The following is a 576,716-nucleotide window of genomic DNA, read 5'->3' as shown; positions in this document are numbered from 1 at the left end:
GAATGGGATTAAAAAGTCCAGGCTGTGAGCTATGCACAAACAAGGTGCCTTCTGATGCTTTTAGCAACTCACTCTGCAAATCTGGAAGGACATGGTTTTTAAAGCAGAACCTGTTACTGTACAGTAAACTGGAAAATGCCAGTGTAGCCTACTTTTGATTTTAAAAGAGAGTATGTGATCGCAAGCACTGAATGTGTTGGTCCACTTTATGTTTTGTTAGACATATTCAATCTTTTTACGAAGTAATATACAAAGTAAGCATGGTCTTCATTTACAGGATCCCAGACAGCAAACTTAATTAGAAGGATACAAGAAGAGCAACAGAAGAATCTTTTGGGTGAAACCAAGGACTTGCTTAGTCAAGCATTCTGTTTCCCACAGTGATTCACCAGATATTGATGTGAAGGCCACAAACAAAATATGCAATAATAATGATAATGATCATTTTATTTATACCCTGCCCATCTGGCTGGGTTTCCCCAGCCATGCAGCTTCCAGCACATATACTTTTGACCAATTAATATTATGGTTTAACATTTTGTACTTACCAAGATTTCTGCTTTAAAAATAAACTGTTTTTCTATATATCTCAAAGACAGTTTATACTTCAGTATGGATATTTTAATGAATGGACAGAGAATCTGAAAAATACATTATTTTATTAGTGTTATAGCCCATCTACAATGCAGCTAAACTGAGTTTAATAGAAAGTGAGCTGATTTTGCTCTATTGACTTTAGCTGAACTAAACTGCCTTAAAATACTTCAGCTTAATTGGATTGTGGATCAGACTGATGCCTGCAATTCTACTGCAACTTTTTTTGTCTGTTCAGAGAACATCGTGCAGTGTTTCCAATGTGACCACTGCCAGAGTTTACAAGCTCAGTTTGAATTAAACTCTTATGACCTGCCAATGTTTCGATTAATTTGATAACAGCATATGACTTGATTTAACAAGACACTCAGTACACTTGACAATCTGTGCTACAAGACATAGCCAATTATATATGGACATTCTTGTTTCCATCATAGTATGCTCTTCATATCTACTTGTAACGTTAAATACTTGAACCTTTGAACAGATGCACCCATTTCAAAATTTGCTAAAGATGTACCCTTAAAATGCATGAAATTGACTCTGCTTCTGCTATCTTCACTCATTTATCATATGATGTTCCAGGCACTCTCTTTACCTATCCTTGGGGATTATGCTAAGGGGAGAATGGTGGAAATGTGACAGAAATAGAGCTACTGCAGGAAACATCTAAGTTTAAATTTCAACAGCATATAATGCTTCAAAGTACTATATTTTGCCAGAACCAACTTTTCCGACCATTGATTTTTGAATGCAATATTTATAAAAATGCATTTAAAAAATCTGACTTTAAGAAACAAAAATTCTGTGTCTGATACAAGCTCTATCATGGCATGAAAACAGAGTTTTGATGTTTCTCTTTGTAGTTGCCTACAGCTTTGAGCTTAATCTAATTTTAAAAGTGTAAGAATCTTGACTGAAGATTCTGAGTATTCTTTGCTTCTTTTTAAAGAACAAATTTAAGTCTCTTTTATTTATTTGATAAATATGGTTTACTTGTCTGAATTCAAATACATACTGTATTTGCCTGCATGCCCATTTTGTATTTCATTATTCCGTATCACAACATGGTAAACTTGGGGGGGGGGAAGCAAAATGAAATTAATATGTGCTAAGGTGCCTAAAAATAAGCCCATTTAATTCTGTCTAATTTAGCATCATTGTATGTATATTTTCCCCTTTTCAGATTTTAAAAATGGTAAACAGATTACTATTCTTTGTATAAGCATGTGCCTACATCCATAAAAATATACTTTATTGTAGTCAAATAATATAATGCATTACATAACCCAGTGGCTTGATAGCAAAATGAATAATGGAACATTTATTTCATTCCAAGATAAATGAAGGCCAAAAAGCTTCCATCACAGCTAGTTAGGTGTTTTGACTTTAATAAATTATAAGACCAGATCCTTATAATATTCTCCTAAATTATACTGCTCCTTCAAACATCTGCAAATACATGGTTTTAAACAGCTACATTCCTGTATTCCAAGAACTAATCTGATCTAGTCATTAGCATTAGTATGTTATAATATGTAAAGGAACCAATTAGAGATGACAACCACCACCTAGTCTAACAACTGAGACAAACATTAGCACACCATTGATCCTGTGAGGAATATTAGTTTCACCTAAAGGATTCACACAGATAAACAAAAAAGCTAGTTATTTTCCTCCATGAATTATCATAGGTTTGTTCAACCCAGAGTAAAAACATCACAAAGTCTACTCATAAATCAAAATAGAACATCAGCAAAGCTAAGCAGGGTCCGGTATGGTTTCAAATTGGAGAGGGAACCACATGTTGAGATAGCTGCATTGAAGGGGGTTGGACTAGATGACCCTTGGGGTTCCCTTCCAACTCTACAATTATATAATTACATTATTCTATGAATACATATATGTATTTACCTTATGACCAAACTATGCTTCAGTCTCTCTTTACTGAGCACATAGGTTGTACCCAGATTTTGCACCGCCAAACATTGTCACCTCGATAACGATGCAGAAACAAATGTGTGTTCTCACACTCACACATGCCCCCCAAATAAATCCTTTAGGTGTGAAAGTATTATTAGTAATCCAATACATTGTCACCTTTTCTTCTCTCTTTAGATGCATAAAAAAGAAGCTGCTTACTCCAAATGCTGAATTTGACTTATCTTAACCTCAGCCACCACAGGATGTGATTGACTCTTACGAACATCTGATCACATTCATATAGCCTATATTAAGCTAGCTGACCTTTCCAGAATTCACTTTTTGCCTCCCATTTAGTAGAAAACAATTCTTGGCATGATTAATGAACCATTCACCCCATAATTGTGAATTTTGTTCTCCCATTACTTAATACAAACCAGAGATCAAATGAAGTCTGAAGATGGTGATTACAGAGAAGAGACAATCTGACCTCTCCCAAATTTCAGAATTTGTATAAACTGCCTTTTTCATGCTTTCCACAATCTTAAATATATATAGCAATGTGCTTTCATATGCTGGCAATATCATGTCTGTGGATGTTATCCTGGTCTGACTGTTAGTGCACCCTACCATTAGAAACACTTATTGTTGCTGATTGTCCTGGGACTGCCCATGCTCCATCCACATGAGTTTGTGGTTCAGATTGTTGGTGTCATTAAAACAAAACAAAAAATGAATTGTGAATGCAACTTTCTCCAGCTCAGAATGTCCTGCTGTATTGATTCTCTCAATTCTCTCATAAACCGTTCTCCAGATCGAATTGTAGTAAGAAATGGTGCAACCTGATGTTTCCTGGTGCTTAAAAAGTGGCTGCAGCAGTGGTCCAGGCACTGGTTAACTTTGGAGTTACATGATCCAGGGTGCCTGACATCCACAGTCTCAAGAAGGCCTAGAACAGACAGTGGATGCCTGACATCCAGAGAATGGGCTCAGTAGTCCTAGAAAACAACAGGCCTCGAGTTCCCCATCATCTTCAAGGTACCAGGAAGGAAGGCCTCACAAAGAAGCCTCTGCCTTGAAACGAGCAGGTGTATTTTCAGAAAGGGAAGGGAACAGTTGATGGGGGAAAAGACATTTGGATCCTGTTACACTATTGAACTGGGAATTGTGCTCAGGAAAAAGAACCTGAGCTATTTTCTAATTTAGGGATAAAACAGCTTGATTTGTCGAGCCCAAGTGTGAACATCACTTAACTATTCATTGATGAATAGTCATGGGCAGGTGGCAGACTCAATGGATGCTACAGCATCCAGAATAAGATCCATACTCTCCCGATTTTCCTGTGTCCCGATTTTCCAGGGACAGTTCCAGAATTACAAAAGCCACCCTGGCTTCTGATTTGATCCCGGAATGTCCCTAATTCCCTGCCAGTGGCACCACTGCTGAGCTTGGGGAGGACGAGGAGCCAGTACTTGTCCCATCCTGTTGCTTCTCCATGGCCTCTCCATGGCCACTACTGCTGGCCTCCCCTCTTAGGCAGCTGGTACTGGCTGCTGGACAGACAAGGAAAGTGATAAATGTCCCTATTTTCATATGAAGAATGTTGGAGGGTATGAACTTCTACTTGCCTGCTACCTACCAATAGTTTTAATTTAAACATTTCCATTTCCCATTCGGCCTAGGAGTAAACCACAGTTTAATAGATGTATAGCCTCCATGCTTTTACTGGAGATATGTGTGGAACAACAGGGATTGAAAGGATGAAACAAATGGAAAAGAGGACAAAAATCTGTAGAAGGGATATACTAACATAAGGAATTATAGGTGTTTTGATTGCCATTGTGGAAGACAACCATTTTTCTGTATATGTACTATTATGAGGCTGCTCAGTATATCTGAAACAGGAGTACCGTTCGTCAGATAGGCTCATTACAGGACACATCCTGCAGAGTTCCTGGAATGTTGCAATAGCAAGCAATGCATTAAACACCAGCTTCTGTAATGTAGGACTTAGGGCCAATTCATTTAGAAGGTACACCAAATTCTTCACTTTATCTGTACTCCCCTCCCTGCCCCACCATTTGTTGCATTTCCATGTAACAAATTGATAATCAATATTTAATTCAATTGAAAAACATGCTAATAGGTCTAATGGGAGACATTTAACAATATAATGCTGAGAGGCATTTGCAAACTATAAGAGACAAAAGGCATGTGAAGCACAAAGTGCTGGTAGTGCAATAATATGATTACATCCATAGCCCTGGTTCAGCAACACAGCAACCTCTGGGCAAGTCTAAATGACATCTGTTCCATTTGTGTAATTAAGAACATGGAACAAAGCAACACCAGGTTCTCAGTGTTTTGCTAAGTCCAGTATCATCCTCCCATCAGTAGTGCTGGATGCTTTAGAGGCTATCAACAAGAGGAAAAGTGGATTTGAATGATGTAACCTACAGATGATCAGATCATGAAAGTTCTTCTATTCATGTGTCACTGTCCAACATACCAGGAGTCTCTGGGTCTGTGGTCTGCTGCCTGTTGAACAGATCCAAGATCCCAGGTTATGGGTCCTGCATTGCATTTCCTTACAATAATAGCTGCATCACTACCCAAGAATCCTGGGAACTATAGATGAGTCATCACAGAGCTACAATTCCCAGCACCCTTAGCAAAATGTAGTTCCCAGGATTCTTTTTGGGGGGAGGGCATGGTGTGTAGGTACCCTGAGACTCCAGGCAAAACTGGAGAGTTACAGCACCTACTGCTGTGGCTGTAGAGACCAATATGGGTGAGACATGTTTTATTGCAGGTGTGGCAGGTGACAGCATCTGTTCTTGCTGCTACAGATGCACCATGGCATTTATTTTCTCTGTGCTCCCACAGGGTCTCTGCTTCCTCTAGCATGCTGCAGGCACTACAGTAGCAGGTAGGAAGTCCTTGAGCAAACACTCACTGCTAGGGATGTTAAGAAGGCAGCCATTTCCATTCTGGCCCATGTTCATTGAATGTAGCACTGTTTCCATGCCACTGCAGTTTTGCTTCCAACAAAAATGAAGTTATTTGCCTCACTGTCTGCTGAATGTTATATAATTAATGATGTTACCATTACATTATTCTGCACTATTCATTTGAATGCAAAGACCATTCATTTCAGCGCAAAGGAAATGCAAATGTAAAAGGAGGAGGAGTAATCCATCAAGTATCATTTGCAGACTGAAAACAACAGCAGTGAACACTGATCAAGTTTGCTGGATTGGTTTCCATTCCAGATATGGGATGAATTAATGAACACCAGTCATCTCCAGTCCAGTTTCACTTTCTGTTGGAATTCTCCAACATCCCTAGTCACTGTTATGAAAATAGTGAAGAGGAAGAGACGTCTGCTAAAAGCTCTTATAGCAGTCAGAATGATGGAACAAGGTGGCTCCTGATGGCATTTATTAAATGCAGTTTTTTAAATTTAAAAAAATCATTAAATGATAAGGTATAGATAGATTGTGGGAAGCAAATAAGATGGTTCCTATTGTGATACACAGTTGTAGAGTCACTGTGCTTGTATGAAACACCATTTCCCATTTTTCAACTGCTATAAGTCAACCATTTTTATCCTATTTATTTGAAATTATGAAAATCATGTACTCCTAACCCATAAGATCTTCCTTACCATTGTAATTATAATTACAGCCCAAAGAGTGATTTGGGTATTCTCATCCAAAATCAGTTCAGGTACATATAATCAATATGTATAAACAATAACCCTATATCTTTGGGGATATTTTCACAGCAGCCATAAATATCTACATATCTATCAACCGGGCTCACATCGCAGGGGGAAATATTAGCAGAACAGGTCATACTGCTTGCTATTTTAATTTGATACCTTTACTTTCCAAGAAACATTTTCCACTTCCAGATAAAGAAAGGTATGCAAATATGCCAGTGAGAAAAGATCAGGTGCAAGACCTTTATCCTTTTCTCACATTCCCAAAATAGTCACGATAACTGGATTACTTTAGAACATTGTATGTCTCTGTTTTGATGGCAGAAAAACACAACTTTAAAATCAAATCCTTTTATTTCAGTATTCACAGTGTCTGGCATCCTTTCACCTTGAAAAAAGCTGGGAATCATAATTTTGGATATAATCCAGCCATCAATGCTAGGTGAAAATGCCCTCTTTACTTTCACAGGACTAAAATATTACAGGCCTTGCTGCTAGACTGAAAGGTGCACACTAGCTTCCAGTGTTTTAAATGAAATCTATACACAGGCAATATACCCTGGGGTCAGCAGGCACACCTGGCCCCCATTGTCCAGCATTCACCAAGGTGTGCACACCAGGCCTAATGGGTAGCTCCAAGGACTGCATAAACCAAAGGCTGTGAGTGGTACCTCAAGAGTGGGTAGGGAACTTTAATCTAGCCGACTTGCTACTGGCCAGTATATCTGCTTTGACCAGTGTTGGCTAAGGCAGTGAGCCTTTCACATCACCTGCTGCCTGACCTTGTTAACTGAAGACACCATGGAATGAACCTGGGATCTTCTACACGCAGAGCATGCACACTCTGCCCTGAGCTGTAACCCTCCCAGAGAAGTGTTTTCAGCAGTGTTATGCTTTTAAATGTGGCATAAATCAGCTGCCTACTGCACCTGTGGATGACAGGAGGCTCAGTCCAAATAAATAACTAGATAACTTTGCAAAGCAATTGATATAGACTTTGAAAGCAGAGAAAACAGAGGCCGGGTGGTTTGTAACCCTCAAAATACCAATTCATCATTTAATACACCAAACATATGAAAAGTTACAATGTTGTAAAATACTGGGGAATAAACTGGACCAAATGCAAATGCAGTAGCTCCGTTCACGCATTGGCAGAGAATGGGTGAAGGGAATGCTGGGTTGCACATGTTGGTCTCACCACCAGAGAGGCATATTGTGGAGGGTTGGGCTAATGCGCACAGCCCCACTGGTCCATCCATGAGGAATCGTGTCCTCCCTCAAAGAGGGCACATGTTGCAGTGAGGCCTGGCAACCTAACCCTTGTGTTGTGGGTGGGTACGATTGGATAGCCACAACACCCGATTGGTAGGTCCCTTGATGCCGGGTTGAATCTGACCAATGGGGACACTAGCCAAATGGATCAAGGGACCTATATATGCCAATGCATGTGACCCTGAGCTTTCTCTCTTGGTCAGTGCATCGGAACACCCGCCCACCTCTCCCTATATTTAGGGCTTGCACGCTTGACCTTGCTATGCTGTCGTGTGTCATCTGTCGTTAGGACAGGGGCACGGCAGGAATTTCCCCTACTTGGCTGATTGGCTGGTGCTATTTGGGTTTCATCTGCCACGTAGCAAATCAATACAACTTGTTAGGTTGCGGATAGGCTCTGATTCAGGTGATAGGGATGGTGTACACCAGTGTGGTGTAGTGGTTAAGAGTGGTAGACTCGTAATCTGGGGAACCGGGTTCGCGTCTCCGCTCCTCCACATGCAGCTGCTGGGTGACCTTGGGCTAGTCACACTTCTCTGAAGTCTCTCAGCCCCACCCACCTCACAGGGTGTCTGTTGTGGGGGAGGAGGGGAAAGGAGATTGTTGGCCGCTTTGAGACTCCTTCAGGTAGTGATAAAGCGGGATATCAAATCCAAACTCTTCTTCTTCTTGCCATCCCTATGTGAAGGGGTATTCCGTTAAAGGAATCCAGGGACTCAGTGGTTTAGTCAACCCTGAGAGGGGTTGTGCCTGTGCCTGAGTCCAGGGGGACATCTGGGTGGTGGACATAGCAAGTCCTCGGCTTTACACCATTCCGGGTGTTCACCCTAGGCTGACCTATGGTAGAGCCTGGGTCAGCGCTACCTGCAACGGTGCCGGGAGCTAGTTGAACCAGAGCCTATGCAACCACTCACTTGCTGTAATCAATAAAGTTGTGGCCTAAATTCTGTGACCAAAAATTTGAGTCTTGTGTGAATTTATTTAAGGGGGAGGTTTAAAGGTCTAAACACACAACAGGGCTATTATCGTATTGGGATTAATTCCTTTAGATGCGCGCAACCACAAACATATTTCTTTGGATGAAGTATTTTTTTAAAAAAATCACTAAAAACAAATCTTAGGAGTTGTTATTATCTGCTCTTGATTACGCTAACCTGGTGTGTTATATTTATCTACATGTATGTGTGATGCCTGTTCAGTATTCTGCTCACCAGTGAAACAGAACTTCCTGCTTAACAGCACTACTCTGTTGGGCAAGATTCATTCCACCCAGGTAAGATATAAGTTCTTGAGCTGAAGGCTTAAAATAAGAACTAAGGAGCACAGGGTCTTTCCTTATCTTACATATCAACTTTAAATAGAATTTCAAAGGCCCCTGCTGAGTTTAAGTCTTGTTGGTGAAGGGTGAATTGCAGTTATTTATGAAGCGGTTTGATGCCAAAGAGGTGAATATGAGTCTGCTCTTGGTATTGTGAGTTACGAATGCCCTTTCTTTTATTTTTCTCAGTGACTTTTATAGAAAGATATTGAAGGAGCAGAACAATCATATTCCTTTGTGCTATCCTGAATACTGATATTGTTGTAGGCATTGTAGTGATTGCAATCTTCAAGTTACAAAATGTATGAGACAGCATTTTGCATTGGCTTCTAGATAAGCTGATCCGATATAAATATACAGGACAGGGCTCCTATATTTTAAATAATTATACAGAAGATCAGATGTTGGCAGGTGTGGATTCTCATGCATGAATGCCTAGGCTTCAACAGGAGTCTGCATTTTGGCTGAAATGGGTCTGACTGCAAGAGGTGCATCATTGAGCAAAAGTGTCTGACCTACATGAACAAATTAAAAAAGCCTGCATTTGCTGAAATTCTCTTTTCTATGTAACTATTAGATGGTCTAGGTCTAGGGCAAGGTTCCCCAACATTTGGGGGCCAAGGAACACATTTGGAAATGCAAAATACCCAGTTCACAGAATAACAACCAATGTTGCTTAGAACACCACACAAACAAAAACACAAAAAAGGCAACCCCACCCAAAAAAACAGCAGGAAACCACCAGCCCAAGAACAAAAACAAAAAAAACCCCAAACACCCTAAATAAATAAGTCCAGTATCTAAATAAGAGTATCTGTGGGTGCCATGATCCTCAAAGGCACAGAGTTAGGGACTCCAGGTCGAAGAGTCCACCCTCGTTTGCCACCTTATTCCTAGCCATTTCTGTCAAATAAGGCAAATTTGGAACCAGTATGGGAGCTATGCTGTATGCAAAAGGCCTCAGATTGAATCCCCTAGCATTTCCACAATAAGGAGGGAAGGAAGACACCCTCTAGAGCAGGCATGTCAAACCTGCGGCCCTCCAGATGTTTTGGCCTACAACTCCCATGATCCCTAGCTAGCAGGACCAGTGGTTGGGGAAGATGGGAATTGTAGTCCAAAACATCTGGAGGGACGCAGGTTTGACATGCCTGCTCTAGAGGCAGATGTAATAAAAGCCTCTTCCTGAATTATTGGACAGCCACTGCCAGTTAAGGATGCAAGAGTACAGGACTAAGTGCACTTGTGGGCAGATTCGGTTTAAGGTAGCTTCATACATTTATATATGCTAGTAGGAAACAAAGAAGAAGAAAATAACCTCTGCAGTGTATAGGTATGTATCAATATTTCTTAGAAATAGGACCTAAACCCACATTTACCAAAAGTTGCAGTCCTCTTTCCAATGAATAATCAGCCAGCTTATCATGACCTCCTGTGACTGACTCTTTTCATGCACATTTTTTCTTGTTCATTCACCCCACCTACCCTTCTCCTTCCTTGAAAAAGGCTTGCGTCAAATACCGTGTTTCTCATATTTTAAGGCATCCCTAAAAAATAAGGCATGGCAGGATTTTCAAGACCTGGCGAAATATAAGGCATACCCCGAAAATAAGACATGCTGGTACGGTATGGCAGGGCACGCCACGCCAAGTCCCGACCCAGCGGGACCCGGCAAGGGCAGCAGCGCGCGCTTTGCTGAGCCCCGACTGAGCGGGAACCAGCAAAAGCAGCAGCCCGCCGCCGGCTTGGAGCTCGGCAAAGCGCGCACTCTGTTGGAGCTCCATGCCGGCGGTGGGCTGTGCAGGGGAGAGACCTGGATCTTGTAGCTGGCAAAGGGCTCGCGCGTGGTTAGGGCAATTGGCAGAAAAGTACTTTGCAGCTCTTGCGCTTTCGTTCACAAGCTGCTTTTTGGCTGTTGCTGCTGCTTTTCTTTTCTTTTTGTCAGCAAAAACAAATGTGAGGGGGGGAGGCGGGGAGAGCCCAACGAGCGGCAGAAACGCCTTCCCCTTAAAACCCGCCCTCTGCTGCTCACTCGGAGAACTGCTCACTCACACAACGGGCTCCTCGGGTGCTGCAGGCGCCTCGCCTCGCCTTCCACGCGCGCCCAGCAGCCGCCTCTTGCGCGGGCGGCGGCGGCGGCGCACCCCGACGCCCCTCGGCTCCCTCAGCTCGACCTGAGCGGGGAGAGGAGAAGCAGGGCAAGGTGGCGAGGATGCTCCCCGCCGCCAAGCAGTTGCTCCGGGGCTGCAGGAGAAGGTGGCGAGCGCCTCAGCCCCCGGGGCTCCTCGACGCTCCTCTGAGAAGGGAAGGCGGCATCTTTCTCCCGGCGGACCGGCTGCCTGTGAGTGGCGGACACGGCGTGCCCCCGACGCAGGCGGCGACCCCGTCGCTCACTGCTTCCTCCTCCTTTCTTGGCTCAGGCCTGAGGAAAGAAACTTCTTGGCGCACGCGCCACCCGCTCCTTCCTCGGCAAGGCAAGGCAAGGCAAGGCAAGGCAAGGCAAGGCAAGGCAAGGCAAGGCAAGGCAGGGCGAGGCGGGTGCTTGCCCAGCTTTGGCCATCTGTTGCTCCACAGCCTTCCTGCCTTGCTGGAACTTCGGCTGCCCGCGGGGACACGCCCGCAAGACGGCGAAGTGTAAAGTTGCAGCTGGCTGTGGAGGGAAGGAAGGAGCCGCGCTCTTCCTCCTCCTCCGCCTTGGTCTCTGTCGTCTTGAGTTTCAGGCTGTAATCGTGTTTACAGGCAAAAGCAGCAGCCCGCCGCCGGCTTGGAGCTCGGCAAAGCATGCGCTCTGTTGGAGCTCCATGCCGGCGGCGGGCTGCTGCCTTTGCTGGTTCCCGCTCAGTCGGGGCTCAGCAAAAAAATAAGACACCCCCGAAAATAAGCCATAGGCTTATTTTCTTGAGTAAAAAAATATATAAGACATGTCTTAAAATATGAGAAACACGGTACAAAATAAAAAAAATCCTTCCAGTAGCGCCTTAAAGGTAAAGGTAAAGGTACCCCTGACCATTAGGTCCAGTCATGACCGACTCTGGGGTTGCAGCACTCATCTCGCTCTATTGGCCGAGGGAGCCGGCGTACAGCTTCCAGGTCATGTGGCCAGCATGACTAAGCCGATTCCGGAGAACCAGACACACATAAACACCGTTTACCTTCCTGCCAGAGCAGTACCTGTTTATCTACTTGCACTTTGACGTGCTTTCGAACTGCTAGGTTGGCAGGAGCTTGAACCGAGCAAGCCCTAGGCTCTGTGGTTTAACCCACAGCACCACCCGCGTCCCTTAGAGACCAACTAAGTTTGTCATTGGTGTGAGCTTTCGTGTGCATGCACACTTCTTCAGATACACTGAAACAGAAGTCACCAGAACCTTATATATAGTGAGAGGGTGGGAGGGGTATTAGTCAGAAGGGTGGTAGGAGGAATGGGTGATTGACTGATAGGTGTGGAAACCCTTCAAATACAAAGACAGTGTTCTAAACATTGTCTGTTGGAAGCACTCCTACTACAAGAGGACTGAAACCCATCTCCCTGAAAACCTGTAGATATAAGCTTCCCAAGAACTAGGCTATGGAAGCCGAGGGACTGGAGGATTCACTGTGGGCACTTCCTGGCAGGCTGCTTGCACACTGTGTGAAACAGAGATAGGAAACAAGCTAAGCAGCATCCTTTCAGTGCTTTGCCATTGCCAAATGCTGCTTTATGCTTTTTCAATAAAACTCATTTGGGAACCTTATTTAGGGATCATCACACATTACACTGAACACAAGTGTGTGTGTTTTTTTTGGGGGGGGGAGTGTCCCCTCCTCATTTGTACAGTTTAGCAATTTGTATACACAGGCACACTGATGGTATACTCGATGAACATTACATTACAGCTCAACTAATTGTGTATGCAGGCACGCATACCATACCCTCTTTGGATGTAACATGCAAACACTCCTATCATGACTGGTGGGGAGCTTGTGGGAGAAACGGAGTTCCTCCTAAATGATTGTTGTTGTTCAGTCGTTTAGTCGTGTCAGATTCTTTGCAACTCCATGGACCAGAGCACACCAGGCACTCCTGTCTTCCACTGCCTCCCGCAGTTTGGTCAGACTCATGTCTGAGCCCTAAATGATATTCCTATGCTAAAACAAAAACAAAACTAAAAAGATTGCTGGGGGAGCACATCAGTCTCAGGAAGATTATGCCAGTGCACATCCTGCTATAGCACCACCTGTCTCAGCTGTATCTTAGCACTGCATTCTGTATCTATAGATAATCAACATGAGCTGATTCTCCACAATACATACAGTAGTCCCACATGCAGCCACACACAAAGCCACCCCTGGCCAGTGCATGGCACTGAAGCAAGACCCACTCCATTTCCTGATTAGATACACACAAACAGTTGCTAGCAACATCCTCCCCCCCCCCTCTTCTTGTGGATAGAAAAGGAGACTCCCTCATTTCACAATTTCAGTTTAAAACCATCTGAGAAGGTGGTAACCATCTTGAACGGAGCTGAGGGGTTGCATTTTCAAATAATGTCTTTGTAGTGGGCAGAGGGTCATACATTAATGTGGCGTTTTCTACCCAGAACCATTGCTACAGAAATAATGAAAATCATTTTGTTCCCCAGAGCCTTTGGCTCACAAAATAGAATGGTGGCCTCCACTTTGAATGTTGGTGGGGAAAGCATGACTGGCTTGTCAGATCTCTGTGGGAAACCCTCTTTGGAAGAACACAGATTTCATGTTGCTGAATCAGTAGTTGGCACTTTGCTTGAAATCAGGTCACCCTTGCATCATGAAAGAGATAGCACATCCTTGCAGAAACTCTTCTGTGTATCTGTATAAGATTCTCAGGCCCTATTAATCTAAAAATAGGCTAACTCGTGCCTGTGTTCAGACATATGCGTATAATGTTTTATAATTTGAATTCACTGAAGAACATTTTATGTTCCTTATAGAGAACTAGGTGTTTTTCTTTAAAGGAAAATAGATACACACAGCTCAAACTTCCTGCAACAAATCCCCGTTTTATCCTCACAATAACCCTCTGCAGGAGGTTAGACTGAGAGACAATGGCTCCCAAGGCACAGGCACTGCAATGGGCTCTTACAGGAAATGGAAAGCCGATGTATGCTTCTTTCTTGTCTAGTTTCTTCCCCTCTACTTGTTACTCAGACTTTGGAGTTCCAGTAACCTGACCAAACATTTTGGGGGTGGGGAGGGATAGCAATATAGAAGGCATGCACAGTCCTACAATTTCCCAGAATTCACTGAAGGTCTGCCTGCATGTAATGTAACAACACAGCAAAGCAGGCAAAGGGTGCTCATAAATGGCTCCTCTTCATCCTGGAGAGAAGTGACTAGTGGGGTGCCACAGGGTTCTGTCTTGGGCCCAGTCTTATTCAACATCTTTATAAACGACTTGGATGATGGGTTTGAGGGCATCCTGATCAAGTTTGCAGATGACACCAAATTGGGAGGTGTGGCTAATACCCCAGAGGACAGGATCACACTTCAAAATGACCTTAATAGATTAGACAAATGGGCGAAAGCAAACAAGATGAATTTTAACAGGGAGAAATGTAAAGTACTACACTTAGGCAAAAAAATGAAAGGCACAAATACAGGATGGGTGACACCTGGCTTGAGAGCAGTACATGTGAAAAGGATCTAGGAGTCTTGGTAGACCACAAACTTGACATGAGTCAACAGTGTGATGCAGCAGCTAAAAAAGCCAATGCAATTCTGGACTGCATCAATAGGAGTATAGCATCTAGATCAAGTGAAGTAATAGTACCACTGTATTCTGCTCTGGTCAGACCTCACCTGGAGTACTGTGTCCAGTTCTGGGCAGCACAGTTCAAGAAGGATACTGGCAAGCTGGAACGTGTCCAGAGGAGAGCAACCAAAATGGTCAAAGGCCTGGAAACAGTGCCTTAGTAGGAACGGCTTGGGGAGCTGGGCATGTTTAGCCTGGAGAAGAGAAGGTTAAGGGGTGATATGATAGCCATGTTCAAATATATTAAAGGATGCCATATAGAGGAGGGAGAAAGGTTGTTTTCTGCTGCTCCAGAGAAGCGGACACAGAGCAATGGATTCAAGCTACAAGAAAGAAGATTCCACCTAAACATTAGGAAGAACTTCCTGACAGTAAAAAAGCTGTTCGACAGTGGAATTGGCTGCCAAGGAGTGTGGTAGAGTCTCCTTCTTTGGAGGTCTTTAAGCAGAGGCTTGACAGCCATCTGTCAGGAATGCTTTGATGGTGTTTCCTGCTTGGCAGGGGGTTGGACTGGATGGCCCTTGTGGTCTCTTCCAACTCTATGATTCTATGATTCTAGCTCTTTTCCCTTGGATGAACAAGCAACTTGGAATAAGGCCACTTCACATGTTTTCTCCATGCAAATTATCTCCTTTGTTTTCCTTCATGGAGATGATCTGTGTGTAGGAAATAGTGATTTACAGTACTGTACAAGCTGCAGCATATTTTTTAATGCTTCAGGTAGGTGAATTAGCAGTCCAAGCTTACACATCACAGAGAAAGAGAAAGAGGTGGAGCACTAATCAAGGGGGGGGGGGGAATGGAAACAGATTATTCCAGGGGAAATGCATATATCCCTTGTGTGATTTTCTTTAGCAGACTAAGCAAAGTAACTGGACACGTTTAAGTTACAGTACTGTATATCTTTTGCTTCAGCCAAAGTGGAAACTGGAGCAATAAGCAAAGTGATACCAGATTGCAGAGACCCAGGGGGAAATAATGCAGTCCTGTGTTTTGCTTGAGAAGAAAGCTGTCACTCAGTAGCAGAGTGCACACATGCAATAAGTCCCCGGTTTGATCTCTGGCATCTCCAGGTAGGGATTGGAAACATTCCTGTGTGATACCCTACAGAGCAGCTGCTAGTCATTATAGACAATATTGAGCTAGGTGAACACATCATTTGACTCATCAGCAAAAAGTTTCCTGTGTTCTTCTGTAGGATCACTGGAGGAGAGACAGAATAACAATGCAGAAAAGGTAACAGCTTTAACTTTGCTCAATGGAGCTTGGTGAGTAACTGGGAAATGGTGCTTCTCTTTTTTTTCTTGCTTCAGATCAATTCACCAACTCCTGTTGAGAGAGTACAGTCTCCTGTAGTCAACCCAGTGCCTACAGCTGGTGACTGATCGGCTGCTATCAATGCCTGGTGCAGCATTACATCAGGGCAAAGGATGGATCCAATCCAGATTTCATGAATAGAATCTGGTGTAGGGTGACCACCGCCTTGCCCACTCCCAACCACACTTCAATCTTCACCCTCCAAGTCCTCTAACGTATGCCAGAGTTGTCTTGTAGCTGCCTACCATCCTGGCACTACAGCCACACAATGTTAAAGTAACTTTGTGTTCCATTGGCACAGTTCCCATCCCACCCATCAGATGTTCCTGAAAGTTGGATGGGATCATACTGTGGGTGTACGGTGGTTTCACCAACAGCAACAAACATTGTTGAGAAGAGACTGAGATAAGCATCTAGGCAAAGGTGTCAAGGGATTGGGCCTTTTTAAAGTATATTTGGAAACGTTGCAAGAAAGGAACATTGTGCTTGTCTTGCCTTTCTATTTTTGGCGAGAGTTGTTCAGCCAAAGGCCTCCTACACTTCAGCCTGTTCTATTCCTGTTTAGTTGTGAGATATTTTAAAATTATATAAAGCCACAGGGAGGTGTTAGATAATGAATTTAGGAGCAGAATGCTACATCTGCAGAACACCAGGTCCGAGTTTACTACATACTCTCATGACCACCATGATGGAAGGAGCCACTTTAAAAAGTTGCATTGCTGCCACTAAAATGGAATCCTAAGTGAGGCAGGGAAATGTAATTTTGCAAAGTAAAAATCCATCTGTTGGACCTACAGTGTAATCCTGAGCATCTTTACTCAGAAGCAAGTCCCACTAAGTTAAGGTTACCAGATTTTTTTCAATGAATCTGGTGACACTTTTTAACTTCAATGGATTTTGTATGAGGACTGATTTGTAAATCCGGGGACTGTCCCTGGGAAAAGGGGACGTCTGGTAACCTTACACTAAGTTAAATGGGAATTGTAACCCCCTATGTACAATGACTTAGGCAAGCCTCTTTCCAACAGCAGCAGCTAGCGACCCACCTAGGAACAAGTCAGACCCTCGGTCCATTGAGTTCAGTACTGCCTACTGGTAGTGGCTCTCCAGGGTGTCAGACAGGAGCTTCTCACAGACCAATCTGGAGACACCAGAGATTGAGCCTGGGGCCTTCTGCATGTGAAGATGTTCTACCACTGAGCTATGTCCTCCCCGCTACAATCTGGTGTGTATTTCCATTTCTAATCTGAACCTGAGACTGAGACCAGATCCCAGAGCCACTACAAGAGTTGTCCCCTCATGCTTTTTCTGAGTGTCTACTACTCATTCAATGCTTATGCAGTGACACACATGAGCGGTCAGTGGATTGGGTGGTGGGGTGATGGAGGAAAGCAAGATTAAGCACGTTCAAATAAAAAGCTGTGGAATAACCATAAGGAAAAATAGGAAAATGTTTCCAGGCCTATCACTCTTTTCCAGCAGTCTTACTTCTAACTTTGTATTAATTGCCTTCCTTTGAAATGTAACTGCTTTGTAAGTCTAATTAAGAGTGGGCCTACCCATGCTCTGCTCTGTGCAAACATGTGGGTGCTGCCATAGTAACCGTAAAGGAACACTGAGAAGAAGCTCTCTCTGATTAATGTAATTACACAGCGTGTGCGTATATAATGCCTTTAAACACAACTTACTTCTGCATGAAAAAGAAAGATGAAATGTCAGTATTCTGTGTTGCATGTTTCTTAACTTTCTGAAAAATACGATTGGAATGTATTGATGTGCATTATCAGCAGCTGCAGCTTGTATTATGCAAAACATTTTTGCACAGTTAAGCGAAGCTTGCGCAGATGGAATCAGGAGCAGGAATGGAGTGGAGGGGGGGGAGATGCAGGCTTTGAATGAGATAGTGGCCCTGATCTAGGATGTTCAGTGGGTGCATATGCGGGGGGGGGGGGGCGGGCTTCAGAGAACACACATAAAGACTTCTACAAAGCTTTTGGGTAGAGTGACGCTGATTGACTATGAATCCCTTCTATGGCTTTGGTGTCTCAACAGCTAAGTATGGGTGTGCATGAATTATTTTATTCACAGGAAATCAAGGAAGCGGAATTGTTTATTCCTATGTTATCCCCATGTAATTAAATACTTGCAGCATGTACTACTTGTCATCTAATGTCCAGAAGCCTCTCCAATTCCCACTCCTTGTCCTTAGCTCCTCTTCCACTTATCTGGACTTTGCTGCCACCTCCACCCTGTCTCCTTCACTATGTTAGTTAACTGAGGTATCTCAATGCAGTACTTTGGAGCTGGAAAAGATCCAGTCAAACTGCCCAGGCTAGCTCGCTGCAGGAATGCTGACAGGGCCCAGCAAGTTCCAGTATCAAACTGGCGGAAGGCATGTGCTGCAGTCCGTGAAGGCCCATTGCTCAGGACAAATTTGCTGAAGTGCTATGGTCGGTGCTGGTGCAACCTGACTGTTTCTGTGTATATCACAGCTTTGATGCTTGACGCACATCTGTAGCTTAAAAGAATCTTGGTTTTTACATTCATTGTTCACTGACAACATCAGCTGCTATTGGAAGATGGGATGTGGTGTGGTCACCAATTCAAACCTCTCTGAATGGTCCAGGCAGAAGGATGTGGAGTACAGTAGTACCTTGGGTTAAGAACTTAATTCATTCTGGAGGTCCGTTCTTAACCTGACACTGTTCTTAACCTGACACTGTTCTTAACTTTAGCTAATGGGGCCTCCCGCTGCTGCTGCTGCTGCGCCACACTGCTGCCGCACAATTTCTGTTCTCATCCTGAGGTAAAGTTCTGCATTCAGTGTTCTTGGGCTAGTCACAATCTCTCAGCCTAACCTACCTCACAGTGTTGTTATGGTGATTGTTATCAGGATTTTCTCACAGCTATGGTGGCTATCTTTAAGTTTATGAATTCTTCTTGTTGTCACTCTGTTTCTGCTCTGGGAATCCTGATTTGATGAAACCATGTCAGCACAGACATCAACAGCAAATTATTTGGGGCAGTGTAATTTTTTTAACACTCCACCATTTAACAGCTTAACACCCAAACTTTGGATCGCTGTGATGTCATTATATAGGATGCCTCCAATGGCTTGAATAGATTGTTAATCATAAAACAGAGGATAGAATTCCATCTGGTTGAATGAGCTTCTTGAAGTGAGAGGTCAGAGACAGGCTAATCTCCTGAATTTACTGCTAGCTTGGTTGAATTATTCATTGGAAGTAAATTATCTGGGAAAGAAAGCTCTATTCTCCCTGCTCATGAGCAGATCCGGACTTCCCTGGATTTATTTTTATACCCGATTGTTCTGTTCATCTGAATGAGCTTCGGAACATTCTCAAAGGCTTGCCTCAGCTATTTGTTAAACATTGTATTGTTTAAGTACACATTTAGGATTTTGTGTTGCGCTGCAAGTGACAGGCTATGCCAGGAAATGTTTGCAATTATTAATTAAGGTGTGACACAAAATGGCCCAAATAGCCCATTTGGAACTGTGAAATTTTCATAGAGTGCTTACTCTTATCAGCTTATAACATCCTTTAAGCCTCACAGTAATGGAAGTAGAGTAATCATCTCCCTAGTCTTTCTCAGTGGGCAGCCGTGTCTAAGAGCCTGGTTGAGACACTGAATGTAAAAGAAAGAAAGTGTGAGTAGTTCAATTTTGCACAATTAAGGTTTGGCATCGTGATCCTAGGTCAGTATGAGCTCAGCAAGCTTCAAAAAGCAAACCTGCTGATCTTTTCCATCAGAGCTTAGGAAATACTGAATAATCATGATTATCTAAGTGAGACTTCACTACATCGTGACTCCAGAAAGATAATTATCATGTGCATCGTAATATCAAATGCTATTGTCATTTGCCACCAGTGTGCACACAGCGATAAGGAATCTGTGGCCCTCCAGATGGTTGCTAGACTAAAAATCCCATCTCCCCTGATCACTGACCATGCTAGCTGGGGCTGAAGGGAGTTGTAGTCAGTTCAATAACATCTGGAGTGTCACAGGTCTCCCAACTCTTGATTGACAGGGTACAACAGGACTACATTCAAGGAACATACAACCTAAAATTCAACATGGGAAATAACAGAGAAAGAGGAGAGAAGTGGAGGTAAGCCAAGTTACAAACTGAGTTACAAGCATGTGGGGCAGCAAGGGAGAAAGGGCAGAGTCTTTTAAGGAAGCAGGATACCTTTAGATTGTGGGTAATATTATTAATTAATAGTAATAATAACCGGATGCCCAAATCTACATTATTCCAATGTGTAAAAGACTGGAGAATATACAGAACTTTGGCCAACCAAGCAAGCATTAGAATCTCTGGATCATGCAGCAAGCTAATACCATGGTATAGGGCGGGGATAGGCAACCTAAGGCCCATGGGCCGGATGCGGCCCAATCATCTTCTCAATCCAGCCCACGGACGGTCCGGGAATCAGCGTGTTTTTACATGAGTAGAATGTGTGCTTTTATTTAAAATGCATCTCTGGGTTATTTGTGGAGCATAGGAATTCGTCTCCCCCGCCCAAAAAAGTAGTCCGGCCCACCACATGGTCTGAGGGATGGTGGACTGGCCCATGGCTGAAAAAGGTTGCTGACCCCTGGTATAGAGGCTGGAACTGGTCATTAGTGCTGATTTTTTACAAAACTACTCTTTGGAAACAAAACTACTCTTTGGTGCTGTATTTCATTATTCTCATTAAGCCCTATAGAGGAACACTGAAGCAATACATTGAACAACAGCAGAGGTTAATGTTAGCTGGTTAGTTTTCTTCAGTGGTCACAATCTTTTGTTTGCGTCATGAGTTATTTAAGTAGTTCAATAGTTTTTAATTCCCTGGCTCAAGTAAAAACAAATAGGCTACATTTTTCATCAAATCACTATTTGGCTCTTTATTTCCAATCCATTAATTTGCTCTAGGAGTAGTTCTTGTTATGTTTAAGATCAAAACAAGGGAATTCCACAGGAAATTGGAAACCAGCCATAATGTGGGTAGGTTTTCTGTGAGAAATCACTACAATGTGCAATACAGAAATAATCCAGAACACGTGCCTGCAAAACTCTATGTGCTGTGTACACACCCTACATTTCAATTTTCAAAGTACATTTAAAGCAGATTAACTTCCTGAGAACTGTAGGTTACCTGTCACAGAGTTACAATTCCCAGCACTCTTAACAAACTACATTTTCCATGAATCTTTGGGGCAAGTCAATGTGTTTTAAATGTTTGGTGTCTATAAAGCCTATTGGTTATGCTTTACAATAACTTGGTAGTAAATTGCTTTTTTAAAGGTTACGCTAAATTTAGATCAGAAGTATATTGATCAAGAGTATTCTTGGTTCCGGAGGAAAAAACATTATGGCATTAAGAATTTTTGCACATGTATTTCTGATCCTGTTATTGTTGCTTCCATTTTAAAAAAGAATAGCTATGACTAACTTTTTCAGAGAAATGAATGAAAAAGATCCAATGAGAAATGAATTATCTCTGTGTGCATATGTATGTGTCTAGATTACACCAGCACTAAAATGTGTCAATAGACAGTTTGATTGTAGAGAATATGGTTAATACTGTTGGAAGCAAGTAAAAAATAAAATAGGTATAAAAGGACAATTCCTAGATGCCAATATCCAAGTTTGGGGCATGTAGTCTTTGGTAAAAGAATCCCAACAGAGATTTAATATCACAAATTATGAAGCAAAGTAAAGCATGGAAATATAGGCTGTTAGACCTTTAAAACATGTTATTCTAAGTTCCTTCCAAAGTTCCCTAGTTCCTCTAGCATAGAAAAATACCACGTTTAGTAAGTTAAAAATGGTTACAATCTCTTCAAAGGTCAGATTCATGTGCTTTCTTGGGAAAATGCACAGAAAGTAAAATTTGGCATAGTTACAGTGGTAAAAGTTATTACATTATTGGTATAGGAACTAAAGAACAGCTTGTGAGAGCCATGTGGTCTGAGTCTGGAGTAATATGCTGAGCTTCTTGGGTAGACATAAGGGGAACAACAGGCTTGATTACCTTCCTCCCAAGGTGACAAGGTATGACCTAGCTAAGCCTGGCAGGACAGCTCACTCTGTGAAATTATCCCTTTCATGCATTTATTAGAGTTAAGCATGTTGGTTATGTTGTTGTTGTTTAGTCGTTTAGTCGTGTCCGACTCTTCATGACCCCATGGACCATAGCACGCCAGGCACTCCTGTCTTGCACTGCCTCCCGCCGTTTGGTCAAACTCATGTTCGTAGCTTCGAGAACACTGTCCAAAGATCTCGTCCTCTGTCGTCCCCTTCTCCTAGTGCCCTCAATCTTTCCCAAAATCAGGGTCTTTTCCAATTATTCTTCTCTTCTCATGACGTGGCCAAAGTATTGGAGCCTCAGCTTCACGATCTGTCCTTCCAGTGAGCACTCAGGGCTGATTTCCTTAAGAATGGATAGGTTTGATCTTCTTGCAGTCCATGGGACTCTCAAGAGTCTCCTCCAGCACCATAATTCAAAAGCATCAATTCTTCGGCGATCAGCCTTCTTTATGGTCCAGCTCTCACTTCCATACATCACTACTGGGAAAACCATAGCTTTAACTATACGGACCTTTGTCGGCAAGGTGATGTCTCTACTTTTTAAGATGCTGTATAGGTTTGTCATTGCTTTTCTCCCAAGAAGCAGGCGTCTTTTAATTTCGTGACTGCTGGCTTCCGATTCGTCGCGCTGGTGAAGTTGGACGCAGGGACTCCGTGCTCCGAAGTCCCTGGCTTCGTGGAGGGGGGGGAAGTCCGCAGAGCGAGCGGACTCCCCGAAAAAACACCGGGTAGAGAGTCCCGGTGACATAGTGCCCAGCTGTTTGCTCCGGACGCGAATCCTCTGCTGCCCGAGAGCTCAGTAGAGCAATCGAGAGCCAGCGGAGTGGAGTCGCGGGAGCCATTTTTGGGTTTCATCTTACCTCCTTGAAGTGAAGCTCCGAGTCCTCAGCCTGCAAGCGGCGGATTCTTCCAAGGAAATAAAAGACTTCTTCAAAGTAAGTCAAATCTCCATTCGGATCTTAAAAATTTTAAATTTGAAGATAGGAAGAGATTCTAAAGTAACGGAAGCCGATCTCTTCCAAATGGACAATCGGGAGGCGCATTAAATATTCCTAAGCCGAAAAGGGAAAACTTCTTTCAAGATTGTGGACCAGAGAGAAAGAAAGACTTTTCCAAACCTCCCCAGCCCCCGGTGTCGTTGCCCCTTGAGGTTCAGCAGCAACAAGGGGGAGGACGCTTTGACAGCTGTCAAAAGCTGTCAAATTGTTAAAGGACTAAGAAAGACGATTTTATTCCTGTGAATTGGAAAAATTGATTCAAAAGGTTTTAAAAGGATTTAAGTGGACTGTAAATTTGAAATCTGATGAGGTTAAAGACAAAGGATAAGAACAGCCAAGATGGAGCCGACAACGTGGTAGAGAGGAATTTTCCAGTACCCTTCTGCCCTTATCTCTGGTCTGCCTGTGGTCAAGTGAACTATGAAAACAAAATTCTCTCGAGCTTTCCAGGAGGCTGTGCTGGGCTATCTACAAACATGGGAAGATATCTACAAGGAAAGGCAATGCTTCAATCCAACAGAAAAGGAGAATGAGGTGCAAGAGCAAGATTTAGAGGACAATTTTGATTATGAGATTGTGTGTGAGGAGCAACAATTTGAGGACAATTTGGAGACTGATTCAGACCATAAAAAATATGTGTTGGATGATGAAAAACAAAGATCAGAACAAAGAGATGAGGCCGACAAGGAGAAGCAAAGTGAAGAGAAGATTGATGGAAGTGAAAATCCTGGAGAGACTGAAATGTTGAATGGTGTTAGTGAAGGGAGGGAAAGGCAGAAAGAGGGAGGAGCAGAGGTCTGGAAGTGGATGTGGGAAAGAATTGGTGTGGGGTAAAAATTTTAGTTTAAGGTACTTTTTTTGGTTTATGAACAACGGTGTCGGAATCTTGGCCTGCTAAAGGATATGCTGATCCAATTGGGAGGAGGGACATTGGGGGGGGGAGGAGAGATTTTTATAGTTTAAGGTTAAGAGCTTTCTGGAGGGAGTAATAAGAATGGCTGAGGAAATATGCTTAGAGTTTGTTTTTGAATAATTTTGGTGATCAGGAGGTGTTTGGGTGGAAAACTGCCTGTCTCCCCCTTCTTACTCTTGGTACCCAGTGGCAGGGGGTGCCTTGAGGGGAGAGGGAAGGGTGGAGGGAAACCCAGACACAAAAATGGAACCTTTTGACTGCTGGACTCCTCGGGCTACCCCAGTGGCAGGGGGGGGGCTCAGAGGGGGACAGCATGAAGAAGGAGGAGGATTGTGTTAATATTATAAGAATAAGATTCTGAATTGGATTAGAAAACCCGCCATAACTATGTAAAGAGGTTGGGAAATCCAGGAGGAGGAGAGTCGTGGAAGCCATTAATATTTTTCCTTTTTCCTTTTCCCCCCCTTTTTTCCCCCCTTTTTATATTTTTGCTTCCCCCCCTTTTTTCCTTGTTTTTCTTTTTTCCAGTACAGTGAAGAAATAGCTGGGGGATAAGCCAATCCCCAGAGATCCTCCGCCTTTGTCCTCTCAGTGGCAGGGGGGGATGAGGGGGGAGGAAGGAGGGGGGAGGTCAAACCCAGCTTAAAATGGACCCCTTTGTTCCCCAATACCCATGGGTCTCACTGGTGGCAGAGGGGGGCTTGTGGGTGGAGGGAAAATGAAGGGACAGAGTTTATGTTGTATATTTTGTATGTGTTTTCTTTTTCTAAAAATTAATAAAAATTATTTAAAAAAATAATAATTTTGTGACTGCTGTCACCATCTGCAGTGATCAAGGAGCCCAAGAAAGTAAAATCTCTCACTGCCTCCATTTCTTCCCCTTCTATTTGCCAGGAGGTGATGGGACCAGTGGCCATGATCTTGGTTTTTTTGATGTTGAGCTTCAGACCATATTTTGCGCTCTCCTCTTTCACCCTCATTAAAAGGTTCTTTAATTCCTCCTCACTTTCTGCCATCAAGGTTGTGTCATCTGCATATCTGAGGTTGTTGATATTTCTTCCGGCAATCATAATTCCGGCTTGGGATTCATCTAGTCCAGCCTTTCGCACGATGAATTCTGCATATAAGTTAAATAAGCAGGGAGACAATATACAACCTTGTCGTACTCCTTTCCCAATTTTGAACCACTCAGTTGTTCCATATCCAGTTCTAACTGTAGCTTCTTGTCCCACATAGAGATTTCTCAGGAGACAGATGAGGTGATCAGGCACTTCCATTTCTTTAAGAACTTGCCATAGTTTGCTGTGGTCGACACAGTCAAAGGCTTTTGCATAGTCAATGAAGCAGAAGTAGACGTTTTTCTGGAACTCTCTAGCTTTCTCCATAATCCAGCGCATGTTTGCTATTTGGTCTCTGGTTCCTCTGCCCTTTCGAAATCCAGCTTGCACTTCTGGGAGTTCTCGGTCCACATACTGCCTAAGCCTGCCTTGTAGAATTTTAAGCATAACCTTGCTAGCGTGTGAAATGAGCGCAATTGTGCGGTAGTTGGAGCATTCTTTGGCACTGCCCTTCTTTGGAATTGGGATGTAGACTGATCTTCTCCAATCCTCTGGCCATTGCTGAGTTTTCCACACTTGCTGGCATATTGGGTGTAGCACCTTAACAGCATCATCTTTTAAAATTTTAAATAGTTCAGCTGGAATATCATCACTTCCACTGGCCTTGTTATTAGCAGTGCTTTCTAAGGCCCATTTGACTTCACTCTCCAAGATGTCTGGCTCAAGGTCAGCAACCACAGGTGTACCTGGGGTGTACGAGACCTCCATATCTTTCTGGTATAATTCCTCTGTGTATTCTTGCCACCTCTTCTTGATGTCTTCTGCTTCTGTTAGGTCCTTACCACTTTTGTCCTTTATTATGGTAATCTTTGTACGAAATGTTCCTTTCATATCTCCAATTTTCTTGAACAGATCTCTGGTTTTCCCCATTCTATTGTTTTCCTCTATTTCTTTGCATTGCTCATTTAAGAAGACCCTCTTGTCTCTCCTTTCTATTTTTTGGAAATCTGCATTCAGTTTCCTCTATCTTTCCCTATCTCCCACGCATTTTGCTTGCCTCCTCTCCTCCGCTATTTGTAAGGCCTCGTTGGACAGCCATTTTGCTTTCTTGCATTTCCTTTTCCTTGGGATGGTTTTCATTGCTGCCTCCTGTATAATGTTACGAGCCTCCATCCATAGTTCTTCAGGCACTCTGTCCACCAAATCTAAGTCCTTAAACCTGTTCCTCACTTCCACTGTGTATTCATAAGGGATTTGATTTAGATTGTATCTTACTGGCCCAGTGGTTTTTCCTACTTTCTTCAGTTTAAGCTGGAATTTTGCTATAAGAAGCTGATGGTCTGAGTTACAGTCAGCTCCAGGTCTTGTTTTTGCTGACTGTATAGAGCTTCTCCATCTTTGGCTGCAGAGAATATAATCAATCTGATTTCGATGCTGCCCATTTGGTGATATCCATGTGTAGAGTCGTCTCTTGTGTTGTTGGAAAAGAGTGTTTGTGATGACCAGCTTGTTCTCTTGACAAAACTCTATTAGCCTTTGCCCTGCTTCATTTTGAACTCCAAGGCCAAACTTGCCAGTTGTTCCTTTTATCTCTTGATTCCCTACTTTAGCATTCCAATCCCCTGTAATGAGAAGAACATCCTTCTTTGGTGTCATTTCTAGAAGGTGTTGTAAGTCTTCATAGAATTGGTCAATTTCACTTTCTTCAGCACCGGTAGTTTGTGCATAAACTTGGATTACTGTGATGTTAAAAGGTCTGCCTTGGATTCGTATCGAGATCATTCTGTCATTTTTGAGATTGCATCCCATTACAGCTTTTGCCACTCTTTTGTTGACTATGAGAGCCACTCCATTTCTTCTACGGGATTCGTGGCCACAGTAGTAGATATGATAGTCATCCGAACTGAATTCGCCCATTCCCTTCCATTTTAGTTCACTGATGCCCAGGATGTCAATATTTATTCTTACCATCTCATTTTTGACCACATCCAGCTTACCATTATTCATGGTTCTTACATTCCAGGTTCCTATGCAATATTTTTCTTTACAGCATCGGACTTTCCTTTCGCTTCCAGGCATATCCGCAACTGAGCGACCTTTCGGCTTTGGCCCAGCCGCTTCATCAGCTCTGAATCTACTTGTACTTGTCCTCCGCTCTTCCTCAGTAGCATGTTGGACGCCTTCCGACCTGAGGGGCTCATCTTCCAGCGTCATAACTTTTATATGCCTGTTGTCTTTGTCCATGGAGTTTTCTTGGCAGGGATACTGGAGTGGCTTGCCAGTTCCTTCTCCAGGTGGATCATGTTTAGTCAAAACTCTCCACTATGACCTGTCTATCTTGGGTGGTCCTGCATGGCACAGCTCATAGCTTCTCTGAGTTATTCAAGCCCCTTCGCCACGACAAGGCATAGATCCATGAAGGGGATGTTGGTTATATCAGGCTGCTTATCCCACAAACACTTATGTAATATGAGTTGCTGCCACACTATTTTTCAACTCATGTCCAGGCACTCTACCAATAGGCAATTTACTATTACTTTAAAACCATTAGTAACTGAAAAGTAACTCATGGGTCATTTTTTGGTCCACCGCAGACACACACACACACACTTTTGGGACCAGGTCATTGGAGTTGTCCATAGCAATGGGAAGTGGGAGAGACAATAAATCATAGATCCCTTGGGACCCGCTTGCAGGGGCTATAGCATTGAAGCCTTAAATGTTTAAATATGCAACAGAGATAGAGAACCAAGACATATATGACATATCTATGGTCTCAAAGTACTGCTTCAAATGGTAATTTATCCTAAATCTTTGAAGATACAGAACTTGGAGGGGTCATGTTTTCCTGAGCAAAATGCCTGCTACTGTAATGAACTTCTAATCCTGTAAACTGCTACTTTGAGGGTCTGAAAAGTTTGAAGACGAGTGCTTTATCTTTATGAATTCAAGAAGTAATTTGGGGGGGATATTTGTACTGAAACAGGAATATAGTGCCTTATTATGCAATCTGCAAGGTTTGCAAATGTCTAATCACCAACATTCTCCGATTTACAAGTTAGGCACAGCCTTAACTAATTCAAGCAAAAGAGTTCTCTCTCTTTTTTTCAAGCATAATGAATTTGAAAGCACAACTGCCTCTTTTTCTGGGACAACTCAGCAAAGAAGATCTGTGTTCAATACATTGTGATGCCAAGTCACAGATCTTTGTTAATAAATATCATGACAATATTAGATGTGCCTAGCATACCAATCTGTTGAAAAGTTACTCTGTAGAGGAAAGTGCCTTCTTGTTATTCAAGTTCCATACTAGTAAAGAGAATGTGTGGCAGCTAAGCATTAAATCTAGCTTTAAAAGTTCCACGGTAAAAGGCAGCTTGTTACCAATGGAGGTTGTTAGCTTAGAGAACCAATTGCCATATGGAGAAAAACAGCATAATTTGTATGTTTCAGAGTGTGCATCTTGTACTTTCGCTCCATGGGCACAATCTGTCTTGTGTGGCTCCCATTCATTTCAATGGAGCCTGCACATGAGGACTTCCCAGATAATATATATTCTTTGTCTTTTAAAAAAATGCTCCTCTTTGAATTTGTAGAAGAATGAAGATACAACCCCCGGCCCGCAACAGCAGTGCACCAGTCTGGCAGGCAGCAGCTTTCTTTCCATGGTCTTAAAGAGTGATGTCTCCTACCTAATCCTTAACTAGAGATGCCAGGGATTGAATTTAGTATGATTTGTATGGAAAACATGTGCTCTTCTGCTGAGCTACGGCAAGGTGAAATGCTGCAAGTGCAGTCCTGAGATTCCACATGCAGCATCCACAATACTATGAAAGCCTATGAAATTAATTACTATCAGACATGTATGTTCTTTTGCTATGTCATTCCTGTGATGATGCTATTTGCACATGGGCATTGCTGGTGGTTGCATTAATGACATGCTTGTGAATAAGGTTCTAAATGTAAGTGTAGGACCTCTTGTCAAGTTGGGCATACAATGCACTGGAGTTTTTAGAGATTTAATTCTTGCCTTAAAGGTCATGTTCTATTTTCAGTAAAGTGTTATATGGATTTTTAACAAGTATTGTACTACAGTATTCTGCTTTTTCTGAGACTTAGCATTTCAATCATGAATTGTATGTAGGAATATGATCACTTGGTTTGTATATGTTGCAAAACTACATATATTTGTATGTTGTTCATAATATGTATTGAGTTCCACATATTTTTCATAGATGACAGAGGCAAGAAACTAAGCTTGTGAACTTCTGCATATGCATTTGATGTAGTATTCTCTAACCACAAAACCTTATGCCAATACACATTTGTTAGGGTGTTACTGGTATAATATTCCTTATTGTTTTTCCTCAGAATAAGAGTATGACATCATACCCCAAACATTTGTCTTTTATTTGGCAAATATACATTTCACAGAATGTACCTGTTCCTGAGACTTGGGTGGCCTGAGGTAGGTCAGAGCTCTAAATATCTTTATATTTCCCCAGTGTGGTTTACAATTTGTTCTTGGGTTTACAATCAACACTCATTGGTCCTGCCTCTCTGATATGCTTTTAAGCAAAATTTAAGAAGTCAATTTACTAATGTAAAGCTCTGGAACCAACTGGTGCTTGGAGGTTAGATTCAAATTCTATTGTGTGAGCTAGAAAGTCCCTCCCCTTACCTGGCCATCCCCTGGATACACCTCCACAGGCAGGATTGGATGCTAGGCTGGAGTAGGCGGAGACCCCTGGCATCCTACCCAGGAAGGTGGTGCCAGCCCTGAACTACCAGGGAGTCGCCCTATGGGATCAGGGGGCTGTGCGCGACCACGCAAAGGTTACCCCATGTTTGATGTGTGGGGTAATGTATGCATGTGTCAATTGTAGCAAATACATTATTTTCTTCCATGACAGTCTTCATATGAAAAGAAACCTTGTTTTACTTCTTTTGATGTTTCATGAATGTAATAGTTTTCATCTTCCCCATAGGGCTGTGACTAAGACTGTTTTATATACTGAAGGGTACTGCTAAACCGTTTTTCAGCTCTCCGTGACATTTCCAGCCAGAAAGAATTTACTGGCACTAGTTTGAGGTGCCCTGCATTCTGCTTCCCATACTGAATACTAAGCTAATAACTCGTAATTCAGGCTCCTTATCATCCCAGGCAATTAAACACAAGAGCAGATGAATCAAATCAACCTTATTCATATTCTTATTCACTTCCATAGCCTAAATTTAAATTTTATGAACCCAGACATCAAATTTCCAGATACAAACATAAATACCTTGGATGCAAAAATAGGTACCGTACTTTGCCACTACTGTGCTCTCTGTTCACTTTCACATTATCATGCTCCTTTTCTATAGGTTCCCATACTTTTTCTGTATACATATTTTAAGGATTTAAATTTTTTAATACTGGACTGCTTTCATATGTCCCACAAGTGGCACTCTGGATGTTGTTGGACTCTCAACTCCCATCAGCCCCATCCAGCATTAGACAATGGTCAAGGGTAATGGAGGGGCACAGGTCCTGCCTCGCACTGAGTAATAAAACTTACAATTTTTTAAGCCTTTGAACCAGCAGCATTACTGGGTTATTTCTTTCTGTGCATCACTGCAAAATATTTACCAAACTTCAGCACTCTGTTTTTAATGTTTGTATTTCCTGCTGCTGGGTTTTAACATTTCTGACATTCTAAGGAGGATATTTTATGTGGTCTTTGCATTTGTATTATTCTTGTTTCTTATGGTTGCTTTCTGTATTTATGGGTGTTAGCTCCCCTGAACCGTCAATAAAGGTACAGTAATATATAAATTTGTCAAACAAACAAACAAACAGTGCTCTTCAGACACATTGGATTCCTACATTCTCTGGTTTTCTGCCATTCTTCTCCATATGAATACCACAATTGTAAAAAATAGAAGCCCTCTAGATGTTGCCGGACCACAATTCCCATCGGCCACAGCCAGTGTCACTAATGGACAGAGATGATGGGAGCTGTAGACCAGGGGTAGGCAACCTAAGGCCCGTGGGCCAGATGCGGCCCAATCGCCTTCTCAATCGGCCCGCAGATGGTCCGGGAATCAGTGTGGTTTTACATGAGTAGAATGTGTCCTTTTATTTAAAATGCATCTCTGGGTTATTTGTGGGGCCTGTCTGGTGTTTTTACATGAGTAGTATGTGTGCTTTTATTTAAAATGCGTCTCTGGGTTATTTGTGGGACATAGGAATTTGTTCATATTTTTCCCCAAAATATAGTCTGGCCCACCACATGGTCGGAGGGATGGTGGACCGGCCCACGGCTGAAAAAGGTTGCTGACCCCTGCTGTAGACCATCAAGTACATCTTGAGGCCAACAGATTCCCCAGCCCTGGTTTAGGTACTAGGTATAACCAGAATTAGTTGTATCCAACTTCCTGCATATTCAAGCCCTGTTTGGAGGATTTAAACTACGGTAGTTTGGGAAGTAAAGAAACAGCATGGATTTGGAATAGTCTACAATGCGTAGCTTTTGGAGAAAAACAGATGCTGATTTCCAATCTGTTTTGTGACTTGGATAGTTTCTAATTGCTCTGGTCCACGGGGTCACGAAGAGTCGAACACAACTAAATGACTAAACAACAATATACATCTGCAATTCAGCTTGGTAAGACACCACTTACCAGCTAATGACCTATCAATCTGATGTGGATATGTTTAGGTAAGACCAACTGCTCTGGATTGTTGTTGCTTTTAAATCCCACTATTATTATCTATGCCTGGCGTGCTCTGGTCCATGGGGTCACGATGAGTTGGACATGACTAAACAACAACATTATTATCTAACCCATTCACCCAGTTTCTAAACAAGATCAAGTTGAAATAGATTCGAATGGTGCGGGATGGAGAGGACCCATACAATACATAAATCTTTCAAACACTTTTAAAGTTCTATACTGAAGGAGTCACAATTTTCTGTCATCAATCCTTGTGTCTGAGTCTTTATATTCTTCTGCCCTATTCTTTCCCTCACTCTATGTATTATCTTTGAAGACTGTTTAAGAGCTGTGACATGCAACTTCCATACATACTGTTATGTTTCAGTCCAGCCAGTGACTTTCGAGACATATTGAATCACTTCTACAGCAACTCTGTGCTCTGATCAAAGCTGTTTAATTCCCAGACAACAAATGAAATTCCCCTGAGTGATGTCTTGACCTGAAATGTAGATGTCCCATCTTCTGCTGGACCAAGATTAAAAACAAGGCTACTAAACTTTATGCCCATTTGTCTTCAGAAATTTGTACTTCCTACAACTACAGAATTTCCTACTGCTACTCCAACATTTCACAAATGCCAATAATGAATCCAGTTTCCTCTCATAACTTCTCTCCTACATCACTCAACACAAGTTGCTGCAGATATACAAAAAAGAACAAGGCTAGAGGGCTTTGGAGTGGCCCCAAAGAGACTGAACCAAGACCCCAAGCAAAACAGAGGCTTTTAAGGTGTCCAGAGGGGTAGATCTTCAAAATAGTTTTCACAATCTGCTACAGAGCATATAGTGTCAAAAGAGAATCATCCTCATATCCCATTTGTATTACATTCTCATATCCCATCCTTATCACATTCCCAATGATCAAAATGCTTTATGAACATTATCTGAAGACTTTTAGAGAAGAGAATATCTTCTTCAGTAAAAAAAGACAAAACAGATGGAAATGACAATTTGCTGCTGTTGTTTTCTTTTTCATGGAAGATAGCTGACACACTAAATAGAATGGTTAGGCTTCTGCCTACTACAGCAGCTAACTTCATTTGAAGCCGTTTCAATGATGGGATGAGTCATATGCTACTGAAAGTGTGCTGACTGTTCTAATATTGGTACTATATGACATGCACCCACTCAACTTCATCACCATGCTCCAAACAAAGTTAATGAACACCAAAAAGCCTTAGGAACATTACCTCTTTGGGCAAGGTCTTTTCCCACCCGAAACTTCAAAGACCTCACACTTGAGACACATTCATTTGAGACTGTAATAAATAAATCAAAAAGTTATTTCATTTCTCCAGTTTCCTTTTCAGAGTGAGTACAGATTTATATTATTCTGCCTTTCCTGACTACAGTAGGATGGTGACCCATATGCATAGTATAGTGTGATGTGGGACGCGGGTGGTGCTCTGGTCTAAACCACCGAGCCTCTTGGGCTTGCCGATCGGAAGGTCGGCGGCTCGAATCTGTATGACAGAGTGAGCTCCAGTTGTTCTGTGCCATCTTCTGTCAACCTAGTAGTTCGAAAGCACACCAATGCGATTAGATAAATAGGTACCGCTGTGGCAAGAAGGTAAATGGAATTTCCATGCGCTCTGGCACTCGTCATGGTGTCCCACTGTGCCAGAAGCGGTTTAGTCCTACTGGCCACATGACCCAGAAAGCTGTCTGTGGACAAATGCCAGTTCCCTCGGCCTGAAGCAAGATGAGCACCGCACCCCATAGTTGCCTTTGACAGGACTTAACCATCCAGGGGTCTTTGACCTTTTACCTATAGTGTGACGTATAGTGTGAAAAGTGCCCCCTTTTATGCATAGTGTTCTCCCATTATCCAATAATAATAATAATTATTATTATTTTTATTTGTACCCCGCCCATCTGGCTAAGTCTCCCCAGCCACCCTTTCCCCTAAGTATCATCTAAGTTGTCATTTGAACAAATTCCCGTGTATGTATGGAATGACCCCCCCCCCTCTGAGGTGTGTTATGTTCCTGTTGGAACTGCAACAGCAGAGACCATTCTGTGTGTAATTTAGGGGTTAATTCTTCTAGTGTTCGTCAACTAACCACAAGGGGGATGGGAAGAGGTGTTGTTTAGCAACCAAGTAGAGTGGCAAGATCTTTGCTGAGGTAGCATGTGCCCTGGTTGGCTGTGTGGATTTGAGGGAGGTTTTCCTCTGTTTGTTTACTTGAATGTCTCACTGCTATGTACATGGCCTGAAGAAAGACAAAACCTCTCTGTTCCTTTCTTCAGGCCTTGTATATCTGTTCTCTGTCCACATTACTTTGTTAAGAACTCCAGCCTTACAGCCCTTTCATCAACAGGCTAAGATGCACCTCTTTGTTAGGCTTTTGATGAGGTACATTATATGTGCTTTTATAGATGGTGCTGATTTAATGTATTATTTGTTTTGTTCAGATTTTATATTGAATTCATTGTGGTTTTGCTTCTGTGCCCTGTCTTAGGACCTTTGAGTGAAGGGCAGCATCACTTGACTTGCTGAAGAGCAAGCTGCTAAAAGTAATGAAGCTGTAGCAGTGTATTTTTCAAGGCATGACACTATGTTTTATCGATGGGGGGAATCAATGCTGCAAAATTACTTCTCACACAACCATAAAAACTGCTACTACAGTATGGTATGTAGAAGCCCCATGGGATTGAGATTTATGCAGTAGGACACCTAAGAAAAAGCTAGATGCCAGAGGATTTACCACCTCTACTAAAGTCTTTCAATATTCAACAACAACTTGCTTCACTTGTTGCATTCTGCATTTCCCACATTAGCATTCATGCCAACAGAAAAGCAAAAAGCAAACCTAGGAACGCATTCATAGCAATGGACAGTTTACACAGAGCTGACTGCAGCGTGTGGCTCTGCTCTGAGAAGATGCAAGTGTGCACTGTGCTCCTGGTCTTCCAAGAGTCAGGCTGATCTCCTGAGTGTAAAAGCAGAAAACTCTAAATCAGACAAGTATCATATTTATTCAAATGAATACATCATAGATTTGCTGCTTTAAGGACCTCGTAAATGTTTTAGCATTGCCCCATACAGACTTGAGAGGGAAATTCATGACTCATTCACTGCAAAATGTTGAAACAAAATAAAAAAATTCCTTCCAGTAGCACCTTAGATACCAACTAAGTTTGTCATTGGTATGAGCTTTCGTGTGCATGCACACAAAAGCTCATACCAATGACAAACTTAGTTGGTCTCTAAGGTGTTTCTGGAAGGAATTTTTTGTTTTGTTTTAACTACGGCAGACCAACACGCCTACCTACCTCTAATTGCAAAATGTATTCGTTGTTCCATCTACAATCTCCCCCAATCTTTTCTCCTTTATAACATTCTGTATCTATCGTTTTCTCATGTATGTTAGTTTTTCTAGTTATTTTCCTCATGTTCTTTCTTTTTTTTTTCAGAGCTAGGTGCCTTTTTCCATATTTCCCCATTGTGTCTTGAACCCATCAAATATTTGCATCCCAGTGTACCTCCTCCCTTCTTTAGAGCTTTCTGCAGTGCATTCCAACTTAACTATCACCTGAGAATGCCATTCTTACTCTATTTGCTAGCTCCCCTGGGTCAGGTTCATGTCAACATACATGTAGTCACTGGATTTAGTTGTTTACAAAACAAATGTCAGCCCTTTTCACAGAGGGTGAATTTGATATAGATACCAATAGCAGCTCAGCTAGCCTCTGGAGTTCTTAGAACAATTTTGCCAAGTAGCATTTGGGGATAGTTTTTAATATACTTTATAGTGTGGATTCAATAAACAAATTCAATTAAAAACTTGCCTGAATCTCATTACTTCTAAGTAATAAACCACACAACTGGTGCTGAGACCAAAACACTAGAAATTTAGGTCATCCTCATACCTCCCATTGTCAAATCTCCTGAACACCAATTCATGCCATTTTCATTTCTTAGCGCTGATTTCAATAAGTGTGTGGATTTTATGCATGGGTTGAACATCACCAGGCAGACCCATTGTGCAGTACAACTGGAATTCAGTTTGTACTATTAGTTAATCCTGTGAAATAGTCAAGTAACAAGTTTAGTATTGTCAGTTTCCTGTTTATATACTGTATTGTGCATTCCCCCTGATCATCATGTGATGTTGCAAAGGGTGTGTTTGTGTGCACGTAATGTTGTCAGAAGCAGTGCAAGCCCAGACTCATCTTCTGGTCCTAACATGGAATTTACCCACCCTTCCATTATGGTTAAGCTGACCCAATATAGAGAAGTAGTTTGATGTATTAGCAGTCTGTTTATATACAGCCAAACTTGGTGCAATCCTGCTACCTCTATAGCTGCAAGCCAAAAATTCTTAGCACTTACAGATATTTGTAATGTGGACCCTAAGAAGATTGTTCATGAAAATGTCTGGGGCACAAAGCTTAGCTTTATGAAAGCAGACAGCTGTCAACTTCTTAAGCCTGGAACATGTGAGGAGCTTTGCACAACTTGCCTCTTTCTGTTTCAAATCTTTTGTATGCATTGTAAAAGTGGCAGTCTAGTTGTCACCTAGAGAACATATATGGGAATACAGAACCTAGCTTGTGGTCTGAAGCTGCCCCAGTAAGTACAGCAGAGCTAGGTCATGCTTGCACAATATCTAATTACTGCATAGTAATTTCCATATGGATATTTAATTAAAGTTTGCTTGCTTTGGAATGGCCAGTTTTTTAATAAGAACAGAATTGCACCTTTGTGTATATGTGTGAGGGGGTGAGGGACAGAGAAATAATTATTCTGCAGAAACTATCCAGCAACTCTGTGAGCATGAGAACATTAGCTAGCTTTGAGATAAGACTCTGGATCATGAGCCTACTGTTAATGCTCAGTATCACTTTCGTCGTGTCTTTTTTTTTCCAATTCTTTATCCCTCGTCAACCATACATAGTAGGTTTGCCCAGAAGAGAGGGGGTTTGACTGGATTTCGTTTGTGAGGTTCATTGCTGAGCAGGGATTTGAAACTGGGCCAGGACTCCCAAATTTAAGGCCTAATCTCTTGCAGCAGGGATAGCCAACATGCTGCTTGACAGTTATTATTGAACTACAGCTCCCATAAGCCTCAGTCAGCATTGCCAATGGTCAATGGTGATGTGAGTTGTAGTCCAGCAATATCTGGAGTGCATTTATAACCCTCCAAATATTAACTGACTTGGGATATAGAGTCCCATAGTCAATTTTTTAAATGTCAGCTAAGGGCCCCTTCAGACACCGTTTTATTTCACATTCATTAGAATTTTTGCTCTTGACGCTATTGGGGTAGCTCACAGGTGACCTTGGGCTAGTCAGCCCCTCTCAGCCTAACCTACTTCACAGGGTTGCTGTGAGAATAATATTGGGGAGTTTATGCCACCTTGAGCTCCTTGAAGGAAAGGTGTGACATAAATGTAATATTAAAATTAAAATTAAAATTTAAAAATACTGTTTGTAGCTGCGAAAGTTTTGGAGTGGTCACACTGCTTCAGTTTCAATCAGTGCATATTCTGTAACTTCCTGCTGAAATCCTGAAACTTTTTTAATATTACAAAAGTTCTGGGCTTTTCCCTGCTTTTGGTGTGCTACAGCCCCACTTGCTTCCCACTGGGGAAGCATCACAAAATAAACTAAAGCAGAATTAATCAACTACTAATGCACCATTATTGTGTCAAGAATATATAGCAGAACACACAGAAAAATACCTGGAGGGGTCTGAGTTCAAAAAGCAGTTTTTTCAAGCTGTATGGATGTATATTCATAGATATATTTTCATTGTTAAGATTTTCAAAGTTCATGTGTATGAAGATTTCTAGTGCAATCATATTTATTTATCAAAAGTATCTGTCTTCCTGCCCATCCTCCAAGTATCAAAATCAATTATTCACTTGATACAGCAATAGCATTCTTATCATTTACCATTGCTGAGCTGTTCTCTTCTACCCAAGTTCTGTTGTGTTGCTTTCTGTTCTTCTTGCTCTTCTGAAGTAGCCAGGTTTCTGTCTTTCCGCATTTTGCCTGTTATTAACTGTTATCAAATAAGGTCTGAGAATAACATTAATCTCTATGCAACATCTTTGCATTTCTAATGCCAGAGTTAGCTTCTCCATCTGAAGCTAAGTAATTACTTCTTCCTAATGCTTTAATACTTCATAACACTTTGCCAAAGAAGTATTTAATATCACTGCAGCAGAATTCTCTTCTAGCTTGAAATTGTCCGAATTAATTGTACTTTTGTGTGGGATGCTGCCACTTGAACCTGGTGTTAGTCAGTCGTCTACAATTAAGAACATTGCGAGAAACAGTATATTTCTATCATCAAATGCTTGAGCAAGCAAGAATGTTTTGAGATCGCCCCTGAATATTAAGAATGAGGAAGACAGACACACATTGGCAGGGAGTGCATTTCACAAACTATTATTTTAGGTGCTTTGGTTCCCTGGAAACCAGTGTAGTGCTTCCGGGACCAGGGGCACATGGTCCCATTAAGCTGCCCTTCTCACCAACCTGACAGCTGCATTCTACACTAGCTTGCAGCTTCTAGGCCATCTTAAAAGGCAGCCTTATGTAAATCACATTAGACTAGCTTGGAGGTCACTAGAGCATGGGCAACTGAAGCTAGGCTCTCTCAGTTCAGGAATGGCTGCAACTAGTGAACCATGCTAACCACAAAAGCCACTGGGGACTCCAATGACAGGTTGGAATCCAGGAGTATCCACAGACGACAAACCCTCCCATATAAGCTCTCCATCTAATTACCAGACACAAGAACTACCCGGCCAAAGCACCTCTGTCTTATAAGTATTTAACCTTAGTTTATTAGCCCCCAGTCCAGCATATCACTGCTTCCAGGCATCATTCCAGCCTCTCCTGATTCAGAGGGAATGAAGAGATAGCATATTGACATTGTGCTCCAGATCTTTGGGTGACAGCTCTGAGCAGCTTCTTACAGATGTTGAATAGCACAAACCAAAGAATGTGTTGAAGGAACTGGACATGGAGGGGGGGTTAATTTCCTTCATGGTCACACATCACCCCATGTATGAGATAAGCCAACAGATGCAAGGCCAGCCAAGCCAGTTGAGATGGCAGTGGCCCAGTGCCATCTATATAAGTGATTACGGCATGTCAGCTCTTTAGTCGATGAATCTGTCCATGAGTCGGAGTCTGTAATACATCTTGGAATTGCTGGAGCAATAGAAATACTTTCAGCTTTTGTGTGTGTGTGTGTGTGTGTGTATCTGTGTCTGCAAAGCCTATAAGCTATATGTATAGATCAGTGTCTGGAACTGTAATGCTGAATACCCTGTCCTGTAAGGTAATGGTAAAGGTAAAGGACCACTGGACAGTTAAGTTCAGTCAAACTTGACTATGGAGTGTGGTGCTCATCTTGCTTCAGGCCGAGGGAGCCAGCATTTGTCTGCAGACAGCTTTCTGGGTCATGTGGCCAGCATGACTAAACTGCTTCTGGTGCAATGGAACACAATCACGAGTGCCAGAGTGCATGGAAATGCCATTTACCTTCCCACTGCAGCGGTACCTATTTATCTACTTGCGTTGGTATGCTTTTCAACAGCTAGGTTGGCAGAAGCTGGGACGGAGCAATGGGAGCTTACCCTGTCGTGCACACTTGAACTGCTAACCTTCTGATTGGCAAGCCCAAAAGGCTCAGTGGTTTAGACCACAGCGCAACCCGCTCCCTTCCCGTAACATGGGCTTGAATTTCCCCTCTTTTTCCATTTGGTTTGCAATATCAAACTACCAGTGCTGGATAGAAGGGCTGATGACACTGTAGGTTATGGGGAAGTCACATTCATTGCTCTACATTTGTATGCAGCCTTTGTCTCCGCTGCCATCACAATGCATTACCATTGTCCTTAGAAAGAGGTTAGGAAGATTAGATGCAGAAGTTCTGATGGCCAACAGTGTGATGAAAAAAGACAGACACATTCATAGAACATAGCAATGTCGAGAGTTATTAAACAAGACCAGAGTGCTAGGAGTGGTGCTTTGATTGTTCCAAAAAATGGGAGTGTGTGAAAGAGCATAAAAAGTGCTGCTAAACACTTCCTCTAACATTTAGATCTACCGACTGGAAGAAATAGTTACTGGATTGGATGGGCCACTGATCAGAATCCTTCAGGCTGTGTGCGTACTTAAATCCAGTATATAAATTTTTGAACATTAAGTTTAAAATTGATAGGATGTTTTGAAATATATGCACTGCAACCCATTAGCTCAGTCTTCTTTAGCCCACTTTTATATGATTAATTGAGAGGTCATCTGCTGCAGCAGCAGGCAATAAATGTTTCTCTGGAACTGTGTTTGCTTCTCATTATTAACATAATCACAGCTGTGTTCTCCAGTGGGTGTGAACTCATAGGGACTAGCAGATAACTTAATAATAACAATAAATCTTTCACTGCTAAATCTAAGGAGAATGAAATGTTAAAGCAGGTCATGCTAAACCTGGAATCCTCCACATGTTGTAAGATTCCCAGAAACCCCAGCCAGCATAGCTAGTGGTCAGGGGTGATAGGAGTTGTAGTTCAGCAGCATCTGAAAGGCCAAAGGTTGGCATGTCACCAAAACACCCCAGCATCCCTATCTGTTTGACATCTAATGGGAGGGCATTCCACAGTGCAGTAGCCACTACTGAGAAGGCCCTCTGCCTGGTTCCCTGTAACTTCATTTCTTGCAGTGAGGGAACCACTCATGGGCGTAGACAGGGGGGCAGTTGCCCCCCCCCAGAAGCAAAAAATTAATGTATTTTACAGACCATAACCAGCACTTTCCTCCTCCAAAAACTGAAGTGGAAAGGGCTTTGCTTTAGCTAGAGCAGCTCGTGCTCCGCTTGCTGGGGGGGGGGGCAGGAACACAGCTGTAACAAAAACACATCAAATAAATAAAGCAAAGTGGCTACTGGTAGTTAAGCAGTTAAGACAATGGAGCAGATATCCCCTTTCAGGCAAGATTTATAGCTCATCACTTCACCCTATTGTTCTTCAGTGGGAGTTGTTAATGAGCATTCAGGGATCACATTTAGAGTTCTATTGGCAATTTAATGAGGGTGCAGAGGATTCAATTTGACTAAGGTGGCTCTGCAAGGCTAAAAGGAAGTGAATAAGAAAAGGGGGGCTGTAGCTTTGATAGACACAGTGATGTTTATAAAAAGCAGTGGTGTTCCAATCTGCCCCTCCCCCTGCATCTGTATACTGTAAATCAGGGGTGGCCACCTTTCAAGAGACTCTGATCTACTCACAGAGTTAAAAACTGGGAGTGATCTACCCGCTTTTGGGGGGTTCAGGTCAAAGCTGTTGAGTTTTTTTAAGGAAGGGAAGCCCTGTTTTGGGGGGTTTAGGTCAAACTCTTTTAGGAGGGAGGGAGGCCCATTTTTGTTTAGGGCTTCAGGTCATAGTTCAGCTTTTTTTTAGGGAGGAGGTGGATCTCAGTGTCCGGGCTGAACAATGGGGGTGGAGATGCTCCTTAAGGGCTGAGGCTGTTTGGGGCTTTAAAGGTCAGCACCAACACTTTGAATTTGAGAGGGGGAAGGACCACTTGGGGAATTCCAGGCAGGCTCCAGTGCAGTGACAGAGCCTCAGGGGGTGCCACTGAAAGATGAAGATCAATGGATGAGCATCTGGTGGGAGGATCTCAGGAGGTTTTCCCATATGTGTCTCATTTTTTTCCAATCTTAAATTCAAATGTGTGGAATTCAAAGAATAGCTGTGTTTCAATTGGCTTACTGTTCTGGAAAGTATGAATTAGGCAGGTTCACGTTGAAATGCAAACAAAACTGAACCCCCCCCCCATCCATGTTGGCTACTGACCTGTACCTTTCAAAGGTGAAGACAGGGTGCATAGGTGTAGCTGAACAATGCAAGTCCCAATTGAATAGACTTTGAACTTGGCTTGGAAGGAATTTGTATGTAGGAATGTTCATCTGCAATTTATCCACAATACTATAATTTGGCTGCCAAATATGAACCTGAACCCAAAGTACAGATGCTTCAGAAAACAAAGGGATATTTTCAGGCCCAAATTCTCTCAGAGCAAAGCAATTATGAACCACTCTGTCATATTGTTGTGAGCCTCAAGGCAGTTTGGAATGCCAGTAGAACATTACAAAGGTGAACCCGGTTCGAGTGTCCCATTTTGATGACACTTTGCTTCAGAGCCATCATTTTGAAAGGGAACAGCCATGTAATGAAAGCCTATGTGCCTTCTGTCAGGTACTAACAGAGAGGGACCACACAAGCCCGCAGAGCCTATTTGATTATTCTCCCATAATTTTCTGGTATGATCACCTCAAGTTCTCATTATGAATAATTCACAGCTAAACAGCTTGAGTGTGAAGTGGGGACATTCAGAGCAGACAGAGAAGCTGAGTCATCCCAAGGATATGGTTGTTTATCACATTTTGAACAATACACTTCAAGAATCATTCTCTTCTTTAGAATAAGACAGTCAATTTTACTAGGCCTCTACAAAGATGAAATCTGTAAGAAGACAATGTTCCTTTTATACAGTGGTATGTGTATATGGCTGTTGTTAGAGAGCCTTACATGTTTAACTCCAAAAGAAAAACAAAGATCTTGCTATCTGTATTAAGTGCTCTTTTGAATGCCATAATTTGAAGTCTAGAACTAGTACAGTCTAACCAGTTCTGACAACATAGAACTTATTCATTTCAATGTACTTTTTGACGGCACATAATTTGTAAACCAAGCTGGCCATTCTCAAACAAGGGAGGCTGATACTGGCAAAAGGAATTGTGAACTACATATTCCAGGATCATAATCTCCTTCTTAGCTGTAATTTTACTCTTCTTTATAACTTGAAGACATAAAAAGATCCATTTTATAGCCGTTCTATAATGTCATCTGCTGATGTAAGGTTAAAAATGGTGATTATAATGTCACAAGATAAACGTAGACTGGAATTTCTACATAATTGAAGCTGGTCTGATTCTCCTCTCCTAAACGGCATATGAAAATCTAAAAGATATCAGCTGTGGATTTACAACAGTATATGTAGAAGAAGAATAACCACCCACTTATGATGTTTGAATTCCCACATCAGAGGGGTTTCTATAGAACTCTGGATATTGCTATTATGACAAAATTAATGTATCATATGCAAGTTCAGGCAGGACTTGTTACATAAAGAAAAAGTACAAAGAAATGATCAATGTCTGCATTATTCTAGAATGATAAATAACAAGATACATTATGCTAGTACTACTTTTTGGAAATGACCCAGCAGGCAGGAGTGGAATTACCGTAATATAGTGCCTCCATCTCCCACCCTGAGTTGTTCCAGAAGGATACCATGGTCAATGCTAGCAAAAGCTGCTGAGAGATCAAGGAGGACCTACAGGGTTACACTCCCCCTGTCTCTCTCCAAATAGAGGTAATCAAACAGGGTAGACAAGGCTGTTTCAGTGCTAAAACCAGACCTGAAACAGGACTGGCATGGATCTATATAATTTGCTTCCTCCAAGTATACCTTCAGCTAGTCAGCTACCAGCTTCTCAGTTACCTTCCCCAATACTGTAAAGGAAAAGTAGAGACGGGACAGTAGTTTTCTAAAACCTCTGGATCCAGGGAGGACTTCTTCAAGAAGGGTAGTTGCTGTCTCTTTCAAGGCAGTGGTCATTTAGTCCCTCCCATAATGAGGCATTAACTACTTTCTGGATCCATCCTGTCAATCTCCTTCTACTAGATTTTTATGAACCCTTGTGGACAGGGACTCGGAGGGCACCATAGTCAGCCACACCGCAATGAGTTCACATCATCGGGCTTCAACGTCTGAAACTGATTCCACATATTGAAACTCAACAGCACTCCTAAGACCTCCAGTGGGCCTGGACTAACAGTGGCATCAAGTTTGGCACAGATTTGAGCAATTTTGCCCTCAAAGTGCTTTGTAAATCTTTCACATCAGGCTATTGAATGTATTGCCCTGCACCATCCTAGTTACCTCTCTAAACAGCTCTGTTGGGTGGTTCACTCAGTGAAGGTCAGGCACAGGTTTTGACAAGACCCCTCTATTTCTCTTTATTGGGTCTGCACTCAAGAGACCCCCAATTTACTGGAAGGTGGCACACATCACAACAATGATTAATAATGCTTTAATTGTTAATGAGAACATTGGTGTTAGACAAAGGCTTTTAGACACATTCCTTACCAGCTGACACCAATTGTGTTTTCTCTTTGTGTAGTGCCCCTGCTAGACTAAATGTATGCAATTTATCCATTTTTAATCCTTATCAGCTGCATGCACACACAAACACTCAAAAGATTCACCATAGATTGTCAGGTATTGGGTAACCTCTGACTCAGGAAATGTAATATCTGCTTAGAATGTGTTCTGTTACTTTGCCATTTGGGAGAACAGTACTCATATGTCCTCAGTTTCTTGAGCAGTTTCAAGAAATAAATGAAGAATACAGTTTGTTTCAGGAAGATACATTCTTCATCTGCTGAGCTCTCCTAAAGTATTCTGTTTCTGATGAAAACATATGGCTAGTTTCATGTTCTAGTGGTAGCTCACTGTGCTAGAATGATGCCAGCACAGTCCAAAATTTTTGTTTGCACAGCTCAGAGAGCCTTCCTTCATTGCCTTACATAATTTATTTTTTCCCCTGTATATTAAAATACTGCACGCAAATCTCTAGTTAGATCCAGAGAACTAAAAGTAAGTCAGAATATAACTACTCATCTTCATCCATGAGTAGTTCTCCAATAATAATGTTATGCCAATAAAATGGTCATTACTGTACATGATTTGACATTTGGCAATTCATGCTAGGTCAAATATCAATAGGAAATATTTATCCTACTTTTAGCTATACTTAGGTTGATTTGAATATGAGTGAACACCACACAGGTCCTGTCTTCAATACTATTTTCAAATTCAACAATACCACATGCTTACTTTCATTAAAGTACAAGGTTTAAGAGCTGGGTAAATTTGTCCTGGAAAACCGTTTTTAAAACATTATTAATAGCACTGATCAAGTTGCATAGCGTGCCACCTCCCACCAACCTCTGCAAAGATTGCTATTGGACTATAGCTGAGCTTTCCAAACTGTGTGTCGCAACTTTAATAACAAACTGAATAGACTATTCAGACTAGAACAAACTATTCGCGACTGAATAGACTTTAATAACAAACCCATGTAGAGTTCATGCTCACAAAATTATGGCTGACAGGTCAAAATTGAAGAGAGCAGGTTACAGTGGTACCTCTGGTTAAGAACCTAATTCGTTCCGGAGGTCCGTTCTTAACCTGAAACTGTTCTTAACCTGAGGTACCACTTTAGCTAATGGGGCCTCCTGCTGCTGCCGCGCCACCGGAGCACGATTTCTCTTCTCATCCTGAAGCAAAGTTCTTAACCTGAGGTACTATTTCTGGGTTAGCGGCGTTTGTAACATGAAGTGTTTGTAACCTGAAGCGTTTGTAACCCAAGGTACAGTCTTTCCATCACATGGGATACCCTAATGTCTCTTTTTTTGCCACTGATGAGTGAGAAGAATAGAACAAGGAGCCAATTTATCAAAGCCCAAATGCTGAAATCCTGCTCCCAGAAGATAGGAACATGCACCCATGTATTGGATGGACTACCTTGACACTTTGTTTGGACAGCAGTTCACCTAAGAACAATGTCATTCCCTAGGTGGAACAAGAGCAACAGTGCTGTGCTATCATGCTTCCTCCGAGGGTCTTCTGCTGGTTCCCTCACTGTGAGAAGCGAAGTTACAGGGAACCAGGCAAAGGGCCTTCTCGGTAGTGGCGCCCTCCCTGTGGAACACCCTCCCTTCAGATGTCAAGGGGATAAATGCATAACTTTTACAAGACATCTGAAGGCAGCCCTGTATTGGGAAATTTTTTTATGTTTGATGTTTTATTATGTTTCGATATATGCTGTAAGCCGCCTAGAGTGGCTGGGAAAACCCAGCCAGATGGGCGGGGTATGATGATGATGGAGATGGAGTGTGTCAAGCTTGTGCAGCCTTCTGCTGAGACAAAAAATGTCCAAAAACAAACACAAAAGCACTATTGGCAGGGGGCAAGGGCAGGGGTAGAGGGAGAAACTCCAGGTGCTTGAAGGAAAGTTTATTTTAGACCAACGTATTTCGGAGCAATCCTTCCTTGGGGCACATTTTGAAAAGCAATCCTCATTAACTCCTCAGAGGAGACAATTAGTATTTAATCTACTGTATAGGTAAGTGCTGGACAGAATCTGATATACTTCCTTCTTCTTGGAGATAACTCAAGAACTACATAACCTATTTTCTTGCTTGCGTTCATCTTAAGCCTTTTTAAATTTTAAATTTATACCTTGCCTTTACATGCAGTGGTGGTTGTTTTTGTGTATATTTGTTTTTTCTCTCAATTACATTTTTATTGCTGGTAGTAAAAAAAATCTCTGGATTTTGTGAAGGATTTGCTGGTTTGGAAGTGCTTGTTCTGCTTCCCATGGAAGCGCCCATGGGCCAAAGTAGATTGTTGTTTTAGCACCATGGATAGCTCCTAGTGCTCAATTTGTTCCAACAAGGCTTGGAAGTGAACCAAGGTTTTTTGAGCCTCTTCCTCAGTCTATTTCTCATTGACTGATCCCCATTTTAGAGAACTAGAGACTAATCCTTTTGGCCTGAAGACAAGTAATTCTTCTGCTTTCCAAGGCCTCCCACTGGATGCACTCCCTGAACCACTGGACTAGCAAGACAGTGTAGGAGATACTTGGTTCCTCAAGCCCAGAGAACATCTTAGATCAGGTTCTAGGGCCCCTGGTGCTGTGGGATCTGGCTCAGTGTGCTCCTGCCTACCCCAGGCTCAGTGGTCCTCTGATTACCATAATCAAGCTCAGAGCTAGAAACCCACTCTGTCTCCTTAGCTGGTGACACTGTAGTCTCGGATTTGGTGTCTTGGATACTGCTGGGTACTGCTGAATTGCATGGCACGACAGGACAAGTAACCTGTTTCCATGCCCAAACCCCAAATCCTAGTCAATTCTCTACCACCCTGAAATGCCAGAGGCAGTGAAGGATCCTGGAGAGTCACAAGCCTCTGTTGGGGCAGGAGAGCAGGGGGTGTGGCATTGGACCTGATGAAACACAGAATTGTATCCCTGTCTGACTCTGAACTGATTGAACACAGCCAGAAGATGGAGGCTCTGTGCCCCATGAAATTGGAAAGTGGTGAGGAACAGAGATCTGTTGCTCTTGACAAGTACAATCACCAATCCTGAACTTAGATGCATTCAGTTGACAAACAGACAAAGGACAAAATGAAATAAGTTATTTTAGGCTATCAGCCTTCCAAATAAATTGATTTATTTTAAAACTGAAGGTGGGTATTTTACCACTATATGAAAAGTATTTATCCATAAGCTTTTCATTGGGACTTATTTCAAGTCAGCAACTTCAATCCATGCAGCAAAGATACTCTCAATGACAAACAGAAAACAAATCCGACAATGCAACCGATTTTTCCTAATGGACATCATAGATTTATGGCTGGCCTATTCTTTTCACAGCCACAACTCCACACATCTTTTAAATATGGCTTTGCTCAAATATTAATGCAAGCCTAGCAGGCAAGCATTCATATGCCAAATAAAATGCCAAAGGTTACTAACGACTTCTGAACAAACACAGTTCAAGTTACTACACAGCATTTGAAAAACAGTCTACACCTCCAACAACAAAAAAGGTCAATATTTTAATTTCACAGTGTGCACAACTAGCCACTGGATGTGCTCATTTGTTAAGAGTGAGCAATAGAGTACTGTCAGCAGAGTACTACAGTTGGAGCACTAATTGTTTTTTGTTTGGTGTTTTACTCTTATTTACCCGTTATCTTAGATCAAATAAACCAAATGGCCCCTGGTCAAAGCAACAGTAAGGTTACAGGAATAGCGGCAACAGTTCTTAACTATCAGTTTTTTTTGCAATTTGGAGACAAGAAAATTCACTGGCAACATGTGTGATAACACTTTGATACAACATCATCTAACCTCCCCACAAACAAATCAGAATGATTGCTCATTGAGTAGCCAACATAGTCTAATTTCCCCACAAAGAAATAGGATTCTCAATAAGCAAGTCATCTAGAAGTACCTTCTATATATTCCACAACAACTGCGTAAACACTGCTCGTTGTTTGTGATAAAAACTACCATCTGAAAATGTGAAAGTAGACTAAAAGAGGGGATTTTTTAAAAAAATATATAACATCATAATCATTTGCATTATAAGTTAGTCCCTTTGTGCTCTATGATACTGTTGTGCACTGCCCCAATCTCTGAGAGGTGCAAGATTCCAGGAGTTCCATGCACTTACCAAGGTTTCATGTTTCCTTTGGAAATGAGGCACATTAGAGACTGTGGTGTCTTTATGATATTTGGATTTGTTTACACATATGTACAACATATATCAAAGAGAAAAACAACTACTAGACTTTTAGAGGACATCTGAAGGCAGCCAAGTTTAGGGAAGCTTTTAATGTTTAATAAATTATTGTATTTTAATTCTTTTGTTGGAAGCCACCCAGAGTGGCTGGGGAAACCCAGAAAGATGGGTGGGGTATAAATAAAAATTATTATTATTATTATTATTATTATTATTATTATTAGCCTAAAATGGAGTCGGTTCAGTGCACCAAAAGGATATTGTTTCTACCATAACTGGAGCCATGAATTCAAACAGAAAACAATCATTGCACACACTCTCTCCTTCCCTCTCCAGTTCTATGCTTTTCCTTCTAGGTCACACCACTACAATTCTACAGGCATGTCAAACCTGCGGTAAATACTACAGGCATGTCAAACCTGCGGCCCTCCAGATGTTTTGGACTACAATTCCCATCTTCCCCAACCACTGGTCCTGCTAGCTAGGGATCATGGGAGTTGTAGGCCAAAACATCTGGGGGCCGCAGGTTTGACATGCCTGCTCTACTACAAACTCTGGCTTTGTCTGTTGGGGGAGGGGCCCCCACCCATTTCCTGTCTTGCACTGAGCCACTTAATCTCCCATAACCTACCTCACCAGGAAGCTACTTGACTTGATTAGTTTTTAACACATGCTGGATCCAGGGATCTGGGACTGCCCTCCTCCAAACTCATAACAATACTTATTTTCTAATAAGTGTGCTTAGATCATTCAAAAACCTACCACTCCAGAAACCAGTTAACACTGGAAAACCCTTTTTGAAACCATAATGTAATCAATAATCTAGGCTAATCTAGGCTAGGACCAACTGTCTGAGATTAGACTCAAATTCATGGAGTATTATTTGACTGAAGAGTGAATTATTTTGGCTTGCAGTGGTTGGAACATCTTTGGGTGACATTTTAAAGTGTGCCTTTAAAACAAGCAGCTGTGCATCTGAATGCTAGTGATTGTGTTTACTATGAACTGCAGATATTGCTGGGGGGGGGAGGAGTTGCCAAAAAAAATGATAAATAGAGATGTTAGACCAACAGCGGAAGTTTTAACAAGATCTACAGCCAAAGTTGATAAACTGGGAATTCATTATGTAATTTTATTTCTAAAGGGTCTTGTTGGTAGTCAAGTTGACTATATAAATCATGCATTTGTAAGAGAGGCTGTGATTTAATACCTAGGCTGAGATTTACAAGCATAGACCAATGAAGTGGGGGAATCAGTAGACCATATACAAATCTGCACAGCATTGTTTGCAGTGGTAGGACCACTCAGATATTACATTGAAAGCAATGTAATGCAGATAAATGGCATCAACAATTAGATGCCAATCCAAATTATGCTGTAATATGTAGAAGCAAACTACAGATTATCTTTTTCTTGAATTCACACACAGCTGTTGTTGTTTAGTCATGTCCAACTCTTCGTGACCCCATGGACCATAGCACGCCAGGCACTCCTGTCTTGCACTGCCTCCTGCAGTTTGGTCAAACTCATGTTCGTAGCTTCGAGAACACTGTCCAACCATCTCGTCCTCTGTCGTCCCCTTCTCCTAGTGCCCTCAATATTTCCCAACATCAGGGTCTTTTCCAAGGATTCTTCTCTTCTCATGAGGTGGCCAAAGTATTGGAGCCTCAGCTTCACGATCTGTCCTTCCAGTGAGCACTCAGGGCTGATTTCCTGAAGAATGGATAGGTTTGATCTTCTTGCAGTCCATAGGACTCTCAAGAGTCTCCTCCAGCACCATAATTCAAAAGCATCAATTCTTCGGCGATCAGCCTTCTTTATGGTCCAGCTCTCACTTCCATACATCACTACTGGGAAAACCATAGCTTTAACTATACGTACCTTTGTAGGCAAGGTGATGTCTCTGCTTTTTAAGATGCTGTCTAGGTTTGTCATTGCTTTTCTCCCAAGAAGCAGGCATCTTTTAATTTCCTGACTGCTGTCACCATCTGCAGTGATCAAGGAGCCAGCTATGAAACACATATTTCTGAGCAAGGTAATTTTAAATATCAGTTTACATTTTTTTTAAAAAGTCCTAATGAAAATTCTACAACATTTTCATGTGAATTTCTCCTACTATATGTATCTTTTCCTCATACACAGTTTTGCAAAGCACTTTTTCATAACATAATGCAATTTTGTATGTTATTTACACTAATATATGTTTTTGTATAAATGCTTTACCAAGTATATACACTTTTCTACACACTACTTGGCTAGAGGACTACATTGCCAAATTCGGAGTATGAATTTCAAAGGATACCGGTAGCTGAATATCAGTTTGAACATTATTTTTTAGTTTGCTAATTAAGTAAGTTTGTCATTAAATGAGAACTGAATCAAGTTTCTCCTCCATTCCTCATTGCGGGTGGTTTGGGGACATGTCCATGAAGTGACCGGCTCAGGTGGCAGAATCCAAAGAAGCAGCAGATCTGGCCTCCATGTTTGCCTGCTGCCATTACCACTGGTGCATTCCTTAGCACCCAGATCTGTCACCTCTTCAGCAGCCCCCCCTGCCACCTCTACAGAGATCTCTTTATGAATAGGGGTGCTGCTGGTTTCCTCCCACTCTTGTTCCCATCATAGATCTTTATTCCCCCTTCATTTCTGATGTAGATTTTTACTCACCCCTTTTCCCCTGGTGTTTGTGTGTGTGTGCCATTTTGTGGTATGCCTTAGGTGTCAATATGTCTTGGGCCAGCCCTGGGGCATGCTGTAGTGATTCCTGTCCCCATCTTGTCCCAAGACCACAAGGGAAACTATGCTAGCCAAGGAACTGGTGTAGCTTCTTCCCATATATTCCCCTCTCATTGGAGGAAACAATGAGAGGAAAGCTTTTAAAGGAAAAGGACAGAGGCACACAGGAGCATTCTTCTCCCCCACATCCCACCTGCCCTACTCAGGACATTGGAGAAGGTGAACAAGTAGCTTTTAGTCTCCACACCTCCAGCCATCTACCTGCAGCCTAGAAGCGTTAGGCATCTCAATAGGTCTAATAAAAAGAAATAATGATTAATTTAAAGTGGGGAAGATATCTAAAATATTGACAACTGCTCATCACTGTAACCTAGGCAACTTTAAGTCAATGAAAAGTAAGTATAGTTTAAGCTTCCTAACATTAAGAGCCAGTCTTCTGAAAAAATCTCCATAAAAGCTGTAGGAACTCCCATTTTCAAGATTCATCAATACCTTGACAGTATATTGAAGGACCACAAAAGCTTGTCTTTACATTAGAGAACCCTGTTTTATAGGGCAAGTGACAGACCAGTGCTTTCTTAAAATGTCTTTCACATCATTCCTTCAGTTTAATGGTAACAGATTATTCCTGTGAACACGGCAACTAAGGCCTTTACAGAAGTAAGCAAAAGCTTAAAAGCTTTATAATCCACCCACCAAAAGTTGGAAGTGTTGCAGCTATGCCTTTGATGCCAAGTCAAAAATGACAGGCAAATTAACTGGAGTGCAAACATATCTGTCGAGTATTACAGATAAAACACACTTTGTAGCTCTTGCTGGGCTATAGGCTGCAGTCTGAGGTGAGCCAGAAACTGTGAGAAATGCAAGCAGTCAGGCCTGAGAAACAGCCAGGACCAAAAGAGCAGATGAGGCAGTAGGGCTAAGGAGCAAACCAGATATCAGGGCAAGTCAGAACCAGAGGACCAATCAGAGAAAGGAGTGAAGCACAACCAAGATACAGGACCATAGCAGAGTTCAGGAAGACTGTATAACATAACTCAACCAGGCTCAGCTGGAGCAAGCAACTTTCTGTACAGAAGGAGCGAATGCCCAGCTCAGATGGGTGGACTCAGTCCGTTACCAGAAGGTTCTGAGAAGGCTGTCACTTTAGTTTACAACAAAGGGTGCATACAGATTCCAGCAGCTTCTGACAGTTACTGAAGGACATACTTATTTAGCCAATAAGGTTAAATGATCCCTCCACCCAACCTCTTTTTTAATGCATATCTCTGCAATGTGCTTGCAGCTTCAGCTGAATGGGATTCTATGCTGCAGCGAACATCTAGAACCGCATGGGTCTAGAGGCTGACATGGTTTTCACAGTGACCGTGCTGCACAAAGGGAGAGTGCTGCTGACATGAGAACTATCCATTGAATCTTCACTTCCCACATCATTCGTCGTGTCAAACATCATCATCATCATCATATGCATAAATGTGACTATTTTAAATGCTTAGAGTTGATCATTTGTAAGTGCCATGAAGACCTCAGGATTGTGAAGCATACAGACATGTGCCAACCTACAAAGGGGGGGGGGTCAAGGAATAAGGTGGATTTGCCACAGACAACATTAGTGGGAACTGCAACCCAGCATTGCAGTATGCAGTGCTCCTGTTCACTGTCCCAGTCAATCAGCCATGCCCTCTTTCAGAATACACCTTTCCGTTCCCCATCACAACCAGACTTCCATTTCCCCATCACCCCGCATTCCATGGCTACTGTGCATTTCAGTCCTCAATGGGCATTTCTGGAGATCCACCCTTAGCATTTCCCCTCCTAATTTTTCAATTTATTTATTTTTAGCTTTGTAAACCTTTGGGTTCTTCTGAGTATGCTTTGCATGAGTGGTGCACTTTTGGCTACATAAGCAATGGCACTCACACATGAATGCTGGAAGTATTCTAGTCACCCCAAAATTGTGAAAATACTTTCTCTTTGGGTCATTATATGGAGGGAACAGCATGGCTGCTGCTTGAAATGTCATTACCATATGGTAGGGATAAGCAGCAGATAAACCGGGATTACTCTAATATTATCTTATTTCATCTTCATACAAAACATTCCTTCCATCAAATTTGATTCTCTAATATTTTTTGCCTGCTCTAATTGCTAATGCTCACAGCTTAAGGGGGCAGTGAACCATTCTTCATGGTTCCACCAAATGGAACTGATAGCTGTTAATATATACTGGCTTTAGACAATGTCTTACACTATAAAAACACCTTATTTTGGTGTTAAGGATAGAACAAGGGCAGAATGGCATGAAGATGTGATCAATCTCATACAGCAATCTGAGCTAAAATTCAGGACTGATGATCAAATGCTTCTTTATTCCAGGCTTAATGGTTTACAAAGCATAGTTATGATTGAATTACTAAGGGCAACCATCACTATGGGAATGAACAAAACACAGATATTTCTATACTTCTATGCCAAACCATGAAGAAAACTAGAGTGTGGAGTGATCCAGCTCAGGGTTCCGGTCAGCCATTCATGTCCTCTTCCAGGCCCCTCTCTGCAAAAAGTTTTTAAAAAATCTGTTTGCCCCCTTCAACAGAGAATAGACACTCAGCATACTCAGTCTTCATTTGAGCTGGGGGTCCCTTAGGATTCCCCCCACAAAGATATATCAAGTTCCTCCAAACATGCTGCCATGGGCGTAGGCAGGGGGGGCAGGAGGGGGCTGCTGCCCCCCCTAGAAGCAAAAAATAATAATGTATTTTACAGACCATAACCAGCACTTTTCCCCTCCAAAAACTGAAGTGGAAAAGGCTTTGCTTTAGCAAGAGCAGCTAAGTCTCCGCTTGCTGGAGGGGGGGGGCACAGCAGTAACAAAAACACATCAAATAAATAAAGCAAAGTGGCTACCAGTAGTTAAGCAGTTAAGACAATGGAGCATATATCCCCAGGCAAGATTTGATAGCTGACCATTTCACCCTATTGTTCTTAAGTGGGACTTGTTAATGAGCATTCAGGAGCATTAAGAGTTCTATTGGCGATTTAATGAGGGTGCAGACTCAGAGGATTCAATTTGACTAAGGTGGCTCTGCAAGGCTAAAAGGAAGTGAATAAGAAAGGGGGGGCTGTAGCTTTGACAGACACAGTGATGTTTATAAAAAGCATTGGTGTTCCAGTCTGCCCCTCCTCCTGCATCTGTATACTGTAAATCAGGGGTGGCCACCTCCCAAGAGACTCTGATCTACTCAGAGTTTAAAACTGGGGGTGATCTACCCCCTTTTGGGGGGTTCAGGTCAAAGCTGTTGAGTTTTTTTTAAAGGAAGGGAAGCCCTGTTTTTTGGGGTTTAGGTCAAACTTGTTGAGCTTCTTTTAGGAGGGAGGGAGGCCCATTTTTGTTTAGGGCTTCAGGTCATAGTTCAATTTTTTTGAGGGAGGAGGAAAATTTTGGGTGAGCTTTTTTTTAGGGGTGCCAGTGACCTACCAGTGATCTACCACAGACATCCAGTGATCTACTGGTAGATCACAATCTACCTGTTGGACGTGCCTGCTGTAAATCAAGCAGAGAGAAAGCTGCTTACAAGGCTCAAGTACATGCAGAGTTCCAGCATCACAGCGTCACCCAGAGGCACCCACAAATATGAGTTATCCCTCTCTCTATTTCTTCCTTCCTTCCCTCCCTCTTCCATCCTTAATAAAATACGGGGGGGGCAGATAAGCCCCACATAGAAAGCCCATCAACATGGGGGGATGACTCTTTCAAATACGGTATTTACCAGTAATTGGGGTGGGGAGAGGCACCTAGGCCTCTAGGAGTTGGCTGCTATGCCTAGGAGTAGGACAATTCAAGAAAGCAGAACGATGCATATGGTATGGTAATATATCAATAGAATCATAGAATTGTAGTCGGAAGGGACCACAAGGGTCATCTAGTCCAACCCGCTGCAATGCAGGATTTTTTTCCTAAGGTGGGGCTTGAACCATGGTTGAAATATTATGCTGATATGCAGCAACGCCTCGGAGCTGTCGTAGCTGCGGCCATGCCTTGCCCCGCCCTCGCCCGCCCTTCCACCCCCTCTCGCCTGCCCGACCCTCCTGTCCTCTTGCTGCAGAGTTCCAGCATCACAGCGTCATCCAGAGACACCCACAAATATGAGTTATCTCTCTATTTCTTCCTTCCTTCCCTCCCTCTTCCATCCTTAATAAAATACGGGGGGGCAGATAAGCCCCACATAGAAAGCCCATCAACATGGGGGGATGACTCTTTCAAATACGGTATTTACCAGTAATTGGGGGGGGGCACCTAGGCCTCTAGGAGTTGGATGCTATGCCTAGGAGTAGGACAATTCAAGAAAGCAGAATGATGCATATGTATGGTAATATATCAATAGAATCATAGAATTGTAGTCGGAAGGGACCACAAGGGTCATCTAGTCCAACCCCCTGCAATGCAGGATTTTTTTCCTAAGGTGGGGCTTGAACCATGGTTGAAATATTATGCTGATATGCAGCAACGCCTCGGAGCCGTCGTGGCTGCGGCCGTGTCTTGCCTCGCCCTCGCCCGCCCTGCCACCCCCTCTCGCCTGCCCGACCCTCCCGTCCTCTCCAGCCAAGCAGGGTAGCCGCCAACGCTACCAGCCCCAGAAGCACAAGGTGGCCGCTGCTGCCACCGCCACAATGTCATCAGGCCCGTTGGCCCTTTAGCCCCGCCCACTTTGTGGCCCCTCCCCTTCTGTGCCTTGGCCCCGCCCCTGAACGACCATGGCTTGCCCCCCCCCCCAGTTTTGATCCTGGCTACGCCCCTGCATGCTGCCATGTCCCTCTCATTTCACAGTTGACTTTAGTTCTGTTGGCACTCCCCACTTGAGTTCAGCATTATAGGAAATTTGCAGGTGTTCTTAGTACATCAACATAAATGCCTCCACTGATAGGCATTTAGGTCATCTCAGGAGATGGGGTAGCAGATAGCTGAAGTCTGTTCCACTGAGCCACTCCTGGTTCAGCAAGTCTCTCGTGGCCATGCCAGACATGCCTGTTGCTGCTGCTGGTGAATACTGGGGAGTCCATAACAAAGCATCTCTCATCCACAACATGATTGTGGATGAAAGGCATGGCCGGTCAGGCATCTGACACAACTTGGCACACCTGGGTCCCTGGCATAGCTGCCAAGTTTTCCCTTTTCTCGCGAGGAAGCCTATTCAGCATAAGGGAAAATCCCATAAAAAAGGGATAACTTGGCAGCTATGGTCCCTGGTGCAGCACCAGTCCTAACTGGAGCATCAGGCAAGGGGAAGATTGCAGCAATCCACATAAATTCCATCTTTGCTGCCTGGGACTAAGTTGGGGAAGGCACTAAGTTGGGGAAGGTTGATCTACATCTCTAGGATTAGCAATGGAAGTAGCAAATGTCTGGATTCAAATAAGATGGCTCTTTCATTTAGTCCCCTTATTTATTGCACAAGTGGAAGGGGGGGTTACTCATCTCTTTACCAAAGTATCAAATGATTTTGTCCAAGCCTAACGTTAAAAAAGCATCTTAGGGTAAAAATCCAGAAATCGTTTATGCCTCTGTGATGAATCATAGTCACACACATCTGAGTAATCATTTTTTTACCACTACATTTCCAGAATCTTCATGTAAAACTAGGGCATTGCTATCAGAGAATGTGTGGGTTTTTTTGTTTTTGTTAATCATTTTCAAGCTGGTCTTTACAACAAGATTAATGTAATTGCTTTTTAATAGTGGTGAAGTGATGCCTACCTTCTTCAAAGCTTTGCCCAGCACTCGGGTTGACAGGGGACAGTGGGCAGATGTGGAGACACTGCGACGGGGAGTGCAATGCTTGGAGGCCAAGAGGTGCAGCCACTTCCCATGATAACTTCAAACAGAAGGCTAACATCTGCATGCATATGATTGAAAATCTAGTTCATGATATTCTGAAATTAATGAACATGATTGTGGCTGCACTTGTATATGTTGTTATGGGAGAGAAAGTCCCATTGAGCTCAATGGGATTTACTTCTGAGTAGGCAGGGATAGAATTGTGCTGTAAATTAGGGTCATTAATTTCATTAGCTCTACTCTAAATAAAACTTGGTTGATTGAATACCATCTCTATTGTCATATGTACAATGGCCCTAGAACTAAAATATTGTCAGAATTTTTCTCAAAATATCTGATGTTAACAAATTATTTGTGTGTGTGTGTGTGTCCTATCAGACCATGTAAAATACATCTGTATATAGGATATCCTTATTTGCCAAAGCAGCCCAGAACATTAGAAGCAAATACACACAATTGATTATTGTATCTTCTTCTTTGGAGGGTTACTTTATATACCAGTTTTATTTACTACAGCTAAATAAGACTTGATGGTATCAGGGCACAAATTTGATTTAGGCATTGAAATAAACCAGCAATGTTCATGTTGAGTTGAGAGACATGTATGCAGTAGCACATGGTACGGTGGGACCATGCCATTCACCTGACGTCCCTCTAACTGAGTCATTGGTTCATACCAGAGAGGAGAGGAGGAGGGGAAGGTGGCAGTGAGACTGGCAAAGTGCAGACATGCCAGCAAGAGCATTTGCACCACACCAACCACATGGCTGCCTTGCCCCCACCCTCTCCATCCTAGTATGCAGCAACAATTCAGCTGGATGGAGCTTAGCCTCACCTCACCATCTGCTTCTGTATGTATGTGTTGCCATTCTTTATAATATTCATTGTGCCATTCCACACTATGAGTTTTCAATGGTCTTTAGTTTAAAACAAAAACTGAACTGAACTTTAACAATGGGCCATATTTTGAATTCATATTACATTTTATTTGGGATCTGTGTACTAAAACACCTCTTTTTCTCCTCCAAGTAGGTAATCAGAAGTTGTTTGCTTATATAACTTCGGTTAGAAAGGGTTTTGACAAGGTCAGAAGTGGCCAGTGTTTATTCAAGCCTGCTAATGGATGCATTCCACCATTGACTCATGGAGCACTCCCAATACAGTTTCCATTAACCTTATTCTGATTACATGTGTAATTCGTCTATGGGCAATCAATAGATTCCCAGCATTAATGAAAATCAAACAGAAATGGGAGCAAATCAAACACAAGAAGGAACCTCTTCTTGCTATGTATTAAATAGCTACAGTCAGTGTCTGAACTTGTTATTATTGTGCTGCAGCCTATTAAGATAAAACAGGTGTATGAAACAGTGCTAAATCTCCAATGGGAAGTGATTCAAATATCATATCTGGAAAGTCAATGAATGATCTAAACCTTCTGAGTCATTGCACCAACAACATCCAGGTTGAAACACAATGTTCTCATTTTGCCATTATCTTTAAACAGTGCAGAAGCGTCATGGTGGCATAGGACGGTTGTGACAGTCCTGTGCTGGTAATCATTGTCATCATCTCTGGTTTTTATTTGGGCCACTTCCAGATGGCAGCTTTGTACAGCTCACCTTGTCATTTCTGAACATTTTAAACACTGGGATAACAATGCTCAGCTGCCATCATTCTACCAAGCTATTGATAAGCCATTACATCTATGATGGGACAGGTTAGATGGTACCTCTTCCCAATCCAGCCCATACAGGTGGAGGAGAATGAGAGCATGACTGTCCTACATACCTGCACATTGTCATAGTGTTGATTGTGTTTTCTGAAATTTGAGGTTTATTTACACATATATGCAGGCTGAGCATAAGATTTGAAGGTTTACAGTACAGTATTAGCACTCCAAATAAATCTTGCTCCTCCATTATGTTTCTAAGGTAGCCACCAATCATAGTTGTTGTTGTTTTTTTCAGAGAGCAGGTCAATTCTCTGTCTCAAGGCTGTCAGTTTCTTTAGTTCTCTTTCACACACATGGGAATCTCCAGACAGGGGACAGGGAAGAAAGACATGGCTGCTTCAGCTCACCTTCCAGGAATGTTTCCAACTATTTAGTTTCTATGGCAACACTTTGGCCTAAGCTTACATAATAAAGCAGACTCATTTGAGCATTTTAGAGTTCTCACTTTTCTGCAGATCTTACAGCTATAAAATCACAGGATTGGAGGGGACCCCTCAAAATCCATGACACCTAACCCCATAACATTATTCAGAAGCACATTCCATACTTCAAAGGAATGAATTCTTAAATCTTTGATTTGAAACTATGCCTCTGTCAGTAGAACATCATTAACTCCCTTTAAGCAAAATGTGTTTGGCTTTTCCTTCTACAGCACATTTTTCTCATAGTCAATGCTTAAGTAGGGGAGGCCCTTATCAGTTCAGAATGGAGCATATACATTCAGAATTGTACTGTTGAACATGGCAACATCTCTACAGTCAGTACTATTTTTCTAGAAAAAGAACAAGGAGTGAGCACTGGTTGGGCAGCCATTCAGCAAGGGGGCTGGCCATTCAGCGAGCTGGCGGTGAGGCTAGGCTGGGCTCCAAGGCCCAGAGACCCCTGGTAGCAGGCAGTGAAAGACAAGAAGCAGGGGATGGGGCCTGTCTGGATGTGCCTGGGCAGGATGGGCATCCTCACAAAAGCCAGCGCTTGCGTGGGGGTGCCTGGTTCACACAAACACACTCAAAATTGTGCACCTGGGGCCACAGCCCCCTCCCCTCCCCACACACTACACCCCTGGATGTAGCCTGCTGTGCAAAGGTGTGGGTCACGTCTGTTGCTCCACCCACTTTTGATTCTTTTCCTGCTCCCCACAGGCATGAGAACCCAGAAGCCTCCTCACAAGCAGAAAAAGGGTTGCCACCCCTGTTGTAGAGTATCATGCAGAGTTTCTGTCTACCTTTTAAGTAAAAAAGGGGGGCTGAAGCAACCTAGAGATTGATTTAATATGACTTGAGTTCTTGCAGACAATAGCCACTTTCATCAGCTCACATGTTTTTTCAATATATGCTCATGCCACAAAGAATATTAGTCTCTAGAATGCCTGACACTTTTTGCTTTAGTGTTTTTATAGACCTACATAAATATGCTTCTGGATTTTTTCTTTTCTTTACAAAAACACAATCTGACAAACCAGCTCCAGAATACAGTGCAGATTTTTCTTTCCTTATCACATACCAGTACAGTGACAAATATTTGCACAGATATATTATTGCTCCATATTGTCTGATAATGCGCAAGGCAGATTTACTTTTTAGGCATTCCTGATAGTACCACAAATATTCAATTTCTGCTCATTTTCTGTGGGGAGTTTGGGCTTCTTTTCTGAAATGATGCATCTCTGGCAGAGATATTGTGTATGCCAAGCAGTCATATTGTAGCATTTTATCAATGAGGAAAGTGCAATTTCATCTAAATTTTGTAGTTTAGAGTACTGCGTTGAATATAGTTTATTACACTATTTTATTTTTCAAATAAACTGTAGTAACCAACCTCAGGGCTCATCCTGAGTCATGTGATAGAACAAAGCTCTCAAAATAAAGACATATTTGTGTCACAATCATCTATTTGATCGTACCCATGACATCATTAGTAGCATAGTATCCCAGACCTTTGCGCTTTGGTATGACATAGGCAGCAAGGGAAGTAACACTAAATAGTGGCTATAGCATGCTGAATACTGCTTTATATTCTTGACAGGCCTCACACTACATCTCTGATTTTGTTTGCTTTCTCAGGGGACTAATCACTACTTCTCCTGTTATTCATCTTAGATACCAACCCTTTTGCCTAGCAGTAATAACTCTTGGCTCAGAATAACCACTCAGAATAACTTCTTCCATATAGAAGAGTTGAGGACCCTGTTATTAGACTACCGTACATCCCTGACCATTGGTTGTGTTGGCTGGAGCTGGTGGGAGTTGAAATCTAACAACTGGAGGTGACCCATTCCTGCGAAATAGCAAAATGGCATATTGTATAGCGTTGTCTTGTTCATATCAGAGATATGTGGCATGATAACAGTAAAGCAATGCTGGGGTCAAGGAGGCAAGTGAAGTCTGAGAGTGTCCTTTGGCAGGCACAACCATTCTACCACAGACTCCAATTCAGAAGCTATCTATAGACAGCTTTGCTTCCTAAGGGGTGGGATGGGGAATACAGAATGGAAGTCTGCTATTTCTGGAATGCACAGCAGTCAAATGATGAGCTTATCACAAGACCATCCAGTCAAGATTCCTATTTGTAGAAAAAGCACAAACCATTAGAAACTTTGTGAAGTGATGACAAAGGCAAAGATACCAAATCATTACTTAGTTTGCGGTTCCTACCGTGATACTTGCCAGAACATGAACAGAAACCAATCATGGTGTATAAGTGGATGACACATGCAATATCATCATCTAGGGACCAGGTCCTTTGTCAAAGCTTTAGCTGTGCATTAGAATGTCTTTCCTAATCCCCTTAATCCTGTCATCAGCTGCCATCATGTCAAGATGTGTCAGAGCTAAATATGAAGTAGTGTCTCAGAAAAGTTCTGCCTTGGTAGACAGAAGGATGCATTTGGAGCAGGAACATCCACTTGGTTGCATAACTGTATTGTATTCATAGCACAGCATTTTTTTAAAAAGCAAGAGGCAAGCTATTCCTGTATCTGGTACAATTTCCAATGTACTTTTGATCAAACAAGTTCTTTTAGCCATGTTTCAAGTAAAATTTAGAACAACCATGACAGATCCAAATGACTATTCCCTATGGATAGATTTGGTGACTGAAAATTTAATAGCAATGTGAAGGTTTTAAAAGCTAATTCAAAATGCCTACCCAAATTGAACAAAAACAAAACAAGAAATTCACCAACCTAAATCTGTTGAGCCAGGTACAGTTTAGGGGAGAATTTGTCACATGGGACATCATAGGGTAGGTTACAATTTTCTGAGATCTTTAGAATAACATGGCATATATCCAATTTGTAGAAATATACACACATAAATGTATGTGCAATATTCTCGATCCTTCCTTCTCCATTTTAGGTTAAATGATAACAGAATGAGGCATGTATGCAAGTTCATGCACACATGAATCTTATATGTTATGTTATATGCATGAGGCATTTTAATGTAAATTTAGCCTAATATTTACATTTGTATGCATGTTTGCCTAAGATATACATTGTTTAGTCGTTTAGTCGTGTCCGACTCTTCGTGAACCCATGGACCATAGCACGCCAGGCACTCCTGTCTTCCACTGCCTCCTGCAGTTTGGTCAAACTCATGTTCGTAGCTTCGAGAACACTGTCCAACCATCTCGTCCTCTGTCGTCCCCTTCTCCTAGTGCCCTCAATCAGTTTTCCAAAATAATTTCCCCTAACATGATGCATTTTTGTACATTTATTTTCAGCAATATAGGCATTTATAGGCAAACTTTACTGTAGTAAATGCATTCTTGTATACACTATTTGGCTGCAGATCTGGATTGTAAAATTTGGAGAAGTGCTAATTTTGAATGGTGGCTGTGTTTCAGTTCATGTTTCAGAAAGTATGAATTAGGTAGGTTCATTGTAAATATGAACTGAATCAAATTTCTCCCCCATCCCTAGTGAAACTTCCCTTTTCAGCTTAGTGATCAAGTAGATTTGGAGCTAGAATGCTGGTGAATGATACATATTCATCATGTATTATACCTGCCATAGGCAGAGATATCACATACAAAGATCTCTGAATGACTATTATAAGTCTGTACAAAAAAGTGGGCAGGTTGTCTGGTTATATATAAACCTGCATGCTTGCTTGCTTTGTGCTTTATCTGAAGAAATCTGCTAATCTCTAAAGCAAATTGAATGCAATTAAGCACAAGAGACAGCCATTTATAGAAAACTGAGGGAGTTATAAATTGTTCTTACTGAATTTACCACACTGAATCTTTAGAAAAGTTCTCAGCACAGGTTCTCGTGGTTTGACCTAAAACTGTTGGGGATGCTGCGCTTATTAAAAAGCTCCTGCAAGCAAGCAATGAGGGGGGAAAGAATAAATAAGAAATCAATGGTTCTCACAGGAACAGTTCAGGAATAACCTAGTGAATCTGTCATGTTATAATTCAGTCAACAGCATCAGGGTCAACGTTGTCGCTGGTAGGAGAAGAGGGCAGCTTAATCACAATACTGAAGTAATTCTGAAAATCACTTTTCTAGATCAGACACAGTTCTTGAACTGACAGTTGCTGGTGATAAATACATTTATTAAACACAAGTTGTCACCTTCTGGTCTCTGAAGCTCTTTTCCTTCAGTGGAAACTGAGAGTTGGTCCCCACAACATGAGAAACTCATTAATGGGCTATCCAGACTAATGGTTTTATTCTTATTTTTCCAATATGAAGTCTCAAGGAAAGAAACTTACTGATGAGAATCTCTTTTTATAAGGTTGCAATTTACCATCTGCTATCCAAGGCACATCCTAAGTCATAAATCTAGAGTGCATTTTAATCAGACAAAGCTGGTATACATTCCTGGCTCCCTTGGCTAGGCTGAGTTGGCAGGGATTTTTCCTCTACAGAGAAAGTCAGATCCAACTCTAGTTTGCAGGATGCTGCCATAGCTGCCAAGTTATCCCTTTTTTTAAGGGAAATTCCCTTATGCTGAATAGGCTTCCTCGCGAGAAAAGGGAAAACTTGGCAGCTATGGATGCTGCCTCTTTAGTGGACTTCTGCATTCACTCTACCCCAGTCTGAAAAGTATCTGCCTCCTTTTATTTTCTATTCCTGGATGGCGGCTGCCACCACCTACTTATGATAATAAGACTTACTATGAACAACCATAAGCTTCTTAAATGATGGCAACAGTGAGCCTGTTAATGGCAACCCAGTAGTAGATGTGCATTCAGAGTCTGAAACTGTACTACAGGGCCCACAGTTATGAGCCACTTACCTCTCCTCCCATCCCACCCCCCACAACATTCCTTTCCCTCTAAGTTAGATTTCACCAGCTATTTACTGCAACTGCTTCTTCTCCACAGTCTTGGAATAAACACATTCTGTCAAATTTACCACCAGTGATGAAGAGACACCAGCCCTTGTTTGTCCTTCTAACAAGGAGGGGTGCATAGAGAGCAGGGATGAATGTGGTTGCTTGACTTCCACCATTGTCCTTCTGCCCTCCAAATGTTGAAGGCATGATACTTGAAACACAGAGCCTTTTGTGCTTGTGGAGGCTGCCCACCCTGGTCTCCCAGGGTTCTAAATAGGGTAGGAAGCCTACACAAGCAGGCTTCCCTCTTTAGATATTTGCCTCCATCCCATGGAGGGCTACAAGGATGAACTAGCTTGCTCTTCTTTCACCCTCCCTTGTCTGATTCAAATGATGTGGGGGATTAGAGCACCTCAATAGCAGTACCCACCAGAATGTTTCTTCGGAGAGGAACAGAAAAGCATAGACTGCATTTCTGGCGCTGAAGCTGACCCAGATGATTCATTGTTTTTCTGGTGCGAAAAAGATAAAAGTGGGAACTAGCCAAGACTAGGGGAGAGTAAAAAAGGAATGAACAAGAATAGAATCTGGGAGGAAAATCAGAAGTACTGCACAATTTTCATGTTTAGCAGGCACATGTTACAGGCCTACACTGCGTGCCTGATGAAGTTTTTGCACACATTTGCAATGCGTTCTCTGCATAAGTCATCTATGAAGAGCTGTGTGTGTCCTGGAGGATGGAAGAAGAAAGTTCTGCAGTGGTCTAGAATGAGTAGCAAGACCAAGTGGCCAGAAACTGTGTTGTAGCTCCACAGGTCTGGGAACAAGAGTTGAGTCAACAGAGATGAGTAGGGATTAAAGCCCTGTGTAAAAGCACTGTTTGTGGCAGCTCACACTTCTCCTTTAAGTAAGTGGATGAGCAGCCAGGCAGCTACAGCAGCATTGGGGTGGCTCCTGCCACCTACTTGCCCACTTAAAGGAGAAGAATGAGTTACTGCAAACACTGCTTTTTGCAAAGTGCTTTAAAGCAGCCCCCATGTTCCTGTTTCAACCTTTGTTTCATCATTATGTGATGTCACAAGGATGTCATGTGATTGGCAGGTGGGCAGCCCAGCTCACCTATCATATGTGGCCTGTGATCCTGCCCAGGGAGCCAAAAGGTTTTCCCACCCCTGGTTTAGACAGACAGAAAGACAGATAGATATATCCATGAAGATGGTGCAGGGTGTAAAAAGAACCCATTATGCATTTAAAAGAACACATGCTGCTGACATGAGATAAGCCTTGTGGAGCTCCATCACTATTCTCACTGTGCCTGTCAGAAAAGCATATTGTTGAAGGCAAACAGGGGTTATTTTACACTTTCAAACCAGAATCTGCGTGAAAGCCATCTTGGAAATTTCCCAAACAGCAAGGATTTGCTAAATACACACTTGAATTAGAAGAACATATTGTACAGAGCAATAGAAAATGTACACTGCTATACCACTGTGGTTAATATTATTACTATTAGACAAAACAATTAATAGAGCTTATTAGTTTTCAAAGATTAATACATTTTTCTCTTGAAGTACTATAGAAATATGTCACTATATTACACTCAGTCCTCACTGCTCTCATGTTTTGGAGGGGTGGCTTTCTGTTAATATTAAAAAAAGCAGCCTACATATATATTCTGTTTCAATAGGCACTTATTATTGGTAAGACAGATAAGAGACTTTCAAGCTAGGGAGGGCACAGCATTGTTCAGTTTCAGAGTTGTGCGTCAGAATGGGCAACGTGCCTCCTAATAAATTCTGATAGAGTTTTGCTAGCAGATCTAACAGGTTGCATCGCCATATATAACAACGAAATAACTAAGCAACAAAATAACCAAGGATGTCATATATTTCAGCATGGGGTGAGATGCCATTCTTTCCATACAGACATTATTTCCTATGTATCTGTAGGGATTAATGTTGTGATTCAGTCAAAGTAAAATGCATATCATTCCCATTGATTTGCAAAGGATGAAAGTAAAGCACATGTGCATATCCCCAGTGGAGTCACTGGGTTTCCCACCTAGGACAGGAAAGACAAGAGAAAAGGGTGACTCCAGAGTAGGGATGCTACGGGGAGTTCCAGGACCCAGTGTACTATACATGGATTGGACCTCCTGTATTCCTCTCCGCCCCTGCCTCCCCCCCCCCCGCCACACACACCTCCAAAAATCTATTGACAATAACATCTGCTGATGCTCATTTATTAACTTAACCTAGCCTACCTCACAGGATTGTTGCAAATTGTGTTTTATTCTATAAAGGCGACTTACTTGAGGAATGAATGGAATAATGTGGACACAAGGAAAGTGCTTTAACAAACATACCCCAGTATCCTCCTCCATCCAGCTTCTCCTGCTTTTTTTATCAACTTTCCTTCCTCTAATTGCTTAGCAACAGTGATTAAGTGTCCCTAGCAAGGATGCTGTCTGCCAAGTGCCAAAGTATTAGAGCTATGCCCACATTTTGTGCTCTAACTTTCTTCAGAAATGTCGGATTAACGTGCTTTTCTTTTAAAAAATGAAAGCTGATAGTCAGAGGCACCCGCTGACCTTGAACCCCCGCCCCTTCCATCCTAGCCCTTCTACCTATCTGTCAGCGGTCTTGCCCAGGAGAGAAAGTGGTCATCTACAAGCACCTGATTTGGCATCTGCACTATATATTTAAACAGTGCTCTGAATCCAAAGAATGGCTCCTCTTCTTTGTGTGCAGGTAAGCCTACCTGATCCTACCTGGCCGATCCCCCTGGCACGCCTCCCTTCGGCTGGATTGGTCGGCTGACTGAGTGGGCGGTGACTCCAGCCTCCAAACTTCCAGGACTGCCTCAGGGATCCCAGGGGGGGCTGCAAGCGACTGCGCAAAATGTGCCTCCCCTTTATGTTGGGGAAGCGGTCATTCTTTTTAAAAAATGTTTAGGGGTACTCTCATTTTCCTACTCATATTGAAATACTGCCCCTCAATAAAGCCAAACGTAGATTCACAAAATGTTTAGGGGTATGCTTACCTCTGCATACCCACCCCCCACCCCAGAAAAAAGCACTGCATTTAAAGCAGCATTATACCATTTTAAACAGTTCCCAGAATCCTGGGAGCTGTAGCTTATTAAGGTTCCTCAGAGTAGTTAGAAGACCTCTATTCTACACACAAAGCTGCAATTCTCAGAGTGGTTTAGCAGTCAGTCTTTCTTCCCAGGGAAGTCTGGGAATTGTAACTCTGTGAGGGAAATAGGGGTCTCCTAACATTTCTTAGCACCCTTTACAAACTAGTTTCCAGGATTCTTTGGAGATTTAACAACTGTTTAAAGTGAGTGATATGACACTGCTTCAATATATAGTGTCTTACTTCCAGAAGAAAAATTAGAGGACAATTTTGAGGGGTGGGTGTTAAAAAAGAGAGGCATTTAACCAGTGCCACTGTATCTTAACAAACCTCATTAGTGTGCACTGTGTTTCATGCTGTCAGCTATGCAGCAAAACACTTCCACTTTTCAACAATAAGTAAGTTTCACCTTCCAAAGAAACTGGTATGAGATCCTTATTGGAAAACATACTGTCTCTATAGATTTACAGCAAGCCTGTTCTCCCAAACTCCTAAACATTGGAGTGAATATAAGTGAAAAGCTGCCTTTTATTTATTTCCCTCTCTTGCATTTCCCCTTGATGCATTGTTGCCTCTAAATCAGACCTATTCCAAGTATAACATAAAAATGAGGCTTCTGTTCTAAATGTGATTCTTCTCCTTGTGCCTCTTTTTAGGTGAGGAAAATATGAAGAACCTACAAGCTAATGTTCCACAGTGTGGCTTATTTTCACCACCTGCCTTGGAAGCCTATGGTTTATGCTAAAGTGCTAATGGTTTGTGTTGCAATCTGTGTTTTATTTAATGAGGATTTTAATGTTTTTGATTTGCAACCTAAATGGGGTTTGTGAGATGAGGAAATGGCTTCATTTTTGTTTTGTTTGCTTAGTGTATTTGCGATAGCTATGCAGGCCTCACAATCTACGTGTGAAGTTCTGTGCATGCAGAGTCCTCCTTCGTTAAAATTGGTTTGATATCTCTGCCTCTAGCATTTTTTTATATAGGCAGTTTTCATACATCTAGCTGATACTTCCTTCTCTTACTACTTCTGAGGAATGGGCTGCTGGTTATATTACTCATTATTTTCTGACAGCATTTGAAAGTTCTATCATATATGGCTCTGGCTTACATATTATAACCGTGTGTGTGTGTGTGTGTGTGTGTGTGTGTGTGTGTGTGTGTGTATTTGTGTATAAGTTGGTAATGTGTGGTATCCAATTGATGTCACTCTGCTAATGGAAGTTATTCATCACCAGAAAAGGGAGAGGTATTTTTTTGTGATTCTTCCTTTTTGTGATTCCAGTAGGCCACTGTTCCCTCAGTCTGCTCCAGAGGGTTCCTCAACCAGTTGGACCAAATTTTGAGGGGCGGGGACTGTGAGGGGAGAGGAAGTATTGCCCCGCTTCGTGTTCCACTGATGGCTGAGTTCCATCAGTAAAAATCTGTTTTCACTGTTTCTAATTCTGAATGTTAAATTGTTGAGAGTCAAGGCCCCATCCCCTGCTTTGTGATGGGATAAGACACATGGACACAAGTATTTTTGGTTCATGGGCTAAAAAAAAAAGGCCACAACTTTATTGATTACAGAATGTGAGTGGTATTGGCTAGCCATTGGATCCAAACCAACTATACTGGAAACCAACTCAACTGGAAGCTTTCCCCTAGAGTCACCGGAGGGTCATGCCATGGCCCTAGTCACCACCTGGGCTTCGGACAGGAACCACGACCACTGGATTCCTTTAATGGAATACCCTTCAAAGGGAGGGGTAGGTGATGGCCACACCCTCCCCTCAAACACACAACACGTTTTCCTATGCCTAACTGCCATACCTTACAAAGTTGTGATAATTTGCTACAAGGTAGGCGAAAAACCAAGTGGCTGGTGCCAATTTGCCAAGTAGAAAAAAAATCCTACCAGGCCCCTTCAACAGGTGACCAACCAAGGTCCATAGCAAGGTCAGGTGTTGAATGCATGACATTAGAGGGAGGGCAGGTGGGAGATCTGTGCGTGCAGGAACAAAACAGGCAGAGCGTCGGGCCCGCAGCCGTTTAAATGCGGCAAACCACACACCCCAGCTAGCTGGATTGGCCAGCTGGGGGCATGACGTGGGCCCGGGGCTCCCTGTGACGCAGGGGCCGAACCACACCCCCCTTCAAAGTGCGGGAAGTGAGTCCTGCTCGCAACTCCTCCCCTCGCTTTGTAACCTACCCTGGGATCTGCTGATGAAGGGCAAATAATAAACTTCATCATCACCATCATTACCTGGCTGGGCAAAATGTGAGGGGCAACATACAGGATTGGGCACTGTGAGGGGTCAGTGCGACGTAAGAAGTCCCCACCTTATGCCTTTTGTTTCCAAACCTCTCAAATTATAAAAAGCACTAATAGGGATTTCTGAGGTAACACTAAACCTCTCCACCATAGCTGCCAAGTTATCCCTTTTTTTTAAAGGGAAATTCCCTTATGCTGAATAGGCTTCCTCGTGAGAAAAGGGAAAACTTGGCAGCTATGCTCTCCACTCTTCCCTATAGCCTTATTGTAATCCCCCTATCCCTTGTGGGTTTTACAAATAAAATGAGAGTACTTTTCCAGCCCAAACGTGGCCCGGTATCTTCTTAAGCTATGGGGTGGATATGAGACTATTCTTAGTGTACACACCAGTAAGGGGTTCTCCTCACTTGAGCTTTCCCCACTGTGAAGCTTTCCTCCCTCCCGAGGAAACTTTGTGTCACCCTTGAACCAGTCTCGCTCTTCCTCCCCCTCTCGGTGCACTCAAGGGACAACAAACTATCCTTTCTGCCTTGGATAGGGGTTTTGTCCTTTTAATGAGTATCCCCATCAGATGAGCAATAGATACCTCTGCTGGAAAGATCACACCAACAGTAGTTTAAATGGCACTTTAACTTAACATTTAATGTCTTAAAATCTTAACGGTTGCGTTCAAGTTTCATGCGTACAAGCATGTGGTTTCAATAGAACTGTTCTTGTTAATTATATAATTACAAACCTAACCAATTCCTCATCTACACCTACTCTAGTAACCTACTCCACAACCTCCCACACGCTCCCTCTCTCCTCCGAATTAAGGCTACCCATCCTCTTTAAACCCGTGGCTGTCCCGCCCCTCATGGAATGGAATGCCGTCAATCAACTAAGAGGCTGGGTTTAACACTTAACACCCTGGAGTTCTACTCAAGCCAGCCCAATCCGTCACAGTCAGCATCTTCATACCTGCACTCCTTTTTCTGCATCCCTCTTTCCACACCAGGTTTGTGGAACCTTTTGTTAGACATCTGAGGTGAGATACCCATGAAGCTGCCCCCAGTTCCAGTCACCACACAGAAGTAGCTTAAGGTCCAAAAGTAGTTTACTGCTGCAGAAAATAAGGCTTCAGTAAAAACAGTTCCGCACATAGTCATACACCTTGTAGGCTTTGCAGTTACAGATGCAGATATATAAAAGTAAAAAGTGCCTCTATTGCTCCAGCAATTCAAGATGTAACATAGACTCTGGCTCACTTCTCAAGACTGATCCTGACACACACAACACAAGACCCTGGCCCCAATGACCTGACATGCCTTAATCACTTATACAGACAGCACTGGGCGTTACCAGCTTGGCTGATCTTGCTCCTGTTGGCTTATCTTAGAACATGGGGTGATTTGTGCTCTTGAAGGAAATTAACCCCTTCCTTCATGTCCAGCACCCCAGCACCTTTGGCCTGCCAGATGTTGCTGAACTACAGCTCCCAACATTCCTATTCAGTGGCTATGCTTGATAGGTCTGAAGGAAGTTATAGGTCAGCATCTGGGGAGGCAGAGGTTCCATATACAGTACTTGTCCTCCACAATTGGAACACTATCAAGTTTTGACTTGACACAAATGTAAGTGCATTTGCTCACATTCCTGCCTTTTTGCCCTGCTTCTCCCTTCATCTCACTGTCCTCTTGTTCCCCAATCAAATTTGGACTGTGCCCTTTAAGTGGGGTCCAAGTCTTTTTTCTTATGTTACTGTATGTTATGTATGTATGTTACTACGTAAAATAATAATCATATATTTGGCTACTACTATCTCCCCCTCCTCCAATGTTAAAGTGGTAAATGGGAAAGGAAATAGCACCATACACCAGAGTTCTGTTTTAGGTGCTCCTTCATCCATTTTTAGATATGTTTTGTCTGACCCTGGAAACTGCATTCGTCCCCAATCCCCAATCCACACTGTCACTAAGCTATCTTGACTTGGTCTCTGTGAGAATTTTTCTCTCCAACGAAGAAAATTATATGGTTTGTGTTTTGACTGTTAGCCACAACAAAGTCCCATTTCCAAATTCTACTAATAATAAGGATGTTTGTTACACACACAGTCCAAATATTCAGCTCTCTGTCTCTTGTGGAAATACCCTTGCAATTATCCCATTAGTGAGTGAGTTAATAATAGAATGAGGCCCAAATATCTTTGTATGCTTATTGACCAAAATTATTCTGTTTGCGTTTTCTTTCCTTTGTAAGTTTTGTTTTTAATTGCTTTCTTGTCATTTTCAGAAAGAAACGTGGGAGAAAGCATTTCTCATTAACTGAAGCAATTACTGGTTGCAAAGACAGTAAAAAATATTGACTGTTCCAGAGTAGTTAGCGATTTCAAAAGTGACAAAAGTATAGAAAGGAAAGGCCATCTTTAAGTTTTCATGTGCTTAACTCTACGCAGACAGAGGCGGAGCCAGCTGCTCTGGCACCTGGAGTGGCGCACATGCTGTGCACCCAAGGGCGGGGCTAGCTGCCCATGGGGGCACTACCCTCGGTGAGTGTCCCAGGGGGGCACCGCCTGCAGTGAGCGTCCATGGGGGGCGCCGCCCGCAGCAAGCATCCGGGGGGGTGCAGAAATGTCACCCCCTCAGGGATGACACCCGGGGCGAACCACCCCCACCACAACCCCCTTCCTCCACCAGTGTACGCAGATGAACACATTAACTGCAACCTCCCCCAAACGTGTTATTTTGTGCAAGTGAGATCAAAATGAGGAAGGTCTCATTTGTTCACACAAGTTAGTAGATGGTATCTGTTGACTAAGTTCTGTGTGGTACAATCCTAAATATGTTTACTCAGATCTTCCTTTAAGTTCAATGGCACTTACTCCCTTGTAAAATAGAATTACAGCCTTAAAATATAATTGGCAAAAATATGACAAACTATGTCCTCAGACTTGGTGGCAGGCATTTGTGTACATGCTTCCAAGCAGTTTGTGCTAGGTAATTTGGTGTACCTTAACCATTTCCCTCTTTACTCCCAGGTGTATTTTATATTCATTTCCTAATTAAAAGCTGTTTCTAGTTTTTCATAATGTTTTTTAGCTGATTACAGATAAAACATAAGCCTTGCAGCTGATTATATTAGTTCATCATGGCTTCAGCTGGGTGCCCCAACAGTAGGAAACATCAAGCAGCCCCACAGACAATATGCAGCACATCATACAGTCCTGATTATCATGCAATTACAGGTTCTTTGGTGCTAATCAAATGGCAGATTCTGATTAAGGTGAAAATGTAAAATTAGGATTCTGGGCACATCATCGGTCTCTGCATTTGTACCGTAATATCTGAACCTCTTCACAGAAGTGGCTCTGGGACTGGAATGAACCTAGGTAGTGGCCTTATATACCAAGTTGGACCATTTGTCTATCTAGCTCACTCTTGTCTACACTGACTGTCAGTGGCTCTCCAAGATTTCAGGTGGAGTACCCTCTCAGCCCTACTTGGAAATGCTGGGGATGGAGCCTAGCACATTCTGCTTGCAAAGGAGATACCTTACCACTGAGCTACAGCCCTTCCCCAAATGAAGTTTCTGGAGATTGTGAATGATGCCAGTTGAACCTCTCAGACCACTGAAGTAATGCACAGCATACATGTATAGCTCAAATAGCAACAACTTCAGGTCACTCTGTGAGACCCTTGGGACTCTCTATCCAGGCTTTGCCCACCAGGCTGCACCCCTTACTGGCTCTGCTCTTCACCAATCTGACCTGGTATAAATGAGCTGTCTATGTTCCACTGTCCTATTCTTGCAAAGCAGAGCGCACATCTGATTGAATACATCATAGCCCACTTCTTTGGTTTCAGCACTATTGTTTCAGATTTACATCTGCAAATATTCAGGATCATCAGGCCCTCAACTTCTCACAAACAACCTCCCATGGTATACATGGTGCTGGTAAGAGCAGGGCCACTGTATTATTCCATATCCCTCAATTTTGCTTTTACTTTATGCCAAAGCCCATGAGTAGGCGTCATATAAGATAAATCTCACTAATTTTAAAAAAGAAAAAAAGCGAGTGAACAGGAGGTGATAAATGCTGTGCTGCCTACTCAGGTTCTGTCACATAAGATGTCAGTTCTTTATTTTAATTTTATTTTGTGCTAGCTCACAAAGCCAAGCAGTTTTACTGCACATTATCCCACCTTTGTTAACATATGTTTTTTCACAGTCTGCAGCAAAACGCCTCTGCTCGTTGTTTCTGTCTGAGAATTGATTTTTTTTTTTTAGTCCTCAATCTTCCAGCTCTTTCCTAATGTCCTAGGAGATAGGCGTTGCATGGAGGAGGGTGTGTGTGCTCATACGTACGTTACAGATTGCTGGTTACTAAGCTATTCAAATCATTTGCACAAAGAACCAAAAAAAGAGACTGGAATAATAAAGAAGCCAAGGAACCAGCAAGCATAAGATGCCCCACCCAAGACGCTTTGGTGCCTGTGCAAAATAATCCACACAGCAGTCTTCTTGTCTGTAAAAATGTAACAATGAACTAAAGATGGTGACCCCAAATCTGCCACCTAAGGCAGAATGCTGCACCCTGCTGCATGAGCCAGTCTTGAGTGGGATATTCTGAAAGGCCAAAGATGTTTCCAGTACATTAGGCTGGTGTGACTGAAATCTAGCTCTAGATACATGTCTTATTGGATGTTCAAAGGGAGAGAGACTCAACTGGAGCACATCTGTCCAACACACTGGTTCTACCTGGTCTCTAGCATCTCTTCACTCAGAAGTGACACTCCTCCTATCCCAGCACTGCAGCTTCCTTGAGGCATGGTTCTGCCAGAATCAATAGCTGCACATGTGGTGCCACTCTGAAATGACTGGCCTCATCCCTGCCAGAGCACACTGGAGAAATGCCTAGGAGAGGAGACCTCTGTTCTAGGACATCACTTCGTGCAAGCCAGAATGAGAGACTTTTGGCCAGCTCTCAAGTGACATTCACTTGCAGCACACAGATTTGAAACAAATAAGACTGCCCTTCTTATATAGAGGGTGGGTTTGTTGTCATATCACAATAACAACAAGTTTGTTAAAAAGGTGTTGTGAGCTATTAAAGGTAAAGGGACCCCTGACCATTAGGTCCAGTTATGACTGACTCTGGGGTTGCGGCACTCATCTCGAGTTATTGGCTGAGGGAGCCAACGTTTGTCCGCAGACAGCTTCCGGGTGGCCAGCATGACTAAGCTGCTTCTGGCGAAACCAGAGCAGCGCACAGAAATACCGTTTACCTTCCCGCTTTCAAACTGCTAGGTTGGCAGGAGCTGGGACCAAGCAATGGGAGCTCACCCCCTCGTGGGGATTCGAACCGTCGACCTTCTGATCGGGAAGCCCTAGGCTCAGTGGTTTAACCCACAGCGCCACCCGCATCCCTATGTGAGCTATTACTATCACTTAAATAATTTGGGTAGGTAGGTGTTTTAAAGCATCCGTATTTGCTTTAAAACATATCTGTTGTTACTTTCTTTTTCATTATTACAATTCAGGTTTGGGCTACTACAACCATGGGCAGGAATAAAGTCCAAACCCACCTATTACTCTTGCAGATATGGGTGGTTAGTCATGTAGTAAAACAGGTGGTAGCATGGAGAGAAAAGAACCAACTATAATAGGCTGGGTGGGGGGGTCCTTCTAGGTTAAGCCCTGCTTCTCATTTGACACCCCCCACCATGGAAGGAGGGGGCATCTCCCTATGGAAAGCTGAGAGGCATAAGGCTCACAGAAAGGTGCCGGTGCCCCTGTCAAAACACTAGGCCAAAGAAAGTGATGCCTGCTATGTTGCTGTGTGTGTGACGTTTGATGGAATGCCCACTAATTTCACAGACTGCAAATAAATAAGCACACTTCTTAGTAAGTATTGCCTCTGCTGCTGAACATTCATGAAGGCTTTATTTGTTCTTTGTTCCTTCTAGCACCATTTCCCCCCCTAAACAAATTGTTTACCATTTGTGGAGTTAGAAACAATTACCCTTATAAAAATAAGTGGTGGTATAATGAAAGCGAGTATCTCATTGAAAAAACAACTGTTTGTTAATTGCTACTCCCTGAAACATAAGAACAGCATCCTGTTCTCACAGTGATGCTAGTAGGAAGCTCATAAGGAGCACATAAATGCAATGGCACTCTGCCTGCTTGTGATTCCTAGTAACTGGTCTTCAGAGGTATACTGCCTCCAGCAGAGCAAGTAAAACACAGCCATGGTGATTAGTACCATTGAGAGTCTTCGCCACCATGTTGTCACTTTATTCTTAAAAGTAATATTCATTTGTTTCCCACCCAAAAAATGATGCCTCTACATCTTTTTAGAAGCCTTGCTTAGAAAAAGGCAAACTCTCACAATCTTAGACCTATCATGTGCTTTTTCCATATTAGAGGCCTACTTAAGAAACTCTATAGTTAATGGAACATGAGGTGGACATGAAGCATGTAAGATCATAATTGCTCCATTTGCTTTTATACGCCTTTTACTGTTTCCCCTGGAACCTCAGTAACAAGGGTGCCATCATGAAGATCTAAGATGTTTCTAGGATGATGTAATTAGGCTTTGACGTCTGTGTTTTACCATACCAAAGAAAATATCTCTTCCATGCTGTGTTCAAAGAGAGACTGGGAGATGACTCAGCCAATGTTACCAGAAAAACAGAAATAATCCCTAACCAAATAATAATATTTCATCACTGTACTTACAGAGTTAGAGTATGTAATGTTTAAAACAAATTCATTTATTCCAAATATTGCAATGAATAAATACAATATAAATTTACTCCTGATCACACTGTTATGAATTCTTACATATAACTGCTACTAAGTCAAGTATGTTGCTGATAGCATGTTGGCAGATTCAAATGCCAGTTGTGTTTAGTTCAAAGCCTTATTAATGTTATTTTACACGTATAACACCTTATTATGTGTTATTTATGTTACACCATGCCACAGCCAATATGCCTGGAAATATGAGCTGCATACCAACAAATCTTTGTCTCAGAGAGGTGTTGAAAGCAATCTACAAGCTAATGAGGCTTTTGTGAGCTACCTGGTGGTCAGGGTTAGCAAAGTCTTCTATTAAATGCAGATTAGCTGTTTCTGTGAACAAAAAGGGGAGGGGATATAGGTGGCAGTACAAGAATTATAGATTTGCCATGTCATTTGAAAAACAAACCTGAAATATGCAAAAGGAAAAAATGCAGTGTTAGAAATGGTTGTATAAACGGCACAGAGCATGTTTCATTAATCAACTGGACTTTGACACTAGCCTTATTTAGTCATTATATCTACTAATGTTCAGCAAATATGTTGAGGGAGGGGGTCCAACCCCAGCACCTTCATGTGTTCTGTGCAAAAGTCTGAAGGGAGATTCTAAGTGAATTCAGGCGCTCTGATCATAGGAATGTTTATAAGCATGCTCAAATATGTGTTTCATCAGAAGTGGGGAGCAGGTTGGGAGCACTGGAGGAAGAAATGGTGCATGTTGCCCTGATCCTTCTCCCCATGTTCTTTGCATGTGAGTAAACCAACTATTGAATAGGTCTACAGTCTTAATCAGAATAGGTCTACAGTCTTAAACAGAAAATGAATCAGTGCAGTGCTCTGCTAGATTATTAATGTGAAACATAATCCTAGATATGTTATTTAAAAGCCAACCCTACTGTGTTCAAAATGGCTGTTACTTGATCTTAACAGAACTTTAGGCAACCTTCATAGGATTGTCCTGCATGTAAATAATTGTTTGTAAGGTTTTTTTATAAAAAAAATAGAAAGTATAAGGGCACTGGGAGAAAATTATTTCTTGGCCTGACTTCTGCTTTCAGACTGTGGTAAAATGTTAGTTGCAGCATGTGCCAGGACCATCATTCAACTAAAAAAATTGTTAGGGTTCCAATTGAGTGACATACGTCATCTGAAACTACCATATTTTTTTCCTTCCTTATAAATTGGCATACAACTCAGTTAAACTCCAGTATGCTAGGAGTTACAAATCAAAGTTTGGTTCATAAGAGGAGAGGAACATGCTGAACTGTACAGAAATAGAATATTAGAATTAAATTTGATTTTCCTAAAGTGTATATGATTGGGTATGGAGGAGCATTTTGATTCAGTTCACATTTAGAACTGAATTTATCAAATTCTCCCTTTCTGAAACAATACAAGAACCAAAACACAACCATCCTTCAAAATTTGCACTTATGAGTTTTGGAAGGGAGTTCTCCAACCAATAAGTTTACCCCAAAAAAGCATGTATACGGGAAAGTTATAGAAGTGAAAATAACATACAAAAATGCATTGTTTTAGGAGAAATTGCTAGCAACAATGTATGTACTGTATTAGTCAAAACTGCATGCTACAAAACTGTAGAAATGTAAATAATTGAATTTAATATTGGAAAAATGAGAAACTAAGAGAACCAAAATTGACATACCCTTCCATCTCTAATAGCAATTCCTACCCTAGAAATATTGTAGCTACTTGGGGGGGGGGGGTTGCAGACTTAGAATGATAAAATTGTAATGGACCCCAAAGGCCATCTAATCCCCCCTACAAAGTAGGAATCTCAACTAAATTATAATGACAGATGGCCATCCAATGTCTGCTTAAAAACCTCCAAGGAAGGAGACTCCATCACCTCTGGTGGAAGCCTGTTCTACATAGAACTTAAGGTGCAACATTTACCTACTCTATCAAATTATATTTTTATTCTGCAGTTATCTCAAAGCAGATCAAAAACTTTTAACAAAATGAGATGCTGGGGGCAGCTTCATGGGGATCTCACCTCAGGCTTACATGCTTAAAAGGCAAGACACACAGGGGAACAGTAGATGAGATCACTTTAAGAAGGCCAGAATGAAGTGATAAGTTGTATGCAGGTATTTATATCCACTAAGGATGGACAAGTCTGTCAATTTTGGTTTTCTCAGTTTCTCAGTTTTCCAATCTAGTTCTCCACATTTTGGCAACAATTTGCGATTTTTAAAGAAGTCCTCAAGAAGCATTTTAGTGCAAATTTCTCTTAATATATGCATTTTTGGATGAAGAACTGCATTGCGAATTCAGAATTTAATATTGGTTCAAAATGGCATATTAGGTAGTTTTTCATTAACATTAAAGGACAATCACATTTCTCCACTATCCCTAATATTCACTTAACTCCAGAATGGTCTCTTCCTTGCCATGGAGTTCTTTCTAGGAAAGAGACAGGGTGTGATATTCTACTGCTGCCCTTTTTCTTCTGGCCAGTAGCAGAACTAAATATGTGAAACATACACTGTTACTTATTTCCAAGTAAATGTGAATATGATTGGGCTGCATATTTTATGTCTACTAATGATCTGCTTTTTATCAGAGATGGAAGTAATGGCAAACATTTACAGTTGACAATTTTCAAATTTTACAGAGCTTTCCAACACAATTACACCATGCTTTCTCCCAAGCAATGTGAAGTACCAAGGACAGCACTCATAGCACTAAATTTGTCTTCACTCTGCTCCACTTGCATATTGGTAAGCAAATATTGCAAAACACTAAGCCTCCAGCGTTTCCTCATCTAAAGGAATGGCTTCATTTCTTTTAGATGAGGAAGTGCTGGAGATTTACAGTATCTTGTAATATTTGCTTACCAACATGCAAGTGGAGCAGAGTGAAGACAAATACAGCCCTATTAGCAGACCGTAGGGCTCACGTCTGTAGGGACCCAGGTGGCACTGTGGTTAAACCACTGAGCCTAGGGCTTGTTGATCAGAAGGTCGGCGGTTCGGATCCCTGCGACGGGGTGAGCTCCCGTTGCTTGGTCCCAGCTCCTGCCAACCTAGCAGTTCGAAAGCACGTCAAAATGCAAGTAGATAAATAGGAACCGCTACAGCGGGAAGGTAAACGGCGTTTCCGTGTGCTGCCCTGGTTCGCCAGAAGTGGCTTTGTCATGCTGGCCACATGACCTGGAAGGTATACGCCGGCTCCCTCGGCCAATAATGCGAGATGAGCACGCAACCCCAGAGTCGGTCACGACTGGACCTAATGGTCAGGGGTCCCTTTACCTTTACCTTTAGGGCTCACGTCAGATTCCCAGAGCACAATTTATGGACTTTCCTGTGGCTACCTCCTCAGTTTCAGATCATTGCTGCTGGAAAGTTTTAGTTCCCTCTCAGGCTGTTCCAAAATGTCTCCTCTTGTTTTTGCCACCACATTCGCAATTAAAAGGTTCATTTTGGAGAAAACATGAATTAGAGTAAAAGGTTGGCAACAGTGAAAAGTGCACCGCAGCCACTCATCTTAGCAACCACTGCCTGGTGGCCACTAACACCCCCCCCACTCCATCAGATATTATCTGTGTGTAATACTAAAGAGTGATGTTATATCACAGAGGGAGTTTCTAGGGAGATTTTTTCTGCAGGAAACAATAGCTAGCAATAAATACTGCTGCTACCATCATGCATGAAATCAAATAAAGTAAAAGGGAGTGACTAATGCTGCATTTCCATTCATCTCTTCCCCCCCCTCTAAATGCTGCAAATAAAAAAGGGTGAGATTAATGTGAAATGTATGGCACTCAGCTGTTTTTAACAGAAAATATGGGCAAATAAAATATATGCATTGTAGGACAATATTGAATCATGTTATTGTCAAGATCAGTGATAGCAACAGCTGAATCACACTTTTCTTCTTTTGCAAGGTTATGGAACTACTCCATGAACATCAGTTTTCAGGCACTTTTCCTGTGGAACAAGTATCTTTTCTAGCAGTCCAGTGTGCATCACAACACCACTTCAACTGATCAGTCATGAAATATAAGCTATACATCTTGATTAATGTATTTTGTAGGTTAGAAGGACATGTTTTATATTTTACAGTACAAAGAATCTTTGTACAAAGAAGTGGCAACTTATTTAAACCTGGAATCATGGAATCTGTCTTCTCTGCATTGATAACTATGTGGCAAACAAAGGAACACTTGACTTGGTATAAAATCCTGCCCTACCAAAGACTCCAGCATGACTCCTATTAAGAATCAACAGACTTCTATCGCTTTTTATCAATAAATTCTATCAACTGTTATTAATAGATTATAGACAAGAAGCAAGGAGTGCTTCTCTAACTTTTACAGCCTGTGCTAATTTTTATGAATGCCGTATGGAAAAGAACATGAATCTGTGCTTAGAGAGTTTGTAAGTAAACTATTTTTAACTTACCAAATCTATTATTATTTTCTATGCTAGAGAAATAGGGAAATTTTGGGACTCACTTTAAAGGGCATATTTTCTAACAGCCTATATTTTCACATTTACTTTGCTGCACACTTTGTGACTTTAAATCTCTGCTGGGGTTCTCTCACAAAAGAGTACTTGCCCCATACTTGGATCTTGGCATCCAGGAATTCTCCTTTTATACCTGTTTTTCCTTGAACTAGCATGCTGGTCATAAATTCTGACAACAGCACTGCTGCATCTGGTATATTTTCACAATATGAGGTCCATGTTTCCTGGTGTCACATGATAGCAGCTATGTAGCAACAACTGCCTATTATTGTCATGTTTTGCTTACGTTATTGATACGCGTAGCACAGCACCTCCACAATGCAAATAGAATATAACATTTATCTTGTACAGTGACTGGCAAAATACTGATGTCTATCTTACAACGACAAGCCCATTATATATTTATTGACAAATTATATCCCTTCTGCTGAAGAAAGGAGTGGCTTTTATCTTCCTGAAGGCATGCCTGACATTTGCTGGTCCTCTGACCAACAGCATACTGTGCTCTTTCCCCGAGTAGATCATGCTTCCTTCCTAAAGGAGCAGACCTTCACAGGAAGGTCCTGGAAGGCAGACACAGTGCCACAGAGGGCAGAAACAGATGGCCACAGAAGAGTTTTATTTGCAAAGAATCCTATTAACATAGGACTCTAGGGGGCTTAAGCTTGTCGCAAGCTACACAATGCAATTTGCTTCAGCACAGAGGAAACAGTGCACATTTTATTGGTTTATATTGTATTAGAATTGCCATTATAGCATAGGCATAGGAAAACCCGTTTCTATATTTCAGAACCCATATTACATGCAAGTTTTATTTTAAGCATCTTCCCTTTGCCTTTATCAAATATCAGGGGCATAATGAAGTCAGCCCATATCCTATTGTTTGGGAGCTGGTGACATTTAAAGCATCTTAAGTACTCCAAAGTAATAATTTGCAACGTAATGCAAACCCAATATCTGCCAGGATAAGCAAGTTTGGAATAAGAAGCTGGAATAGGCTGTCCTAGCTAAGCTAGGGCTATACCAGCACGATTCCCCCATTCCAGCACAGTCAGGGGTACATTGCCTGGCTCAGCCTGTATAACTTAAGCTAGTGTAACCTATGGCAGTGTAAGTTATTTTAAAAGTGTTCTAGGGACAGGGCTAGAAAATACTTAAACCTCTTTCAAATTTATTTCAGCTCAGTCATGTGACCTGGCAACCTGGCAGAACTTATACTGTACTGGCAAAAAGGGTGGTGCAAGTCGAATTCTGTTTTAAATGTGTCTTCCCTCAGTCAGGGTTGGAACAGGTCAGCCAGGAGTAGCATCACTCCTTAATGGAGCTTGGAATAAGGGTAATTTAAAGGTAAAGGGATCCCTGACCATTAGGTCCAGTCGTGACCAACTCTGGGGTTCTGGAGCTTATCTCGCGTTATTGGCTGAGGGAGCCGGTATACAGCTTCCAGGTCATGTGGCCAGCATGACAAAACCACTTCTGGCGAACCAGAGCAGCACACGGAAACGCCGTTTACCTTCCCGCTTGGAGCGGTACCTATTTATCTACTTGCACTTTGACGTGCTTTCGAACTGCTAGGTTGACAGGAGCTGGGACCGAGCAACGGGAGCTCACCCCGCCACAGGGATTCGAACCGCCAACCTTCTGATCATCAAGTCCTAGGCTCTGTGGTTTAACCCACAGCACCACCTGCGTCACTATAAGGGTAACTTAGGCTAGCTTAATTTAAGGAAGGTCAGACTATTTGTTATCTCGTCCAGGTCAAAGTGTTTGTTGTCTAGCCTAATACTTATCAAATACTAATACTAATACAAAATAGCCACAGGTAAGGTCCTTATGTGAAGGCAACGCATAAAATACTGGAACACAATAGTTTGACAAAAAAATAGTCATCTGGATTCTTCATAATAATTGAAAATACTGTCCATTCTAGGGGAAAAAAATAGCAAGTGTGGAAACAGACAAATGACCAGACATTACATCTTCAAAAATAGTATTTGGGGTAGGGCTTCATAGAGACAAAGAACTTTAATTTAAATGTTTGTTATGTAAAGGTTAAAAAAAAAAAAGTAAAGTACCCCTGGACGGTTAAGTCCAGTCAAAGGCAACTATGAGGTGTGATGCGTATCTCTCTTCAGGCTGAGGGTGCTAGCGTTTGTCCACAGACAGCTTTCTGGGTCATGTGGCCAGCATGACTAAACCGCTTCTGGTGCAACAGAACACCATGACGGAAGCCAGAGCACATGGAAATGCCGTTTACCTTCCTGCCGCAGCTGTACCTATTTATCTGCTTGCACTAGTGTGCATTCAAACTTCTAGGTTGGCAGAAGCTGGGACAGAGCAACAGAAGCTCACCCCATTGCGTGGATTTGAACTGCCAACCTTCCGATCAGCAAGCCCAAGCGGTTCAGTGGTTTAGACCACAGCGCCACCCGCTCCCTTCATTTGTTATGCAGAATGTATTTATGTTGATAATATTTTTAAATCACTGCTCTGAAAAATCAATTCAATTAATTAGATTGGAGTTGCAAAGTATTGTTGAAAAATATAATTCAAAAGAATACTGTGCTCGCCATTAAAAAATCATTGCCCCAGAATGGCTTTCTGCTATATGTATTTCGGGGGGAAATGTCTTCTGTGTATAATGGGATCATAGGTTTTCTTCCCCCAGGTCTACAAACATGTTTTCATTTCAAAGTGGAAGTTATTGGCCCTTGACATAAATTCAAGGGAGTTATTTTTAAGCATCACAAAACAAAATCAATTTTCAGCTACAGTAAGTTTTACTATTTCAAAAAATCTCAGTAAAATATTTGCTATTGTTAACTACAGTCTTTGGTTCCCAGGAGAAAAAAACAACAGATTTTTAGTCAGATTTATAGAAGAAAGTTATTTATGAAATTAGCTTTTAAAATGTTTTTTAATTTACCAAACATTTTTATTTATTGCATCTATGGTTATGATCCCGTCTTAACAGAAAAGAAGTTGCCCTGGGATTGTAGAAGCATGAAGCTGGCCTGAAAAACAATGGTCATTGGAAGCTGTATCCCTTCTCTCCGAATGACAATACCATAGCAAGGAAGGAGAAGACCAGTCTGTCTCTAGCTGTTGGCCAAAAGAGGGACTGCTGGAGGAAGCTTCTCTAAAAGATCAAGTCCCACAAAGAGTTGTATAGAAAAACTTTGCTGTTATTAACAGTTGCTTGAGACTACAGAAGCTGACCTCTGACACTAGCCAAAGAATCAAGGACCACTGTATAGTTGTACCACCTCAGAGGAGGATTTACAGTAGTGCCACCAGTTTTGCCGCACCGGGTGCCGAGCCTAGAGGGCAACGTAAGGCCTCATAACTATGACGTAGTGAATTGAGCAGAAAGGAAGGCAAAAGGCAGGGGGTGCTGGATTTTGGGCTCACACAGGGTGCTGCTGAAATTTGAAATACCAAAATCTACCCCTGACCATCTCTATCAAGCTAAGAACAGCAGCAAAGGGGAATTTGTTGTCTCCACATGGTGCTTCCCATGCAATGGATCTACGTGTAGGCTGGGCTTTTGTCCCCACACCACCACTGTGTTCCTAAACTGCAAGGAATTGGTAAAATAAATCAGTGTGAATTCAGTGTAAGCCCTTAAATAATTTGATCTCCCCAAATCTAAGTGACCAGCAGTTGAATGATCCTTTGGGCCCTTGCAGACTTGTCCTTACCATATTATGTCATAAATACAAAGACATTCTGAGAATTATTTAATGTTTGTAGGATACTTTTTGAAATATACTTTCTGCATGAAAGACAATAAGTCTTTATTTGAGCTTATAATCTATGAATACCAAGTAAAACATATTCCAACTGAGTGTCGCAAGAGAACATAAGATAATGAAAATTAAACAGGAAAAACAGGGGAACAAGAAATAATGGTTATCATATAAGCCAACATATCTGAGGTTTTCTTAGCTGTCTGTCCCATATGTAGATTAGATTATTAATAGGATTTTATGGAGGTGGTGTGAAATGACAATCCTGGAACTGTTAGCCTGATGATAAAGTAGTCACACGTTCTATACTGTGGATTACTACAAGAAACATACCATTTTAGGGAGGGAGGGAGGTGTGTGTGTGTGTGTGTGTGTGTGTGTGTGTGTGTGTGTGTGTGTGTGTGTTGAAAGCTGTTGAAAGGAAATATAGAGCTGTATCTGTTTGTATCCAGGCCTAGCCTTATCATTCAATAGGGAAAGCATTTTCTTTCTCCCAGTCTCCATCTCTGAGTATCATTTTAAAGAAAATATGAACTGCAATCCAGAATTGTGTGTGTGTGTGTGTGTGTGTGTGTGTGTGTGTGTGTGTGTGTGTGTCCCTTTCAACTTTCCATTTCAGTTGTGAAAATATCTAAGAGTGCCTCAAAACTGTCACTATTTTGTGGGAGGGATTCAAATGTGTACAGGAACTTTAGGCTTGCGCAATTAAAAAGGATTAAAGTTTTCTGTTGAAGGGCACAACAAATCCACATCTTCCTTTTAACAAATCCAGACTTTTTGAAGTTTGGAAAGTGACAAGGAAATGCGCTGAAAACTGAGATGAGTGAATGATTCACAGGAATATGTATAAACACCAGGGGCAGCCCACCTTATGAGGCACCTTATGACTGCCTCAGGTGGCAGGATTTACAGGGACAGCAGATCCCGATGTAGATCTTCCTTCCCCCCTTGTTCCTGATATAGATCTTCCCTCACCCCTTCTTCCTTGGCAAGGAGGCGAACACAATTTTGGCATCCGCCTCAGGTGCCAAAATGCATTGGGCAGGCCCTGATAAACAATCTGCAAGGAAATCAGGATGAATGCCCACTGTCATACAGCCATTGGTAAAGAATCATAGAATTGTAGTGTTGGAAGGTATTATGAGGGTCATCTACTCTAACCCTCCATAATACAGAAATATTTTGCCCAATGTGGGTCTTGAACCAATGACCCTGAGATTAAGAGTCTTATGTTCTACCAACTGAGCTTTAAAATGCTCAGTAAAGACCAGACATAGTCTGAACCAATGTGTAAGTTCTGTACAGTACGAGCAAATGAAGATGGATGCGGAGTAAAAAAGTCATCTGGAAGAACTTATGGCAAGTGCTACTGGATGTTGGCAGGATAAAGAATTTGCTCCTACTTCACAGGTCAAGTATTAGAAGGATTCAGTATGTGCAAGGTTGTACAACTGACTGGAAGGTCATAGACCCGGAGCTGGTCAGAAGCCAATCTATTCAGCAAAAAGGAAGACTACTGCAGGGAAGAAATGAACTGTTCCATTAGAAAACTGCACAGCATGTACAGATCTCATGCAACCAAGAATTACTGTGAATATTGGGACAGATGGGCTTGGCAATTCATACCTCAAATGCCATCCAGAAAAGGGAAGAAGGGATAATCCACTTTGAGTGTATGTATGTGTCTATATGGAATGAGAGATTTGCTGCAGGCCTTGAAGGGAAGCATTTTTTATTGTTTGCTTTGTTTCCAAAAACTTTTCAAGCTTTTTTTTCCCCTTTCCCATCTAGCTGATGTTTTTTAACGATATGAAAATATGTCCTATATAGCTCAACTTTTGTTGGTAAAAATTAGCTTTTATTCGGTATTTGCAGAATTATAACAAAACGTATTTTCCAGTGCGTTACTGCTTTTTCCAACAGTACCATACCGCAGTTTGCGACAGTTCTGCAGTATTTGGTTCATTCACACTTTTTTTATTAATCTGTTTTTAGGCATTTATATACAGTCTTCCAGACCAATTCCAAGGCAGTTGACAATATTAAAAGATGACCTCATAACCAAATTTTTAAACCAATGGAAACAATTGCAATAAAAAGTATTACAATAAATATAAATTAAAACGCACCCACCTATTCAGTAACCAGAACAGCTCTCAAGGCCAGTTATCAGCACTCTCACAAAGGCCTGGGTGAGTAATGTATTTTCAGAAAACACCAAAACTCAACAAGGTTGGTGCCTACCTTATTTTCAGTAGGGCTGTGCATGAACACACACACTAATCCACCCTGTGGCCCCCAGATCAGGGTCATTCAGCCTGCCCTGGAATCCACCCACCTCACAACACATCCTTCTCTGAAACAATTCAAGGGCAGGTCTAAAGGTTTTTTTTAAGGGTTTTAAAACCCAATTTTACGATAGTTAACTACTGCTTTCAGGAAACAGGTACAATCTTGCAGACAGTAAGTGTATGCTGATTTCATACATAAATATAAAGTTGAGAATATTTAAAATGCATCCATCAAGTACAGCAAAATATAACATTACGTAGCATACACACACAAAGAGAAAGTTATTTCATGATAAACAGAGCAATCCTATCCTTAGGAAGTATGTCCCACTGTGTACAGGATTACAGCCTTAAACTGTGGTTCTGTGCCAAGAATCATCATGCACATGATTTTAATCTGTAAAATAAACTGCTAAAAGTTGTAGTAAATGGGGCAGTTGGGATAATATGATAGGAAAATGTATTTTAAAATAAAAGATAATACCGGTACTAATAAATGAAGATGCACTTCACTGTCGTTTAGGCTCGTATCCATCTGTTAGCTGGTGATGGTCTGCTTGATTATCTCTAAACTCTGCTAAAGATCTGTTTATGAGCCTGATTAAATGTTTTCCATAGCAATAAGGGAACATTTGATGTGCTCTCAAGTCAGACAAGGTAATCAATTTTAACTATAAAACAAGCAAGCTACTCTAATTTGTGTTTTTTTTTAAAAAAAAATGGTTATCACAGGCTTTAAAGTCAAAATGACTTACTGCTTGTTTTACTGCTGTAAATCAATGTGTTTTAAAGACTAGAGCCGGAAGCACATATATTTTATTTATTTAGTTCTGGCATTTATAGTTTATGGACAGAGGTGGGAAACCTGTGATGCCAGAGGAAGATGCACCATAATTAAAGGTAATTTAAGAGAAGGCCTCAAACTGCTGAGTTCCAAATTAAAAACAATGTTTTATTTGTTATTGATAAAGATGTGATTTAGGAAGAAAAATCAACTTGGCTCATTTACAGAAGGCTGAAACCTGACATGTTAATTGCCTGGCTTTATACTGCATTACCTGTAATCCACAGTCCCAGGTTCCCAAATCCCTTTACTGGCACATTGACGTGCCAACAGTCAAAAATTAACAGGGAGGTGAAGGTTCAGCAAGGTTGTAATTATCTGTATTGTGTATTGTCCAGAGAGTAAGTGCAATAAATGTGAGAAGAAAAATAATGCTGGAAAGGACTGGGATTTCTAGGACCTAGAAAAAGTAAAAGAAATGAAGTGGAAGGAAAGGAGGAGGTGGGAAATGCTTAAGAGGAGGAAGCAATCAAAGTTGGTACCAGATTTAAGAGGGCCCTGAACAAGCCTCCTGCAAGACAGACAGTATTTTATGGTAGTAGAGGAATGAACTGAGATAAGCAATATGAGAGTTCTAATCCCCTTTAGCCCACTGCTGGCTTGGGGCCAGTAAACCTGCACCCTTGTCACCTGTCTCTTAGCAGCCCTGCAACAGGGGCCTGAGAGGAGGCAGATGGCACAGGGGACGGAATAACTGGACCTACGGAAAAGAGAAAGCAGGAAGCCTAAGAATGAAGGATTAGAAATTCACTGAATGTAGACGAAACAACACATTCCATTTTCAAGCATCTCTCTTTTGAAAGCAATTTTCCTCTTCAATCGGTTTTCAACGTCCCTGTTTAAATGTCATGATTTGCAGCAGCCCTTTGTAACATGAAAGCATATTTAAATAAAAGTGCTTGGGCTTCTGTGAAAGTAAAATGAGTTGGTCAATTTTCCATCCCTGTGACAACTTTTTTGATTCATTTAAGTGCACATTTCCCTCTAGCAAGATGCATCATGTATGCAAAGATTTGTGGCACAAACAATGTAAGAGTAAAATGCAAGACAAAAATCTTGGAGGAAACCAAGGATCATTTACTCCAACCTCCAAGGAAGACTCATTTATATCTAACACCAGAAAGTCCTGTCACTCACATGAAAAATTTTCTTTGGACACAGAAGACCCTAAGAACAAAAGAAAAGTTTCTGGGGATAGTAGTTACAATGAGACGTCTGTGTTAGAAACTGTTTCTTGTCTTGTTGAATAAATACTGTATTGACCACATATTAAATTATTATTATCTTTCCCAGATTCCCAGTATGGACAAATAAAAATACAAGCAGCTTGGGTAGTCTTCTGTTTCTGTATAAATACAATATCAATAATCACAGGCAACTAATCACAATCATTCTTCATTGCAACTAATATTTCACATGTTCTTGTTATTTGTAACAATGTCTTTTAGTGTTTGTTCAATAGACTCTGCCAAATGTTCTGCTGTGTGTTTTGACCACCAGTAACATCTGCACATAAAAGCCTAAATTACTAGAAAATCTAAATCACTGGTGTTGATGGAACATTGGAGCTCCCTCAAGCACCACTGAAAGCTCTGTGAGCTTCTGGGTGAGGATTCATCCATAAATCTTTACAACATAGCTATGTGGCATATGGCTCACCTTTTCCCATTGGAAAGAAGCACTTAAATAGACAGGTAATGGTTCTGAGTGTACCTTGCTCCATGATGATAATATTAACCCAAGGCAATGCAGGCACTGAAAGAAAAGAAAGGAACAAAATAATAAATTGTGCTTCTCTACTTTTGAAGCCATTTTAAAAGCAATTTGAGGTTAGGTTGAATACACACATTAAAAAATACCGACATGTTTGCCAACACTCATAATCTATGGCACATCATTTTTCAAATGAAGCTGGAGTTTTTACCACTGCATCAGCTAGTACTGTTTTGAAAAGTAATTCACACTTGCAACAACACTTTGTGAAATAATCATCTCAACACTGCCAGCTTAGTATATCTATTTCTAGTCTTACAAGCTTTACTTTCAGGAAAAAGGTTTCTCAACCTCATATTTTTGGATCAAAGTTATTTATAACATGGAAATCTTTGAATGCTTTAAAACCAAACTGCAAATTCAAAAACAATCCTATTGATACTCTTTCAGAATCTAATGACCATTCATTTCAGTTTAGAAACCAGAGTATTTTTATTTTTTACTTTCACCTTTATAAATGTTCCTGCCAACCTAGCAGTTCGAAAGCATGTCAAAGTGCAAGTAGATAAATAGGGACCGCTCCGGCGGGAAGGTAAACGGCGTTTCCGTGCGCTGCTCTGGTTCGCCAGAAGCAGCTTTGTCATGCTGGCCACATGACCCGGAAGATGTCTGCGGACAAACGCCGGCTCCCTCGGCCTATAGAGCGAGATGAGCGCCGCAACCCCAGAGTCGGGCACGACTGGACCTGATAGTCAGGGGCCCCTTTACCTTTACCTTTTATAAATGTAGCACAGCATTATATAAGCCAGTAACTAGGCAATAAAAAGTTGCATTGTTTTACAAGCTTGTTTGATTATGACTGAAAAGAGTCTACAAAGATATGCAAAATGATTCTCGTACATACTCTCTCACACCCATATCCCCCAAAGCAGATTTGGTCAATCAGCTAACTACAAATCCACCAAACACTTAATGGTAATAAAATAATAATAATAATAAAAATAATAATAATAATAAAAATAATAATTTATTTATTTGTACCCCACCCATCTGGCCGAGTCCCCCCAGCCACTCTGGGCGGCTCCCAATCAAATATTTAAACAATACAGCATTAACAAGATTACAAAAGTCACAAACAATACATAAACCACATCAAAAAATACACAAACAAATGGAAAACAATTTCCACATAGATCAAAATCTAAAACTAAGAATACAGCATTAATACAGTTTAAACTGACATAGGTAAAAAAACCCAGGAATTTAAACAGGAAAAAAACAAAACAAAACGGAGCCCTCTCTGCCCAGCAGTAACTTACTTAGTCCACACTTTACCAGCTTCCATACAATAATATCTTGGGGGACTGTGTCAAAAGCCTTACTGAAATCAAGCTACACTATGTCCACAGCATTCCCCTGATGCACCAAGCTTGTAACTCCATCCAAAATAAGAAATGAAATTTGTCTGCCATGACTTGTTTTTGAGAAACCCATGTTGGTCCATCACAGCATCCTTTTCTAAGTGCTCACAGACCAACTGTATAGCTATCTGTACTGGGACCTTTCCTGATATTGATGTCAAGCTCACAGGTCAGTAGTTACCTGGGTCTTCACTTTTCCTCTTTTTGAAGATGGGGTATGTCCGTAGCAAAAGGAAGAACAAGGAAACAGTGGGGTCACTTAGAGGAGAAGATGGTGAAATGTGAACAGGGGACAGAGAAACGGCAGAACTCCTCAATACCTTCTTTGCCTCAGTCTTCTCCAAAAAAGAAAACAATGCCCGACCTGAAGAATATGGAGCAGATGATTCATCAGGGGAAACACAGCCCCAAACAAGTAAGGAGGCAGTACAAGAATACTTGACTAGTTTAGATGTATTCAAGTCTCCAGGGCCAGATGAACTACATCCAAGAGTATTAAAAGAACTGGCAGAGGTGATTTCAGAACCACTGGCAGTATTCTTTGAGAATTCCTGGAGAACAGGCGAAGTTCCAGCAGACTGGAGGAGGGCAAATGTTGTCCCTATTTTCAAAAAGGGGGAAAGAGAAGACCCAAACAATTACCGCCCAGTCAGCCTGACATCAATACCAGGAAAGATTCTAGAGCAGATCATTAAGAAAATGGTCTGTGAGCACCTAGAAAGGAATGCTGTGATCACTAAAAGTCAGCATAGGTTTCTGAAAAATAGGTCATGTCAGACTAATCTGATCTCATTTTTTGACAGAATTACAAGCCTGGTAGATGAAGGGAATGCTGTGGATATAGCCTATCTTGATTTCAGCAAGGCCTTTGACAAGGTGCCCCATGATATTCTTGTAAAGAAGCTGGTAAAATGTGGGCTAGACAATGCTACCATTCAGTGGATTTGTAACTGGCTGGATGGCTCCTCTTCATCCTGGAGAGAAGTGACTAGTGGGGTGCCACAGGGTTCTGTCTTGGGCCCAGTCTTATTCAACATCTTTATCAATGACTTGGATGATGGGCTTGAGGGCATCCTGAGCAAGTTTGCAGATGACACCAAATTAGGAGGGGTGGCTAATACCCCAGAGGACAGGATCACACTGCAAAATTACCTTAACAGATTAGACAACTGGGCCAAAGCAAACAAGATGAATTTTAACAGGGAGAAATGTAAAGTACTACACTTGGGCAAAAAAAATGAAAGGCACAAATACAGGATGGGTGACACCTGGCTTGAGAGCAGTACATGTGAAAAGGATCTAGGAGTCTTGGTAGACCGCAAACTTGACATGAGTCAACAGTGTGATGCAGCAGCTAAAAAAGCCAATGCAATTCTGGGCTGCATCAATAGGAGAATAGCATCTAGATCAAGAGAAGTAATAGTACCACTGTATTCCGCTCTGGTCAGACCTCAGCTGGAATACTGTGTCCAGTTCTGGGCACCACAGTTCAAGAAGGATACTGACAAGCTGGAACGTGTCCAGAGGAGGGCAACCAAAATGGTCAAAGGCCTGGAAACAATGCCTTATGAGGAACAGCTTAGGGAGCTGCGTATGTTTAGCCTGGAGAAGAGAAGGTTAAGGGGTGATATCATAGCCATGTTCCAATATATAAAAGGATGTCATATAGAAGAGGGTGAAAGGTTGTTTTCTGCTGCTCCAGAGAAGCGGACACGGAGCAATGGATTCAAGCTACAAGAAAGAAGATTCCACCTAAACATTAGGAAGAACTTCCTGACAGTAAGAGCTGTCCGACAGTGGAATTTGCTACCAAGGAGTGTGGTGGAGTCTCCTTCTTTGGAGGTCTTTAAGCGGAAGCTTGACAGCCATCTGTCAGGAATGCTTTGATGTTGTTTCCTGCTTCGCAGGGGGTTCGACTGGATGGCCCTTGTGGTCTCTTCCAACTCTATGATTCTATGATTTGTCTGCCTCCAGTTCAGAGGCTCTGAGATTGCATTCAAAAGCTCCTTTAGTACTCTTAGGTGCAGTTCATCAGGCCCTGGAGATGTGAATTCATTTAAAGTAGTCAGGTGTTCCCCCACCACCTCTTTTCTTGTATATTGGGCTGCAGCTCCCTCCTTGCATCGTTTATTCTGTTATCACCAGGTTGGGCGTTGCTTTATTTTGGGGTGAATACAGAGGCAAAGTAGGTGTTGAGAAGTTTCATGTTCTCTCTTTATCTTAGCTGCCGCTCTTGGTGGTTTGTTTAGCCAGACAAAGTGGATCTTAACTCCTGGCAAAAAAGAGAGAGTATAGAACTAATACCGTATTATTACAGGAGGTTCAATATATTAATAAACAAAATTGTATTTTAGTCTGTGTATATCTTGTTGTTTCCACTATTCATCCATACCATGTTAAGTCTACTTGTTTATTCATTCCCAATATGGGTTTGTAAAGTATTATTATTATATTCTGAAATCTCACATATCCTACAGTACCTGTTGACAGAAGGCAAATAAATTAATTTGTGGTGAACTAAATTTGTCTGCTTGAAAGGCATTTTTCTAGATGAATAAAATTGATCAATATTCCCACCCATCAGTCAGTGGAGAACAAAAATGGTACACAGGGTATTCCTTAGCTGTTCTGGCTGTGGTCTCCATGACAACACCAAGGGCTTCAGGAAGAAGCCATGCATAGCTTAATGAAGCTACATTGATAACTGTTACAATTCCTTTCCATACTAAATCTTTAAACATCTCTCCCCAGCAGTTTATAGCATCTGTTGCTGTAGTATTAAAATGCAGAGTACAGTCTAAAGGTGTTTGTAGGAATCTTAAAAGAGATTACATAGCATGAAGCAAGGCTAGGTAACTTGTCCTTTATGAAATGCTCCCTCATACATATTTTTTGTACCCAAAATCTTATAGACCCTATCAACTATGCACACTAGTGTTGGTTCTTGGAGTGGGAGGAAGCACAATGTTGGAGTACATGCTTTGCAGGCATAAGGCCATAGGAGGGTAGGGATACAGCCAAAGAAATGAAGGGGGGTCAAGTTATAGTGACAATAACAAAAGATGTTACCGTACTTCAAGGCAGGCAAGAGTCAATCCCCCTCCTCCAATGGGTAAGTGCTGGTCAGCCAGGTGGGAGGCAGAGAGGGCGGTTTTCACCCTCTGTGCTCCATGCCACGATCACCAGAGCACCTTCCAGGAAGGCACTGGCAATCCTCAAAGGGATGCCTGTGCATCCCAGCAGTCCTGGCCAGACTGGGGAAGGGGCGTCACACATGTGGCTTGTCAGGTTTCAGGCAGGGAAACTTTCCCAGCCTACCCAGAGATGCTGGGTGTTGAACCCAGCACCTTCTGCATGCAAAGCAAATGCTCTACTACTCCAGTGTAGAAAGAACCCTTGAATTATAGAGATCAGGATCAAACTAGATGTTCCACTCCCAATATTTGCTTTTTTTCCATTTACAAAAATGGAAGTTGTAGGAATCCAAATCAGGACAGTAGCATGGGTGCTGGGGGGAGCGGGTTACTGTAGTTTTTTTCATGTGCCATTTTCTCACTGAGTTTACAAGCCCATACATTTATCCAACAGGGACAAATAGAAGATTTGGGGGGCGGGTGTGATTTTTGTGGGAAAACAGAGCAGTGGAGAAAAGGGTTAGGACGGTCCTTGTGCCATGGTTAGACGAGGAAAGGACAGCTGCTTTTGTAAAACCAAAATATGTTGTTGAGATTTCCAGTCATGGAATTTGCACATCATGTCTAGTTTAAGCCTTACGTTTATACCTGAAGTCTCAAAATAAATCAGAGAAAATAAACCTTGTAATTATTATCTAGACCCAGCATGTTATATTTCAGTTATTAGCTCTGGTCAAGTATTCTTTGGCATATACTTTTTTGAGTTCATTGCCTTTTTTAAAACTGATGGCTGATCAGTTACTTCAGCTACACAGTTTGGGGTTTGTGCGTTGAGACGTTGTCTTCTTTAAGCGATGGCCTCCTTAATAAACAGTACCAGAAAACAATAAATTAGCCTACCTTAGCTTCTGATTCTTGACTTATTGTAGTAAGGTCTTTATTATAGAAAATGATATTATCTGCCTTGTCTCTATTTTTACATGTCGTTAGCTTTATTTCTTTTTGGCTTTCCGTTATGGAGATTTCAGGGAACCTTTCCAAATCTGCATCCATACAGCCTGAGTCAACATTTTCACTCTTGATGCCTCAAGCAAGAGTAGATCATACTGCTCCACGAGGAAACAGAGATGGAAAGATTTGTGTCTGTCAGCAACTTCTCTCCTGTGGCTGAATCTACCATGACGTAAGGATCAGAAATATGTAACGATTTGGAGTCTGAATATAAAGAATCGCCGGTGAACATCATTTAAGAATAATCATTTTTTGCTATGAAAATATAACTTTTAAATGAAACGTGAGAGAGAGAGAGGGAGGAGAGAGAGAGCATTGCAATCTATTATAATCTAATCATTAAATCACATCATTTTAAAAGCCCCATAATGAGCAATATATTGGCTGATATACCCACTGTGACCATACCTGAATGCAGATGTCTTGGCCACAGTTATCCATGCTTTGGGAACCTCTATGCGCTGCCACTAAGTGAAGTGAGTTGGATGGCTAACAGGGAGGCTGACTAATGTGCCTAATGGTAAATAGGCTGGCCAAGGGACATGGCACCATTCACAAGGTGGCTGCTCCAAGGCTGGGGAGTTTTGTGTCAGCCACCGACAGAGCAGGCAGCAAGACAAAATTTGCCAACTCAAACAGCTTCTGATATGCTCTTTTAGAGCCCAGCCCTCACAAGTCTTTCTCTGGTTGCAAGCTAAATCTGTCAATCACATGACTACTCTCCCACATGCCCCTTCCTTAGTATTTTCCTTTTATGTAGCGGTTGGAGAACTTGTAGGAAGTTCAAAATAAATCAACTTGGGACACACACACACACACACACACACACACACACACACACACACACTCCTTCCAAGGCAGTTCTGAAGCCTCAGGCCTAGACCACTTCACCTTGGGCTGCTTTGGACTCGAGGCACCTCATAATCAGAGGCAGCCCAAATATCTCAGAAGAGGTATTTTCACAGGTATATTGACCTAATATTTTCCCTTATTTGTGGTGGTTTTTATAGCCCACTGGTGTATATTGCTTTAATGATTCTGCGCTTCCTCAATAAGGCAGCAGAAGCCAATAAACAGCCAGTTACCTCAGTGCGATTAGGATGGTGTCCCGCTTTCTCCTCTCAGCAATTCTCGAAGCCCTTTTAAAAACAGATTAGGTGTGAGGCTTCCCTTAAAGTTTCAAAATGAGTTACGAATTTCCTTGTCTGTTTATACTGTTTTATATTCTAAAAGACTAAGTAAGTTTCTGAGTTGCTGTCCCTGTCAGCCATTTTGAGAAAAACGCTGTGGAGCTGAGGTGAAATAAGGAGACCCTTTTCCCTCTTGGGCCAGATGAAAGATCAAACTTCACAGAGAGGTTTCTTCAGGGAGAGCCTGAAGAAAACAGACTTCTGAGAGGTTGGTGTTGCGTTTTACTGTGTTGTGATTTATTTATTTATTTATTGGAAATTGTATCATGCATGCAAAATTGTCAGCTCCATAAGCTCCCTAATCACATTTTATGTGCGATTAATATGGAATACCGTTCCTCTTGGATACTTAAAAATCATATGCTGTTTGCCTCTGTATAAGTCCTTTATTGTGAGTCCCTCCCGAGTCCCTTAATAAAGAACTCTGAATGTTTATTTTAGAAATAGTAAAAATCTTACAAAAGAGTTACATCTGCCCCTCTCTGTACTGGGTTTCCCTCACAGGCATAAGGCTTCGTCTATTCAGGCAGTAATTTTTTCTGGAAATTTGAACTGTGCCCATGCAGAATGCAGAGGAAGTAGCGCTAGAGGACACGCTTCCAAAAAGATTTCTTAGAAACTGCTTACACTAAACTCCATGAAGTAGCTTTAAAGTAGACAATGCATTAAATGTGTGACTGTACCTAACATGCCTAGTTTTTTATATTAAAAGCAGCCACAGGAAGGCCTGGTCAGGAAAATTTGGAGGTTTTTGTTGTTGTTTAATTTTATTAAAGATTTCTTGAATTGGAGTGCTTCCCTTGCAGAGCAAATAGCTTTGAGAAATTTTTTTGTGGTGGTGGTAGGTTTAAAAACCCCACTCCCTGCATGCTGAGTGGCCCCTCCTCCTCCAAAGCTTTTCTTTTCTTTTAAATAACTAGACACATTAAATGCAAATGGATATTTAATATGCTTTCTAGTTTGGCCCAGTGTTGAAGCAATGTCTTAAAGAAACTGGAATCAACCCACAGTAAAAGACACTGTGTTCTTAAAACTTTCTGTTCCTTCTACAAACAAACCATTGGGAGATGGAGACAAATCCACAAGAGAACAAGTGTTCTCATGAATTTCTTACTGCATCCCCATGGCAGCAAGCATTCTGTGACTTTGAGACAGGAGTCAAGTCTATCCAGCAGCATCTCACACCATCTGCTATGATACTGCTGGTTCTGCTTCATTTACGTTGTCTCCTCTGCCTTCCTTCTGAGTCCTGTTTTTTCTATTTGACTCTTTCTGCTTGAGTTCATGTTTTAGAAACATTAACGGTTCCTAGGGTCACTTTTTCTGTTTCCTCACGCACATGTTATGGCTTTAATTAAAATTTGCTTTTAGAATTTAGCCTCACCACAACACACACAGATCCCCTAACCATGACAGCTTATTTTCTTTGCCATCTCCTTTTGTTATGGTCAGCAAAGAGTGGTTCCTCTTCTCAGAACGAGAAGAGCATCAACAATGGGAGAAAGATGAAAGTTGCAAAATAGCCCACAGACAAACTAATGAAGATGTGACGATAGATACATATAGCAAGCACAAATCACATGAAATAATAGTAATTCTATGATAGAGAAAATAATAATTTCATAAAACTATCATTTTGATTATTCCATTTTCTTTTGAGCCTATGACCTAGCTAAATTGAAAAGGCCTGTGTCTGCCTACTTTTTGCATCACAGAAACTAGGAGTTTTCAGGTACAGTACTTTATGTAGCGAATGTGCATTCTGGAACACTGAAAAGATAAAACTGTTAGACTCTATGGTGGCCGTTTTATGCGTGAAAAGAGCATCGGCTAAGCATGGCAATTGTGATTAGTTTGAATTGTTTTGTAGCTTGATAAAAGGATATTGGGATACATAGTGAATAGGAAAATTAGTCAAAGTTCTAAAAGAAGGACACTGAAAAATTATATGTACTCACGTAATATTATGATGATGGCTGATCTGGAGAGCTAAATGATTTTGATTGGTTTAGAATTGTAATATTTGGTTGCAACTGTTAAGATTGCTGTGATTCTTGTGAAATCAAATCACATATGTAATCTGGAAGTATAGAAGGAAAATTGCATTGGCAGTTTTTCTTTTTTTCTTTGCAGTCCTCTTATTATTGTTGAGACTGTATTTCAATAAAGGCCTATCTTTCCCCTTTGAGCCTGCATACTTTTCTTTTGGATTTCTGGGAGGAATACCTCCAGTCTAGGAAACCCTTTTAAGTTTTTTCAACATCTCATTACATTATAGCAGACGTCGCCAGTGTTCTCTGACCTACATGATGTTGGACTACAACTCACATCAGTCCCAACTGGCATGGTCAACACTCATGGACAATGGGAGTTGTAATGTAAGAACATCTGGAAGTCACTACATTAGTTTGTACTGCATTACAGACATTCCTTGGACTGGATGCCATGAACCTTAGAGGAGCTGTTGGAGACAGGCATGGTCAGACTGTCATATTCCATCTTAAAGAGGAATATTTCGTTACCAGTTTTGGAGCAAGCCAGGATCTTAAACCAGCTTCAGCTGTGGTTTAATATCCTGGTTTCATAGAATCATAGAGTTGGAAGAGACCACAAGGGCCATCCAGTCCAACTCCCTGCCCAGCTTGTTCCAAAGCTGGCACCCATATTTTCCCAGTTTGTATGATACTGTAAACTTACTGGGTTATTGATGCATTCTATAAAGTGAGATGGAAAAAAGGTTTTGTGTGCAGGTGAAATGCTTGCTTGTGCATTGGTTTATTAAACGAAGATAGAGTAGCTGGAAAGCAGCCATACTTTAGCATCCAAAGAGCTATTTTAGAGTAGCTCATGTTCAGTGGAATTTGATAAGCAGACACTCCCATGCTATATTACAAACTGCTTTTTGGAACTCCTCTAGATTTGCATGCTGCTGTTAAGGAAATACAAGTCCGAAGTATTCTTGGGAATTTGTATGTATTTAATCTGCTTTGGATCTTGATCATAGACTGTAATCCAAAACATAGGCATAAATTTTACTGCATATGAAAAAAGATGCTTCAAAGCAGACTGATAATCTATTTTTATTATGATGGTGTCAAGAGTTCTAATTCTCCTTCAAGATCCAGCTTTAGGATTATCATTATGTGCATCATTATTTATTTCTAATGACCCTCAAATGGAACAGAGAATCTAATTAATTCTCAAGATAATCTATATAAGATTTCCTTTAGTTGCTTCTGTTATATTGGCTAATCATTAAGCCATTTGTGGGAGCATTAAAAAGTGAACATAAACATTATTCTTATTTCTCCACCTAAGTGTCACATTTACATGTTTTCGGGTTTTCATTTTGTTTCTGCTAAACTGGCAACTAATGTATGTTAAGCCCATGGTCCACCTATACTTGATAGAAATCATTAGCTTTCAATTAGATATGCACATAATTATATGTTCCAACTTATGGACCTGTACATTGGCATGCATTTATGGTATAATTAGCACTTCTGGCAAATTTGTAGAAAGAGGGCATTTGATGTAAGCTGTAACAGGATGCTCTGGCGCAGAAAGGGTCTCTCTCCCTTAATGAGGCTTGCTGTTCTATTTTCCCTTAGGGAAAGATTCTTTAACAAATACCAGCATATTTTATCCATTCCTTTGGTGGTTTCTAATGTTTCCTGTTAGGGATACTGAACAACAAATGTGCTAGGTACTGCAGAGTAAAAAAAAAAAATACACAGTTGTCTACATAGGACTGGAGTAGAGGACAAAGATTGACAGTGGTTTAGGGCCTCCTGTCAAACAGGAGTCAATATGAGTGTACCAGAAGGTTATAGAGAAACAGTAACTGGGTAGAATAACCTGGTGTAACTTCAAGAGGACCTGGAATCTGGTAAAGAGTATTAGAGAACACAGGATAGCATGATAGAAGGCCAGAAACAGGAGGGAGGGAGAGACACAGGAGATTAGCTATCACAGACCAAAGGCACCAGGAAACATTGAAAGCAGAAATGAGGAAATGTGTATTTGTACTTACTTTTGTAATTACCACCAAGTTGTTTCCTCACAAATGGCTCCCATGCTGCAGTGATCATGTATAGATTTTTAAAAATTATTTATTGGGACTCCAGATCATGTCTGAGAGCAGTTCTAATGGAACCTGGTACTTGTGTTGGCAGTACTCTCAATGCTGACAACTTGCAGAATTCTTTAGTGGTTTTATCTATAGAATCCATTTAAAAAAAAATCTAGTTAGATGCACTCTCGAGTACTTCTTAAACTCCCTCATGGAGCTACAATTCCTAGCGCCCTTAACAAAATACTGTTTCCAAGTTCTGGGGGTGGGGGGACCATGTGCTTTACAGTGTGTAAGTGGCCACAAGACACTTGTTTTTGTAGCTAGTAATGCAATAACTACTCCCCCAAAATGAGCAAAATTCATTTTTACAAGTTCAATTTTCAAATAATTCTAAATTAAAACACCAGAATAAATGTCAGCATTCAAACGGGGGGGGGGGGCTGTCTTCTTTACTTTCATTTCTATACAACTCCAATCACAAAACTGTCAGAGATAGCTTATTAGGTACTTTAAATAGACACTTGATGAATAGCCCACACCCCACAGCGTAATTACAGGCTAAATTAAGAAGACAAGGAATTTAAATTGGTATAGCTAAGACTACACGCTACAAAATGCCAAATCAAATAAGTCTTTATTTTGTATGTCTGTCCTGCCTTCTCAGCCTTGCTTCCTCTATTTCTGTTATGGAAAGAAGAGGCAAAATGTGGCCTACATTCAGCTAACACAGCATACTAGTGGAAGCCAGCATCAGAGCTCCTGCTAGAACAGAAGGGCTCCCCCCGCCCAGCTCCCCAAATCTGCTCTGGAGGGTTAGGAGACAAGCAGAAATGCTTGTGCTGACGGAACAATAAGAAGAGTGTGATGTTGAATTACTCCCTATGTTTAAAATCAGAAATCTTCTACTTTCCCTTTATCTTATGAAAACAGCTTGTTAGCTTGTTTTAGCCTCCCCAAGTTTAGCCTCCCCAGCCACACTTAGGTACACTGGGGGCTGGATATTTTGTTTTGGCACCTCCGATCCTGTAATCCACACAGTGCACTGTTCATTTGAAGAATTCTGGATTCTTCACTCTGCATGGTGCATGGTGTGGTCCTCAAATTACAGGCTAAACATAGCCCTGACTACTATGTACTATGTATATAAAGCCCTAAGTGCTGTATGGAAGACAAAAGTGGCATAAGGTAACTCCTCATTAATATTCTAAGCTTTGGTTGAGATACTCAGGTACAGAGTACATCATCTATTAAAAGCACATCATGTGTCTTTAACATCACTTTTCTCTACTTTTACAAGATGACCAGGAAAAGTTCCAGTTTCAGCAGTAAACTGAAGGCAGGCTTTATATTGTGTTTGCAGTTACATTTGTAGACAAAAGAAGTCTGAGCTAAATCTCAGACTTGCTACTTGTGGCCTCCATCGTCTGTAAAGGATAAGGTGTGTGAGCTGACTAACTTCACTTCTGGATTTCCACTGTTCCTGGCTCTTATCCAGCGCATGGCTCATGCTAGTGAACTGTGAACAGAATGTGAGTAAAACTCTTATTGTTATTTTCAAGAAGACTGTGTTGTTTTATTCTTATTTTAAGAGGGAAATAAAGGGGAAATTTACAGAAAGACTCTAGTCTGGACAAGTCAGACTGGATTGCTTAATTAAAAGAGTCTAGCGAGTCATCAACTTTCTTCCAGTAAGTTGCAAAGGGAATGTGCTCTGCTGTTTGCTCACTAGTGTGAGAGAGGAGAGATAATAGCAAAACAATATATCCTCTCCTACCTTCCTAATCATTCCCACAGCAGTGAGATATTAACTCAGAAACACAGCTTCTTAAGTAGGAGCTAGGGTGAGAGTGTACAAAAGCAGGCATGATAGCAGGTTCGTGAGACAAGACCAAGGTCAAACACAGTGGAATAGCCCAAGGGTAGGCAGGATTCCAAGAACAAAGTCTTAACAGATGGACTGGGTCAGTCAGGATTAAAAAACAAAACAAAAAAAACCTAACAACAACTGGAAGCTTTTGTAGCCCGATCACCTAGGTCCATCCAGGCCCAGCTACAACTGGTCAGCCCAGCTTTTCAGGTTCTCTTCCAGGTCTCTTACTCCCAAGGGGCCTTGCTCTTCTGTGGCTTGAGTTATGCACTCTGTTGGCAGGTAGGTGCCTGCACCTTCTGACATTGGCTGTATTCATTGGGCTGAGTGGTAGTTCAACCTCCTACTCTGATTCCACAGGTGAGGCAGCTACTGCAAATCCCTCTGTGTCCTCAGCTACAGCTAAACCTGGCCTCCTGAGGCTGGAGGTATCTGGGATAGTGCTGGAGAGTAGGTGTTCCATAAAGTTTTCAGACTTCATGACCTTGGGGATTCAATCTGATGAAGAGTCTTAGGCTTAGGGCTTAGGCATCACACTCTGACACAGAACCAGCACTTGCACTTTGTTCACCTTTTCTAGACACTTTCTGGAACTAACAATACTGTAGTACTGCATTATATAATCCTGCCAAGGTGCACATCTGTATTACAGTCAAAATTATAGCTCCTATTCCTTCATAATATGTAGAAGTATGAATTATGACTTCCTTAGCAATATCTTTTATAACTCCAAAACTGGAGTGATTTTTCATTTTGGCACCAGTGTTAACAGTCTCTGAAACAAACATCTGAATAATAAACATTCACAAAAACATGATGTATCCTGTCATATTTTTAAAAAATCTGATTGAAACAGGTGCAGTCAAATATTGTCAACACTTCCCACTGTCTTGTTCCTGACAACTTCAGTGCCCTCTACATTTGGTAGATGCAAGTAGAGTCCTAAAAGAATAGGTGTTCTCTATACATGAAGTCAATGACAAAATTTCCTTGATTTAAATAGAGCTGGATTACACCCAATGCTACTATAAAGGTAAAGGGACCCCTGACCATTAGGTCCAGTCGTGACCAACTCTGGGGTTGCGGCGCTCATCTCGCGTTATTGGCCGAGGGAGCCGGCATACAGCTTCCAGGTCATGTGGCCAGCATGACAAAGCCGCTTCTGGCGAACCAGAGCAGCACACGGAAACGCAGTTTACCTTCCCGCCGGAGTAAATTATGTGAGAAGACTCATTCCAAATACACTTAAATAGAAGTATTAAAATCAGTGAGGTTTAGAGCCAATTCTTCCAACCACTTTTGGGTTGTTTTCAAATGCATGGTAATATTTTCATTTCACTGGGGATTGAAATGACACCACCATTAATCAAGCTCCTGATTATACTCACTACTGAAAACAATGGCTATGATCCAGCCCTTTTGTACATGTAAAGTGAAGGGAGGATGGGAAGAAGGAACAGGCTGGGATGGGTTATTTCTAGTTATCTATATTGTCGAGGTGACAGTGCCTTACAATATACCACACCTCAGACACATTCTGTGATTCACACCAATGTGCAGAGCTAATCCTAGTCCTGGTGTGAATCACCAGCAACGGGGAGAAACTGGCTTGTTCTGTGTGCCCACCTACAGAAGGAGGACAGGAGTTACAGAGGATCAGGCATTGTTAACTGCAAGCTGGTCTATTTATCACAGGGACAGGGATCAACAATCCTGTAGTGAGTTTCCTGCACACCCTTGGCTGTATCATTTAGTACAGCTTACTCACATGAGCTAGGGTCTTTGTGTTTCCCATTCCAAATCCACACCAGAGTTGTTTACAAATTGGAGTGAGAAAGTTCATTGCATGATAACCACAATTCACACAGTAAGTTGTACAGTTTGAGTTGCTAATCGTGGTAGTGGATGGTAAGTCTAGAATGGCTCTGAACTTTCCCCTTTACTCTCCTTTATTTGCCCTTCACTTCAGGTGAGGATTCTGCATACTCTGAATGACTGAATTGACCTCCACACATTCAGCAGAACTGCTATAAAGAGCCCATGCATGAGCAACTTGCACTGCTCAGTGGTCAGGGACAGACACAGCTGATGAAATCCTGATTCTTTCTCCACAAATTTAGGGTTTGTGGAATCATAGTATGAACAGAACTTTCCTGTCATCTGCTTGTCTCTGCATCATGCTCTCAGTGAGCCTGGATTCGATTGTAACACCATTCTTTTTCAAGCATTTGTGGTGGCACAATAAGGAGCTGGATAGAAGGCGGTGCATTGAGCTGACTGGTTTCCCTCCCCTATGTATATTTTTAATCCATTCTAGCAAAATAAGCTATCACCAATTTTAAAAGTCACAAAGAGTGACTGGGAATCATTTGTTTATAAACAGGGATTTGTTTAGGATTCGGCTATCAAAGTTTTTTTTCAAATTTAAGTGTTAAGCCAAGTCACATGAGGTATGGCTGAAAGAGCTGATATGTTTTAGAAGATTTGCAGGAGACATAGCTGTCTTCAGGTGTCTCAACTATCAAGCAAAAGATGGTTATCCACACTACATTTAAAGTACACTTAAAGAACATAAAGGGGACACGGGTGGCTTTGTGGTGTAAACCACTGACCTTGGGCTTGCTGATCGGAAGGTCAGCGGTTCGAATTCCCGCAACGGGGTGAACTCCCGTTGTTCAGTCCCAGCTCCTGCCAACCTAGCAGTTCAAAAGCACGTCAAAGTGCAAGTAGATAAATAGGTACCGCTCTGGCGGGAAGGTAAACGGTGTTTCCATGTGCGGCTCTGGTTTCTCCAGAACTGGCTTAGTCATGCTGGCCACATGACCCAGAAAAACTGCGGACAAAACGTCGGCTCCCTCGGCCAGTAAAGCGAGATGAGCGCCACAACCCCAGAGTCATTCACAACTGGACTTAACTGTCAGGGGTCCTTTACCTTTACCTTTTTAAAGAACATGACTTTCTCCAAAGAATCCAGAAAACTGTATATTACGCTTCACACAGTATCCTAAGCAATGCGGCTGGAGTAGAGGACCTCTTAAGATTCCTTCAACCTCTTATTCTGTTTGATTCAAGTATTTAGGGACAAAGGCATATACAGTACTCCATTTGATGAATATTGCAACAGCCTCTGTCATCTCAATTGCAGATGTCAGAAAATAGCATGTTTATAATATCCTACTTCTGAGGAAAATACAACGTTGGCTGTTTGAAAATGTTTACACCGAAGTTATGTTAACTGTGAAATCAAAAGAAAGGCTTAGGGATTTGGGTGTGTGTATTTAAAACTACTCTTAAAGGCACCCTATTCGGGAAATAAATGAGATGGACATTTGGATTGGGGGAAAGTAAGGCACAGTGAAGAAATAAATAGCATTCATCGTTAAAGCCAAGACCATAAAATCAAAATGCATAGAATTTTTTTTAATGGTCCAGTGTGAAGGGAAATCATGCTATATATCTGAAAAATACTTAGACTGCAATGTTAGCTGCATACAAACAGCTTTTAGTAGGCTAGGCCCACTAATGAAATTCTGCCTTTGGATGATGAGCCTCAGACGGATGAAGCACACTTCTTACACCTCCTGCATAGTGAATTACATACCTTGGGTTCCCATTCCCCAGCTTGCATCTTCTACAGAAACAAGTCCATATTTATATTCTAAAATTACTTCCACACCTACACATCCCATTCTAGCTAGGATCATACCTGCATCCATGTGAAACTGCATTCTTTAACAAGTACTGTGCATTATTTCCAAGCCTGGTTCTGCTGCCAGACCTGCACATATTTAATGTTGAAAAAAGATGTAGTTTCACTCAGTTGACCAGAGATGGGAGAAGATAGCTAGATTTAGAGGTGTCTCCCACACTCCCGATCTCAAACATAATGAAGCAGTCATTTTCTGAATTCCTTGAATAGTAACAATACAATCCTAGTAACATTTAGTTACAGCAGAGATGAGGCATGATGTCACTGAACTGCAAAGCAGAGGGAGAGAAAAGGAGGGGCATTCCATTGGCTCTGCTAAGAAGCCAGTTGCTTTAGGTTCTTTCTCAGCTGTTACCTAGTAGATGCCATTCCCTCAAGCATGCTTCAGTAGATGTAGAGTTATGAAACAAGGCCATTCCACTGAATGGCTCTGCTGAGACCAGTTTCCTTTGCCTCTTTATTTACCTGAACAGTTCACGTTGCACCTGGTCTCATTAGATCTTTAAAAAGTTATGCCTGGGTTTGCTTTTGGTTTTCCTCCTCCTTCTCCACCCCCCTTTTTGTGCCTTATAGATGTGGGGACAGGCACAGTTTTATTTTATTTATCTGTAAGCCACTCTCTGAACTTTTTTGGCTGAAAGGTGGGGTGAAAATGCTTTAATTTATTTAAAGAAAATCCTGAAGTGTTTCCCTGTACCTGCTCTACTTCATTGGTTATTGCTTAGAAGGACCAGAGAATTGCTAGGCATGACAGCTTTGTAACACATGTCTATTTAACAAAGCATTGCAGGGAGATGAAGGGAGGAGATCTACTGTAGTTTTTCAATAGCCACTCATTTTTGGTAATCTGTAGTTCCCACTGAGAACTATTTTTAGCTGGAACCAAATCTACATTACTATGCACCATGTAAACAATAAAAGAGGCCTTTGCTAAGATAGCTCACAAATTTGTCTCTTTAGGGGTGAGTGGGGGTCAGGTCTAATGAATATTGATCATGCTGCAATAAACTGAAGTATGCCATGTCATGAAACAACTTATGAGGTATTCCCCTGAGGTCAATTTAACATTTTACAACTGTCATTTTTAAGACCTCCTTAAATTCTGTGGCGTTACTCTCCTAGTACACACCCCCATTCTCTCTCTCAGATGGAAAAATTAACTCTACAATTGATTAGCTAAATCAATGAATATGAGAAACACAGCAAAACAATGACCTAATTCTTACTAAGTTGGATCTTTCTCTGGCCTATTCAGACTTCATGTGGAGATTTACATGATAGAATGCTCCCTCATAAAAACAATTTTAAAAAAAGTCTAGCACACTTTGATAGTACATGCATGCTGGCAGGAGGATCATGGGATCCAGACTACACTTCCAGAAACATTGCACCATAATTTAATATAGCTCTGAATACCAGCAGCTGTGGAACTCTCCAGTAGGGGAATGCTGTTGTGCTCATGTCCAATATAGATAAGCCTTAGATCTGATTCAACATATGATTCGTATGTTTTATGCACTAGGGTAGTGCTATTCTTTGTACAAAAGATCATTCAGTCTTGTGGTACCCCATCTGAAATAGTACAGTTGGGATACAGGCTTGCCACCTCAGTGAGAACAAGGCCATTATATCTGTCTTACTTTAGCTGAGAAATCCATATTTTCACATTTTATTTTAAATAGCATTTTTTTAAAAAGTGTATTGAGCAACATTATTTCTAAAGTCTAAACAAAAGCGGGGGGGGGGGGGAATCCCTGAAAGACCAGAACGCTTAGAGTCAACGCTAGGGTTAACTGTTCCTGTATCTTTTAGAACTAATTTATCTACATATATTAACATATTATACTGATTGACATCATGCTTAAAAAGCTTCACCTACTTATTTCTGTGAAAACAGCTGCTGTTAAAGGCATAGGAGTAAAACAGATTGTGTTTTTAGTGAGTTTTCTAATTGTGGTAGAATTTTACTATTCCAATACCTTTATTATTTAGTGCTGTACAACAAACACTTCAATCACGGCTGCAAAAGCAATATCCTGTTTACCTTAGGCAAATGATTCTATGTTGATTTTTTAAAAACAGGTAACACAATTAGAAATCTGAAAATAAATGGTTTCAGTTTATGAATTTTCTAATATATATTACAAGCAAATACAGTGGCCTGTTTTTATTACAAGAGTGTTTTCTTGGGATTTTATTTAAATATAGCTAGTTAGCTCTTGCTCAGATGTATGGACTTAAACCTTCACACTGCTACTATGACTCATTTTATGAGTGGGCTGGTAGCATGCAGAGGCCCTGAAGCAGCAGCATCTATACATCAATTTCAGGCTTTTTTTCTTGTTCTAGACAGAGCTCTCAAATCAGTTCCCATAGGAAAATTAATAAAGGACTTCATCAGTGCAATAGATAGAAGTCATTTGCAAAAAGTTCAGAGTCTTTCCTACAAGCTGGCGTTACTTAAATTCAACACCCTCTTGCATATCATTCAGAACAAAAAAGTTTAAATCTGTGAAAATGCAATAACAGGATTTGGAAAGACTGAATAAGTAATGCACAAATGAAACTCATAATAAGGAGCACAAATCCGGATGCATTTGCAGGATAAAGTCTGGCAACAGGTCCAGGCAGAAAAAAGTACAACATAGAAGACAGAGGATGAAACCAGAGACTGTATTATGATAGCATGAGACTCTTGATCTTAGGATCATGGGTTTGAGCCCCATGTTGGGCAAAAGATTCCTGCATTGCAGGGGTTGGTCTAGATGACCCTCGTGGTCCCTTACAACTCTACAATTCTATGATAGCTCAAGCTGTTGAGTAAAAGAAATTGAAGTGTAAGCATGATGAAGTGAAGCTTGAGAGTCTGCACCACAAGAGTGAGTTGAAAATTCCATGTCAAATAAAATATTTTAAGCAGAAGGATGCCTTCACCCACAGGATAAAATGGGAGCCCAGGATGATACTACATGAGCACTTCCATTTTAGGAAAGGATGCATGTAGAGATCCAGTTTCTGCCTAGATAATAAGGTAAAGATAAGATTGTAAAGGCTTTGACAATGTGACATCTAATAATTTGGAGGAGGATGGCAAGTTCCTGACACATTTGGTTTTCCTCTCCAGAACAGCCGGCTTGAAGCAGATATTGTTCTAAAGTGATGAAACCACTCTACTAATCTCAAAGAACAGCAGAATATTAATTCAACTATTGCAGAAGATGAAACACTACATAGAAGCTTCTGTATAAGATTTGTTTTTTAAAAAATTTAAAAATACTAAATGTAAAATATGCTTTTCAGAACTGAGACTTCCTCTAATCTCTTCATAGCTGGAAAAAAGTATTATTTGTTTTTGATAGACTTTTTTTGAGTCCTATCTTTTGGTTTTTGCATTAAATAGAATAGAATAGCAGAAGATTCTCAAGTAAGATGTGCCAAATTAAATAACCGGATCCCCTTTGCAGTTGACCGCTATTTTATCTAGTTCTTTCCTCCTGATCTTCTTAGCTATATCTTTTAGTTAAGAGTGCCCTCTGGTGAAGAAATGAAAAATCAGGGGGAAATAATCTTAAAATAAATTAGCAAAGAATGGTTCTGCAAAATCTAAACGCTAGATTTTGTTTTGTTTTGTTGCATTCATGTTTGAAAGCATTTTAGGCAAGTCCCCCCCCTGAAGTCCCTAAACAGCTTATATTGTCTGTTTTACAGATGCTCATGCCTCTGTAGCTTGGCATGCATTTGGAGTGGGTAGCCAAAAAGCAATAACTGAGCAAATCAATTGGGTTTGTACATAGTACCAAATCATAGTTAGAACAAGTTATGCTGGCAAAACCAAGGTTTCACATCATGTTTTGCTGCTAGAAAACAAATTATGATTAGATCACTGGGACTGGTTCAATCATTCACATATTCATTTGCTGTAAGAGCACTACCGGTAGTACCTTTCTTTACTTGTCCCACAACAAAAATCAAGCACTCTATCCACCCAGGATATATGGAATTTAGCTCCAAATCTGTGCATTTGCCAGAATAGGCATTGCCCTTCTCACTCATGCTTACTTCACACAAATGACACCTAGGATGAATTCCACAGTCCTAATTGCAGTGTAAGACTCCAGCCAGTGTCAGTTGCAGTTCTCAGTGGAGCTTCTTGCATTCCAAAGAGTGCAACGGCGAAAGAACAGCCCAAACCCTCTATTTTCTTTATTATTCTAAGGGTACATCAACTTGGGGTTTGCCATCACCTAACAGCAGCTTGTGGACGCGGGTGGCGCTGCGGGTTAAACCACAGAACCTAGGGGTTGCCGATTAGAAGGTCGGCGGTTCGAATCCCCACGACGGGGTGAGCTCCTGCCAACCTAGAAGTTCGAAAGCACATCAAAGTGCAAGTAGATAAATTACCACTCCGGCGGGAAGGTAAACGGCGTTTCCATGCGCTGCTCTGGTTTCGCCAGAAGCGGCATAGTAATGCTGGCCACGTGACCGGGAAGCTGTATGCCGGCTCCCTCGGCCGATAAAGCGAGATGATCGCCGCAACACCAGAGTCGTCCGCAACTGGACCTAATGGTCAGGGGTCCCTTTACCTTCACCTTTAACAGCAGCTTGAGCAATGAGGAGGAATGAGTATGCTGTGAGTTACTGTATTGCAATTCTACTGAAACTCCTGCCTACAATTTCTTCATTGCAAAAGGTTAACACATATTACTTGGTGCTTTAGTGGCCAGTAATTTACTGGGGCATTAAATCAATAGTCGTCATATCAATAGTCAAAGGCCCATCACATTCCGTTTTTCTACATTGTGCAACTTTATATGACAATGCCACCACCTGCTGACAGTTATATGAGCTGATTCTTGAAGGGACTGTCCTATGCTCGTTCCATGGACTAGTATGAAGCCCTGCTGTGTACAACGGCTCAGACACAGCAGTTGTTTGTCAAATGTTTTTAACAAGTATTTATATTTGTGGGCACACAGCCAATAAGTTGCAGCAATGTGCCTTGAAAGTATCTCTTCATTCTCTACAGGAGAAAGATTTGCCACTGCAAAAAGCACTCCAAATTAAATAAATGAAGAAACCATATAGGAAGGCCAAGTGAAAAGCACAGGAAATGTAAAAACAGATGTAGTAAAGATGAAAAGCAAGGACAAATATGGGTTTGGATTAAATGTAGAAGGCTGAAACAGAATAATTGAAACAGAAAAAGAACAGATATTAGTGAAATTATGACCCACAGTCTTTAAAAAAGTACCTCAATGACTCAACCCGACATCAGTTTTGTAAGGTTTATGTGTTTTTCTTTATATATAACTAACACAAAATTAATTTTATAAAAGAAGGCAGAACTTCTGGTAGAAAATATAGAAAAATCCAGTTTGAATTTAAAATATTTAATACAAAATGTTTGAATTAAACAGTGATGGTACATAGCCTTGATCCTCTGTCATGTTCAGATACCACATTGGTAATCTGCAGAATTCCTTTTGGCAATGTTTTGTTCATCTGTTACACTACCAGATTTTTGGGGGGGGGCAGGGGATGGCAGGTCGGCAAGTACCGTAGCTGAAAAGGTGACAGCAGGGAGGTAGCTTTTTCCTTTTGTCCTTTGAGAATGATAGAAACACAAAGGCACACAATGGATTAAGAAAAATATCAAAACAAAATGGCTTTTATTCACTTTGCTGCAGGCAAAATGAGAAACATGGAGAGAGATTTAGCAAAAAGGCAAAATATCAACTGCCCCCATTTAATCATTGAAATACAAAGATCCTCAGAACTACTCCAGTAATTCTCAGCAGCCTTACTCTTGTTATCAGGTGAACCATGATTTTCTGGTAGTTCCCTGCAGCAACAGTGAATTTAGCACAGAGATGATAACGCTGAAAGCTCATTTCTCAAACATATTGCTCCTTATATTTCAATGCTAGTATATACACTATCTAGAATGGAAAGTACTGTAGTGCTTTGTTTATAACAAAGTGAATCTTGTGATTCGTTCTAACAGATAAAATATATTTATTGCTAGAGGAGAGGAGAGAACATGGGGAAAGGCACATCAGTAATTATTAAAGGTAGTTTTCAGGCATATGGCTGATTTTCTTGGAGCCTAGCTACACATTACACGCAAGGTTTCCCTAATTCAGATCTCCAAATCAGAGGCATCTTTTTTGCATGTTATCTTTCAAAAGCAGGGGATCCAAAAATACTGTAGCCCAATGAGGACTAGGTATTCTTAGAGGGCACAGAATGCTGGCTAAAGGTGGGGACAGAAAACTATAGGGTCCCAAAAAGAAGCACTCCAGGCTCCTATGCTTTGTTGCAGGTTTCTCTTCCACTCTTTAAGTAGAGGGGCTGAAATGCATTTTTCCCCATGGACCACCTTCATAACTCTCAGCATCAAGTTTTGACATAGGGAAGCATTTAGAAACTGTCAGACGTGTATGGCTTCGCAATCCTGGGATACATCCATATGCCTCATTTACACACCCTGGCAGTGCTACTGCTGAATAAATGCTCTGGGGGAGGGGAGAAAGCAACAACTGCTATTTATTCCATGGTGGTGTTCTCCGAGTGTTTCCTTTTTACTCCCTCTAAAGAGCTATGTATGTAATAAAGGTTTACTCCCTCTAGGTGTAATTTTCTATTATTTCTCTTTCTTCAGATCTCTTCAAAACCACACTATGGCTGCTCCAAAAGAGAAAAAGGGACTGTGTCCCTGGCATTCCATAGGCCCGGTTTTACACAAGAATAAGGAGGGAAAGCTTGGTGGCTGGTCCGTGGGGGGAGGGTGTGTGTGTGTGATGCTATATCCTGGAGGGGAAAAGAATTGATTTGTTGTGTGAATAAGAGCAAATGTTTGTTTTCTCTTGTTCTAGTTTGCTGATAATGGAGGTGACGCAAGTGTTTAATTTCTAAAGGGAGAAGTGTTGAGTCTTTAATTCACATGGGAGCTATGCTTAATTATGCAAGCCCAGGCCCCCAGTTCAGCATGGGGAAGCTATGGTTATTTAGTGATTAGGAGGAAGCTTATGAATAAAGCATTGCTATTTAATATTTCTGCTTAAAAATACTGTGCTAAGAATTCATCAACTAATCTTAAGCTAGTCACCTATTACTGCGCCTTGATGTTTCTTAGCTGTAAAGTTAGGCTGGCATCTTTGGAACAGAATAAATTTGAAGTGGGCACGATTGGCTCTGAAATGAGTAAAGCCATTTCCACAAAAATCAGGAATTGGCTCATTTGTGAACCAATAGAAATTTGATAGCTTGAAGCAAGATTGTTTCCTTCCTGCTTCATTTATGCTCACATCTGAGTTAGGCTGAGAAATGGTGACCAGTCCAAGGTCACACAGTCAGTTTCATAGCTGAGTGGGAATTCGATGCAAATGAAGTTTCTGTAGTTTCTTTAAGTTCAACTTAACAAATCATAAAGTACTTGAAACAAAATGAGTTAATATTTGTTTTCAGTAGCTAGAAATTGTTAATACAATCAGATGAAAAACACTAATGAAGACAAGCATATTTTGAATGTGAAGGTCAGTCTTCCCCACAATGATAAGGTGCATTTATATTATAGAAATTATTTCTAAATTTGAATCTGTATGTAGAAATTACCAAATGTAAATTTGTGTCCATTTTGGTTCTCTTTTGGCTGATGTATAAACAGCCATCCTAAGGGAAAAGGTAGTCCCTGACAGCACCTTCATAGATGAAAGGAAACTAATAATGAGTAAGCTTGGAATAACCCTAAATAGTCCACAACTGGCCATGAAGTCCAAATGACAGAAAGAGCAAGATGTAAACTACATTCAACATTTATTTATTCAAAATGTTCCTTGCCAACTCAGTTCTCCATGCAGCTTGCAATATATTATTTTTAAAAAATATGTAAAGCAAACATCAGTACAGAAAAACAACACAATTTTATCAGGTGCAAAATAGCAGCCTACATGATTAGCCACTCTTAACAGTGTTTAATTGCTTTGGACCTGTCTCCCAAGCCAAAACCAAGTGGCAGCTGGCTAGCTTGTTTTGGTCGCACATAGTACCACAGTTTTTCAGAAGCATTTAGTACTTGAATTGTTTAGTGGGCAGAGGGGAGTTAATATGGCCCATGATGAAATTCACAAGCCCCTTCCCTTACTCTCAATTTTAGCCAAATCATGCCCCCATAACCTTAATAGGATTCTAAAAGGTAAGAGGGGCAGGGGTCCTTTCAATGCCATGGTTAAGCGGAATTTGGGTTCCTGGTGAAAGCTCAGGTCCCACATACATGTTTAATAAAGGCTTACAAAAAAAGCCTGGGTCACTTGAAGAAATACTGTAGCCCCGAAGTGGTTCTGAAAATGCTTTTTAAAAATGTACAGTAATATTTCCCCTATTTTGAAACATTAACTTTTCCAATGATTGGGGTGCCCCCTTGAGTATTCCATGTTTATTACAGCTTCATGATAACTGGTGGTGTTTACCTGAGTATGGTAATTTTTGTTGTTGTTGTTTAGTCGTTTAGTCGTGTCCGACTCTAATATAAACTAATAATATTGCAGCATTTTGAATAATACATGAAAAGGAAATAGTGGGAGGGGTGACAAGTTAAATATATTGTATACCTAACATTGTGTTTAAAATAAAGAAAACATTTATTCTGAAGAAGGTTGTGGGAGATACAGTTCAAATTTACATTTAATGTGCATCCCCACATCTCAGTCTATTTCAATCTGGTTTCAGGCCCTGTTTTAGCACTGAAAGAGGCCTCCTTGTGCAGATTAATTACCTCTTTCTGAAAAGAGACTGGGGGAATACAGCCCCCTTGGTTCTCCTTGGTCTCTCAGCAGTTTTTGACAGCATTGGCCATGGTGTCCTTCTGGAACAACTTAGGGTGGGAGTAGGAGATACTGTGTTATGGTTGAAATTTAAAAATGTGATGATAAGTCATTGTTTTCAATGCTTTTAGATTTAATATTCTAAAACATATTTAGCTGTTTTTAATTGCTTTGAAATGATTTAGATGTGTTTTTAATCTTATAATTAAATAATAATAATCTAATTGGGGTGCTCCTTCTGGGAGTTTGTCTACCTTTGGTCTGCACCCAGAACTCAGCTCTCAAACCCTGGGAAACAGCTTTGACTGGCTGGCTAAACCAGGTCATAGCTGCCAAGTTTTCCCTTTTCTCGCGAGGAAGCCTATTCAGCATAATGGAAAATCCCTTAAAAAAAGGGATAACTTGGCAGCTATGAACCAGGTGAGGGTAGCTGATGGGTTTTAAACATTTGGTGAAGTAGGGACTTGCCCTGCATGCAAAAACAGGCTCCAGTGGATTGAGAGGACAAGACCAGTAGTGAGTCTACAGCATATGCTGTAGAGGGAAGTGGGAGGCAGATGGGGTTTGTCAACCTGGGAAGGTAGGCAGTCTAGGAGATGGAAAACTCAGATCCTAAGCCTCCATTGCCTTGCAGGATGTATTTGAGAGAAGAAAGGGCTAAAGAGTAAATCCTATAGTGTACAAATCTGGAGTGGATGGTTGGATGGCACCTTGTATGCCGCCTTCCAGCAACTCCTGCAGCCAAGCAGGTGCCAAACGTATTGCTCTGCTTTATTTTGAACCACATCAGTGAGGCCAAGAGGTGGGTCTTGCTGTCTGGGCAGCCCAGGACCCCCAGGCTTGTGCACTGTGGAAAGACACTTTGGTGCTGATAATGTAGCAGTTCAAGAATAAATTGTTGTCACATTTTATTTATTTTATAACTCTTCAGAAAAGGGCACACTTGGTATATCGCATGTAAATGAAGACAGGTGTACCAGGCCATGGTCATCTCATGATCACCTATTTGGGTGATCATTTTAACTCAGTCTCACTCCCATTGAGGTTCCACAGAACACAAGGCCACTCTTGCTTCGGAGTAGACCAGGTGGGTCCTTTGTTCTCAGAACCTGTGAGCCCAGATCATCACAGTATCCTCATATAGACTTTTCCTAACTTTCTATGCTTAGGTTCCTACCCCGCCCCCTGTAACTTACTTCTTCTAGGCTTACCGCGGTGCACTATTAACAAAGAAATAACTACCACTTCTTCTATATTCACCACAGCGGCCTTTCCTTTGGTCATCACTTCCTACTTGGCCTGTAGGAAATTATCTGCAGTGTTGAGGTAGAGTGAACCATCCAGTAGCAGATGGGGCAGTGAAACTACACCTCTTACCTGGCCTTCCTTCAGCTAAGTTGCTGCTGCATACTAAGGAGGGGCAAGGCATTGGCGAGATTCGCATGATGCAAACATGCTGGCACAAGCACCAGTGTTTGCACTATACTGATCTCACCATCAGCTCTCTCTCTGCATCCCAGAATTTAGCAGCAACTCAGCAGGAGGAAGGTCAAGTAAGTAGTGCAGTCTCATCACCTAAATCACTACTGAAGTCACCCTCTTCTTTGCCTTTTAAGGTCTGGCTGTGCTCTTATAGCAAGGGCCAAATTCTATGAGGATTTTCCTGCAGTCTCCTCTTCCTTTGCAGCCTGACCTTGCAGTTGGCCCCCCTGCAAGGACATATGGAGGCATACCACCATTAGTGCTGCCTCCTTCAGGCATGTTTCAAATGGGCAAAAATCTTTACTCATTCAAATTTAAGGCAGGAAGCATTGTCTTCAAGTTAGATTTGGCTTCAGTCAGATTTTGCTATACGATAATTATATGTTTACATGCCAGTATAATAAATTCAGAGGTTGGGCAGTGCTTTCTGCCCTCCCTCTGAATTGCCTTCATGAAGACATCACATAGCCATGATTGTCATAACTTAATCACATTCATGGCATGTTCCCAGATTGGCTGGGATCACAGTTTTCTGTGATTTAAAAGAAAACCCTATTAATGGCACCGTAGCAATTTCTAGTCAGAGTGGTGCACTGGTACAAAAACTATTTTTTTCTTCAGGAAAAATAGCCTCCCGGCTTCCTCAGGCCCTGCTTTTATTACCAACCTTTTTGGAGGGGGCGGGGCTGAGTAGTCTCATTCACATGAGATAAAAAAAGAAAGAGAAAATAAGTGGCCAACATTAATGATGATACAACATTGCTCAAAGTTTGTTGGGGGGTTTTAAGCTTTATGTGACTTTCAACTTTTTCTTGCCATTGCTATACAGTATTTATGGAGATACGGCTTTCTAACATAAGAGCAAGCTTTTATTGCTGTTAGTATGACAGCATTCATGCTATGCTTTCATTCCCCCTTTTCTCAGTCCCATCCTCCACATTACTTTTTATAGCGATCAATACCTTGAGTCTGGCAAGGAATCTCTCAGGGCTTTCAGACTTCTGCTTTTCTCAGTTAATGGTAAAAGCTCCATTTCAGTCTAACACAATGTTCTCCCCCTACAGCCCACTGAGGTAACTAATGTAATCCGGAGATGACAGATAATAAACTTTACAATGAGATCTGTTTCATAGGAAATAATATAAGAAGAAAACACTGTATTCAAGAAATCCCAAATTCTCCTATGTCTAAATGATTTTCCCAGTTTATGACCCTCATATTCTATTATTTAAAACCTACTACATCATTTGTATAGAACAGTGGGTAACCCTATAAATCCCTAACAGCCTGTGACACAGAAGAGATAGTGGAAGAATGATTGATAGCAAGAGAGTGGAAATAAATTAATAAATGGAATGTTGGGCAGCATTAGCATGAGTGACAGGCAGAGAGTGTCATTTGAAGAATGACAGAGTGGGGGAACTGTGGCTGTGAGAAGCAGAGGGAAGCTGAAAGAAAATGAGATGAGAGAGATAATGACAGTATATGTAGAAGTGTTAGGATAGCTGTTATGAAACGTGGGATAGTCAGTAATGTTAAATTAGGAAATAAGAACGCTTAACTCTGTATACAATCTTCTTCTTCATGTTCCTTAAATATATCTTTATATTTTAAGTGACTATGTTCTCTTCTGGGTGGATTCTATGGTCTGTATGTCACACCCCAGGTGTCTTGTACTCAAGTAACATTATAAAGGGAGAATTCAACAGCGCTCTACAAGTCTATAGATGTTGACAACAGGTAATTTGAAAGACATCTGGAATCAGTGGAGTAGGCCCTTTTGAGGAACCCCAGGGATATCACAATAGGCTTCAGAGTGTTGGACTTGGTAGTTGGGGTGCTGCATACAACCAGGTCTTGTGCCAGCACAACTACTGCAGTGTTCTTCTGTCCCTGGAAAGGTTGGCAAGAATATGCTTCTCAAAATCCTTATTGGTGATTGAAGCTGCACAAGCTAGCTTTCATAGCTCTGACAAAATTGCAGTGTCTCATAATTTTTCACCCGAAGGGCAGTGCTCAAATTACTAGGATAAAGATAGAGACCCTTAATGAAATGCACAAGTTGCAACCATGCTCTCCCCCATCTTAGTCAAATTGTAAGCCCCTGTAGCCTTCTATAGTTGTGGCAGCTTATCACAAAAAGATAAGAAGGTCCCCTGTAATTCAAGCCCTGGTTGCTAAAGAGGTAAGTTGCTTATCAAGAATTTGAAAATTGATCAGAATTAAAAATAATGTTATCAGTGACTTCAACTTACAAGGTTTCCCTGCAAGGCAAAAGGCCTCATATACCACTCGGAAGGGATAGTACTATTCTGGGGCTTGCTATGAAGACCCAGGCAGTCATTATTGTCAGGTAAAATGCACTAATTAGGCTCCTGTGGAATTTGGATTCCAGAGTGTTGTGCACTAAATAGCCACAAAGCACTGCTTATATTTCTTCTTTCATTTTGCAATACAATAAGCACCAAATAAAGTGTGTATAAAAGGCATATAAAAGTTATGACACAGGAAGATGAGCCCCTCAGGTCGGAAGGCGTCCAACATGCTACTGAGGAAGAGCGGAGGACAAGTACAAGTAGATTCAGAGCTGATGAAGCAGCTGGGCCAAAGCCGAAAGGTCGCTCAGTTGCGGATATGCCTGGAAGTGAAAGGAAAGTCCAATGCTGTAAAGAAAAATATTGCATAGGAACCTGGAATGTAAGAACCATGAACCTTGGTAAGCTGGATGTGGTCAAAAATGAGATGGCAAGAATAAATATTGACATCCTGGGAATCAGTGAACTAAAATGGACGGGAATGGGCGAATTCAGTTCGGATGACCATCATGTCTACTACTATGGGCAAGAATCCCATAGAAGAAATGGAGTGGCCCTCATAGTCAACAAAAGAGTGGCGAAAGCTGTACAGGGATGCAATCTCAAAAATGACAGAATGATCTCGATACAAATCTAAGGCAAACCTTTTAACATCACAGAAATCCAAGTTTATGCACCAACTACCAGTGCTGAAGAAAGTGAAATTGACCAGTTCTATGAAGACTTAAAACACCTTCTAGAAATGACACCAAAAAAGGATGTTCTTCTCATTTTAGGGGATTGGAATGCTAAAGTAGGGAATCAAGAGATAAAAGGAACAACTGGCAAGTTTGGCCTTGGAGTTCAAAACGAAGCAGGGCAAAGGCTAATAGAGTTTTGTCAAGATAACAAGCTGGTCATCACACACTCTTTTCCAACAACACAAGAGACGACTCTACACATGGACATCACCAGATGGGAAGCATCTAAATCAGATTGATTATATTCTCTGCAGCCAAAGATGGAGAAGCTCTATACAGTCAGCAAAAACAAGACCTGGAGCTGACTGTGGCTCAGATCAACCAGCTTCTTATAGCAAAATTCTAGCTTAAACTGAAGAAAGTAGGAAAAACCACTGAGCCAGTAGGATACAATCTAAATCAAATCCCTTATGAGTACACAATGGAAGTGAGGAACAGGTTTAAGGATTTAGATTTGGTGGACAGAGTGCCTGAAGAACTATGGATGGAGGCTCGCAACATTATACAGGAGGCAGCAACGAAAACCATCCCAAGGAAAAGGAAATGCAAGAGTCGTCTCTTGTGTTGTTGGAAAAGAGTGTTTCTGATGACCAGCTTGTTCTCTTGACAGAACTCTATTAGCCTTTGCCCTGCTTCATTTTGAACTTGCCATCTCATTTTTGACCACATCCAGCTTACCTCCATCCATGGTTCATACATTCCAGGTTCCTATGCAATATTTTTCTTTACAGCATTGGACTTTCCTTTCGCTTCCAGGCATATCCGCAACTGAGCGACCTTTCGGCTTTGGCCCAGCTGCTTCATCAGCTCTGAATCTACTTGTACTTGTCCTCCACTCTTCCTCAGTAGCATGTTGGGCGCCTTCCGACCTGAGGGGCTCATCTTCCAGCATCATAACTTTTATATGCCTGTTGTCTTTGTCCATGGAGTTTTCTTGGCAGGGATACTGGAGTGGGTTGCCAGTTCCTTCTCCAGGTGGATCACGTTTAGTCAAAACTCTCCACTATGACCTGTCCATCTTGGGTGGCCCTGCATGGCATAGCTCATAGCTTCTCTGAGTTATTCAAGCCCCTTCGCCATGACAAGGCATTGATCCATGAAGGGGAGTGCAATGATAGAAGAGACCAAAAGCCACAGTTTTGTGCACCTGTCTGGGCTGGATGTGGCCAGCTGTCACTGTCATCCTTGCATCTGATCCAAATGCAGAAATAGTGAGTGACAAGACAACAGCCCTTATAGAGGAGGCTCTGCGACAGACCAAACCAGTGTATGGGAGACTGATGTGGTAGAAGGTTTTATAGTAATCACCAGCACTTTGAATTGTGTTTTGATGCAAACAAGAAGTCAGTGGAACACTTTAAGCTCTGGCAAGAAGTTCTTCCCACGCCAGGTTCCAGTTAGTTCCCTTGCAGCTTTGTTTTAATTTAAACTAACTGCAGCTTCTGGGCAATCCCAGTGCAGTGCATTGAAGTAGTCTTGCCTGAAGGTTACCGAAACATGGGCAACTGCTTAGCCAGGCTGCCTATCCTTTAGTTTTTTCAGTAGCACCTTAAAGACCAACTAAGTTTATATTTTGGTATGAGCTTTCGTGTGCATGCACACGAAAGCTCATACCAAAATATAAACTTAGTTGGTCTTTAAGGTGCTACTGAAAGAATTTTTTTATTTTGCTTCGACTCAGACCAACACGGCTACCTACCTGTAACTATCCTTTAGTTGTCAAACTTAACTGGTAGCATTCTCTGCCAATAAGACTACTTGGTTGTCTAGTAACAAAACTGGATCAATGAGCTACATTCCTCTAAGCACCTTGTACACACCCTCAGACCAAATAACTGGCATTCTTCTCTCAATCCACATCTACATGATATTCTAGACATATCTGTTGACAGAATTACTGAATTGGTGTAGTTCAAGTTGAGGCAGATACCAGTGACCTTTGTCCTCCAAGTACTTAACAGAAATGTCAGAGTGACTTTTGAGAGTTCCCTAACATCATCCTATAGGCAAGCTGAAGGAGATCCAAGACCCTGAGGGTGCAAAGCTTGCAGAGCAGTATTGCTTCTTCACTGTCATCACCACCACAGAGAAAGCTCAGTAATAAACTCTTAAATATATTTAGTCCGATTCACCAGTAGACGATTTCCACTTTCATTATCCTGCCCTGCTTCTAGCTCCCTAGAGCTAAAATAGCAGAATGGACACAACTGAAGGAGTGCCAATCTTTTTATCAGTTCTAAGTGGACTTGTTAGCTAACAATAACACCTCAAAGCTTGAAGTGCCATGGCACTTGTACATTCTGGGTTGACAACCCCTTTTATAAGCCTTCCAAGGAAGGATTGTGGGGCAAAGCATCTAGAAAAAATCAACTGTCCTTTCTCTGCAACAAGTTGAAGAAGTTGAAGTCTTGTCTCTTTCATTGAAAGTGTTTTAACGTTTTACAGTTCTAAATTCTAAATCTGAATTTAGGTTAAAAACATATCCTAGGAGATTTCTGTGCAACAAAAACATTTTTCAGAGAAGTGCAAACATTTATAAATAAATCTAAATTGAGAGGGTGTTAACAAAAACACAACAAAAATGATATACTGAGGGGTAAGTAAACATTAATCATGAAGGTATAAATAACGCAGTTTGATGTGTGTGCCATTTCACATTAGCTGGAAATGAATGGTTTATGTGTGCTTATGCATGTAAAATCTGATGGTGACTCAGCTGAAAGTCTGTTTGCTTTTGTGTCAAGGTCCGTATGTGAAGTAAATTTGAGAAGAATACCTAACACCATGAGCTCTGTCTGTAAAAGTTTAAAAGGCAAGAGAACTACATAATCAAAGTAGAGAAGAACAGGAAGTCTCAAAATTGGCAGATTAAGGATAATTTTTAGTGTCCTTAAAAACTAATTTCAATAGATTTTATTTAATCATACATTTAAACATTTATATATCACTTCTTATCCATGGGGTCATGAAGAGTCGGACACGACTAAACAACAACATACCACTTTTCTTTATAAAATTAACTCAAAAAGTTGATAAAGAAACACATTTAAAATAAATCAAGAGTGTGATAAAATTAATTCAGCATAAAAACAGGGAGACAGAACTATAACCAACAGTAAAAGCTCAAGTTACAGGTAGGTAGCCGTGTTGGTCTGAGTCGAAACAAAATAAAAAAATTTCTTCAGTAGTACCTTAAAGACCAACTAAGTTTTTATTTTGGTATGAGCTTTTGTGTGCATGCACACTTCTTCAGATAGCTCAGTGAAACAAAGGTCTAAGCAGCTCACCTGAAGTTTAGAATGGAGGGAACGCATTTGTGCAAAATGTCAGTATGAGATGAACCAAACTAGGTGTGACAGTGACAGACAGTCCCGTGAATTTAAACACGGAACTGGCCCAATCACTTAGAAATGTTTCATTTTAACAGAAAAGGGACTGCATGTACAAAGAGTACTAAATCGTTACCCCCTTGACCCCTCATCCTCCTCATATCGCCTTTATCCAGCTGCTTTTCTTCCCAGCCAAACTGCAAAGCTAAGTGAACTTAGCTGGGCAAAAACCACTTGGGCGTGGGATGAGTTCAGCATTCCTTATCAGTATACTTCTTGTGCTATTAAAATCACATAGAAGTCATTTAGCAGAATACAGTACCTGTTCATTTTGCCTTGTAACTTTCGTTCTAGAAGGACTAGACTTAAAAAAAGAGAGAAAAGAAATCTCAGAGTCTGGGACCTCTTCTGGTTGTGGGTTTGGTACATCTGTACCTCTTGTACTGCCTCTAAGTGTTCCTGCATACACCTGCTGACTTTCTTGTGAGTGAGGAATTTTGAGTTTACATGTGTTATAAGAATTTTAAGGTACATATATAAAATAAATGTTCATAAATGTACCAAGCAAACACACACACACATATATAAACCACATGTCTGAAGCTCACAGAAAAAGACCTGAAACCATTTTGTCCTTCCCAAATTGATCTCAAATATTTCTCTGCAAGGTCAAAGTGGGAAAGCTCCCCATTGTCTCTTTCCTCACAAATCCTCTCTTAAGGGCACATTCAAGATATGAACAGGGTGTGAGCCTATAATCTGTGACCTAGATTCAGGAATTAAGTAGTTATAATAACAAAAGAGTGGCCAAAACCCAGATAATGCAATCAGGTAACTTGCCAGACAGGAGATAAACAACACACTCAGATTTCTGTTGTAGACCGCCTTTTCTGTGACGTATGTATGATGTTTCTGGGGGTGGTCTTGGACTCCAGGGCAGGGAATTTCAAAATGGATATATAAGGCCTTGCACGCCATTGTTCGGGGTCTCCTCCTCTCTCCTGCGTGTGGGGGAGCACCCTGTTGCAACAGTTAATAAAGATCAGGCTTACTAGCTGCTTTGCTTCTCAATATTATCTGGTTGGTCTCTTATTTTCTCCTACCAACAGAGAACCTACAAAAGGACACTACAGTATATGGCCTCTTTGGTGCCCCATAAGGGAAAAGGAGCAGGTTTGTTGTTTTTTACTTATAACACATGGAACTACAATAATCATTTCTAGTTTAGTCCTAATAAAATATACTGATAGTCTTGCAGTGGTGGTGACTTTCTTTTAATTTGAGAATAACTCCCACCCACTTGCTCTTGGTAGGATGTCACCTGTGGGACAGAAAACCATGGAAAAATCCCTACAGTGTATATTGCATTTCCCATGCACTTCCCCAGAGTTAGCAGCTGATACCCAAAAGAATCTGCATGCAGGAGAGAAGTGCACACAGAGCCCAAGCTCTCCACTTGCTCCCTGCGGAAAAATATAATGTGCCTTTTAAGCTAAACAGCAACTCCTTTCATTAGCAGCAGGAGCAAAAATAGCCAGCCAAGCTTGGATTGCATGCACAGGTCTTTCCAACCCATACAATTCTCTCTTTTTGGATCTTGGCCAGTGTATTCAGAACTAGACTATTCAGTTCACATAGCTATGGGCTGGATTGTAGCCAACTGTATTAAGTGGTTCAGATCATTACTATGCAAATTGGAAAGGAGAGAGAAGAACCTAAAAGATGTATCATTCCATCATTTAAAAAATAAATAAATCTGAGTTTATTATATTGTTAGTTCAACCACAAATATAGAACTACAAACAGCAGAAGAGTTAGAGCAGTTTCATTTACTTCATAATTGGTTACTTATTTGCACACTGAACAAGTCAAGGTGGTCTACTTGTGTGTAATGAGAAGGGGACTCACAAAATACTGTATTGGAAATGTCCATAATTAGCTCACTGACAAGGAAGTTTCCATGAATTTACTTTTCCCATGTTACACGACTATATGTGCAGACTACTGAAATGTTAAATGCAGAAATATGTGGATAACTGTAACGTATGAATCTGGAATTAAGGTAATAAGGGCAGAACATGCCCTTAACGAACTTCCGGTCTGTCGCCAGCTCCGTTGGGCAGGACTCGCCTCAGCTCCGAGGCAGCCTGGCTCCGTGAGGGGGGGGGAGCTGCGAGGGCAACGCAGCCCCCCAAAAAGAGCCCCAGATTGTGCGTTCTGGGGACGAAGGGCTCAGCAGTGCTCCATTTGCGCCCCCTTTACCTCCCGGTAAGCTCAAGAAGAGCCCCGGTGAGAGTGGAGGTGAGAGACTCAGGAGCCATTTTTGAGCGTCATTTTACCCTCATGGGGTGAAGCCCTGCGCCGGCGGAGGAGAGCGGTGGATTCTTCCACTAAAGTAAGAATTTGATTTGTTGGATAAGCCTAAGGATAAAACTTTGATTTGACAAGAAGATTTGGAAACGGGGCAATTTAAAGAGGAAGTCGGTTGCCACCCTCTGAGAGACAGCGAAGCAGTTAACTAACTCTTAGCTGTCAAAAGGAATGGAAACATTCAATTTATCAGGAAGTGGACTTAAGAGCTCCTCTGTAACAGGCACAGGGGAGAGGGTTGATTAAAGTAAAATTGCCTGCGAGATACTGACATTTGATAAAAGAAAGTTCCTCTGAAAGCTGGACCCGAGTCCCTGGATGGTTCGATGAAAGGACTTGGAGTTAATTAAAGTATTGGATTATTATATTTAATTGGAAATTATTATTTTGGATTTGGGGGTTTTATGGACTATGCACAGAAAATGGAGGAAGAGTGCATTCAGTTCAGCCTAAAAAATGGTGAACTTTGTGTTGGAATCTGATCCCTGCCATTTCCAGTTCTCTAACTTGTTGGATGTGTATGAAATTTGAGATGCAGGAGAAGGAGATAGCCACAGCAAAAGCACAAGACTTTGTTTTGCAAAAAAAATTCTCACTGCTCACAGACATTAAACAGGAACGAAAGGAAAATAAAGAACAGCTGCAATAGATCAACAGTTTATGGAGAGACAGACTCATTACAGAAAAGGGAAATGAGAAAGGATTGAATTTGGAAAACAAGGAAGAAGTGCAAGACGAAGCAATACAAATTTTGGAAGAAGAGGAGGACGAAGAGCATAATGCCCCACAACCAGTGAGAGGGGGGGGCCAGGGGGAACACTGGGAAATGGAAAAAGAGAAATGCTTTCATGATGTAGTGCAAAAAGAGATTGCAAAGGAAGAGGAGAGGGATGGGGTTACAGGTGCAGCGAGAAAGGTGGGAGTGGGATGATTATGTAAATATTATTTTTAATGGATGGATATGTATGGTTTGAACTGGGTACGACAAATGGATTTCATTGAATTGTCCTGAGAATTCGGCTTCAGAAGTAGGGGGGATGATTTAAAATATAAAAGGAAAAATAAAAGCAAGATAGATCATTTATTATTTAAAATATATTGCATTCCTGGTAAAAAATAATAAGTTAAGAAAAGAAGTGTTAGATATAAGAATGATAAGTTAGAATTGAATTAAGGTGAGGATTTGGAATGAGTAGAAATTGAATAAATAAATATATAATTATATGTATAAGGTAGTAAAATTGGGAATATGTAAATGGATGCATGATGTATGAAAATAATGTGAAAACTGCTTTAAGGATAATAATAGGGAACCCAGAGGGGGGGAACGGGGAAAGTCTAAAGATTTATGGCAATGGTTAGAATCAAGAGATTTTTCTTTCTAGTCATGGGACAAGCAGAAATGTGGGTGAACCCTTAGTCAGGCGTGGTGTTAGCACAATACTGGGCCATTTGCACCTCTGCAGGGCCCAACAGGGTTGGTCCCTTGCCTGGGCACCCGCCTGGGCACCTGCAGTGTCTGCCACTATTTAGGCCCCCTTGTGACCGAGTTTTGTCTCGTAAGATGGAGAGGTTGTACTCATTAGTCAAATGGAGACTGGGCATCTGCCAACCTTACCCTCCCACTTAATGGGCTTACCTACAAACATTGTAATGGACTGGGATCTGAACAGTCACCCAGTTCTGGGCCCATTACAGAGCCACTGGAGAACAAGTTCATTAGTAACTTCAAGGAAGCGACTGGTGGATGTGCTTTCTCTCTAATAGCTGGCTCATTCTATCAACACCTTTGCCAGGTAAGCCTGTGAGCATGAGAAAGAAGCTGTCTGCCACCAGCTTGGGTGGCTTTAAAAGAGGATTTGACAAATTCATAGAAGATAAAGATATCATTGGCTACTAGCCATGGTGGGTATGCTCTGCCTCCACAGTTAGAGGCAATAATGCTTCTGAATAATAGTTGCTGGATGTCACAGGAGGGGAGAATGCCCTTGTTGAAAATCTGGAGCCAGACCTGGTGCTAGTCTTTATATTTCATTGTTTTAAAGTTGTTTTATTCAGAAGTTACAAATATTAAGATGTCTGTTAGCCAACTTGAGGGCCTAGTACTGAAACACTGAGCATCCCAATTTCATTATGCCCTCTTCAAAGGTATTTGTACGGTGCCTGCTTTTCAGCTTTCCCAACTCCATGGAATAACTTTTTTTATTATTTACTCAGACACATTCTACCTTCTTGTAAAATTTAGTTGGTTTTTTTATTTCATCTGTATGTAGGATTTAAATAAACAAATGCTTTAATTTAATAAATAGAAACATTTCAATAAATAAATAAATTGACACACTTTAATGTGTGTGATTGGCAAGCACATGGCATCCCATGTGCCAAGCAAAGTTCTTTTCCTTACAACTGAGAATGAAGTGCTTCTAAAATAAGATGCTATCATAAGACGTCAGCAAAAAGCTAAAAGGCCAGGTTCTGCATGAAGTTAATGGATTAGCTCTCTGCATGACTGAAGCCATCCTCACAAATTGGTACTAATTGGGAACCTTGTTGACAGTGTGGGTGCAAAGACCATGGATGATATCAGCCCAGAGTGGCTTCCTACACTTGAATCAGATCCTACTGTGCCAGAAATCAGGTAGTATGCCTGGTACAACAAAAGGGCCAGGCTTTTATTTATTGAGTCATGCTGCGTGACTATATATTCCCCTGCAGATCCAGAAATGTTTATTTAAAACATTTGCCGTCCCACTGTAATAAAACAGTTTTAAAATCAAGAAATGAAGCACTTTTTGAGAAACAACGAGGAGCTGTTGCAAAGAAAACTCGCCTCGAATCACTACCTGGTCTGGTGCAGGGAAATATACAGAGATATTTTCCTTTCCTTACTGTCTGCACAGATGTGGTGAACATGAAGGAAGATAGTGAAATGGATTTTGGCAAACACTCTGCTATTAAACTGAAAGTCAAGGCTAAAAGCAGAGTAAAAGCTTATTTAGCTGCAGGATGTTCCTTTGTCGTCAGGAGTCCTGATTCAACTATCTCTTACTTAAATGATGCATGCGGTGGGCTGTAAGTAAAGGATGACAACAGTTCTTTTCTTCCATCCATAAACCAGTGACTAACACAGCCCTGCTTTTTTGCCTTAATGAGTCATGAGGGGCACACAATGGTGATCATGAATCTTTTGCAATCAGGACTTTCTTTCAGTATATGTTAATTTTTGCAGGCCATAATCAAGATGTTGTAGGTTGAAGGACATTGTAGAAAATGAGTCCTTTTTGATTAGCTTTTATATTCAGAAATACAAGGATAATGATTGATGGACTCATTTCCTGTTTACTGGGGGGGGAAGGGGAGAAGAAGAGGAGAAGGGGGGAACAGGCTCAGAGAGAGGGGAGGACATGAAAGTGCAGCAGCCCTCAAATAGACTTCTGTGGGAGTTTTGGAGCTTAAGGTAGTAACTGATGGAAGCATTTGTCATTCAGAAAGAAGTCAACACTACAGCAGATAATAGATGGACACAAGATGCCTGGGGTGATAGACAGGGAGAGGATCCTGATGAGCAACAATAGATCTAGCAGAGATGGCATATGAAGGCAGAAAGTTAAAAAAATGAGTTGGGTATTCCCCCCCCCCCCCAGATATCTACTCAGACAGTAACCTTAAAGAAATAGTTTTGTAACAGGTTCAGCAACCTTCAACTAACCAGAAGGAACCCCAAGTAAGTGTGTATCTGATTTCATTTTAAAATCATCAGAGGAAATTAAACATTTTAGTTTATAAGAAAAGGTGCCTGTGGCAGAGGGGTGATGGAGGCCACATACTTATGAGATTCCTAGCTGTAGAGTTTAGGACAGCGGTTGGCAAGGCTTACCGGCATGGGCCAGATCACTCCTGTGAAGATTCTCCGTGGGCCGGGCCGGCATAGCGCAATGCCAGAAATCGCTTCTGCGCATGCCCAGACGCTGAAAATCGTGATTTCCAGTGTCTGTGCATGTGCAGAAGCTATTTCCAGAGCCGCGGAAGAGAGTCCCCGCACCACACTGTGCCGGTTTAGCACAGCGTGCGGGGACTCACTGAGAGGGTCGGTCGGTTCGGGGGGGGGGCTCATGGGCCGCTTCTGGACCATTGGCCTTAGGTTGCCAACCTCTGGTTTAGGAGATTCACATCCATTGCCAACCTTCAGCATGTCATAGTTATGTTGCTGCTGATCCTCTTTCTTGTTGCCTGTTCATCTGTCCTGTCCCCAACAAGTGAGCAGTGCCAAAAGCAGGGAATGGGAGCAGTATCCATCCTCTGCAACATGCCTTGCTCTCTTCCTCTAGGCCAGATGTGGTGTCTCTACCTGGCCCTTGGAACTTTCTCCAGGTTTCCCCCCTTACTGGTGCAGCTTCACACCCCAAATGTTTTTGTTTGGTTGGAATGTACCCATGAACTCTGCTAATACTCCATTCATGGATGGAGGATACAGAGGGGTATATAGAAACCTGCCTACTGCACAAAGGTGAAAACCACATGGGGAGAAGGCCTGTTTATAGCATGCTGCCCAAAGCCCTTCAAAACAGACCGCAAATATATATACTAGTGGTCCTGTACTGTTAAAATGTTCTGAAGCGTCCATATCTGGTCATTTGGGAAACGGGAATAAGGGACTATTGGTCTGATTCATTATGCCAGCTCTTAAATTCAGAATAAAATTCCAGATGATCTTTTACCTACTGCCATGCACTTCACTGAGCAAAAGAACATACTGTTTTTTATTCCAAAAGGTTCTGCAAAAGTACAGGGTTACACTTCATTTTTCAAATAGACATTGAACCTACTCAGCATGACCATCAGATAATGTGATAGCTAAAGGAAAACCTGCCCATGTTGGTTCCCAGCCCAGTGATGACTATTAATGTGCATTTCCTAGCAAAAGCATCATTCTTCCTTTGGAACTTCACCCCAGGTATTTCAAAGACAACATTTGTGATGGTGTGCCAAAAGCAAACTGCAATAGATGCACAAACCAGATTTAAACAGACTGAATCCAACACGGACAATCTCCCCTAATGCTTTTTCTACATCCACCAGGTACTCAGTTCAGGTAAATAATCCTTAAATCACCTTGTAACAAGCTTAGAGCAGGAGAAGTTAAAGTGTTTCGGTGTTGTAGAGTAAGACCTAGAGAGCAAGGGACCTGGAAGCACAGGGTACTACTGGTATTTTAAATTCCAAACCTATTCAGATGCTTAATACATTTATTTCTTTGAAATATTTTATATCACGTTCTTTTTCAATTGGCAATAATTGCACCTTGGATTAATCACATTGGCTACAATACTGTCACTGGATATGTAACCAAAGTAGTTTGCAAAAGGTTTGTCACTGATAATTTTTGTTTTAAAAAAGACCATTTATAGTCTTTAAAACTGCAGCACCAGCAAGGAAAACAGTCTAAAATGAGATGAAATTATCAGTAAAAATCTATGAAGCTGAACATAGAAAGTAAAGTATCATTCAATACAATCCTGTGGAAAGCAGAGTGCATCTTGGTTAATCTAAAATGACTCATTTCTCAGGGGATGATCTTGCTACACTCACTTAGCAAGTAGCACTGTCAGCATAAAGACGAAACGTGAACCTTTAAAACAAGCAAATCTGGTCTTGCAAAACAGTTATCATTATATTTAATAGCCAGTTATTAATGTGCTGCAATAAGTTACACAGTAGCTTTTAACAGGCAGCAGTATTTTGTCCCATCACATATTTCAGAGAGAAAGTAATTTCAGATTTGTTATCTCCTCCCACTTCACAATATAAGAGAGATATATTTCCACTGATTGGTCTTGGTCATCTTAAATAACACATTTGGCCTACTAGTCAGTTGTGGAAGATGAATGCTTTAATTTCATACCATCTTCCCAGTGGAGATAATCTCACAAAACATAAGAAAGTGGTAACATTAATTTTCTTGAAATTAAAATATGCTGATCAGACATTTTGTTCTTGGTTGTAATTTAAGGAAAAAATCAGACTTGTTCAAGAGTAACAAAATAACTATTTAAATTGAATGTACATTTATGTTTTCATTTTACAGAAATGGGAGACTAGAAATATTTTGAATAGGTAGAAAATAGAAAGTGGGCAAAGGTTTGTATAAGCAGAAGATCCCAGATTTGTTTTTGTATATTATATTTCTTTTTGTCTTTTCAAAATCTTTAGTTATCAAATAACCAACTTAAGTTAAACAGGAAAAACAACCTCAGGTCAGAGACTTCAAATAATATCAAAATATGCTGAAATAATATTTTTGTTAAATAATGTATTTTAATTTTTATTCAGTTGTATTCTTTATTTAGTCTTGTATGTTATTGAATTATATGTTCTTGCTTAAATAATTTTTACAAAGCAATTATGGAGCTTCATAGAGACACTAGAAAAGCATCTGTCAAAGTTGATTTAAGTGTAGTGCTCAATACAAGAAGTTGGACCAGATGACCAAAAATGGCTTCCAAATTTATGAATCTATGGGTTTTATCTAATGCTGTGTACATGAAGTTCCTCAAACATGATGGGACTCCCTCATGTCCATGCAAAATCTGCTCTGGAGAGTCCTCCAACCCTCTGGACTTTATTTTAATGGCAGGCTGCCATTGGCAGTTCGTTGGACTAGTTCGTTGGACTAGTCATGTTGTGTGGATGCCTGATGATCGTCTTCCAAAGCAACTACTCTATTCCGAACTTAAAAAGGGAAAGCATAAAGCTGGTCTCTAGCATAAGACTGTCTCAAGGCAAATCTAAAAAAATGTAGTATAAACACTGACAACAGGGAAACACTGGCCTGCAACCGTTCCAGTTGGAGAACAGCCTTTACCAAAGGTGTCATGGGCTTTGAAGACACTCGAACTCAGGACGCAAGGGAGAAACGTGCTAAGAGGAAGGCACGCTTGGCAAATCCACACCATGATCAACTCCCGTCCAGAAACCAATGTCCCCACTGTGGAAGGACGTGTGGATCCAGAATTGGCCTCCACAGTCACCTACAGACTCATTGTTAAAACCGTGTTTATGGAAGACAATCTTACTCGGCTACAAGTGATCGCCAAAGAAGAAGAAGATAGGAGAGGGAGAAATACGCTGCGCAAGCAAAATTGCTGTATTAGCAGAACAGCAGCATTAGATAGGACCCTATATCTTGAACTAGCCATGACGCTTCTAACCTCCAAGACCGGAGCAAAAACATATGGTGTCCTTTCTCCAGATTTGGTTGCCATATATCCTCTTTTTCCAGGGCATGTCCTCTTTTGCATGGGTAGAGTTGTCATAGTGATCCATAGTTAAAAGTAGAAGTCGGCAAATGTGTCACCTTTATTGCTTTTCATAATATGACAACCCTATGAGTCCATTCTTGTAATCCCTTTTAGGAATCTACTTGTCATCTGCAGTTTTTAGAAGTACTTGTCTTGGTGTGTAAAAGGTTAAAATGAGATTGCCTGCAACCACTGCTGCTTTTATGGGATTTATGGTGTGGGTGTATGGGTGTTTCAGTGTTCTACCAGTTCAGTTCTATGTAAGCTGGTCTCAGGGGCAGTCCTGTTTAACATCTGTATAATAAAGCAACTGTTCTGCTTTTATCCTGGAGTGTGTTGTGGTGTGTGATTGACAGAAAGCCATAGAACTGTGTGGATAGATACACAAAGGGCTCACTTAAAAATATTACAATTTCAAGTATTCATCTCCAACCAGTGAAGAACCACAAGTTTACGTGTCATTATATAAAACATTTATAATACTGTGTGTAGTTTTTTAATTAATTTATTTATTGCACTTCTGTACTGCCCAGTAACCAAATTCTTAGAGCAGTTTACAACAAAAGGTTCTGGTTCCTACCTCTCAATGGCAGAGTAAATAAAGGCTGCTCTGGAGGCAGTTTGACAGCAGGTTACACCCACAACCTACTGGTAGGTGTTTTCAAGGGACATCTCTCCGGATGTTCAAATAAACCTGCATAGATTGGGAGCAAAGCCTGCCACCTTGCTAATACACCCCCACAAGTACATTCACGGAATGCACAAGGAATATTTGTAAGCTGATCAAATGGCATTCTTGCACTTGATTTCAAAGGTGAGGAAGCAGAAGTCTGTAAAAAAATTCCCTCAGCATTTGGTATGATGATTCAGAAAGACAACTTTTGAACTGGTCTTAGGCATGTCATGGTAAACTTTCATTTGATAGTCATTTGTATTCATCCAGCAGCATGATTTCTGAGTCAACCCTTTCTATTTCAGCAGATGTTTCCTGGAACTTTCCAAATGGGCTACAACACCTGTGTTCAGAACCCAATATTATCTGGGATCATCTTAAGTCACCCATCAGGAAGCCCTTATGGTACAGTGTTATAATGCCACACCAGACCTATCATTTACCTTGACAAAAATAGAAAGTCAGAACTCTTCAGGTTTGATCATCACGAGTCCTGTTGTTACCTCAAATCATACAAAGCCAAGCTTCAATTGTCAACAGGTCAAACTAGTTGTTATATTAACAGCATTAATTAACGTACATTAACAGACGGTGATGATTGGGAAAGATTGAGGGCACAAGGAGAAGGGGACGACAGAGGACGAGATGGCTGGACAGTGTTCTCGAAGCTACGAACATGAGTTTGACCAAACTGCGGGAGGCAGTGGAAGACAGGAGTGCCTGGCGTGCTATGGTCCATGGGGTCACGAAGAGTCGGACACGACTAAACGACTAAACAACAACATCAACAAACAGTGAATCCCATCTGATGGGACCAATTAGCAATGCAACCCAAGGAGGGGTAGAGGAAGAGTTAAACGCTTTCCTCCACACAGCCAAATAAAATCCCCTCCCTGAAGCTGCTATTTGCATAGGAAGGGAGGTCTCAGTTGGTACCACTGATGTATGTGGTGGACATATTTATATTTCAGACATGACCTTTTGGATACTTATACAGTATATAAATTATTTTTAAAAAATAGGGGAAGGCATACTTCTAAATTCTCCCCATTTCTTGCTCTGACTTTTTGGACAATCTATTTTAAAAAGAGCATCATTGTCTGGTAAACAATCTGTTGATCACAGCTGGTACTTTAACGAAGTGCCTTGCAATCTTTGGTGATGATGAAAATTATTCATTATAAAATAATATTGGAAATTAGACTGTCCAATTTTATGGAAAGCTGGAGATCCTTTTTGATGTACCACAATAGAATTGAAACACACAAAGTGAGTATGGCAAGAAATAAGTACTGTGTATAATAGTTTTTCAGTAATAACTCTTTTTGGTAGTGAGATATTAACTATATTTTCTTGCACTTTTAACATTTTAAAAACAAATTTTATAATATAAATCTCACCCACCTCAAAAGAAAACTGGTGCTACTGCAAACATTTGTCAAATTATTCAAAATTATGAATCAACAAGGATATTAACCTTTTTTTAAATCTTAAAAATACACAGCCAACAGCAATATTTAGCTGATATGTCTTAACCTTTAGCAAAGGTAGAAAAATTAGAGATCTACAACTCTCAGTGAAATTATTTCATGTGAACAGTAGAAGCACTGCAAAGTGCCTAATTCCCTATTCAAACTGGAAAACTCATTTTCTTGAATGACAAATGATATCTTTCTTTAACTCACATACTGAAGTAGTAATTTACAAATGTGGATAATAATCTTTTTTAAAAATGGGAAAACTGAGATACAGTACACAGAAGTTAATTGCCTTGCCCAAGGTCATTCAACAAATCAATAAAAGAATAAGGCATCAAGCCAAAATGCTAAAGATCTTCCTTATAAATTATCATTTGAATATCATTATACACAACCCTTCCTGACCCCTCTCTATCTGTGGGTTACATACCAAGCTAGAAAGAAGCCACCTAATTTCTTTCTGCTTACATTTCAGATCCAAGTGTGAACCATAAACCACCTCCAATACAAGTTTTTGTTATCTACTTTAGAATGTTTTAAAGCGGTTTCTTTGGATTTGTTTGATAGTGTGGGAGGAAGAAGGGGTAAAAGTTAGAGGCTGGCCTTTATATCATATAGATATGTTTGCTCTAGATCTGTTTGCTCGCTGTTAAATTTGAGACCTCAGGTACTGAGATATTCAAAACTTTTAAAATGCAGCTAATGAGCTGCTGTGCCCTAGTAACCACGGCAACAGGCTGAGAAACCTCACTGCTGTTATCTGTGGGCAAACCCTGCAGGAGAGTATTTGCATTCATTCTGGTTGTATCTCTACAATGCTGGTAACTGAAAGGAAACTTAATTAGGGTATACAATCAAGATTACTGAATGCAGGTTACTTTCCTTTTTTATGCATATCAACTATCTTTTTATTTCAACAATGAGGCTCGCTGGAGATAGGGTTTTTTCCCTTGCTTGCTAAATAGAAAAGGAATCACTCTTTAAAATAGGCTTTCTAGATTGATTATGTATTTCCTTACATTAACTTTTTAAATTTAATTGATCATGGGTCATTAATTAAGGGACAGTTGCTCTCTCCTGTTATGATGAGTTATTTTAACTTCTTGTTTTGTTATCACCTTTGTTTTGGCAATAATACATTGACAAATGCTGTAAAATAGTAATTTTCAAAGACTTAAAAAAGATAATATAACAATTATATTATAATTGATGTGGGTGGCGCTGTGGGTTAAACCATAGAGCCTAGGGCTTGCTGATCAGAAGGTCGGCGGTTTGAATCCCCGTGACAGGGTGAGCTCCTGTTGCTCGGTCCCAGCTCCTGCCAACCTAGCATTTCGAAAGCACGTCAAAGTGCAAGTAGATAAATAGGTACCGCTACAGCGGGAAGGTAAACGGTGTTTCCGTGTGCTGCTCTGGTTCGCCAGAAGCGGCTTTGTCATGCTGGCCACATGACCTGGAAGCTGTACGCCGGCTCCCTTGGCCAATAACTCGAGATGAGCGCCGCAACCCCAGAGTTGGTCACAGCTGGATCTAATTGTTAGGGGTCCTTTTACCTTTAAGTGTGTATAGGGTTGCTGCTTTAAATCATTTCTATCACAAGTTTCCCTTTTGCAAGTTTACAGAAAAACATAACAAAACCAGTGTCTAAAAACATTCAGTCAATATAAACAGCAAACATAAAACAAGCTTGAAATCAAGCAGCTCGCAATCCCTCCCCCCAAAAACCACTGTCACCAGTTTGCCTTGTGTTAATAGCTGGCTGCTAAAAGCGGGATTTTTCTTATCTCTCTCCAAATGAGGCTGAAGCTGAAGCACACAGAGTATCTTGCACTACAATATGAGATGAACATGTGCAGAGGAGGGTGACAAAGATGATCAAAGGTCTGAAAACCAAGCCTTATGAGGAACAGTCGAGGGAGTTGGGTATGTTAAGCCTAGTAAAGAGAAGACGGGATATTTTAGCCATCTTCAAATATTAAAAGGACTGTCACATGGAGGGTGGAGCCAGTTTGTTTCCTCCTGCACCAGAGGCTAGGACCCAAACCAATGGATTCAAGTGACCAGAAAGGAGATTCCAACTAAACACTAGACAAACTTTCTGACAGTAAGAGCTGTTCAACTGGAACAGACTCCCTCGGAAAGTGATTGGCCCTGCTTGGAGTCTTTTTCACCCGCCCACCGCGCAGGGAAACAGGGCGGGAGGGCGCCGGAGAGATCGCGCTGCGCCCACCCGCCCACCGCGCAGGGAAACGGGGTGGGAGAGCGCCGGAGAGATCGCGCTGCGCACACCCGCCCACCGCGCAGGGAAATGGGGCAGGAGGGCGCTGGACAGATCCAGTGCACCATGGCACCGGGGTCGCTTAAGACGGCCCTGCAGCAGAGGTTGGATGACCAACTGTAATGTATGATTTAGTGGAGATTCCTGTATAGCAGGGTGTTAGAATAGATGACACCCAGCACTCCTTCCAACTATATGATTCTAGGAAGCAGTACAGCCGCACAATAGTGTTAGGCCTGGTTTTTCTGCAGCCAAGAAAGGACTGAGGGACAGGAATGCAAAAGAACATCAGCAGATAACATCGCTCAAACTTGTGAGCTAGTTTGACCACAGATTATGGAGATAAAGGGATATCATCTGATGATCTGACCTATTCTGGCCTTTTAATGCAGGGAGAATTTTTAATTCATGAAGCTTGTTGTCTTCTGCTCTCCAGTTTCCAAGTTGAGTGGTAATGTAAAGGTTAAATACTTGCATTGTAATTGGGTGCCAAGATCTAAAAGGCTGCTAAGTATCAAATGAGATGGGAGGAGATATTGGCATCCAGTTCACACTGCTTTTATGTGTCACATTACAGGCATCCCCAAACTTCGGCCCTCCAGATGTTTTGGACTACAATTCCCATCATCCCTGGTTGTATACAGTCATTCATTGGGTTGTTGACCACTTTGTGGCTGGAAATATATCAAGTGTGTACTTACAAACATGTTAGAGAACCCTAGAATGAATGGATGGATGGCATTTAGCTGCACACACGAGTGGCCTTTTAAACAGCAACAAGCCATGCATTCCTTCATAGCAACAACCAAACTTCTCTTAATGGCAAATGGTACACTTCTTGGATTCTATATCATACTAAAATTGACATTTGAATGCAGCCCTGTTTAGGGAAGCTTTTAATGTTTAATAGATTATTGTATTTTAATATTCTGTTGGAAGCCGCCCAAAGTGGTTGGGGAAACCCAGCCAGATGGGCGGGGTATAAATAAATAAATTATTATTATTATTATTATTATTATTATTATTATTATTATTATTATTATATCACTGAGCAGAAAATGACACACTAATTCTAGGCGAATTTTACATTAACACTACAGAGCATGAATAAGAATTCCATGTCCCACATGAATAACTCCAAAATGAGGAGCATAGAAAGAAGAAACGGCATGGTACACCTGTATCAGCATAACTGGATGCCTTCCACCTGCTCCACCTGCAACAAAACATGTCTTTCCTGTGTTGGTCTCTAGAGCCACAGCAGGTGCTATAAGTCTCCAACAGTTTGACTTTACCCATGAAGGCGCACTCTTCTATTGTCTCCCAAGACAGACAGATGCCAACCAACCAGTTTTTTCCCTTCTTAGCTAGATTTGTATTTAAGAGTGATTGTTGCTAGCAGCACAAATTTGGCACCACCTCTTTCCGGACTGTCATGACTCATGCTGACAAAAATGTTGTGCCAGTACTTAAATGGCAATATTGATGAGTCCCTTAGCTGCAATCAAATTAGTTCCTTTTGCCAATCACTTCACTGTTGCCAGTCTCTGTCCTTCTGTTCCATCTTCTTTAGGCTCTGAAGAAAGGAAAGACATCTTACTTACATAATGGCAATTATTTAACAGGTCTGGTATGAAGTTGCACACCTTCTCCCTCCACCTTGCAGATAACGTAATGTAGAGCAGCGTGCTTCTCATTCACCATGCAAAGCCTATGGCAGCACCTGCTCAAGACATTTAAGCACCTGAAGCAAACCGCAAAATGGTTCTGTTGTAGCCCCCCCCCCCCCCCCGGAACAAGGGAGGGAAGTAAAGATCAACATTAGTAACAGGTAATGGTAGAAGACCAGCTGGCCACTGTGGAGGTAGCATCTGGGGTGGGGACTACTGAAAGCATGGCAAATCCGGCCTCCATGGAGTGTGCTACAGTTACTACTGGCGCTACAAACTGATGCGATGGGTGATGCGTTCTTTGAAGGCTAGATCTGCCATCCCTATGGATCCTGCTGCTGCAGTCACCTCCTCTTGCCTCATGCATAGGTTGGTCCTGCCTCTAGGTTGCCTATAAACTGGCCTTCAAACTTAAATTTATTCAATGGTCAGTTACCTAAGCACTGGCCTTGTCTCAAGGTCATAGGAAAAGCAAAGCCTTAGAGCACATACCTCAGCTTTAGAAATGGGAGCTATTCCTGTTCCCATGCAAGGAAGGAGGGAGGTCTCAGACTATCCAAAATGCTTGATACTCACACAGAAAACAATTGGTGTTGCTAAAACTCTAAAAATTGGATTATATTACAATTTGAGCTTATGGAACAGCAGCAATTGCAATACTGATAACAGGAAACATAACAGTTCAAGATGGAAACAAAATACAGCAAACCTTTAACTGTGCTGTAGGGATGCTATATTTTCTGGCTCAGGATCTACTGTACTTTAATATCTAATCAATAAACCATTTGCTAGTTATACATGGCAAATGTTTCTGGAACTCAAGCTATTATGACTTGTTTATCTGTTGTCTGGCTATACCTTTTCCTTTCGTCAGCTATTTCAGGAAGTACTATTTTTAACAGTGAGTCGCTATGAGTGAATCAACCTCTTTTATTATCGACCAATAGGATTTGGGAGAGATTTTCTATATTCTTCACAAAAACTATTCTTGGAAGTGAGGAGTGCTTGGGAGAGATCCAACTGCGGATCTTTACTTTTTTTCTGAAAGCAAGACTTGATTGTTGTAATGTTGGTTTTACATTCTATTACACATTTCTCCTTAAAAGTTGAGAAATAATACTGTTTTGCCCCCAAAGGCACAGCTACAGCACTTGACTATCTGTTTTGGGAGTGAGCCTAACCTTTAAAGTTTTAACTTTAGGCTCAATTTTATTTTCCAGCACCAAAAGGAGCACCTAAATTGTGAGGGGGGTTCAAGATGAATGACAATAGTTTTTGTGAGGAATAGAGGACACTCCAATTTCAGTATTGTTATTGTTGTTTAGTCGTTTAGTCATGTCCGACTCTAGTTAATAAAAGTGCAACCTTCATAGGAAGGATGAATATTCTTTCGTTTTCTTCTCTGAAGTTAATTTTTAACATTTAATATTGTATTATTTTAAGACTAATTATAAAAATTATGAGAACACTAAATTTACCAGTTGCTATGAGACACAGATATGTCTAATCCACCCCAAGGTCTTCTTATACTAGGCTCTAAATGTTTGCTCAGAAAAATAATCTTTTTTTTAACAATGGTTATGCAAGCAATTCTTGGCCCCTAGTGAAGCTTTAAAAAGCTATAAAAATAAACACTTTTTAAATTATATGTGATTACTGTTTGTAAATACTTGGGTTGTGGAGGCACTGATAAGTTCTAAAAGGGCAATTTCATTTTTGTAAGCTTTGCCCAAACAGCTGCTGTTTTTACTTGTTTGCTGACTTCATATTTCTGAAGCACACAGAAAACAAATTCTGTTCTTAATAATGAGCCAGTTCCAATTGCTGTATTGCCTTGGGATAGCATTGCAATACCTGTGTGTATTTGGTGCACATTTTTGTTTTTATAACACACTGGGGTAATATATATTTTATGATAACCACAGCCTCATGCATTATTACCATGCAACTTAATATTGTTACATCATTGCAGCTTTATCTTCTAATCTGAATGCAGCTGGGATAATGTTATTAAAATACTTTTGCTAAACATCATTGACAGTAAGCTCACGTGATTTTAAATAGATTTATAGTCTTCATGGTGACCTAACTCATTGCTCAAGACAATGAACCCAGAACATACACCCATACGGTTCTAGTTTTAGGTTTGCAGGTGCCCTTGGGTAAGATACCCTCAGTGGGTCCACATCTTCTTTGCCACAGCCACAAGTGTCCGGTTTGCTTGCCCCCTCCCTCTGAGTCCAGCTTACATTGCTATCAAGAGGGAAAGTGCTAAGCACTTTCTCCTTTCTTCTCTGAGCCAGCTTTGCTACCTGAGACCAAGGACAAAATAATATCCCTACTGGTCCACACACACAAACTGAATGGACTTGTAAGTTGCATCTCACTTCAATGATAGGGGACAGTATCATTCACCACTCCTGCAGCCATCTTAGGAGGTGCAAAGCAGGTCATGTAGCATACACTGCTGTCTTTCAGCAGGGGTGAATAGCTGGGAAAATTCTGGAGGAACAGCTAGTAATGGTTGCTTTAGCTGCCTGATGCAGCTGCCTCACTCCACCTAATAGGGCCTGCCCAGCCTCTCCTCCCTCTTGTTGCTGTTCACATACTCAACGATGGCAGTGAATAGACAGTGACAGCAAACAAGGATGGGGTTGCAGGAGCTGGCACTCAGAACCACCCTCTGCTTTGTACTCAGTTACTTGTTTGTAACTAGCTAGTCTTCATGGCAGCCATTTTGTGATCAGCCATGCTCTCAAGGGCAGCCATTTTGTGGTGATGCCCACCAGTTTCTCAAATTTCTACATGTGCTCAGCAATATGTAGTGCTTAACAATAGAATATGGCAGAATAAGATTAACCAGAAAACGCCTTGGCATCTTGTCTGTCTTCTATTTCCACTTCTCATTAAAGTTTCAAAACTAGTTTTGCTGCCAAAAGTAAATATTCAGAAGCAGATAGGTGATATATCACAACACTAAAACAAATAATCCTTATGGGGAAATGTGGCGTGAATTGCCAGAAGCTTAAACAGAATAAGAAGTTCATGAAGTTTAATCATCTTTCACTTTCTTGCGCTTCCTTTTAATTGCATGAATCTACAGCAAAGGACCAATATGATCAATTTGTAGACATTTTTTCAGCAAACCAGAGACAGGCTTAGATTGTAGTCTGTGGCAATCAGCCTTAAGTACAACACTGCTCTTGGGAGTTGTTTTCTTGCTAAATAAACTTTATGCAATGCTGATGAAAGACAGATACTAAAATTTAAATCTTGATAAATATGGTTCTTTACAAAAAACCAAAAAAAAATGTACTACACGTTTTGTTTATCAGCATACAATATAAAGGAAACCACATTGCTGAGTAGTTGCTTTCCCTTTACCTCTAATAATCTGATACTGAAGGCATGGAACAAACCTTCAGATGGGACCAAATGTTGAGTTGTAGGACTCTTCTTTTCTCATACTGGAAGTATCCACAGTTCAAGGACTGGAGGAAATTTGCAGTAACAGTCAGAAGCATACAGATGGGTCAGCCATTTGCTACTCCCTGAGTTGGAAAGCAAACAATCAGGGAGCTTCCTATACTCATGGAGGGCCCACAGCCCTCCAACTGGGTCTGGCTCACGAATAAGGCAAGTGGAGGCAACCACCTCAGGCCACTTCATCTTGCTGCTAGTTATGGAACCTCTTGGGACAGTCGTATTTGCTTTGTTATGAAATTCCCTTCATAAGACACTTATCATTTCTCATTGTCTATAATGGATTAGGATGTAATTTGCAAATGGATATCTTGTTTTAAAGTTATGCTTGCAATAAAATAACCAGAGCCAATTTCAGAAATATCTTTTGTGTAATTGTGAAATAATGAAAAGACACCCTTGGGAATCTGCTTCAAAATCGAAATGGCTTAAAACATTTTGGAAGATTGCGATGGAATATATTGTTGAATTGAAACAATATAAATGTGAAAGAGACAAAAACTCTTCAGTTCAATTGATGAGTTCATTAGAAATTAATGGTAGTAGAACAAGGAAGAAATGACAGCTTGTTTCTGGGCCTGGCTTGTGAAACACACAGGTATGTAATTGCTTTTGAAAACAATTAAGACGAAAATGTGAAGCTGGTATACATAAGCCTATTGTATAAAGTATACAGAATATATATCCTTTGAATATCGCAAATGACACTCCCTCCCTATGATCCTCTTGAGTGTTAAGATCAGGAGAGAAAAGTCTCTCAGTAGTTCCACCACATTCTGAAGTGTGGGGAATGGTGACCTGAAGAGGGCTTTCTCTGTGGCAGTCCCTGTGTTGTAAAATTCAGTCCCCACAGAAGTGCATCTAGCACTGTCATTATTCAGCATCAGCTGCTTGCTGAAAACACACCTCTTTATCCTAGTCTTAGGTATTTTGGTTGGATCCACCTCTTCTGTTTTGTTTATCTTATACTGTGCTGGTTTTCTTACAACTGTTTTACTTTTATAATTGTATAAACTGTTTTATCTGTTTTACTTGCTTTTAATTGTATTATTATATTGGTGTGACCTGGGTTTGGCTCTTGTGGTGAAGGACAAGTAAGAAAACTTACAAATAAAACAATATCTGCAGGATTATGTGTTTTGTAGTAGACTGGTCCCCCCCCTTCCCCCATGAGCTCTTCTGAATCTCTGGAAGTTAAATCTTAGAAGATAATTTAGCATTTTCAGAAACATGCTTACCCAGCAGCGGTAACCTCCACTCATTTTTCTGTTCCAGTTCTACACGGATCTTTGGTTTCACCACATAATCTCTGTCGAGACATTTCATACCCTGAAATACCCTGTTCCAACCAGCACTCTGTGGAGATGGTGCTCTACCAGGGGAACAGAAAATCTGGAAGCTGAGTAAGTTTCAGAAACATTTTAAGACTTGCAGGCCTGAAGCCACATTATGGCTGTGGGGTTCTTGCCCTCTTAGATATTCTTGACCCCTTTATTGTTTGGTTTTTTTTAAGCATGTCTATGGCCCTTTTTTCTTTTACACCTTGAAGGAAAAGCTCACAGGCAGTATTGTGTCTGCTTCCTTAGTAAGAAGGAACCATGCTCCTGCCTTCCTGTTAGATGATCAAATCCGTCAATTTCTGTTTCTCTCAGCTTTCCATTTTAAGTCTTGAATTCAATTCTCTGCATCTCCACGAGGGTCTGGAATTTATTTTTTTAAGTCCTTGTGGAAATTCATCAGCAATTTACTGTGAATTTCTCCTAATATGCACATCTATGATTTGATGAGTTGACGATTTATATATGCAATTTTGCCTAATATACAGTGGAACCTCGGTTTATGAACACCTCGGTTTATGAATTTTCGGTTTACGAACGCCGCGGACCCATCTGGAACAGATTAATTCACTTTCCATTACTTTCAATGGGAGAGTTCGTTTCAGTTTATGGACGCTTCAGTTTATGAACAGACTTCCGGAACCAATTACACCCATGCTTCGGGTTAAGTACGCTTCAGGTTGAGTACTCCGCGGACCCGTCTGGAACGGATTAATCCACTTTCCATTACTTTCAATGGGAAAGTTTGCTTCAGTTTATGAACGCTTCAGTTTAAGTACTCCATGGACTGTCTGGAACAGATTAATCCACTTTCCATTACTTTCAATGGGAAAGTTCACTTCAGTTTACGCACAGACTTCCGGAACCAATTGTGTTCATAAACCGAGGTACCACTTTACACAGTTTTCTGGGCATTTTTTTAAACGTATAATGCATTTTTATGCACACTTGATGCATTTTTGTACACAACTAGAGAGCTGCATTGCAAAATTTGGAAAAGCGCAAAGTTGAAGGATGGCCGTGTTTTGGTTCACATATTGTTTCAGAAAGTGTGATAACCACTGATAACCAGGCGATCTGGGACTTGTACAATAGTTAGAGAGAAATGAAATACAATATAATGTACATTTGCTGGAAATGCATTGATGGATGAGAACCATAACAGGCACTGGGAAAGTATATGTACCACGGAAAGTACTTTGTCTTCATTTACATGGAACTATGGTGAAGAATAGCGGAACTAAATTAAGAAAGAAAACATTTACCCATAATAGTTCAATTAAGTATCAGGAGCTCATGACTTTACTATATCCTGTTCAACTGGACATTCTCCAGGAAGAAATGCTGCCTAAAACAATGTGAATCAATGACATAATGAGCAGGTTGATATAATATGCTGTTCTCATCTCTGTTTTTTTCAGATTCTATTAAACATCCCCTGAGTGCTATACTTATTATAGCACGTGATGGTAATAGAGAGTTTTGCAGGAGCCTTTCATTGCCATACAAAGATTATTGCAAAGAGAGATTGCCAGAAAAATGGGACCACTGTTTAACTCCATAGCCCATAATTATCTGCAATCATTTTGCATGCAGCCTTTTATACCAACGTGGAGAGTTGTAAAACTGACAAGCTGATTTTTATAGCAGGAATTGATGTGTGTGTCTGATGGCACAGAGTGATAGAAATGCCTGCTGACATCTGAGATAGGGACTTCACAATCAAAAGCAACTGTAATTTAAGCCCTTTCTTTTGAGCACTGGACAAACATTAAATATAACTGACGCCAGTCATTTGATCAATGGCATCTCTGAATGAAGGTTTTTTCCTACAATTCATTTCTGTACTATTAACGCATATTTTGTTACTCATTTGTTGCATGGAGCCTATATATAGCAGCTGTGCTTCCATTGCATTTCAGATGAATCCATTTTCCATTGTATGGCTATTGTTGCATCCCCCTCAGTCTTTGAGCAGTGAGAGATTCCAGAGGTTCCAAGTGCTCATGTTTCCTTTTGGAAATGAGGCACAGTGGAGACTGTGGTATATTTAGGATACCACAGGTTGCACATGCATACAACCTGAGCCTATGATGGAGGGGTTCACAGGATTAGCACCCCAAGAGTGTCTTGTTTCTCCCATAACCACAGCCTTGTATTCAAAGAGAAATCAACCATCATGCTCCAGCTTGCAGTCTTTACCAGCTTGTGACCATTTTTCCTCTGGGTCACATGACAGCCAACCCTCAACTCTAGCATTGTTTTCTAATTAACACTGAGTGGACGGAGGTGGCTCATCCATTTGCTGTCTGGCCCAGAACCTTGCTTTCTCAATAGCCCATCTCCCAAGCGATCTCCTGAACATGGGGAACTGGGTCCAGGGATTAGAAGTCTGGTGTTCACTTAAATTCCCCAAGCCTTGATTAAACTATAACACCTACTGGACCCAGGAAAAACTGGCACCCAAAAACTCGTAACACTATCAATGGGTCACATTTTGTAGTTGGGGGTTACCGTAAATGAAATATATAGTACCCCATATTTCACAAAAACAAAACCCATTACTGTAGCCCTTGCTGCATGTAGTGTCATTGCGCAATTGTTATAAGCTACTATGCTCCTCAGGGCATAAGTAGTGATAAGCAATCCCATACTGTTACCATTTTGTGAAAAAGAGGAACTGAAGTGAAATCTTAAAACAGGCAACTGTTCCAGGAAGCTGTTTGGGTCAATGGGCTGGTATAGTTCTGGCAACTCAGGTTGATATATCTATTTATTTGCATTTTAAACTAGCCTTTCCAATATTTAACTACAATGGTTCACTCTATCTTTCTCTAAGGTGAGAGGCCACAAAATTCCAGCAATGCCCCACTGACCCGCTATCAGAGATAAAAGCAACATTTATTTTACACATCCCAGAAAGAATCCTTGTAATAGCTTGGGGGAAGAATTAGGACCCAAATTAACATCTAGTCTCCCTCTAGGATGTGAGTCCCAGAGAACACAACAAACCATTCTCTCTTGTATCAAAATATTAATTATCTGGCTGTGGATAGCATTGCTGCCAGGCCATTGTCATGGTCATATCATTATCTTGTCTGGATTCGGGATGTTGGAGAATTTCAACAGGCAGTTTTGGGCTCTTTTAAAAATATATAATTTTCTTTTAATTTACAGACTTACCTAGAGTAAGTTGCAGAAGCTGCTACCTTATTTTATGGGTGGGCCCATTTTGCTTCAAAACTGAAATATACTCAAGCACCTAACTTTGCTCTTGGACAGAAATTATTAATATGTGCAAAAGATCTTGAACCAGCTATAAGCAAAACAAAGTGTGTGTTGTCTACCGACTTCCTTTTTTTAAAGTAATCAAAACAGTCTAATGTATACATTTGTAACACTAAGATTTTGTACACTACATCTTTGGTTTTTTTAGTTTTAGTTTTTTTGTTTTTAAACGTTGCTTTACGTATAGAAGAAGCATACACAGGAAATGCAAACTACAAATAGCAATTTGTTCAAAAGAAACCCACAGGAAGTTTTGCAAACCATTCAACATCAGGCTGTCTTTTGCCACGCAAGACAAAAGCTGCTCAGTAACCACTGATGCATTGATAATTAAGGCGTCTTCAGCATATGACAGATGAAGCAATGGCTTTGTTTCTATCTGGAAATCAAATGGGCATGAAGTTGCCCTTTGCATGTGTGGCAGTAATCTAGGAATGAGGCAGTTCGCTAGAGACAGAGGGGCTTCAATTTCCCACTAGTAGCCCAGGCGATCCAGAGGGTGGGCAAGCCATACAATCCCTCAGCTGTAGCCAGTAAGGGTTGGCTGAGATCATGCAACCTATCTACCCCCCTTCTAAGGTGGCCAGGATGGTTCTCTACTGTCAGAGGATAGCTTTCTAGTGAAAGGAGTCCTACCATTGAAAAACTGTCCAGTTCAAGTCCAGTTTAAAGATAAATAACTCTAAGAAGGGAGAGCAGGGAGCTTGAAGTTGCCTGTCAACCATATGCACCTGGACAGCAGACTGAGCACATGGGTCACCTGCTGACAGTCTTCCCCACCAGGTTTGGATGTTTAGGGAAGTTTTTTAATGTTTGATGTTTTATTGCATTTTAAATTTTCTGTTGGGAGCCACCCAGAGTGGCTGGGGCAACCCAATCAGATGGTTGGGTTACAAATCATCATCATCATCATCATTAAAATTACAGCAATTATTTCTATACCTATCAGCTAGCACTTGCAAAGTTAGTGCAAAGCTGTGCCCTCTTTTGTTTTCTTTTTTGGTAACTCATTTGTGGCCACCTACCCTGCCCTCTTCATTGTCCCACAGCCACCCAGAAAGCAAACATTGCTTTCAGTGCATCTGTTCCGAATATGACTTTAGTTGGATATAACTTTAAAATATTTCTTTTAAGAATATCACTTCAACTTGAAAAAGGGAAGTTACACATAATTGGGCTGTCAGACATCAACATATCATATATATATATATATAGCTATGCAGTCTGGGCCCCTGTTACATCAAATGGGCTTGTTTATTTCAAATTACTTGGTCATGTATTATATGTTTGCTTTGAGGGCATAAATATTTATCATTAAATTCACCCTGTAGCACACATTTACTTTTTCTCTCTCTCTCTCTCTCTCTCTCTCATGCACAAACAGGCCCATACATATCTTATTTAGAAGCAACATCTTCACCATCTACTTCATTCATCTGTTGAACTACTGGTAAGTTCTTGCTGCAATAAATAAGGTTATAGAAAGGTGGCATGGGAGACTTTTATCTTCAGTGTCACCAGATGGCGCTGCAGAGTAGTTTTGCTTAGGACTACTGTACAGTAGTAAACATAAAACCTACCTTTACCTTTATTTATTAATCTCCCTGATTAAAATGCTGACTTCTTCCTCCCCACTCTCATTTACAATTTTATTAGCAGTTAGTAAAGAAAGTGCTTTATTTTCAGAAACAGATCTTACACACATGTTTTGGATGTCCAAGCTCCTTCACACAGAACAATGAAAGTACCGTATTTAAGCGTATCTTATGTTACATGCGAAGGAGCCATCAGTGTGCCTTCAGGTTTTAGGAACCACAATAATTTAGGAACATTGAGGGATTGATATTACTGGGTCATATATGATGAACTATGGGTCATTGATGAAAGTATTACTAGGCCATTGCTGAAATAAGGCTAGGAAAAGTTTGTTGCAAGAACCTACAAGTAGTGAAGGAATGACCAGATATTTATTTGATTTAAGTGCAGGTAAAAAAAGGTAAAGGACCCCTGGACAATTAAGTCCAGTCAAAGGCGACTATGGGGTTGCGGTGCTCATCTCGCTTTTAAGTGCATTACATATTTGGGACCATACTAGTCATATTAGAGTCCATGTCAGTTTCTCAACACCACAGCCACCATCTGTTAATGGAGGAATGTTACAATCGTTGCACATGCTGTGGCATTGGAAGTTGAAGGGCTCCTAAATTACAAGGGTAAGTATATCCTAATGGACTTTACACTGATAAGTAGTTTTGTGGCATCATAAAATAGCGACAGAGAAAAGATATCCTGACATTTAGACAACTATTAAACCTGTAAGAATACTGCACTATTTCTTTACTATTTTTAATGTTATTAGATTGTTATCTGCTCCTGAAAGTGGAATGGTTGGTCATGATTCAAAATCAGCTGTTTCCCCCCCATCAAAATTCTGCAAATATTCATGTATTTAGGCTATAAATATGTTCTCCTTCCTTGCTGCACAATGGGCTCTGTCTTGCAGTTGTTCTATCCTGCTGAATGAAGACAAATATAAAATATATACCTAACATAATAGTATAGTTAAAATAACAGTACAATACTCAAAAGATGATCAGCAGACAATAATTTGAAAATTCATTCAGAAAAGGCTTGGGTAAATAAAAGCATGCATCTGAAGTAATAGATTGGTGGAGTGTGCCTTATCTTAAGTGGTAAATGAATTCAACGTTAAAGGAGCCACAAGTTAATCATACATCAGACTTTAAGTACAGAAGTCTTATTGTACAGTCAGAACCAAGTCACAGTGTGAAGGGCAAAAAGGTCTTCCTTTTCGGTACACTTCCTGGTTTCATTGCCAACTTAAACTTCCCAAGATAGTAGCACCTAATATTATAAACCAAAGTAGCTGACATTACATTGTTGAATGTAGTGTGGGACAAAAGCATACATACAATAAGACAAAGAGTGTCACTTTTGAATTTTTCTGCTTCAAAAAAATTCAGGCTATCTATGATTGTGAGGAAAACTGCAAAAAAAATTATGAGCAAATAACATTTCTGGCAAAGGGACCCAGGTGGCGCTGTGGGTTAAACCACTGAGCCTAGGGCTTGCTGATCAGAAGGCCGGCGGTTCGAATCCCTGTGACGGGGTGAGCTCCCGTTGCTTGGTCCCAGCTCCTGCCAACCTAGCATTTAGAAAGCACGTCAAAGTGCAAGTAGATAAATAGGAACCGCTACAGTGGGAAGGTAAACGGCGTTTCCGTGTGCTGCTCTGGTTTGCCAGAAGCGGCTTTGTCATGCTGGCCACATGACCTGGAAGCTCTGCGCCGGCTCCCTTGGCCAATAATGCGAGATGAGCGCGCAACCCCAGAGTCGGTCACGACTGGACCTAATGGTCAGGGGTCCCTTTACCTTTACCTTAACATTTATGGCATATATATAATAATACATGGTATTAAAAATTCCAAAAAAATTATTCCAAGAGAGTAAGAACACTATGAAAAGTAATCCTGCTGATCTTCCTAGGGCACACTTAATTTCTAGGTACCAAAATGCATAACTCTGGTTTTCTGTATGACATACTGTACCTCCAACAAAATATCTGGCTGGGTACTTCAAAATTAAATGTGACACAAGGGTTATTGTAGCCAGCATTTGTCTCTATCACATGAAATAACTCTACACGAGGCCTCTAGAATGCCCTGAGGACTTTAGCAACAATCTAATCAAAGTTTTCAATAAAAGAAAGGAATTTATTGAATGTACGTTGTCTTCTGATCATCAAATGTTGTCAACACTTCATCATATTTACAGTTTCTTTATAGGCAATATTGTTCGGAAGAGAAAAGTCACATGAAATATGGCTTATATAATGAAAGACCCCAGATCTGGGCATTTAAACAAATTTTAAATGTTGATAGTTCACTATGGCAAATCTCAACTGCAGCATGCAACGTGCTTAGTCTTTGAAGGTTTTGGATTCATTCTAGCTCTCACTGGCATGGTATGAAGGCATATACTTGAAGTGTTAGTATACCATAGTACTTAATTTATGCCATACTATGGGATGTTAAAATTATTACCATGCTGCATGTATCTGTTAACTTGCTTGGTGATTGTCTTATTATAAGCAGAGGGATTTTGGTAAAATGAGATTTTCTAGCTAATTATGTAATTAAGTTGCATTTTGATGTTTTGCACCTGATTTGCTTTTGTGCTTCTTGTTTATTTTACATTGTACATTGTTTAGTGCTCCCTGGAAGGACAGATCGTGAAGCTGAGGCTCCAATACTTTGGCCACCTCATGAGAAGAAAGGAATCCTTGGAAAAGACCCTGATGTTGGGAAAGATTGAGGGCACTAGGAGAAGGGGACGACAGAGGACAAGATGGTTGGACAGTGTTCTCGAAGCTACGAACATGAGTTTGACCAAACTGCGGGAGGCAGTGGAAGACAGGAGTGCCTGGCATGCTATGGTCCATGGGGTCACGAAGAGTCGGACACGACTAAACGACTAAACAACAACAACATTGTTTAGAGATAATTATTGTTGCTTAATTAAGTTACTTAAAATGTAGAATTAGTAGTAGCCCTAGTTGCAGCAGTATTGTTTAGTATTATATGTACAATTTGTATTGTATTGTAGTGTTGTAAGATGGGAGGAGCAGAGACAAAGGGCCAGAGTTTCAGGAGGGAGAGACAGAATTGCAGTGAGTGAGGAGGTATGCAAACAGGAGGGGGCATAGCTGCCAAGTCCGGGTCGTAAAGATCCGGGATCGGCAGCGCGCGCATGACCGGAAGTTGCGTGACGCGACTTCCGGTGGCGCTTCGCCCTTCTATGGGCATCAGAAAATGGCGGCGCCAGCGCCGGAAGTCGCTTCCGCGCATGACCGGAAACACGTAAAAGCGACTTCCGGCGCTGGCGCCGCCATTTTCTGATGCCCATAGAAGGGCGAAGCACCACCGGAAGTCGCGTCACGCAACTTCCGGTCATGCGCGGAAGCGACTTCCGGCGCCGGCGTTGCCATTTTCTGGTGCCCATAGAAGGGCAAAGCAGCACCAGAAAAATGGCCGCCGGGAAGAAGCGAATTTAAGGGAGAATGCCGGGATTTATCACCAAAAGGGAGACCGCCGGGAAACAGTAAGAAAAAAGGGGTTTTCCCGGCGAATACGGGATACTTGGCAGCTATGGGAGGGGGGAGTGCTAGTTTTGCAAGCTCGGGGCTGGGGCAGAGCATGAGACAGGCAGTCTGCAGAGAGGGTCAGGCATGATGGTTGGAGTCTCTTTGACTTGGAGGCTGCAGCAATGGAAGGAATGTGAAAGCTCTGCACTCTCTCCATCTAGATGCAGCTTGTATATACCGTATGTGTAAATAAACCATATATGATAAAGACACCACAGACTCTATTGTGCCTTATTGTTCCAAAAGGAAACACAGGCCCTGGTAAGCATGGCTTGTACTGCTAGAATCTCACACCACACCGCTTGGAGATTGGGGTGGCGTGTAACAGTATTGGGATATGCATTATTGTTTGGTGGTGTTCTTATTTTTATTATGTATCTTGTGGCTTTTACATTGTAATTTTATGTTGTGAACTGCCTTGAGATCTGTGGATGAAGGGCAGAATACAAATTTTATTATTATTAATAATAATAATATGCAAACCACTTAGAGACTTCTGATGAACTGTGCAGCAATATACAGGTGAAATAAATAATGTAATGCATACGACTGAAATGCATTGTATCCACCCAAAATGAATGAGTGTACCACTATCCGGCTAAGTTATAGAGTAAACCAATTGAAGCCAATGGACTTAGTCATAACTAACTTACGTTCACTGATTTCAGTGGGTCTCTGAGTATAACTTAATCAGATGCAGCTCATTGTAAATTACTGCAATACACTGGGTTACTTTGTCCTATAGGTTACCCTGCCTGTTTCTGGCAGGGCTCTTGTGCACTTAACAGATGTGCAACAGGCAAAGTTAATAGGGAATATGGCATAGAGAGCAAACCTTTGCAATTTCTGTCTGCCATGCTCCTGCTAAAGGCTCAGGAATCCTCTGGGGGGCAGGGAGAGAATGTTTATACCCTGTAGCTCTTTTAAGTTTACAAAAACTGAGAGTATCATCCTAATGAACATATGACATGCATGTTTGGGGAGTAATAAGGGTTGAAGTAGACAAATAAGCATATATTTCATTAATCAGCTGCAATGTAAGCAATTAATAAACATAGGTCTAGTCCAATTTTCACCTTTGCTACCTCTGTTAAATTGAATGACTTTGTGAAGCAATACCCTGCCTCATGGTACCACTGGCATTGAGGAAAGCTTAATATTTCTTTCTACTGTATTCCTCAGCTAGCCAAAGTTTAACAGGTTCCTGCTGAACTCCATGACTCATGGTTAATATACTTTCACCTCTGTCCCTCTGATTTCCAAGATCACTTGCTTAAAACTATAGCAAGAAGGATGAAAACAAATGTAGCTTCATTGCAGCTGATTTGAAATGGATTCCTAGCAGCATATATGTGTAACCAGGTGTAAACAACTGTGCTGGTTTTTACATAAATGTTTGCTACATCAGCTAGAAAATATTTTGCTCTGTAATGCCTTGTTGGATGAGGCCAAAGGTCCATCTAATTCAGCCTTCATGTCTCCAGCATTGGCTCTCCACACATTTCATCATGTTTTGTTTTGTTTTTAATAAAAAGAATACCCTGGTGTGAAGTCAGAATTTAATCAAGGAAGGCATTTTGTCACTTTTCCTCTCCATGTCAGGAAAAGTTATGCCTGTGAAAGGTTCAAAAGCCTGACAGGATAAGGTAGCAACCCATCACCAGAAAGCGCTCTCTCTCTCTCTCTCTCTCTCTCTCTCTCTCTCTCTCTCTCTGTGTGTGTGTGTGTGTGTGTGTGAGAGAGAGAGAGAGAGAGAGAGAGAGAAAGAGAGAGAGAGAGAGAGAGAGAGAGAGAGAGAGAGAGAGAGAGAGAGAGAGAGAGAGAGAGAGAGAGAGAGAGAGAGAGAGAGAGAGAGGGAGAGAATCAGCTGAGACATTGATTTTGTTAAAAGAATATTGACCCCTGGCTGCTTGGTTACTCCAACAGGACTCAGGATCAAGTTGCAAAAAGAGCTTGGCCCACAAATGGCTTTGTGGGTTTGCCAGTCTTTACTGCAGGTTTATCTGAGACTTTGCTATATTTCCTTCCTCCTTATTGGAGGAAGAATTATGAAGTTTGGAAGGTGGGGAATCAGTGACTCATAAAACCTGGACAGCTCTGCAGGTTTTTTTGGCAGAGGATTCCATCTAGAGCAATTACATCCAGAGTGCAGTGTGATGAAAGATCATGCCACCAGACTTATATTTCCTTGAAATATTGGAGAGCCCTTGATTATAAGCCTTTTCAATAATGGGCTCTTTTCCTCTTAAGAATGCCTTGTGATAGATAGACAATACACCTAATTATTTGACTCTTGGATATGAACAATCATAATGAAGTGGAACATTTTTAGATACATTTTTTTCAGACTAAATAAATAAGGTGGTTTTGTGGAAGGAATTTTATCCTAACCTAAACAAAAAACCTAAATATATCTAACTATTTGCTCACATTCAGCCCTTACTGCCTCTGTCACACCACAATTCCTCTCCATTGTTGTCTTCACTATCAAAATTCTGATTGTGATCTCCTTGTTGCAAGGACTTGTTTTTTAAATGTATATATACAGCTTGTACAGCATATAGGGGTTTTTGAAACCCACTAAAAGCACAATAGCGAACCCATTTGCTTATTTTAGTCATTAAACTGCAAAGCATGCTAATGACATTACAGTGGTAGCTCTGGCTATGAACTTAATTAGTTCTGGAGGTCCGTTCTTAACCTGAAACTGTTCTTAACCTGAGGTGGTAATGGGGCCTCCCACTGCCAGCGTGCCGTCATTGAACGATTTCTGTTCTCACCTGAAGTAAAGTTCTTAACCCGAAGTACTACTTCTGGGTTAGCGGAGTCTGTAACCCAAGGTACCACTGTACATTAATAATAATATTTCAGCTATATTTTATACTTTGTATTCCTGTCTGTATTTCCTGTACACTGATCACAGGTACAGTTGTTGACTACAACCCTAGACCTGTTTAACTAGTCAAGCTCTTTTCCAAGGAAGCACTGGACATTTTAAATTGGGCTATGGAACTGCTATATTGTTCCACAGCACCCTAATCTTCAAACAGTGTGAGATTCCAGAGATTCCAGGTGCTTTCTCGGGATTTTGTTTCCTCAGAATGAGGGGCAGGGGAGACTGTGGTGTCTTTATGATAGACATTCCCCCACATGCACAGGGGTTCAGTTCTGGGTCACACCTGCCATTCCTGCCTGTTCCACCTTAGTCCCCTTGGTCCCTTTTGGCGTTGTTTTTAGTGCACACGACACCAATGCACACAAGTGGGGAGTTGCCTGTACAGTACATAGTTTACTTACACACATCTAAAACCTGAGCCTATAATGGTGGGGCTCACAGCATTAAGACCCTAAGATGATCTTGTGTCTCCCATAGCCACATCCTTGGATTCAAACAGGAATCAGGCATGGCTCTGCCTCCCCCAGGTTTCAGCCTGCAGCCTTGCTTCCAGCTTCTAGCTTGCACACACTGCTTGTGCCCAGAATAAAAGCAGCCACTGAAGCCTAAGTGTTAAATCCTATGCATGTTTACTCAGAAGTAAATTCCACCATGGGGTTTACTCCACGGCGAGTGTGTTAAGGACTACAGCTCAAATAAATGAAATTACTTGCCTTAGCCTGCGTCTAAATATCATAGTGTGTAACACCAAGGTATGGTTCCCTAATGCTAATGTTTGTAAGAAATAACATGCTAAGTATAGATCTAACATTTCCTAACTTCTGAGGGATGACAAAAATAAACTGAATCTAAAGAATTGGCAGCTATTAAAACAATCTCAGGAAAAGTACACAGCTGTAACGTATTTTGCTTTGCACCATCTTTATTATTTCTTGTTGATTCCACTCCCCTTTCATCTTTGATATAAATATATGGAGTTGCTTTGTTCATGAGCTTTGTGTGCTCAGCACTTCTTTCTTTGTTCCTCATGTCATAAATAATGTGCCTTGCAAAAGCACTAAAGAAAGATACAGCATGCTAGTGGCACCAAAACACTGATTCACATTTATTGGTATCCATTAAGGTTAATATAGCAAAACACCCTCAGAAGTATTGGACACATTTTCACCCCCTTGAGCAACAGAGATCTGAGCATGCAAGCATGTTTACTGACTGTATGTACAGTATAGCTAATGAAGAATAACTTCTAGATCAGGGAAGATGGGGAGCTTGCAGTGACCTTCCAGATGTTACTGAACTATACCTGCCATCTTCTCTGACCATTGGCCATGCTGCTTGGGCTGATGTAAGTGGGGGTCCAAGTATGCCCAAAGGGCTACAAATTTACCATCCTGTTTTAGATGTACAACCACTTTGCAATGCTTAGCCAGATTCTTGAAACATCAGAATGTATATTTAAATGCATAGATTAAAGATTTGTGGGTCATCCACACTTCCACTTGCCCCATGCCTAGAAAGCATGGGTCCAAGCAGTTTCAGCTTGTCATGTGCTTTCTAAGCACAGGCCCAAGCGGTTTTACCTTCGCCCCACCACTTCCCCCTGGAAAACCAACTCTTTAGCACCAAGTTGGAACAAATGGCAATCTGCAGAAACACAAGTACTATTTGTTCTGATTCAGCGCTGAAGATTGGGTTTCCCTGGGAGAAAAACAAACAACAAAAACAAACCAATAACCCTCTCTCCCACAAACACATTTGAAAGGCTATCAAATGTTTAATCATCCAAATGCCTGGTTATAGAGAAACAGTTTCACGTGGCGCCATGTGTAATGAAGGCACCAGGAGAGCCTTCCAATGGAGAAGATTCCAGAAATGGGAAGCCACCACAGAAAAGGCTCATTCTTATGTTATCACCCTCCAGACCTCTCATGAGGGCCTGAGATGAAGATCGCAGGGTCCAGGTTGGTTCATATGGGGATAGGTGGTCCTTGAGGTATTTCAGTCCTCAATATAATAGTTGAGAGGCTCTCAGATTTTTCATGCAAAATAAAAAAAATTCCTTCAGTAGCACCTTAAAGACCAACTAAGTTTATATTTTGGTATGAGCTTTCGTGTGCATGCACACTTCTTCAGATACACTAGAAACAGAAGTGTCAGACCCTATATATATATACAGAGGGTGGTGGGGGTGGGTGGGAATGGGTGATGGGCTGATGGGAGTGGTAAACCTGTAGATGGCTGTTAATGGCTGCTGATGGCTGCAATTAGTCCTGGGCTGAGGTGCTAAAGAAAGCTTGATCATGCATAATGAGATAAGAATCCGATGTCTCTATTCATCCCAGGTGCTTCCATGGTTTTAAGCTTAAAACCATGGAAGCACCTGGGATGAATAGAGACATCGGATTCTTATCTCATTATGCATGATTGCAGCCATCAGCAGCCATTAACAGTCCATCTGTTTCTAACAGTCCTTCTGTTTCTAGTTTAACAGTCTAGTTTAACAGTCTAGTTTAACAGTCCTTCTGTTTCTAGTGTATCTGAAGAAGTGTGCATGCACACGAAAGCTCATACCAAAATATAAACTTAGTTGGTCTTTAAGGTGCTACTGAAGGAATTTTTTTATTTTGCTTCGACTCAGACCAACACGGCTACCTACCTGTAACTAGATTTTTCATGCATATGCTATATGAAACTATAAGTATTTTAAAGTCAGAACCGTATGGTATGTGGTAAAGCCATGAAAGTACCACTCACATTCACAAATATCATGTTACAATATTGTATACTGCCACGTCTTTACCTCAGCTAGGCAGCAAATATGTGAGCAATGTTAGGTTGAAGTTACCAGCCCATGATCATCCAGTATGCTTTTGGTTGGCTCAGATTTGAACCAATGACAATGTTGTCCACACTGATAATAAGAATTCAGCCTACGTACTACACAGTCAACACAAATCCCAGTCTATCAGCTCTAGGCAGTGACCAGCACAGATGCCCTGAAATGTTACTCAAGTGCATTATAAAAGAGCTATGAAGACAGTCGGCGCTGACCTGCCCTCTAAGAGAATGCAGTCCCGTAACAACTTGCATTATTTAGGGCCATTAGTGCTATGGTAGTTCTAATAATAACAAAGACTTATTAGACTCAAATGCTTCATGAACATTATCACCTTTGAGCTAAACATTCTTGCCCTGGCACAGTAATTGGTTCTTTTGCAGCAAGAACAGTTATTGTGTCCTGGTTTTAGAATAACATGGGGAAAAGCAGTTTCAGCGGGGGAAATTAATCTGAAATAAATACTTAAGAAGAAAAAAGGTTCAGTGTAGCTGAAAATGGAATGAGATGAAAGAGTTGCACATCACATTTGGCTTGACATTTGCTTTAATGGTTTAAAGCCTATTCTAGTATTCCCTAGCAATAACTTATAGTCATGCTCAGAAAGCTTGTTCCTCTTACTGCAAATATTATTTAAGGGCAAAAGGAAAATCTAGCTGTGTGTAATTGTTTTAATAAGGTGTATGACGTATGTTTAGCATATCTATCTTGTAGCAAGAAATTAAATATTGGCAGAATGGTCCAGCGGAAGGTCAGGCCAACTACATCTACCTTTTCCTGTTTGGCTTTTGGGTGCATTGCTAAATATGCTAATTAGAATTTAAGAATCATTTAGTCCCAAGTCAGGATTATTCCCTGCAAAGTCTGCAGAATTATTTTCCTTAAGCCTGCAGCGAATGGCTTCTTGGCCCAAGTGTCTTCATTTATTTTTCGGAATGCGAGTGTGCATCCATGTGTATCTTACAACAAAGATAACAATTCATGCACAAAACGAGGTGGGCTGTGGTCCATAAAAACTTGTGCCACAATAAACAAATTAGATGCCATGACTCCTTATTGATCTTGTTTTAAATATCTGGGTCTCTTCGAGCCTTTATTCAGTCAGATGCTCAAGTCTTTCCCCTCTGTTTTCTCCAAATAGAAAAAACTGTTCAGGTGCCAACATTCTCCAATACCCATCAAGACTAATGTAATTATTTTTCTTTTAAATGAGACTTCAGAATAGTTTATTTTGTCAGCTATAACACACAGTCCTTACACATTTGTATCAGATACTGGGGAGCAATCTTATTTAAAACTGGCAGCTAATAACAGGTGTTGGTAAGATAACTAGGAAGCTTCTCATTTTTGGGATGTAATATGCATCAGAGTTTGGGAAGTTACATTCTCCAGCTACTGTGAGAGGCAAAAAAACCCAGTTCAAAGCAAGGGGATAGAGCTCTTTCATATGTTTTCACCAGCCATAGCTCAGATGGGAGCAGGATGCATAAACAGGCCCCTGACTTCAGTAGATAGACAGGATCATATGTGAGGAGATGGTCCTTCAGCTATGATGAAAGGCAGTGTAGTACAGTACAACAGTGTAAATATGAATGGATGTGGAGAGTGCACTACAGCAGTGGACCCTACATAGAGTTAACGTTTCTCCTATCCAAAACTAAAACAAGACAAAAAGCATAGCCAAGGCAACAGAAAGCTTAGATAGTGCAAATTGACCATGGGAGCAAGCTCAGATACCGCTTTGCAGCCCCCACATTCAATCCAAATGTTTCCTGATCTCTTTTCTGCAAAGATAATCAAACTCTGTACTATAAAAAAGCATTCAGTGTTCTTCTCATGACAAAAAAAATAATACAAGCATGTATTGATGCCGCATATCCTGATGCAAGGCTATATTTTATTGTATTCCATATCACTGCTCAGGATGTTGGAACCACAGGCAGGATGCGATTTGCTTATAGTTTAACCACAGGTGAATGTCATGTCAATAAATAGAACTCAGCCTGCTTCACTCTTCCTGCATCACCAATTTGTAGCAGGTTAATGCTAGCACAGTAACACAATGGTGAAAGAGGACTCTATTCTTTTATTTCTGGTGCCTCTGCATCCTGTGTTTTGCCTCACCATAACTCAAATTTCTCTGTTGCAGCAGGTCAAAATGTGGTGTCCAAGCACCATCTGACCTGTTTTTAAGGGGTAAATTTCAGCTCTTGCATCCTGAAGATATGGACAGAGTGCTTGCAACTGTTTGCCCAACCACATACTCTCTGGACACTCTTCTCAATCCTGGGGTGGGTCCAGGGTCCAATCTGCCTGCTGCCCTTAAACCTGCATGTACTTCTGAAGCCTACTCTTGACATGGAGGGTTCTTGTCAACAACCACCCAGTCACAAATAGCCCCTTCCTGTGCAAGATGCGTCAAGAGTATGGTGGCAGTGCAGTTACAGGAGCTTCTGGAGAATATTGGTTATCTGGACCTGATCCAATCTGGGTTCAAGCTGAGTTTGGGAACCAGATTGATATTGTTTCCCCTGAGGGGTGACCTTTATCAGAAGAATGAAAGGGAGATTGTGATGCTGTTTCTACTTGATCTCTCAGACGCTGTTGGTACGAAGAATCATGGCAGCCTCCTAGACCAGGCACCCACAAACTGCGGCCCTCCAGATGTTTTGGCCTACAACTCCCATGATCCCTAGCTAACAAGACCAGTGGTCGGGGAAGATGGGAATTGTAGTCCGAAACATATGGAGGGCCAAAGTTTGGGGATGCCTTTCCTAGACAGTCTTTGTGAATTAGGGGGATTCCACTCCTACCTACAGGACTGGTTATAGAAAATAGAGTTGGGTGACATCACTTCAGTCCACCAGCTATTGTAGTGTGGTGTGCTGGAGTAACATATTGTCCACAGTTCTATTTAATATCTACATCAGGCACCCCCAAACTTCGGCCCTCCAGATGTTTTGGACTACAATTCCCATCATCCCTGACCACTGGTTCTCTTAGCTAGGGATCATTGGAATTGTAGGCCAAAACATCTGGAGGGCCTCAGTTTGGGGGTGCCTGATCTACATGAAACCTCTGGGAGCAGCTGTTAAATAGCAAAGTATAATTTGTCATTCCGTCATGTGAAATGTAGAACAGCTCAACTTGCAACCAACTACTCAGTGGATGGTTTCAACCCGTTTTTGCTGCTGCATCACACTGTTGTATGCCAGGGATGGGAAACCTCTGGCTCCTCAGATGCTGCTGGAATATAAATCCCATCGTCCCTGGCCAAGCCAGCTAAGGTTGATAGGAAATGGAGTCCAACAACATACTGGGTGGAAAACCAGTGATCCTCTAGCTGTACACTGTCTTGAGTTGCTAGGAGGGAGGGCAAAATATAAATGTAATAAAATTATTATTATTATTATTATTATTGTTGTTGTTGTTGTTGTTGTTGTTGCTATGAGATATTGTCTACAGTAGAAGGGCAAAGTTTCCCTTAGTTTAAGTTTATGTATATATATAGGTACAAAACATATGGCTACCTTTTTCCCCCTCAGGAAGATTGTACCATAGGAAAGCCATGTCTCCTATGGAGCTTTACGGTGCAATCCTAAACACATTTACTTAGAAGTAAATTCCACTGTTGTCAGTGGTGCTTACTCCCTAGCAAGTGTATTTAGGATTCAAGCCTTAAGCAATTTAAGAGTGTGACCCTGGGCCTCTTCCAGCACAGCACTTGCCTCAGAATCAAAAATAGGAGTGCAACCTCCTTGTTTATTCAAATGTACTTTGTTAGAACTCCCATTTGAGACGGCAACAATCCCGCCCACATCCACATTCTCAAGATTACATCAGAACACTGGCAGGAATTCTAAATTCCTGGTGGATGTCAATTACACTGCAGGAAGCCAAGAACATAGGAAGCCACTCACATGCTAAAATGATCGTGATGATTGCAAATGAGATCTTACCTGTCACCATCCTCATATTTATCATCAGTTTCAGCAGCAATGAACAACTATCCATAGGTAACTCATGTACATTATGGAAGATAACATGTACAGTCATGTCATAAGACAGCATCCTCCTATATAGCCTGCCTTTCCTCCACCACAAATTGCTCAAACCAGCATTCTTGCACTTTGCAAAGGTTCCAAAATCCACAATTGGGCAATATCTTCATTTGGAAAGTCAAAACATGACACGATAGTGAGTGAGCTTTTTATTTCTCCACAATTTTCAATCAGAATAGATGTTAGCAGGAGGAAGAAATAAGCTAGGGAAAAACATGATTTGTGTAACACTCAGCAATATGAAGGGTTCTAGAGAACTCCAAGACTTTATTTCTATTTTGTGTTATTTTGTTGGTCCTATAAAGGTATTAAGCCACCTGTGGATTTCATCATTTTCCTTATAGAGAAACACCTCTTATGTTTTATTTGTAATTCTTGGTCACTTTGAGTTCAGTTGAAATAAAACTGCAATAAGAATAGATGTAGTGTGCACTGCTGTTTACTGATACAAATACTAAAATTTAACACTCCTGATCATTTATTTGGAAATAAATGTTGATTTGAATTGAGCTCAGATCCAGATAAGTAGGTTTGTAATCATTATGCAAGTCACAATTAAGTCAACAGATTTAGACCAACAGATATGTGGTTTAAACCTCCCCCCATACATTACGAATTTTATAAACAGTATCCTACTAATTATATTTATTCAATGAAATTATTCATTGGCAAAAAATATAATGCTTAATACTGGTCTTGAAGAAGATGTGCCATATGTAATCACTGCCTTTTCTATTTTATAGTGCACACATTGGAGCCAATGCAATCCTAGGAACAGAGACTATGCATTGCCAAACAAACAAACAAACAAAATGTCCATTCCCTGGTGGTATTTTGCATGTTTTCTTGCATGTCAGGAAAAACCCTGAACCCTAAAAACCATAAACAAATAGACAAATCTTCCTCCTTGGTTGTCATGCTCAAGAGTAGAAATAGTTATAATGGCTGCAGACCTTTATGTCAGGATGGTACTAGGGAAACTTCAAAGTGTGCATCATACTTGTGTTTCAGCAGGAAACTATTTTTGTTTCAGTAGGACTCTGCAATTGGAAGTAAACTCGTCTGATCAAAACAGCAAAACAAACAACACAGGCCTCTAGTTGCCACTGGGAGAACAGGATGCTGGATTAGATGAGCCATTGGCCTGTTCCAGCAAGCTCTTCTTATGTTCTCAACAACATCTCTCAACAACATCGAGAGAAAAGCACAGCTAGAAGGGCTTAGGTCCTAACATCCATCCTGTGTCTTAAGGCTTTCCTCTTTCCAATGTATTCAGCATTGCCTGAGTCAGACTACGACATTGTCAGATATAGTGACACCCTAACAGCACAACCTTATGCATGCTTACTCAGAAGGAAGTCTTACAGTGTTCAATGGAAGTTCCTCCCAATTAAGTGTTAATGAGGATTGAGATGCAATCCTAAGCATGTTGCTCACTCAAAAGTTTCAATATGTTCAAAATGGTTAGAAAAGGCAGCTTTGAAGCCAAGACTATCTTGTTGATAATGATAAGGGTTGACCTGTATACTGCACCTCTGTGGATATCTTCACAGGCTGCTTCTGGATGATGTCTACTAAATATTCATCCTGATCAGTTTGCAGGGAGGTTAGATGACATTGGCTTTAATAAATTTAATGAATTTGTTGGATGACAGTTGCATCAAAGCAAGTGTTAACCCACACTTTCCAGTAAATTTCCCCATCACTTTTTATGTTGCTAAAAGTCAGGTCTTTGGGAAAAGTAGATTTGTTGTGGAAGACCTCCCAATTTCCAATAATTGTGCAGTCCAGTCCAGTCGCGGAGGACTCGGGTTGTGGCGCTCATCTCCCTTTACTGGCCGAGGGAGCTGGCGTACAGCTTCCTTTAGCCATGCTTTATAAGAAAAGTCCGGCTGCAAGGCTTCTAAAATCTAACACATGTTCAGATTGGAGGTAACAGGGTTTTGGTTTTTTTGTTAAGCCAAAACTTTTATGAAGTTTTTTTAAAAACAAAATAAAAAATAAACTCCAGAATAGTCATACTGAACACGTACAAAGCTAATAGCTTCCCGCGGATTATCTCAGAAAGGTTACTAAACTTTGCCGTCATAGCCACGGGGGTGGCACTGTAACAATTGTGCCAGATTAGTTCATCCGGGGGTAGAGGGAAAACACCGTACAATCGCTTCTCTACACACGATAAGCTATTGTACAGCTCGAGGGGTGTGACGCTCGCGGGCGGCATCCTCGGCGCCGGAGAAAGCAATGCTGCCCGAGCGGAGGATAAAACCGCCGCCTCCCGCCCTTCGCTCAAGTGACCGTGACAAAAAAGGGAAAAAACCAAACCCCTCGTCACGTATCCGGAGTCCCCGCCTGCCTGCCGGGCTGCCTGCCTCTCCCTCCCACGCAAGCCAGTCGCTCCCGACGGGATCAGAGCAACCCTCGCCTTGCCGCGCGCCCGCGACTCCGTCCCTTTACTACCTGGGCTCGCCTCTCATTGGCTGGACCAGTCCCGCCCTCGGGGATGACGCCACCAGGCCTCGGCTTGACAGGCAGGTACGGCTTGGGGGCCGCCATATTGGGAGCGGAAGCGGAGTGAGTAGCGGCGGCGGCAGTAGTAGCAGAAGCCCTGCTGGACGTCGGGAGGTTGGCTTTGCCCAGCAGCGGTTTCTTCCGAGCCGAGTTCTCTCCCTCCTCGCCCGCGCGTGGGCAGCTCTGCCTCGTCCTCCGCCCCCAGTGCAGGGGTTGGGAGCGCAAGTGTACCGGCAGTGCCCTCCCCTTGGCCAGGAGGAGGAGGAGGAATCCTGACCCGGAGCCTGAGCGAGACACTGTGGGGCAGCGGCTGCGGCGGCGGCTCCAGGTGGGGGGAGCTCGGAAGTTAAAGCGGGAAGATGCCGTTAGCGCAGCTGGCGGACCCCTGGCAGAAAATGGCTGTGGAGAGCGCGGCGGAGAGCAGCAGCAGCAGCAGCGCCGAGGTAAGGCGACCTGAGCGGCCGGGGAGCGGGCGCCGAGTCCCGGCTGCCGCTGCTGAGCCCCGGAGGGCGAGGAAGGGCCCGCGAGGAGGCGTGGGGGGATTAAAAGCCTGTCCTGGGAAAAGGGGAACGTTTTGCCCTGGGAAAAGGAGAACGTTTTGTCGCTCTGCTTCCGCCTCGGCTTTGAGAGCGCTTGGGGACCGGCGGCCGCTTCCTCTTCGCTTCCTCTTTCTTCGAAGTGCCCCATGCGAGGAGAAGGCAGGGCAGCCGCCTTGCCTGTCTGGGGACTCTTCGTGGCCCACTTGGCCGCCTGCTCCGTCGCCCCTCTCCCGCCTCACCCCGATCGCTCCTATCCTCGAGATGAGCCAAGTCCGGCTGCTTGTGCGCTCCCCTCTCTCTCGCCCTCGCGGCTCTCGGGGGCAGCGAGTCACGAAGGGGCGCTTTTCCGACTCCCACCCTTTTCAGCGACAGGATATTTAAAATCCGTATTAGTAATGGCTTGCTTGGCGGCGGGGGAGAGAGTGGTGTGGGCAACTCCTTTGGCACACAAAACCCCTCTTCCCGTCTTGATCGCCCTGGTTCGGAGAATAAATTTCTTTTGGCGGCAGGACGGTTTCTCTGTACGCAGTGGCATTGAGATCTCTGGCGTAATGGAGAGGACACAGTTTACCTCTGCCTTCCTTTGAAAGGAATTTAGTGGGTTCTCCCTGTTGGGGAGATAAAGTATGTGAGGGGGTGCCTATGCCCATCTCTTCTCCCCTCTTTACTGAAACAGATGTATTTTGTGATGGGTTTTTTTTCCCCTTGGGGAAGAAACATGCTGATCCATACCGCTAATGCTGCTGATGGCTTTTAAGCTAATTTCGAACAGCCTCCTTATTCCATTTGTTTGCAAGGGACGATAGTCGGGGAAAGTGGAGGGGGCGATACCCCAGTGGGTTAAGAAAATCAAAAGAGGGTGGAAGCAAAGGGACTTTCCTATCTATAGCCAATACTACTACAGTTCTGAAATTTGCTGGAGGAGGAGTTAAATAGTGTTAAGCTTTGGAATATCTCAGTCTTTCCTCAGTCTTTGGAATATCTCATCTTTCCTCTCTCCACTTCATAAGGTGCAGCCCGAATACAGCACCTTTATGAAGCCAAGAACATCTGGGCTATGTGGTTGTGGAGTGGGTTACTGTCAGATTGTCAGATCTGTGGTAGAAACTGAAAGGTTGAATGACTTGGCAGCTTTTGTTCTTTTTGATGGTGTTCGGTTACTTTCCCCGGCTACTGTCTCTTCCTCCCTCCCTTCCCCCTCATTTTGACCGGAAGCTCAACTTCCTCCACGTACAGGTCTGTAACCAGGCAGTAGGAACAGTTTGCACATGAGAGCAAGTTTTTTCTTTTCTCATTTTTAAAAGGGGAAGTCCTCATATCCTGCTTCCGCTGAAAGCAAGGCATCAATGTAGGAACTGGTGGTCATCTGTCTCAATTTCCCCCCACTAAGTTCTCATGATCCAAGAAGCAATGTACTTTATGTAGTTGAAGCAGCATGCTTTTGGTTTGATCAAGTTTAGATAATCTGGCTTGATTAGTTGCTTTCAGGGTATGGTTCTGAGAAAACCTCTCTGCTCTTTCATCAAGTGATTCCTTTTCTTGGTAGTAATAAGGTGTTGCAATAATTTGGCATACTTAAATTACCCTGTTTCTAGTTTTGTTAAATCCAGACCTGAAGTATTCTGTTTGTTTTGACTTATGCTGATAAGTAGAGCAACAGTATTTGTGTTTATAACACTTTGTTCCATAAAGAGTTTGGTTTTTTTTTAAAAAAAACATTTGCCTCAGAGGTGTAATAACAATAAAGCATTTTGACATATCACTGCAGCCTATTGAAATATATCAGTTCCCCTATGGAGACAACCACATAGTATGTCTAAATATCATTCCAGAAGCCAAGCATAATGTTTGAAAGATGCTTATGATCTGTGTTGTGCTTGTTATGTGCAGCATCTACCGGTAAGAACATAAAAGCAGCCCCACTGGATCAGACCAAATGTCTATACAGGTCAACATTCTTTTCTCACCAGATGCTTATGGAAATTCCAGCGGCAGAACATGAATACAACAGTATTTTTCTATTCATGATCGTCACTAGCTGGTTTTCAGAGACATACTACTTCCACAATGAAGATAGAATAAAGTCATTATGGCTAGTAGATGGTCTTACATTCCATGAATTTGTCTAATTCCCCTTTTAAAGCTTTAACTGTGAACTGTGTGAAGAACAGTTTGCACAATTTTATGCAGCTCTTTCATGGCTGCCCCCCCCCTATTTATAGCAGGGCAGTCAAACATGTGGCTTGAGGACTGCACGTGGCCCTCGGTGCCTTTTTTGTGCTCTTCTGCACCCCCAGGCCTCCTTTCCAAAGCATATAAATGCATAACATAGTAACAGCTCTCCCCCCAATAGATTGTTTAATTAGCCAGAGGCATTCCCAGCTATATAAAGGGTAGCCAGCATGGTGCCCTCCAGAAATTACTGGAGTACAACTACCATCACCCCTAGGCATTGTCCATGCTAACTGGGGCTGATGGGGTTGGAGCATGACTACATTAGCCCATGCCATTGGTGCCAGGATGCAGCATGACCACTGACGTCTCCCCAGCACCATCTACCAGCCTCTCTAGATGATGTGTGACATTTGCAGTCTTCACACCAGGCTGGCAGGTCACATTGTGGTCTGCAGCCAGGTCAGAAACTTGGCTATTTTTGTTTATAATGATAAAATTGCCCACTACCAGGAGTATCTGCTCATCCAGGTAATCTTTGCCAGCTCCACACCTACTGATTGTGACTAGCCTTGGTGTAGAGATGTTATACGCTATGGAGCCAATGCACTTATAAGGGTTTCAAACATAATATGGTACGCTTCTCCATGGAAGAAACTTTTTAAGTAGATCCCATGTGGAAGAGTGCATCTTTCAAAAAAGTACTTTTGATGTGAAATAATTAAAAGTGTTTCTTCCCACCCTATTCTTTCAAGACAGTAGCGTGATTTAAATTAATGAATAAATAATAATATTGCTTGGGAATGCCTCTAGTGATAGTCTTTGGTAATTAGGAACAATGCTTGTTTAAGAAATGATTGTGACCCAAAAGCCTCTGGTTTTCTTTGTGTATAGACTTAAATATACCCAGTTTCATTTGGTTAAGTGAAATTAATCTAAATGTCTGTATGTTTCTCAAAACTCCAGTCTGAGCTGCAACTAGAGTTGGTTATGAACATAAGAACAGCCCACTGAATCAGGCCAGTGACCCCTTTGTCCACATCCTGTTCTCTCAGTACCCAACCAGATGTCTGTGGTTTCCACTAACTGATATCCAGAAACATACTCACTCTCTCTGACAGCAGAGGTAGAACATAGCCTTATTCACCAGGAATTTGTTTTACAGCCATCCAAGTTGGTGGCCATCACTACCTCTTGTGGGAGTGAAACCCATAGTATAACTATTCATTGAAGGAAGAAGTACTTTCATTTGTCTGTGCTGAATCTTCCAACATTCAGCTTCACTGAATATCCTCAAATTCTAGTGTTATAAGAGAAACTTTTTTCTATCCACGTTTTCCATAGCATGCATAGTTTTATACACTTTGATCATGCTGCCTCTTACTTGCCTTTTCTCTAAACTAAAAACCTCAACCTTTCCACACAGGGAAGTTGCTCCATCCTCCTCCTGATCATTTTGGTCTCATTCCTTGTCAGTCACGGCCAGTTCAGACCCCAGATAGGCAAAGTTAAAAAAATTTTGTCCCAAATGCATGACTTCCATAAAAAATGGATGTGAGGGAGGGAGGGAGAGATTATAACAGTAACTCAAAGCCATTTTGCTTAGTGGAATACAGGATAAAAGCACATTGTGTGTAGATTCATGGCTGGCTGGAGAGATGGGAAAAGTGTGCATTACTTTATTCTAAAACCTTCTAATTATATGTTAAGTGTTTTCATCCTTTAAGTATTTAATCATGGCTATAGTATTTGCTTATATCAAAATGTTTTAAGAAGGGAAATTATAGTATTTAATGGTTTGAAGTGAGAATAAGCCCCTTTCTGAAAAATTGCTTCTTTGCCTTTTATTGAGACTGTCAGTAGAGAAAGCACTGGTCATATTGATAGAGGGCTGGTGGTACCATAACCTATGCAGACATGTTTTTGTTATCAGATGGGGCTTGGAATCTGTTCCAGGTGCCCTTAAACTGTGTCTGTTCATACTTCTCATCCTTGGCACACTTTCCTATTGTACTGTGGTAAGCTGCTATTCTCACCACCAATATCCTTGCAACAACCTTGTGGAGATAATATGTTCTCCCAGCTGAAGCAAATAGCATAGAAGAATATGTACAGAGCTGTGTTGCAACTTTTAAACTGACATTTTAAACAAAAATGTATATGTTCCTGTAAAATGCCGGAAATGTAAACGAGCAAGATGCTATATTTGCAGGGTGGCATTGTGAGAGATTTCAGTTTCTTGCTTGAAGGTTATAGAATTGAAAACACACTACAATGTGCATTACCAGTGAATCCAATTATTTGCTTATGAATTACCTAAAAACAGCATTTAAACCTACAAGGAACAATTGAAAAAATATGTTCATTAATTTTTGAGAACACAGCTGTAAAAAGTCAGTAAGGTGTACAAATCAATGAAATGATTTTTTTTAAAAAAACCTTAACTGTAACCATTACTCTGCCTGAGTGAAGTACAGAGGTTGTTTACATCATCCTCTTCATCTTCAGTTATAAGAAATAAATATGGAGTGAAAAATATGGAGCAGTGAGCAGTTTGAAAGAAACAAAAATATAACTTAGGGATTCAGTCCTAAGCATACTCACCTAGGAGTAAGTTCTGTTGAAATTAACATGACTACTTCTGAGTAAATATGAATATAATTAGGCTGCAAATAGAAAAACAATGAAGCTCTTACTAATGGCTGTCTTCAGCGTTTTCCAAAAATATCTGGCTCATTGTAGTGATATATCATTTCTGCAGTCTTAACTGCAGTTAGCCAAATTAACCTGTGCGCAAGCCACATGCAAGTGTGAGTATGCTGAGCTCTACTGTTTTTGCAGCTTCAGGGAAACTACTGGCTTTGCATTATGTCTGAACCAGCACTCATAGATTGCTTACCCCCCCCCAAAAAAAAGCATGATTGGGGAGTGGGCAGCCAAGAAAGAAACTTGGCTACAGATTGTGGTCTATTTTGAGAGAAACAACCCACAAGCACTGGTTTGGAGTATTGCTAAGTCTGACACTCGATGGTTTGTTTCCCTGACAGAGGAAGAGAGGAGCGACGCAGGAGAGCTCAGTCTGCATGCACTTTCACGTGGCTCATGCATAGGCTAATTGATTACCTGTAGTTGTGTCTGAACATGATCATTACTTACTGTGATATGTACATTGCTCTTAGTGCAAAATTCATAAAAATGCTAAACGATACATATATCTACAAAATATCATTTTTCCTGTTAATGACCTTTGACCTGCATAGCTTTTACACTCGCATCTTTTACCAGAAAGGTTGCAAGATAAGGTTGCAATCTTCTTTGTATTGTAACTTGCATTATTTTTCCAACTATTTGTGTGTTATCATACTGTACAGTCAGGAATTTGAAATGCCGGATTACACTAGCAACTGTAATACTGTAATACTTGGAATTTTGTGATTTATCTTGCATTGAAACATCTATACAATATTTCCTAATATGGAAAACCATTGTAAATTGACTTATTTTTTACTTATTTTTTTCTACACCTTAGCATTTACTGAACCTGCCCCACTGCAATCTTTCAGTTGTTACTGATGTAAACACGTCATACATCTATCTGTATCTGTTTTAGAGTTAGACTAATATGTGGTGATGAACACACCAGAGGGCTCAACAGTCTTTGGCAATGTCATTTTAGTACACTCATCCTGCTGGAGAAAATGACTGGCTATAATGAATCACCTTTCGCGAGAAGCCCTTCACTAGTCTGATTTACTAGCCAAATAATAAGACAGATTAGAGATCTGGTACATGCAGCTCGTTCTTGCTGGGTGTCCCTTGTGAGCAAGAAAATTATATATTGCTAAAAGGAATGTAGAATCATATAGAAGTTAGTTCAAATATGTGTTCCACGAGTTTTACTTGGAATACTAATGTTCCTAATGTGATAATGATGCTACAAATTAAAAGTATAAGGAATTGTGCTCTAAATTTTCTTCACATCCATTTAAATGTTTTTATATAAAATGAACTCTTGTTGGAAGAAAGCAGTATTTTAGTATTCCGTAGTAGAGTATTTTGATTTGGATCCATGAGGATGAGTAAGAGTCTGGTGTGTTTCTTTGGGTTACCCAGACAACAAAGTGATAAGAAATGGTTAAAATATACATCTCTTGGTTTTGCGTCAGGTGGTGAAGGCTGCATTGCCATCTTTGACATTGAAAGTTGGATAACTGCCTGGTGTAAGTAAGTGGAAATTAGTAAGTAGGGTCTGAAGAAAGAGGGGAGTCATACAGAGGCTTCTGTTTGTTTCTGGGAAGGTGTTGATAAATGCAGTGCTTCTTATCTTTGACAGTTCCCGCACTGAAATACACCCATCTTGATACAGTACTTGCTTTAAAGCAGTGTCATCCTAAGAAGTGTTTTAGAGTAACTTCCTTTGAGCAGCCAAGTCTGGATGAGAAATTGGTAGACAAATGCTGTGCTCCAGCTAACATGGCTGCTGCTTTGTTGTTGTTGTTTAGTCGTTTAGTCGTGTCCGACTCATTGTGACCCCATGTACCAGAGCATGCCAGGCACTCCTGCCTTGCACTGCCTCCTGCAGTTTGGTCAAACTCATGTTCGTAGCTTCGAGAACACTGTCCAACCATCTCATCCTCTGTTGTCCCCTTCTCCTTGTGCCCTCCATCTTTTCCAACATCAGGGTCTTTTCCAGGGAGTCTTCTCTTCTCATGAGGTGGCCAAAGTATTGGAGCCTCAGCCTCAGGATCTGTCCTTCCAGTGAGCACTGTGAACAAGAATACAAAGCTGAAAATGAATGAACTGCAGCTAAAATATATCATTTTTCACATGGTCTAGTCCTTCCCCTGCTCACCCCTCTAATATTCTTAAGAGGGTCTCTTCTCCAGCCTTCAGAGAGTAGTTAGAAGTGGAGAGGCAGAAAAAGGTCCTCCTTTCCTTCCAGTTTTAATCTGAAATCTTAGGTGCAGTAGTCCACCCAGAGCTAAGAAACTGCTCACACTAATGAAATTCCCTATTACAAAATGCACTTAGAACAATGGGAGTTTTGAACACTGGAAAATATAGAGGAGAGATATCAGTTCTTTAAGGCCAGATAAAATAGTGAGACTGGTAAAGGTAAAGGACCCCTGACCATTAGGTCCAGTCACGGACAACTCTGGGGTTGCAGTGCTCATCTTGCTTTATTGGCCGAGGGAGCCGGCATACAGCTTCCGGGTCATGTGGCTCCCTCGGCCTATAGAGCGAGATGTGCGTTGCAACCCCAGAGTCGTCCGCTACTGGACCTAATGTTCAGGGGTACCTTTACCTTTAGTGAGACTACTAGAGGGTACTAAAAGGATCCAGAGACCCATCTAGTCCAGCAGTCTGTTCTTGCAGTGGGAAGGCCACAAACAGTTGAGCTGGATTGATTTTCTCTGTTGTTCTTTCATGAATAGGAATTAGGCCCGCTAGTGGCGTGGAGAACCACGGCCCCGCGCGCTGGAAGGGCGCCAAGTGAGCGCAGGGTTCCGGCGATCCGGCCAGGACTACGCTCCACTAGCTGAGAGGCTGCACCGCGTCTCTCTCCTTCTCCGAGGACTCCGCGCTGCACCTCCTTCTCGTTTCCCCAGCGCTGGGTTCCGCTCAGTCGAGCTTTGCCACCAGCGCGTGCACAGCGCGCAAGCAGCTCTTGCTGGTTCCGCGGTGCGTGCGCTGGTGGCGAAGCTTGACTGAGCGGAACCCAGCGCTGGGAAAACAAGAAGGAGGTGCAGTGCGGAGTCCTCAGAGGTGGCCTCCCGCTGCTGCCGCGGTCCACTTGGCACTCCCGGGCCCTTGGAGAGGCTCTGGAGGGGGGCGCTGGAGGGACCTTAGCGCCAAGGCGCTGGATGGGCTTAAGACGGCCCTGATAGGAATTAGTGTATTTTGTTCATTTGACCGCCAAATGGAGTCGGGGTGTTTTTTCCCCTTGCTTTTGCATTCCCAGGGCAGCAGGCAGTTGTAGCTCAGTGTTCTCCACTAAGAGAGAAGTAGGGCCAGGTTAGATTTCCCATCGCCTTGATGTTACTCCTGGGAGGCAGGGGATGCAGTCTCTTAGTGGTCCTGAGTCCGCTGGGCAATGACAAAAGCCAAATTGCATTTTCCTTCTACTCTCCAGTCCCAGGGCAACTCATATCTGTGCTTTTAGTACAAGATAGCCAACCATACAAGATCCAAGATATGAAATAGATATGCAGTGGGTTGCACAGTAAAACCTGACTGATATTGCTTTAATGGATTCGATTTCACATTGGCGTAAAAAAAAAAAAAAAGTTCTGAAGCAAGTAGCATACATCATTTTTTTAAGGTGATATATATGAGAGGAAAAATCTTATGAGGCATTTTATCTTGCCTAAGAGGGAAAGTCCCCTTAATATAGTAATTCCTGTCTAATAGGCCACTTTTAAAGTGGTTTATTGATATATCTAATTGATTAAACATTGCAGTCCTATAATTCTATTCTTTATCGTCACTTCACAGTAATAGAACTTACATATTATTTAAAACACAATAATTTTCAATAGAGCTGCATCACATGTGCCATTGCCATTGTCAAGTTCCAGTTTAAATGTTTGTTTTGTATTATGGGTTGTTGCCTTCCGCTTGCTTTTTGCAGATCTGTGGGCTTCTAGTCATAAGTGCTCTAAATAGTTAGTGGCTTAGAATTGTACATCTTATTTTCTTTCTGGAAAGTCCCCCCCATTCACTGCCCAGTAAGATAGTAGTTGCAACCATCTTTTATAGTAATTGATACTGGTTTTATCCAGTGCTAGTCCTACTCAGAGTAGACTCATTGCTGTTAATCGATGTGACAAACTTGGGTTCATTAATTTCAATGGTTATACTTTGGGTAAGTTGAACACAACCCATTATTTTGTTATTTTTAATAAGATGTAGAGAAGTGTTTCTACTTTAGTTGCTTTATGAACCCCCTTTCTTTTTTTGCAGAATGGCCAACAAATCATGGATGAACCTATGGGAGAAGAAGAGATAAATCCGCAATCAGTAAGTAAAACCTGAGTGTTGACATGTTGCCTGGACAGTCTCAGGCTATGGTGTTTGGGCAACTAGTATGCATGCACATATTCAGGGCAAAAGCAAAATCAAGCACTAGTTACAAAGTTCTTACAATGACTGGCTGAAATAGAGAGGAGAAACCAAAAATTGCTGGATTCTCAGCTGAGCCTATGCTGTCACCTTGCTTCCCTTCTATCCCTGCCCCCAGTTGCAGCCTGAAAGAATGCCTATGGCTGTTGCCATATGACTGTTGAAGGAAAAGAAACGGCTGAAGGAGCTGGCTTCTCAGCAGAGCTGATGAAGTAGTAGTGACTCCTCTAGTTAGAATGGCTGTATCGATTGACTGCTGCCGAGTGACTTCATTTTTTATATCAGTTTTCTGGTACTTGTATGGAATATAATATGCCTAAATACATGTTTGGCTTGCGGCAATAGAATAAAAAAAATGTATTGAATTAAATTTAAACTTTAAATTTGGAACATGGACCTCGGTTATTCTTGTGAACTATTATCAGAGGAAGGCGGTACTTCCCAGGCATTTAACAGTGCAGTGTTATACATCCCCACTCAGAAAAAAAGAGAGAAGTGTTGCCTTGATATGAGAACTGTAATCTTGTGCTCCTGAGGGAAGTTGTTATCATATGAAATGCATTGGATGTTTTTGTTCCACTAACACTATTACTATTCATAAAGATTGATCTTTCAACGGTTTTTTGAGACTTTGCTGCCTCTTTTGCTTCCTTTGTTCTTGTTCCTTTTAGTGCTGCCCTTCTCATCCCCTTTACTTACTCAGATGTAAGCCACAGTGACTGTGTATCGGGTTGCAGCATAACTAGTTTGTAAGTCCTGTTTATCTTAGGAGAACTCAACCTTTGTTCCATAACCCATTGAGAAAAATGAATTCTAGATAATCCCCTGAGTTCAGGAGTAGAGGAAAAAGAAATTATGTGCAGGATGAATTTATGCCAGAATGTGTTTCTTAAAACCACAATATTATCTAGTAACCTGTACTGTGTTACTGTGGGCCAATGGAACAAGGTTACTTTTTATGTAAGTTCATTCCTTACATAACAGACTTTAAGTTAAGCTGAAGTGTTCTAACTGAAAGCAGGAATCTTCCACGTGTCCTGGTGAACTGTTCACCAACCTAGGGTACTGTTCTAAAGTTGCTCCAGTCCTTCATGAAGAGCAGACCCCAGAAAGTGGTTATAGGAGATTGCTATTTTGATTTGTAGAGGACCACCTCCAGAGCAGATTTTGAGGGAGGGCTGCATTGGGAGGAAAGAAAATTGTTGTGTAAGTGGTTATTGTGTTCTCCCCATACACAGACAACATTGGATTCAGGCTAAATAATAATAGTGCTTTGATCAAACGCATGATAGCAGGTAGGAAATAAATCAATTAGACATTTCAAACCAGTTAGATATTTAAGTGCCAAGAATTCCAGAAAGTGGTGTCACTACCAAGATGTAATTAAAATGATATAAAGGACAGGAGACATTTTGGTCAATTTTCCTCTGCAGTCCTCCCCACCCCCACTCTACCTCTCATGTTGTCCTAGAACAAATATTGGGAATGTGGGAGGGAAATCAATCGAAATAGCTCTCCATTCTACTGATGGATAACTGTGCTGGATCAAAGAGACAAGCACAAAGATAAAATCATACATTCTTTACTGTTGAATCAAAGACATGAGTTTTCACCATAATTAAAAACAAATAATAATTTTACCTAGAAAATATTAGAATTTTCCCAAACTAGTTGTTTCTTACAAAGGTGTTGTTTATAAACCAGATAGATGCGTGAAATCTATTCTCTGACATTCATAAAAGAACTTAACACTTTGCAGATTCTTGACAGAGTTTAGCATGATATGCCAAGAGCTTCTTTACATATGTAACATTCTGGGATGGAAAGGGGCCAGAAAATCCATTTACATCTATTTTCAACTTGAGATGTTATGAAAAAGTGAAGAAGAATAGAAAGCAGCACATCTGTCATTAATGGCTATTTAAAGGCCTGTAAAATTTCATGGCTCTGGTTAGAATATTTGTGGGGAGGAATGCTCCATATTTCTCTCTCTAACTTCCAACCTACTTACTCTGATATACGTTGCTTCAGTCCCTATAGGCACGTCCATTCAACACCCCCATTACTCAACTCTTCTGTTAAAGAGACTGATAGTGATCAAAGTGGTCAAAAGACATTGTCTTTTTCCAAAAGCAAGAGTCCCAAGTTGTTGTGGGGAGGCAATAAGCAGTGGTGGCCTAGGGTTCTGGGGATTCTGGGCAAGAGAGTCATTTTGGGTCCCTTAAAATTATGAAAGCAATTCAGGCATAAAATTTCTCTTTTATTCTTTTTATTCTACCCAAAGGAGCCCTGAGCAACAAGCCACAGATGATAACAGTTCTTTTAAAAACTTATCCTCTCATCCCTACTTTACTCAAACCTCTGCTGTTCTTTGTTTAAAGTAGCCTCTTTTTCCCTTTCAGTGTTCCTCGCTTCTTGCTATACACAAACTTCTACTCTTCAGCTGACTCATGTGTGTGAGAGATATACAAAGCCCTCAGATAGTCCATAGTACCTTTACACAGTGTATTTCACTCCTGGTACCATGTATTTTATTCAACAATAAGTTCCAGATCTAACGTAATAATTTAGAATAGATATTTTATTAACAAGCAAACACCCTACAGTCATACAATATACGTATAACATTCGTCAACTGAATTTAATATTCTCTAACTGAACTAGCTGACTGATAGGCTTGCTCTTAATAGTCTATTCATTTTAAAGATTCAGTAACATATGTCATCATGGGGTGTGTGCAGAGTGGGGTGTAGATTAGGAGATGAGGCATAGAAGTGGGGGTGGTCTGTGTGCTAGGCTGAGTTGAAAAAGGTATGAAGGGGAAGGAAAAAAGGGGTGAAAGAGAGAATCATGGAAATGTAGAGTTGGAAGGGATCCCAAGGGTCATTTAGTCTCTAACCCCTTGCAGTGCAGGAATATCAACTAAGCAAAAGGTTTTGCAAAACAATGATGGAAAAGGAGGCATGCGGATGGGGTTGAAAATGAAAGCAGGGACATGAAAGGAGCTGAAGAATAGGAGGGATGGTGGCTTTCTAGTTGGATGGAAAGGATATTTAGTAGCAATGTGTGGGAGAATAGAATAGAATAATTTATTGGCCAAATATCAACCATACTTGGAATTTTGCTTCGACTACACTGCAATGTAAAGAAAAAACGTACCTCATACAAACACTATTTCCCACACAATACAACAGCACAGCGAAAAGACCCCATACCACCAACTGGCCTCCCTTCCGCCCACAAGATAGGTGCAAGAGGCTACCATGGGATGGTTTGTGTGCAAGGGAGGCAGTTGCACAAAAAAGTGGAAGCAGGAGGTATAGGCTTGTGGGTTAAGGTGAAAACAGGTGCAAAGAGGGCTGCAGATTGGAAGAGAGAAGTGGCTTCAGAAATGGAGCTGGGAAAGTGAAAAGCGAGCTCAGTAGTTGCATGGAGTAGGAAGGGGAAGCTCTCGTGGTTATTGTGGAGGGAATGGAAATAGGGTTGGTTAGTGGAGTGAGCAGGGTTGCAGCCCCTAGTAAGACAAATATCCATGCTCGTGATTGGTGCATGTGTGGGAAGATGGTTTGGTACTGGGTAAGAACTCAAGAAAAGCCTAGTTTGATTAGCCCAAAGATCTTCTTTTAAGCATTCTGTTTGCTGTAGTAGTCAGTTGATTTCTTCTGGGATGCCCATAATAAGGCAGCAAGGCTATACCCCTTACTCCACTATTTGTCCTCAGCATCTGGTGTTCAGAAGTACACAACAACTGTTCCATTTAGCTTTTGTTTTATGTTGGTTCTATTTGTTTGAACATTGTTAGCCACCCTGGGCTCCTTTTGGAGGAAGAGTGGGACATAACAACATCTGTTAGCCACATTGTTGTTGTTAACTCTATCCTCCATAAATTTGCTTAATTATTTTAAATCTATCTTAAGCAATGACTTCATCTTGTGGTGGTGAAACACCATAGATTAATAATGTGTTGTATTAAGAACTCCCTTCTTTTATGTCCCCTGAATCTGCTACCAATCAATCTCACTGGTTGATGCAGAAGTCATAGAATCATAGAATCATAGAGTTGGAAGAGACCACAAGGGCCACCCAGTCCAACCCCCTGCCAAGCTGGAAACACCATCAAAGCATACTTGACATATGGCTGTCAAGCCTCCGCTTAAAGACCTCCAAAGAAGGAGACTCCACCACACTTCTTGGCAGCAAATTCCACTGTCGAACAGCTCTTACTGTCAGGAAGTTCTTCCTAATGTTTAGGTGGAAGCTTCTTTCTTGTAGTTTGAATCCATTGCTCCGTGTCTGCTTCTCTGGAGCAGCAGAAAACAACCTTTCACCCTCCTCTATATGACATCCTTTTATATATTTGAACATGGCTATCATATCACCCCTTAACCTTCTCTTCTCCAGGCTAAACATACCCAGCTCCCTAAGCCGTTCCTCATAAGGCATTGTTTCCAAGCCTTTGACCATTTTGGTTGCCCTCTTCTGGACACGTTCCAGCTTGTCAGTATCCTTCTTGAACTGTGGTGCCCAGAACTGGACACAGTACTCCAGGTGAGGTCTGACCAGTCTAAAGATAGTATTCAGCTAAGTTTTACTCAGAGTAAACCCACTGAAAGTAATGGACCTGAGTCATCTTAATTTCAGTGGGTTTAGTTTGAGTACAGTTTAGTTTAATACCACCCTAACATGAGGGAGAAAAATTCTGTGCCTACTTTTTCTGCATCATGCATAATTCTATAAAACCTATCTTATGCCCTACTTTGTCATTTTTTTCTGACTAAAATGCACCAAACACTTTATTTCTTATTTCATAGAATCTATAGATTATAAAAAGCCGTAAAGTGGTTTACAAAAACAATAAAGATAACACTAAAAAAAAGTACAACCATAATTTAAAATGAACAGAATGCTAAAATAACAATAAAGTAGACTAAAACAAATCTCATGCAAACTTTCTAAACATCTGGGTAGGCTTATCTAAATAAGAATGTCTTCAGCACACACCAACAAAAAACACTACAGTGAAGGGGCCTGTGTTATATCAATAGGCAGGGAGTTCCAAAGTGTCGGTGCTGCTGCTTTACTTGTAGGGAAGGTGCTCCAATGCCTTTGTCTTCTTGTTTGACCTCTTCTGTACTTTTCTAGCTCTTTTTGAGATGGAGCTACAAGAACACGACTGTATGTGGCTTTCTAAATTTGGCCGCGTAATAGATTAATTTAGGGCACAATCTAATACACATGTCCCCTGAGAGTGCTGTATGCAGTAATTTATTATCTCTGAAATTATTCAATAATATTTCAATTCCCTGTTGTCACCATGTGTATACTCTGCATCATGCCAGCAAGGAGAATAAAGCCAGCTGCGGAAAGGATAGCAATTACTCAGTTTCACTTTTGTGAAACACAGAAGCAGCAAATATATTTTTCTTCCACACACATAGCTGCTTTCTTCCCTACTCCTTTATTACATCTCCTGTCCTTCCTTTAGTTCAATTTACTTGAATTATTACTGTTCTTCTACTTCTGACTGTTGCTTCTTTCTAACACATGGCTCTTTTTAATTCTCCATCCCTGCTGAACTTGAAGCAAATACAAGGCATGGCTGGACATTCTAACTTTTGGTCGTTGTGAAACTTACTATAAGTCCATAATAATACAATCCTAAAACTCCTTTTATGTATTGGAAGAGCTTTGACTACTGTGTAGCAATAAAATGTATAGTGAGTTGTGGCCAGGTTCAAACCTCCGCTCAGCCAGGAGGTTCAATGGAATAAGCAAGTCACAGTGGCTCAGTCTCACCTATAGGAAGATTGCAGTGATAAAGTTGGTAATTCAATGCATGTTACCCTGCCTGATCTCTTTGGAAGAAGGATATATGTAATGTGACCAATTGTTGAGAATAAACTATTTGATCTAATGATTTTATTTTATTTTTACTTTGTGTATTAAATAATCCTATAAAAGCAGTACTGCTTATGGAGGCTAGGAGCAATGCTTTGGGAGAGTTGAGCAGAGAACCATTATGGTTGTGAAGCCCTTCCTCCTCAATGCATGAATCACCAGTCAGTTTGCACATAATACACAATCGGGGAAAGAAGAGGCTCACACTTCTGCTTTTCCTGTGAATGTCCATGGTGGGACTTGCAGATACTTGCTGCAGTGACATCCCTAAGTCCCCACCCCACCGCTTAGCAAACAACACTAGGAGTAGAAGTGAGTCACTTTTCTCCTGCTTTCTCCCCTTTTTATAATAAAGTGTGAATTAGCTCTTAGAAAAGACAGCTGAAGCTGCGATTTTGAAGAGTGACTAGAGCTGCGCCTGTACTGACTACATGTTATATTGAGAGATAAGCAAAATGTTGAAGAAACATTTAAAAAGTGGCCTACGATAATGACCTAAACTTAGTATTTTTACTAGGTAGCTGAATATGCCAGATGGCTATTTTCCGCTTTTTATTTTCTTAATTTGGAAAAAAGAAACTGTTCATAACTAAGCTTCCTTCTGTTATTTTGTATTTCCCTACTCTATAAAAATCTGGCAGTTTGGTATCTGTCATTCCTCAGTTGGTGGTTTTCCCAAACATGAAGAAAACCAAACTTTTGTGGAAATTCTACATTCCTGTTTTTCCTAGTGGTACCAACATTGGACTTAATGAATATTTTTTTTTCTTTGTTGGCTTTTATCCATTACAATTGCTTTCATCTGTGAATAGTTTAATACCAGCCTAGGATGAATATTCCAGGCATGAATTCCAAACATAAAAATGAGAACTTTATTCTTGTTTTCTTTGCAGGAAGAAGGCAATATTAAAGAGATTGCAATAACATATCACGTCAAGGAAGGACATGAAAAAGCAGACCCTTCACAATTTGAACTCCTTAAAGTGCTAGGACAGGGGTCTTTTGGAAAGGTACGACGGACCTCTGGAATTGATACCAGCTGTCATGGTGCTCAGATGGCTTGCCTGAGCCAGCACTAACCAGAATTCCCAAAATAGATGCTCTGTTTCTGTAATACCACCTCTTGAATCTTTTGTTCTAATCTCCTTAATTGTCTCCTAGTTTGCTGCCCTAGCTCGCATTCATATATGCAGGAATACTTATTGTTACAGTATATTTTTTCAGTGAACAGTATAAATTTAACATATTTTTCACTAATTCTGGTTGGTCTACTCTGAATATCACTAGAATCCAGTCTCACCCTATATCTTTCCAAGGATGAATAAAAGCATGCATATATTTTGTATCTAGTTCATATTTTAACAGTCTTCAATGTGTCAGTGATGAAAACCTATATATTCTTGACATATGTCAAGTATTAAAGCAACTCAAAGCATTGGTCTCTGAGCAAAATGGAATTTGTTTTAGTTGCCTATTTTAATACTTTGACACAAGTGGAAGGAAACTTACATCTCTTTAACAAAGGCATATTTCTAGGATTGCCATGGTAGTATGTGGTGTTGATTTTCTTTTTCAGAGTTAGACACTTGACATAAATTTTCCCCTCAATTGTGGAAATATTCTACTGAGCTTTGTGTAGTATAAAAGTATTGTAGGGTTTGAAGGGACCCCAAGGGTTATCTAGTCCAACGCCTTGAACTGCAGGAACATGCAGATAGCCTGTATGGGGATCGAACCTGTGACCTTGGCATTATCAGCACCACACTCTAACCAGCTGAGCTAACTACCGCTCACAGAATTCTGCACCCAAAGATGACTATTTTACAACAACACATTTTCTTCATTCAATATTTAAATGCAAAAAAAAAAGTCTGAGTGGCCGTGTTTAAATAAACTCCTCTTGACTAAGGGCTCAATCTAAGTCCCTGCCATGGGGGGCGGGGGTGAGCTAAGCGGAGATTCTCCCTCAGCCCACAACACCTTCACTGATGCTGAGCTTCCTGTTCACCCCCCAACAAACTTCTAACTTGCTGTAACCTGTGAGATGTCTGTAAGTGGAGTGTTCCAGGGAGGGCAAGTGGCTGGACTGATCCGGGATTCCCTGCATCCTGAGCCATCTCCACTGCCATCACTTGATGATATCTAGCCAGACGGCTGTGTTTTGCCCTGACCAGCATGAGCAAGGAGGCTGCAGATGTAGCAGTGAGACTGCAACTCTATGACGCCCTGCCACTCTCCGGCCAGGGTTGGGCTTTCACTGTTATACACTGCTGTTACCCTCTCAAGGAATTTGGTTTGATAAAAGACTGTTCAATCTTATATATGACCCTGGCATCCAATTTCCTCTGTTCGTCGCACTGGGTTTCTGTAAGTTACTGATAGGAAGTGTACCCTCCTTCTAGTCTAGTAGCCTTGCTATAACAAGTGAAATACTTGGTGAGTTAGGAATGTGAAATTATACTGAAAGTGCACCTGTTTTTATATAATTGGGGCCAGAGTCTTCTTCACATGCAGCTTTTTAAAAGTATGTAGAGAAGTGGAATTGCGTGAGAAGTGGAATAATGCCCACCTTACTATTTGCATTCATTTAACTACCGTAAGGTATGTTTGTTTGTGTAGCATAGATGCTCTCAAAATCAGGGATAAAGATTAGAGATATTACCTACTGGGTCTCAAGATATGACAGGCATTCATGCATGGGTATGTGAGATTGATGTTTTTGTATGTGCACAGATACGTTCTTACCCTGGGTCTGTTCAATGTGTGTTGGATCATTGTAATAGAATTGTTTCATGTGTTTAATACAGGTATTCCTTGTAAAAAAAATCTCAGGATCGGATGCAAGACAGCTGTATGCAATGAAGGTGCTAAAAAAAGCAACACTCAAGGGTAAATCACATGATTTCTTTAAATATTTAAGAATAATATATTGAAACATTGTTGCAAGAGACTGGCAGTGCAATGAGATTCGATGGAGGAGCTGATAGTAAAAGGAAGGTGCTAGAAAAATCCTTTTGTCTGTCTGTGAATCTGGTAGTTATGTGACGAAGAACTAAGAATTCAGACAATTGCATTTTTTGATGTTGACTTGATGGCTGAGCTTCTACATAATCTTGGGAGAACTTTAACCCCGTACGCTTTAAAAATGAGAGCAATTCATATATTCAGGGCAATACAATCCAACTGGCATGTATATTCCTGCGTATAAGACTACTTTTTAACCCAGGAAAATCTTCTCAAAAGTCGGGGGTCGTCGTATACGCTGGAATATACGGTGTGTGTGTGTGTGTGTGTGTGTGTGTGTGTGTGTGTGTGTACGCACGCACACACACATACACACACACACACAGAGAGAGAGAATATAATTATTTATGTAGCCTCATCAAGAATGTGATTTTGAAAAGTAGCATATGCGAAAAAGTTGGAACCCATTGAGGCACTTTCATGCACTTGATACTTGCTCATATTTAGACAACCTTGCTTTTGTTCCCTGGAATCTGCACCTAAATTTAGATGACTCTGCATCTAAATTTACACACAGTGGTGTCTTTTTCAATCACCTATTTGCTTATTAGCTCTTTTTCTTGAACTTTTTTTTTTTTACATTATTAATGCTTCTAAACATTTTGCTATGCATGTTTGCTGGGAAATAATACCTGTTTAGTTCACTGATATTTTATGGTTGTGAACATTCCTGAGATCTGCAGGTATAGGGCGGTATGCAAATTTAAAAAATAGTAAGTAGGCCTAATAAATTATTAGTAATAATGTTAATCTTAGGGTTGGGTAGTGGGGTCTCACAGAAAAAAACTGAGATATAAAACTGGTGTGAATTGCATTGATGAGCAAAACTTCCAACCTGGAGTGAAAGACAGAAATTAAAGAGTGTGTGTGCATGTGTGACCATGGCTTCAGCTAACAAAGGCCTCAGAAAGGGAGAGGCATCTTGTTGCTTCTCTCCTTTTGGGGTTAGCTTTCATGGGCCCTGTAGGGTCAAAGAGCCAATCTTCTAGGCCTGGAGTCCCCTGCTTTTCTGGGCTTATGGGCACATTTGGAACTGAGAGTTGTGGGCACAATCACTATTGCAAATTTTGGGCAAGGAGAAACACTGGGTAGACTGAGTTGACCCATTGAAATCAATGCTCTAGTTGGTCTTGCTTATTGATTGTAGTTGGTCTGTTCTGAGTATGACTTAGCTGGGTACAACCTAAGAGCTGTAGTCATGTCCTGCATTGGCAAGTCTCAAACACCCATTTCACAGAGGGTAAACTTGTGAATTATGTAGCTTGCCTAATAAACTTGAGATGGAATCTGAGCTCCCAAACCACTCATTTGAACCCAGTTTTCTGCTGCAGCAGATCATGGAAGGCAAACCCTTTCTCTGTCAGGCAAACATCCATTTGGGAGAAGGCAGACTTCCCCTGCCCTCTCATCTCTGTGCCAGGCAAGCACCCTTTCGAAAAATTTCTTTAGAATGTCAGCATGGTGGCTAAGAGTGCTACTTTCTTGCACCACATAATGCAGACAAACATCTAGTCTTTAATCCTAATCATGCTTGCTTAGTAATCTTTTGGCTGTTTTGCATATTGCTATTTTCTTACATGAATATAGCCTGCGTTTGGAGGCTAAAAATACATATCCACCATAACATAGAGTGTATAGCACTGAATATTTTCCCGGTGCAACAGTTTTACAGGCATCTTCATGTGGACTATGTTCACATCTTGATGGTTTGGCTAGAATGAGTGCTTAGAAACAATAATTGTAAATAGATTTGAATGCCCTTAGTTTTTTGGCTTCGGTTTTAGAATTCGCACTCATACTGTAATGTAAATTCACTACTCTTGCTTTATGCAACAGATGCCTGGTTTCTTTTTGCATAGTTTTTTTATTGCATAGTATGTATTTAGTGACAGACAATGGAAAATTGTCAGGGTGATGGATTTGCTAGTTGTTGAATAATATATACTACAAATCCTTCCATCAATACTTAGACACTGGAATAAAGTTATGGTGATCACCCTTTTTGGAAAATATGCTAGAAACTGAGAAGAAAGTCCTTGAGAGCTACAGTAAAGTACCCTACAATGCATATATATTCAATCCCTGGTACTTTGGTATGATTGTTGACTCAAGTAAACCAGGGTCTAAGCAGCAGGGGGATATGAGCATAGGCAAGTCTAATGTTTTTCCTGCTCAGATCCCAAAAATGGCATTTATAAATTTGGTTCTTGAGAGGTGAGAGTATAACTCTGCTAACACAATGGGGCCTTCGTGGCACCCCCATACTACACCCCCCTGTGCCCCACAATCCACTCATAAAGGCTGAGGGACCACCTGGAACTAGGCATGGGGGCTCCAGCAGGATGTGGACTTGAAAGAATTTTGTAATACTTCCTCGCACAACGGAAGTGCCTTTCCATTGGTACAAGCCACTTTTTGATCCATAACATTGCACTCTTAAAACTTTATTTTTCATTACATTTTGTACAGTGAAAATAGTTTTTGAAAATGTTGACATTGTGTCCACATATAACGGATATAAAACAGAAAAACAATAATTCATATACATAATTAAGTGGGTAGTATTCATTTGCACTAAATGTTGGTCAACATCTCTTATAGTTCGTGATCGTGTTCGGACAAAAATGGAGCGTGACATTTTAGTAGAGGTTAATCATCCCTTTATTGTCAAGTTGCATTACGGTAAGTTTAATAAGCATCCTAAATTGCTAGAGAAAATATTTCTAGTTACTGAAAAATATTTTAAATTTCTAGTTAAAGAAAAATATTCAATATTGAGGTGGAAGGGGGAGAAGCTTTGATGCTGTTCTCCAGTGAGTGATCTGGAACTTTCTTGTTGCTGAATGCAAGTTACAAGTGGCTAGATCTGTAATAAATTTGGCACTGTCCAGCAGTTTAAAGTTTCAGAAGTCTGGATAACATGTGCTTTGACAATGTGAGATCATAGGGGTGGGGTGAGCAGAAGAAGTAATTTGCTTCTAAAAAAAATGCCCTCAAAAGCAACTCGACAGAATCCTTACACTTCCAGAATGTACAGTGGTACCTCGACTTACGAAGACGATTCGTTCCGCAGCCGTCTTTGTAAGTCGAAGTCTTCGGTTCTCGAAGCGCCCGTTCTGCGCATGCGCAAAGCGCGATTTCGCACTTCTACGCATACACCGACCGCGCGCAGGACAAAAAGACTTCCGGGTTTGTCGACTTAGGAAGTCGAAACCTTCGGATGTCAAGGTACCACTGTATATGTCATTGGGGTACATACAAAATGTGCACAGTGTCTATTTTCTTCAACACCTATCACTTGCATAGTACATACAAAACACAGAGCAGTTTTGCATTAAAGCATTAAATATCTCATAACTTCTAAAATACATGTGAATCTTAACGTTGCTGTGGTCAAGATAAAAATTGCTTTGTGTGCTAGTTTTGATCTGTATGCTACAAATATGTTACACTCTGCTCGTGGAAGAGCTTTTATTCCAGTGGGGGTGACGCCTAATATAAGATGGAGGGAGGTATTTCTTGCTGATTTCCTTCTGCCCCTGTAGCTGCCAGTGCCACCCCCCACCAGTGCCAGCTTCAGAAAGTTGGGGACTCCTCCAGAATAGTGTGGATGGTGGCATGGCAGGTGTGGGGAATAGAGAGAACTGGGAAAATTTGCATCCCTTCTTCTTTCGTCAAGAGATACCATAGCTGCATCTAAAACCTTTCTGTGACTGTATCCATAATGTATAATAAACAAAGATGCTCATTTTAAAGTTAAGTTTGAAAAATCATAGAACATAGTAATAGCTAGGTTGCAGCATTGCATTTTAATACTTTCTTGAACACTTTTTAATGATCCAGCATGGTAAAACAATATCTTTGCAATTATAGTAACAGTCAATAAGTACCTACACCCAAGAACATAATACTTTTATTAAAATATTGTTGATTTCCTCCTCAGCTTTTCAAACAGAAGGGAAGCTATACCTTATTTTAGACTTTCTCAGAGGAGGAGACTTGTTTACACGGTTATCCAAAGAGGTAAATGTTGCATATATTGTTGTCACAATTCTGAATTATATTAATAGAGGTTGTGTTTATTTTATGGAATGTGCTCAAATGTTTAGGGAAATATTTGCCATGATTTCTTGATTAATTGTACCAATGAATCTAAGTTACTTTACACAGCATAGTCTATGTTCATATATCTCTTCTGTTCTGTCTCTTCTTTTTTCCCTTTTGCTTTCCACACTCAAATCTTAAACATTTTGGAGGGTGGGGAGTGGGGGAATAGAGATGTAACAAATGTACTGTTGAATTATCCTTAGACAGCTGATATAGAAATGCACCCATCAGAATTCAAAGTCTGTTGCATTAATATGTACTTACTTGACAGTGCAAGTAAATTTTATAAACATGTTTATATACACAACTATAAACACTTAACATACAATTTTTAGTTTTCAATTTAAGTTTAAACTGGAAAAAACTTTCCAATCTTTTCTAATCATAGAAACTGTTTGTTCTGTATTAACTTTAGACAAGTATTATGCATTTTCTCTTCTAGGTGATGTTCACAGAAGAGGACGTCAAATTCTACCTGGCTGAATTAGCACTTGCTTTAGATCATCTGCATAGTCTTGGAATAATATACAGAGATCTAAAACCAGAAAAGTAAGAACCTTTTATTTTGAATATGATAGAACGGCTCTCTGTAAATATTAAGAACTGTAGTATTTAACTTCTGAATAATATTACTGTATATCTATTAATTAGGTTTTTTTAAAATAGAGCCCTGTAATTTTGGGCGGTATCCTGCCTAATGGTAGGGCTGACCCAAAGAGCGAACACTAATTTCTTGAGCTATAAATTCCATGTGGATTATTTGACAAAAATTATAAATACCATATTCTCTCTCTAGATTTTTAATATTCCCAGTATGTTCTCTGACAGTCATTATTTGTTGTAAAGAAAATCAACATAAACCATGTTTCAAACAATTAAAAAACAAGCTTTATCTTTTTTATAGCATATTACTTGATGAAGAAGGACATATTAAATTGACAGGTAAGTAAAAACAAACTTCTACTACAAAAATAATTCATAGATAGTTTTCTTTTAGTGTGATAAACAGCACTAAAGCGGGGAAATGAAATTATGCTGGTGAAACACATGCTAAGTATAAAGAACATGTTTTCAAAACTATGCATATGTTCATAAGATTACTAAATTCACTGTGCTTTCTTTCTCCAGATTTTGGTTTAAGCAAGGAGTCTATTGATCATGAGAAAAAAGCGTATTCCTTCTGTGGAACAGTAGAATATATGGCCCCAGAAGTGGTTAATCGGCGGGGGCATACACAGAGTGCAGACTGGTGGTCTTTTGGAGTGTTAATGGTAGGTTTCTTATGAACTGAAAGTGGTGGTAGAATTTCTGGATCCCCGATCCTTGGCTCATTTCCTTGGGGGTAAATTTCATTCATTTTAAATGTAAATAATTTAGAAGTAGCAATTTCTAGTCCAGAAAATAGTGGGAAAGAGAAGAAGTTCATGCTTTCAGTGGTAGCATTACTGTATTTTTCCGTGTATAAGACTAGGTTTTTACCCTAAAAAATAAAGTGGTACCTCATGTTGTGTACAGCAGTGTTTCTCAACCAGTGTGCCTCCAGATGTTTTGGGACTACAACTCCCATCATTCCTGACCACTGGTCTTGCTAGCTAGGGATGATGGGAGTTGTAGTCCCAAAACATCTGGAGGCACACTGGTTGAGAAACACTGGTGTACAGGATCCATTCTGGAGCCCCGTATGCAACATGAAGCGCTGCGTCTGCGCATGTGTGCAGTGCGATTCAGCGCTTCTGCGCAGGCGCATGACGTAATTTGTCGCATCTGTGCATGCACGAACTGCCGAACCCGGAAGTAACCCGTTCCTGGTACTTCCGGGTTTGGCGCGTATGTATCCCATGTCGTACGCAACCAACAGCATTCGTAACAAAACGTATGACTGTAATGTCAAAAATTAGGGGGCGTCTTATACACGGAACCATCTCTCCCCATTTTCTTAAATATGAGTCCCCAAAAATAGGGGGTGTCTTATACATGGTGGCATCTTATAGATAGAAAAATATGGCATTCTGAAAAAGATGTGCAGCTCCTTATCCACAACCTTTTTTCATCAAATACAAAAATTTAAAAACCAGGACAAATACCTCAAGCTGCTTCTGTCACTCCTGTCTGCAATTTACAAAGCCATCACTGGGTTTTTACAATATTTTGGTTATTTCATAGGTGAATAAATACCATAAGACTATGATGGACTAAATTCTGCCAGTATCTATAGTTAAAATGCGATCAAGACAACAAAGAGAAGTAATCCCAGACAAAACTATAAATACTATGAATCTTAAAAACCACAACATATTACAAAATGATTTTAATTTAAGCTTACTATCAAATGTTTTAAAGCAAAATTGAGATGTTTAAAATGCAACACATTATTTACAAAAGAATAGCTTTGATTTTTTTTTCAGTCATAAAGGTTGATACAAGAAGTACTGTAGATCCTATAGAAGTTGATACAATTGCATAGTAAGAATAACAAATAGATTCACCAAAAAGGACTTCTTACTTTATTTTCAGTTTTAATATTACTGAGGATAGAAAGTACAAAGCTATCTTATCACTAACGTTTCCTGAGACTCGCCATTTAAACAGAAATAGATCAGAATTGCAGCAAGTCATCTACCTAGAGTAACTAAAAAAGAATCTGTCCTCCCTGGGCACCTTGTAAAAATTGCGTCCAAAAAAGTGAACCACAGATTCTTTCTACTTGGGTCCATAGGGACAAATACATTCCTGAAGTGGAATCTTTGCAGATCAGCCAGTTGAAAAAGCAGAGGGCAGATTTTATTTTTTGTACAGTATTTTAAGCAACTTGGTTTTGCTTCTAAGTGTGGAATTCAATACCATGCTTTGTTGAATGATCCACCCATGCAAACTTATCAGTTTCTAGCTGGAGCAATTTCCCATCTCCCCACATGCTGTTCTGGAGTTTCTCCCAACGCCCCTTCCTGAGCCAATTTCAGGAGGTGGGGCAACAGAGGGGGAGGGGAAAGCCCTCTTGTGCAACAGAAGCCTTTGGGCAGGTTTGTTAGGTGAATTATATATGTGATAGCAAACTGAAATGATATTTTGCAATACAGTGGGCCTACCACTTACATGAAGGTAATGTTCTGGGGGTCTACATGGAAAGGCAAATTCAAAACTGCACAAAGTCAGGAAACCTCAGAACCACCCCCTGCGAGGGGTTGCTGTTAAACTCCTTAAAATGTAAAAAGTTATGCTGCAGAACATTATTGTGCAGAGTTATTGGTTGGTATGCACAATTTGTTTTCTTTTTTTTTTTTAAGAGATTTTTATTAATTTTTCAAACAAGAAATACACAAACAAGACATATAATATAACACTGTCCCTTCATTTTCCCTCCACCCACCGGTCCACTTCTGCCACCAGTAGGGCCCGTGTGCTTTAGGAAACAAAGGGGTCCAATTGTGAGTTGAGTTCTGCTTCCCCCCTCCCTCCTCCCTCCATACCCCCCCCCCTGCCACTGAGAGAACAGGGAGGAAGGAGTTATGGGGATCTGCATCCCCCAACTCTTTCATAATCATATTAATAAACCTAGAAAAAAAAGAGAAAGAAAGAAAGGAAAGAAGAAAAAAACAAAAACAAAAAGAAAATTGGGAAGAGTTCAAACTTCCCAGTTCTTATTATTTTGACATCTTAATTGCGACTCCCTCGGTTGTCTTCCTCATGGTTTTCCTTGCAAATTCTAATTACTTGTGGCGAATTTTCCAACTCAGCTTCAAATCTTAATCTTATAATATTAACTCAATCCTCCTCCTTTTTCATGCTGCCCTCCCACAGGTCCCCTCCTGCCACAAGAGGTGCCTGCAGGGTACAGCACTTCCAAGGTTCCATTTCCTCCTCACCCCTCTGGGCACCCCCTGCCACTGAGTGCCTCAGAGTAGGGAGAGGGGGGCAGGCAACTTTCTGCCTAAACACCTCACTTAACCTGCAATAATTTACAGTAACTTAAAAATTCTTTCCAAGCCATTCTTATACTCCCTTAAGGAAACATAACACTTTTTTCCCTTTCTTTTTTACATTCCATCTCTTCTCCCTAAGTCTTTTCCCCCCAATTGGTTCAGCATTTCCATTGTCATGCCAAGATTTCGAAGACCGTCTTTCAGAAACCAAAACAATACCTTTTAACTAAAGTTTTTACCCCACACCCATTCTTTCCCAAGTCCATCTCCAGGCCTTTGCCCCCCCCTGCCCCTGTCCTTCCCATCCCTCAAACACCCCACTCCACATTTTAACCCCTCCAGGATCTTCAAATCCATTAAACTTTAAGTCCCTTAGTCTCTCATCTTCTTGTTCTGGTTGTTTTTCTTCCTTTTGGAAGTCATATTTTGCTTCATCCCAAACAAATTTGTCACAGTCCAAGTCCTCTTCCAATTGTTTCTCCTCACACACAGTCTCAGAATCAGCAGTCTCCAAATTTAGATTTAGTTTATCCTCTAAGTCCTGGACTTGGACTTCAATCTCAACTGGTAGTAAGTTGGGATGATGCCATTCCTTGTAGAAATCTTCCCATGACAGCAAGTAGTTCAGTACAGTCTCCTGGAAGGCTCGAGACAGCTTTGTTTTCATACCTCTCGTAACCGCAGATAAACAGGGGGTAGGGAACAATGGGTACTGGAAAATTCCTCTCTCAGACGATCGACTCCATTTTGGCTGTTCTTTTTCTTGATTCTTAACTCAGTCCCAAATCCATTCTTACTTCCAATTTAAATAGTTCTTTCACTTTTACCAACAATTTTTCCTGTTCACAGCAATGCAATCAATCCACCCAGTCTTTTGACAGTTTGACAGCTTTTGACAGCTGTCAAAACACTCTTCCCCTTAATGCCGCTGTACCTCAAGGGGTGCCGGACTCGGGGGCTGAGATGGTTCCAAAAAGTCTTTTTTCCCTCTCAGGACCACAGTTTCAAATTCTTTCGTTATTCAGCTTTGGATTTTTTTTTTTTTCCAAACGCCTCCCAGTTTCCCATTAGGAAGAGACCGGCTTCCGTTTCTTTAAGTCTCTCCTATTTTCCAATCAGCAAATTTAGGATCCCGAGCAAAGTTCCACTTACTTCTTTAGGAATCTTTAGTATCAAATCGGAAGAATCCGCCGCTTGCCGGGTCAGGACTCGGAGCTTCGCTTCCCGGAGGTAAGATGTGGCCCAAAATGGCTCCCGCGGTTCAACCCCACCGGCTCACGATCGCTCTATTGAGCTCTCGGGCGGCGGGGGATCCGCCAAACGGAGCAGCCGCTGGACGCCTGAGTCATCGGAACTCTCGATCCGATGCTTTTACGGGGAGTCCGCTCGCTCTGCGGACTTCCCCCCCCCTCCGAGAAGCCAGGGACCTCGGCACGCGAAGTCCCTGCGTCCTTCTCACCGCCGCGACGAACCGGAAGTCTGCACAATTTGTTTTCTAAGCAAGGTTCTTTTTGGTCAAAGAGAGGAAGGTTGTTGTTGCTGTTATTATTTATTTCCCACCTTTCACCCTAAGGTCCCAGGGTGGGTTACAACAATCAAAATGCAATGTTGAAAAGAAATGACCTGGTCTTTTAATATAATTGATGAAAGTTTTTACTTTATACAGTTTGAAATGCTCACTGGTACTCTACCTTTCCAAGGGAAAGACAGAAAAGAAACCATGACACTGATTCTCAAGTGAGTACACTCTTATTATACGTATATCTCACCATTTATTCTTCTGGGGATGCCCTCCAGGCTGCAATCTCTAATTTCTACTGTTCCCTCATTTTCAAAGGTACTGATACATCCTGACTCCATAATGCATCCTGCTAATGTCCTTTTCCACTCTACTGTCCTTCCAGCGCCTCTCCTGTTTCTGAAACCTATCCTTATCCTTGCATACTGATTTAATTCTAACACTCCTGACAAGTTCTTAGTGGGTGAAATTTAGGTTTGCATTGTAGATTATTATCCAGCTACAGTATACCTCTGTTGGTAACCATTAATGCATTTTTTTATTTTTCAATCTGGATACAAAATTTGATACTGTGGAATATACCTATAGTCTAGGTTGGCTGTAGTCATATATCAATATATCAGACTTGGCCATATAACAGATCTATATCTGACTACTATTGTTATACTTCTGAAGCAACTCGAATGTCTTTTGGTCTTTCCTATGTATATACACTCTCATACTTTCTTGGTCACTATGTCTTAGCTACCACTCCTGTGGTAATGGCAGAGGATAGTATTCAGCTTTGTTTTACTCAGAGTAGACTCAATGAAATTAGTGGACCTAAATTATTCATGTTTGTTAATTTCTATGGGTCTACACTGAGTAAAACGTGGTTGAATACCACCCAGTACTTTTGCATGGCACTAGACTTAATTCTCCATAAGGGGTCTGTTTTTTATAATTTATAAACTTGCGATTGTATTTCATATTTAGTCTGTCTGTTCCCCCTCTACTGATATTATCATTTTATTCCACAGTTTATAACTTTGGTTTCTTTAGCCATGATCAGCTTGAATCAAAGACAGATTTTCTGTGTATTTTGTCCTAAATTTTCAAGGCATGTTTTTGTATATACCTGTCAAAAAAGAAACAAGATGGCTCTCATTCATGCAGCTGTATAATCTAGGCAGTTTCTGATTGGAGCAGGGTTGTGTTTTGCTCAACAGTAACCGGTTATGAATCAAATATTTTCAGAAGAATCTTCTGCTGTAACGCGAAGTGGTTAATCATAACATTCCAAAGACATTGTGTGTTTCTAGTTAGTTGAGCTACAATTAATCAGTGTCTCTTTGCTAGATGCAAACCAATGGAATTCCTGCAGAAACTGTTCCAGGAAATGATTCTCATTTAGTTACAGAAGAACCAGTTAGCCTTTCCCAGTTGGTTTGCAGTGATCCAAGCAGTTTACCTCACTGGTTTCGGGAAACAGGATCAACGGATTAATCAAGAATGTATTCCATCATAGTACCTTTTACATTGAGTGTGGCCTATTAAAGCATTGCTGTAGTTCATAGTGTTCATTCATAGTGTTCCTTTTCTGTTTATGAATTCCAATTACTGAAATGTAGAGTGGAAAGTACATGTGAAAGTTAGCAGAAGCATGAGTACTGGGGACTCATCTTAGGCATTCTGCTCTCTTACTAATTCCTCCTTTGGCTTTACTGGCATTGCTATCGTGCTAAAAAAGGAGAAATATTTTTAGGCTGCTGGATATACACAACCCTACCAATGCATGTGAAAAATTCAATTAAGAGAGACCATAGATGGCAATGAAAGACAATATTTGTGTTTCCTTTCCACAATTTCCCATTATGTTTAGTTTCTATAGTTCCAGAATTGCATAGTTGGAATAGGAATTTTTGTGTGGAAGCAACATTTTTGTTTGTTTTCACCTACTTTATTTTCAGGCAGGAATGACAGCCAGTGGTTTCCACACAGTTGCGCAACAGACTTCCCCATGTTTCCTTTCCCCTGTCGCCCACCCCCACTTTTCGCCTGGTGTACTTTTGAGGATCCTCCAACCCCCTGGAGCAGAATTTGGAGCCACAGGGAAGGCTTCAGGGAGAGGGGAGGAAAGGGGGATGCCCCATTGCAGAAGGGGAAGTCTGCCAAGTGTTGTGTTTAAAACAAATGAACGTGGCATTTCCACTATTAACTTTGTATACGGTTAATGTGTTTTTATTGCACAGAGCCAAACTTGGAATGCCTCAGTTTTTAAGTCCAGAAGCTCAGAGTCTTCTCCGAATGCTTTTCAAGAGAAACCCTGCAAACAGATTAGGTAAAGAATTTAATTAAGTTATCTACTGCATACTTCAACATTAAGCTAAACAAATCCCTAATATATCTGCTGTTATGTTCATTGCTGACGACCTCGGATAGGAGCAGGTCCTGATGGAGTTGAGGAAATTAAGAGGCATCCATTTTTCTCCACAATAGACTGGAATGTAAGTACACACAATGGAGTAAAACACACTTACAACATTTCATGTTAATTGTGTTACAGCTTTCTAACGTGTTAAATGTATTTGTCTTAGAAATTGTACAGAAGAGAAATTAATCCACCATTTAAACCAGCAACTGGTAGACCTGAAGACACATTTTATTTTGACCCCGAATTTACAGCAAAAACTCCAAAAGGTAAGATATATATACTGTTCTCTCAGGTGGTTTGGGAAAGTTATGGTTTTAATCTTAATCACGTGCATCATTTTTAACTTTTATGAGTCTAGGGTATACAAATGAAATAAATCAGTCACATAGTTGCTATACATGAGAAACAGGCAAACAACCTCAATTTTGTGTTACTCCCATGGTTTTGTGTTACCTGACAGATAGGAGTCCTTTTAATCTGACTTGGGCATGCAGCAGGTCTTTCTTGCCAAGATCTTGTGTCCTTCATGTTCTACCAACATCGGTGTTGCATTTGGTTGGGATAGGGAAGATGGCCTTTTCAATTACCATTCCTGGTCTCCTGGGACTCAGTTTTTAGATAGGGAGGTCCGTCCCTTGTTGTTACCTTCCAGCACAATATGATGACTGAGTTGTTCCATCATGATTTGACCTGACAACTGACCAAAATGGTATGCCACTTTTTAAATATTCTGATCTTTGTTGCCTGTCATATTGTTGTTTTGTTCTGATCATAATTTGAAATGCATCTTTTTGTGCAAACTGCCTGAGGCATTTTTGTGAAATATTTCTAAAAGGGGAATATCTTAAATAAAATAAAATATTTTTTTCCCAGATTCACCTGGTATTCCACCTAGTGCTAATGCTCACCAACTTTTTCGGGGCTTCAGTTTTGTAGCTATTGCAACCGATGATGAAAGTCAAGCAATGCAGACATCTGTTGGGCACTCGATTGTTCAGGTGAATGTTCATTATGAAGTTAACTATTCGTATTGGCTGGTATTTAGGGGCCTGCAAGGAGATCAGATATTGTTTGTACAATATGTATGCACAAGCTGTGTGCCCAAAGGATAGATAATCAAGTTTCACATATATCTTATTGAAGGATTTCCACATGCGGAAAATGATATTTGGAAGCCCTTGCTGTGCAGAAGCCCATGGAAGTGGTTCTGTGACATTACTCTTTTTGTTATCTGTAGCTTGCTGTATCTCAAGAGCTCAAGCTACTTAATGTCTTGAAGTTATTTCCACATGCAAAGTAAACAAGTAGACTGCCTTTTCTCTCTCATATTCTGTCCTTGTTTTTGGCTCTATCAGTTTAATTTGAATAGCTGTTGCTAGTTATTTGCTCATAACAGACCAGTTTTCATTAAACATTTTATTTGCCTTTTTGTTATGTCCAATTCGAGCTAAAAATTATTTTCTGAATAAAACTATCAGTTAATAATGCTTTGGGGCACATAACCTTAAACAAGCCTTACACAAGCTGATGTCCTCTAGATACTATAGCTCAAAACAAATGGAGGGGACCAGGTTTGTGAATTAGTGTTGTGTGTGGAGGCTACAATGGAAAACTGTTTAATGGCTTCCATAGAAGCCAATGTAGCAATGTTTTAAAGTTAACTTCTATATTCCAGCTTGTTTGGAAGCGATTAAGCATAGTTCCCAGTTTGGATGCAATGGAAAATGATAGTTAATTGCAGCTTCCTTGCTTTTTGCCCCACACATGTAAAGGGAGGAGCAAATGAACTATACAGTATGCTGAACCAAGGGGTAATGTGAAAACCAGCCATTTGTGTCTTTCCACACTATTCAGTGTGTTTGAACATGTTATTCAGGCTGGAGAAGATGTGAAAATCAGAGTGGAAAATGCTTCCTTTTAAAAGTTTGATATTATTAGTTGTACAAACAATTCATTACTGATAAAGATTTGTTCTAAAATATAAAGAGCTAAATTGGATATTTGTAAAGAATGCATTAATTGATAATGTTATTTTGGTAGCAGTTACACAGGAACAGTATTCAGTTTACTGATGGATATGAAGTGAAACAAGATATAGGAGTTGGCTCCTATTCGGTGTGCAAGAGATGTATACATAAAGCAACAAATATGGAATATGCAGTAAAGGTAATTAATTGTTTCAAGCATACATAATGTTAGCACGTTCTCTGTGCACTGTGGTAATTGGGTAAGGGAGGCTGAGGAGCATTTTGAGGGCTTGTTATAGGCTTGTAGTGAGGTGACTTTGGCAGCTAAAGGAGTTTGAGAAAGTGGAAAAGCAGAAATCTGCAATCACCCAATTAATGAAAGAGCTTAGAAGGAAAACTGGTTTGAAGAAGGGTGGCTCTTCACACAAAAATGCTGTTTCAAATCCTCTGAGAGACTTAAAACAGTGGTTGTAGGTTTGAAACAATATTGACATTTGGAGTTAATAATATAGTTATTGGTTCAAATATGTTTGCTCTTTTAGATAATAGACAAGAGTAAAAGAGATCCCACAGAGGAAATAGAAATCCTGCTACGATACGGACAGCATCCAAATATTATTACTCTCAAAGATGTAAGTAGATGATTACAGCTTTATTGCAGTTCAGGCATAAATATGATGCTTTTGACATGTACAGTATTTAATTTTTCATTAGGAGCCTGCAAATTCACTTGCTACCGTAGGTTAGTGGAATGAAGATTATTATGCCTTTTGATTTCAGTGGATGTACTCGGAGTATGACTAAAGTTGGATACAACTCTGTGCACAATTGAGCACTTAAATAATGTGTTACACTTTTCAGGTGTACGATGATGGGAAATGTGTGTACCTGGTAACAGAACTTATGAAAGGAGGAGAGCTGTTGGACAAAATCCTTAGGCAAAAATTTTTTTCAGAAAGAGAAGCCAGTGCTGTTCTACTGACAATAACAAAAACTGTTGAATATCTTCATGCACAAGGAGTAAGTCTGCATTCTCAAGGGATATATTTTAAATGCACTACATGAGTTAATACAGTAGATAAGTTATTCCATTGTTATAGCTCTTAAAGCTTTTATTTTATTTTAAATTCTCCCATCTCTTGTGGTATTTTGGTCTGTAAGCATTAACTAATTACTGTAGATGCTAGTTTGCAATAGTTCGTTAGTTTGTGTAAAGATGGAAGAATAGGAACCCAAGAGCCAGTATATAACTTTTCAGTAGATATGGTGAATAAGGGGCAAACACACATAATTAATTTGTAAGAATGAATGCTCATATATATATATATATATATATATATATATATATATATATATCCCAAAATGATAGATGATAGGCTATGCTCAATTAATTATATTCTTTTTAAATGTGGAAGGACATACAAAATAAGAATTCCATGCTTTTAATAGAAACAACGGCCATGTTTGTTTGTTTGTTTGTTTGTTTGGTTTAGGTTGTACACAGAGACTTGAAACCTAGCAACATCCTTTATGTTGATGAATCTGGCAATCCAGAATCTATTCGAATTTGTGACTTTGGTTTTGCAAAGCAGCTGAGAGCAGAAAATGGCCTTCTAATGACTCCTTGTTACACAGCAAATTTTGTTGCTCCTGAGGTAACTATCAGTAGAGTTCTTTGGTATGGAGGTGAGAGTGTGCAGTCTTATGACCTGCTTCTGATTCCTTAACTTGGGTAAAGTTACATGTGTCCTGGGCTTCTGTTTTGGTCACACTGTGGCCCTATATATTGTGCTGGGCATGTGCTGGGCAAGCCACAGTGCTTTTCAGAGTTAGAGGTAGAACACAAGGCATTCCCGCTCCCTCTTTTTAAGATTGTTGATACAACATCAAGTGGTGCAACAAGTGATTTAATGCTTTGTTTACCTCCTGGTTATTAAGCAGAAACAATATAGTTCCTCCCTCTTTCAGTGTACTTTTATACTGATGTAGTCTTTTGAGGGTTCTTATTTTACTTGAACAGAATTTTCCTGTTTCATATTTCTTTTTGCAGCCCTGTGGTGGCTGTACAGTGGAATTGTCTTCACCCTGTGTGCTTGCTTCAGTGGAGTGACTTTTTAAATAACTCACACATTTTTTTCCTTAAATGTATAATAGGAGATGCTCACTCCTTCAATACTTGCACATTTTAGGTAGTAATAATAATAATGGGCAACATCCAGTGCTATCTGCCTGCTTGTGCAATAGAGCTTCTGGTATCACCTCTCCCCCTCTAGCCATTGGGCCCCCAAAATCTGCTCTGGGGGGTCCCCCACCATCTGGAGCAGATGTTGGATCTGTGCAGGGGGCTGTGGGGAAAGAAGAGGGGTAGAAGAAAAACTGTTGACGAGTGGATGCCTGCTTGTACTGCATTGGATTCCACCCATTTTTCATAACCAAAGGAATTGGCTTTTCCTACAGAAACTAATGAAAACATTGCTTTCCATAGGTTTTAAAAAGGCAAGGCTATGATGCTGCATGTGACATATGGAGCCTTGGTGTTCTGCTTTATACAATGCTGACTGGGTATGTTTGTAGGTTCTAAGTTGGAAATTGTTACATTAATTTATAAAAGTGGATTAGAGGTTCTTGTAGCTTTTCATCTCAGAATTTCAAAACTAAGTTGATATTCTCTTGCAGCAAGTGTGTGTCCACAAGGTATTGCCTGTGTATATACTCTGTCCTGCTCTGTTACCTTGAGATCTGTTCATGTCCCCTTGTTGTTGTGCTGTGATTTCTTGTTCCTTCTCCCCAGTCATTCAGATAGTGGTGATGAGAGATCAGGGCTAATAGCAATACTGAATAGGTTTCAGTATTTTCTATATAAAATTAGTATTTTGCTTTCTAATAATAAATGATAGTAATTTTATTATTTCCTGCCCTGCCCATCTGACTGGGTTGCCCCAGTCACTCTCGGTGGCTTCCAGTATATACAAAAACATAATAAAACATTAAACGTTACAGGACTGCCTTCAGATGTATTCTGAAGGTTGTATAGTTACTTATCCCCTTGGCATATGATGGGAGGGCATTCCACAGGGTGGGTGCCACTATCGAAAAGCCCCTCTGCCTGGTCTGCTGACTTTCCTAAGTCTGCTGAACTCACTAAGATGACAAGCTACTTCCTAACATGAATTTCCCCATAATATGAAAATGCGTTACTATTTTAGTGTCATTGCAAGTTGTAGTAGTTGGAAGTTAACAAGGAACTCAAAATCTTTGGATTTTTATTATTATTTTTAGCTACACTCCATTTGCAAATGGTCCTGATGATACTCCAGAAGAAATTTTGGCACGAATAGGCAGTGGAAAGTTCTCTCTCAGTGGTGGATACTGGAATTCTGTTTCAGATACAGCAAAGGTAGTACTGTATATATGTTCTATCCATTGTATGTTAGATGTGTTTTTGAATAACGTTTCATGGCGACATCTGAAATAGTCAACAATTTATTGTTTAACCAATTAGGTGATTATAAGATTACATCACTGTAGATAATCAAAGTTGAGCATTTAAATAAAATTAAGTCCATGATAAAAGAAACGAGGCAAGTGGGCACCCCTTGCTTTAGATCCAGAGAGAGATCAGCAGAACTCTCCTCCTGCAACAGCACTTTCTTGACTCCTGCAACCCCTTGAAAGCCTCTGCTGAGAGTCTAGCATTCTCTGGAATGATATGTGATGGTACATGAAACTGAGGTCAGAAGACACAATTTGTTTCCTCCCTTTACATCACTTATTTGGAAGTAAATGCACACACTTGGAGGTATGCAGCTGCAAGAATTGGGGAAGCACTCTTCCAGGATTAGGGAAATGTCTTCAGCTGAATTGTCTTCAGCTGAATAGAACTTAATGAGGATGGAGGTACTTGCAATCAGGGTAAAGATATGAGGCAGTAGAAAGATGCACTGATGCCTTATCTGCAGATGCAGAAAGTGGGGGAGAGGAGGAGCTAAGCAAAAAGGGACAAAGCTTGCTGAAAACAGAAGATGCTCTCAGCCACCCACTAAGTTACAGACCATACTTAGGATATTTGGGGAGCATGTCACTAATCTTATAAATTATAAATGAATATGTATTTCCTTCCAGTGATAGAAGTTGCAGACTTTGTCTTTAAATTTGGTGGACACTACAACTTAAACAAATAAACCACAATTGGAACTCTAGAATGTTGCTGAATAGTGATTTATTTAAAGTAGTATCCTCCAGATGTTTTTAATAAGTCTCTCTGGATTCCTGCTCCTCTTTCTTGATAACAGACCTTTATCCCTATAGCATTTTAAAATATACAGTATTTGGAAATATGAGAAATGAATAATCTGAAACAGTTTTATCTGAGTGTACGTAGTTTTATGAGATTCAAAATCTTAGATTTGTTGCCTATTTTAAGCCTTAAACAAATGCCTAATTAGTTCTGTTATATTATTAATAGGACTTGGTTTCGAAAATGCTTCATGTTGACCCTCATCAGAGGTTGACTGCTGCCCAGGTCTTGAGACATCCATGGATTGTCCACTGTGACCAGTTGCCTCAGTTCCAGCTAAACAGGCAAGATGCTCCACATCTTGTGAAGGTAAAAATACGCATTTGTATGACTGTGTTTTTTCATTCTCTCCCCCCCCCCCCCTTAAAACTGCCTGCATCTCCTTCCATTTTCCCAAGTACCCTGTCACTGGCTGCACTCCCATTCCATAGTGTCCCATTACTATTCCTACCTCTTGACCCATTAAACTGCAGTTTCTACTTCCATTTTGTTGTTTGTGCCGGCTAGATTTTCTGAGGTTACATACCTCTTGCAGCACTGATTGGCTGAAATTCAATAATAGTACTTCCATCACTGAGGAAACAAACTGTTATACTGTTAAATAGGGAGTCCCTTCTCTATAGCTTAAATCACAATTCAGTTATAGATGTCTGTGGATTCAGTAACAATGTAAAAATGTACCTATTTTGTATTATTCTATTTGTCGCCAGCTCTGGGCCTGCAGCATCAAAATGTAAAAATGCACAATAGAATACGGAACATGGAGTGATTAGAGCAGGCATCCCCAAACTCGGCCCTCCAGATGTTTTGGGATTACAACTCCCATCACCCCTAGCTAACAGGACCAGTGGTCAGGGATGATGGGAAATGTAGTCCCAAAACATCTGGAGGGCCAAGTTTGGGGATGCCTGGATTAGAGAGTCCTTCTCCCTAGGCTTACAATCTAAAAGACACAAAGGAAAAGGAATTGGTAGTGGGGGAAAGAAAACTCAAGTCACTATATCCCTAGACACTGTGGGCAATGTGAACCAAAATGACACAAAATAAATCTAGAGATGTGCAAATGAAGCTTAAGTGTTAAAAAAAGTTGGATTTGTGAAGAGTGGGTTGACTTGCACATTATAACGTGGTGCTTGTTTAAACTAAAAATAGCCCCTAATCACTTCTATTGATTTTGAATCACATTACAATTATTTTTTCAACCTTTTTATTTTTTAGGGTGCCATGGCTGCTACATACTCAGCGTTGAACCGCAATCAGTCGCCAGTTTTAGAGCCAGTGGGCCGTTCTACCCTTGCTCAACGAAGAGGAGTCAAAAAAATTACCTCAACTGCCCTGTGAAGTGACCTTAGTTGAAAAATGTGGTACCATAATACGATGATAGCACAAATCATGGCAACAGGTAGCACATATCCAAGATACCTGCAAGCACACTGTTCCAGCTGGTACCTATTATGCTGCTGCTCCTGCTTTCATCTGTTCTTGCTTTAAACTATCAGTGGCAAAATATTGCCCTTCAGATGGAATATAAAGTGGAATCAATGGGAAATGAACTATTCATGGAGATAGTAGAATTCCATACACCCATCACATCAAATACACTGAATGAAGCACTCTCTCCCCATATAGCATTATTTTTATAGGGAATATTTTTACTTTAAAATATTCTTCGTTACATGTATGGATGGACAGTTTATGTTAAGCACTTAGCTTAAACAGTATGTTTATATTAGCACTGTATTATTTGTGCCATCCAACATTTTATATGTTTTTTGTAAACTTTTCATAAGCAGTACATTTCTGTACTGTTTCCTTTTACATGCCTTCTATTTAGACTAATTAAATTTGACAATTATGTTTGATTAAATGGTTAATCAACATGGTTAACATCTCTAAAGCAGCTTGACTGTTAAACAGCTATTGAATGTAATTCTGTGAATGTGTTTTGTGTATGTCTCTCCGCAGACATATGGTTAGAAGTCATGGGAATCCAGAGCTGTTGATGGCACATTAGGTTTCTCACCATCAGAGATGTGGAATTGAATCTGTACTGACATGAAAAAGCAACTATGTATCTCTAGTGTGCATGTCCTTTTTGTGGACATCAGACGCCATGGCAAAATAGTTTAACCAGTTTTGTTGTGTTTAGTTGTAATTGGTCATCTAAAACCCAAAACTTTGCTGCTTCAAGAGTAGGGATAAATCTTCCACAGAGCTAAACTGAAATAGGGTGGGAAATGTAACATTTAAAGCTAAAGCAGTGCATTATATATTAAAGAGCATGCCAGAAAAATATAAAAGGGGGGGGATCAGGAAATTGTACTTAGGAGGTTGGCTGAACTTGGGCTATTTTCAGCTTGCAATCCAAAGCAGAATGGCATTTGAGTTGAATGGGGATGTGCCCAGTGTCTTCAACCTTTCCTAGTGGCTCTGCTATTAGCATTGGACTTTTGGTCATTGCTAGTCAATCAGCTGGCCAGCTGAGGCTACAATCCTAACCACACACAACTAATGACTAAGCCTGCAGTGGGGCCTGGACTTTGTTTTTATTATTTTAATGAGAAAGTGGGGAAAGGTCTGTGTTCCCAGCTTGTTTGAATTGTCTTTGAGTACTTGTTTTCTGGGAAATATTGAAGTTGTATTTACTAAAAAAAATCGATATGTTGAAGTACAGCATAATTTTGACGGATCATCCCAGAGTTCTGCCAAAGATTTTTTTTATTTAATAGTAATGTTTCTGAGTTTTGACAACAATTTAGTCCTAATTCAGTGTGCTAAACAAAATAGCAGCAAGATAGGCAGTGAGTAGTAGTTTTCTTGGGTCTTACAAATGCTTACCTTTTCTAAGGTCACTCAGCCCCATATAGTATTTTAGTCTTCCTCTTGTAGTAACTTCTAGTGCTTTGCATCATGCCTTGCCTTACAAACTCATGCAATTCCTTTCGTTTTGTTGTTTCAGGTTATTTTATTTTTTATTTATAAATAGCATTTCAAAAGCATGCTTTTTCTTTCCTTCCACATCAGACTAGTCTGCAAATCAAGCCTGTGCTTAGAAGTTGCTAATCTAACCACCCAGAGGCCTTTAATTTACTATCTTTTTATTTGTTGTGTTTTGAAATCCAGTTTTCTTCTGTTACTTTTAAATAATTAGACAAGTTGCCAGCAATCTTCCTTGGAGCAACAAATCAAAAATTGCTCATCCCCTCTGTCCTCAATCTCATAGTTAAAGAGACAATTGTTACTCAATGACATTTCATATAGATGTGGTAGTACTAAAATATCTGGGCAGTTAACATCCCTTATTCTTCATTCATGTGATTTGGAGTGTTCTGTGCAAAGAATGAGCCAGCTACCTTTTCCAGTTGGGTTTCCTGAATATTGTCTCTGAAGTATTGATCCAATATTGTGGATTCAGAGTATCAGCATAGGAAGTGGTGCTGGGGGGGCTGCAGGGGGAATTGGCAGAAATCTCCCTCTCCTCCTGTGGAAGCCTCTGCTGTTTCTCAGACCCCTTTTTAGTGGAAAGGTGGAAAGGCAATACCTAGACCCAAACATCTTATGCTTCTTTTACTCTATTTTTAATCAGATATTTTCAATAGGCTGCTGTCTTAGCTCTGTGGTCCTGCGTGTATTTCATTCTTAACTAGACTGGTCCTCAACTACTAGTTGATCAGCACAATAATACCTCTGAAGCACTTATGACACAATTCATAAACACAATTCATAAACAGACATTCCATTTGTGTCTCTTGACTTTTGAAGAGACTAGCTAAAAAAACTCAGCATTTTTTTAAAAATTCCCCCAGTTTCCCACAAATAACTTAAATCAACCCAAAGGAAGGAAGCATATTATTTCCATGGTCAAGTTTATTCAGTCTTGTCATAGATGGGCTAGCTTAAGTTGTAACATAGCTATCATATCTTAAATTTGATAAGGATGCTAAAATGCTTGCAGCTATTGGCTAAAATCCAGTATTTTGGCAAATCATTTAAAAATAATTCAATAGCAATGTAATAGATATCAATAATGGTATAGGGCCTTGGTCTCATTGCCATTAACAAACAGTTGCCTTGGGAAACTGAACTGATTTCTTGGAATAACTTGGGCTTTCTACCTGTGATCTCAAATTAGTTAACACATTTCACGAACCTGTAGGAAACTGTTCTAGTCTTGTGCAAAGGAAGACCTCTTTCAGGGATTGCTTTGTCATTGAGGGGTTTTTTTTCTCAGAGCTTTAAAGATGCTCGTCTTTTTGCACTTGCGTTAGATCTATTCATAACAGTCGTCATTCTGCTTTGGTAGCTTTGCTCTTGAGAAAGAGGCGTGTCTTAATTTAAATCATTCCCTTTATGTTATGTTTACAAAATAACTTTGCACAGTTGGATTCAAGTATATCCAGTCTTGCATCGTTCGCTTGGGCTTTGCGACATCCAGCTTCTCATCTGGGGCCACTCATGCTGCAACCCCACTTACTAGATAGTAAGCCCTGATCAACACAATAGGTTTTATTTCTGAGTAAATATGCAACAGAATTGCACTGTAAATCTTAAAATGTTACTCTTGAGTAAAAACTCACCTGACCCTAGAAAAATGTGAACTACTTTAGGCTAGTGTTCGTTACTATGTCTCCCTAGAATGAAATTCAGTTGTTCATCTAAGCATCGCTGCTCCAGCAGAACTTTTCCACTAATGAAGGAAGAAGAATGGGGATTATTTGTTGATTTTCCCGCTCCTCCTCCTCTCCAGAACTAATTTTCAGGGGCACTGAGGGCCATAGGCAGGAGGGGGAGTCCAGAAAAAGACCTCCCCTCTTCCTCTGTTAGCAGGTGCCACCTGCCGGATCACAGTCCTTGCGCTTGTGTAGGGGCAGCAATTAGTTAGTCCCTAGTTACTAACTTACACCCTTTTTCTTATACAAGCACTCCTTCCTCTACCTAAACTCTGCTTTATAACAAGTTAGCTAACTGGACAACACCTACAGCAATAACGTTGGCTTGTTTCAGACAAGACACATCCATATCCAAATACAGTATTTTTTTACTGTCTATATACAGAGCCTAGGGCTTGCCATTCAGAAGGTCAGCGGTTCGAATCCCTGTGACGGTGTGAGCTCCCGTTGCTCAGTCCCAGCTCCTGCCAACCTAGCAGTTTGAAAGCACGTTGAAAGTGCAAGTAGATAAATAGGCACTGTTCCGGTGGGAAGGTAAACAGTGTTTCCGTGTGCTGCTCTGGTTTGCCAGAAGCAGCTTAGTCATGCTGGCCCCATGACCCGGGAAAATTGTCTGCGGACAAACGCCAGCTCCCTCGGTCAGTAAAGTAAGATGAGCGCTGCAGCCCCAGAGTCGTTCACAACTGGACTTAACTGTCAGGGGTACCTTTACCTTTTAATGCATTAATATGGGAATGGAAAATGGTTTCTGTGTTGCACTGACTGTCTCATACCCACAGGAGAATCAGAATCCTCCAAAAAAAGATGTATAGGTGCACATGATTCGGAAGATAAGTTGTACTGCTTCAATTTTGGCTTTTTTTGAATACTTCAGGCAGTGATCAGGGAGGCTCATTTTCATTTTCTGTAAAAAACGTCTCTCAGCTAACGGAAACATATTTAAATTTAAGAAACCATTGATTTGGTTGGCCTTATTTTACACATGGATATGCTCACCCAAGCTCAGTTATATGCTAGAAACTATTTAACAACAAGTAATTTTACAGTTCCTCTAGTGATCACAAACCTCTTCCCTTCAGCGCTATTGGTAGACTGATTTCTTAAAGGTTTTAAACCAAAGTATAATATTTGCAACTACTGTAAAATATAACTGCAAAATCATGTTACTTTTTATATCTGAGAGGAACCACCAGTCTACTGCTGTTGCTTCCTGTCTGTGGCTTAAAATATTGGTATCAACAATGCAGTTATCACTGAAGCTCCCCAAATATTCAAGAAATCATGCCCTTACTAAATTTGATTGAATTGTCAAACTAGTTGCTTTAAAATGGCAAAAGGCAAACTCATTTAGAGTGTTTAGGACTGTTGACTTACCCAAGATTTTTGGAGTGTAAGTTTGAAAAAAATAATTCACAATAAAATAGCCCAACTCAGTCCTTTAATCCTTTCACTGATGATCACCTGCATAGCTCAGTTGGTTAGAACATGGTGCTGAAAAACCCTTTCACTGGTCTTCACTTGCTCACATTTTCCCTTCCACAAAGTTAATATTCCCTGTGTATTCATAACTGTGGTAAGAGAAATAAATATGCCTACTTAGATTCAGCATTGGCACCCTTGAAACCACTTTAAAATGTCAGGACCCTTAAGACACTCATATGAATGTAAAGAAGTTACATTTTCATTACTCTCAATATATAAACTGGATATTCTGAATTTATTGCTACCTGATAGAGAGGTGGCAAGAACCTGTCAGCTTAATTTATATCTCTGGTAATATGAAGCAGCTTTCCAAGGCCCAACAAGCCACCCTGACAAGATGTCAAACCGCAGGATTTTCCTCAAATAAGCACTATACTGGTTTTATGACATCTCAAAAGTACTCTTTACTGTATTTTCTTTTCCTTACAAGGTATGATATGGAAAGAAAGAAAGGGCTTGAGAACTGCAGTTGGGTGTCCAGCAAAACAAAATAAATTAGTAGTTATGTTCTCAATATCCGAGCAGGAGAAAACTGAGATTTCCTACAATAGTTCTTGTTAGATTAGCTGTCAAGACCAAGCAAGCAAAGTATTTAAAATTGATTTTTAAATACAGAATCAGGGCATAAGGAAATAATTGTATGTAGTTTTGTTGTAGTAAATGTAGTAGATGAACTGAAGCATTGCTTTTCTGGTAATGGAAAGGAAGGTTTTGTTCAGAGGCATGTGAATCCTAGGTAAGCAGTAATGAATGGCTTTTAACTCATGAAAGTGATGTATATGATTAGCTTTATCTTTATACTTCTGACCTAGGGAAAGTGCACTCATGAGGGATGTAATTATTTTAACAGTTTTAGTGAAGGGAGGGGGAATCTACTTAAGAGATTTTTTTTAATATCAGAAAATATTTTTCTACAGTTATGTACAATCATTCTTTATATTGACTTCTTCAGCATGGCATGCAAGTCTAAGGTACAACAAAAGGACCTGGCTGTATTGTACCTTTAGAGAGTAGAAAATTAAAATAGCATCTGTTGGATGCTTTTGTTAGCATCATGGAACTGAAGTGCTGATAAGGAGACTAAAGGACTGATAACTTCTGATGGTTTTATGGAGAGCTATGTATGTTTTAAAAAAATACTGTATATGTGTAATCGGAAATGTTCCAGATATAACCACAGATGAGCCTTGAAAGATACAATTGCTTGTATCCTTGTCAAAGGGCAGGTTTTGTAGTCTTCAAAAGAAATTGAATTTATACAGCAAATAAACTTTCAAAGATATATTAATGTGTGAGTTTCAAGTAATCTGCCACTTCTCTCATTACAAAACAAGTATTATTCATTAGTTGCGTGATTCTTAGCTTGTTCACATTATGTTGTATGGAATAGAGTCTCCTCCCTGCTCTCAAGCCTACTGTGCATGCCTGAATAAGTAGGAGAGGTGCCCACAAAGAATAGTTGGCAAACATGCCAAACTAACGCTTTTAGACTTCTGTAGTAAATTAATAATTTCAAGAGCAGGCAGATGCTGTGTTACAGACTTGCATGGCCTTCACGTCCAAAGTCCAGCATAACCCGGTTTCTTCCAGCCACCTTCAGAAACTACTTATGATTATGCTCGCCTCTGGAGCAGGCCTCTTCCTGCACCAAAGCTTTGTGTAACCAATGAGAAACTCCCTACTGCAGCTAATCCCAGTGGAACTTGGTTGGACTGTCAGGGAGACCCACTTGCAAAGGAGCAATTAGGAAATTTAGGGAAGATCCAGCTCATGGGCCCTACTGCCAAATGAAAACATGGAGGGAAAATAAAATTCTATGAGCAAATGGGAGATCCATTCATCTGATCAGCAAGTATAAATGATCTTGAACCACCTAAAGATTCACAGGGTTTTCATTTGCTGGTAAGTTTTATATATTTTTGTCTTCCAAAATGCCAGTTTTTAAGAAGTCAAATATTTTACTTCATTGGTATGAAATCTCCCATCCAACCTCCCTCCCTGTGCTGCATATTCTGGCATGGAACATACCAAGAAAAAAAATAAACACCACACAATTCAATTGTTGATAAGTATATTCATAGCTGTGTGGAGTCCCATCCACAGGGAAACGGGGGTGGGGTGGTGGTGCCGCTACATATTGTTAACAGTGGTGTGCTAAATTAGGCCTCTACAGTGACACTGGATTTCTGATGCCCTTGCCTTGACAAACCAGTCGACTGCTGATCTCTCTTTGCTGCTGCAAACTGATGAAGCTATAATCTAGAACTGTGACTTTCAAATTCTGAGCTAGAGAACAGGAGTTCTTCGAATAAGATCTTCAATAAGATAATAGTGGATAAGTTTCCGTGAAATGCAGTTTGCCAGGCCATAGCAATCTGCCTCTGTGATCTGCAACTACAGTGGTACCTCGGTTTAACTACACAATTGGTTCCGGAAGTCTGTTCATAAACTGAAGCGTTCATAAACTGAAGTGAACTTTCCCATTGAAAGTAATGGAAAGTGGATTAATCCGTTTCAGATGGGTCCGCAGAGTAATCAACCTGAAGCGTACTTAACCCAAAGCATGGGTGTAATTGGTTCCGGAAGTCTGTTCATAAACTGAAGCGTTCATAAACTGAAGCGAACTTTCCCATTGAAAGTAATGGAATGTGAATTAATCCGTTCCAGATGGGTCCGCGGCGTTCATAAACTGAAAATTCGTAAACCGAGGTGTTCATAAACCTAGGTTCCACTGTACAGGATAAGAGTTCAGTATATTCTATTTAGAGCAGGGGAAGTTAATGTAGTGCCTCCAGATGTTGCTAGAGTAGAAGAAACACCACGGTACACCTGCATCAGCACAACTGGACTCCTTCATTTGCCCCATCTACAACAAAAACATGTCTTCTCTGTATTGGTCTCTACAGCCACAATAGGTGCTCACAATGGTTCGACTTTATCCCTGAAGGCTCACACTTCCATTGTCTCCAGGATGCCAACCAGAATTCTCATCTTTCCTGACATTTTGCCATGTTGGCTGGGGATGATGGGAACTGGAGCCCAACGATATGTGAAAGGTCACAGGGATCTCACCTCTGATGTAGACTATGTTCTCAGTTGTATATTGGACCTAGTCATTGCCCTATAGACCAAGTACTGTGTACAGAATGGCTTTAGAAAAGTTCCCTAAATCTTTTCTTATACACAAGATTCATTGGACAAGATAAAAGTCTCTAAAATATAACTTCTTTTTTAAGGTCTGATGAAAACCCCCACAATCTATAAACATTTGTCCAACAAATCAGCTGGACAAGAGTAATTGAATTTGAAAATGACTGAGCTAGGCTGTCAGAGCTACGTTTATTTTTCTCACTGTCCACAAATTAGCATTATATCTAAAAGAAAGGTCAAAATCAAGAGTTGGGACAATACATCTATTAGGATCAATCAAGTTAAAAAATAAGAGCAAGCTTTCTTCAGAACACTCCCAATTGTCAGGCAAAGGGGGGGGGGAGAGAAGAAAAGCTGCCCTGAGATTGAAGAAATATAATCTGCATTTAACAGAGCACAGAAGATAGAGTTAGTGTAAGTAGATAAACAGGTACCACTCCGGTGGGAAGGTGAACAGCATTTTCGTGTGCTGCTCTGGTTTCGGTGTTCTGTTGCACCAGAAGCGGCTTAAGTCATGCTGGCCACATGACCCAGAAAATGCTGGCTCCCTTGGCCTGTAAAGCGAGATGAGCACTGCAACCCCAGAGTCATCTGCGGCTGGACTTAATTGTCAGGGGTCCTTTACCTTTTTTACTATGGTAATTTCTAGCATGGGGCCTTGATCCTTCCTTATTGGGAGCATAGTGGAAGGCAAAAGATTAAAGTACCCCTAGTCAGTATGCTAGATTAATTAATATTAAGCCCCTTTGGCAAATTGATCTTAGAAACACCTATGGGCACAGATGTGGAGCTAACAAACCTAGTTTGGTCCTTAATTGGATTAGCTTCAACTCAAGGCAGTAAAGTCCTATATTCAGATGGTAACAAGTTCTTTCCAGCCATTATGTACAGTATTTGGCTTCTTGGCTTCTTCTCCCATCCTATTGTTTCATAGAATCCTAGAACTGTAGAGTTGGAAGGGACCCTGAGGATCAGCTAGTCCAACCCCCTGCCATGCAGGAATCTCAACTAAATCATAACAGAATCATAGAATTGTACATCACTTAAAATTAAACCCCTTCTTCACTGATTTAAGCCCCACTACATTTCTCTTTAATCTTAAAATGTCATGGCAGGTGAGCGACGCGGGGCTGGATCAATTATGGCACAGGAACCTCAGAAAAACTGAAAAGAAGTACAGCCATTAAAAAGAGAAAGATGTTCCTTAATCGACCAGACCGGAGCGCCCTCCCCTGAGGAGGCAGAGGCTGCTTCGGGGGGTCGCGGGCAGAGAACGCGGCGCGCACCCCTCTCGCGGGCACCTGGTTGGCCGCTGCAGAAAGAGAAGGCAGCAGCGGCTGCCTGGGTGGGCTTTGGCCAATGAGCAGGCACCGTTCCTCACGCGCCATTGACGCACGGGACTTCCCTGTCCGTAATCGCGTAGGGAGAGAAAGAACCGCCCCCTCCTTCCCCGCCCCGACGTGCCCCAAAACAACATTAGTCCGTCAGCTTTTTCCTCCTACCAGAAGGGGGCGGTAGAGACGGTCGCGAGCGTTTGGCGGAACTTGCGCGAGCGAAGTGCATTCTGGGGCTGACGGAGTAGAGACGACGCTTCCCTCTCCCTCGTCTTCCTTCTCTCGCTGGGTTTCGGCGGAGACTGCGCGGCACTCTCTCCTCCCTTCTCCCGCTGTCGCGAGACGCACGGTCTTCTGCTTCCCTCAGCCAGGAGCGCAAAGAAGGCGGAGGGCGACCTAGCTCGCGCTTCCTTCCTTTCCGCCTTTGCTGTCGCTGCGCCCGCTAAGCAGCACCTGACGCCGCCGACGCCGCCATGCCGAAGAATAAAGGTGAGGCCTGGCCAGACCCCCGCTTTCCACGCGGCACTCTGCCCGCTCCCCCGCCTCTCGCCGCCTCTCTCTCCTTTGAGGCTCAGTCCCACCCCGGGATAAGGCGCCGCCTTCGGCGCCCCTGGGCCTGGCCCTCGCTGGGGTTGAAGTGCGTCGCCTTCCTCTTTCGGAAGAGAGGCGAGGGTCTTGTGGCCACAGTGGCCACCCTTCCTTCTCGCGTCTTTTTCTCTTCCTTTCTTTCTCCTTTCGCAACCTTACAGTCTCCCCCACCGGATATTCGGATTTAAGGCCCGCCAAGTTCAGTGGGCTCACTCCCGTGTGTGTGTCTTGGAAGACTGTAGTAGAGAATCGTCCTGTATTGCATATATTCAATAATACACGTGTGTGTAGGATCACACAGGCCGTCTTGGTGGGTGGGACCTGTACGGGAATTGGTGATTTAAGACTTGTAACACCACACACACACACACACTCACACACTTACTTTACGCCTCTTTCCTCACCTTTGCTTCCATTTCATTTGCTGTGTCTTATGATTATTGTGCTGGTTTTGATTATTTGGTTTATGTTTGTTTTCCTGGGGCATCAGAGCCCCTGAAAGACATTCGTCACTTGATTCTTCTTTGGTCCTTTTGGCCTTTTTTGTTTTTCTGTACTCAGATGAACACAAATATACTATTCAAAAAGACAGAATGGAAAATAAAGTGTGCTTGGTGTTTCTCTTAGACCCAGCTTCCTTGCTGAATAACTGCTTATTTGAAATGGTTAAGTGTTTAGTGGCTGTCACATCCTGTTCGGTTGTTGCCTGGTCAAGCCTTCAGGATGGAAATTGTTAAACAGCTAACTATACACATCCAGTTAAAAGTATTTTTACCCCAATTTCCAGTTAAATATGATTCCCAGAATTATTAACAGATATCAAGGTAGCATCTGCCTTCAGATTTGCATTCTAAACAGCAGATGAATTTAAGTTTTGATCTTGAATTTAAAGGTATACATTCTCCTACAATTCAGGATAAACTGTTAGCATGAATGTTTTCCAAAGTGTTACACAAATCTTTTCAGTGCAAGAAGTTCTATGTCACTGTTTACGTACATGCATACATATGTGCTAAACAGTTATATCCATTGCCTTTGGAAGAGGACAAATTATTTTTGCACTATAAATTCCATTAAATTACAAATTTGATATTCATTAGTAGCTACTACACACACACACTGAAAATGGGGGGAGATTATGTGTTCTGTGATTTATTATTAATGGCTTTATAATTAGGTGTTAATCCATATTTTCTACATGGTGTTAGTATTGTAGATGATATGTAAGTAATATTCTGTCTGGTATAAACCTGCCTTTGGTTTCCCCAGTTACTTACGTTTCTGGTGTAATATACATGATTTTGCACTAGATTTGGATGATTTACGTACTACTTTTCCTCTTAAAACTTACTAAACTAGAAATAGTATAGCTAATTCTGTTAGCTAACTACAATATATGCATTTGAGGAAGGGAAAATGTTTGCAAACCTTAGGAGAACTGTAGATGTTTATTGGAAACATAACACCAGTAGTTGTGTTACCTTTTATTGGGGATGGTCTATTTTTTGTATAGGCTGCAGTACTTTGTATCTGAATTTTACTGAACTAGCTCATAAGAGCCGTTACTATTAGTTGTAGTACTGAGAGCGCCTTCCAAGTCTTAAATAAAAATTAAATGCCTTAGAGCAAGGAACATATAGAGTGGGTTAGATGAAAATCTGCTACAGGAATGCTGCAATAATTTCAAATTCTCTTATTAAAAAAAAGCTTTTGGGAGGCCTGATATGCCACTAATTTCTTCAACACAATTTTTCATGCAGGATTTAAAATTGTGGTTCTCCATTGTTTCTTGCAATTTAGGTAAGGGAGGTAAAAACAGAAGACGAGGTAAGAACGAGAATGAATCAGAAAAAAGAGAACTGGTGTTCAAAGAAGATGGACAAGGTGAGACACACAGTTTTGTCATCCCCTATGGATGCAGTAACATTTTATGGTTAATGTCATTTGAATTGCCATAGTTTTCTGGACATGAAACTTTTGGAGGAGACATATTTGTAGCACTTTTTAATTGGGAAAGGGAGAAAACACAGAACTTGTATGTTTAATTCAAACGAGAAGTACAAAGATACGTGTTCTCAACCAAACAGCTTCTATGCAAAATTAAAAGAAACAATGAGCAAAGCTGAAAGAACAGATTGAAACGTATGATACAGGATATAAGGACAGGTGGAAGGGGGTGGAGAAGGGTTTTGAAAAGATATAATGTATTGGTACAAATCTGGGCATCTCCAGAGATATTTGCTTTAGTTTTAAATGGCAGATGGTGCTTAAATTAGCCTTGTGAAAAATTTAAGAAGATTGACATGAGTAAAAGTCTGATAAACAATATTTCTCTTTTAAAAAAAATTCTGTGTGTGTGATAAAGAATTCAGGAAACGTAGCCAAGTAATTAGCACACAAGCATGGTGAACTAGGGGAATGGTTTGTGAAAAGGATTTCTAGTGCCATTAGCCATATTTTCTTTTTTTAAAGCACATTATTTTTTTAATTGATTGATCAATAATTTTAATGTATATTTTATTTTATGTTGACCACTTAGGAGTTTTATGATACAAGGGTCAGCTTGTGGATTTAGTAATCTGGTAGTACTGAATGTACAGTAGTCATATTTTTGGTGGCTGGGTCCTTTTTTTGTGTTGAGACATTTTAAACTCAACAAGCAGCTGTGAAAAATCTGAGATTTTGCTTCTGGTTTATTAAATAGCACATAGGTTTTCATAGAGTCATAAACTCTATGACTTGGAAGGGACCCAATGGTCATCTAGCCCAACACCCTGCAATGCAGGAATCTCAGCTAAAGTTTCCATGACAGATGGCCATCCAACCTCTGCTTAAAATCCTCCAAGGAAGGAGAGTGCACCACCTCTCATGGGAGTCTGTTCCACTGCTCAACAGCTCTGTCAGAAAGTTTTTTCAAATGTTCAGTCAGAATCTCCTTTCCATAGCTGCCAAGTTATCCCTTTTTTAAAGGGATTTTCCCTTATGCTGAATAGGCTTCCTCGCGAGAAAAGGGAAAACTTGGCAGCTATACTCCTTTCCTGTAACTTGAAGCCATTGGTTCGAGTCCTATCCTCCAGATCAGGAGAAAACAAGCTTTTCCCCTCTTTTGGTTATGCATACAACTGTCAAGGTTCAGCTGCCGTTTCATGTCTTTCAGAGTATGCCCAAGTTATCAAAATGTTGGGAAATGGCAGACTGGAGGCATTATGTTTTGATGGTGTAAAGAGGTTATGTCACATCAGAGGAAAGTTAAGAAAAAAGGTACGTATTTCCAACCAATGTTTCCAATGACTTGCTAGAATGGACTGTGTGATTGAAGTTAACTAATGAATTTCAGAGTAAACAACAAATATTTGTAGTGATTCCTCTGTAACATGACCCATGTTACACTAGATTGCTGACAGAGTATGGATCTTGACATCAGTCTTTTGGATACTATTGCTCTACTCTCCTTGCCTTCTGTCAGGTCTGTCAGAACATGATTGATACCACCACTATTTGTCCTCTCAATTTTGGTCTTCTGAATGTGTACAGAAAAATATTAAAGCCACACTTACTTTTAACAGATCTGCTTCTGACCTTCTTTTTTTCTTACTAAACAATTGCACTACAGCTTCCTCCATTTGACTGTCAATCAGAATGTCTTGTTGCTCTTCAATTTTTTTCCCTTTCCTGCTCTTTACAGCTAAAGTTTTTGGCATCTTCAAGAAGGTTTCAGAGATCTGGTGTGCATTTTCACAGATTGTTCCCTTGCTTTCCCTCATAATGTTCCCAGTTTGTGACTCCAAACTCGTTCTCCTACTTTCAGTCCAGGATGGAGTTTCTAAATACCATTACATTCCGTCCTCCCCTCCCGGCCATCCTGGCCTATGGATCAGTTTTCCAGCATGCTAAACTCTTACTTCCACCCACTCCTTAATGCATCAGCTTCTGTAAAGGTAACTCTCAACTTACGTACATTTAACTTCTGCGATTCAGCTTTATATGCTTGGGGGGAAATTGTTTTTAATAGAAAGGGGCAAGTGTCTGGGGGGAAAGACTTTGGGAATCCCACCTGCTATTGAACCCAATGTGTTTTGACTAAACATGGTTTTGGCTTTATGCGCTATCCCCAGAAAATAACCTCAATGTAAGTTGAGAGTCACCTGTACTGCAGTTGCTCTCATCAATGTTTAAATTGGCTTTCTTGAGACAAAATCTAGAAGTTCATTGTTCTTCTTGATGTGAAATGTTCATTTTTTTGTTAGCATATTTGTTGGATTCTTCTCATTCCTTGCCTTCCTAAATAATTTCCTTTTTTATTCTCCTATTTACCGTATTGGCCCAAATATAAGTCACACCTGCAAATAAGCTGCACCTTTAAAATTCAAGGCTTATTGACGGGTTCAGCCCGCCTCCCAGCACAACCACCCTGAACTAGGTGGGCCTTAAATTCTCCCAGCACTCCCTCCCCACTGGCTCTGGGAGAGGCTTGGGAGCAGCGGGCAGGCTGCACATCGTTGCCCTGGGCTCCTGGGCTGCTCTCTGGGGGGGGGAGCTACGCCACTTTGCCAGCGGCCTTCCCCCTTCTTTCTGGCAGCTGGGGGAGGCTTGGGAGCAGTGAGTGGGCGCTGCACCGCTGCCCCACGCTCCCAGGCTGCTTCCTGGGGTGGGGGGAGCCATAAGGTTGCAAATATAAGCTGCACTTTAACTTTTCACGACCCGAATTTGGAAAAAAGTGTGGCTTTCCGTATATTCAGGCCAATACGGTATTTCCCTGTCCTCTTTGACATTTGTATCCATGAAAGGTCTTGCATGCCTTGATTGCTGCTTTTTATCCTCCACTTTCCTTGGTGATCACACTTATTATGGCTTTGTGGCTACCATATCTACTTTTCTGCCATCTTTGATTATATTTCTTCCAACTTCCCTCAAGCTCTTTCTTGGTTCTGCTCTTCTCTACATTGTGAGCGACTTATTTTTTTATTTTGACGTTCAAAAAATCCTATGATATTATTGTTGTTAGATTGTTAATGAGGAAGAATCTTGGGTTTGTAGGTGTTCCTTAATTATTTGTTTGAATTTTAGGTTTGGATAAATACGTCAGATATCATACTGGTGGGTTTAAGAGATTACCAGGTAAATATTGTTGTTTTTCTTTCTTTTCTTGGTTTTTGTAACTGTAAATGAGGAGTCCCAAAAACCTGAGTTGATGGTGTAAATATTAAAAGCCCAAATACTTTGATCCCCTGTATGGGCCATATTTTATAAACCTACCCACACCCACTGGCACTTTATTCATATTTATTAAATTTGTATACTCCCCTTCATCTGTAGATCTCAGGGCGGTTCACAAGGTAAAAACACAAAATACATAATAAAAACAAACACAAACCAATAACTTCCCCTTAGGAAGAAGGGAAAGGGATAACTAAAATGTATGGAATATGTGCTAAAGCATGCTTTGTACAAAGCCCAAGTTCCCTAGCTTTGATAACTTCGTATTTCAAAAAAATTAATAAATGCTGAATCTCGGACATAGCTGGTAAGAGAAGACTTCTCTTCTCTCATTCCTGTGGAATTAATCCATCCAGCTTCTGTCTTGGCTAAGTGTTTTGGGCAACGATCATCTCAATAGGTTATAGCCCCACTGCCCACATATTGGAAAATGTGACTTCAATAAAGGTGTGGGGAGAACCCCCCATAGTATCACTGCTTATGCAGTAGTGAACCACCTGTCCCTTCATTCATTGTTCCTGTCCTCCGTTAATATGGTAAAGCTTCAAGTCATGCACTGGTCCATGTGTGTGTTTGAGCTGCTGTGCTACCACAGACCATCAATCTATCCAGTTCCTATAGTAGGCTCAACATAAATGAGAAAGGAAGTGAGGTAGAATCAAGCAATAGCAAAGTTAGTAAAAGTGTAGCTTGACTTGTAGCACCTAAAAGTGAAAAAGTGTAGCTTGACTTTTAGCACCTAAAAGACATTTCCAGGTCTTCCAATAATAATTTTTAGTACTGAAACTGTTTTTAGTATATAAACTTGAAAAGTACATGCCTCTGCTGAAATAAGCTCTGCCAGCAAAAATTGGTCTATAACGGGGCTAGGAGGTTGTCTTCTTCAATATATAGGGGTTGATAAGAAATAACAATGTAAATGTCCAGTTAAAGTAAGTTTTGAGCAAGATTACCCCCCCCCCCAAAAAATACTACTTACTAGTAACTTAATATTATTTAGGATAACAAGGCTGACGTCATTCTAAAGTACAATGCAGATGAAGCCAGAAGTCTGAAGGCATATGGAGAACTTCCAGAGCATGGTAATAATTTCCTTGGTCATTTCAGAAGCTGTTACAAATAACGGGAGTGGGGGGACTCACAGTAAAACAGCTGCTAAAATGTGTTTCTATTTTGTTTTAATTTCTACTAGCCAAAATTAATGAAACTGATACCTTTGGGCCTGGTGATGATGATGAAATCCAATTTGATGATATTGGAGATGATGATGAAGATATTGATGATGTAAGTACATGGAAAGTATTAAGATGGTTGTTCAAGGGTACAGTATGCTAACACTTTGTATCGTTCAACTCAAGTTATATTGCTTGGCCAGGGGTCTGCAAATTGTAACTGAGCCTGGTAAGCAGAAATTTAAAATAATGGTTTGGAGTAAATGTAGAGAGCCTTTTCTTTTCCACTGATCAAAAGTGCCCTGCCCTCCACAGAATTAAGGAGAAAGAAGGACTTATAGTGCAGACGGCATTGCTCCCCCACAAGTTTGAGTCCCTTTGTGTCTCTTTTTAAGTTAAAATACTACCTTCACTTCTCTAACAGGTAAATTGTACATAAGTAGACAATGTAGATTCTCAAAAATAGTCCTGGTTTGTTGTTTTCCAGCTTCCATTCAGCAGCATATACATAAACCATTTTATTTGCATGCCACCTTTCCATAGTTAAAACCATGCTCAAGGCTGAAGTTTAACATACAGGCGGCAACCATTTTAGGCGCATTGAATTGACACGGAATCGCCAAGGCAGAATGGGGGCAAACAGGGCAGGAAGTGCTTCCATGTGCTCCACCAACACATCCGGGATCCGAACCCCCGCGTGGAATGGTTACCACCTGTAACCACAAATATAACAAAAGTTGTCATAAGCAATACATAAAACAAATCAAAAAGTACACAATCAAATTAATTAATTTCCACATTAGTCATAATAAGATATAAAGATACAAACGATTAATACCAATAATAGCATCAACACTCCCTCCCCCCTCCCAAAAAAAACCAGTGTTCCAATCTGAAAGTCTGTTCAGCAGCCTCAGCTTTTGTAACGAGTCAGTTTGGTCTGCACCTTCCCAGGCCAGGGGTGAAAAGGCCCGCAAGGAGCAGGTCTTCCAGAATTCACAGCCATGATGGTCCCCACTAATCCCTACTACGCTAAGAAGTAATCATGAGAATAATTAGGGGTGCCCAAGGCCTCTGATTTCTTTTGTGTCAGAGCAGTTTAGTTGAAATACATTTTGAGCATATCCACTCCCAAGTTTTTCTGCCAGCCTTTAATTATTATAAACTGCAAAAACAGAATAATTTGGCACGGGTTTGGAGAGAAGTTTTCACAACAATGCTGGGGCCTGCTTCACTTCTAAAGGAAGAGAATTCCAGAGAACTCACTTCCCAGAGTTAGGTTAACCTCTTAACGTAGCAAGAGGGAAAAACAGGATTGTAGAGTGATGGTCATCAGGCCTCTGGGCATTATTACCTGCCAGAATGAACGCTCCCCACATCAAATGGGGGGTGCCTTTTACATGGTCGTGCACAGCCCCCCGGATCCCAGTGCTGCTCCCGGTAGTATGGGCTGGCTTCGCCCTCCTGAGGCTGGATACCTGGAGGTCGCCTACCTCAGCCAATCACCCAATCCCGCTGGAGAGGCATTGCCAGGGGATCTGCCAGGTAGGGGTAGGGACCGCCGTGCCCACACAACAGAAGGTGAATCTTACCTGCGAAGCATCAGTTGGCTCCAGAGCCAACTGAATAAGCACCCTTTCCTCAAGATGTCAGTAAGTGGTTTCATGAAAGACGAAGCTTAACTATGTGTTTCAAAGCTTATCTAGTGGTGCTTTTGTATTCAACCAATTGATCAGTGATCCATTTCTGTTCATGAACATATGTGCCTTTATACTTAACATTGTTACATTAGCTAGCCATACAGAGATGGAAAGTTATCCAAAGGTCTTTGGCTATAGTCGATCTGAAGCCAAAAGCTTTTTGATCCTTGATGTCAGTGGAATAAAATTATGCCTGTCATGCATAGTCATGATAAAAGGGCAACCAAGAACAGCAACTCAAGCAACACAAGATATTAACCTTATCATAGATTTTATTCTACATGCTATAGTGAAATTGTAATTCGTGACTTTTCATACTTTTCTTTCACTTGCAGATCTAAATGGAACTGAGGAATACATTCCAACTCCACCTCAATAATTATTTTGTTTTCAAGTCCATATCTTAAAGAAGACTGAAACTGCATAACATTTGTAGTTACACCAAACCAATATATTGCCCAATGTTTAAGTATTTATATTACTTTTAAAAACAGATGATGTTGGACTCTGAAAAGTTAAATGAAATAGTACAACTATTTTTGCCTCTTTACCAATTAGACCTTTACATCTGTGTGTAAATACACTTCCTTAAACTCCCCCATTTGCTTCATCTTTTTTCACCACTAAACTTCACTCAATCTGTTTTGCAATAATAATAAAAATATTGCCCTATAATTATCATGGAATTTTGATTGAATGTGCAGGCTAGTGCCCAATCTGCCAGTGCAGTGTTTTTTCCTAGTACCTCTTGACGTCAAATTGTTACATTTTGAAAATAGAAAATGCAGTGATTGTCTTTAAAATTCATAATGCCTAAATCTGCTTTTTAAGTTTTAGCTGCATGTTATTTTTATACTGGTTTTGATATTAAATTTCCTCTTTCACAGATAAATTTGCCATAGTGAGGGGAGAGGTTTTGGGTTGTTTTTTTAAAATTATGTATGTTTGAATAGCTGTTCCCTATGTGGAAGTGGTAATGCAGAAGTTAAAACAGCAGCCACACCACATTTAAGTCGTTAATTAAACCGAATGGCTTGCAATGTTATATTGTAACTTAACATTTTAACAGGTGCTTTTGTCCTTACATTAAAAAAAAGTTCAACATTTATTATATTATATTATACATATTTAGGTTAGATCCTGAGTTCCCAAGAGCAGAACTCTTAACAGGATGGCTTATGCTGATTCTTCCATCTTTGACTCCTGGTGCCTCCTGAAAAGGTGTTCTAGAGAGTTGGAGAAACTTTTGAAACAGCATATGAGGTGGTGCTGAGGTCTATTGGGGAGGGATTCCCTCTGAAGTCTCATTTAGAACAGTTGTTCCCAAAAATGGTCCATAGATCCCAGAGTGTCTGCGTAGTCTACCCAGGAGATCTGTGGCACCATTCACATAACAAAAACTATCATAGAGATATCAGCATTCTCAAAAGTACGGGGTCTACGGTTTGGCTTTTGAAAAACAGGGTCTGCGGTACTTAGCTAATTGGGAACTACTGATTTAGAACATTCTTACACTTCAATAATAAAGAGGAAAAATGCTCAGTTGTATCCAACACTGCACAAGCGGGTTTCTGTGTGTAAAACAGAACTTTCTCCCCCCCCCCCCTGCTCTGGAGAGTGCCTATCTCTGAAGCAGATTTTGATGGTGCGCTGGGGGGGTGTAGACAACTGGGGAGAAAGTTCCATTGTGCATGCTGACTGAAGTCTGTTATGCGAATGGAACTGCAGTGTTTGATCAACCCATTATGTTTAAAGAAGGTTTTCACTTTCAATTCCATCAATTATGGGGTACAACTGAATAAAGGTTTTTGAATTTGAGTTTATAAATGAGATGAATATTAAGTTCTGAAAATTTCTATCTGAAATTAACCAGTTGAGAAACAAATTGAATGAGCATTTTCAGTTTGAGTGGGAGTAGCACACCTAAAAAGTTCAATAAAGACCAACATAGTCCTAATAATATTTAAAAGTGCTAGATTGGTTTGTGTTTCCTTAGTGTTGTATTTCTATTTTAATCAAGGATTAATTCCTGTTAACTAATTGATTTGTCTACAACAGTTTTTATAGAACACTCAAGTTCTTAAATTTTGTTACACAGCTAAAGTTTCTTAACTGAGAAAACAAGAATTTCAGAAGTGGAACTGCATTCAGCCACACTTGTGTCTAACCATACATAAACGATACTGTTGAATTGGCCTCTGCGCATTGAGTTTTGAAGTTGGTGGGGTGGAGGTTCTGCTCAAAGTTACTGAAGTTTGTATATAGCTTGCCTTGTGAGTATTTGATATCAGATGAAGTGAACGTTTTGGTGTTTGTATTTTATCCTTTATAAACAAGGGAGGAAGGAGGGGGTTTAAAATTCACAAAACCTCTATACCTGTGTGTACAATGTGTTGCACACATTGTATATTTTACATGTGGGATAGATTGGCTTCTTGGTCTTATACTGATTTAAGACAGCAGTTTAAGCATGCTTTTTAACAGCATTCCAATGCACATGCTTGGTTAGAAGCATTTAATGGACATGAGATTGTGGAAGTCTTGCCACTGACAATGTTTCTGATAATGCTAGAATAAGAATATATGCTAGATCAGGACTTGTCTTGTGCAGCATCCTGCTTCCCACAGCAACCAATCAGATGCCTATGGGAAGCCTACAAGCAGGATGCAACCCTCTCCCTGCTGTTGCTTCTCTACATCTACTTTCTCCACACAATGCATAATGTTACACACCTCTGTTGTGTGTTTGTTGCCTGCTTGCCCATTTTCCAAACTAAAAAACCCCCCATGTGTAATCTGTCTTCATAGTGCAGTTGATCCACCCCCATGGAAGATTTTGGCTGCCCCCCCCCCTTTTGCACCATATCAAGTTGTACAATATTCTTGAGATACACTGACCAGAACTGTGCAAGGTATTGCAAGTATGGTTGCACCATAGATTTGTATAAATACATTATTTTTGATCCCTTTCCTAAATGATCCTTAACACAGAATTCACCATTTTCAGAGCTATTTCACATTGGGTTGACATTTTCATTGAACTGGCTCTGCCAGTTCAGATGTACCATATTTTTTGCTCCATAAGACACACTTTTTTCCTCCTAAAAAGTAAGAGGAAATGTTTGTGCGTCTTATGGAGCAAAATACGTGGTCCCTGGAGCCGAATTGCCCATGGGCGAAAAGCAGATGTGTTTGTTTTTTGTTTTTTAGAAAGAACTAAAGGCTAACAAGAGGGAAGGAGGGTGTTCAAAGGAACCCACTCAGCAGCTGACTGTAAGAGATCAGGGAGGGAGATAAGAGATGCTTTCCCGGCCCCACCCCCTTGCCCAGGCCTTCATTGTTGTGTTTCCCCAGCAACATGTGACTGGCTGATTAGATTATCTGTCTGGAAACTGTAGAAATGGCTCCCCTTCCTTTCCTAAAGAATCAGCATAACTGTGAGCTGATCCACCCAAAAATGGGCCCAATTTTCCCAATTGCAAAAGAAGCTGCACAACTGTGAGCTGATCCTTTAAAAAACTGAGCTTTCCCCCTTTGCAAAAAAGCTGCACAACTGTGAGCTGATCCTCCCAAAAACGGGGCTTTTCCCATTTGCAAAAGAAGCTGCACAACTTTGAGCTGATGCTAAAAAAACCCAGGGCTTTCCCCCTTTCCTCCTCTAAAAATTAGGTGCATCTTTTAGTCAGGTGCGAAAAATACGATGTGTGAAGTGAGGAGATATATTTACATATATTTGCCACAGTATGCATCATCTCACAGTTCTTTTCATTGAACTACACTTGCCATTTTAGTGCCCATTTCCCCAGTCTGAAGAGTTTATTTTGGAGTCTCAATACTGTATCTGATTTGGTTTGCAGCTCTAAATATTTTGGTGCCTCAGTAAATTTGGCTACCTTGCTGCTCACCCCTAACTCTAGATCAGTAATGCACAAGCTAAAAAGCACAAGTCCCAATACAAATCCTTCAGGAAATCCCCACTACTTATATTTCTCCATTATGAGACAACGGGATCTGCTTTACAACTTGGCAGTGAAAACAGATGCAAAAGATTGATTTAGGGTTCCCTGCAATCTCCTCTTTTAGCACACCTTGGACTCATTTGTTGTGTGAAAGTCCAACTGTATCCCTGGAATGTCTCTTTAATGTATTTATAAAATGTTTTATTGTTGGTCTTAATGTTTCTAGCAATACAATCCTCATAATCCTTTTAATCCTTTTTGTCTGCTTGTATTCCTTTTGCCAAAGTTTGTTCCTTTTTGTTATCCTCATTTTATCCTCATGTTATCCTCATGTTATCCTCATTTAGGCAACTCTTCCATTTTCTGAAGAGTGTCTTTTTGCCTCCAATTGTTTCTCGTCTCTGCTTGTTAACCCTTTGGCATTCTCATAGCTTTGGTCATACCTTTGCAGATCTGTGGTATATATTTTAGCTGTGCTTCTGTTTATTGTGTTTTTGAATAGCTCCCTGGCGCTTAGAGAGATTTGACTCTCTTGACCAGGCTTCCTCAAACTCAGCCCTCCAGATGTTTTGCAACTACAATTCCCATCATCCCTGACCACTGGTCCTGCTAGCTAGGGATCATGAGAGTTGTAGGCCAAAAACATCTGGAGGGCTGAATTTGAGGAAGCTTGCTCTTAACTATCCTTTTCAAACTTATTTTTTCACCATTCCCTCAACCAAATTCTACAGTGTTCCTTTTAGAAGTCAAATAATGCTTTTGTTGGACTTTCCTGGCAATTGTCTGCTTCAATATATATTGAATTTGATAGAGCAGTAGTACCGGTACTGTAGTTTCGAAATGGTTTAACACTTGCATCTCACAACAGGTCCTGGGTGCCACTTAAGATTAAGTTCTGTGTCAATTCCCATCTGGTCAGTTTTAGAACCAAGTAGCTAGGCCCCAGATCACCCTGGGCCTTTTGCTCAGGGGAATGTTAGTACATTTTCAGTACTAAATAACTTTGGAGGCTTGCTATTATCACTCTCACACAATGGTTCTGGGGAGTTGTATCCCCTTTTTAATTTTTGACCATATTCCAGAGCAACACCTTTCCCTTCCTATTGGATTTAAATAAAGATGGAACTGTATTCCACTCATTATTTAAATATGTAGGGTCCCTCTCCAAATGTCTGTGTCATGTGGATTTTTCCTTTATGGCTATGGACTTCTGGCTAGCTATCATATCCCACTGCACTGCCATTGACTAGTTCTACCCTGTTCCGATTTGGACATTTACACATCCTCATCCTCATTTCATCACAAACCAGATGCTCCCCAGTTCCTGTCAGATTTCTCCCAGGGAAAAGATATAAGGGTTTTTAAAAAATAAATATTTTCGTGACAATAAAAATTTAAATTAAAAGTTTGTACAATGATGTGTTAGATAACGGGTATTTCTCTGTCCTAATTCTGACTCTTAAAACAGCCTCAGATTCTTTTTCTTTTTTTTACTGGAGATATCAGGGGTTGGACCTTGGGTTTTATATGCTAGAATTAGGGAATCAGTGGTCCCCAACATGTTGTTGGACTACAACTGGAAGACCACAGGCTTCCCACTCCTGCTTTACATATTTGCCACTGAGTTCTACCACATCTTCTAACTTAAGCTCCCACTTCTGGTTATGATCCAATCATTAGCTATGATCCAGCAAGTAATTTCTAGCATCAGGGCAGAATTTCTTTAGCTGTGTGATGTTGATGACTCATTTATCCCACTTCTCCTTCAAGGAAGTTAAATCACAGCAGATAAGATTGGTGGGTTGGTTTGATGTAAATTGACTTTTTCTCCTCTTTACAAGATGTAAAGTTTGTGCATGTGTTCACTTCTAACACTAGTTTGATTTTTAAGGGCATGAATATAACCTGTTTGCTTGTTGAGAAGGAAAAAGCTACAGTAATGCCAAGGAATAATGCAGTATGCTGGTAATGTATAGTTGAGACTATGTATCTAAGTTGTTATGGTGGTTTAATTAAAAAGACATGAAACCCTGTTGTCTGAAATGACATAACCACTTAGTAGCACATCCAAATTGTCTACCACAGGAAAAGTAGTTCTTGCAGCAATGCTGTTTCTCAACATGTAGCTCTTATAACGGGTTTTCAAATGTGAGTTGTGTCTTCTCATCAACAATCTAAAACGTAAAATAATAGCTCATATAGTCCTTACACTCTCAAGTGTTGTGAAATATACATGGATCATATAAGTTGTTACTGCAGCTTAGGTTTAAGGATTCCTGGAACACAAAAAGATTTCTATGAATGGAAAAGCAGACCTAACTTAAATTGCTAACAGGTCTAACACTACTCAGTTTATAGTTCTAAAAAAACCAAACAAACCCAGAACTGTATTAGTATGAATTATTAACTTTTGGGTATAGCAGAAATTTAGCTGTCCCTTTTGGTGGCTTCCCCTACTCAATAACCACAATTACTCTCTTTTCCAGTTGCTTATCTGCCCTCAGATCCCCTTCCTCTTCAAACATATTGCATTCACAATGAGAGTGGATTAAGGATGAATTTTGGGGGGGCAATTATGTGGAACGGTGCTGACTTGAACTGAAACCTCCCAGCTGCCACTTGTAGCCATTGCATACCGGTAATACCTACGGGTACTCTAATTGGTTATTTCTGTCCATAGTGATACAAATAAATATATTCTCTTGGGAGGCTGAATTAATGAACTCTGGTATTTATTAATTGAAAATATTAGGAAATAGTAGATGAATTTATAGACTACAACTGTAGGTGGGAGTGGTTGTGGAGAGTTTATGAATTTGTATAAAGCTAGAAAGGTAATTTGATTTTCCTTTGCAGTAGGTTCATTTATCAAAGAACAAAGAAGTGTGCGTGCACACGAAAGCTCATACCAATGACAAACTTAGTTGGTCTCAAAGGTGCTACTGGAAGGAATTATTTAATTTTATTTTAATTTTGTTTCAAAGAACAAACGCTTAGGGTGTATCCAACAGTTGTCTCATTGGTTCAAGGGCTTCCACCTTCCCATCTTTGACCCTTAATCTGCTCCAGAGGTTTGGAGGAGCCCTCAGAACAGATTTGGGGATGGGCATGGAGGGAGAAGGAAGTCTTTTTGTACAGGCCGAAATCTTTGTGCTAATGTGGTGACTTGACTGCAGCACTTAATCTTGTTTGGGGTCAACAATATTACTCCTTGAGCTTCTGTAGAGAGTTGCTATGCAATACTGGTAATCCATATGCTGAACAGCTGTACACGTTATAACCACTGCATGGAGAAACTTCATCTTCATATCTTCCCACTTCAGTGCTCTCAAAATCTGTTCCAAAAGGTTGGGGGACTCTGGAACAAATTTTGGGGGCTCTGTGGAGTCTGCAGGATAGAGAGGTTTGTGAAGTTCCATTGTGCTAGCAAACTTAAACTTGTATAACACTGGATAACGTTCCTTTATTAAAATTGGTAACCTCTCATAAGAAAACTCAACTATGAAACTAATCCAGCAAAGACACACAGTGGTCTAATTTATTTTGTAGGAAGTGAATCTATCTTGGTATTAATAATTTAGGTTACTGACCTAGGTGTTTGTACAGACCTGTGTTACTTATATTTTTCAGGCTTTAGGGTTTTTCTAATAAAAAAATTAAAATATGTCTATACTTCCAAGCTTGCAAATTAGGAGCATACTTTTGCAATGATGGGGAGGGGGTGGTATTTTCCTGTATGAACTTCCTGTCATTTCCCAATAAACACTCCCATTTTAAGATCAGCATGAGTGCAAGATAAATCTACCATTTTTGCCACACTTTTGTGACATTTTGTTGACAAGCAAAAGGTTTACAGTACTTACAAATTACAGTATTTAATTCTAGCAAGGAATGTTTCAATTAATCCTAACAACTTGGTGAAAAGCAATAGTTTTCTCTCAGCTTGGCACAAAAACCTATGGAAAAGCTTGATCATGTAAATCAATTAACAAATGGATTGTTGCATGTAGTAGAATGGCCTACGGCTGAAAAATTAATAGGAAAAAAAATACGGTAACTTTCACCCCATGGGGCTCATTTAGGAGACCCTGAGCCACATTAGAAGATTGTCTAATGTACAGTATAGTGAGTTTCCAATATCTGCACAAAGAATCTTCAATAATTCATTATATTTTGGCTAGGATTCAAACAGCTCCATCTACAAATAAAAGCCAGTTCTGCTCACAAGCAGAAGGGTTACTTGTCTTCCTTTCCAATTTCAGCTCTGTATCAAATCCAACTCTGTTGAGGGGATCCCTTATGAAGTTGAAAGTGGCTCCCCATTCCTTATTCAAAGTACAGTAGGTGCATAAGCAACCTGAATTAAGAATTGAAGTTTTCACACCACACTTGAAATAAGCTTTGAACATTTGTAAATCCCTGCCAAGGAGAGGCTGCCCCTTATAAAATGCTTCAGAATTGTTAATGTCCCAAAGCTGTGCAATGTGTTTTAGTATTAAGTCAAGTACCATCCATGTAAAGGTAAAGGGACCCCTGACCATTGGGTCCAGTCGTGACCAACTCTGGGGTTGCGGCGCTCATCTCGCGTTATTGGCCGAGGGAGCCAGCGTACAGCTTCCAGGTCATGTGGCCAGCATGACAAAGCCACTTCTGGCAAGCCAGAGCAGCACACAGAAACACCATTTACCTTCCTGCTATAGCGGTACCTATTTATCTACTTGCACTTTGACGTGCTTTCGAACTACTAGGTTGACAGGAGCTGGGACCGAGCAATGGGAGCTCACCCTGTTGCGGGGGTTCGAACCGCCGACCTTCTAATCGGCAAGCCCTAGGCTCTGTGGTTTAACCCACAGTGCCACCTGCACATAGCTGTCAAGTTTTCCCTTTTCTTGCGAGGACGCCTATTCAGCATAAGGAAATTTCCCTTAAAAAAGGGAGAACTTGAAAGCTTTGCACCCGCGTCGCTGCCATCCATGTAGATGACATTTAATAAAGAATGAGAGGTCACTCTCTAGTACAAGAGGTTTACAATTTAAAACACAAGTGAAACCAGAAGAGAAGGGAAACGAGGCAGAAAGGTAGGATTATGTCATCATTCGTTATACATAGGGTTAGTTAACATTAAGGAATGGGCTTTTGCTCCAAAATCTTTGGGTATGCACACATTACTGGCTTAAAATGCAGTGAGGTAATTTCTTATGCTGCCTTTCAAGTAAATCCAGTAATTAGTTTTTCTGGGAGAGGTGATTGCCTTTTGTGGGGGTAGGGAGCATTTTTGGCAAGAGGCATTGCGGGAAGGATCTACTTGTGCTTTCTGGGCTCCAGTTCCTTTACTGTTTGGCTCCTGCCTGGAGCTAGTCCATAGCTATGTTTCCCCTGGTGTTGGCACTTTAAATAACCAAAGTGAATGAGGTTCTCGCCTTCTTGTTTGCAGAGACTCAGTCCTCATCCACTTACTAGGGAATAAGGCCTATTGAATCCGATGGGACTTCTGAATAGACCTGGTTAAAATTTGCAGCCTCAGTTCTGAGTCAACAGGAAAAGGCGGCTGGCAATGTGATGCTTCTCCGAGGTCAGACTTGTAAGACTATCCTCAGGAAATGTTCCCAACTGTGTACACCTGGGATTCACTATTGTTAGTGGCTTGGGGGGAATCCTACCAAAACTCAGTTATTCAGAAGAAAAGCTTGTCGGCAGCATAGCTGCCAAGTTTTCCCTTTTCTCTCGAGGAAGCCTATTCAGCATAAGGGAAAATCCCTTAAAAAAGGGATAACTTGGCAGCTATGGTGGGCAGTGCCATAATAACTAACCATAATCGTGTGCGAAGCACAATAAACCTTTATTTTTTTTGGAAGACACACTCATAACCCGAGAGGGAAGCGCTTCTGCCCCAACACGTCTCCTGGCTTAGGACGAGCCGCTTCCCATCTCTCCTCGCCTGCCTGTTTTGTTTTAAACTTCCCATTGAGCGGAAAGCGGCACGCGCTTCTTCAAGCCCAGGTTGCCCACTAGCCCGCAGGGAAGGAGCTGCGCCTCCCTCCCTCCTTGGCCACCCTGGGCGTTAAACGCGCTCGCCTAGTCCCAGGAGCAGCTCCATCTCCCAGGGTTGGAAGGGCGCGCGCGCGGCTTTCCTTGGGCGCGACCTCGACGAGCCCGTGGAACAGGCGCGGCTGCCTGCTCGCCTCGGGCAGGGAAAGGAGGGATAGGAGGAGAACGAGAAGGGAGCACGAGAGCAGGTCGCCACACGTTCGCCAAAGCGCGAGCAAGAAAGAGGCAACGAGCACCTGGGAGGCGCCGGGAGCTGCGCGGTCGCTCCGCTTTATATTTTTGCACACAGCCGTCGTAGGGAGCAGCAACCCGCCCTTCCCGCCTCTCTCCTCCTCAGCCCCGGCACTCCTTCGCCTTTTCCCGCCTCCCCAGCGCCACAAGGCAGCGTCAGGTGTCGTGCCGAAGCGGGCAGTGCGCCTGTGCGGCAAAGCATTATTCTCTCCAGCTCCCGTGCCCAGCCGCGGAGAAAAGTAAACCGCAGCTAGCGCGCCAGAGGAGGAGGGGGAAGATGGCGGAGCCGGGGCCAACGCGGACGTCTCCCTCGTACACACGGGCGTCAGGTAGGACATAAGGGTGTGTGACCCGGTAGGTGTGGTTTGTGGGAAGGTGCTTTGCTTGCTTTTTTTTTTTACTTTGCAGAGAAGAATCTTTGCTGCTTTCCCCCCTTGTACACCCAGCCACCCACCTCAGTGGAGAGCGGGTGAAAGCTGCGAGGGGGCCGGGCAGGTGCCCTTCCGTGCTCGTTGCCCTCCATGCTGCAACGTGGTGTTGCCGCCGCCGCCGCCGCCAGTCTCGGTGTGGCAGCGTGATTTATTTGCAAGGGGTGGGTGTGTGCGGTGACAATTGGCGAGCGGGCGCGCTGAGAATCGTAGCATTGCCGAAGCCGGGAAGGGCGCCAGGACCAAGGGTGGGTGGGGGGTTTGTACTGGAGAGAGGCTATTGTAAGGATGATGGGAGGCCTCATCCGAGGCGAGGAAGAGGATGGCCTGGAAGATGTAGGGGTGTTTTTTTGGGGGGGGGAGGGCAGGAGAGCTTTGTTGCTGGTAATTGGGGAAGGTCAAGGATAGCACATCAACTCGGAGGGAGAGAGTAGACGAAAATCAGCATTTGGGCGGTGGGTCTTCTTCACCTCAAGCATCAATAACGCTCCTTTGCTGACTCGCTGTCAGAGGAAACACGAGGCGGGCAGTAAAACGACAGGGAAGGATCGCTGTGCTCTTAAGGCTTTTGTATTCTCTTTTACCAGCAGAGGAAAGCTTTTAATGCTTTAATGGTGTATGGTCTCCTTGGTTGTAAAACAAGGCTGTCTTTGGTGTTCATTGGAAAGGGGAGTGTAAAATGGTAATGTCTCCTGCGAGGCTAATGTTACTTTGTTAAATATGCAGAGGTGCATATTTTAATTCCAAAATTCAGTAATGCTTTTTTTTTAGCGGCGTCTTTACATGTCTCTTTTTGTCGTTTAAACCTGTTGGATTGGTGCTGCGAGGCAGATCCAAGCACAAGAGACAAATTACACAATCATTGAGTGTGTTGCCGGATACTTCAGGCTCTGCTTTTAGCCAGGGGACTTGGGACACAGGCCAGTTCCACCAATGCTTTGGACTGTTCTGTGTGGGCAGAGAAACAAAACAAAACAAACAAACAAATAGCAGGCTCCTTTCTAAAACTTGGCTACCACTTCCAAAATTGAGCATGCTTTGAATTTAGCAGATAGTCCTGTAAAAGCTGGTGATAAGAAGTCTAATCTTTTCAGTCTGTAGTTTTCATCAGTCAGTCGCTGCAGCTCAGAAGGCTGCCCAGCAAAATGGTGCTCCACTTTTGTTTCTTGAATTCTGTCATCGATCTTGTATGATTACATTTGTATCGCACATTTCTTCTATTGGGGAATTCAAGGTGGCATGGGGTCCATGTGGCTCCTAGGCAGGAACCCATCCAGGCACTGACCAGACTTAGACCTGCTTATGGTACCTATGGGAGACCCACAAGTCCAAATTTCCTTAGTATGGCAATCCGTCAATTTATTATCACAAGAATTTTGGACTTTGTGTCTTTGGTGACAGTTACTTTGGGGCATTTTAACTATAAGATTGCCTATTTTATCACCATTGCTTGAGGCATAAAATCAAGAATTTACACAACACACCCCTATTAATTGAAATTTGTTGAAATGTTTATAGAACTTACATTCATAACTATGTAAGAACACCAACCATCTGCTTTGAACCATCTGTGCATCAGAGGAGAGCTGTAATAGTCGCTCAAACAAACTCCCTTTATTGAGTACCTTCTTGTGAACTATCACCGCATCTGCTCCCAGCCAGCAGTTTCCAAGTGTTAGAATATAAGACTTCCACATTTGCAATGTTTGGTTGCAAGTTGTAAGAGAAACGGTTGTAAGCGGAATTCATCATGCTAGTTAAGGATTAAAAGCAATTATTTTGGGTTTACCTATGTCTGTGACCCACTTGCACCGGCTTTGTGACCCATTTGTGAGCCCATTCCACAGTAAACCAGTTAGTTAAAGATGGCAGCACAAGCCCCATAACTTTCAAATGTATATGTGTGTTCAAGTTCTTGACTTTCAAAACCCTACCCTATACAATAAGCAAAAACTAACTACTATCAATTGACCAAAATATTGTTTAAAGTAAGTAGTTCAGCATCTCTCTGAAGAGGAAGTCACAGAGATGTTTTGTGTCATACATATTTTATTTTCTATGAAGAGATTCCTACAAATCTATTTGTTCCTATGTTCCTTCATTCTCTGAGCATTGATTAGCCTATGAGCTGAGGAAAAACAAAAAATGTATATATGCCTGTAGCATTGAATAAATTGAAAAAGTATGTGAGACATTTGGGTTTAAAAGCTGACCTTTGGATCCAGCCTTAGTTGAGTTAGTTAGGCACACCATTTCACTGTAAACTATTATTTTCACAAGTAGCCATTAAATAAGTCCATACAACAGCCTGAAGCGAATGGTGTGCGTCTCTCCTGGTCCACCCTGTAAAAATTCAATGAATTTTTAGACAGCCACATTTGTGTTGTGTGAGCTATTTTAGGAACACAAATTGTAATTTTTGCTTTAATCTGTTACGCTGGGATTCCCATTTCACATGTTCTGTGGAAAATACAAGCAGTAGTCATATACAAATCCTACTGAAAATTAAGAGTGCAATCTTATGCATGATTACTCGGATGAAAGTTTCACTGTGTTCGGCGGGGTCTTTGTGCAGAGGATTCCAGCCTTAGTGTTCTCGATTTCATTTAGTTCAGTGTGATCTGCAGATCAGCTTGTGGGAATTCCCTACTGAATACAACATTAACATTCAGCTGGTAATGCAGGACCATCAGTATGAAAGATGTTCAGGAAAGTTGCCCAGCTCATCTGTATTTTGAAATAAAGAATTACAGTACATTATTAAAATGCTAACCTGTGTAGTTAATCAGCACTAATGTGTTGCCTGAAAGAAAGCATGCTTCCAATTTTATATCGTTGAGAGAGGCCTCCAGCCCCTGTAATATATTAGGAAGAATGACCAGATTTCCTTGTCATAGCTGAATGTGTTTGCGCACCTTCCTCAGCTACCCACTGACTTCTTCACTAGATAGCTCAGCTGAATTCACTAACACTATACAGGTTTAATGCACTATACCGTTGCTCGGTTCCAGCTCCTGCCAACCTAGCAGTTTGAAAGCACGTCAAAGTGCAAGTAGATAAATAGGTACCGCTACAGCGGGAAGGTAAACGGCCTTTCTGTGTGCTGCTCTGGTTCGCCAGAAGCAGCTTTGTCATGCTGGCCACATGAGCTAGAAGCTGTACGCCGGCTCCCTCGGCCAATAACGCGAGATGAGCGCCGCAACCCCAGAGTCGGTCACAACTGGACCTAATGGTCAGGGGTCCCTTTACCTTTACCTTTATAGCTGTAAGTGGTTTGCTAGGCTTCTCCCCACCTTTTCCTGTCACTTGTATTTACATATCATTTTCAAAACTAGCTGATTATTACATTTCACCATACTGTGAAAGGATTGCTCTCAAATGCAGAAAACTTGAGTCTTTTTTGAAAAACAACTACAATTGTGTTTAGGACATATTCTGTACATTGCTTCTGAAATGTTAGAATATATACTGTCTTTGAAAGAGAGAGGACATACTATTATTTATACTAATTAACTCTAAATGCTAATATTGGTACGAGTCAAGATTATAATACAGCAATATTGTCTGTGCCATATCAGAGCTGGAAAGCCACCAAGGATATAGTTTCAACCTGCCAGAACTAACTGACTCTTGCTTCCCTTTGTATGTATTATATTGATTTCAAACGTGTCCAGTTCTTCTGAGGAGTCAAACTGTTCCTGATGAGTGGTAATCAATTCCGGCTCGGCAACTGCCTTCTTCTATTCATCATAACAAAATCAATTTGATTTGGAGATGAAACAATCCATTTGATCACGGCTGCAATATGTAACGTGGAACAGCATCTTCCTTCCGCCTTTAAAAAGAAGGTTGTTTGCTGGTGAAACACAGAAAATTCAAGGAATGCCCATTGGGACTACCTTCCCATAGGCTGTGTAGCAGGTTTGGTTTTACCCTTTAGACCTTGAAAAATTGTAACTTTAACTGTTTCCTGTAAAGGTTTTCCGTTTTCCTTTTTAAAAACATCTCTCCAAGTAAGGGTGCAGTTGGGTTTATCAAGGAGACCTTCTCCTGCATCATAAGGAGCTTTTTCACACTAGTGCTGGTCATTAACAGGAGCATGTAGCGCTAATATGGAGATAGATAGATAGATAGATAGATGATAGATGTTGTGAACTCTTTTTTCCAGGAGAAAATTTTTAAAGCCCTGAATGTTTCTAAATTAAAAAAAAGGAAAAAAAGATTGGGCATTAGAATTCCAGGCAAACTCCCACATGCTCCAGTGAATTTATCTGACAGCTGTGCCAATGCATGATTAGTTCCAAGGAAAATGCACTTGCAGCATTTTAAGGCAAGAAGATACGGGTCTACTGCACCGTCTATTATGTTGCACTGATAAAAACTGTTCATATGGGCAACTTGGTCACATTACAGTATTTTGTTTGAAGTTGACCTTGCTTGAGCTGAATAGCTACAAAGGGCACATCAGGATCTTTACACTGTCTGGCCACCAATACCTTTGGCTTCTTTTCTTTTGCCTAGTGAGCAGTTAATTTCTGTTAAGCACCCTACACAAATCCAGAGTGGAGTCCCTAAGACAGTTGGATGGCACCTTATACGCCTCCTTCCGGCAACTCCTGCTGCCAAGTTGTTGCCAAACGTATTGCTCTGTTTCCCTTTGGACCACACTGGCGAGGCCAGGAGGGAAGTCGTCTGGGAAGACCAGGACCTCCATGCTCGCCACCCAGGCTTGTGCCCCAAGGAAATCACTTTGGTGCTGCTAACACAGCCATTTGACTTCAGCCCAGAGGCACACTCCATTGTCTCTTGAGACAAACAGATGCCAACAACTCTGGGACCTTATGATGAATGGCAGTTAATAACTCAAATTGATGATGATCTTATAAATAATCTGAAGAAGGTAGAATCTACTGCATAGAAGCATAAGGATCTATGGACAATGTATGCAACCTAGATTAGCTAGGTTATAACAGGTTTTTCTAACGGGGTTTTATAAACAAGGATCATAGGACTAATGCATAATACAAGTAAATAGACCAAGTCTTCTTATTGTTAGGATTTTATGTACCCACTGTTGGCTAGTGTGATTAGTATAAATCACATGAGATGTCTGAGAAGAGTGTGGGAACGGAAGACTGTCTTATCTCTTCCCTCTGAGCGTATTATTGTACTTTTACTTTCACTTTTGCAGTATGCAACGTTTTGTTCTGCCAGAGTTTGGAGAACACAGACGTGATTATGGATTCTCTGTATAGACTGTAAATAAAATGTGGTTTAGACGTATGGATGTTTCCTTCTTCTTGCTGCGTGATGCCAGAAGACTTGTGTGCACTTTTCATAAGAGAAGCGTCGCAGAAAGGCACTCTGGAGTGAAGGGACATGCCATTCCAGAGATGTGCCTACTAGGAGACGCTCGGAGGATCTGGGGGTCTGCTGTCCCACCAGGAACAGGAAGGAAGGAAATCCGGACAAATTCCACCCCCAGAATGTCCCCAGATTTCATCTAATGTCCTTGGGAAACACAGCAGCGGCAGTCTCAGCAGCCCGGAGCAGTTGGCTCTGGCTAGCTTCAGGAGCTGCTCGGAAGTCCCCATATGATGGTGGTGCAGGGGCCCTAAGATGCAGCTTCCGGGCTGCCTCCACCTTCCCTGACCCCAGCAACTAAGCTGTGATGGGAGGCTTCATGCTGCCTATCGGAGCAGCCTCCCAACTTCTACTTGCATGCAAGCAGGAGCGGGGCGGGGATCTCTCAGCTGTGAAGGGAGGCTTCACGCTGCCTATCAGAGCTTGCGTACAAGCAGGAGGGGGCAGGGATCTCTCACTTAGACAACGGGGAACCTCCCTTCCCAGCTGAGGGATCCCTGCCCCCTCCTGCTTGCACGCAAGTAGGAATGGGATTGGGGCTACTCCAATGGGAAGGGAGGCATCGTGCTGCCCAAGCCTTGCCGCCGCCGCTCCTGGCCCTCCTTCTCCGCTTTCCATGTCTGACCCACCACACACCGCTTCACCACCACCACCACTGAAGAACCAACAACTCAGGGGCTGCCCAGGCTCATGGAGAAAGGAGACAGAAGCCTCGGAGGAAGGGGAAACGTGGCGGTTGAGGTCAAGGCGGCGGCCGCCCCTCTGCCACCACCATGGCTGCGGCATCGACATCCTGAACATGTAGTATTTGTTTATTTATTTATTTATTTAAAGTGTCCCCGAATTCATTGAAAAAAAATCTGGTAACCTTAAGTTATTGGTTAGCTTATAAGAGTTTTAAGTCTGTCTGTTTCATCTTCTTATTAACGTTTTGTTAGCTCCTGTTTCTAAAGCCACTCTCAATGTTTGTCATTTGGGACTGGCTGAAACTTAATACTTGATAATTTAATTGCTGTTTGAACTGGTAGCTTGCACATGACATCATAACTTTTCCCAAAGTAGCACAGGCTTGAAAATGTTCTGTTGGTGCTCTTAGCAGAACACATGCATGTTAACGTTGGTAGATCATGTCTCTTTCGTTCCCATTGCTCCTTAGTATTAAGATATTTTGTTGTTTACATAGCTTGTGATTCTGGACGTAGAAAGATCCATGGATAAGAATGGATTATCTAGTTTCTCTTATCTGAAAATACAACAAATGAACACACATTCTTGTCAAGGTACAGTTACATGTATTATCCTCATTTTCCATGGTATCATTTATTAATAATCTGCTTTTTATCCCAACATTAATACATATTAATGCAGAAGAAATATACACTAAAAGTACAGTGCATGCAATAAATTAACACCATGTAAAATAGCATTGAAATTCATCCATGGCAATGCATGCCCAAAGCAGCTGATAATGTTAGAAAATAATATAATACATACATACAATAAAATTTAACTATTTACATATGCATACTGTACTTATACCTCCTCTCTTCTGTCACTTGAAATTTTAAACCTTGCTTTGTTAAAACAAGTTTTACTGTATTCTCTTTTTACTCAAGGGGTATATAACACTAAGTTGACCACAATTTTCAGCTGGTGAAGAGCGCTCTGGCTCATGAAAACTTATGCCACAATAAATTTACAGTGGTACCTTGACTTACGAAGACGGTCCGTTCCGCGACCGTCTTCGTAAGTCAAAGTCTTCGGTTGTCAAAGCGCCCGTTCTGCGCATGCGAAACGCAATTTCACGCTTCTGTGCATGCGGCGAAAAGACTTCCAGGGTTGTCGACTTCGGAAGTTGAAAGCTTCGGAAGTCGAGTCGTTCGGATGTCGAGGTACCACTGTACTAGTATTTAAGGTGCCTCAAGAGTCTTTGTGTGTGCCGCAGTAGAACATCTACCACAGCATGTGATGGCCAAGGCTACTCCTTTAGATCTTCTCTCTCCTTTTTCACAGGATGAGTTTGTTCAGTTGTTATAAAAGCAAGTGTGTAAAACTGCCAGAAAATTTAACTGACAAACTGTGAAGGAAGGTTCAGGCTCGTGCAGTCATTCTGCCACAAGGCTTCTTATCAAAGGGAAAGGAGGAAGTTACATGAGGTGAAATCATTGCTTTTAATGAAGGCTTAATTGAAGCTTGATGTGGAAGGAGTGCCTGTAGCAAAGTACCTACTATGCAGACACTGAATTTGAATAACTCTGATGGAAGCTTAGTTCTTCGACAGAAATACCCAAGGGGAATTGACCTCTATAAAAAGTCAACTTCTTGTTTCAATTTTTTTTTTAAAGTTCTATAGGGCAAAACTGCTAATCCTACCACAGCCACTGCAATACAAGTAAATTGTAACTCTTGGATGTTTTTAATTTAGTATACAGGCAGGGCACCGTGCACATCAATGGGATGTGCATAAGACCATCCGGTTCTGCCTCCACCGCTTTGGGGTGCCGAAAATGACTTGCATATCTGTGGTCGGACACATGCCAATCATGCACAAATGGGGAGTTGCCTATAGTGTGCTTGTCCTTTTCTCATGTTAAGTATATTATAAAAACCATAGTGATCTGTATTGTTGAAATATATGAGTGTAACAAAGATGCAAAACAAAACGAAATTACATCAGCAAGAAAATAAGTTCTTGGTTCTGAATAAGATGCTGCCTGTTAAAAGTGCTTTTAACAGATTTTTAAAGGGAGAAATTGTCCAACATACACGGATAGCTATCTGATTCAGTGAGTTTGAATAATTTGTCAAATGGAAGCGTTTTGTATAATGTTATATCTTATGTCATGCGATTGCATACTTCAAAGGTGACATCATAAGCACTGTAACACAACAGAAATATTTGTCAGTGTTTTTACATGTTGGATTATCCAGGTTGTTTTGTTTTTTTGTTTTGTTTTTTGTCTTGGTTTGAAATCTAGTCACTTTTGCAATTATGCTTTTGATAGTTTAATGAGTGGTTCTAATCTCTGTTTGAGACTTGAGGTATAGAAGGAGGCTGGCACGTGGAACGTTGAGTATATCGCTCTACCTGCATTTCATAATAAAACAGCTAGCTTAAAATTCCCATGGAGTGATGGCTTGCCACTAGAAATTGAATCACTATATTCACCCTGCTCCAGTAGCAAGGGGAGACCTCACAAAGGAAGACCTCACAAGTTTGCAGTTCTTGCCTCTGTGAATTAGGGTTTTGGTGGAAGAATATATGATTTAAAGAAGCATTCCTAAGTCACATTGGTCTTACCTGCATACTGTACCATAGGAAACCATATTGAATGGTTTGCTTTAAACATGCTGATCTCTCCTTCCTTGCTCATCTGCATTAATGCACCAGAGAAACAAACCACCACCCCTGACTTAGCATTGTGTCAGAGCTGGGGATCGTGGCTGTTTCACGCCAAGTAAACCATAGGAAGCCAAGGTTTTGTTTTTGGCTCCCCAAATTGTGGTTTGTCTGGAGCGAAACATGATCCCTCATTCAGACACAATACTAAGCCAGGGATACTGGTTTGTTTTTCCTGGGCATTTGTGGGAAGTAGCAGAGCAGATGAGCTCAGCACATTCATAGCAAACCATCAACTATGGTTTGCCAAGTCATAGAAGCCATGAGAAGAGAAGACTCCCTGGAAAAGACCCTGATGTTGGGAAAGATTGAAGGCACTAGGAAAAGGGGACGACAGAGGATGAGATGGTTGGACAGTGTTCTTGAAGCTACGAACATGAGTTTGACCAAACTGCGGGAGGCAGTGGAAGACAGGAGTGCCTGGCGTGCTCTGGTCCATGGGGTCACGAAGAGTCGGACACGACTAAACAACAACAAATAGATGGTTCCATTTAACAGTGGTGGGGTCCTGCAAGGTTCTGGTACATCAGCCTCAAACAAATCAAAAGTGGTCATCCTTTAATGCACTGAATACCTTGGAGGAAGACAGGTGCAAGACAGAATGGCTTGCAGAATAAATGGCTCTAGATCAGGGTGGTCCTACACGCTGGCCTCATGTGGCCTGTAAGGCCTTTTTGGGTGGCCCTCAGTGGATGAGGGAAGGGGGGGGCTGCAGGCCATGCTGCACAGCTGGCTCCAAGAGATGGAGTCTGCGCCATGCTGCTTTGGTCACCCACTGGTGACATTGGTAGTATGGCTTCTCTGGAGCTACCTCCATCACACCCTTTCCATTGCTCACCCACTGTCCTGCTAACCTGGCAGAGAAGCTGAGCAGCACCTGCTTTGGCAGCATTGTTAACAAAAGCACATACATCTGTTTGTGTATTCAGTTTTCTTTACTAAATGAATATAATAAATAAAAATAATATATATTAAATATATATTAAATATATTCATTTCATTATAGATATTCAATTAAACATACTAATTGCGTATATTAAATGATATTAACTATATTGCGGGCACTTTAATTCACGATATGGAAATTAAATTCAGCGGCGGGTTCTATGTCAAAGTAGTCAAACTCTTGCGGGCCACTTGGTCTGAGAGGGTGAACTGCCCTGCTGTAGATATGAAAGAATGAGAATGCCACCCTCAGAGCAGATCATTAAGCAAACGGTCTGTGAGCACCTAGAAAGAAACGCTGTGATCACAAAAAGTCAGCATGGGTTTCTGAAAAATAAGTCATGTCAGACTAATCTGATCTCATTTTTTGACAGAATTACAAGCCTGGTAGATGAAGGGAACGCTGTGGATGTAGCCTATCTTGATTTCAGCAAGGCCTTTGACAAGGTGCCCCATGATATTCTTGTAAAGAAGCTGGTAAAATGTGGGCTAGACAATGCTACCATTCAGGGGATTTGTAACTGGCTGACTGACCGAACCCAAAGGGTACTCATCAATGGCTCCTCTTCATCCTGGAGAGTAGTGACTAGTGGGGTGCCACAGGGTTCTGTCTTGGGCCCAGTCTTATTCAACATCTTTATCAATGACTTGGATGATGGGCTTGAGGGCAACCCGAGCAAGTTTGCAGATGACACCAAATTGGGAGGGGTGGCTAATACCCCAGAGGACAGGATCACACTTCAAAATGACCTAAACAGATTAGACAACTGGGCCAAAGCAAACAAGATGAATTTTAACAGGGAGAAATGTAAAGTACTACACTTGGGCAAAAAAAGAGAAAACCTAAAGGCACAAATACAGGATGGGTGACACCTGGTTTGAGAGCAGTACATGTTAAAAGGATCTAGGAGTCTTTGTAGACCACAAACTTGACATGAGTCAACAGTGTGAGGCAGCAGCTAAAAAAGCCAATGCAATTCTGGGCTGCATCAATAGGAGTATAGCATTTAGATCAAGGAAAGTAATAGTACCACTGTATTCTGCTCTGGTCAGACCTCACCTGGAGTACTGTGTCCAGTTCTGGGCACCACAGTTCAAGAAGGATACTGACAAGCTGGAATGTGTCCAGAAGAAGGCAAGCAAAATGGTCAAAGGCCTGGAAACAATGCCTTATGAGGAACGGCTTAGGGAGCTGGGTATGTTTAGCTTGGAGAAGAGAAGGTTAAGGGGTGATATGATAGCCATGTTCAAATATATAAAAGTATGTCATATAGAGGAGGGAGAAAGGTTGTTTTCTGCTGCTCCAGATAAGCGGACATGGAGCAATGGATTCAAACTACAAGAAAGAAGATTCCACCTAAACATTAGGAAGAACTTCCTGACAGTAAGAGCTGTTCGACAGTGGAATTTGCTGCCAAGGAGTGTGGTGGAGTCTCCTTCTTTGGAGGTCTTTAAGCAGAGGCTTGACATGCATATGTCAAGAATGCTTTGATGGTGTTTCCTGCTTGGCAGGGGGTTGGACTGGATGGCCCTTGTGGTCTCTTCCAACTCTATGATTCTATGAAGCTCACCTTGCACATGTTTTATGATGGCGAACGAACATTTTGGAAAATCCTGCTAAGAAAATAATTAGCCAGCCAATTAAGAAAATAAATTATAATCAAAAGTGTTCAAGCAAGGTTGTATTTTAACTGCTACCTGTTCATACACTTTGGTGTTTTTTTGTGGATTTGTGTTTAATAGTCATAATTTATTATAGATTGTTGTAACAGAGTTAGCGCTTCATAAACTTTCAGCTGAGTTCAGGTCACATGTTTAAAATAACAAAACAACAACATCAAAGAAATGGGTGACTTGTTTCACACTAATTATATAGCAAGATGTGAGGGAGAAAGCGTATTACTTTATTTAGTAATGTATGATGACGCCTGAACTAATAAATGTGGGTGTTGGTTAGTACTTGGTTATATAAAAGAGGAAAATGATATTGAGTAAGAACCTGACACATTGTTCTAATCCAAACTCGGCTGTCTCCCTTTACATATTAGTAGTGCATCCGTATACATGCCAAGTTGAATAATTATTTTAGTAGAGGATACAATGAAAAAAGTAAACAAAACCCTATGTTGAATATGCCCTTAAATGTTTGTATTGGCTTGGTTGTTGTTTTTTTTGTCATGGATGGTATATTAAATTGCCAAGGTGGGTGTTTGGGTAACGCTTACTTCAGAGACACTTTTTCATGGTGGTTGAAATAGAAGTCTTAAATTTCAAAACAAGATTCTAAAACACACTGCCCATGTTGCGATAGGTCTCATTTATTTATTTTTTATTTAAGAACATCTGTTAAGTACATTTGGCCTTCCATTGGTCTCTGAATTCTTCTCAAGGTTAGTCCTTATCTTGCACCCTGTAAGAGACGTCAATTCAGCATTGCTGAGTAAATGCTGTGCCAGCAGATGATGAGCTTGAAAGTGTGTTTTTGAAAGCAATAGAGTGGTTTGTTCTGTAGCACAGCATTATTGAGGGTAACTAAACAGCCATGGTTTTAATTAGATTTTTGTTTGCTTTTCGTAAGGAAAAAAACACCTCTATCTGTGAAGAGATCTTCATTGTAGGATGCTTCTGAAGTACAGAACCATGAATCAAGTGTTTTACTGGGTATAAGCCAGTTAGCTACTCCTGTTCAGAGTAATATGGATATGGGGGGGGCACTCTCTCATTTTAATAATTGTAATGTCAACAAGTATTGACTTTGATTCTGCATTCTGCTGAATGTGCAATTTATTAATTAAATACTTTTGTATCGCACCTCTTGGAAAATTTCTCACAAGGCGACTCTTTTCTAGAGTCTTCATCATGGCAGTTATATATCATGACTTATGAAAATTGTCAAGAATCTTGCTGGTGTCATTCATGACCTCCAGATTGGGCTAATGCAATGTACTCTTATGTGGATCGTCCTTTTGAGAATCGCCTGGAAGCTTCAGCTGGTACAGAAATCTCCTGCTTTTTATGATCAGACTTGAACGTGTTGCAGAATTCTGAAACATCTACACTGCTTATCTTGTTAGTTTTCCCCCCCTGAAAGTGCAGTTTATAGCCTTTAAAGTCCAAATAGCCTGCATTGTGATGGTGTTGAAGAATGCCTCTTGTCTCTTCCTCACACCCCCATTCTAAGATCTACTGACAATTCTCAGCTCTTTCTGGGAGCTGAGATGACATGCTAGAACAAGGTTGGAGAACCTGCCGTCCAATAACATCTGATAGGCCATAGGTTGTCTATCCCTGTGCCACAAGGATCAAAGCCTTTTCGGTGGTGGCTCTGCAGCTGTGGATTACAGTCCTCTTTAACGATTTCTAATTCATGATCCTTTTATCTTATTTTATACTTAACAAATTCTTAATTCTAACCTAACCCTTATTTATCATATATTCATATTTTCCTTTATCTCAAATCCCTTTCCTAAGCTACAGCATTTACTATATTTCAAAATCCATATCTTACTAATTACAATACTATATTTCTTCAAATAGACTTTAAAACTCTTCCAATCTTCTTCCACCGACTTTTCTCCCTAGTCGCGAAGCCTCCCGGTCAGATCAGCTAATTCCATGTATTCCAACATTTTCATCTGCCACTCTTCCACTGTTGGTATGTCTTGCGTCTTCCAATTCTTTGCTATAGAGGTGTTTAATAAACGGGCGCTAGAACATTCGGCCTTTTTCGGTGGCAGTGGTGCGTGGGGGGCTTTTGTTCCTTGTCTAATTGATTGTTCCTCCCCCTCCCTTTGATCCTTAATTTATCCCTAAAAATGGGGAGAGCGTGTGTGTGTGTGCGTGCAGTCTCTGTGTCCATTCCCTGTGTCTCTGGGGCACATGCTCAGTAGCGCGGAAAACGGGACACACAGAATCTGGATGCAGAGACACAGGGACTTTATTATATAGGATGATTTTCTGATTATATGATTTTTAAAACCTTTATGCACTTTTACCTTGTCATACCATACATATGCATGCCAACCAAAAGCATTATCAAAACCTTCCAAGTCTAATACATCTGTATTATCTAACAAAAACCATTCTTTCATCCAGCATAAGGTTGCAGCTTCAAAATAAAGTTTCAGGTCTGGCAAGGAGAATCCCCCTCTATCTTTTGTATCTGTTAATATCTTATACAGTGGTACCTCGGTTTATGAACACAATTGGTTCCGGAAGTCTGTTCATAAACTGAAGCGTTCATAAACTGAAGCGAACTTTCCCATTGAAAGTAATGGAAAGTGGATTAATCCGTTCCAGACAGTCCGCGGAGTAACCGTTCATAAACTGAAGCGAACTTTCCCATTGAAAGTAATGGAAAGTGGATTAATCCGTTCCAGACGGGTCCACGGAGTACTTAAACTGAAGTGTTCATAAACTGAAACATGGGTGTAATTGGTTCCGGAAGTCTGTTCATAAACTGAAGCGTTCATAAACTGAAGCGAACTTTCCCATTAAAAGTAATGGAAAGTGAATTAATCCGTTCCAGATGGGTCTGCGGCGTTCATAAACCGAAAATTCATAAACCGAGGTGTTCATAAACCGAGGTTCCACTGTACTTAATTCTGGGTTTTTTCCCCTGCCAGATAAATTTAGATAAAGCCTTTTGCCATTCTTTGAAACACTTTATCTTATTGATTATCGGTAATACCTGGAATAAAAATAACATTCTCGGCAATACATTCATCTTGATAACTGATATTCTACCCATCAAAGACAGTTTCAAATTAGACCATATATCCAAATCTCTCTTAATCTCATTCCACATTTTTTCATAATTTTTGTTGTTGTTTAGTCGTGTCCGACTCTTCGTGACCCCATGGACCATAGCACGCCAGGCACTCCTGTCTTGCACTGTCTCCCGCAGTTTGGTCAAACTCATGTTCATAATTATCTTTATACAAATTCAATTTTTTTGCAGTCATGTTTACACCCAAGTACTTCACCTTCTTTACAAACATCAAGCCAGTAATCTCCTGTAACCTATTTTTTTCCTCTGATGTAAGATTTTTTTTCTAAAACTTTCGTTTTAGTCTTATTCAATTTAAATCCTGCAACTTGTCCAAACTCCTGTATTATATCCAGCGCTTTAATGACGCTGGTTTCTGGGTCCTGCATTGTCAATACTAAATCATCCGCAAAGGCTTTTAATTTGTATTGCTTTGTCCCCACCGCAATTCCTTTGACCTTTTCTTCATCCCTAATCATAGTCAGCAAAACTTCCAGAACTGTTATAAACAATAAAGGGGAACCCTTGCCTGGTTCCTTTTTCAATTCTTATTTCCTCAGTCACCACATTATTAACTATAATTTTTGCTTTTTGCTCAAAATAAATTGCATTCAGACAATTCATAAAATTTTGCCCAACTCCCAAATTTTCCATATTTTTCTTCATAAAAGTCCAAGAAATATTGTCAAAGGCCTTCTCTGCATCTATAAACATCAATATCGCCTTCGTATTCCTCATGGTCTCTAAAAATTCCAAAACATCTACTATATTCCTGATATTATCCTTCATATGCCTAGCAGGTAAAAAACCTGCTTGGTCATGGTATATCAAATCATTAAGTACCTTCTTCAACCTCATAGCCATAATACAGTACTTGCAAAAATTTTGTAATCCACATTTAATAATGAGATTGGACGATAATTCTTAACTTGAGCTCTATCCACATCCGGTTTTGGTATCAATGTGATGAATGCATCTTTCCAGGACTCTGGTGCCCTATCCCCACCCAATATTTTGTTGCAAACATCCATCAAGGGCTGAAGCAACCAGTCTTTTAAAGTCTTGTAGTACTTTGCAGTCAAACCGTCTGTTCCTGGTGCCTTGCCTATTTGCAATTGATTAATTGCTATCTCCACTTCATTCATTGTAATCTGGTGATTGAGTAGGGTTTTCTTTTGCGTAAAAGAATACTCCAGAGTAAATAAAAGGGACAATTAAACTACCTGAGAAATTTTATTTGTTTATTTATATTATATGGTAAAATTTTAATACTGCAGTATATGTGGCTGGGAACAAGCAGCCATGACAACTCCTTAGCAACCCATACTTAGCCCATTTCCTCAGCAGGAATGTAGCTGGGTTATTCCAGGAATTTTGTATCTTTGTTTAGATTTTAACACTTGCTGAATCCAGGAATTGGAAGGGTCTCAGCATATAGCAGGAACCCCTACCTCAAATTTATAACACTATTTTAATTGGTGTAGGGAAAACTGTGTTTTTTCTTATTTCATTGCAATTTTGAGATGGAATGATTTCCTTGTAGAGAAATTTTCACTGAAAACCTTTTTGAGGTGGTGGTGATTTTGCCATATCAGACCAGCCTGTTATAGGCTGCTTTTGGAGATTTTAGGCATGTGAGTGAGATACAAGTTTAGAAAAAGAATAGTATGTATGAGAGAATATATATATATTGCATTAACAACTCTGATTCTCACATAGTTAACAGATGGGCATGATAGAAGAGGGAATTCAAATGTTAAAGTTAGCATCACTGGTCCACAGAAAACAGTTGTAGGTACCACCTGTTCTATGAAAAATAACTTTTCCTCCGATAGAAATGAATGATGAAGTTATCTTCTATTTCTAGCATTCAGTTCTTATACAGCCTTCATTCTATAGTTGGTTTGCTTAGATCTAGTTTACTCTCGCTAGTGTGATTCAGCCTGCAGCAAATTGCTTTTGATTCTTACCATAGTTTCATTAGGAGTTATACGAGGTCTGACTTTGTATCGCTCTTTGGGGGCAGATCTTGGATTAGTAATTATTTTGCAGTGTATAAAAATGAAGATTTAAATAATACAAATGGAATGTTCCATTCTATTAACAGTTTCAATAAAATGTACATGGCTTGGTAAAAATGTACATTTATTGATTTTTCAATTACCGGTAGGTATTTTTAATTCTTAATCTATAATTCTTAAACCTATACAACACTGTATTTGCTTGTATTGTTTGCTGGTGTTGTCATACATACATACTTACATACATGTATTTTGTACATTTTTATTTTTGTACATGTTTTGTGTTAACTCACCTGAGAGCTTTGTTTGCTGAAAGTATAACAACAAATTAAATAATTGTCAAATTAAGTTTCACTACTCTACCGCATGGTAACCCTTGAGAATGAGGTAAGATATCAGGACCTATTGTATAGGATACTACAAGTTTGCATGCAGTGTGAGACAGCAGGTGAAGAAACTGAAGGCAACGATCCTGTTCCCACACATTTGCCTTTGTGTTTCTGTATTAATAGGAAGTATTCGGAGACGTTTCCATAGTTATTAAACAACCATACAGGACTTGCCCTCATTTTCCTTGCCAGTTTAATAATAGACATGGTTGGAAATTCATCTGTGGTGCTGCTGTGGTGCTCCTGTTTAATGTGGTGGCTATGTAAGAGCATCGCCTCCTCCTCCTCAAGCCTTTGAGTAGTAATCTTGATGGTGGTGCTGCCTAGGTCATTTTTTGTCATTGGTTTCTATGTTTTTAGCAGTGTGCTAATCTTTTTTAGCTCCCCTTGTTGTCTGCATGGATCTATTTTTGTTAAAGTCTTTGCTTGTTTTTGTTCTCAGTTGGACAATAATTTCTTGCCTCCCACTAATAGCGTCTTACTCCTGTTGGGCTGTAGCACACACACACATAGTCCATAATGGTAACCTTTAAGCCATTTTTAGTGGGCTCTTCCTTGACAATATTTGCCAGGGAGAAGCAGGAGAGAGATGGATAACAAATTTACATTCATTTCTGCCTAATGTAAACCTTTCCTGTAATTATTATTCCACTAATTTTACAGAAGGGTGTTCGATACTAAATTTTCTGAAGAAGTGTGCATGCACATGAAAGCTCATACCAATGAAAAACTTAGTTGGTCTCTAAGGTGCTACTAGAAGGAATTTTTTTATTTTATTTCAAATAAATTTTCTGTTAGTGTGCTAATGATGCCAAGGTCAGATTCATTGTGTTATACTGTGTCCTTCTCAGCTCACTTAGTGTAATAAGACTTCCTCATTAGTTCTGTTCAGCCAACCTTCAGTATTGGTAGTTTGACACTTATTTCCTAAGGCTTTGCCTCCAAGTATTTGGATTTCTCATGTGACCATTCTCGCTACTGTTCAAAGTAGCTTCTACCTAAGTTTCCATATATTTATTATGCTTCACCCTGCCCCAAACCTGAATATGTTACTCCCCTCACCCCAAAATTTAGTTGTCACCCTATCAGGGTTAGGAATAACCTGGTGGAAGAAAATGCCCGTTTCTCACTTATTCTACTTCACTGACATTTAATTCCTCCTTCTAGTATTGACAGTGAGCTTAAATGCAGCCTGTGGGGAAGAGCAGGGAGAAAAGGGGAAAATTTATATATCTATATAAAAGGTGCAATAAGACCTATTGGAGTGTGATAATCTGAGTGCTGAAGACACATTGGGCAAGGCATGGCCAACAGGTCTTAACTATTTGGAGCAACTGTTAAAGGTAAAGGTAAAGGGGATCCCTGGCCATTAGGTCCAGTTGTGACCGACTCTGGGGTTGCGGCGCTCATCTCGCATTATTGGCCGAGGGAGCCGGCGTACAGCTTCCAGGTCATGTGGCCAGCATGACAATGCCACTTCTGGCAAACCAGAGCAGCACACAGAAACGCCGTTTACATTCCTGCTGTAGGTATTTATCTATTTGTCTATTTATCTACTTGCACTTTGACGTGCTTTCGAACTGCTAGGTTGGCAGGAACTGGGACCGAGCAACGGGAGCTCACCCCGTTGCAGGGATTCGAACCACCGACCTTCTGATCGGCAAGCCCTAGGCTCTGTGGTTTAACCCACAGTGCCACCCGCTGTGCAATAGGAACTATTGGAGTGTAATAAGCTAAGTGCTGAAGACACATCGGGTAAGGCATGGCCAACAGGTCTTAACTATTTGGAGCAACTGTATTGTATATTAAATCTACAACTTTGTGTTCCCCCTAGGCCTAGAGCACGGGTGTCAAACACAAGGCCCGCAGGCCAAATCCGGCCCGCCAGACCTCATCATGTGGCCCGCGTAGCCTCCGCCGGCCGCCAGCCTTCACCCCCGCTGCCGCCACTAGCGGCCTCCCGCCTCCTCCAGCGCTCGGCCCACGGCCAGATCGCGCCCCGCCACCTCCGCTAGCGGTCTCCCGCGGCCTCCAGCACTCGGCCCATGGCCGGATCGGGCCCCGCCTCCAGCGCTAGCGGCCTCTCGCCGCCTCCAGCGCTTGGCCTAGGTCGGATCAGGCCCCGCCTCCAGCGCTAGCGGCCTCCCGCCGCCTCCAGCGCTGGCGGCCTACGGCCGGATCGGGCCCCGCCTCCAGCGCTAGCGGCCTCTCGCCGCCTCCAGCGCTCGGCCTAGGTCGGATCAGGCCCCGCCTCCACCGCTAGCAGTCTCCCGCCGCCTCCAGCGCTCGGCCTATGGCCGGATCGGGCCCCGCCTCCACCGCTAGCGGCCTCCCGCCGCCTCCAGCACTCGGCCTACGGCCGGATCAGGCCCCGCCTCCAGCGCTAGCGGCCTCCCGCCGCCTCCAGCGCTCGGCCTACGGCCGGATCGGGCCCCACCTCCAGCGCTAGCGGCCTCCTGCCGCCTCCAGCGCTCGGCCTACGGCCGGATCGGGCCCCGCCTCCACCGCTAGCAGTCTCTCACCGCCTCCAGCGCTCGGCCTACGGCCGCATCGGGCCCCTCCTCCAGCGCCAGCGGCCACCCGCCGCCTCCAGCGCTCGGCCTATGGCCGGATCGAGCCCCGCCTCTGCCACTAGCGGCCTCCCGCCGCCTCTGGCACTCGGGCTACGGCCGGATCGGGCCCCGCCGCCACTAGCCGGCCTCCCACCAGATCGCCGCCTCCCCCACTCGGCCTATGGCCAGATCAGGCCCCTGCCGCCTCGCCGCCACCTGCCCACGTTCCCTGCACAAAAAGGTAATGTTGCTGTGCATGCCTTTAAAGTCTCTTTTAAAGGGTATTTTTCCTACAGATACAACCGGCCCTTTGAGGGTGACCAAACTGCTGATGTGGCCCCCGATGAATTTGAGTTTGACACCCCTGGCCTAGAGGAAGGTGGAGCATAAAGTTTTAGATTTAATACTGTTGCTCTAGTCTGAATGCTTATGAGAGGAAGAGAGTGAAAGCTTCCACTTTATTTCTCCAAGAATAACTTAAGTTTGTAGATGTATTATCTCTAGTTAGCTAATGCTGATGCTTAGTCATCCCAAATGTTCCCAGTGGTCCTGCAGAACAGAGCTGGGGGTCCTTTGTCCCTTCAGGTGTTGTTGGGACTCCAGTTCTCATCAGTCCCAGCCAACACAGCCAATGGTTAATTATGATGGGAGCTGTGGTCCAGAAACTTCTGAAGGACCAAAGGTCCCCCAGCCTTGGTTTACGGTAGAATGTTAAAGGATAAAAGCAGCATCCCAGAAACAAATAGGCAGCTAGCATAACTGGCACAGAATAAGTGTTACATGATCCAAACATCTAGTGTTCTGGCTGCTGCATTCAGCACCAGTTGTAATATCCAAACTGTCTTCAAGGGCATCCCCATGTAAGGTGCATTACAGTTATCAAACCTGGACATAACAAGCCCATGTGTAAACCGAAACAAAGTTGTGCAAGCTGGTAACAGGCACACAGTACAGATGAATAAAATAGTATGGATATTGCAAAGTATTTTAAACTGGATGATCCTTCTGTATGGAATTAGTATACTAAAAGAGTAGTGTTGGTTATGCAAGCAAAAAAAAGATGCATCTGTTCATTTATTTGATATACTCTGGACTTGTGCAGTTTGTAAATTAGTGACTGAAGGAAAATGGTACTATTCTCCTCAATCTTTTCACTTGTAGTAGTCTCTTATGTCTTGTTGCAGTTATTCAGCAGCTGAAAGTGTTGTATATATATCTTAACAATCTATAGCAGACTGTCATAGCTCTGTATTTAACACAACTTCTAAAATTTGAAAGCTTAGTGACCCACAGTGATTTAATTGGTTCTTAATGTTGTGTATTGAGTCAAAGGATTTTATATCTGTATTATTATTGTCTGTATTTGCATTAGGATAAAGTAACTGCCTTTTGGTTCCAGAGGGTACAGCTACTATTGGTTCATTTAAGCTGCTGTATTTGGATCCTCTGTCTTACTGGTTCCCTCCAAAAGGCAGCACTGTGATTGCCTGATATTGTTCCCTCCAAAATGTATCCCTTCCTAGCTAGTCCCCTGTCCCTATAAATGTAGCTTTCCTCTCCTCAGTCTTCAGTCTTGTTCACTTTAATAAAGAGCTGTTACTAGAGAACTGTCTCCAGCATGTTTTGTCAAGAGAGCTGAAATCACAAACCCCACGTCACAACAACTGGCGACGAAGGTGGGATCCGGAATGCTGAGGAGCGGTTAAACACAGCCCTGCCTCAGAGTCCGGATTGCAGCTGAGAACAAGACTCACTGGCCATCTGAGAAGACGACCCTGCCCGCTAGGACAATGGAGAGTCCAAGGGTATTGGAGCCCTTCCAGCCATCAGAGCCCCACACATGGGAAGACTACGTCGAACGCTTTGAGTTCTTTGCAGTGGCTCAAGGGATCACCGATGCCAGCAAAAGAAGGGCCACATTCCTGAGCTACTGTGGGCCCGAGACCTTCAAGCTGGCCAAGGCATTACTTGCTCCAGCGAAGCTGAGTGAGACATCTCTCAAAGATATTCTTGCCTGCCTAACAAGCCACTTGGCGCCTACTGAGACCAAGATGGCCCGGCGGATGGAGTTCCATAAGAGGCAGCAGTGTGCTGGGGAGTCTGTATCCACATTTCTGGCTGAACTCCGGAAGCTCGCTCAGCACTGCGGCTTCCAAAATCTGGAAGAGACTCTCCTGGATCGGTTTATTGGGGGTCTGAGCAGCAAGAAAGCCAGAAGACGCATCGTGGCTAAAGAAGAGGTTACCCTTGCTTCAGCCTTGAAGGAGGCCACCGCCACGGAGAATTATGAAAGAGAGGAGCTTGATGCCAGTCGCAAGGCCACTAAGCCACAGATAGAAGTTGCGCATGCCATGGACGAGCTAGAGGCTACTCCAAGCCAGAGCCCAGTCCGTGGGGTTGAGTCGGTGCGTCAGGCCTGCACAGTGCACAGAGATCGCCGAGGCAGTTGCCCAGGTTGTGGCGGAAACCATGAAAGGAAGAGTTGTCGTTTCAGGGATGCTATCTGCCGGACGTGCGGAAAGACGGGTCACATTGCCAGGGTCTGTAGATCGGCGGCGTCGGGAGCGACAGGAGCACCTAGACTGGAGCATCGCAGACCGCCCACAGCAACTCGTTTTCTAAAGGACTGCCACTACGTAACGGAGATCAACGGGAGGGCCGTGCAGTTTCCAGCGCAAGGCAAGGCACACGTCAAGGTGAAGATTGAGGGTCAGCAGTGCGACATGGAGGTGGACTCCGGATCTGCATTCACCATCGTGTCGGACCAGACCGCGAAGACATTCTTCCTCAGGGGTAAGTTGCCCCCTCTGGAGCCCTTCCCGGCAACCTTGCAGTCGTACTCAGCAGGCCGCATCCATGTTATGGGAATGTGTGCCGTGAGAGTACAGTTCCGGGACAAACAGGCTGTACTCAAACTGGTGATTGCGAAGGGCAGTCGCCCCAGTCTCCTGGGCACTGACTGGTTCCCTGCCCTGGGACTGAGTATCTCAGGGCTTAATTCAATCCAAACCTGCCCTGAGATGAGCGAGGTATTATGCAAGGAATTTGCTGGTCTCTTTAATGGAAAACTGGGCCCCCAGTTGACTTCGAGTTGGACCCCGGGGTGGCCCCAATCCGACTCAAACCAAGGCGAGTGCCATTTGCACTGCAACCCAAGATTGAGGCAGAGCTGGATAAATTGGTCAAGCAGGGAGTTCTCTCACCCGTGGACTCTGCTAAGTGGGAGACTCCAATCGTCACGCCCCTTAAAGCAAATGGGGAAGTCAGGATATGTGCAGATTACAAATGTACTATCAATAAGGCACTCAGGGGAAACTCATACCCCATTCCAGTCGTATCACATCTGTTGGCTAAACTGGCTGGGGGCAAGGTGTTCGCCAAAATTGACCTGGCACAAGCTTACCAACAGCTGCCAGTAACCCCACAATCAGCGGAAGCACAGACTATTGTCACACATAAAGGGGCGTTCAGAGTTAACAGATTACAGTTCGGAGTTTGTGTGGCCCCAGGGATTTTTCAAGGGCTCATGGAACGCCTGTTAAGAGGTCTGCCGGGGGTCTTGCCATTTTTTGATGACGTTTTGATTGCTGGAAAAGACCCACAGGAACTGGTTGCGCGTGTCCGTGCAGTGTTGCTCAAGTTCAAGGAGGTGGGGTTGCAACTGAAAAAAGAAAAATGCAGTTTTGGGGTGCCAACTGTGGATTTCTTGGGGTTTAAAATTGATGCATCAGGCATCCACCCCACAGATGCTAAGATTAAGGCCATCATCGAGGCACCACGACCACAGAACAAGACGGAGTTGCAGTCATTCCTGGGACTTATTAACTTTTATCATTCGTTCTTACCCCAGAAAGCTTCGGTAGCTGAACCATTACATAGACTGTCAGAGGGCCTGGTATGGCTACTCTAGAGTAACGACTCCAGCATGGTCTTTTAAGGTTTTTATTAAGTGCTGATTATTTACAGTGTTCAGAGCAGTAAAAATGCATCCTTAAGGTGAGGTGTCTGAACTCCCGAATGGCGATTGGCGCGTTTTCTTCCAGCACCACAGCTTTGGCAGACCCAACCTCTTCCCCCTACGTTTGCGTCGCAATTCGGGAGTTGGGTGAATTGGCCTCCCCCCTGTGCGTCCTACTTCCTGTCCCACCTGCGGCCTGGGCTCCACAACCTTGCCTGAGCCTCGGACACCACTTCCTGACTCTCCGCTGGAGGCAGAGCTCTCCTTACTCTCTCCCGCGCTTGGGGATGGGCTGGAACTTAAGATGGGAGGGACTTCCCTGTATCCCTCGTCCCTCACATCCATCCCCCTCCCAGGCTCCTCTCCCCCCCTTCCTAGTGGCTCTCCGCTTGCTGGGGACGAGTGAAACCCCAAGAAGTCTGTGGCATCCGAGCCTGTGGGTGTAAAAATTTCCCCCCAATCCTGCGATCTTTCTCCTTCCCCCTGAGAAGACGGGAATCCCAAGAAGTCAGTGGCGTCAGAGCTGGTGGGAGTAAAAATGTTCTGCCAGTCCTCTCCTGCCTCTGACGTCGTTGACCTCGGTGAAACCCACACCTCTTCTTCCGTGTCCTCAAATTCCGCTTCCCATCTCCATGGAGAGCTGCTGCCTGCTATCCCTTCCTCCTGCCCCTCCCCCTCTCCCTCCCTTTCCATGTGCCAGGGCTTGGGCCTGTGGGGGAACAGGGCGTGGAACTCTTCCACTAAAAATTCCTCAGGTACTTCTGTGGCCGGTATCCACTCATTGTGGGACGGCGGAGTGTCCTCCCATGCTATCAGGTACTCCAGTCCTCTCACCCCTCTCCTAGAGTCTAAAATCTCAGTTGCCTCATTGAGCTGTCGGGCGTCTCCCGTCTCCCCCCCTCCCTCTGGAGGCTGATCGCTGTCCCTGAACCTGGTACTTTCCCTGTACGGCGACAGCAGCGATCTATGAAACACTGGGTGCACTCTCATGTCCTCCGGCAGTGCTAGCCTGAAGGCTACCGGGTTGACCTGTTGCGTGACTGTGAAGGGGCCCAGCCTCCTGGGTGCTAACTTCTTGCATCGCCCCCTGGTGGGAAGACCTTCCGAGGATAACCAAACCTTGTCCCCCACCCTGATGACCTCTCCCGGTCGCCTGTGGCGATCTGCCCCCTTCTTGTACGCTTCCTTGGCCCTCTCCAAGTGTTCTCTGAGCTGCTGGTGCACCGTCTCCAGGTCCTCTGCCCAATCCTCTGCCTGTGGGCCCTCTTCCTCCTCCTCCCCCTCCCTCTCCGGGAAAGATCTGAGGTCGCGCCCGTAGTTGGCCTTAAAGGGCGACACCCCTGTGGAGACATGCACCGCATTGTTGTAGGCAAATTCTGCCAGTGGCAGGCGATCCACCCAGTCCGTTTGCCTCTGGCTGACGTAACATCTCAGGTACTGCTGCAGAATGGCGTTGACCCGCTCCGCCTGTCCATTGGTTTGCGGGTGCCTAGCCGTCGACAAGCTGACCTCCACCTGCAGGAGGTTCATGAGCCGCCTCCAGAACCTGGAAACAAATTGGCGGCCACGATCCGAAATAACCCTTAAAGGCAATCCATGCAGTCTGAATACGTGGTCAACAAACAGTTTGGCCGTCTCTTCTGCCGAGACCGCCCTGGCACACGGTATAAAATGGCACATTTTGGACATGAGGTCCACCACCACCAACACTGCGGTCTTGCCCCTGGACGACGGCAGGTCTGTGATGAAGTCCATGGACACTACTTCCCACGGCCTGTGCGGTGTGGCTAAGGGCTCCAGCAAACCAGCTGGTGGCGCTCTGACCACCTTTGCTCGCTGGCAGGTGTCACATCCCCTTACATAATCCCGAACATCCTCCCGCACCCCTGGCCACCAGAAGTGTCTCATGACTAGGTGAGTGGTTTTGTCCCTTCCAAAATGACCCGCCGTTGGGTTGTCGTGCATCTGCTTGAGGGCCTTACCTCTCAGCTGTTTGGTTGGCAGGTACAGGGCTCCCTTGTAAAAAAGCAAACCCCTCCTTTCCTCAAAGTCTTTGGCCTGCTCCCCCCCCCTCTCAGTTCTCTGAAGATGCGGGTGGCAAATTCATCAGCTGCCGTCAGTGCTGTGAGTTCTGCCTCGCTCACCACTGTTGCTCCGCAGGACCATGCTGATGGGGGGAAAATATGCCTGGGTGCCGGTGGCAACTCCTCCTCCATGTACTCTGGCTTGCGGGAGAGGGCATCCGCCCTGACATTTTGCTCTCCCGGGATGTAGTGGATGGAGAAGTTGAAGTTCGAGAAGAACTCTGCCCACCGTATCTGCCGCTGGTTGAGCACCCTGGCAGTTCTCCAGAACTCCAGGTTCTTGTGGTCTGTGCACACCTGGATGGGGTGCTTGGCGCCCACCAGGAAGTGTCGCCAGTGCTGGAACGCAGCGTGGATCGCGAGAAGTTCCCTGTCAAACACTGTGTAGTTGCGTTCCGGCTGGGTCAGCTTCCTGGAGAAGAAGGCACAGGGTCTCCACTCTCTGTTGGCGTCCAGTTGCAACAGAATCGCTCCCAGAGCCTTGTCCGAAGCATCTGTCTCCAGGCGTAGGGGCGCATCCTGCACCACGTGGAACAGGTGCTGGTCTGAAGCGAATACCCTCTTGAGGCTTTCGAACGCTGCTTGCGCCTCTGGTGTCCACCGGAACTTCTGCTTGCCTCTCAGGCAGTCGGTGATAGGAGCCGTGACGCGAGAGAAGTTCTTGATGAACTTCCTGTAGAAGTTCGCGAAGCCTAGTAGGCGTTGGGCATCTTTGCGCGTCCTGGGGCTGTGCCAGTCCAGGATGGCCTGCACCTTGTCCTTGTCCATCGCCAGCCCCTTGTCTGACAGCTTGTAGCCTAGGAAGTCCACTTCTTTGGTGTGAAACTTGCACTTCTCCAGCTTCACATACAGGTGGTTGTCCTTCAGGCGCTGCAACACCTCCCTGACATCCTTCACATGCTGCACTGGGTCATTGGAGTAGATAAGGATGTCATCCAGAAAGACCAAGCAGTTCTTGAAGAGGAGGGACCCCAGGACGTGGTGCATGAAGGCCTGGAAGCATGCTGAGCCCCCTTGCAACCCGAAGGGCATCACCAGATATTCAAAAGAGCCCAGAGGCGTGAACATCGTGGTTTTCCATTCATCACCCTCCCGGATCCTAATCAAGTTGTACGCCCCTCTTAGGTCGAGCTTGGTGAAGATCTTGCCCCTGCGTGCCGCTGTCAGGAGATCATCCACTCTGGGCATGGGGAAAGCCATTGGCTCTGTCACCGAATTCAGCCGTCTAAAATCCACCACCAGACGGCGCTGTTGCGTGTCTTTCTTGTCCACCCAGAAGACCGGGCTGCCCCCTGCTGCCTTGCTTTCTCTGATGAACCCCCGCTTGAGGTTCTTGTCGATGAAAGCGCGCAGATCCTCCAGTTCCTGATCTGACATGGCGTACAGCTTGGCTGGGGGTATAGTTGCCCCTGGCACCAGGTTGATCTGGCAGTCAAAAGGCCTGTGTGGGGGTAGGTGGTCGGACTCCGCTTCGCTGAAGACCTCCTGCAGGTCCCAGTACGGCTTGGGTATCGCCTCACCCCCCTTGACGTGCATGGTGGCCACCGTGGCTATCGGAGGCCCCTCCCCTGGTTGGTGCTGCATGCAATGTTCCAGACAAAAGTCCGATCCAAAAGTGATGCATCTCTGGTGCCAACTTATGGAGGGGTCGTGGCGCGTCAGCCAGCTCATGCCCAAGACGATGGGGGGGTCTGAGATGGTTGTGACGTTGAAAGCCAGTGTCTCTGAGTGCCTTCCCACCGTCATTCTCATGGGGGGGGGTTTGATGCGTGATGGCCCCTCCCAGCAGCTCTCTGCCGTCAATGGTGGCCACGTGCAGGGGAAAATCCAGCTGCAGAAGTTGGATCTGGTGCTCTTCCGCAAAGTTTCTCGAGAAGAAGTTGGCTGAGGCACCACTGTCAATTAAGGCGAGGACTGTCAGGGGATAGCCATTTGGGAGCGTGAGCGTGACTTCTAGAACCACTCCTGCTCTGGGAGGGGTGGGCTGGCTGTGCTCCTCTCTGTGCGGGTGGGCGGGCGGGGGCTGTTGTCTGCTGACTGTGCCTGGCCGCTCCCCCTTGTCTCCTGCAGCCAGGCTGTCTCGTTTCCCTGCTGTGGTGCTGCGTCAGCTGGGGAAGGTACAACCGTTCCCGCCTTTCCTTGCCACTCTCTGCGATGAGGGCAGTCTCTGACGCGATGCCTGGGGGAGTTGCAGAGAAAGCAATTCCCGCCTCTTCCCTCCTTGCGTCTTGGCGCCGCCGGGGTTTGAAAAGCCCGCGCGCGCGCTCCTCCGATCTCCATCGGTTCCGGCTCTGGGCTTGGCCTGGGCGGGTGTGGGGGCGGGCCCTGGGGTGGGGTTTGGTGATGTGGTCTGTCCTGGGAGCGTGGGAACCAAGGTTTTGCTGCGCGCGTCGCTTGTTTGTCATTCCATCTGGATTCCTGTCTCACCCCCACCGCTAGCGCCGCTTTGCTTAACTCATCCATAGTTCGCGGTTTGGGACCTCTTGCCAGCTCATCCTTAACGTCTGCGTGCAAACCCATGTAGAAGGCTGATTTCACTGGCTCACTTTGCAGATCCCACCCCAGTTTGTGCACCAGCATGGTGAATCTCGCCCAGTAGTCCCTAACTGTCGATTTTCCTTGTGTTAAGTTATGAAGCTCCTCTGTAGTGGCCTCCATTTCACTGTCACTAGCGTACATTATTTTTAAAGCTTCTAGAAATAATTTTGCGTTCTTCATGCAAGGATTTTTTTGCGCGATGAGCGGTCTTACCCATTCTCGGGCGGCCCCCGTCAAATGCTCTATGATAAAGGAGACTCTGTGCGCGTCATCTGGGAATTCTGCTGCATGCAATTCCAGCGCATAATTTATTTCTGTCTCGAATCCTAGGTATTCCCTAGGGTCGCCGCTAAACTTGGTGACTAGGCTCTGTCCCCTTCTCACTTGGACTAGCTGCGGCTGGGGCACCCCCCCACCTCTAGCGGCTTTCTCCTCTTCCAACTTCTTCTGTAGGTCCAAAACCATCACCCTTAGCTGTTTCTCAGTCTCCTCTTTTGTCCTCACCTGGTCCACCAGCTTGTTCAGCTCCTCCTGCGCCCCTCGCGCTTCCTCCTGAGCGGCATGCAATTGCTGCTGTGCGTGCGCTGTGAGGTTCTGCAGCTCCTGCTTCGCTGCTTCGGCCTCCAGCCTCCAATGCTCAGCCTCTTGAGCGCTCATCGCTGCACTCCAAAGTAGCCAAAAAAAAAGATTCGGGAGTTGCTGTCAGAGGGCCTGGTATGGCTACTCTAGAGTAACGACTCCAGCATGGTCTTTTAAGGTTTTTATTAAATGCTGATTATTTACAGTGTTCAGAGCAGTAAAAATGCATCCTTAAGGTGAGGTGTCTGAACTCCCGAATGGCGATTGGCGCGTTTTCTTCCAGCACCACAGCTTTGGCAGACCCAACCTCTTCCCCCTACGTTTGCGTCGCAATTCGGGAGTTGGGGGAATTGGCCTCCCCCCTGTGCGTCCTACTTCCTGTCCCACCTGCGGCCTGGGCTCCACAACCTTGCCTGAGCCTCGGACACCACTTCCTGACTCTCCGCTGGAGGCAGAGCTCTCCTTACTCTCTCCCGCGCTTGGGGATGGGCTGGAACTTAAGATGGGAGGGACTTCCCTGTATCCCTCGTCCCTCACATCCATCCCCCTCCCAGGCTCCTCTCCCCCCCTTCCTAGTGGCTCTCCGCTTGCTGGGGACGAGTGAAACCCCAAGAAGTCTGTGGCATCCGAGCCTGTGGGTGTAAAAATTTCCCCCCAATCCTGCGATCTTTCTCCTTCCCCCTGAGAAGACGGGAATCCCAAGAAGTCAGTGGCGTCAGAGCTGGTGGGAGTAAAAATGTTCTGCCAGTCCTCTCCTGCCTCTGACGTCGTTGACCTCGGTGAAACCCACACCTCTTCTTCCGTGTCCTCAAATTCCGCTTCCCATCTCCATGGAGAGCTGCTGCCTGCTATCCCTTCCTCCTGCCCCTCCCCCTCTCCCTCCCTTTCCATGTGCCAGGGCTTGGGCCTGTGGGGGAACAGGGCGTGGAACTCTTCCACTAAAAATTCCTCAGGTACTTCTGTGGCCGGTATCCACTCATTGTGGGACGGCGGAGTGTCCTCCCATGCTATCAGGTACTCCAGTCCTCTCACCCCTCTCCTTGAGTCTAAAATCTCAGTTGCCTCATTGAGCTGTCGGGCGTCTCCCGTCCCCCCCTCCCTCTGGAGGCTGATCGCTGTCCCTGAACCTGGTACTTTCCCTGTACGGCGACAGCAGCGATCTATGAAACACTGGGTGCACTCTCATGTCCTCCGGCAGTGCTAGCCTGAAGGCTACCGGGTTGACCTGTTGCGTGACCGTGAAGGGGCCCAGCCTCCTGGGTGCTAACTTCTTGCATCGCCCCCTGGTGGGAAGACCTTCCGAGGATAACCAAACCTTGTCCCCCACCCTGATGACCTCTCCCGGTCGCCTGTGGCGATCTGCCCCCTTCTTGTACGCTTCCTTGGCCCTCTCCAAGTGTTCTCTGAGCTGCTGGTGCACCGTCTCCAGGTCCTCTGCCCAATCCTCTGCCTGTGGGCCCTCTTCCTCCTCCTCCCCCTCCCTCTCCGGGAAAGATCTGAGGTCGCGCCCGTAGTTGGCCTTAAAGGGCGACACCCCTGTGGAGACGTGCACCGCATTGTTGTAGGCAAATTCTGCCAGTGGCAGGCGATCCACCCAGTCCGTTTGCCTCTGGCTGACGTAACATCTCAGGTACTGCTGCAGAATGGCGTTGACCCGCTCCGCCTGTCCATTGGTTTGCGGGTGCCTAGCCGTCGACAAGCTGACCTCCACCTGCAGGAGGTTCATGAGCCGCCTCCAGAACCTGGAAACAAATTGGCGGCCACGATCCGAAATAACCCTTAAAGGCAATCCATGCAGTCTGAATACGTGGTCAACAAACAGTTTGGCCGTCTCTTCTGCCGAGACCGCCCTGGCACACGGTATAAAATGGCACATTTTGGACATGAGGTCCACCACCACCAACACTGCGGTCTTGCCCCTGGACGACGGCAGGTCTGTGATGAAGTCCATGGACACTACTTCCCACGGCCTGTGCGGTGTGGCTAAGGGCTCCAGCAAACCAGCTGGTGGCGCTCTGACCACCTTTGCTCGCTGGCAGGTGTCACATCCCCTTACATAATCCCGAACATCCTCCCGCACCCCTGGCCACCAGAAGTGTCTCATGACTAGGTGAGTGGTTTTGTCCCTTCCAAAATGACCCGCCGTTGGGTTGTCGTGCATCTGCTTGAGGGCCTTACCTCTCAGCTGTTTGGTTGGCAGGTACAGGGCTCCCTTGTAAAAAAGCAAACCCCTCCTTTCCTCAAAGTCTTTGGCCTGTTCCCCCCCCCCTCAGTTCTCTGAAGATGCGGGAGGCAAACTCATCTGCTGCCGTCAGTGCTGTGAGTTCTGCCTCGCTCACCACTGTTGCTCCGCAGGACCATGCTGATGGGGGGAACATATGCCTGGGTGCCGGTGGCAACTCCTCCTCCATGTACTCTGGCTTGCGGGAGAGGGCATCCGCCCTGACATTCTGCTCTCCCGGGATGTAGTGGATGGAGAAGTTGAAGTTCGAGAAGAACTCTGCTCACCGTATCTGCCGCTGGTTGAGCACCCTGGCAGTTCTCCAGAACTCCAGGTTCTTGTGGTCTGTGCACACCTGGATGGGGTGCTTGGCGCCCACCAGGAAGTGTCGCCAGTGCTGGAACGCAGCGTGGATCGCGAGAAGTTCCCTGTCAAACACTGTGTAGTTGCGTTCCGGCTGGGTCAGCTTCCTGGAGAAGAAGGCACAGGGTCTCCACTCTCTGTTGGCGTCCAGTTGCAACAGAATCGCTCCCAGAGCCTTGTCCGAAGCATCTGTCTCCAGGCGTAGGGGCGCATCCTGCACCACGTGGAACAGGTGCTGGTCTGAAGCGAATACCCTCTTGAGGCTTTCGAACGCTGCTTGCGCCTCTGGTGTCCACCGGAACTTCTGCTTGCCTCTCAGGCAGTCGGTGATAGGAGCCGTGACGCGAGAGAAGTTCTTGATGAACTTCCTGTAGAAGTTCGCGAAGCCTAGTAGGCGTTGGGCATCTTTGCGCGTCCTGGGGCTGTGCCAGTCCAGGATGGCCTGCACCTTGTCCTTGTCCATCGCCAGCCCCTTGTCTGACAGCTTGTAGCCTAGGAAGTCCACTTCTTTGGTGTGAAACTTGCACTTCTCCAGCTTCACATACAGGTGGTTGTCCTTCAGGCGCTGCAACACCTCCCTGACATCCTTCACATGCTGCACTGGGTCATTGGAGTAGATAAGGATGTCATCCAGAAAGACCAAGCAGTTCTTGAAGAGGAGGGACCCCAGGACGTGGTGCATGAAGGCCTGGAAGCATGCTGAGCCCCCTTGCAACCCGAAGGGCATCACCAGATATTCAAAAGAGCCCAGAGGCGTGAACATCGTGGTTTTCCATTCATCACCCTCCCGGATCCTAATCAAGTTGTACGCCCCTCTTAGGTCGAGCTTGGTGAAGATCTTGCCCCTGCGTGCCGCTGTCAGGAGATCATCCACTCTGGGCATGGGGAAAGCCATTGGCTCTGTCACCGAATTCAGCCGTCTAAAATCCACCACCAGACGGCGCTGTTGTGTGTCTTTCTTGTCCACCCAGAAGACCGGGCTGCCCCCTGCTGCCTTGCTTTCTCTGATGAACCCCCGCTTGAGGTTCTTGTCGATGAAAGCGCGCAGATCCTCCAGTTCCTGATCTGACATGGCGTACAGCTTGGCTGGGGGTATAGTTGCCCCTGGCACCAGGTTGATCTGGCAGTCAAAAGGCCTGTGTGGGGGTAGGTGGTCGGACTCCGCTTCGCTGAAGACCTCCTGCAGGTCCCAGTACGGCTTGGGTATCGCCTCACCCCCCTTGACGTGCATGGTGGCCACCGTGGCTATCGGAGGCCCCTCCCCTGGTTGGTGCTGCATGCAATGTTCCAGACAAAAGTCCGATCCAAAAGTGATGCATCTCTGGTGCCAACTTATGGAGGGGTCGTGGCGCGTCAGCCAGCTCATGCCCAAGACGATGGGGGGGTCTGAGATGGTTGTGACGTTGAAAGCCAGTGTCTCTGAGTGCCTTCCCACCGTCATTCTCATGGGGGGGGGTTTGATGCGTGATGGCCCCTCCCAGCAGCTCTCTGCCGTCAATGGTGGCCACGTGCAGGGGAAAATCCAGCTGCAGAAGTTGGATCTGGTGCTCTTCCGCAAAGTTTCTCGAGAAGAAGTTGGCTGAGGCACCACTGTCAATTAAGGCGAGGACTGTCAGGGGATAGCCATTTGGGAGCGTGAGCGTGACTTCTAGAACCACTCCTGCTCTGGGAGGGGTGGGCTGGCTGTGCTCCTCTCTGTGCGGGTGGGCGGGCGGGGGCTGTTGTCTGCTGACTGTGCCTGGCCGCTCCCCCTTGTCTCCTGCAGCCAGGCTGTCTCGTTTCCCTGCTGTGGTGCTGCGTCAGCTGGGGAAGGTACAACCGTTCCCGCCTTTCCTTGCCACTCTCTGCGATGAGGGCAGTCTCTGACGCGATGCCTGGGGGAGTTGCAGAGAAAGCAATTCCCGCCTCTTCCCTCCTTGCGTCTTGGCGCCGCCGGGGTTTGAAAAGCCCGCGCGCGCGCTCCTCCGATCTCCATCGGTTCCGGCTCTGGGCTTGGCCTGGGCGGGTGTGGGGGCGGGCCCTGGGGTGGGGTTTGGTGATGTGGTCTGTCCTGGGAGCGTGGGAACCAAGGTTTTGCTGCGCGCGTCGCTTGTTTGTCATTCCATCTGGATTCCTGTCTCACCCCCACCGCTAGCGCCGCTTTGCTTAACTCATCCATAGTTCGCGGTTTGGGACCTCTTGCCAGCTCATCCTTAACGTCTGCGTGCAAACCCATGTAGAAGGCTGATTTCACTGGCTCACTTTGCAGATCCCACCCCAGTTTGTGCACCAGCATGGTGAATCTCGCCCAGTAGTCCCTAACTGTCGATTTTCCTTGTGTTAAGTTATGAAGCTCCTCTGTAGTGGCCTCCATTTCACTGTCACTAGCGTACATTATTTTTAAAGCTTCTAGAAATAATTTTGCGTTCTTCATGCAAGGATTTTTTTGCGCGATGAGCGGTCTTACCCATTCTCGGGCGGCCCCCGTCAAATGCTCTATGATAAAGGAGACTCTGTGCGCGTCATCTGGGAATTCTGCTGCATGCAATTCCAGCGCATAATTTATTTCTGTCTCGAATCCTAGGTATTCCCTAGGGTCGCCGCTAAACTTGGTGACTAGGCTCTGTCCCCTTCTCACTTGGACTAGCTGCGGCTGGGGCACCCCCCCACCTCTAGCGGCTTTCTCCTCTTCCAACTTCTTCTGTAGGTCCAAAACCATCACCCTTAGCTGTTTCTCAGTCTCCTCTTTTGTCCTCACCTGGTCCACCAGCTTGTTCAGCTCCTCCTGCGCCCCTCGCGCTTCCTCCTGAGCGGCATGCAATTGCTGCTGTGCGTGCGCTGTGAGGTTCTGCAGCTCCTGCTTCGCTGCTTCGGCCTCCAGCCTCCAATGCTCAGCCTCTTGAGCGCTCATCGCTGCACTCCAAAGTAGCCAAAAAAAAAGATTCGGGAGTTGCTGTCAGAGGGCCTGGTATGGCTACTCTAGAGTAACGACTCCAGCATGGTCTTTTAAGGTTTTTATTAAATGCTGATTATTTACAGTGTTCAGAGCAGTAAAAATGCATCCTTAAGGTGAGGTGTCTGAACTCCCGAATGGCGATTGGCGCGTTTTCTTCCAGCACCACAGCTTTGGCAGACCCAACCTCTTCCCCCTACGTTTGCGTCGCAATTCGGGAGTTGGGGGAATTGGCCTCCCCCCTGTGCGTCCTACTTCCTGTCCCACCTGCGGCCTGGGCTCCACAACCTTGCCTGAGCCTCGGACACCACTTCCTGACTCTCCGCTGGAGGCAGAGCTCTCCTTACTCTCTCCCGCGCTTGGGGATGGGCTGGAACTTAAGATGGGAGGGACTTCCCTGTATCCCTCGTCCCTCACATAGACTATTGCAGAAAAAGAATGTGTGGCGATGGGGGCGGGAGCAGCAGAAGGCTTTTGACTCCTTGCGAGGAATGCTGAGTAGCAGGAGCGTCCTTGCTCATTATGATGAGTCAAAGCCGCTGGTCCTGGCATGTGATGCCTCTCAATACGGTCTGGGGGCTGTGCTGAGTCATAGGGAACCGGATGGGTCGGAAAAGCCCATCTCTTTCTATTCCCGTACGTTGTCGCCCACAGAGCGCAACTATGCTCAAATTGATAAAGAGGCACTGGCTATTGTGTCCGGAATCAAAAGGTTCTATGATTATTTGTACGGTCGCCATTTCTCCATTGAAACGGACCACAAACCACTGTTAGGGTTGTTCAACCCAAACAAACAAATGCCACAAATTCTCTCCCCCAGAATGTTGCGTTGGTCAATATTCCTGAATGGGTTCCAGTACACCTTGACCCATGTGCCAGGGAAACAGTTGTGCCATGCTGATGCGCTGAGTCGATTGCCCCTTCCTGGCGGGAGCAATGAGGATCCTGCTCCGGCGGAGCACATTATGATGCTAGAAACACTTCCGGGGGCTCCTGTAACAGCTACGGATATAGCTGAGAAAACTAGGAAAGATGCTGTTCACTTGGGTGGGGAGGGGGTGGCCAGGTGGTCCGCATGAAGAAAAATTCAGGCCTTATGCGACAAGGCAGCACGAATTGTCCATGCATAAGGGTTGTCTCCTATGGGGAGATAGGGTGATCATCCCAGCACCACTGAGAAACAGGGTTCTTGAGACGCTTCACATGGGACACCCGGGAATGGTCAGAATGAAGTCGCTAGCCCGATGTTATGTGTGGTGGCCTGGAATGGACCAGAACATAGAACAATGGGTACGAACATGCAAGGCATGCCAAGAGGTGCGGCCAGAAGTGGCCAGAGCACCAGTCCACTGGTGGGAGCAGTCCAGGACTCCCTGGAGCCGGCTGCACATAGATTTTGCTGGGCCATTCCAAGGGAAGGTCTTTTTGGTTATCGTTGATGCATATTCCAAATGGTTAGAAGTGGCGATGGTCCCTAGCATGGCATCAGCTGCCGTAATCAAGGTGTTGAGGCAGCTGTTTGCTACCCACGGGTTACCTGAGACCATTGTATCAGATAATGGGGCAGCTTTTGTATCCCAAGAATTCAGGGCATTCTTGGCTGATAACTTTATAAGAGGGGTCACATCCGCGCCCTTTCACCCATCCTCCAATGGGCAGGCTGAGCGCATGGTAAGAACAGCCAAAGAATCCATTGCGCGCTTAATGGAGGGTAACTGGTCGGCTCGCATTGCGCGAATGTTATTTTTGCAGCATGCGACACCGTGTACTGCGACGGGCAAGTCGCCAGCCGAGCTGCTCTTAGGTAGAAGACTGGTAACGGTGCTGGATTATGTCCACCCAGATAAAATGCCAAACCGTAATTCAAGAGCAACCCCCCAGGCTGAGACTGACACAACAAGGTATCTCGCCCCTGAAGATCTGGTCTGGGTGAGGAACTATTCACGAGGTCCGCGGTGGGTGGCCGGTGTGATCACCCGGGCTAGTGGACCTGTGTCCTATTATGTGACCTTGGAAAATGGGCAAGTTTGGAAGAGACATATAGATCAGCTGAGGCGCCGGGCGCTCAGCAGGGAGGAGTCAGATAATTCATCCCTGGCTAATGATGCACAGCTGCGAGACCAGAGTGAAGATGGCCCAGAGGTGCAGTCACCAGGGGCTTCAGCAAATGAACCAGGGTCTGCTAGTCCTCAGGATGACGAGGTACAGGTCGGGGACCCTGAGATGTCTGGGACTCCATCTGTTCCTGATGAAACCCCTATAGCAGCCCCTCCACCACAGGTAACACCCAATCCAGAACCTGCAACACCTGTTGTCAGGAGATCAGGTAGAAGTTGTAGGACCCCACAGTACCTGAGGGATTACGTCTGCTGTGCTCACTAGGGGGGGAGGGGTGTTGTGTATTGAGTCAAAGGATTTTATATCTGTATTATTATTGTCTGTATTTGCATTAGGATAAAGTAACTGCCTTTTGGTTCCAGAGGGTACAGCTACTATTGGTTCATTTAAGCTGCTGTATTTGGATCCTCTGTCTTACTGGTTCCCTCCAAAAGGCAGCACTGTGATTGCCTGATATTGTTCCCTCCAAAATGTATCCCTTCCTAGCTAGTCCCCTGTCCCTATAAATGTAGCTTTCCTCTCCTCAGTCTTCAGTCTTGTTCACTTTAATAAAGAGCTGTTACTAGAGAACTGTCTCCAGCATGTTTTGTCAAGAGAGCTGAAATCACAAACCCCACGTCACAACACTTAATATAGTATGACATTGAATAAGCCAAAATCTGACAGTGGGTTTCATTTGTATTCTTAGATACATGAAGCCTAACCTCCTAGCAGGGGTTCCTGAAATGAATTGAAGTTTCAGAATATCACCTTGCTTGATTTCACCATTTGTTAGTTCATTAAGCAGACCATTTTCAGATTTTGCTAATCTGCAGTTTATATTTTCATTCATTACATTTATCCTTCATCTTTCTCCTAGGAGCCCAGGGTAGCATGCCTGTTTCTTCCTCTACACATTCCACCGCATTTTATTCTCACAACATCTCTAGGAACACAAAGTCCCCCCCCCCCAAAAAAAATCCAAGCAGACAGTAAGGAATGCCGCTAAAGAATTTGAGGAGCACATTGCTAAAAACATTAAGACCAACAGCAGTAAGTTCTTTAAAAATATAGCTGTTGACCGTCTAGGTATACAGTTGGACTGTTTGAGTGAGTTTTGGGAGTATTACCCGATGCCAATATTAAGCACCAATATTTTTCTCCTGGGGTAGATTTGTATGCAGATTTTCGTAATTTTTCTGGATGACACACTTTTAAACATTTCCATGTGATTTGTCCACGTAAAAATAAAGCAGATTCCTAAGTTACTGCATTGGTTGAATTTCTGGTACCAGCCCCAAAGGAAATGATGAGGTGCAAGTCTCTACTATGGCCACATGGGGTCATCCTGAGACTACTAAATGCAAGAACGTAGGGTTTCCACCAAGATTCCTTCATTATTTATACTGTATATAATATTCAATAACCCAAGGATTATGGAAGAACAATTTGCAATCAACAGTATGTTTATATAAATGATATTATGGATACAATTTTCTGTCTGTTTGCTTACAAGAAATTAAAGTTACATCATAACAATTAAAAACAAAATACATAGTAAGTTAATAGTATCTTACTGGGCTTTAGAATTTTGGAGGAAGAAATGCCCAAGCTTTTAATCGTTTCCTATTACTATCATATCAATGGATACAAGGACGTGGGTGGCGCTGTGGTCTAAACCACAGAGCCTAGGGCTTGCCGATCAGAAGGTTGGCGGTTCAAATCCCTGCGACGGGGTGAGCTCTCGTTGCTCGGTCCCAGCTCCTGCCCACCTAGCAGTTTGAAAGCATGTCAAAGTGCAAGTAGATAAATAGGTACTGCTCTGGTGGGAAGGTAAACGGCGTTTCCGTGTGCTGCTCTGGTTCACCAGAAGCGGCTTAGTCATTGTCAGGGGACCACCAGGGGTCAGCGAAGAGCCCAGCCGGGTGGTGCAGGGGCTCTGAGATGCTGACAGGTGGGAGCATTGCTCAGAGAGCAGCGTGGAACCTGAAGAGGCAGCGCAAGGGGTCAGGGATGCTGACAGCTCAGAACTCCACCAGGGAAGGGGAGCGTCAGATCAGAGCGCTGCAGAAGGGGAGGGTTCAGTGGCTAAAAAGCCAGGCAAACAGCTGAGTAGTTCAGGAGGGGAGGGGACCACCATCGCTCCCTTCCCCCAGCAACACAGGGGGAAGAAATGCCAGGAGGAGAGGAAGAGACTCAGGGCGCCAAAACTACTTTGCTGGAGGAGGTCCCGCCATGCAGCACTTCCGGATTCTGATTCAGACTTTTTTGCTCTGTCTTGTACATAGTTGTAGAATAAAGCCTTGTAAATATTACGCAAGGTATTGTGTGTCATGACTCGTGGGAAGCATTCCTAGCACCGTTACAGTCATGCTGGCCACATGACCTGGAAGCTGTCTGTGGACAAACGTCGGCTCCCTCGGCCTATAGAGCGAGATGAGCGCGCAACCCCAGAGTCATCCGCAACTGGACCTAACGGTCAGGGGTACCTTTACCTCTACATTTATCATGTAACTAAACTCCATAATTTTTAAGTCATTCATGTTGACTGTGTTTATTATGCTGAGTAAAATAGGCACATTGAAATTGAACCCATATCTTGGTGACTTTGGCTGCAGTCCTGTATGCAGTTATGTAATAGTAACCCCCATTAAATTAAGTGGGATTTACTTCTGAGCAGACAAGTGTAGGATTGGGCTGTTGGTAAAGCAATAACACATTCCTGTTGCTCATGTAAAGTAATGTGCAGTTATAGAAAAATTACAATTAATTGTCAAGATGCAATTCATGTTGATTAAAAAAATATATGAGGTGGCTGATAAAGAATGTACATAAGGGGGGAGATGTATTTCCTTTTAGTGGATGCTGTATGTTAAGAAATTTTTAATGCCTTGTCCTTAAAGAATGAGAGGAATGGGAAGGACACATACAAGTATTTTTAGTAGTGTATATTGAGGCAATCCTCGTTTAATTCAAATGCTCCTTGATCGGAGGGAAAAGTGTAAGACCACAAATAGTAAAGTCAGCATTAAAATCAGAAAGCAGTGCAGATAACAGACACAAACATACAAGTGTTGAACAAAATGCATTACCGGTAAATGAAATGTCTGCACATAAGACTTTTGGTCTTTTCAAAGAAGACTGCTAGGCTGTGAAGAAAATAGAATGCACTTGGAAAGATATTTTCAGGAGTGTAGGTATCATTGCTAAGAAATATGTACTTGAACTTTATTATAAGGATTAGCAAATCAGTGTTGATCTCATCCTGTTTGGTATTGCTACACACACAAACATATTGCCCTCAGGCAAGAGGTTGGAAGCTTTACTAATACTGTAGTTGCTTTCAGAGTCTTCCGACTGAAAGTTTATACAAGCCATATCTAGGTTGGTTGACTGTAACATGCTTTATATGATGCTGTTCTAAAACAGACCTTATAGGAGATAAGTGAAACTAGACAAAAATTGTAACGCTAAGTGTGTTTGATTTTTTTGCTGAGTGGTTTGTCCTGTAAATACTGATTGTGTTGTTAAATTTTAGCAAAAATATTTTGCAAAAATGTGAAAGTTTGAATCCTTACAAAAAACAAGATAAGAAAAAAATTAAGCATTTAACTAGTTTTTAGGTACTTGCTGTGATTTTGCTAAAATTGATTTTTCCTCTTTTGATGTTTATTAGCTGTAGATGGATTTCTGAAAACTGATGAAAGACAAAGACTAGCCAGGGAAAGAAGAGAAGAAAGGGAAAAGTATCTTGGTAAGTTGACACTTTTCTTCCTTGGATGTAGCTGGACAGCACACTCTGGGAAGGTATCCTTGAGGATCTAGGTGGCAGGCTTTAAGCCTGGTTTTCCAGAGGTTGGGGGCAGGCTCCCTAGTCTTTCCTGCAATGATGATGGCTCTGGCCTGTTTTCTTAGTTTAGAACCAGAGGCATTTATTTTTTGAAAAAATAAAACAGCCCATGTAGGGTTGAACTTCTCCAGTTAGCTGCTTACGTGTTTGAGTAAAGCTGTACTTTAATTTATGTCCAAAGTTATCAATTGTTACTGAATTTTCCACTTAAAGATTTAGAAAAGTTGAACCATTTGACTGCTTCAGTGTGTGTGTGAGAGAGAGAGACGGAGAATGTACATTTGCACTTTTAGAATCCCAAGCCATGCTAGTGGACCAAGACTTCCCTTTTTTTTGTATGCTGTGTCATTCTCTTTCAAAATGTATGGCACTTCATAGATTTGTATTGTACATCAGAATAAGAGAATCTCTCTCTTTATTGAAGCTGCTAGGGAACAGCAAATCTTGGAAAAAGAAAGGAGAGCAAAGCTTCAGTATGAAAAGCAAATAGAAGAACGATGGAGGAAGCTGGAGGAGCAGAGGCAGAGGGAGGAGCAGAAAAGGGCAGCTGTTGAAGAAAAGAGAAGACAGAAGCTCAGAGAAGAAGAGGTAGGCAGTGCTTTATTTAGCATCCTGTATAGGAGGACCTGTTTCAGCTGGTATGGAGCATGCCCAACCTTCTGGGAGCCACATTACTATAGGAGGTAGGGAAAAACAAAATACCTCATCAAAATGAAAAAAAAAACCCTCACCTGTCCCACCCCTTGTTACAAATGCGCATGCATTGAGGAAGGGAGTCCAAGCCATTTTTGAGGTTTTGTTTTTTTAAAGCATGCTGTGGCTCTTCCTTGTTGATGCAATTTTCCCCTAATAGTGAGAGTTGACTGGGTTACCTTCTGAACCAATAAGTGCTTGGTCTTTGAGGTGCAGTTTAGCCTTTGGGTTTGGCTTATGAACATCCTAAATGTTCTCTAAGTCTACCAGCTTCTCTAAGTCACAAAAGGCTTTACCTGGACAGCATATTGATAGTGACCCTTTTGTCCTTTATCATTCAGGGCCATGCCTAATATGTGCTAGGTTTTGTACAAAAGTAACAAAGAACAAGTCATTGTTTACCAGCTTTGCAGTTGATGTGTAAGTTATTGGTGAGAACCTACAGATCACTAGTTCGGTTCCCAGAAGTGGGTCTGCGTTATTTCTTGAAAGTCTGAAAGCCTTTCTAAGCAAACTGACAACTTCACCTTGCCAGTAGGAGTATCGTTTGTTATAAAGCCACCTGATGTTAGTGTTCACCCTGCATGTAGAAAGCTAACCAGTTAGTGATAAAACACTTCTCTGTGATGAATAGGTTTGCCATGTGCACTGCTCTTAAAACAAGCTGTCCCTCTCATTGCAGTCTTGGGTTTTGTGGGTCCATGAAGGGGACTATACCATATGCCCTGGCTGGATGCTTGAATCACTTACTCTCCACCCCATATCGGTGAAACATAGAATTCATTTACCATGTGAGAATGTACTGTATTTTTATTCTGCCCATCCTGTCAAGTCACTCTATTTTATCCTCAAAACAGTATATTATCCAGAGAGATTGTGTCTGTGAGCTTTGTGACTCAGCAAAGATTTGAATGATTGTTGCCCTGTTCCAAATGCAACACTTCCGTTGGACAAGGATAAACAAATACTACCCATGGAATATAAAAGCCAGGTCTGAGAGTTTAGTATCATATTCCAGGGTTGCCATCTGCTGTGTGACAAAGAAATGTTACTTGGGAAACAGGTCAGGGGGTGGAGTGTGGGATGGGAAGACAGTTTTTAGGGATCACCCATGGAAGGATAAATTATGAGGGGAGAAAAATGGAGCTTCTTTTCTTTTCCCCACCTGTAAAAAACTTGACACAATTTTAGCTAATGGAAAAAAAATGAAAACACTTAGCTATAGTAAATAAAAAAACATTAATTCTTAAGTTGCTTAGCAGGTTTTCAAGTTGTTGCTGCTTTTTTTTTGGTTGAAAATAAAAATAAAACGCCACCAAACTGGTGATTGCATACATTAAAGGAAGGTTTCTGTGTGATTGGAAGGAATCATTGCAGCAACTGAGCTTCACCACTGAGGCAGAAGACATAGCTCTGCTGAGATGACAGAGTTAATGCTTTCTCATGCATTATTCTTAAACAAATTAAGCCCAGACAGAGCCACAGCAGCAATCTCTTGCCAGCAGGAGCAGATGCTTGGAGGTGATGTAACTTGTGTTGCTAACTTCAGCCTCTGTACTGACCTCAGTAGTGACTGCAGACAAAGGATACATATATTTTGAGGTGAGTGGACATGGCAGTCCCTTCTTTGCTCACTTCTCTTTACAGTATTGGTAAAAGGACCATTTTGAGCACTGCTTGTATGTATAGCTGGGATAAATATTGAGTCTCTCCCCCCGCCCTCCCTGTGACAAGGGCTCTTTAAGAAAATCAGACCTGGATTTAGTTGTTGTTGCTTTCTGCAATAATTGCTTAGGAACGATTAGAGGCTATGATGCGGCGATCCATGGAAAGAAGTCAGCAGCTGGAGCAGAAACAGAAGAGATGGTCGTGGGGAGGAGCACTGGCTGCAGGCTCAGGCGACAGAGATGGTGAGTGAAGCAGGCTGGCTGCATTGCAGATTCCAAGCTGCAAAGGCTCGGGATTAAAAAAGGAAAGCTACAAAATCTGTTGTGGCAGTAGACTGTGATGTGTGTGGGGAGAGGTTGTCGAGGTGCATCGTTTAGAAATGGATTTTGAGACTGCTTACTGTATTTCATGCCCTGGTATCTTCTTGGAAATGGGCCAACGCCGAAGTTTCTCTACGCAGATTATATACCGGGCGTGGGGTAGGGGGAATTAAAGACACCATGGAAAATAAACCGCTGCATTGTCAATGGCTATAGGCTCTGTGTGACATTGCAGAACGCAATTTATTTTTAGCTCAGGCACTCCTAAAATCTCTGGGGAGACTTCTCCATGATTGTGCAGTATTTACTGCTGGAAATGAATTATTCTCTTTACCCTTTTTCTCTAGCTGCTCTCTTTTCGGTTCCGTTTCAAAGCAAGCTTCCTTTTTTTTAACCACCAACCATGTATTAGCTTTTATGTTGTTCAGAAATCATTTAAATTTCTTGTGAATTCACCTGCTTTTCCCAGTAGGTTTTGCTCATGTGAAATATCTCCCAAGTGATAATACAGCTGCCCAAAAAGTATAAGCATCCCTGTTTAAGCTAAAGTCTTTAGTATGATTCCTCACCCCCACCACCACAAGGCAGTACAGAAAAAGGAGAAGGATAATCTCTTAACATTTCCAGAAACAGGTTTATTAAAATACCTCCTGTATTGTTTGGGATTTTAATGTTATTGATGTGACCTATCACCTCTTTGCTCTGATTTTTTCTGTTGTTGTGTAGGTGAATCAGAAAATACCCCACCCCCTCTAGGTTTAGCTGCCAACACCCTCCTTCCAGACTCTGTGGCCTCAACTGCTGCTGCTGATTCCGCCAATGGTATTTGAGAGACTCACAGTGCCATAGTGTCGTTTTATCACTTTTAACGCATCCACCAATTTTGTCCTCCCCCTAACTTCCTGTGTGTTCTCTGTTGTTTCAGTTCAATCCTTGACAGCATTGTTACCAGAAATGCTGGGTTCAGTTCCCCCAAGCGTCACTGCCGCCCTTTATTTGGGGAGGGGAACCTGTGTCCATGTAGATGTCGCCGGAGTACAAGTTCCATCATCCCTTACCATTAGCTGTGCTGACCAGGGCTGGTGGGGGTTGGAGTCCTGCAACATTTGGAGGGCTACAGGTTCCCCTCCCCTGGCTTAGAGTTTGGGCTACACAAATCCTGTTGAAATGGAGGCTTTGTGGCAAGAGAGCTTGGTGGATTGCAGCCATGAACTTCACTGTCTGGTTGTTGTTGTTTTGTCATAAACAAAGCAATGCATGCTTGGCATCCCAACGTCATAATGGTGATTTGAATACCGTTCCTACTAGATGTTGTCAAGTTCATTTCCTTTTTTCCTAGTGTGGGAAACACACGTGTCATGCGTCATGTGTACTGTGTGCCTTTTAAATAGCTTCTGTTGGAGGGGGGGGGGAATGGGACTGTAGTTTAAAACATTTCAGTCACAATATGAACAAGTAGAATTAATTCCCAGTTATCTTTAGGAGCCATGCACCTATCACTTAATAATAGAATGGATCATTATTTGAACCCTTATTTTGAATTAGGTCCAATAAGACTGTTCTGGGGGTTCTCCTGACCCTCCCAGAGAGAAGTGCAGGGGCATTGACATGGAATGGAAGGAGAACCAACCAACTAGGCAGAAGGGATAGGGCAATGCAATGTGACAGTGAAGCAACAGGACCCTCTCCTGCCCTTTCAAATTCATTATTTTGTGCCCTAGCCTCTGGAGCAGGAGAAAACAAGCTTGCTCCTATCCTCCATGTGAGAACTCTTTAGATATTTGAAGATGGCCATCATGTCATATCTCCTCTCAGTTTAGAGAAAGGGTGAGTAAGAGATGACATGGTAGAACTTCATAAAAATTATGCATTGTATAGAGAAGGTGGCTAGAGAAAGGTTTTTCCTCCCTCTCTCATAACAGTAGAACTCAGAGACACCCAATGAATGAGAATGTCTGAAGACTCAGGACGGATAAAAGAAAGTACTTCTTCACACACCACATAGTTGAACTTTGGTATTTAATCCCACAGTAGGAAGTGATGGCCACCAGCTTAAAAGGCTTTAAAATAGGATTGGGCAGATTCATGGAGGGAAAGCTATCAGTGGCTCCTAAGCATGATGGCTGTGCTCTGCCTCCACAGTAGGAGGCAGTAGTGCTTCTCAATCCCAGTTGCTGGAAACCACGGGAGTGGAGAGTTGCTCTTGTGCTCAGGTCCTGCTTGCAGGTTTCCAACAGGCACCTGAGTGGCCACTGTGAGAACAGGATCCCAGACTAGACCATGAAGCTCTTAATCTCAGGGTCATGGGTTCAAGCCCCACATTGGGCAAAATATTCCTGCATTGCAGGGGGTTGGACTAGGTGACCCTTGTGGTCCTTTCCAACACTACACACTCTATGATTCTGTGACTTCCTTAGCCAGGTGGTCCTATGGGTCATTGTGTCTGGCTGTTAACCAGAAAGAAGCTTGGTGGTTGGAGCCCACCCTCTGACTTCTGTGTCCTGATGTTCTTAACATCTGGAGTTTCACACCTTCCTTTAGTCCCATCCAGGATGACCCAGTGGTCAAGGATGATAGGAGTTTTAGTGCAGCATAACTGGGGGGCTACAGGTTCCCCAACACTGTTCTAGAGCTCTGAATTGTTTGGAAATTGTGGGAAATCTTCCAGCTTCAACACAGCGTAGGCAAAAAGCAGGATATGTTTGTCGCATCACTGTTGCTTAAATAAAAGTAGAGTTAATTTTTATTCATTTTTGTTGTTCTTTAGTACTGTCCCCCCCCCCCAGGTCACTATAAGATAATCTTACACCATACTGTAACATTGAAATGTTTGTAAGCCAAAAGTCTGTCTTGAATTATAGCTCACAGACAAGACAGGGCGAGCAGCTCCAGCCTGTGGATTTATCAGATGTGCTTTATTCTTTGTGCTGATTCATTCACAAGGTCCACAGTAACAAAATTAAAGGTTAGCTGTGGGAGCATTTGGCACTGCGGAATGAATATAAATGTCTTCAATGCATCTCTCTGCAGCATGTGACAAACTTTCAGCTTCTACAATGAATCTGCCAAAGCAAATGGAGTCGCCTATCAATAAGCGCCTCTCCCACTCCACAGCAACAATAACATGTTCCCCTGACAGAGGCAAGTGAATGTGCTGTTCATTGTCGCACCAGAAATAATCTCTCTCATTTTGTGTTTAAAGTAAACCTCTCTTTTTCTATCTTCTCCATCCCCGCCCCCCGGCTGTCCCTTCCTTTTCTCAATTGGTTAATCCTCTGAAGGCAATAATGTTTACCAGAAATCAGTGCAGAAATCACTTCAGGTTTTGTTGTTTTGTTGTTGTTGTTGTTAAGTATATTAAGGAAACTCCCTTAGAAAATGAAGAGTCCTGTTTTCAGACATTTTGGTATTGCTTAGGAACTTGAGATTTTAAAACAGGCATCAAAGCCGCTTTCTCCACTCTCTCTTCAGCATAAACCTTGTCCATTTAAGTAGTTCTAAGAAGTATAGCCTACAACCTTAGTCGTTTGATTTTTAATCTTGACATTTTTCATCACCAAATGTGCCAAGAAACAAGTATTCCCTTAGGGGAAAATTTGGATGGCTAATAGATGGCGTCCGCCATACACTTGTGGCAATCAAGCTGTAGGACAGGCCACTCCCAGAGGATGTGGAGTACCTCGTCATGGTGGATGCGCAGGTCGATTTCTAGGCAATTGTGGAACTTGTAGGAAAGGGTTGTCCCATGCCTCTTGAATCTCACTGATCCACACAGTATTTGTGGAGCTACCGGTAGCTGCATGTAGGTGAAGAAGAGCTGCTTTGTTCTCATGACGGTTGCCTGTGTGTTATTTTAAGACCAGAGATCAGAGCAACCCAGCTCTGTTTGTCTTCTAATGCCAGCGTTGGGATTCATATACTACTGGATAGATCCTTACGCACAGCAGCCTGTCTGCAAAACTCTGTGCATGCTCATTGTGCTAGGTTGGGGCAGGGCAGAACAGAACAGAATGGGACATGTTTTGAAGAGAGGGTCCATATTGAAGAAGTCTGAGAGAGACTACTGTAGACAGAAGAAAGCAAAAGAAAGCTTCTTGGGCATGTTTTGTGTGGGGAGAAATAGGCCTGGATGGATATAAGCCACGTTTGAGGGTAGATTTACATGTCAGCAATAATACCCAGCAGGAAAATATTTAATTACAGTAAAATAATTCTTAAGAGAATAGTTATTCCCCCCTCATCTTCATTTTTCACTGCTTACAGGAAGTTTTTGCTTTTTTCTGTTGTAAACTTAATTTGAGCCTGGAGTTGTGAACATTTTTTTAGTGCTTTTTTGGTGCAACAATAGTATTCTATTAATTTTCTGTGGAACTTAATTCCATTTATGTGTGTTTGGATCACAGCCTACCTTACCACCTGATCCTGTTAGCAGTTTTCACTATAATGGTAGAAGCGATGGATCTAAATAGGGTATAACATCCAGTCCTGTGCCTGACATTCACTGCAGAGCTAGCTGATTCTGCTCCCATTTGCTAGGAAATCTTTCTCTTAACTGCTAACTATGGCCAGTGTACTTTTGTCCTGGACTCCACAGCTCTTATGACTCAGAAGCTTATTGGTTACCTGGCAAAAAGGGGCTGGAAGATTAGTTTAACCCCTTTGTATAGCATGGAGTATGGCAAACTGCCAGGGTGCTAATATTGCTGACTTCAACGCTGGAAGGAATGGCTTAGAATTAATATTCTAGCACTTGTTGCTCTGAAACTGCTGCCTCGGTGCAGCACTTCATAAATCAAGGCATTCATTAATAGTTCTCGCATTATCTAACCTACAGTATCATTGCATAAAATATACCATACCCTCCGACACAAATATGTCTCGTATATTAATGAAGAAATGTGGTAAATCATAAGGGAGGCTAATACGTTAATGTCCAATCTGCTTGTTAGACTGAATAACACATAAGGTACTTGGCTTAAAACACTGAAAACTGTAGCCCTCCTAAGAAGAATTAAATCCGAGGATTTGTAGTTCTCAAAGATGCCCAGTTATTTGTTCTTTTCCTCTTCGTTCAGTTTCGTTTGGCCATTCATTATATTTGTTTGCAATTTTTTGAAGTGGCTTTTTTCTTACTGTTTTTCATTTGTTTCCATTCTTCAGCTCATCGCATGCACCTTAGTCCAATGGAAAACTTTATTATTTCTCGACTATTGACTCCCACACAAGCTTCTTTAGCCAGAAGCAGAAGTACATTAATGCTTTCTGAGCAATACAGTGATTCAGGTAAACCTAATGTTTTAAGGAATGTATTAGGCTCATAGAAAAAAATAATTCAAGATTCCCACCCCCACCCCGGTAATTTATTAATCTTATTCCACATGTAATAATAATCCTTCAAAAACAAGGAAAGCTGCAGAGTTTTATCCAGGAGCTTTATTGCTCAGTTGCCTTAGAAATTACGTTGAAGAATGTAACATTTCGGTTGGCTAGAAAGTAAACAAATAACAAAACAAATTTAAAAATTGTCCAAATAGTGATTTATACTTAAGCTTAACTCAAATTTGCTAGGAGTCTAAGTAGTATCCAATTAGATGACATACTAGGACTTTAAAAGCAGTTTTACTAACCCTAAACAAGACAGTATGATTTCCTAGCCAGTGAACTACTCTGATTCAGTTATCAAACTAGTAATAGCTGTACCATGTATCACTTTTAGAGCTGATTTCTCCAGTCCTTAGGATACTACTTTAGACATGTTTCTGAATCTAAAGTGGTCATGAAAAATTGACCAATAACAAATAATTCTCAACAAGAGATTTTAATCTGTTAGGAGTGGCCAGATCTTTAAAACCTGTCAATAGAAGAACTCTTTATTCCTATGGCCTAAAGTTTTTAAGCTTAGTGAAGGCACTTCAGTAAATGTGTGGTGGTTGTATAAAGAGAGAAAATATGGTTTATTAATGTGTTTGTTTGAACAGTTTGTGTTTTTCTGTTGCTAATAAAGATTGCTGTTCCTCCCCCCCTTTTCCCCCCTCGCTTTCTTTGTCTATGTTCCCTATTGCTCTGGCTATTGTACTATAACTCTTTAGTATTCCATATCTGTCCTCGTGTAGCGCCAGCTAGCCCTCTTAAATCTCCTTACAAGCCTTCACCCACTCGAAGTATGGAGAGAAAGAAGGCAGCATCTGCGTCAACATCCGATGCAATGAAAGGAGCAACTGCAGTAGAAGTGCCACAGGTGGGCTTGAAACTTGGCCGGACCAAAGATAGATAAGATAGATGCTCTTTTTATTTTTTTAAGTATATTTATAAGATGATTGGGTATTCTGTGGGTCACTGTTTAAAGAGTAAATGACCTCTCTGTTTCTCCTGCTTCCAGCCACTCTGTTGTAACCATTCCTCTGCTCTCTCTCTATTTATAAGCAGTGATGCTTGCACTCAGTACTGTTATGTTGCGCAGAAGAGTCAAGTATTTAGGGAGTCTGTGTGTCTGGTGTGATATTATATTTCCCAGATGTGAAGAGTTTTTGAAACTTGAAATTAGATTATATCCTTTTAAGTTGCAGATTCTTATAATTGTCAGTGCATTATACCTTTTAAAGCACGGACTTCAGTGCTTTTAAAGGTTTTTTTTTATTTAAAAAATTATCTGAGTGCATCACTACAAATAATTTGTTTTGAAATTTGAACTTGTTTTCTTGCTTCCTAACCCAGCAGAAAAATAGTTTAGCTTGTAAGAGCTAAAGTATGCTAATGCTTAATTGGGGTAGGTTTTGATAGCGTCCCTTGCTGCTAGAGGATTTGTTTTGTGTTTGTTTCAGCTCCGCGTGGCGCTGCAAATAAGAAGGGATATGTTTCAATGCATTCATGTACAGTTCTAATAATATTTGTGGACACTAGGGTGCGCTCTTAGAATTCTATCTGATAACTAACCAAATACCACAAGGGTAAAGCAATAAGAGGGACCCAGGTGGCGCTGTGGGTTAAACCACAGAGCCTAGGGCTTGCTGATCAGGAGGTCGGCGGTTCGAATCCCTGTGACGGGGTGAGCTCCCGTTGCTTGGTCCCAGCTCCTGCCAACCTAGCAGTTCGAAAGCACGTCAAAATGCAAGTAGATAAATAGGAACCGCTACAGCGGGAAGGTAAACGGCGTTTCCATGTGCTGCTCTGGTTTGCCAGAAGCGGCTTTGTCATGCTGGCCACATGACCTGGAAGCTATACGCCGGCTCCCTTGGCCAATAATGCGAGATGAGCGCGCAACCCCAGAGTCGGTCACGACTGGACCTAATGGTCAGGGGTCCCTTTACCTTTACTTTAAAGCAATAAGAGGAACACCTTGTGGTATTTTTCTTCTTCAATAATACTCAAGTATGTGTATTGAGAAGAATAAATTAATAATTAGAGCAGGTGGCTAGGGGTTAACGCTAGACGTAGTCAAATGCTAGAGATATGTTTCTGTATATTAGCAGTGTGCTTTTCCCATAAGCAGTGTACAAACTGCTTGATCATGGTTGTGCCGACCTACATTCTACACTAGTTATAACTACAGTACTTAGAATAATGTAGGTGCAATTTGCTTGATTCTTCTTCATCAAGAGTAATTAATGCAATAGTAAGGTACCGTGTTTTACAAATGGTTGCATGCATAAGACTAAAGTTTGATTTGAATTCACCTTATTTTAACGTACTGTTATTTTTAGTTTAAGGTTGGAAATAAAAGTCACATTGAAAATTTAACATGGAAAGATAGGATACAAGTAATTTAAATAAACATCGCTTTCTTCAATCTACTGTAGAATTTTGGACACCAGTGGATATCACTTGACCATTCAAAAGTTCTTATGTAATGGAATAAGTTGCTTTTACTTGTAAACCACTAAAATAAAAATGTGAAATGCTAAGTCTCTACCCCACCCTCTATTGCCAGACTCAATAGACAGGACTTCTGTGCCTTTAATTGCCCTGCTCTCTTTTGAGTCTGGAAACCTTAAAGAGAAACCAGCAGACCCTTTGCTTGGAAATTAAACAAAGGGTCTGCTGGTTTCTCTTTAAGGTTACCACACTCAAAAGGCACAGAAGTCCTGTCCACTATTGAGTCTGGCAACCCTGCCCTTCAGATCCCCCAGAACTTAAGTTTGCCTCAAAAATTCTGCAGAAGTATTACTAATAGTCACAAGTTGATACTTCCTCTCAAACCTTGTTATAACTCCAGTTTGTTTTGTTGACCAAGAAACACAGCAGCAGTTGGGAGGGTGGGATTTATATATTTTTATTAAGGGCCCTCTGCATCTTCTCTTGTATTTCAGAGCATTGTGGCTACACCAGTAGCATGTTTGTCTTCCACCCCCTCCCCCCAACATTTCACAAATAACAAACGGCTTTTAAAAATTCTGCTCAATTTCAAAAGCAGGTTGCCCTGCTTGGGTTTCTGTATGATCCTTTGGAACTTGACCACTGCTTGTAAAATACCCTGAGAGAACTCTATGCAATGGCACTTAACTGAACTACTTTGCCATTGCAGTATTTTGATTATCTAATCTATATATATTGCATATTTGTGTGTGTGTATAAAGATTTAGTGGAGCTTTGATGGCCATAGGGGGGAAATAAGTTGCGAGCTTTCACAATACTTGTTTTAAAAAATTAAAATACAATTTTGGTTTGTACATACAAGTCTGTTTGTGGGTATCTTTGCTGAATCTGTTTTATCAGATGCCAAAAGTACCTGTCTTTTGCCGTCTTCTTTTTAAAGAATGAGAAGAAAAAGAAAGAGAAGCGGCCCACAACCCCCGGCACACCATCTGGTTTGGGATCTCCTCTTAGAAGATCTGACTCTCCAGCAGCCTTGTCCAAGCGATCAGGTTCACCTGCAACTCCTAAGTAAGACAATTCAGCAAAATCTCATTGGCCCTCCCCCCCTTTTTTCCCCATCCTTCCTCACAGTCGCTTCAAGGATCAATCAGTCTCCTTCAGCCTTCGTCTTGTCCCTAAAGCAGCCAGTGGGAGAATTAGGTTCAGAATTCGTCAGAATGCCATTTCCACTCTGCCTCAATGAGCAGTCTGATGCAGGGGAAAGAAGGGAGGGCATAGGCAGTTTTCAAGAGAAAAATGCCAGTCCTAAAGCCATCAGTTTCATTATCATCATATAGCTGAAGAGGAAACCAGCAATTTCCTAAACACAGGATTCTAATCGTATTGAATCACTTTTTTCTTTTCTTTTCGTTCTGTAGCATGTTGAACATCTGTTGTTACAGAATATTTCCCAAGTCAATCCTGGCCTAAATTCTTTAGAAATGCCTAGGCTGCCAATGAAGTGTCTTCTTATGTTTTGAGGGCATAGATGAATAAGCAAGATTTGTCACTTAGCTTGATTACATTTGTTTGTTAGCAATAGAACAGACACTTTTCTGGGAACAGCCACTCACTTCCAATGGCTCAGCTCAGAACACTTTGCACAGTTACTCATGGTGCCACTCCTTCATCAGTTTGCCTGGTGGCAGTCCATCACAGGCAACTGCCACCCCTGGGTAAACCTGCTTACGCTTGCAACGAGGAGGCTGGCAGCTGCCCCATCCTGCTCACATATGGGCTTGGTTGCAGCTTTACCTGGCAAAGTTGTGCCATGGCCTGTGAGCAGAAAACGAGTGCTGCTCCATCATCTCCTCGCATTCATGTGACTTGTAATGAAGCAGCCACTGCTAAGTAAACTTGTGAGCAAATGTACTGCCAGCCAAGAGAGGACAAGTAGTGGTAGGTTGGTTGGCACTGGGTAAGGGTTATTTTGCTGAGCTTGGCCTGTCTAGGACCCACAAACGTTTGGAGTCTGGCCTGGGTTAAAAAAATGTTCGCTGAGCAGGGCTGTTAAAATCTACAAATTTATTTTTCTGAATGTACCCTTAATTAGTTGTAAAACCACTGATTTAATGCACCCAGTCCAACTATACCACAGAAAATAATGGTAGCTAAAGTTATTACTAGCTTAGGATCATCACCTACGTCAGATGGAGGGGTAGAGCACAAAAACAGCAGAAGTAAGGAATAGACAATTCTATGGATGTGGAACCAGTTAGAGGGTAGGCATGTAAGGTTTTGAAGTGGCCAACAGCTGGAATGTTGCCAGTGAGGGCATATAGGAAGAGCTTGCTTGGATGTCCTCTAAAAAGTGCCTATCAAAAGTAACTGGCAATAGAGCATTGCACAAGGGTGCTGCTGCGGCTGCGGCTGCTGTTGAACTGCAGACAGACTAATATTCCTGCTGGATACATTGAACTTGATCCAAAAGAGGCAACACGTAGACAGATGAGTAAAGGGCAAAATATATGTCTTTATAAACTGCAGCGAAGCAATTGTCAGCTGTACAATCTATGTAACTAAATTCATCCGGTGAGACAGTGATTCAGATAATCACACTGTTTCGACGTAGTCTTCTTCAGTATACAACTACAAAGAATATATAGAATGACAAAGAATACATATATATTTATATTTATATCAAGGCCAATGACCAGCATGAACAAGTCTAAATCAGGCATCCCCAAACTGCGGCTCTCCAGATGTTTTGGCCCACAACTCCCATGATCCCTAGCTAACAGGACCAGTGATTAGGGAAGATGGGAATTGTAGTCCAAAACATCTGGAGGGCCGAAGTCTGGGGAAGCCTGGTCTAAATAGTCCAAAATATTAAAATTAACATTGAAAGAAATGATAATGATAGCATACCTCAGTGTACATACACCTACGAAGCAGTGGTCATATACTTATGTAACCACAACTCAACCACAGGTGACTCCCTTGTTAATCACGGAAGCATGAGATATTTAAAGCTACAGACCCACTCTGCTACATGACAGAATTAAAGAAGCATAACAGTACAATTGAATAATACAATTAAATGAAACAATTCAGATCTAACTCAGAGTTCAACCCTCCTGGATGGAGCGTCTTGAACATAAAAATAAATTGTGATTCTTTTTGTCTTAACCGTTTTACGTAGTCACATCTAGTGTTTGCATTTCTCCTATTAATCCACAGAACTGTAAAGAGCAAATCTGAGTCTGAGTGATTGTTAGATAGAAAATGTTCGACAAGGGGTGCTTCCAGAACCGCATTTCTAATGTGGGACCGGTGTTCACCAACACGTGTGCCCACCGACCGAGTGGTCGACCCTATATAAAATAAATTGCATTCCTGCTGGACACATTGAACTGGCAGTGCAGTAGTTTAGATCCTCACAAAATTTGTAAAGGTTATTTTCCAAGGCAATTTTGTTTGGAAAAGAAAGAGAGAAATAGCTCATACATAAGCAAGGTGAACAAGCTATTATGTTACTTCCTGCAAGAAGTTCTTTGATAAAGAGAATAGCATAGTAACGGAAAAAGGGAAAAAGAGGGAAATATGTACATGGCCAAAAGGTTCATAACAGCGCAAACAGAAAATAAAGGGTAAATCGGAAACCAAGAAATGCTGACTAGAGGACAAAAGGGACAAAGAAGTTTATCTGCCTGAAATTAGAGCTGAGTCAGAAAGTGGTATAGATATTTAGTAATAGAGTGGTGTCTACAAAAATCTATAGAATCAGCTGACTGGGCAAAACAAAACAAAATCTCACTTAAAAGTAGATACTGGTTACTTTAAATAGTAAATGTACCAAACTGTGTTCCCAGTCAAAAACAGATAATATAAATTCTGAAGTTCTTTAAATGTATTCTGCAGTGTCTCCCTCTTTAAATTATTTTTACTGAAGTTTTCAGCAGACAGATAACAACAGCAAAACAAGCACAAAATGTAATACTGCAGTACAACAGTTCATTGATCATTATGCATCACTGGATAGAATTGACCTGCAAAATACTAAACTCAATATAGACCACAGAAAATGTGCAGTAGTGTCTTTGCTTAATTATTGGGGCATATTCTCACACAAACAAGATGAGATAAACTTGTGTATTGATACAAGCCCAGGGTATGTTTGTCATAGACTCAGTTTCCCCCCTGGAGTAATGCTTCAAGTATTTTCATGTTTTGTGAACCTACCACATTGCCTCATGACAGTGTAATTTGTGTGAACAAGTATGAAATGGATTTGCTGTTAATCCCAGTTGGCACAATTTCTCTCTCCCTGTTTTTTTTACAGACTAATTTGCTGCCTGGCGCATGATTTGTTTCTTCCTAATGTTTTTGGTCACAGTCATGTTTTGCCTAAGAACAGACAGTCTGCAAACTTAATCCTCATATTCTATTATGTTTGCAGCTTTAAAATAAAATTATGTTTTATTTGATGTAAAAGGGCAAAGAGTGGCGAAGGGGGAGAAATCAACCAAGATTAAGATCAGTTATGTCCTTCCTGGGATCTGTTGGTAATACAGTATTGAATTATTTATTTGAATTTATTTTTAGAACACTTACAAAGACTTACCCACAGTCTCCCAAAACTACTAAACAGTTTCCGGCTTCTCCTGTGAAACACCGTGCCACTTCAAATATCAACCAAGAAACGCCTAAGAAAAGGGCAGAAAAGCATAAAGATCAGCAAAGGGAGACTGCTGGTCAGAAAAACCAAGGGTCACCTGGTGAAGAGGCTGTAAGCCAACATCTAGCTGAAAAATCTCTGCCTTCTGCAGGAAAGACCGAGAGCAGTGAAGGTGTGCCTTTTTTGCTTTTGCCTTTTTGTTTTTGTTCTGTTTTTTTGCTTCTGCTGTAATACCTTTTAACTCCGTATATATTAAATAACTAGTTCTATCATTTCCATCTTTGTGGCAAAGGAAATTTGGCACTGATCCAGAGGATGCCATGAATGCCTTGATCTTAGGAAGTCTTCTTAGAATATTCAATTAGGTCTACTAGTAGGTATAATGTCAAGAATAAACTATTGGACCATTGGTAAGCAAAACATATTGAGAAGCCAGACATCAATTCCTGGATATTTCTTGTTCTTTTTCTTGCTGTGGTGTCAACCTCTCTCAGTACAATAACATGCCCTGCTTTTACTGAAGATAACATGAATTGTAGGTGCAGTTAGAAATACTATATGAACATTTTCCTTTAAACAGTGAAACAAAGGATTAATTTATACAACTAATTGAGGTAGTTGCCTGGGGGACAGAGCTGTTGTTCGTTTCACTTTGATGCAACCACCTTGATATACTTTCTAAATATTCTTCTCTGCTTACTAATTTTGAGCTACTTATTAGTACAACCTTAACTATGTCCATCAAATTCTGTGCTTTGCACACATTATATAAAATGTAATGTTCATGGTCATTATACATTAACACATGTATAACAACATTATATTAGTTGGCATCCATCTGTCTTGGGAGTCAATGGACGAGTGAGTGCACCTTCAGGGGTGAAGTCAAACCATTTGAAAGTCACAGTGCCTTCTGTGGCTGTAGAGACCAATACAGGAGAGACATGTTTTGTTACAGCTGGGGCAGATGAAGGCATCTGGTTCTGCTGATGCAGCTGCACCTTGGTGTTTCTTCTTTCTACACTCCTCCCAGCAGTCATTCCTCTTTTGGTCACTGCAAGACCTGATTGTTTCCTGATTGTTTTGAGCCCCCCCTGAATATGAAGCAGTTTATAAATGCTTTTAAGAAATGAAGTGAAGTGAAATTCCACTGAATGTTTAGGTTGCCCAGTGTTTCCTGGGCTGCAGTCTATAATGTTTTAACCCGAACAACCAACTGTTTAGGGAAACTTGCAGCAGGGACTACTGATGCTGAAGAAGCTACAAGGATTTTAGCAGAGAAGAGGCGCCAAGCTCGTCTCCAGAAAGAACAAGAGGAAAAAGAAAAGCAGGAGAGAGAAGAACGTGAAAGGTATTTCCCCCACCCCATCCCCACTTCTCCATTAATAACAGCACACACTTTGACAGCTTCTCATTGCTGCTGTTAAGAGACCTTTTAATTAGTTTCAATTTCAGAGAGGTGTAAGTTAACATGGAATGAATTAGTTAACTTATCTAAACTATAGTGAGTCCATCTCCATGATTTCCCAGAACTGGATCCCCCAAAATTTAGGGGAAACATGACAAAAGTACACGATTCTGTGTAGTATGTAAGTGTAATGCAAGGTATAGCTCTCTCTGCCAGTCTAAAAATAAGTATTTCTGTGGCTTTGCAGGCTAGAGAGAGAAGAGCTGAAAAGAAAGGAAGAAGAAGAGAGGATTCGCCTGGAAGAAGAGGCTCGCAAGAGAGAGGAGGAAAGAAGGCGTGAAGAGGAAGAAGCTAGGAGAGCAGCAGAGGAGGAAGCTAGGAGGAGAGCGGAAGAAGAAATCCTGCTAAGGGAAAAACAAGAAAAGGAATTGCAAGCTATGATTGAGATGCAGGTATGGCCTTTTTGAGGTACAAGAGCGCACACGTATTATTTCAGAAGTGTTTTGACTATGCAGCCCTTTTCAAGATAGAGCCTAATATTTCAGAATAAATAATTATGTTTTGTAAAAAGCAGAAATACAGTATGTAATGCTTCTGTAGGTTTATCATAGATGAAGAAGAAGAGTTTGGATTTGATATCCTGCTTTATCCACTACCCGAAGGAGTCTCAAAGCGGCTAACATTCTCCTTTCCCTTCCTCCCCCACAACAGACACCCTGTGAGGTGGGTGGGGCTGAGAGACTTCAAAGAAGTGTGACTAGCCCCAAGGTCACCCAGCAGCTGCATGTGGAGGAGCGGAGACTCAAACCCGGTTCCCCAGATTACGAGTCTTCTGCTCTTAACCACTACACCACACTGGCTCCCATTGTTACTTTTTATTCAAAGTCAGACCACTGGCATATCTCTAAACTGCTCTTGGTTTCCTGGAAGTCTCATGTACAGATCTTTCCATTACCCATCTCCCGTGATCCATTATCATTTCAACACTTGGGGATATAAAATGCAGACATCTGTATGCAAGACATTGCCATTGATCTAAGTCCAGCATTATTAAGCATGTCACACATTATGTAGAAAGTGTTAAACCTCAGGTGCCTATAGTTACTGCCCTTTAAAATGACATACATGCTAAATGCTAACTATATGTCCTGACTTAGATTTGTTAGCTCTTTGACTTTTAACTACAATTCCATCAGTATGGATGGGCTTTGCACTGCTTAGAGCATGTTTAAATCCCTTTTCCAGGTGGGTTTGCAGGGCCACTTGGGAATTGCCTTAGCTCAGTAGTTGAGCATGTGCTTTGCATGTCAGATTTCCCAGATTCAATCTCAGCCACCTCTAGGTCAGTATAGATAATACTGCACTGAAGTAAATCGACTAGCGCTCTAAATTGCTAGAAGGCAGCTAGCTCCCTGTGTTCTTATACCTTTCTGGGAACTGGTGGCACTAGCAAGTCTGCATCTACTACAGTCCAGCAGACCCACATGGGAAGATGGGTGGAACCACAACCATTCAGGAAAAAATATCCCACGCAGACACAAAACCCTAGCAGAGAACTTTGCTGCTATATTTTGGGGAAATGCTGTCCACTCACATTTTCTGGAGTCTGGAAAGTTGTCTGTGATGGAATGAATAAGGTTGTTTTTTTTTTTGTTGACTTATGTGTGTTTAATTAGAAAGAAGCAGCAGAAGCGAAGGCCCGGGAGGCGGCTGAGCATCTGCGTCTGGAAAGGGAACAAATCATGCAGCAGATAGAGCAAGAAAGACTGGAGCGAAAGAAGGTAGAGAATTGTGTCTATATCACGGTTGACAGCCTTGTGACTTTTGTCCCCTTAAGTTCATCAAATGCACCTCTAAATTAAAGGTGTCCTAGACAAGAGAAAAGCTTGATGATGTAGTTGAGCTCCAAATGTCTAATGTAATTCTTCATTATAAGTTCTGTTCAAAATTATTATCCTCTTCATATTTAACCCTTAAGATTTGGGAGCAGCCAATTGGTATGCATGGGATCTGCCTACCAGTTGCAACTTTTCTGTATAGGATCATGGTTAGTTAGGGTTGTAATAATCCTACACAGTCTTTAACAACATCCTTTTCCAACCTTGGGTCCCCATAGGTTGCTGGAGACTACAACTCCCCTAATTTCTTTTTTTTTAAATAAATTTTTATTGGTTTTGCATAATAATAAAACAAACAAAAAGCATAAACATACAATGCATATTTTCCACCCTCCAAGAGCCCCCTCCTCCCACAAGAGAATCCCCTGATGAGTGGGCAATCAAGGGTGTTCCATTTTATAGTTGGGTTTCCCTCCCCCCTCCCTCCCCTCCCCCAGAGCCTCCCCCTGCCACCAAGAAGCTCCAGGATGACAAGGAGAGAGGCAGGCGGGTGTCCCCCCCCCCCCAATCTACCCAATTATACATAAAAAAGAACAATAAAAACAAAAACAAAACACACATCAAAAAAGAAAAGAAAAAAAACTTTTTTATATACCTTATCTTTTTTCCTAACCATTATCCTTTGGGCTTACAACTCCCCTAATTTCTGACCACTGGCTTGCTAGCTAGGGATGATGGGAATTGTAGTCCAACACCATCTGGGGACCCAAAGTGGGTTGGGAAAGGCTACTATAACAAAAGCAAAGTTAAAAGATACTCTGTTACATGTATGGCAATTGTCTTTAGTCTGATGGTATGAAATTGCTGGCACTGGTGACTCGCCATTGCATTTTCATTACATAGATGAACCACATTAAAGAGATCCATATTGCAATATTCCAGTAGCAGTGATTCAGAATTATGACTTGGTGACATTGCCTTATGTGGCCAGCCCAAGATTTATTACCTTATTCAAGTCTCACATGCCTGTAGAATGGGGAGATATTTCTTCTGTGTTATATATTGATGCAATCTCAGTTAGCTTAGCACTTTCAGTTTTGGAGTGCAAAGGATAATAAACAACATAAATGTTTTCTTTTTCTTTTCAGAGAATAGATGAAATAATGAAAAGGACAAGAAAAAGTGAAACACCAGAAATCAAGGTGTGGAACAGAATTTCCTTCCTTTCCTTGGAAGTGTAGAATTATGTAGTTCAACATACAATAAATGCCATTGCCCCAGAAATCTGAAGATTAATCTTCATTTGTAACGCAAGTGGCCACTTGGGGTCCTCTTAGAAGGGTCACAATTGTTTCTCTCTCTCTCTTTCTCATATAAACAGCAGAAGAAACCAATTATGTGCAAACATGGGGCAACATAATGGCAAATATTACCTTTCTTAATGCCTGTAAGGGGGAGAGATGAAAATAAGTGTATTGTGCCTTCTATCTTAGTTCCAAAGTACACAGTTCATGCAACATTTTCCTCCCCCACCACATGGAGGATGCCCTTCTCAACAGCAGGAATAGAAGTATTTTAGCTCCCCTCCTCCTTCCCACTCTGCTTTTTCTCAGCTGCAGCCACTTGTGGCTACTTTTCAGTAACACAGACAAAACAGGGCAAGAAGAAACACATAACTGCACGTAACTTGTAGTTTGATTCTTAATCGCTTACTGCTCCTACTTTATTCTACATACTTGGTTTAATGATAGGCTCTTCAAGAGTAATGGTCAAAGACCGAAGCAATTAGTACTATTGTGCAAAGAACTGAAGAGCTGGCTGGGTACATTTTGCTTGTTTATCCTTGCAAGCCTGATTGGTGAAGGGAGGAACCAGCTGGATCAAACGGCTGTTGCTTCTGCAGTTTATAGTCCAAACGACATGAGAAAGAAAAAACAGGGGCTGTAGCTATTTTAAACCCTTGTCACCTCCTCCCTTCCCACATAGCACCTTGATTGAGCTTTTCTTTAAAAACAAATCGTCAGAGAATCTGGCATGTGGCCAGGGCATCTCTAATCTGCATAGATACCAACCTGCAGAGCCCCATAGTAAAGATCTGAGGTTCCCAGGAAACTAGTGTTGGACAAGGGCTTAGAGACTGCTTACCTTTCCCACGCTGGAGCAGATAATAGACATGATATAAGGATCTTGCTGGAAGTTCTCACCCATCTCCTTCTGCAGCCATTCTTTCCCCTACATCTGCTTCCTTCATGTTTATCGAGAATGCTACAATAAGAGATTAATAATGTTTTGTTATACAGCAGTGGGGGATATATATAAAACATTTTGAGCAAAGCATATGTTCAGCTGTGCCTCTGCAAAGATCTGCAGTTAGTGAATTTTACATATTTGATACAGAAGGAAGATATTCAGCTGGATGTGCCATCATCTTTAAATCTGGACAAACAGCCAAAACCACCTGCTATCAGTCAATCAGGTAAAAAAACAACACTGTATTGGTATTAAATTATTTATTGATAGCCTTCCAAAATTGGTATTAAATTATTTATTGATAGCCTTCCAAAATCCATGCTTCAGTGAAACCTGCCATATCGTTACTATTTTTGGCAATACTTTCTGAAAGTTCAAGTGTTTGGCCTGCCCATAGTATTATTCTGGCAAACGTAGTCATTTTGGCCTGCTTCTCGTGTGTGTTTGCTAGTTTTGCTATTTACATTGTTTTACTTCTTCTTAATATTAAACCTCATAAGTTACCTTGAGTGGGCATGCCACTCACACTGTAAAGAGCTGATAACCCACCAACTCTCAGTAGCCAGAATCATCATAGCCAGACACTGGAGGGACCTGTCAGAAATAAACAGGAATCAAGTGTTATGGGAGACAGCCTTATAAGAAAAGCTAACCAATAGACTGGAACGGACACCCAAAAACGGACAGCCCAAAAAGACAACAACATGAACCCACCAATTGCATATGATTCAATATGGCTAACTTAACCCAGCAATACCACCCCCTTCACACACACGAACAAACAAATCCCACTGCAGCCAACCAATGACAATCAACCACACCCTAGGCCACCCCAACCTCTCTCACCACCAAGGAAACATAACAAGTGAATAGAAAGAGAACCTACCCAAGTGATGCTTTTGTAAATGAGGAAAATCTGTAATAAAAAATATTTTTTAAAAAAATAGTTTCTTTGAGTGAGCATGTGCAAAAAAGGCAAGAAAAAGGCAAGAAATAAACATTTAGCACTACTCGCATCTCCAAACCCTTCAGTATAGTGAACATGGAAGCAGTTCTGGATTTGCGAGAGTCACTGCTACCAGTCATCGTAGAATACAGCAGGCAGTACTGGGCTAGGTAAGACAGACAAGACAGACTCTGTATCAGGTAGTTTCTTATGTTCCTTTTCAAACAAAGGCAGTATCTCCTAGTTCAGCCACAGTACTTTATGTGCCATGAGCAAGGGGCATAGTAGAGGCTCTCTCTCGTTTCAACAAAACTTTACTTCAGGAGATGAGTATTGAACAGGCCCTATGGAGGTATGCATGATTCTGGGCTCATGTCTTAAAGCCTACTTACACATTAAACTTGCCATATAAGCAGAGGCTGTCTATGTGAAATTCTGTCTCGTGAGAATTCTGAAGCCTTCTCCACCCAGACACCAAAGACTGCAGGTGATAGAAATAATACACAACTGTTCTCTATCCTTTTCCAACCATTGATTGTTTCCCCCACTTTTATTCTTAGTGACTATTTTTCTACTAGTTCCCCTGTTGAAAGGGGAGAAAGGGGGGAAATAAGCTACTAGACATGGCAGATAAACATTGGGTGATAACCAACAAAGTCCTACCTGGAGTAGACCCATTGGAGTAGACTTAGTTCCATTGATTTTGGTGGGTTTACTCTGAGTATCTTAAAGGTAAAGGGACCCCTGACCATTAGGGCCAGTCGTGACCGACTCTGGGGTTGCGCGCTCATCTCGCATTATTGGCCAATGGAGACGGCGTACAGCTTCCAGGTCATGTGGCCAGCATGACAAAGCCGCTTCTCGCAAACCAGAGCAGCACATGGAAACGCCGTTTACCTTCCCGCTGTAGCGGTTCCTATTTATCTACTTGCATTTTGACGTGCTTTCGAACTGCTAGGTTGGCAGGAGCTGGGACCAAGCAAGGCGAGCTCACCCCGTCACCATAGCTCCCAAGTTCTCCCTTTTTTTAAGGGAAATTCCATTATGCTGAATAGGCTTCCTCGCGAGAAAAGGGAAAACTTGGCAGCTATGCCCGTCACAGGGATTCGAACCGCCGACCTGATCAGCAAGCCCTAGGCTCAGTGGTTTAACCACAGCGCCACCTGAGTATCTTAGTTGTCTACCGGTATAACCCAATAATGAGGAGAGCAGCTGGCTGCCACCTTTACTAAGTGTGATTTCCTCTTTTCCCCTGCCTATTGGTGGGGAACCTTCAGAGCTCTCACATATTGCATGTAACATCTCAGACTTCCCATGTGAAACTTCAAGCTTGCATATTTTCATCTTTCAGGCAATATTGTTTAATTGCATTTCCTAGAGAACAAATCCTGTATTAAGGGTAGAAATAAACATGTGGCTCGCTTTCACCAATGACTTCTTTTCTTGTTGCTTTTACAATCACATTTCCTCATGACATCCTTTTCATAGAAATGAATGGACTGACAAGCTGCAAAGATGATAAAGGCCTGGGATGTGCTGTGTCTGACTCTTTCCCTCATGATGTATTTTCTAATGGACTTAAGCCACTTATGGGCCTTATTCAGCTGAACCCAATGGATGGGAAATCAAACAGCATTGATGATTCAACAGATGAAGTTCAGTCTATGGATGTGAGGTACATAACCATTAAAAAATAATCTTGGTCAGGATCCAAAGAACCACACAATTTGTTACATGTGCCTGCTGCTACTTTAGATTTGTGTTTTTGTATGATACTATTATTTTAAATCTTGCTGAATTTGCACAAATAAATACCTAAAGTAATTTATATCCTGGCCCTAATAATTTGAAAGTTTCATTTACCCTTTAATGAAACATGCTGTGTTCTATGTTTCTTCCAATTCTTTTGTCATTCCTTCCCTTCCATGGGCATCTGTGAACCAATATTTGATGCTCTTAACTATGGTGTACAAAGGAGCAAAATGCATTCTGCAGCCTGATCCTATGCATGTTTACTCAGAAGCAATTCCTACTGTATCAAATAGTGCTTTCTTCAAGGTAAGTTGTCTAGGGTTGCAACCTTGAGTTATCTGCCATTCATTATCTGCCTACTGTAAAATAGATGAGCTGAAATCACTCTTTTATCATCTCAGGAGATTTGCATTGTCATGAATTTCATGCAACATATATGTTAGTAACTTGGTTTTCACTCTCTCTCTTTTTTAACAGTCCTGCTTCAAAAGAAGAGCTTATATCTATTCCTGAGTTTTCACCATTGAATGAAATTATGCCTGGTGTTCCTTTGGACCAAAATGGATCAAATAATGGAAAGGCTCTTCAAGATCTACTAGATTTTACTGGCCAGGCCACTTACCCAAAATTATCAAGTGAAAGTGTCAGCATAGATGATTGTAATAAAAACTTGATTGATGGATTTAATAGTCCAGGACAGGAAACAACTCTCAACACCTTGTGTTGACAAACACACTACTACTTAGCAATAAGGTACTATATTCTTGTAACAAGTATAGTTGTTTAGCTACCTGTTGCAGGCAGTGTTTGTGTTGCCTTCTGACTGCCAAGAACATTCCACACAAGTGAAAAGAAAACCAGGACTCATGAGCCCTCTTCAGAAGTATTGTTTGTGCTTTTAGTGAGCATGTGAGTGGGGAGCAGGGCTGAATTGGATAATACTGGCCTGTCTATATCATGGTTTCCCAAACTTGGCTGTCCAGCTGTTTTTGGACTACAACTCCCACCATCCCTAGCTATCAGGACCAGTAGTCAGGGATGATGGGAACTGTAGTCCAAAAACAGCTGGAGACTAAAGTTTGGGAACCCTTCTCTATATACACAGTGTCCCTTTTATTTGTTCTGCCAAACACAGTGGTATCATGGGCTGTGGCCAGAGGGAGATGTCAGGAGCGTTGCTAGACAGGACAGCCTCATTCATGGGTTCACTGAACATGTGAACAGTACTTTGGAAGGGGGCAATGGTTTTTTGTTGTGTGTGTGTGTCTTAAAAACCATCTAATGTGCTCAGAGTTGTTAGGTGTTGGATGATGGATTGTTTACTGTCCCATTCCTGAATTTTGTTTAGTAGAAAGCATAATTTGGAGGCCACATCCAGAAGGCTAATGGGTCTATAATTATGAGGGCCTGAGCGGTCTCCTTTCTTGGTTGAAAGTGAAGATCAGAACAATTAAATGCAGTATAATTATCTGAAAATCTGAACAATGCAACATAATAATCTGCAAATAAAACATTGGATTTACATAAACTCACTCAGTCTATTTTTCTGATGACAGATGGCGTCATTTGGGAGAATATAGACACTTCCAACGCTGCTGTTGGTCAAACAAGAGCTCGTCATTTTAAGAAGCTGCTGCAGTCCTCAACATTGGATATCATGTTCCTCTGCACTGAATTTACTGTCTTCCCATGTGCATTGATGAGCAAGTAGTCATTTTGGTCAGGAGTGGAAACTTCAGTTTGAGTGGTTTCAGGGAATATTTGTGGGAGCTTTTTTTATAATTGAGCTTTTAGCTGCTAAGAAAACATGGTTATTAAACATATACGTATATATATATATATATAAATAAATATATTATCAGTGGGCTCCCAAGTGAGTCAGTAAAATTTATTTTAAAACCATTTTTTTAATTTTGCCATTGAGCTATCAGGATTGTGTGTGTGTATGTGTATGTAAAAATGCACATTAAAATGAAATGGCTGTTCCTGTGTTTGCCTTTGAGTTTGTTTTCTTTTTTCCCCTTGGGAAAAAGTCATTTTTAAAATGCCATTTATTATAGGTGTCTTACTGCAAATCAATAACTGAGAAGGCATGGAAAAAATATGCAACTGCTGGAATCCAATAGATTTTCTTGCAGACAGTGGAACATTTGAATTATCACTCATTAAAATATGGCACATAACAATTTTATTTGTAGTACTTTTTGAGTTGGCACTGAATTGGAGCTACCACTAATATAGCGCTAACATGAAATTAGCAAAAGCCTATCACACTGTATTTAATTTTAACTGTCTGTGGAGGAAAGTTTTATCATTACATGTATTATATTATTGTAGAAGTAACTGTATCATGGGGTCCAGGATAATGATATGTTAATGTTCAAGATTCAGTGTCTGTTATCAATACCAGGTGGTTTTCATTCATGGGATTCTCTAATATCCAACAACTCAGCTTCATATAATCAACAGCAAACAGTATATATACATGGGCAACAAGATATTATAAGGTACATAACCACAAGTGCTGAAAATCGTACTCCTGCAACACTATAGTCTTATCAACCTCTCTCACTCTGCAATTGTATATGAAGAAAGCTCTTGTTGAGAATGCATAGATGTTCTGTATAATGTATGAAGGGCATAATTCAGCTTAGTTAAGCATTTTGAGACCCGTTAATTCCAAAGGGCAAGTCGAGCACTTAAATTTCTCTTGAATTTGAAATCGATCAACCTTAAGAGTGTTTAGTTTAGCCTGGATTGTGAACAAGGAATTTCAACTTTTGGTGAACTCTTACCTTTTATGCTGTATTCTATGCTGCCTACTAGAGGACAACTCTGTCCTGTTCTTTACAACAACAAAAAAAGACAATTCTGTTGGAGCTAAAGAAATGGGAAACTTTTATATGTTGGGGGTGTTGAAATGTAATGTAGCTTTGTTCTCGTGACTCTAAAAATGGGCACCTATCGAGAAATTAAAAGTAGTTATAGAAGCTATGTGATAATATACCCAAATGCTTACAATATTTATGTTGATGTCATCCAGCAAAAAATACTTCCTTGGTGACTGTGCAGTATGTGGTAGCATGGTATGGTGTTCTTCAAAGTTTATTCTGCAGTTTTCCTCATAAATAATAAAGAACTTAATCATATTGTGGTGATGGTTGGTGTATTTGGTTATGACAGATTAATGACAAAGCATTTTCTGCAGGTAAAATGTATTTTTATTCAAGTATTGAAACACTTAATATTTCTCCAAGGATGCAAGGGAGAAGGTTTGACATAAAACTCTTTTACATGAAATACCAAGAACTCAAGGTTTAATACGAGAAAAACTTGATGGTTTCTATAAATCAAAAGCAACTTAACATATGAAAGCCAAATGCAAGCACAATTGATTCTTAAATAGACTGCATTGTCCAAGTCTATAGCAGATTTTTAAAAGCACAAATTATTTTTAATTCAAGAGAGTTAAAAAAATTGCTTGTGGCAGCAGACATCATTTTTTAGAAAGGTATTTCTCAAATTTTTACACACAAGGAATCCTAAAATAATGTTGTGATTCATGCATTTTTATAAAAAAATACTCTTATTGTTCAGACAGTTTCATTATTGGATAACCTTTTGCTCCCTTAAAAAAGTTTTATAGAGACATGACAGGGTGTGTGTGGAGGTGATTCTGATCTTGCACAACAGCCTTGGATATGACCTTCTGAAGCTACATTATACGCAGTCAGACCACAGTGTTGGCCCATTTAGTTCAGTATTGTCTAGGGATGCCCAAACTTTTTTGGGATTGAAGTTGTTGAACTTTTTGGGGGGATTTAACCCCGAAGTTGTTGAGCTTTTTTAAGGATTTTACCATATACTACCACGAGGGCCAGATTAAATTGACCAGCAGGCCGGATTAGGCCCCCAAAATGGACTTTGGACATGCCTGGACTGTTAGTAGCTTTCCAGGCAGGGTTCCATTACTTATTCTGCAGACACATTAATGAAGGATAAAGCTATCAATAGGTATGAGTTCTGATGCACACATTCCTGTAACATCTTAGATTTTGGAGTACAGGTACTGAAGTCTGGCAATTCTCTCAAGTCTTTTCTTCTCAAAGTGTTTAGGTAACTCCATAGTTCTGCAGTGATCCACCCTTTTCTGATAACAACTGACCCCAAACTAACACTGATAAGTAAGTCATGAGATTCAACAAGGTGCATCTCAGGAGTAAGTCAGCTCCTTCCTCGCTAGTGGAATTAACCCATTAACTGCATTCCTTAATACGCCTTCCATTTTGCATTCAGAGGATATATAACTATCACACTTACTACATGTAATGAAGTGGGCTCCGGCCACATCTAATTTGCTAATCTTTAAGGTGCCACAAGTCTTTGCTCCCTGGGTCTCATAATTTAGGATGTTGTGCCAAGTGTATATGAGTTGAATGACACATGTAATGTTTTGAACAGTTGTTTAGGCACAAAAAACCAAAAACCTAAATACAGTATAGAAATCCAAAAGGATGTGAACAAGAAAAGTAAATACATGAGAATTAGCTCAGAGATTAGCCTATTAAAGAAAAGAGAAAAACTAAATTTGGAACAGCATTGTGGGCATAAATTGCAGAATCTTGTGTAGGTGAAACCTTAGAGCACTTGTTTGATATGTAGAACGTCCTATATTCAATTACCAGCACCAACAAGTGAGCTGGGAATGTCCCATCTGAAACCGTTTCAGGTTGTTACCACTCAGAGTGGTCAGGCTGAGCCACATAGACTCAGTATAAGGCTGCTTTCTGTGTTCCTATGCAATACCTTTGCACTGTGCCCAGATATTTTCCAACCTTAACTACTATACTTTTCCTGTATCTAATGACTCCTTCCAATTCCTAGGTAGTTGAACACTTGTGTTTGTTCCTTTGTTCCCAGCCCATATGCTAGCTATTGGATATATAAGTTATCTATAACTAGATGATACCTTGATTTTGCAGTCCCATTTGTATGTTAGGGAAAGTGAGATTTATTATTCCCATGTGAACAATTTGAGGGGAACTAATTGAAATTGCAGTTCAATGGTTTTTGGATAAAAGTCCTATTGAGTTTTGTGGGATTCATCCCCATGCAAGTATGCATAGCAGCATTTTTTAAAAGGTAAATACAGTGAAAGTTCTGAAATCCATAGTAGGCCAGTACCCTTTTGATGTTGCTAAAGCAAAATGTCTCAGAACATTTTTTGTTCTCCAAGTCTCCTTGTCGATACAGCTAGGACAACACATAACAAGCTTAAGAGTACTGTACTTTTTTTTGCTCCCAAAATTAAGCAAGGATGAGAATGGGAGATCCCTGCTAAGCAAGGGAAGGCTGCTTCATCAGTCAAGGCTCAGCTGTGGAACAGAATCTGAAAGCCAAGCCTGCCTTGGGCTATGTGACTGGAGTGCCTTTTTGGCATGTATAAAAAGCGCATTTTCTCAACCAGGCAGTGCTTCCCCAACTTGGGTCACCAGCTGTTGTTGTAGTTGTTGTTTTGGATTACAATTCCCATCATCCCTGACCACTGTTCCTGCTAGCTAGGGATGATGGGAGCTGTAGTCCAAAAAAAAAAACAAAAAAACCCACACAGCTGAGGGGGGGGGGAGACCCAAGTTTGGGGAAAGAGCCTGCCTTCCCACACCTGGGATTAACCTACAGTCAGCCTCAGTAGTGCACCATGTGGAGTTTAATGCCCTTTTTATGTTTATGTCTGTTTTATAGTCAAGTATTTCTAGGTCGCCTTTCCGGGTAAATACAATTTCGAAGCATTAAAACAAAAAGATTACAAAGGCTGTCCCGACCCCACACCCAAAACGCAGTCATAAGAAACAATACTAAGGGTAGAATGAAATGCACTGCTTCGTGCATACCGGGCCCCGCGAGGGTCGCCAGGGAAGCGTCGGCATTCGCTCCTTCCCCGCCCCTTTACTTCCGGGGCACTTGGCCCGGCCCTTACGCCTGGGCCGGGGTGGGCGAGGTAGGTAGGCCTGGCCGGTAGAGAAGGGCGCTTCCTCCTCTCCATTTCTCTCTCTCCTCCTCCTCCTCCTCCCGCCGCGGGGCCTGCGTTTCGCGGAGCTCCGGGCGCGGGGAGAAGCCTTGAGGTGGGCGCTCCGAGGAGGAAGGAAGGAAGGAGGGCGGAGGCGACCGGCAGGCAGGCAGGCGGAGGCAGGTCCTGGCGGAGAAGCAGCAGCTGCAGAGGCTGGGCGAGGAGGCTGAGAGACGCCGCGACCTCGAAGAGGCAAGTGCGGTGAGGCAAGTGTCTCGGGACACCGCCCCCTCCTTCCCGGGCCTGGCGTGGCCGACTCTCCCCATGGCTGAGGTGGGAAGGTCGAAGGCGGGCGGGGGGGGGGTTTGTCCGTCTCCCCAGGGGGTCCTGTTGAGGGAAAGGGAGCTGCACCTTTTCTGGGTCTGGAGCCGAATTCGCCCCCCGTCCCGTTTAGCCACCCTGTCCCAAGAAGCGACATCCCGCCTTCTCTGCCACGCTTAAAACTACCCGCAGTTGTTATACTGTGACACACATGAGATGCTTCGTTTTCGGTTTCGTATTTGAGGGTGGGTTGGGGTGCTGTGCCCACCCTGGTCATCCTTTCCTTGGTCCGTCAGTGCTTACCTACCGCGAACGGTTTTTTTAAAGCGTAGAGAGCCACGACATCGGTCATTCGGTGGGTTCAGCGTGTTCTTTATAGGGTCTAAGTTCTTTGCTGTGGCGTGAGATAAAAGGCTGATTAGAGTAAATTAGCCTGAGGTTTAAACCCCCCCCCTCCAAAAAAAACCTCATCCAGATGTCCAAATTGTGAGAGTGATACTTTGGCAATAGTGTGGCAAATTGTAAGGAAAACTGTATGCTTAATAACATATTAAATCAGAATCGTTGCCATTCTGTCACTGTGCTAAAAATCGTTGCAACGGATTTAATCTCTTCTTTGGGTGCCTCCTCCACATGAGGTCCATAGGGTGACAACAGGGCCTTTTCTGTGCTGGCTGCTAATTTATGGAATGCTCTCCCAAGGGAGGTTTGGCTGACTAACATACCATATTCTTTTAAACGTGGGGAGGAGTTATTGGTTTGGTTAGTTGTTTTTATTACTTATTTTGTGCTTTTAACTTGCATTTTTATGCAATGAACTGCCTTGAGATCATTGGATGAAGGGCAGTATACAAATGTTAATAAAATAAATTCACATGTAAACATGTAAGACTCTTTAACCACCATGATATGGAGCACAAAAAGAGGGATTAATATCTGCTAGGTTGGGGCTGTAAAAATAACAGCTGATCACCTGGTTTCTTAAAAAAATTAGCTGGTTTCTACAAATGTAATACTAGCAGCTAAGTGATCTGAAATATATAGGCTGATACAAAAGCAAGGAACCACCTTGGACTGTTACAGAGGAAATCAGATGTTTGAGTGTCTACCTGCTTTCCTGGATTTGTGGTGCAACTTTCAAAAGATAAACCTGTTTAACTACAATATGGTGAGATATGCTTGTATTTGTATATCAAACTATCTTTTTTTCCATCTGCCAGAATACCGCTTTGGATACCAGAAACCTGAAGCAGAGTTACCATAGTGGCCAACCAGATGTGTCTGAGAAGCCCACAAACAGACAACAACAACAACAACAATAATAATTTATTTATACCCCACCCTCCCCAGTCAAAGCCAGGCTCAGAGTGGCTAACACCAAATATAAAACAACTGATTAAAATACAACTCAACAAGAATACTACATACATCAAAATAAAATAAAATAAAAATGCAGCCTCATATAAAAGGGAAAATGGGGGAGGGGAGGGAATCAGGTTGGCTCCAGGCCAAATGCCAGGCGGAACAACTCTGTCTTACAGCCCTGCGGAAAGAAATTGGGTCCTGCAGCGCCCTGGTCTCAGGAGACAGAGCGTTCCACCAGGTCGGGGCCAGTGTTGAGAAGGCCCCGGTTCTAGTAGAGGCTAATCTGATTTCCTTTGGGCCTGGGAACTCTAAGGTATTACTGCTTATGGACCTTAAGGTCCTCCACGGGGCATACCAGGAGAGACGGTCCCATAAGTACGAGGGTCCTAAGGTGTAAAGGGCTTTAAAGGTCAAAACCATCTCTTATTGATGCTTCAGATAAACTGGTACTTGGGAGAAGTGATAAAGACAGACAGAAACATATGTTGAGAAGATAACAAGCGGGAACTGCTTTCATTACCGCTTTTCCTATCTCTTCCCTAGGTAGCAACTATGGATGTGGGTTGTTGCCTTGCTTGTGGAGTACCCAGACACATCTGACTGCCCACTGTGGGAAGAGGATACTGGACTAGGCAGACGTTTGGTCAGATCCAGTGGGTTGCTTTTATCTTTGTATCTGTACATGAGAGAACTCTTAAATAACTTTTTTTTTATAAATGTCTGAAGTTTTGCTTCCTTTCCATTTCATTGGGTTCATTGAGCGTTGTGATTTTTCATGGGGTGAAGAGAGGAGTGGTTGACACTGCCTGGAATTGTTGTTGGGTATCGCTCAGCAAAGTGCTAAACTTTTTAGCTTGTCTGTAGGGCTGTGAACCTTTGGTAAGTTAATTTTCTTCAGATCTTAGACTTGCTCAGCAGAGTCTTATGTGAATTCAGTTAGTTATAAATAATAATATAGTACATCTCCTTCTTGCACTAAGTGTATAATTACAAATTCATTTTTGTTCAGTTGCCTTAGGGTGGTTGTGCACATCTGCTCTTACTTCCCTAGGTTTTTATTTATATGCCCGAAAATTATAAAATGGAACTAATTGTCAGTTGTTCTTGGGTACTACGATTTTGAAAGTTTCTATTTTAACAATTTGGGTTACAGAATAAATTGCTATTTTTCTTTCACCGCTACATACATGCTTAGGTGACTAGTGTCACTCTTCTTTTGCATTCTCTTTGCTTCAGAGTAGATGGTGCTGTGTTTGGTTGGAGACAACATTAATCATAGATCGAATAGACCCATTGAAATTGATTGACTTGTAATCTGTTTATTTCAGTGGATGTACTCTTGGAAGTTGACAAACATTGACTATTGCCCAATAGATTTAAATAAAATCTCCAATTTGGTCATATAATATATATTGCCTAAACAAAAGTGTTCATGTTGAAACATACTGGTTTGCAAAGAAACAGAGTTTTTTCTAATACGTAGGAGTATAATCTAAAACCTCTAGTCATGGTTCCCACAAATCTTTGCACCACACAATTATATTTGCTGAAAGACAAGAGACAATGAAAGACAATGAATTTCCATTTTGCTCTTTTGGCAAGCACTTAAGTATAACCAATTGCTTGAAAACAAGTTTTGCCTGAAGGTAGTTAAATGTGTTTGATTGTGAGTTTGGCATTTGGAATATGATTGTCAAAGCATCCATAGCAGTGAAAAAAGTAATCAATTTTTTTTTTGCCACCTCTAATAGAATTGGCATCAGTTTGTTTGGCATAAGCATATGCTGTTGTGTTCTTTTTTGAGGTTTCTTTATACAGTAGTTGATTTGTCAGCTTACTGTTGGCATCCATCTCAAGAGTGATTCCGGCTCGGGTGAAGTCAAACCACTGTGTTAGCAGCACTGAAATAACCACCCCGGGGTGCATGTCTGGGCAGGGTGTATGGAGGTCCTGGCTCACCCAGAAGACAAGACCTCCTTCTCGGCCTTGCTGATGTGGTCTAAAAGAAAGCAGAGCAATATGTTTAGCACGGGCAGCAGCTTGGCTGCAGAGTTGCTAGGAGGAGATGTACAAGGTGTCATCCAGCTGTCTTAGGGTCTCCACTGTGAACTTATTGTCATCATTAAATTATCAATTTAAATAATTAAATTGAGTGCAGATATTTAAAAATGAATAAATATTAAATTTCAGTCATAGAGGTATGGTCACAAGACCAATTTCACTTTCTACCAGATTGTTTTTCAAAGCTAAATGCATTCTCCAGATGTGGTAGTCTGTTTAGACTGACATCCTGGTTTCCACTGCCCTAGGGCAGGGCTGTGGAAAAAATCATTCAAGACCATCTAATACAAATCTTATTAATCTTGTGGAAAAATTAAACTGTGCTTGTTGTGGTGGCAAGTTTTATAAGAAAGAACTTTAAACTCTTGGATAAATATCTTGTTTCAGGCACTGTTCTTTCTATAAAAATGATGGAGGGAGGAACTACATTATGTAAACTTTCTTTGAAGACCTTAGGTATGCAGGCAAATTTGTGTGCGATATATAGCTTGTTGCCTGGCTTCCTATGACAAGTATCACCTCCAGGCCACCATATAATGAACCTTTCCTAAACTGGAAGAGCTGATTATTATTTTTCTTTCAAACCTTAGATGTTCTACAAATGACTAATAGAGAGTGTGTGTCAACACAAGGGCTAGTAACTTACAGACTTCTTTTTCAAAGCTGATATGTGCTCAAACATAGATAATGCAAAGTAGTTAAAGGAACTGCTGTATTTTGAAGAGAACATCTCAAGTTGTACAATATTATGTTCGTGCTCTGCTTTCTAGCACCTACTACGTGAATACCATAGTAAGTACATAATGTAAATATTTAAAGTATTGTGAGATAGGAGTACAGTGGTAGCTTGGTGCTTGAACTTAATCCGTTTCAGGAGTCTGTTCGACTCCTGAAACCATTTGAAAACCAAGGTGCGGCTTCCAATTGACTGCAGGAGTTTCCTGCACTCAAGTGGAAGCTGTGTCAGATGTTTGGTTTCCAAAAAACATTTGCAAACTGGAACACTTACTTCCGGGTTTGCGGCGTTTGGGAGCTGATTTGTTCAGGAGCCAAGCCGTTTGAGTACTAAGGTACCACTGTATCTTCAGTAAATATTAGAAACAGAAAGGAATTGAGCATAACATGAGGAAAAACCTCAATAGTAAAATGCAAAAAAACAATTCTGCGTAACTGATATTTGTAGAACATAATCACAGACCCGTTTCTCCTTTTTATAACAGTTTCAGCAGGAATGGCACTAACATCCATCTGACTCAGGGATCATTTAGAATTAATAATAATTTATAATAGTAATTTATTATTTATACCCCGCACATTTGGCTGGGTTTCCCCAGCCCCTGTTTCCATCAAATGTACGTAGTTTTGTGTTAGCTGCTACAGCAGCTTTACAGCTTAGCGTTCTGGTTCTTCTTGCATTAACAAAAACCTTAACACGATATGCAAGGGATTTCTTAAACAGACTCCAAGAAAATTGATACTGCTAAAAAAAATTAAAGTATGTTGTTCATGCTACCATCACTTGGTTCATACTAGTTCCGGGAGGCCTTGAGTACACTTGCAACTTTTTAACACAGGAAAATCTTCTCCAAAGTTGGGGGTCGTCTTATACACTGGGTTGTATTTCTTATACAGCGAGTATATCCCAAACTCTATATTTTAACTGGAAAAGTTGGGGGTCGTCTTATATGCCCAGTCGTCTTATATGCCAGAATATACGGTGTTGCCAATTTCCATTCTGCCTTGTTCCTGTGTGGTTACCAACTAAACTACTGTACCATGCACTCCATTAACCTGCTCACCTAAAAATCTCTCATAGCGAGGAGAGACGGATGAGAAGTTGATCATCAAGCCAAAGCCTCTGGGTTTCTGGCATCTAGCATATATACTTTTGTGGAGGGCCTCAGGCCAAACAGTAGTGCTTTCCTTTGATCATGACTTTTATTCTGGAAGCACCAGTGCCTAATTCTATCCATATGCTTGTAGACAGATTTGTAGCTGCCAGATCTTTGGATTCTAGCATTCTAGTCCATTTTGGAGTAAGTTAATGCATTCTTGGAAAAAAGCTAGCCTTCCTTGGTTTGTGTGTAACACTGGTGTTTATTGTGCTAGGTTATGTAATGTTCCCTCTGCAGTATGCTAAATTAACTGAAGCAGAAGCAGCTATACCCATGGATGCAGAATAATTTTAGCTGCTATCAAGGTGGTGGCCACAGTTTTCCAGTATTAAAAAATGTTTTAAAAATTCCCTGAGTATCTACAGCAAAGCTAGTTTTGATTTCTCCCCTAATTTCATTGGGGGAGCAGGGTGGAAACCCCATTGTGCAAGTGAAAGCCCTTGCACAGGGTTTTTTGTGGAATTTGGAATTTGTTAGGTGAATTCCACCCATAGAATTTTTAGACTATGTCAATGTGAAAGCCTTTGACTGTTTCATAAATTGCAGTGTAAAGGATAAAATAGCGCAATTGATGAAGCCCATGTAAGGTTTTGAATAGTAACGGTTTTCGGTTTTTACCTGAGGTAACCTGAAAAAGGTGGAACTTTCCATGTGATGACAGTGTCCTACACTGCCATGATTCTCAGTGTGGGGCACATTGGTCCTCTTAACTAGTTGGCAGGTGCAGGATGAGGTGAAAGCTTTATCCAGCCTAACAGCAAAGCACCCCTTCCTGGTCATGGGGTGATCCATAGCCACCAGATAACAGAGACAGTGGTGGAGCTCTCTGCTACTCATCCCCAAGAGAGAAATGCTGTTTTTGCCTTGTTGCGGAAGGCCTGTACCTTTTCCCTTTCCAAATCTTCCTGTATTAGACACATGATTATTAGTAATGACAGAAACAGATTTGTGTGTCTTGTCAATGTAAGAGTAGGGCTATATAAATTCACCCTAGCTGTTGAATACTCTATTATCAGAATGTGAGGCCTAGTCCCAGGTTGCTCTTGAGGGCTGTTCACCTGAGGGCCCTAAGTGTGTGTGTGCGCGCGTGCGCGCAATCCTAACCATGTCTACTCAAAATTTATTCCTGTTGGATTCAGTGGGGTTTACAGGTATGTGGGGTTAGGATTGTAGTCTGAACCTCATATTTTGTTCGTTTTTATTCTAGTCATGACTGTCTAAGGTGAGACATAATCATGGGTCCTGTGGAGTTGAGATTCTATAAACAGTTTCCCCAGTGGCAGCTGGGAAAAGGAAGAAACCTGTGAGTCAATTCCTGGATCTGTGGTTCTGAGTGAACCAACTGAAGGAATAGCAAGGTTAGAGTCGGTGCTGTAGAAATGAACCAGGCATAAAGGGGGACAGGCAGCATGCAGAGCAACAAAAGCCTGTTCAAATGTCAATTCAGGGGTTCCAAACTTCTACACATTGCATTGAAGGTGGAAGAAATAAAAATGTTTCCTATTTCTCAGGGATATGGTTTATATAACAAGCCATTTGACAACCTTTGTGCTTTTCAAACTGATTAGAACTTGCCATTTTAATTTCTGTTGTGGTTTGACTCTGTGGAACATCTGGAGCATGGCGATGAGGTTGAGATGAGGGGCAGAATATAACTTGGAAATAATTTTATGTAATAAATAGGGACTCACAGAACCAAGATTGCTTATTGTTGCTTTGATTTGGACGGGTGTGAGGGGTGGGAAGGAGAGGAGAAGTCAAACACATACGGTATCTTCAATTCTCATTCCTGCATAATGAATCCTATAACCTTCCTCATTTTATAGATCTTTCTTTTCAAACACTTTTAAATATATTGCCTTTCCATTAGGCAAAGTCAGATGCCATTCAGGCTATTAGTTACATAGATGTTTCAGAAACAGATGACGATACAAGAAAGCAATTGTCAGTCTGAATGTATCCTCTGTTGAAAACTGGATAGAAGCCAGTGACCATGACAAGAAAGCATAAAAGGTGGTGTCCTTGCATATCTCTCTGTATAAGGACATTTCCTCAAAAAGAGAAATTTCTGCTCTGGTGACTGAGACTTTATCTTAAATTATTTCTAGTGAATCTTATTGTGAAGCACGTACACACAGGATAGCAGCCTTGGCATGTTGTGCAGATACCTTTACAAAGGAATTCCAAATGTGTGCCCCAAATGTCAACATTTTCTAAACGGTTGTCTTGTGGATTGCAAAATGGTTTGTCGATGCCTTCCAGTCTCCAGAGAAAAAGGGACCTTACCTTACTTCTGACTAAAATGTTGTGAATTTGCATTGCACCTGAGTTACTGACAAGAAGTTTTACTTCCTTACAGAAATGTAAAGGCATGCCACAATATCCACCCTTTTGCCTAAAGCAGTTACATCCTAGGCTTGACAGCTGCCATCCACCCACAAAGGTTGAAGTCACAGTGAATTGAGCAAGCCTTTGGAATAACTTTTTAAATTATATCTCTTCATCTAAAGGAGTGTCATATGTGCATTTGTTTATCATCCGAGCTATTTCCCAAAACATTTTGTTTGCTGTACTTTAATTTTGGTAGCCAGCAAAAGGAAGAATGAGCAGAATCAAGTTGTATTAAAAGGATGTAAGGATTTGTGTAAATATATAAATCATTGTTCACATTTCTTTGAAGAGTAGCAAAACAAATTGAGTAACTTTCGTAGTAATTTTTTTGTCCTCTAAATGGATTAAACCTCCCTGTCAAGATGTTAAATGACTTGACTTTGGGGTGAATTTTAAAGACTCTTATGTGAACGGTTTCTTTCCACAAGGTGAAAGGAGTGTCTGTCCTGTAAACTATGCTAGTACTCTTTATCCCGAAGCAAGATCCTATGCATGATGTCAGTCTTTCCCACGCTACCAATGTGATTGCATTGCTGTTTGGATGACAAGTCCTTTTTCTTGGCTGTGATTTCTGTCACACATATCCAACTTTGGGATTGGTAGGGCTGTGATTTTTATGGTATTTTTCTTGGCTTTGTGTAGTCATTTGGGACATGGATAGGACTGTTATTCTATTCGTAAGTGAGCACTGTGTAGAAACAGTTCTGTGATATTAGGACATACTTCATGTTGCTGTTCCATTAATGAGTGAAAAACTGAATGTGTAAAGACAGTAGGCAAGAGAAGACGTTCATTTTACAAGTCAATACTCTGTGCAAAAGGTAGGACACGGTTAAAACAAAGGAAAAAGGGGCTATGTTTGCAAATATGGTGCATGGAAAAAGGACCTGTTTGGTTGGTTCACCCCACAATGTATGAATATTATCTTCTAAGCGGTAGCAGGGTTGGTATGTTGAAGAAAACAACAACAAAGACTCTTATGATTCCTTAATGGGAGCAGATTTATTGAAATGCATCTGATGAAGTAGACTGGCTTGTGTTACTATATTCATTGGCCTTTAATAAATTATTTGAAATATTTTTGTTGAATAGACAGAGAATTGTGATATAGTTTGATAATAACATTAAAACAGTGCCTGGCTAAAAAAATCCTTGCATATTTGAAAAAGTTTAAATGGCATATACTTTACTTCCATCATTTTTTTTCACATGTGGAGAAAGTGACTCTGCAGCTACTGAAGATGCCATGCCCCTCAGGTTTTTGCTGAACAGTTTTTGCTGTTCAGATTTCACGTATGGATGGCACCACCAGACTGACCATAGCAGTATAGTACTATGGAGTATTGTGAAACAGGCCACAAAAGTGGACAGTCTTCTGTAGCAATCTCAGATTGCAGTATACTTAGATGCCTCTATGTTGGTTGCTACCACTTCCCTGAATGTAGTTGTTCAGGTAGCAGACATAATAAGCAAACACCATACCCCTATACAGTATACAGAGACAATGACTAGGTCTCAGTTGGGATTCAGAAATAGAATTTAACAAACTATGAGTAATCCTGACATACAATATAATACATACTCTGCAGCTAATTTTTTCTTGTCCATGGAGCCTTTGAACTTATGCTTTTAAAATCAAGCACCATGCCTTATACAAGCTGCTTATGAATGTAAAGATAATAATAATAATAATAATAATAATAATAATAATAATAATAATAATAATATATTTATTTATTTATTTATACCCCACCCATCTGGCTGGGTTTCCCCATCCACTCTGGGCGGCTTCCAACAAAATATTAAAATACAATGGTCTGTTAAACATTAAAAGCTTCTCTATCTCAAATGCCTCCACTTTTTAAAAGTAGGTGTTCTGAAAACCTGGGATTCCCGTATTGGTTTACTAGCTTCTTAACAGAGCTAGTTTATACCAATTAAATTCCCACCAATCCAACTCATAGCTGAAGCTTCTGAGCAGTATTTAAGTTGCGGGCTCATTTTCGTCCATGGGGTAAAAGAAGCATTCGGCCCCACCCCTCTTTCCTCTATCTGCGCATGATTTCAAGACTGGAAGATGGAGTTTCTGCTGGCGGGATGACTTTCTGTTTATAGATTTATGTTGTAGCTGCCCCCCCCCCAGCTTCCGAAGTATTTGCTGCGGCCCCCTAAAAAAAGCTCAACAACCTTGACCTGCAGGCCTCCCCCCAAAAAATGGGTGGATCACTTCCACTTTTATATTCTGTGAATAGATCGCAGTCTCTTGGGAGTTGTACATCCCTGATATAGATGAAGTGGTTACAGGTAGGTAGCTGTGTTGGTCTGACACAGTCAAAACAAAATAAAAAAATCCTTCCAGTAGCACCTTAGCTAAGTTTGTCATAAGTATGAGCTTTCGTTTGCATGCACACTTCTTCAGATACCTGAAGATGAAGTGGATTAGGCTAATCTCCCATTGTTTTTGTATATGATGTTCTTTGGTGATCCCTACAGCCCCTACATCTCATACGCTACCGGTATTCTAAAACATCCTCCAAAAAATCCTCCTACAAAACAGATTTTATTTGTGTGGTGTAGAAGGGGATTGTAGATGTGAAGGAGAACTGAGATGGCTGGGATTCCTGTTCTGCTTACAGAAGGTTCTATTGGATCAAAGAGCCTTTCATCAGCAGGAAGGCACCAGTTGGATGCAATCTATCAGCACTAACTTGCAGAAATGAAGTCAGCAATTGCTACTACCAGTACTTTGCTTTCAAGTAAAGGAATAGCTTATACAAGTGTTCTGTTTCGTTTTTCATTTCCACAATGTGGCTGTTCATTTAAACATAAATTAAAATGCCTAAACTAAAATACTCTGATATTGTGTAAACATTTTAAAATTGTTATCTATTTTTATTGTAACAGATCCTAATTATTAATAAGTAGTCATTTGTTTATATTTTCTTTATAGATTCAATAAATTAATTGATAGGAAAAGATGGTTAGATCACGATCAAGATCACCAAGATGGAAACGAAGGTAAATGTCCATATTTTTCTATGGATCGTAGAGGTTTCACTTAACTTACTAGAAAAGAGCCTTAAATGATGTTGTCAAAAAGGACTTTTTCAGGGTTTGATTGAGGCTGCAGTCCTAATAATGTATAACAGTAAATATGTTCAGGACTCCACATGTGAAAGAGATTCTGATAATAGAAATGCAAGTTTAGTGTTTTCTCCTTTCTTCATAATAGTGTTGATAGCTCTGATACCCATTTGAATGGAGTTGGAATGACTGCATATAAGGAGAGGCTTACTAAGTGTGATTCATTAGATCAGAGCAAGCTTTGTGTGCACAACTCCCAGAGATTCCTGTTTGTATAATGGAGAAGATCTGCTTACAGGAACCTGTTCTGTTCTTTGTGTTTATTGTCCTTTTAAGTATCATGACATGCATTTTAATTGACTTGAAAAAGGGAGAGACTGCAAGTCACAACTGCAAAGCTCCCATGTGCTAGTGAAAATGTGCCACTCAGGGTAATTTCAGCCAGAGACTTTTGGACATGGTTTGTGATAGAGCCTAAGATTCACAAAAAGAAGCTATATTATAGTAGTTAACATGGATTTGTGTTTTTGTGTGTTTATATGTAGGTCTTTATCGCCTGCCTTCAGGAGTCAGGAACACAACAGACAAAGGCACAATCATAGCAACTATGACTGTGAATACAAAGGTTTCCGGAAAGATGCAAAGAAGCCTATGCCGTGGCGAGTGGAAGATGGGAAATATGGACAAGCCAGTACTAGATATGCAGCACATGAAACTAACCACCACCGACTTTATGAATGTAGGTCATATTCACCAACTCTGAAAAGAATCCCTTCAGAAGATACGTATAGTCACAAACCTTGTAGGACACATTCACCAGAAAGGAATGCTGATATTGGAAGATGCCACTTTCCTACCAGATATCCAGAAATGTCTCGCAAAGAACACAACCATTCTTTTTATCCGTCCAAAACACATGACAGAGAGATGCATGAAGACCCCCGAGCTGCTGCTGGAAATACAAAAGGGATGAAGACTTTCCATGAGCCATTAGGGACTTCATGTAACTTTGAAAGGAAGTGGAATGGAAATGAATTGAGGCACCACCAGTTACAAGAAGACAAGTATACTCAATCACCTCGAAGATGTTCTAATGAATTTATGCCAAGGAGCTCTTTGCAGAAGAGGTAGAGAAATTGCCCAGTTTTAATGGTTTTTTAAATGGTGTAAAGCCTCAAGTGAAAGTCGATTGTCCTTATAGTTGAAGATTCTACCCTGAAAACCATTTTTTTTTGCTAACAGAATAAAACATGGTTTAATTGTGGGCTGCTGGTGGTAGAGCAGTATTGTATCTTTTAAATTAATCCTGTTGGTGGCTAGCATATAAAAGGATCATAATTTCCCCTCTCTTTAGTGGCTTGAGGGATCATGGGGTGACACATTCTACATAAAGCCTGTGTTTTCCAGCATTCTGCATACGTAAGTTCTCATTTTCTTCCTTACTTCAAGTATAAACTACTTTATGTCAACACAGGTATCCTGCAGATCGTGATTACAGAGAATATGGGCACACGTCTAAAAGGGCTAAAGAATTGGAGAGGTATGATGATAGAGAAGTAGCAAGTAATTCCAAGTGGAAGCAAGATCATTCTTCACTCAACCAAGAAAAGGGAGAGCAAAGAAACCCTGGTCTTCAAACCCATCGGCCTGTTGTAAAAGAGTACAGTGATAGCTGTCAAACAAAGATTACATATGACTATAGTCAGAAACGTCATAGACATCCAGATGGAGGGAAATATATATCTGATGAAAGAGCAGAGAAATATATGAAGGTGGAAGAGAAGAAATATAATTCTCCCAAAGAAGCTTGGAATAGCAAATATTCAAATTACTATAAAAGTGAAAGAGTCAGGCACACAGATGACCCTCATATAGAAGCACCAGTTAAATATATTTCGGGAAAAGGCTACAATTCATGTGCTAAATCTCACAAAAGTGATGCTGATCTCTTACCCTTTGATCAAAAAGAGAAGGAAAGACTCAGGAAAGAAATGGATTTTAGGGGAAGGAGAGATCAGCATGACACTCATCACAAAATTTCAGATGTAAAAGTGTCTGATGTCCACCACACAAGAAAGGAAAAACTCACAGTCAAAGTGGATATGAAGAAAACCATAAATAAATACAGGTATTGGATTTTGGATTTTTAAAAACAACATCCATGTTTATGAATGTATTAAAGATGTCAAGTCGCTTGATCATTATACTATGGTAGTATTGAGCTCAATGGATAAGTGAAGTTTGAGGTCCCCTGCATATGCTTAAAAATTGCAGCATCTCATGGGATAGTCATGTTAGTGGATAGAGATTTAGATAAGGGCAGTGTTCAAATTCTGTTTAAGTTGGCCTTGAGAAAGCCAGTAGCAGCGAAAACAAAAAGGATATGTTACCGGTATCTATTTTTGTAAATTTTTCTTACTTCTTTACAAATGTTTTTCATTTCAAGTCCCTAAGCTCTTTATTTGGAAAGTTTTAGATACCTAATTATTTATCTCATGGTGCATTTTGCTAATAAGCATGCACTTGTTGTTCCTTTTAAAACGTATGTAGTAAGTTGGAATTCAAAGAATTTAATGTGGGTTTCTGCAAGCCCTCCAGGACATTGTTAGTGGACACCCCCACCCCCCAAGAAACTGCTCCAGAAGATTAGCAAAACTGGGTTCAGCCCCGGTACACACTCTGTCTGAGGCTAAGATAAAGGGCAGCTTCTCCCACAATTTCTGCCTTCATTCATCCCTTTCTTGCATGGTGCGTCTCAAGTAGGTAGCAGGATGGGATGAGGAAATTGACACAGTTCTTGTGCACCCAATTGCTCTAGGTATCTGCATAGGCATTTTTTGGATCCTTACCTATAAGCAGTGTGGTAAGAATTTTCTTCTACGCCACCTTGTTCTCACCCAGGCAAGGGACTACCTTTAAATAAAACATGGAACCAAGGAAGAAAATCAAGTCCAGCACCCAGTTAGGGACCCAGAGTTTATTAGATACTATTGCAGTAGGACAGAGCCCAACTTAATGTGGTTGTTCTAGCCGAACCACCACTTAAGAAGAAGGTCTGCCCAGAGGGAAATCAGAACATAGCTTATATAGTAACTCAAAAAACACAGCATACAAAGAGTCAGAAAACATCAAAACATTCCTAAACATACTTCTGCATACATCAAAGAAGGTTACAAGTAAAACACGCATGGCTCCATTCTAGCAACTTCATGCCCACAATTACCTTGGGGTGCCCCTAAGTGCCCAGGCCATTTGGGTCTCAAATGTCCTACTTGATCACTGCTTCCTTAGCAACCAGGCCTTGGACAGGGCTGTTGACATTCCTGTCCCTATCTTGCTTCCCTTCATCCCTGAGCCATCTCAGGAAGCTTCAAAGAGATGTTTGGATTCACTCCCCAGTCCTAACTAGAACAACATCCTTAATGATCATTTGTGCCACCTTCAGGGTTAGATAGGGTTTATTGCTTTTGGCCTGGAGAGCACAGGGGTTATAAAATATAGGCACACAGGAGCCTTGCATAAAAACTTTTCATTGCTCTGTTCTATCTAAATGCCATTAATATTTGAAGCATCATTAAATCAAAATATACACCTTGGGTCTCTGATTCTTAAATCAGCAGTAGTCAAAAGCAAAATCTAGGGCAAAACGTTCCAACATCTTCTCTAGTGTGAGAATCTGTGTTGTAACTTCTTGTGGTGCATTATACTGTAGATTTGTCAAATTTGGGAGAGAGAAGGGCTTTTCTGCGGGAGGAACCTAAAAGCTCCACGCAGGGACACCAGAACACCAGAGAATGAGAATGCAGTGTAGCCATTTGAAATACCATGGAATTCCATGAATCCAAGGCAAGGATATAAGGGAAGCGCCTTCTTCCTTGGATACCAGAGCAGGAAGAGTAGAGGATTACATACTGAAGATGGGAGAGAATCTTGTATGTACCATGTTCAAAAGAGGAGATAAGGCTTCTTCCTAAGATACTGATTTCTGATAGGGCTGAGCCAAATGTTTGGGGTCACCATTTTTAGCACAAAACGGTTTTCAGAAAATCCAGAATGATTATTTAAAATTTAGCCCAGTGATGTCACTATTAACAGCAGAATAAGAAAGCAAACAAAAATGGCATTTAAGCAAAAGCTGTCTCCAGCATTTCTGTCCAGCTTTAATTTTTGAGTTGTCTTCAGGACGTTATAGGTTGAACTGACTCTTTGTGTTTGCTTTAATACTTGTGTGTGTGTTGGTTGTGAAAAAGGGTGAGTACTTGAAGTGTTCCTAATATAAAAGTAATATGTATTAGCATTGTTAAAATCACAAATCTTTCCTTCATTTGTGGAATACTTAGTTTTACTTTCCTTTGAAATAACCTTTTTAAATGTATTGTTACTATTATGTTAAATATTTGAGGGAATATTTTCTAAACATGTCTAAATTTATTCCAGGAGTGCGTCTACTCATATCATGGAGAGGCAGACATCATGTGATCTAGTAGCTGTGGGTAGAAAAACTGAAAATTTCCATCCAGTGTTTGAGCATATAAAATCTGTGACGCAGAAGGTAGAACAAAACCCATCAAAAGAATTTGCTCAGGAAATCATCACAATTATCCATCAAGTTAAAGGTGGTTACAGAGTGTTAGACATGCACATTATATGTGGTGTAGTCTGCATCTTTGTGTTGTCAAATTACTATGAATTTCATTAATCCAAGTAGCTCAGGATGTGTGAAACATCATATAGACTTCATGGAGTTGTGCAAGAATAATCCCTGTTTAAAGGCAGTGCAATATTTTGCAGATTTCAGAGCAAGAAATTAGTAGTTTAACATCATAAATCCAGGAAATATTGCTTTCTACTCCTTAAATTAGAGATTTCATGTAGGACCTGCAATACATTGTGTGCAGTGTGGAGTGCTCCTATTCGGGATACTTGGTTGAATTCTGCTACAGTACATAGTTTTCCATTCCCCTCCAATAGACAGTCAGCATTCTGAGGCCTGCTCAGTTTTCATTGGTTTTTTTGGGAGGAGGGAGTTTCTCACAAGGGTTTTCTCCCTGAGCCTGCAAACACCTCGCTCCTATATAAGGATGGTGTGATTTTGGCTACATAAGAGCTGACACTAGGAGAATCACGATCATTATTAGTATATATGATTATTAGATTTATCATAAGATTGGCTCTCTGAGCTCTCACAATCTTTGTAAGAAGAAAGGAGAGACATATTAGTGCTTTTTTGCCTGTGAAACAGTCCTAGAAAGCATTGAGCAATAAGAAGAAACAGTCTCCCTTTCTATGTCATAACTCGTGTGTAAGGTCAGTTTTAAATTAAAAAGACTGAACAAAAATATAGTTGCATTTAACAAGTTATGGTCTCTTCAAGTCATATGAGGTTACCTAAACAGAAGTACACTTGAATTCAGGAGAAAATGAAATTATGTATGCATATTCTAGATCTTTTGCCTTGTTGCCCATTTTGAACTTTTTATAAAAAGTAAGTATTGCTTTTATCTTTTGCATTTTGAGGTGTAAGTAATGTTGTTCACATCTTTAGAGGGGCACGTCTTTAGGACCTCAGGGAGTTATTGAAGGGCTGCCGAAGCCCAATTTTGTGGGTGGGATTCACCTAATGAGCTAATCAGTGAAAGCCCTGCTCAAGGATTTTCGTTTGTGCAATTAGGCTTCCCCCTCTCTTGCACAGATAGAGCCATTGGAAGAGAGTGGCATGGAATTCCACCCATTATCATTAGAGATAATGTAGAGAGAGAGAGAGAGGTATGGCTTTAGAGATACAAAGCCATGAGGACATAAATAACTTCATAGCTTCATTGTCACCAGCGTGTTAGTTTCAGCACCACTTTTAATGCTGAAATTGCAATGAAAATGATTAACTTTCTTTTCCCTTTTCATCCTCTTCACAGCAAATTACTTTAAATCTCCTGATCTAACGTTACATGAGCGCTTCTCAAAAATAGAAGATAAGCCATTGGCAAATGAAGTTAAAAGACATTCAAATCCAGAAATTCACAGGTAAAATAAATGTACATTGGTCCAGTAAAAATCTTGCTCGGTAGTTGACAGAACATTTCTTTGCTACCTGGAATGCCTCTCGCCATGGTTCAAAGTTCGTTTCCATATCTTGGCTTGTTTGGAAGCTATTAACCACAGCTCCATGTTCAGATGTAATGAGAACTGTGCTTAGCCACAGCTTGCTTGCACAGAGGGAGCAAAGAAGTGGGAGCAAAGGGACTGCATGTGCATGCATGAAGTTCATTCATATCTTGACTTTCTATGCTAAGATTTTTTTTCATCAGAGTGCAGTTGCGGAAACTTAGCACACAGAGTGCAGCACACATAGGCCTAATCTATCTTGACTTTTTGTCGGTTAATGACTTCCGTTTATGCCTCCGGGATTTCAATCCTAATAGACATAAATTGCATGACTAGGAATGTATACTGAACATGGTGTTAAAACACAGCATTATCTTGAATATGAATATGACCAAGAAGACATGTCTTTCCCATGTGCATCAATTCCTGGCCTCTGATTTTTGGACCCAGCTCCACCAGCACCAGTAAAACTCCTAGTAGCTTAGTGGTTGTAAAGATGCATTATGCAAGTATTTTTGTACTAGGGACTGCCACCCTCCTGGGCCACCCACCTGCCCACTCACTTGCCCACTGTGCCACCCTCCTTATTTGTTTGGTCGACTGGCTTAGCTCGCTTGCTCTGCCTGCTGTTATCATCCTATAGTTCACATGCCACATAAAATGCAGGATGACTTTTTTCTTACACAATATTATATAGTAAGATAATTCAGTTCCTATTGAAGTTAACTTTCTTGCTTCCATTTGACCCTCTTACTGATGCTGAATGATATGCTCATTACATCAGGAGAATCGATATGTCTTTGGCAGAACTTCAGAAAAAAAGAGCTGTTCCATGCAAGTCTGAGCAGGTATGTGTATTTCATTTTTGAATGTAAGGAAAGTGTATTTTCAGTGACAATGTTGTAATTCTATGCCTTCATATTTTAAAGTGGTATATGCTAACTTAAATCATTTGTACTGTACTTACATTTTATATCCCATCCTTTCTTCAAAGATACAAAGGAAGGATTTGTGATTCTCCACACACACACAGGTGGTCCCCCACCCACCCAAACAACCCTGTGAAGTATGTTTTGTTGAGAGAGAGTGCCTGGCTCAACGTCAAGTGAGCTTAATGGCTGAATGAGGATTTGGACCTGGGTCTTCAAAGCCCTACCCCAACACTTAAATCAGTGGGGGCCAGTGTGATGCCCTCCAGATGTTAATTGAAACAACTCACATCATTGCTGCCTGGGACTGATGCGTATTGAGTTCCAGCACTATCTGCAGGGCACTCTGCTTTAAACCACTATACCACATTAGAATCCTATGTCAACATAATCTGTGACACTGACCTCTAAAATTTGAAGTTCTTTGTTTTGTTGGTTTATTTCTTCTAATACTAATCTTGTTCATAAGAACTGTATCATTCTATAAGATTCATAAGAACAAGTGAACTGTATCATTCTACAAGCCATTTGTTGTTTCTTTAGAGCGTGATGAGAGTTCTAGAAGATCCAAATGATCTAAGATATGACATTGAGAGAAGAAGAAAAGAAAGATTGCGGAATGAAGATGAGAACAACTTTTATATCGATGGTGCATCACATAGGTAATTGTGTTCAAATAACAGGTTGCACTTTTAAGTTCTGTTGCATTATATGAACTTTAAAACATATTTCATTTTAGTGTATTTTTTTCTTTCCCCTCATCATTTTCAATGTAGCACTCAAAGACACTTCAGAAATCCTAAGTTTTTAATTTTCTATAATGTATTTAAAGGATAAATTAAAGTTAGTTTTGCTTTCGGCAATAATCTTTAGGTCCTCCTTTCTCTGATGCAGTATATTGTATGTTACTCCCAATAATAATAGAGACGGGGATGAGAAGTCAAACTAGTTTAGATACTAAACTGTCACCATGCTATGTTAGGCTCTGATGGACATAGACTTAGGTAATGATGGACATAGACTTAGGGTGTAGAAAAGTCTACTCATTTATTCCTTCATTTCATCTCTAGCTTGAGCTCAAGTAGGACTATACAGAAGGTTTTTTGCTTTCTAGCCGCACAGCCCATTAGAGATGTCTCTTGCCTTTGGTGGTATAGTTAAACTTTGAGTCAGAAGTCCGAGGGTGGAGCTCTCATTATGCTTGCTTCGATTTGTCTGGTTGTCAAAGCCCGATGATGTCCACTCTGCCTGTAATCCCATCTTCTGGATCCCATCTCCCTCCGAACTAGTCACAGTTTTCCATGAGCATTTTCTCTCCCCACTCATGTATTCTGGAGGACAGCTGTTATTCTTTGGTCATCTCTACCACATGGGAATTACGAGAAGAAGAATGATGGTGTGCATGATGCATAGAGACAGGAGTGAGACACTGACTCTTATTGTCTGTCTTCAACACCCTTTTCATCAGTTTACCCCCCAAAAATGAGTCATGCTATTTTGCAGTACCTAAAAGATAATGTAGCTAATTGGCTTTCTGGAGTGAAGTCCTAATTACATTGTTAACTGTGTATATATAGGGATGCTGGTATTGAATATGGTAATTGCAAATGTGCAGTCCCTTCTATGACGAATAATTCAATATTCTGGGATGCTTTAGGGTTTTTTTTTCAAAATGTATGGCTGTTTTTTTGAGAGTTTGTGATGCTTGAGGTCAAATGGGCAAGTGGACCTGGTATGCATGTATCCAACTTTTCTGTCTTCAGATTACCTGTACAGCTCTTGGCCCTATCCTGTTGCTATTATTTCTTGGTTTCTTTCTCTGCAAATGTTCTGTCTGTGCTCTTCGCCTTTTCCTAGTCCCTATAAATTTTCAAATGATTAAAACCCTGGATTTTGGAAGTCTTATTTAATTAAGCTGTTTAATGAAAAATCTAAACAGTGAAATTAGGTTTAGATGGCATAGGATTTTAAAATTTCACAGTCCACATAGCCTTGACCAACTGGAACAGCAGCGCAAAGCAATATATCGTGTCTTCAGTCATAGTGTTTGCAAAGTGCTGTCTGGCAAAGCTGTTCTGGGTGATGAATGGCCTGGTGAACTCTGGATGTCTCTGCTGGAAGATGAGTCATTCTTGGCTCTCTATACTGAATTTGTCACCTATTTTGTAGACCAGATTACTCAATATTTAAATAAAGTTAGATCTTCTAATTGAATACAGAGTGTGAATTCACAGTGTCAGGAATTTAGCCTGGCTTTATTCGTTGAGATAATTTTAAGTCATTGTTACATCCAGTGAGCATATAGTGCTCAGGCGTACATGACTGACTCAGAATAGTTCTGGCTCGCAAAGGCCATTTGGAAGAAGCTGAATTCTTTTATCATTTGCCACTTTGTCTGCAATACTTCTCTGCACTTGGATGCTCTAAACCACTAGTTTTTCTGGCTTTCAGCTTGCATATGGTACTGAGAATCTAATAACTCCTATTTTATAATCTCTGCCTAGCATAATTTGAATAATTGTATCCTGTTGACCCTCTTGCATCTTTCATTCCTTAAAAACCTCTAGAGAAGATTACTGTAATGTAAGTGGCTGCCCACAGAGACGGCTGGGATGCTTCAGCAAGCATAAAAGTAGTGGCCCATTTTCTGACCAGATGAATTGCCAAGAACCCAGTTCCTTCTACCTGTTTTCCATTGTGGTCTCTTTCGATCTACTGAGAATGCCCTATGGAAATTGCTATCCATGTGGTACATCCACTCTATGAAAGGATTCTCAGTGGCTACCTCACTATTTAAGTGTCCTTCCTCACAACATTCCCAAATAGGAGGAACATCAGTAAGTGCTTTAAAACCTTACAGAAACTGGCTTTCAGTTGCCAGAATTATTTTGGTGGGTACTACGGTTTACATTTGATATTTTCTAGGAATATATTTTTGTTTGTTCAGTATCTGGCCAATTGTGTTTACAGATATCACGTAAATATCACGTAAATATTTGGTAATTCTCCCATTTTATGCATTTGAAGCAAAATACAGCTTCTCATTCTTGACAGTTTTGGGACTTCATATAGAACTCTGTAAAACTGATGCATCCAAACTTAATGGAAATAATGCAGAGAAAAAAGGATTTCATACTAGGTATTTGCATAAATACTGTTGTGATTTTTGACAACTCGCAGTTTGCAATCATGCATAAACTTTTAATCTCGGCATAAAGAGTGTGGCACAGGCAAGGATGCTTTGTGTATATGATATTTGTTGTAGAAACATATGGCTTTCCGTGAGACTCTTCCCTCTTGATTGCTGGTTTGTGTCTGAAAAAGTGTCTGTTTATGAGAAATGTCTTCAGCTCTCAAAAATGTAAGCTACCCATAGTTACAGGAATACACATTAATTTTTTTAATGGGTACTGGCTGTTAATGATTCATCCAACAGAGAGCATGCATTGTTTTTGTATTTCTTCCCAGTCAGGTTATGAAGGCTTCATAGCAACATACTCAGAGTTACCTTGGGTTTATTTTAGTGACCTTTACATTCATTACTCTGCATTATTCTTTGCATGGATGTTTTATTTCATTTTATTTTATCCTACTTAGTCATAAAAACCTACGTGGTTTATACATTAATATTACTGATAAAATCAGATATTTAAAACAAGCTAGCTTCATTTTCTTCAAAACCAGCCAGCCTTTTTAAAAACACACATTTAAAAATTACATATTAAAATACATTCCAAATTTGCATGTCTAGGTAGGCTTGCTTAAAGAAAAGACTTTAGCAGGTATTGAAAACAGTATACTGAAGGTGCCTGCTTGATATCAATGGGTAGGGAGGATTAGCCTGGCTGGCTGGTGAGCTTATTTTCATGGATTAAAAAATATATATTTTAAAATGCTAATTTTAAAATGCTATACTGTTTGACATGGTTTCATTTTAGTTTTCACAGCTTTTAATATTGCGTCTATTTAGGGATGAACAGAGTTGTAGCTTTCCAAAATTACGAAACAGTCAAATGTATGGATTCCAAAAACCTGCAAGATTTCTAAGACCGCCTTTCAGGAAGTTTATTAGGAAACCTCACATGGTAAGTTGAAATTATTATTAATTGAACACATTGTTTGACTATTAAATTGGTTCTTTATCAGGTAGTCAGGGATGCATTTTTGTAGCCCTTTAAAAGCTGCAAACACTAAGAAGGCTTAAGTTGTCCCCTGTATATAAGTGGGTGTTTTTTTAGGAAACCCCCAGTTTAAGTTATTTTCAGGCTGTACAATATAAAAAAACCTATAATGAATGACTGAGTCACTACAAACTGGTACTTTTTATCTGTATTGGGAAACCTTTTACAACTTTGTTGTTTTCAGGTTGTACACTTCAATAGTAAACAAACTGCGGCTTGATAACCAACAGAAGTTTCTACTCTCCAGCAAAAATATACTAAAAGTTCCTCTGAAAATGGGCTAAGAACTTTTCTCTTTCCACAGAGCCAGCACAGCCCTAACCTCACTTTCACATTAATATATAAACCCAGCTTGAAATGGAAAAACATATAAGGCAGAGTGGCAAGATTTTATCTCCCCATGCCTCATTTTCTGCATGATTTTTCTTCGAAATTAAACACGGGGCTGTTGCCGCCTGTCTGCCTGCCTTCCCTGAGCAAGCGGCCGCTGTGCTTTGGCTTGGGGAAGGGCGCTTGCTTGGGGAAGGCAGGCAGGTGGCAACAACCCCGGAGCTTCCCCGGGCTGTTGCCGCCTGCCTGCCTGTCCTTGCTGTTGGCGGTGGGGGGAGAGGAACGAACGGAGAGAAAGGGCAGCTTTCTCTCCATTCGTTCCTCTCCCCCCACCGCTGACAGCAAGGACAGATCCCGGGGTTTGGAGAAGCGCTGAACCCTGGAATCTGTCCTTGCTGTCGGCGGCAGGGGGAGAGGAACGAAGGAAGAGAAAGGGCAGCTTTCTCTTCCTTCGTTCCTCCCCCCCCCCCCGACAGAGCTGGCATCTGACGGGGGTTCGGAAGCCCCGTCAAATGCCGCTCTGTCGGGCTAGGCGGCGGCGGGGGGGGGGGAAGCGGAGAAACGCATCGTTCCTCCCCCCCCATGCGCTAGTTCCCCTTTGTGTTCCGCTGGCCTCTTCCAGTTGCCCCTCACTGCTCGCGGCAACCGACAGAGACCAGCTGAACACAAAGGGGAACAAGCTGCAGCGCGGGAAGAAGGCAAAGGAAAATGAGCTGCTAGGTGCTGACAGCTCATCTTCCTTTGCCTTCTTCCCACACAGTAGCTGGTTCCCCTTTCGCTAGAGGAATACCCTGTAGGTTTTGTGATCAGAGGTTTTTATGGCCACGCTTCGCAAGACGAAGCGGCAGCCATAGAAAACCTCGTCGTCTTGCGAGGCAACCTCTGATCGCAAAACCCATTTGTCTAGCGAAAAATTCGTCTAGCAGGGCATTCGTCTAGTGAGGTACCACTGTATAGGATGGCTGAGTTACAGGTAGGTAGCCGTGTTGGTCTGGCGTAGTCAAAACAAAATAATTTTCTTCTTCTTCAGTAGCACCTTAGAGACCAACTAAGTTTGTCAGAGTGGCTGGGTTGAGCTAGGGATGAGCCACAGCTGCTTTTCCCTCCATGATAATCATGAGAGGGTGTGGAAGAGAAGAAGCCAAAAATGGAGGCAGCTCTTACTCTAGCTGAGGGATTTGTAGAGAGCCAGCATGGGGAAAGGAGATGGAACCTGCTGAGGCTACGAGGAGCAGCAGAAAAGCTTGTACAGAAAAGGAATTTAAGAAATGGTCTAGCTGACTCCCTTTTAGTTAGCCAGTTAGGAGACTGGCAGAAATAGTGACTCAGAAGCAGCAGTTGGTCTGGCAATTCAGTTTGCTGACTTAGTTGAGGAAATGCCAGCAGATGTTTTAAAAGAGCAAAATACCACAACTGCTTTTTGCTGGAGGTTGGTCATCAGATTTAAATCATGATTGGTATGGGGACAGTGGCAACAATATTCAGTGATGACTGAGACACCCCCTTTCTAGTATTTAAGTACTAATTTTCCTGCTTTGTAGAGCAGCAAATATTATTGCCCTTCTCTACTGCAACAGGACTCTTCTAGCCCTTCTTTCTTTCTTTCTTTCTTTCTTTCTTTCTTTCTTTCTTTCTTTCTTTCTTTCTTTCTTTCTTTCTTTCTTTCTATGTATGTATGCCACCCTATATCCGGAGGTCTCAGGGCAGGTCACAGGATAAAATCATAACATGAAAACATGAAGTACACAATCTAAATAAAAAACAAAAGCAACCCAATAACCCCCACATTCATTGCAGATGAATTATTACCTTTGGATCAGGTTCAGGGTTATACTGTAAATGCCCGAATGCTGTTCGTTCACTAATTGATTATCTAGGTAGGCAAAAAATGTTTGTAACTTTTAATCCTAGGACCTTTATTTGACTGGTTTCTTTGGTTTTCTCATTCATCCTTAAAGAGGTACAGTGGTAGCTCTGGTTAAGAACTTAATTCGTTCCGAAGGTCCGTTCTTAACCTGAAACTGTTCTTAACCTGAAGCACCACTTTAGCTAAAGGGGCCTCCCGATGCCGCCGCAGCACAATTTCTGTTCTCATCCTGAAGCAAAATTCTTAACCCAAGGTACTATTTCTGGATTAGTGGAGTTTGTAACCTGAAGCATTTGTAACCTGAGGTACCACTGTAGAACTGACCCCCCCCTGAAAAAGCTGTAAGAGCAAACGCTCACTTAAAACGCTCATTAAAACACCACGTGGCAGTTCACACATCATTGTTTAGGTATACCAGGAACATCGAGAGTTATGGAAGACTGATACAAATGTTTTATGAATCTTTTGGGGCATGCATTTGACCCCAGCTGTTGATAGAAGGTTAAACTGTTAGGAATAATTATTCTTCATAGTTATTTCACATTTTGGTAGAGTCATGGAGAAGATAATGTAGCTGGAGCTTGAGTATCAAAAAAGGAAAGTTATTTGCAGCTAGGAGTGCGGGGGTAAGATGGGCCTGAAGAAGACCTTTCAAAAGTTAACAGGGAAAATAAGGATAATTCTAGATGCTACATTCACCTTGGAGATTATCTGTTCAGAATATCTGCTCAAAGATGCATTCATAGCACTATTTAATAAACACTGGCCGCTCACTTGGTCCTCTTTTACAAATGCTGCAAGGATTATGTGTCATCTAAGACACATAGAACAAAAACTGCAGGGACAAACCCCTCCAAAGGAAACCCCTTTAAAGAGTATCAGTAAGTCATTTATGCTGCTTCAGAAACAAATGGTATTATTGTCACTTAACGTAAACCATTAAATCCACAGAGAGTGTGTGTGTTTTACAACTGTTTCAATTATAATTGACAAATTACAGTATAATTCATATTTTTTTTGTAAGAGTTTAAGTGTGCAGGTGTTTAGTGTAATTTTCTTTTAATGCAGAATCATTATTATACTTCAAAATCACATGGTGATATTGCACATGATCGGTTTGAAGACAATACTGAACATCATGAAACATTTCGAAGACCCTTCAAGGTATGAATTCTAATTTTGTTGAATTCTAATGGAGTAGAATAATTCATTTGTCTCTCTTCCACACCCCTTTTCCAGGTTGCAATATCTGTTTTTGAACTTTATACAGTATTTGAGTATTGAGGTAAAAAAATGAAGTAAAAAAAGTAGGAAGGCATAGCATCTCTGATAATGAGTTAAAAAACCAACCACATATGAAAAATTGCCCTGCTTTAGAAAGAGCATCATTGTCTTATGAAAAGCCATTGTTTATGCCAGTTGCAGAAACAATTGCATTATAAACAAAGATGCCGTGTATCTCTTCCTACCTGTTGAAGGCGTCAAGCTATACATGGATGAATTTGTTTCTACTAATAGTAGGAAAGAAAGTAATTAATTTAATCTAGAACAACTTGTTTCTCTTTTATTGCATTTGGGCACTGTTAATTAAGATAGAGTTATTGTTTCATTTGCAAAATGTTGCTTTTACACCATTTGGCATCCTCTTCATTTGTTATACAAGATGCACAAAATTGTTGATTAGTTCTGAGAAGGTGTTGTGCTGCACACTATCTCTTGGCTACAAAGAAAAATATGGATTTGAAAGTATGAGATAAATTATAGAAGAAATCAGCACAATCAATCCCCTTTTGCTTCATTTAATCATCAGAAGCAGCTTTGGTAAAGGAGCAGTGTATTCTCAGTTTTTTGCCTGGATCCGAAAGAAAATATACAGATTTATTGACATTTGTTAAATGGGCATATCCAGTATATGGATGTATCACCGGGCATCTGTTCTACTTTTGTATTGTGTTGAATTATAAGAGACTTAAGAGATGCATTTTATAGAGAATTAATCGCATTTAAAATTCCTAAACATGGCATGTTTTGAAAGTTGTTTCCACTGTAACATGTGAAGATGGTTTGTGGTGCTGTGTTAAGTCTTGAGGGGGAAAAGATCATTACAGTGGTACCTTGGTTTAAGAACTGCTTAGTTTATGAACAACTTGGATTAAGAATGCTGCAAACCCAGAAGTAGGTGTTTTGGTTTGTGAACTTTGCCTCGGAAGCAGAACATGTTCCTTTTCCTGTCGAGTGTGTTCCATTTGTAAATTGAGTCCCCCGCTGCTATGGGAAAGCACGCCTTGGTTTAATAACGCTTTGATTTAAGAACAGACTTCTGAAATGGATTAAGTTTGTAAACCAAGGTACCACTGTATCTTTAAAAAAATTCATTATACAGTAATGTGTACACTTTAAAATTATTGACTATCAGATTAAAGGGTCAGAATTCTGAAAATTTTTAATATGGCCATTCCTTTTCTTCTCTAACAGCCCCACTTTAGTGATGGCCGTCCCCACTTTAAATCAAACTTAGTACAGAAGGGTTTATACATACAGGCCAAATACCAACGATTACGTTATGCTGGAACAAGGGGATTTACCACTAACAAATTTAGAGGAGGATTTTTGAGGAAAGATAAGGTGAGTGGATTTTTACTTCGATCCCAGAATATGCTGCTTTTATCTTTAAATATTTTGTATGCAAGTGTTCACACTGTACCTCCTTCTGATTACTGAATGCATTCATTTTGTGACAGTTGTAGTCTGTCCTTTCTCTAAGATGGTCAGAGTGGCATTTTAGTTTCACTGCACTATGAGGCAAGTTAACCTGAAAGATGACGATCCCAGGCTCCCCAGTTTGCTTCATGGCAGCTAGCTGCTCACTGCTTATAGTAGTATGCAGGAATAGAAAGACCTTGTCCTGACCCAGGAAGGCAATTATATTTTTGTTGCAGAGTGAGTATTTAAACCTGAGTATCCCATGCCCAATCTGCCACTGGATATAATGTTAAGGGTCTCCTCTTCACTCCAGGAGCAGAGGAAGTCAGCTTCTAATGCACTCCCTGCCACATTACTTTCTCCAATAGGGTCAGGGGGGTCAGCTACCATTAACACAGTTGCACAGCACAACAACGAAAGGTATCTATCATTTCCTCTTTGGCAGGCTTGAAGCTACATGCTTTAACTAATGAGAACAGTGCAGGCGTCTATCCTCTGGGAATCTGTCCCTGAAAAAGGAAGCAAAATAGGCAGCCCGCACTACCCAACTGGTGAATTCAGAGGGACACATCCTTTTTCTGTTTCCTCCCCTGTTTAACAGCAGGGTGAGATGCAGAAAGAAACCGAGGGGGGGGGGGAAGGGGACAACAAATCTGCATTCAGCTCTTCATTTGCCCATGTGCATAAACACAGTGCAACTAGGGTGACTTGTATTCTCTCTCCTCAATGAGGCAGATAGCTTCCTAGCCAGAAAATGGTCTGATTTCTATTTGTCTCTTAGCTATGCTTAGAGAGACAGAGATAATGTATGTCCACTTAACCAGAGCACACCTTTCCTCATGGAACAGAACTCAATTCCAGATGAATGAGGCTGTTTCCCTGTTTCCATCCCCACCTCCTTTTCGTTCCCGGAAGTAGAAAGCAGTTTGTATTGCATGCTCCAGAGCAGAGCTGCTTTCTTGAAGCAGCTTGCGTAGCCATTTTCTCCCACCCTTGCAAGGAGCAAAAGAGAAAGAACATCAATTGAGTATGAGTTCTCTTTACTGGGGGGGGGAAGGGGGGGAACCAGAGCCTTTTAACACAGAGAGATTGCATCAAGGGCCATAGCTTGATGCTAAAGCATCTGGCTTACATACAGAAGGTCCCAAGTTCAGTTTCCAAGTATAGACTGGTAATGTTGCCTGCCTGAAACCCTGGAGAGCAGCTGCCAGCCAGTTTAGACAGTACTGAGATGGACCAGTGGTCTGACTCTGTTAAAACAAGTTCCTGTGTTAAGTGTTGTTTTTTGACAAATGTTTAGATCAGTTGGCATATGGTCCTCTCATGATGTGTGGTGGAGTGGCAGAGTTCTCTCAGTCCAAATGCAGCCATGGCGAGCTCACCTTCCCCCTTTCCTGTCCCATGGAACATGGAGCTTCAGAAGCAGCATTCTCTTGAAACACAGGATAAATTAAAATGTGGATTAACTACAAAAACTTACTTCGTATAATAACATATATTTCTCCTTAAATAGGGCCTGGAAATATGAGCTGCAGTACTGAAGGCGATATCTCTGATTATGATGATCGTTGCAAGGGAGCATCCGATTGCATTTGTCAAGAACTGAAATGGGAAAAGCAAAACTAATACTTTAATTTTTCTTGATAAAGATAATTTTATTTTTCATTAGTGGGATGTTGCAGAACTTTTTTACAGTTTTAATAATGGCTTTTCAAATACAGTATTCAACTGAACATTGCAGGGTTGCTCCTTTTACTTCCTCTTGCCGGCAAGTCAGAGAAAAAAAAAAGACTGAAGGGAGTCTTTATTTATTGAATATTTCCCCCCCACTCTAAGCATGGTTTTATTACTAGAAAACGAGTTGTCATACACAGAAGTTTATATGTTTAAAGTTTATTTGCTTATATAATAAAAATCAAAAAGTGCCTATGCCACGAGTATCTTATGATTTCTCTAAGCAATAACTTCTGAATTGCTACAGCTCTGCTCACCTGGAAGTTTTCTTAATACTGAATACAGGAATAGCCAATGTGGTGCCCTCCAAAGGTTGTGGGACACATCTCCCATGAGCCCTAGCCAGCATGTCCAGCAGTAAGGGATGTTAAGAGTTGGAGTCCAACAATATCAGGAGGATACTATGTTTAATAAATTTGGTTACATTCTGTTATGCAAAAATGAAATTTGCCAGAAAACCTCTAGCCAGCTCGGAGCTGTTAAAAAACCAGTAGAATGTGTGGATCACGGAGTGTGTGTGGATGACACCCAACATTTTGCAAAAGGTCTTTCACTTGTGCACCCTTCCTCCAAATCTATTCTGCTGCATCCCCAACCCTAGATCAGATAAGTAGAAGGTAGAGGGGCTTTAGTGGGAAGATGGAATCAATTCCACCAGTGGTGTACATTCTGCAGGGAGATGGTTAATTGTGTTTCAAACCTTGTTGCAATGGAGTAAGTTTGTAACTTGAATCACGATATATGCAGCTTTATCTCTGGGTCCACTTTTGTAATAGCGAATGGTGTCTTCAGGTTCCCAAAGTGCTACACTGAGTACAACTGTCTAATAATGCTTTCAAAGAACTATGAACTGTGGGATGTCTTACAACAGCACTGAAAGCTGTAGGCATCCCCGTAAGCTCCAACTCTTCATTCACAGCCTCTTGCTTAAACTCAAACCAAGGCCATTTGAAAAAAAACACAAGATGTTGGGAATAAGAAGAGCTGCATGTGGTTACTACATTGCAATGCATGAGAAGTGTATTGTGGGGCAATGGATACGAATCAGAATATGAGAAAACAACAAACTTGTTGCATCTGAAATAAAAGTAAAAGACAGGAAATCACTGTGAGAACAAACATAATTTCACAGGACAGAAGGTAACATTACTGGGTAATGAGACTTTAATTTCATAATAGTGAGCAGAAAAGATAGCCCCTAGAAGCAAAAAAAAAAAAAGGCACACCTGTTTTTCTTTTTTAATCAGAAGGATGCAGATGGTGATATAAGTTATTAGGATATGACAGTTAAAATTCTGGAGTGTATATCACAGAAGTGCTACGGTAGTATATTTCATAGGCTCATGTATTTCCAGGAGCAAATAATTCACCTGTATGTTTTCTGTAGCGGATAATCTTTTATTTCAGCTGATTTGTCTGGTAACACTTGTTAATGAAGTAGGATGCCTCTCAGCTGCTTAATTATTTTTTTAATAAAGTTTGTTAGGAGTTGGGGAAATAATAAAATACAAATATTTTTCCCCGCCTCTTTAATTTTTGCAGATGTATAAAGTGCCCAATGTAAAAAGCGGTAAAAAGGATCTGTACAAATGATTGTTTTTCTGCAGTGGTTGGACAAGCTGTACCTGCCAAAATTCTCTCTTCTATGCAACAACTGTTAACCATGGAAGAACAAAATTCTGCATTTACATTTCCTGTTCTACTGGATCTGTATGCCAGAGTGTCTTCTCACAGTAACAAAAGGAGGTTGCAATTAGCCAGATCTTAGCCTTGTAAGTTTCTTCCCTAATTATAATACATTATAGGTTTCTTTCTATCATAACAGAACTGAGTCTGTTCATAACAACTGTCACCGGTGCATTTTTATCACACATGTGGCCTGCTTTTGTTGAGTTTCCCTATAACCCAATCTTTTTAAAATCTTTCCATTTTAAAATAAGTGAGCTGTGAAGAATCCAGGTCTACATATAACACATTTGTCCTCCACAAAATACAATTATTATGTGCAAAGTTCTGATAATTAATTGAAGCAAATATCCTACCAACAGATGGGAAAGAGAGAGCTTATTAGGCCTTTAATTTAGATGGTGATGATTAATCCCTAGCTGTACTATAAACATTTCTTTACTTCAGCATCTCTTAATGTGTATTTTGATGTCATAAGAGTGTAAAAGTGTGATAGTGCTAAAGTTCATTGCTGATATGTTATTTATGCAGTCCCATGCAGTAAATGATCCATGCTGTGATTTTAACTAAAAATTCTTTGAAGGTTTTTTGGATTACTAGGAATGGCTGTGGCAGCAGTAACTGTATAAATGCAAACTATTTTATTCCCCAAGCCTTTAACAATTAGGCATTTATTGAGTTAATAGTTGAATGGGATCAAGCTTTAAGGCCTTTTTACACAATCTGCAAAAATGTGTATGTACAGTTATGTACAGTTACCAATGAGAGGGAAACTTCCCCCAGAAGCATGTGATATGCTGTTGCTGAAAATCAGAAGCTGGGCTAAAGGGAAATTTAGTCTGATCCAACAGATCCATTCTTATGTTAGGTTTTGGTTCTTGGCATGATATCAGAAGATGAGATGGTAAAGGCATATGGACCTTCTCACCCCTATCTGTCATTTATAACTAGTAGGGCTCGGCCCCAGTGCTCACCACACACACACCCCACCCCCATAGTAATACCAAAGACCTCCTTTCCAACCCATGGAATTATTACACCCCCTTTTCGGTTCCCCAACTCTATTTCTGAAGTGTCCTCTCTTGGGACTGGCACTTTTAAACAATGTCAGAGGTTTGAGTAAAGCAGGGGGAGCAGGATTCTGAGGGGTTGCCTTTTTAAAGAAAACAAGCAAGGATAAATAGAGATGGGCATAACACAGAAGCAAACACCAAGAAATTAGCACAACAGAACCTTTCCCAACTCCCTTCTCACTGTGCTCAAATCTTGTTTTAAACTACCACTTTCCACCCCTCATTGTCACCTCAAATGAAGCCTCTGCCATTGTTTAAAATCACATTTTTTCCTCCTTTGTTTCCTTCCAAGGATGTGGAGCCCTCAGGTATTCCACTGTATGAATGCTTTCTTTACTCAAACACCTGTTGTCTTAGTAGACCACAAGCGTAACATGAGTCAACAGGGCAATGCAGCAGCAAAAACGAAATAAAAAAGAAAAAGCTACGGTAATGCTGTTCTAGTCTGCAGCAATGGAATTAAGAGTCCCAGTCGAGGGAAGTCATGGTCCTGTTCTATTCTGCCTCAATCAGACCCCCACCTGGAGTATTGTGTTCAGTTCCGGGCACTACAATTTAAAGAGGATATTTACAAGCTGGAACATGTGCAGAGGAGGGTGACCATGATGATCAAGGGTCTGGAAAACAAGCCTTAGGAGGAACAGTTGAGGAATGGGGTATGTTTAGCCATCTTTAACTATCTAAAGGACTGTCACATGGAGGATGGAGGAAGCTTGTTTTCTCTAGCTTCAGAGCCTAGGACCCAAACAAAAGGATTCAAGTTACAAAATACAAGATTCCTACTAAACATCAGTAAGAGCTCAGAAGGTTGTGAACTCTCCTTCCTTTTAAGCAGGTTTTAGGCAGAGGTTGGATGGCCACCTTCCTGCATTGCAGGGAGTTGGACTAGGTGACTAGGGATCCATTCCAACTCTATGATTCTATGATTCACTTTTTCCCATAGAAATGATTAACTTATGTATGGGAGAAAGAAAAGAACTTCATTTGGAAATAGTGCTTGATAAGGAAAAACTTGCTTCTTGGACTAAGAAACAATAGTGATGGGATAAGCTCTTCCTCCATCTCAAGCAGTTCCTCAGTAGTATTCCTTAAAGTGTGTAAGAAGTCAAAGTGTCCTTTGCTTTGGAAATAGTATGATTTCCTCATGGACATTTTGCACCTTAATTACTGGTGGAATTAATTTAAGTTACAGGTAGGTAGCCATGTTGGTCTGCCTTAGTCGAAACAAAATTTAAAAATTCACAACCTTCCCCAACTCCCTTCTCACTGTACAGTGCGCAGTGTGTCTTTGTGTCCTCTAGAGGGCCACCTCACCAAAAAAAATATGCTCAGGGTGATCTACACATTCATTTCCTCTGCTTTTCAGGGTCTTTGCAAATCATGGATCTTCCTCTCTGTTATAATAGACACACCAGTAACAACAGAAAAGATGCACAGATTGCCAGCTTCTTGCCTTGCTATTAACCAGCAATCAGGACTCTTTGTCACAGCAGCAGCAACGAGAACGAAGGTACCTGCTGCTTTTCTTCCCCACCCTTCCACCTTGAGATTATTTTATAAATTGTAGCCAGACCCATATTGAGGCATGGCCCAGATATAGCATAACCCTGGCTAGGAACCCTCTCTAGCCCCATTATGAGGTGGCAAGGGTTTTGCTGCTTCTGACATTGCTTGCAGCGGCATGGGGACCAGGCTTAATCGCAGTATCCCAGCTGGCCACATGTAAAAAGTTGGGATTCTGCAGTTGGAGAGCCTAGCCCTTGCACCACTCCAAATAAGCTGGTGCGCACAGGGACTGGTAGGGTGGAAGGCAGGGAGGCCAACGGCAGATGGAGCCAGAGCAAATGGCAGGCAGAGCCAACTCATTCTGGTTCAGTCTCCATGCCCCGTTTTACAGGGATAAAACAGAAACTGAGAGGAAGCTGACAGGTAGTGCCACCCCTTGGGCTGGCTGTAAGTAAGAAGACAGGAACGTGAGGGCCAGCTGAAAGCAGTCTGAGGTTGGTGGGGCAGTGTCCCATTTGTCCAAACGGACCACTGCATCTGACTCAGGGCAGAAGGGAAACAAGGTAATTTCCCTTCTTCCCTGGAGCCATTGAGGCATTTTAAATGTGTGTGGTTGCCTTTGTCTGCTTTTGGGTTTGGAAAGGGGCAAAAGAAAACAGCTACCTCATCTAACAGTCAGACCCCACCATATCTGGAAGTGAGTTGTACTCTCTATATTAAATTACTTTAAAAATCAATATGGTATAATGGGAAAGTGAGGAGTTTTCTATATGAGAGACTATGTGTGTTTGGGGATGATGTGCGTATGTGTAGCTGAGTGTAGGATGAGAGGATTTGTATGTTAAGAGTTGAGGGTCCCCCCCCCGGGAGGTCTTTAAAGAGAGAAACTGCATTCAAAGGAATACTTTTGCGTGATGAGGACCAAACGTCCCTGTCTTCTTGGCACTTGGGTTCCGAGACAAATTACATGCCTTCTAGTGTCACCTCTGACTTGTACGTATTCAGTGTGATCTTGGGCAATAATCTCCCATCTAGTCCAGCACCTGGTTTGTAGCAGTAGCCAGCCAAACGCCTCTGAGAAATTTAAAAACAGCAGAGCATTTACCTATTCCATCATCAGCATTTGGTATTGAGGCAGAGTGTACGTGTCTTATGGCTCCTCTATATTACTGCTGCCAAATCCCTAATTGTGAGGCTTTTCTTCCACTGTGTAAATGTCATGGAATGTGACTTTAAGCAACATCACTGTGTGTTCTGCATGCACACATATGGAAAAATACACAAGTGTTGTAGTGGTGCATGCTATGTCCACAAATGGATCATGAACTCCAGCAGAATTTATTGGGCTTCATGGAGATAAAATTTTCTAGATATGTACACTCAACTATAGTGCAATATTTGCATGAAGGAATCAGCAGCTCTAATCAATTGTCCTAAGTTTTCAAGTAGGTATGACTCATTTAAGCAAACAGTGTTTAATCCAGGTCCACGAATCACAATCCTGTTTACTCCTACATGCCATAGCATTTTGGGGGCTCCGGTAGAGGTCTTTCATATCACCCACTGCCTGGTCCTTTTCCAGGAGTTGAGAAGTGCAGATCTAGATCCAGATTAATGCCATAATTCAGATCAGGAGGTATTTTATTAATAAGTAAACACACATCTATGTACAACACCCATCAACTGAACTCAACCTTGTCTAACTGACAAAGCTGAAATGTTGGCTCTTAGAAGATTCTATTCATTCAAGATAGAGTCACATATTATTGTCAAGGGCTGAACCTTCTGCACGCAGAACATGTGTTCTACAACTGAGCTATGGCCCTTTAAAATACTCAGCTTTCTTGCTATTTAAATTTTGAATAAATCTTAAGAACGTTGCCCCTCCTCCATTTAAATCTGCTTTTCTTGTCTCCTCCTCATGGCGGCCTTGAAAACAGGATGTCACAGACCCGTTCCTGCCATGCACATGGCCTAAGAATAATTGTCGCACTGTAGGCACGGGCGTTTTAAAAAGCACTCCGCAGTCCCCCTTGCTTCCCCCGCCGGCACTCATCTGCCCCGGCGTGCCGTGTGGCTGTGCGCGCGCTGCTTTGGCACAGAGTCCTTTTGCCAGGAAACCCAATTCTTCCCCGATTGGCAGGATCCCGCCCTCGGGCGCCTGTAAGGGCGCCACTTACACCGCGCGAGGCGGTTTTTTTTTGTGGGTGTGGCGGGACATGCGGCCAGTGTTGTGGGAGAAGTGGCCGGCGCCTGAAAAGCACCCGCGTCTCCGGGACTTCGGCACTGCATTTTACATCTCCCCGCGCCGGACAGCCTGCTCCAAGGGCGCCTCCCCAACCCCATTTCCACCCTGCAGGCGCGCAAAGCGCCGCGCTCCGCAAGGGAGGTTTCTGTCGGGCGCGTGGGTCGCCACGCATTGCATACAGGGGGCTCCACAACAAGCGCCTCCCTCTTTCCTACGATGATGATTACAGTATTACTACTACTATCCCTGTGTGATTGTTGGAAGAGAGATTAGGCCCCACGAAGCTTGCCCTGTTGCCCTGCTTGCCCCCCCCCCCTTAAAGCGGGCGACGCGTGTCCGGTTTTCTCCAGGCAGCTGCAGCCGCTGCTCGTCCGAAGGCGGTGCGCCGAGGCCGCCGCGGTGCGTTCTCGCGACACTTCCCTTCTCGCTAGCGGTTATCTCGACGTTGTGGAGCAGCCGGAGCCAGCCCGCTAAGCGAAGCGAGCCCTTTTTGCAGTAGCGCCCGCCGCCGCCGCCTTGGTTGTCCTGGGAAAGGGCGACGCCGCCACCGTCACCCCTTCAGCCTCCCCATTCCCTTCCCGAGAACCGCCGCCTCCACCCCCCTCCGCTCTTGTTCCCGCCCTGGCGGGCGCGCGCAACCACATCCACACGCGCACACTCGGCTCTCTCTCGCAGACCCAGGTAGAATTCGGCTGCCTTCGCCCGCTCCTCTCCGCGCATCCCTCAGATTTGCAGGTGGCGTGTCAGGTGTTTCGCTTCGTGGTTCTCTTCTTCGCCACCGCACCCCTTCCTCTTTTTTTGACGCCAGGAAAAGCCTTTTTATTTATTTTTTTCTCGCTTGCGGGGGAAGCTTTTCGGGGCAGGAAATAAGATGCAGCCTCTCTGTTCTTCTTGCAACGGGCACTGACTAGCCGAGAGGAAGCCACGAAGAAGAAGCAGCAGCTACGACGGGCGGAGGAGGAGAAGAGGGCAGTTTCCCGTCATCTGCACGCCGCCGTCGCTGCCTTCTCGCTCGTCTCTTCTCCCTGCCGGACCTGCAGCCACCTCAAAACTTTCAGCCTGTCTGGCGGAGCCCCAACGCGACATCAATGGGTGAGTGTGGACGACACCGGCTGGGCTGGGAGTGCGCGGGAGTGCTCGTGCCTGCGCCTATCCCTCCCCTCCCGCCGCCTCCTCTCTCTCTCTCTCTCTCTCGGCCAAAGGAGACTTGCTGCGTGGCTCATTGTAGAGACCAACCTTGCACGAGCCCCTCGACGTCGCTAGCAGGCCGAGGCAGCCAGTCGCTGCCCTCTGAACCAAGTCTGCAGGGAAAGCCTCTCATCGGGATACCGCATTATATTTTGAATAATAGTAATACTAGCAACCACACATCGTGGGCTAGATCGGCGAAACGCGAAGGTGTGCCCCCCCCCCAATATTTTTCTTTTCTGGGTGTGTGAGCGTGTTTCGGTGTAGGGGAGCAACCCTGCCTTATTCTCTTCGGAGACCTTTAACTCTTCGCTTGCCTCTCCCTCCCTCCCTCCCTCGGTGTTGACTCTGTTAGCGTCGCCACGCATGTGGCGAGATGTAACCGGAACCGTGTGAATGAAAGAAGGCCAAAAATAAAACAAAAACCCGAACCAAAACAAAAAAACCGCACAACGGCACCTTGCCACGCGCGGACAGAATATGTGCGTTTGTTAAAGAACACACACACACACCCCTTCGCTCTCCTGTGGTGCCGCCCTGTGCACGACCCTGCGTGGCCAGCTGTAATGGAGAAGGGCGCCCGGGGGCCCGAGACGGATGAAGTGGAGATAAGATAAAAAGAGGGGTGGGAAGAGAGCCTGTTTGCACTTCTTCTGCCTCTGGTGTGTGTGTGTGTGTGTGTGTGTGTGTGTGTGTGTGAATGAGAGAGAGAGAGAGAGAGAGAGAGAGAGAGAGAGAGAGAGAGAGAGAGGGCCGATGCAAAAATCAGCCCTCGCTGCCTGACAGGAAATCGGAGGGGCGTGCTGTGCCTTTGACATTTTTTCGAGGGAGGGGAAGAGAGTCTCTCCCTTTCTCCAGCCCCCCTTACCCCTCCCCGCACCGCGCGAAATGCCTGGTTGGCAGCTTTGCAGAGCATCTATCCTCCCTTCCCTTGGAGACGCCTCATAGTCCATGATGAGGAAGCCGAGGCTCTGCTGTATAGCCCCGCTGGCTTACCTGTGTGCAGCTCTCTAGGCCGGACTCTAGGGGCAGCTCTCAGACCTGGAGGTGTGGCCGGCTTTTGGAAGAGGCTGCGGCTGGCGAGCCTCATCGATCCTGGCAGCCATCCATCAAGGAAAGGGCAGTCTAGGGTTACCAGATGTTGTTTGCCGCAGCAGCACCATGGAGGGATGGAGGGATCGTGGGTCCGACCATCAGTGCTCTGGAATGTCCTCCCTCCACTCCCTTGCTCTTATTTTGGTTTTGTTTTGGTTTTTTAAAAAAACACAACTTGTAATTGGCAAGCCAAAGGGTATGCCTGATGCTAGAACATGGCTTTTCAGGAAAGAGAGCAGCAACAAACAAAAATTAAAACGTTGAGCGTAGTAGGGAGTTCATCATGGAGGTAGAAAGCCCAAGAGGTTTGTGAGGAATCTCTTGTGTCGCATGTCAGCGAGAGTTAGGGAATGAATCATCCATTTATATCGCTGTCAGGGGCTCTGGAGAGGCAGGAGAGGCAGCCGTGCCAGGCACTAGCAATCTGAAGGGCAAGCGGCCTGTTTCTGCCTGAAGAAGGGGCTACATTCACGCTTCCACCATGTGTTTGTCATAAATACAATGCGCTCTCTGTTGCAAGCATTCATGCTTTTGGAAAGTGGGGTGTTGAGCTCTTCTGCCATAGCGACCCTATAGTGTTACATAGTTTTTTTAGAACATTAAAAAAAACCACTTGTATGCAATATTTGTTTAGAAGGCACCAGGCTGGAAGGAATAAAATGAGAGGAGTTTGGGCAATTTTCAGTCAGTACAGTACATGAATATGGAAAGGTTTTGGGGTGGGGGGAGTCATTCCTTGTTGATGACTTAGCAAGCTTTTGAGCTGGCCAACTATTTAAGTAGGGATTTGCAACTGTAGTTCCTGTGTGGGTCACATGATTTGCACCAGTTTTTCACTGCTGAGCTTCAGTTACTGCTGTAATATAATGAAGTTCATTCAGTATGTTGGTATTGCATTCAGATGCACTGATCTGAGTTCAAATGCTATATTTAATTCACCATTCAATGCTTCTGATGTTGTAATATTCAAGGGTAGAAGGATTGTGCTGGTCACCCTGACATTAAACTTTAATATACAAGTTGCTGTGTCCATGTATTTTGCTCATTCATCTATATCTTGATTCAATTCTGCTACCTGTCAAGTTTAAATTGAGAAGGATCATGCAATATTTTGCTTCAGTACATTGATATTTTAGGGGAACTTAGTTTCTCAGACAATTTTTTTCTGCATTTCTTTCTGTATGTAGATTCTGATATAGATGTTCAGAGACCTACCCAAAAAAGAAACATTTTACTTACAGCTGGCGTTGCAAAATCTGTTACTGGGGATGATGTGATTGTCAGCTGCAACATTTTAGAATAAGCTTCAGAGTTTGCTTCTACCTTAATATGGTTCTTGAGAAATTAATGGTTTGCTCTATACACATTTTGGCATTGATAGTGTCTTTTTGTAGTGATTGTTGGAGGGTATTGATAAATTTATTTATTTTTGACAATATCGCTTAATTACTATCGCTTCTTAAGTTGTGGGCAAGAAAGGTAAATGGTAAAGGGGCCCCTGAGCAGGGCCGTCTTGAGCAGATCGCGCACCCTGGTGCTGAGGGGCGGAGATCGCTCCGCCGCCCGACCCGCCCTCGCAGGGCGCAATAGGTTTCCACGCGGCTTTGCCACGCGGCACCCTCCTTGCCAGGTCGGCGCCCAGCTTACCAGCACCCCGCCATGGTGCACTGCACCACCGGGGGTCTATGTAGAGCCGGCCCTGCCTGACCATCAGGTCCAGTCGTGTCCGACTCTGGGGTTGCGGCGCTCATCTCGCTCTATAGGCCGAGGGAGCCAGTGTTTGTCTGCAGTCAGCTTCCGGGTCATGTGGCCAGCATGACAAAGCTGCTTCTAGAGAACCAGAGCAGCGCACTGAAACGCCGTTTACCTTCCCGCCGGAGTGGTCCCTATTTATCTACTTGCACTTTGATGTGCTTTCGAACTGCTAGGTGGGCAGGAGCTGGGACCGAACAACAGGAGCTCACCCCGTTGCAGGGATTCGAACCGCCGACCTTCTGATCAGCAAGCCCTAGACACTGTGGTTTAACCCAAGTAACTCAATACAATGAAAATAAAAATAATTTCAAACTATAAGATGAGAATTTAGTTAAAATGTTTGATGGAATAAAGAAGTATTCAGTTGGTACAAGGTGTTCAACAGGGACAGGGCCTGTCTCACTTCAACTGGGAGTTCCTTAAAATTGTGCCTGCGGTACTGAACTCATGGCTCTTGGTGGACACAAGTCATGTATCCAAGCCATGGGGGCACTACTGCCCATGACTCTGCAAAAGACGTCCATTATCAGGCAGGTGATGTAAGGAAGGAATCAGCTGGTCCTTGATGTATCCAGGACCTAAGTTCTTAAGAGCCTTGGAAATCAGTACAAGAATCTTGAACCTGGCCTGTTAGCATATGGGCAGCCAGTGCAAGCTTTTGAGCACCCAGGATATGTGCTTTCAATATTCTGTCCCCATCAGCAACCTAGCTGCTGTGTTTTGCACCAGCTAGAGCCTCCGGACCAGACCCAGGGGCAGCCTCACATAGAGCAATTCCTCCCCCATACCATTCAAATTATGCAATACATGTGCCTTCTGTACCCAGAAAGTCACAGCTTCTGTGCTAAGAAAATCTGTATTCTGTTGTTAAGATGTGTAATGCAAATTATATATACAGTAGAACCTTGGTTGTCGAACGCCTTTGTACTAGAACATTTTGGCTCCCAAACGCCGAAAACTCGGAAGTAAGTGTTCCGTTTTTCAGAAGCTGAACATCCAATGCAGCTGTCGGCTATTGTTTCTGGGGCGCCTGTACCAATTGGAAGCCTTTGTTTTCGAACATTTCGGAAGTCGAATGGACTTCTGGAATGGATTACATTCGAGAACCAAGGTACCACTGTATTGTAATAAGAAACGCCTTGGCTACTGTGTCTGCACCAGTTATATTTCATGGCAGTTGGGTCTGAAGGTGCTTCAAGTTGCATATGCAGCCTCTTATGTGTCTTGTCACTATTAGTTTTACATGTTCTTTTTTTTGAAGTGTGAAAATTACCTGAAATGCAATGATTTGGAGCAGATCCAAACTAGGTTTCTGCAACTGAAAAAAAACTCCTCCTATTCACAGATGGAACCAAGATCCAGTGGATCTGCAGGAAGAGGAGGAAAAGGCAGTTTTCACCAATACCTCCTGCAGAACTCCATGCCGCCTCTCATGCTGCTCTGGAGGGTGTCCAAACCTTCTGAAGCAGATTGGGGGACACATGGTACAAAGTAGTTGGTAAAAGTCAGTTCCCTCCATCTGCTGATAGGAGGTCAAGGGATGCTGTTGCCAGGGGATACCTAACTAGGATCCAAGCCATTATCCCAAATATTTGTGTGAGCTAACAGGTTCCTTCATCCTGCCTTATAGACCCTCATCCACTCTTATTAATATGGATGATCTACATACTGTTTGGAGGGATGCAATGTACTGTGTCCACATTACATGACACAATTTGATTTGTCTGTAGCAGGCAGTACTGCAGTGTGCCTCCCTACCACAGTAACATAACACCACCTGCTTCCCAACCATGTGCTCTCCCACTGAGCTATGGACCTTAACTGGATTGATTTTTAGCTTGCTAAATTGTTAGTCATCAACGACAGACCTAAACACCTGTCATTTAAGACTCTCCCCCCCTGTCCCAAAAAGGGATGGAGAAATGGTAGCCCTTGATGTTGCTGGGCTCCAACTCCCATCAGCCTTAGCCAGCATGGCCAGTGGTCAAGGATGATGGGAATTGTAGTCCAGGAACATCTTAGAGGGCAATAAGTTCCCCATCCCTGTTTTAAAGGAAAAGGTTTTCAAATGTCACATAGTGATTTGGATTAATCCTATTATTTCACAGTCATTGTGAGTTACAGAATATATAATCTATTATAGTAAAGAGAAGGTTTAAATTGTTCCTTAAATTTTGAATTCCTTTGTTAATGGTAAATACAACCATAACCATTTATCCAGTTGTAAAGAATGTGGGCTAGTAAATATTTTAATGGAGAACCTAGGAGGGAGGTATGTCTTGAAGCGAACTGAAAATAATACAGAATGACAACATGAAGCAAATTGACAGAATGCATAATAGAAAATACAAAGTTGAGACATACTGTAAAACAAAATAAATACAAATTATTCAAATGTTTGTGTTGTTTCTTAACACATAGGTATATTGGGTATTGGACACCATTGATCTATGGTCAAATTTGAGAAAGCTGTAACATACTGAGAAACCCTATTTTTTTGTCATGCACATAGCATGTCGGTTTGTGTTTATATATTACATAATTCCCCCCCCCCTAAAACTAAATTTACATTACAGAACCAATTTCCCACTGTTGCATAAACCCTCATCTCTGGTTTGTGTCTAGTGTGCAGTCTGGTGTGCTGTTATTGCTTTGCTACTGGATAGGAGCATTTAACACTTGGATAACTCGACAGTGCTGATTTTTGTCCATTAGGGACTCACTCAGTGGAGAAAATAATTTACCCTCAAGGCTCTGAGATATATTAAACTACCATCTTGTGGTTAAAAACCTTACAAAGTTTCTTTTTGAAGAGTTTGCTTTAATACCAACATGGTTTTCTTAAAATTGCAGGGTAGGAAGGAACAAAATGATAGTTGTGTTTGAAGCGACTGATGCAAGTCAGACAAGCCCCTGCATATTCACAATCCAAATCGCAGTCTACCCCAGTGGGATAGTTGATATAAACTACATAATGTTACTGCTTTGAAAATAGATCCCGATAATACAACCATGAGAACCAAGCTGTATTATCTAGGGATGACCCAAATAATAAGAGCAACAACCCAGGGTCTCTCGGTATCCCTCCTCACAATTCAGCAAAAGTCTTCCATAGAGCCTGAAAATACCAATTGAATGCAAATCTCTGGAGTCTTTTGCTTTTAGTTGTGCCATATCACTGGTTTCCATGCTAGGTTCTCTTGAGCACCCACATTATTTTGAATATCTTAAGATCCCCTTTTCCTGCTGCAAGTGTGTCTCTTTGTGGGACAGAATGTCAGAAATAGTGCTGGGAGTATATTGCACTAGAGTGCCATAAAATACCGGTGATAATTTCCATTTGCCTTTGTGGCTTAATACCCAAAACTATTACATGTGTTTAAGATTAAAATGGTTCATTTTTTTCCATTTTCTGGGCCATTTTGTCAACTTTAATACCAGTATTCTCTATGTTCTTTATGATTGCTTGTAAGCTAGCTTGGCGTAGAAGTTGCTTTGTAAGCAAAGTTATGTGTTTCCAAAAAATGATCATTTTTTTGGTGAAAGCCATGAAATGTTGGGATTGAAAAGTTGTTTGAGGGTGCTGTATAATAATGTTGTGTGACTGAGTCAATTTCCAAGCAAAAGACACACATGAAGCCAGAAAACATTATTTGGGTACCCCAGTTTGCTTAAATTGAGCCACAAACCCCCACACATTGGTTGTATTAATGAAGTCTGTAATTCCTGACGATCCACAGGACTGATGTTTGCAGAGCTGCTCCTTTTCTAGTCTGTGATCCATTCACACAACCTAATTTCCATGTTGAAATATAGGTGAAGTTAAACTTTTCACGATTCACTTTATGGGAAGATGGTTGAGTGGCGAGCAGCCAAACTACTTTCCTCCCATTCATTCATCCATTTCTGTTTTTAGTGTGTGTCTACCTTATTCACAGAGTTGAAAAGTTCTGAAAGTCCACTTTGCCTGGCCACCACCTGCACTGTACCAGCTTTTCTACTTGTCTGTTTCCTAGGGATAAACCCATTAATTCTTCCTGCCATGGTATGTTATAAGCAGGGAGCAGGCATCCTAAGCTTGTGACTGCTCCTGGGAAAACTCACACCCTTGAAATCTAATCAAAGTACACCTGTTTCCAGAACGCCCCACCTAGCTCTGAAACTAAACACACAAGGGGCATTGTGATGTCACATGCCAATCTCAAAATGTCGTTTCTGAACAGACTGTGTTTAGTTTCAGCTAGTTGAGATGTGAAAATTCAGAGCTTTCCAAAATCACTGCTGCTTACAGGTCAGTTTGCTCAAAATGGCTTATACAAATGAAGCAAGCCATGCCATGTACTTCAAGGTGGAGGTAGAAAGCTATTTGTCTCTTCTGTGGTTTATTGTGTGTTGACGTTGATTCTATAACTGTGTAAAAGAGAGATTTTTCAACTTGGCTCTTGGTTCTGTCATTTGTGTTTCTGAAATCTCCTGGGCATAATGTTTTCCCTCTCCACACTTCCTTGTCAAGTCCTATGGTTTTCCTTACTTTGAGTGATTGCTTATATTTGCTAGCAATCGCTTAGGCACAGGCAGTAAAATCCTAGAAACTAAGAGGCTCCAGAGATCTCTGCACACCAGCTTGTGAATCCCCTTATATATCTTGTGCATATAAACACCATATAACCACTTTTAGATAGATAGCACACAAGGCCAGAAGAACTGGTAGTACAATGCAACAAGTAGACAGCTCATTTGGGAGGAGACATGTATGACAAACATGTCCCCGGGACAAGAGTTCAAGGCCCACTAGTGAAGCAATTTTCATCTGGGGAGGAAGATCCTCTTCTCAGGGAATGAAAGGGAAGTGTAGTGGACTTGGGTTAGAAAGGGACAAGACAGTGTTGAGCCCTGCCAAGGAAATGGTGCAATTAAAGCTAAATGCACTTTTTTTTTGAGATCACTGGTTGTGATCTCCCAATAGAAAACGCTCAGTCTTGAGATTGTTTGCAGTGTCTGAGCCAATCACCTGGTTCTCACATGATTGAAGATGCCTTTTGTATTTCACAGCCTCTGCCATCCCATCACTCACATTCACACCACAATCAAACTTCTTACCTTGGAAGGATCTCAAGTGGCCAGAGAGTGATGTTGCATTTGCATTACTGCAGGTGCCACATAATACCCATTTTGCATTTGTAAGAACTTGTTCATTTAGTGTGGCAGCACCTGTACTTTGGAACTCCCTGCCTATTGAGATCAAGTAAGCACCTTCACTGTACGGGCAACAACTGATTGATGCATAAATGCACACGGCACCAAACCTAGAAGTGACCTGAAAATGACATTCATGACCTCCCTTTCCACTCTTGGAGTTTCCTGTGTGGGAGATGCTGCCACCTGCTACTGAGGAAGGAAGGAACTCATTGGTCAAGACAACTTAGCCAATGCTCAGTGTTTCTGTATTATCTGGTGAAAAGAGAGAGATTGCTGCAGTCATATTTGGAAACACCGGTTCTCTCTTCCCTTGCATGCCTGTGTGTGATGCTTCGCCTTTGCATCCATAGCTGGCAGAGTAAAGTTCAAGATCCTGTTGGGTTTTGTGTCTGGATTCATGAGGCACAGTCTGTGAATCCCAAGACAAGTGTCAGCAACTCCCCCCCCCCCCTTCATGCATTCTGAGGCCCAAGGAATTTGTGCAAGCAGAGAGAGCGAGAAAGAACCCCATGCTATGTGCGTTAATGTCTGAGCAATGGACACATGTAGTGCTGTGTGTAGGATGGAAGGAAGGAAGGGGTTGTGTGCCATGTGTTTTGGCTCTCTGACAGAATTCAGTGGAAGCATTTATAAATAACACCACACAGGAACAAAGGAAGTTGCCTCAGAACACGGCAGAGTATTTGTCCATCTTTGCATATATAAAAGGTCCCATGCTGAACCCTGAGCACTTCCAGTGAAGTGAACTAGGTAGCAATTGGTGGTTGAGGCCACTGCCTGAAGACTCAGGAATGCGGCTGCAACCAGTTAGTAGACTGCACTGGGTTTGATTTCCATTCCATAAATCTTGCCCAGACTATCTATTCTGACTCATTGCAGCAGGTTTCCTGGGTCTCAGACAGACATCTGCCATTCATCACCTGCTATCTGATCCTTTTAATGGCAGTTGCCGGCCAGAGAAATGACACTGCAGATCATCTAGTAGTCCAACCTGCTGCAATGCAGGAATATGCATATGGGGATTGAACCTTGGCATTATCAGCACCACGCTCTAACCAACTGAGCAAGACACATGCTTAACCACTGAGCTGTCATGATCCCACTGCTGTTCATTTTTGGCCTCTCTGCTAGAGTTGCTCTGGACTATGCCAGGGAAATAGGCTAGGATTGGTCCAGTTTTGGAGCCACAGTGCTCCGGTTTATTTTGTGTTCTGTTTTCACCTTCTGCCTGCTCTTCCTTCTACCTTTTATTTCTAATAAAATTCCTTGATATGATTGCTAAGTGTGTGCCAACCCCAGGATTCTAGAATCACCATGTATCTAAACACTTGGAATTCATGGTAGTGTTGCAGGAGATCTGCGCATTCTTCTGAGATCCAGGAGAGACTAGGGGAGTACGGACTGGAAAATGCAGGGTGCATTGGTCTCAGAGTTCCTGGGTTTTAGGAAGTTAGCGGAGCCAGGGAAATGAGCATGCTGCTTTTATCTTGCAGTAGGATAAGACACTGTCATGGACTGGTTTTATGCTGAGGAATAGTGGTGGGAACCAGCTGGGAAACCACCAAGGCAAAAAGGCTCAGAGCCCGGATAGTGGTGGTGAGACGTCAGTGAGAAGAGGGAAGAGGAGGTGTCTTAAGTTGGAGGGGTAACAGGGCTCAGTGAGTTGGAAGAGTCTGTGGCAGATAGAAGTTCAGAATCAGAGGCAGAAGCTAAGGCAGGCTAGTGAGAAGAGGGAAGTGAAGAGGCAGAGATGAGTCAGGCTGGTGAAGAGTCACAGGTGCCTCCCCCTCCTGCTATGACAAGCTTTCCCCCTCCCCCCGACTCCCAGAAGCAGGAGAGGCATGAAACGGGTGGAGCAAAGACAGGCACAGTCTTGGATTGTGTTATGTACTGAGCTGAATCCTAAAACAATAGAATCCAGAATACAGCAGTCTGACTAGTCCGCAGGAGCCACCCAATCCAGCTCCAGGCGGAAGTGAATCTGCAACCTGATTGGCCTGCAGGAGCAGCCAATTAGGCTGCTGGCAGAATTGAATCTGCAACCTGATTGGCCTACAGGCGCAGCCCTGAAGTACCCAATCACGCAAGGCCCATTGTGTAAATAATGTATATAAGCAGACGTTTTGGGGAAAGAACCATTCTTCTCTTCTTCTGTTGCTACTACAAGCCGAATAAAGAGCATGAAATTCACTCTCGACTCCGAGTATATTTCAGATTGCTTGGAAAAATCTTGAAGAGGAGGAGACATAGATAGCTGTTGGGAGGCAGGAACCTTTAGTCTGATTTTATTGATTAAGACCATGACCTGCTAAGGTCATTAGACCTGAAACTCAGCCAAGTCTGTGAAGAGCATGTTTTTTGCTAATAAAGAGTTAAATTCAACTCTGAAGTGTGTGATATCTACTCAACACTGAGTAGACTAATTGAAATCAGTGGTTTTAAGTAATTTGCCTATTGACTGTACTCTTGAGTATGACTAATGTTTCGTACTGCCCTATGTGAATTCCTATAGTTGATCTTCTATGTTCTTCTTTCTCCCTGTGGTCCAAAGAATTCACAGCATCAGCGAAAATATTTGAGGCGTGTTGTAGTTTTGGTCATCTGTATTACACAGTGTCAGCTTTTGTGGAATCTGCTTCATTCTTGAACGTCTGCTGAAAAGTCAGGGATCTCTGCCCATTGTAATGAATGTGTGTCTGGCAGGGTGTCCTGTGGATTCTAAAGTGGACAGTAGTCTTTCTCTAGCAACCAACAGACTAATTCTATGGCTATTTGCTCTTATTTATTAACAGACCAATTCTCAGAAATATGCCCTATTTTGTTCAACAGAGCCACTTCCTAGTTCTTTTAGGACAGAGCCCCCCCCACTCCGTTGTTAGTGCCCTTTGATTGGAAGAGAAAATGGTGGCTGTTAGGTATGGTGTTTTTTGCATCCATTTGATCTGAGGACAAAATTTGAGAGCACCAATCTTACTAAGATTAAAGATGGAAAAATGTAAAGCATGCCCATTTATTTTGGTATTATTGCACTCAACTGTAGCAGGGTTGTAAGATTTCATTGGTGGATTAATCAACTAAAGATTTGATAGCAAATTAATTTGATAGCCAGTTCATCAGCGGGGATGAACATTAAGAGCAAGACTGCCTTCCTTCTTTCCAGCCTCCTTGCTGAACTTGGTGGGAAAAACTGAAAGATAAAGTACTTGGATTTCCAAACTGAAACTACTATGGCTTTCTTACAATAAAGCCCACTGACAACCAGCTACTTTGCTAAAAAGAATGCAATTGGTGTTCTAAATCAGCATCTTCAGCAATGTTGAAAGAATGGAATTTGAACTTCTTACCATTATATAGAGAAGTGGGTGGGTTTGACTCCGTCATTGGTCTGATTCACAGTTCACATTAAGCCAAACTATGGCTTAGTGTGGGAAAGGAGATCAACAGCTGCTTTCCTTCCTGGCCATTTTGCTGTTGCACAGTGCTGAGCTCAACTGTGGTTTGAATTAGAGTGCCATTGAAGCCTGAGCTTTTGGTTTAGCTCTCCCAGACAAACCATGAGCTGTAAACCATAGCACAAACCTTAGTTACAGGTCATAGTTAGTCTAGAGAGAACTATGCATGAGCCCAAGTTTGGACAATGAAGTAAGCCAAGCTATGACTTGGGTCATCATGGCACAGCAGTAAAATGACTGGGAAGAAGCTAAGCTGCCATTTTTTCTGCTTTGGGAAGCTGCATGTTTATGTGTTCATGTTAAGTCACAGTTTGGTTAAACCTGATGAGAGGATTAGGCCTTTGTTGTTAAAATTATTAATCATACTTTCACAGAAGGACAACTGAAATTGGATGCATCCTGATTTTTAGGGAAGTCTGAAAATGGAACATGGTTACTTACCTTGTGTGAAACTTACAGCAGAAATCTGTCTCATAATAGCAATCAGATAGTAAACAAAATCTCTGATATGATGCAGGGGTGTGTATGTTTCATGTTTCCCAATTCTTGTATTGATGTAGGCAGGAATTTTTCAAGAGTGAAAGTCCTGTAAATGGTGCAGCCCTCGTGTTTAACTTAATGGAGGGAATTTTTTGCAATTGGTGAATAGAAAAAATCAATTCTCGTGTTCACCAGAAACGTATCTAAGTTTGCTGAATGTGGTCCGTATTTGCTAGTATTTCAATTTCCTTATTCAATCTGTATATTTTGGCAAGTTGGTCTTTTCTCTAATTTTGCAACATGGTTCTGAAGCAGGTTTTCATTTATGATTGGACATGATTGAATGCCATTTTGAATCAAGGTAGTGGACAACCTTTCAAAACAGCATTGATTTTTTGTTTCGTATAATTGTCAAGCAATGCTGCCAGGTAGGAGGTGGCCAGAAATGTATGTTTTAATTAAAACAAACCTTTTATTGCTAGAGAGAACATCACCCCTTCCTTGCTTCTTTTTAAGTAACAGGTGTATTATTATTATTATTATTATTATTATTATTATTATTATTATTAATTTTATTATTTATACCCCGCCCAACTGGCTGGGCTTCCCCTGCCATTCTGGGCGGCTTCCAACAAACATTAAAATACATCAAATATCACAGATTAAAAACTTCCCTAAACAGGGCTGCCTTTAGGTATTTTCTAAATGTCAGGTAGTTGTTTATCTCTCTGACCTCTGATGGGAGGGTTTTCCACAGGGCGGGTGCCACTACTGAGAAGGCCCTCTGCCTGGTTCCCTGTAGCCTCGCCTCTTGCAGTGAGGGATCCACCAGAAGGCCCTCGGCGCTGGACCTCAGTGTCCGGGCAGAACGATGGGGGTGGAGACGCTCCTTCAGGTATACTGGACCGAGACCGAATCAATGAACTCGTTTATTAGTTAAAGCTAGATTAATAAACTGAAAATCTTCATCCAGTTGACAGTCATAAATATATGTTCTACTCAAGAAATGCTAAGCATATTTTACTCAGTAGAAGTGTCAACAGGTTTTTTAATTCTAAACATGTGGTTACTGTACTAACATCTTGCATATGCCATTCCTAAATTCCATTAGCCGTCTTGCAAATTAATAGGGCCATTGCCATCTGTGACTCTGGGCTATGCCACTTATGTGTGAGTGTTTAATATTGAAAGTAAATGGAAACCATCTCAATGGTGGAGAGTCATTTTTGTGTGGGCAACCATTGGAGAGCTAAAACTTTCACGTCTGTTTTCTGATCATGGGTCATGATGGTGAATGATGCCTTGCCTTCCCCGTGAAATCTACTAAAGTACAGTACTTGCTGTTGCAGTGAACAGCATGTTTTTTTTTTAAAAAAAGTGTGGACTTTGCCATGTGTGTTGAGTTTAGCTTGTATAAGTAGGCAAGAGTCTCTGCTTTCAAGGATAAAGCTTCAAGGTTTCTGGAACACCCCCCCCCCCCAACCTTTCCAGCTATGTGTATTTAAAGAGGAAACTGAAAGTATTGCTTCTCTACTTGGACAAAGATCTATTCTACAGCTTTATGAATCTGTACTCATTTTTCTTCCCTTATGGCTTGCTTAGTAGTATAGGATTTCAGATTGTGGATTATTGGGTGCAAAATGCTGCCCACCCTGCTTTTTATGGTTTGTATATGCCTGCACTTTTATTTGTAGTTCCTTTAAAATAGGAGGCTAAAGTAGGAATATATTAGAAAATTATTATAATTGAATCAGTGGCACATGACACAGATCTGAATAACTTTTTTTTGTATTTATGGTGGCGCTGTGGGTTAAACCGCAGAGCCTTAGGGCTTGCCAATCAGAAGGTCGGCGGTTCGAATCCCCGCGATGGGGTGAGCTCCCGTTGCTCGGTCCCAGCTCCTGCCAACCTAGCAGTTCAAAAGCACGTCAAAGTGCAAGTAGATAAATAGGTACCACTACAGCGGGAAGGTAAACGGCGTTTCCGTGTGCTGCTCTGGCTCGCCAGAAGCAGCTTTGTCATGCTGGCCACATGACCTAGAATCTACAGCGTTTCTCAACCACTGTTCCGCGGCACACTAGTGTGCCGCGAGACGCTGGCTGGTGTGCCGCTACGTGCGGTGACGAGAAGGGCGATTTGCATCGTCACGTGCCTGGCGGCCGCTAATATACAGCACTGACCCACCGGAAAGGAAGCCGGCCGGGTCACGATGCGGGGCGAGCGCAGCTCTCAACAGCCACCACCATGGGAGGGTGGTTTTAGACAAACTTAAAGAAGCTGGCTGGATGAGCTCAACCTGAAACTTGCTGAGCAAAGGATTGTGCTGGCAGAGAAATCAGCGGCTTGTGAAGCCTTATTACAGGAGATTGCAACCAACACAGCAATTGGCAAGTGTTTCTTACAGTCATAATTATATAGTCAATATAGGGCGGCACAGAGTTAATTTTTTTAACTTTTTTAATGGTGGTGTGCCTTGTGATTTTTTTCATGGAACAAGTGTGCCTTGGCCCAAAAAAGGTTGAGAAACACTGACCTAGAAGCTGTACGCCGGCTCCCTCGGCCAATAACGCAAGATGAGCGCCGCAATCCCAGAGTCGGTCACGACTGGACCTAATGGTCAGGGGTCCTTTTACCTTTACCTTAAAATATACTAGCTATTCTGAATTCAAATTTGTTAAAAGCATTTCATCTTTTTTCAAAGCAGCAGACCTCTCCTGTTGTGTGTACAACATCCCTTCCTCTCCCTTTTCCCTCCAGTATGTAAAGTTATTTTTGTAAATTATTCCTATTTCTCTCATGTACTTGTTCTCATACAATTTTAATTGTCATTTTATGTAATAGCTTAGAGGACAATCCACAAAGCATTTCTCATGCCTAAATCAGCATTACTTTCATTATGCCTTGTAATGGTGGATCATTTTTTTAGAGTGTAATCCTATACATGTCTACTCTGAAGTAAATCCTATTGAGTTAAGTGTTCATAGGATTTCAGCCTCAGTAATTGTATTTGCATAACAATTTAGGTATAAAATAAAAAATGTTTTAGAAAAATGGCCTGTTAAAATAGCCAGCCATAGTTTGAGCCTTTTGACAATTTTAAGCTGTTCTAATTAGCAATGAGGGTGGTGAAAAGCTTCTTCGGAATGGTAGGTTAATTTTAAAGACGTGCAGCACTGCATCTTGCTAAATCATCTATGACAGAGCTTTAAAAGCCTGTATAGCCTTTTAAAAGAGGAAATGAATGGGATACAGATTTTTCTAATCACTGAGAAAGCTAACATAAGGAGTGAAATATGTAATGTTTCAAAACAATTCCTGTTGTTAATTACTGTCTTTTCAGGCAAATTCCAGGAAATTTGTTGTGAAAGAGTGAGGGGAAAGGGCCTTCCCCTAACTCCATATTTCTTCCAGTTTTAATTATTTACAAAATGTAAAGAAATGCTCAGTAGCAAAGAATCATACTTCCATGTAATTAGCAGTTCGATATTAAAGTAGGTTTTGGCACGGGGTGGCTAATCTGTGGCCCATTCACAGGCTGCTGCACTGAAACTCCCATCGTGCCTTACTATAGTATAGGCCATGCAGGCTGGGGCTGGTGGGAGTTGGAGTCTAAAAGCATCTGAAGAGTCACAGGTTATATCCCGCCTGCTGCATCATATGGCATTGTGAAATACTTGATTCTCTCCCCTCACCCCATGCACACTCACTGCCTTGTTTGCAATTTAAATAGCACACAAATTGATTAATATATAGATTATGTATAGTGTGGAAGCTTGCAACTCTTTGGAATTTCATAGCACAGGATTGCTGCTTTAGAATGCAGTTGAGCCAAAGGTGTACACTGTATTTGATGGAGCAGTTTTACCGTGCTAAAGTGTGTTCCTTGCCCACTGCTTCCTACAGCTTTTGCCCCTCCTTTCCTAGCTTGTTGTCATCTTCCACAGCTCTAAGGCTGGATATGAGTCTAGTAGTTGGAGGATGGGCTACAACTGGAGTGAACTGGGCAAATGAAAGGTTTGGCACCGTTTACTGCTTTCTGCTTCTCTGCTTGAAATAGCTGCCCTGTCCCGCTGCTTTACTGCTTCTGGGCGCAATCCATATTCTTAAAATAGAGTTATTCTGGTGCTCTTTTGACGGCTGTGCCTAGTATTGACTCGGAACAGAAGAAGCGCTCTGTTGAGTCAGGCCAAATGCCCATCTAGTTTGGTGTGCTGTTCCCAGAGTGGCCAACTTTGTGAAGCCTACAAGCAGCAATGCTCTTCTCACCTGTAATGGCTGCTTACCCAGTCGGGGGTGGGGGTGGCTGTTGCTGCCTGTTGCAGAGAACTACCCCTCAGGGAGCAGGTTGGCCGTTGGAGATTGGCGGGCTTTCCTGCCAGCTGCCTGGTTTGAATTCTACCTGGGCTGAGTGGTTTTGTCCAGTTTGTTTTCTCCTTCACAGTCTAGGCCAGGCATCCCCAAACTTCGGCCCTCCAGATGTTTTGGACTACAATTCCCATCTTCCCTGACCACTGGTCCTGTTAGCAAGGGATCATGGGAGTTGTAGGCCAAAACATCTGGAGGGCCGAAGTTTGGGGATGCCTGGTCTAGGCCTTGCTCCTTGGGGAGAGGTCGCTGCAAGTGGGTCCACAGTTCTTAGCAACTGGTATTCAGAGCCACAGTGCCTCGATGAGAGTGGATGTGGAGCACCTGTGTGGCTTATAGCCGCTGATAACCTCATCCTTCGTGAATTTGTCTATTCTATTTTAAAGCTATACAAATTTGGGTACATCAATATAACTTGAAGTGAATTCCATTGTTTAACCATCCCCTGTGCAAATAAGGACTTTTTTAATCTGTCCTGAATCTTGAGTCAGTTTCATTGGATTTCCCTGAGTATTATGAGTGACCGAGAAACTTTTCTCTATCTGCACCATGCATTTTTTAAATACACCCATCATGTCTCCCCACCCCCTAGGTCTTTTCTAAGCTATAAAGCCCTAAATATGGTTACCTTTCTTCATGAGAAAAGTTGCTTGATCATTTTGCTGCTGACTTTCAGTACATTATATGGTTGCCTGTCTGTTGGCTAGCCCCATGGATTATGTAGCTGTATCAAGTGTTGAGAAAGCTATGTTGGTTGCTTGTTTGCTCCTGGGTCCAATTCAAGATGATGGCGTTAACTTTTAAGGTTTTTAAATTATTTGGTTCTGGGGTGTCTCATAGGATGCCTTATTGAAAATCCATCCCCATGTGATAATCAGATGCAGCCTGCTGGCATCTGAGCTTGGAGGAGGCCCCTTTGTGTTCTGTATTTTCTTCTCTTCAGGATGCCCTCAGAGCCAGATTTTCAACACTTGTTGCTTTGGAAAGCAGGCGGAACCATTTCACTACGGCTTCGGGGACCTTATCTGTGGGCAGTGATTAATTAATGCTGAATGCTGCCGGTTATTTTATTACTGTATCTAACACGGTTGAATGATTTGTTTGATTGGATTTTTGATGTTTTAACCGTGTTCATGTGTTTTATTATTATGACAAAGTTATTAGTCACCTTGGTTGCTGTTTATGGGTTGAAAAGGTAGCATGATAATGGAAACATAAACTGTAATATGTAAGGCCATACAGGAAAGAGATAGATTTTGATGTACGGTAGCTGTTTCTTCATTATGATTATGCTCATTATTTCATAAGGCACATGCTTTCCATGCATAAAGTACAAGGTTCATTCTCCAGCATCTCAAGGCACTCTTTTCTGAAACCCCAGAAAGCTGCTGTTAGGCAGTGTAGACCAGGGGTAGGCAACCTAAGGCCCGGGGGCCGAATGCGGCCCAATCGCCTTCTCAGTCTGGCCTGGGGATGGTCTGGGAACCAGCATGTTTTTACATAAGTAGAATGTGTGCTTTTATTTAAAATACATCTCTGGGTTATTTGTGGGGCATAGGAATTTGTTCATTTCCGTCCCAAAAAATATAGTCTGGTCCACCACATGGTCTGAGTCCATCGTCCCATGGCTGGAAATGGTTGCTGACCCCTGGTGTGTAGACTGTAGTGAGCTAAATGTACCAATGGTCTAACTCAACATAAAGCAGCTTCCTATATCATTCTATTAACACCTGTAGTTGGGTACTATAGATTCACCCATAAAGCTTTCCTTAGTAAACAACAACAACAACAACAACAACAACAACAACAACAACAATGATTGATGTGGACACCTGATGCTGAGTGGTCATTTGGGAAGTCTAGGATGTATTGCAGGCAAGGAAGCCTGTGTGTGTGAAGAGCCCTGCTCTGCTGCTTACCACATTTTGACTATCTCAGTCACCTCATATAGTTAAATTTCTTCTATGTTGTCTCCCCTCACCATTATGAAAAAAGCAGGAAAACAATGCCTGAAACAGAATAATAGAAAATGGGCCGAGATTTGGCACAGTGCTCGCTTAAACTAACTATGGTTAATGTTAATCAGTTTCAGATGGCATAGCAAACTTTAGTTAACTATAAAAGGGGAAACAACAGTCTAAACCACTCCTTCTGTGCAGCCGTTGAGTTGCACACAGTCGGTGCCTTTGACAAAGGTATCTTACTGTCTCTAAATATCAGTCTAAAATCTCTGTTCCAGGCTTCTTGACAGTGGATTCATTATGGTTATAGCAGCATTGGTAATAATTGATTTTAATGCCACCTTACGGGGGTTTTCTTTTGCTGTTCCGATTTCACTGTTATAGAATGTCCTTAACAACCGATTGTGTTAGCATGGGAACAAACTTTCACCTTGTGATCAAAAATCACGTGTACTGGTTTGTTACAGATTTCTTTGGAGGGAATACCTGAGGAGATGTTCACTATATCATATTCACAATATTTCCAGGAAACTCAGTGGACTTAAGACTAACTCAAAGTGTTGCTTTCAAAGGCGCTTCAAGTATGCCTTAGTTGAACACAAGCCTATGACCTACAGGAGTCAGTGAATGATTTGTGTTTGACTTTAATTGGAGCTCTCAGACTTTTAACATTTGTCACAGCTTTTTTATTAATGTGGGAATACTGCAAATATGTACAAAGGGTTATACTGTTGGAATTCTGTATGTCTGTGCAGATTCAAGGTAGCAGTGAGAGAGGCTATTAAGTGGCAAACTTAATAAGATGTAATGGCCTGTCCAGGAGTGTCTATCCTCCTGGATGCTTGATATATAACTCTCTGTTTCTAAACAACTTCCAATAACATGTGAATTGGTTAATCTGGGTCTGTCAGGAGCAAATTTCTTTAAGATACGTTGTTGTTGTTGTTGTTGTTGTTGTTGTTGTTGTTGTTGTTCTTGTTAATAATCTTATTTATGAATTGCTGCCTGTGAAGCATCCTGAAGAAATGTACAATATCATGACGTTTATAAAACAAAGCCCTTGGGTATGTGTATATATATATATATATATATATATATATATATATATATATATATATATAAAATTTAAAAAGCAATTACAAATACAGTACAAAATCAATTTAAAACAGCAACAGCTAACAACAACAACAAATAATAATAATAATAAAACCCCACCCATCAGTTGAATTCAAATTCAAGACAGATACCAACTGGGACAAGGATTTTAGAAAGCTTGTTGAAAGAGGAACATATTTAACAGGTGCTGAACAGACAGTAGAGGAGGTGTCCATCTGATAGGTAATGGGAGGACGTTCTAAAGGTTAAGTGGCATCACACTCAATGTGATGAAGCAGTGGTCCCCTTCTCATGTTTGGAGAAAATTGACTGCTGCAGAATATAGGCGTGGCCATCTAATGTTTTATCCTCTTAATAACTGCATTGGTCAACATTACCCCGACTGTCTCAGCTGCTTGTTTCCCTGACAACACCAGCAGTCACTTACGGCACAGGCAGAAATGATATGCATTGAAAGCTGACGCTTGTTGGGATTTCTTTACTTGCTCCTTTCAACCTCTTAAGTGCTAAATATGCTGAAGGAATGTGTCCTGGGGATGTTTCTACTCCAAAAGAGTCTGGGATTTCTAAATGCAGCTGTTTGGGATTCTGACAGCCTGGCTGCTTCAACAGGATAGTACTACTGGGATGGTTATTTACCAAGATGTTTGTATCAATGGTGACAACAACTAAGAATTGCTCCTGTGGGGGAAAACGCCAACTCCAAACAGCATACCAACAATACTCCAAATCTCATTCTGGAACATTGAAGCATTTTCATTACCTCTTAAAAATGCAATTGACTACCCATGGCCTGATGTTGAAAAACATTGAATACGCCACTACTGGGATTGCCAAAGGTTTGGTTTTTCCATTTTGTGTTAGAAAAAAAATATTAACAGAGGTATATAAAGAAAGAAACGAGTGACAGGAAAACCAGTTCCATGCAAGGCAAAATGTGATTGAAGTATGGTCTAAACCAGGCATGGCCAAACTTGGCCCTCCAGCTGTTTTGGGACTACAACTCCCATCACCCCTAGCTAACAGGACCAGTGGTCATGGATGATGGGAATTGTAGTCCCAAAAACAGTTGGAGGGCCACATGGAACATGTGTACTCTGTATCCATGGGGCCTCTTTTAAAGGGCTCGCCCTGTATATGGCCATCCAACCTCTGCTTTAAAAACCTCCCAAGAAAGGAGAGTCCACCACCTTTCACAGGGATCTGTTTCCCTGTTGTAAAGCTCTTATTGTCAGAAAGTTCTTCCTGATGTTGCATCAGAATCTCCTTTCTTGTAACTTGAATCCATTAGTCCTAGCCTCCACAGCAAGAAAAAACAAACTCTGTATCCACCATGTGACCTCCATGTGACCACCCTTTAGTTAGTTGGAGGTGGCTATCCTATCTCCTCTCAGTTTCCTCTTTCTCAGGTCAGTTCCCTCAACCACACCTCATAAAGCTTGGTTTCCAGACCCTTGATCATCTTGGTCACCCTCCTCTGTATACCTTCCAGTTTGTCAATATCCTATTTATATTTGTGGTGCCCAGAACTGGACACTACTCCAGATGTGGTCTGGCCAAGGCAGAATAGAATGGGACTATTACTTCTCTTCATTAGGGATTCTATACTTCTTTTGATGCAGCCTAGAATAGCGTTTGCCTTTTTTTGCTGCTGCATCACCTTGTTGCCTGAAGTTAAGCAACTTATATTTGGTCTACTAAGACCACTGGATCCTTTTATATTCGATATAGAAGGATATATGAAATATTTCTGAGATACTCTGGTAACTAACTCTTGATTTGGGTCCTGTTGTGTTTAGATCTCTAATGTTCTAAGTATACTTTAGCACTTTTCTATAACTTGATAAGATTTACTTAGATTAAATTGTATGCATATATATATGCATGTACAGTACTGTATATATTAAATTGTATGCATGTATAAATTATATGCATGCTATTAATGATAGCTGATTAGGGCCAGGTTTTTTTTATATGAGATCCCTCCCTCCCTCTCCCCCCCCTCTCTCTGATATATATAGTTGATCATTACATTTAGTTTTGGTTCCTAAATTTATTTTCCAAGCTGTTTGCTCATTAAATGCTGCTGGTGAAATTGCTGCACATTTTAAAATTGTGGTTCATTAAATCTGCAGAGCTACAAAAATATATTTGCTGAGCTTTCTTGAATTGTGTTTCTGGGTTTTTTTGTTTAAATTCTGTAACATATGGCTATGTTTTTCCCTTTCCAGTGGAGGCGATAGTGGAGTTTGACTACAAGGCTCAGCATGATGATGAGCTGACAATCACTGTCGGTGACATAATCACCAATATCAGAAAAGATGATGGAGGTTGGTGGGAAGGACAGCTTAAAGGCAGAAGAGGTTTGTTCCCTGACAACTTTGTAAGAGTGAGTACAAAGTGAAAACTGTTACTGTTCTTGTGTTGCTGCCCTGTATTCTCTTGTTTCAATGCAGGTTTGCTATCTTGGTGACGTGTATGCGTGCATCTCCAAAATACTTTTGAAGTTTATACAAGACCAGTCGTCATAAAAGACAATTCAAAGGGTCATAGTAGATGTTAAAGGCAGATGGGAGTGACATTCCCACCATCCATTTCCACTGGCTCTTCCCCATTCTCACCCCAGAATTGCACACCTCCAGCTATTTTTGAAGAAACAATAAGCCACCTGAGTGAGTTTGTGTGGGATTCCCTATAGGAAAGGGGCTAAGCACCCAATAGCAGCCCCCCCCCAGGCTGTTTCTATTCCTTCCCCCTTTAAGGGTAAGGAGGTTATATATGCATCTGTACATATTTGGCCCTTACACATGGTGAAATATGTTCAGTCCAGCCAAAATGAAAGTAAGGGCAGCTGGGGAAACTGTTGAATGATTGAAAGGGGAAAGGCCTGCTTGGGATGGGGTTATGCTGTTCCTAAAATATCTTGTTTACAGCTTGGAGGTACTTGTCATACCCAGCTTTATTCCTGAATTTTCAGGTGACAGCTATGATCCAGTTTCAGTGGTGGAATGTTGCAATGCACTTTTCCTGGGTTTGTCTGTGAATAGGGTTTGGAAACTGCAATTGGTAAAAGATACCACTGTGTGACTTAGCTTGGAATTTAAGTCTGAATGGTCACGGTATACTGGTATTGAAAAATTACATTGGTAACCACTATGTTTCTGGACACAATTCAGTCCTAGGCTCTGGATGTAAAATCATATGGAGAGACCTGGTTTTTAGTTCCAGCTTATTCCAAGGCCAGATTTGTTTCTTCAAGAAGCAGGGCCCGAGAAGCTGCATCAGGGCTTTCAAATGCCTTTTCACCAGCTGCCTGTTTAGCTCCCTCTTGTTTTGCTTATTTGTGAAACATCACCTTACCCAGCTTTTCAGCTTGTTTTTAGGCAATTAATTTACATAGATGGTGCTTTAATTTTAATCCTCTTTTAATTACCATGTTGTGCACTGCTCTCTAAGTATTCATTGAAAAGCGATACAGAGATTCTGTAAACCGAATAAATACAGAACGATGCTGCATCACGACTGTTTTCACTGGTTTTAACATTGTGTTTGTTAAATTGTAAGATGACTTGCAAATAAATAGTGTTAGATCAGTGTTGAAAGGAGAAATGGCATCTAAATGGGCTTGGAAGGTTTGCAGTAAATCTGAGAAGACCAAGCAAATTGGCCCAGTTCATTAATAAGTGCAAGTACTTTTGTTGCCTTAGAAATGGCATAGGCATCTAGCCTGTCTGAAGCCATTTGTACTTGCTGTGTTCTTTCTCCTTATTTTCTCCACTGATAGCTACAATAAGAAACAGGATAGGAGGCAGAGAGGCTGGCTGTTTTAACTTGAATCTTTAAATGTGGGTTACTGTTTGTTAGCAATGCAGTTTGAAATTCTAGGAAAGGAGTAACTTAGTACGGTATTTGGAGACATGTGCATAACCTGATGAATGACAGCTGAAAGTGTAGACAAAGTCCATTGAATTGCATTTTATTGAGGTCATGTGAAAGTTCTTTGGTGGCTCATGCAGAAATGCAAGCCACTGCAAGCCACTCATCAAGTAACGAGCACACATGTGTACCTGATCTAAGAATAGCTGTATCGGAAATGGAGAGTGCTGTGTGGATAAACAATTTTGGGAACACTTAAGTGGAACTGCTGTTTCTAAATTCAGTAAATATTTTTTTTCCTAAAAAAGTAACGTGCAACAGTTAGTTTGTGAGTTCTTTGCAATCACGTTTGCAATATGTGAACCTGAACAGCTTTGGAGTAACTGGTACAGTAGTAGCATATTAAATGTTTCCTGTGTATGCTAGCACTGAAGTCATGCTGCCTTTTATTCTTCCAAATACTACTCGAAAATGCTTTATATGGAGGATTGAAAGTATATCTGAAATTCTGGAATGTGTTCTGTGAGAATCCCACTAGAACAGCATCCCACAAATGTTCCAGGTACTTTTGACTAACTTCCGTGAACACGATGCTGGCTGGACCTGATGTGTAAAGTAAAGGTAAAGGTCCCTGACCATCAGGTCCAGTTGTGTCCGACTCTGGGGTTGCGGCGCTCATCTCGCTCTATAGGCCGAGGGAACCGGCGTTTATCCGCAGACAGCTTCCAGGTCATGTGGCCAGCATGACAAACCTGCTTCTGGCGAACCGGAGCAGCGCACGGAAACGCTGTTTACCTTCCCTATGCCCTAAAGACTGGGGAGGGACATGGCTTTCTGAAGGGCTGCAGCAAATGGTAAATACTTCAAGAACAAATACTTTATAGAAGCAAGAGATCAGCATAGTCTCCATGATGATTTTGCAAGGCACTTTGAGGACAACATTGCCTGCCTCCATGCAGGCTTGAGTGCTTCCACTGATACAGTGTTGAAGTATATGATGCACCATGCTGTCCTTTGTGGGACCCATTTCCTTTGTTGATGCCTGGGGATATGAAGAAGATGCTTGCCGCTGTGCAGCCTACTATATGTTTTCTTGGCCCATGACCATCCCGGCTGCTTCATGGTGTGGTGAACACTTTGTTGTGTGATGTGTGTTCCCCGCTGCCTTGATTCTCTTGGATCTCTGTGGCTTTTTGATACCTTTGGTCATGGTATCCCCCCAGGCAGCCTCCACAAGATGTGGATTGGGGGTACTTTTTATTTTATTTTTCTAGTTTCACTGTTTGTTGCAGAGAGTAGACTGGGTGAGTGTGTCTCTGTCTACTCATAGCTCATCTGTAGGGTGCCACAGGGTAAAATGTTCACCCTGGTGTTATTTAATACCTATATGAAGCCAGAGGTGATGTGGGGGGGTCATTAGAAGATTTGGAGCAAGGTGTCATACTAAGCTCTTTTCTTCTGTAGCATCTGAATTAGGAGAAGCCAAGCATATCCTAAACTGTTACCTGAATGCAGTCATGGATTGGACAAAGGCTAATAAAATGTGAATAAATTCTGACATGACATAAAACTTATGAATGGGTGATTCCCAGGTCTGGATGGGGTTGCACTCCCTCTGTAGCAGCAGGTGGATATTTTGGGGTGGTGCTAACTCCCTAGAGCAGGCATCCCCAAACTGCGGCCCTCCAGATGTTTTGGCCTACAACTCCCATGATCCCTAGCTAACAGGACCAGTGGTCGGGGAAGATGGGAATTGTAGTCCAAAACATCTGGAGGGCCGAAGTTTGGGGGTGCCTGCCCTAGAGGCACAGATGACCACACTGGATTGGAGTGCCCATTACCAACTTGTGGTCCAATAAGGGATTGCCCTCATACATTGGTAAACCTCACTATTAGGTTATTGTACTGAGCTGTATGAGGGACTACCCTTTTGTCTGGTTCAGAAGTTGGAGCAAGTGCAAAATGAAGCTGCTTAGGATGGTTAGTGGGACACACAGCACTGGAATTACTCTTCTTTTGTTATGCACACTGTTCAGTTTTTATTTATGAGAAATTGTTGCATTTTTGTTTTCTGTTGTGTGGGGAAACTTTATTGAAAGTTGCATTGTTGTTGTTTTTATCTAAACTGGCTTAGAGATTTATTTATTTTAAGGTGGCAGTAAATTTACCAAACTGAAGATTGAGCTTTGTTGTGTGCTGGCAGATTTAAAAATGAAGAGTAATGGAAACAGCACAGATACATGCATGCACATAATACTAGATTCTAATCTAGCTTTGAGTGACTGAAAACAGATGTAGGCTATTTAATTTTCCAACTTTCTCTTTTAGGATTTACTTGTTTGTTGTTAAGATGGTGTAGTGGTGCTGGGGGATTAAAGTGGGGGGTGTACACTACTAAGTTAGCCATAATTCAGCTGCATAGCAATGATTGTACAGGAAGATACTGAATTATGCTAATGAAAATGGTCTCTTTTGGATGTTCTGCTTTGTAGATAACCTTCTTGTGAACTAACACTACAGAAATAGTAGCTTCTGCATTTTATTCTTAAGTCTTTAATTTGAATATGGACAAGCCAAAAAGTGAAATTGTGGTAAGGAAGAAGGCTCAGAATTTAGTGGTAAGGCCTTCATTTCTAAAATATCCTTGCGAGAATTTCCAGTAGACAAAAGAGGAAGAAGTAAGCTTTTCAAATGCACATGGGGAGAGAATTAAGTTTATCAGATAGTTGCCCTTTAACAAGCTTTTGCTGAATAAGCAAATAATTTTTTTATAAGATTTGAGGATAATAGTCTTTCCAATAAGTACTAATACATGTTGGGGTAGTTTGTTTTTGTTACAAAGAAACACACACACATGTTGCACTCCTCATTCAAGTGTTCTTTTCCTCTAACAATTGTATTTGACTATGCAGCTGCAGAGATGAGAAGATTTTGCTGATAGTATATGTGGAGAAATATAAAGCAGGAAACTGAGGTGACAAACCAGTACTTGTTGATTTTAATTTGCGTTTGCAAATGTATCTGATGCGATTGTGGATAGCTGGTAAAATGTATGCTCCATCAGTGACCTTATTTCTCTCTGAATGTTCTCTCACCTTCAAACAGCCTGTAGAGTAGGGTGATAGCCTCACCAGATGCAGCTTCTGAGCTACTGAATGAATGTGCTGCAGGATCTCAGCTGTTTCCGCTGGTTGATGCACAATACTGGCAACATTTTTGCAGATGTGGCTGCAGGTGGTTAGTGTGCTGTGAATCATGGCATTAGTACCTATAATCATGTCAGTTTCTTGGCTGTAGTGGCAGATGTCTAAATAGACCATTGAACTTCCATTTAAACCCACTGCATGTTAGCAAAACTGAAAGGTTTTTAGTTATGTTTCCTTGCCAGCAGGCTAAATGAGTGGAGCTGAGCAGCTGCATCTCTTTTGGTCAAGAAAGCAAGAGAGACCTCTTTTCCCATAAAGCCTTTCTATTGTGTACAGTGATACACAGGCCGAAATTACCGGAGGGATTCATGAACTGCACATAGAATTAAAGACTCTAATTGTAGGTGGTCCTTTCAAATTGCATAGTTATTACCACACACAGATATAGAGCTTGTTAACAGTGGGTTGGCTGACACTTGCCATTTCATCCTTCTTGATACCAGTGTAGCAAACCTGTTATTGTAAAGCATAGTATTCACTCCTTTTCTCAACAAATGCACACCTTGAGAGTTGGCGCCTTGTCCTTTTGCAAGTTAATATCAGTAATGGCTCTTCTCTGAGGTTGTCTATAATTGGAGAGAAAGTGCAAGCATCCAGATTTCTCCACAATTCAGTTGGGTAGGTAGCATAAGAAGTAAATTGCCAGAGATTAAACATCAGTTAGCCATTGTGACTAAGGCAGGGTATAATACTGGCTCCTCTGCTGTAGGTGAAATAAGTTGCATCTTTTCCCTTTATGACCAATTTGAAAGGTCTCTGACTGAAAGGTCAGCTATCAGCAACGTCTGACGTTTTGGAATTTGGAAAACGCAATGTGAGATCTCGATCCAAGAAGCTGCTCTTAGAAAGGGTATAGTGAAGCTTGGTGGGCTGGAAGACAAACTGAGAAGACGCTTAAATGTAATATACCTGGAAGTATAAAACAAATCGAACGAATTCTTTCAGGGTAATGCACTGCAGGTGTTGTCCTCACTTTTATTTACACCTACACAGTCATAAAAACTAATCGTTCCGCAGTCTTCAAATGCAATTGATTGGGAGTAAACCCTATTGAACACATTGGTACTTCCTTCTGGGTGTTCCACTGTTGGTGAGTTATATTAAGGGGCTGGATGCTGATGAATGTTCTGAATGTCACACTATGACTAGGAAGAGAAAATGTTCCTGATTGATTATTGCCCTTAAATCCTCTTATGGTTTGCTTTATTCTTTCCACAGGGGAGAGAGAGAGAGAGAGAGAGAGAGAGAGAGAGAGTATAAATAATGTTTATATATAAACATTTTTCTTTCTTTGATATGATGTCAATGTGTATAAATAGGAAACAGAAGAGAGTGAATGTAAAGCAGATAAGTGGTAAATATTGTTTACGTGGTATAGAAAGAAGCATTTAAATTTTGCTGAATTTCAGCTTAAGCCCTAATGAAATAAAAAATTCAACTTTGTTATTGTCTAAAGATTGATTGAATGGCAATGCAACCATAGCTGCCAAGTTTTCCCTTTTCTCGCGAGGAAGCCTATTCAGCATAAGGGAAAATCCCTTTAAAAAAGGGATAACTTGGCAGCTATGAATGCAACAATGTATTGATAATAACTTGAACCGACATTAAGTACTTTATTTCCCTTAACTTAAATGCAATTAATATTATTTAGTCTGTTTCAGAAATGCCATTAGATAAAAATTTTAGAATCTGGTTGGAAGCTCAGTTTGGTTTTTTATGTTTTGATTCTGTTTTTTGCATGCACAATTTACATATGCAGCTCTCTTGGGATTTGGGGGATGTGGGAAAAGGAAGGGCAGATACTTGCCTTTTGATCCATTCTATTCTTGGCTTTCTCCATTGAGGCAAAATATGCATTTCCTTGGGGCTTGGAATGCTGCCGGAATGCATTTTGCAATGCATTTCAAAAAGAAAAAAGAAAAAGAAAAAAGAATTTGTTGCTTTCTTTATTTTAGACCTGCCCTATCCCGAAGGGTCAACATTTATCTACAAAGTGACTACACCAACACGTCTTCTCCACAAAGCAGGGTTCAGCTTCCCCAGGGCAAAACACATTTATTTCTTTATTTAGGACATTGTCTAGATTTTATTCAGTGAGTTCCTCTTTAGGCTGCTGTTTCTACAAGTAAAGAGGTGCCACAATATCTGCCTGTGGTTCTGCTCAGATATGTAGCAAGTTCTTTGCTACAGAGAGAATTCCGACCTGTTCTGAAATAGTTGTATAGACTAGCTGCACATGTGGCATGTCTCAGAAAATTAATCTGCAAAGTTGAGCCAAGTATGTTGTCACACAGGAAATGCAGTTTCAGGACTGAGTCAGATTGTTCAGCAGTAGTGCTGAAAAACATTTGGACAGTGTGGTCATAATTTAGCTCAGCTATATGTAGTTTGTACTTTGGGAAGCAATATGTCTGCTCTGTTTACAGAAATCAATGTAGTCTTGATAGTTAAAACAGTTTTTGTGCTTGTATAAGACATCCCTGATAAAAGAACAGGCTGAGGATGTAGAATGTTGGTGGTGACACTTGAGATCTCTTGTGGTGCAGAGGCCATGTTTAGGCAGTTGTCTATCACAAACCATGGTTTGTGAGGTTGCAGATGACAGCCCTGACTGTGTGCTTTTACTCCTCCCATCTCCATTTCATGTGCCAACTTTGGACTCCAATGTCATGTAAACCAAAGAGGGCTGGAATCACCTGTGAGTCATATTTTCAGCTTGTCTGAGAAGCAGAAGAGATGTCAGTTGCAAACGTGAATGCTTAAGAGGATCATATCTGAAGAACAGGGGTATCTACAACCCAGTAAATGAGAAATGTTTATGTAGTTTTCTCAGTTTCAAAAAAGAATATGCAACAATAACAGTGGTGCTAGCCCATACAACATGTGGAAATATACTTTAATCATCTGATTAATTTACAAACTGGGCAGTGCTTGGAGATTCATTCCCCGTGTTTGCATTTATGGGATTGTTGTCTATCACATGACAGTGTATGTTTACATTCCATAGAGTGGGAAGTGACAAAGACAGGATGTTTCTGTTACTATTTTTCCTGAAGTAGGACTATTGTCCTTTGTTCTTTCTCTTTGCTGTCTGATGCGCGAGAAAGAAGGAGCCATGTTGTAGTGCTCCGTGTGTGTTTATATGTAAATAGACGTAGATTAGCCAAATGCTGAGTTGCTGAGGTCTGTTACGCGACTGCGCAAACTCTGTGGATCCGTAAGTGTGCTGATGTCAGTTGGCATCAGTCGCTGTGATGTTCAGGCTGGAGAAAGCTTTTGAAGCTCCTGAACGATCTACTAGGAGGGAGAGAACATGCCAGTTGGGCATGTGTCTCTGCCAGGGTCCTACTCACGAGTAAGAGAGCCTAACAATCATTACATTTGCTGGTTGTAGCTTTAATCCCAGAATATTATTCTGCCCATCAATAGTTCAAATAACTTGGATGAAAAGGGGCGGTAATCATAATGTTTCCGCTTAAAAGTTATTTCATTCATTACTGTTTTAATTGATGGTGTTGGTTATTTTGTATAAGATTAATTCCAAAATTGTTTTCTCCCCCCACCCCCATGCTTGTTCATTCACTAGACATCAGGGATGGGGTGGAAAACTCAACACACTTCAGACTGGAAAATCAGTTTTGCTTTCACACCCCTACATGCAAAGCAACGTCACATTTTTATTTGAGCTCTGGAATATTTGAATACTACCAAGTATCTGGTGCATCATTACATAAAAATGTCCACACAGTAGTCAGGTGCAGAGCACACGTTGAAGATGAATTACATGCAGGTGTTCTAAATTTTGTTAAAGGTAAACTAAATAAATAACGATTTTATCTAAATGGCAGCAATCTCTAATAGTTGTGTTTGTTTTTTTTTTTTTTAAGTAATACGCTTCACTGTATCCACTGAGGACCATCACTGCAAGGGAGTTGCTTTTTATTAATGAAAGAAAGGCCCAGATGAATGAAAATGCTGCAGCCTTTAGTGTTTGCAGCATCTAACTGTGATTGTGGGCTTACAGCCATCTTGTCATCACACTCTGCTCTTTAAATCAGCAGCTGCATTGTAGCACTGCACTAATTGCTCATAAGAGAATGAAGAGCCTCTTTTATAGAGATCGTGATTGGTCATTGAGAGCCCAGCTGGTACCCTCCTTCTCGTTTATAAAAGACAGCTATGTGCTCCGTAGCTCTTTCAGTCTTCTACATTGACTAGTGCCTGGCATTTCTAGTATAATCTTATTGTTCCAAAAGTTTCTGGAATACTCCTTTCTGTGTGATTTAGGGTCTCCCCCTCCCTTTGTTCTGAGAATATTTTTTTGGTGGCAGATCAACAATCCAGCTATCAGAATGTCATGTGTCAAACACCAACAGGTACCTGGCTCTTTTTTTGCTGTCGCCTAACAGGAAAAACAAAACCCGCCAGCTTCTTAATAGTTGCTTGTTTAATGATTCTCTTGTAATGCTAGCTCTGTTTTCTCTTTCATTTTGTCTGAACCTTTCATTTTAATTTCTTCAATGATGTCTCAAGTGCTTTATTGGAAAAGGCACACCTTGTGGTAGTGGAGCCTTGAATGAGCATCCCTCGGTATAAACTATGTGCATACAGTTTATATTTTACAGTCTCTATTGCTAATGATTATTAACTTTTATAAGACCCTTTCTACTGTAACAAAAGCCTCAAATAGTTTCCATAGGAACAAGGTCATAATTGAAAGAAAAACATTTGATTGAAAGAACCAGAATGATAGACATAAAAATTATAATCCTTGCAGAGCTTTAGATGCCTCTTTAGAATGATTAGAATAATTTGGCTGCCAAGTTGATCAAATTCAAAAGACTAAGCTTCTCCTTTTGTCATTTATGTAAAGCTGTGCAAATAGAACTACTTCTTTTACTGAATGAGGCCTTTCTAAGTTGGGTGTGTGTGCTCTATTTCTTTTCCCCATAGGAGTAAGTCATCCTTATTTTCTCTAGGACCAAAACCTTACTAATGTGTATCAATTTGAAATGAATGTTATAATGTGGCCCCATTAAAGCAATTCATTTGTGCTATGTTATCCAACCAGCAGCTCTCTCATTTAATCTTGGGTATGTTTAAATATTTACAACCCCAAATCTCTTTCAGATAATTCTCTTTAACAATAATGTCAGAAGTATATACTCCCCAGGCCAAGAGTGCTTTCTATGTATAATTTGTTGGACAAACATGTGAACACTTAAACTAGGAATGTGCCAGGCAGGCTAAAATAAAAATAGGACCTTCAATTCAGATTCCATTAGCCCATGGTACATATATAGCAAACTCCTTCCACCCTCATATAACTCTGATAACTCTGATTGCTAAGATTTTTTTATAAACAGAAAACATTAATTTTATGAATTAGATATTGGCATGAACTAGGAAGAAACTACATTTTAAACTTTATTCTGAAATATATATATATACACACACACAGTATATCCTTTGTCATCTAATGTTCACTTTTGTTTGGAACAATCGCTTTATAGCCGGAAGTACTGTGTTTTCCTGAATACGTGATTATCAGGCAGGCTCTGTTGCTGCTTGTTGCAGAAACAGCTTGTTGGCTTCCACATTGTCACTGTAAAGATGTGGAAGGAAATGCGTATCTTTCTGCCAACATATAGTAGCAGATGTTGAAGAAACTGTACTGTTCTAGTGAGGAAATGAATAAAGTTGAAAGGAAGGGAGAATGAATGTGCTGTTGTTGTGTGTGTCAAAATGCTGTTATTTAAATATTCTTATTGGTTGGTTATTTTGTGGTGGGGAGGTGGGAATGTTCTTCAGCCCTGTCTGCAAATTGTTGACATTAGCTATCCATGGACTAGGTGAGAGGTCAAATGCAGCCCCCCAGTCTTCTTGTACCTGGCCCTTGGGGCTCTCCCCAGGTCACTTCCCTCACCAGCCTTACTTAATATGCTCGTTGATTGTTTTTGCCTGGCTGGAATGTGTTCGTGAACTTTGGTAATGCATTTTGGTTGCCTGGATGGAAGATAGAGACGTGTGCATGTAGAGAAACCAACCTGCCATACAAAAGTAAATGTGCATTGGTTGCTTTGCCCAATCTTGCCTCTGTCTCTGTCCACTCCAGCATGTAGCTCACAGAAGGTTGCCCAGATGGGAAAGGTAGCCCATGGTCTGAAAAAGATTTCCCACCCTGGGACTAGCTAGAATAAGTCTAGCAGGTATGGCAGTAGCTCTACGCAGTGTGATTCATGACTAGCTGTATTGCAGGGTCTGCTGCTGTGATCCCGTGCCCACATTTCTTCATCTGAAGATGAACACTGTTCTCAATTATTATGCTGTCATTTCAGCATCTTCACTGGCTCGGCTCTCACCCAGGGGCGTGTTTTAGTTGAGAAACAGGTTGTGGTGGAGGCTGTAGTGTCTTTAAGAAGTGTGGTTTAATTACACATATTTACACCTGAGTTTAGATGAAAAGGGGTGCAGATCTTAAACCAGGCATGTCAAACCTGCGGCCCTCCAGATGTTTTGGCCTACAACTCCCATGATCCCTAGCTAGCAGGACCAGTGGTTGGGGAAGATGGGAATTGTAGTCCAAAACATCTGGAGGGCCGCAGGTTTGACATGCCTGTCTTAAACCATTGCCATCTCAAGAGCAGCTTGCTCTTCATAGCAGCCCAGCATTGCAGACAGAGCCATCCTAAGCACTATCCCTTTGCTCCTGCTTTCCAGCTTAGTTCTAATGGCCGCTGTTACATTTTCCCTGTGACATCACACTCAGAACCTTGGCAATTTCCCCATTGCCTTCCAAACTACCCAGCCAGTTGCTGGCTGGCACACAATCTTAGTTAAGCTGATCGCTTCTCTCCCTGTCTCTTGTTCGGTTAATCACTTCCTGGTGGCCCCTCTGTCAAGTGGCTTCCTGGTCCCAGAGAACGGGACTCACCAATATTTTAGCATTTTGCTAATTCCAAGGTCTGGCTCCAAGCATTTATTAAATTGGAGAACTTTTGGGTATTTCCCCCCCCCCCCAGTTTATAACAATAGCACCAACAATAGGTTAGTTTAAATTTTAAAATGGCTTAAATTCATAATTGGAGTTGGATAATAATAATAATAATAATAATAATAATAATAATAATAATTTATTTATACCCCGCCCATCTGGCCGGGTTCCCCCAGCCATTCTGGGCGGCTTCCAACAAAACAGAAATTCTAAAATACAGAAATCCATCAAACATTAAAATACAGAAATCCATCAATCATTAAAAGCTTCCCTAAACAGGGCTTCCTTGAGATGCCTTCTAAAGGTCTGGTAATTGTTGTTCTCTTTGACCTCTAGTGGGAGGGCATTCCACAGGGTGGGTGCCACTACCGAGAAGGCCCTCTGCCTGGTTCCCTGTAACTTGGCTTCTCGTAGTGAGGGAACCGCCAGAAGGCCCTCGGAGCTGGACCTCAGTGTCCGGGCAGAACAATGGGGGTGGAGACGCTCCTTCAGGTATACCGGACCGAGGCCGTTTAGGGCTTTAAAGGTCAACACCAACACTTTGAATTGTGCTCGGAAACGTACTGGGAGCCAATGTAGGTCTTTCAGGACTGGTGTTATGTGGTCTCGGCGGCCGCTCCCAGTCACCAGTCTAGCTTTATTGCACTCTGGTATATAATCTGATTCAAGCGCTGAAAACTAGCATACTGTAGAAAGACACACACACACACAAATAAAAAATGAGAGTATATCGTGAATGGTTGCAATGCTGCCACAGGTATTTGGTCTCCTGCAACATGGTATGGGATTCTCAGACACAGCACAGTTCTTTTTGAATCACAAAGAAAATACTCAAGAGTTCTTAAATACCTTCTATGTATCTTGAGTCCAATAAACGTGTTTCATTAATACACTTTTGAAAAGGACCTAGTCTTGCTGACTGCTGACTATCATGAAGTATTTGCTACAATTGCGAGTAAGCTTTTATCTGAAACGGAGCCAGAAACATAACCGATTGACCTAAAATCCCCAGCTTTTGTTTGAAACGCCTTCATTCATATCAGTACAATGCTTAGCACAAGAACCAGAAGGAAACTAACACTTCCCCCTTGAAGTGATTCTCATCCCCTGAGAACCAAACTTGAGTTCAGTGGGGGCAGATAAGGGAGATTTTTTATGGTTTCCCCTTATTAAAATGCTTAGTCCAGAGCCTAATAAATATTTTCAATTCATACACATTCTGAATAATGTTCTTCCAGCCCACTTTTGTGTCGCCCTCTTCTCCCACATAGATGCTTCCCCTCCCCCCCCAATAATTATGTTGTCCAAATGTGTGAACTATGGTTTACACTTGCCTGCAAACCAGAAGCAAATCCTGATGTGCCAGGCAGCAAGTACAAACCATAGCTTGCCTGTTTATATGAAGCAGCAATTTGTGGTTTTCTTTTAAAAACAACAACAGAAATAGAAATAAAATAGCCACGCATGATTGGAAGGTCAACAAGGGAGCACATGATCCAAAAGCTGATCCGTGCTTGTACTCTTAACATTTTGGACTGCTGGGTCTGGACTTATGGGGACAAAGGTCCCTCTGCCTCTCCACCTTAGTCGAGGAGGAGGCCTGGTCATAATTCCAAGCCATGGTTTACTACTTAGATAGCTACACAGTCCCATAATCTATACCTGAGTAAACATGCACCCTGTGGAAAAGTTAAAGTGCATCTTACATTGCTTTCACTTAAGCAATTGCAGCTTTGAGACACTGCCAGAGCTCTCTCACTGCGTTCCCAAAGTTGCATAACTGAAGCAACTTGCTTACTAGGCTCTGGGAAGGTTGTGGGAAGGCCCTATGAAGCTCCTGCAACCTTTCCAGAACCGAGTAAGCAGCCCTCCACCTTAGGGGAGGGCAGTTCTGGCCGTTCCTGGCTTTAGGCCAGGGACGTACCCAGGATCAAAACTGGCGGGGGGGAAGCCATGGGGACCATGCCAGGGGATTGCCGGATGCGCTCGCTGCTCTCCGGTAACCTCCTTGCCTCTCTTCCCAGCGGCGGAGAGGAGGAGTGAGAAGAGGCGCTTTGGCCGCCTCTCTGGAACGCTGGCTGCGCGCACGCACGCTCGCTGATTGGGCGAAGGAGTGCTTCTCCCAAAAACTGGCCCCTCTCCACGGGCAGAAGAGGAGCTGGCACCCCGCTCCAGGTGTGAGGGGCGCGGGAGGCACCGGGCCAGTGGAGCGGAGCTGCTTTGTGCTCACGGCGGCGACGACAAAGCGCAGCGTTGAGGGAAACACACCTGCCTTCTCTCCGTGAAATTCGCTGGCAAAACTCCCCCCCCAATCCGTCACGCGTTTACAAGAGCTCAAGCGGCTCCCTCTGAGGATTCCCTTTCCCTTCTGGGCAGCTGTGTCGCCAGCGGGATGCCTGCCTTCCTCGCTCGGCTGCTGCCTGTTTCATCACTTTATAACCATTTAATTTTTTGCTTCTGGGGGGGCAGTTGCCCCCCTGCCCCATGCTGGGTTCGCCCATGCTTTAGGCAGTTTTGCATTTATGTGTGGCCCCCTGGAACCAAATCCCCAGTAGTATGCAAGTTACCTGTATATGCAAATTAGCAATGAATAACACTTAATGCACTGATTAACATGAAGTTTTTGACATGCAGTAGCATTTTGGCTTTTTTGCTTCTGCTTTGTGGAGCAGTTGTGGACCTGCAGGCACATTTGGAATACTGAAGAGCAAAGATTTATGCAGAGGTAGAGTGGGTAGATTCTGGTATTTTTCCATTGTGCAGTGACTTCTGCTTGTTACCCCACTGTGTTCCCAGCAAGCAGAACTTTTGCTCCTTTATTGAAAGCATAGCGACACCTGAGTTTAAACACATGTTGTACCATATCATTAAGGAAATGTTCCACAAGCATTTTCCCATACGGTAACTACAAAGTATATGGTAAGATGGGAAAATATAGTTATTATGAATTGCCTATGGATGAAAATGATTACAAACAAACAAAGGTAAGGATGCTATGGTAATAGATAACATCACTGTTTTTCTGTTTTGCAGAAAATGTACGGTAAGGGTATACAGTAAATGTAAAAGATTTCCAGCACATTTGCATTAGTTTTTGATTCTATATACACAATCTAGTATTCCTCTGACCTTATCTATATATACAAATGTTTTGGGTAGACCACAGAGCAAGTATGGGTTGACTTCAGTCTTACACAATCTGCTTCTTGATGTTTTCACCTGGAATCCCCACAATGAATTGCTTCAATCTAAATTTGCAAAGCATGAATGCCTACTAAGAGACTGGACAGTTAAAGCTACTACAGTTAAATCTACTACCAAGAAACCTACAGTTAAAGCTAGAATTAAGTGACCTCCAGTCTGTTCTCAGGAAGGCAAAAGTAGCTTAATGGAATGGACTAGGCGAGCTTTCCAAACTATGTGTCAGAACACGTTAGTGTGTCAGCTGCAGTGTGTTGGTGTGTTGTGTGAATGCTCCCCACACTTCTCCCGGGGCTGAAAAGGGGTTAGTTTAACCTCTGGTTTCCTAGTAAAACTGAATTACTGTGATGCAAAATGATGCATGTCTAAAAAGTATGTCACCAACATGAAAAGTTTGGAAAGCTCGGGAATAGACTGTAATCCTCCAAGTCCAGCATGTGCTAGGTAGTACAGTGCAATGCCTACAAACCTTTTGTCCATCTCAAGACTAAACATCAGTCAGAAGCCGTTGCTGAAAGTTGTCCTATATTTTATTATGGACTTTTTTGTGGGGGGGGAGTGGATATTACATAAGATTGTCATAGGGAATGGGGAGGCCAAAAAGCTCTGCTGCATATGCAGAAAATTGCTGCTTGGCATTTAGGATCCTGCTTGATGTGATATGAGATAATTCTAAAATATGCAGTTTTGACTGTGAACTTTCTTTGTTTGCATGTTAATTTAGTGACCTTTCTTTGCAGAATGTTTTCATTTAATTAGTAGAGTAATTTCTGTAAGATTAACATACAACATAGGGTGAAAACATAACGCAGGCTGAGATTTGTGGAAAGCAGTAGGAAGGGATTTCTGAATTGGGATAAGCTGAAAGTCTAAGACAGTGAAAGTTGTTAATGTCACCCTTGATCAATGAGCAGACAGAATCCTGACCTGCACTTTAAAATCCAATTAAGCAGTCTGCATATCATTGCAAATACTGATAAGTTGTTGGGGCTCTTTTCTGTGTGGAAAACTAAAGTTGCCTTTACGTAAGTAGCATTGTGCCTGTGCTCTGTAGTGACAATATAATTCTCTATTTAATATGGATTTTCATAACAAAGGTAGCAATCTAGGGTACAGCTGTGTATGCTGGCTCAGTCTGGAGAGCATGAGACACTTACTCTCAGGGTCGTGTGTTTGAGCCCCACATTGGGCAAAAAGATTCCTGCATTACAGGCAGTTGAACTATATGACTTTTGTGGTTCCTCCCAATTCTATGATTCTATGTTTATGCATTGCTTCTGAGGAGTCTGAAGTGCACAACTATGCAGTAGTTTGTCTCCTGACCCATGTTTAGACTAGCTAGTAAACACTAAACCAGATATCCTTTAATTAAATCCTTCCTTCCTTTCACATCTCCAACAGAATCCACAATTAATTTCATATGGTTAATATAACAATACGGCTTTTACCCAAGTAATATGGTACATGTAATGTTCAATCTCAGCTGATCCAGTCATTCTACACAAATAAAGCAAAGTTGAGCCACATGTCTTTAGCAGGAAAACACTAGATTTCAGAATGTTGTTGCTTGTTTTTCTCCCTACAAGTTTCTACAGGACAGAAATGAGTTCAGAAAACACTGCATCTTGAGCTGCTTGTTAAATTGTTTTGGACAAGGATAGCGAATGAAGCATATTAATTGGCAAGGGTATCTGAATTGGGAAGGTGGGCACTTACATCTTTTGGTTGAGTTTAATGAGTACTTATCAAACCAACTGAATAAGGTTTAGATTTTGACTTTAAAATAATTGACTCTTATTTATTAAAATTTTGAATCATAGAATCATAGAGTTGGAAGAGACCACAAGGGCCATCCAGTCCAACCCCCTGCCAAGCAGGAAACACCATCAAAGCATTCCTGACAGATGGCTGTCAAGCCTCTGTTAAAGACCTCCAAAGAAGGAGACTCCACCACACTCCTTGGTAGCAAATTCCACTGTCGAACAGCTCTTACTGTTAGAATCTTCTTTGTTGTAGTTTGAATCCATTGCTCCGTGTCCGCTTCTCTGGAGCAGCAGAAAACAACCTTTCTTCCTCCTCTATATGGCGTCCTTTAATATATTTGAACATGGCTATCATATCACCCCTTAACCTTCTCTTCTCCAGGCTAAACATGCCCAGTTCCCTAAGCCGTTCCTCATAAGGCATCGTTTTCAGGCCTTTGACCATTTTGGTTGCCCTCTTCTGGACATGTTCCAGCTTGTCAGTATCCTTCTTGAACTGTGGTGCCCAGAACTGGACACAGTACTCCAGGTGAGGTCTGACCAGAGCAGAATACAGTGGTACTATTACTTCCCTTGATCTAGATGCTATACTCCTATTGATGCAGCCCAGAATTGCATTGGTTTTTTAAGCTGCTACATCACACTGTTGACTCATGTCAAGTTTGTGGTCTACCAAGACTCCTAGGTCCTTTTCACATGACATGTGAAATTGCATCTTGACACATGAAATCTCAGATTCCCAGAATGTAGTGTCTAGTTTTGATACATTAATCATTTTGTAAGAGGAAGAATGTGTCAGAACACCTGAACAAACAAAACATTGGAACGAATTCTTAAGCCTACTCTTAAGCTGTTGTTTATAGGGTGGAAAGCCAGTGGAGTGAAGTTGCAGCCAGCATTATATCAAGGGTTTCCTCTGCCCACACCTCCAGTTATGTGTGCATTTACCATTGTCTGTTTTGTGTGTCTGACTGCTGTCATGCCACAAAGGATAAATATATCCTCATGTGGCTCATGCCACAGCAGATCCATGTATTAACCTAATTTTTTTCATAAAGCTACTGTTGAGGAGCTAAGTAATTGTTTGAGAATTCTGTTTTGTTCCTTTTCATTTTTCCTTGTTTTAAAGTTTTTCCCATTGTTTTTCCACATTGTGTCCTTAACCTCACCCTGCCTGTTTATAGCTCTTGCTGATGGGAGATGTCATTGTTTTCTACCTTCAATTTCTTGCTCTTGATAGGGAGGGAGCTGAGTTCATGGCCTTACACCTACCACTTGTTAACTGAGGACTTACATTTTGAATGTACTGTATGTGCAAAGATGTATGGCATTGTGTGCTCTAGGGGAGAGAGCAGGAAGTGGGAAGTCAGCAAGTGAAGAAGAGGAACTTTCTCGAGAGGGAAAAGAGGCAAGCATGGAAGCGAGGATGAAACCAAGGCTGTGCTTTGATCATTAGCTCCTTTGTGGCTTATGAGATACAGATGTAGAACTTGCTTGGGATACGTGCAAGGCTTAGTATAACTGCATTGTTTTAAAGCTGCATTTGCCAACTACATTTGACCCGTTCAGGCATTTTAAATCCCTCATGAGCTGGAGAAGAAGGTTGAGTGCACTAGCTCCAAGCCCCTTGCTATCCTTGTTGCCTTCCACAAGATGGAGGGATAACTTACGAAATAGAGAACCAGTTCAACTCTTGTGGATGCCACATGCAATATTGAACCCTGATCTTCCACAGGTGCCTTGCTGCAGCTATTTGCTCTCCAAGTGCAGAAAGGTAGTGGTGATAGAGCTGTTTCTCCCTCATTGCTTGAGGGATTTCAGGGTGCCTGAATATGGCTTTCCCCAAGATGTTATTTCAAAAGCCTATTACTTAAATTTTTGAAAAGGAATTAGATTCAAGTGTTTCAAGCTACAGTCTTTCATTTGGAAAGATGTTTTCCTCTAATCTGCCTTGATGCTTGCAGTTACAAGGTCTGGAGGGAAAACTGTTCTGTTAAAAGCTACCCTGGATAGAAGAGGAGACTTGGTAGCTTGTTTAAAACATTTATACCTTCCCTTTCCATAAAATGTCCAAGAAAGTAACAACATTTTATCAGCTGAGCAGATTCTGTAGCAGTCATCATTGTATTTTATACCATTAAACATTCTATGATTATGAAACTCTAGTACAATTTTTTGGCATAGTGCATCAACTTGGTTTGCCATTCTTCTCTGGTCAGGGTAGGGCGGCCTTTGTTCTTGAAGTAACAGGAAATCATTATCCGTGACAATCACATGATTTATTTATTTAATAGCTGGCCCTGCCATGCGTTGCAGTGGCTAATCCTTGTGACTGCCCCCACCCTGTCCTGATCCATGACCTATTCTGTTCCTCTCCCCCCCACCTGGCTCATCCCTGTGAATCTCCCAACTCCCTCCTCCCCCCCAATCCCCACCCAGGTGAGTCAGTACCTCCATTTGACCTAGTCTGTAAAGGCTATTCTGTTCCTCCCCCCCCCCCCGGTCATCCCTTGAATCCCCCAACCTATATCCAGTCCCCTCCTCCTCCCAACCTCCACCAGGCGAGTCAGTACCTCCATTCAACCTAGTCTGTATAGGCTTCAGGCAAGTATGTAAACTGTAGCCGAGGTGCTGTTGAGGGTGCAGGATTATGGTGCTATTCCTACACAGTATGGCGTATGTTCCTTTCACGTCCGCTAGAAGGTGCTAGGTTTTTTAAGACAAATTCATGTTTTTACCTGTGTTAGGTATGCAAATTGGAGACTCTCAAGGTTATGCAAACTGTCACGTATTGGCAAGGAATGCTGTGTCCAAATTTGAGTGGAATCGGTCAAGCGGTTTCCAAGAAAAGTGGACCATAATAAACATGACCCTTCTAATTTGAGTGGAATCAATCAAGCGGTTTCCAAGAAAAGTGGACCATAATAAACATGACCCTTCTACATTTATATATAGATTACATTTATCTCTTGCCTTTCCTCCAAGGAGCTCAAGGTGGTGGACACAGTCCCTCCACCTTTTACCTTCAGAACAGCATTGCGAGGCAAGTGAGAATCAGTGGTTCAAGAGCTGGTTCAAGAGCTTTAGGGCCTGTGTGTGGATTTAAACCTGGGTCTACACCCCACCGACTCCCATGTAATAAAATCATAATGTAATATTGCGATCTGCACTTGCGATCTGCAGTCCATTGGCAGTAGGAGTACAATATGGGCATGTCTTTAAGCCAGCAGCCTATATTCAAAACTTGACAGTGCCAAACTACCGAAGGCTGTTCACAAAAGCAAGACTGAATGTTTTCCCCTCTGCAGTGCTGGAGGGCAGGATGAGAGGAGTACCCTACCAGGAAAGACTGTGCTCGTGCACCCATGATGTAGATTCTATAAAACACATTGTGCTGCACTGTGGGAAGTTTGAGCAAGCTAGGGCTGAAGTGATTTCACCCCTGCTAGCCTTGCTCCCAGGAAAATCAGAGGATTTCTATATCAGGTTCCTATTGGAAGACCGGTCAAATGCCAGAACACTAGCAGTGGCAAAGCTTTTATCGGTGGTCACAAGAACTAATGTTTCCTATTCCGAATTTGAGTAAGATGTCTGAGTGGTTTGAGGGCGGGGTGTCCCAGCTGTGTATCGCTTGGTAACGAATTGATGGGTCTATGGACCGTAATAAAGATTGTTGTTGTTGTAATAGGACTTCCTTTAGGTGGGCTCTAAGACCGTAAGATTTCAATTTACTTTAGTTCAAAAGTGTGGGTTCATTTAAAATTATTTAAAATTATTACTGTATTTTATGTTCAGCCATTATTAGAGCTGTGTTAGAATTGTTCTTCTGAAATGAATTGTTCTGCTGTTGCTATGATTTTGTTATTGGTAGATTTTATAATGGTTTTATAGTGATTATGTGCCCCCTTTGAAATGCTTTGTGTTTTGAAAGGCAGCAATCTTCAAAAAAATTGTTATCAAATGTATTTAGGCTGTGATACAACTATTCAAGAGCCATTTTAGAGTGGCATTAAAGACAGAGTGTGAGGCAGCATTTCCATGCTCTATAGCTCAGCTTTAATGTTATTTCTTTTTATGCAGAAAATCTTATCTAATGGTTGAGCTAAAGCACAGAAGAAACAAGTCGTTCCATGCTGGATTGTTTCATTAAAAAAACAAAAACAGAATTGAACATTACTGTATTTATTCCATTTTCTGAATGTGTGTCTCTCTCTCTGTGTGTGTATATATATATATGTTGATGTATGTGTGTGTGTAGAGAGGGCAAAGCTTCAAAGGAGTAAGTTCAAAATGGATAAAATCTATTCATATCTTGTGGCTGCCACATGTGCAGATGCATGCACAGATGTACAAGTTCTTCACAAGCTACTTATGAATAAGATGTGCTTAATTAGACTTGATTCTAAAGGCTTCACTCATATTCCTCTTCCACTGAATGTATAAAGACTAAGTGAATGATGGGGTTTCCAAGTGAATCAAGAATATGCCTCTTAAAAGGACTGCTAGCCCAGAGAGCATGATTAGCATGCAAGTGTTGCTGTGGTCTTGAACGCACATGCAATAACTCCCTTGCTGAAGTTACGCAGGTCTTTGGCTGGTTAGGAGCACACCCAGTATTCCAGTGTATACTACTTTACACCCAACTGAATAAAGGTAGTACAGTGGTGCCTTGACTTACGAATTTAATCTGTTCCGAAGGCACCTTTGTAAGTCGAAAAACGCCATTGGAAACGTGATTTCCCATAGGAATGCATTGGAAACAGAAAAATTTGTAAGTCGAAGCAACCCTATCTAAAAATTCATAAGTCGAAAAATCCCTGTCTAAAACCACTGCAGTTTCCCCCCAGATGTCGAGACATTCGTAAGCGCGCAGCCATTACCCCCATTCATAAGTCGAAAAATTCAGTTGTCGAGTCGTTCGAAAGTTGAGGTACCACTGTAGTGTATATAAGTACGGTATATATATATAAGCCGACTTTCTCAGCACATTTTTTTTTGCTGAAAAAGCCCCCCTTGGCTTATACTCGAGTGAGGCGGGCAGCGGCGGAGGGATGAGTGGTGAGAAAGGGCTCCTTTCTCACCACTGGTCCCATTGCTGCTGCCTGCCTCTCGCAAGGGCAGGTACAGGAGCTGCGGTTGGGAGAGGTGCTGCACTGCACCTCTCCAAACCACAGCTCCTATGTCTGCTCATGCGAGCGGCAGATGCACGAGCGGTGAGAAAGGGCTCCTTTCTCGCCACTCGTCCCTCCGCCACCGCCTCTGCTGCTCGCAAGAGCAGGCATAGGAGCGGACAGTGGCGAAGGCAGAGGAGGAGGAATGAGTAGCTCAAAAGCAGCCCTTTCGGGCTGCTCCTTCCTTCGTCGCTGTCGGCGGTGGGGGAGAAGGAACGAGCAGCCCAAAATGGCTGCTTTTGGGATGCTCCTTCCTCCACCTCCGCCTTTTCTGCTGTTGGCGGCAGCGGGGGGGGGGGGAATGAGCAGCTGTTCAAAGTTGTTTGTGTTTTTTAAGAAGCAAGTTACCAATTCAACAGAGCAAAAACAAATAAAGATTTAAAGCCCAATACTGTAGTACAATGTTTACTCAGCCTAGGGATGCAATCCTAAACATTCTTCATAGGCATAAGGCACAGATGAACAGAATGTGACTTACTGCCAAGTAAACAGTCATTGGATTGCACCACAACTAGCTATTTGGATCCTGACCTTTGGCACGCAATACCCAAAAGGCTATACTTGCTCCATCCAGTTGTTTCAGGCTTCTATTTTTAATGGGGTGAGAGGAAACCCCATCCAAAACACTGATTTTTAGGAATCAGACAATGTTTACATCTCCATCACCCTCTTTCCTCCTTTCTTTCCCTTCTCTTGTACAGTACTACTAATGTGTAGAGGCATCGTAAAACATTTGCCATGTGGTTATAAATATATTTAAATTCTTAGTCGCTTTGAGGCAAAACTCTTAGTGTTTTAGCTTGGTTGCTTGGTTGCTGATTGAGCTAAGGTTTTTGTGCTTCTAGCTACCATACCAAACATACCAAACAATCCATCGTATACAGCCAGGCCCTACATTACAACCGCATCTGTTCCAACTCTACAGACAGAGAATTTCACCTAAGAGATCTACAGCAAAGCACCTGATGAAGTTAAACAACAGATCAACAGAGCCAGACTGATACCTAGAGAGAACCTGCTGCAAGACAGACCCAAAAAAGAAAATAACAGAACACCACTAGTCATCACATACAGCTCCCAAGTTAAAACAGTACAACGCATCATCAGAGATCTACAGCCTCTCCTGGACAATGACAGCTCCCTTTCTCAAGCTCTGGGAGGAAGACCTTTCATTGCCTACAGACAGCCACCCAATCTTAAACAACTCCTCACCCACAATAATACAACCACCAGACTTAACATGGACACTGGTACCAGAGCCTGCAATAAACCCAGATGCCAACTTTGCTGTCACATACACCCGGACAACACCGTTACTGGCCCCAACAACATCCAACATACCATGTCAGGACTATTTAATTGCTCATCTTCTAACATTGTGTATGCCATCAAATGCCAACAGTGCCCTTCAGCTCTCTATATTGGACAAACAGGCCAAACCCTGCGCCAAAGGATAAATGGACATAAATCTGACATCAGGAACCAGAAGACAGAAAAACCAGTAGGAGAACACTTCAATCTCCCAGGACATTCTATACAAGATCTCAAAGTAGCTGTCTTACTACAAAAGAATTTCAGAAATAGACTGGAAAGAGAAGTTGCTGAATTACAACTTATCACCAAGCTCAAAACCATGGAGGGACCTGGTTTGAACAGAGACACTGGATTCTTATCTCATTATACATGATAAAGCGATCTTCAGCCATCTCATTGTCTCAACCCTTGCTTTTTCATGCAAAACCATTTGCAGTCGTTTTCGGTCATCAACAGCTATCAGTCAGTCAATCACCCACTTCCACCACCCTTCTGAGTGATACCCCCTCCCCACCCCCTCCCCACCCCTTCTCTACATAAGCGCCTGGGGACTCCTATTTCAGTGTATCTGAAGAAATGTGCATGCACACGAAAGCTCATACCAAAATAAAAACTTAGTTGGTCTTTAAGGTGCTACTGAAGGAATTTTTTTATTGTGCTTTTAAAGTTATTGTTGATACCATATTGTTTTTGTTGACCCTCTTTTCCACTTACAGAGCTCGTTTACTGTTTTTCTTTGAAATAAATATTCAAAAACATTAAACCTCCTAATGCCTCAATTAATGTAATTTTATTGGTATCTATTTTTATTTTTGAAATGCTGCTGCATTTCCCACCCTAGGCTTATACTCGAGTCAATAAGTTTTCCCAGTTTTTTGTGGTAAAATTAGGTGCCTTGGCTTATATTCGGGTCTGCTTATACTCGAGTATATACGGTACATAAAATATATAGATCAAATGCTTTGGACTTCAAAAGAGGCCAGCAGCAGCACAATTGTTGGCAAAGGCTAGATAGAATAATAGCAGAGACAAATTAAGTGAAGAACAACTGCTGTTCTGGCAAATTTCAAGCTTGGGATATGGATTCTGAGCAGTCGAGAAAACTTGTTCAGTATGTCTGTTTGAGAAAATGTCAAGAGGCATACAAGCAGAGTTAACATAAACGTTTCTGACATTAGTCTGTCAAGCTGTAGTGCTTACTTCTATTGTCTAATTTTCAAGTCAAACAGCACATATGGCTCACGTAGGGCATGATTTGAATAATAATGTTGCAATCAGTGCTGATCAGATAAAAAAACAGGATTCAGGAGTGTTTGCAGGAATGGTTGTTTTTTTAGTCGGGAAGACCATGTAAACATATACACTGTAGGTCTAAAAATAGATTTTTGTACGTACTTCCTTTGAAAAAAACAAATCTGAAAAGAGGCTTTAAACCCCCCAGGAGCTGACTCTGATCTTACTGCATTTTGCATATAATAGGATTTCACAGTTTTTTATGTACTTATGTAGGTACAGTGGTTCCTCCCCCCCCCCTTGCAGCTTTAACCAAATAATGAATGTTTTGTATGGTTAGCTCCATATAGCTAAAACAGTAAACTGTTGGAACTATCGTGTGTGTGTGTGTGTGTGTGTGTGTGTGTTTGAAACAACCTTTAAAAGCTTTATGCTCTGAAAGTAGAATAATCTGTCTAAATGCTGTTTTAGGAGTTGGGGATTGTGTTGTCACTGAGGGAATTTTTAATAAGTGTGTTTGGGTTTGGGGGAAGGAGAAGAAAATGCAGCATAAAAGAAGGAAACCTGAAATGCTGCAGCGTGGGTTTTTGCTTTTGATTATAATTGTGCACTGGAACTCATGAATTTGAATGCCTTGATTGAAAAACCTTGTGGTTAGAGATTACATGAAATTGCAGTGCAAAGATGGCCTGGGCTTGCCTTCTCTTACCAAGTTGCCTGTTTCATTGTAGGTATGCTACCTAATGTATTACAGATTGCCCATATGCTTACAAATGATCTCTAGTATCAATCATTGTTTCCTTCTCATCTTCGTTTTAATCTGCTTCAGACATGGTACATCATAACATTGGCTAGAATTCAAAGAGCCGCTCAATTACTCCTATAGAGAGAGATGATGCTTTTGAGGACCTTTGAACAAGAGCTTCACATGCTGCGTGGCATTATACTTTTAAAACTATGGGAATTTAACAAACACTTTGAGTAAAATAGCATGTAATCTGCTACTCAAAGTCTCTCCCCCCTCTCCCTCCCCCACTCTCTCTCACACACACTGGTTTATAAAAACGTAGCTATTTGAATTTTGGCCGCAATCTTTAATTTGCTGTGTAGTCCACTGGTAGTATAGGCTCCCAGTATATGGGGACAGGACTGAGCTCCCCAATCTTGAGGGGCCCCGCCAGGCCTCCCCAATGTCACACACACACACACACACACACACACACTGAGCCCCGCAATGCCAGGTGGAACTCGGCACTTCTGATTGGTAGTGCTAATTTTAGATTAGTATTTATCTGTGTTTAATGTAATTTCCAGCATTCCCCCCCCCACAGAAATTGCTTTATTGAAAATAGTATAGCCTGCTTTCCCATAAGATGTTACTAAAAGCAACTGTAGGATAAAGTAATAGTAAACCGCAAAGTAAAATGTGCTGGTATGTCAATTCTGTGAATCAGCTAAGATGGAAAGTACTGTATTAGAAGGTTTCCCCTATGTAACTAGTTGATAGATATGCTCTCTCAGCAGAAATATAAACAAAACCAAAAACCCAGTAGCAGTAGAAAGGAGAACTAACATAGCAACAACAGTGGCAGGCCTAGCAGTACAATTGCCACCCACCAATCACAGGCCTTATCCACACTTGCCCTGTGCTTTGTTGGCACAAACCCAAGATTCGTTTGCCCCATCTCTTTCCCCAGCGAAACCCGCTGTTTACCGCTGAATCAGAACAAACATCAATCTGCAGAAATCCCTGTGGATGTTTGTTCTGATTCAGCAGTAAACAGTAGAATGAGTGGAAGAAGTGTGGACGAGCCCAGTCTCATTCCCAAAGACACTTTCATATTAGCTGTCTGCAAAGACCACCAATCAACATGTGGTGGCTGCAGGTGTCAAATAACATGTTCCATGCGCTGCCACTCCAATCACAGCAATCAGGTCTACACCTAAAAAGTAGAAGGTAGGCTTAGCGAACCCATGGTCTCCCCAGGAGAAGGCTTCAAGCCCCACTGTGGGACAAAAGCTGTGTGAAGGAGAACAACCTAGCAAATGGAAGCAAAGGGCGAAGCATTTGAAGAAAGGAGAATGGATGCTAGATCAGCAAACCTGTACACAGTGAGCTGTGTCTGGCATGGAGGGCCAAGGCTACCCACCCTTGGTTTACCATATCTGAACTGGTGTAACTGTAGTTCTTACCAGGAAATGTGTGTGTTGAGCAGCAGAAGGAGAGGTAGGGCACACGAGTCTGTAGGGTACTCTGTGTCATCAAACTATTGTGACATGAAAACAGGAATACACTAATAGCTGCGCTGTGGGAAAGAAGAACGTTTGTAATAGGAAGCAGCAAGTGTGGCTTGGGTCTTATCTTATTACAGAGAATACTCTAACCGCACAGCCACAGGAGCAGACAAATGAGAAGAGTGTCATAGAGCTTTTTATCTTCTTTCTGTATAGCGAGATTCCCTCCTTTCTCCCCTTGCCAACCACATGCACCATGGAGCTGCAGATAAGTGGAACTGCACATGTACAAATGCCTAAGTGATCCCATAGCTACCTAGCGATGGACACTCAGGAGAAAAGATTGGGAACACACACACACACACACACACCCTACTAGGCAGAGGGAGCAAACCTGTAGGCTCATTCTGATAGCTGTCTGCCTCGTTTGGACCTTTGGGTAGCTTTTATTTTGCTCGGTTCTCTTTACTCAGCTATCCATACTCTTCCCCCCCCCCCATGTTCAGTTGGTTGGCTGTAAACAGCTGCTGGTAGTTGTATCAGCAGTCACCCTCCCCGTGTCCACCATTGAGTTAGAAGGGACCACAAGGGTCATATTGTCCAAGCATCTCAGCTTCCTGCCTGCCAACTTCGTATAATACCATGTGGGACCATGAACTCTTGTGAACCTGTCTCCTTGGGTGCAGCAGACCCTGGGAACTGAACCCACATCTCTCGCAGCCCATCCTAAGCAACAGCACCACACTTAACCCCACATAGCACACTGAGCCACACTTTCCTGTTCCACATTTTATATTGGCTGTGTTAGGTGTAGTGTAGAACATAGGAAGCTCCTGTTGCTAGGAATAGAAGGATTGGAGAGTTTTGCATTTGTGGGCTATTGGGTACTAAGCTCTTTAATATCACTCAAGACAGTTTCTTCTCACCAGATGTGAATTTTCCATCTGAGGTACACAGTGGGTTGGAAAATGCTATTTATGTGTGTGTGAGCCCTTCAAAGTTGGTGGGCTCCTTGCGTCTAGATCAGAGCACACAAAAAATGAGAAGCTGCACTTGGGTAAACTTCCGCTGACTGCCTCTGTTGTAGAACTTCTAAATAATGTGTGCTGTGCTATACTTCACCTGTGCCTCTTGTTAATATTTGAAATTAAACAGATCTGCTGCAAGAAATCAGCAAGTTGGATGTTTATACAATAGGCCTCTTTTCCAGGCATAAGCAGAGAAAAGCTAAAAGATAAGTAAACGTAAGGGCGGTGTCCTGGAAGAGGAGGGTGCTATTCGTTCAAATGCACTGCATAACTTGTTTTGAAAACCAGTTTCGTATCTTCCTATGTAGCCTAGTACTCTGAAGAATACGCTTTTGAAATAGGAGAACTTGTAATTGTGGAAAACATTTTATCAAAATTTAGCAAAAGTGGTTTTTCATTATTGCTGTGCTCACCCCACCATTATCTAGACGCAGCTAGATCACCACACACCTTTGATTGCTTTGATACCAGTTTTCTTGAAGTAATTATCTAAACCATTTGAAGAAGTTAACTGTACCCTAGTCACTAGGACATAGTGAGAGAGAAATAAGGGCTTAAAATAACATGCCACTATCACATACCTTGGGGAAGGATTGCATATTGTAGCTAAAGAATATTGTCAGAGTCAAGAAATATACATGGCTTATTCAAGTTTTGAAGCAGAGGTTGGATGCTTTTAGTTGAGATTCCTGCATTGCAGGGAATTGGATGAGATAATTGGATGAGATATGCAGGGACCCTTTCAACTCTATAAATCTAAGAATACCAGCACACTACTGCACACCATTTCTCAATTCAGTCATGTCAGTGGGGTAAAGCTAAAGGGACTCCTGACCATTAGGTCCAGTCGTTGCGGCGCTCATCTCGTGTTATTGGCCGAGGAGCGGCATACAGTTTCCAGGTCAGTGAGGTAGTTTTTTGTTTTTACATTTTTGCTTTAAAACATCAGTCAATTAAGTCTGTTATTAAGGTATACGTATGACTATTCATTGATCCTAGACTATCATTTCTGCATTTCTTAGCTCAGGCTATGGGTAGCAGACTCTTTTGCATTTTGCACATTTGGTACTATTAATTTGTTAGTTTCTATTCTGTTTTTTCTCCCCGACAGCCGCAACAGTTGACATTTTCTGAATTGGAAAGTTAAGTGCTATGGCTGCAACAAAAATGTCTAAAAATAATTCTCTGAATTCTGAAAGTTTCCTAAAGAGCTAAAGTGGTTTTGCAAAACAGCTTCTAAATAGAGAATTGCAGGTACCTATACAGTACTTCTGTTTCTGAGTTTGGCATAGACCTGGGAGGGGAACAGAGTTTGATTGTATCACAATAGATTTGTCAAGTGAAAACTTAAAAAAAAATATTAAAATCTCTGATAACAATAAGTGAAATCTGTTATGTTCTGAGCGACTGATTGTTCTGGAATATGGAGAAACTCGGGATAAAGGAATTTGGCATTCTTGTATTGTAGGGGCTTCATTTGTGCAAGCTTGTTAAGTGAGTTGGAACTGTAGAGCACTCAGATCACTTGCAGAGACAGTTTGTGAAAGCATCATTTCTGAAAAGATGCAGTTATGGAGGGTGAAGAAAAGTATACATCAGGGTAGGATTATTATAGAGAACTTCTAAAGGGGAAAATGAAATACACAGTAATGTTTAGAAACAATGGTTTCAAGGGTAAAATGGGAAGAAAGAAGGTATTTTAACAGGAAAGGACAGAAACCTTGTACTTTGTGGAGAGACACCACAGTGCCTGAAGCGGAAAAGATCACATGAAAAACATTGTTTGTGTATGACATAGATGAAGAAGTTAGGAAGATCTTACAGAACATTTAGCAGTAATGAGAGAGAGTATATCAGCTTGCTTCAATTTAAAATGTAATTCAGAAGTATTGTCTGCTGATTCCATAAATTTGCCAACCCCAGTACAGATTATTTGTGTAGAAGGCCACATTCCTTCAAGGGTAGTGGATGGAGCCAGAGCCAAAGGTGAGCAGGGTCCATTCCCCTCCCTCTCTGCCACTTCCTTGTTGTTTTATGTGAGTGAAGCAGGTACATTGCTATTCTTGAACTAATGGCTTGCAGAGGGTTTTTTTTTAATTATTATTTTGCTAATGGTCCCATGCAGTCCTAGGGCTGTAGGTTGTTCATACCTATTCTATACCTTTAAATCTGTGGTCCTAATGCGATTTAGTGAGAATAGTGTCCAGGACTAAATTCATTTTTCATTGAAGTGCACTATAGGTGATTCAATGGTGCTATGGAGCATGCTCAAAGAAAGTAATTCTGTCTGCCCCATTCAATCACCATCTTACCCAGTGCATTCAGAGCTCAATTCTTTGAGAGGTTTGAACCAATTTTTACCTGAGCTGCTAAACTGGCAATATGTGAAAGGGAACAATTTCCGTTTGGAATAACAATAGCATGTAGGCCTCTACCTTTACCTTTACTGGTGTCTGCTGTTCGCCAGAACCCTTGATGTCCTACTAGATTCACATTGAGAACATACGGTAACACACCAGCTCTTTCATTTTTGCTTTTCTCCTTACCCTCCATTAGCTGCTATGTCATTACAGTGTAGTAAAATGCAGTGTAGGAGCTTCCAGAGCTTGCAGTAATTCTATAAATTATTCACATTAATTTAACTTGTGGATTTGTTCCAAAGGACTGCATATTTCCATTTGAGTTGCTGTTCTGCTACCCAAATGTTTATAGCTCCCACCTCCCTTGTTTAAGCAGGAATGATGATAAAATAACCAGAAATCTTCATTCACTCTGACAAAAGCAATGCAACACATCATTAAATGTCACATTATCCTATAGTCAAGCTTGTTTATATCATGTCCTTCATGAGATTTCATGATGCTTTATTCTACATGAGTGAGATGCTGATAATGAAAGCTGAATGTATCCCAGATTTCTGTGGCTCTCTTACAATAGAACTATGTTAAGCCTGGCTCCTATGTGAAATGACTTCCCTTATGGCAGGCATCCCCAAACTGTGGCCCTCCAGATGTTTTGGCCTACAACTCCCATGATCCCTAGCTAACAGGATCAGTGGTCAGGGATGATGAGAATTGTAGTTTGGGGGTGCCTGCCTTATGGGCTGGAGAAGAGTGTCTTTTGGGTTTACTTGGTATTGGGCCTAGTGATGTCACCAAGCCTGAATTTAGTTTGAAAGCTTTAGAGACACAGTAGTTCTCCTGTAACATAGAAATCATTTGTGTTGAATATGACTAGAATTGTCAATATCCCCCCCCCGAATTGTTTTAACCAAAATCATTGAAAAAACTGGCACATCTGAACAGATCTGTTAAAGTGCCCCATTATCTGGTTCAGAAAAGGTTGAGCACAGATCTTCTAGGGAGCTTTCAGAACATAGGAGCTCAACCCTTCACCCCTTTCTAGTACCTAGCCAGGGTAGGTAATTACATGAGCTTCCATTTCTTCATGAGTAGATTGTGTGTGAGTAGCTGGGCACTATACCGGTGGCCCTAAAACTCATGCCTGGCGCACTGTCTCCTCGGTCCCTGTGGCAGATGAGGAGGCGCAAATGTTGTCCTCTCTTTAGAAGCTCATTCTGATTTATTAATAATATGTGTATCCTCTTTGGCTTTGATATTTGGTGGGAATTGGGATTTCTAAGTTGTTGTTTACCTTATTACTTTGCACTGAGCTAACCATTATGGGTGTCAATCCCATAATATATAAGCCTCTACTTGTGTAAAAAGCCTATCACAGCATTGATAATAGTCTGCAAAGTTTTCTGGATTTTTACTGTGCAAAAATCATAGTGTGAATTTGCTGTAAGAAAAAAACCCTTTATTTATGTACGTATGTGCGAAAGATATGAATACAAATTTTGAACTGATGTTGGGAATAATCGATTAATAATCTGCACAAGACTAACAGAACATTTAGACAAAGATCAGAAAAGAAAACAACATGGTGACGGTTTGGTTTAAGGTTTTAAGGTAACTACTCTGAATCCCCCCCCCAAGTTATTTCCTTATTAATGGTTGTTGAGTTTGTTTTTTTGTTTTTGCTTTTCCTCTATAGCGGATTACTGTAATTTGATCATCAGGGTGCTGAGTTTCCAGTCTGAAGAAGAGGAAATATTTTGATAGAAGGGAAGTTGTGTCTTTAGACGCAGTTGCGTCTTTAGACACAGTAGCTAAAAATAGGTATTCTGCTTTTGAATGTTGTAAATAAATTCTGAAAACAATCCATGATTGTTAGAAATGATTATTTAACAAAAATGCTAGTGTTCTCTTGTTTACCCCACCCTGTAAGCTATCTACCACTTTCAGAAGAGGTTAGTTTACCATTTACCATTGTCAAGCAGTTTAGATAAATCTATAAAATTAATTCATTACTCATTAAACTTCAAGATTACACTTCTGAAATTTCGAACCTGTACTATGTACATACCTAGAACTTGTTAAATTTGGAGATTTCAGGTCAGTTTGTCGGAATTTTGGAGATAGGGATAATTTAGGAACCTAGCTTTCACATTTAGACTACCCTGTACAGTTTTGAGGGTTTTTTCTAGCTGAAAATATCTCCATGAAAAACTTAAGTATTGTTGGAGAAAGGCCTTTGCCTTGTCCACAGAATTGCTACCGGTATGTGCTCTTAGGAAAATACTATTTTCCATTGACCAAGAGTCCATTGGCACGGATTTTAGAGCTCTGTTTATTGAGGTCTCTTATTTCTGCCTTCAGAGCGGTAAGTGTTGCATCATAGGTCAAAACAAAATAAAAAAAATCCTTCCAGTAGCACCTTAGAGACCAACTAAGTTTGTCATAGGTATGAGCTTTCGTGTGCATGCACACTTCTTCAGATATCTGGAAGGATTTTTTTATTTTGTTTTGACTGCGTCAGACCAACCCGGCTACCTACCTGTATCATAGGTCAAGGCTATAATAAAAATATTCTTCAAAAGACAATCCGTTTTGTTATTTTGGAGCTTTCAGTGTCAAAGGCAAGTAAAGTTTTAGGAATAGTACTCTTAAGTAGAACATTAAACTTCATGTTCATTGCTCACAATCTATAATCTGTTCAGAATCTACTAACAGAGAAGTTTCAGATTCTTGATGGCCTGGCATGTTCCATTGCTTTCATTTATAGTGTATTGCATAACCAACCGGAGGTATACCAGGAAATTAACATGAACAGGAAAAGTCTAATTTAGCTGCAGTCATAGCTTTGCAAGGTGGGACACAATTTGAGGGTACAAATAAGTCAATGAAGGGTGGCCTTGAACAGGGTAGAAATATTTTAAGAAAATTTCCACAGTTTATTCATGTGCTTCTACACCTTCTGCCCATGGGCATAGGCAGGGGGGGCAGGAGGGGGCAATTGCCCCCCCTAGAAGCAGGGCTGCTGGCCATCCTGCCCCGCTGCCCGCCCGGTGCCGTCTCCCTTCTCCCTGGCTGGCTGTGGAGCGGGCGGGGGGAAAGCCAGACAACCGCTTTGCGCGGCTCTGGGGCTTTCCCTCCACCTGCCCCGGCGATTGCAGAGGGGGAGGAGGGGATCGGAGCAGCCCGATTTCGGGCTGATCCTGGCTCCCCCTCGCCCCTGCCGATCGCGGAGGGGGAGGAGGGAGTCGGAGCAGCCCGATTTCGGGCTGGTCCTGGCTCCCTCTCGCCCCTGCCGATCGCGGAGGGGGGGTGGGAGTCGGAGCAGCCCGATTTTGGGCTGATCCTGGCTCCCCCTCGCCCCTGCCGATTGCGGAGGCGGAGGAGGGAGTCGGAGCAGCCCGAAATCGGGCTGATCCTGGCGCCCCCTCGCGCCTGCCGATCGCGGAGGGGGAGGAGGGAAAGCTGGCAAGGGAGAAGGGAGCTTTCCTTGCCCCGCTGTGGCCCCGCCCCTTGCCCCCCCTGATTTTTATCCTGGCTACGCCCCTGCTTCTGCCTGCCAATCAGGAACAGGTTTGGTTTTTTTTAGTTATAACACACAAACATAAATCTTTCCCCAAGTTGAATTGTTCCAGCTTTTATAAGACCATTTCTGGCATAAAGTAAAGGTAAAGGTATCCCTGACCAGTAGTAAATGTGCAGACAGACTTTGAACCTTGAAGTTGTTAAGTTTCATTGCAAAGGCAACTTTCTGTTTGTTTTGGGTGCTTCTACAATTTTTTTAAAACTGGGCTGTGTAAGTTTGATTATCAGTGGTCCATGGGACAATACAGCCTTCCCTAATCTGCTCTCTTTCTGTTTTGTCATGTATTACTTGCAGTTACTCATCATTTAGATTTTACATAATTTTATTAATATTTGCATAAATGCTTTTCACCTTGCTTTATTGCATTTTAACGTTTCTTTTTATTATTTGTTGAAAAAGGAACTCTCTTTTCCTTTTTAAAAAGGAAATGCTTTTTAAATGAAAAAACCCCCAGCATTTTAAATTAAACTATTTCTGTTAAACTAATTTGGGTTGGAGTTTAACTTATATTGCTGTTAACTTGTGTTACTTTTAGTCTGCCATTGCTTTGTTTTGTAATGCTCTGGGGCTGAGGTTCAGAGTTCATACCTACTGTACTGAAGGCTGCATTCTAAACATTCTAAATAGTTCTTCCCTCTTTCTTTCTTTGTTTCTGTTTCTTATACAGGAAATAAAAAAAGAAGCAAAGAAGGAAGGCCCTGTCATCAAAGCACCAGAAAAATCTATACATGATGTTTCCAATGGAAGTTCGTTACTGTTGTCTGAGACAATTATTAGAGCCTCCAAAAAAGGTAATATATTTTGAATTAAAAGCTCCAGGATGAACTCTCTTTGGAATGTTTCCAACCATAAAATTATACACTGGACAAATGTATATACCCATTAAGGGTGGAAAAAGTTCTCAAATGGGCAAAGAGGTTTATGAAAGCCAATTCATACATTCAGTCACTGTGTCTTCCCATCTGAGGATACCACTCTCTTATCAAGAACAGAATCACTTGTGTCTGTTTAACCAAAGTGCTTCATTATTGAGTGCAATTACTTTAACAAGGAGCAGCCAGTTATAGGTAGATTTATGGCAACATAGGCCTTGTCAGCAGAGTTTCGTGTCCTTCTGAAGCTACTTGTGTCTTTCTTTTCATTTCCTTTTAATGGTATCTACCCATCTTCCTTCTCCAAGTGGCAGCTTGCACTCCCCCCACCCTAAATTCAGCTTTTTCCAATTTGCAGATAATCCAATAAGGAAAGAAAATCCAATATAAAAGTGTGTGCTATCCGACTGTGGATGTACAGAAGCACATTGTGTGGCCAGGTTTCTTTATGTGTGTTGTTTCTGTCAGCTCAAAGGATGCAGTGTTCCTTTCTCCATCGGTTGTTGCTGAAGGCACATTTGCAGTATTTTATTTTATTTTAATTTCTAAAACAGCTCTTTTGGACAGAACAGCTCAAATACCCGCAGATAATCAACTTCCCACCCCATACTAAGTTCATAATTGGCAAGTGACTGTTTATAGCTACCTAGAAAAGTATGGTAAATGCTTCGGTAGTTAATTGTGCAAAGTAGGCAATGCTGGTTATATAAATTTTACATTACCCACATATATTATCCATATATATTTATCTGTTTTGGAAACATGCTGAGTTTATTATCTCAGTACTTCCTTGCAATGGGCCTCATGAAATACCAGTTTCCCCCTTCCTTTTCTTGCATCGTAGTATGATGAAATAAACAGGATATTCTCGAATATGGTTAGGTCTATGCAATAGCTTATGAACTTGATCCTGCTAAATAGAATATGTTTTGATTGCCTGAAAGAAAACATGCAATTTTGACATAGTTGTGTCAGTGGGTTGCCTTGCTAGTTATGCTCTCCAGAGTGTGTGGAATCATTCAAGGATTTTTATTTCAAGAACAAATGTTGTATTTTCGTTACCTTGGAGGCTTACCAGCTTTTGTTTCTTATCTCAAAGCCAAGTCCTTGGTGACTATGAAACTTTGAAATGTGCTATTCATGGCACAAGCTGCCTGTTTGTGTCAAAATCGTACTGGAAGCTCAGAAAAAAAACTTACCAGAAGCCAGAATTAGGCTATTGAGCCGCCAATCAAATAAACTGAACCCAAAGGACTGAATCCAGGCAGTCTGTGAAACCAACAATCATCCTATACTATATAAGCAACTAGCAGCATCATACCCGGCATTGCTCAGGAATTCTAAGGATCAATGCAATCAGAAAGGTTCAGTCCACCATCTTGATTCAAAATGGCATCCAGTTGTATCCCAACTTAGATGAAAACCTGATCGTAAAACTCAGGAAACCCATCGGAGGTCAAGGAGATAAACAGCTACCTGACATTTAGAAAACACCTAAAGGTTTTTAATCTGTGATATTTTAATGTATTTTGGTATTTGTTGGAAGCTGCCCAGAGTAGCCGGGGAAACCCAGCCAGATGGGCAGGGTATAAATAATAAATATAATAATAAAAGGAACCATCATGCAAAATTTGCTGATATCTTAGACAAGGTGATAAAATCCATAAAGTATTGCAGATAAGTAGATGATCTATGGCAGATTAGAAAGAACAAGACAGCACTTAGAAGTCCTATTAGTTACTTATGTAAGGTTTCACGTAGGAGAATCATGTTGGGGGGAAATAAAACAAACAAAAAATAAGCCATTAAATTCAAAGTTGTGGTATGAGGTGTTTGATGAAGATGTACTAGAATATAGGCCCTGAAAACCAAAAAAATTGCCTGTGGAATTTTTGCATTATCCTTTTCGGTGTTCTAAAAGACTTGGCATTGGGTTTTTTGGGTTGTGCTTGTGCAAGTAATAGAAGACTCCATATGGTCTGTGGCAGCTGGGCCTCTGTTATCTGGGGCACTAAAATGGAAAGGAAGTACATCCTGTTACACCTTTTAAATCCTTGCAATTTTTAATAGTTTTTCAGTATGCCTGGGCTTGTACTAACCATTTAATTTTTAATGTCGCCTGCAAGTTCACTTTTATGTAAGAGATTTTTAAATGTCACAGTATGCCAGAAAGCAAATGAAAGCTGGATAAACAAGAAAATTGACTTTACCAAATCATTGTACTAAGACTTGTATAAGGTAGAAAAATAATCAGGAAATGAAATGTAGCATGGTATCAAAGGTGCTTTTAAAAAATGATGGGTCAAGCCTCCTGACTCCTTGCAACTTCAGCATGGGTCCTGATAGTTTGGACCCAGACTGTTTTAAGGATTGACTCATCATTCCCATTTCTGGTCTGTGCCAGCTGCATATGGAAGTTTGCTTGGGACACTATACTTCTGTTGCAGCATCACACTGTTGACTCATGTTAATCTTGTGGTCTAGTAAGACCCCTAGGTCTGTTTCTTATGTACTGCTGGTAAGCCAGGTGTCCCCTATCTTATTTGTGCAGCTGGTTCTTCCTGCCTAAGTGTAGAACCTTACTGTCAGGGCTGATGGGGCTTCCTCTCTTCACAACAATCACCATGAGAGCCTCCGGACATTTTTATGGACTTTATTTACAGTATTTACAACAGGTCATTAGCACGTAATAATCATCCATCAGAGTCACTCAGTTCATATCTCTGCTGAGGCCTGCGCTTGCCCCTCCAGTGGTTCGTGAGGGAGTCTCCCACCTTGCCTTTCAGCCCTCCTCTTTTCTGCATGTCTCCTGAGAGCTGGGGTAAACCCCTCCCCCCCCATTCTGAGTTTGCTGCTCCTGTGAACTTCTTGGTTCTCTAGCCTCTAGGCGTACTCCCGACAGCTCTCCTCTCATAATCTCCCTCCTCCTTGGGCCTAACCTCCTCTTCTCTCCCCCCCCCCCCGTTCCCCTCTGACACTTACAATTGTCCCCATTGTAATTCATTTTGTTGGTTTTTGCCCAGTTCTCCAGTCTGTTAAAGTAAACTTGAATCCTGATTCTGTCTTTAGTGGCATTGGCCACCCCTCCCAGTTTGGTATCATCTGCAGATTTGATGAGCATACTCTCCATTCTTTAATCCAAGTTGTTTATAAAGATGTTGAAGAACAACGGGCCCGGGACAAAACTCTACAGCACCCTACTTGTCACTTTTTCCCATAATGACGAGGGAGCATTAGTGAGCACTATTTGGGTTTGGCAAGTCAACCAACTTCAAATCCACCTAACACTTATCTTGTCCAGTCTACATTTGCCAGCTTCTCTGCAAGAATATCATGGGGAACTTTGTCAAAAGCCTTACTGAAATCAAGATACACTACGTCCCTCAGCATTTCCCTGATCCATCAAGTTCATCAGGCCCTGGAGATTTGAATTTATGCAAAGTACAGTAGCTGGATGTTCCCTTACCACCTCTTCCTATCTTGGCCTTCAGCTTCCTCTTTGCATCATTTATTAGTAGAAAATATATAGGACATTCTCTGACCTTAATCACCTCTCTAGAGTCCAGCAGATAAGACTCAAAATGATGTCCCACTTATCTCTCGTCTGTATTCAAATTAATGTAAAGCTGGTAGCTCTGGTCTTCTTTTTCATTTTTATTGATCTTCAGGCTGAAGGAGCAGCTGGGTCATTTACAGGTCTTTTCATTCTTGGAGGAATTTAAAGGATGCTACACTCCTGATATGGCCATGATTCTTTGGCTTGATTTCTGTTGAACTGTTTCAATGATGAACACAGAGAGAGGAGCTTGAAAAGTTTTAGGAATTTCATTTCCTTTTTTAAACCTGAGGGTAGGCCACTGGCAACAGTACCCTGGAGCCTCTGCTCTGCCTGTATTGTAATTTATAGAAATAAAAATGATGGCGATGAGAATGAGAGCCAGAGACACAGATCAGCAATCTCTTCTTTGTAGAGTCGGCAAGTTACATTCTGTTCCTGTAATGAGTTGCAATGAGGAAACTATGCTAAGGAGAAGCGTATCACTTTCCGTTACCAGACTTGTGGCCAGTGTGAATGCTGCATGAGAGATGAGATTAAACTTGATATGCCTGTGTCAGGACACCAAGGGTGGTATCCAGCCGAGAAGTTCCTCCAGCTCAAGCACTTTTGTCTGTGGCAACAGAACTTCCCCCTCCTCTCCCTGTGCATCCCCATAGCATGTTCTGGGGAGCATTTAGGTGGCATGTGGGGAGAGGAGAGGGAGCAGGAAAAATTAGCTTGGGCTATCAGAACTGTTTAGATGCATACTGGCCTAAGAAACTAAAGGTCAATCCAACAGCCCATCATGGAGCAGCCAGCCATGTACCGGTAGTTTACAGTGGAGAGGGACAGTGGACTGGAAGGTGCTTGTTAGAGAGAACCAACTGAGGCAATAAATGCACACACACAGGAAACCGTTTATAGCCAAAGGAGAGAAAACAACCATTATAGATAGGCTCCAAAGAAATGGAGACATTTCCGTTACATTCCTGTATATTCTTTAGATTTGGGCTTTTGTTGTTTGACTTTTTAAAAATCCTAAACCCATATTTCTAGCATGCATTATAAAAATCCTGGGTGTTTGTTTCTGAAAGCATTTAAATGAAGTCCACAATCTAAATGAGAGAGAGAGAGAGAGAGAGAGAGAGAGAGAGAGAGAGCAAATGGTTTAGCCTTTTAAAATAATAAAATAAGTGACTCTTAATTGGTTTTCTGTCTTCACTACAGCCAAATTATGCTGTGCTTCTAACCCATGAAGCAATTGGTGATTTCTCCATCGATGGCAAATGCATTGTGTTCAGTCATGTAATATATTTGATCATATGTACTTACAATAAAAATTTGTATTTATTCAGAAAATGGAATGTACAGGTTTATGGCATCCAGCCTACCAATACAGTATTTTTTTTTAATAATTATGATGGAGCCACTATTTTTCCCTTGGGCTCCTTCTGCAAAATTGCTATACACCTAATTCCAACATATGCTTTCCTCCCTTTTTGCCTGTGCATCTAAGAAGCTGTGAAACTGATCCTAACTCTGAGCTAGGGGATTGTCATGTCGCCTCCTCCTTTAAAGTGGCTGCCCCCTTGTGGTAGACCATGTACACTACAGTGGTACCTCGGTTTACAAACACAATTGGTTCCGGAAGTCTGTACTTAACCTGAAGCGTACTTAACCTGAAGCGAACTTTCCCATTGAAAGTAATGGAAAGTGGATTAATCCGTTCCAGACAGGTCCGCGGTGTACTTAAACTGAAAATACTCAAACCGAGGCGTACTTAAACCGAGGTATGACTGTAATTAGAACAGTAATTTTCTGTTCTATCTTCTGTATAGTGAGCAGCTTGGAGAATTCAGGTTAGAACAGCAAGGCCAAATGTCTTTTTACTGGAAAAGTTTGCATTTGTGGTAAGATGTGAACAGGGGCTATGTCAACCTGTCTGGGCCCTTCATGCTCACACATTCATATTAAGCCATAGTTTGGCTTAGCATTTTCTCTGAACCAGCTTGAGTGTATGATCATATACGGTACAGTGGTACCTCGGTTTAAGTACACAATTGGTTCCGGAAGTCTGTACTTAACCTGAAGCGAACTTTCCCATTGAAAGTAATGGAAAGTGGATTAATCCGTTCCAGACGGGTCCGCGGAGTACTTAAACTGAAAGTACTCAAACCGAGGTGTACTTAAACCGAGGTATGACTGTATTATTGTGCAAATGTTTTGATTCCAGCTCCTGATAAGCTGTTCCTTTTCTATGAACAATAGTTGTAACAAGTGATTTTTATCTATAAAAATACATGCTGGTACTCACCCTGAAGTTGGTACAGTAAGTGCCACACTTTACTAGTACTACTACTACTACTACAACAACAGGTGCCGGTACTGTGTACCCCCTGGGGGGAACACTGGTTGTAACGGTTATCGTCCTCTGTTCTGAAGTACAAGCTAGTTTAACCATGAATGAGACTCCCAGGATTTGGGACTTGGAAACTTGCTCTAGATTTAAATGCACGCGAGTGATCTAAGTTCAGGATGTGCACATTTTGCTGTGTTAGTGTATGATACAGCATGTTACACCAAGCAGCTTGTTTGGATAAAAGGTGACAATGCAGTAATCCCACACCTCTTTTTTTTTTTTAGGGATAGCCTCTTTTCTGAATGGCCCTGAGGTATTCCATAACCATTTGCTTCCCTCATGGTTAATTTTAAGTGGCAGACATTCAATAACGCTGCTCAACTCTGTATAGTATGTCTCTTTCCCCCCCCCCCCCGCTCTCAGTAGCTAACAGCTCCCAACAGAATTTTAATATTAATATAATGGTGGTGGTGGTGGTGGTGATAATGATAAAGCAACGAAACATCAAACATTAAAAACTTCCCTATAAATAAATTGAAATCACTGCTAGATTGGTTTACAAAGCCCACTGTTGTGTCATAATGATTCATTTATCTTGATGCCAAATACAATGCAGTACTCTGCTTATGTATGTATTTGCGCAGATAGCTTGTCTGTTCTGTGCTTTGTTCTTTACGGATAACACCTTCATATATATATTTTAGGGGAAAAATAAATTACTAAGGTGCATTAAGTTGCATGGGTCTACTTTGAATATAACTTAGTTGGCTACATCCCAAAGAATGCATTTTTCTCCTCTTGTTAGAGGCCCCTAAAGATTCATGAGTATCATGGGAAACAAATAATGAAATGCATGATTGAAAAGCAATTTGTTGAACAAATGAAGAACAATTCGTTTTGGAATGCTTTGTTTTTAGAATTCATTCTTTAAAACAAAACAAAAAATATGTTCATAAATTACAGGCAGAGGGCCTTCTCGGTAGTGGCACCCACCCTGTGGAATGCCCTCCCACTAGAGGTCAAAGAGAACAATTACCAGACCTTTAGAAGGCATCTCAAGGCAGCCCTGTTTAGGGAAGCTTTTAATGTTTGATGGATTTCTGTATTTTAGAATTTCTGTTTTTTTGGAAGCCGCCCAGAGTGGCTGGGGGAACCCGGCCAGATGGGCGGGGTATAAATAATAAATTATTATTATTATTATTATTATTATTATTATTATTACATACTTTTGTCCAGTATTTCTATTCAATATCTTACTTTATACTGTTAAACAGAAAAAGTTAAGAATTGCTCACTTTTATTAAAGGAAAAGAATCCTAAGGGGAGATAGATAGATAGATAGATAGATAATTATTATCATTAACTTTTTAATTCCAAAAATTAATGGAGTCTGAGCTGGATATATTCTATTAGATATATTGCCCTTTTTGTAATGACATTTTCATTCACCTCTGGGTTCGGCACACATATGCATCTTTCGGAAGCCCATTAATTGGTCAGTGCCTGTATTTTCTTTGATGATTAGAATGCATATAAAGATACTCAGTTTTGTATTTAGATATCAGTCAGATGCTCTCTCAAAATCCATCCATTTGAGATAAATCGGCTGTTCCTTAAAAAAATGAGCCGTTGAACAACTGCTTGTTATGTGTTGCTAAGGCTGAAGGCAATATAAATAACTTGCTATTGTATCCCTATGAAATAGTCTACAGTCTTGAACTGAAAAGGTTTTTGAGATTTTTAAAAATATACTAATAACAGGCTTTCATTTATTTACATCCCTTGCACAACTAAAAAAAGATATTCTGTTGATCTGTTTAAGTGATACTGGGTTAACTTTTAATTAAGTATTTAACCATATTCTTAGTTCATTGAGTAAGGGGTAAGGGCGTGGGGGGGGGGGTTTTCTCTGCCCACCCCCGCAGTACTAAAGAGAATATTTTATTTAAGCAGTTCAGAATCACTTAGGTGCTTGGTAATCTAATGAGAATTTTATTGTTCATGTGGGAGTATGTGCTAACTGAAGCGAATGGCATTAAACTAGCACGTCTGTAGGCTACAAATGTAGTTTAGTTATACAATAAAATGCCTTTCTCCTGACTCTTAATTCTATAGGTCATCTTATAGATACTCCTTATATCTGCAGATACTGGATAGGATCTAAAGAGGGTATATGCATGCCCAAGGAACATATTGATTTTGAACAGCAAACTATTAATTGTCCTTGTAATCCCTCAGTTTCAAAAGCTATTTTGCCCTGTGATATGCAAAGCTGCAACTCAAATAGTCTAGAATTCTTTTGTGATGGAACTACTGTATTTTAAGATTTCTTAGCTCTTGGCCATGACATCGTTCTTTCTTTATGTTCCATTGCTTTAATGATAAGGTTAGTAGGCGAAACAAAATAAAAAAAATCCTTCCAGCAGCACCTTAGAGACCAACTAAGTTTGTCATTGTTATGAGCTTTCGTGTACATGCACGCTTCTTCAGATACACTGAAACAGAAGTTGCCAGATGCTTATATATAGTGAGAGGGTAGGGAGGGTGGTGGGAATGGGTGATTGATTGACTGATAGCTGTTGACGACTGTTAATGACTGCAATTGGTCATACAGGAAAAAGCAAGGGGTGAGATGGCTAAAGATAGCTTTATCATGTATAATGAGATAAGAATCCAATGTCTTTATTCAGACCTGGTCTCTCCATGGTTTTAAGCTTGGTAATAAGTTGTAGTTCAGCAACTTCTCTTTCCAGTCTATTTCTGAAATTCTTTTGTAATAAGACAGCTACTTTGAGATCTTGTATAGAATGTCCTGGAAGTGTTCTCCTACTGGTTTCTCTGTCTTGTGATTCCTGATGTCAGATTTATGTCCATTTATCCTTTGGCCTAGGGTTTGGCTTGTTTGTCCAGTATAGAGAGCTGAAGGGCACTGTTGGCATTTGATGGCATACACAATGTTAGAAGATGAGCAATTAAATAGTATTGAGATGGTATGTTGGATGTTGTTGGGACCAGTAATGGTGTTGTCCGGGTGTATGTGGCAGCAAAGTTGGCATCTGGGTTTATTGCAGGCTTTGGTACTAGTGTCCATGTTAAGTCTGGTGGTTGTATTATTGTGGGTAAGGAGTTGTTTAAGATTGGGTGGCTTCTGTAGGCACCCTACAGACATATACCCTCTTTAGATCCTATCCTGTTAGTAGGGTCGCTTGCTTCATTGTATAGTACCGGTATTTGGTTTACATTAATTGAGCGTCTCAGCAGTTTTTACTCCTACATGAAAATATTCAAACATTGCAATAGGGGGTAGGGGGAAGTGAGGCTGTAAGCCCCAATACTGTGTTCCTTCCCAATTTTAGCAAAACCTTCCTCCCAGTCATCACAAAAGGCAGGGCTTTGTTGCACCTCCTCACATGGCCTCTGAGGAGTAAATAGGTTTTGAAGCATGTTTGGTTTTTGGTCTTTTCAACTTTTAGTCTGCCATCAAAGAGGGAGGATTGGACTTGAAGGACATCTGCCCATAGGCCCAACTTTTGTCTTGCCTCAACTGAATAATAAGAGTTGTAAAAAAATATATAGCTATGTGAGGACAGTCTCATTACAGTCGTACCTTGGTTTTCGAACAGCTTAGTTCACGAACCAGTTGGAACTCGAACATCGCAAACCCGGAAGTAGGTGTTCCGGTTTGTGAACTTTGCCTCAGAAGCCGAATGTCCGGTGTGGCTTCCACAACTTCTGATTGACGCTCCTGCAGCCAATCAGAAGCTGTGCCTTTGTTTCCAAACATTTCGGAAGTCAAATCGACTTCCGGAACGCATTCTGTTTGAAAACCAAGGTTCAGCTGTATATAGTTATGTCCTCGGGTAGCACTAGACTTAGTTGTGTCTGGGTAAAGTTGGAAGGTTGCTGTTATTTTCTTGTTTGAGGGAGATAATAAAGTTCTTGATAATAAAGCTTCCTAACTGGTCTGCCCATGACAAGCTTGTAAGAGCTGAAGTTTTTCTATTGGCTATCCAAGTGCCACAATTGGTTGAGTTCTCAATTACTGACTTAGACAGAGATGATTTATACTATACATTTGTCTGGGTCTGTCAGTGTCTGCCATGGTAATTAATGATATCTTCATTGTAGTATAATACATTAAGCACATGTTATTCTTTGACACAGATAAAAACTCGAATAGCAGTGGGATCCTGATTGAACTCATAGATTATTTATGTAGATTTTTTCTGGCTAAGAAATTCATGTCTCCGTTGGAGACAGTACATTGCTGAAGTGTGTTATGTGGTGACAATGTTTTTCTACAGCTGCTTTCTAAAAAAAGCTGGTGAATTACTTAAAGACTTGCATGCATTTTTATAAATCTTTCTTTATAGCAGACAGTTATACTTTAAAAAAAATCCAAATACTGATATCTAGGGTTATAAAGAGTGAATTTTTAAATAGATATGAATTTCTGTCAAAGCTCTGCAATTGCACTGTTAAGAAAAGTTTAATAGGGCACTTCTTTTAAAGGAAGAATTACTTTTTTTATTGGATTGCATAATGGTACTTAGATTTATTTTTATTTATTAATACATTTATAATCCAGATTTTCTCCAAAGGTGAAAGAGCTATGTTAACAATAATGGCTCCAAAACTCAGCATTATACTAATCCAATTTTAGAACAAGCCATGTTGTTGTCGTCCGTCGTCGTCCCGTCCCCCCCGCTGCCGCCTCCGCCATTATGCCTTTAGTTGCCTATGCCAAACTCTGTCTCAAGAGGCTACACAGAAGAATATATGCTAACTTGTGCTGAAGAATCCTTCTCTCGTATGCACCTAATTCTTCAAATCCACAAATGTTATTTCAACTAAAACTTTAAGGTAAAGGGTAGAATTGATCTATTTGGCCAGAGTTAGGTAAAGCGTAATATGTTTGTGTAATAAGGAAATTCGCAGATCAGATAAATCACGCTTTACTTTTTAATGTAAGGTAAAGGTAAAGGGACCCCCTGACCATCAGGTCCAGTCGTGACCGACTCTGGGGTTGCGCGCTCATCTCGCATTATTGGACAAGGGAGCCGGCGTACAGCTTCCAGGTCATGTGGCCAGCATGACAAAGCCGCTTCTGCCAAACCAGAGCAGCACATGGAAACGCCGTTTACCTTCCCGCTGTAGCGGTTCCTATTTATCTACTTGCATTTTGACGTGCTTTCGAACTGCTAGGTTGGCAGGAGCTGGGACCAAGCAACGGGAGCTCACCCCATCACAGGGATTCGAACCACCAACCTTCTGATCAGCAAGCCCTAGGCTCAGTGGTTTAACCCACAGCGCCACCTGGGTCCCTTTTTAATGTACATGTAATTAAATCATTAAGCTTACACAAGAAGTACAACACCTCCCTCCAACTGGCCTTTCCAACTTTTACTTTTGACACAACATGGTGTACAGTTCTTTGAGTTGGAAAAGATGAGATAAAGAAATGTAACAGGTAACCTTATATATTCATTTTTGTTGGTGTCTTAAGAATTTTTCTGAATGGCAAACTAAATTAGACTCTAACAGTGACATCCAAGAATGAATGATTACAGATTCATATGCCTAAAAGCATGTGAATGATGCCAGCAGATGTCAAAATTTTAGGCGTTTTTTCTGTTTTGTTTCTGCTGCTCATCCTGAAGCATCTGTAGGCCAGGCTGTAGTGTCACTGCGCAGCAGATAACTTGCAATGTGGCGTGAAAAATACATGACAATGTAATTGGAAGATAACAAATACATAATCTTGACACCTTTTACTTGAAATGATTATGTACCGTAAGAAAGAAAGAAAAAGTCAAGCTTGGCAGGCAGGAAATGCATTGGGTGTGTAAGACTATAAATCAAGAGGCAAAGGGTGTTGTTTTATTCATATAATGAAATTGCTGGAATGGTCCCAAAGGACAATTGAGCCCAACCCCACTGCCTAAGGGCAGCACTGAGCTTGTATATGCATCAGAAAAGAGAGCTGTGAAATGCTCCCACTCTGCACAAGCAATTCAGTATCCCTTCTCCCATAAGACATTATGAAGACAGAGCCATGTGTATAGCCTGTCACTACAGTGGAAAAGAAATGGTTACCCCTGCTTCTCTTGGGCTCCCACATCTATTGGAGTTGGTGATAAAGAAGGAGGGAGATTAGGAAGAATATGATGGGCCAGGCAAACTCCCATTTCAGGAATTAGTAGCAAGGCTGACCTACATATTATTAGCAAATCTAATTACCTAAAAAACGTAACAGAAGGCTGTATGTTTAGGGATGATTCCTTTGGAGGCAGAGTCATGAAAACCTTAGTTTGAACTCAAGTTAGATTTTTGGAAAATAGCATTTTAGCATTTTTTCCCCCTTGGAAAAAATCAGTAACTTTTCCAGACCTATTTCTCTGCAGGGATTGATTCCAAAGCTTCTCAGTTAGTTAGATTATAAGTACATTTGCATGTTACCAAAACCTTAATAGGTTCAACCATTTCAAAAACACTGGTCCTTCCGCAGTACCTAAAATATATTTATGTACTATGAACAAATAAGCAGGTATTACTTGTCCGTATTATTTTAGCAACCACGAATGACCTGTGCTAAATATTAGAAAAGAAAAAATACTCACTGCCTATATCTTTGGCTTTGCAACACTAAATACAATGACATGGGAGAATTCATGAGAACCAATTTAAAGAATGGGAACTTCATAAGGTTTCTTTTGGTATGTAAAATAGGATCATAAAACAGTTGCCTCCCCTCCCCCCCCAACATACGTGTAATAATTTCTGTAAAAGAGATGAAATATTTAGCTATTTGATGATTTCCAAATTCTCAGAAGGAAGGTTACCATTTTAATGTATACTTTTTCCATTGTTTGAGACAGGAGCAGATTAAAGCCCCATTGTTTAAAACTGCCTCACATTAATGAACCAACTAAAACTTTGGCTTGATTGATCTACCCCATAAATTTGCACCCCTACTTCAAATACAGTGGAGAAATTTAAATGTCCATGGATAACTACTTAGGACTAAAGAAAATTAAAATACTAATTAAATTGATTTATCATGCCCTTCCAATGTGTTTTCATCATATATTTGTTCAACTGCGTTTGACTCATTTTGGTATCTATGCAAATTCTCTTTGCTGGAAGCAAAACCAGCTCTTCACATATACAGCTTATAGAGACAAGGTCTAGTTTCCAAGGAGACATACTATCATAGTGCAGAAGTAATAGAATTAAATTACTTACATATTTTGAACAGTGTTCTTAAAACACATTTTGATTTGGTTTGAATATTTCAGTATGCATGGGGAAATGATTACTATTGCAGGGTAAAATGTAACATTCTACAGGATTGCTAAATATATAACATTTTAAGATTAGAATATTTAATATGATTTACATTATATTAATTTTACAAAATTAAAAAATGTGATATGCATGAATGTTATGAGATCCAAATTGCTATTGCTTTATTGCTATTTGTTAATAGCAATAAAGAAAACAATAGACCAGATCTGAATGAACATACCCGTATATTCTGGCATATAAGACGACTGGGCATATAAGACGACCCCCAACTTTTCCAGTTAAAATATAGAGTTTGTGATATACTCGCCATATAAGAAATACGACCCGGTGTATAAGACGACCCCCGACTTTTGAGAAGATTTTCATGGGTTAAAAAGTAGTCTTATACGCAGGAATATACAGTATTCATTTCCACAACAGGGAGTAAAGGGGAGATAGTCTTGGAACACACCAAACTGATTTGAAAATATTCCACAACTTTTATGTACTGTTCATATCATTTTTATGTAAATATTGCTCCCTAAACAAGCCTGCTGCATAAACCAGAGAGGAGGAATGGCTTTATAGCAGATGATGATGCAAAGTCCTCTATGCTGTTGGGAGTCACAATTGTGTGGGATGCATCTGGTAGCCAGCCCTCAATGAACAGATCTTTAAATCCAAACTCCTGAGGCCCTTAAGAGACCCAACACCAGGGCTTGCAAGGATATCACCCTCACCTACCCACTGTCCTCTCTGGCTAATGCCCTGCTCACAGCTCTAGCATTCAGCAAAAGCACCACCGATCTGCAGGCCTGGTAAAATTTATTTCCATTTCTGTCAACAGGCAGCCAGCCAAATTGCACAGCGAAGTTTGGCATTAGCTTACATAAGCTGCACATGAACATAAAGAAGGGATGGACTGAACAGCTATTTATGTTCCGCTTTAGCCTTGATGGTACTCAATGATAGGTCTGTTCCATCCCATTTTCATGCTGAAAGAGCATGTAAAAAGTCACCATTCATGTTGTAAGCATTCTGTACATGTTTTTCTATGTAAAATAAGTACTGTACCATAGTTTCTAATCTACACACTTCTCAGTGCTTTCCACTGAATTCATCTGTAATACAGGGTGAGTCTCTTAAAAGAGGTTCCGTGGAACATGTGTTCTCTGTATTCCCGGGGCCTCTTTTAAAGACTCACATCTTTTTTCATAAAGATTATTATTATTATTATTATTATTAATGTTGTGTTCCAATCCACAAGCTGGTTCAGAAGTGTCAGGCCAGTCAGCTGTGAAAAGCAGACCAAACTAATTTCTCTTTCATCCCTAATATTAAGGCTGAACTCAACAATAACAGGTCTCTGTTGTTATTCAATGGGCGGATCAAAGAGGGACAGTGCTTTGCTGTTCACTTCTATCTCCCATACCTGCCAAGTTCCTGCCGGAAAAATAAGGGATATGACCGGAAGCAGCAGACCGGAAGCAGCGCTGCCGCCATTTTGGAACTGGGCGGAGCATGCTCAGAAGTGACTTTTGATCCTGCTCTGCCCAGTTCCAAAATGGCCGTCACGCCGGAAGTCGCGCTGCAGCCATTTTGGAACTGGGCAGAGCAGCATCAAAAGTCACTTCTGAGCATGCTCCACCCAGTTCCAAAATGGCTGCTGCGCCAGAAAACGTTTCTGCGCATGTCCAGAGGCTCCAGACATGTGCAGAAGGAGCCTCCCCCGGCCGGTTAAGTAAACCAGGGAAAACAAAAAAATTCCATTTTTTCAGCTGGGAACAGCTGGAAAAACGGGGGTTTCCCGGGGAATACAGGAGACATGGCAGCTATGTATCTCCCCTCCACCCCCTGCTCTGTCTCTCTCTCCCCCCCCCCTTCTTTGTTGTGGGTAGAAATGGGTCTTTGCACCAAAATGCATCGAATTTGTTTTGTCAGCATTCTGGCACTCCGGCGGTGTGGATGTTGCTTGTACTACCCTCAAATATTTGCTACAGGGCCATATAAAAAGGACAGGTTAATACTCGTATTTCTCACACCTTTTTGGATATCAGGCCTGGCTAATAATATTAAGCCAGTGATTTTTATACCTTGCTAATTATATTAAGCCAGTGTTTTTTATACCTGGACTTTCATGTCACTTCTTTCATGGCTTGCTTTTGCTGGCACAATTCAAAGGGTTGGGTTAATCATCAAATAAAAAAGCATATAAAAATACCCCTTTTGTATGGTAGGGTTACCTTTTGATTGCAGCAATTGTTCTGCTGCCATCAAACGTAATAATAAGAATTTAACATGAGGGGTGCAATTGAGAGTTCTTCCTGGTGAGTGTTTTCTTCAGAATGGTTAGCGGTATAAACTGACATCCTGAGCTGACCTGACCTGTGCCACTGCGTCAGTAACTGTTGTTTGCTTTTATTCTGAGAGCTCCTTCAGGAATGTCATAGATTAGGTGGCAATTAGAGCCCACATGCGTGTGACCTACACACTTCTAGCTGAGGAGGAACTTGCTCTATAATTCAACGAAAAATAATTTTGTTTACTAAGAGAATACCTAATTTGAATAGGAGGGTAAATAAAACAGAAGGTTAAATCAAAAGTTCATGTTTACCTCCAAGTGGAAAACCTAGTAGTTAAAATGACATTCATTTCTTTTACAAAAGTTAGTAACTTCTTTGGAGTTGAAAAACTTGGGCAAGGAGGCAGTAGACTGTGTATAGCTTTCTTAGTGAAATTAAGATAACCACAGCCCTCTTCAGAAATTCCAAAAAGGGAAAGTAGACACATGAAGATGACTGTAGAATGTACTGTAGAGATGAGTGTGTCAGCTCTGCCTGCACTCTGTCACCTTCTAAATCATAGAAGGCAACAGTCTTTGTAGGTTTTTGCTCCACATTGCATATAGTCACATTCTATAAGTTGGAGGGAGATTGAGCTGTCGCCGCTTAGAGCAACCCCCCCTCCACCTGCTGAAGTTGTGGTGGACCTTGCTGTCTCAAATTTCAGCTGCGCCCTGTGGGACATCAAAATTTGGCTCCTCTCGCCTTCCATTCAACACTATAGTTACAGCGTCGCCTGCAGAGTCCCTACGGTTCCATGCCCAGTGCAACTGAACCAATCCCTCTTCCCTAAACCCACCTCCGCTGCAGTCTCCTCTGCTGTGGGCGCACCCCACTCCCATCACACCACTGTCTTCTGCCACAGGCACACCCACTACCTCCTATGGCAGAGCGTACCTTCAGCCAAAGTGGAGGAGGTGGGGCAGAGGGGAGGGGACGGGAGGGTGCACCTATTGGTATGTGGGAGACGAGGGAGGTGAACAGGGCACTCCTTCAGCCCAAATCTGCCTTAGACCACCTCCCCACCTTGTCTCATGGGAGGTCCAGCTGTGACTAGTACACTCCTCTCTCTACCCCCTCCTCACCCGTCTCCTTTTCCCTGAACTGTGTGACACTCATACTCTGTAAACATACTACATTTGTTGTTGCTGTAGTGCTCTAGGTTTCCTGTACAGTAATTTTCAGGCTTGTGTTGAGAAAGGGCAGCATAACTAGCTACTTTGTAGTGCAGTTGATAGTTTAAGCACAAATGTTCTAATTAATAATGTTTTTAACTTTTTATGTAGGTGATCGAAATAGGCGGAGAAGATGTCAGGTGGCTTTCAGTTATATGCCTCAGAATGAAGATGAACTAGAGTTGAAAGTTGGAGATATCATAGAGGTGGTTGGAGAAGTAAGTAGCACTCATATGCTTAGGAAAGTACTCCATTGTTGGTTGAGTGGATGTATGTCTTCTTATTTTGTATTTTTATGTTGTGAACTGCTGTGATTTTCAGATGAAAGGCAGTATACAAATTTAATAAATAATACTAAAATAATAGACAATTCAAGGAAGATTCAGTAACAATGTCTGTAACAGTTGTCTTGTAACAGTGACCAGTACTTCAGCATACATGTAGGACGTTTTATATGACCTGTGGGGAAGAATATATTGTGCATAAAATCCCAAATAACTCTGTGATACCATAACCCTATGAAAAATATGTGATTGTGGAACTTAAAAAGCAGCAAACCATTTTAAATGTGTTCAGCTGAATAAACCAAGAAATCTTTGCCTCAGTACATGAATCCTCACTTTTTATTTTGTTCCTATGAAGTCAAGCATTACTTCAGTGCCTGATGTTGGAACAATACTCTATGCTAGATTGCTAATATCATGATGGATGTTTACTGTGAATGTGTATGGGAGATAGGCTGTTTCATGAATAATGCATTTTCATTTGTAACCTTTTATTGGCTTAAATGAATAGCACCATTTCATACAATATGGCGCAAGACTGGCTCAATTTGGGATTGCTAAATTTCAGAGTCAGCATTGTGTACAGTTTGCAGTGCATTATAACCTCTACCCTTGTGTCTTGTCGCACTTTACAGTTTGTTTACATGCCTTATCTATATTAATTTCTTATTCATATTAATACAGCACCTTCAAAATGCATTGTGCTTTAAATAGTAACAAGCAAAAAAAAGACCCACCCTGAATTTTAAAATGTGCATGGGGGGGGGGGGGGAGATAGAGAGCATGGGAGGAAGGTGCAGGTAACCGGAAGAATATGCTTTCGGTTCAGTTACAGTTACTTAGGCTTGGTTTCAGTAGGGAAACAGGGCTTAAAGGGTTTTGAGGAAGGATTAAAAAGAAAGATGTGGCATCACATAGATTTACTTGGAAGGAGTTTCATGTGTAAGCGACAGTGGAGGAATCTTTGATGGGCTGACTGAGAGGGGTGGTTGTGAAACTAGAGCCAGGGGCCAGCAACCTTTTTCAGCCGTGGGCCGGACCATCATCCCTCAGACCTTGTGGTGGGTCGGACTATGTTTTTTGGGGGGCAAATGAACGAATTCCTATGCCCCATAAATAACCCAGAGATGCATTTTAAATAAAAGCACACATTCTACTCATGTAAAAACACGCTGATTCCCAGACCGTCCACGGGACAGATTGAGAAGGCGATTGGGCCGGATCTGGCCCCTGGGCCTTAGTTTCCCTACCCATGAACTAGACCAACTTCCACCTTCAGCTTGGTGTACATTTCTCTCTCTCTCTCTCTCTCTCTCTCTCTCTCTCTCTCTCTCTCTCTGTGTGGGGGGGGGGGCTCAGATGATTTGTGGGTTCCAGGAGAAGACCTCAAAAACACGATGCAGCCACAGGCGTCATGTTGCTGGCCTCTGATCTATTTTCTCTTTCCCACCCCTTCCCCCATTGCTCAGCTTCTTACAAAAACAAACAAGCGATATTTCCAAAATCTAGTATTTCTTCAAAATAATTGCACTACAGGAGTATTCTTTATTTATATATTTCTGAACACACACACACACACAGTATATATATATATATATATTTCTCCTGCTTTAGTCACCTACCTGTTTGGATTTGGAAAATTTTGCAACAATGTAGTCCGTTTTGAATCAATAGGCTTTTTAAAAAAATGATAATTACACAGCCATTTCCGAACTGTATTGACTTTTTATTTTCTTTTTAAACCTGTATCAAACTGAAAATACTCAGTAAAACAAAGAGTTGTAGCATTTTCAGTAAGCATTTTTAACTCAGTTTTGTACAGTCGCTTCCCAAATAATTGTGTGTTGTTGTTTTTTTAAACCATTTCTTTTTGCTAGAAAGAAGGCTTTGGGACCCATGCTAGAGACTAATATTTTGCATATAGAAACTGTCCTCTTCTGTCACTTTTCTGTGGATGGACAATGTCTGATGGATGGAAATTATTAAAATGTCAAGAATATCCTTAGCTGATCTAAAGAATGAGTCATTCCTTGCTGTCACATTATAACCCAAGGGCATTTGGTATTTAGGGACTGTCATTTCCTAGCAGGAAGCTGCTGCTCCATATGGAATAGTTTTGCATAGGAGGAACTAAATCATTTTATGTGACATATTTATTTTTAATGCTGTTAGGCTAGTAAATAATTCATTCAGGGCTTTCCAATAGAAATAACTTCTGTATTGTGTTGACATATTCCTTGTCTTCAGTTCAGAGTACTCAAGTCTGTTGGCATCATTCATATAGCAAAAATGATAACATCATTTTTAATGAAAATGATATAATGAAATAACATGGCCATTTTTTACTCTTTCTGTTGAAATATTGATTAAATTTCCATTTCAGCCCAGAAGCAGTTGTGTTCATTTGGAAATTAAACTAATCATAACAAATGCAATACTTTTGTGGTACAGTTACTATGAAATTAATTTCTAGTTGTTACCTTTTTATATAGTACTTCTAATTTGTGGTGTGCTTTATTATGTTTGCCCCCTTCCAGCAACCCTGTGAGATAGGTCACTGTTGTCAGTTTAAGTTTTATATATTATCAAAACCAATGAAAGATTTACTCAAATTCTTCCAAATTGTTGTCCTATGATGTAAACTTGCAAATGTCAGTATGTATGTCTTCTGTCTTGGCTCAGGTGGAAGAGGGTTGGTGGGAAGGAGTTCTCAATGGGAAGACTGGCATGTTTCCTTCCAACTTCATAAAGGAGCTTTCTGATTCTGACGATACTGGAACTGTCCAACAGGAGCAGCTAATAAAACCAAGTAAGGATACAAATGTTAACTGACCCTTCTTTGTGTTAGCTTTGGTTACTGTTGTTTTTTACTGCCATTGTGGTATTTCCAGGTATTCCTGCTTCTGAACATCTACTGCCACATGTTAATCTGGAGCAATCTAGCTGGGAGAAGTTGTTGTGAACTGTCCAAGGTGGTACAGATGCAATCCTTACTGCAGTTTAGCAATTGGGAGTGGGCTGCAAAATTGGATGCTCCTTTCCTTCCCCTCTTCACAAAGTACCCTGCCCTTCTCACCTATGATTTAGCATTATGCCCCCCCACTGGAACTTCCTAAATGCGAATTCAGAAAATTCATTTTTAAAGTGGAGAAGGAGGAAAATAAATGATCCTGTGGTTTGCTCCCAATCACTGGACTTACTGTTTGGGGAGTGTGGCACTTGGCAGTTGGTCTGCTTTTCTCTTTGGAATTTTAAAACCTATTTCGTCTATTCCCTAGATCAAAAATCAAACTTCCATTATGTGAGGACTTCTTGTTTTTTTCTGTAAAGATCCCTATCTTTGGGGAATGATAAATACTGGTGCAGAATTTCCAAAAGACCTGTACAAATTATTTTAGCAAAATTAATTGTTTTGGACCTCAGCAGTGTTCCTCGGGGACTTGTACAGGGCTTCCCTCACATCTGTCTCTGGAAGAATACAGTGGAAGGCTATTTTTGAGCCTATTATTCTTAGTGGTCTGCTTATCTGTTGGCATCAATACAACTATAAATGCCAAGTGTGTTTGGGAAATTTTATGCTATCTGCTGCCTCCCTCAGTTTGCTTCTTTATAAACAGAGCATATGATTAATTCATACAGTTTGCTGTATGTAATGCTGTTAAAATAATTTTAGGTATTTTATATTGCACTTGAATTTTCTTGCAGCTCTAAGGATTTGTGTGTTTGCAGAAGACTTCTGTCATAAATTACAATATCGAATGACGTGTGTGTGTGGTGCTTCCCTGGTAACAGGCTTTTTAGCCTGATCTTTGGTGTTATCATTTATCAGTTTTGTTCAGAAGAGAGGTGTAGTGCTCTTTTTGGAGGGGAGGGGTTATGGTTTTATCCTATTTTTAACAGAATAGATATAAATCATTTTATATGAATGCCTAGATTGTCTCATAAGTATCACTGCTGATGTACAATATTTGCCCCACGGCTCATAATTTTGATTATTCTTTTGTGGTGGTACAAGAGAAATACAATAAGCCTGGATTTTTAAAGTATCACTTTGATATAAAATGCAATTGGTTCAAGCCCTCAGAAGGACTGACTTAGGTGAAAAAAGCAAAACAAAATAAATGCACTTGGTTTTTATGTCCCTCCTCCTTCAGCGTAACACCTAATAACAGCATGCCATGTCCTGGAATGATGATATTTTGACTTACGACCTCACTCTATAATTCATGACATCGGGACATGGGTAAGTTGTTGTAGGTGATACAAGTAGGGGAAGGGGGGGGCTACAAATGTGGCTGCTGCTTTCAGCAGCAGGTCTCATGTACATTTAGTCCCAGCCTAAGGTAACAACTTCCATGTTTTCTTTAATACAGCTCAGACAGATAAATGGGCCCTACTTACTTCCTTGTCTGTTAAGGTTGTTTTATACCAGGGGTGGCCAACTCCCAAGAGACTGCGATCTGCTCACAGAGATAAAAACTGTCAGTGATCTACCCCCTTTTGGGTGGTTCGGGTCAAAGTTGTTGAGTTTTTTCAGGGAGGAGGTAAAATGTTGAGCTTTTTTTAGGGGAGCCACATTTGTTCAGCTTCTTTGGCGGGAGCCAATGATCTACCAGTGATCTACCGCAGATGTCCAGTGATCTACCGGTAGATCACGATCTACCTGTTGGACATGCCTGTTTTATACTGTCTCCATACCTGTCTGTACGGCACAATGGTTCCCTAGTTGGTTCGTTGTCAGTGGCAGATTCTGTGTGCCAGACATACACTGACTCTCACAATCTCCCCTTAGTTCCCAGTCACATGGTTGTTGTTTTTAATCATGCAGGAACTTAATGATCTTAACATTTCAGATATTCAGAGCACCTCTGAATATTGTAATGTTTACAGTAATTCTGCAATTTAAGTCAGTATTGTTGTCCCTCCTATTGAATAAGGGAGGACTGAAATCAAAGGAGAGCCTACTACTAAGTAGTGAGTTCATGTCAGAGTCATGATTCGAACTAGGGACTCCCTGATTCGTAGCACCGTCTCCTAGCCACTCTGCCACACCAACTCTGAACCTCTCCTGAACTTCAGTAAGTGAAACAGTTATGGTTGTGCACCTAGCAGCTCTAAAGCCAGGTGACTCATGGACCTATTGAACCAGAGTAATCCACACAGCACCTGCACCGCTCATTCTGCACTCTTGGCATTTAGAAGGCTATCACGGAGGGTAGATAAAGGAACCCAGAAAAGGTGGAAAGAGAAAGCACTCAAGAGGGGACCCCCACAAAAAACTCAGGCCACCTTAGCCTTTGAAGCAGAATGTTAAATATCCATAAACAAGCCCCTGATTTTCAACAAATAATTTGACTTGGTTTGATGCAGTATATGATTAATTATCTTTTTTCTTTCATTTTCTTCTTGTATACTGTTAATACAATAATTGCTTTTTCAATTTTTAAAATTTGCTGTAATTTGCCCTATTATATTTCAGTATTGTAAAGTGAAAAACATAATAAGCCCATGTTTGCAATTTTCAACAAGGTTCTTCAGCACTGCACTCTGTTAATAGTATAAGCTTGTTCTGTGGTTAAAGAAATATTATTCTCGTGAATGACTGGAGTTAATTTGGTATAAATTGTTATGGCAGAATAAAAGATGAACACATTTTTTCCAGAAGTCCCAGTACTTTGTGTCATATACAGGGAAGAAGTATGTATGCTCCAGTCTACGCTATCCTTTCTATTCACAATTCTACAGTTATCATTTTGCCTTGATTTGCTATAACAGATGTTGCACTGTAATGTCCAGTTTATAATACAATCATTAGCAAACCTTTGTGCTCTTCCTGTTTGAAATGCATACAGTGGAAGTGTAGACTACCAAAAGCCTTTTCTTTTACTATTTAAAGTTCCAATTAAAAGCAAAAATTAAAAACTACTCCTCTCCTTTCTTTTGCCATTTTTCGATTCTCCTATTCTCCCTCCCTTTTGTCGCCCCCCCTCTTTTTTTGGCTTCCCTTTTCTTTCATTCTGCTGTCAGGAAAGTCTGCCTTTCAAGGGACAATTCTGTATAAAGTGGCACCAGCAAAGATTGACAGCTACAGACGCTATAACAGTGAGTTAATTAAAAGAAAATAGGAAATGCTAAGCTAAGGCTGGTCCTTGATTGTGTACAAATTCATCTGCTAAAGAATAATGTCCATCCATTGCACTAAGTCTTGGCTGTTCTGTGAGCTGAAGTTGGTCCAGTTTGCTTCTAGTTGCACAGCACATACATTCTCAGAATGTATACCAATATTTCTTTTCAGCATGTATGTGTGCATACATGTATGTGCAGTGTTGGGATACACCTAAAGCAGCATGGAACTTTCCTAGGTACTTAATTTCAATTTATACCTTGTATAGCTGCTGATAGAGGCACATATCTCCAAAGGAGCAGTAGGTCAGTGGTAGAGCTTTGCACGCAGAACATCCTAGGGTTCCATTTCCTGTGTCCTTAGTTGAAAGGATCTCAGGCTGCAGGGCTGGGAAAAACCTCTGGTTGAAACTATGAGCAACCATTGCCCAATGGAGTAGACAGCAGTCGGTTAGGTGGATCTGTGTTTTGACTCTCTGTAGCGGAGTGTTCAAATAAAAAGGCAGGCCATTTTTATGCATTGAAGAACCAGGATGGGGGGATCTGAAATATTGCTCAAGTTGATTTCTGACAATTGCCTGTCATCCAGTTGTTTTAAATTTGACAGAAGTACTTCCTGCCTCATTTCCTAACAATGGGCAGCTGTGGAACCCATCCTTATTCAAAATATGACTATTTGGCCAAGTTAAATTCAACTGATTTTGTAGGTTATTCCTCAGAATGGATCTACACATGACAAGGAGATGGGTGTTTACACTACATAGCTGCAAATGGTGGGAGTGGGGAAGGGATACTTGTGACTTGAAACAAAAAAGTGGGAATAGCAGTGCATTGCTCTTTCCTTGCTAGGGCTGGGCAATATCTAGTTTCCAGCATTGCTATATATCACCAGCTAAACATTGTGGTATACCAATTCATCACAATGTCTGGAAAAGGATGGAGCTATGTAGAGGCATTGGCTGGCTTCATGCTTTTCCCCACATTGTGATTTTTGCATAGCACACAGACATCGTGATTTGTGATATATTGCCAGGCCAAAAATTAGGGAACCAATAACACAGTACAGTATGGGCTTTAAACCTTTTTTGGACGATATATTGCCCAGCCGTATTGCTTCCTGCTTTGCTCGTGTAATCCCCTTCTCCAGACAGTTTTACAAGTATATATTTGTCATGTCAGGAAAGTGTCATGTCAGGAAAGTGGCTGAACACTTTTACAAGTATATATTTGTCATGTCAGGAAAGTGGCTGGTGCAGGGAACTGCGGGAGAAAAGCAGTGGGAAGAAGCAAGGTGAAGGACCTCTTCCCTCCCATTGCTATACTGCAGCCATTTGACAGATTGGTCTCTGCGAAATGCGTAGTTCCAGCATTAGCCTGGCCTCTTGGTATTCTGCTTTTTATGCTGTCTCAGATTTCAGGTAAACATTGCCCTGAACACATGCTACGTTCTCTTTCAATTGAAGCTAATGGAATTTCAAAAAGCTTTCCCCATTGTTAGACTGTAACTGCTGTGAAGTAAGCAATAGACATCTGTAAGTGCACAGAAAATTTAAAGCAAGTAAATAATGCAGAGGACAGGAATAGGAAATGAAATCTTACAATAATCCTTAGTTACAAAGATGGCAAAACCACCCATGTTGGTAGTTGCATCCATAGTGATAGACTCACAGCCATGCTCAGGAGGGCTCCAGCATTCATTTTGCACTGCTTAACGCATGCTGTTCCATGATGCAGGGGACTGCTCATTCCTCTTTATCCTGCATGACTTGTTGCCAAAGCCTAAGAAGTTAAGGTTTGTTTGTCTTATATGAGAATTGGTGTGCTATATATACCATGTATACTAGAAAGAAATGGGCAAAAAGCTTGTACAATCAAACTGCATTTGTTGAAAACAATATGCCTGAAAGAAACATATGTTGTTGGCATCTGTCTGTCTCAGGAGACAATGGAGGAGTGCTCCTTCTTGGTAAAGTCAAAGTTGGGAAGTTACAGCACCTGCTGTGGAGAGACATGTTTTATTGCAGGTGGGGCAGATGAAGGTGTCCTGTTTTGCTGCCACAGCTGCACCACAGTGTTTCTTCTCTGTGTACATGAATATTATTAGAAAATGTTCTTTGCATTCCACCAGGTTTCCGTAACACCTGCTATACCTGTACCTCTCCAGCTATCTCTACCCTTTCTACTGGGCCCTGATTGTAGAACACGTAGCGTTTCTGAGAAAGCTACCTTGGAAGTCCTGGCTTTAACCCCATATCTAGCAACTTAAATATGGCTTCCAGGCCTGCACAACTACTTTCCCCCAGGGGGCAGATTTTGATAATATGGCGCCCTGAGTACAAAATTTGGTGCCCCCCACAAAATATTTCTTACTGTCAAAACAATTCCTTTCGGTACAGTTGCTTTTATCGATCCTTTCAGGACGTACCTGTATAAATATAGTATTGTTGCTGCTGTTGTTCTTGTTCTTGTTCTTGTTGTTGTTGTTTGCCCCTCGGCTCGCCACCCTGTGCATAGGAACCTTCCACACCACCCTAATTCTGACGCTGCATTCCCCCGTATAATTTGTGCCAACTCACACATCTCCAGCACTATCTACACCAGGCATCCCCAAACTTCGGCCCTCCAGATGTTTTGGACTACAATTCCCATCTTCCCCGACCACTGGTCCTGTTAGCTAGGGATCATGGGAGTTGTAGGCCAAAACATCTGAAGGGCCGCAGTTTGGGGATGCCTGATCTACACAGCCTATCTAAATTATGCGTCACATATTTTAACACTAGGCAGGTAATTTACTGCAGGTAAGCACACCCATCTCACACACAGCTATTTGTGTACATAATAATCAAATTTCCCATGACTGGGAGTCCTCTGCTCCCCAGAAGGGTATCCTCAGCAAGACAGGGCACCTGTTCACTCTCCAAGGAATTGCGCCCTTCAGGTGCATCATTTCCTTGTTTTTCACAGTAATGCCTTTCTTACCTGAAAAGTTGTCATACTGAGACTGATGCATTTCTATCACATCTCTGAAGGACTTGTCCACCAATCAGTCTCTTCTTCTCAGCTTCTGTACCCTAGATCAGCTGCCTTGACCTTAGGGGAACAAACTTTATTCATGGGTCCCAGGAGGTCATTGCACCAAGCACACCTCCCCACCCACCCCATAACTGCTGCCTAACAGGACTGTCACTCTACAATACCCTAGCTTTCTGTCTGCATATCTCATATTTATTGGTTTTCTTGGGAGCTTGTGATTTATTAGACATGGGGGATTGAGTGGAATAATGTGCTTGTTACACTTTGTCATCGAGGCCCCGAGACACTTTGTCAGCAAAGGTAGATAATGTTGGTTTGAACATGTAGACTGAACTGATCCTTTCTCTCTCACAGCAAGTACCGGTAAGTTGCTTACACTTGTGTTGCTCTTTGTTTTCACTTATTCCTTGTGTGTTTCTTATCTTGAAGATACAACTTTAGGGAAGAGAAAATATGTAGTGATGGAGCAAATAGTTTGCATGCAAATGTTCCCAGGTTCTCTGAAATTACCTGCTAAAAGGATCAGATAGCAGGTGATGCCATAGATTCCTCTTTGAGATCTTGTAGAACTATCAGTTAGAGAAGATAGCACTGGATTGGTGGTCTGCTTAAAACATAAATATGCAGTAAAGAGGAAAGAAGTAAAATTTGCTGTTTACTTTCTCACACTTCCCTTCTCCCTCTAGGAGTGATACCTCAAGACAATGCCTATTTGTATCTTAGCTTTATAACTTTTCCGCCTTGGCTGCTAGGATCAGATTACATAGAAATAGTTACCTGGCTCAGATGTTTGCCTTTCAAAAGTCATAGTCATGATTAACCACAGTTCTGACTCCAGATGACATGGAAAGCTGTGCTTCAACATAATGAATGTGGAAGATTCTAAATTCCCAGCTATGAAGGAGGACACTTGCTATCTCCCATTCTTCTTGTTCCAAGAAACTGGTTTAACATGTTGTGCTAACATGGCTAGAGTGTGACACAGGTAAACCAGTGTTGTCTAAGTTAGCCAGTACAAATACTGAATATTTGTTAGTGACAAGCAACCTTTAGGAGCAAAATGGAATGATCAGATACATCCTGAGTTTGCTTGCACAGAGGAAAAGTTGGCATGCAACCATAGCAATAAAATATCCATTCTCTCTGAAGATACTGAGTGCTTTGAAGGAAAAACAAGTTTACCCTCTAATATAAACAGAATAGCCTTTCTCAATGAGGTTGTCTGTCTTGATTTATTTTTTTCCTGCACAGGGGTGTGGATATGTGCCTTTGAAACAAGATTGTCTCAGCTAGAGAAGAATGTAATTAAATGTTTTGGCAATGATCAGGTTACACAGAGTATTTGATTGCATATTTAATTAAGTACTATTTAGCTTTCTTTTTCTCCCTTAAATAATATATCATTTTGATTGTATAACTGGCTTGATGTGAGTCATACACTTAAAAGGTCATATATATATATATATATATATATATATATATATATATGATTGGTATGGCAAGAAGCTCGGCATTCAATTAATTTTCTCATCTCCCCCCTCCCCCTCAATTTTCATTACACAAGTGTTCTGAATTAATTTCTTGGATCTTCTTCTTGATCCAGTAGCAGCAGTGAGTACAAGCAGTATGAAGTCAGGTAATCCTGATGATGCTCAGTGTGAAGAAAACTTCACCTGTGTATATCCATTTGTTCTAGCCAGGTGGCCCTGAGACCCTGCACCAGATGGTTCTTAGAGCTGACATGTCCACCAAAGGCTGGGGGCTTAGTTGTAGTCATACCTTAGTTATAGAATGCCCTGTTCAAGCATATTCACCTTGTGTCAGCCATACTACCCTTTAGGTAGCAGATGAAAACTACCCTATTCTCCCCAGCTTTTGGTAGGATATATAGTGATGTGGTTGTAACCTGTTTACAGTTGCTGGTGTGTGTGTGTGTGTGTGTGTGTGTGTGTGTGTGTGTGTGTGTATGTATCATACCACTGTATGATAAAATAACAGTGTTGTGTACAATGTTAAAACATGAAACACCATTTAAAAATAAAGATAGTCATTAAGGTGACTGACTAATCAAAAATAAAAATTAAATAGCTGCAAAATCCTGTCGGCAAAATTTTGAAAGCTCTTTTGAAAGTCAAAAGCAAGGATGTCTGACGATTCGCTGCTTGATTCGTGTGCCATAGCATGGGACCGACAACACTATATTCTGGGCTTCTAGTTGAGGCCACTTGGGCATGTGTAACACTAGAGACAAGCTGTGCTGTTTTACATTCCTCTAACTTTGTGTCAACCTTCCTGCTAACCTAGCAGTTCGAAAGCACGTCAAAGTGCAAGTAGATAAATAGGTACCGCTACAGTGGGAAGGTAAACGGCGTTTCCGTGTGCTGCTCTGGTTCACCAGAAGCAGCTTTGTCATGCTGGCCACATGACCTGGAAGCTGTACACCAGCTCCCTCGGCCAATAACGCGAGATGAGTGCCGCAACCCCAGAGTCAGTCACGACTGGACCTAATGGTCAGGGGTCTGTTTACCTTTACCTTTTAATTTTGTGTCTTACAGTGCAATCCTAACCACATCTACTCAGAAGTAAGTCCTGTTGAATTCAGTGGGGCTTACTCCCAGGAAAGTGGGGTTAGGATTGCAGCCTAAGGTATCTTGAAGACCACTGTTGGAAAAGCAAGTAAGAAATACCACTTATTTGTCAAAGGCCTCTCCCCGCTTTATCCAAAGGAGGAGAGGAGCTCGTTTCTTTTTGCTTTTTTTACCGATTCAGTAAACCTACCTTATCACACACACTTGCTTCATCACCTAATTGCTTAACAGCTTCATCTGGCTTTACATAAATCATAATATTATGATGCCTTCCATATCAAGTTACAAAAGGAATTAATTGAGAACATTTTAAATGCAGTCTTTTCTGGCTGCTAGATATATTTCACATCCTTACATGAAGCCATCTTGGCAATGGCCAGAAGGGACAAGTTGCGCTCAGTAAATACATCAGACACTGTTTTTAAATACCAGTTTAAGCATAGCTGCCAAGTTATCCCTTTTTTACAGGGATTTTCCCTTATGCTGAATAGGCTTCCTCGTGAGAAAAGGGAAAACTTGGCAGCTATGGTTTAAGTGGCCAAGAAGCCATGAAACTGAATCAACACTGCTAGGTTATGGGACCATTTAGATAAATTATGTAACCACTGCATCAGACAGAATTTTGGAAGTCTCTTTTCAGGCATGCAAAATCTCATTGGAGATTGTCATTGAAAAGCTGCAAATTATTCCAGCAGGGCTCCAATTTCAGCTATCAGAAATACTGATGGTATTCCAACTGGGAGTACCTAAGAACTTAATTTTGCACTTGGTCAAGATGAAAAACAGCAAAGAATCCTTGTATTTCAGCATTGCAACAGATGTGGAAGTATTGTTTAAATTTGGATTTGTTTATTTTTAAATGGTGGATACCTGTTTATCCTCTCATGTTCTCCATAATGCTAATAACCAGTGCTTTATTTCTAAAAAAATGTTAAGGGGTACTCTCATTTTCCTACTCGTATTGAAATACTGCCCCTCAATGAGGCCAAACCCATAGCTGGCAAGTTCTCCCTTTTTTAAAGGGAAATTCCCTTATGCTGAATAGGCTTCCTCACGAGAAAAGGGAAAACTTGGCAGCTATGCAAACCTAGATTCACAAAATGTTTAGGGGTATGCGTACCCCTGCATCCCCCCAGAAAAAAAGCAATTGTAATAACCTTAATAAACCAGGTGCTGATTGTGCTACAGTCAGTTTTACTGCTACAATAAGATTTTTCTAATTCCTAATATAGGAAATTAGAATCATAGAACTATAGAGTTGGAAGGTACCACAAGGATCATCTAATCCAATCCTTCAGATGCAGGAATCTCAACTAAAGCATTCATGACAGGTGGCCATCCAAACACTGCTTAAAAACCTTCAAGGATGGAAGCCCGTTCCACTGTATAGGCTTATCTCCTGCTGCATGAGTGTTGCTTTGCTTACCTTCACTTTTTGAAAATCTTAAGCCACAATTTTCTTTTTTGTAGGTTTGAGAGATGCTACCGGCTCAGAAAGTGACGGCGGTGATTCAAGCAGCACGAAATCAGAAGGAGCTAATGGAGCAGCAACAATCCAACCCAAAAAGGTCAAAGGGGTTGGCTTTGGAGACATTTTTAAGGACAAACCTATAAAGCTACGTCCAAGGTCAATAGAAGTAGATAATGACTTTCTTCCAGTTGACAAGGTACAGTTTCCAACTCAATTCGTATGTGTTGCTTGGTTGCCCCCTCCCAAGTTTGGCAGTTGGGTTTATCCTCTGTTGTGCCAAGGTCAAGAAAATGAACATTGGTTAACTGATGTGATCGTTGTCATTGCCTTTAAGAAAGATAAATCACATCAGTGATTCATTCCTTCACGCACACCTGCCCTCACTAACTATAGCTGAGAGAACAAGGTTTCAATATCTACTTTAAGATTATAATAATATTGTTATGGGATATGGTAATTCTATTCAATTACACTGTCTTCAATGTGGTTTTGTACGTTTTTTTTTAACCAAGCTGCAGCTATGGTGGGTTCCATAAATGAGTACCAGTGATCTGTGGGCCTGTGGAATCTTTCCTTCCACAGTGTATTCTATACTGTTCTTATCATGGCTCTGGACATTCCAAGTTATGGTACCTAATAATGCATTATGAGCAGTTTGTGCCGCTTAATCTTACCATAGTTCTCTATTATGTAAAATGAAATTTATAAAGTATTTCTTTATTTAACCTATTTTAAGGTTCTGCTACCTACTTACAAACCCTCAAATAACTGGACCCAGCAAGGGCTCTACAGGCAGCTGGTGGAACATAGTTAGTTTTGCCACAGCCTGATAATTTTTTATTTAGGCAAGCATTTCCCTGAACTGATTTTCTGATTTTATTAACTGACTTTTTCTTTTTAAAACCGTTTTAATAGTCAGGCTTTTTAATCACTTGTTTTAGTGTATATTTTAATCAAGGATGTTCTGGTATTGAGTGGAATCTTTATTGTTGTTTAATCAAGTATTGAATTTATAGTTGTAAAATACTTAGAAGCCATTTTGGCATATAGGTGGTATATAAATTAATAATTGATTATTTCATGATAGTGTAGTTTTGCATTGGCAACTAGATGATCAGTCTGAGCAACTCTTCAGGTCATTGATGTTTTAACTATCGTACATAGTTATGTGGAAGTGTTGGTTTCAATCTAAGAATTAAATAATGCTACCTAAATGGTCTCTCTCTCTTAAAAAAAGAAAGAAAGAAATACAATTATCTTGCCTGAGAGTCATACACTTCCATTTGGGTAGGAGTGTACTTAATCCATTTGCTATGTGGGAATGAGATTAAAAGCATGCTGATGAGTTTGTGTGTATGTGTTTGTGTGTGTGTTTTAAAGAAATAACACTGTAGGTGTGCTAAAAAATCTATTTATAAGGTTTACATATGTGTGTATGTGGTCTGGTCAGTTTCCAAATGAGCCAACTTCACATCATGGGTTTTGATACTACCGGTAGCTTGTTTCACTCAGAAGAATTTGTTTTAAATCACTGTCTGGGGTTGCTAAAAAAAACAGTGAGCCTTGATTGTTTGAAACAAAAACTAATACTGCAGATGTCCTTCTCCTGGGCTCACAGGAAGGTGGGAGCTCTTGACCTGAGGCTTTACTCATGCTCATTGCAACTTGAGCATGTTCCACTAAACTATTGTTTAGTGTAACATGTGATACCAACCATTTTGTTACATAATCTATTTTCATTCTTCACCAACTTCACTTTCGTTTTATCTGGATCTAACTTTAATCTGTTCCTTTGACCACAGCCTCCAATAACTGGTTTAATATACTTACAAGCCCCCCACCACGTGATTCTGCTCCATTCCTCCCATCCAACAGCCAATATTAGCCAATATTTGTAAAAATTGAAACGAAACTCAACTGAAATCCTCCTTCTCTGTAACAAGGAAAGAAGCACACAAACCCAGCAGTGCTTTCCTTGGGCTCCTTGGGCTTCATCCGTGCAGCACTAAACCATGGTTTAGCTAGTGAACAAATCATCTGTATTAGTTCCTAATGTTCACCTTTCTTTCAAAATTCCTTTTTCTCACAGCAAATTGATTATTATGTTCCTACCACTCTTTCAAATCCACTTAAGGGCCACTTGGCTTACAAAATCTCTTTTTGCAGAAAAATGATTTTTTTTATCATATTCATATCACTCCTGAAATTCCATATGCTCTTAAGGGCTGCTTGGTGCTGTCTAGAGTTTATGGGATATTCTAACAGTAGGCATTTCACTTCTGCTTGCACATCTTAAGAAAAGATCAATAAAATCAATTTCTATACGATAGAATTACATGATGAATAATAGCTTTAAAGTGAGGTATATTTTCCCTCCCTGACATGAAAACTGCACAAGCACTCTCAATAAATGTTCTCTTTTCTATTTATAACAGTCTAACTATACAAACAGAATCCTGTTCATGTTCCTTAGATGATGATGAGTCTTGGAAAGCAAACAGCTCTTCCAAGAATTTCCTTTTCTAAGAGATCATTGTACCCTCTTGTGCAAAGCTGATTTTGCAAACCAGTGCATGTTGTGAAACTTCTTTTAGACCAGAGGTTTGGAGAAGTAGTAGAGTATTGCAAAGGAACACTGTACAATTGTGAGTGCAGCAGTAAGTTTTACAAATATTTATCTTCACTGTCTAAAGAATATCAGGTATAACTCAGTAGAGATCTGGTTCTTAATTTAAACAAACACCTGAATATGTGTGTGCAGTCATTCTCCTTTAGGATATGATCACATGAGTGGGGTTCACAAGCTCTATTTAGCATTACGTGTCAGTGGAAATGGACAGTAAAGTAGGGTGTGATGTCTGATAAAAGAAAGGGTGCCACTTGAACTGCTATGAGATTCAACACCGTAACAATCCCCCATCTTAGTTTATAGACAAAAACAGACTCTTGAAACAATAACTGCAGTCTACTATCCATGACACTGCTCACTTTACAAGAGTCAATGACCAGATGTTAGGAAAATACGTCCGTTTCATTGCAGTTGATAGTGTTGGACTACTTCAGAAGACTCCCCCCCCCCCCCCGTTCCCAAAAATCTGTGTTTGAGATGGCAGAAGTTGCAGGGGTGAAAATTGACAAGCAGCTGTGGCACAGGTACCACTGCTCCTGCTCAAAGACCACATATTTAGATGAAAAATGCTCTTGGAAAACATGAGTACTAGGATTAATGCAATAGATAATTCAGTTGCTTCTGATTTACTTTAACAGTTTCCTCTATCTTAACAGTTATTTTACAAGAATAGCAGCTTGGAAAACCAATCTTATCCATTTAGCAATTATTTTAAAGTAGAGTGTTTTATCAGAAAATGACTTTGTTCAGCACCTTCTCCCTCCAGCATTAGTTTGAGTTGAATTGTAGGTATGTGTCACTGTAGAGGTCAGAGGACCCGCCACAATGAGAGCCCGTGATTGGTTTTCCTACATAGAAAAATTAATGTGCAAGAGAAAAAGCAGGATGAGAATCAGACTGTACAGCTCTATTCTTCTTCATAGATTCAAGGATCATCTAGTCCAGGTATGTCAACCCTGCGGCCCTGATCTAGTCCAAGTGGATTACACACACACACACACACACACACACACACACAATTTCTCCATCCTTCATCCTGCAACCAACTCCAGAGGTTGCCACCAGCAGAGGGCACCATAAGAGTAAGTTTCACTATGATAGTTTGCCTAGTATATAATTACACAGACCAGGGGTAGGAATTAGATCCAGCCAGCAGGCCAGATCCTTGTCTCCTCCACACCCCCATGAGCCTTGTTTGACAGGTGGGTAGGCCCACCCACCTGTCAATCACATCACAATGATATCAGGTGGCCCATTTTTTCATAGCACTGTGCACAGAAGCCCCGACTATCAGCTGAACATCAGGGCTTGCACAACACTGTGCACAGATGTCCTGATGGTCAGCTGACTGTCAGCACTTGCATAGATTGGATGTTGGCCCACAGATGAGAGAGACCAACATTCTGGTTTAGTGTTGTGTTTTTGTTTTGGTGGTAGCTACTCACTATTTCTCCCACTTTCCCAAATAAACTTCTAAAATGAGTTTCTGGGCTGTACTGGTTTCTGGTTTCTGTTTGTTCCCCCCATGTTGTTTTGACCTTTGGGCTATACTGCTGTTTTAAAGTGCCTTGGAGAACAGGAAGGATGATGGGCTGAAATTGTCAGGAAGGAGACTTTGAATTTGTCTGGACTCCCTCCTCCCCAGTAGATTACAGTATGATAGTGGGAGTCCTACAGTGTCCTACACCTTGCCCTAGGTGGCAATAAGCGGTGGCAGCGGAAAGAAAGAAGTGAGACAGCCCCACAGTGTAAGTGAGCTATCCTACTGGGTTGGTGCTGGAGTGGGAAGCTACAGGCTTTCACAGGATATATCTAATCCAAGGCTGGCAATTTATCCAATGGAGTTCTTAAGCACTTGGAGTCCTGAAAATGTAGTGCATTTTCAGAAAAAGAACAAGCTACTGGAAAACTAGAAGGCTAGACTTTAGTTGTTTCCAAATGGTGTCTTCCATCAGTTGCTTGAACTGAAACTCATCGTTTAGGAAATTGGGCTTGGTGACTCAGTGTGGGTGGCTTCTTGTCTTGTGTGAGTCAAATCTGAACCTGTTCCACTGCATAGTTTCAGCTGAGCATATTGATGTCTGTGTGACAAATTAGTCCAGGGTTGTAATTATTTCTGTTGATTAAATTTCAATGTTCCCTTTCCTAGGGCATAAGTAAACATGATTGGCAGCACTGATCAAATTGTTATTGCATGCATTTAAACACGGTCTGTTTTCAATCGGAGTATTATTCTTCACCAGTTCGGTCTCCTAACATTTACCTTTAGTGCATTATGCATACATTGGTATTTCCATGTTTTCTCCTATAGTAGCGCTACAGAAGCCACATCTATAATCTAGTATACAATATAACTTAATTAACATTTATAATGCACTTCCTTGTTCCTTTCAGTCGCTCTTCATAGAAATTATTCTCCCTGGCCCCAGTACAAAAACATTATTAGGAACAAAGATATTTGATCTTTTTTTTAAAAAAAAAATAACATTTTATAAAATTAAAATAAGGTATTCTTCTCTGGATTCATTTCTGGACGCCTTTTTTAAAAAAGTACTTTCTCTTTAGTTCTGAAAATTATACCCTCCACTCCTCATGCTGTCTGTTCTGCTTCTCTGTATATGTTGTCAGAAGAAGCCCAGGGTTTTTAGATTTGTTTTTCTCCCTCTGGAAAGGAGAGAAAACCACTGCCTCACAAGAAGCAAACTGCAAGAAGTTCCAGGTTTCCTGTCAAGTAAACAAATGTAAGCTTTGTTTCCTCATAGCTCACATTGGCCTTAAAGTGTGACTCAGTTTTAGGCTTGGCCTCCCAGACTTAGTGAGCTCAGCACTTCCAAGGAAGTGGGAGGACTCCTCTTGCTGCTCTTGAATGCTTGCTATAATCTCTAGAAAGGCAGCTTTACTTCACAATGGGAGAAGAGGTATGTCTTTCTTATTTTTTTTAAAAAAAACACTTCTTTTTCATTTATTTCTGCAACTGTATTCTAAGTCATGTAATGTAGAGCACAGATGTCTGGCAACAAGAGCCTTTGCCTGTATCATGGCTTAAAAATGATGTGTTAGAAGTGAGAGACTTTTCACTGAAAGCAGCTCCATCTGTGCTTGTGAAGTAATAAGTAACATATTAAAATAAGTGGCTCCTCTACAGAGGCAGAACTTGTCCTGGAACTCTCTGACTGCCTCTTCTCCCCCCCTCCCCCTGGATCAGTAAATGCACACAGATGTTTTATGATATTCTCATTTTAGTGTGATTTTTTAAAACTGTCTTTAATATTGTTATTCAATATTCAATGGAAGGCATAGAGTTTTCATATGCTTATTTTATTATTTAAAAGGAAAGGAAAAGAAAAGAAAGGATAGGGAAGCAAGTCCACTTCCAAAATAACTTATTTGTTCTTCCAGAAAAAAAGATTGTTATTTCTGGTTAAAATAACTTTTAAACAAATAACTTTGGTTAAAATATCATCACTTATTAGACTTACATCTGAAACCCATTTTGGTAAATGCCATTTTTAAGATGTTGAGAGTTTGTGTAATTATACGAAACAGTGACTTGAGTTACAAACTTTATTATTTGCCAACTTTGTAATATATTTGTGTATCTATACATTTCTAACCCTCGTATTTTTGAAAAACAGTTGTCTGTCACTTCTGTTTAAACATGGAATGAAGCTACATAGTTCCCTAAATAAATGTATCAACTTAGCATGTGCCGTGGGTCTTCCTGTATGTAAGGGAACAATAGAGAACAAGAAAGAGTTAGATGGAGGGACAGTATTTTCATAGCTTGCTAAAATGTCTGCGGTATTTTGGACTTATTTTGAAAAACAACTCAACATACACTCAGTGCTACTTTGTTGAAGTAAACACTGCTAATTGGTAACAACAACAACAACAACAACAACCAGACACAATTCACCTGGAACCACTCCTTCTACAGGCAAGCTCTGTTAAAATGAAGTGTGCCTATCTATGCCTTTCACATCTTGCTTCATTTAAAAGAGGTCTGTGCAAAAGGTTCCTGGTGGATTGTGTTCAGAAACATTGAGTTGAGGTCTTCATTCCCACCGCACTGATAATGTGGGAAAAGTGGAGTAATCGTAATAACATCCTTTGAGGTTTCAACTTGGACCTGCTCAAATGAAACTCTGTAATCGTTGTGGTACAGTTTTCAGCTCTGGACTTCTACCGTACTGCAGTAATATGGCTATACTGTACAATGAAGGTCCCAGTCCTTGCACTCAAGCCCAATTGCTCCCTTGTCATCCTCTTCGTAGACATGCTGTAGAGGAATATTAAGATAACTTCTTAGACATCTGAAGTTCATATTGCACATTTCAGAGCAGCTGACAGATTCTCAGCAGTTCTTAGTCCTTTTCATAGCCAATGGAAGAAGCTAACTCTTGGATGAGTCTGGAAAATGTGTGGGCTGCCTGTTTCCTTTTTCACTGTTCATTAATGTTACAAATTCACACAGATGTTATTTTATTTTTTATATATATATATATATATATATATATATATATATATATATATATATAAACTGAAGGATGTGCACGCAGACATACACAAATCCCACAGGCAGGGAGTGATGAGGAGAGGAGGAAACTGTTTTGGAGGTGGGCAGGGACGATGGGAGCATCCTACCCCAGGGGAAAAACAGAACCAGAGGAAAGGGGAAATAGAGACGTGAGCAGATGGAAGAGAAGGAATGAATGAGTGTGTGTATGTTTGAGTGCAAACACCATACCCTTTGAAGGCATATTCAGCACACACGTAAGTGTATGGTTGACATGAATGGGTTTAGGCAGAAAAGTGTTCTGATTCTAAACTCTTAAGTGGAATCAATCCACTTGATTTCAGTAGAATTTATTTTCAATGAAACGTGCTGCGGGTATTAGTGCATGAAGTAGCATTTTGGAAATATTATTGGTCCAAGGGTCACCACTGAATACCAGTTAGAGAGAAAAATAGACCATTGATACATTGGATGTGCTGCAAAACTGCTGTTGAAGTTTTAGATTTGAAGTTGTTCATGATCTTTCATGTTTTTTTAATGGATTTTTGAAGTGTTGTTTTGCTGTTTTGAAGTTTCTGTTTGATGTTTTATTGTCTTTCTCTTCAGTTGTATAGTCCCAGGTTCATTCAATTTTAAATAGCAGTTGTATTATAAGGTATTATCTACTTTTTCAGATTGCCATCTCCCCATACTTCACCCACCACAGGCTTATTTTTACCACATTCACTTTGGTTGACTGCTACTAGATCCATTTTAGTCAAGTTTCAAGACTGGTCTTGGAAAAGAAATTGGCTTTGCCATTTTGGTAGATTTCCTTTGGCAGCAGATAAACTGGGAGACCATGCTAATTTTACTGGATTTTAGGACCATCGGCCATGGGCTATGTGGCAAGTTTTGGGAAAGGATACATTTATTGCTCTGCAGTGGTTCAGTTCCTACATGACATGTAAATTTCAGAACCTAGTTTTAGAAGACTCCTGTTCTGGCCCATAAACGTTACCTTTAGTTACCTCGAGTTCCACAGGGTACTTACCTTGTGTCCTGTAACTAGTGGAGCTTTTTGTTTCAGAGCCTTCAGTATCCTGATGACATCCTATTACCAGTATCTATCCTTTTCTTCAAATCCCATTGAGAGCAAGGTCCCTGAATTGTTGCCTTGAATCAGCAGAATGCTGCATTGAGTTGTTGTTAGCAACCATTTGTCTGGAGAGAGAGATTAGAGTGCACCTCTGGGGGTGAAGTCAAACCGTTGTGTTTGCAGCACTGAAGTTACCTCCCTGGGGTGCAAGTCTAGGCAGTGTGTATGGAAGTCCTGGGCTGCCCAGCTGACAAGACACCTCCTCTGCCTCACTGATGTGGTCTAAGGGAAAAGCAGAGCAATGTATTTGGCACCAGTTTGGCTGCAGGAGTTGTCAGAATGAGATGTGCAAGGCACCTTCCAACTTAGGGATTCCACTCCAGAAATGGGTAGGGTTTACTCCTTAGCCTTTTCTTCTACCCAAATATATCCTGCAAGGCAGCAGAGGTTTAGGATCTGAGTTTTCCTTCTCCTAGATAGGCTACCTTCCCAGGTTGACGAGCCCCATCTGCCCTTCGTTTCCCTCTGCTGCACCTGCAAAATTCTTGACTATTGGACCCACTACTGGTCTCATCTGCTCAATCCAACAGAGACTTTATTCGTATGCAGGCAGGCCCGTCTTAACCACATCCAGCGCTGTGACGCAAAGATCCCTCCAGCGCCCCCTCCCTTCCCAAAATTTAGCCTGGGGCGGAGGGTGCCATTGGGGAGAGAGGGAAACGAAGACAGAAGCTGCCGCCGCGGGGGCTGGAAGATGGCAGGTGGGATGGGGAGGAGGAGGTGGAGGCAGCAGCAGGCAGGCACAGGGCTGTGGGAAAAGGCAGCGGGGCTCTCTCCGCCGCCGATCACCTCCTCCTGCCTTCCCCCTGGCGGCAGGCAGGCTGCCACCCCTACCTAGCCGTGGCCCCCGCACCTCTTCCCTGACGCCCTCTAGCGCCCTCCAGCGCCCTGCGCCGTAGGTCCCCACACCACTAGCCTCTATGGCTAAGACGGGCCTGTATGCAGGGGAAGTTCATTGCTCACTGAGGGTTTGAGACCCATTGGCTACCCTCACCTGATTTAGCTGGTCAGTCAAAGCCATTTCCCAGGGTGTTGCAGAGGTTGTCATGCTGACAGCTTCTAGGAGCCACAGGCAAGAGGTGAGTGCAGAGTGAGGACCAAACGTAGATAACCTATCCCAGAAGAAGCACAACGTGTCCCTCACCAGAGGTACTACCCCTCTCCTAACACCCCATACACCCCCATGCTTCAGCCAAGTTAGAGATTATAACAGTTGGTGAAATAATGAACCATACACTATTGCCATTCACATAGCAACGCTCTGCACATACTTTGTTGCAGGAGATAGCAGAGTTCCCTTTTTAGGAAAGTGCTGTTATTTTCCCAACTAGAACTTTTTTCTCATGTTCCTTTCACACTGCGGTACCTGTTGTGCTATGGGAACTATGGATTTTTTATCAATACATCAGCATGTTGCACAAAATTTCATTCACCACCCGTAGGAGTGGTGTGACACAACTATGAACACCATTGTTACTACTCCACCGTTGTGTTCCCTCAAGATTCAACCATGAAAATGGCAGGAAATAACTGTAACTTCCATTATGTTCCAATAGATTTCTGGAAGTGTTTTTTTTTCATTGTGTGAAAGCTCAAATATAATGAGGAAAATCATTGGGGAAACAGAGCAAGCTGCCATGTGAATGAAGGCTCAGTTCCCTCTGCTTTCTGAATACCACGTGACTGTGTCATAGGAGTTACATGTGGGTTCAGACCTAAGGAGGGATATTACTTGAATATATACTTCTCTGCACATGGATGGAGGAGCAGCCCCTGCCTGTGCTCCAGGCTGACTGGAAGACTGGAGCAACAATGGCTCTTGCTGTCTGTGCTAGCAAAGGCAAGATGCTTCTTTAACCACCTTTAACCTTTCTTTAAAATAAAAAAAAGTCAGTACATTATAGGATCTTATAACTGAAAGTTTGGGGAGCAAGTAGGATGACAGTAAATATTTTGGGGGGATTACCTGCAGCTCTTTACTACTTCTTGTAGTCTTCTATGGGCTCACCAGAAAGAGACGTTGGATTAGTAATAATTAGCATTAGGAACATGCTTAAGGCTGCATTAGTGTTGTCAAATTTTCAGTTCTGCAGATTTCCTCCCACATTGTGTAGGCTTCCAAATGTTATGAAATGTGACTCCAAGCAACAAAGTATGCATGTGCACAAGCAAAATCCCCAGGTCTGTTGTAGTGGCATATGCTATGTGTGTGAAGGAAGACGGCTCAGTTATACGTTTTACTTAGAAAAAGACCCGTTTTGATGTGAATGTGTCAGGCATGTGGATAATGGGCGTGACTGTTGATGCAACAACTAGTTTGACAGTAAGATTCTAGTTCTGCTTGTTTCTGTACACCTCTGTAAACAAAAAGCTAGGCAATATCTCTGAAACTGCAGTGACGTGTAATTTGCAAAATGATGTAGGTTTAATTAGAATTGTTATTATTGGGTGTTGACAGTTTGCAGCATATTCCATATTTTTTGCATCAGTTTAGATAGAATGGTACAGGTGAAGCATCCAAGAGCTTTTGATTTATGTTTTATTTATTTCATTTAATTTTCTGATCTTTTTGGTTGTGCTTCTTTATCAGGGAGCAATGGAGAGTGTAATGTACTGACTAGGCTTCCCTTTTCTTCCTTTAACTTTGTGTCATTGGCATTCTTGTTCGTCTGTGATTTTAATAAGATTTGCTCTGCTTCTTCTGACAGCATCTGCTCTGCCTGAATTGCTGCTGTCCCTTTCCTGCATCACACATCATCTGGTTAGATAAATCTCAATAAAACCTCCTGAGTGGAAGAAGTTTACATTTCTTAACCATAAGCAATAATTGAGAGATTAGCAAACTAAAACAGACAAGAGGATGATGGTTATATTTTTATATATACCACTTACATGCCAAAATGGCTTTTGAGACTATCCCTCGTCTAGTACATAATTTTGGAACAAGACAGTCCAACATTTTCTAATATGAGAGAAAAGGACTTGTTGCAGTTGTCATAAAAAAAACCTGTGTGAAATGCTCCGCTCATGAAATGAAGTTACAAGGAACCAGGCAGAGGGCCTTCTCGGTTGTGGCGCCCACCCTGTGGATGGGATAAGCGCTGGCAATTGCTAGGGTGAGCAAGTGCGGAGATTGCTCTCCTCGCTTGTCCCAGCCACCACCTGGCTCCAGCGGTGGCAGGGCATGGCAGCCCCCTCAATATGGTGTGTGTGTGTGCTGCCCCTTGCCAAAAAAATATTGGGGGAGCTGAAGCCCCCTCTGCCCGATATACCTGGCGCCGCTGAGTGCTGTAATTCACAGTGGTGACCACAGGGGGAGTATACTGTCTGGTGGACATGGATACCTTTGCTCCAGCACAATGGGAAGTCAGTTGTGCAGATTTCATTGTCTATGCTAGTTCTACAGTGGTTCATTAGCAAAGTGTAGTGGGAACAACATATGAGGACCAAAGCACCCTCCTTGTGCATAAAGTGCATTCAGTACTCTCTGCTTGAGAGCAGACTTCCACAACTGCTGCTTCTAACATTTTTTTCCAAAGCATATAGCTGCTTGTGTATTTGTTTCAACCGTGCAAACATGACTGGAAGTCTCAATTTGACAGATTCTCAATATGGTTTGGAAGGTTGATTGATAATTGATTCTCATTGTTCTTATATTCTGTATCTAACCTATGCTAAATGAAGTTTGGGGCTGGGTTAATCCAGTGGACTCAATATATGTCAGTTCACTGCCAATTGTCGGCCTGTCATGTGTGCAGCATCTGCTATTCATATGATTAAGCTTTCTGCACTGCATACTTACATTTTAAGTTGCATTGAAAAAGCTTACATATTGTGGTTGGTCAGTGGGCACTGTGAGAGCAGGATGCTGGCCAGATTCCTCTTATGAGTGCACATGACTAGCTAAGAACAGGGAACTATTTGCTCAACCTAGGCATTGATTTCAAGCCTCTGACACAGGCTTGGTGGTTGTGTTCACTGCTCTCAAAGTACAATTTCATTTAATGTAGAAAACAGTATATATGTCTGAAAACAACTGTTGTTGATTTAGGACTGGTACTCCCAGAAATTTCAGAGACTAACTAGACTTGATGTGAGCAAGAAATAAGTAGACAGATGCAAATCACTGTACCCCAATTTTATTAAAGTTCTAGAAACAAATGATTAAAATACGATATTTGTCAAAGGGTATTATTTGCCATTTCTTCATTAGGTTAGTAGTATTTCAGTCTAATGCATAAAGGTTCTAATATTCTCTTCTGTACTATTTTCATCAACCAGGAATGTATGGAGGAGACAGAAGAGTCTATATAATGGTAGAAATCAAAGTATTTTCCAGTTGCATAACACAGAATAAAATATAGTACAAGGGCCTCTCTCTTTCCAGAATAACTGGTAAACAGCTAACTAAAAAGGATTATAGGATTTCTGAATGAGACACCTGCCATACCTTTCCTTCTAGCTACTGTACTGCATAGTTTACCCCAGCTCCCCTCACACTATAAATTAGTGCTTAGTATTATACTTAGCAACATGTAATTTGGAAGTCTGTGCTCAGATCACTTCAACAACATTGGATATTTTTATCCAGGTAGCAGAAGAAAATATATCATTGGGTGGAATAGCTATCTTAAAAAAAGAAGAAGTACCGTAGTAGGCAGAGGAAAGAATGGTAACCAGTTTTCTTCCACTATTTAAAGTATTACTGGTAACTACTAGTCTGTGTCGTTTTCTTACTGATGGATAACTGTTATGTATATTTTCCTTCATGGACAGAGGCAGTAGTATTTAGTTCAGACTCAAGCCTGTAAGGTATAGAAAACCCCACAGCAAATCCAACTTTGCTTTCAAACATCTGCTATTAGGCTTAACTGCAATACTTCACATTTCTTGTATTTTATAGATTTCTTATTTTTCTCAAAATCTTGTGACTTCTTATTTCTTTGCCACTGGATCATTAGGTCCTAGATTCTAAGATGATTAAATTCTAGTAGCTATTTATCTAAAGGGTGGTTGGCTCCAGCTGCCATGGGCTTCAGCCAGCATGGCCAGCAGTCTGCGATGATGAGAGTTGTCATCTACAACATCTGGCGGGCCCCTGGTACCTCGTCTGTCCCCATTACAGTCATCTCAAGTAGGCAAAAGTTATGGATGTAGCCCTCTATGGAATGACATTGGCGATAGAGTCTTCTCTGTAGGGGTGCCCTTACTATGGCATTCCCCCCCCTCCCCAGAGGCACAGATGGTTAGGGCATTATTGGGGTCTCAAGGTGTTGGCGGAATTTAATTTAATCTGTGCTGCCTAAGGTCTTTCGGTTTCCATGAACTACTATCAATTTGACTTTTAAATAACTGGTTTTAATTTTAGCTATATTTCACCATTTTATTGTGTATGTATAACATGCTTTATCCTATTTTGGAAAATGCTCTGTGATTACTATGTAATGTAGGGTATTTTGTAAATAAGTAGATAAAATTATTTCCATCTAGCTAAGGTTAAATAATGTGCAACACGGTTAAATAGCGTAAATCAAGTTATATTATAGCAGCAGCTCTTCTTTCCCCCTCTGTATACTCTATATTGCTACTGGGATAACCAGTGAGCCACTTCTGATGAACTTTCCAACTGCATTTGGTGAGAGAGTGGGACTGCAGCTGGTCAGACCATAAACCACAACCACCTGTTCCATTGGACATCCATGTGTGGGCAACTCGTTCACGTAAGCCCTACATGCTAAAAATATAAAACACGTAAGTCCAAATGGACAGATGATACCTAGACTTTAAGTGGAATCTGAATCATATTTTTGAAGAGCTGTGTTGATAGGTTTCCTCAGGCTCCCCTGTTTCATATAGCTGGTACATTCATCAGAACAGGCCAAATAATAATAAATAACAAATAATAATGAAGAATCTATTTTGAGCATCTTGAAATGTGATAATGCTGTGGAGTAGAACGTGCAAATTTCATTTGCTCTTTGTTTCCTCCCTTTACTTGTCTAAAATAGAACTTTCATATCTCCACATTTGAGGTGGGAATGTGAAAGTTCTAATTTGGAAAAAGACAGAGAAGGGCATAAACAGGAAGCAGGATACCATTGTGCTTCCTGCGTTTTCCACATAATTATCATGTCCGAAGAAGAGTGTGATGCAAAGAGTATAATTTTTAGTCTTAGAATCTCTGAATCAAAAGTGTTCGGTGTTTAAAATACGTGCAAATAAGGAGCTAGGAGTACTTGATATGGAAGTCTAGAAGATGTAGATATGCTGTTACTTGGTATAACAAACCACAAATGTACACCAAGATTAATATGGGTGTTGTTTGCAGTAATCCTGTCCAACAGCTTCCTTTTGCATTCTTCTGTGCCCCACCCTATTTTAATCTTAGAGTTCTTTGCATAGTTTTAAAATTACCATGCTCTTGTGTTGGCTTAATTCATGATGTATTTGAAGCCATCATTGAACACGGGAAAAGTAACTTTTGATTTCCATAATCCTTGAGGCCTACCAGTGTAAATTTTGTGTGACTTTTCACTGTGATATAGAAGGGGGGGATAAAAGATCTCAAAGAGCCCTTAGCCAAAAATCTCCCCTAATTTCACCTTTATTTTAATTTGTTTATTTCTTTAGCCTGATGCTAGCGAAAGGTTCAAATTCAGACACCTGAGATGAGAGGTGCTTGGTGTGTTGTGTTTTGAAATGCTTCCTAGTTTGGCAAGGACTTTTAAAGAACCACAGCATTCATGTGTCCTCTGTGTAACATCAGAGGGCAATATAGTTGGTTGCAAAAATAGTACTCTGTATTTTATGAGATGTCAGAAACATAATGTGGCAGAGATGAAATGAGGGGCATTCTGTTAAGTGGGGCTCTTAATCTGGAGTAAGAACCAATACTTCAAACAAAAGACACATTAAAAAAACATCTGGCAACCCTGCTGGCAGATGACATCAGTATAAAAACAAATAAATTTAATTGGCAGGATCACCTCTTTGCCCCTTCAAGCATAAATCAACTATTTCGCTTTTCATACAAACAGCCTGCCAGAAGACAATTTGCTCCCTTGCCACCATGCGTTCTTTTATGCAACCATTTTATCTAATTAATTAAATTAGTTCATCAGACAGATTTGCCCGACACCCTCATAAATTTTGGATTATCTCATTTGAGATCCTCTGCTTCTGCCTAATGAAATCTGAAAAATGTTCTTCCGCAACTAAAATCTGGGCTGTGTGTGTTTAGATGATAGTGTAAAAGAAAAAAAGTGGGGGGTGGGAGAAAGTAGACCTCTGCAAGCGAATAACTCTGTTTTGGTCTTTGGGTTTATATAGCATTTTGTTCCTCTGCTGTTTACCGTATATTCCTGCATATAAGACGACTTTTTAACCCAGGAAAATGTTCTCAAAAGTCAGGGGTCGTCTTATACGCCAGGTCGTATTTCTTATACAGCGAGTATCATAGCTGCCAAGTTCTCCCTTTTTTTAAGGGAAATTCCCTCATGCTGAATAGGCTTCCTCGCGAGAAAAGGGAAAACTTAGCAGCTATGGCGAGTATACCCCAAACTCTATATTTTAACTGGAAAAGTTGGGGGTCGTCTTATACGCTCGGTCGTCTTATATGCCGGAATATACGGTATTTGTTTTTCTCCAGGAAAGGTCAATGTCTTGTCAATTCTCAAGAAGGTGAGCTGCTCCAAAGCTCACTGCACTTGCCTATAGATATAAAAGTCAATAATCCTATCTCAAATTGCTCAACTGAAGTTGCTACTTTGAATACCAGAACTTCATTGGTAGTTATTGCATCTGACCAAATGCTGCTCACATCACTGGGTTCCATATTAATGTATGCGGTGTTGTTTCTTTTGGGTGTAGCTATTTGACAACTTATATCCGCAACTTTTTACTCCCAAGTGAAACATTTTGGAATAATTGGAAGTATTTAAATAGCCAATTATTACTGCATAGCATGTACAAGTGCTTGTGATGGGATCAGCAGAGCTTTGATATTTCATATGATTACAGGGTTGGTACAGTCATTGGTACAGAATGGGATGTAATTATAAGGTCACAAGGGGGCAGTTAACTAAACAATTACATTTCTTAAAGGAATTCTGGCAGGTAAGGCCTGAGGGAATAACTTCAATTAATTTTTTTTAAAAAAAAACACTTATTGAGCAATTACATGAATTGTGACATTATGTTCATTACTTCCTTGCTGAGTTTTTGGTGAGATAGAATAAAATAAAGAAGAGTTGTTTATATGTTTACAGACAGTTGGAAAAAGAATACCCACAGCCACAGCAGTTCAGGAGCCGGCGAAAATAGAAGTGGACAACAGGACAAAGGGTAGGTCTTGCTGCTGGGATAACCCCCCACCACCACCACTCTTCCCTTTGTGCTCAGAGCATCTAGGTGTCTGAAAAAATTTGGGGAACTTTCATCTCTTAGCAATTTCCTAATTTCAAAAATAATAAAGAAAATACGCCACAAGGCTTTGGGCTAAAGATGCTGAGAGAGAAGACAATTTTGCTTTACAGATTTTAAAACCTGCATTGTTCTTTTATATTATAACCTGATCCCTACCACCATACTGGATTAATTTGCACTATAATTTTTTAGAGAAATCCAATTTGTTTTGTGTTTTTTCCTCTCTTAAAATATCCATTTTGCAGGGGAATTTTGCAGTCTTAGGGAAATAAACACACACCTCTTACTCTCTGTGTTTGAAAAGCAGATGATAAAGTCTCCAAGAGGAAATAAAAATAGGGTATTTCTAGCACTATGAAAAATGGCTGAAACCTATAATTAAAAATGTTTGCTTACCTTTGCTTCATTGGATAGAAAATGACTTGTAATCTGTGTCTAAATTATTGTCAGTTTTTCATACTTTACATACTTAGCCACTTAGACAAGTTTGTTGCTAATAGCTGCTGCCCACTTTAAAAAAAAAGACGTTTTAGGAAATCAGTGGCTTAATTATGTTACTTAAAATGTTGAATTAGTGGTATTAGCAATTCTTTCTTGTGGTAAATCAAAGCAAGAGAGGAAGTAGAACTGAAGTATAAGAATGATCATTAGTAAGATTCATGTGCACACATTTCCAAATAGAAATCACAGGGTATAAAATTTACTGCTTATTTATTCTTGACATGCTCAGCTGACCACTATGGGGAATGGGAGGTCTGTACAGTGGTACCTCGGGTTACAAACGCTTCAGGTTACAAACTCCGCTAACCCAGAAATAGTACCTCAGGTTAAGAACTTTGCTTCAGAATGAGAACAGAAATCGTGCTCCGGCGGCGCGGTGGCAGCAGGAGGCCCCATTAGCTAAAGTGGTGCTTCAGGTTAAGAACAGTTTCAGGTTAAGAACGGACCTCCGGAACAAATTAAGTTCTTAACCAGAGGTACCACTGTACTTGTCTCCAGTATCTCCCATCCACTCAGGTCCCTTCACTTGGTTAAATTATGCAGTACTCGTAGGTATCAAAAAAAACCCTAATGCCTTCTCTTTTCTATAAATGTTATATATATTTTTAACGGCATAATATGAACGTTTATGTAGAATTGTTATGTGTTTGTGAAGTAAAAACTATTAATTTAAAATTTTTAATGGTGACCTCCCACTTGACTATGTGCATATCAAGGCTCTGTTATTCCCCGTGGGAAGTGGCTGCACCCAGCCTTAGTGTGAATGAGAAATGAGCACAGCCTTTCCAATTAAAGTGTTTTAATGGAATGGTTCTGGCTACAATAATTTCATCAAATGACTGTTTCTACAGAAATAATCATTATTTTTCTCTATCTGCTAAAGTGCTTCATACATTTTAAAAACCAGCTGCTTAGGAAAAACATTGGGAAATACGTTTGTTTCAAAATTACATGGGTGTTTTGGTAGGACAGTATATTGAAATACGGTGTTGTTTTTCTTTCAGTAAAGGAATATTGCAAAGTTTTATTTTCATATGAAGCACAGAATGAAGATGAACTGACAATCAAAGAAGGCGATATTGTCACTCTTGTCAATAAGGTAATTGTAATTTTTCTGGGTTTTTTTTAAAGTCATGTGTTTTCATATGAAAATGCAGTTGACACTTAATAATCAAATTGAGTGCTTGTGTGTGACCATAAGACAAAGTTTTTAGGCTGGTTATTCTTCAGAAGCATTATGTGTCACAGGTAAAACATTAATTGTGTCTTTGAAAAAGTCTGGTTTTCTGGTCCCCCTTTCCTTCCACTCTGCAGTTTTAATCTGAAATCTTAGGCACAGTACTGCACCCAGAGCTCAGAAACTGCTGGCGCTAATGAAATTCCCTGTCGCAAAACACGCCTAGAACAATGGGAGTTTTGAACACTGATTAGTGTATAGAAAATTAGTATTGATCACAATTCTGACACACACACCCCAACAGTTTTCAGAGGGAGGAAGCATGTACCACAATAGCGATCATATTATTCTCACTTGATTTTAATTTAAAAGCTGCCTGCTCTGATGGCAGCTTCAGTAGCTGAGCTCTTAACTGCCAAGCTTCCTCACCACAATGTCCCAGAAATGTGTTGACACTAGCATGTCCCTGCTAACATAACCCCCAAGGCACTCTAGGAAGGAAATTTGAGAATAGGAGTGTGGCTATGCTAGCATCAATCCCAGGGGATTCTGGGAAGAGAAGCATGGCAGCCGAGAGCCCTGGTGACTTCTAAACTGTTGAGAGAGAAGGAAAACGGATAGGAAGCCATAGCTGCTGCCATGATATGCACCCCTCCCCTCCTGAAATTGCTGTTAACGGGGAGCAGAAGGTCTATGTAAACTCACCCTTCCAATTGAGCAAATCAGTGAGACGGGATTTGCTACAGCCCTACAACAAATTCTCCCCATCACTGATATATGCCAACACACAAACACACAGAAATAGGTTTGCTTTGATTTTTAAATGTATTGTTTTCATTATTATTAAAATTTATTACCTGCCCTTCACCCCAAGGTCCTAGGGCAGGTTACAACAATTAAAACACAATAATTTAAACAACTTTTAAACAAAATTACAGAAATAAGGTGTGTCCTCAAGTGTCAAAAGTCAGGGCAAAGAGGTGCGTCTTCAGCATTCGCCGAAAGCTGTATAATGAAGGTGCCATACACACTTCTATGGGAAGGGAGTTCCATAATTCAGGGGCTGGGGCAGAAAATACCTTCTCCTAGGCTGCCGCCTCCTGCACTTCTGAGGAAGGTGGAATAGCCAAGAGGGATTGTGTAATCCTTTATTGCAACAGAACGACACAGTTTCAAATATTGCTTCGAAATCACCAGTGTCCATTTGACACACTCTTCAAGCCTGTTATTCCGGCATAATCTTCTATATCATGTGCAAGTTGTGTGGAGATAAGTGCCTGCTCTTAGAACTAGAAATGGCTTCTGCTGATGTTTTGAATCAAGAATAAAGGAAAACCTTTCCAAATAATTTAACTCATGATTGGTGGAGTTGGATTTTGAAGCATTTAGGCATGCAAATTATTCAGAGGAATAAGTATTCAAAGAATAGTTTCTGTAAATCAATATGAGAATTTTTCTCACCTCATTAATAAGCACAATGTTGACACTTTATGTGCAAGAGTTGCTATTTTTGAGTATTTTCTGAGCACACACAGAAAACATGTAACTACATCTTTCTTTTTTCCAAGAGACTGAAAACTAGGTCAGTGAGCATCAGATAAGATCAAATGAAATGAAATCTTTCAGAAACTTGTTTAGAGGCTACTGAGCTGTTGCATGACAGGAAATAAGGTGGCTAAATTGAGAAGAAATCTATTACCTATTTCAACATGCAGTGCAGCACATTTGTATCAAAAACATGATAATGAAATTCTGAGACATGGTTGTCACTTCCATATGATTGGGATCCCATGTCACAGTGATATATCTCCCATTCATGTTTCCTCACCTCCCTGCTCCTTTGTTCTTCAGTCGGTAAAAACTGTGCTAGTAGGTTCAAGGATCCACTAGAAACTAACCTCGAATGGGTTGCCTTTGCCTTCGGCCATGTTGAATATGGAAGCAGAACCCATGTTTGCGTTCCTACTGGCTCACCATATTTAATATGGAATATAGGCCTGAGGCACTTCAGATGTTGTTGGGCTACAACTTCCATCAACTCTAGCAAGCATAGCCAGTGGTCAGGGAAGATGACAGTTGTAATCGGACAACATTGGGAGGGCCAAAGGTTAGCCACCCCTGTTGTAGATTATATAGCATATAATGATATGCTATCAAGGGGAGCGTGACAATTTTTAACTAGTTAAATCAGCTGACATTTCAATTGATTAGTTGTAGCACATTTCCCCCGGATGTGCTTCATTTGTTTTGGTTCTTGGCTTTATTGTATAATGTGGAATGAAATAGCAAATAATAAAGATGACCTTTCTTTCTAACAAAAAGTAATTGTTTTTAAACTGTAAGTTATTTTGCAGTTCCTTCTATTAAGTAACATGCATATCAAGATTTTCAGATATACTGACATATGAATTTAATCAAATTAAATGATAGGTTAGAATTATTTGACTCACTGACATTCCATGTGTGTGTGAGAGAGATAACAAAACAAAATGCAGTGGGTTTTAGTCTTTGCAACATTTATTTCCTTATATTTTGTTGATTTTTCTTTTCTTCAACAAAGCAGTATCTAGAAATGAGAACTGAAGGCAAGATACAATCATTTGTTAACAGTGAAAGCACTGTAATTAATCTAATTGGGGAGAGAGAAAACAAATACTGTAACTAAACAAAATTGAAGTTTAGCCATTAAATCCAAAAATTTAAACACAAGTCTCATGGACTTAGGAACTTGGAGAAGTATCCTAAGAGACAAATGTGAAATGAGAGCTCTATCAAAGTACACACTATGCTTTTCTTTCCAGTTAAGTGGGCTTTGTTACATGGTTCATGCACAGAGTCAGAGACTCTGGCATTTATGAGACAGCAAACTATTACATCCTTCATTTTCATATTCGAAGAGAAGCAAGGCAGGTAACTAGGTAGAATGGCTGCTCAAATTTTACATTATATGCACACTCTCACACTCCTGGCATTCATCTTGTGATGTATCATGATTATTAAACCAAGATTGCTGTTGTATTGTATATTTCCACAAATCAACCACTTCCATTCAGGACACAGGTGCACATTTATTTATTGGGGGGGGATATAATGGAATAAATCAGGAAAGCTAATAACTTTTAAGTTGTAAGTTACATCCGCCCATCTGTTATTTTATTTTAATTTTAAATCTGTTTTCTCTGTTTAGTCTCACCAAGTCCAATTGTAAAATAATTTCAAGCTGCAGTCCTACGTACATTTTCCTGGGAGTAAGCCACACTGAAGTCAGCAAGATTTACTTCTCAGTAAATCTCAGTGTTCTGTCAGCTATCTTCCAGGCTTTCTTAATCTCTCTTACAGAGCAACCATAACCCTAGATCTGTTGCCTTGAGGGTGTTAAAACAAGGTAGAGGTGCCTCCCCTCTGTCAGTAAAGAGCTCTGATGGTGGGAGGCATGGCCACAGCATGGAACTCTCTGGGTGTTGATCCATCACAGGCACTATTTCCACCATTTACTGGTGTTAGTTAGGCCCTGAAATGGAGTGTTTGGGGGTATAGGTAGCCATTATCTGAAGTTGCCTCAGGATCCAGTCCATTGCCTACATCAGCCTCAACCATTGGCTTTTTGTGGGGGGTGGGAACAAGAGCAGGTGGTATAAGCAAAATGTATCACCCTTACATTATTGTTGTTGTTGTTGTTGTTGTTGTTGTTGTTGTTGTTGTTCCACTTATCCACTGAGTTGCCCCAGCCACTCTGGGCAGCTTTCAACAAATTGAAACATTAAGCACAGTAAAGCATCAAAAATTAAAAACTTCCCTATTCAGGGCTGCTTTGTTTTCTCAGTGGTTGTAGTATATTATGGATTTGTATTTGAATTGTAACCCATTGATTACAGTAAAAAGGGGGAAATACGTACATGTTGTTGTTTAGTCATTTAGTCGTGTCCGACTCTTCATGACCCCATGGACCATAGCACGCCAGGCACTCCTATCTTCCACTGCCTCCCGCAGTTTGGTCAGACTCATGTTGGTAGCTTCGAGAACACTGTCCAACCATCTCGTCCTCTTGTCGTCCCCTTCTCCTTGTGCCCTCAATCTTTCCCAACATCAGGGGCTTTTCCAGGGAGTCTTCTCTTCTCATGAGGTGGCCAAAGTACATACATACATACATACATACATACATACATACATACATACAGTAGCCAACATAAATCTGACATTAATCTAATCCATAGCAATAAAATTAAATAAATTTGTATCTAACAATGTGGTTTAAAAATACTTGCAATTTTCCTAAAGCACTTATTTATTAAAATACACACACATTGATATATATAACAAATTGATAAAATAGAATAGCTAAAATAAACTTAACTTGCAGAGGAAGGTTACTTTTTTACCCTTCTTCCTTTCTTCTTTAGTGCAAAAGCTCTGGTAATAATAGGTTATCTTACTCCTGCAAATTAATGACTATCCATTTAATGTTAGGCTTCTAATTGATCTGTCACATTGCACAAAAGAATGACAGCAATCTGTTCATAATATGAACTATGAGAGCCTTTTGCAATGGGGAAAAATGCTTTAGTTTCCAGATGGGTAGCCATGCAAGTCTCAGGCAACAAAACAAGAGACTTGTGGCAGCTTAAAAAGTGACAAATATATTATGACAAGCTTTAATGGACTACAGTCAGCTTCATCAAGTACATGAAGTGCTGCCCTGCATTGGAAGGGTGTGCGTAGACACGCACATAGACATACATACTAGGGGCTGTGCTCCTGCTCACTTCACTCACCAATCCCTTCATCAAAACCACAACCTGCCCCCAGGGATTGTCAATACCATCACTCCCCGAGTGCCCTTCCCTCTTTTATTTCCTCAGATATCTGTAACTTGCCTGGGTTGCCCTCTTGCTCACTTGTCTCAGTTGGACGCCCACACACCTGGGATGACTGCCTGCTGGCCTAGGACGCCTACCTGCTGGCCAGCAATACCTACCTATATGTGCTGACCTGGGCCACCTGCCTGCTCACCAGCATCTCCCTCCTCCTCAGTCTCTGATGCTGCTGCAAATGCCCAGCTGCTTTGAGAGCCCAGTTTGTCATCATGCTGTACCTTGTCTTGCCACCTGTCAGTAGCCACATGAACTGCAGCATGATGGCATCCCTACATTTTTATTATATAGGGTGGGTTGGAAGGAATTGTAAACAGAACTGTAAGCCCTGTCAATAACATAAACATCCTGGCGGTTAACACATGGTAATTTGACAACAATCCACTGTGCCAATTCAGACCACAAGTGATAGCAGTGAATTTCTTGATGAATGTACGACTTTTATGCTGCAGTCTCTTTCTGAGGTTTCTTGGTTACGCCATGACTGCCTTATGGTCAACTACAGAGTGTCCTGAGAAGTTTAACTGTTCCTTTGTTGGTTTTTGGATATACTGTGCTGCTATTTCTTATATCAAAATTGGGTCCATTAATTATTTACGTAGAGGCCAGTCTGTTTCCATTATGCCATTATGTATAATGGCAGAAGGGCATTGTTGGCAAATGATGGCATATATCACATTTGAATTTGAACCTCTAATGTTGTGGATGATATTATTACATCCTGTAATAGTACTGCGGGGATAGACACGTGGCTAGAAGAACTGGAATCTGGGTCTAGCCCTTGTGTCTGTATCTCTCTTGTGTGGCCTGCTGTTGCTGGTGAGTAGCTGTTTTAGCTTGAAGGGAGGCTGTATGTAAGCAGGTATAGTGCTTCCACCCAAGGCCTGTGAGAAGGAAGTGTTGTCCAGGATGGACTGTAGATCCTTGATGATACATTTGAGTTGAGGCTCCCTTTAAACATTCTCCCAGCTGTGTGAGAGCTGCTTATCTTTTGAGCTGATTACACATGCCTGGGCCTGGGCCTGCAGAAGCCATTGATTTGTGGGTGGGGTGGGTGGGTGGAAAAAAGCAACACATTTGGCCAACTCAGATCATTCCCAGTTGTGTGGGATTCCCTCACGGATAAGCTACTCCTACACAGCTTAGATAAAGTCTAAAGAGCACCTTAGTCATATCGATATGCAGTATGTTATGTAGCTGCTTTTCTTTTCTGTTCATGCCTCTCAGTTTCTAATACTTCTGCCTCTCAGTTTCTAATACTGTAGCATTCCACCCACTAGGTCTCTGTGGGTCATGTTGTCTTTCGGAAAGTCCTTAATAAAATCTGAGTAGTAGCTGAGGTTTTGAATTATCATATCAAAGTGATTGCAAAGGGAAATAATTTTACACTGCAAAGGTTGCCAGGGAGGTGGTTCTCACAACCCGCACTGCTCTTTCAGACAGCCGCAGATTTTTGTGGGGGGAAAGAACCATGTTTATATTCTTGTTCTGGATAGATTTGCTGCATGTAAGTGAAAATGTGAAAGCCTTAAGGGGTGTGAGAGTTATGGAGCACCATAGTTTAATGGTACAGCTCGTGCTCTCATGTAGAGACGTCCCACAATCAACTCCAGTTAAAAGGAGACTTGGTAGCTGAGACTGTGAGTGCTGCTGTCAGTTGAGAAAAATCCACACTAGGCTGGACAGACCAGCATAGCTGCCAAGTTTTCCCTTTTCTCACGAGGAAGCCTATTCAGCATAAGGGAATTTCCCTTAAAAAAGGGATAACTTGGCAGCTATGCAGACCAGTGCTCTTGAATATAAGGCATCTGCATATCTTCTTAAGGGTAGGGTGCGCTTCTGCCAGGGTCTAATGGTTAGAATCTCACAATCAACAAACTTTCCACAAAAGACAATAGGGATTTGCACAATCCTGCAAACTGCTCTCTCTCTCTCTCTCTCTCTCTCTCACACACACACACACACACACACACACACACATAACAGTTGCATATATCCAATGCCCATTGGATCTATATCTGACATGGGGCAAATATTGCATTGAATGCATGTTGCATTATATAATGCCTTCCAGTACACTGTGTTTCTAAAAATGAAACCAAAGGCAACTTGTAATATATCAACTGAAGATTCTTCCTTTTGTAGTTAAATGCTTTGTCCACCTGTTTCTCATCTTATGCAGATCGTGAGCCACACTGGGATAGCGAACTGTTTTTATTTCTTTGCACAGTGCCAGACAGATGGCTGCATCTTTATAAATAATGATCATGGTGGTGATGCAGAAGAAAGTGTCATTCTGCTGTAGGCAGTTGCATATGCTGTTCTTAAATAATTCTCTCTTTTTTGCCATTACTTTTTGCATATGTGTAAGTTTCACGTGTACATATTTTCATGCAAGGGTCTGAATGTAACAGGAACATTCAGAAATAAATGAAGCTGCATATTCTCTGGCACTTGAGGAAATTCATTAGAACAAGTTATAAAGAGCATATGCTCAAACTGGCAAGTGTATACAAATCTTGTTCTCATGAGGCCTGACAGTCCCCTCCCAGTTTCCTAGATAGGATGCAGGCAGCTCAGGGGTGTTAAAACTGAGTCTAGAGGAAGGAGTAGGAGAATAATCTTCCTGTTGGTGCACTAGTCCCACTGGTGGAGGAACAGGGTTGCAGAGGGAGCGGGCCACCCTTGGCACCACTATTTCGGTAGGGTGCCATCGCGGTGGCCCCCTCAACAGGCGCCGTGCACACACACCCCACGCGTGCTCTCCGCCCCCAGTTGCGGAGCATGCGGCTTCGCCACTGACTAGTCCCATTTCCTTCCCTTTCCAACTAACATTTCCAACCAACCTTGAGGTTTAAGAGCACCTCATATTTCTTTCCTGGTCAGCAAAGGGAGAAGCTGGTTTCCCTTTTTCTAGGTTTCCTGTAGCTTGTGCATACCTCCGATCTGACTCATGGGCATGCAGTCACTACACCTGCAGTCTTCTGGTACCTCTCTCTCATCTCCCTGCATAGTGACCAGCTGTTTTAGTGCCCACACATGCAGAGCAGTCATGAAAGCATGCCATATGTGAACTGTGGTGGTAGCAAAGATTTAACCCAGTTAGACACTGGGGTCACAAGCAGTGCTTTTAATGGTGGCAGCAGCCCAGCCTGGCCCATGAGAGCCTATGTGAATGGAGTCTGCCACTAGGCTTTAGTATGGTGTTAATACTGCCACTTCTACTGCTTGGTGCCATGATGGGGGCATAAAGTGGGGTATAAGTGTGTGTGTGTGTGTGCATGTGTGTGTGTGTGTGTGTGCGTGTACAAACATGTATACATAGACACGTACCACCTTGTTTTTAGAAATGCTTATTGTGTTACTGTGTTACATAAGGAGTCTGCATTTAAGCATAAATACTCTTGTGTTTTATAATGTGGAGGCAGCAATGCAGATATGTAGAATGTAGATTTAGAATGATGTCTTGCTTCTCCTCCTCTACATGATACACTTCCAACTCTGCCATCTTTTTTGCCTCACTTCACATGAGAGGAGGGAGAAGAGAAGGGGAAGACAGACAGATCTGTACACCTGTCACAGAGGGTTCCTTTTCTTCACTTGTACGCCCTCTAGTTTTTATTCCCCACCACATCCTAAACTGACCCTCTAAGGTGCTGCCAAAAAATGTGTACTCCTGTAATTCAGATAAACAGCAGAAGGTGTGTTTGGGGTAGGTGGCATGGGTACAAATCACTTTAATGCCTTAATATTTAATGGCCACAAACATGTGACATTCTCATTATTTGCTACCTGTTGCTACTTTCCCCTTTTTCCATAATGTATTGACCAGGGAACTAACAATGTGTCTATGACTAGTAAGCACATTTAAACAACCAACACCACTAGTTAGTGATGAAAATTTAGCAATATACACACCATGGCCGCATAAAAAATATTCCGCATATATCCCACTTTACACTCTCAGTTCACTGGGGGAAATAATCCTGCCTTATCAAAATACATGATTTTCAATGTATGCAATCAATTTCTTCTTTCTGTGCCTTAGGAATGTATTGATACTGGCTGGTGGGAAGGAGAACTCAACGGTAGAAGAGGAGTATTTCCTGATAACTTTGTTAAATTACTTATTTCTGACTTTGAAAAAGAGGTAGGATCACATTGCCCTTTATCACTGAAAATTTTATAAACCTGTGTCATTTGTTTGGAACATGTTAGTTAATAAAATATTGAAAAGCTGAAACTCACCTAAAATGCTTTTTGTTTATGGACGGCAGCATGTTTGTGTAGCTTGAAATTGCATTGTGTAGCTTTTTCAACTTGCGGTGTAAAAAGCTGAATTGAAAAACTAGCTTCAGCAAGATTGTTCTAAAAGCCCATATTCTATTTACACAAAATCAGGCGGTGTTGCATCCAACATCTGTGCTTGAGCAGAACAGACTCCACTAGCATAACATGACTTCTTCCTCTCCTCCCTGCTGCAGACCCCTGAAATGTGCTCCAGAGGATAGAACTCTCCAGACCATATTTGGGGGGAACAGGAGGATACAATAAGGAGAAGAGGAAGGGGAAGTCCTGTTGCACATGCAGAAGTCTGCCTACACAACACTGGACTCCATCCAGTTATTCATGTGAATAGATGGCTGGTGACTGGGCTTTAATTTGCTGGATTTGTTGTTCCTTCAGAAGAGTCTTAAATTGAATGGGAATATTGAGCCAGTTAGCTCAGTATTGCCTTCACTGACTGGCAATAGCTCTCTAGCCCAACATGGAGGTATCAGGGATTGAACCCTGGACTTTTTGTGAATGAAGCGTGTGCTCTACATTCCCCATGTTAATGGGTGATCAGAATTTTTTTAGTAAAGCTTACTACAAACAAATAAAACCAATTAATGTACAAATATACCGCAGAGCATTATAACTTAAAATTTGGTGTTCATATTAGATCCAAAATTGCACCCTAAAACATTAACATTGAATACTAAAGCAACACAGTGTCATACGTGTTTCAATCACAAAAGTCCTCTTTACAGTGGTAGATATATCTTCCCAATATAGGTATATATCTGAAGAAGTGATCTCCATTCCACAAATTCTATGGTAAATGGTTCAACTTTAAGGGGCCTCAAGGCTTTTTGTTTTTTCAGTACTTTCCTGTAATTAATCTACTTTGGTTTCAGGAAACAAAGTATAACTGCAGAGAAGTAACTTCCTGCTTAACAAAGTCTTTGTACCCTAAGCAAATATGGGCATAACGGCAAATAGTCACATATAATTTCCATAGAGTAGCAGCTATTCTTTACTAAATTATTATGTCTTTCTCCTCTCTTACTATGTTCATAAATTGCATTTATCTGCTGTGTTGCTGAAAGGCTTCACGAACTTTTTTTTTAGTTATTAGAATGATTTTATGTTCTGTCTGGTTCAAATTCTTTTTAGCAACCTGGTTATCATTTCCTTTTCTTTTAGAGACCTAAGAAACCACCACCTCCATCAGCTCCTGCCTTCAAACAAGGATCAGGTAATGCACTGTTGCTGTAAAATAAGCATCAGTAAATATCCCTTACAGACAGTGCATCCACTTTTCTGTCTCTTAGTGGAAGCTTTCAGTATCACTTTATCCACCGTGCCATTTAAAAATTGTTAAATTGCAGCTACTGTCTGGCAGCAGCAGACTGCTTCTGAAATCCCAGGGTTGCTCATGTCAGTGATCATTCTTGGGATAAGAAAGCCTAGCCAAGTACCAGTCCCATTTGGTGAAGAATTGGTAACTGTACCAAATTAAAGAAGGCAGGGAAGGTTGGTATACTTAATAATACAGTATGATATTTATGTATCAATTCATTATAATTCATTTTAAAGTGTTATTAGTTCATTACCGCTCTGAAAAAGACATAGAAGGCCTTTAATTTTATGACTGAGTAATTATCAGACAATCTCTCCAAAACCATTCTATAGCAGTAACATGCATTTGCCATCTAGTGGTTGTTAAAGAAAAGCACTAACAATGATTATCTTCCATATTGTATTCACAATTGAAGTAAGAGCCATTTGTTTTGGAGATGCATCCTCTCAATATTTAATATTTCCAAAACTGGCAGACTGGCAGGGAGTGAAGGTGACTGACCACAGTTTTATGTACTAAAGGGGTGGGGGTGGGGGACATCTTACATGTTGTCCTGTTTGCCCAAGCGTGGCCCGTCTAGGCACTGACCAAACCCATACCTTCAGATGCTTCGTTCGCCATGTGACTTCAGTTCCTTCCTGGTTACTGTTCCTTAAAGGAAACAGAATTACAAGGGGAACTCAGATGTGAAAGAGTCCTAAGTATAAAGTATAAATTCTCTCTCTCTCTCTCTCTCTCTCTCTCTCTCTCTCTCTGTGTGTGTGTGTGTGTGTGTGTGTGTGTGTGTGTGTGTGAGAGAGAGAGAGAGAGAGAGAGAGAGAGAGAGAGAGAGAGAGAGAGAGAGAGAGAGATGAAGTCATTCTGCAGTACAAACACAAATTTAGAAACGAACCCCATATACATTTGTCATGAAGCATATTGCCTTAGCGAACCTAAATAAATAAATGCATATTTCCAAATTCTTGATATTCTTTCTAAACAATTGCATTGAATTTTTGATAGCTACGACAGACAGAAAACATGAAATCAAAAAGGTACCTCCTGAAAGACCAGAATGTCTTCCTCATCGAACAGAAGAGAAAGGTAAGAAGCATTACTACTGAGTGAAAAGTCCATCTTATATTTTAGTAAATGCCATGGTCCTTGGAGACTGGTGATTCTCCCCTGCTTAAATCAGTTCTCCCAGCAACCCCCAGTTGAGAGGAACACAATGTGATATTCTGTTAGTCTGAGGCCTAGAAAAATGATCATCCCACCAGCTCTCCTCAAACATTCTCCCACAAGCAAGTGGGAACAGCAGCAGCAGCAGAATCAAAGGACAGTTCCACAGAGCTCCCTCTCTGGTTGGACTTGCCTTTTCCTTCTCTTGCTGAAAGAGTGACCTTTCCCTGATGATTTGCAAGACTCTTCTAAGGACTTTCATTTGCACAATGGGGTTTCCCTGCTCTTCCCCCAAAATTGGCTCTGGGGATGGAATAGGAGAAACTTCAGAACTGCACACTGTGGAGGGAGCAAATCATTCCATCTGACCAGCTGAAATGCTTGTGCAGACTGAACTTTCGTAATAGTGTGACACTGAATTCCACTCATTGGTTTTAGAACACATGTTTGCAGTAATTTGTATTCATTTGTTTTCAGTGTTGTAAGTGGCCCATAGAAAAACAATTTGTTTAGGTTTGGGAAATTTTCTACACTTCATTACTTTACAGTAAATAAAAGTATGTGTTTTATTAGCGTCACAATAAAGATGATGTAAGATATTTTTTCTATTGGGTTTTGCCCATAGCTGTAACTTCCGTAAGTGAGAGAGTTTTGCTTTAAAATGTCTTCATTCTTTTTTGGGGGAAATTGATTTAAAGAAAGACCAGAGAGAGAGCAAAAGCTGTTAGATTTACAGAAGCCTTCTGTTCCTGCTATACCACCGAAGAAACCTCGACCACCCAAAACAAACTCTTTGAACAGACCTGGTACGTTGCCTCCAAGAAGACCAGAAAGACCAATTGTGCCTCTGACCCATACAAGGTATTTGATGGATCAGTTCTTTAAAAGAAATCAGTAGATGATCAAACATATTTATGATGAAATCTTGTAGATAATTGCACCTCGTTAAGTCTCTTTGAAGTACACATAATGTGTACTTTGAAGTGCAAAGTGGACATAATAAATTATTTTGATTTATAATACTATTTTAAAATCTGTTAAAAATATATGAGTGGTTGGCCTCCAGTTAAGTATTGCTTTTGCCACCTACAACATAATGTAGTAATTTCATTTGATTTTATAAAAGGACTGGCCTATTCCTTATATTCCATCTTGATTGCAGAAATTCTCTGATGGGGCCCTCTAGTGGTACCCTATGTAGTGCTGGACCTTGGGGTCTCAAATTTCAGCAGCACCCTGTACAACACCAAAATCCAGAACACACACACACAGAGCAGCTCTCACCTTCCATGCACCATGCCCAGTGCGACTGAACCAGTCATGCTTTCCTAAATGCTGCCCTATGACCCTGAGGTCTGGTTAGTGACTGAACAATAGTATGGCAGGTCCTGCCCTGTGGAGCTTCTTACCAGTAGAGTTTCAGCAGGAACCATCCTTCCCTTCAGATGTAATTTGACTGGCCTTTACAACATGATATTTTCTTTTAACCAATCGGCATTTATTAATATTTATTGCGTGGACAGGTGGAGTCCCCCCCCCCCCACCAATCCCAGGTGACTCCTGAGTGGAATAATGACTCAAGACAAGATGCTATGGGATTAAAATTGGCCACAACTTTATTAAGTTTCAGGTGTGGGGAGACCTTGTCTCAGGCATTGGGCGTTTATTCTTCCCAGTCCCAAGCCGAGGATCCACCCTTTGTTGTGAGGGCAGGGCGGTCCCTCCCCCTACCTGGCCGATCCCCTGGCAACGCCTCTCCAGGTGGGATTGGGCAATTGGCTGAGGTAGGCAGAGACCTCCAGGTATCCAGCCTGGGGAGGGCGAAGCCAGCCCGTACTACCGGGAGCCGCACTGGGATTTTGGGGGCTGCGTGCGACGCCACAAAAGGTGCCCCCCATCTGATATGGGGAGCAGTCATCGGCGTTTTTAATGATGTTTTATGGATCTCTTGTTGATTTTATCCTTATATGTTGTACTTCCCCCTGCTGTATTTTTTTTAATGAAAGTGCAGGTTTATAAATTTGTAAATAAGTAAATTAAGTTGTTTGATGATAATGGCTTCCCATCATCAAGCAAAACCATAGATTAAACTTCTTAATAACTTCCATTATTTTTGAAATAGTGTGAAATAATTACTTTTTTGGAATGATGAAAAGCTCCAGTTTTCAGCAGCCCTTCACAAGTCCACTTTTGGTACTCATCTGCCAATGCAGAGTCACAAAACACCCACTCTGAAACTGTCACCGGAAAGCCATTAGTTATTAAGCGTCTCAGTGAGGGAGCCAGTCCTACTGAAGGAGCTGCAGCCAACGGTTGAATTGGCAGGGGGGGGGGCTTAACCCCATTATCACAGCTTGACGCTTCATAACTTTATTACTTAATGGGTCTGCAACACATTCTGCCTTTCTTCATATCACTTACGGTTTTTATACACAGATTGTTATTTTTTAAATTGCTGATTCCTTTCAGATTTTCTTCATCTCAAGATGCAGTTAACATTTGAGAAATTGTTTAGGACACTAGTGTGTCTAAAATAGGCCCTTTTGACAGGTGTTAAAGAGAAACAAGATAAGGTTAATCCTAGCAGCATGTCGGTTTACAAGCGATGGCTCCCTCCGACAGCTCACTGTGACCCAGGAGCTGCGCATGAGGAATGCTTCTTTCCCTCAGTTTGCAAGATACAAGAAATTACTGTTAACAGGCAGTCCCAGTAAATATCTCTCTCGTTTTTGACTCCAGGAATGATATCCCAAAAGTAGATCCAGCGAGCTGTACATCGTCCAGCACCTTAGAAAAGGATTCCACAGAAAGGAGCAATGACATCGGTAAGTTGAGGTGCTTTTTTATACCGGACCTACCTCCTAAATATACATTGCTTTTCAGTATTAATTTTATCATACAGTATTATTTAAATTTCCAGTAAATGTATCATGTTATTTTTTTTAAAAAAACATATCCAAAAAATTAGAAGAAACTGGATGCAAAATATTTTCAGTGCTTGGAACCTTTTGTGTGATTGCAGATCATTTTGTTGTGAAGGTTTTGGAGAGCTAATTAAGAAAAATTACCTGAAATGGTTGCTGCTGTTTGTAAAATGAGTTATGGATGTCTGTTGTAGTTAAGAATTTTATCAGATTACCTGACACTCTTGAGATTTAACTACGCGACCTACTCTGAGAAAACTAAAGATTAATTACGGTTTCCCCCCCCATCACAAATCTGAACACAAAAGGTATGTTCTGAATTGGTGGGGTATCAGTCTTCTGACTGCTGGAAAACAAGGTGTTCTGACTGTAGTCATATATCTGTAAGCAAACCTAGTGTCATTTTCAGATGGAAATATTTCAATGTCATCTGCTTCAGTCACTCAGTTCAGTAACAACTGTGCTGCAGCAGACATGTTTTTATAAGAGGCAGTCTTTGTATCCTAAATTGTAAGCATTACTACATTTCATTGGTAGCATGCACTGTTATTTTTATCTTGTGGTTTCTTCATAGAGCACATATTGATTAAATGTTGTACAGTACTGCAGTAGCTAATCTTCCTTCTCTCCAGAGTTGGCAGTTTTGCACTTGTTTGCAACTGCTATGCTAACTTTTAAAACCGAGTTGTTTTTGTTTAATAATTAGGCTGCAATCCTATGCATACTCACTAAGAAGCAAATACCATTAAACTTAGTAGGGCTTAATTCCAAGTAAACATGTTTTTGTTGCTCTCAGTCTTTTGTCTGTTTTTGTGCTGTGTGGAATCTCGAGTAGCATGCTGGTTGTTTAGTTCATAGAATGTGCTTTTCCAACCAAACACTTGACTGAGAATAGCAAAGGAAGGTGTCTGTAATGATAAGTAACTTACAAGTAAGGTGCATGAATTTTTAAATTGCCAAATTTTTTATATTAGTTTGTTGCTGATTTTTGCACAGTGCCTAGAAATTCCATGTGCTTTTATAAATAATAATAATATGTAAGCTTTCTAATTTTAGGTAACAGTAAGTGCCAACAGAATGCAGAATGTTTTCTGCTTTTGTAAGCCTTCTATTATTTGTAGGATTGAAATGTTAGCTGTCATTATGTTCTAATACATACTATTAGAAAAATCCTCCAACAACCAAAAATAGTAATAATGAATCAACTGACAGTTGTGGAACAGCTACTAGTTTTAGAAAGTCTAAACTGCCAGTTACAAGCTCTAGAATAGTCTGAGAACTATTGTACTACTTTATACTTACTGTCACATATTTTCCTTTTGCTAGGGAGAATGTAATCAAAGCGTAAGATTCCATTATTTTTGTAGGCATAAATGAGGGTCACAGGGTCAAATTGTTTGCAACAGCAAAACAGAATTCCTCAATAAATAAATAATCTGAATTACAAGATTTTATTTTTACAAGGCTTTTGATGACAGATAAACATAATTAAGAAAACAAACAGCTATATACTGAGGTACAGGATTAAATAACTAAAGAATTAAAGCAACACACAGTTCTGTTACCAATGACTATACTAGAAAATGAAGAGTTAGGGATGCCTAATAGGTTTATTCATTGTGTGAAGAGTGAATCGATTAAAATATTTGTGGGTAGTACTAGACCTTTAGTGAACATGTTGGAGGACAGAAATATTTAAGATTTATATACACAAATTGATTTGGGACAGATTAAATAAAAGTGAACATGTGTGTTCTCACAATTGCCTTGGCCATTTACATAGTGATAACCCCAACAAGAAGAGGATTAAATTCAGCTATCTTTATAGGGTAATTTGAAAACTGTTTGGACCAGAAATAATACCTATTGGCACGTTTGTTTTGTAAAAGAAAACAAAAATCCCATCACATTATCATGAAGAGAAATAGCATAGCCTTGTAGTATCCTGCAATCGGCTTGGACAGGGAAGCATTTTGTTTAACATCTTGAAGAGCTGTCGTCCCATCTGGGTTTACCATGACCGACTAACATCAGTGACTGTGTCTTAACCTCTGCTGACTGCTAAGTTCTGGTCATCATTTGTGTGAACATGGTTACCCAGAGGATAAATATGCTTGATGTAATATTCTTGGCGTGAAGACTTAGGGTATTTATATCTAATAGGGTTGGATTACTAAATCAGTGAATGGTGGATAGATTTTATTTTTGTTGTTGTTGTTTTAAATATTGGTATGTAAGATATTTTCCACCTTTATCTGTGGCTCACACTTCCTTCTTTTTTTTAAAAAAGTTCGTTAGTCTTAACTGTTAAGTGTGTCTTTAGAAATCTATTCCCTTTACTCCTCACACCTTTTTTTTTCCTTTTCTCTTCTTTTTCTACATTTCCAGTGATGCCTTTCTTTTCCTTTCCACTCACATTTCTTCAAGCTTTCCCCATTTACATCCCTTTACCATGGGTAATTCTTCTTCACTTGATGATGGTAAGGCTTTTTCACCTTCTGTCTGTCCTGTCATTATTTTTCCTGAGAATGAGTGGTATATACTTACCATTCTCCTGACATCCTGTTGTATGCTGTGTTGTTGCAGATATTATTATTATTATTATTCACAGAATGGTTTAAAATATAAAAACACAAAATACATAACAAAGTAACAAACTAAAACAATACCCCCGCAATGGTTTAAACGGCCATAGATTGTTTAATTAGCCAGAGGCCTGGGAGAAGAGGAATGCTTTTGCCTAAAGAAGGTGCCAGGCGAGCCTCCCTGGGGAGAGCATTCCACAAAGGGGGAGCCATGACAGAAAAGACCCGTTCTCATGCTGCCCCCCTCCATATCCCCTGTGGAGGAGGCACACAAAGAAGGGCCGCAGATGATGATCACAGGATCTGGGGCAGTTCATATGGGGAGAGATCGTCCTTGAGGTATTGAGGTCCTGAGCTGTTTAAGGCTTTATAGGTCAAAACCAGCACTCTGAATTGGGCCCAGAAATTAACTGGCAGCCAGTGCAGTCAAGCCAGGAATGTCGTTATATGTTCAAACCATCTCCCCCCCCCCTCGTGAACAACCTGGCCACTGAATTCTGTAGCAGCTGAAGTTTATAAACCATATTCAAAGGCAGCCCTACATATAACACAGTTCAGTAATGTAACTTAGAGGTTACCAGAGCATAGATGGCTACCTAGTTTGGTAGATGGAGAGGTGTTTTATATTTTTCAATTTTAATGCCTCTGAAAATATTTTATTGGTTTATGCATATCCATTATGCATATAGTGTCCATCATTTGTTGTGAAATGTTCTGCCCACCTAAAGTTTTAATACATATGTTTTTGGAGCATCACTGTAAGTTAAATCAGTAGCATGGTTAAAATACCTCAATCTCACCTTTACTATAAAATAAATGCATGCAACTTGGACCGGTACAGCATTTAATTCCTTTTTGGGGGGAGCGGAAATGCTCAATGCATGTACGAAGATTCTATTAATGGGAGTGTTCTCCCATTAATACAATAGAACAAGGAAGCCACAGTACATCAGGAGCCTCACCTGCTTATTGGACCAACTGATTGCTGCAGGTGTGCAGATATTATTTTAAAATACCAGTAACTAGAATTTCCCAAGCATTATTAATAAGAAAATAACCTCTCCTTCTGTAATTTTAATTTGATGTTTTCAGGCCCTGTAGAATGAACCAACTTGAAATGTTATTCATGCCTTATGTGCCCTAATTTCCAGAGGTGCATGAATTTTGTGCAGATTAAAGAAATGCCGAAACCTAGGAAGGTGCTGCTAAGTTCATTGTGTCAAGAGAAGGATTATTTTGCTCACATTTTTGTAGACAGAATGTGAGCAAAAAACATGAAGCATGCTCAAAATTAGGGAATAAAGGGAAATAGTGCTCAGTTTTTAGTATGGTGGTTCTACATTACAGTTTCCATGTGAGCTATTGTTGGAATTGCATTAGAGTGAATTTGTTAATTGTGTCCGTAATGGGCACATGTTTCAGAAATTATTTTTCTCTAGCATAAGAAACTACCAATCAGGTCCTTAAGGCTGAAGTATAAAATATGTTTTCGATCCCTATTTTTCAGATGTAAAATGAAGTAAATATGCATTCCTTTTAAGTTTGTTTATGAAGCTTGTGAACACTCAGGAGTTGCTTTGTAGTTATAATTATGAATAACAATTTCTTTAACTAATTATTACCTTGTTTTGAGGTCAGTTTTGTTAAATGTAAGTGATTTAGAATCCTAGTGGTGTTTACAAAAAAAAATCAATTAAAACGACCTCCCATTTTCTATTTTAAGGGAGAGGATACAATAGAATGGGTGGGGGAGTAGTTATATTATCCAGTGGCATTTGTTGTTATGTCACATCATGCTCCCTGAAGTGAAGGAAATTTAGCACAACGTGCTGGTATATCAATCATAAAGTCACAGTTTTATAACCACTGGCATAGGAAGCCGCTCGAGCACCGGGAGCGGCAAACATGATGCGCACCCGGGGGCTGGCGAGCAGCGTACCATGCATGCGCAGTCGTGGAGGCGAGGGGCGGGCCAGGGAGGCCTCGCCTCCGCGGCTCCACCCAGCAGGAAGGAAGAAGCAAAGCGCGCGCCAGCCAAGCAGGTGAGCGAGCAAGCCAGCCACCGCCGCGCCGAGCGAGGCTTTTTACCCGGCGGTGGGGCTAGACTTGGGAGATGCAGGGCGTGCGCCGAGTGTTACCCCCCTCCAGGGTGGCACCCAGGGCGGCCCGCCTCAATTCACCCCCTTGCTACGCCCCTATCTATAACACACCAAGCACCAAAGTGTGAATAAGAATGTGGAACAAAATACTAGCACAGTAATCAGGAAAACAAATGCAATATTCCCCACATTTGAATTCAGCTGTAGTTACACATACGTAAATCCATTTAAAACTGATTCCTCCTACATCACAATTGAGAAGTAATTGGGACCACTCCAATGGCTCCTAAGATAGAGAATCCTATTAGTGATGTGCAGACCTTGCCTTCTCTGCCAGGCAATCTCTAGCATTTAACAGGAACCTCAATAAACCCAAATGTCCCCATTATACCTTACCTTTAGGAACAAGAAGGGGGCTAAATAATCACAGGCAGGGCTTACTACATATAGGCAGTGGGGTTTTTTTGGGGGGGGACACAGGGGTAAGCATACCCCTAAACATTTTGTGAATCTGAGTTTGGCCTCCTTGAGGGGTAGTATTTCAATATGAGTAGGAAAATGAGAATACCCCTAAAAAAATTTTAAGCACTGCATATAGGAGAACCTTGCAGGGCCAGACATCAGCTGGAAATGTCAGAATTTCCTACTAATGAAATAGGGAGGCAGAGAAAACTACAAATCCTATGATCTCATGCAACTAGTGACTGTCCTCAGGGAGTATCATTTGATAGAGAAGGGCAGTGTGTGTGTTGTTGTTTTCTGCTGCTGCTGTTGTTTTGTGGAAGGGGGGCTGGCTTATGGCAGGGGCAGAAAGAGGTTATCAACTACAGCGGAGAAAATGTGCAATCAAAGTTTAGCTTTCATTTGCTTTTAGCATTTACTGACAGCAAGACATGAACCTGTAACCCTTTCCTACATGTGACTTGCATGACCTTGGCTGTGTCCCTGCTGATGTAACTTGATTGCACACTTGCAAAGCAGATTATGTACTGCTCAAAAAAAAAGTATTAATAGGAGTGATGAAGAAAGATATACTAGTACTGACACTGGGAAACACTGGCCTGCGAGCGCTCCAGTTGGAGAACAGCCTTTACCAAAGGTGTCATGGGCTTTGAAGAAACTCGATCTCAGGACCCAAGGGAGAAACATGCTAAGAGGAAGGCACGCTTGGCAAATCCACACCGTGATCAACTCCCACCTGGAAACCAATGTCCCCACTGTGGAAGGACGTGTGGATCCAGAATTGGCCTCCACAGTCACTTAAGGACCCATTGATAAAACCGTGTTTATGGAAGACAATCTTACTCGGCTACGAGTGATAGAAGAAGAAGAAGATTCAGTACTCTGTCATTGAGCTCTTTCCAACTTACTCTCAGCAGTTACCTATTTGAGAAAAGCTGCTTGGCATAACAAATGAAAGTAAAATATGTGGGTTGGACCCATAGTGAGTGGAAGTCATGCAGAAGGGCTCCCCCCCCCAATGGTGTCCTTCTCTGCCCCTCCCCCTAGTTTCTTATGAAGCTCCCTCAGGAAAGGTTGCCTGGGGACTGCACGAATAGACTTCCACTCATGCAACTCTGGATCCAGCCCATTATGAGCTAATCGTTGCTGTCCCATTTCTGTATATGAGCATTCTATAGAGACTGAAAAGAAACACAAGAGGTCAGAATTGTTTTGCTCAGCTGCCAAATTGATCAAGTTCGACAATACTAAATACCTCATTTGTGTATTTTTTAATGGAAATAAATTGAGCTTTGGGTCATAAATTTACACTACACTGTTGGGCATCACAAACCTAATAGGAAGCTCTTGGTACATTATTGTATCATCTCATTTCTGTAAGGATCAACTTGCAACTTCATACTCTGTCAAATACTGAGTGACAGCATGTGTAACATTTCACTTTGGTAAGGACAGCCTGCATCCTTCAGGACCTAAAGGAACGATTAGAAGCAGACCTTTTAGGAGTCAAAGGGAGCAGATGCTTGGAGGCTGAGGGAAGCAAATTGCCTGAATACTTCACTCTTGAGGCAGGGCCTTTGCAAAGTGATGCTACCAACTCTCATAGACTCTTCAGGGTTTTAAAAAATACAAAATAAAGAAAATAAAGCAATTTTAAAGTTTAAGTATGCATTCTAATTTGGCTTACTAAATTGTTGCCAACTAAGATTATTATTATTATTATTATTATTATTATTATTATTATCATCATCATTATTATTACTTGTGAAAATGCTATTAAATTATTCATTTACCCTAAGTACAGTATTGGATATTAAACTGTCTTTGCTTGTTTGTTTGTTTGTTTGTTTATTTGTTTGTTTACTTACTGCATATCATGCATGCCCTTTAATATGTTTTAAAGTAGGGTTGTATTTCCCCCCCTTGATTTTACTGTTTTATCTTTTGATAAATGCATTGAGGGTGTTTTTTTTACAATCAAGCATTATATACTTTTTATGAAATAAGAAAACAAACAAAGAAATGTCCATCCTCCGAAGGAACCCAAGCCTTATGAGGAACAGTTGAAGGAGCTGGGTATGTTTAGCATGGGAAAGAGGAGATTGAGAGGAGATGCAAATACTGTATCTAAATGCCTGTCACATGGAAGAGGGAGCAAGCTTGTTTTTTTCTGCTCTGGAGGGTAGGACCCAAAGCAATGGCTTCAAGTTATAAGAAAGGAGATTCCAACTAAACATTAGGAAGAACTTTTTGACCGTCGGAGCTTTTCAACAGTGGAATGGACTCCCTTGGAAACATAGGTCCCTTCGCCCAACCAATAAAATATTAGATGGGGCTGGTCCCCGTCCCCCCCCCCCAGTTGATGGGCATTGCCATTCAAATGGGATGTGTGGCCGCGTCCAGTGATCAGTTATGCAGGACAAGACTTACCTGCCTCCCCCCAATATTTTATTCAAGTTGGCACTCCTGCTTAGGAGGTAGTGGACTCTCCTTTTTTGGAGGTTTTTAAGCAGAAGTTGGGTGGCCCATCTGTCATAGATGCTTTAGTTGAGATTCCTGCAGGGATTGGATTAGATGACCCTCAGAATCCCTTCCAACTCTTCAATCCTATGATTCTATGATTGCTTTTGAAAGTATAGTTGGATATAAAGCAAAGGTGCATAGGTTACTTTAGTCTTAATGGGATGAAATCAAATGAGGATGAACTATAACTTCAATCAACTCCAAGTATGGGCCATGCTGGCTGGGACTAATGGGAATTCAAGTCCAATGGCCTCTGGAGGGCCACAGGTCCCCCATTTGTGCTCTGTAGGAAAATTCAGAGTCCAATTAATGCCAGCCAGCCCCACCTGTTACTCTTCTCTAAGAATGATTGGGCTTCTCACTGATTGTACATGATGCGTTCAATGTCCTTTCTTGCTGGGGATTATGGAGCTTCTGCATTAACCCCATGATCCCTGACAGCAAAACCTATGCACCTTTTTAAATATCTAAACACATTTTAACTAATTAGTTTTCAGCTATTTTCAGTTATAGTATTGTTGTTTTAAATGCATATTGTGAGCTAGCTATCCTGAGTATGTTTTAAATAAAAATGCATATAAATGTGCATAATACAATCCTGGATCAAGGATCTTTTTACAAAGGGGTTCTGCTAGGAAACCTGGATTTGACAGAATGGAAATACAGAAATACAATGTAATGTGTGAATGTAGTTTAAATATCTCATTTGTCACCTTCTTGAGTAACTCCATGATCCGACAGTGTCTAATGTGTACGCATATATATATATATTCATGTTTTTAAGATCTGGAAGGTTTTGATTCCGTAATACCAGTTGCTGAGAAGCTCAGTCACCCAACAACTACTAGACCAAAAGCTACTGGCAGAAGACCTCCTTCACAATCATTCACATCTGTAAGTATCCTCTATGAACTGGATATTTAAGAACATGGGGCACTGAGTCAGACAATTGGTCTATTTCCTGTATTGTCTATAATGGCAGGCGGTGGCTCTGCAGGGTTTCAGACAGGGATATTTGCTGCACTACCTTGGAGGTGCCAGGGATTGAACCTATGCCCCTTCTTTATCATACCTCTTGTAGTTTTAAAATCTCATTTGTTTCCTTCTTGAGTGACTTGGTAATTTTGACAGTGTGTGGTATATAGGTATATATTTTCATGTTTTTAAGATTATCAAATTCACGAAGTGGTTTAACAATAAAACCCTGGGAGGCAGGAGGAAGTACTCAGTATTTTCTTGACTCACATCTGCTTACAATAAGGTTTATTGTTTTGTCAGTGTCCCTCTTAGATTTCTTGCAGCCTTCCTATAATTTTCCCTTTTTTGGTCTCTTCTTTATCTTAATTGCAAATACGCAATCATGCTTTGATGCTTGTTTGCAAATGTTCTTTGGACTGGAGCCACACAAAAAAAGAGTGGAAAGAAAATAGTTGCAAAATCCATTTGCACCTAGACAAGGATTCACACAGTCCGATGCCCATTTCATCAGCAGTTCTCATGCCTCTGTTTGTGCAGGAGGTTTTACAATATTTTGTGCAGTGCTCTTATCATGAGCTGTAAAAACAGGCCTTCTGCCTCAGGAAGATGCCTTCCATCATGGAATAGCCCTTTCGGATCCAACTTTGCATCTCATTAAAAAAATTCTACCTCATGATACCTATTCCAGTGGCAGCAGCTTAAAATGTTAGCAGAAATAAGTTCTAGCAATTTCTTTTAATAGGGCTTTGTACTTTATTAGTGTTTATTATTAAGACTCATGATAATTCTCACATGAATCATGGGATGAAATTGTTACGGTAAACCCAGCTGAGTCTCTGGGAGTTCTCTGCATGCAGGTGCGATGCATATGGAGAAATTTCCAACATACTAATTTGGATTACTAAATTAATAGGGAAGGTATTAAGAGACTCTGTGACCCTCATTTCACTGAATAAGGAGAGACCTCTCTCATATTTGGCCCCATTTGTTCCAAAGTTGCTTAGAAAGAGGGATTGGTTGTTAAACCACTCTGGGAATTGTAGCTATGTGATGGGAATGGGGTCTCCGAACAACTCTCGGCACCCTTAACTACACCCTTAACTACAATATCCAGGATTCTTTGTGGGAAGCCAGGACTGTTGAAAGCAGTATGATACTGCTTTAAATGTAGAGTGCAGATGAGGCCTCTATTGGAATATTCTGCCACCTGCTATCCCATCCCCTTTCCCCATTGTGAAGCTTGCTGCCACTGCTACCACCCTTTGGGCACAGAGGAAGGGAATAACAGGAGTAGAGTGTGACCAGAATCAAGGCAAGAGAACCCTGCTTAGTTCTTACTCCATACTTTTCAAATGCTTGCGTAGAGGTACCACTGTATACACATTTTGCATCGGGGATTAGGTCTAGCAATGCTTCTGTCTTGTTGAAAGTTAGTCTGTTACATTTAAGTATTTGTGGAAAGAAAATACTGTTGTGTTTCCACAGTCTTCACTTTCAAGTCCTGACTTCTTTGATTCGCCAAGTCCTGAAGATGAAAAGGAGGAACATGTTTCTCTTCCGCACAAAGTAGCTGAACCTTTAAAGAAAGCAAAGACTGTTACTATATCGCTAGTAAGTGATTTAGGTTGTTTGTATCAATAGCAAGGGCTGTTACTTGTGGTTGCTAATGTAATAATGGTGTCACTGTTTTAGGGCACAGGTAAGTAGTAATATGTCCATTAATATATACAATCTGATTTGTATGGTCTTTCCACTTCAAAGTTGGGGTGCCTGGTCTCCTGATTTCCCCCTTCCTAAAAGGGAAAGGGTGAAAGGAAAATCAACATGACATGTATACACAGATCACACACAGTTAGATGTGTTTGGTGATAAATCCATATGATCGTAAGTACAATTCCCTGTTCCACCACATACAAGCTATTGCTAGGAAGTCAGACATCTGAGCAATTCCATGGTGGCTTGTCCAGAGAATTTAATGTCTAGGCAATGATTTGAGCAACATCTCTCATTTTTCAAACTTAGTTTTCTGCCTCCAGGCAAGTATAGCCCCATATAGCAAACCAAACTATGTCTTCTAAAATATCTGAGGCCAGAGTTCTTTCACTTGTGCAGACATTTATTCATTCTCATTTCAGACTTTTAGAATGCCTATTCAGAACTAAGTCCCATTGAGTTCAGTTGGGCTTACTCCCAGAAAAGTTGTTATAGGATTGCAGTCATACACATGGTACATTATAGGAGGTATTATAAAACACATTTAGCAGCTAGATTACTTTTGTTATATAAATTTCATTTCCTTCCATAACCTTAAACTCTTTAGGTTCTAAAGAACCTAAAGGCTTAAGTAATAGGAACAGAGGAAGCTGTCATTCCTAAGCAAGGGCAGACATGAGTCTTGTGGGATCTACTTTGATGGATCTCAGGGTTCTAGTAAAAACAGTCAGAGCCAGGCTCAAAAGATACACACTTAGAAGTCAAGAATTTTGGTCCCAGGGATTTGTTTTTGAGTATCAGAACATAACCCTTTCACACAGAAATCTGCTCCTGATTATCCCCACCATCACCACCTTAAAGGTAAAGGCACCCCTGACAATTAAGTCCAGTCGCGAACGACTCTGGGGTCCACCACCTACAGTTGTCTTAATTACATCTCATCCTTTTTTGTGGCAGGGGTTGTATCATTTTGTGGTTGCTATTATAATAACAGTTGGAGTCAGAAATCCTTGATGACCTGTTTTGAATTCACTGGAGATCTAGCAATAGAGCCCTATCTACCCAACCCTGCCGTATACTGGTTAGACAATTTGTCCCCACTTTCCATGATCCCACCTACTACCTGAAATTATTTTAACTAAACATTCTAATGATTGAACCCAAGTCCTTCTGCTTGCAAAACATGTTCTGTGCCACTGAGTTGTGATCTCTCTCCATATGGTTATTTGGTTTTACCATATCTGTATTCAGAGCCAAATTGATTAGTTACATTTGATTTAAAAACAACAACAGCCAAATGCTATTACATAATTTTGAATTATTTCATGTCACAGGAGAAATCCTTGTTCGTGCGAGTGGGCCCTGTTGTCTTTTGCATATTTTCGCCACACACATCCTGACCCAGTTTCTGGTGACATTTTTCATTGGTCAGTAATAGCAATTCGGAATGGAATTTGCCCAGCAGCATTCCCATGGGTGACAGCTCCTGGCAGACTCGCGTCGGCATGATGTTAAGATCAATTTGGAAAGATGTGTTTGAGAAGCTGTGCTATTTACATTGTGGCCAATTCTTATGGAACATCTGGATGGGATTTCTTCAGCATAGCTGGGGCAGAAGAGGAGGAGGGAAAACATAAACAGGATACTGGAGCTCCTTTTCTTGTTAGCATTCTAATGTTTGGGTGTGGTTTTGTCGTGTTTTTTTTTATAGGTATCTGATAACAAAGCTTCACCGCCTGCCAAGCCAGGAGGCTTAACAGGTGGAAGTAATCTTCCATCTTCATTATCATCCTCATCTGCACTTCATCCAGTTTCAGCAGGAACAACAGGTCATAGGTCCAATTCCCCATCTTTGTTCAGCAGTGAAGGAAAGCCAAAGACTGACCAATCCAACCAAGGTGAAGCAGCTTTGGATGAGTTAAGAACACAAGTGAAGGAGCTGCGAACTATCATTGAAACAATGAAAGACCAGCAGAAGTAAGTGTTACTCAATCCTTCTAGTATCGCTGGAGGGTGTAGACTATCCCTTTTCCATACATTATTACCCCATGTGAGCCAGGTCCCTTTCTGTCCATTAATAACTTTTTATGTGTTGCATGATTTGTCTTTTTCTTTGGAATAGCCTTCCTCAACCTGGTGCCTTCCCGATGCTTCAACCATCAGCTCCAGCCAACATAACCATGCCAGCAATAGCTGATGGGAGTTGTCGTCCAGAACATCTGGAGGGCACCAGGTTGGAGAAGGCTGGTTGATAGATAGATGAAAATGTATGGAAAATGTTTTAGAGCTTCTGTATTCAGAGCCAAATTGATTAGTTATGGTGGAGAACTTTATTGCATTTTTCAGTTCTTTTAGCGTAACTTATTTTTAAAAAATGCCATGTTTTCGTTTACTTGGCGCGGTTGCTGACTAATCTTCCCCAAATTATTTTGAAAGATGGGTAACATCCCTACTATACTTACCTATCTTACATCATGCTGTATTTTCTCAAGATGCTGCTACTTTGAGGACACTTATTCATACCGCAATGAATTCTGCTGGCATTAGTCATTTTAAAGGATTTTATGCTGTCTATAATCTCTGTTTTCAGTAGGGTTCATTCTTATTCTTCTTTTGCCATGCCTGAAAACAGGAGATACTTTTCAGTTTTTCCAGGAACAGCAATTCTGCTGAGCTGAGTTAGATACCATATATTATAGGAAAAGGGGTGGGACTTTCTCCACACCTACCTCCCTAAGCAGCTGCCTGCTGTTCCTATTCACTTCCTATGTTGCTTTTTCTAGAAAAGAGATTAAACAATTGCTGTCTGAATTAGATGAAGAAAAGAAGATCCGGCTACGATTACAGGTACTTGTATCATATGTGGCCTTAGACAACTTTATAGAAAGAAAACAATTTTCATGGAAAATAAAAATAGAAGATAAAAACTCCTAATGCAAACATAATCCTGCTAATATTTAATCTGTTTAAGTTAGTTAAGATGAAATAAATAAATACAAAAAGATGTGAAAGAATTTTGTTTGTTTTACTGATGGTAGTTTATCATTTATTTTATGTTGCAGCTTACCCTGGAAGGATATAAATCTTTTAAATAATAAACAAAACATGAGATTTCCTTCCTGCCCGCCCCCTGCTCAATCTTAAGATGTTTTGCAGCATCCAAAACCTGAAATAATACTAATAATAATAATACAAAGCGTTTTGATTTCCAGAAAGAGTAAAAAAATTAATAAAGTAACTATGTTTTATTATAAATGGGGTAAATAAGTGATTGTAGTGCTGGGAAGTGTTTATTAATTTCTTTCTGCTCACACTTGTCTTCTTCCCCACAAGTTGCTGTTTGTTCAAAGATTTGATCAGTTGTATAAGTGCATGCATGTGCAGATGCCTCCATATCTCAATATGAAATACTACATATTAGTCTATGTATGGTATACATTTACATAGTGCTTTTCTGAAAAGCGCGCAGTCATTGTGAAAAGTTGATCCATGTTGCTGTGATAATATTAAAGCAGGAAACTGGTAAGCCCTGTTTGGGCATTCAGATTACTTGCGTGTAAACAGTTGCATGAAGGGGAGAGCTGCTAAGCCCTGCTCTCCTCCACTATATCATCTTCATCCCTTTTATAGTCCTCCACAAGTTTGATGGATTGTGGTTTGATCTTTTTAGTGAAGAGAATGTTCCTGGGGAGGGCGGGTTCCACATTGTAACAAAAACTTCATATAGAAATAATTTCTAAGGCCTTCTTTGAGAAGGAATGGGGAAGTTGTTTGATTCAGCCCAGCCAGCATGAGCAACAGTTACAGATGATGTGAGTTCAGTAGCATATGGAAAGCCACAGGTTCCTCATCCCTGCTCTAGAGTCTAGACCAGGGGTCCCCAAACTAAGGCCCGGGGGCCGGATGCGGCCCAATCACCTTCTAAATCCGGCCCGTGGACGGTCCGGGAATCAGCATGTTTTTACATGAGTAGAATGTGTGTTTTTATTTAAAATGCATCTCTGGGTTATTTGTGGGGCATAGGAATTCTTTCATATTTTTTTTCAAAATATAGTCCGGCCCCCCACAAGGTCTGAGGGACAGTGGACCGGCCCCCTGCTGAAAAAGTTTGCTGACCCTTGGTCTAGACTAACATTCAGAGCTGCCTTCTTGGCAGAGGGACACCTGACCAGTATAGTTAGATGCTATGGAGAAAGTCCAAGGATTGGCCTAACACAAAGGTTTCCCAATCAAACTGTACCGCCTCATTGAGCCCATTGTTAATAATATTGATATTCTGCAGCTGCCTGTAAAGTGCATATTGTGGTCTGTTGAATAGCTGATGCTTCTAGAAGCTCGTAAGCAGGGTATCAAAGTGAAAGCCTCTGAACACAGAGGTCTCATTTAGATATCATGACTGAAACCTAAAGGTCCATCTTCCATAAATCTGTCTAACCCAGCTTTTGGCAACCTGCTGCTATCCAGATGCTTTTGTCTACAACTCCCATCAGCCCTATGCTGCAGTTGGGAACTGTAGTCCAAAACATTTGAAGGGCACCATTTTGCTAAAGGCTTATCTAACTTTAACTAGAAGGGGAAAGTGGGGGGATAGCCATTGTGACAGCCTTCTGTTAATGAATTAATATAAATACATAATTTACCCATTTATCTACTTACTTTAATTTGCTGTGAACCTCCCACCCATCAAATTCATTGCAGAATCCAGAGTTCTAATAATAAACTTCCTCTTCCTCTGTTCCTTCTGTACCAGTCGTCATTTTAAGAACCTCTCTAACCTATAATCAAAGAGCAAACCAAACTCCCAATTGACATTTGTTTGGATGTGGGGGAGTTGTGCCTCCGCCAACCTGGCCAGACTCTACTGGCGGCTCAGTGAAGGATCATTTTTCTGCCCCCCCCCCCGCCACCTTCCACCTGGCCATCATGAGAGGTGTTGCTCACAAAAGCGGCAGTGGATGTGCTTCTGCCAATCAGGCGGTTGGATTTCAAGACTTGGTCATCTTAGGCTTTTTACAGAATTCTCCAGCACATTATGCTTTCCCTTATTGGTTCCATCCTTTCCACGTAGAATTTTCTGAGCTGTATACAGTATTCTGAATGGGGACAGCAACATACTTTGTATGAATATAATGACAATATGGTATTAGCGGTATTATTTTCTGAGTAATTTCTGACATTGACTTGAAGAAGAAGAAAAAGTATATTGCTGCCACTGCCTAGCTAGAAGGGTGCATTAGGCATTGGGCAATGTTAACAATTGATTCAAAAACTAATTGCGTGAAAATGTTTTAAACTGGAACTTTTTGTCCTTATATAGATGGAGGTTAATGATATAAAGAAAGCTCTTCAATCAAAGTGAATTCTGGATAGATGGAATGTTGTATTATTCATCGTGACAGAGACTTTTATGCCCCAGACAAAATAACTTTGTGCCAAATGATTCAAGATCTGCCTACACCCCTTTGTTTGAACAACTAGCACAAGAGTTTTAATAGCACAACACAAATTCCAGTGAAGAGGAGGAATTTCCATGTGGCTTGGTTATCGCACTGTTGTGACTGAAATTCTTCTTACTGTGCTAAAATCTTCTCTACTTCAAGTTCACAGGCAATTGAAAACTCAGGCAGTTTAGTTCATAGTGGTACTATTTTAATGATGTTTTCCATAAGTAAAATCTACTTCAGGTTTATCAGTTTACAGGTTTTATGATTTTGACTTTTTAAATTGTCTTTTTGTCACACAGATTCTTAAAATGTTTGTATTGCATATAGCCAGAAATGAATGTTGATATCTGGGTGAGGAGTCCTTTATTTCTCTCTCTCTCTCTCTCTCTCTCTCTCTCTCTCTCTCTCTCTCTCTCTCTCTCTCTCTCTCTCTCTTGCTTCACATAGAAACAGCTTTATGTGTTGTTTTAAATACGATTACATATGCAATCTTTTGTCCAAAAATTATCTACAAGATGAATCTTAAGTTTGTGTACAAATAGTGTATTTAAAAGGGAAAAAATGAAGATAAATTGGTCTTTGCAATGATTTGTGCCTTCTTTTGCCAAACACTGATTGGAGCTGGTTGTAGACCAGGTCTTAGAAATGTAGCTATCACAATGAGGCCTGACAGTCCACTAGAGGTCACTCTTTCAAAGTATTTTAGCTGCTTGCTCCTAAGAGAACGTTTGGGGATTTTTATTTTTCGTTTTTGCAAATGACCACAGCATGTTGAAGCAGCTTTATTTCAACAACTGTGGCTTATTCAACTGAGAATTCACTGCTGCTTGATTTCATTTGAACTTTAAACACTTGCTTTCATCTCTAGGTTTGCACATCTTGGGTGAACAGAATATGCATAATCTAAGAGCAAAAATGAATAAAATATAAAACAACAAGAGAGAGTTGTATTATTTCATGCACAGATATTGTGAAATATTAACCTGGTGTTTAATATCAATTGCTACATCTAGTGTGAACTTCATAATGTGGGGAAATGGTGTGATTTTTGTATAATGGCATCCTAGAAGCTGGGCTTTCTTTCCTAGGGTTACAGAAAAGCAGTATTTAACTCATCTATTTATAGATAGTAAGAATCTCATATTTCAAGGTAAATTGAGTGTATGTGCACATGTGCACAATCTAAAAATAGTTCATGACAAAAACTGTAATTTCCTATTTTAATACGTAATAGATTGCATTATTAATACAATCCTATGTGTGTCTACTCAGATGTAAATCCAATTCAATGAAAATTATTCCCAGGTAAGTGTGCATAGGACTGCAGCCTTATACTTACTAAGAGAGTAAGCCCCATTGAATTTAGTGAGATCTACTTTTGAGGAAACACACATTGGATTGGTTTGTGTGTTTCCTTGTACAATTAAGGTATTTGTGCTGCTGAAACATCCACTTGTTGCTGTCCAGTGGTGTTTTGGCTCTGCTCTGTGCTCAGAGCTATGAAGTTTACATTAAATATCACACGGTGACTCTGTTTATCATATCACATGACCATTTGGCATTCTCCTCTCCCCCACCTTAGGAATTCAGAGTTGTTTGTTTGACTCCTAGTTTGATTTTAATTGGCTTGAAAACTTACAACATGGTGGTAATCTCTATAAAGATTTCTATAGTTCAGTTCCAGGAAAATGGAACAGCAGGTTTTAGATTTAGTGATGCATCAGAATCCTTGTCTTAATCATGTCTATTTCTTATTTCTTAACAAAATAAAAAAATTCCTTCCAGCAGCACCTTAGAGACCAACTAAGTTTGGTCTCTTAACTTATTTCTTAACTTTAACACAATCACTAATTGAACATTTTTCACTGTGATACCTCTATGATTTTAAAGCTGCATTACAATCTCTGTATTCAGAAAACCAAACCCATTTTGATCGATATGTTTCCATCGTGCTTCAAGCATGAGGAAATTTTGTGAAATCAACTCCTTGATCATCACAACGGCCATGTGTTCTAAGAGGGGTAGTATTCTTTGCTATTTTACAGAATAAACTATTGCCCAGTCCTAAGACTGGCTAGTGCTTGAGATATTGCGCTGTAACAAATGCACCAATGCAGTGCTACATGATTTAGCAATGCAGTAAAATACAAGCCAGCTCAAAGGGCTTAGGAGAGGACAGAAGGCAAATAGAAGCGTTAGAGGTGCACTTAGAATGCCAAAAGTCTCTGGGTTTCAGCATGTGGTCACGACACCTCTTCAGTGGCATGCTATTTTGAATGTTTTACAGGAAACAGGTGCTTTTAACATGCACATGTGTCCATGTTGAGGGTCCCCCATGTGTACCAAACTGGGGCAAGTAAATGAATATGCAAAGCTGCCATGAGACAGAGCTTCTCAAAGCCACTTGTAGAAGATGGGTTCATATTTTAGCATAGAAGCCGCTTCCATGTGGTTGCATTGCACTGATGAGAGAAAAGCTACGTCAGTTGAAACATTTGGTCCTTTCCCTGCTACCATCACTTTTGGGAGGGCCTGAGGATGTACATCTATATACAGAGGTTACCAATGCAAGTCCGGACCTGATCGTGTCAATGTGTGGCACCCACACAACAGTGGTAGCATATTAATTAGACCTATGGATGATATAGGCTCTTGTTTACGACCGGGCCTTTGTAGTTCTCCTATAGTTTTCTAGCAATAAGAATTTATAGCTACTAACTTAAAAATTAAGAATTTGACAGGCAGACAAGTAATGCTTCTAAATTTACAGATACTTGAAACTTGAGATTGTAGGATACCATAGTGGATTTCTGATTTCACTCACCTGGAAAACTAAGCTTTGAATAATTACAGTATGGGTTCAAACACAAGGCCCTGTTCTAAAATGTTATTTTTTGTGGGGAGCGGGACAGAGGGACTTATCTTAATTCAGCATTGTCTGACCTGAAATCAGGTTCTCTATTTCCCCCCCCTTCTTTCTCCCCTTCCTGTTGCAATGGTGCATTGTCATTTTATAAAACTGTATTGAGGAGTCCAACGTATTGTGTGATTTGTAAAATAAGATTAAATGAGATTTTGTGGAAATACCTTGTTTAAAGCTTTGTTGTTCTTGGAAAGATGAATTATTGCTCATTCTGCATTATAGTTACAACATAGGAAGCATTTTACAAAGAAATTACACTTCCAGTGCTTTAAAAGAAATGACCGATTATTCATTTGCAGCCATCGTTATAATGTAGTTATGCCAGAAATATTTATTTTTCTCATCAAAGCAAACAGAAAGGAACACACTGCAAATTCACCTTGAACTGAAGGTGTTTGCTTTTGTTGGAATTGCCATTAATTGCCTTCAATGGGCACAGATGAAGCACAAATTTGGTGCTAGTTCTATTAAGCAACTTTTGCTTGCATTTTATTTCATGGCGAATTCAAGCTGCTTTAGTCATGCATAACTAAGTTTGTTTTATAACTCATATTTAATATATAAGTGTGCATTGCATAATTCTAACACGTTTCCTTATATAATTTACTAAAACTTCATGTATCTACAATTTCATTTTTGTTCAAAATCTCAAATTATGGCAACTCCTTAGTATTACAGCACAATCTATATACCAATTCTGAGTTCAGTGTAACATGTAGATAAATTAACTATTTAGACATCTGTGTTCCATGCTAGCCTGGACCACTAGAATTCCTGGCAAATGGGGATGGGTCTACCTCTGGAACACAGCGGTCAAATATATTAAACTAGAGAAAACACAAATGTTTTCTTCCCTGCAACAAAACCAATATTGGTGCAAATTGTTTGCACACTATGGCCTGGTTTGCATAATAAAGTAGGCCAAACTATGGCTTTCCCAAGGCCTTGCAAATTTATGAGCTAAAGAGGAGCTTTGCAGCTCCTTTGCTGCTGCTTTATTCTTCATTGAATTAAGCAAATTCGGGCTCCTGGTTAAGTTGTATCCTCACCATGAGCTGTAGCTGAGTGAAAAAAGGATTGGACTGCCTGCCCCATAAAAGCTTTGCAGCCAAGGTGATTATAGAAGATGGAATTGTATAATAATGGGGGGAGTTCAAGACTGCTTCCCAAGTAAAATATTTGCTTGCTGTTTTAAAAGAACTAAGCCAAGACTTGAGAGACCCAAGCTACAAAAAATTATCCCATTTCCCCTCAAGTTAGAAATATATATATAGAAAAGAAAGATCCTCAGTCTTTTCCTTCATTCAGTTAATTGTGTTTTTGAGAGACTGATTCATTTGGCTGGAGAAAGAGTAAACATTGTTTCTGTGTGGTTTTTGCATTATCTAGTCACAGTGTAGCTCTAGCAGCTCCTCAGTTAGTAGTTGTAACTGTGTCCTTTCTCATTCTCAGCTGATCCCAGGCAGATGGCAAAAATGTTAAGTACCAGCACCTGTTAAAAGGTTGCTCAGCTAACTGATAATGAAAGTCAGGTCAGCCTGCAGCAAAGTGGAAATGGCTCTGCAGATCTCCAAGTGTAGTGGCTGGAACAGGAAAGGTAAGTTTATAAAGACATTAAGGGAAGGTCTGAAAAGCCACTGCAGTGGCAAAGTGCATTTTGCAGTACACTACAGTGGGCCAATAGTATGAGGTGATTCATTGTGTTGTGAAGTAGACAAAATTATCCCCCCTCTAGACTTGTATGTCTTTTTTCCTAAAGGGTTTTTGAAAGCTGGTGGGGACTCTCAAGTTTTTTGGGCAGGTCACACCTACTAGCCAGTGTTTGGGCTTAAACTAGCAGGATGTGTTTGTTTGTGTGTGTGCATGTGCATAACATGAAAGAAATTGCCTGGCAGTTTGATTTTGGGCAGCAAGAGAAGCAGGCTGTTGCATCTAGTTAGCAAGAAGCAGCATTGGGGTAAGCTGCAAAGATGTGCAGTTGCTTAAGTTTTTGATGAACCCATGATCCTTTAAAGATGGGGCACTGTTTGGCTTCCTGCCTACAGTGCACAGTTTTTTTATTTTTGTAAACAAGCACATCTTACAAAAATGCCACCAGTCTTTAGTACTTCTTGGCCCTTGCAGGAGAACCACCCATGAGACTGGCTACTACAGCCCACCCCAGGAAGGATAATGTGTGTGTGATGCTTATATGATTTTGAATTGGAGCTCTGCGCAAGATCTAGTTTGTGTAATAAGGCTCGGCCCTGGAAATATGAGAAGTAATAAAGAGTCCACAGAGGATTTGCAGAGTGACCTTTGGTCTCAACGGAATAAGCTCATCTAGTGGTGGATTGATCTAGGTGTCGTATTAGCAAACATGGTTCCACATAATAGGAATGTGAAGGCAGGGGGTCTTCAAGAGATGATCCACAGAAGAAATGGCTGTTTCTGCTTTCTCCCACCTGGTTCTGTTTTGCAAATGCTTCCAGGCTACTCCCAATTGGCAAAGGAGTAGTTCTGACACCGCCTTCCAGAGGATAAGTTAACCCTCCCTATGTTTTCCACTCTGACCAGAAGAGCATCTCATAAGCAACCCAACTTCCTTTGCTTCCTCAGTCAGTTTCAATTATGGCTTTCATTTGGCTTTTGGAGGGGGGGGCACCAATTTAAAAACAACCTGGAAGAAGGCATTTGAATGAAGTAGTGGGCAGAGAAAGCATTAAGCACTTTCTCACCTGCTGATTCTAACTTCCTTGACATAATTGTTATTGCAGAGATGCAGAGCTGGCCACCCCATATTTTCCCATAACATCTAGTTCTGCTCCTAATCCCTTTTTCATCTGGTATGAGGAGGCAGGCACGGAATCTGGCATTATTCTGAATGGCATTTAAAATTTATCTGCCGCTAATGGAGTGTCCCTTCGAGGAAAATATAATGTATTTGTGTGCATGTCTCCACACACTCGGTTAGAGCTGAGTTTGCCAACTTCAGTGCTGCAGTGTTCCTTTGTTTTGTTCTTATCTGCTATAGAGGAAGAAGATTGTGTAATGTTTAAGACTCCTCTCCCCTCTCTCATCCATAAATGTGACATACTAGCATGGTGAGAACTGCACTACTGCATAGCTGCCAAGTTTTCCCTTTTCTCGCGAGGAAGCCTATTCAGCATAAGGGAAAATCCCTTTAAAAAAGGGATAACTTGGCAGCTATGACTACTGATACCTACTACTTTTTACTTCTGCAGCAGTATTATGGCAATGGCAAGTAGAAAAAGAACACAACAGCAGCTCTGAATATCAATGTTTAAGTAACATTTGGAGAATCAATCCCATTGGGTGTTTCTTAAAGAACAGCAAGTATTCGTGTTTTCCTAGAGACAACAGGAAAATAACCAAGGGCAATTCTTTGATCGAATCGACTATCTTGTAGGCAATGACATGGAATTTGATCCCATGGGTTAAGAAATCCTTATCATTGGGCAACACAAATGTTTTTAAAGTGGGTCTTCTAAGTAGCACTTCCTACACAGTATGAACCTTAAGACCTTCCTGTTTAGACAGGAAATGATCAAGGGAAACTGAAATTGCAAAACAACCCACAAAGTGGGAAAGTTCAAAGAAAAATGTAGACATACATTATATGCTAGTGGAAGTGTTACCATTTTATCTAATATATGACCACACACTTTCAGTTCCCCCCCTCCCCCAGGGTGGTTATAAAGAACAAAGGAATTCTAAATTATAAAAACTTAGGAAAGTATATGCTACTGACCGTACTATGTGCATGAACAGAAATCTCTGATGCCACACTTAATAGTATTAGTTTCAAAATTTGAAGAACAGAAGGTAAACATAAAACATGAAATGACCATACTCACATTCAAATTAATTTATATTATAATGTTGATATTTACTTTTAAACATTTCCTTTTTATATAATCTTCATTAAATTTTAAATCTAGCACCCCCCCTTAACAGAATGTCTCGTGATATACAGTGATAGCCTTTGCATATGCAAAACAACTTATAAAACTATTAAAATCAATCATCATCAAAATAACATTTATCTAAATATTTTCTATACAGTTTTACCTAAAAAATAGTACAAATGAAAATCAAAAGCAGCAGAACTAACAGAAAAGCAAAATATTCTCTTAAGCACTAAAATGTTACAAATAAAATGCAAAAATAAAATAATTCCATACTCCTAAAAACATCATTAGCAACTAAACGAAATAACTGATACGATAGCCGCATCCACATCTCCAACCCTCCTGCACAAAACCAAACCAGTAATATCCCACAAGCATCCTTAACATACAGCTTACCTTTAAATTGTGCCTTTGAGGTAAATGACACAAATACAAATATTCAAGGCGATATTCCTTGACTGCTTTTTCTTGTCCTAAATGTGTCCTTTATCTGATCGTGCCTCTCGCTGCCCTGGATGGAGGATTGAAAAATAGGTGTGAGTGTGTGTGGAAATTTTTGACTATTACTCTTCAAAGGGACAAGTGACACCTATTTCGCTGCACCCACTTATGCTTCTGATCTTACCCACCTCTGGGCACGTAACTCCCAGAAGGTTTGTATCTATTGAAACGCTTCTTTAATAATAATATAAACATTCACCTCTGCATATTTTTAGTAATATCTACATTTTTAAATTCTATGTGCAAGTCTATGTTTCTGGATGTACAGGCCAAATGCAATGCATGAGGGGTAATATACTGAGCAGTAAAGTTGATTTAATTGGTGATCCACTTCTGCTTATCCTGTTAATTATTTTCAGAATGAGAACTTAGCTGTTGGACAGGCAACACAGCGACATACCATTTACTCCCTTACAAGGAACTTCAAAACTGAGTTGAAAAAAATATGGAGGGGAAGTGTCAGGGAGCAAAGTTTCTTCTGCAGTTCCTAAATATTCAAAGTCTGGGAGGAGGGAATTGGACATGTTAACTTATTAAAGGGAAATTTGGGGAATCCTGTGCAAACTAACAAAATACACCTTGCATTCCTACACATGTCTACTTAGAAGTCTCACTGTTTACAAAGCAGCTTCCTCCCCAGCAAGGATGGCTAATTCTTTTTGGGCCAAGGGCCACGTTGATGACCAGTCACCCTCCAAGGGCCACATGTCTGTGGTGGGCATGGCCACTACACATACAACCCAATGCAGTTCACACACTTGCCACATCCATTCAACAAATAGCACACAGCCCAGGCACCCAGGCAACATACGGTATGCTGCCTCCTCCTCCTCCCTCACTTGCACACCTGCATGCAGACACAGTCCCAGTCACACATACATTCACAACTTTCACAAACAAATGCCTGTGCAGCCAGCATTTCCAAGTCATGTCCACTCCAGTGTGGAGGGCTGGAAATGCATGCTTTTACTCGGCTCAGAAATCTGGGCAGGGTTTGCACCCGCCTCCACTATTAGTGCTGGGATTGGGAGGGGTAGAAATGCCACGTTAATGATCTAGCCAAGTGCAAAGACAGCATTTTCACCCACCCCAGCGCTGCAGTGTTTTGTGTGTGTGCGATGCTGCCTTTTACTCTTAAAGAACAGGCAGAGGGGTTTATCTCTGCCCCCAGTGCTGTGGTCCTTAGCTTGCCTGCTCTTAAGACAGGATTTCAGTGGTGAGATCGGGAGATAATGTACTCCGCCTGCATGGCAGAGAAACTGTTATGGCAGTGCTTTTGCAGCAGCTGGTAGGTCCTCGGTGTGCATTAGATGTGCATCGATTTGAAGGCACCGCTGGGTGGTTCAGAGAAACCCAGGTTGGCACTGCAGTGTAAATATCTGCATTGGCTTCCCATTCAAAAGGTTGCTTCCATGTGTGGATATCCCTTGTTGGATCGGGATTATGGTATTTTATTTTAAAGGCTTTCTATTGTTACCTAGGAACTCCAAAATAAAAATGAGTGGCTCATTTATTCAGAAAGTCACCACTGAAATACAATGTGAGGAGAGCAAACTTGTTTCAAGGATATATTTTCTATTTGAGTCTTCTGTATCCTTCAGACTGTTGGGTTCCTTTGTTGGCATTTTGTGCTAGCCACTGCTGCACTTTCTGTTAACTTGGTTCCCCTTTGAGTTCCACACATGCCATCCTTATCTAAACATTTATCATAGGAGATAATAGCCTATTAATAACAGCAACAGTCCTTGACCAGGGACCAAAGAGCCAGGCCACTGTTTCCAAAAACACAAAGGAGATTTGGGTTTATTTATGTTATTGAAATAGCAGAATCATGCCCCAACCCACCCCAATGATATAGTGTCAGCATAATGGCTTGAATGTCAGACAAGGAGTATGGAGAAGTGGCCACATTTTCCCATCTGCATTGGAGCGGGTGATAAGGGTGAATCTGCAATTGAGGGGCTTTAATGGACCTGAAATACTTTGAATGGGCCCCATTCCCTTCAAATGCAGATCTGACTCAAAGTGTTGTTCCCTGCCAATTTATTTTCCTCCTTTCCATGCAAAAAAGAAATAACCCTTACTTTTGAAGAGGGTAGGTATAACCAGCAGTGAGAAACACTAGACAGACGATACTTTACTGACCTCTTGTTTCCATAAAAGTGATGTCTCTGAGCATGTTTGGGAGTGTGATTTCCTTCCAGGGAGCATGGGAGTTGTTATTTACTGTGATTTCCAACCATAGGAGCCAACTCTTAGGGGTTGAGATCCCTTTGCACCCCACCCCCTATAAAATATTTGAGTGAGCGGGGCCCCCAAAGTTGATGGGTATTGCTGTTCTTGAATGGTGTGTGCGCGCTAGGTCTTGCAATTGTTTATGCAGGGTGGGGCTTACCTGAGTCCGCTCGCTACGTTCAGGCTAGACAGAATCCCCATGCATAGCACCCCTGTTAAATGTATATACACCCTGTTATGTGTATAAATCCAAAGTGATCCATGCACAGAAATCTGCCTTCTGTGAGAAAGCTATAATTCTGAAAGTGGGGTTGCTTTTTTAAGCTACCTGTACTATTTAATGTTTGTAGATGTGTTTCATTAGAAATAAATATAGATTTGGTCAGAATTGTGTTGGACAGGAAAATAGTTTGAATACAAGTAATTTTTCTGTATAATGATGTACTTATTTGTGAGATGCAAAATGAAAGCATCTGCCTAGTTATGAGGATAACAATTATTTTAGCTGTGCAGCTAATTTCACTTTTACTTTTTTCTGTGTAGGTACATGATTATACCACCATTTCTGTTTTCTCGTCAAACAAAATATGCTGTTTACAGTTAACTAGGAACAGGAGAAAGAAAACATAAAGCACATTAAAATTGCACTGGATTTTCAAAGGTGCAAGAGGAGGATATCTTTTTTTGGTATAAAATTGTCAATTACATAACGTGTTAGTCAAGCAAAAAATTATACTTAACAACTGAACCACATGTGAACACAATTAGAATTTCTTAAAGATACTTTTGTAGCACTTGGACATTCACATTTTACAGATACAAGAAGTTAGCCGATTATTTAAAAATACATTTCTTAAAATATGTTAAGCTGAAATCAGGTGTTTTTCAACATCTTTACCAAGCTAGTTTCTGAAGTGTCCCATGGTGTTCATTAGAGTTTGCTAAATAGTTCCACTTCAAAATCTGGTATTGAATTTTATGAAGTTTTGCAAGACACTTGACTGTCAATTTTTCACTGTTGTTTTGAGCAAATATCAATGTATCATAAATACATTGTTGCTTTTAAAGTCTAGTTTACCTGGAGCAAACAAATATTACATTTATATACCACCTTTTCTCTCAAGCAGATTATGGTGGTACACATGGTAATTCTCCCCATTTTATCCTCACAACATCCCTCTGAGGTAGGTTACGCTGAAATATGGTGACTGACTCAAGCTTCATGGCTGAGCAGGGATTCAAACCCTAGTCTCCCAGTTGATAATCCAACATTCTAACCATTACACCACACTGTGTTGACTGAGTACATATTACTGTAAGTAAATCCAACAGAGAGAGAGTCAGTTAAAATAGTATTTGTAAGTACTGTATATTTTTGCAAATCAGAAATTACTTTTTAAGGCTTATCCTATATAATAAAGTCCAAGTTTTCCCGTGTGTCCCTGGGTTACTGCGCATGGGCCCCAGGGACACAGGGATTGGACAGCAGAGATTGCACGCACGCGTGCTCTCCCCCCCTCTGCCTCCTCCAACCGCCGCTCCCGGCCGGACACCGCCTCACTGCAGGGCACGACAGGAAAGCGAGGGTGGAGGCCGGCGGAGGCCTCCTCACAACCCTCCCTGGCCCGTGAAAGGAGCGGCGGGAGGCCGCGAAGCAGCAGCGGCGAGGTAGACGTTTGTGTCCCGCGCCCTTCCTGTCGGCGGCTGCGGGAGAGGAACGGAGGAGGAGAAAGCAGCGCTTTCTCCTCCTCCGTTCCTGTCCCCCTGCCGCCAACAGCAAGGACAGGTCCCAGGGTTCGGAGAAGCGCTGCGCAAGCGCTTCTCCGAACCCCAGGATGTTCTAGCGCCTGTTATTGAACGGGCTGAAATACACTAGTATCTTATATCCAGCTCCCATTAATGACTTGGCTACAGCTTGTGGTTAGTAAGGAGAGAGCTTAGCCATGTGCCTGAATTCAGAGAATATGCTAACCCAAACCTTGGTATACTGTACTTCAATGTGGTGTAGCAGTAAGAAGGACAACGGATGAGCAGAGTAGTTGCAAACTCTTCTCCAAGACCCCACATGTTTGCTCAGTCCTTGAAATGTAAGCAATAGTTTGGATTTACCAGAACATGCAAACCAGGGCAGTCTGAGTGCCCAGAAGAGTTTTGGAAGTGGGGGGAGCAGTTTCTTTCTCTACTGTCATTCATGTCTAAGACTAGGGGCTGGTAAAACTAGCAAAAAGGCAATGTTCTTGAAACATGCCGTTATGGTGGTAAAAAAAACAAAAAACTTCTGTTATTATTTTTCTATTTAAGAGTAATATACTTTTTAAAGATGCATTTTTTAAAAAAGAGTACCCATGTGTAAAAGCAATAATTTTACACACTGAACCAAAAAAAAGTACATTTCCATAACTTTTTATAGTCTTACAGTAGGAAGAGGATGGGCTGGAAGAGGTCTCCAACTTGAGTGAGTGTGAGAGAGAGAGAGAGAGGCTGTGATTCTATGTGAACTTACCAGGGAGTAAGCGCCTATGAACATAATGAGATTTACTCCTGAATATATAGGATATATATATATGTAGGACATATATAGGATTGCCCTCTTACTTATTCTCTCAGCCCTGCTTATGCTTCTCTCTAGTATAGTTCTGGATTTTATGGGCCACTGGAAACAGCCTTGCAAGGTGGGCCACTGAGAAGTTCTGATACACATATTCATAAGGTACTACTGGCCATGTCTCCACAGTTGGGAGGCAGTAATATTTCTGAATGCCAGTTTGTGTGAATTGCTGGGTGGGCTGTGTGCTTTTGCGCTCATGTCCTTTCCCACGGGCATCTGGTCAGCCCCTGTAAGAGCACGTTGCCAGACCAGATGGGCAAATTCATCTCATCCATCAGGCTCCCCTTGCGTCCTCCTGCAGCTTCTGCATGTAACAGAAGCCAACTGCAATTTTCCTGTGTTAGGAAATCACTGTGTTGGGTAATCCCAGCAGTCTAAGAAAACCAGACATTGCCTCTCCCCCTTAAAACATGTATCAAATATTTTTAAACAAAAAGCAAGCAGCCAAAACTTCAGCATGACAGTTAAAATGACTTCAAGGCCTGTAGGAGCGTCGGGTCCTAAGAGTCCCCCACAGAGACTCCCTGGCCAGACCTAAGAAAAAGGAGAGGGCGGGACCTTGAGGGCTCCGCCCAGGAGCAGCTACGCCCCCTTTAGCAACCTCGAAGATTTGCCGCGCTCCTATAAATGCCGCTCAAGAGCGCCGACGGACACAAGCTGGGCTTTTCCCCGAGGGCAAGGGTGGGTGGGCGGCGCCGCCGCAGGCGGTATCAGTGGTGACTGCTATTGGCTGCGGCGCTCCCAGGAGCGCCCCCTGACGGGCAAGCGGCACTTTTAGGAGCCAAGTGACAGGGCAAGCACCGGCCCGCGCGCCAGGCGCTGCCAGCAACCCTGCGGGAAGCTTTTTCCGGGCAGCTTTCCTGCACTCGAGGCGAGCCGCGCTGACGGGAGAAAGGCGTCACTGGCCTTTTCATCTCTCTTCCCTCACCTCCGGCGCGGCGTGAAGTTTGTTTTGGCCCGGCGGCGGGATGAGCCTCCCTCCCTCCTTCGTGCCCTGAGGGCGGGGGCTCCCTTCGCCGACTTCCCCCGGCGCAGTCACCCGCTTTCCCCCCATGGAGAACCCGGCGGGCGGCGGCACCGTCCCGGCTGCAGCGCCCGCGGAGCAACAGCCCCAGCCGCCGCCTGCAGCGGGAGCGAACGGCGGGGAATCGTCGGAGCAGCCCGGCGGCGGCGGCGCCGAGGCGCTTTCTGCGCCGCCGGGCTCCGAGGTGCCGCCGGAGGGCAACGGGCCGGTGCTTCGCCAGCGCTCGCTGCGGGCGGTGTACGTGCTCAACGACGGCCCCAAGGGCGGCTCGGGGGCGCGGAGCCCCGAGGCCGGCGCGCTGCAGTGCCTGGCGCGAGCCTGCGAGGCCGAGGGAGCGCAGCTCAGCACCGTCAACTTTGGCGAGCTGGACTTCGGCGAGACGGCCGTGCTGGACGCCTTCTACGACGCGGGTGAGTGAGGGCAGCTGGCGGAGGGAAAGGGGGCCGGAGGGGCAGCCCCTTCTCACAGGGGAGGGGGCGAAAGCGAGGCGCCAGGCTCCCTCCGCAACAGGCGCCCCCGAAAGCGCCACAAGGCTGGGGGGAGGCGGGCGCTTCCAGCCCCCGGCCAGTCCCTGCCTGGCGGCGTGTTTTCGCTCAGCAGCAAGGGGCGCCCAAGCCAAACACCTGCCCTGCTGCCCCGAGGGCAAGCGAGGCAGCGGGGACGCTCGGCAGATCTTTGAAGACTGGAATCTCTGGTTAAAAACAAAACAAAAACCCTTCCCCCGAGGTGCGTGCGGACGCGCCCTCTGATCTGGTTGCGCCCTCTGGCCCTTTATCTCAGGAAGGTTGTCTCAGCGCCAAGAGATCACAGCTCCCGCAGAACGTGTGGGATTTCTAAGGACCCCTGTGCAATGAATGAGGAGAGGGCTCTTATGCTTTTAGAAGTTGTGCCGAAAGGCGGGAGGGGTTGATTCCTGCAGGCGCCGCTTTTCTCAGCTTTGCAAGAGGACCCGACCCGCTAACCCCGATGCTGCAGAGCTGGCGTTGAAAGCGCAGGAGCCCGGCCTTCCTTTGCCTGCTGTCACTGGCAGGGGTGCCAACTTCAAAAAAGTATTGGGCGTGGGGTGGGGGGCAGGTGAACCTTGCTCTGCATAATCAATCACGCGACACAGTGCACGCACACTATTTGAATGGCAATGCTCATCAACTTTTTAGGGGGCGGGCAGCCCCTTCAAATATTTTATTGGGGGAGGGGGCGAAGTGAACTCGGCCCCTAGGAGTTGGCACCTATGGGCACTGATGATCCCATGTTCCTGTATCAGTTTGTGTGTGTATACAAAATAAAAAAATTCCTTCAGTAGCACCTTAAAGACGAACTAAGTTTATATTTTGATATCTGAAGAAGTGTGCATGCACACGAAAGCTCATACCAAAATATAAACTTAGTTGGTCTTTAAGGTGCTACTGAAGGAATTTTTTTATTTTGCTTCGACTCAGACCAACACGGCTACCTACCTGTGTGTATACAAATATTTAAAAAAGCTTCTATTTAAATATTTTTCCAGCCTGTGAAGCCTCCTGCTGTCAAGAAGGCTGTTTGCAACAAAGAGGAGGTTGACATGCATGCTTAAAACACGCTGCTTTCTCCTTGTAAACCGTCTAGGTGCAAGATAAAGTGCATCGTTGCAGTAAACGGGTGGGGAGGGAATCTAAGTATCTCCTTTCCTCACTGTTCCAAATAACACCCCCCCCCGGGGCCGCCCCCCTGCAGTTTAGCAGCAGTGAAGAAGGTTCTCCGGGTTTACTTTCACGTGTAACCTCATGTTGTGGGGAAAATGCATTATGTAAATGCATGGAGGCAATAAGCCTAGTATTTGTTTACATCTTCCAAGACAGTGCATATTGCGAGCAAGTTACACGGCCAAGTCCTGAAACTAGCAGGGAAGTACTGTACAGAATAGGAAGGAAGTGACAGGGAGATGCTCATTTGCTGTCCTTGAGCAATAGATATTTCAGTCTCAGATTGTGCAAATAGAATGGCAGTGGCTAAGAAGGGTTGTGAGGATATACAGTACGGAAGAAGCCCTGCATAGAACTTTGTGCAGCCAAAGAAGCACCATAAGCAAAGTTTAATGGAAACCAGGATAATCAGCGATCATATTTGAAAATGTGTAGTGAAAGCACAATACAGGGGCAATTGTAGGGGCCCATGTTCCTCAGCAGGGACCCAGGTGGCGCTGTGGGTTAAACCACAGAATCTAGGGCTTGCTGATCAGAAGGTTGGCGGTTCGAATCCCTGCAATGGGGTGAGCTCCCGTTGCTCGGTCCCAGCTCCTGCCCACCTAGCAGTTCAAAAGCACGTCAAAGTGCAAGTAGATAAATAGGTACCGCTCCAAGCGGGAAGGTAAACGGCGTTTCCGTGCGCTGCTCTGGTTCGCCAGAAGCAGCTTTGTCATGCTGGCCACATGACCCAGAAGCTGTCTGCGGACAAACGCTGGCTCCCTCGGCCTATAGAGTGAGATGAGTGCCGCAACCCCAGAGTCGGACACGACTGGACCTGATGGTCAGGGGCCCCTTTACCTTTACCTTTATGTTCCTCAGCAGGGTCTACCAGGGTGGGCACCTTGCTTGCCCCCACCCCAGCATGCACCACCACTAGTCTTCCTTGGTGGTAGTGTAGCTGCCAGCCTCCTGCTTATGTGCTTGCCCCCCTCCCCCAATGCTCACAGAAGAGTGAGTACGTGGGATGGGAAGATGCTCATATGGCTACAGATGGGGAACCCAACTGGAAATGTGTGTTGGGGGGGAATTGGCATGGGGCACCCACAAAGGGCAGCCTGCCCAGGGCCCCCCAAATTCTAGATCTGTCAGGTAAATCCCATTGTGTTCAATGGGACTTTCATAGCCAGGTGATATATGTAAGATTTCTGTCTTAAACATGGGTTTTCACAACTTCAGGATGAGAAATCTGTGGCCCTTCAGATGTTGCTGGGCTGTGGCTTTGATAATCTCTGACCACTGGCCATGCTGACTGGGGCTGATGGGGATTGAGGTCCAACAACATCCAAACAGCCACAGGTTGACCATCGTTGCTTTTCTGTGTAATACACCTTAATGGGACCTCAGTTCGGCCTCTTGCAAAACTTACATTGTCCTTAATGAATCAATAGAGGCTCTCTCACAAATCAAGAACACATAGGAGTGACTGAACTAGTGACCATCCACAAATCTAGCATTCTTTCTCCAGTAATGCCTGTAGATACCAGGATCAGCCAGATAGCCCCAGAAGTTCGCAAGCAGCCCATGAAGACCATAGTCATCTCTGTTGTTTGTCCCCAGCATCTTGTGTTCAAAGGTACACATACTGGCTAAGCATGGAGGTTTCATTTGGCTTTTATGGATAAATGCCATTGACAGCTCTCTCCTCCATGAGCGTGTTTAAAGAAGGGATGCTGCAGACAGGGAGAGAGAGAGAGTTCTTGGAATCTTACAAGAAGAATTATTCATTTGTAAAGGCAGTACAGTAGCTATGAAGATTATCCCTAAATATTCTGTAGAATCCATTTGTTACTATGAGCCAGATCCTGCCACTTTGTAATAAACCATTACGTGGCTTCACTTACCTCTCTTCTAAGGACCTTGTTTTCTTTATTTATTATCTTTTCATTCTGGGATGAGGTGAGAGGTTGTGCTCTGTCTGTTAGCATACTGAACTAGTAGGTTTTATAACTAGGCAGATAAAGAGGTAGAAGAACAGCTTTTCCCAGTTAGTATTTGGATGAAGGACTGGGGGGAAAGAAGAGAAGAGAAACTTTACTGTTACTCAGCTGCCAGCTCCATGCTATTGTAATAAGGTAAAGGACTCCTGGACTGTTCAGTCCACCCAAAGGCGACTATGGGGTGCAGTGCTCATCTCGCTTCAGGTCAAGGGAGCCAGTGTTTGTCCACAAACAGTTTTCCGGGGCAAGACTAAACTGCTTCTGGCACAATGGGACACCATGACGAGTGCCAGAGTACACAGAAATGCTGCTTACCTTCCTGCTGCAGCAGTACCTATTTATCTACTTGCACTGGTGTGCTTTCAAACTGCTAGGCTGGCAAAAGCTAGGACAAAGCGATGGGAGCTCACCACCACTGGCAAGCCCAAGAGGCTCAGTGGTTTAGACCACCCGTGCCCCTTGCTATTGTATTAGCAGTGATGGTGTGAGTATCTTCAGTTTAGGACTAAGAAAGGAAAGGCCCCCCTCCCTATTTTCTCTGCCCCATAGTCCTTTACCTATGCCACTCTCAACAGGGCTGATCCTATTGTTGTCCTACTAACTCATTTGTTCTTTGCATTTGCTCAGCATAGTGATGTTATTCTTTAACAATAAAGGTGAAATGCATCCTGTTCCTTAATCATGGAGACTTTCTTTTGGGTTTTAATCAAAATGCAAACCAACACCAGGTTCTGTTGTTAAGCACAAATGTGTATTATGGGCCAACTTTCTGCCCTGCTTAATACTTAGAAACGCCTTTTAGACAACAGTATCTGCATGACTGGATGATACAGATAGTTTATTTAAAGTATAATTTCATTCAGTTGAAAAGTATTTTGTGGGAAATGAATTGGTTTAGAATATGATAATCATATTTTTATTCATATTTAAAGCTACATTGGACTCCAAATTATTATACCTGCCTCTTTCGACAAGCTTTTATTAAAGCCTACACATGTAACTGAAAAATCAGCTCTGTTAATGGGGCTTCAGATAACAAACTGCATTTCATTTACTGTTCTTATGTACCATATTTTTCCGTGTATAAGACTATACTTATGTCAAAAATTAGGGGGCGTCTTATACATGGATGCGTCTTATAGTCGGAAAAATAGGGTAACTAATGCTGCAGGCCTGTGGACGTTTACCTGGAAGTAAGTCCTGTTGGATACAATAGGATTTGCTCTCGAGTAAACATGTGTAAGCTTGTGTTGCCTATTTGTTTAGAAACCTGAAAGGAGAAGGGAAAAAATGAAGTTGGCAAAGCACTATGCAAAATTAATGACTACAGTTGTATCAGAACATTAATCAAATCTACAGGTGGAACAAAAGTCAATACCTTGCTCAGTTTATTCTGTGGAAAGATGCATCTCTTTATTATTTTACACACTTGCAAAAATAATAATAATACTTGACCCTGACATTTCAGCTATGAAAGAAATTAAGCCAAAAAAAGCATTACAGAGAGTTTAATTGTTCTCAAGTTCCAGGTCATCTTGACTTTCCTATATTTAAAAAGTACATAAAGTGAAATAACAGTCAATGGCTTATGGTTTTGTTTTGTTTTTAATAAGGTGACATTGATTCAAAGAGATGGAAGGGACATACTTTTCTTGTGGTTAAAATATCATTTGCATTAGAATCCAAGTACAGGGGTAAGAGGCAAATGATTTATTCATTTAGTCAAAGTAAAAATAAAAAAATCCTTCCAGTAGCACCTTAGAGAACAACTAAGTTTGTCATAGGTATGAGCTTTCGTGTGCATGCACACTTCTTCAGATACATGCATGCACACGAAAGCTCATACCTATGACAAACTTAGTTGGTCTCTAAGGTGCTACTGGAAGGATTTTTTATTTTTATTTTGACTGTGTCAGACCAACACGGCTACCTACTTGTAACTAGTACTATGGAAGGCACCACATTGAGCAGCCTTTATTCATTTAGCTTTTACATACTATTGCCTAGCCTGCAATAGTTGTAGTTCCAGTGGTTAAAACCCTGCTTGCATATGCATGCTTTGTTTTGCAGAGCATTTAAAGCAGGGCTGGAGGGCCACAGCTTCCCTACCCTTGCCTTAAAGCAATTTAAATCACAGTCATGGGAAATTGCTATAAAAATCCAAATTTCTATGGGCTTATCTTTTGCTTCCTCATAACTTTTAATTAAGTGCTGCTTCGTACATGGAAATATTCAAGCATGGTGTTACTAGCACTTCACACAATTTTTATTTATTTATTAAAACATTTTTCATTGGTCATATTAATTTATGGGTCTTTACAGATAACAGGTATGGTGACTGATTCCAACAGCGGAAACTTGGCCACTCCTCACCCATTATGAAGCTGGTAGAATTACATATGGTAGAAATTGAGATAAGGAAAACTTGAGTTACAGGGGTAACAGTGAAGATTGTGAAATGACAGGGATATTGACACAGGTTTCCCCAACCCTGTTCTAAAATGAATGCCTTATCTGACTGACTGCATAATGTTCTTGTATGATGAGAGGAAAGCAGTTGTTTCATTCTATCCCAGGCTTCCTCAACCTCAACCCTCCAGATGTTTTGAGACTACAATTCCCATCAAACCTGACCACTGGTTCTGCTAGCTAGGGATCATGGGAGTTGTAGGCCAAAAAACATCTGGAGGGCCTGTTCTTTCCCTTAGAAAAGCGCAGAAGTAGTTTGAGATACATTATATGTTTTTGTTGACAAGTCATCCTGTATAGAGCCAACGTTTTGCTAGTTTTGGTTTAGCTATTTCAATGTGATATAAGGTAGCTGTCTAAAGCTAAGATTGTGAATTGGCATGTTACCTTTTCATCTTGGCAATGTGGATAAGCTTTTGGTTGTATCTGATTTCATTGTATAGTTACAACATATCCAGGAATAAAGATATTACTTCCTTATCTCATGCTTTCATGGGGTGGAAAAATAATTCCATTCATAGAAAATAAATCCTTCATAGAAAAATAATGTATAGAGCCAGATTAGGTTTAGGATGATTAATAGGAATCATAGATCAAAGAATATTTGCAGTAGCAAGGTTGCTATGTAAATCTTGGGTAAATAGTTGATTAAGTTGCAATAGACTTGATATACAGTGGTACCTCTACTTACGAATAACTCTACTTTCAAATGTTTCTACTTACGAATGGAGCTCTGTCCGCCATCTTGGATGCGGTTTAGATAGGATTTTTTTCTACTTACGATTATTTAGTTAGGGTTGCTTCTACTTACGATTTTTTTCTCCCAATGCATTCCTATGGGATTCAACTTACAATTTTTTTCGACTTACGAATGTGCGTTCGGAACGCATTAAATGCGTTCGGAACGCATTACTATTTTTAGCAAGTGATGAGTGTTCCAGGAGAATGATGATAGATGGAGTGTTTGTGTACAATTGTAACTCTACACCATAGTCTTGGGATATATTTAGGAAAAGCACTGTTTGATTATGCCTGTTACTTCACGCAGGCTCAATTCACTTTATATGCCTTTGCAGAATCATATATAAGCTTGGTTCACAATGTGAGTCAAGTTATAATTTGTTTAAATGAAATGTTGTGGTAATAAGCAACTTGGGTTTTTATTATAATATTTTGCAGAGAAACCTTCTTAAAACAACAACTAGTGTTAAGGTAATGGATTACACACACTTGTTTTACTCTGATGATAGAAGGTTCTTTGATCCAGCAGAAGCTTCCATGAATGGAAATTGTGCAGGAGGTGATTTCTTCTGATTCCCCCTTTCATCCTACAGTCTCCTGCACCACTTCCCAGGATCCCCCAAGCCTGTAGAGCAGATGGTGACCAGGGGGGGAATTGGCAGGAATAACTCCTCACCACCACCGCTTCTTTCCCTCAGAAAAGATTTGCTTCTCTACCTTTGTTGTGTGCTTGGTGTCTCATCCAGTGGAGCTTTATAGTGGGTATTTTGCACACTGGTACCTTCTTATAACTTGTTGCGACTTATTTGCAAGGATATAAACAACTTGCATCTATAAGGTTCTAGACACTGCTACTGTATCAGGTCGTCAGTTTCTGGAGGCTTCCAGAGTGCTATCTGGTCATGTGTAAATGGATGAGTTTCAGTTGATATGGCTCAAATATATGGACAAGGTGCTAGACAGGAGCAGGTTGATACTTGTGTTCTTGCCCAGGAGACTGCCAGCTGGGCCAAGGAGATGATGACTACGGTACCTTTCTGAGAGGGAGTGGTGCCAGGTCGCCTGAAAGAGGCATCAGGGAGACCAGTCCTGAAGAGACCCTCCTTAGACTCAGAAGATCTAAGTATAGTCCTGTTGCAAATGTCACCTTCCTGGGCAAGGTTCTTATATGGCTCACCATCGCCCAACTACAGGCACTCTTGGATGAGTCAAGCAGAGGGAGAGGGGCTTTGTTCACGTCCCACTTATGGACTGCCTGAAGGTACCTGGCTAACCACAGTTGGAAACACTATTCTGGCCTATATTAATTAGGTTACTGGGTGAGTTTGTGACACAGATAACATTTCCAGATCGCAATACCCATGATGCTATGCCCATTGTTAAATTTTGATTGCTAAATAGTGGCTGTAACTAGTTAATAAGGTCACATATGAAAACTCTCAGTTAAATTATAATGATAATAATGTTCATGATAGAACATATGAAGCCATGTGATACAGATTCAGATCATAGGTCCACCTAGCCCAGTGTTGTCACAATTGTCACCACCTATCCAGGTTCCTAGCCCTGCTTTGCCAGACCTGCTTTTCGATCTTCTCATTTGAGATATCAATGATAAATTCTGGGAACGTTGGCATGCAGTGCATGGACTCTATAATGGGGTTGTAGTCCCTCCCATTTATTAGAGATCAATGTAGGTTAATGGTCTTCACACAGCACCTCATATGAACCAACTATTTGGCTAGCGGGATGGTATTTGTTTCGTAAGGAATTGCAAGGTGAAAAATAAACCCTGTTTCAATAAACTATGTATGGGTCATCAGCTGTGCTGCATTGTACAGTGGCCTAATCGATGAACACATTGTGTAAATGCTCTCATCAGGAAAGTGATCAGATTTCATGGCATTCAGTCTCCAGAGCGTACACAGGCACAAACCCTATGTAGGCTAATTTTTTTACAGCTGTCCCCCCCCCCAAAAAAAATAAATGAATAAAACACCACACTGACAATTATTTCAGTTTCCTTGGCAATTTTTATTTTGGGGTGTGGCTCTGATCAAATGTGATGAGATGTAAATATAAGTCTTTGCCAGTTTGGAGGGATTGGCTATGTGACATTATAGTGCTGGCAAAGTGATCCCTAGCAGACTAGGGCAAGTGGTGCCCTCAAAATATTGTGATCAATGGGTAGACCCATGAAAACAATGCACTTAGGGCCTAGTGTGGGTAGGACTAACATTGGATACTACCCTACAACATCTGCTTGTAAGTTATGAAGTGGATCAGTTAGGGAAAGAATGCAATTTTGAAAGTAAAAAATCTAGCATTTCCAACATTGTTTATAAGGAAAGATGAGCTGGTTTAGGAGATAGTTTATTCCACAAGCACCCCTTCTAGTCTTACCATTTTTTCTTATTACAGATGTTGCGGTAGTGGATATGAGTGATGTTTCCAGACAACCATCCCTATTCTACCACCTTGGAGTACGTGAAAGCTTTGATATGGCCAATAATGTTATACTCTATCATGACACTGATGCTGATACTTCTCAGTCACTGAAGGTACAGTGCCATTTATTGTAAATCCCTAATTATGTTGAAGATACGTTTGTTCCTGTCATGGTATGAATACGATTTGGCTGAAAAGCCCTGTTAAATTCAACTGGGCTATTACCAAGCATCACAATAAAGTTATAAATATGTCCATTTATACACTAAAGTCTAGAATAAACAGAATGTTCAGGTTAGAAGAGTTAAGTTTCTTATGAATTAATTCTCACATAAGACCCATGGAAATAAGTTCCTTCATTTGGCTTGGAAGTAGTACTGTTCACTGTAGCTCAAAAGCATATAGGAAAATCAGAGAGGTGCTCCTATGGTACCTTCAGATTTACTGTTATACCCAAACAGCCAATGCCTAGAACTAAAACAACAAAGGAAAGTATGGATGCTTGGAGTTTTGAGTTTCAACTTATTACAAAATGATTGTACTTTGTCATTTGGAACATATTTACTGCTTACATAGTGCTTTAAGGTGGGAGCCTTAACAGATTTATCATACTTTTGGGTTTACAAGTGAATTTTAAAGAGCCTTAATTCTTCTCTTCTGTGGAAGAATTTTTTACCCTAGTATTTCCATGTTTTTGGGAGGGAAAATGACTCACACTTTCCATGGAAATAGACCAATGTTGATTTGATTACTAACCCGAAATAGGATCATTGTGCTTGCCTTTATCAAGTGATTGGATAAGCTATACCTGTTGAATTCTGCCTGGTGCACTATTACTACACTCTAGGCTACTTATTTTACAATGCACATAGGTGCACTGTGTCACTTAAAACAATTCTGTATTGGGCAGAAATTCATTAGTGATATAAAGAGCGTGTGACTGGGAAAGTTTAATTTGAATGTCTGCCTGTCTAAATATTTATTACTCTTATTTCATTTCTGCCTGAATAGTTTACTATTTTTTTATTCCTAACAAAGTCAGGATGGTTTGTTTTCTCAGCAGGAAATGAACTAGGTATTGAACAGAAGCATTCCAAAATACCAGAGAAAGCGGATGCAAGATGCCCAAGTAGAAGATTTTTTTTAAAAACTGCATATGCAATAGAGCAGGCATCCCCAATCTGTGGCCCTCCAGATGTTTTGGCCTACAACTCCCATGATCCCTAGCTAACAGGACCAGTGGTCAGGGAAGATGGGAATTGTAGTCCAAAACATCTGGAGGCCCGAAGTTTGGGGATGCCTGCAATAGAGTTATGGTCCCAAATTGTGTTTCTAAAACACAGCCCAGCCTTATGCTTCCTTTTCCAAAATAATTTCAACCTCCAAAAATACAATGTAAAAGTATGAGTTTTGCAAACATGGCACAAACATTCGTAGTTTACACTTTATAAAGTTGCATTTTTTCCATTCTTTTCCAGGACATGGTGTCTCAGAAAAACACAGTAAGTATTTAAGATCCTGTGTTTTAAAACTTACGTGGGGAGTACCACAGAAGTGTTTATTTTAAAGGAAATCTGTGTGGAGGAGCTGCATAACTTCAAGTGTGTGTGTGTGCGCGCGCAAGTATGCAATTGCTCCTACAAATCATGGCTTCTATTCTGCACAGATTACTTATACCTGCTGCTTTTTAGGGCAGTGGTTTAAACAAGCCTACTTTGCCATAGGATTGGAAGTCTATTTACAATGAAAAGAAGACTAATTTCTTCTCATCAGGTTGTACCCAATGGTGTGCCAGTGAGGGTCCACTGCCACAACAAGACTTCAATTTCCTTTCCACAAACCCCTTCCCATCCCAAATATGCTTTGGAGAGTTGCCCAGAGAGTGAGTGGCCTGGAGAGAAAAAAGAAGTTCCATTGCATTCAGGGAAGTCCATTCTGCTAGCACAACTGCATTGTTGGATACAGCCCATTGAGGATATGTTGTCGAGTTAGTTGCATTTCAGAAAGTGGTTTTCATTTTTGTCATGATTTAAAGTGCCTGAAAATCTAGTGGAAAATCAGTTGTAAGAAATGAAAAAGAATGTTAAGTACTTAGATCCAGATAATATATGGGTGTGTGATGATTATTCTCCAAGAATACATTTTCTAAAAGAAACAAAATAAAGTGGGGAAAGTATTAGCAATCCTATGCTTTTGATTATTTTTTCTTAATGAGACTATAAGGCCAGGGAAGACACACCAAACTAGAGTCTCAAAATGAACTAAAAAAAGTAATTATTTAGTCATACTGCGGCTTTCTCCCCACTCTTGTGCCCTCCATAAGTTTTGTAGTACAGCTGCCATCGCCTGCAGCTTGCAAGGACGATGCTCAGAGATGCTAGGAGTCATAATCCAGCTACTGTAGGGCACTAGGATGGGGCAAGCTGCTCTGAGCTATTTGTGTTCTTCAAACTTACCATGTTTTATCAGACACCCATATTGGTACTTTATTTTGGAAACCCTGATATATTTCAGATGTTTAGCCCTAATCCGCTGGTTAATGTCCGCTGCTTTTTGCAGCTGTTTTGAGGCTGGGGACCAACAACAGACAACACGGTAATACTACAGGAATGAATAGAAATAAAAAAGACTGTGAAAACACTAAATCATATATATGCAACCAGAGGGAATGGAATACATAACACATATGCAATAGTCTCTGAAGAGGCGAATAAGACTCAAAAGACTCTGTAAGCAATACAGAGTGTATTGTAACTATTATCTAAGATGAAGTCCGTCCCTTGAAGAAACTGTACCAGTGAAAAGGGGAGAATACAAGCTAGCCGCCCGTCGGAGGACAGATGACGTCTGAGAGACCTTAGCACCTTATTACATTGGACTTTTTGCACATTGAACTTGGCACTTTTTGAGTCTTATTCGCCTCTTCAGAGACTATTGCATATGTGTTATGTATTCCATTTCCTCCGGTTGCATATACTGTATATGATTTAGTGTTTTCATGGTCTTTGTTATTTCTATTCATTCCCATTTTGAGGCTGGGAGCATGAGTTAAAGCAGGGGCCAGCAAACTTTTTCCAGCAGGGGGCCGGTCCACTGTCCCTCAGACCTTGTGGGGGGCCGGACTATATTTTGAAAAAAAATATGAACGAATTCCTATGCCCCACAAATAACCCAGAGATGCATTTTAAATAAAAGGGCACATTCTGCTTATGTAAAAACACCAGGCAGGCCCCACAAATAACCTAGAGATGCATTTTAAATAAAATGACACATTCTACTCATGTAAAAACATGCTGATTCCCAGACCGTCCGCGGGCCGGATTTAGAAGGTGATTGGGCCGCATCTGGCCCCCGGGCCTTAGTTTGGGGACCCCTGGGTTAAAGGTTAAAATTGGGAAGTCTCCTCTGCTTGAGTTTTAATCAGAACTGGAAAAGAATTCAGTGGCTTCAAAATCCTGCCTTTCTTTCTGCAGTGTTCCTTGCTGAGCTCCTGAAACTCAATTATGGGCCTGACCCCCTCATGAACTCAGTGCTCACCCAAACTGCCTTCAGGGCTTCAGATCCAGATTAGATATATACTGTGGAACAGCCATGCCTTGAGGTTTCAGATTCAGACTAGATACACCATGGAAATATGATTCTTTTCCCCATAGAACCCCAAAACAAATGCAAATGCATGTTGGTTAGCTATTTGTGTGTTTTATAAATGTAGATCATTGCATAGCATTTGATGATAAAACACTGCAAAAGCTTTAAGCTTAATACTGAAAAGTTGATGGAGATGATGACTCATCACCTACAACAAACAGCAAACGAATAACGTAAATTATGTTTCCCCTTTGCTCTTTAAATGATTCTTTCCTTTTTGACTTTTGAAGATGGATTGGGTTATAAAAATAAATGGAGCCTGTAAATATCATAAAGGCAGAGTAAGGAGAATGAGTCATGTGTGATAGTGAAACAGAGCAGCCTTTTAAAAATCTGTCAATGCCCAGACCCCTTTGCTAATATTAAAATGCTACTTTCTCATATTCTTTTGGTAAATTCCTCAGCCACCAAGTACTCATAAAATAGAGGCTGTACATTTTGTGGAGAGTGCATATAATTATATTCAACAAATACATCACAGTGGTTAACATACTAGAGGCAGGTTACAGGTAGGTAGCCGTGTTGGTCTGGGTCGAAGTAAAATAAAAAAATTCCTTCAGTAGCACCTTAAAGACCAACTAAGTTTTTATTTTGGTATGAGCTTTCGTGTGCATGCACACTTCTTCAGATACCAATGCACACTTCTTCAGATACCAATACTAGAGGCAGTTGAAGGGGACTGATGGTGTACATACTAATACATATAAAATGTTATTGTTTCATGTTGAGCTTGTAGGTCTTTATATGATGAAATATATTTTTTAAAAATTGTCCAGTAGCACCTTAGACCGACTAAGTTTGTTCTTGGTACTGTATAGGCTTTCGTGTGCATGCACACTTCTTTAGATATCTGAAGAAAGCTTATACCAAGAACAAACCTTGTTGGTTTCTAAGGTACTACTGGACAACTTTTATTATTATTTTATATATTTTGACTGCGTCAGAGCAACACGGCTACCTACCTGCATTTATATGATGAGTTAAGCCATGAGTCACATCACCCACAATATATGTGTGTAGAGGAGGGAGAGGGGAGTCATTCTGGTCCCCGCAATCACACCTAGTTATAAGATTTCAAAATCATTTATTTGAAACACATCTCTGTTTTGAATGAAGCATTCTGCTCCCACAATTAAATTTCTAATTATTAGAAGTATCACATTTGGGAACAGTAAAAGGTAAAGGGACCCCTCACCATTAGGTCCAGTCGCGGACGACTCTGGGGTTGCGGTGCTCATTTCGCTTTACTGGCCGAGGAAGCCAGCGTACAGCTTCCGGGTCATGTGGCCAGCCTGACTAAGCCGTTTCTGGGAACAGTAGGGAGCAGAAAACTTCACTGATTTCGAAAACAGAATTGAAATCTTGCAAGTTGGTCTGCTTACAGTTTTTGGGGGGGAACAGGAAGGGCACACACATTTCCTGTTTCATAGTTACGGTAATAAAAGTAGATATCAGTATTGGCCCCATACTACAGTAAAATTGGAGACAAAAATATGAGCAGGATCAAACTGTACCTCAGTTGTGAATAAATTTCCCTTCACGATTGAGGTCTACCCTTCTGGTCTGTTCTAGAATCATGGTGGAATTTTCTTCTAACTCTAGCCAGATATTTCTGCCATTGTGTTTGTGTCTTGTTCTAGTTGCATATATTTTGTATGAAACTTTTTGCTTTTATTTTGTTCGCTCCTCTTCAGTTCTGCAGCATACTGTTGCTCAAGAGTTATGTGGGTTAACAGGTGGCTGGTTCAGGGAACCATGAGTGTTGCCTGGGCACATATTATTTGAAGTGGCTAATAAGGCTCAGGTTTTTCACTTCCTGCTGTAATGACAGGAGCTGGCATCACTGGGCACTTATGCTTAAATAAGAAGACCCACTGTCATTCCCAGGAACCTCCAGGGCCAGCTGATTCTCCCCAGTGTTTATGCTGCTTCACTTGCCTGCTTCAAACAAGCATGCAGTGAGCATAGCTGCCAAGTTCTCCCTTTTTTAAAAGGGAAATTCCCTTATGCTGAATAGGCTTCCTCGCTAGAAAAGGGAAAACTTGGCAGCTATGGCAGTGAGAGAAGGAGACGTTGCTTTGTCCTTTCTGTCTGGGAAATGGGAAGTAGTGTGGATTGGAACTAGAGTAGGGAGCAAGCAAATGAGCAGGAGTAGTAATGGTGAGCCCCCCCCCCAAAAAAAACCCACCTACCACAGAGACAAAGTAACTCACCTCTGTTACGTATATCAGTCTGAGCTACCTTACAGGGTTATTGTGAGAATAAAGTTGAAGTATATTGTCCTAGTAAGAAGTCTAGTAAGAAGGGTAGGATAAAATAGAAGAAAATTATAGGCATAACTGATTCATAGAAAGGGACAGATTGGCATAAGGCTCAATGGAGCATCCTTACCCTTCGTCCCATTTGCATGTGACCATATCACACTGTCAATTTGACCTAGTGAGAAGTCTGTGCAGGTTTGCTCACTCTCTTCTAGATGCCATTTTTCACACAGTGTTGCCAGCTTGCAAGTTACTCTAGGCTTGAGGGATTTATGGGCTGGAATACTGGAGAAGAAACTGCTGGCTTAGAGGAGTGTAAGGAAGCGCATGCAAAACTTTCAGTCTGTGGCTGTACTATGAATTCTGAGAACTGTAGTTTACCCCTCACGGAGCTACAGTGAGCAAACTGCCGTTCTTGTATTTTGAGGGGTCTGTGTGCAATGTACTTCAAATGTACGGTGTGTACACAGTCTCAGTCATTACACAGTTCTGCATATCAAGTGACTTTGCCCAATGGCTGCCATACTTAACACTGACAATTGATGTGGTCAAAACACTTGCTTTTTTATTTTTATTTGGGCAAGTCACAAAGCCACCTTGAGCCTGTTTACTCATGCACCATGAATGGATGCAGTTGTGTAATTTCCAGTTATGCAGGTAGAACTCTGCATGTATCAGGTTTCTGCGAGGTACTGCTTGGATGTTTGTTTCCAGAAGGTGATGCTTGGGGAGTGCTCTTTGGCCCCATTAAAGCTTCAGTGTGAATGGGCTGGACCATTGTCTTGTCTCAATAATGGACTTGATGAGAGCCAATAAACTGAAGCTCAACCCATATAAGACTGAGGCTCTGATAGTGGGTTGTTCCTTTGACCAGATAGATGGGAGGTTGCTTGCTCTTGATGGGGTAACACTCCCTCTGAAGGAGCTGGAATGCAGGTTCTTCTGGATCAATTGCAGGTAGCCTCATTGGCACGGAATGCCTTCCATCAGCTTTGACTGATGGCTCAGCTTTGCCCTTATCTGGACAGGGATAGCCTAACTAGTGTTGTCTATGCTCTAGGTTAGATTCCTACATAATGTTATTTGTTGGGCTTCTTCTGAAGATGGTTCGGAACCTTTAGCTGCTGAAGAATTCAGCTGCTGGGTTGCTCATTGGGATAAGACAGTTTGAGCCTATCAAACTGACCTGACTGTACCACTGCCAGTTAGTTTTTGAGCTTAATTCAAAGTGCTGGTTCTGACCTATAAAGCCTTAAGCAGCTGAGGACCACAATACCTCAATGCCCACTCATATGACCCAGACCCTGCAATCATCTTCTGAGGCCCTTCTTTGTGTGCTTCCTCCATGAGAAGTCTGTAGGATGGCAACACAAGAATGGTCCTTTTCTGCAGCAGCTCCCCACTTGTGGAATGCTGTCCTAAGGGAGGCTCGCCTGGTACCTGCATTAAAAACATTCATCTTTGGCTAATTAAACAATCTATGACTTAATTTTTTGGGGGTGTGTGTGTGTGTGTGTTATTATTTGTTATTATGGTATGTATTTTTGTAATGTTATGAGTTTGTGGGCTTCCTGGGCTCCCCTTCTAATTTCTGGGTGCCAGACCCTGGATTTAGCATGTTAGAATGCAAGCCAGGAGCCAGCTTGGTGTTGTTGTTTAGTCGTTTAGTCGTGTCCGACTCTTCGTGACCCCATGGACCATAGCACGCCAGGCACTCCTGTCTTGCACTGCCTCCCGCAGTTTGGTCAAACTCATGTTCGTAGCTTCGAGAACACTGTCCAACCATCTTGTCCTCTGTCGTCCCCTTCTCCTAGTGCCCTCAATCTTTCCCAACATCAGGGTCTTTTCCAAGGATTCTTCTCTTCTCATGAGGTGGCCAAAGTATTGGAGCCTCAGCTTCACGATCTGTCCTTCCAGGGAGCACTCAGGGCTGATTTCCTTAAGAATGGATAGGTTTGATCTTCTTGCAGTCCATGGGACTCTCAAGAGTCTCCTCCAGCACCATAATTCAAAAGCATCAATTCTTCGGCGATCAGCCTTCTTTATGGTCCAACTCTCACTTCCATACATCACTACTGGGAAAACCATAGCTTTAACTATACGGACCTTTGTCGGCAAGGTGATGTCTCTGCTTTTTAAGATGCTGTCTAGGTTTGTCATTGCTTTTCTCCCAAGAAGCAGGCGTCTTTTAATTTCGTGACTGCTGTCACCATCTGCAGTGATCAAGGAGCCCAAGAAGGTAAAATCTCTCACTGCCTCCATTTCTTCCCCTTCTATTTGCCAGGAGGTGATGGGACCAGTGGCCATGATCTTGGTTTTTTTGATGTTGAGCTTCAGACCATATTTTGCGCTCTCCTCTTTCACCCTCATTAAAAGGTTCTTTAATTCCTCCTCGCTTTCTGCCATCAAGGTTGTGTCATCTGCATATCTGAGGTTGTTGATATTTCTTCCGGCAATCTTAATTCCGGCTTGGGATTCATCTAGTCCAGCCTTTCGCATGATGAATTCTGCATATAAGTTAAATAAGCAGGGAGACAATATACAACCTTGTCGTACTCCTTTCCCAATTTTGAACCACTCAGTTGTTCCATATCCAGTTCTAACTGTAGCTTCTTGTCCCACATAGAGATTTCTCAGGAGACAGATGAGGTGATCAGGCACTCCCATTTCTTTAAGAACTTGCCATAGTTTGCTGTGGTCGACATAGTCAAAGGCTTTTGCATAGTCAATGAAGCAGAAGTAGACGTTTTTCTCGGTCCACATACTGCTTAAGCCTGCCTTGTAGAATTTTAAGCATAACCTTACTAGCGTGTGAAATGAGCGCAATTGTGCGGTAGTTGGAGCATTCTTTGGCACTGCCCTTCTTTGGAATTGGGATGTAGACTGATCTTCTCCAATCCTCTGGCCATTGCTGAGTTTTCCAAACTTGCTGGCATATTGGGTGTAGCACCTTAACAGCATCATCTTTTAAAATTTTAAATAGTTCAGCTGGAATATCATCACTTCCACTGGCCTTGTTATTAGCAGTGCTTTCTAAGGCCCATTTGACTTCACTCTCCAAGATGTCTGGCTCAAGGTCAGCAACCACACTACCTGGGGTGTACGAAACCTCCATGTCTTTCTGGTATAATTCCTCTGTGTATTCTTGCCACCTCTTCTTGATGTCTTCTGCTTCTGTTAGGTCCTTACCACTTTTGTCCTTGATTATGGTAATCTTTGTACGAAATGTTCCTTTCATATCTCCAATTTTCTTGAACAGATCTCTGGTTTTCCCCATTCTATTGTTTTCCTCTATTTCTTTGCATTGCTCATTTAAGAAGACCCTCTTGTCTCTCCTTGCTGCTTTTTGGAAATCTGCATTCAGTTTCCTGTATCTTTCCCTATCTCCCTTGCATTTTGCTTGCCTCCTCTCCTCCGCTATTTGTAAGGCCTCGTTGGACAGCCATTTTGCTTTTTTGCATTTCCTTTTCCTTGGGATGGTTTTCGTTGCTGCCTCCTGTATAATGTTACGAGCCTCCATCCATAGTTCTTCAGGCACTCTGTCCACCAAATCTAAATCCTTAAACCTGTTCCTCACTTCCACTGTGTATTCATAAGGGATTTGATTCAGATTGTATCTTACTGGCCCAGTGGTTTTTCCTACTTTCTTCAGTTTAAGCTGGAATTTTGCTATAAGAAGCTGATGATCTGAGTTACAGTCAGCTCCAGGTCTTGTTTTTGCTGATTGTATAGAGCTTCTCCATCTCTGGCTGCAGAGAATATAATCAATCTGATTTCGATGCTGCCCATTTGGTGATGTCCATGTGTAGAGTCGTCTCTTGTGTTGTTGGAAGAGAGTGTTTGTGATGACCAGCTTGTTCTCTTGACAGAACTCTATTAGCCTTTGCCCTGCTTCATTTTGAACTCCAAGGCCAAACTTGCCAGTTGTTCCTTTTATCTCTTGATTCCCTACTTTAGCATTCCAATCCCCTGTAATGAGAAGAACATCCTTCTTTGGTGTCATTTCTAGAAGGTGTTGTAGGTCTTCATAGAATTGGTCAATTTCACTTTCTTCAGCTCCGGTAGTTGGTGCATAAACTTGGATTACTGTGATGTTAAAAGGTCTGCCTTGGATTCGTATCGAGATCATTCTGTCATTTTTGAGATTGCATCCCATTACAGCTTTTGCCACTCTTTTGTTGACTATGAGGGCCACTCCATTTCTACTACAGGATTCCTGCCCACAGTAGTAGATACGATAGTCACCCGAACTGAATTCGCCCATTCCCTTCCATTTTAGTTCACTGATGCCCAGGATGTCTATATTTATTCTTGTCATCTCATTTTTGACCACATCCAGCTTACCTCCACTCATGGTTCTTACATTCCAGGTTCCTATGCAATATTTTTCTTTACAGCATCGGACTTTCCTTTCGCTTCCAGGCATATCCGCAACTGAGCGTCCTTTCGGCTTTGGCCCAGCCACTTCATCAGCTCTGAATCTACTTGTACTTGTCCTCCGCTCTTCCTCAGTAGCATGTTGGACGCCTTCCGACCTGAGGGGCTCATCTTCCAGCGTCATAACTTTTATATGCCTGTTGTCTTTGTCCATGGAGTTTTCTTGGCAGGGATACTGGAGTGGCTTGCCAGTTCCTTCTCCAGGTGGATCACGTTTAGTCAAAACTCTCCACTATGACCTGTCCATCTTGGGTGGCCCTGCATGGCATAGCTCATAGCTTCTCTGAGTTATTCAAGCCCCTTCGCCACGACAAGGCATTGATCCATGAAGGGGGTGCCAGACCCCCTTCATGGATCAACCCCCAATTTCTGGGTGCCAGACCCTGGATTTAGCATGTTAGAATGCAAGCCAGGAGCCAGCTTGGTAATGCACTGCTAAAGATGGGCCATTAGCAGGGAACAAAGACAGGGAGATGGGCTATCAGCAGAGCAAACACACTGTGCCAGCCAGCAAATGGATGGAGCCCCCTCCTGTGCTCTGTGTTAGTTAGCAGAGATAAAGGCCAGTGGTAGTAGGAGGTTTAAGATTACAGTTTCACCTGATGTGAGCCAGAGAAAAAGAGGTGTCCATGTGCAAGCGGCAAAAGCTGGAGAGATGGGGATCAGGGCACATTGTGGGCTGAAAGTTAGAATCCTAGGTGGCTGCCTTGGGAGAAACAGGACTCTTGAAGTGTATTGCTATGAACCCCTCCATCGTAGACTCAGGTTGTATATCTGTGTAAATAAACCAAACACCATAAAGACACCACAGTCTCCACTGTGCCTCATTTCCAAAGGAAACATGAACCCTGGGTAAGTGCCTGGACCCTTGGAATCTGGCACACTCAAAGGTCAGGGGGGCATGTAATAGTATATATTTTTGTGGTTTTGAATTGTAAACCACCCTGTAATGCTTGGATGGAGGGTGGTATAGAATTTTAATAAAGAGCAACAACAATGCAAATTCATAGAATTGCCCAAGTGTGTAAAACTTACAAGCATGTGCAACCTTTGCATTGCATTGAGTTGAGTGAGCCTATGACTTAGCTTTGTGTTAGAAAGTCAACATAGAACTGTTCCTTACAGCGAGACAGGAGCTTACCGTGTTTCCCCCTTTTTAAGACACCGTCTTATTACTTTTTTTTCTCAAAAAACCACAGGGTGGCTTATTTTTGGTGGGATGTCTTACTGGTATTTTTATTACGAGTCTGAGGGAAGGGAGGTGTGTGCGTCCCTGGTGCAGCCCTCTCTCCCCGGCCCTGGGATGTTCGCGAAGGGCTGCTCTCTCTCTCCTCCAAGGTGGGGACTCACTTAATAGCAATCTGCTACACTGGAGCTTCTTAAATCTAAACCAGTATAATGGAATCTATCTGTGTGATACAGTCCTAGCAGTAGCCTATACCTAAAGCAAGTAAGGATCTCTACCAGCCAGCTGCCCAAGACTGCAAGACTGTCTGAAGTTCCAACAACATAGCACTTTGCAGTGCTATCACTGATAGCAAAGAAGCTACCTGCTGAGAACAAAGAAGCCAGCTAAGCAGCAATTAAGATTGCTGACTTGGTAAATGGTAGCAATTGAGAAGCAATTGAGCCAGCGAGGTGAGGAAGCACGTGTTGTTAGGACCGGCAGTTTAACTTTTGTGTAAAGCAGCGTTTAGCAGCTCCTTTTAGCAGCTCGCAAACAGCGAAGGAAAAAGTCCTTAATAAATAAATAAAAGTCCCCAAGGCAAGGACTGCGATCCAGACTACTTACAAATCCTTAAAGGGGCAGCTCCACAGACAACCAAGCAGCATAAGGTAGAAAGAAAACTGCAGCAGGATTTTTAAAAGGCTGCTTTATGCCCGGTAAAAGCAATGAGACAACAATCAGACACAGGAGATTCCCGTTAAGAGGAAATCAACGTGCATTGAATGGAAGGGAATTTAGGGAAAGGTGGGGGGAAGCGAGAGGTGGGCTGTGTGTGTGTGTGTGTGTGTGTGAGAGAGAGAGAGAGAGAGAGAGAGAGAGACGCAGGGGGGGGGAGAGAGACAGACGCGCGCACGGAGGTCTCTCCCTAAAAGGGAAAACAGCCTTTGCATTCTTCAATCGCCCCTCTTTTCTTCCTCGTGCCTTCATCTCCTCCCCACCCCACTTTTCTCCCCTTCACCAAGTAGAGCTTACACAGCTTGGCTAAAAAAATTATTTTTGGATCTTTTTATTTAAAAAAATGCTCTCAGAAACGGGGAAGGGAAATCACAAGGCTTCGGCAGCCAGCAGCTACGGCTGTTCGGTGCATTTTTACAAGCTTTTAAAGGAAATACGTGTCTGTGGAGCGACAGCAAAATGGGGAGAGATTTTTAAGGGGGGAGTTGGCTGGCGGGAGGGGGGTTATTGCTAGTGGGTGAAGGGTCTATCAGTATGTCTTATTTTCGGGTTATGGCTTGTATTGCGCAATTGCTTAGAAATCCTGCTATGGCTTATATAATGACTACGTCTTAAAAAAGGGGAAACACGGTAGTTCAGGACCATTCTAAACCTAATACAGTCATACCTTGGAAGTCGAATGGAATCCGTTCCAGAAGTCCGTTCGACTTCCAAAATGTTCGAAAACTAAATCATGGCTTCTGACTGGCTGAAGAAAGCTCCTGCAGCCAATCAGAAGCCGCGGAAGCCCTGTCAGATGTTCAAGTTCCAAAAGAATGTTCACAAACCAGAACAATCACTTCTGGGTTTGTGGCGTTCAGGAGCCAAAACTTACAAGTTCCAGGGTGTTTGACAACCAAGGTGCAACAGTACAGGAGATTTCTGTGAATTTTTTTTATCCATTTGAGCATGATTTTAAGCTACTAGGTATCCCCCAATTGTTGGGTGGGGTGCTTGCTCTTAGTCTTCCTTTAAAAATGAAAGATGGGAAATGTTTTTTTCCCCTATCTACTCTCTGATAACAATTTGATCAATCCCACCCCCCACCAGAATGTTTAACTCAGGACTAATATTTTCAATGGAGGAAATGATTGGAAAATGAAGCTGGGAACATTTGTGTCAGCAGTAGAATGCATCTGTTGGGACATGGCCTTTGAGCTTAGTTGAGTAGTTTTGTAGGTGCTCTGAATAATAAGGATCTGGAACCAATTTAAGCCTTACACAAGTGGGAAGACTTACCAGTAGGTTTTTTTTAAACACACACAACACCCTGGGATTTGTCAATTTCTGTTGTTCTAGCAGTAAAATATTATGAGATACGAATGAAAAGCGATGTTATCCTCCTTGACTTTACAAAGCAAACAATTAATATTTTGTCTTGCTAATTTACTGCCCCTCTGAGAATCTTAAATCATGAATTATGAGCTGCTTCTAACATCCGGGAGCTAGGTTCCCAAAACAGAACTGCCCTTGCATGTAACTAAAGGTCATCCTTTTTATGCCCCTGTATGTGCCCAAAGCTCCTTGGAGAGTTGAACTCTGACTGCCATTTGCAACCATGGATGGTGTATATACAACTCTGCAGAGCCTGTCAAAGCACTTATCTGTGAAATAAATTGCAAATAACTCAGCGTAGTGGAACAGTTTCTTCTTTCTCAGAGTGTTACCATGGTGCAGTAATGGTTTTGGAAACAGATTGTGCTCCTTGATTTCTGAGGGGTCAGCATTGTTGTAGAAATACGTAAAATGTATGTCTATTATTTATGGCAGGTTGCATTATACTTCCTAACTTCTCATGACTTCCTTTTGCATAGATTGGCCAGACTAACGTATGAAAAGAGAAGCTTGCACTAGTGCTTATTGGGAGTAGATAAGAATAAGTTGCCCAAAACCTTAAAATCCAAAAATAAAATAAAAGCCTGCCATGTTTTGTTAGAGCAAATGTAACAAGAAACACAAACCCCCAACCAAGAGACAACAGGTTGTTGCAATTTTCCTAAACTAATGTGGAATTGAAAAACACATGTTTTTAAGGTGTCATGATCTCTGAAATATGCAAGACTTCACATATGGGAATTAATAGAAACAGTAATGTTTAGAAGCCCCGTATATAGAAGCTTCTATATACAGTCAAACCTCTGTTTGCGATCGCCTACGTTTGCGACCGCTTCGGTTTCCGACCACCGCAGACCCAGAAGTGTTTACATCTGGGTTCCGCGGCGCTCGGATGCGCAAAAGCGATCTGCACAGCGTGTCTGTGCACAGAAGTGCTCTATCGGCGCTTCGCGCATGTGCAGAAGCGTGCATTGGGGAGCGACCAATTCGGGGAGCGGAACGGATTGAGATCACAAACTGAGGTACCACTGTACTATACCTGTATACTGCAATACTACTTTTCTAGATTTCTTCTAGACTTCTGTGTTTTAATTTTTAAAAATGTCTGTGTTAAGGAAGAGTCTGGATTATTTGATAAATTTATGAGAGATGGCATCTGCTGACTATTGATTGTGACATGTGCAGATTAGTGTACTGCAGCTCACATATTTAAACACATGCCTTGATTGCACCATGGTTTAAGGGTGATGTGAACATGCTTGAATGAACCTGAGCGAAGCCTTTCGCTCTCATATGTACCCTCTGTTTTCCTCCTGCCATACAGAAGAAGAACTTCTCCAACAGTTAGCTATATTGCCATAGAATCTTGGGTTGTCACATCATACAAAAAGAGAGAGAGAGAGAGAGAGAGAGAGAGAGAGAGAGAGAGAGAGAGATGGCCAGTTAAAATGATTACTGGTTAATTAATGAAAGAAGCTTTATAACCTATGGTTTGAAAGTGGCTTGTTTTGAAAGCGACTGATACAACATTGGTATGGTTTCATCTGTGGGTTTGTAGCAAGTTGATCTACGTCTCTGCAGTTCCACTATAAGTTGCATAAACACTTAAAAGAAAAATGCTGTGCTTGATGCATCTGTGTCATATTTTGCTGTTCCCCTCTTTTTAATACATTTTTTTTCTATTCTGTGTGTCTTTTCTTTAAAATATGCATACTCCTATGATCTCCATTTTTGCGTAATGTCCCATTACAATTTGGAGTAGGCTGCAGTTGCCAACCGCAAAGCTTTTCTTCAAGTACAACTACCTCCAGAATACCACAGTGGTGGTATGATGGGCAAAGTATGTATCATTCTATTATTTCCCTGAATGTTCTATAAGTGTGGCTGTGCTCTATACTGCTTTCTCTGTTATGCTTTTGAAAGCATTCTTGCCCTGATATTTCAAAACAACGTTGAGGGCCCTTTCAGATGTACTTTCTATCGCACATGCATGACTTTCCATGCTTGTGAATCTGTCAGTATGGTCACGTACAATCCTGCTTTCAATATTGTTTATGCCTGCAAAAGGTTTTGGGTGGTCAAACAGCTTCACTTCTAGTTCAGTGCATATCCGGTAGTTTTATGGTGAAATCCCATAACTTTTTATACCACAATGTTGTGGTTTATTTTTGTCCTGCTTTGGTTGCACTTTAGTTCCTCTGGATAGCAATAATGTAGTAGCATTGGGAAAGCATCGCAGAGCAAACTAAAGCAGAATAAGTCCACCACTAATGCAGTGTTATTATGTCAAGGGCATGTTGCAGAATATATCTGCGATCAAACACCCATCTGGAGGGCCCCTTGGTTATCTCTTTGATTTCAAAATAGTTTGTTGTTTAGTTAGTATTATTTAGTTTACATGTCTGCTTCTCTCTGCTTGCTTACGTTAAGCTCCTAGCATGAGAGCCTCTGCTACATGACTCCTTCCCACACTGCATGAGAAGCCAAGGACCAAGCTTGGAGCCAAGCTTCCTCCCCATTCTGATATTGTCCCACCTTCCCCAAATGACATGGGGGAGAGCTACCACCCATGTTACCCAGTGGTAACTGCAGTGCCTCTCACGCTATCAGTGTGCTGTCATATTCTTGTTTAAATGGAAAATACTGATAACATGCAGAATTCTAAAATATAACTTGGTTGCAGATTTGCTATTTAGGTGATATTTGTCTTACTCCTTAATGCTACTGATTTAAGTTGAAATCCTGATCATGCTCCCACAGGCAATGCATTTAATAGCTTTAAAGTCATTTTAACAAATGGTGTTCTCCCATGCTTTGCAGTTATTTCTAATGAATGGTTCCTGCCTTGTCTTTGCTGTGCAGTTATATTTTTCCTCTATTACACTTTATGTTAATACAGTGGGTAGAACATTTGAATTACAGTGTACCGCATTGTAGCTACCTTTAGTTTTCCTTCTTGGGAGAACATATTTTCTTGCATTCACATTCTTCTTCTTTCAATGGGAAATTGACCCTTTGTGCTTGAAGAAAATTCTTGTATACAGTATTTACTACAATGGGAAAAAATACATGAAAGCTTTACATTCTGTTTCCTTTACTTAGCACAAGTTAGGCTTAAGACTGGGGTATTTATATGACTGCATTCTCTTGCATGAACCTGTCCAGCTGTTAAGATGGACCTCAAAGGCCCTCTTCCCTGCTGTCCCACTAGCTTCAGTTAGATTGGTGGTGACCAGAGATTGGACCTTCTCAGTTGTAGCACGCTGTTGATGGAGCCCTCTTCTCAGTGAGGCTCACCTTGTCGGCCTCGGGTAAAATTTCATTTCCCCATGCTTTTCAATATTACCTCTTAGTGCTGTTTTTAAGCTTCTGATGGACTTTTGGTTATAGTGCTGCTTTTTTGTTGTGATTACTGTGAGATGCTTTCCCCCTTACCAGGAAGCTTGGGTTAGTGGAGGGACATTGGCAGGGACATTCCTGCCCAGCTTCCAGCCACATGCTCACCAACTAAGAAGAATCAGCCTCAAAGTTAGCTGGCAGTCCAGAGAGGGAGTTGAGCTCAGGGGCAGATGAGGATACAAGTGAGTGCTTTGTGAAAAAAGAGTTTATTCAACAGGAAAAAGCTATAGCCAGTTTTGATATACTTATCAATAGAGGTATACAACTAAGTAGACCAACCGTAATTGTTTGAGGATAGCCTTGTGCCAGTTTCAGTTCTTAATGTTTTATAACAGAAGCAAGAGAAACCGCGCAAAAAATAAACCAATCAATGAACTAGGGACATTGAAGCATGAAGAGTTAATGAGTTTTCCAATTCTTTTGCAAAAAGCACTATGACCCATTTTCCTCTGAGCAAAACTACCAAATTACCTAATGTGTAGTGTTTGTTCCCTGTGATTGATTGATTGTGTGTGTGTGTGTGTGTGTATTATTTCTCCAGTCTCCTTAGATACAGATATCTAAAACTCTTAAGTTTGTTGCTATATGGGGTTTAGGAGGTAGAATGAAGGGGGTACAGTGCTTGAATTATAGAGGTAAGGGAACCCTTAATGAAATCCATGATTCACTCTAGTGTTACCATGATTAGGCCCTCGCTTTAAAAGCCTTGGGAAAACAGGGACTCAGAGCTCTTCTGCCTGCTGAACCCGCTGTCATCTGAACATCAGAATAATGTGTTTATTGAGCACACCTGATCCCACCAAAGCCCACATGATGTCCTTATTCAGTCCATGTAATTCACAACTTCTTGTGTCCTGAAAATTGTTGGAAGCAATGAGCTGGCAAAAACTTTTCCACATAGGAATTGTTTTTTTATAATAAAAGCACCCCTTCGTGTTTTTCACATTTAGCACTGAATTGTGATGGTAATATGGAATGCTTATGAGCAGATGTGTCCTACTTTTCACTCTTTGGGCTCTGTTCACAGGTTTTTAGCATACTCATCATTATAACTGTCATTCATATGCAGTTTCTTCTTTGAGATATTCTATAAGAATGAAAAATAGCTTACCCACAATCTCCCCTCATCTTCTCTCTCTCACTCACTCACACACACACACACACACTTTTGATGGCATCCTAATGCTCCCTGAAGTTGCAGAATAACATAACTGTGCAAGTTGTAGTTGGTAGGTGTGTTAGAACTGTACAGCCATGATCTTGATAACCATTCTGTGCATTGTGAGGCATGGCTCTCATGGGACTGTAATGCTGTGGCCAGCAGGTTGTGGATTTAGTGCTTAAATGTCAGTGTGCCAAAGGTTCCCTGTGTTGAACACAAACACATCTCCCTGCTCATCAGGGAGGGGGAAAACCCTTCTCACTGTGCCATGCTAGCTTCCTTTTGAATGCTCCCACACATAAATAATGTAACATCCCATCTTACAGTCATGTGATGTCCTATGTGACATTCCATCGCGAAATGCACGTGGAATCAGAACATGGCTATTGACCTCCAGAAACAGAGGTTTCTATGTTACTCTAAATATTCTGTGGCTCTTGGTTAGGTTAGCATTTGGTTTCTTCTTTCTCAGATCATGTTTCCATTTGGAAGGGACCCTGGGGATCATCTAATCCAACCCCCAGCAATGCAGGAATATGCAGCTGTTCCTTACGGGGATTGAACCTTCCACCTTGGTGTTATCAGCACCATGCTCTAACTCAGGCATCCCCAAACTGCGGCCCTCCAGATGTTTTGGCCTACAACTCCCATGATCCCTAGCTAACAGGACCAGTGGTTGGGGAAGATGGGAATTGTAGTCCAAAACATCTGGAGGGCCAAAGGTTGGGGATGCCTGCTCTAACCAACTGAGATATCCAGCTGATTCAGTACTTAGCACAGCTGAGCACACTGAATGGATCCCAATGCGCCTTCCCTCCATGGTACCTGCAATTAAAGACATGGGGACCCTCTTCCATTTGGTTGCCATAGTAGCACAAAAACAAAAAATCCACTCACAGACATTCCACTCTTCTGCCCATAAACTACCATGTTTCTAGTTATAGGGTAGTATCAAGTTAACTTTTACTCAGAGTATACCCATTATAATTAATTGACCTAACCTTGTCACGTTCATTAATTTCAGAGGATCCACTATGAGTGAAAGTTAGTTGAATAACACCCCTAGTATTAATTATCCAGAAACTTTATTACTAATTATTTATTTGTATATCGCTAAATTGCCAAAGTGGCTTCTAAGTCATTTGTAAGTATAAAACCAACTGCAAAACACTAATAAATAAACTACGCAGTAAAACAATTCCATCAGTACATTAAAATAAACGTATGCAAGTAGAATGTGTGATAAGGCCATTAAAATAGCAGAAAACAATTCAAACAGGTTTAGGTCAGGAGATAGGGGAAATGGTTGTCTAAGTAGGTGTGTTCAAAAGTAATTAGACTTTTCCTTACCTCATTTTTTTTAAAAAAAACTATTTGAAATTGTTTAGCTTTACAGAAAAAGTCTTGTGTTTTTATTTCATGATAAATGCTAAACTTTACTCAAGTCTGGGGTGGGCGGAAACCTGTGGTCCTTCAGACTCTTCTCTGTCTCAGCCAGCATGATCAATGGTCAAGGAAGATGGGAACTGTGATTCAGCAGCATCTGAAGGGTCACAGCTTCCCGATTCCTAACTTAAATGATATCTGCTATGGATGGCTGTGAATATTGTGCTTTAATTTCAAACTGAGCATTTGAACTTTGCAAGGGGTGCTGGCGTTTCTGCTTATGCTGTTGCCTGTTGAATGCTCCTTGTTTCCTAAAGGGATGAACATAAAGAACCCTTAAGAGTATCATTCTTACTTTGTCCTACCGTAATAGTTTGACCCTTTGTCGTCTTTTAGGCTTCAAGTGGCAATTACTACTTCATTCCGTACATTGTAACGCCATGTGCGGATTATTTTTGCTGTGAAAGTGATGCCCAGCGGAGAGCCTCTGAGTACATGCAGCCCAACTGGGACGCCATCTTGGGGCCTCTGTGCGCTCCATTGATGGACAGGTTTATCAACCTTCTCAAGGACATTCATGTCACATCATGGTAATTTTTTACACACTTTCCTCTTTTAGCTATAGTACCGTAGCTTCCAGGATTCTTGCTGTTGTTGTTGTTGGTTTTGTTTTTGTTTTTTAAAGAAGCTCCAAGATCTTTAGCACCCATATATCTTCCCTGCCTGATACATTGGGCGGAGTCTTAATTCGAGCTAAACTGTATCCCTCTCATGCAGCTAGGTATAGTAACTTGTGGTTATTTTCCAATATACTAACAGTACATGGAAGCAGAGTTGTCAGACCAGCCCCTGGGAGAAGGGAATAAAAATAAATCTAGTATAGATTTCAAAGCCCCTGGTTGAAATAAGATGCTTTTAGACTAGTATCCTTCAATTCTGTCTGATGTTTGTTAGTCCCATGGGACTGTAACTAAAGACTTACCATGGCAGGTAAACTTTAATATATCTTAACAGTCATCAGCAGGAGTTATTTTGTTTTTGAGTAGTAAACGTTACTTACAAAACTCATTGGTAGTAACAGTAACAATGTGCTGATGTGTAAAAGCTAGCTTGCTAATTAGAGCGACGTCGGAAGACCAGATGAAGGACAAAGGGAATTACAAGTTACATTTTTGGTAGATGAGCGAAGTTGTGATCGTTTCTATAGTGGTAGAGTTCAAGGGTGGGGAACTGGTTCCAGCTAAGGGGGCCAGATTCAGAACCCATGCTGACTACTTTGACAGGTAGGTACAGCTGTCCACCTGTCAGTCACATCACCATTACATTAGGTGTTTCAACTTCAAAAGAAAAAATCGGAGCCCTCTCGTAAACGTGCTCTTGATTCTTCCTTTGCAGCCACAAGTACATTAAATTATGCTGCTATATTACAATAGGCCACTACATTAAATCAAGTTAAATTCACTTAACACTGTCCTTGCATCAGACCTCATTTGTTGTTCTGTTAGGCGACTTTGCATATGATTAAGGTGTGTTTGATTTTATATCAATTTCATATTCTATATTTAGTAATCAGTGCTTGGGTTCTGAAAAGTTTACTTTTTCATTTGAAACAGGTCCACTCCTTAAGTAGCAATGATATCAATTATGTAATTCCTCCCCAAATAATCTATTATTATTTATTAAGTTTGTTACCGACTGTTCACCATCAGGACCCAGGGCTGGTTACGACAATTTAAAATTCAATATTAAGAACAGTCGGAACAAAATTCAAGAATCTGCCAGACCTTACAAACATCTTTAGGATCCTAGTTAAATGGTTATGTCCCATTTTATTCAGTGTGGTTTACATATACCTAATTTATTTCTAATTTCACATTCTAGAGCCAGATTTTTCAGAAAACAAGAGTGTAGATTCAACTTTGGTTTGTAGGGTACATTTAATCTTGGCCAGGATCCAGAAGATAACATAAGCCTCCTACCTTGCTATAGGGTGAACTACTTTTGAAACTGAAGGTAGTTTAAAAAGCAGTTTTTGATACGTCACAATATGAAGTTCTGCCATTTTAAAAAGTTAGCAATGCCACTTTGTTCATGCAATCCCTTGGGTATACTATGAAGAATCTTAGGATTCTAGCCATTGAGTGTGATAGCTTACATACTGTTATTTACTTTCATTAAGCTTTGTTCATATATTTTTTCTTAAAGTTCAGCATTGATAGCAACCTTAGTTCTGATTCTGTTTTGATTAAAAAAATGTGTGTGTGAAGCGGGAATGGAGAGTTGGTTAGAAAAATCATACTGGCTGGTTGTATCCCTACCCTCCACAAATTCAGTGTGATTTAAGTCCTTTTTATACCTCCTAAATCATGCCTACCGTGAAACTATGCATGTTGATAACTGCATGGCGGTTAAATTATAATAATCCTAGGCACATTGCAGAGGGGGATTTACATTGGTGCTGTTGTATGTGGGGGTGGCAGGTTTAACCTTTCCCTCCCCAGCCTTTTTTCTGATGAAAATGGATCCTATTAGTGATGCTAATAAACAAATTGGGGGTGTTCTGTTGCTGAGTGCAGCGCATGGATTGAAATTTCCTCCCTCCCACATGCTTTGTATCAAATTTAAAATCCTCTGATGTGGCAACAAGCCAAGGAATCAACATAATGTGTAGTTAGCTTCTGAATATGCAGAGGGACATGGGCTCACTCCTGCTGCTTTTCTGGCCTCCTACCTCTATGGTTTTACTTTAAAAAGAGGGTTTCATTCACACCAATCTGTGCCACATGGGTACAGGTACAGCTCTGTGGCTGGGGCCTATGCAGTAATTTAGCCTTCTTGTAACATCCTCCATATTATTATTATTTTACAAAAACTATGCAGAGCTCACTGTCAGAGTAGGATCAGGGACATTCCCTCCATGGTTCTATTCTTCCTGATATGTCATCTTCACATAGCCTTTAAGGTAATTAGACCTTTCTGTTCCTAATGTTTGTTAATTGTTTTCAATAAAGAGATTTGGCATCCCTCTCCATATCTCCCAGGAAGGATCTCTCAGAGAAACCAAGGTTTAATGTTTTGGTGGTCATATTTCACCAGCCCTAGATAACAATTAAGGTAGTAATAATGCTTTCTCTGCTGTGCTTAATTCCTCTAGTACATATTACAAGGAAACTCTGTTAAATGACATTAGAAAAGCTAGAGAGAAGTATCAAGGAGAAGAATTGGCAAAGGAACTCACCAGGATTAAACTTCGTATGGATAATACTGAAGTCCTCACTTCTGACATTGTAATCAACTTACTTCTGTCATATCGAGATATCCAGGTATGTTACAGAAATACATAGTACATGTCCCCAATGTTATTTTATTAAGGTTTTACCATTTTTGGTTTTAAAATATTTTTAAAGGTGATCTTAAGTTCAGAATCATTGGGTTCTACGGAATCCGGATTCATGACGACTGTGTCGTTTTTGCCGATTTCCCTTAAAAATAGCACAAAAAAGCTCAACAACTTTGGCCCCAACAACATGTGTGTCCTGATTTTCACTGTTTGAAATATTGCAACCCTAGATATCAGTGTTTTATTTACATTAATTTGCTGCAGATGTTTCTGCCCTTTTCTGTAATGTTTGTCAACAAGATATGGAAGTTGAGGAAATGAGCCACATAACTTCTTGCTATCTGACCCTGTGATCTGAGTTTAATGTGTTGATTTTACTTAGTACCCTTCAGGTTATAATTCCCCACTAGGAGATTATGAGTAAGACTGCTTTAAAAATGCTTTCCATTGCAGTGCATGCTTGTCTTCAGCTAGAAATGCAATAATGCTTAAAGAGCAATGTCAGCCATCTAGTGGAATGGTGTAAGTGGCTTGTTAACACATGCAAGGATGCGTTCCATTCAGGATTGTGTTAGTTCATAAATTCTGGCTCCTGTGTGTTCCTTGTAGGCAGAGAATATATTTCTAGCAGATCTTGTCCTAGGATGAAGGGAGTATCAAGGAGATAGCCTATACATCTTTTTAAGCAGTTGTTGCTCATGGTCACAGAGTAAGTAAAAACCGTCTGATGGATGAATTTTGCTTAGTAATGCTTTCCTCTGTTACCTCTTTAAACTGCTGTTAGGACTATGATGCCATGGTGAAGCTGGTGGAAACACTGGAAATGCTCCCTACTTGCGATCTGGCTGATCAGCACAATATCAAATTTCATTATGCATTTGCACTGAATCGGTAAGATTTAACTCCTGTGTGAATACATTTACAGAGAGAGGTAACTATTCCATTAGTGCAAAGGCATCTTCAACTTAAAACTGTAATTGCAACCACAGACTCGGATATTTGTTACATGAAGGTGACCCAAACATTCCAAGTGTATTTCCACACCCAATCCATTCTACTTAAACAGATGACATTCCAGCCACCGCTTTTGTATCTCTTTCCCTCCCCCCCCCCGGAAAATATTTCAAATCTTCCTACAGACACTGTTGGACTAGATTCTGCTTAGTAGGCTGATAATTGAAGTATATGTAGCTTCTTCTTTAAAAGTGTAAGTTTAATCCATGGTGCTCTTGGAGCCATCTCTGCCATTAGAGGCCCAAGTGACTTAAGTGGCCAGGAGTGGCCTTTACAAGCTTTAGCTGCTAAGACGACTGAGGCTGCTTCTAGACTGGAAGAATATTGCCATCATGTTAGCTGCTGGGCTAAGTTCAAGGTGCTAGTGCTGGGCTACAAAATCTTATACAACTCGGGAGCAGGCACCAAAAAGATCATACAAACTTACCAGTTGGGAGGGACCCAATGGTCATCTGGTCCAACCCCCTGCAATGCAGGAATCCTAGATAAAGCACCCATGACAGATGGCCATCCAATCTCTGCTTAAAAACCTCCAAGGAAGGAGAGTCCACCACCTCTTGTGGGAGTCTGTTCAACTGCCGAACAGCTCTTACTATCAGATTGACTTATCCATCATATATCTAAGTGATCACTGTGCTCTGCAGGAGAGGGGCTCCAGCTGATAACCAGCTCATTAGGAAGTTTGTTCCACACAGTGTGAGAACTGGGTTTTTTTTTAGTGCATGCTACCCCCACATACGCAGCAATTTTCTCCCGGTATACAGTATACAGACAGGTACCCTTGTTTCTGCCTTTTTGGGTACTTATTGAATATAGGGTTGCCAGACTCAATAGAGGACAGGACTTGTGTGCCTTTAATTGCCCTGCTCTCTTTTGAGTCTGGAAACCTTAAAGAGAAACCAGCAGACCCTTTGCTTGGAAATTAAACAAAGGTTGGGTTAAGCCCAACCCAAGTTATTTATAATAGGCAAATTACCTAAGATAGTTTGCGCCACAATATGAAAATACAGCGTGTGCTTATTTTAAACGCCAATTACTTTGTGAATGGTTTCATCATACTTATTATAGGCTCAGCTGTCCTGCATTTTCATTACTGCGCAATATAGCACAGAGGTCATGTTTATAAATGATAACTCGGATAGTAAACTGTTGGTGACAGGTGCTTCAAGGCTGAAGTCATAGCCTAAATATTGTCAGTAGATGGAACATGATGAAGGATGGCCAGAGTCACTGCCAGGACTGACAACAGGCGCCCTTTAAGCCAACACCTCAAAAGTCCTCTCAGCTGCCGGGCTTTTCCAATAACAAAAGGTGTTGAGTAGTAAGAGAGAAGAAACAACTTTTGGTGCACCATAATAGATCAAGATTATTATTATTTTATTAAAAAATCCCATAAGGGAAACCAAACAACTTCCTATAAAATAAAGGAAGCCAAACAAGGTTCCTGTGATCATGTTGTTTCAGGGGAACTTCTCAGAGCTTCCAAACAATATGCACATGCGTAATGTATGGTATAGGCTGGGATCTAAAGATTACTTTGGGCATGCTCAGTGACTTGTATGCAATTTTTATAATATTTTTAACTCTTCTGACAACATGAATTCAGGAAGAACTCAAATCACCTTTGGAGAGCAGATAAATAGCTATCTTCTTTTTAAATTTCAGCTGTATTCCATGCCGTTCCAGAACTAATCTTGGTGCCTACCTTCCTTTTCCTGGTAACACAGGCTTTGAGTTTTATTTTTGTACCATTCATAATAAACAAGGAATAGGTACAGTTACTGCTTTTGTGCACCTGTTTCATAGCCACCCAAATAAAGATGAGGCAGCGTTCCGAAAAATGGGTAGTTTGTTCATTAAGTTCAGATAATGGTAATGTAGTTTGGGCTTTTAGGTTCACGTAAAAGCTGGAACCTCTTTAAAGGTGTTGCAATATTTTGTATGAGAGAAGCACACAAGTAACGGATCACTGAGTAGCGAGGGAATTGCAGTTCCCCATGCAAAATCAGTCTCACAGTTTTTACCATTTGTTGTTTCTCACATGCAGCTCTTAACAGCTGCAGCCAATTGACTTGTGATCCAGCCCAGAGGCTAGTTAAGACAGCTGCTGCAGTGGATAAGTGGCTCACACTGGATAAGTTTCCTTTAATTTTCCCTTTGGTGTGTTCCCTTCAGGGTCACCCGACTAACCATTTCCCTCTTTAATGTTGTATTGTTGAATTTATTCTCAAGTAGGAGAAAGTGAGTGATGTATTACAGTATTGGGTGGTATTTGGAATTGTGTTTTTGCTGCTGAGAGTGGGATTCTATGTTCTAACTTTTTTGTGTTTTATAATTTTGCTTAATAACAATAAGTATGAGAGACTGAAATGGTAGAGAGTATGGCCCTACCTAGGTGGGAGAGAGGGAGGGTGTGGTTATGCAGCTGTGTGCTTGGCACTGCATCGCTTTAGATGGTGGTATGTACTGGTGAGGTTACTCTGGCATGGAGCATGTGTGCAACTTCTATTTCAGTTATTTTGTTCTGCTGCCAATGCATAGTTCTCTTCATTTTTTGGTATTTGTTCCCCCCCCCCCCGGTATTTTTTAATGTTTAAGAGAATATTTTGTTTCTCCTGTTAATCAAGCTGCTTTAAATGTGTAATCAGTGATATTGACACCATATGACAACAAAGTACATCACTGTAGGGAAATGTATTTGTGTGTTTGGACAGTTCTGTATCCAGTATTAAAGCTATCATAACAAGAATTGCCTTGCCGGTTGAAAATTGCATCATGTCTGAATTTATCATTGGAAGGAATTATTCTGCTTACTTAAGCATAGCAATCTTTGTGCTGCAATGTTTGCTTCTGAATATTTTCAAATAAAACATAGCATAGGTGATTTGTAAATAGTGTGGTTGCATTTCATGTACTAATACTGTATGATAAATGTTTACAGCTAGTAATGTTTTCCAGCCAGAAAGGAATTTTGTTTCATTTTGGGTAGATAATTGAAAGTGCCACCTGCTATCTCCGATTCAATGCATAGTCGTCCTGGCCCTAGCCTCTAGAGCAGGAGGAAACAAGCTTGCTCCATCTTCCATATGACAACCCTTCAGATATTTGAAGATGGCTATCATATCTCCTCCCAGTCTCCTCTTTTACAGGCTAAACATACCTAGCTCCCTCAACAGGAAGTTTTAGTTCCCAGACCCTTAATCATCTTCGTTTCCCTTCCATGTTCCAGCATGTGAATATCCTTCTTAAACTGCTGTGCCCAGAACCAGACACAGTACTCCAGGGGTGGTCTCACCAAGGCAGAATATAGAGAGGTTATTACTTCCCTTGACTGGGACACTATTCTTCTGTTGATGCAGCCTTTTTTGCTGCTGCATCACACTGTTGACTTGTGTTAAGCTTGTGGTCCACCGAGACTCCTAGATCCTTTCCACATGAACTATTAGCAAGCCATGTGTCCTCATATATTTGTGCAGCTGGTTCTTCCCGTCTAAGTGTATAACCTGACATTTGTCCCTATTCAAAATCATTCTGTTAGTTTAAATATAGCTGCTACTCATCTGACTGCTGGCAATTCAGGATGGCAGAGGACATGATTTTAGAAGACTTTTCAGTGAATAGAGGAAAAGAGCAGAGACAGAACGTACACTGTAGTTGCATATGTTTTGCGTAAAATCTATCCAGAATGCTACATCTAGAGCTCTGGAAAACTCCCAACAGAAATTGTATACACAGTTTCATACTAAGGTTGCCTAGTGAAATTATTGTGTGTATTTAGTGTAGGAGTCACCAATCTTTTTTCACCCGAGGGCACATTTGGATTTTTGTTTCTACCTTCTCTGGTCACTTCTCTTCCCTCTTCCTTGATCTGCTTTCCCTCAACCCCTAGGACAGAAAGAGTCTGTGCGCACACTTCATTTTAATGAGGGATTTTGATAAAAGTCATATCCAGGGGAATTAATATGAGCCTTGAAATGCACATAGAGCTGGAAGAGGAAGTGGGAAAGAGCATCACTCTTCCAGCTTCCTTTTCCATCTTTATATGTGCATGAGTGGTGAGAGTTCAGAGGCTTTGTGGGCACCAGGGGAAACCATTGTGCTCATGGGCACCACATTGGCAAATCCCAGTTTAGTGCATATTGACAGAGTTATAAATTGTGTTAGATACAAATATATGGTTCTTTGTACCAGCTTATTCATGTGGTTTTCTGTCTGAATTTCAGAAGAAACAACACAGGTGACCGGGGGAAGGCATTGCAAGTGATGCTGCAGGTCTTGCAGACATGTGATCGCCCAGCACCTGACATGTTCTGCTTGTGTGGGAGAATCTACAAGGACATTTTCCTTGATTCGGACTGTAAAGACACCAGCAGCCGGGACAGAGCCATTGAATGGTAAGAGGAGTGGCAATGTGCTTACCGTATCTGTGTAATTATGAAATGGAAAGCAAAGTATTTCACATGGAGTATCAAGTTCCTTACCAGCCAGCCTCCTGTTGGATGGGAGTTAAGAATAGGACCTTTCATTATCTAGATATTATCTTCAAACTGCCATTATTACCATTTTAGTATTATGTTACATCTTATTATAGTCTTCCAAAAGTAGAGTTGCAATGAGAAGCTACTGTTTTGAAATTTCAGACTATGCTCAGAGCATATTTAGAGGGAAGATAAGAATATCTCTAAATTCTTGTTGGTGCATTTGTGGTTGGAGAGAAGATGCTTCTCTTCGTATGCATTATAAACATAATTCTCATAAAGAAAGTTTTTTGAAATAGATTCTTTTTGAACAGGAAAGAGAAAATGTATTATTTATTGGTTGATAGGAATCAAGATACTGGGTGAGATCCAATGAAGCGCTTGTGGGTATTCACTCGTGCAACAGGGCTTCACCTTCCTCTCCTCTGCCATGTGCTCTCAAAGTCTGATCTGGAATGGGGAAGAAGAGAAACAGGAAGTCCAATTGCATAAGTGGATTCTGTTGTGCAAGCAGGTGGATATTATTGGATGTTGCCCATGACATATAACGTGTCTGTGTTTGCTCTAGCTGCCCAATGGATTTATCACACAAAATGAGATCCAGTGTGCTGAATGTATTTTTCAATTTGATTTTCTGTATTTTTGTGATAACCAAGTTTTAGCAAATAAATAACTGACCTGTCTGACTTTAAAGTTCTTTAGACTACTGGTCATCGCCACTTTTGATGGCAGTGAATTCCATAAATTGACCATCTGTTACATGAAAAAAGATCATCCTTTTATCTGCCATCCTGAATCTGCTGCTAATCAGGTTCACCAGCTAACCCCGAGTTCTCATGTTGTGGGAGAGGGAATAAAATTAAATCCCAATTAAATCATGAGCTCCTGTCCTTCTAGATAAGATTAATTGGAACAACAACAAAAGAAATGGCTGGCATGCCTTCTTTATTGTGATCTGAGAAACTTCAAATGTTTTTTCTTTGGAAGTGTCTTCTCCAGTTTGTTAAATCTTGTCTCTGCAGGTACCGTAAAGGGTTTGAGCTCCAGTCAACTCTGTATTCTGGGATTAACCTTGCAGTCTTGCTGATTGTTGCAGGGCAGCAGTTTGAAACCTCCATGGAACTAAGGAAAATAGGTGAACAACACAAAAACAAAAACTTGTTGCAGCAGCAGCAGTAGTAGGGTTATTAATTATTGTCAGATACATAAAGGGTTGGATCCAAAGGTTCCATTGAATGAAGGAAATTTCCAGTTTTGGAGCTGGACCTTTGGATCCATTGTTCTGAATTGAAGTTGCAGTGAATTCCGTATTTAAGAATAGTAGTTTTAGCTCACTGTGAAGCATGTCACAAGTGTTTTGCATCAGTTGTAAGCACCTGTTCCTAGAATGAACTTCTGCAAGGGCAGTGGTCCATGACTAGTATCTTTGACCATATGAAGAATGCAATTTATTTCCCGCCAATAATAATAATAATAATTTTTTATTTATACCCCGCCCTCCCCAGTCAAAACCAGGCTCAGGGCGGCTCACACCAATAAAATTACAAGAAAACATAAAAAGCAATTAATTAAAATACAGTATTAAAATCTAAAATGCAGCCTGATTTTAAGTAGTCCATAAATCCAAGCCATGAGGGAGGAAAACACAGGGGTCAGACTAAGTCCAACCCAAAGGCCAGGCGGAACAGCTGACATTTAGGCCATATTTACTCCATACATTTCAAGCATTATCATACCACTTTTAAAGAGCCATTGCTTCTCCCAAAGAATTCTGGGAGTTGTGGTCTGTTAAGCATGCTGAGAATTGTTAGGAGGTTCCAATTCCCTTTCCAGAGTTACAATTCCCAGAATGGTTTAACAGTCCCTCTTCACAGGCAACTCTGGAAACTGTAGCTATGAGAGGGGAATAGGGGGTCTCCTTACAACTCTCAGCACCCTTAACAAACCCCCATTTCCAGAATTCTTTGGAGGAAGCCATGACTGTTTAAAGTATATCATAGTGTTTTAAATGTATGACATGAATGTGCCCCTTATTGTGGATTAGAGACTAATGCCTTTGTGTCATTTTTTCTCTACCTAATACTCTTAGAGCAGGCATCCCCAAACTTTGGCCCTCCAGATGTTTTGCACTACTATTCCCATCTTCCCCGACCACTGGTCCTGCTAGCTAGGGATCATGGGACTTGTAGGCCAAAACAGATGGAGGGCTGCAGCTTGGGGATGCCTGTCTTAGAGGTTATACTTCCCATGGTTACCAACACACATTTTCATCTTTTCAGTCTTTGAATGAGGTTCCAGGGCCGGCTCTACATAGACCCCCGGTGGCGCAGTGCACCACGGTGGGGGGCTGGCAAGCTGGGCGCCGGCCTGGCAAGGTGGGCGCCGCGCGGCAACCAATTGCGTGCACCACGGTGGGGGGCTGGCAAGCTGGGCGCCGGCCTGGCAAGGTGGGCGCCGCGCGGCAACCAATTGCGCCCTGCGAGGGCGGGGCGGGCGGCGGAGCGATCTCCGCCCCTCAGCACCAGGGCGTGCGATCTGCTCAAGACGGCCCTGTGAGGTTCATTGTGTTCCCTTGTAACATACTATTTTTATGTGAATTTGTCAAGGTGTGCGATTGAACAGTTTGTTGGGAAGAAAAGGAAGTTTGGAAAAAATGAACAATTACTGGGATGTCGGGCAGTTCTTCAGTGTAAGCATGCTGGCCAGTGACATTGGTAAAGCAGTGCAAGCAGCAGAGAGGCTGTTTAAACTGAAACCACCCATTTGGTATGTATCATTATATATTACAATTTACATAGTTACATCTCCTGCTCTCTGCCCTCACCCCCACACCCCATTGGACTTCATTAAGTCCTCCAATGCTCCATGCATCATCACCATTCTTTGCATGATGATTAAATAACTATGTTTTCATTTTCAGGACTTCTGATTTTCAAGTAGACTTCTAATATTCTAGCAAAGACTTGTGTCATTAACTGAGAGTAAATAATGTTGTTCTTGGTTATTTGATTATTGATTGTATGCATGTGTTTCAGGTATTTGAAGTCATTGGTTCAGAACCTGATGTTAATACAGCGGTTCAAGAAACTCACCATAGAACATTCTCCTAGACAAGAGAGACTGAACTTCTGGTTAGATATCATTTTTGAGGCAACTAAAGAAACAACTAATGGCTTGAGATTCCCAGTAAGTCTCTGTAATGCTCAGAGCTTATATATCTGATTTATTTTGGACTAAAATCCTGTACACACTTGCCTAGGAGCAAGCCCAGTTAAACTAATCAGGGCTTAATTTTGAGTAGACAGGCTTAGAATTGCACTATTAGTAACAGAAAATTGTGACCTGATGTTAGGAGCTACCATGTGAACTAGTGACAAGTAAATCTGCCCAAGTTGTATGTAGTGTTTTCTGCCAAGTAGGACAGAGCTGGGAAGTCCTGTTTGGTAGGGACTGGACCTCAGTGGCAGTTATTGCTTGCTGTTTTTGCTGCTGATCTGTAGGGGTGGCCAGGTGGAAGTGGGAAACTTTCTAAGGGAAAAATGTGTTCTGTAATTGTAAGGTAAAAGGTAAAGAGACCCCTGACCATTAGGTCCAGTCGTGACCGACTCTGGGGTTGCGCGCTCATCTCGCATTATTGGCCAAGGGAGCCGGCGTATAGCTTCCAGGTCATGTGGCCAGCATGACAAAGCCGCTTCTGGCAAACCAGAGCAGCACATGGAAACCTTCCCGCTGTAGCGGTTCCTATTTATCTACTTGCATTTTGACGTGCTTTCAAACTGCTAGGTTGGCAGGAGCTGGGACCAAGCAATGGGAGCTCACCCCGTCACAGGGATTCGAACCGCCAACCTTCTGATCAGCAAGCCCTAGGCTCAGTGGTTTAACCACAGCACCACCTGGGTCACCTGTAATTGTATCACTATGTAATTCATTGTCTTTAAAAAAATAAAACAGCAGTACTGTACACAAGTGGCTTGAGCATAAATGGATGTTTGATACAAGAGGCAGTCTAATGCAAATGAATAAAATAATATACAAGAAGGAAAGAGTACAATAAATTGTATGAGACCTGGTTAAATAAATAGTTTGATCCACATCCAAGAAGAAAATGCAGTGTTAATTTTGAACAAATTTTCAGCACACGTTCAATGGGATTTACTCCCTAGTTAACTACGGTAACATTGTGTCCTCCAGGAGTTGTTGGATTACAACTTCCACCATCTCTGGCTACTGTATTGGCCATGATGGCTGGGATGGATGTGACTTGTAATGCACAACTTCTGAAGGCTACCATGTTGGCTACTCTACCTTTTAGGATAACAGCCTTATAATTAGCATTCTGATGCTGTAAGGATGTGTCACTGATCTAGTTAGGTTTCACTGAACATGTGTGTGCTTCGTTTAGGTATTGGTGATAGAGCCGACTAAGATATACCAGCCTGCGTATGTTTCAATCAACAATGAAGCGGAAGAAAGAACTGTTTCCCTTTGGCACGTGTCTCCGACAGAAGTGGTAAGACCAATAGTGAATTTCCTCTCTCTCTTTAGAAATTCGGATCGTCACATCTTGGCTTCTTTGTGTGCAACTCTTTTTTTAAAGAGGCTTCACAAAAATGTCACGTAAGGCACATAAGTATCTTCTTTGTCCCGTAGATGGAAAAACTGAGGTACTAATAACTGGGAGCCATCCTTAAGCCCCAGGGAAATCATACAAACATTTTTCGGCCGTTCAGCGTGAAAGCATGAGGGCACAAAGCATGACAGAGATCATGTGTGAGCATATGCAGGCACAAACACTCCAACTCTAACCTTCCTGTGTCAAATGGGAAGATCTGAAGGAGGCTTGTAATCCAATTCAACTGAATGTGCTTTGAAGCCTCCCTGTGATTGGATAGGTTAGGGGTATAGTGAGAGTGCGGGGTGTTTGCACACCTGGTCTCTGTACACTTCATACTAGTAGCATGCTTTTGGGTTGAAAGCCTGAACAGAATTAGATATACTGTATGATGTTTTAAACTTCTGCTCTTTGATTTATTTTATTACAGTATCACACATTCTATTGAGAACTTATGAAATCTGGGGTGCTCATAAAAATTCTGATAACAGAATTCTCATTACGATAAACCAGCCTTGTGAGGGGCGGGTGGGGGGAGAGAATGCGTTTCATTCTTAGATCTACAGCAGGAAAATAGGAGGACTGTGAATTGGTTTCAAGGATTTAGCCCTTCGCTTTCAAGTTATGAAAATGCTAGGTTTTGTACAAATGATACACTCAGTATGACTCAGTACATGACATGAATATTCTTCAGCACTAATGTAACACTGCTTCTCAACCCACTCTGTCCAGGAGTCACAGTTGCTAAGCCACAAAATCCAGCAATCAAATCGTCCTTGTTTTTGCTCTAGCTAATGTACATATTTGCTTATCAGTGAACCAAGGACTGTGGATCAGATCATCTGAGCATCCTTCTTAGATATCTGGCCAATACATGAGAAGCCAATAGATAGTCCTGTAGACCAGTGATTCCCAACCAGTGTGCCTCCAGATGTTTTGGGACTACAACTCCCATCATTCCTGACCACTGGTCTTGCTAGCTAGGGATGATGGGAGTTGTAGTCCCAAAACATCTGGAGGCACACTGGTTGGGAAACACTGCTGTAGACAGTTTAGGCAAGCATTTCCACAGGCTTGCTGCAGCATACTTCATGACTTTGTGATTATTCTTTCTGACATGTCTTGAAGGACCTACACACACACACACACACACACACACACACACACACACACACACCACCCGTTTCAGGGAAATGTTTGGATTCATTGAGCCTAGCCATTTCCATAAATGTACTGTATCATTAAGGCATAATGCCATTAGGATGGACATCAAACTTTCAACTGAAAGGAAATTCAGAGTGTTATGAAATTTAGGAAGACAATTTTTCGTTCTGCAATGGCAAGGAGTACTGTGTTGCTGTTGTGTCCCTTCTTCATCTTGCTACTTTTTAAAGGGGTGGGTGAGTAGTAGCAATCTTGTGAATTTTTCTGTATGCTGCCTCAGAGCAAAATATTGGTGCCCAAAGACTGAGATCATCCTTGTGATGCGATGATAATGGTTTGTAATCTTGCTTTGAAACAATCTGTGTTTTTAACCCATTTGCAGAAACAGATTCACGAGTGGAATTTTACAGCTTCTTCTATTAGAGGAATAAGGTTGGTGTCCTTGAAATGGTTTTATTTTTGTTTTACTTACATGCCTCATTTTGCCTTAGGGATATGTGAAGAATGTATATGTTTTTTTCCCATCAATGCTAGCAAACAATGTAGTTTGGGTATCCTTTATATCCCACCAAACTCCCCAGACGTTAAAACTATTTCCTTGAAATATAATATAAATATTCCTTAGTTCTTTATCCCTAAATAATCCTTTTTGAGACATCTGAAGCAACAAATGGTTGCTGCTTCATGTATGGCAAAGGGAAGGGCATTCCACAACAAAAGAATGCAGGGTGTCCCTATTGTGTAAGGTGTGATGCCACAGGTAGACTTTCCCCTGGGGTTGCCATATTTTGAAGAGCAAAAAGAGGACACTTTTGTGTGCCGTGTCATGTGATTGATTATGCGGGGGCTGGGCTTACCTGAACCCCTCCATTTTATTCAAGTTGACACACCTGTCAGGGGTTCTTTAGCTGAGATTCCTGCATTGATGGGAGTTGGACTAAATGACCCTCAGGACCCCCTCTAACTCTACAGTTCAATGATCAATGAACCCCGAGAATCAGTGGCTGGCAGTCATCAGCATCTGGAGGGAAGCAGGCTGGCTACTGCTGTGCTGATGAAACGGACCTATACACCAAGTATTACAGTGGTACCTCGGGTTACAGACGCTTCAGGTTACAGACTCCGCTAACCCGGAAGTAGTACCTCGGGTTAAGAACTTTACCTCAGGATGAGAACAGAAACCGCGTGGCGGCAGCGGGAGGCCCCATCAGCTAAAGTGGTACCTCAGGTTAAGAACAGTTTCAGGTTAAGTACGGACCCTCAGAACGAATTAAGGTACCACTGTATATGCACAAAAGGCACAATTCCTTTGTGGAAACCTGCCCGCCCCTCAGCTCCCTCTGAAGCTGACTGACCACCCACCCCCTTTGCCCCTCTATCTGCAAGGCAAACCTGAGTCACTGGAAGCCGTGGTCAAACAGCAGCTCCTCCAGCTGCATCTGCACATTGCAATGAAAGGGCTAGAATAGCACCGCCCTGGGCCTGCCACTACCAAGGGTGGGCCCATTCCACTTTTCTTTCCTCGTGGCTCTGCTCAAGGCGAGGCAGTTGAAGGGCTAACACAGCAGTCGCCCCACCCAGGAGCGCAAGCAGAGCAGTGGTCTGCTGGGCCCTCAGCAACCCAGCAGGCCCAGCTCAGGTGCAGGTGGAAGCATCCGTTCTCTGGCACCAGGGGCGCCAGAGCTGGCAGGTGCACGGCCAGGCTCAGCTCCAGCACCAGGTCCCAGTGGACATTGCCGAAAGGAAACACCCCGCTGGCCGTCTCCATCACCTTGCATGCAAATGGTGCTGCTGCTCCCCTGGCCCTGTTTTGGCTGCGTCCATTCTGTTCCTTCTGGAGCTGCCTGCTTTGGTTGGTTCAGTTGGCTGCCTGCCTCTGTCGTGATCTAAAAGCCTTGTTTGTATAACACTATCTGACTGTGAACTCTTGCAGGTCCGGTCCCCCCCCCCAGGTTTTGTTGCTGTCATGCTCTGCTGTAGCCTTATTAGCTACTAAGGGTTCTTAAGTTGCACCCAGGCAGGGACAGAGACAGTCAATAATGACACCGGGGGTTGAGTTCCATTCAGAGAAAGAGTTAGAGATTAGAGAGACTCTTGGTGATCAGCTTCACGACAAGAGTAAAGAAACACAAGTTTGCAAAGATTCTTATACAGTACACTTCTTGGTAAATGCGCATGCAAGGGGGTCATAAGTTACAAGTACATATAAGGATCTTCCTGTGTCCGGTTCTTCTTGTAAACACATGCTGACTCATGCTACCTCGGTAGCATCCTCAAGCAGCCTTGAGTGTGTGTGGGGCTTGAGTTCCTATCTATCTTGTCTGCTCTGTGCGTCAGACTGCTAGCATCAGACAAGGCCAGCCATCCGGCCTTGATAGCACTTTGGCCCAGAGACGCAGAGGCACTGAAAAGCATGTTAAGGAAAAAAGGCATCCACAGAATATGAGTGGGGGGGGGGGCTAAGCCATACACTCAGAATTATACAATGCAGGCAATGCAAACGATAGGATCAAATTTAGCTCAATAACACAATTGGCAAATCTCTCCCTTCACTGCTTCTTTAAGTGAGCTTCATTATTTTATTGTTGATTGTTTTATTTGATTAATTCCATTGGAGCCCTGTTTTGCGACTGAAAATTAGGTTAATACATTTTTATAGAAAATTAAATAGGTTGTCTTTCTTAAGTCATATGTATATTCTAATGCTAGTTCTTGGGGTGAGTAAAGAAGATAGCTTCCCCCCCCTGTGATTTTCCTATGCTTTCAAATTACATGAAGGACTTTACCCCTCTTTTGTAGTACTAAGCAGGAGGCATCTTAAATATTTCTTCATAATGTGCAGGCTCTATAATATAGTTTAGTCATTGCTCAGCATAGTAGCTTGGATATTTTGCTTCTTGTCTCCCTCCTCCCTGCTCTGTTGAATTGACATTTTCATGGTCTTTTAATGGCACCACTTTCAAATAACATGTTCCTTATATTGCTGAAGTTATACCATTGAAAGATGTAGTGTGAGAAAGTAAGTTTAATCTTCCTCTCCATGTACATTTCTATACAGAACATTATATTTAGATTGGCAAATTGGAAACTGGATGGATATTGATTAGTGTTTCTTACATGGCTTTTGAAAATTGTCATTGCTTTCTCCTTTCTCTCATCTAGGCTGGAATTGATTTTTTCCTGCCTCATGAATATAGTACTAGACAAACATTGTCTGCAAACTTCAGCAGTTTGAATTACAGGGATTTTAGGTCATTTGGGGGGGAAACAGACACATGGGAGAAAGTAATACTATTATTCTCCTATTATAACTCCCCTTACAAGAACTGCTAAATGCACTTTTATTATACAGAATCTGAAAACATCTTTACTTTTTGTTCGAATCTGACTTTAAAAGAGTGTTAGAAATCAACCTGAGAGAGTAAAGTAAGCAGAACAATGAATTATTTGTTCTGAGCTGGTAATTTATGTTTTACAGTGTTGTAAATCCTAATGGGGCAGTCTTTATTATCTTTTTGGCACTTATTGAAGACTTTCCTTTTTCAACAGGCTTTTTAAGGAGGAGATTTTTATCTCACCCTTTATTTATATTGGATTTGAAATGGTTTTTATATATGAAATTGTTTAAATTGTTATTATAAAAGAAATTGTTTTATATCTGTTTGTATTGGTGATAATTTATTTCGAGATGCTCATTGGAAGCAACTCATAAATGGAATGACGCTAACTAAATAAGTGAATGAATGATTAACACCCTGGCAGTACATTTATTTGGTTTTTTGAAGGTCACTTATCTTAACTTTTCCTGCTATGCGGACTGATTGTTGTTTCCGTTGTCCTAGTGATCTGTTCTGCACATTTTTATCATAATTTTCTATTTTTATTCATAAATGGCACCCAAATTGTATTGCTTGTCATCTCCAGTTGGAAGCAGGCTTTAAAAAACCACGACTGTGCTGTTGTCTCTCTTTGATTCTTTAAACTCTGTAGTGGTAGAAGGAAAACTGAACTGCTGTGCGAGCAAAACAGAACTAACTGTGCTCCATTTGTTCCTTCATCTTCATACCTCTGCCCCCCATCCATGCCACTTGTGCTTAGCATAACTTTATTGTAATTCTTTTTCCACAGCATATCTAAATTTGACGAACGGTGTTGTTTTCTGTATGTCCACGACAACTCTGATGACTTTCAGATCTACTTTTCTACAGAGAACCAGTGTAGTAGGTGAGAAGTTTTGCATTGCTTTCCCTAACTATCAAAATGAGACATGCAAGAGTTAGGGGATACCTTGTAAACCCAGAAGTATTTTCGCAAACATTTCATTTGCTGGGCCACCCAACTCCCTCCTCGTCACTCTCCAGTGCTGCTGTGATAGCCCAGCAGCAAGTGAACAGTTCTCAGAAGTCTGTTGTCACGTTGTAGTTTGCAGCACCACCTGTTAGTGGCCACACAAACTACTACATGATATTCAGTGCAAATACTGTACATACAAGACACTTTGCACTGGAATACTGTGGAAGCAGGAAGTGCCTGTTGCATTTGCTTATGCAATTGGATATCACTCCTCATATTTGTTTTCTTCATTCCTTTCTTTCCTGTGCTTTGTAAAGGCTCATGTATAAAGGCCCTACCATACCACTGGTTAAATTGATCTTAATTGGTTTAGTATGATCAGGATATGTGAAGGTAGGAATTAACAGCATGGTGAAAGTGTTGGTCCTTGAACTGGGATGGAGGACATCATTTGGAATCCATTTCAGGCAGCAAAATGTCTTGGGCCAATGCTGATTTAAACTAATTAAAACAGTCCAAAAGTTTCACTTGAATTACAGATTTATAAGGGATAAATTTGTAAGGGGTTTCAGTATCCATTAATAAAAGTTGTAGCATAACAATAGCACAACAGCATGAGGCTATAATAGTGATTTTGAAGAGGAAAAGGAATGTTGGCAGATGTATTGCTTTGCATTGCACATGAATCATAAGTATCACACATTTGAGCAGAAAAGCAAGATACTGTTTTGCCTTTAATTGTGTGGTGTACATTGCTTACAGATTTTGTAGTCTGGTTAAAGAGATTTTAACAGATGCTGTAGGAAGTACTCTGGAACTGGAAGGAGAGATTGATGGAGACACATTGGAAGTAAGTAATGTTGACCGAGGAGAAACAGAAATCTTTGTTTGGGTGGGGGAGGAACTTGCTTTCCATATTCCTATTCTAATTAATTTAATATATTAATACCTTAAGAAATAATACCTACCTTTTTAAAAAATAGGAACAGCACAACTAAAACTTTGCAGCTAAAACATTGTTCAATAGGGCAGTAAGAAGCTTCCCACATTTACCATTTATAGTGGTATAGTTGCTGGCTCTTTTGGATTTTTTGGCATGCCACCACGCAATGTTGGCACTATTCAGCTAGTATTCCAGAGTAACATACTCAAAAACCTGCTGCTGCTGCTGCTGCTTCTACTGCAAAAAGCCCCCAGATTCTTGGGAAAGAGCCACATGTGTACTCAATATTTTCATTTGCATGGCATGTGTCGAAGTATCGTCCTAGTTTCTGCATGGAAGGGGTGGAGATTGGTTGGTTCTGTTTTGCGCTGCTTCCCTCCCATCAGCGCAAGCTGTCAGTTTGCGAGCTCAGTTCAGGCAAGAGATATGGCAGGTAGAGACAGTGGTCCTGAGTTGAAGTACTGCCTGTGACAGCAATCGTTAGCTGCAGGCAAAATAACCAGGTTTGCCCTAGCTCAGGCTGCCAAGTAGTCAGTTTTCTAATCTACTGTACTCCCACAAGGTTAGAATTCTGGAATACTAGGCATTAAATAGAAACAATAACATGCTGAAGTGCTGTCTCCATGCATATGCTCATAACTGCCAACATTTATTGGTTGGAAGAACCAATAAAGGATCTGACTAACGCTACAGAACTTTTATCAATCTGGGCACAGTCTACCATTAGTGTAAACCCTACACTCACTCACTGTCTAATAACAGCAACGTGTGACCAAAGGTGTGGACAGTCAGCTTACAAATTCACTCCTAAAAATGTCAGATCAACAGCAACTAAGCCAATATGAATGGTGAGTACGGAAAGGTCATAAGACACTGGCTTTCTCGATGTTTTATAATGCATGAGGCCTTAGGAGAAAGCCTGGCCAACTGTCCTTTTCTGACTCTGAAAATGTCCTGTCAACTATCAAGGAAGTGGTGACAGCTGAGGGTCACATCTCAGGAGCTCTTTGCGTGACCCTTTTGAGCATGGCAGCCACTTAAGCTGATGGCGATCTGCCACAACTGCAGAAGGTGGAAGCAGTCATGTGACAGTTTATCAGAATTTTGTGCTCACCGAGTTTTAGCATGCCCCTGCAAATGTTTTTAAAATAGTGTAAGTATGGCACAGAAGTGTATACTACAATTATTTAAATTAAGCAAATTTGGGATCATGTGAAAACATTTTTATTTTACATCTAAAAGTCTAGTGGATAAAATAGGGAAGAAGATTGTCACAGAGAGACTTAAGTTCAACCAGACATGCCATGAAACTTTGTTCCCATTATTTCCTCATTAAGAGTGGGTTGGGTTTGTTTGTTTTCATTGTTTATTAATCCACAACTTGCATGCTCAAGGGGATAAAGGTAAAGGACCCCTGACAGTTAAGTCCAGTTGCGAAGGACTCTGGGGTTGCAGTGCTCATCTCGCTTCACTGGCCGAGGGAGCCGCTGTTTGGCTGCACATAGTTTTTCTGGGTCATGTGGCTAGCATGACTAAGCCACTTCTGGCGAAACTAGAGCAGCGCACGGAAACACCGTTTACCTTCCTGCTGTAGCGGTACCTATTTATCTACTTGCACTTTGACGTGCTTTCGAACTGCTAGGTTGGCAGGAGCAGGGACCGAGCAACGGGAGCTCACCCCATCGTGGGGATTCGAACCGCCGACCTTCTGATCAGCAAGCATTTATTTGAAAGGTTCAAGAAAAACAACAAAAGCATAAAGTATGAAATGCCTCAGTGCTTTGGATCAAGTATTACTTGAGAGTTGAGTGATATAGGATGCTTCTGGGTAGCATTCCAATATATCTGTAGCCTAAAAGGAGACATTTGTTAGCAAATATCAGAGAAGCCAAGGCTATGTTTTGGGTTTCTCTGGACTAAGTGGGAATTAGCTGATATATCTGCATGTCTGTACTTTAGAGGCAGATGTCAATGAAAATCCTCTAATTTGAACAGCTCTTTGACATCAGTGTGCACATCATTTAGAAAACCAGTGAATTCTTCTTCTTTGTTCAAAAGTAACATTTGTATGCAAGGGCATAAATTATTTCTTTCTGCCTCCCTCCTGCTTCTCAATTTGAATTTGCTTTAAAATAAAGTCATTAGAATAAATAGATTGTGGAATTGTCCATTGCACTGAAACGTTTATCTTCACGTATTTTGTGCATGCAAAGCCTGTGTTCCTATTCATGCTTATCTAAGAGTAAGCCACAGTGAACACAGTAGGACTTATTCTGGGTAAACAACTGCTGTGTCAGAAATGTGCTATCGATGATATTCAGGCTAACGTTTTGTAAATCTGGTTGCTGTCCTCAAGCTACCTCTATCAGTTGAATACTGTTTCGTAGCTGTGAAATATGGGTGTGCTAAAAAAAAACATTAAGAGGTTCTGGCTGTGTCATTTTGGGTAATAGCACATATCACATAACAGCACAGGACGATGAACTGTGAACTGCTGAAGCATGAAAAATGAAACTGTTTGAAAGGTTGAACTAAGTTAGTGGGCAGGTCATGTTAGGGTGTACAAATACCTCCCTGGAGTACTCTGTGTGGAAACAGGAAGCTTGGCAATCACTTTCAAAATGAACTGTGGAAGAGTTTCAAGGACTGACAGAAGATTTGTACATACTTGTAGGAGTCTGGTTTACAGTACTTGCCAACCTGCCCCCGTTTACATTATCTTCTGTTTTACGCTGTTTGTTCCCATTATGTATTTTTCACTCAGTTTTAAAAAGACACACCCCTTTATTAAAGAATCAATTACTTGTGAGGTATTCCTCTTTGTCGCACAACTTTATTATGGGCAGCTGCTTATATAATGTTTAAAAAATTGATTTTTCAATCAGTGCCTGTTAATCAGAACATTGCAGTTCTGACTACAAAGTAGTCTTTGTAGGTTCATCCTGCACCACAGTTGCCTGCAAACATTATAAAAAACGCTTGCTCTTTAATTTCTACTAGAGCTGTTGATCTTTAGGGCAATTCATTGCTAATGGCATACGTTAAAATCTGTTTGGTGGTTTTGATATTGTTTTTGTGTGTGTCTGTCTGAGAGCTGAATTCTGTTTCTTTCTGCTTTCAGTATGAGTATGACTATGATGAGAATGGAGACAGAGTAGTGTTAGGCAAAGGAACCTACGGGATAGTTTATGCTGGAAGAGATCTTAGCAATCAGGTCCGAATAGCCATCAAAGAAATACCAGAGAGAGACAGCAGGTGAGTCTTGATATTTTATTCTTACACAATAAATATGGGGTGGGTGGGTAATTCATTTTAGTCCTGAGGAGGAGTAACCTTTTACTAATGCTTTATGCTACGGTATATGCTGGGGGTGTTAGGGGAGTCGTAGTAGCTCTGCTGGGAGGCGCGTACTTCTTCTGGAGCTGTTTATCCACCTTGGGCCCCACCCTGCTCTCAGCTCTCACCGGAGGTTCCTAGAAGCGGTCTGTATGCGACAGTGGCCACACCCCAGGAATGGCCGGCTAAACCAGGTGAACAGTAGCCAATGGCTCTCAAACCCTTGGTGAGTTAGGGATTTCCCCTGCATGTGAAGACAGGCTGTGGTTGATTGAGCCTACAAGACCAATAGCAGTCAATAATGTGGTTTCTGCATGTGCTGTAGAGGGAAGTGAGGGGCAAATGGGGCTTGTCAACCTGGGAAGGTAGCCCATTTAGGAGAAGGATATATCTGATCCTAAATCTCAGCTGCCTTGTGGGATATTTTGGGGAGAAGAAAAGGCTAAGGAGTGATTCCGGAGTGGAATCCCCAGGACAGTTGGATGGCACCTTGTAGTTCTCCTTGCGGCAATTCCTGCAGCCAAGCTGGTGCCAAATGTATTGCTCTGCCTTCCTTTGGATCACATCAGCAAGGCTGAGGGGTGTGTGTCTAGTTGTCTAGGCACCCCAGGACCTCCATACACACTGCCCAGACTTGTGCCCTGGGGAGGTCACTTCAGTGCTGCAAATGCAGAGGTTTGACTTTACCGCCGGAGGCACACACTATTGTCTCTCAAGACAGTGGATGCATACAATGCTGCTGTAGCTTTCTGCCTACCAGCTCTGGCTGAGGATATATTTTCACTGCACGGTATATGTTTGTTGAGGTGATTTTGACCATATTGGGGCTTTTTAATTATCTTACATTGTTATTCCATCCTTTCTGTGGACCTTCGACCTACCAATTTTTAGTTCAATCTTGTGGGTGGCATGGAAATTTTAGGTTAGTATGTTTTCTTCTGATTTTTATAAGCTTCAGTTGTTCTTCATTGACAGATATTCTCAGCCGCTGCATGAAGAAATAGCCCTCCACAAGTATCTGAAGCACCGGAATATTGTCCAGTATCTTGGTTCTGTTTCTGAAGATGGATATATTAAAATCTTCATGGAACAGGTGCCTGGAGGTTTGTATCTTACTATTTTCACCTCATAAGACACCTTACTATGATCTGGTTCACACGCCATGCTAAACCAAACCTTGGCTTTAGAATACTACACCAAACCAAACCTTAGCTAAGCTTGGTGTGGCAGCAGAAAGGACCAAGGAGGAGTAAAATGGCTGTGAGCTCCTTTTCAGCAGTTCACACATTCACACAAACCCAAGGTTTAGAATAAAAGAATTGTGGAGTTAGAAAGGACCACCAGGGTAATCTAGTCTAACCCCCTGCAATGCATGGATATTTTGCCCAATGTGGGCTCAAACCCACAACCCTGACATAAAGAGACTCATGCTCTATTGACTGAGCCCTCCGTGTAATATGCGAACCTATAAATCAGAGTAAAACCTAACATTCAGGGTAGAATGATTCATATCTCAAACCTCTGTAGAATGTTTTAGACTGTCTATAATTAAATCAGCATGAACCCAATCCATATACATATTGCTTCCTGAATCAAGGCTGTATATTCAAATTCTGGTGCAATTTAGTCTCACATAAATAGCATTTTTACATTGACTGTAATTAGTTACAGGCACAAACACGGGCCTCACACTGATTCCTGGAGAGAACTGTTAGGTTCAGAAACTCTTCTCTCTTTTCTTTCTATCATAATTATTTATAAAGCACCTAAAACCATTCAGCATTCTACCAATTATTATTATTTTTAAAAAATAGCACTTAAGGGAGAGAGAAAGGAAGAATAAAGGAGAAGCTGAAGTGAACAGATTTATCTTTAAGGACACTCCTGAATATAATAACAGGGCTGCCTTCAGATGTCTTTTAAAAACAGGATAGTTGCTTATTTCCTTGACATCTGATGGGAGGGCGTTCCACAGGGTGGGCGCCACTACCGAGCGCCACTGTAACAGAAGAGACCTGGATGTCTCAGGTGGAAGGGCATTCCAGTGGTAGTGGGGAAATACAGGTGTTAAGAATTTTCACTGGAAGGCTTTGAGTCTCAGCTCAAACAGAACATATACTGAAAAACATTTTTGAGGGGTTTTATTAATGATTCTGTTTTTTGCCCTTTTTACCTGATCTTAGTTTCTGCAAATCCTTGTGGTTGCTTCCCATATTCATATTCCTGATATAAGAATGAATGAGTTTTACAGTGTTTACTTTTTTTGGAACATGGACGCAGGGGAAAGCTCATAGCTTATACTTTGCATGCATAGGTTTGATCCCCGTCATCTCCATGCAGGGTAGGGAAAAGGCTTTCCCTAGAGAGCTGCTACTAGTCAATGTTGAGAATTCTGAGCTAGAGGGAACAATGGTCTAACTTTGCTTGTTCCCAAGCAAAGGCTTAATCAAATTTCCTGTAGTCTTAGAGGGCGTGCTAGAATGGATCCCTTAATAGACTGACAGAGCTAATGCTAAAACATTCAAGCCCACTTCACATGCAATGGTAAGCCGTAGTTTACCCATGAACCTTGCGATTACTCCTGATTCACTGTTCCCCTGGTGTGAATAACTATCTCTGGCTTAGCATTTTCACGCAGACAAACCACAATCGGGAAGCCAAGAGCAAGCTTTGACTTCATGGTTTGTGTTGAGTGAAGCAAACCATGATCTTCAGTTCAGCAAAGCCAGGGGTTGTGGTTTGTTGATTCCACTCTTTGCTAGTGGAAGAAGGACCCCACCTGTTCATTCATTGTAAACCATTAACTCTGGTTTCCTGTGACTTCAAACCTAGCCTCAGAATGCTGACAGATTTGAGATTACTCTGTCTCTAGTTTCTAGAATTATCTCTTTAGATATATGCCATGCGCTGTGTAAGTGCACAGTATTTGCTCTTTTATGTCTTTGTATAATGGGGCATATGAGTTTGGCTCAGAGTTAACAAAGTGTGTGACTCAATTCTGTGCATGTTTACTCAGCAGCTAGTCACATATTGTCCAATACAGGAAGTGTGCGTGTTCAATCCCAGGTAACTCTGCATGGGATTTTACATATGTACTGTACTGAGGATTCAATGATTATAGGCCTTGATACCCTGGACTGAATAATTTTTTATCCTTTATTTTCTGCCTAAACCCAGGAAGTCTTTCTGCATTACTAAGATCAAAATGGGGACCAATGAAAGAACCCACAATTAAGTTTTACACCAAGCAAATCCTAGAGGGCCTGAAGTATCTCCATGAGAACCAGATTGTCCACAGAGACATAAAAGTGAGCATTTGCATGCTTCCTCATATTTTTAATTGTATGTTACAGAAATGCAGGGTTTAAGATCCCACTTGTTCAAGTTGCTCTTTTAGAAAGGCTTAATAAAAGCCATGATAACCAAAGTTTCCGGTAATTTGTTTACTCTTTATGTTTATTTAAGGGAGACAATGTTTTAGTCAACACATACAGTGGAGTAGTAAAGATTTCTGATTTTGGGACCTCCAAGCGCCTTGCAGGAGTGAATCCATGTACAGAGACATTTACAGGTAAGAACAGAAACAACTTTTTCTTTTTTTAATAATCTTCTGTGGTTAGAATTAGGCTACACTCAGATGGCATTTTATTCCACCTTCACGACATTTCCTTATACGTGTGTTCATTTTCACTTTTTATGCAAGCTCTCACACAATGTAAATCACTTCTGGAAATCTAGTGGAACTTCCGTGCGTCTTACCATGTCAGTTATTTCCAGAAAAAAATAATCCATTTGCAACCCCATTAACTTGGAAATTTGAGATATTCACAAAATTTGGGGCCGTATCCTGGCATATATTTCTTTTCTGCCATTTAAATTTTTGCATGACATGGTATAGTATAAAGCTCAAAAAGCCACAGGTCCATAACATAAAAAAGGTGTTAGTGTAAAAGGAAAGTTAGAAATCAGAGCAGAAGCACTAGCACTATAACCAGTAAAACTAACAATATGAAATCCATGTCTGGATGCAGCTTTTGTGCTCATAGCTAGAAGCTGCTTCCTAGTCTCCACCCAGTTCTGTTATGAAGATTTGCTTGCACAGTAACAGTAAATGCAATAGTTAAATGTTATAAAACCTTAATTAGCTAATATAGATAGTACAAAGTGCATAGCCCACAGGAACTATCTGAGGTAATGCTTGCCCAGATTGTCATGTTGTCTGTGCAGTCTGCCAGTGCTGCAAACAAGATTGCAGAGACAGATTGCTTTGGGGGAGTTCAAATGGGATTGCACATCAGCTCACTTTGGTCTTCCTGTACGTTGGAAGCCTTTCTGGTTTTTGTAAAACCACATTAGATTTTCTGATTTTGTGGCATCTCCTGCTGTAAGTACTCAGAGTTCCTCCAGGCATTTGTCATGATTTACACTGGTGAAGTTATCAGGGTGATTATATACAATCAGCACTTTTCAGCACCATTTGTGCCTTTAAATGATGTGTGGATGGGCTAGCATAAATTCCCCACTAATGCGCTATTACTGTGTCAGTGACATGTTGCATCCACAAAAAAATCACCAGTCTAAAGGGGCCTCCAGTCTCTCAGTTTCACCCTAACCATAATTTGGACCATATTTCAAGCAAGTGTGCTTAGGATTGCATCATTTATCCAGTATGAAACAAGAACACTTCTCGCTTTGTTTTCCACTGAATTGTTTTAATCTTTCAATAAAGAAAAATGAATGCACAACACTAAAACATTACGTTATCATTTTTTTCTTCCCTTTTTCTTCTTTAATAAGGCTGCTTTCTTCTATGTAGTATAAGAGGATAAAAAATTATGTTATTTGCTCTACCAACTACTGGCATGCGACCTCAGGTTTCCTAGAGTGTCACCCTCAGACTAAAAAACGTCCCCTACCCCTTTCAGATATTACTTATCATTTCCATGAATTTTTATCACTGATGAGTGTGATTGAACACCCCTCATTTCCAAACATGCAATTGTTGCAAAGCTGCAGAGTTTATTTGAGCAATGCCTATTGCTTTTGTTTTACTTGTAATTATATATGACTATTACTTGTTACATTAATTAAGGTTATTCTGTATTCAAGTATTTTGGGTAATGGGTATTGTTTGCATAGTGAGTATATATGTACAGAATCTTCCTTATATAAATAGAATGTATTGTACTCGGAAAGTTCAGTAATACTGTAAGTCTTTCTTGGTTACAGATTTCAGGTCAATGTTTTCTTTGTCTGTTGCTTATATACAAAAATAAATCAGTAAAGCTGTGATCAACATTGTGGAGAAAGCCCTTGGAGAGAGCAACTTGGTCCAAAACCAATACGTTTATTGCCTGCATTTTAATGTGTACATGGGGAAATCAAATCAAATATGTTTTTGGAGAGGCAGAGAGAATGCTTCAGTCATCCCCAAAAGTGATAGTCTAGCAAAGAACAGAGCTGTAAATAGTATAAGCAACTACTTCTTATAATACTGCAAAATGTAATTTCTGTCTACAATTATCCATCCCAATAGCATTTCTCAAACTTTCCATTATTTATTACACACACACACACACACACACACACACACACACACACACACACACTGCATGATTGCAAAAAAGCTCAAAGCAGTTTACAAAATGTAAAAAGTAAAATTATGAAAAAAATCACAACTATACTTTAAAACATGCAAAAGTTAAAATACTAAAACAGATTGAAATTACCCCAACATACAAGAATGCTTTTAGCTTGTTCTTAACCATCACTTTCTCCTTTGCATTCAAGAGTTCTCCTTTCTACTTTTCTGAGAATTCAAAATGCTGTAGCTTTACTGAAGGTGTGCTTCTGGTCAGGAACATCTGTTGGATATCTTTGACAGCTCCATATTATACATGATATAATACAGGATATGCATATAATAAATATTCTAAGGCTGCAGTTTGTACCTATACCCAGTTGCATATGTGGTTGTATTGTAAAAAGTTCTTTGTTAATTTAAGGGGAACAATTTACATAACTTTGTTAGTGATACTGCAAAAACTAGTACGGGGAATACCAGCTTATGTGGGGGTTCCATTCCGGATTGCTGCGCATGACAGCTGGATCAGCACACATCGCTTCTGCCCCATTCCACCCTTTGTTCCTCGTGGCTCCAAAAACGGTGTGTGCGTGTGCATGCGCAGTTTGGCGCAACTCAAATGCACACAAATGGGGAGTTGCATGTACTCTACATTATCTTGTGAACCATCCAGCAAATGGTTGTAACCTTTCTACTGTTTATGCAATCAATAGTTTATGCCTGTGCAAAAATATGGAAAATGTGATCTTAAAACAATATTTTCAGTCTAGCTAAACGGACTCAATGGATTGTCTTCCATTTAAAATACATTGCATAAGCCAAGGCAGTCATGTAGAAAATTTGTGACGGAATGCAGCGTAGCAGCTGAGAGTTGTTGGCACTGGTACTTAATCCATCTGTTAAGCCCATCTGTACGGGAAATGCCGTTTTTGCAAAGTACCTAAGGAAGTGTGATCCGTTCAGGGATTTTTAAAAATAATACTACTTGTACCTATTCTTTTTCATGACTTTAGGCACTTTGCAGTACATGGCACCAGAGATTATTGATAAGGGACCTCGAGGATATGGTGCACCAGCTGATATCTGGTCTTTGGGCTGCACTGCCATTGAAATGGCGACAGGGAAGCCTCCCTTTCATGAACTGGGTGAACCACAGGCAGCTATGTTCAAAGTAAGTGTTGTATGTACTAACCCACCTCCCGCCCCTCCACATATTACCATACTGCTAGAATACTTCCTGACATGGGCTATTTAGCAGCATCTATTATGTGGAATAGCAGATCTGAGACGACTTGCATGCAAAGGAATCCGGGAGCTACAGCTGCTTCACAACCAACCAAGTTAGAACTGGAGGAAATATGTGTGTTTTGCTGCTCTTCTAAAAGTCCCTCAAGGAAAGATAGTTGTATGCCTCAGCAAGGAAATCATTCCACAGGCTCCTACTATGTCCCACAAACAAAGGTTTGTGTCCGAGTGCCCCCCTTTTTTGGTTTGGAGCTTTCGTCGCGAAAGGCCAAATTGACATTTGCTCCAATTCAGCTTTAAAGAGCAGGTTTTTGTGGGGGAAGTTCGGGGCAAAAAATACACACTCAGGCACAGAACATTAAAGTGTATGCACCTCTGCCTGGAAAGAGGGGGCAAAAGGTAAGTGTGTATGAGCCCTAGCATGAGTCAACTTTAAAGTAATTTACCTTGCTGAAGTGATGCAGAGCGTCCTTTCTGCTTGCAGGTTGGAATGTTCAAAATTCACCCTGAAATTCCTGAATCACTATCTGCTGAAGCAAGAGCTTTTATTTTGCTTTGCTTTGAACCTGATCCAAATAAGCGTGTCACAGCATCGGACTTACTTAAGGACCCATTCTTGAAACAGTTGAACAAGGGCAAGAAAAACAGAATTGCATTCAAGCCTTCAGGTAAGGAATTATCAGTCAAAATATTTGTATGTAAAGAGATATTAACCATCATCCTTCTCTTTAATCCTGGGTTCTGAACATACCAGGAAATCAGTTGGATGTGCCAAGCAATTAACAAGCTATGAAAAGAATATTTATGGGGCCGGTTCATCCTAGTGTTAATATAATAAATTCAAGAAATAACAAACTTGGTGAAACTAGAGCACTATATTTTAATAAAGGATGAAGAAATTCAGGGCTGGGTTTCTTCTCTCCAAAATGACATTTTTTAAAACTAGAAAAATCCTTTTTGGAGAAATTTTAATGAAGCCTATTTTCGGTAGATATGCACCCAGCAGTTCAAGGTCTGTAAGGCATCCCAAGTTGTGAACCAAAAAGGAGGGCAAATAAATTATACAACTAGTAACCCTGAGCCTAGGGCTTGCCAACTGGAAGGTCGGCGGTTCGAATCCCCGCAACAGGGTGAGCTCCTGTTGTTCGGTCCCAGCTTCTGCCAACCTAGCAGTTCAAAAGCACGCAGTGCAAGTAGATAAATAGGTGCCGCCCCGGAGGGAAGGTAAACAGTGTTTCCGTGTGCTGCTCTGGTTTCACCAGAAGCGGCTTAGTCATGCTGGCCACATGAACCGGAAAAAATATTTGCGGACAAACGTCGGCTCCCTTGGCCAGTAAAGCAAGATGAGCGCCGCAACCCCAGAGTTGTTCACTACTAGACTTAACTGTCACAGGTCCTCTACCTTTACCTTTTTAATCCTGAGCAAGGGCTGATTTGGCTTCACAAAGAGAGCAATCTTATACAAACTTCAGTTTTGGATGAGCTCCAAAAGCAAGGTTACGTTGCCTTATCAGCTAGCAGCCTCTTGGATCTCAAGTAATTATTTCAGTGCTTGGAGATCACTCAGAACAAGGTCCCTTCCACCCCAATTCCTAGTTGAACTACACCAGAAAGGTTAAAAACCATTGCTAGTGTTTGTTTGAGAAGGGGTTTCCATCAATCATCACAATTTATTTCTGCAGCTTGCACACAGCTTTTTCATATCCAGTAGTTTCATTTCACACCTTGTCAATTTTTTAAACTGCATTTTAATTATACTGCATTTGTTTCATTTGCTTAAAAGATAGGTGGACCTGTTTATTCATTTCCCTTTTCTTTTTGTGCTCCAGATTATAACCGCAGCACATCACTCCCGTTGCCAGTCCAGGGAGAGCAGGCTGGCAGCAGCAGCAGTGAACACGGCTCAGTTTCACCAGACTCTGATATGCCACATGACATGCTATTTGAAAAGGCAAGGCGCTCCGTGTCAGAGGTTCAGACAAAGAGTCCTATCTCCCATTTACTAAGGTAAAACCTGACCTATGCAAAACGGCATGTTAGGTTCACAGAGGATGTCAGCTGTCCTTATAGTTTAGGTGGGAGGATGTGCTCAAAATTAATTCCGTTACAAGATCTATAGTAAAATGTTAAATGTAAAGTAGTGAATTGGGTTTGTTTAGGCCCCTGCAAGTGAGTCTAATTGGAAAAAGAAAGAGACCCTGACAAAAAAAGTGCAACAATTGCAGAATCTTCAAATGAATGCAGTCCACATTATGATCAATCTGGTCTTTTTACCGTAGATGTTGAATTAGTGTCTTGTTTCATAGAAAGCTGTGTTCTCAGCTACTATAAAACCTGGGAATTGGTGGGCATCTTTGTAGCACACAAGATAAAATCCATTCATTTTAAGTACCTGTAATCAGAAAGTTGCTTTAAAAACTGGGCTGTTTTCTTCTGGACTCCAACTTTGTCATTTATAGTTTCTTGTGAATGCTGTCTCATTCTGGCCCAGTGTTCCCGACGACAGCTCCATTTCAGATGAGCGAAGTGCTTCCCCTTCACTTGAGGAAAGGGATTCTGGTCTTTTCTTGCTACGAAAGGACAGCGAACGGCGTGCAATTCTATATAAAATCCTCAAGGAAGAGCAAAACCAAGTAGCTTCCAATTTAAAAGAATGCGTAGCACAGGTAATACGACTATTCGCTTGTTTGGAAGAGGTAAAAATTATTGCTCTGCCACCTTTCCTACTCCATGATCTGGAGGGCGTCTGGGGTGAAGAGCCTGCTGTGCCCACATGTAGGGTTCTAAATCACTCGGGGAACTTGCATGAGGAAAGCAGGATCCCTGCTGTGGATGGTCAGCCTCTGGCTTGGATTATAAACACAACCCTGGAAGAGACAGGGGCAAGTCTGTTCATCCTAACTTCCCCTTCCACAAAATTGTGTGGAGATTAAAAACATGGAGAAGCAAAGAGGGGTCCACCACAACCTTTAAGTAGTAAAATGGAGCTTCTTGTTTATGGAATTAACTGGTCACCTGAAGTTTGTTGACCACCTTGTTTGTTGCCTTGACCTCTGCAACCAATTTTTGTTTTAGCCACCCCTTTCCCATGGTATTAGAGATTGTATTATGATTTTTTGCTTAAGGACTGAATGGCAGAAAGCTGCTCTCTGGTAGGACAAATTCAGTCCTGCAGTTTGATTACATCAGTGCTTTAGCTCATGTTCTGTTTCCCCTCTTGTGAGCTAATGTAATCCATGAATCAAACTTGTGATGTGCCTGATCGAAAGCTGCCCTCTGCTGCTCTTGCTGTGAATTGGTAAAAATGAGACTTCCACAATAGTGACAGCAAGGTTGAAAACATGCATACCGTGTTTCTCATATTATAAGACATGTCTTATATTTATTTTTTCCTCAAAAAAACACACTATGGCTTATTTTCAAGGGATGTCTTATTTTTTTCCTCCTCCTCCTGCCGCGGCCGGCATTGCTGCTGCTCCTATCACTATGTCTTATTTTCGGGGTATGGCTTATATTCCTTGAATGCTTAAAAATCCTGCTATGGCTTATTTTATGGGGATGCCTTAAAATATGAGAAACAGGGTACATACATTCATACATACAGTACATACGTTGGTGGAATTTGCTGGTGTGCCTTTTTAAAGATTTTGCATATTCATTTTTTTTCAGAGTTCTGAAGAACTGCATCTTTCAGTTGCTCATATCAAGCAGATAATTGGGATTTTAAGAGATTTCATACGTTCTCCTGAACACAGAGTTATGGCATCAACTATATCCAAGTTGAAAATTGACCTGGACTTTGACAGTACTTCCATCAATCAGATTCATCTAGTGTTGTTTGGATTTCAAGATGCAGTATGTTCATCAGAGTGTAATATCTGGGGGGTGGGGAGGGAACAACTACCAATAATACCTTTTGCTGCTATTTAAACATAAAACCCTAAAATTATACTACTGTATTGGGGGGGAGGGCAGAAGAGGACAAAGGAGTTGTAGACTATCATATGAAGCAGCTGACCAGAGAAGATGCATTTATTCACTTCTGCTAAATTGTAGAAATGAGCTCCGCTTTTGCTTTCTAGGAAGCCTTTGGAAGATAGCATACAATGCACAATTCTGTGCAAAGAACTTGAAGCATAGTGTGATACCTCTAGGGGTCTGCTCCGAGTATGACTTAGTTAAATATCTGTGCATTGTTGATGTACAACACAGTATCTTAGGTGTTAATTGCAACAGCTTTCTTTGTGCCTACATCACAGTGGAAACAAAGGCTGTATTCCTAAAGGATCAGAGGCAGCATCTCCTGCTTGGGGGCTTCCCTTGGCCACTGTGAGAAACAGGATACTGAACTAGATGGGCCTTTGGTCTGATCCAGCAGGGCTGCTTTTATGTTCCAATATGTGTTCTAGGTCTTAGCCCAAGTGGACTTATTGTCATCCTACATTTACCCAAACTTCTTGTTCTAAATGACAAGCTTATAGCTTAAGGCAAACTACTATCCTGTTTTATTTGACACTTTTCTTATAGGTTAACAAAGTACTACGGAATCATTTAATCAGACCTCATTGGATGTTTGCTATGGATAATATAATACGACGTGCTGTTCAAGCTGCTGTCACTATTCTCATTCCAGGTAAGTAAAAACAAAGTAGTAAACTGTTAAGTGGGATGGTTAAGTATGATGTGAGCAAAGCAATAATAAATGTCTAACCTGTGGAATGAATGCCCCAAGGCAGGTACTGCCGGTGTGCTGGAACTGCAGTAGTACTTCGGTCTCTTCTTGGAGAAAACTTGTAAATGACTGCTACTTCTTTCATAAAACAAGTTCTGAATTTTTTTGTTAAGCGTGCTTTACAGACTAACATATTTGTGAATATTAGTTTGGATAGAAACATTCACTACAAATCCTCACTAATTGTTCTTTTGAAAGGTTGCCACACATTAGCACATTATTGTCATTTCTTAAAATCAAGGAACTCCCTAGGCACCTGTGTTTTCTGAAAAGATATATATATATACTCAGGAAAAGCTTGCTGACTAGATGATATTTAAGTGGCAAATGTAAGAAATGCTTGACCTCTGCAATTCTCCATTGCTCTGTGCAGAACTTCGAGCTCACTTTGAACCAGCATCAGAGACTGAAGGAGTTGACAAAGATGCAGATGAAGTAGATGAGGATTACCAGCAAGCGCAGCAAAAAAGACACGAAGAAACAGTTATCACGTCTGGAGTGTGCATGCTCACGTCTTCTGTGACCCCTGACACTCAGCAGCAGCTCAGCTTGCAGTTGGGCAAGCTTAAGCAAGAAACAAACAGGTTAGCAGCTTTAAAGTGTGCTCAGGCTTATTCAGCCATTTTACTGATCATCCCTGCTGTTTATAAAACACCTGCAGGCAATTAGGCGAGCCTACATTGGTTATTGGCTAGATTTTAACATGCAGCCAGTTTAGCGACCCTTGGTTTATACAGGGTTAATTTGGCACTCACATTCTTTCTTCTAGACTTCTAGAAAAACCAATTGTGTAGCACTGAGGGCTGCATCATGTCTTTTCCTCCCCCCCCTCTAGAGCAGCACTCCATGTGCAGCGTCTCCATTTCAGGCTAAATGTTACCTTTCCATGTTACAAATCCAAATGTAAAATGTGTCCTAAATGTTCTAGGGTGCCTTTACAGGGAGAACCATAACATGTATGCTTTGAGAGCAGCACTTACTTTAGCCAACACTGACAGAAAGTGTGTATAAAATTCCTTTCATAGCCTGACAGTCTGTACTGTGGTTTTCTATCACTATAGCAGCAGCAAGTAACACGCTGATATATTAAATGCTGGAATATTAAATTATGAAGCCTTAGTTTAAGTAGAAATTCTAGGAACCAATTCAGCACAGAAATCTAAATTGGATAGCATTTGAAAATCAAGGCTACCAGGTAGCCAGTAATTCAAAGATATGTAGGATTTGTTTTAAGGTAAGCCATATGATGAGAAATACTTTTACATGTACTTTAGACATACCAAGCTACACTACAACTAAAATAATACTTGTGTTGCAGAACTAGGTTTTGTAGTCATTAAAAGTGTACAGTGGTACCTCGGTTTATGAACACAATTGGTTCCGGAAGTCTGTTCATAAACTGAAGCGTTCATAAACTGAAGCGAACTTTCCCATTGAAAGTAATGGAAAGTGGATTAATCCATTCCAGATGGGTCCGCGGTGTTCATAAACCGAAAATTCATAAACCGAGGTTCCACTGTACTACTATCATGAAACATTTTAAGGGGAAAATGTTACGCCATACCCAATTCTGACCCCCATTTTATTTAATAGGTTACTGGAGAGCCTGGTACAGAGGGAGAGAGAATACCAGACACTGCTAAGGCAAACACTGGAGCAAAGAATTCAAGACTTGCATCTCCTTCAGCTACAAACTCCTGGTAGATATGAGAGTGTACATTAAATGTGTGTGGTCAGTTGATAGGAATGGCTTGAGCTTTAGGACACACAACAGTATTGAGTAGAGCTTTTGAATTTGATTAACCTACTTTGAATTGTTGCAGAAATTCAACCACCTCCATCTGCTCTTCAGCACTGCGTAGACCAAGAACTGGTCTTGTGGTTAAAGCAACAGAAAGCTGATTCAGATACAATTGATAGGGTAAGATTAAGAGTGGGAAAGACCCTCAAATTTCATTTTCTGTTCTGAATAATAATTAGAAACACTGAAATGATTTTGTCTTTCAGTTTGTTCAAGAGGATTATACACTCAGTGATGTTCTAAACCACATCACTAAAGATGACTTGCGATTCCTTAGACTCCGGTAAGAAAATAATTGCATGATTCTAGAAGTGTTTTACTTCCAAGCCAGAGTTTGAGACTCTTACTATTCTTATTTTTCTCATATAGTGGTGGTATTCTTTGCCGAATATGGAATGAAATATTAAAACACAGAAAACTGAATAAACTCTTGGAATTGGAAGCATAACTCTTACGCAAAGTTCTGAGAAATTGAAATGGGAAGAGAGCACACATTCCAACTAAGTTATTAATTACTGTACATACTGTTTATACTGGTCCTACAGCTTTTGCACTAAGTTATATTAAAGTCATGTGATGATAATCTTTTCTACTAGTATACTTAATCATGTATTTTTTCAGATGTGTAAATAATATAGTAGCTTGGAAACTGCTTGCCTTATAGACAAAAATGTAGCCTGTGCACTTTAACCACTCATATCAAATACATAGTGTTCTAGGCATGCCAGCTGCTTTTTAAAAACAATAATTGCTGCCTGCTGATTTAATATAAATTATTACTATGTACCAACTGGTTTTTTATATTATAAAATTATACAAAGATCCTATGCAAAGAGTGGGTTATAGACTCACTCTAGGTGCATATTAAAAAGGTAAAATAAACATGCTGAAAAAGACTTCTTTTCGTTGCAAAATCATTTGGGATGGGGGGATGCAAAGACAAAAATATACAAAAAGCTAATGGGAAAGATCTGCTCAGGAAGTTTTAATATGCCTTTTTTTTACTGTACGTAAGAGGTTTCAGCTAAATAACTTTCATAAATACAGCAATCCAGAACATGATGAAGCTTATATATAAATAAATAAACAGTGCTTATTGTCCTTTTCTGAGCAGCTGTTTTTTAGAATTCCACACTATATAATTCTGTGTCTCATACAATGGCTACTTTGCTGCCAAATGAATTTTCCCCATATAATGAGAAATAGTTTTGCTCTTATTTCTTAGAGCAGATAAAAGAATTAAAGCCCAGTATAAAATACATTAATTTAGCTGGTTGCTGGAGTAACAATTCACTTAGCTCACAGATTTATATCTAATCCACTGATTTGGGCCACGCACCTCAAAGGGTGGCTCCTTATAGTAGATATGATTGCCTAGTTCTTCCAGAGGTGGTTCAGGATCAGTTGTGGCAAACTGTGCTGCGTCTTCAATCTCTTTTCTTACTTCCACATCTATTTCCTGTATGAGAAGGGAAAAATTTGTCAATGGAAACAAAAGACTCCTGAGAGTACTATTTACCTCTGTAGTACATGTTGGGGTTGAAAGTAAATCTGGAAACACTTAAGCCACAGTTGCTGTTAAGAGTTTCTGCCTTCCCTAAGATGAAATCCTGATAAGCAGTCCTCATATGTATGCAGCACATGGAACATTTTACCTTTTTATATTTGAACAACTAGCCAGCAACCTACTAGAATAACTTGCAAGCTACCAACTGTGGCAGGGCATGGCATGTTTTCATAAGCTATAGATTAGATGAATGTGTGTAACAGCTGCTTCACTCCAGTGCAGAACACTTCTCCCACACTGAGAGAGATGTATGACCAATCATGCTCATCACTATTTCCACTTTGGCAACAAACCTGGGACTCTCCTAGCAAATCCACTAACCCTGTTCCTGCAGCAAATGATTTCAGCTATAATGACTAGCAGAATCCCAATTCAAAATTTTCCTCAACCTAAACCAGCAGGGTCGATGGAAGGACCAACTGTGACATATACCATATACCAGGACTCCTCAGAAAGTCGGGTTATAAATATGAGAAGCCAATGGCTGTGCAAATGTTGTTCCCCGAGGAAACTGCCATGTTTCACTAGGCAATATAGGCCCCTATACCAAAATAGCAGTGTATCCCAAATTTACAATAATCACATATCCCTTCTCAGTTGAAGATAATTTGGTAGTTTCAATAAAACTATTTAATCTTTAAATTGTTTTCTATAGCTAAAAGAACAATGATTAGGTAAAATTAAAAATTCTGCCATGTACCCTTCGGTAAACACTGCCCCACCAGAAATATCCTATACCAAAATAGATTTAAAGTAATTCTGACTTGCTGTAACTGATTTGAGGTGAAGACTTCCTATCGATCTACTTTTGTAAAATGATTTTCATCAAATTTGAAATGAAGGCTTATTACCTTTAGCTCTTCCACACTAGCCAAGTTGTTGTTCACCATTCTGTCCTTCAGAAGTGTAATGGGATCACTTTTGCTTCTCACTTCTTGAATTTCTTCCCTGGTTCGGTAACTGTAAAAAAGACGAGACAATATAAGAGACTGCTGAACTGTTTGCAATAACTGTTTCTGCCAAGCACTGGTATTCTTATTGCAACAGTATACTGAGGCAAGTCAGGTATTCTCTAACAAGCATGACAAGTAACAGAGGAAGGCTTTCAGGAGCAGTTTTTACATCTGCTAATCACCAAAGCAGACTGATCCTCTTGGCAATATTTCTTTAATGAGGGGAGTAAGCCACAAGGTAAAATAGGCATATGAGCTGGTTGCATGTAGTAGCCTAAGCATTTCAACAATATATTATTGTTTCAGTATACTTTTTTCCAGAATTCAAATTTAAATGCACATTTCACTCTAAAAATCAAATACTGTATTGATTTTTAGTTAGAGTAACAACTATCAACCTTCAAAGAACATACTCCTTGTACCTCTGCATCACAGCTCTGGGCAGGGCTCCACTAACAGCAGATAGTTCTCCTTAGCACTGAGTGCTTTTAATGCTGTCACACATGATACACAAATGGTAGGACCACCAGCTCTCCCTCCTGATTGTGGGGGAGGGAGGGAGAGGAAGCAGGTCCTCTTTCAATGAGTACTTGGTACTCATGAGAGAATTTAAGCAAATTTCATTTCATGGCAAACTGTTTTAAAATCACACTATATCAATTAAACAAAGAGTCCTTATGTACTGCTACTCTTAGATATATTTTCTATGTACTATTTTATAACATGCATTTTTATTTATAAAGTTGAGTTAAAGAGTTTTGTTCAAACATACTGTGAAGTCCTATGGTTAAAATCAATACAAAAAAGGGAAAGGGGCATAGCAGATGTGATTAGGAATAGAACAAAATTAAGCATATGCTTAATTAAAACCTAGCAGCCAGTTATTTACCTACATATCATACCAGCTTGCAGTTTTAGTTTTTTAGGTCCCCTTTAGGGTTAAACCACAGAGCCTAGGGCTTGCCGATTAGGTCGGCAGTTCGAATCCCCGCGACGGGGTGAGCTCCTGTTGTTCGGTCCCTGCTCCTGCCAACCTAGCATTTCGAAAGCGCGTCAAAGTGCAAGTAGATAAATAGGTACCGCTACAGTGGGAAGGTAAACGGTGTTTCTGCGCGCTGCTCTGGTTCGCCAGAAGCGGCTTTGTCATGCTGGCCACATGACCTGGAAGCTGTACGCCGGCTCCCTCGCCCAATAATGCGAGATGAGCACCGCAACCCCAGAGTCGGTCATGACTGGACCTAATGGTCAGGGGTCCCTTTACCTTTACCGCTATAAGTGAATGGTAGCACATCTACTTTACATGCACAAGGTCACAGGTTCACTACCCAGCATAGCTGTAGAGCTGGGAGACACGCACCTAAAAATCTGGGGAGGTGCTGCCAGCCAGTGCAGCCACTATGGAGCTAGATGGGACACATGCCCTGCCTCAGTGTTAGCCAGATATCTATGTTCCTGTAGGTAGCTGTTAACCATAATGAAGCACACAAAAATAAAAGCAAGATAATGGAAACAAGTTTCTCAGGTATTTTTCACATTTGCCTCATAAAATTTGGGTACTGTCATTATTTTTAGAATGGTTGTATTCAGATGTAAGAGCAAATCATAGTTTGCTATTAGTATGACCAGGCACAAGTTGAGGGCTTATATGCTCCATCTTCTTTTTCCCTCTGTGCAACCTCTTGCACAGGAACAAACCAGTTTACACAAAAACTAGGATCCTAAACCAGAAGCAAAGCTTGCCATTGTGAAAAGACACACACCAAAATACATGGTTTGCAGGCTATAGCTATTCAAGAGCGGAAGGGTATGAGCCCAAAGCTTACACTTCCTCTCAAAAGGAGATAATGATTTTTATTACCTGTACAGTTGGTTATTCTTCACTTATTGCTTTGAACAAATAATAAAACTAGCCACAAAGGACCAAAATACCCTTGAAATTTGTTTAAAAGCCAACAATAGGGAGATAAGAGGAGACTACTGATCTACTAACAGAAAATGTAGATGATATAGACAGACAGAAAATGAGGGGACATTTGAACATACAGCTATTTCCCCCCCCCCCAATACAATCTAGAGAGGAACCGTTTGTAATGCAGAGAGAAATACCTGACTCCAGGATCACTCATGCTATGTCCATGATAACGATATGTCTGTAGCTCCATCACAATAGGACCCTGACAAAATTAAAATTCAGAGGTGTTAATAACTTTTAAATAGTGACAAGAAATTGCTGATAAGAGGTAATGACAACTAATCTCAATCAGTTGTGTGCATGCATTTTAGGGCTGCTGTTTAAGATCAACTTGCTTCAGAGGGCCACAGACTGAAACGCTATTTCCTATTCCATTATCAACCCAATAAACACTGGGGGTTTTTTTGGAAGCTTGCTTTAAGGTTCACAAGGTAATTATGGATAACCTTCTAAACCTTGTGTTTTGCGTATACATTTTGTGAAATCGAAGAGTAATATTTCCAACTTGAAAACCTCAGCTATACTTACATAATTTGTAAAGCAGGAGAGGCCCACCACAAAGTATAACTTATACACAAAGTTATACACAAAGTATAACTTACTTTTCCTGATCTGCAGTGGTCAGCAGCAAATTTTGTTGCTTCCCTTACAGCAAGAACATCCATGCCATCCACCTGTTGATTAAAAAAAAGCCAATTACATTTAAGAATAAAGTTAAACTTACTTGAATGGACATAGTATAACTTTCACATTGCTATTAAAAATGTTCTTACCCTAATCCCAGGAATATAGTCTCCCCTTTTATAGTAGTCTGTACTGGCTGCAGCTCTCTCTACGGAAGTACCCATTCCATATCTGTTGTTCTCGCAGACAAAAATACATGGCAACTTCCACAAGGCTGCCATGTTATATGTTTCAAATATCTGGCCCTAGAAGAATAAAAGGTTTGGTACACTTTCAGTTCTCTCATGTAGCCATCAACCTTGAATTACACATACAGTGGCTATGTTCACTAGACCATACTATATGTACAAGCAGGAACGAACTGGTGAGCCTTGGGCTTCTGTGCTACTTCCCCCCCCCCCCCGATAGCAGGGAGAACAACTTGGGCAGTTTCATTTCACTTTGCACAAAACTGGACTTATCATGCATGTTCCATAGCATTTACATCTCCTTTCCGCTTATGTGACTCTAATTAACTTATAACTACAAAGTAAAGCTTGACGCTTACCTGATTGGCAGCACCATCACCATACAATGTCAGGCAAACCTCATCTTTGCCGAAGTACTTGCATGCTAAAGCAATGCCAGCTCCCAAAGGAACCTATAATGAATTGCAACATGCAAAGGTAGTAAAAAAAAACAAAGATAACCAGCAGCCAACAATAATGAACTATGATAAGATAGCACTTGAGAACAGAAACACTATGATTCCAGTAACAGGGTTACATTCATTTGACTTTCTCCCACTGAAAATCATCCATCAAGACTACCAAGCCCTTTTTAGTTTCTATCTCAGGCCAGATGCCAAATTGAAATGAGCCTAGCTAATTAGTTCTCTCCAGGAATGGATGAAATTTGGGCTGTGTTAGATTTACATGGAAGAAATACTAGAGCCAGAACTGGGCATCCAGCATAAACTGGACATATTTAAGTCCATCTAAGTCACTGGGCTAGCACACCTAACTATATATGAATTAGGTTATGGCCCAGATTAAAAGCAACATAAAAGCAACATAAAGAAAAATATTGTTTTTATCGGTGAGCCTTACCTGGGCTCCAACAATACCGTTACCACCATAGAAGTTTTTGGCATACATATGCATTGAACCTCCTTTGCCTTTAGCGCACCCACCTACCCGACCTGAAATGATTAAAAATGGATATTTACCATGTGATCTGGTGTCTACTAAGTCAATGAGAATAGGAGGAAGCCCTCTCCCCCCTCCCCCCCCCAGACCTCACACTCATTAATTGGGTGGATTTTAAGATGATTTCAGAATAATAGTGTTTCATCAAAACTCATGTTCTTAAGGGGGGGGGCGACATTTACAGCACATGCTAACTTATGGTAGGCATCCCAGCACAATAATTTAGTCCACTGATGAATTTGAATCAAGTGTAAAGAAACAAAACCTGTACATGCACATATGAACCAGCCTATTGCTCCTTGGAGGAAGAGTAGAATATGTGTGTTGCAATTCAGCAAAGTCCTACTAAGGTTTCATTGTTGAGATAATAATTGAACCTAAACCCCCTCCCATCTATCCACTATACATGCTACACAATCCCCTTCCTTTCTCTGTTTACATATCATTTCACTGAACACAAACCTGTGAGTTCAGCAAGGATTTCTCGAACTGAAGCACCACGAGTGTATGTAAAGCCATGAGCCCGGTAGGCAGTAATCAGGTGATCTGTTAGATTTACGGCAGCCTCAATTCCAACACAGCAAGCTTCCTGTGGTAAAGAAAACATGCCTGAAAACAGTGTGCAATGTGCCATTGTCCACAGGTAAGAAATAAAATGAAGAATAGTATACCAACTTTGTATCTGCAGCTCCACCACAGTTCAGGAACTGAAGAAATAGAAATGAAGACTACCTAGGGAAGATTACTGTCACAACAACATATGCATAATATGTCACATGATGCCATAGTCAAATGCTGGCAATGAAAGATCTTCAGGTTTTAGTGGAGAATATGAAAATAGTGATATTTAAGTGTGTGTGTGCATGATATTATGAAAAACTGTCCAGGAAATATTTCCACCAGAGCAGGAAAGCTGGGTGGGGGTTGGATACCACTGCTTGGAGGCCTTCCCTTGAGAAAGACTAGGGGAGCATCATTGGCAGGGCTCAACCAGTTCCTATCCTACCTGGCCCTTCTCGGGGAGGTGTGTGTGTGTGCAGAGGCTCTTCCTAGAAACTGGATTTCCATATAATATGGCAGGTGTATATCTTTCAAAGAACAGCAGATGTTCCTTTGCTCATTACTATTGCTATGAACAAACTACCTAATATAGCTGTAATACACAGATTACCGTGATCAACTCCTGCCTGGGAACCAATGTCCCCACTGTGGAAGGACGTGTGGGTCCAGAATTGGCCTCCAGAGTCACTTATGGACTCATTGTTAAAACCATGTTTATGGAAGACAATCTTATTCAGCTACTTTAGTTCTAACTTTAGTTCTAACTTTAGTTCCAACAGATGGAGAAGAGTTTGGTATATACTACTCTTAAAACAGCAAGCTGGTCAATTTGCAATTTAGTTTTGTACTATTCCTAATTACATCTGCTATGTTTATGGTCAAAAGCAATACAATTCAGGAGAATGGACATATGCTTACCCAGTTCAGCCAGTTATTTAATCTATTTAGTGCTAATATCTGGTCCTCTGTAGAGGTACAAAAGCAGAGCAAGAAAACACCAGAAAGAAAAACTATAGCTCTGTGGAAAACCCATGGCCTTTCAGGTTTTGTTTTAGTCCAACTCCCATCAGTTCAAGCCAGAAAGACCAATGGTCAAAGATTGTACAGTCACATCTGGAGGGCCACAGGCTCACCTACAGCTGGGTCACAATGTGATCTGGTCTAATTCTTTCAGAAGTAGGTGTAATTTGACAGGGCTACAATTGCTGGAATTCTTTTGAAAGAAGCTTCATCAATACTCTGTGAGGATCTACAAAGTACTAGCATGGGAGGAACTACAAATGCAGCTGCCTTGATGGAAGGGCTAGACATCTTCATTCTCTGTTTTTGTAAGTACTTTTTAATTCTCTGTATGGGAGAGCGGAGAAATGCAATTTCTTCATGCACACCCTGCCCTATAAAAGCCTTCATTAAAATGAAGACGGCAAAAACCTAGAAGTCTTGAGTATAAAGTCTCTTATCTCAGGCACATACCTGACCATCATATAAATGACAAAAGCCTCGAATAATCTTCTGTTTATACAACTGGTCTGCTTTCAATTCCATGCGTCGAATAGTCTGCATAGTTTTGTAATATTGCAGACCCTGCTCTCGAGTCATAACAGCTGTGGTGGGTGGTCCTTCCTCCAAGCGATGGAGATCATGTTTCTGGGGGAAATAAGATAAAAATGTCAGGGTTTTTTCATACCAAAATGATTATTTAATCTTACTGGTTGCAGACTAGTCCTGAAGAAAATCAGTGTAACACTTTCTTAGCCAATACTATTCCATATTTTCCCTGCCTTTGCCTACTGTGCCCATGTGGCCAAGGCTCTAGTACTGAAGTATCACAGAGAATAAAGACATTATAGTTGGTAGGTGCTCTGGAACCACCATGGTAAAAGCTAGTAACTTCATTGGCTAGGACCTCAAAATCTCTAAGATGCTTGATAAGCAGGGCAATCCTAAACTTTTTCAGGATTAGAGTACCTTCAAGGAAAGGGCAAAATATTTGGGTCTCTTCAGCTCAGGGGAGCAGGAGACTTAATGGGGGACACGACAGAGATTTATAAACATATGCAGGAGGTGGAATAGGTGGATAAACCAAGGGAAATCTTGCTGATACGGGACAGAACTGAGTATCATCCAACAAACTGATAAACAGGGTACACCACAGAAACTATTTCCTTACAAAATATGTAATTATTTTTTTGAATTGGCAAAGTATGGCAATAACTACTTGCTTTAGATGTAATTAAAATATGTGCTATAAAAATAGGTATTGATCCTGTGGGCACCATGATGCCTTTGAGGTCTTTCCTTGGCATCCAATGAGATTGGTTAACTTTTGCTCCTTTGAAAAGTATACAGAGCTGAAGCAGGAAGCTGGAAGAGTGATATACTTTTTCATTTCCTCTATCAGCTTTATGCGCTTTTCAGACCTCAGATTAATTATCCTGGATCTAACTTTTACACAGATCCCCTGGAAAGATGAAGTGTAAATGCGTGCAATTTTTTCTTTGTATGTGTATGTGTGTGTATCTGACTGCTGGGGAAAGGAGAGGGGTGTCTATAGCACTCACTCTAAAATCAAAATGTGTCCATGAGTCTAAAAATATTGGTGATCTATGATTTATATGAATATTTACAGTATAAGAAAATCAGGGAGGACATGCTTTTTTTAAAAAAAAATGTTTAAAAATCTAAGGCTATTTCAGTGTGAAAGACAATACTTGTATAGCACAGTAATATGATTTGATTTTATTTGACTGTATTTTGTCATGATATTGTGAAAAAGCAAACTTATTTCCTATAAACTGCTTTGAGTGTTATAAGTAGCCTTACATAAAAATTATTTATTTATTTAATTTGTAGCTCTCAGGGCAGTTCACAATATAAAAACAAAACATACATGATAAAAACAAGAACAAGAACAAAAAACTACAAACCAATAAACCTTCCTCCCCACACCTCGTCCCACAAACACATTTAAAGGGGTATAGGATGTTAATCAGCCCAATGCCTGGTTGAAGAGCACCTGGCACCTAAAGGTGGATAATGAAGATACCAGCCAAATCTCCCTGGGCAGAGCATTCCACAAACAGGGAGCTACTGCAGAAAAGGCCTGTTCTCATGTTACCACATCCTCCGGACCTCTCACAGAGGAAGCACACAAAGAAGGGCCTCAGATGATGATCTGAGGGTCCAGGTAGGTTCATATGAGAGATGTAGTCCTTGATGTATTGTTGTCCAGAGACATTTAAGGTTTTAGAGATGAAAACCAGCACTTTGAATTGGGCTCAGAAACTAACTGGCAGCTAGTGCAGTCGTGCTAGGATCGGTGTAATATGCTCAAATCTTCTTGTCCCAGTGAGTAACCTGGCTGCCGAATTCTGCACCAGCTGAAGTTTCCAAACTGTCTTCAGAGGCAGCCCTATGTATGTGTAGCACCTATCTAGAGGTTACCAGAGCATAGACAACAGTAAGGCTATCCCTTTCCAGAGAGAGGTGCAGCTAGGCCACCAGGATATAGAGGTACTCCCAAGCTATGTACTTGCTCCTTCAGAGGGAATGTAACCCCGTCAAGAGCAGGCAACCTCCCATTCATCCATTCTAGGGAACTGCACACTAACAGTGCCTCAGTCTTATCTGGATTGGGCTTCATTTTGAGTGCTCTCATCCAGTCCATTACTGAGGCAAGACAAAGGTCCAGCACATCCACTGCCACACCTGTAGATGTAAAGGAGAAGTAGAGCTATGTGCTATCGGCATATTGCTGACACAGTACTCCAAACCTCTGGATAACTCCACTAAGCAGTTTCATGTAGATGTTAAGCAGCATAGGAGATAAAATCAAATCCTGAGGAACCCCACAATGAAAGCTCCATGGTGCTGACGAACACTCTCCAAGCATCACCCTCTGGAAACTACCATCCAAGTAGGACCAGAACAACTGCAAAACAGTGCCACCCACCCCCAACTCACACAGCTGTTCAGAAGAATACCATGGCTGATGGCATCGAAAGCCACTGAGAAATCAAGGAGAATTAACATGGCCACACCTCCCCTGTTTCTCTCCCACCAGAAGTCATTATACATTTACCATAGCAGTTTCTGTGCCAAAACTGGGCCTAAACCCTGATTGAAATGGAACTTATCTAGATAATGAAACTTATCTAGAAAATAAGTTTTCTTTTTCCTCAAGAGCATTTGAATCCAGTCCGCAACCACCCACTCAAGAATCATGCCCATTAACATGATATTAACAATTGGCTGGTAGTAACTTAGATTTTCCAATTCCAGGGAGGGTTTCTTTTACCAATGCCTTCTTCAAGCAGGCAGGGACCACCTCCTCTCACAAGGAGGCATTAAGCACCTCCTTAGCCCAGCAAAATGTCCCTTCCCTGCTAGTTTTTATCAGCCATGAGAGGCAAGCGTCCAGAGTGTAAGTCAGGCACCCCCAAACTTTGGCCCTCCAGATGTTTTGGACTACAATTCCCATCTTCCCTGACCACTGGTCCTGTTAGCTAGGGATCATGGGACTTGTAGGCCAAAACATCTGGAGGGCCGCAGTTTGGGGGTGCCTGGTGTAAGTGGTCACCCTGAACGATCCAAGCACCTTGTCCACACACCCCAGTCTTACTAACTGAAACATGACACAACTAGATAGTGCTCTGGCACCCCTTGAGATTCATCTGCTGTAACAGCGGAGTCAAGTAGGATAATAATTCTTATAAATTATGTAAGAAACACTATATACATTAGCATTTTTAAAAGTAATCAAGATGCTTACCTTAATTTCAAATGTAGCCTCACTTGCAAAATCTGCATAATTACGAGATGCAACAACTACACGGGCAACCTTTTAAAGATAATAAAAAGATGGCTGTTAGTTTAAAACACTTGTTTTTTAAAGATGTTCACGCCTTCACAAGATAAAGAAGATTCCAACTTCAACATACAACAATTTTAAAGCATTGCTGTTGTTTTATTTGCATTGAAATTGTCCCCTGTATCTTTCTATGTTATGCTCTGCTGAATTGGTCTGTGACCGTTTAATAAAATTTGATTTCATTTGACAACACATTTGACATGATTGCAGACTGCAATGTATGCTCCAGAAACAATGTTTCTACACGCAAAGTAATAAGTATCATCCTGTATGATCTTGTCACATTTTTAAAACCATATATAAAAGTTTAAACATGTATGCTTACAACCATTGAACAAGCTAAGGTTCAAAGAAGCTGCTCTGTGACATAGCTGCCAAGTATCCCGTATCCGCCGGGAAAACCCCTTTTTTCTTACTGTTTCCCGGCGGTCTCCCGTTTGGTGATAAATCCCGGCATTCTCCCTTTAATTCGCTTCTTCCCGGTGGCCATTTTTCTGGTGCCGCTTTGCCCTTCTATGGGCACCAGAAAAGCGCCGGAAGTCGCTTCCGCGCATGACCGGAAGTTGCGTGACGCGACTTCCGGTGGCGCTTCGCCCTTCTATGGACATCAGAAAATGGCAGCGCTGGAAGTCGCTTTTACGTGTTTCCGGTCATGCGCGGAAGCGACTTCCGGCGCTGGCACCGCCATTTTCTGATGCCCATAGAAGGGCGAAGCGCCACCGGAAGTTGCGTCACGCAACTTCCGGTCATGCGCGCGCTGCCGATCCCGGATCTTTACGACCCGGACTTGGCAGCAATGCTTTGTGACCTCACTCCACACATGGACACAGGTGCACCAACTCCATATGATCTGCTGGCCATGATGCAAAAGTCACCAGTTCAGAGCAAGCAGGGTAAAAGTCCAACCTCTTTGATCCTTTTCCAACAAAGAATGCATTCTTCGCCTGATCCACGCTCTGCCCCAAATTTCACATCCATTATGCTAGATCATTTTAAAACTGATGTTTAAAACTGATCAAGTGCCAGTGTTTCAGTGCTCAGATTAAAATAAAAATCTGGCAGAAGAGAGAATAGCATCCTGTGCAACACATTGTGAAAGGAGTAAGTCACACCCCCCGCCTGAGCTTTTTAAAGAGATGAGCAGGAAAGAGTGAGGACTTATGGTTAAGGGAGAAAAGTAGAATAGCAAGGACAGCAAATCTTTTTCAGGACAAGGGCAGCATTGACTCATAGTCAACCCTTCAGAGCCTACATGTCAAAGTGGGCACGGCAAATTTAATTTTAAAAGACAAATAATAAAAGATGAATTTTGATGGATCCTTTTGGCACATAGTGGGTACTTGTAGGTACTGTTAATTTAAAAATGTAAAAAAACAAACCCTTTATTTATATTTAAGTAATCTTTCTTTTAAAATGAACAAATTGGGGGCCTTGGACAGCCACAAAAAAACCCTTTGGCATCACAGCGCACACTCATAAAAGCAGACTCATTAAAGACAAACTGGGTCCACAAAAGAACCCTCCAGGGGTTAGTCACCCCTGCTGTATATGGTGCTGGAGCTGAGTAGAAAGAACAGGTCACTAAACCAATTACACTGGTTATCATATGATAAGATGCGTACTCAACATAGGTAATTTATTAATAAACCCCATCTGGTGTTGTGTGAGAGTACTGGTGGTGTAGTTGTGAGTGCTGGACCAAAACTGGGGAAACCTGGATTTAAATTTCCACTCAGCCATAAAGTGCCCTGGGTAATCTTGGACTAGTCTCCATCAGTCAGCCTAACCTTTTGGTGAGATTCACATGGGAGGGTGGAAAAAACAACATATGGTAAGCTAACTAGACCTCCATAAAGGGAGAAATAAACATGTCACAAATAAATTAAGGGTAAATAATTAAATGTGTTGGCTTTTGTGCTTTAAGTGCATGTTTAGGGAATTCAATCTGCAGGCGACTGCACTATTTAGGTTGCAGTAAGTATTTATTGTATATTAGGTCATAGTCATAGTCGGTTCGTTTATATACCACACTAGCTGGCCCTGCCACGCGTTACCATGGCTAATCCCTGTGACTGCTACCACCCTGTGTCGATCCATGACGTATCCCGCCCCCTCCCCACCCCACTCCCGGGTTTTCCCTGTGATTCCCCCCAACCTGTCCTGTCCCATGACATATCACGCCCCCTCTTCCCTCTACCCCCTGGGTCATCCCTGTGACTGGCCCCACCCTCTGCCCCCAACCCCCACCCAGGCGAGTCAGTACCTCCATTCGGCCTAGTCTGTAAAGGCTTCGGCCTCGTATGTAAATGGCAGCTGAGGTGCTGTTGAGAGGGAAGGTTCTATAGGTATAGTACCAGTGTAGCCACCGCCAGAGGACGCTGGTTTGCAACCTGGTTCTTTTCCCAGAATGCATTTTCGTCTGAATGGTGTGTTTTGAAACACAGGGGTTCTGAGGTTTTACGTGGCACAGGTGTGACATCTGTCTTTGAAAACGGTATGGGCTTGCTCTGTCTTTGAAAACGGTATGGGCATGCGGCATTGTGTCAAAATTTGAGCGCAATCAGTCAAGCGGTTTTGGTGAAACGTGGATACTAACAGACATGGACAGTTTACATTTTATATATACAGTGGTGCCTCGCTAGACGAAATTAATTCGTTCCACGGGTCTTTTCTTATAGCGAAAAATCCGTCTAGCGAATCCCATAGGAATGCATTAAAAAAATTGAACTTTTTTTTTGCCCATAGGAACGCATTAATTGAATTTCAATGCATTCCTATGGGAAACCGCGATTCGCTAGACGAATTTTTCGTAAAACGCATTCGTTTAGCGAGGCAACCTCTGCTCGAAAAATCCTTTCGTTAAGCGGAAATTTCGTTAAGCAGGGCATTCGTTAAGTGAGGCACCACTGTATATAGATTTCGCTCAGATTTCTGTTCAAAGGTCTAAATACAATACTAAATTAACCACAATTCAAAATTAAAGGAAGAACTCGTCACAAGGAATCAAAGATGAATAGAAAAAGCACGAGGATAGACACAGAGGAAAAATTGGACTAGGAAAATCCAGCGGCCTGGGGGAAATTGAAATAGGAGAGGCATATCATAGCAGCAAAGAAGCACTGTTTACTAGGTATATTATAGCAGCAAGTGTCACTGTTCTATTTGCATAATTGGTACGGAAAGAAAGAAGAATTAAGGAGCAAAGCTGGACACGCTAGAATAGGTAATACAGTGGTACCTTGACTTATGAAGGCGATCTGTTCCGCACGCTCTTCAGAAGTCGAATCCTCCATAAGTCGAAGTGTCCATTTTGTGCATGCGCAAAGCACGATTTTGCGCTTTGTGCATGTGCAGAACGCGTGGACGGCGAAAATACTTCCGGATTAGCAGACTTCAGAAGTCGAAACCTTCAGAAGTCAAGGCATTCGTAAGTCGAGGTACCACTGTACAATTCTTCCCTTCTTTAAATATTGTACAGAATTTAGGGAACTATGCAATAAATATTATCACCAATGTTCCCACCCATTATAGCTGTGTTACAACATATAAATGCAAACAATGATTGACAGTGATCCTCATGCCATGTAATGTCCACGCAGGATAGGCAGGGAGTCAAAAAAAAAAAAATATAATCAGTTGTACAGCAGGGGTCACTAGCATGCAGCCCTCTAGATACTACTGGACTATTATTCCTAACCTCACTGATTGCCCATGCTGGCTCATGGGAACTGGGAATCTCAATAACATATGGAAGGCCGCAGTTTAGCCACCCCTGTTGCAGAGGCATAACTAAATGACAGAAGAACATATGACTACAGGAACCATTATGAGGAATTTAAGTGAGGTTACAACACCTCGTGTAGAGTGAGAAAAAAATTATTGCTTTGTGATTTCATGAAGTCTAGGACCTTTTTCAACACGCTAACCAGAAATATTTAATATCTACAGGATTGCTTATTTGGGTGTATATTTTAACAATCCCTGATTAGTTTCCATGGTAGCCATTCTTAAGGTTTTCCTCTGTGGTGGGGAAAGAACTTTATTTTTTAAAATATAAAGTGACATTTATGCAATGTGAGGCAGTGTCCAGATGGCATAGCATTATGTCCAAACTAGCATTCATGATTTATTTCTCCTAAGTCAAAAAGAAATCTTGCTTTTTGATTTTGACTTGCAGAGAGTAATAAGTGCTGGTTTGAAACTATGCTTTATGGTTTGTCCCTACTCAGAAGAGGAAATGCTCGCGCTGCATGCACCAGAACATAACTAGTATTATTGCAGTTCTTAACCACCATTCATTCCAGGATGGTATAAAGTTATAACACACTTCACAATAGCCTAATGTTGAAAGAAAAACAGTTAAAGAATAATTAAGAAAAAATCATCACTGATTTTTATCTAAAAGTGGGTAACAGAAATGCCATATCAAGTTAATACTTCCTACATTAAATGTAGGTTGTTTATCTTTTTCCCCACTCCACCACTGTCCTCTCCAAAGAATTAATAATATGGAGATGCAGTAAAAAAAACTTTATTACAGGGATAAGAATCTGTGGCCCTCCAGAGGTTGCTTTGACAACAGCTCCCACCATTCCTAACCACGGGTCACACTGGCTGGACTGATTGCAGTAGGAAGCCCAACAGCATCATATAGAGATATGTAAATATATTTGTAAGTGTATAAGCTGCTTACAGATAAACAATGCTTCTTGGATTAGTGTTGCATCTGAACACAAAAAGAAAACCGGTCAGAATGACAGGCAGAACTTTTTTTTCTTTATCAAATTATGTATTGCCATTTAAAATGCAGAAAGAACATACAATTAATATAATCGTGTGGGTCTTACCTCACTAACAGCTCCCTAGAGCAGCAGAATTGGGGTGGGTGGGGAAACAAAACAGAAAATTATGTCAGATGCTATCACAAATCTTGGGGAAAATATTCCCCATGAACAAATTAGGAGCATCAAATTTTAATTCTTCTTTTTAATTAGGCCTATTTACTTTTATTCAGCAGTGGAATCTTCTCTATGTGAAACAGATTGAAAAACAGACTTGAAAATGTTAATCTAATTTTGTAGTATGTCAGTCCAACAGAATAAAGGCCAATACTTCTAAAGCAATAAGAGGTGTCTCTTATATAGTAACTGCATACAACACCTCTGCAATACTGTAATGTATAATGTATAATGTAATGTATACTGTAATGTAGATGATCTTTGTGATCATCTACATTACAAGCAAACAACAACACAGAAATGCATCTTGTGCCAAGTAAGTCATGATGTGTGAAGTACTGTATCCTTTATAGGCCAAAGCTTCCACATGTTGGGCTGCTAGAAGATAAAGCAATCTAAGGGAAAATTCCTTTACATAGTTTAAAACTTGTTGCCAAGTATAAAACTGACATCTAGAGTGTGCATTATTCAAAGCAGAACCCCACTGTAAACTTCTGGCAGTAAAGAAAACCCACCCAGATTGCACATGTATAAAAATGTTGAGCACTATTTGAGTACCTATTCTCATTGTGTTACATGTGCAAATTGCACATCAGTAAGTGCAATTATTGGCCTGATTGGTACATTTTGGTATGCCAAAGCTCACAACTACAGTAATTAGATTATCTTGTCTTCTGTATTATGGGTGGGGAAAGTGAATTATATGGTAAATATTACGTACATGCTTACTCAGAAACTTCAATGGCACTTGCTCCTAGCTAAGTAGGTAGAGGTTTACAGTGAATTGTAAAGGAACTGAGATAGAAAAGGAAAGCCTCCCTGACCAAGGTAGTCTTGAGCAAACCATGATCCTGATTGACTTCAACATCCATGCTGAGGATAGTCTGGGACCAGTTCAGATTTCATGCCTTCCAGGGACTGTATCAGCTTGTTACCAGCTTGACATGCACAGCAGGACATACCCTTGACTTGATTTTTGTCTCAAGTGGGGTGAGGGGTGGTCTGAAAATGCGTGTGGGTGTGTCAGAGGAGCTATTTTCCATTGCAATGGTGGGGGAATGACTAAGCCCACAGAGGCTTATGGATACTGATAAGATTCCTGAATGCTTATGGGGACTTCCTAATGGATAGAGTAGGTGATCCTGTTGAGGCTCTCATCTCACTGTGGAATGACAAGAGAAGGGCTGGGATAAGAGCACACCTGAGTGCCCTATCCAGTAGCCCACAATATTGCCTGGCATTCTAGTGAGCCGTGGGCATTACAGCAGGCTGGATGACAGCAAGAGTACTGTATTAGAGAGATAAATTATACTCTGAGGCAAACTGAGCATTGGTTAGAGCACATAATGCCATGCAGCAATAAGGTCAGTAAATAAATCCTTAGCTGTCTATTATGTCCTCATATAAATCAATGGAGAAATCCAAGATTTTAACGTACAGTAGCTGGAATTAAGCACCAGTGTATCCATTTCCCTCAATTCGCTGGTAGTGCGCTAGAAAAAGACAAAAGCCAGAACTGAGTTGTGGGTGTGAGTGTGCAAGCTAGAAGTTGAGGGAAGAAGCAGGCTGAAACCTTTGAGAGAGACAGACATGCTTGATTTCAAGGCTGTGGCTATGGGAGAAAAAAGACCTTCTTGGGGTGTTAATGCTGTCAACTCCTCCATCATAGGCTTAGGATGTATATATGTGTAAATAAACAATCTATCATAAATATATATCAGTCTCTGCTATCTCTCATGGGTAAGAGCCTGGAACCCCTGGAATCTCACATGACTCAGAGATTGGGGTGGTGCGCAACAATACAGTTCCTTGCCCCCATACTGCAGATAGAAAAGGGCTGTGGTGGAGCGTGGCTTTTGTAAGCCAAGCTCATAAGGACCCAGCTTTAAGCAGTCTTAGTAACCCCTGTAGTGTTGTCCAAATGTAGACTTCTATTGCATGTGGGTGGGTGGGGCTGAAGCAGAGAGAGAGAGAGAGAGAGTTTACAACAGCCCTGCAGTGCAGCCTAGTACAGTATTATATACGTGCTACAGTAGGAGAGGAGGACGCAGTTTCAGTTGAGAGAGAATGATTTATGGCAGTCCTGTAATGCGGTTCTTCCTCCCGCAACAGAAGAGCAGAGACACCTGTCTTCTAAGCTTAGGTAACGTTAGTGGGGTTGGGGAGCTGAAATTAATGCTGCTATATTTCACATCTGGCTCCCAATGTGCCCCTTTGGTTTCAGATAGTACATGGGTAAAGGTACCCCTGACCATTAAGTCCAGTCGCGGACGACTCTGGGGTTGCAGCGCTCATCTTGCTTCGTGGTTTAGACCACAGTGCCACCCGCGTCCCAGAAAGTACATGGGTAGAGGAGTCTAAAAAGCCCGGGACACAAATAGAAGAGGCTTCGTTTGGTGATAATTGAGTATACACTTCCAAAGTTAAGGCTGAATACATTGCTTTTGGTAAATGAGCGACCATAGCCACTAGTGGGCAGTGAAAATTTGTGTTCCTGGCTTTTTAAACTCACCTGAAACCAACGAGGCGCACTGGTTGCGATTTGTGTGGAGGTGTTTTTTTCCCTCAGCCCTCCTACTCCTAAGGAAACTGGATACACGCTGCAGAATTCTACTGCCGGGCCCACAATAACCCGACGCACGACACGCACCGCAATGGAGGACACAGTGGGGGGTTATTAAGAAAAGGAGGGGGGAAAGGCGCCCAAGGAGCTTCCGGAGGTGCACTCGTTGAAATGCAATCATTGAGAAATGCTTTTGTGCAATCTGCAGCTGACCCACGCGCGCGTGAATTCTCCACGAGGCCTCGGTCCCAAGGGGCTCGCGAGGCCTCCCCGCCGAGAGAGGAGGAGGGAGAGAAATAACGGTCATTTCGCAGCTGGCAATCGAGGGCAGCCCCCACCCCCGCCTCGAGACAATGTGGGGAGGGGGGAAAGAAGGGGGCGGCAAGCTTCCAAATACTGGAGAAGCCGCCGCCGCCCTTCCCTCACGACCTTCCGTTCCCAGCGCCTCACTCACCGGTCTGTGAGCAGCCGGGCCTTGCAGCAGGCGAGAGAGCGCGGCCAGCATCTTGCGCATGGGGTGCTTGGTGGTCGCCGCTCAAACCCGGCACCCGCGTCCCGGGTTCAAGCTCTCTGGGGCGCTGCGGCCGCTACAACGAAGGCCGGCAAGTCTCCTTCAGGCGTCTGCCTTCAAGCCCCGCCTTCCTCCGCCGCGCCCTGGCCGACTAGCAGCTTGCCCGGAGTGTCAGCTGAGGAGGCTGCTCTCGCGCGCTCTCTAGCGGCTGTTGCCGCCGCCGCCGCCGCGATAAAAGGCCGACAGGCGCAGTTCCCGGAGGTTCCTTCTTTCCTGCGGGGGAAAGCAGATTATATAATTTTTACGTTTTCTTGGGTTTGGATTTAACCCGAACGTCCAGAAGCGACGTTTAAAGGGACTGCTCTAATATGAACAATATTAAAAGGGACTTGTGCACTGCACAGGGAGAGCATCACTGACCAGGGCCAGCGCTTTGGTTATGGAGGCCACGATCCTAAACACTAACCTTGGAATTAGCCCCATTGAATTAAGTTATAAAAATAAACGCTGTTAAGAAAGAAGCTGTCGTGGCTTCAGTCACCTGACATCAAGGACCGTGTTCCGCAAATGTTTATTAAGAGTAGACCCACTGAAATTAATGGACCCAAGCATGGGCGTACCCAGGATCAAAACTAGGGGGGGGCAAGGGGAGGGGCCAAGGCACGGAAGGGGAGGGGCCACAAAGTGGGCGGGAACAGCAAACTCGCGCTCCGCCGGGCTGTGCCCCTCCCTAGAAGCAGGGCTGGTGGGCGGAGGCGGAGCCCAGCCCAGCGGAGCGCGAGTTCAGCGTTCCCGCCCGCCGCGCTCTCTGGTTCCCCGCCGCGCTTGGCCTTGCCAGAGGGCGCGACGGGGAGCTGGAGGGAGGGCGCAGCGCGGCGGGCGGGAACGGCGAACTCGCTCCGCCGGGCTGTGCCCCTCCCTAGCAGCAGGGCTGGTGGGCGGAGGCGGAGCCCAGCCCAGCGGAGCGCGAGTTCAGCGTTCCTGCCCGCCGCGCCGCGCTCTCTGGTTCCCCACCGCGCTTGGCCTTGCCAGAGGGCGCGACGGGGAGCTGGAGGGAGGGCGCAGTGCGGCGGGCGGGAACGGCGAACTCGCGCTCCGCCGGGCTGTGCCCCTCCCTAGCAGCAGGGCTGGTGGGCGGAGGCGGAGCCCAGCCCAGCGGAGCGCGAGTTCGGCGTTCCCGCCCACCGCGCCGCGCTCCCTGGTTCCCCGCTGCGCTTGGCCTTGCCTGAGGGCGCGCCGGGGAGCTGGAGGGAGGGTGCGGTGCGGCGGGAATGGCGAACTCGCGCTCCGCCGAGCTGTGCTCCGCCTCTGCCCACCAGCTCTGCTTCTAGAGTAGGGCAGCTGCCCTAACTTGCCGCATGGTGGGTACGCCCTTGGACCCAAGTTAGCCACGCTCATTAATTTGAGTGGGTCTACTCTTGAGTAAAAGGTCATTGAATGTAACCCTGACCTAGAGGATTGAGACAGGCGTCAGAATGGCCCTTGAAGGGTTGGCCACTTCTGAACTTGGCCTGCTGCTGGCCAGATACAAATTCCCCCCTCTGCAGTAAACAGTCCTGAGATTATGAAAACAAAACAGAGAATTGGTATGATTACTTAAGTAGTGGAGGAGGAGAGCCTTCAGCCAATGTGTTGCAGGGTGTGTGCATCTCAAGCAGCGACCCTTATTTTGAGAGCAGTAGTGTTATGAGTAAAGGTAAAGGTAAAGGGACCCCTGACCATTAGGTCCAGTCGTGACCGACTCTGGGGTTGCGCGCTCATCTCGCATTATTGGCCAAGGGAGCCGGCGTATAGCTTCCAGGTCATGTGGCCAGCATGACAAAGCCGCTTCTGGCAAACCAGAGCAGCACATGGAAATGCCGTTTACCTTCCCGCTGTAGCGGTTCCTATTTATCTACTTGCACTTTGACGTGCTTTCGAACTGCTAGGTTGGCAAGAGCTGGGACCAAGCAACGGGAGCTCACCCCGTCACAGGGATTCGAACCACCAACCTTCTGATCAGCAAGCCCTAGGCTCAGTGGTTTAACCCACAGCGCCACCTGGGTCCCTGTTTTAAGAGTAGTATATACCAAACTCTTCTCCATCTGATGGAACTAAAGTAGCCGAATAAGATTCTCTTCCATAAACATGGTTTTAACAATGAGTCCGTAAGTGACTGTGGAGGCCAATTCTACCTATTTATCTACTTGCATTTTGACGTGCTTTCGAACTGCTAGGTTGGTAGGAGCTGGGACCGAGCAACGGGAGCTCACCCCGTCGTAAGGATTCAAACTTCCGACCTTCTGATCAGCTAGCCCTAGGCTCAGTGGTGCCAAATGTTAAAAACAGCATTTTCCACATAAAGCGATGTGTGGGAGTTAGCTCTACTACTCCCTTCCAAGGCTCCCCCTTTCTTGCCTACAATAGGGTTACCAGACGTCCCCGGTTCCTGGGTAAGTCCCCGGATTTGCAAATCTTTCCCCAGACAAATTCTGTCCCCAGAATGTTCCCAGATTTGCAAATCTGTCCCCGGGAAACATGGCAGCAGCAGCCCGGAGCCAGCCTGGTAGCACAGTTGGCTCTGGCTAGCTTCAGGAGTTGCTCACTTCCATGGCGCCTACCATTTTTCCTCGCTGGAAGTCCCCATATGATGTGTCTTGTGTGCAACACATCATATCGGACTTTTGGCGAGGAAAAACGGCGGGCACCACGGCAGCAAGGAACTCCTGAAGCCAGCCAGAGCCAACTGTGCTACCAGGCTGGCTTCAGGCTGCTGACTGCCGTTGCTACTGCCGAAGCGGAACCGGGGACGTCCGGTGCTACAGATCTCTTGCCCCCTTCCCCCTTTGTTTTGACTGGGGGAGGCTCAGGAGTTGTGGGTGGCCAGCCGTTGCCCAGTTTTTTTAAAAAAAACCCTGCACATTTATGTTTCACAAGGTGTGAAAAAATGGCTTTGCACCTTGCTTGGCAGATAAACCATGTGTCTTGTGCCCCTCCTGGGCAACAGCTGCCCACCTGAGCCTCCCCCGATCTGTCAAAACAAAGGGGGAGGGGGCAAGGAGATCGGGGAAGGCTTGCGAGTCATGGTTGGGGCACGCGCAGTTGCCCAGATTTTTTTTTAAAAAACTGCATTTATGTTTCACAGGGTGCGAAAGAAGGGCTTTGCACCTTTATACAATATGCATGAGTGCTTGGGTCCAGGGTCTTTTGCATCACCACCCCCACTACTCACTCCCTGTTGCTACTCAGCTTCAAAAAAAAAAAGTGTCCCCAGATTCATTGAAAAAAATCTGGTAACCATAGCCTACAGCCCTTTTGTAGCAGTTGCTGCCTGTTTATTCAATTATTGTTCCCCCCTCCTTCCCATCCCCCTTCTAGGGGATGCATAATGTATATGCATGAACTACAAGGCCAGCTCAAGACACAGCTAGTGGAACCCCTCACTACCCAAATTCCCAAGGCTGACCAAATTATTTTGGCACCTGAGAAAAAAACACCTTAAGTAATTTGCCCCACATTGGCAGTGTTGTTGTTGTTTAGTCGTTTAGTCGTGTCCGACTCTTCGTGACCCCATGGACCATAGCACGCCAGGCACTCCTGTCTTGCACTGCCTCCCGCAGTTTGGTCAAACTCATGTTCGTAGCTTCGAGAACACTGTCCAACCATCTTGTCCTCTGACGTCCCCTTCTCCTAGTGCCCTCTATCTTTCCTAACATCAGGGTCTTTTCCAAGGATTCTTCTCTTCTCATGAGGTGGCCAAAGTATTGGAGCCTCAGCTTCACGATCTGTCCTTCCAGGGAGCACTCAGGGCTGATTTCCTTAAGAATGGATAGGTTTGATCTTCTTGCAGTCCATGGGACTCTCAAGAGTCTCCTCCAGCACCATAATTCAAAAGCATCAATTCTTCGGCGATCAGCCTTCTTTATGGTCCAGCTCTCACTTCCATACATCACTACTGGGAAAACCATAGCTTTAACTATACGGACCTTTGTCGGCAAGGTGATGTCTCTGCTTTTTAAGATGCTGTCTAGGTTTGTCATTGCTTTCCTCCCAAGAAGCAGGCGTCTTTTAATTTCGTGACTGCTGTCACCATCTGCAGTGATCAAGGAGCCCAAGAAGGTAAAATCTCTCACTGCCTCCATTTCTTCCCCTTCTATTTGCCAGGAGGTGATGGGACCAGTGGCCATGATCTTGGTTTTTTTGATGTTGAGCTTCAGACCATATTTTGCGCTCTCCTCTTTCACCCTCATTAAAAGGTTCTTTAATTCCTCCTCGCTTTCTGCCATCAAGGTTGTGTCATCTGCATATCTGAGGTTGTTGATATTTCTTCCGGCAATCTTAATTCCGGCTTGGGATTCATCTAGTCCAGCCTTTCGCATGATGAATTCTGCATACAAGTTAAATAAGCAGGGAGACAATATACAACCTTGTCGTACTCCTTTCCCAATTTTGAACCACTCAGTTGTTCCATATCCAGTTCTAACTGTAGCTTCTTGTCCCACATAGAGATTTCTCAGGAGACAGATGAGGTGATCAGGCACTCCCATTTCTTTAAGAACTTGCCATAGTTTGCTGTGGTCGACACAGTCAAAGGCTTTTGCATAGTCAATGAAGCAGAAGTAGACGTTTTTCTGGAACTCTCTAGCTTTCTCCATAATCCAGCGCATGTTTGCTATTTGGTCTCTGGTTCCTCTGCCCTTTCGAAATCCAGCTTGCACTTCTGGGAGTTCTCGGTCCACATACTGCCTAAGCCTGCCTTGTAGAATTTTAAGCATAACCTTGCTAGCGTGTGAAATGAGCGCAATTGTGCGGTAGTTGGAGCATTCTTTGGCACTGCCCTTCTTTGGAATTGGGATGTAGACTGATCTTCTCCAATCCTCTGGCCATTGCTGAGTTTTCCAAACTTCCTGGCATATTGGGTGTAGCACCTTAACAGCATCATCTTTTAAAATTTTAAATAGTTCAGCTGGAATATCATCACTTCCACTGGCCTTGTTATTAGCAGTGCTTTCTAAGGCCCATTTGACTTCACTCTCCAAGATATCTGGCTCAAGGTCAGCAACCACACTACCTGGGGTGTACGAAACCTCCATGTCTTTCTGGTATAATTCCTCTGTGTATTCTTGCCACCTCTTCTTGATGTCTTCTGCTTCTGTTAGGTCCTTACCACTTTTGTCCTTGATTATGGTAATCTTTGTATGAAATGTTCCTTTCATATCTCCAATTTTCTTGAACAGATCTCTGGTTTTCCCCATTCTATTGTTTTCCTCTATTTCTTTGCATTGCTCATTTAAGAAGACCCTCTTGTCTCTCCTTGCTGTTTTTTGGAAATCTGCATTCAGTTTCCTGTATCTTTCCCTATCTCCCTTGCATTTTGCTTGCCTCCTCTCCTCCGCTATTTGTAAGGCCTCGTTGGACAGCCATTTTGCTTTCTTGCATTTCCTTTTCCTTGGGATGGTTTTCGTTGCTGCCTCCTGTATAATGTTACGAGCCTCCATCCATAGTTCTTCAGGCACTCTGTCCACCAAATCTAAATCCTTAAACCTGTTCCTCACTTCCACTGTGTATTCATAAGGGATTTGATTCAGATTGTATCTTACTGGCCCAGTGGTTTTTCCTACTTTCTTCAGTTTAAGCTGGAATTTTGCTATAAGAAGCTGATGATCTGAGTTACAGTCAGCTCCAGGTCTTGTTTTTGCTGATTGTATAGAGCTTCTCCATCTTTGGCTGCAGAGAATATAATCAATCTGATTTCGATGCTGCCCATTTGGTGATATCCATGTGTAGAGTCGTCTCTTGTGTTGTTGGAAGAGAGTGTTTGTGATGACCAGCTTGTTCTCTTGACAGAACTCTATTAGCCTTTGCCCTGCTTCATTTTGAACTCCAAGGCCAAACTTGCCAGTTGTTCCTTTTATCTCTTGATTCCCTACTTTAGCATTCCAATCCCCTGTAATGAGAAGAACATCCTTCTTTGGTGTCATTTCTAGAAGGTGTTGTAGGTCTTCATAGAATTGGTCAATTTCACTTTCTTCAGCTCCGGTAGTTGGTGCATAAACTTGGATTACTGTGATGTTAAAAGGTCTGCCTTGGATTCGTATCGAGATCATTCTGTCATTTTTGAGATTGCATCCCATTACAGCTTTTGCCACTCTTTTGTTGACTATGAGGGCCACTCCATTTCTACTACAGGATTCTTGCCCACAGTAGTAGATATGATAGTCACCCGAACTGAATTCGCCCATTCCCTTCCATTTTAGTTCACTGATGCCCAGGATGTCGATATTTATTCTTGTCATCTCATTTTTGACCACATCCAGCTTACCTCCATTCATGGTTCTTACATTCCAGGTTCCTATGCAATATTTTTCTTTACAGCATCGGACTTTCCTTACTGCCAGCATCGGACTTTCCTGGCAGTAAGAGTACAGTAATAATACATTAAGTCAGTTCACTGCCCTTTTATGACACCAAAAATCAGCGGCCTCGCCCTGCCTAATGTGAGCCTAGAAAACCTGCAACCCATCTCAGAGAAAGCCAACACCCAGCCTATGCAGGTGTGCCAACTGCAGAGTGCCCAGC

General features: G+C 41.6%; 7 protein-coding genes and 2 long non-coding RNA genes across 37 annotated transcripts; 6 read left to right on the top strand and 3 right to left on the bottom strand.

Moving 5' to 3' along the window:
* The first annotated feature begins 163,465 nt into the window (after nt 1–163,465).
* RPS6KA3 (ribosomal protein S6 kinase A3) lies at nt 163,466–207,851 on the top strand. Of its 3 annotated transcripts, none has more exons than XM_035114889.3 (22): nt 163,466–163,882; nt 173,114–173,170; nt 180,064–180,180; nt 181,978–182,059; nt 184,796–184,876; nt 186,138–186,217; nt 186,744–186,850; nt 187,206–187,243; nt 187,430–187,572; nt 191,888–191,958; nt 193,972–194,060; nt 194,162–194,226; nt 194,317–194,419; nt 195,027–195,151; nt 196,197–196,319; nt 196,663–196,752; nt 196,982–197,140; nt 197,614–197,775; nt 198,606–198,682; nt 199,400–199,517; nt 200,586–200,726; nt 201,636–207,851. In XM_035114889.3, the coding sequence occupies exons 1-22, from the start codon at nt 163,799–163,801 to the stop codon at nt 201,756–201,758; spliced, it is 2,235 nt and encodes a 744-aa protein (XP_034970780.1). In that variant the 5' UTR covers nt 163,466–163,798; the 3' UTR covers nt 201,759–207,851. The 3 variants fall into 3 exon arrangements, with proteins under 3 accessions (XP_034970780.1, XP_034970779.1, XP_088523912.1); XM_035114888.3 differs by having other exon boundaries at nt 196,194–196,319; XM_088667786.1 differs by lacking the exon at nt 184,796–184,876 and having other exon boundaries at nt 196,194–196,319; nt 201,636–202,335.
* Nucleotides 207,852–211,313: 3,462 nt separating this feature from the next.
* On the top strand, nt 211,314–221,702 carry EIF1AX (eukaryotic translation initiation factor 1A X-linked). The gene is made up of 7 exons (XM_035116083.3): nt 211,314–211,542; nt 213,442–213,525; nt 214,799–214,902; nt 216,709–216,759; nt 217,859–217,940; nt 218,051–218,142; nt 220,066–221,702. Exons 1-7 carry the CDS (start codon nt 211,527–211,529, stop codon nt 220,069–220,071), a joined length of 435 nt encoding a protein of 144 aa, XP_034971974.1. The 5' UTR covers nt 211,314–211,526; the 3' UTR covers nt 220,072–221,702.
* An 8,111-nt stretch (nt 221,703–229,813) lies between these two features.
* Nucleotides 229,814–296,950, top strand: MAP7D2 (MAP7 domain containing 2). Of its 13 annotated transcripts, none has more exons than XR_015949529.1 (18): nt 230,019–230,297; nt 270,284–270,361; nt 270,882–271,045; nt 272,946–273,060; nt 273,865–273,960; nt 276,169–276,279; nt 278,299–278,421; nt 279,228–279,376; nt 281,891–282,018; nt 285,535–285,779; nt 286,832–286,958; nt 287,263–287,467; nt 288,692–288,796; nt 290,002–290,055; nt 291,251–291,329; nt 293,538–293,724; nt 294,025–294,107; nt 294,279–294,417. XR_015949529.1 is itself a non-coding variant. In XM_088667779.1 (18 exons), exons 1-17 carry the CDS (start codon nt 230,246–230,248, stop codon nt 294,526–294,528), a joined length of 2,244 nt encoding a protein of 747 aa, XP_088523905.1. In that variant the 5' UTR covers nt 230,019–230,245; the 3' UTR covers nt 294,529–294,554; nt 295,358–296,950. The 13 variants fall into 13 exon arrangements, 12 of the variants coding, with proteins under 12 accessions (XP_060129501.2, XP_088523905.1, XP_088523904.1 ...); XM_088667779.1 differs by lacking the exon at nt 294,025–294,107 and adding an exon at nt 295,358–296,950 and having other exon boundaries at nt 279,252–279,376; nt 294,279–294,554; XM_088667778.1 differs by lacking the exon at nt 294,025–294,107 and adding an exon at nt 295,358–295,987 and having other exon boundaries at nt 294,279–294,554.
* LOC148685913 (uncharacterized) lies at nt 290,999–299,822 on the bottom strand. Its single transcript, XR_015949531.1, has 4 exons — nt 299,693–299,822; nt 291,990–292,019; nt 291,608–291,697; nt 290,999–291,118 (listed from the first exon to the last, which is right to left on the bottom strand). It is a non-coding gene; the product is annotated as an uncharacterized LOC148685913 (long non-coding RNA).
* Nucleotides 299,756–328,966, top strand: BCLAF3 (BCLAF1 and THRAP3 family member 3). Of its 7 annotated transcripts, none has more exons than XR_015949530.1 (13): nt 299,756–300,074; nt 310,792–310,859; nt 311,471–312,052; nt 312,400–313,053; nt 315,363–315,541; nt 316,838–316,946; nt 317,812–317,875; nt 318,500–318,618; nt 320,524–320,793; nt 321,927–322,041; nt 325,403–325,498; nt 326,810–326,959; nt 328,551–328,966. XR_015949530.1 is itself a non-coding variant. In XM_088667788.1 (13 exons), the coding sequence occupies exons 3-13, from the start codon at nt 310,819–310,821 to the stop codon at nt 328,563–328,565; spliced, it is 2,124 nt and encodes a 707-aa protein (XP_088523914.1). In that variant the 5' UTR covers nt 299,756–300,060; nt 302,038–302,147; nt 310,792–310,818; the 3' UTR covers nt 328,566–328,966. The 7 variants fall into 7 exon arrangements, 6 of the variants coding, with proteins under 6 accessions (XP_088523914.1, XP_088523913.1, XP_088523915.1 ...); XM_088667788.1 differs by lacking the exon at nt 320,524–320,793 and adding an exon at nt 302,038–302,147 and having other exon boundaries at nt 299,756–300,060; XM_088667787.1 differs by lacking the exon at nt 320,524–320,793 and adding an exon at nt 302,038–302,147.
* A 6,742-nt stretch (nt 328,967–335,708) lies between these two features.
* SH3KBP1 (SH3 domain containing kinase binding protein 1) lies at nt 335,709–474,786 on the top strand. 5 transcript variants are annotated; one of them, XM_035116819.3, is made up of 19 exons: nt 335,709–336,376; nt 358,127–358,284; nt 392,527–392,650; nt 409,544–409,650; nt 412,399–412,525; nt 415,744–415,818; nt 422,931–423,127; nt 439,482–439,557; nt 441,144–441,238; nt 450,236–450,337; nt 451,657–451,708; nt 452,816–452,896; nt 453,673–453,835; nt 455,714–455,799; nt 464,352–464,461; nt 466,031–466,156; nt 467,970–468,235; nt 469,042–469,105; nt 471,576–474,786. In XM_035116819.3, exons 1-19 carry the CDS (start codon nt 336,373–336,375, stop codon nt 471,615–471,617), a joined length of 2,055 nt encoding a protein of 684 aa, XP_034972710.3. In that variant the 5' UTR covers nt 335,709–336,372; the 3' UTR covers nt 471,618–474,786. The 5 variants fall into 5 exon arrangements, with proteins under 5 accessions (XP_034972710.3, XP_034972711.3, XP_088523916.1 ...); XM_035116821.3 differs by having other exon boundaries at nt 335,943–336,376; nt 358,127–358,258; XM_035116820.3 differs by lacking the exon at nt 415,744–415,818.
* LOC148685912 (uncharacterized) lies at nt 428,860–431,235 on the bottom strand. Its single transcript, XR_015949532.1, has 2 exons — nt 431,110–431,235; nt 428,860–429,839 (listed from the first exon to the last, which is right to left on the bottom strand). It is a non-coding gene; the product is annotated as an uncharacterized LOC148685912 (long non-coding RNA).
* Nucleotides 474,787–484,530: 9,744 nt separating the features above from the next.
* On the top strand, nt 484,531–551,228 carry MAP3K15 (mitogen-activated protein kinase kinase kinase 15). Of its 2 annotated transcripts, XM_035116513.3 has the most exons (30): nt 484,531–485,314; nt 494,194–494,333; nt 495,699–495,722; nt 509,606–509,683; nt 514,187–514,380; nt 516,945–517,113; nt 517,915–518,021; nt 522,368–522,538; nt 523,645–523,757; nt 525,229–525,388; nt 525,658–525,808; nt 527,025–527,132; nt 528,781–528,830; nt 532,527–532,622; nt 533,454–533,541; nt 536,756–536,889; nt 537,946–538,073; nt 540,148–540,278; nt 540,436–540,541; nt 543,568–543,725; nt 544,284–544,467; nt 545,629–545,806; nt 546,291–546,465; nt 547,469–547,654; nt 548,327–548,432; nt 548,905–549,115; nt 550,125–550,231; nt 550,355–550,452; nt 550,539–550,615; nt 550,702–551,228. In XM_035116513.3, exons 1-30 carry the CDS (start codon nt 484,933–484,935, stop codon nt 550,778–550,780), a joined length of 4,089 nt encoding a protein of 1,362 aa, XP_034972404.3. In that variant the 5' UTR covers nt 484,531–484,932; the 3' UTR covers nt 550,781–551,228. The 2 variants fall into 2 exon arrangements, with proteins under 2 accessions (XP_034972404.3, XP_034972406.3); XM_035116515.3 differs by lacking the exon at nt 509,606–509,683 and having other exon boundaries at nt 484,533–485,314.
* A 62-nt stretch (nt 551,229–551,290) lies between these two features.
* On the bottom strand, nt 551,291–570,298 carry PDHA1 (pyruvate dehydrogenase E1 subunit alpha 1). Of its 4 annotated transcripts, XM_088667776.1 has the most exons (13): nt 570,102–570,298; nt 566,974–566,988; nt 566,820–566,852; nt 562,028–562,096; nt 558,730–558,903; nt 557,158–557,284; nt 556,597–556,688; nt 556,056–556,148; nt 555,598–555,753; nt 555,427–555,498; nt 554,959–555,026; nt 552,751–552,859; nt 551,291–551,791 (listed from the first exon to the last, which is right to left on the bottom strand). In XM_088667776.1, the coding sequence occupies exons 5-13, from the start codon at nt 558,853–558,855 to the stop codon at nt 551,627–551,629; spliced, it is 1,008 nt and encodes a 335-aa protein (XP_088523902.1). In that variant the 5' UTR covers nt 558,856–558,903; nt 562,028–562,096; nt 566,820–566,852; nt 566,974–566,988; nt 570,102–570,298; the 3' UTR covers nt 551,291–551,626. The 4 variants fall into 4 exon arrangements, with proteins under 4 accessions (XP_088523902.1, XP_034972409.1, XP_034972410.1 ...); XM_035116518.3 differs by lacking the exon at nt 566,820–566,852; XM_035116519.3 differs by lacking the exons at nt 566,820–566,852; nt 566,974–566,988.
* Nucleotides 570,299–576,716: the final 6,418 nt, after the last annotated feature.

This window comes from Zootoca vivipara, chromosome 4 (assembly GCF_965207765.1).
Source record: "Zootoca vivipara chromosome 4, rZooViv2.hap1.1, whole genome shotgun sequence".
Taxonomy (NCBI): Eukaryota; Metazoa; Chordata; class Lepidosauria; order Squamata; family Lacertidae; genus Zootoca; species Zootoca vivipara.
The sequence above is the reverse complement of the archived record's forward strand: the minus strand, read 5'-3'. Positions and strand labels throughout refer to the sequence as shown.

What these genes read in the sequence shown, in the direction of transcription:
- RPS6KA3 (XM_035114888.3), top strand. Translation starts at nt 163,799, where the DNA reads ATGCCGTTAGCGCAGCTGGCGGACCCCTGGCAGAAAATGGCTGTGGAG. An exon ending in AAAAAAAGCAACACTCAAGG is followed by an intron (nt 182,060 to 184,795) that starts GTAAATCACATG and finishes CATCTCTTATAG; the next exon opens with TTCGTGATCGTGTTCGGACA. An exon ending in TACAGCAAAAACTCCAAAAG is followed by an intron (nt 194,420 to 195,026) that starts GTAAGATATATA and finishes TTTTTTTCCCAG; the next exon opens with ATTCACCTGGTATTCCACCT.
- EIF1AX (XM_035116083.3), top strand. An exon ending in GTTCAAAGAAGATGGACAAG is followed by an intron (nt 213,526 to 214,798) that starts GTGAGACACACA and finishes CATGTCTTTCAG; the next exon opens with AGTATGCCCAAGTTATCAAA. An exon ending in TGGAGAACTTCCAGAGCATG is followed by an intron (nt 217,941 to 218,050) that starts GTAATAATTTCC and finishes AATTTCTACTAG; the next exon opens with CCAAAATTAATGAAACTGAT.
- MAP7D2 (XM_088667778.1), top strand. Translation starts at nt 230,246, where the DNA reads ATGGCGGAGCCGGGGCCAACGCGGACGTCTCCCTCGTACACACGGGCG. An exon ending in AGGCTCAGGCGACAGAGATG is followed by an intron (nt 273,061 to 273,864) that starts GTGAGTGAAGCA and finishes GTTGTTGTGTAG; the next exon opens with GTGAATCAGAAAATACCCCA. An exon ending in GTTCAGTCTATGGATGTGAG is followed by an intron (nt 293,725 to 294,278) that starts GTACATAACCAT and finishes CTTTTTTAACAG; the next exon opens with TCCTGCTTCAAAAGAAGAGC.
- BCLAF3 (XM_088667789.1), top strand. Translation starts at nt 310,819, where the DNA reads ATGGTTAGATCACGATCAAGATCACCAAGATGGAAACGAAG. An exon ending in AAAACCATAAATAAATACAG is followed by an intron (nt 313,054 to 315,362) that starts GTATTGGATTTT and finishes AATTTATTCCAG; the next exon opens with GAGTGCGTCTACTCATATCA. An exon ending in TCAAATCCAGAAATTCACAG is followed by an intron (nt 316,947 to 317,811) that starts GTAAAATAAATG and finishes TCATTACATCAG; the next exon opens with GAGAATCGATATGTCTTTGG.
- SH3KBP1 (XM_035116819.3), top strand. An exon ending in ACTTTCTTCCAGTTGACAAG is followed by an intron (nt 423,128 to 439,481) that starts GTACAGTTTCCA and finishes ATATGTTTACAG; the next exon opens with ACAGTTGGAAAAAGAATACC. An exon ending in TTGTCACTCTTGTCAATAAG is followed by an intron (nt 441,239 to 450,235) that starts GTAATTGTAATT and finishes TCTGTGCCTTAG; the next exon opens with GAATGTATTGATACTGGCTG.
- MAP3K15 (XM_035116513.3), top strand. Translation starts at nt 484,933, where the DNA reads ATGGAGAACCCGGCGGGCGGCGGCACCGTCCCGGCTGCAGCGCCCGCG. An exon ending in TTGTCCACAGAGACATAAAA is followed by an intron (nt 540,279 to 540,435) that starts GTGAGCATTTGC and finishes TGTTTATTTAAG; the next exon opens with GGAGACAATGTTTTAGTCAA. An exon ending in CTTAAGCAAGAAACAAACAG is followed by an intron (nt 549,116 to 550,124) that starts GTTAGCAGCTTT and finishes TTTATTTAATAG; the next exon opens with GTTACTGGAGAGCCTGGTAC.
- PDHA1 (XM_035116518.3), bottom strand. Translation starts at nt 570,161, where the DNA reads ATGCGCAAGATGCTGGCCGCGCTCTCTCGCCTGCTGCAAGGCCCGGCT. An exon ending in GTGATGGTGCTGCCAATCAG is followed by an intron (nt 555,754 to 556,055) that starts GTAAGCGTCAAG and finishes TTATTCTTCTAG; the next exon opens with GGCCAGATATTTGAAACATA. An exon ending in ATGAGTGATCCTGGAGTCAG is followed by an intron (nt 552,860 to 554,958) that starts GTATTTCTCTCT and finishes TCTTTTTTACAG; the next exon opens with TTACCGAACCAGGGAAGAAA.